Source organism: Hemitrygon akajei, chromosome 4, assembly GCF_048418815.1.
Source record: "Hemitrygon akajei chromosome 4, sHemAka1.3, whole genome shotgun sequence".
Lineage (NCBI taxonomy): Eukaryota > Metazoa > Chordata > Chondrichthyes > Myliobatiformes > Dasyatidae > Hemitrygon > Hemitrygon akajei.
The window spans coordinates 175723755-176181481 of NC_133127.1; the positions used below are offsets into that span (position 1 = coordinate 175723755).

A 457727-nucleotide genomic window follows, 5' to 3' on the forward strand; every position below is an offset into this window, starting at 1 on the left:
GTTACAGGTACAATGTTGGCTTGTATCCACATGATACAGCTTGCCAGCAGTTCAGAGGAGAACTACAGTATCGTCACAGGTATTATTTTATTGTCAGATGCAGTGAAAAACTTAGTTTGGTAAGCCATTCAAATTATGCCAAGGTTAAGTTTCAAAGCATAAGAACTTTGAGATGTTACAAAGGAAAAGACAGTAATAACGATGTTAGTGTTGCACTTACAGAGAAAGCGCAGTGCAGGTGGACAGCAAAGTAAGAGGACGTGATGAGGTAGGCTGTGAGAAGTTCCTCTTTAACATGCAAGAGGGTTTTATAACAACAGGATAGAAGCTGACTTGAAGCCTGGTGGTACGTATTCGAAAGCTTCAGTGTCTTCTACCGGATGGAAACGGGGAGAAGAGAGAATGCCAGGGGTGGGGAGGGTTCAATGGTTTAATTTAATATCAGAGAACATGTACAACCTGGAATTCTTACTCTTCACAGACATCCACAAAACAGGAAAAACCCAAAGAATGAATGACTGAAACATCAGAAACCCCCCCCCCCCCAAAGTCCCCCTTACCCCTCCCACACACAAGCAGTGGCAAAAGCTAAAGCATTTTTATTCATTATTATTTACTTATTTATTTAGAGATACAGCACGGCAATAGGCCACTTCAGCCCAGCAAGCCCACGCCACCCATTTATACCCATGTGACCAATTAGCCTCCGAACCCGTACGTCCCTGGAATTGGGAGGAAGCTGGAGTACCCATAGGAAACCCACATGGTCACGGAGAACGTGCAAGCTCCTCACGGATCGTTGTGGCAAATGAGCCGGAGTCACTGGCATTGTATAGTGTTACACTAACCACTATGTTACCGTGTCACCCGTTAAGCTGACTGCTTTCCTGAGGCAGCAAGAAATGCAGGCTGGAGTCTTCCTGTCGTCCAAGATGAAGGTCACATTCCAGTGTATCCGAACCGAGTACCCAGCCTCTGAACCCGCCACCTGAGTACAGGGACAGAGTATACACTGTCCTTAATGTGCTCTGTATCCCTGGATTTATTCCACCCCTACAACCCCATTCATTGATCAGGGTAACTTTCCTGGGTGGAAGAGAGATATCCAGCTATGTGGGATTTTTTAGGTAACTTCATTTTTATTAATGTTTTAATTAATTTACATCGAGTTGCATTATTAATTATATTTCAACTATTTTAACAGTTGGGCATCAGAATAATCCTGGATGAGGGGTAGTTAGTCATCAGGTAACCACATAAAATGCTTCTTCTAGTAAAATAATGGCGTGGCCAGACACAGTGGCCTGTTCGGTTCTGACCACAGATGCTGTTGCCTTTTATAAATGTCTTTTTTTTCTCACAATTGCAAGGCACTGCTGAGTATTAAGAACTTCAAGTACTGCAGGTCTACCCGTAAGACAATTGCTTGATTGCGGAGAGTTGGACTTGATGTGGATCATGTTGCTGCTTGCTCCAGAAATTGTCAGAGTCCTGGCGTGAAGATGGTGTGCAATCGAAGAACACACTTGTGATTGCAAGCCCTGTTAGACAGTGGTAATGTAGGATACTGCAAGTCCGGTTCGTCGGAAAGACTGACGGTGGGGGAGCTGCGTGGCCTCGGTTGTAGCACGGGCTAGGCCTCGAGCTGCAGGGTCACCTGTTGCAGACGCCCAGGCGGGGAGAAGCCAGAGGCAGCGTGGCACGGCGTCCATGCTGGCTTGGGGGTTAGCCCATCCTGTCTCTGCTTCCCAACAGAGTTTGCTCAGTGAAAGATGAGCTGGACTGCGTTCGTCTGCAGATTAGTTCTGGCTGACAACATCCATGTACCATCAAACTACAGGACGTGACACTCATGGACTTGGGCTATTTTTTTTTAATGCGACTATATTTACTGCTATCTTGCACGTGCCTTGTGCTGTGTATGACTGTCGGTACTGCGTTTTGCACCTTAGCCCCAGAGAAACGCTGTTTCGTTTGGCCATATTCATGGAAATCCATGTATGGCTGAATGAGAATTAAACTTGAAAATGCTGGAGGAACTCAGCAGGTCAGGCCTCTGCAGAGTCTCTTGTTGATGTGTTGGTCCTCAGGTACAGACTCCTTAGGTCTGGTTGCCAGTTGTGATGTACCTGTAGTCTGGTGCACTAAGGGTGGAGGGTTCAGTGATGTCCTCGTGTGACTGTAACAATAATGCAGGGAGGTCAGCTCAAGGCCATGATGAGCCCAGTGCTGCCCTGTGTCATGAGACGGGAGCGTAGCTGGAATATTGCTGAAATAGTGAATGAAAGATGAGCTTTATTTTGTCACACGTCCATCAAAACAAAACTCCACTATGGACGGTCCCAAGCCCGGCTGCAAGAGGAAGAGGGTTGGGCATGGGGCTAGCAACCTCATCCTGTTAAAAACCCAGAGCTTTGAAGGTGACATTCCAGTGTATCTGAAGGTATACTGGAACACCAACAGAAGCTCCAAAGACCTCATTCCTGGAAGAGAAAGGATAAACCTAGTAGAAGATGGGCTACACCTGGGAAAACTTGAAAGACTGGCCCAGGACAGGATTCTGGCGAGCTGCTATTGGCAGCCTATTCCCCATTAGGGGTAATAGGCTTAAGAAGACGAGACATCGAAACGTACAATGAAACGTGTTGTTTGTGTCAAAACAAATCCTCGAGGATTGTGCTGGGGCAGCCCGTGAGTGTTGCCTCACTTCCAGCGCCAACATAGCATGATCGCAACTTCCTAGACCTAATCTGTGAGTGTGGCGGGGGGGAGGGGGGGGAACTGGATCACCTGGACGAAACCCATGCAGTCATGGGGAGGACGTGCAAACTCCTCACAGAGAGCAGCGGGAATCGAACCTCAATGGGTGATTGCTGGCACTGTAAAGTGAATGCGCTATCTCCTACACCACTGTACCGTCGCACTGGTATAATCAGGAGAACTGGATCCAAAGACACTGTAGCAGCTTGGGAATTTAAGTTCTATCATACAGATAGATATGAAAAGGAAAATATACTAATTGCAGTGATAACTGTGAGGGTATGGGATTGTCGTTAGACACACTCCATGTGAGGTACAGCAAAGTAGTGTAGCCAGTGAAGCCGCTGCCTTGTAGATCCATCGGCCCGGATTCGATCCCAAACTCCCTGGCTGTCCGTGCAGAGTCTGCACATTCTTCTTGACAGCGCCAATGATTCAGCTTCAATTCTGTCGCTGTAAATTCCCCCTGCGTCCGTGTGGGCTTCCTCCCCTTTCCTCCTCCGTTCTAAAGCTGTAGGGGTTAGGCTAATTGGTCACGTGGGAGTAATTGGGTGGTGTGGGCTCCCTGGGCAGAAGGGTCTGTAACTGTGCTGTATCTCTGAAACCTGAACAAAAATCTGCACACTCTATTCTAACGGCAGTGGCATCCACCTACACGTTACTCCAGGCCCGCAGCATCATGGCTGATTCATAACAGGATCCAGAAGTAGTCCAGCTCCAGGGCAATTCAGGATGGACGGCACGTGAAGTCCTTGCAGCAGTGTCTGTGTTGCAGTTTGAAATAAAGGATTGAAAGTGTCTCAAGGAAATGGTGAAAAAGCCTTCATTCCTACAGTTTGTTCTCATTTCACTTAGTGCACCACTTCACACAAGTGAACTGTTTCATTTGGAGTGCTGTGTCTCTAGCCGACTTACACCTAATAAGGCCCTGCACACAACAATGAGTTTAGTAGCCATCTATTTTTGCTGGAGTTGGCTGAAAGATGGAAGATATGACCATAAGACATAAGAACAGAAATAGATTGTTCCATCCATCAAGTGTGCTCCGTTATTTCATCATGGCCGATCCATTTTCCTTTTAACCCCGTTCTCCTGACTTCTCCCCACAACATTTCACACTCTGACCATAAGAATCTGTCAACTTCCACCTCGAATGCACCCAATAACCTAGCCTCCATAGCCGCCTGTGGCAAAGAATTCCAGAGATTCACTACCCACTAACTAAAGAAATTCTTCTTCATCTCCATTCTAAATGAATGTCCCTCTATTCTGAGGTTGTGCCCTCTAGTCCTAAACTCTCCCACTATGGGAAACATCTTCTCCACATCTACTCCATCTAGGCCTGTCAACATTCAATAGAGTTCCATGAGAGCCTATCTCAGTCTTCTAAATTCCAGTGAGTACAGGCCCAGAGCCATCAAACACTCCTCATATGATAAGCCTTTCAATCCCAGAATCATTTCGTGAACCTCCTTTGAGCCCTCTCCAATGTCAGCAGATCCTTTCCTAGATGAGGCACCCAAAACTGCTTGCAGTGCTCTAAGTGAGGCCTTGTTGATGACTTATAAAACCTCAGCACCACATTCTTGTTTTTATATCCTAGTCGTTTCGAAATGAATGCTAACATTACACGTGCCTTCCTCGTCACCAACTCAGCCTGCAAGTTAATCTTAAGGGAATCCTGCACGAGAATTCCCAAGTGCCTTTGCACCTCAGATTTTTGAATTTTTAGAAAATAGTTTACGTTTTTATTCCTTCTGCTGAAGTGCATGACCATACACTTCCCGGCACTGTCTTCCATCTGCCACTTCTTTGCCTATTCTCCTAATCTGTCTGAGCTTCCCTGCTTCCTCAATGCTATCTGTCCCTCCACCTATCTTCGTATCATCTGCAAACTTGGCCACAAAACCATCAATTCCATCATCCAAATCATTGACGAACAATGTGAAAAGAAGAGGTCCCAATGCCAGCCGCTGTGGAACACCGCTAGTCACAAGCAGCCAATCACTAAAAGCTTCCTTTATTCCCACTCTTTGCCTCCTGCCGATCAGCTAACGCTCTATCTATGCTGGTATCTTTCCCGTAATACCACGGGCTCTTGTGTTGCTAAGCGGCCTCATGTGCGACACCTTGTCAATGGCTTTCTGACTAACTAGGATGCTGACTGCTTTTCTTAGCGAAAGCTACCAAAATGAACTTCGGACTTTAGATTAGAACTACCAAAATGGAATTTTGATCGTCTCTTGAACAGAAAGCAGGTCCTTGATTTGATCAGTTCTTTGAGGACATTACTTCAGAGTGAGTGTTGCCAAATCAGTCAACTTTTAAACATTCAAGTATAGACTCTGATTTTATTGAATTATGGAGTCACTGCCTTCAGGGGTTCTTGTATCTGGTGAAAATTATTTTAGTCACAGACATTGTTTCTTTACGTACTGAATGATGTGAATTATGCAAGAATTGTGTACTGATTGGTGAATGGGCTATGGAACATCATCATCTAGAGGAAAAGGAATGGCAGGTTTGTGGGCCAAGGGAGGTCCAGGAGCCTGGAAGAACACAACTGGATCAATTGGTCCACAAGGTAAGGTAATGACATTGTAAAACTTAGTTAGCTGAGCTTCTTACGACCTTTGATTGAGCAGACAGCTTCATGAGAAGTCATAATTAGACTGGCGTCAATGTTTGCAGTTAATGAAGCAAAATCTATCCAAGTTATACCAGATCTGCACATTTAAAAAAAAGATTTTGCTGATTTGAACTGGGTGTGCAAAAGGGAAGTAGAGCACTTTGGCACAGTACAGGACCTACGGTCTGTGAAGTTGTGCCAGGCTTCGACCATGCTCTAAGATCAATCTAACCCTTCCCTCCCACAAAGCCCGACATTTTTTCTATCATCCATGTGCCTATCGAACAGAATCTTAAATGTTCCTAATATATTTGCCTCTATTGTCACCCACCCTCCACTCTCTGTAAAAAGAAACTACCTCTGACATCGCCGTTAAACTTTCCTCCAATCACCTTAAGATTATGCCCTCTCATATTAGCCATTTCTGCCCTGAGAAAAATTCTCCAGCTATCCATTTGATCTACTCTCTTGTCTTGCTTGTTTTTAACTCAGTGTGCAGGGTAGTGACAGTGGAGAAATCCATTGTTGCTTTTATCCTCCCCTGTTGGGTCTTGGTTTCAAATATGATAGAAAGCTGAGAATTCTTTCTATTTTTCTAAAATATTCCTGTTTCTATTTGCTGTAAAACGACACAATAATTGGAGAATATTTTTACTTGGTTGGATGTTTACACTAGAACCTCAGCAGTATGCAAAATGTGTACAAGAAAGCCTGCATTGAACTGCGGCTAAGTTGGAATTTACAAAGCATTACAAAGTGAGTCTCGGATCATCAGAGCCACCGGAACAATATGACTCAGCAGGACTTTCCTTGAGTGAGGTTTCTTTTTGTACTTTGAGTAATTGCAATTGTGTGCCCCAACTAAACTTGTATCTCAAGAGACAATGGATCCAGGACAATGAATGATCTATTTTGATTTGGGTCTTAACTACATACAATTGGATAATGGCCAAGGGATACAAGTTGACTTCAGGCAAACAAAGAAGGACTAGCAGATCCATTCTTCCACTAACAAAGTATATGGTCCATTTGACAATGTATTAAGACAAACTATGACAATGCAAATCATGGTGTGGTTGTGGAATTCTTTTCCCTCAGTCATTAGAAAATTGGGATAGGCATCCAACGCATGAAGCTGTTGTTATGGCCACTGGTCACAAATGGATTGCTAGAGGTGTACTTGATAAGAGACATTCATTGATCAAGAGGATGCCCAGAAGAGATCATAATTTTAAGGTTATTGGAGGAAAGTATACCATGGATGTCCGAAGGAAGTTTTTTTTACAGAGTGACAGGTTCATGGAACGTGCTACTAGAGGCATTTAAGAAACACATAGGCACATAGACGATAGAAAAAATTGAGGAGGGAAGGGTAAATTGATCTTGGAGTAGGTTAAAAGGTTGGCATACCATCGTGGGACAGAGGGCCTGTACTGTGCTGTAATGTTCTGTGTTCTTATGTTTAATTTATTGGGAGTTTACAAACCTCCAAAAGACGACGTTAACCGGGCACTCACAATATAGAATGCTGCCATCATCAAACAAGAAAATGTCAACCTTGACGCATTTCAAATCATAGTTGGGGACTTAATTCGGGCTTGCTTAAAGAAATTTCTGCCCAATTACCATCAGCATATAACCTGCAGCCTCAGAAGTCCCAACATACTCAAATACTGCTAGGCTATGATTAGAAATGCCTATCATTCCATGCCAAGATGGCATTTCAGGAAATCTGATTTCTAGGCAGTCCGTCTCCTACCTGCATAGAGCCAGAGGATAGAGCGAAAGGGTCCAGAGATGAGGACAACAAAGGTGGTCATGGGAGAAAGAAGAGCTGCTATGGGATTGCTTTGAGTTAGTTAACTGGGCCGTGGTCAAGGACTCACCTGTGGATCTGAATAAATACCCTATGTTTGTCATGGACTTTATAAAGCCAATCGTAGATGAGTGTGTCCCCACAAAATCAGTCTTGTACCAGAAGCCCTGGATGAACCCTGAGATCCGCAGTGTGCTGAGGACCAGATCAGTGGTATTCAGGTCTGGCAACCAAGTGAGATGCAGGAGGTTCAGGTATGATCTCTGGAAAACCATCTCCTGAGCGAAGTGGCAATTCTGGACCAAACTTGAATCAGTGGCGGGGGGGGGGGGGGGGGGGCTGCTCGACAGCTGTGGAGGGCTTGAATGCTATTACCTCTTACAAAGTGAAACCAAGCGACGTAACTGACAACAAGGCATCACTCCCAATGAGCTCAATGCCTTCTATGCTCGCTTTGACTGTCAAAACTTGGAGGAACCTTCACAAACTCCCACAGACCCTGATGACCATATGATTTTGGTCTCTGTGGCCGATGTGACGGCATCCTTCAGGTGGGTCCACACACGGAAAGCATCCTGGTACCTGGCCAAGTGATAAAGGTCTGTGCTGATCAACTGGCTGCAGTGTTCACTGAGATCTTTAACCTCTCGCTTCAGCAGTCTGAGGTACCCACCTGCTTCAAGCAGGCTTCAATTATACCAGTGCCTAAGAAGAATGTGCTAACCTGCCTCAATGACTATCGTCTAGTAGCACTTACATCCACTGTGATGAAGGGCTTTGAGAGGTTGGTGATGAAACACATCAACTCCTGCCTGAGAAGCAGCTTGGGTCTGTTCCAATTTGCTGACCAACACGACAGGTCCATTTCATTGGCTCTTCACTCAACACTGGAGCATCTGGACGGCAAAGATGCATACATCAGAATGCTCTTTACCAACTACAGCTTGGCATTCAACACTATCATCCCCTTAAAACTAAGCAATAAGCTTCACTAATCCTCTTGAATGGAAAATCCTACAAAATGCAGTGAATCCAGCCCAGTCCATCATGGGTAAAGTCCTCACCACCACTGAGCACATCCACGTGGAACGCTGACAAAGGAAAGCAGCGTCCAACATCAAGGACTCCCACTGACGATGACATGCTCACTTCTCGCTGCTGCCATCAGGAAGAAGGTAGAAGCAACTCAGGACTCGCATTACCAGGTTCAGGAACAATTCTTTCAACCATCAGGCCCTTGAACCGGTGGAGAGAACTTCACTCGCCCCCCACTATGAAACTGTTCCCACTGAGCTGGACTCACTTTCAAGGCTCTTCATCTCGTGTTCCTAATATTTATTGCTTGCTTATTTATTTATTTGTTTGTTTGTTTATTTATTTCTCTTTCAAGCACAGTTTGTACTTTGCACATTGGTTGTTTGACCATTCTTTTGGGTGTGGTCTTTCATTGATTTTATTGTGTTTCTTGGATTTACAGTGTACACCCCAAGGAAGTGAATATCAGGGTTGTTTATAGAGACATACTGTATATGTAATCATATAACAATTACAGCGGGGAAACAGGCCATCTCGGTCCTTCTAGTCCATGCCGAACGCTTACTCTCACCTAATCCCACCTACCTGCACTTAGCCCATAACCCCCATTCCTTTCCTGTCCATATACCTATCCAATTTTACTTTAAATGACAATACCGAACCTGCCTCTACCACTTCTACTGGAAGCTTGTTTCACACAGCTACCACTCTCTGAGTAAAGAAGTTCCCCCTCGTGTTACCCCTAAACTTTTGCCCCTAACTCTCAACTCATGCCCTCTTGTTTGAATCTCCCCTACTCTCAATGGAAAAAGCCTATCCATGTCAACTCTATCCCCCTCATAATTTCAAATACCTCTATCAAGTCCCTCCTCAACCTTCTATGCTCCAAAGAATAAAGACCTAACTTGTTTAACCTTTCTCTGTAACTTAGGTGCTGAAACCCAGGTATCATTCTAGTAAATCTTCTCTGTACTCTCTCTATTTTGTTGACATCTTTTCTGTAATTCGGTGACCAGAACTGTACACAATACTCCAAATTTGGCCTTACCAATGTCTTGTACAATTTCAACATTACATCCCAACTCCTATACTCAATGCTCTGATTTATAAAGGCCAGCATACCAAAAGCTTTCTTCACCACCCTATCCACATGAGATTCCACCTTCAGGGAACTATGCACCATTATTCCTAGATCATTCTTTTCTACTTTGATAATAATTGTACTTTGAACCTGGGAGGGTATTTAAACGCTTTGGAGCAGGCTGATGAAAGACTGTTGCATCCCATTAATCGATCAGACCGTTTAATGTATCTGAATTGTAATAGTCTTGCCAGTTGCACCTACCTCAATAAATCTTAATAGATAAAGCAAATTTCCTATCAGGTATACTGTATTTCAAAATGAAATATATTTCCATTTCATAAACTAATGCTGGAAAAATTATATGATTCAATCCAATTACATGAATGATGGTCTCCTTGGAAGATGAATAGACACTTGTTGTTGAGCAAGGAAATCCCAGGACCTCAGCATTTCCTGAGATACTCAAACCACCCCATCTGGCACCAACAATTCATTCCACAGTCAAAGTCACTTAGATCACATTTCTTCCCCATTCTGATGTTCGGTCTAAACAAACACTGAACCTCTTGACCACGCCTGCATGCTTTCATGCATTGAGTTGCTGCCACATGAGTGGCTGATTGGATATTTGCATTAACAAGCACGGGTACAGGTGTATCTAATAAAGTGGCCAGTGAGTGCATATTTCCTGGGATTCAATGTGCAAGCAAAATGTAAAACTCCAGTTATTAAAACAGAAATTAATAGAAATGGTGAGCGGGTCATGGAGTATCCGTGGAGGATGAACAATGTCAATGGTTTGATAACTTGTGAGACAAATGGTCATTTTCCTCAGACATTAGCACTTTGTTCTTCTCCAAGCAGGCTGTCTGGCTTGCTAAACTTTTCCAGCATCCGTATTCTTTTCCATAAAATCCATGGCAACATATACAATGGAAGGATCTAATTTGCATTCCTGTGAAGTAAAGGCCAATTTCCCTCAGTCTCTCGTTTCTCTCTGTGTACCACCTATTAGCGATCGTGTGTGGATAGTTCTATTGTTTTGCTCATTCAAAGTTCACGAGGAAGGAAACGTCATTAGTTGATGTCTTCACTTCAACACAATATTCCCTTTTCTATGAGGATAATGCCTGGGCTATCAGAGACAGAACATTTTTATTTTTATTTAGAGATACATTGCAGAATAGACTCTTCCAGCCCAATGAGCCACACCACTCAGCAACGCCCAATTTAACCCTCGCTTAATCATAGGACAATTCACAATGACCAGTTAACCTACTAAGCAGAATGTCTTTGGACTGTGTGAGGAAACCGGCATGCCAGGAGGAAAACCACAAGGTTCAGTGAATACGTACAAACTCCGACAGACAGCGAGGAAATAGAACTCCAAAATGCCCCATCACACTAACCGTTACGCTATCGTGGTGCCCGATGTCAGCAATGAACAATTTCAGAGTTTCAAACTGTATTTATAATCAAAGAATGTATATAGTAAACAACCCCGCGATTTGTCTTCCTGCAGACAAGCGCACAGCAAAAGAACACCATGGAATTAATTTAGAGAAAAATGCCACACTACGAAGACCATCAAACATCCAATGCACGAGAAAAGGGCAATTACATAAACAGCAAAAAGCGAATGAGAAACATTAAACATCAGACCACAGAGTCCCTGTAGCTGGTCCAGGAGCCATTACTGTCGAGTCAGTCAGTTCAATGATGTGTCGATATGCACAGGCCACAGCCCAGAGAGCCAGTTCTGTGCCAAAGCATCTTCATTAAATCACACAAATAGTGAAAAATCATCGCAGCGCCTCGATCAAATCACACAAATAGTGAAAAATCATCACAGCGCATCGATCAAATCACACAAATAGTGAAAAAGAGTAAACAAAAACACATGGAGCATGAACTGCAGTCTCGAAAAGGGAGTTCGCAGCTGCAGAGAGCATTCAGCACTGAGGATGTTAAATATCAAACCTCAAAGTCCCTCGAAAATGTATCCATAGTCACAAGCCTGAGGGGATCGAACGTTGCAGCAAGAGGGAGTCTAGTCAAATGCAAGCCGATGACGGTGAACATCCATTCGATTTCCGCTCTCATCCTCGTAGATTTTAATCTTGCTCGACACTTTAACCAGTGCGCGGTAATGGAGCCGAACACAGGTTTTGCGTTTTGCCATTAGAAATCGATGGCCACACCTCCACACTCCATTCTTAACCTCACCAAGTCCCCCAGGAGATCACAAAAGTGCCAGATCATTTAGTTGGTTCGAATATACATTCTTAAAAAGGCTGCAATTGAGCTCAGTTCAGGAAAAGTAGTACAGCATATTTTAAAAGAAGACTATACACAGGCAGTTTCGTGAGCTGTCTGCAGGATGTCACCATTGGTCACTGGTGCCATCCTGCCAATTGATTGCCCATTGTCCATGTAGAAACTTCAAACATAACAATTTTTGTAAATATAAAATAATGATTCCTCCCCTCTTTACCCAATGTTAATGACTGACAACTAAAGGTCAGTGCAAGATGAAATTCCAATCCCTTTCATTATGATATTTAATTAATTTAAGAACTTAAAAAAAATATACAGGAAGCAACTGCTAACAGATTATTTTTAATTGTTAAAGCAAATGTACACATTAATTGGAGATGTCCTTATCTTACCAGACACATGAACATAGAACATTAGAGCACAGTACAGACCCTTTGGCCCATGATGTTGTGCCAACCTTTTAACCTAATTTAAGATCAATCTAACCCTTCCTTCCCTCATGGCCCTCTATTCTTATATCATCCTTGTGTCTATCTAAGTATTTCTTAAATGTCCCTAATGTATCTGCCTCAAGCACCACCCATTTCACACGCCCACCACTCTCTGTGCAAAAAAACGCTACTCATCTCTGACATCACCCTAGAGTTTCCTCCAATCATCTTAAAATTATGCTCCCTCTTCTCCTCGCCCCTTCTTTTTCACCTACACTCAGTGTACCTCCTGTACCTAATAAAGTGGCCACTGAGTGTATGTTCGTGATCTTTTGCTGTAGCCCATCCACTTCAAGGTTCGACATGTTGTGCATTCAGAGATGCTCTTCAGCACACCACAGCTGTAACACATGGATGTTTGAGTTACTGTCATCTTCCTGTCATCTTGAACCAGTCTCCCCTGACCTCTCTTGTTAACAAGGCTTTTTTGCCCACATAACTTGAACTCACTGGATGTATTTTTTGGTCTTTTTTTTTACACTGTTCTCTGTAAGTTCAAGGGACTGTTATGTGTGAAAATCACAGGAGATCTACAGTTTCAGAGATACTCAAATCATCCTCTCTGGCACCAATACTCATTTTATGGTCAAAGTCACTTAGATCACATTTTTTCCCCCATTCTGATGTTTGGTCTGAACGACAACTGAACCTCGACCATGTCTGCCTGCTTTTCTGTGTTGAATTGGTTCCATATGATTGGCTGATTAGATATTGCATCAATGTGCAGATGTATGTAATAAAGTGGTCACAGAGTGTGCTTCCTATCACTCCTCCCACTTCATTCTTCCCTGGACTAAAATTCATCATCTTCTTTGCCTTTCTTTCACCCTTTAAACTTTTTCTTCTTCTTTGCTATCGTATTCCTCTTCTTTTTTCTCTAATTCACATCTTTCTTTTATCACAATAAACTTAACCCTCCTCCTCTTCTCAATACGTCTTTCATTCTTTATTTCTATTCCCTTCGGATGTCTCTTCCCAACCAGCCTTAATCTGCAGGTGTTTTCAACGGGTGGACGGTCAAAAGGCTGCGGGACCGGACGGCATCCCAGGGCGGGTACTCAGGATGTGTGCGGCATAACTGGCTGATGTAGACATTTTTAATCTCTCCCCCTCCCATTGTAGAGTTCCTTTCTGCTTCAAAACATCCACCATTGTCCCTGTACCTAAAAAGACCAAGGTAACATGCCTGGACGACTGGCATCCTGTCGCACTCACCCCAATAATAAGCAAATGCTTTGAGAGGTTGGTCAGGGACTACATCTGCAGCTTGCTACCACCCACACTGGACCCCCTACAATTCACCTACCGACACAACTGATCGACAGATGACACAACAGCCACTGCTCTACACACTGTCCTTACACATCTGGAGAAGAAGGGTGCTTAAGTGAGAATTCTGTTCTTGGACTACAGTTTAACATTCAACACCATAATTCCCTCCAGGCTCGACAAGAAACTCAGAGACCTCGGCCTTCACCCTGCCTTGTGTAGTTGGATCCTCGACTTCCTGTCAGAACGCTGGCAGGTGGTAAGAGTGGACTCCCTCACCTTTGCCCCTCTGACCCTCAACACTGGTGCCCCTCAGGGCTGTGTACTAAGCCCCCTCCTTTGCTCTCTGTATACCCATGACTGTGTCGTCACCCACAGCTCCAATCTGCTGATTAAATTTGCTGACGACACCACACTGATTGGCCTAATCTCAAATAATAATGAGGCAGCCTACAGAGAGGAAGTCATCACCCTGACACAGTGGTGTCAAGAAAACAACCTCTCCCTCAATGTCACAAAAACAAAGGAGCTGGTTGTGGACTACAGGACGAATGGAGACGGGCTAACCCCTATTGACATCAATGGATCTGGGGTTGAGACAGTGAACAGCTTCAAGTTCCTCGGCCGAGGATCTCACGTGGTCTGTACATACCGGCTGTGTGGTGAAAAAGGCACAACAGCGCCTCTTTCACCTCAGATGGTTGAAGAAGTTTGGTATGGCCCCCCAAATCCTAAGTACTTTCAACACGGGCACAATTCAGAGCATCCTGACTGGCTGCATCACTGCCTGGTATGGGAACCGTACTTCCCTCAATCGCAGGACTCCACAGAGAGTGGTGTGGACAGCCCAGTATATCTATAGATGTGAACTTCCCAGTATATAGGACATTTACAAAGACAGATGTATAAAAAAGGCCCGAAGGATCATTGGGGACCTGAGTCACCCCAACCACAAACTGTTCAGCTACCACCATCTGGGAAACGGTACCGCAGCATAAAAGCCAGGACCAACAGGCTCCGGGACAGCTTCTACCAACAGGGCATCAGACTGATTAATTCATGCTGACACAACTGTATTTCTATGTTATATTGACTATTCTGCTGAACATATTTATTATAAATTACAATAATAGCAGATTGCACATTTGAACGGAGGCATAACGTTAAGATTTTTACTCCTCATATATATGATGTAAGTAATAAAGTCAATTCAATTAACTTCAGTTCATTCTTCCTCTGACAACCCCTCATCCCATAAACCAGCAGCATCGTGTGTTTTCTCTTTCTGATATGTTCCTCCTCTAGAGTTGCTTCCCCTCAGTTGTCATCTATATTGCTTAAGGACAACCTGTTCCTCTGTGAGTTGGATATTTGGCCACAACAGAGGAGGGTGCCTTCATTCGAACTTAATTGGTGTTTTTAAAGCAATTGCAACTGGGCTTTAATATGATCAGTCTGTGATATCCCTAATCGCCAGGTGGTGGTGCTATTGAGCAACACTCACACACAAAATGCTGGAGGAACTCAGCAAGTCAGCATCATCTATGGAGGGAATCAACAGTCGATCTTTCAGTCTGAGACCAAAAGCACCATACATGCTACCTGACCTGCTGAGTTCCTCCAGCACTTTGTGTGTGTTCCTCTGGATCTCCTGCATCCCTTGTATTTATGTTTGAGATGCTCCTAGATAGGAAAGTGAATGTGCAGAGAAGGGAGGTCAGCGCCACGCTTTAAAGACCTAGTCGTAAGATTGGGGTTCGATTCCCGCCGCTGTCTGTAAGAAGTTTGTATGTTCCCCCTGTACTGCATGGTTCCTCCAAGTGCTCCAGTGTCCTCCCACGTTCCAGAAGACGTGTGCTTAGGGGCAGTGAACTGTGGACATGCTACAATGGAGCTGGAAATGTGGTGACACTGGCAATCTGACCAGCACAGTTTTCACTGATCTGGTATAACACAAACAATGCTGTTCACCGTATGTTTTAATGGAGAGCTCCTCCACATCAAGGTTTCCAGCATCTGCAGAGACTCCTGTGTGTGTGATTGAGAAAAGCTATTCCGAAGTTTATTGATATTGGTTGATAGCAAGTTGCATTACAAGGATTCAGAGTGTTAATTTAAAAGAAATTCTCAAAGGATAAAAGTTCTACTATTTGCAAGGTGCCATAAGAGCGTATAAGCCCTTAAATATCTATTTAGTTGTTGCTGGTCCATGAATTCCATTTTAATTGAGTACAGACGTGAATGTTAGCAGGTAGGAAGAAAAGCTTTCTCTGTGTTGTTACAGGAAGTAGATGGCTAAAGACACCAAAGATAAGACAAGCTAAAAGAACCAATAATGGCGATGATTAGGAGATGGATTCCTCTCTCCCATTTACTTCTGCAAATACACAGATTAAAGGATCCTATAATTATTCTTTTTCTTCTTTACAATAGTTTGTTTCTCTGCTATTGTAACCAGATCTGTCATTTGTGCTATGTGCAATGTGCAGGGTACTTTGTGCTGTTGGCAATGTGCTTTGCATGCTGTTCCATTTGGCTACATTCATGTATGGTTCAATGAAAATTAAAATTGAACTTGAAATTGAATTACTGGCAGGCTTTCTGGGGTTTGGCACTGAGCAGGTAGAACTATGCACAAAGCTGAAATGCAATGTGCCTGGCTGATCTTACATGTTGTCTGAAGAGGGAATTAGGTCCAGGCCAGAAATACTGGTTTTACCAAGTATGGCCACATAGATAGATAGATAGATAGATACTTTATTCATCCCCATGGGGAAATTCAACAAGGGACACAACAGACACGAGCCATCGCTTTGAGCCCTTTTTGCTGCATTATGGCCTTCGTGAAGATGACCAAGGACAGGGGAGTTTCTTTCTTTTGAGACAGAGCAGGCGGGAAGTGCAAGCATGCTGTTATCTCGGGTGGAGCATTTCCTCATGACTCGTGGGATGATTGGAATGAAACGTTGATTCTATTTCTCTCCACAGATGCTGAGTGACCTGCTGTGTATTTCCAATAGCTTCTACTTTTGCCTCAGGCTCGCAGTACCTGCAGCATTTTTCTGCACCGATGTGACTTCACACAGGAAGTTTGACTTCTTCAAGCACAGAATGGCCTTCCATTCCCTGGAGAGGAATACCGTCTGTGGCTACTGAAGAAAAGTGGTGACGGTGCTCACTGGCCACCTTGTGAAATTAATTTACATATAAGATTCTATAAGGGAGAAGAACACCTGGCTCCTGAAGGATACAACAAGAGAAAAAACTTCTTCCCCACCACCATTGGATTTCTGAATCTGCCATGAACCCTTTAACACTGCCACACTGTTTAGTTATTGTAACAAATTGTAATTTTTATGTCTTGCACTGCTACCACAAAACAAAAGAAATCATGATACATATCAGTGATAATGAACCTGGTTGTGATTCTGAATCTTCATGCTTGCTAACAGACCAACAGACTCATTAAACTGATTAGAAAGGCTGGCTCTGTTATAGGAGTCAAACTGGCCACACTGGAGGCTGTGGTGGATCAAAGGACCCCATGGAAAATCCTGGTAATTCTGGACAATGTTTCTCACCCTCTGCATGCCACCTTGGCTGAACATTTTTAGGAACAGACTAAGACAACTGTGCTGCTCCCAAGAGCGCTATATGTGGTCATTCTTACACTTGGCCATTAGGCTATATAATGAGTCAACCTATAACCGGGAAGTGATGACCCCCTTCTGTTAGACTGTTTGAGGGAACTGATTTCTTATTCTTTCTACTTCTCTTCTAATATTTAGATCTGTGCCCTTGTAATGCAACTGTGATGCTGTAATTTCCTTTGGGGTCAATAAAGTATCTATCTATCTTGCTTGAAGCCCAACGATGTGGACGTGAGGACGAAAGGCATCCGGACTCCATGCCGTTCGAAGTCGAGCGATGTAGGTGCATTGATGGAGAAAAGCTCACGGTTTCAGCAGTGATGAGAGAGGTGGCAGAGGGGGTGTGAGAATGGCTGTGCTATGCTTGGGCGGGAAGCAGAATTGTACTCACCCCTGTCTACAGTCAGAGAACGTGGAACATAGAACAGAGCAGTGTAGCACAGGAACAGACCCTTCAGCCCACAAAGTTGTGGCAAACTTGTTAAACTAATAATCAAATGCCAAACTAAACCACTGACAAGATTAGATTACGGATTCGCCTTACTTGTCACATGTATATTAAAGCATACAGTGAAAGCCGCCACTCCAGGATGAATATCTGTAATCTGTCATGTAGAATGCCATATACAGTCCTGATTTGATGGAGACGGACGTGTGAAGCACGGAGGAACATCTGGTGAAACTTTTGAAATGCCTGTTTCGCTGCCGCTGCTACAGTGCGATCGGAAAAATCTCTGGGAGGAAGGCCCCAAATCCTTGGCTTTGCCTGTTGCTTGGCGGCCGGGGCTGGGGTCGAAGAGCTTGGCAGAGATGGTACTCGGTGTCGGAGGGCTGGTCAGATGCTCGAAGTTTTCAGACGGACTCAGAGTTGGCTGTGGTCGGGTGTTTCCAGGGTGCTGCATCGGCAAGTTTGCGGCGCTAGAGGTTCATGGTAGGAAGAGTTTTTCTTCCTTCTACCGTCTGCGTGAGGTGATGGGCTGTCAGGACTTTGAGACTTTTTTTTACCGTGCCCATGGACTGCTCTTTATCAGATTACGGTATTGCTTTGCACTGTTGGAACTATATGTTATAATTATGTGGTTTTTGTCAGTTAGTCTTGGTCTGTCTTGTGTTTCTGTGGTATCATACTGGAGGAACATTGTATCATTTCTTAATGCATGCATTACTAAATGACAATAAACAAGGACTGAGTGTCCTCACAATCTAATCTAATCTAATCTAATCTAAATAAAGGCATCATTTGTGTTAAATCAGATCAGTGAAAACTGTGCTGGTCAGATTGCCAGTGTCATCACATTTCCAGCTCCATTGTAGCATGTCCACAGCTCACTGCCCCTAAACACACGTCTTCTGGAACGTGGGAGGACACTGGAGCACTTGGAGGAACCATGCAGTACAGGGGGAACATACAAACTTCTTACAGAACCCCCATCTTACAGCCAGCTTTTTAAAGCATGGCGCCGACCTCCTTTCTCAGCACGTTCAGTTTGAGCACCTCAAACGTAAATACAAGGGATTCTGCAGATGCCGGAAATCCAGAGCAACACACACACAAAGTGCTGGAGGAACTCACCAGGTCAGGCAACATCTATGGAGAGGAATAAAGAGTTTCTGGTTTAGGCCCAGACCTTTCACCAGGACAGGAAAGGAAGCGGAGAAGCCAGAATAAGAAAGCAAGGGGAGGAAGGGGAGTAGAAGCTCGCAGCTGATGGAGAGGGTGGGCGGATGAAGCGAGAAGCTGAGAGGTGATAGGTGGATCCACCATCACCCCTGGAAGTGGACTGCAGGCACCTAACTGTGTAAAAATTGTGCCCTGCATATCACCTTTGAGACATTGCCGGATGAGAAGGGATTGGGGAATCAGAATGAAGATCCAGACCAAATGATGACCCAATAATGCCCCATACTATCTCGTCCATGGGGTTTGGGCATTCATTTGTGTCTTCCCCCACCCCCACCCCCTTTGATTAGCTGCTGCTGCCTCCAGGGGTTGCCCTGAAAGAGAGAGAAGGATTGCGCCTGTGAATGCTTTGCAATCTGTCGGGGGTGACATCCTTCTCTTCGTCCATTAGTGGCGGAGTCGACAGGCTGTGAGGTGTGGGGGGGGGGGGGGGGATTGGAGAAGTGACTCACGAGAGCGAGTGCCGGGACATATGGAAGGTAGTTACAAGTCCTGATGATTAGAGATCACTGCTACATGCGATGGGATCTAGGAAGCAGTCCTGGGCTAATGCCACAGCTGAGGGCATACGATGTAACCTCTGACCTTGATGGTCATCTAGCTTCTTTGAGGTTTTTGTGGAATGCAGTTGATGGTGGTGAGACCCCTGGCCGTGATCTGCCCCTGCTGTCTTTGATACCGAGATAGTCTCTTCAAACCTCTTTAGATAAAGACACCTTTATTTCACCTACTGTACCAAGTACAGCAGAAAATGTTGACCCCTCCTCTCTCCACTATTGCTCGAATTGTCACCGTTTCCTGGGTCAGGCTCACTTCTTGCCCTCTTGCTGGTACCTCTCCAGTTTCAATGCACCATTTCTTTCAAGAGATCCAGATTTGTTCTAAGCATTGCGGGTTAATTTTAAGTATTTTAAAAGTTGTAAACTCAGTCAGCTCCATCATGGGCACCAGCCTCCATAGCATCCAGGACATCTTCAAGGAATGATGTCTGAAAAAGGCAGCGTCCATTATTAAGGATCCCCATCACCCAGTGTCATGCCTTGTTCTCATTTCTACCATCAGGAAGGAGGTACAAAAGCCTGAAGGCACACAGTTAGTGATCCAGGAACAGCTTCTGGCCATAAACACTACCTCACTTCTTTTTCTGTAATACTTATTTAATTTAACTTTTATATCTATTTTCTGTAATTAACAGTTTTTATTATCATGTATTGCACTGTACTGCTGCATAACAACAAATTTCAAGACATGTACCTGTGATATTAAATCTGACTGAGATATTTGGTTCCCCGGTAGAGATCGTTAAGAGCACCAAATTTCTTGGTGTTCGCCTGGCGGAGAATCTCACCTGGTCCCTCAACACCAGCTCCATAGCAAAGAAAGCCCAGCAGCATCTCTACTTTCTGCGAAGGCTGAGGAAAGTCTATCTCTCACCCCCCATCCTCATCACATTCTACAGGGGTTGTATTGGGAGCATCCTGAGCAGCTGCATCACTGCCTGGTTCAGAAATTGCACCATCTCGGATCACAAGACCCTGCATCATCGGATAGTGAGGTCAGCTGAGAAGATCATCGGGGTCCCTCTTCCCACCATTACAGACATTTACACTACACGCTGCATCCACAAAGCAAACAGCATTATGAAGGACCCCACGCACCCCTCATACAAACTCTTCACCCTCCTGCCGTCTGGGAAAAGGCACCGAAGCATTCGGGCTCTCACAACCAGATTATGTAACTGTTTCTTCCCTGAAGCCTTCAGACTCCTCAATATCCAGAGCCTGGACTGACACCAACTTACTGCCCTCTACTGTGCCTATTGTCTTGTTTATTATTTATTGTAATGCCTGCACTGTTTTGTGCACTTTATGCTGTCCTGGGTAGGTCTGTAGTCTAGTGTAGTTTTTTTCTGTGTTTTTTTTTAACGTAGTTCAGTCTAGTTTTTGTACTGTTTCATGTAACACCATGGTGCTGAAAAATGTTGTGTCATTCTTACTGTGTACTGTACCAGCAGTTATGGTCGGAATGACAATAAAGGTGACTTGACGACTTGAAGTACATGGACAGGAAAGATTTAGAAGGATTTGGGCCAGAAGCAAGCAAATAGGACTAGCTTAATTGGGCACTTTGGTTGCCATGGACAAACTGAGATGAAGGACCTGTTTCCACACTCCGATGCTCTGTGACAATGATGCCAGCAAGTTACAGTACACAATCAAATCCCCTGCAGGCAATGAGCAGCATAGTTGCTACTAGTTTAATGGTGGTCTAGTCCTTATCTGCAAGTCATGGCAGAATCACGTTGCACAAGTGCAGTGTGTGGAAGGACTGAGGGTGCAGAATAAGCAGACAGGTAGGCATTTCCTCCCAAAATCCGGACTGTTATAACGGTCAAGCAGGATGAACTTTAGGGACTGCCTCCTTCGCAGTCAGCAGGTGTGGGTTAACAATGCATCCTTTACCTGAGCCCAACCAATGTGACGTTGATCCTTTCAATCCCCTTTGAATATTTGCAAGGAATTCGGCCTGTTAGTCAGAATTCAAGGTTCAGTTCTGCTCTAGAGGTTTAATGCCATGGTTCTTGCAACCTTAGCATTTCAATGAGTTGCCCGGAAAACATCACTGTGTATTCTATGTTCTCTTTTCTAAGCAGCACAGTGTAGGCCCTTTGGCCCATCGTGCTGTACTGACCTTATAATCTAAGATCAATCTAACCCTTCCCTCCTGTATAACCCTCCATTTTTCTATCATCCACGTGCCTATCTAAGCTTTCATTAAATGTCCTAAATGTATTTGTCTCTTCCACCACTCTTGCCAGGGCTTTCCATGCACCCACTACTCCCTGTGTAAAAAAAACACTACAGTACCTCTGATATTCCTCCTGTACATTCCTCCAATCACCTTAAAATTATGGCCCCGGGTATGAGCCCTGGGAAAAGCTATCGCTCTTCCTTCTTGGTGTAGTTAAGCAACCCACATAAACTGCTGGAGGAACTCAGCAGGCAAAGGCAGCTTCTATGGAAAAGAGTACCATCAATGTTTTGGGCCAAGACCCTTCAGCAGGACTGGAGAAAAAAGGATAAGGAGTATATTTAAAAGGTGGGGAGGGGAGGGGAGGGGAGGGGAGGGAGACACACAAGGGGATAAGTGAAACCGAGAGGGGGAGGGGGTGAAGTAAGGAGCTGGGAAGTTGATTGGTGAAAGAGATACAGGGCCAGAGCTAGGGGAATCTAATAGGAGAAAAGGCCATGGAAGAAAGGAAAGGGGGAGGAGCACCAGAGGGAGGTGATGGGCAGGTAAGGAGATAGAGGGAAAAGGGGAAGGGGAATGGTGAGGGGTGGGGGCATTATTGGAGCTGACCGGTACTAAATGGTGATATATGCAGGAAAGCAGCATCCATCATCTGGGACCTACACCACCCTGGGTGCTGCTGCCATCAGGAAGAAGGTACAGGAGCCTCAGGACTCTCACCGCTAGTTCAGGAACAGTTATTACCTTTCAACCATCAGGCTCCTGAACAAAAGGGGATAACTTCACTCACTTCACTTGCCCCATCATTAAAAGGTTCCCACAACCAATGGACTCAATTTCAAGGACTCCTCATCTCATGTTCTCAATATTTATTGTTTTTTTTATTCATTATATGATTTCTTTCTTTTTGTATTTGCACAGTTTGTTGTCTTCTGTGGTTGAATGTCCAAGTTGGACAATCTTTCATTGATTCTGTTATGGTTATTATTCTTCAGATTTATTGAGTATGCCTGAAAGAAATCTAATCTCAGGGTCATATATGGTGATATAGAAGTACTTTGATAATAAATGTACTTTGAAATTTGAATTTGATAATAAATGTTACCTTGACTGTGAAGTGCACCATATCAATAGTATACTTATCAATAGTACACTTACCCTTGCTGGATTGTATAGCTTTCCATTCCTCAGCTCAATTATTTCATGATCTAACACTTTACTGAATTCTCTAGATGAATGACATCTTCAGGTCTTAATCTTCACTACAGTTACCCCGTCACAGAGAACTAGAGCCCCAGCTGTATAAACTACAATCTCACGTGACCAAAGCTCAAAAGCACTGATTTGTCCATAATTGCACCCAGCACTGATTTAGTATAGCTCTCAGCAGCTGAAAAATTAAATCAAATACTGCATTTATAGTGTTCTCAATTGACAATGTCATTTAATGGTGACTTCTTTGTTCTAAATCTTTATATTCTCACATGTTCAAGGGAAACGTTTGGAAAGATTTTTTTGTCTTTGACTTGTATTGCTAACTAGTGGATTTGAAGGTTTAATTTACTTCTTCAGACCTGCTGAAGAAGCCAAAGTTCACTTTACTGCACGTAATTACATGGTGCTGTTCACTGCACATCAGACCTCTCCACTGTGTAAAACAGAGCAATCCATTTTGTTGGATTAGCCTAAAATATTCTTTAATTCATTATTTACTCTTGACCTTTAAAACTAATCGTAATGGTTCACAGAGCAATTCATTTCAAGGGATAGTCAACAGCCTCCCTTTAATCACTTTTGCTGAGGAGAGTAGGCATTTTCCAGAGTGATTAGATCTAAGACTGCTATTATCACTGAGTAATATCATGGTAGGATTACTGAACAAGCATCTCTGCGTCCAAGCCCATGGGGTGGGTCATGGTCAGAGGGTCATACTCCAAGGAAACAGGACCTTTGGTCCATTTCATCCACGCTGACTACAGTATCCATCTACACTAGTCCCATTTGCCTGCAACATATACAAAAAATGCTGGTGGAACTCAGAACAAAAGACCATAAGAAGTAGGGGCAGGAGTCGGCCATCTGGCCCGTCAAGCCTGCTCCACCGTTCAATAAGATCATGGCTGATCTGGCCATGGACTCATCTCCACCTATCTGCCTTTTCCCCATAACCCTTAATTCCCCTACCATGCAAAAATCTATCCAATCTCGTCTTAGGTGTATTTACTGAGGTAGCCTCCACTGCTTCATTGGGCAGAGAATTCCACTAATTCACCACTCTCTGGGAAAAGTAGTTCCCTAAATCTCTGTCCTAAATCTACTCCCCTGAATCGTGAGGCTATGTCCCCTAGTTCTAGTAAGTGTCAGCAAGTCAGGCAGCACCTGTGGAGGGGAATAAACAGTTGATGTTTCAGGCTAAGGCCCTTATTTCCCTCCGTAGATGCAGCCTGGCCTGCTGAGTTCCTGTGTGTGTGTGTGTGTGTGTGTGTGTGTGTGTGTGTGTGTGTGTGTGTGTGTGTGTGTGTGTGTGTGTGTGTGTGTGTGTGTGTGTGTGTGTGTGTGTGTGTGTGTGTGTGTGTGTGTGTGTGTGTGTGTTCAAGATTTCCTGCGTCTGTAGAATCTCTTGTGTCTTATTTGCCTGAGTTTGACCCATTTCCCTCTAAACCATTCCATCTGTCTATCTGTCCAAATGATTTCTAAATGTTGTTATTGTACCTGCCTCAGTCAGCTTGTTTTATGTACAGACTGGCCTCTGTATGAAAAAGTTGCCCTTAGGTTCCAGTTCAGGTTTATTGTCATTCAGCCATAAACATATACACAGTTACATGAAACATCGTTCCTCTGGGCTTAAGTGCAAAATGGAATAACCTAGAGTCACACACAGCGTGTACAGTTATGGTCCAGCACTCACAGTCACAAAATAATATTGGCTCGAGCCCCTGACTGGTATGGCCTGAAGGTTGACAGATTGACATAAAGTGCGAGGTCCATGTTTATGTAAGACAGTATAATGTTGCTGGCACTACAGTATTACAATCAAATGGGCAATGGCATAAATATGTGAAACAGGAGGAATAAAAGATGAAAAGTGACCAGTGCAGGATGATAGTGTGTCTGAGATTTAAGGAGTCTTGAGGGGTGTGGGGGCGGGGGGGGGGGGGTATGTGCAGTAGCACATTCACACAGGTTATATATACATTGTTTTGTAAAAGAATTCAGCCCCCAACCCTTTGCTCACGTAAATGAGTATTACAAACAAAGATTTTCATCAATTTAACCGAGAATTTTTATTTGTGAATCGCATGTCCCTTTTTTTTCACGGTAGAGCCCAAAAAACAGGGAAAATTATAATGCATGATAAATTAAAAATTCAAAACTGAAATCTCAGTAGTTCAAACATATTCATTCCTCTTTGCTCAGTACTTAGCTGAACCAAGTTCAAGTCAAGTCAAATTTATTGTCATTTTGACCATAAACTGCACTGTACATTACACGGTAAAGTTACTTGGGGAGCGGTGGCGGACAGCAATCTTGAGGTCTTGCCAGAGATTTCCTGTTGGATTAAGGTCAGGGCTCTGACTGGGCCACTCAAAGACATCAATTTTCTTCATCTGAAGCCACTCCATGGTTGCTCTTTGGGTCGTTGTCCTGCTGAAAGACAGATTTCCTCCCCAGTTTAAGCTCCCTGGCAGAGGTCGGCAGGTTTTTATCCAGGATCTCTCTGTATTTAGCAGCTTTCATCTTCCCAAAAATCCAGACCAGATTTCCAGTCCCTGCTGCTGAAAAGCATCCCCATTACATGGTGCTACCTCCGCCATACTTTACATAGGGATAGTGCTCCCTGGCTGATGCACGGTATTAGATTCATGCCACACATACCACTTAGTGCTGAAGCCAACATATTCCCCTTTATCCTCATCCGACCACAAGACCTCCCTCCATATTTTTACCAAACCACCAGCGACCAATTATAATCAAGCACTTGAGATATTGCATGATGTTATCATCAAACAAGAAACAGCCAACCCTGATGCATTTCAGGGACTTCAACCAGGCTTGTTTGAAGAAATCCCTGCCCAATTAGTATCAATGTATAACCTGTAGGACAGGTCCCAACACACCAGACCACTGTCATACTAAGATAAGGAATGGCTACTGTTCCATGCCCAGACCACATTTCAGGAAATCGGATCACTTGGCTGTCCTTCTACCTGCATACAGGCAGAGGCTAAAGAGCGAAGTTCCAGAGATTGGGACAACAAACAGTTGGACGCAGGAGGCAGCGGAGTAGCTATGGGATTGCTTCAAGAAAGTGTACTGGGTCGTGTTCAAGGACTCATCTGCGGATCTGAATGAATGCACCATGGTTGTCATGGATTTTATAAAAACATTTGTAGCTGAGTCTGTCAGCACAAAATCATTCAGAATCTTCCCCAACCAGAAGCCCTGGATGAACCATGAGATATGCAATCTGCTGAGGGCCAGATCAGAGACATTCAAGTCAAGTGATCAAGAAAGTTATGAAGTCCAGGTATGACCTCCAGAAAGCCATGTCCTGGGCGAAGAGGCAATTCCAGATTAAACGAATCAACGAAGGAGGCTTGACTACTGTGGCAGCGTTTGAATGCTATCAAACAACATAGGTGACAACAGGACTTCACTTCCAGATGAGATCAATGAAACTTCATGTACTCCTACAGTCCCCAATGGCCCTGTGATTTCAGTCTCTGAGACAGACATACGAGCAGCCTTCAGGAAGGTGAACTCATGAGAAACATCCGGCCCAGATGGGGTATCTGGTCAAGTACTAAAGACCTGTGCTGATCAACTGGCTGGAGTGCTCACTGAGATCTTCAGCCTCTTGCTTCGGCAGTCTGAGGTACCCATCTGCTTCAAGCAGGCTTCAATTATATCAGCGCCTAACAAGAACGTGGTAGCCTACCTCAATGACTATCATCCAGTAGCAATTACATCCACTGGAGTGAAGTGTTCGTGATGAAACATATCAACTCCTGCCTGAGAAGTGACTTAATTTTACTCGAATTTTCATAACAACCCAACATGTTCACAGTAGGTGCCATCTCATTGGCTCTTCCCTCAACTATTGAGTACATCTATATGAAACATGATCTCAGCATCCATCATCAGGGATCCCAGCCACGCAGGTCATGCTCGCTTCTTGCTGCTGCCATTAGGAAGAAGGTACAGGAGCCTCAGGACTCACACCACCTGGTTCAGGAACATTTGTTACCCCTCAACCACCAGGCTCTTGAACCAAAGGGTCAACTTCACTTGCCACACTCATGAAATGTTCCTGCAACCTATGGACTCGTTTTCGAGGACTCTTCATCTCAGGTTCTCAATATTTTTTGCTTATTTATTACTATTATTTCTTTCTTTTTGTATTTGCTCTGTCTGTTGTCCTTTGCATTCTAGTTGAATTCCCAGTTTGTGCAGTCTTACATTGATTCTATTCTGGTTATTATTCTATTATGGATTTATTGAGTATGCCGCAAGAAAATGAGTCTCAGGGTGGACAATATATGTTGACATATATGTACTTTGATAATAAATTTACTTCGAACTTTGGATATTCTAAGTGTCGCTTTGCAAGGTCTTTATAGACAAGGATACTTTTTTTTTCAGCCAGGGCTTCTTTCTTGCCTCTCTTCCATAAATACCCTTCTGTGCAAGGCCGTAGAGGCTGTGAAGCCATGAATTTCATCTCCAGTTGCAGCCACTGACTTGTGCAGCTAATTCAGAGTGACGTTCTTAGATGGATATCTGGATGTTCCTTCAGAGTATTTCTGGTTCCCACCAGGATTGCTTTCATCATGGAATCCATATCTCCGGACTGCTTTGCAAGCATACCTGTATCTAGAACATAAACGTAGGACAGGAACAGCCCCTTTGACCAATGTACATGATGCTAAATTAATCCCATCTGCCTGTATGTGATCCATTGCCCTCCATTCCCTCCAAATGGATGTGCCCATCTGAAAGCCTCTTAAATGCCACTGTTGTATCTGCTTCCACCACCACCCCTGGCAGACCATTCTAAGTTCCTGTACTTGCCCCTCTCATCTCACTTAAACTTTTCTGCCTCTCGCCTTAAATGGGTGTCCACTAGTTATTTAACATTTCTCCCCTGGGAAAAAGATTTTGACTGTCTACCCAATCTATGCCTCTCATAATTTTATAAACTTCTCCCCTCAACTTCTGGTACTCCAGAGAAAATTAATCAAGTTGCTAAATCTCTCCTTATAGTTCGTACCCTCTAATTCAGACAGCGATCTGGTAATCCTCTTCTGTACCCTTTCCAAAGCCTCTGTGTCTGTCCTGTAATGAATTGCTCACAGCTGACCAAGTGCAGCTGAACCAACGTTTTATATCGATCAACATCACTTCTTTTCTCATACTCAGTGCTTGGTCAATGAAGTCAAGCATGGCATGAGCCTTCTTTACCACCCTTTCTCCTTACATGAACACTTTTAGAAAGTGATGTACTTGGACCCCAAGATCCCTCTGTGCATCAATATTATTAAGGACTCTGCCATTAAGAGCATACATTCCCCTTACGTTTGACCTCCTAAAGTGTAAAACTTCATGCTTGCATTGGTTAAACATCATCTGCCATTTGTCTACCCATATCTGTAACTGATCTATATCCTGCTGTATCCTTTGCTAACTCACTGTCTGCAGCTCTACTAATCCTCAAGTCAAGTCAAGTCACTTTTTATTGTCATTTCGACTATAACTGCTGGTCCAGTACACAGTAAAAACGAGACAATGTTCCTCCAGGATCATGGTGCTACATGAAACAACACAAAAACTACACTGAAACTATGTAAAACACAAAAACTACACTAGACTACAGACCTACACAGGACTGCATAAGGTGCACAAAACAGTGCAGGCAGTACAATAAAGACAATAGGCACTGTAGAGGGTAGTAGGTTGGTGTCAGTCCAGACTCTGGGTATTGAGGAGTCTGATAGCTTGGGGGAAGAAACCATTACACAGTCTGGTTGTGAGAGCCCGAATGCTTCGGTGCCTTTTGCCAGATGGCAGGAGGGAGAAGAGTTTGTATGAGGGGTGCGTGGGGTCCTTCATAATGCTGTTTGCATTGTGGATGCAGCATGTGATGTAAATGTCTGTAATGGCGGGAAGAGAGATCCTGATGATCTTCTCAGCTGACCTCACTATCCGCTGCAGGGTCTTGTGATCCGAGATGGTGCAATTTCTGAACCAGGCAGTGATGCAGTTGCTCAGGATGCTCTCAATACAACCTCTGTAGAATGTGGTGAGGATGGGGGTGGGAGATGGACTTTTCTCAGCCTTCGCAGAAAGTAGAGACGCTGCTGGGCTTTCTTTGCTATGGAGTTGGTGTTGAGGGACCGGGTGAGATTCTCTGCCAGGTGAACACCAAGAAATTTGGTGCTCTTAACGATCTCTATGGAGGAGCCATCGATGTTCAGCGGGGAGTGGTCGCTCTGTGCCCTCCTGAAGTCAACAGCCATCTCTTTTGTTTTGTTCACATTAAGAGACAGGTTGTTGACTGCACCAGTCCGTTAGCCGCTGCACCTCCTCTCTGTATGCTGACTCATCGTTCTTGCTGATGAGGCCCACCATGGTTGTGTCATCGGTGAACTGGATGATGTGGTTCAAGCTGTGTGTTGCAGCACAGTCATGGGTCAGCAGAGTGAACAGCAGTGGACTGAGCACACAGCCCTGGGGTGCCCCCGTGCTCAGTGTGATGGTGTTGGAGATGCTGTACCCGATCCGGACTGACTGAGATCTCCCAGTCAGGAAGTCTAGGATCCAGTTGCAGAGGGAGGTGTTCAGGCCCAGTAGGCTCAGCTTTCCAGTCAGTTTCTGAGGGATGATTGTTGTGGTGAACTACATATACCTGGCTGGACTGCTCCTGTGGCTCCTCCCACAGACCCCTGCTGACTGCTTCTGTGGCTCCTCTCACAGACCCCTGTATAAAGGCAATTGAGGCCTGATGCCCGGCCTCATTCTCCAGGATGTAGTATTGTTCATTCTTCCAGTCAATAAAAGCCGATACCTCGCTTCTTACGTCTCAGAGTGAGTTATTGATGGTGCATCAATTGTGTTGAATGCTGAACTGAAGTCTATGAACAGCATTTGAACGTATGTGTCTTTTTAGTCCAGGTGGGTTAGGGCCAGGTGGAGGGCGATGGCAATGGCGTCGTCTGTTGAACGGTTAAGATCGTACGCAAACTGCAGGGGGTCCAGTGAGGGGACTTCATCCTTGTGTCATTTGCAATCTTACTAATCCACACATCTACATTTTCATCCATGTCATTTATATATATCACAAGCAACAAAGAACACAGCAATAATCCCAACAAAATACCACAGATCTCAAGCCAGAATAGCATCTTACCACCAGTACTCTCTGACCGAGACTGTCTGAAGAAAACTATAGGTAAAATTAAAGAAAGTGGAAAGGAAATACCATTTCAAGTTTTTACCGATAAAGAAGAAAAAGAAATCTGAAATTAATATAAGAAAATATATTGGATTTCCATTGTTGAGGTTGTAAAAGATTACTGGAAGGAAAAGCAACGACTTGCAGTAAGTAGATTTTTCCAAGATTGCAATCTTAAAAGAGAAGCCAGAGTAAGCAGCCAGGTTTATTTTTAGGCATACACCACGCTGGTGTGAACTTCCATCGCAGTTGAATATAGCTGGAATGAAGTCCCGTTGTCAAGTTGAAGTCATCCAAGCAGTACTATTGCTACTAAACCTCCTTGGTTCCCTGCCAGATTCACAGTGGAGAGGTAATGCGAGCATTCGAGTTGAGTATGATGCTCTTCTAATGGAGAACTCTTGTGTACAGGCCGCCAACACGCGGTCCTCGACAGATCGAGGGATGGGTCCAGTGACATGACATCTAAGATGTCTGGGGGCCTTTCACTGCTGCAGCCTTCCTCTGCCTTCACTGCAGTTGTGATGTGTCATCATCTTCTGGCAGTTCGACCATCGAGGTCTTGGTTGGATCGCTTTGGGTCTGGAACCTCTCTCTTGACCTTTCTGCCATGGGTGACCCTACCAGGAGCTAAGCTCCTGATGCTATCACTCTCGGGATCTCAGGAACTCACAAGCCTCTCCACCATGACAAGATGATGATCCTCCGAGTAGATTAAACTGAGAGGATGTTTGTAGGATTGGTTAGGGTTCTATCTCTTTTTAATTTCATTTTCAGGACCTGGACATCAAAACCAACATTAATTGCCTCTCCCTAATTACCCCTGAGTGGTAGAGCTGCCACCTAGAACTGTTGCAGACTTTATGGTGAAGGCACTCCTACAGTGCTGTTGGCAGAATGTTCCAGAATTTAGACCCAGCGATGATGAAGGATCAGTGAGATGGAACGGTTCAGGGTATTACTCTATGTAACTTGAAGGGTAACTGCCTTTTCCCTTGTCCTTCTTGATGTTTGTGGTTATAGGTTTGGGATGAACAGCTGGAATAGTTGCAGTGCAATTTGTAGATGGTTCCCACCACGGTCATCCTGCACTACAGCGCAGAAATGGGCCCTTTGCCCCATCTAATCCATGCCGAGTTGTTATTCTGCTTGGTCCCATCGACCTGCTCCTGGACCATAGCCCTGCATGTGCTTCCCACCCATGCACATCCAAATTTCTCTTAAATATTGAAAGTGAAACTGCATCTACCACATTCGCCAGCAGTTTGTTCCACTCCCTCAACACCCTTAGAATGAAAAAATTCCCACTCAGGTTCCCCTTAAGTACTTCACTTTTTACCCTCAACCTGTGACCTGTAGTTCCAGTCAAACTTGGAAAAAGCCTGCTTGTGTTTATCATATCGGTGCCTTCAATGAGACAAAGCTGGGCACTTTTCCACATTGCTAGGCAGCTACCTTCGTCAGAACTGTACTGGAACAGCTTGGTTAGAGAGGTAGCTAGTTCAGAACCACAAATTTTCAATACAAAAGCCAGGGGGTTGTCTGTTTTTGATAGTCTTTGAGTAATGCAGTACTTACAGCTATTTTTTTAATGTCATGTGAAGTGAATCACATGAGTGTTACACGTCCCACAGAGTTTTCGGTTTTGCCTACTGAGCTACTGGAAAGGATTCCTAAACCATAAGCAGTTCAATAACAGATTCACTTTGTGCTTCCCTTTGGCTACTGGGTTACCTAAGCCTCAGAAAGTCCAGGCAGCAAGCATTAAAGATAAAAGTCCCATTAAAATGGAGGAGAGCAAGGCTTCGCCTACTGCCCAAGGTCAGGCAGGTCACCCACTCCTGCCTAATTTCCAGTAAAAATTACTCACAAACTATTCCTGAATCACATTCCATCATCCACATCCACCCCGGGGTTGGAGAGGGCTGAAATTTCCCAGTGGGTCAGCAGAAGCATTGCACAAAAGATTTTGCCTGAACACATAAATCTGGTGAGTTTCAGCAGGATGAAATCGAAGTCAATTTCTTATCAAAGTTCACATACATGTTGCTGCCTGTGTAGCCTCCAACCTGATGGCATGAACATTGATTTCTCGAACTTTCAGAATCCCCTCTTCACTTCATCATTCCCCATTCCTGCTTCTTTCTTTTACCCTTTTCCTTACCTGCCCATCACCCCCTTCGCTGCTCCATTTCCTTCCCTTCCTTCTTATCAGATCCCCCTCCTTCAGCCCTTTATCTCTTTCACCAATCAACTTCCCAGCTCTTTACTTCACCCCGCCCCCCCTCCCAGTTTCACCTATCACCTGCCACCTTGTACATCTTCCTCCCCTCCCCCCCACCTTCTTACTCTGACTTCTCATCATTTTTTCCAGTCCTGAAGAAGGGTCTCGGCCTGAAACATTGACTGTTTATTCCTTTCCATAGATGCTGACTGACCTGCTGAGTTCCTCCAGTGTTTTGTGTGTGTCGCCATGTTACCCTGAGATTTTGCAAGCATTTACAGAAAAATAAAGAAATATAACTTATGGAAAAGAAAGTACACACACGAAGACTGATAAACAACCAATGTGCAACCCGTGAGAGATATTTATCAAGAGTGCTGCATACAAATAGCCCTTAGCATTGTCAATAATCCTTACCATCGGTCCAACAATCTCTTTGACTCCTACCATCAGGGAAGAAATGCTGTAGCATTAGGACAAGAACTGTTAGAAAGGGAAACAGCTTCTTCCCCCAGGCAGTAAGATGACTGAGCTCCCTGTCACCAGCCAGGTCTCATTACACATGAAGCACCAGTAGTGTACTGTTTACTTTTTAACTTGCATCATATATGCACCTTATTATTTGTTGATTAATCTGTGGTAATATTACTTCATGTGTTATGTTCATGAGTTATATGTACTGTGTTATGCTCCTTGGTCTGGAGAAATGTTGTTTGAATGACAATAAACTAAACAAACTTGAAGAAAAACTGTGCAAATAATACTGAGAGTTGTAAAGAGTCTTTAAAAATGACTATAACTTGTGACAAATATGTCCTCTTCCTTCTAATAAATATTCAGGACTTGTAATAAATGGAGAACATTATTTTGGTCAAAGTGGAAGCAAACCATAAAATGGAAGATTTTTCAGCGAAACCTTTTGAACGATCTATGAATTCATCCACCTGTCCGTAGCAATGTCAGTTCACGGTATATTAATATGCTATGACATGCAATACCATCAGCTGTCAGTTTAACAACCTGTGAGATAAAATAATGGATGTGTTTGCATAGTGATGCTGGAAGCATAGTGATTGGGAAATGTTCTAATTGCAGAAACAATTTGCAGTTTCTGGAGTGGGAGTTTTCATCAGCTTGCCAGTTCTTGTGTGAAAGCTTCAACTGAAGGAGAGGAGGCACCTTTGATGTGTCAGCAATTCCCTGAGCAACAGAACTGACCTCAACAAGGTTCTCAGCATGGATGGTGGCTGTTAGGGGAAATGTTTTTCAATGTACATCTATAAGATACAGGAGCAGAATTAGGCCATTTGGTCCATCGAGTCTGCTCTGCCATTTCATCATGGCTGATCCATTTTCCCTCACAGCCCCAGTCTCCGGCCTTCACCCCATATCATTTCATGACCTAACTAATCAAGAATCTAACAACCTCAGCCTTAAGTGTACCCAATGTCTTGGCTTCCACAGCCACCTGTGGCAATGAATCCTACACAAGGACTCCAAGATACTTTGCATCTCAGATATTTGAATTTTCTCTCCATCTCCATCTCCAATTAGAAATTCTCTCCATTAGTGCATCCTAATAGGAGATCTCAAGGCAGGAGAGGCACTGAATTATAGGAAAGATGTCAACAAAATAGAGAGAGTACAGAGGAGATTTACTAGAATGTTACCTGGGTTTCTGCACCTAAGTTACAGAGAAAGGTTGAACAAGTTAGGTCTTTACTCTTTGGAGCGTAGAAGGTTGAGGGGGGACTTGATAGTGGTATTTAAAATTATGAGGGGAATAGATCGAGTTGACGTGGATAGGCTTTTTCCATTGAGAGTAGGGGAGATTCAAACAAGAGGATATGAGTTGAGAGTTAAGGGGCAAAAGTTTAGGGGTAACACGAGGGGGAACTTCTTTACTCAGAGAGTGGTAGCTGTGTGGAATGAGCTTCCAGTAGAAGTGGTAGAGGCAGGTTCGATTTTGTCATTTAAAAAAAAACTGGATAGGTATATGGACAGGAAAGGAATGGAGGGTTATGGGCTGAGTGCAGGTCGGTGGTACTAGGTGAGAGTAAGCGTTCGGCACGGACTAGAAGAACCGAGATGGCCTGTTTCCGTGCTGTAATTGTTATATGGTTATAGGAGAAAAAGATCCTAATTTATTCTGCTTTATAAACATCAGGATGTCGGCTTCATAGGCTGAGCCTGAATTTAATTGCCCATCTGTAGTTTCCCTTGAGAAAGTTATTATGATCAGAAGACATATGAGCAGAATTAGGCCATTCGGCACATCAAAATTCTATCATGGATGAATTTTTAAGCCTCTCAACCCCACTAGGAGAGCTGCTTTCTTGACACACTGCAGTCCCTGAGTATGGATATATCCACAATGGTGTTCCACAGTTCTGACCCAGTGATGGTGAAGGAACGTTGATGGTGCGTTTCTTGGAGGGCAGCTTCCAGTTGGTGTTTCCATGCTTTTGATGCCCTTGACCTTCACGCTCGTTGAAGTTGTTGGTTTTGAAGTTGCTATCGAAGGAGATTGGTGAGCTGCTGCATTACTGGCTTTTGATGTGTGATAGTATTGGGTTCACTGTCTAGAAAACTCAAAAAAAGACTTTTAAGCCCTATCCAGTATAATTACCTGCAGGTGACCTCACTATAGGGAGGTTATACTCTATCCACCTACTCTTCAAGGACTAGCTTACTTCCCTGTCCAGTCTCTGCAGTGAGGTCTAGCTACCAGTGCCCACTATTCGAGTGGTGGGCCTGCCCTTCCTACCACGGAGGAGATATTCCTCGCTAACGAAGTAGTTCTAAGTTCAAAGCAAGATTTTCTTGTGCGCATACTCAATAAAACCACACCAGAAAAATAACCATAATATAATCAATGAAAGACCGCACCAACTCGAGCATTCCACCAATGTGCAAAAGACAACAAAATATGCAAATGAAAAAATAAAGAAATACTATAAATAAATAAATAAATAATATATATTGAGAACATGAGATGAAGAGTTCTTGAAAATGAACCTATAGTTTGTGAGTCCCTCCTGTATGCTGATTCATCACCATTTTCAATTCGGCCTACAACAGTGGTGTCATCAGCAAACTTGAATATGGCGTTGGAGCTGTGCTTAGACACACAGTCATGAGTACAAAGTGAGTAGAGCAGGGGACTAAGCACACAGCCTTATAGTGCACCTGTGCTACTGGAGATTGTGGAGGAGATACTGTTGCCAATCCAAACTGACTCTTGTCTGCAAGTGAGGAAATCCAGGATCCAATTGCACAAGGAGATATTGAAGCCAAGGTCTTGAAGCTTATTGATTAGTTTTGAGGGGATGATAGTATTGAATGCCAAGTTGTAGTTGATAAAGAGCATCCTGGTGTATGCATCTTTGCTGTCCAGATGTTGAGTGTGTAATGAGATGGCATCTGCTGTGATCTGTTGCTCCAGTATTTCCTGAGGAGACTGAGGTCCTTTAACATCTGCCAGACGATGCTGAGGATGTTCTACGAGGCTGTGGTGGCCAGTGCTATCATGTTTGCTGTTGTGTGCAGGGGCAGCAGGCTGAGTGTAGCAGACACCAACAGAATCAACAAACTTATTCGTAAGGCCAGTGATGTTGTGGGGATGGTACTGGACTCTCTGACGGTGGTGTCTGAAAAGAGGATGCTGTCCAAGTTGCATGCCATCTTGGACAATGACTTCCATCCACTCCATAATGTACTGGTTAGGCACAAGAGTACATTCAGCCAGAGACTCATTCCACCGAGATGTAACACTGAGCGTCATAGGAAGTCATTCCTGCCTGTGGCCATCAAACTTTACAACTCCTCCCTCAGAGTGTCACACACCCTGAGCCAATAGGCTGGTCCTGGACTTATTTCCACTTGGCATGATTAACTTATTATTATTTAATTATTTATGGTTTTATATTGCTGTATTTCTTCACTATTCTTGGTGCGGCTGTAACGAAACCCAATTTCCCTTGAGATCAATAAAGTATGTCTGTCTGTCAGTAGGCAAATTGGAGTGGATCCAAATTGCTTCTCAGGTAGGAGTTGATATGTTTCATCACCAGCCTCTCAAAACACTTCATCACAGTGGATGTAAGTGCCACTGGACATCAGTCATTGAGGCAGGTTACCACTTCTTAGGCACTGGTATAAGTGAAGTCTGTTTGAATCAGGTGGCTACCTCAGACTGCCAAAAAATCTCAGTGAACCCTCCAGCCAGTTGATCAGTACAAGTCTTTAGTACTTGGCCAGGTACAAAGGAGAGTAAGTGGATGTTATTCACTTGGATTTACAGGAGGCCTTTAACAAGGTGCCGCACATGAGGCTTCTTAACAAAATGAGAGCCCATGGAAAGTACTAACATGGATAGAAGATAGACAGGCAGGAGGTAAAGAGTGGGGATAAAGGGGGCTATTCTAGTTGGCTGTCTGTGACTAGTGGTGTTCCACCGAGGTAAGTACAGTATTGGAGCCACTTTTTACATTACCTGTCAATGATTTGGATGATGGAATTGAAGCTTAGTGTTTGCAGATGATGCAAAGATAGGTGGAGAGAAAGGTAGTGCTGAGGAAGCAGGGAGTCTGCAGAAGAAGTTAGACAGAATGGCAATATGGGCGAAGAAGTGGCAGATGGAATACAGTGTAGGGAAATGTACGGTCATGTACTTTGGTAGGAGGAATAAAGTAATCAACTATTTTCTAAATGAAGAGAAAATTCAAAAATCAGAGGTGCAAAGGACTTCGAAGTCCATAAGCAGGAATCCCTAAAAATTCATTTGCAGCTTCAGGAGGACTAGAATATAAAAGAAAGGATGCTAAGGCTTTTTAAGGCACTGGCCAGATTGCACCTGGAATATTGTGAGCAGTTTTGGACCCATTATCTAAGAAAATACGTTCTGGCATTGGAGGGGTCCAGAGGAGATTCACGAGAATAATTCCAGGAATGAAAGTGTTAAAGTGTGAGGAGCATTTGATGGCTTTGGGCCTGTGTTTAGAAAAATGAGAGGGAGGGGTCTCATTGAACCCTATTGGTTATTGAAAGGCCTCGATGGAGCGGATGTGGAGAAGATGTTTCTGGAAGTGGAGGAGTATAGGACCAGAGTAGAGGGATTCCCATTTACAACTGAGAGGAGAAGAAATTTCTTTAGTCATAGGGCAGTAAATTTGTGAAATTCCTTGCCACAGATAGCTGAGGAAGCCAAATCATTTGGTATAGCTAAAGCAGAGGTTGACAGGCTCTTAATTATTAAGGGCATTGAAGGTTTCAGGGAGAAGACAGGAGAATAGGGTGCAAAAAGAAAATCAATCAACCATGATGGAATAGCAGGGCAGACTTAATGGGCCAAATGGCCTAATGTTGTTCCTATGTCTTATGGTCTTATAAGTTATTCATAACTCCCCTCCATTCATATTCCTGCTATGAACAAATTACAACTGCCTTTATTGGGAGAGGTTGCTGTGATTTCTGACATCCCTTCTGTTTCCTCTGCTCCTTCGGTGAACTCTTTTCTGATGAACTAGACTTTGTGGTCTGTATGCGTAATGCCCTGTTTTGCTGTGAGGTAGCTTATATTAGCAACTTTCTGTAAAAGCAGTGTGCCTTCAGCTAAGATAAGGACTCATGTTGTCCAACTTAGGAGTGTGAGTCAGCCAATCGGGACTGTGGGATATGAGAGAGGGTTCTCAATAGTTGTGAGGAAGAATTTTTTGAAGGACAGTAGTCTGGTTCATGGTCCTTTTGCGGGAAATGCAGTAAAGAGAAAATCGGGAGAGATGCCTGTAGGTTTCGACCTGACAGGAATACTTTGTGAGACGAAAGAGCCCAAGATGGGAAGCCCTACTAGTGACTGGTGAAGATAATTCAAAGACGTGAGTAACAGTTGCACCCAGCTTTTGGAAAAAAATTAGCTCCAATGGCTGCGTGCACATTTACACTGGTTTAATTGTAATGGGGCCCTTTCTTTCTTTTCTTCTTCTTAATAACTATTTGATAACATTGAAATCAGTAAATATACTTTCTTTATAATTTTATCATGTAATATCTTATTTCTTGCTGACCAATAATTAAAATGGGCAGTATTTACACAGCATTCACTCAAATCCAGGTTTCTTTAATTGTAACATCATGTCTTTCCGGTTTGGTTGAACCCCAAATCATAGCGATTCTAGACATACGTTGGTCATGAAAAATGGCCTTCTCACCTGTAAGTCATGTGGCTGTTAGAAGAGTTAACCAACGAGCCAGGTCTGTATATGAGCCCCAGTGTGAGGGTTACATTTGTGGGGGGCTTGTCTGGGATTCGGTGAATGCTGTGTAATTGCTGTTTAAAAATTAATTAAGCGGTTTGTGGGTTCAAACCTGTGTTTAGACTAACACAGTGATTAAAGTACTTTATTATGGATGCAGCAAGGATTAAGGTTAGGTGCGATTCAGAGATTATCCACAACTAATGCTCGTATTCTGAGTGGGGTGGAGATCTGAAACCCAGATGAACTGCTGACTAGAGTGCTGAGTTCTGTAGAAGTATTGGGGAAAATTGCACTAGTTGAATGGTGCTTTGATCAACTAGGTGGTAAGGATGTCATGTTAATCCAGACTTGCAGTGATGTAACTGAAGTTGCACTGCCTGATAGGTTGGGGCACCTGAAGAGGCGGAGCCCTGGACCATCCATAATTTTAGAGAAGGGGGGCATGTAACTGAGGGTAAGGACTTTAAGGACAAGTTGTTCTCGTTTCTGCAAAATGAGGGGAAGGAGTTGCCTGATGTGAAAGGTCTAATGGGTCCTTTAGTGAGGGGTGAAAATTCTGAGTTAGTTTCAGCAAATACATCCCTGGTAGATAAATGCCAAAGTGTACCGGTGGAGAGCCAAAGTTATCATAGGCTAAGAATGTTCTCTGGGGTCAAGCCCACACCCAATGAGGAGCAGAAATATGAGACTTGGGCAAAGTAGACACCTCAATTACTGGATGACTGGCAGTGCTCAGATAATATGAAAAGACAGTGACTGATAAAGAGTCTAAAAGGTCCAACTGCTGGGATGGTGAGGTCCTTAAAGATGGGGAGCCCATCGGTCACGTCCGTGGGCTACATGCAAGTGTTAGAAAGCATATTTGGCATGATGTACAGCCCAGCAGAAAGTATGATGAAGTTTAGGCACACATTCCAGGAGAAAGGAGAGAAGTTTTCTGCCTACATTTTACCTGTATGATGGTTACTTGTCTTTGAAGCTGGAGTTTTCAGAAGCAGATGCTGGAGTAGCTGAGGCCCTTGATACATTAGTGTTGGTCTGTCCAGATCCGGTTGAAAAAGGAGAAGTTTCCAATATTGTAGGAACAAATACTGCCATTACGAGAAGGCTCGTAGGAGCATGCAAGGAGAGAAATGGAGGGAATATTGTGAAAACTTCATCCATTCACCCGGTGTTCAGAGCTACTTTTGAGCAGGTGGAAGTTCCTCTTAAGCAGGGTGATGAGCAGAAACAAGGAACTGTGTGGGACACCCAGTCCAAACCCATCATATTACATCCTGGGGAAGTAGGTAGAATGACAGGAAACCCAAAATTCTCCGTAACGCCTGATGCCGAGAATCCTGTTGGATTCTCCGAAGGATCACAAAAAAGAGTCAAGCTTAGACCTGACCTGCAGAAAGCTTCAGCTACACATGTAAACAAGATGACAGTGATTGTCAGGAACACCTCAGAGAGGGCAGTTACCCTCAGATGTGGGATGCCAATGGCACATCTTTTCCCGGTGAATGTAATGTCGTGTGTTCCAGTGAGAAAATCAGGAGACAGTCTCCTGGATTGGGAAAGTTAACAATAAAGTCACTAAACTTTGGTGAATCCCAGGCACCTAAGAGATGGAAGTGGAGACTACTGGAGATGATGATGTTGAAGTTCAAAACTGTCTTTTCTACTGACGAGTTTGATGTGGGTTTCTCCAAGAGTACTCGCCACACCATCTGAGTGACAGAGGACACCACTTTCAGAGAAAGGTCTCGACAGTTAGCAGCAGAGGAGCAGGAAGATGTTCAATGGCATCTGCTAAAGCTGAAGGAAGCTGGAATTATCACTGAGGCCAGGAGTCCCTATGTATCACCCATAGTGGTGGTTAGGAACAAGAATGGGAAGGTGCGAATGTGTGTTGACTATCAGACACTGAACAACGTACAATCCCTGACCAGTGTACTGTTTCATGGATCGAGGATGCTCTGGCCTGCCTGAGTTGAGCAAAATGGTTCAGTGTATTAGACCTAAGGATGGGTATTATCAGATACACATGAATGAAGCTGATAAAGATTAAATGGCATTTATATATCCACTTGGGATTCTTTCAATTTGAAGGAATGCCCCAGGGCATATCAGGAGCACTGGCTACTTTCCAACGTGTCATGGAGAAGACAGTTGGGGACATGAACTTGCTTGAGGTGCTGGTGCACTTGGATGATCTCATACTATTTGGGTCCACAGTGGAGGAGCATGAGATGATGCTACTGAAGGCGCTAGACCGCCTGAGAGCTGAAGGGTTAAAACTGTCACTGGACAAGTGCTAGTTCTGTAAGATGTTAGTCAACTACATCGGGCACATAGTCTCATAGATTGGAGTAGCTACAGATCATCCAAGAGAGAGGCAGCGACCATACGGCCAAGGCCCAAGAATGTGGATGCCCTATGCTCACTCCTCTGATTCTTGGGTACTACTGGAGATGTGTAAAGGACTACTCCAAAGGAAGCTTCCCTTTGAATCGGCTTCTGTGTGGTTACTCTCCCTTCGGGAAGAAATGGAGGAGAATGAAAGGAGAAGAAGGCAAAGTTTATCTTAGCGCTTCGGAGCCTTTTGGGAAAAGATGGGATGCAAAATGTGACGAGGCCTTTCAGCTGCTGAAAGAGTTGCTGACTAAAGCACCCGCACCAGTTGCCATATGTACTGCATACCGACACCAGCTTGAGGGTTTAGGTGGAGTTCTATATCAGAACCAGGGTAAAGAGTTGAGACGTGTTGTTTTCATCAGCCGGAGTCTGTCACCCTCTGAACAAAACTACCCTATGCACATATTGGAGTTCATGGCATTGAAAAGTGACATGAGGTGCTGAGAACGGAGGGAGGGAGAGAAGGAGGGCGTTCCTGCCTCTGGTGTTAAAGCAGTGTGCTAGTTTTCCACAGTGGGCAAGTCAGAGGCGAGGCCATGGCCTGACAGAGCTGTGGATGACCTGGGAGCTTCTGGTTGTGCCATTCCACAAGCAAATGGCAACTTGACCACTCTGGATATAAAGCAGTTGCCTGCCTTCAGTCCAGTGGAATTGGGAGCAGCACCTTATACAGTATAGGTACCATTTGGGCATCTCTGGTTAAAGGGGATACGGCCCAAGTTGAAAAGATGAAACACCCAACATACCCCCACTGATGAGAGAATGGGGCAAACTGGAGTTGAGGAATCACATCTCCTCCAGACAGACCTCAGTGTTCCCAGTTGGTTTTGCTTGAGAAGCATCAGAGGATAGTGTTGAAGTCACTTCATGATGATTCAGGTCATTTGGGGCTTGACAAGACCTGCAGATTGGTCTGAGGTTGGTTCTACTGGCCCTGAGTGAATCCTGAGGTTGAAGAGTACTGTAAGTCGAGCAGTCAATTTATTCAGAGGAAGACGCTGTCTACAAGGGCCACTCTTTATTTACAGAGTGACAAACAACTTGAGTTAGTGTGTACGGATTTCCTTTCCATAGAGATGGATTCCAGTAACACTGCGTATGTCTCAGTCATCTCTGATCACTACACCAGATATGCTCAAGCCTTCCCCACAAGGGATCTGAGAGCATCCACAGTTGCCAAAGTGTTATGGGAGAAGTATTTTGTTCATTATGGCCTCCAGGACACAGTGATCAGGGAGGGGATTTTGAGTCGGCTCATACATGAGTTACTGAGCATGCTTGGAGTCGAGGACCATGCCCTATCACCCTCAGGGTGATCTCCCTCCTGAAAGGTTCAACCGGACATTGTTAGACATGCTTGGAACCCTGGATATCAGTAAAAAGAACAAATGGAGTCAGCATATTGGGTAGAATTAAGCTACCAGATGCTCCCCATACTATTTGATGTTTGGGCTTGATTGCCCGTAGGGCTCTGTTTTGGAGCCAGTGGTGAAGACTTGCCACAGAAGATGTACCTTAAGTATGTGTCTGACAAGAGAACTGCAAAAGGTTTATGAGCTAGCAGTCAGCTCTGCTACCAAGCAAAATCAAGGAAACGAAGGGCAATATGATAATAAGATTAGGTTCTCTCAACTGATGCCTGGAGACAGAGTTTTAATAAGAAATTTGGGGCTACCAGGGAAGTATAAGTTGGCTGACCACTGGGTGTCTATGCCTTACGTAGTGAAAAGCCAGATGCCAAATGTGCCAGTTTTTCAGGTGTAGCCAGGGGATAGGAATGGCCCTGTCAAAACTCTCCATCGGAATCACCTTTTACCCTTAGGGTAGGAGATACGTATTGACTCAGAGCCTGACATGGAACCCACACCTAGTAGGAGAACTTTGCACAGAAAGGGGAGAACAGAAAGACAATCAACGGAAAGACCTGAATGATGTATGACTTAGAGGATGAGGAAATGGGGGTGTGGTATGTGTTACCTTATGCAAACTCCCCAAGAATTAATGACGAGATTCCTGAATCTCCCAACCCTGACTCAGATGTAGCCCGGAGGATTACCCGTGAACAGGCAGATGTGATAATAGAGAGTGAGGGGACACTGAGCTCCAGTGTAATTGGGGATGAAGTTGAGCTCAGTCAAGTGACAAGGGGACCTGAGTTGCCTGTAGACACGAGTGATGGATGGGGGAGGCATCTCCAAGTCAATAGGAGCACTCACAAGAAATGCCTGAGGGTAAAGAAGATGAAAATGAGGTAAGAAGGTCTCAGAGAGTCAGGAAACTCCCAAATTAGTTCTAGGGAAACAGAGCATTGCGTCCATCCCAATTGTGAGATATGTTACTGCCATTTACAAATGGATTGGGTGTCCCATAATCATAAAACTCATTTGAATACTTTAATAATAGAATAGTTTAATAAGAGAATACTTTAGTAAGTTTCAAAGTCATGAAGATTGACTAGTTTTGGTGTGGGGAGAGTGTATTAAGATTTCTGCTATTTTGCTGTGAGGTAGTTTACATTAGCAGTTTTCTGTAAAGGCAGTATGCCATGCTGGAAAGTGTGATTTGGCTTCGGCTAACATGAGGATCCATGTTGCCTATCTTAGGAATGTGAGTCAGCCAATCAGGATTGTGGGATGTGAGAGATGGTTCTGTGAGGAAGAGTTTTTTGAAGGATGGTAGTCTGGTTCATGGTCTTTTGGCAGGAGATGTGGTGAAGAGAAGATCAGGAGAGACACCTGTAGGATTTGATCAGACAGAAAGATGCAATTGCAAGGAGTTCTTCTCGAGATGAAGAAGTCCAAGATGGGAAGCTCTACCGGTGATTGGTGATGACTATTCAGAACCATGAGTAATGGTTATAGGCAGCTTTTGGAAGAGACAAGCTCCAACGATCATGTGCACATTTAACTGTAATGGGCCCTTTTATTATTTTTCTTTTCTTTCTCTTAATAACTATTTGATAAAACTGAAATTAGGAAATATACTTGCTTTATAATTTTATGTGGTGTATAATCTGTTATTTCCTGCTGACTGGTAATTGTGTATGGGCAGTATTTACATAGCATTCATTCAAATCCAGGTTCCTTTAATCGGAACATCACGACTTTCCTGTCTGGTTGAACCCCAAATCATACTAATCCTAGATGTATATTGTTTATGAAAGGTGGCCTTCCCACTGCTGAGTCACAAGACTGTCAGCAGAGTTAGCCAACGAGCCAGGTCTGTATACAAGCCCCATTGAGATGGTTACATACATTTGACTGAACCCAAATTTACAACTCACCTGACTTAATGCCACTGCTAGGCATAGTATTGTTCAGGAACAATGATAAACCAGTTAGTACCCTGTCACAATATCCACCCCAGCTTGGATAGAGAATAACATGCAAGCTATTATCTTACCATCCTTCTTTCAATGCTAATTCACTTACTGAATCAGTTTTTATAACTTCATGTTTTAGTTCTGTATTTCTAATTTTAAGGGCTTTCTTTTACCTTAGCACCTTGATGCACTTGTAAAGAGAGATTATGCAATTGACTTCTGTGTCCCTAGAATGAAGGACTAATCAATTTTCAGTTTAGCTATTGTTTTTTGAATACAGCAGTGGCAAACAATTTTTAAAAAATGAGTTTCCACAGTCAGTAAGCTTGGTCATTAATCTTCATTTAAACCCAAAAAAACGTCTCCCTATTAGAATAACACACACCAAATTGGAAGTCAAAGGTTTTAATAATTGCTGAAAGACATTCTTAGTTTTGTTACTTTTCTAATTACTTTATGCATATTGGAATTAAGGTGTAAATAAGAATGATGAATACACAACACAAAATTTTTAATCATCTGTACGAGTTTATGCAATTCATTAGCCATTGTAATTATCAAATCAAATTGTTGTTACTTTTATTTTAGTAGCTTGTTTTCAAATACATTAATTTCACAGCATTTATTCCCTCTATAAAGATAATTTACGATAATGATCTTCAAGCAAGTTACATATAAATTCCAAGCTAAAGCAGTAATGACAAAACATGCTGAGAGTTTATCTTTACCTGAACACTCTGCAAGTTAAGGAGATGGAATAACAGCTAATAGTTTATGTTGAAGGCTAAACGAGAGGCTGGTTTAACTATCTACATGTGTGGAATACAGGGCTGGGATGATAGGCAGATGGAGAAGGGAAGAGTGGAAGTACCGGTAGAAGCTGTGAAGTGTTAAGTGGAAGCAACTGCAGGGCTGCACATGATGGAATCTGATATGATGGGGGAGATTGGAGCAAGATAGTGGAGGTGGTGTGGGCAGATGGGAACAGTGAGGAGAGTGTGTGGAGTGTGTGGCTGATAGACAGATAGAGTGGGTGGAAGTGGTATGGGGTGATTGATGGAGGAAGTGGGTAGATCAGCAGGGGAAAGAAAACGGGCAGAGAGTGAGCTGGTTTCCTGAAGTTGGAGAATTCAATGTTCATGCGGATGGGTTGTAGACTTTCCAGGCAGAATATGAGATTTAGTTCACTGTCACTGTTTTCACTCTCCCATCCTCCGTGTGCCTATTACCCTTCTTCGCCTAGTCCACGTTCCCAGCTGCCTGATTCAACCATTCAGTTTCCTGTGTCATGCTCTCAGTTGCATGGTCCAACCCCTTTGAGCTTGCTCCAAAACCCCTTATTCCCACCTCTGTTTACTTGAACCCCACTGCTGTCTGCTTTACTGCCATGCCTGCCTCATCTGCCGGCACTTTCATAAGCTGCCAGTTCCAGTATCCACTTACTTGCTCCAATGGTCATCGAGTCATAGAACACTACGGCACACAAACAGGCCCTTTGGCTCTTATAGCCATGTTATCCTGCTCTTCTGCCTAATCCCATCCACCTGCAGTCAAACTATAGCCATCTCGTCCATGTGCATATTGTCGAGCACCTTTTCACTACTTCTTACAACAAACAACAATTAACTCAGAGAGGATCAATCATAAGCGCATTTATTTCCCATGAACCAAAGGAAGACCAGCACCACACAAGAGCCAGTGATACCTTCAAAAAAACAGTCTGTCACTCCTTTATACACACGTGGTAGCTACTGTGCATCAGTTCAAACGAAGGGGGCATTCTGTCCTTCTGCTTAATCAGTGTACTTGCCATTCTTCCAGTAATGCATCTGCTAGTCTGCAGTTTGCCAAGGCCTAGGCTTCGACTGGCAGAATGTTGCACAAATGCTATTAGCAAAGCATTCTGTTATAATACAGATTTCATTTTATTGCAGACAAAAATGCCATTAGTTACTACGACTAAAGTACATTTCCACATTCCCTCCTTTTTGTTATTTCATGTCAAGAAGTTTCACCAAATACAATATTTGAAATATGCATTTACAGTATATGTATATAAAGCCCAAACCAAAATTTCCTTTTCATCCATCCACTTCACCGAGCACTCATTCCTTTCCTAAATATCCTCTCCTTCATCCTGTTATTTCACACAAAAATCATAAAAAGAGTAACAGCCATTATTATAATATTTTCTGATTGGTCAGCTACGTAAGTACAGCATTCTTGCCCTAAAAGGACTCAAGTTTCCCCTTTTTCCGATAGAGTAAAATCTGTTCTGCAATATGACAGTACCAACAGCTGCCAGCTGTGTTGACAGCTTGATTATAGCTTGTTGGGTTTGATCAAGGGCACAGGTGATCTCATTGACTATTTTCTCCAAAGCTGGTGCCATATGAATCAGTTTCCAGGACAGTCTAGCAGCCCTATGTAATGCCCTAGTTCGTTTTTTTTTTCTCTGTTGCCCTGTTCTGTTCTGTGTGAGCTGCTTGTTTGGGTTACTGTTGAAGATAAGCGATAGGAGAATTGTGTGTCATCCAATTAGGATGGGCAGATTAAGGGGATGTTTCTCTGGTGAGGGACACTAAGGTTGGGCTTGGGGCTTTTGTTGGGGGAGAAGAGAGAAGATGCCAGAGACAAGAGGTCATAGGAGTCAACCCAGAGCGGGGCCGTGATTTGACGAAGCCTGGGGTGAGATCGAAGGAGGATTGGTGAAGGGGAAAACGTGAGTTCCAACTTGTGCATATTAGACTGTTCCATTAAAATGGCCCTTTTCTTATTTTGCTTTTTCTTTACTAACCCTTTAGTCAAATTAAGAATTATAAAGCCCAATCTTTTAATTGTATGCGATGTACTGTCTACTATTTCGTGGTTCTTATTTGTAACAGGGTAACGAATCACGCAGCGTCCCCACAAACAGGGTTTTGGGGGGGGGGGCTTGCGCTTCAATCTCACATGTTTAGAGGGTCTGGAGATGGTCTTTCCTAGACTTATGCAGCTGACAGAACCAGAGTGTTTCACCCATATCCCAGAAAGGCAGTCATCAGGAATCTCTCAGCCTCTGTTGTGGACCTCTGGGGCCACTGGACCAGAGGGTGGTGAGGTAGTGATGCCAAATGTGGCACGTGGGGCACTACGTAGGCAAGAGCAGCCCTTCCAGGGTCACAGCTCTCTCCACTTCCCCTCATGTTTGGGGGAAATGCGCGACAGTCAGGATTAGGCCCAGTAAACACCTACCTAACAATTGCCACTCAGCGGACAAAGAGTACTGAGATTTGTTAGTTGCGTCCATGTACCTTTACTACTCCCCAGATAGGTGTCCTTGCCCTTCCAGTTGCATGTTACCCTGACCAGTTGCCTCGGCCATTGCACTGGACAGTTTCATGTGGGGAATCTGGTCCCAATACTTCCTACTGCTGCACCAGTCACACTTAAAGGGAGGGGGGCACATACCATCCATTAAAGCACACATAATGGAAATCGATTTCTGTCCTGTATCCGGTCAGGGTTTTCAGTTCCGCTCCACGTGTCCCTGAGTTTTTCCTAAACATATACGCCAAACCCACTCACTAGAATTAAAGGGAACTACCCATAGTGAGACTCCTCCTTCACCATGGAACGGAATATGGGTACAAATCCAACATGCCAAAACGTTCAATCGTTGGACGTACTCATAAGCCAGTGAACAAAAAATGTTGCAAGCAGGAGCACTGTTTCTGTACACCAAAGCATCCTTTAGTTCCGGCATCACTGGTACAAGCAAGGTGACCAGTGCAGCGATGAGGTGCAGTGATTTTATTGGCTTCAAAGTCTTTTTATGAGGGGAAGCTAGGCACCGCTCGGGATGGCGGCCACCGTCTTGCTGAGAAGAAACAGGCCGGGCACTAAAGCCCAGGACTTCTACAACTGGCCGGATGAGTCGTTGGATGAGATGGACAGCACCCTGGCTGTGCAGCAGTACATCCAGCAGAGCATCCGCGATGATGCACCAGACATCGAGAAGATCCTGGAACCACCGGAGGAGCAGGGTGAGGGCGTCTGGAAATATGAGCATCTCCGGCAGTTCTGCTTGGAACTGAACGACTTGGCTGTGTAACTACAAAGCGAGTGCCACTCCGACACCTGCACTCAGATGACGGTGATGGAGCAGTGGATTTTCCTGTGTGCCACACACAAGAGCCTGAAGGAGTGCCCTGCTATTGACTACACGAAACACACTCTGGATGGAGCTGCCTGCCTGCTCAACAGTAACAAGTACTTTCCCAGCAGAGTCAGCATTAAGGAATCCCCTGTGGCCAAGCTGGGCTCCGTCTGTCGCAGGATTTACCGCATCTTCTCCCACGCCTACTTCCACCACCGCCAGATCTTCTACGATTACGAGAATGAGACCTTCCTGTGTCACCAATTCACCAAGGTTGTCCAAGGACAACCTCATCGTTCCCATCCTGGAGAAGGAGGTCCAGAACACCACAGCTGGAGAGAGTGAGGCCTAAGTCCAGGACAATCCCACCAGCACATCTCCCCTCCCCCCCCTCTGCTAACCACCGTGAGACCCCTCTTCATCCCCCTCCCCACTTCACCCATGGGGAGACCACTTCTCATCTCAACCAAATCTGTGTTGCTGCCTTTCAACAGCACAGACCCATTATCCTTTTTTTTTTTGCCTAGATCAATGAATATTGGAGCAGAATTAGACTACCCTCTCCATTCCACAGGGACCCCTCCTTGCAGCCTCACTGTCACCAGAGAATGATGTTCAAGAAGAAACTCATCAGGTCAGGCAGTGTCTGTGGGCAGGGGACTGATGTCATCAGACCGGATTCTCTCACTGCAGATGCTGACTGAACTACTGCCACTGCTTTTACTACAGTATCCATTCGTGTTAGCATGAGGATTGACATGCCAACCCACACTCTGACACAGCTGAGATGGTAATCAGTGTAAACCCCTCCCCTCTCAGCTGATCAACTCCCTCCCTAATTAATGACCATTTTACCAGTGCTAGACTCGCCTAGTACCTGACGTGTTCAGTTATTTATGTAAAGTTATCATTGCTCTGTTCTTTGTCTTCTTGATGTTTTAAAAATTTTTTTTTTTAAAAAAAAGTCTTTTTATGGTGCTGTGTGTGCATTCACGAAGGCTTGCTCTTACCTTGATAGTTGTATTAGTCACCAACAATACCTGCAACGGTCCTTTAAATCGAGGTTGCAAACAATTCTTGCTCTTAACTGCCCAGACAACCACATAATCTCCAGGCTCTCTGTCGTGACACTTAGTGTCAGCCATCAGTTATTGTACTTTCTTCACCTGTTGATGATACTTGGTGATATTTTTTGTCAAGGACACACAAAAGTCTAACATGCTTTCATCCAAATTAAGTATGTGCATTTGCATCAAAAGGTAGGCTCAAAGGCCCCCCCATTATGATTTCATGGGAGGACAATCCCATCGTCCTATTGGCTGTGGTCTTAATGGTCATGAGAACCAAATGTAATACCTGTTTCTATCTTAATCCAGTTTCTTCACACATTTTACCAAGCTTGCTTTCAATTGTTCTGTTCATGCTTTCTACATGGACTGCTGACTGAGGATGGTAGCTACAATCGAAATGTTAGTCAATCTGTAAGGCCAGACATACTTCTTGTAATACCTGTGTACCCTTGTTGCTAGACTTTTTCCAAGGAGTCCAAAATTGCAGGATGATTTCCATCAATAAACATTTAGCTACTGTAACTGCATCATTTTTTCTACAAGGAAATGCTTCAATCCATCATGAAAAATTATCAATAATGACCAATATATATTTATATCATTCCTACAGACATAATTCTATAAAATCCATCTGAAATGCACGAATGGTCTATCAGAGGGTGGTGTATAAGATCCCTCCACCTTCACTATTTTCTCTGGATTTTGTAAGATACATATCACACTTTCTTCACACACTTGACTTACAGCTTGTGATAAACCAGGAACATGCGATCTGTCAGTCCCCTCTTCAGCCTCTAGAGAAAGCGGGCACTGTGCCCTGCGAGAGGGTCGAGGAGCCTTTGGGTTGATGATCACTTCATGCAGCTCAGCTGCGAGCATGTTACCTGTCTCACTTGGCTGGAGGACCCCAAGCTGTGGTGGGGCTTTGGAGAGTAAAGATTCCACATTAGCACTGAACAACAACCCTCCTACAACTCCCTGATCAAAGGCTCCCTCTGGCCCTCATGTACTATGGAGTGATAAAAGGAAGCCCTTACATCCTTCTAATCACCACAGACTCCATCCAGTCATTCCCAGGACTTCCTCTAATGCCAATCCTCGCAGAGCCTTAGCTATTGGTCCAGGGTCCTTTGTCACCTTACCTCAGGAATCTGCTCGAGTTAAGTGGGATTCCCAGTTCTTCTGATCTTTATCATGCATCGAACCTCGTTGGGGAGTTGCGCTACTGCCACAATACCGGAATCACCCAAGTGTATTTCAGAACAATTTCCTTACCAATATAGACGTCTAATAGTCATTTCCAGCCAAGTCATAGTAAGCTGTACAGTGAAGCTAACAGTGCCACTCACCAAGCTGAAGGTCAAACCAGAACCTAGAGAAACTTCAGGAGGCTTTCGAGGCACTCTTGCAAAAATGTTCTGAACTCCTTTTAAGTGGGAAGTGAGTAACTGCCACTTATACAAAATAGGTTGGCTACTACTGAAAGAGTGCAGTCCACAATGGCTCTGTGGTATCCACATGTTAAGTCCCTCAGGAGAGCAGGTAATAGTAACTCGCATTTTGCCACAATAAATCTCTTCCATATAAGCTTACTGGCACAGCGATAGATTCTGGTCTCCTATACTAACCTCCACTAGGTCTGATTTCGGGACATTAATAGGCTGTTTGAGAAGGACAGAATGCAATTCAGGCCGAAGATCATTTGCAATAATACTAATTACAGATCTCTTAGCCTGCCCTCTCAGATGTCTGCAACAGGCAGTGGATCAATCATAAGCACATTTATTTTACTTGCAGCAAGGGAAGACTAGTACCGCACAAGGACTGGTGATAGCTTTGGAAAAACAGAGAACACAGTTACTTCTTTATACACATATGTTAGCTATGCACACTTCAGTTCAATGGAAGGGTACATGCTTTCGATCTGTTTAATCAGTGTACTTGGCGTTCTTCCAGTAACACATCTGCTGGTCTGCAGTTTGCAAAGGGCTCAGGTTCCATTGGCATAATGTTGCATGCACACTATTAACAACACACTCTGGTACAATACGGATTCCATTTTGTTACAGACAAAACTGCCTTTTTGTTATTACAAGTACATTTCACAATATCCTAACTTTTCTTAAATGTTACAATTGAACCCACATCTCTCATTTCTGCTAGCAGCACATTTTACACTCTCACAACCCTTTGAATGAAGAAGTTTCCCCTCAGATCCCCTTTAAGTATTTCAACTTCTCAGCCTAAACCTGGTTTCTAGTCCTGAGGGGAAAAAGCTTGCTTACATTCATCCTAGTTCTGCCATCATAATTCTATATATCTCTATATGATCATAAAACACAAGAGATTCTGCAGATGCTGGAAATATTGAGCAACACATGCAAAATGCTGGAGGAACCCAGTAGCAATCACCCTATCTGCTTGTTTCAGGCCCTTAACGGCCTGTTGCAGACTCTGTATTGCTGACTCGAAATACCTGCCTCCATTTGCCTGCTTCACCCTCCTCACCTAATTGAGAGCTTCATCCTCACAGCTGTCTTTTGTATCTCCTCTCTTACATACTTCAAATTCTTGATGCCATTTCCAAAACCCATTGTCTTTTCCCACTTTAACCTTTTTATAGGATGTCTATTCAAGCCAGGGATGGGAACACAAGCAGCTCAATATTTGAACACTTTGTATGTGAAATAGTCTTCAGAGAAGATATGTGACATGGGTTTCTGGTTATGCACCCTTCCAGCAAAGTTAAGTTCATGCCTGAAAGCACGCATTCATTACTGGATAGAAAGTGAAATATATTCCAATCACAACTCTTAATTGTGTCTAAATTTGAATTCATACTCTGTCATCCTCTAATAATGGTTTATTCTATCTAACCTACTTATATCTAGACTATCGATACTTTTCAACATTGTAAGCGTTACAATCTTCCTCGATCTTAGTTTTCCTACTGAGAACAAGCTTGACATCTTTAGCCTGTAATCACAGCCTACTGTTACTAGTAAAATATCTATTTTTGTGCATCATTTGCAAAACTTTTAATGTGACCTCTCATTCCTTCTACTAGCTGCTCAAATGGTGCGGATAAGAAAAAAAGAATCAGAATAGGATTTATTTTCACTGACATGTCATGAAATTTGTTGTTTTGCAGCACAGTACCACGCAATACATAAAAATTGCAAAAGTTACAATAAGAAATATATAATAAAATAAATAAATAGTGCAAACAAGAGAACAAAGTAGCGCCTATGAACACACACAAAATGATGAGGGAGCTTGGCAGGCCAGGTAGCATCTATGGAAAAGAGTAAATAATCAACGTTTTGGGTGGAGACGCTTCATCAGGACTGGAAAAAAAGATGAGAAGTCAGGGTAAAAGGGGAGAGGGGAGGAAGACACACAAGGTGATAGGTGAAACCGAGCGGGGGGGGGGGGGGGGAAGGTGAAATGAAGAGTTGGGAAGCTGATTGGTGAAGGAGATACAGGAGAAGCAGAAATCTGATAGGAGAGGACAGAAGGCCATGGAAGAAAGAAAAGGGAGAGGAGCACCAAAGGGAGGTGATGGGCAGGTGAGGAGATGAGGCGAGAGAGGGAAATGGAAATGGGGAATGGTTGGGGGAGGGTCATTACCGGAAGTTTGAGAAATCAATGTTCATGCCATCAGGTTAGAGTCTACCCAGAAGGAATGCAAAGTGTTGCTCTTCCAAACTGAGTACCCCTCTACTGTCGCAATAAGGCCTTACTCAGGTTGGAGGAGCTACAGAATATTCCCGACCTGCTTAGAAGTTCCAGTATTTTCTGTTTTATTATTAAATTAAGAGCCATATTCAAGGACTGATCAGAGGACACAAGGCTGTGTGTTTACTCACTTGCTCTACTCACTTCATACATATGACAGAATATAGTATTAATGGTAAGACTCTTGGCAGTGTGGAGGATCAGAGGGATCTTGGGGTCTGAGTCCACAGGACACTCAAAGCAGCTGCACAGGTTGACTGTGGTTAAGAAGGCATATGGTGTTTTGGCCTTCATTAATCGTGGAACTGAATTTAGGAGCCGAGAGGTAATGTTGCAGCTATATAGGACCCTGGTCAGACCCCACTTGGAGTACTGTGCTCAGTTCTGGTCGCCTCACTACAGGAAGGATGTGGAAGCCATAGAAAGGGTTCAGAGGAGATTTACAAGGATGTTGCCTGGATTGGGGAGCATGCCTTATGAGAATAGGTTGAGTGAACTCAGCCTTTTCTCCTTGGAGCGATGGAGGATGAGAGGTGACCTGATAGAGGTGTACAAGCTGATGAGAGGCATTGATCGTGTGGATAGTCAGAGGCTTTTTCCCAGGGCTGAAATGGTTGCCACAAGAGGACACAGGTTTAAGGTGCTGGGGAGTAGGTACAGAGGAGATGTCAGGGGTAAGTTTTTTACTCAGAGAGTGGTGAGTGTGTGGAATGAGCTGCCGGCAATGGTGGTGGTGAAGGTGGATACGTAGGGTTTTTTAAGAGGCTTTTAGATAGGTACATGGAGCATAGTAAAATAGAGGGCTATAGGTAAGCCTAGTAATTTCTAAGGTAGGGACATGTTCGGCACAACTTTATGGGCTGAAGATCCTGTATTGTGCTGTAGGTTTTCTATATTTCTATGACTATGAGGCCAAGCACAATTCCAAAGCCATGTTTAGTTTTACAGATGACACCACTGTTGTTGGCTGAATCAAGGATGATGACAAATCAGCGTATCAGAGGGAGATTGAAAATCAGCTTGAATGGTGCCATAACAACAACCTCGCACTCAATGTCAGCAAAACTGAAAAGCTGATTATTGACAGCAGGAGGAGGAAACCAGAGATCCATGAGTCAGTCCTCATCAGAGGTGGAAAGGGTCAGAAACTTTAAATTATCATTTCAGTGGCTCTGTCCTGGGTCCAGCATGTATGCGCCATTACAAAGAAGGCACTGCATCGCTTCTACTTTCTTAGAAGTTAGCGAAGATTTGGCATATCATCTGAAACTTTGACTAACTTCTATAGATGCGTGGTGGAGAGTTCATCATGGCCTCGTATTGAAACACCAATGCCTTTTAACAGAGAAGAAGCCTACAAAAAGTAGTGGATACAGTCCAGTCCATCACAGATAAACCCTCCCCACCACTGGGCACATCTGCAAGGAGAGCTGTTGCAGGGAAACAGCATGCATCATCAAGGACCCCCCCCCATCCAGACCGTGCTCTCTGCTCACTGTTACCATTGGGAAGAAGGTACAGGAGCCTCAGGTCACACCACCAGGTTCGGGAACAGTTATTACTCCTCAACCATCAGGCTCTTAACGCAGAGGAGGTAACTTCACTAAACTTCACTCATCCTAACACTGACCTAATGAAACAATGTGAAATAAATAAGACTCCAGGAAAAGAGATGGGAGTGCGACTGATTGGATAGCTCTTTAAAATAGGCCAACAAAACACGTGTTGCTATGAAAAGACCATAAGACAAGTGTTCCCAACCTTTTGGTAGGCCCCTACTATTAACCAAGAGATCCGTGGACTCTCAGTTGGGAACCCCTGCCATAAGACACAGGAGTAGAATTATGCCATTCAGCCCATCGATTCTGCTCCACCATTTCATCATGGCTGATTTATTATCCCTCTCAACCCATTCTCCTGCCTTCTTCCCACAACCTTTGATACCCTTACTAATCAAGAACCTATCAACCTCCACTTTAAATATATCCATTGACTTGGACTCCACAGCTATCTGTGGCAATGAGTTTCACAGAATCACTACCGTCTGACGAAAGAATTTCCTCCTCATCTCTATTCTGAAAGGACATCCTTGTATTCTGAGGTTCTGCCCTCTGGTCCTAGACTTCCCTACTATAAGAAACATTCTCTCCATGTCCTCTCTATTCAAGCCTTTCAATATTTGATGGGTTTCTGAGGTCCCCATCATTTTTCTGAACTCCAAATAGGAGAAAAAATTCAACAAATGTAGGAGCTTGTCAACAACCTCCCCCTCAATGTCAGCAAAATGGTTATTGACTTTGGGAGGTGGGAATAAATATGTGTCTGTATTGGAGTGGATTGTGTGTATTGTGTTGGCGCATGGTCTAGTGGGCAAGGCATCAGACTAGTAACCTGAAGGTCACTGGTTCGAGCCTCAGCTGAGGCAGCGTGTTTGTGTCCTTGAGCAAGGCACTTAACAACACATTGCTCTGCGACATCACCGGTGCCAAGGTGCATGGGTCCTAGTCCCCTTCCCTTGGACAACATCGGTGGTGTGGAGAGGGGAACGCCTGCAGCTTGGGCAACTGCCAGTCTCTCATACAACCCTGCCCAGGCCTGCGCCCTGGAAACTCCAGGCGCAGATCCATGGTCTCTCGAGACCGATGGATGCCACCAGCATTGGAGTGGAGATGGTTGAGAGCTTCAAGATCTCATGTGTAAATGTCACCAAAAATGTACCCTGGTCCAGCCATATTGCTGCTTCAGCAAAGAAAGCACACCAATGCCCCTACTTTCTCAAAAGGCTAGAGAAGTTCAGCATGCCCCTGTTGGCTCTTACAAACCTTTACAGATGCACCACTGAAAGCATCCTTTGAAGATACACCGAAGCTTGGTGTGGCAACTGCTCTACCCAAAACCATGAGAAATAGCAGAGAGTTGTGAACGCAGCCCAGCACATCACACAAACCACCACCGACTTGTGTGTAGTTCTGGTCAACTGTCTACAGGAAAGGTATTAATAAGGTTGAAAGTGTACAGAGAAAATTTACAATGACGTTACTGGGTCTTGAGGTCCTGAGTCATAAGGAAAGGTTGATTAGGTTGGAACTTTAGGAGCTTAGGAGAATGAGGCGAGCATTGATAGAGGTATATAACTTTATGAGGGGTATAGACAGGGTAAATGCAAACAAGCTTTTTCCACTGAGGCAGGGTGAGACAATTGAATTGAATTGACTTTATTACTTACGTCCTTCATATACAAACCCCATTTCCAGAAAAGTTGGGATATTTTCCAAAATGCAATAAAAACAAAAATCTGTGATATGTTAATTCATGTGAACCTTTATTTAACTGACAAAAGTATAAAGAAAAGATTTTCAATAGTTTTACTAACCAACTTAATTGTATTTTGTAAATATACACAAATTTAGAATTTGATGGCTGCAACACACTCAACAAAAGTTGGGACAGAGGCATGTTTACCATTGTGTTACATCACCTTTCCTTTTAATTACACTTTTTAATCGTTTTGGAACTGAGGATACTAATTGTAGTAGATTTGCAATTGGAAATTTTGTCCATTCTTGCTTGATATAAGACTTCAGCTGCTCAACAGTCCGTGGTCTCAGTTGTCTGATTCTCCTTTTCATGATGCACCATACATTTTCAATAGGAGATAGATCTGGACTGGCAGCAGGCCAGTCAAGCACACGCACTCTGTGTCTACAAAGCCACGCTGTTGTAGCCTGTGCAGAATGTGGTCTGGCATTGTCCTGCTGAAATAAGCATGGATGTCCCGGGAAGAGACGTCGCCTTGATGGCAACATATGTCTCTCTAAAATCCTAATATATGCCTCAGAGTCAATGGTACCTTCACATACATGCAACTCACCCATGCTGTGGGCTCTAATGCACACCTATACCATCACAGATGCTGGCTTTTGTACCTTTCGCTGATAACAATCAGGATGGTCGTTTCATCTTTGGCACGGAGAACTTGACGCCTGTTTTTTCCAAAAACTAGCTGAAATGTGGACTCATCTGACCACAGCACACAGTTCCAGAGTCTTTCGGTCCATCTGAGATGAGCTCGGGCCCAGAGAACTCGCCAGCGTTTCTGCATAAAGTTGAAGTATGGCTTCCTCCTTGCATAATACAGTTTCAAGTTGCATTTCTGGATGCAGCGATGGACTGTGTTAAGTGACAATGGTTTTCCGAAGTACTCCCGAGCCCAGGTGGCTATATTTGCCACAGTAGCATGATGGTTTCTTAAGATCACGTGCATTCAACAGTGGTTTCCGACCCTGCCCTTTACGCACTATGTCTCTGAATTCTCTGAATCTTTTTACAATATTATGTACTGTAGATGTTGAAAGACCTAAATTCTCTGCAATCTTGCGTTGAGAAATGTTCCTTTTGAACTGACTAACAATTCTCTCACGAATTTTGGCACAAAGGGGTGAGCCACGACCCATCCTCGCTTGCAAAGACTGAGCCTTTGATGGACGCTACTTTTATACCCAGTCAAGCCTGCTTAATGTGGAGTCTTCCAAACCAGTGTTACTTGAATATTCTGTGCACTTTTCAATCTTATTTTAACTCTGTCCCAAATTTTGTTGAGTGTGTTGCAGCCATCAAATTCTAAATTTGTGTATATTTACAAAATACAATTAAGTTGGTCAGAAAAACTATTGAAAATCTTTTCTTTGTACTTTTGTCAGTTAAATAAAGGTTCATGTGAATCAACATATCACAGATTTTTGTTTTTATTGCATTTTGGAAAATATCCCAACTTTTCTGGAAATGGATTTTTACATGAGGAGTAAAAATCTTTACATTACGTCTAAATGTGCAATTTGTAGTAATTTATAATAAATATTATGTACAACAGGTCAGTCAATATAAGAGAGAAATACATTTGTATCAGCATGAATTAATCAGTCTGATGGCCTGGTGGAAGAAGCTGTCCCGGAGCCTGTTGGTCCTGGCTTTTATGCTGCGGTACCGTTTCCTGGATGGTAGCAGCTGGATCAGTTTGTGGTTGGAGTGACTCGGGTCCCCTTTTTACACACCTGTCTTTTTACACGAAAGTCCTGAATAGTGGGAAGTTCACATTTATAGATGCACTGGGCTGTCTGCAGCACTCATTGCAGAGTCCTGTGATTGAGGGAAGTACAGTTCCATTACCAGGCAATGATTTAGCCAGACAGGATGCTCTCAATTGTGCCCCTATAGAAGGTTCATACAGCTTTAAGTTCCTCAGCATAAACATCACTGAGGATCTCACATGGTCTGTACATACCAGCTGTGTGGTGAAAAAGTCACAACAGCACCCCTTTCACCTCAGACGGTGTGGTGAACTACATATACCTGTCTGGACACGCCCCCTGCTGACTGCTCCTGTGGCTCCTCCCACAGACCCCAGTATAAAGGCGATTGAGGTCTGAGCCCGGCCTCTCTGTCTCCAGGATGTGGTATGGTGGTCAACCACTGCTTGTTTCTTCTTCCAGTCAATAAAAGCCAATATCTCGCCTTTACGTCTCAGAGAGAGTTATTGATGGTGCATCAGACGGTTGAAGAAGTTTGGTATGGGCCCCCCAATCCTAAGAACCTTCTGTAGGGGCACAATTGAGAGCATCCTGTCTGGCTAAATCATTGCCTGGTAACGAAACTGTACTTCCCTCAATCGCAGGACTCTGCAGAGAGTGGTGCGGACGGCCCAGTGCATCTGTAGATGTGAACTTCCCACTATTCAGGACGTTCTTGTAAAAAGACAGGTGTGTAAAAAGGGGACCTGAGTCACTCCAACCACAAACTGATCCAGCTGCTACTACTGAGGAACTTAAAGCTGTTCACCCTCTCAACCCCAGATCCATTGATGTCAATAGGGGTTAGACTGTCTCCATTCCTTCTGTAGTCCACAACCAGCTCCTTTGTTTTTGCAATATTGAGGGAGAAGTTGTTTTCTTGACACCACTGTGTCAGGGTGATGACTTCTTCTCTGAAGGCTGTCTCATTATTATTTGAGATTGGGCCAATTAGTGTAGTGTCATCAGCAAATCTAATTAGCAGATTGGAGCTGTGGGAACTGGAGGTCATAAGTTAAGGGTGAAAGGCAAATTACGAAAGGGGAATCTGAGAGGGAACTTCTTCACTCAGAGTGGGGTGTGTGTATGGAATGAGCTGCCACTGGAAATGGTTAATGTGAGTCCTAATGCAACACTTAACGCAAGTTTGGATAAGGCATGGATGGGAGGGGGTAGGGAAAGGTATGGTCTAGATGCAGGTCTATACAACCAGACAGAATAATTGTTCAGCATGGACTAGATGGGCTGATGGGCCTCTTTCTGTGCTGCAGTAATCTATGACTCTGACTTTATCTATATTTACCATGGCCTCAGGAAAGCAGGAAACATAATAAAGGGCCCCATCCACCCTGGCCATTCTCCCTTCTCCCCTCTCCTGTCCGGCACAAGATGCAAAAAGCTGAAAGCAGAAAAAGCAGACTCAAGAACAACTTTTGTCCTGATGAATCATTCTGGAATGGACCTCACATACGTGTGACCTCACAATCTACCTCATCATGACCCTTGAACATTGTTTGTTTACCTGCATTGCATTTTCTCTGTAGCTTATGCTATATTCTGGGGGCGCTTTGTTTTTTCTGTTTAGTATCCTCCTCTACCTAGGTACAGCACAGTCTGTCTGGAAAATGACACACAAGTGAAACATTTTACTTGGTAAATGTGACAAATATGAACCTATTCCAATTCCAGAGCGACTATTCCACTGGCTTTGTTGAAGTTCAAGTTTATTGCCAAACAAAACTACGTTCCTCTGAGCCAAGGTGCACAACACAGTACACATAACGTATAACTCACACACAACACAAAGGTAATACAACCATAGAACATTACAGCACAGAAACAGGCCTTTTGGCCCTTTCTGGCTGTGCCGAACCATTTTTCTGCCTAATCCCGCTGACCTACACCCGGCCCATATCCCTCCATACACCTCTCATCTATGTACCTGTCCAAGTTTTTCTTAAATGTTAGAAGTGAGCCCACATTTACCATTTCATTTGGTAGCGCATTCCACACTCCCACCACTCGCTGTGTGAAGAAACCCCCTCTAATGTTCCCTTTAAACTTTTCCCCCCTTCACCCTTAACCCATGTCCTCTGGTTTTTTTCTCCCCTAGCCTCAGTGGAAAAAGCCTGCTTGCATTCACTCTATCTATACCCATCATAATTTTATATACCTCTATTAAATCTCCCCTCATTCTTCTATGCTCCAGGGAATAAAATCCTAACCTATTCAACCTTTCTCTGTAACTCAGTTTCTCAAGTCCCGGCAACATCCTTGTAAACCTTCTCTGCACTCTTTCAACCTTATTAAGATCTTTCCTGTAATTTGGTGACCATAACTGCACACAATACTCCAAATTCAGCCTCACCAATGCCTTATACAACCTCACCATAACATTCCAACTCTTTGAATTATAAAGGCCAATGTACCAAAAGCTCTCTTTATGACCCTATCTACCTGTGATGCCACTTTTAGGGAATTTTGTATCTGTATTCCCAGATCCATCTGTTCTACTGCACTCCTCAGTACCTTACCATTTAGCTTGTATGTTCTACCTTGGTTTTTCCTTCCAAAGTGCAATACCTTACACTTGACTGTATTAAACTTCATCTGCCATTTTTCAGCCCATTTTCCAGCTGGTCCAAATCCCTCTGCAAGCTTTGAAAACCTTCCTCACTGTCCACTACACCTCCAATCTTTGTATCATCAGCAAATTTGCTGATCCAATTTACCACATTATCATCCAGATCATTGATATAGATGACTAATAACAATGGACCCAGTCACTGATCCCTGTGGCACACCACTAGTCACAGGCCTCCACTCAGAGAAGCAATCCTCCACTATCACTCTCTGACTTCTCCCATTGAGCCAATGTCTAATCCAATTTACTACCTCACCATGTATACCTAGCGACTGAATCTTCCTAACTAACCTCCCATGCGGGGCCTTGTCAAAGGCCTTAATGAAGTCTATGTAGACAACATCCACTGCCTTCCCTTCATCCACTTTCCTGGCAACCTCCTCGAAAAACTCTAATAGATTAGTTAGACTATTATAACCACAAATAAATTAACAAGTAATAAGGTGCATTCACGACACAAGTCAAAACTTAAACGGTACAAACTACTGGCACTTCATGCATGATGAGACTTGGGTGGTGGGGGAACAAGCTATTTCCAATCCTAATGCTGTGGTGCACCCTGCCTGACGGTAGGAGGAAAAAGAGATTGATGGACAGTTGGGAGGGATCATTGATAATGCTGAGGCCCTGTGTAGTGCTCCTAATAAATATTTCAGCTAGGAGGAAGAGAGACCCCGGTGATCCTCTCAGCAGTCCTTTCAATCTTTTGTAGGGTTTGCAGTCAGATGCCTTGCAATTCCCATACTAGACGGTGATGCAGCTGATCAGGGCACTCTTGATGGTGCTCCTTAAAAATTGGTCAGAATGGGGAGGGGGAGGTGAGGGGGCTTTCTGGTCTCCTCAGATCCTCAGCAAGTGGAGACATTGCTGTGCTTTCTTGGGTAAAAAGGTGGTATTGAGGGACAAGGTGAGTTCGTCCTTTATGTGAACTCCCAGAAACTAGGTATTCCTAACACTCTCCACGGAGAAGCCATTTATGTGCAATGTGGAGTGGTCAGTCTGCACCTTCCTAAAGTCCACAAACATCTTGTCTTGTCCACATTGAGAAGCAAGTTGTGTTCCCACCGTTCTACCACCTCTCTGGATGCCATCTTGTCATCGTTATCGAGGAGGCCAACTAACCTGATGATTGATGATTCGGTTTGAACCAAATCTAACAGTACAATCATGCAACAGCTGGCTGAAGATGTGGCCTAGTACACAGCATGATGGGGTTAGAGATGTTGCTGCCAACATGTGATTTTTCAGTCAAGAAGTCCAAGATCCAGTTACAGAGAGAGCTGTTGAGACCCAACAAGGACAATTATGTTCCACCTCTCATTTCCACGCCCAGTGTTCTGATGGCCATTTTGGAAGCCAAAAGTGAGTAATCATGCACCTTCTGATGTTTCTCAGGAAGTGATAGCCCAAATGAATTGGTCACACAAAGTAGATAATGATTTTTAAATGGGCTCTGATACCAATGCTGTATCTTGGATAACACTTTAAGACTTATTCCTTTAAGTCCTTAGGAGACTAAGGAAATTTGGCATGTCCTTGTTGACCCATCAAAAACCTAGATGCATCATAGTTTGAAATGGCATGGGTGTTGCTAGGAAACTGCAGAGAGAAGTGGAAAAGCTCAGCTCATCTTGGTAAAGACTTTCCCTTCCATGGAATTACAAACACAAGAAAATCTGCAGATACTGGAAATCCAAGCAACACACACAAAATGCTGGAGGAACTCAGCAAGTCAGACAGCATCTATGGAAAAGAGTAAACAGCTGATGTTTTGGGCCAAGGCCCTTCATCAGGACTGGAAAAAAAGTTAAGTCAGAGTAAAAGGGTGGGGGGAGGGGAGGAAGAAATACAAGGTGGTAAGTGATAGGTGAAGCTGGGAGAGGGGTAGAAGTGAAGTAAAGAGCTGGGAAGTTGATTGGTGAAAGAGATAAAGGGCTAGAGGGGAGGGAATCTAATAGGAAGAAAGGGAATGAGGAGGAGCACAAGAGGGGTGTGATGGGCAGCTAAGGAAAAAGGTGAGAGAGGGAAAAAGGAATGGGGAATGGTGAAGGGGGGCAACTACCAAAAGTTCAAGAAATCAACGTTCATGCCATCAGGTTGGAAGCTGCACAGACAATAACGTATTTAGAAAGATAGAAAACCTACAGCACAATACAGGCCCTTGGGCCCACAAAGCTGTGCCAAACATGTCCCTACCTTTGAAATTACCAAGGGTTCCCATAGCCCTCTATGTTTCTAAGCTCCATAACCTATCCAGGAGTCTCTTAAAAGACCCAATCATATCTGTATCCACCACCATTGCCGGCAGCCCATTCCATGCACTCACCACTCTCTGCGTAAAAAATTTACCTCTGACATCTCTTCTGTATCTACTTCCAAGCACCTTAAAACTGCCTCGTGTGCCAGACATTTCAGCCCTGGGGAAAAGCCTCTGACTATCCACACAATGAATGCATCTCATCATCTTGTACACCTCTGTCAGGTCACCTCTCATCCTCCATCACTCCAAGGAGAAAAGGCCGAGTTCACTCAGCCTTTTCTCATAAGGCATTCTCCCCAATCCAGGCAACATCCTTGTAAATCACCTCTGCACCCTGTCTATGGTTTCCACATCCTTCCTGTAGTGAGGTGACCAGAAAAGAGCACAGTGCTCCAACTGGGGTCTGACCAGGATCCTATATATCTGCAGCATTACCTCTCAGCTCCTAAACTCAATCTCACAATTGATGAAGGGCAATATACCAAACACCTTCTTAACCACAGCATCAACCTGCACAGCAAATTTGAGTGTCCTATGGACTCAGACCCCAAGATCCCTCTGATCCTCCATACCGCCAAGAGTCTTACCATTAATATATATTCTGCCATCATATTTCACCTACCAAAATGAACCACTTCACACTTCATACTGGGTTGAACTTCATCTGCCACTTCTCAGCCCAGTTTTGCATCCTATTAATGTCCTGCTGTAACCTCTGACAGCCCTCCACACTATCCACAACACCTCCAACCTTTGTGTCATCTGCAAATTTACTAACCTATTCTTCCATTTCCTCATCCAGGTCATTTATAAAAATCATGAAGAGTAGGGTTCCCAGAACAGATCCCTGAGGCACACAACTGGTCACCAACCTCCATTCAGAATATGACTCATCTATAAGCATTCTTTGGCTTCTGTGGGCAAGCCAGTTCTGGATTCTCAAAACAATGTCCCCTTGGATTCGTGCCTCCTTACTTTCTCAATAAGCCTTTCATGGGGTACTTTATCAAATGCCTTGCTGAAATCCATTTACACTACATCTGCTGCTCTACCTTCATCAATGTGTTTAGCCACATCCTCAAAAAATTCAATCAGGCTCGTAAGGCACGACCTACCTTTGACAAAGCCATGCTGACTATTCCTAATCATATTATGCCTCTCCAAATGTTCATAAATCCTGCCTCTCAGGATCTTCTCCGTCAACTTACCAATCACTGAAGTAAGACTCATTGGTCTATAATTTACTGGGCTATCTCTACTCTCTTTCTTGAATAAGGGAACAACATACACAGCCCTCCAATCCTCCAGAACCTCCCTCGTCCTCATTGATGGTGCAAAGATCATTACCAGAGGCTCATCAATCTCCTCCCTTGCCACCCAGAGTAGCCTGAGGTACATTTTGTCCAGTCCCAGTGACTTATCCAACTTGATGCTTTCCAAAAGCTCCAGCACATTCTCTTTCTTAATATCTACATGCTCAAGCTTTTCAGTCTGCTGCAAGTCATCACTACAATCACCAAGATCCTTTTCTGTAATGAGTATTAAAGCAAAGTACTCACTAAGTACCTCTGCTGTCTCCTCCAGTTCCATACACACTTTTCCACTGTTACACTTGATCGGTCCTATTCTCTCATGTCTTATCCTCTTACTTTTCACATACTTGTAGAATGCCTTGGGGTTTTCCTTAATCCTGTCTGCCACAGCTTTCTCATGACTCTCCTAATTTCATTCTTAAGCTCCTTCCTGCTAGCCTTATAATCTTCTAGATCTCTATCATTACCTAGTGTTTTGAACCTTTCATAAGATTTTCTTTTCTTCTTGACTATATTTACAATAGCTTTTGTACACCACGGTTCCTGTACCCTACCATCCTTTCCCTGTCTCATTGGAATGTACCTATGCAGAACTCCACAAAATATCCCCTGAACATTTGCCACATTTCCTCCATACATTTCCGTGAGACCATCTGTGCCCAATTTACACTTCCAAGTTCCTGCCTGATAGCCTCATATTTCCCCTTACTCCACTTAAACACTCACTAACATTTAATATGAAGTTTGATACGAAATTGACTTTGAAATTGAAACTCACCTAACCTATATGTTCAGACAGAATCTTTTGTGCAATGCTTCTGATGACCCACGGGGAAATTTTAACCCTCTCCAAGCCCGGGGTGGATGTGGGTGGGGGGTGTTTTCTGAGGAATTTAGACAGGAGTAGGCGACCCACACTGAAAAACAATAAGATAAAGACAGTAATAAAGAAAAACACGATCGGTATAAATACGTAAGATACCTATATATTATATGTCAATTAAGTGCTGCTGGGCACAGGAGTGCCTGTACCTATGATGACTGACAGGAAATGATAAAGTAATGGTGAAAATAGTCTTGCGACAATCATAAAACTATCAGAATCAGGTCTAATCTGACGGAGATTTGTCATGAGGTTTTTTTGTTTTGCAACAGCAGTAAAAAAAATATAAGAATTATACAAAAAATTAAATTACATTAAATGAGTAGTGCAACAAGTAAATTAGCATTTACTTCAAGGCTGCTCTTAGCTTCATTCCTATGGAGTCCCAGGTGGTTGGCAGCCCACCTGTAGCAGATGGCATCATTCTCTACAATGACTGTTGCACCTGAATATTCATCAGCTGGGAGAAAGCTAAGAAAGTATCTAAACCCTGACATTAAAAACTTATGAGTTCATTCTGCCTGTCCATTGCAAGCAGAGGGATTAGAATTTCTGGGCAATTCGGAGCCTACCAACCTTGTCCAGATGGTATGAACAGAGTACAAAGAACATAAAACATTACAGCATAGTACAGGCACTTCAGCCCATGATGTTGTGCCAGCCTTTAACCTACTCTCAGATCAATCTAACCCTTTCATCCTACATAATCCTACATTTTTCTGTCATCTACATGCCTATCTAAGAGTTTCTTAAATGTCCCTGATATATCTGCCTCTACCAACACCCTGGCAGAGTGTTTCATGCACCTACCACTCAGTGTAAAGAAAACTTACCTCTGACATCCCCTTATACTTTCCTCCAGTCACCTTAAGAGTGTGTCCCCTAACCACTTCCACCTTGGGAATGCCTCTTATCATTTTGGTGTAACATTGAATCAGGTTCGCAGGTTTGGTGAATGAGGCTGAAAACACTGACTGTGAAGAAGTATATCAATAGGTTTCAATAGATATATTTAATGTCAGAAGAATGTATACATCCTGAAATTCTTTTTCTTCGCAAACATCATTTATTTACAAGCAGTAAAAAATTTGACCAAACATTTAAGTTCCCCCAAGTTACACAAACTACAGAACTAATTATTCAACAAAAAGATACTTAGTTAAGAGCACATGTGAAACATACCTTCCCAGTGGTTTTGTGCAGCATGCCTTAGACGAAGGAGAAGGAGAGAGGGAGAGAGGGAGAGGGGGAAAGACAGAAGTGAGGGGAGAGAGAGAGAGAGCGAGAGAGCGAGAGAGAGAGAGACACACACACATCCTGGCATGAAAGCCAACAAATGGGAAAATAGCATCGCAGATCTTACACAAACCAATCACTGTCAACATGACGAAAATGACTGAAATAAGCCATGCCCCCACAGGACATATTTTGTACACGTCTATCAAATACTCATTTGCTCTGAAGACAAAAACCCTAGCTTGCTCAACCTATCCTCATAAGACGTGCCTTCTAATCCAGGTAGAAACCTGGTATATCTCCTCTGCACTGTCTGTAAATCTTCCACATCCTTCCTATAATGAGGTGACCCAGAACTGCAAACAGTTTAAGGTAAAAAACAACTTTAAAGTTTGACTTCACAGTATCCTTCCAGGACACATTAGTGAATAGTGAATTAGTGAATAGACACACTGTTGTTTTTTTCTGAGCAGCTGTATTTCTCTTTCATATCTCTTCAATGGTGTATTTCCCATAGCTACCTTGCTGTTTAACCTCTTCTTCCATAGCCTTAAGTGTTACCCTACTGTAAACATACCATTGCATTACTCTTTTGGCTTTAGTCTTACAGCAGTAATTCCGTGTAATACATGTCATCTCCAGCTTCATAAGCAATCCCTGCAGACTATTTAGGCTGGAGTTTTACAGCACTGCAGTCCCAATACATAGCTTCACGTGGCAATCCTATAAATCAGAGATGTGCATGCAGAGGTCAATGTACTCCCTGATAAACTGCCTTCCCTGGTATATACCCATTAGATGCCATACTATGCAGCACTGATCAATTTATCTCAACAATTACCTTTCAATCAATCATCACCTACATTTTTTATATAATTAACCACTTTGGCTCTAAGTTATCAAAATCTACCTGAATTTTCATATTACTGCAGAACTTTTTTTTCTAAATCATTCATATTCGGCAGTCCACATAGAGACAACTTTAGTTTACAGAATGATTATGTCCCCCATTTCAGTTGCTCACAGCTTGAGAAAGAACATTTTCCTTGATTTTATTAATGCGTTTGCGCTCTTTCTGCTGTTGGGTGTTTGTTTCTCACCTTCACTTTATGTGTTATCCTTTTTATGCTTTTTTTATGATATGCACTCAATGGCAGCTTCATAAAGTACACCTGTAAACTTGCTATTTAATGCACATATCTAATTAGCCAATTATGTGGCACCAACTCAATGCATAACATAGTCAAGAGGTTCAGTTGTTGTTCAGACCAAACGTCAGAATGGGGAAGAAATGCAATCTAAGTGACTTTGACTGTTGAATGGTTGTTGGTGTCAGATGGGGTGGTTTGATTATCTCAGAAACTGCTGATCTCCTGAGGTTTTCACACTCAGATGGTAGAATAAAGAAAAAAACAATCCAGTGAGTGACATTGCTATGGGCAAAAAGCCTTGTCAATGAAAGAAGTCATAGGAGAATGGCCAGACAGACTCAAGCTGACAGGAAAGTGACAGTAACTCAAATAGCCACATTACTACAGTGATGTGCAGAAGAGCATCTCTGAATGCACAACATGTCGAACCTTGAAATGGATGAGATATAGAAGCAGTAGAACAGATTGGGTTTCACTGCTGATCCTAATAAAGCTGCCACTGAGTGTATATTTTTATGGATGCTGTGTGTTTTATTCTGTCATCATCTGCATCAAGTTATTTTGTCTCCTGTTCTCTTATTTCGAGCATTGTATTGGTCGTTGCATTGATCTCTGTTGCAACTGGTTGATACTAAACATCTTTCTGGGGCACAACAGAAGCTAATAAGCATTGATAAGGCTTTAGATTGTTAGCAAAATGCAACCTATTTCCTCAGCTTAAAGATAAGGAAGCTGCAGTATGTCCTATAGATACGTGTAAGTGAAAATTTAACAACTGCGTCTGTCAGTGATGTGACTGATTATTGCACCTGACACTTTTGTTGAGAGTTACTGCCTTCAATAAAGAATGTTCAATTGTTAGTCCCTACACAAAAGAACCTACAGTACGTACACTAAAACAGCGCATACCAAGTGCTGGAGGAACTTAGCAGGTCAGTCAACATTGATGGAGGGAAATGAATTGTTGATGTTTTGAGTTGAGACCCTTCATCGGGACTTGAAAGGAAGCGGACAGAAGCCAGAGTAATAGCAGCACACACAAAATGCTGGAGGAGCATCTATGGAAAAGAGTCAACAGTTGACATCCCAGTAATGCCTGTCTTTTTGTCAGCTATGTGGAACAGTCTATGTTCCAAGCCTCCAACAGTATCTCTCCGCTACACCGCAATGCTACACTGACAACTGCATTGGTGCTGCTTTCCTGCACCCACACTGAACTCGTCGACTCCATCAACTTTGCCTCCAACTTCCACCCTGCCCACAAATTTTCCCGATCCATTTCTGACGTGTACCTCCCCTTTCTCAATCTCTCTGTCTCTATCTCTGGAGACAGCTTATCCACTGATGTCTATTACAAACCATTGACTCTCACAGCTACCTGGACTATAGATCTTTCCACCCTGTTACTTGTAAAAGTGACATCCCCTTCTCTCAATTCCTCCGTCTCCACTGGATCTGTTCTCAGGATGAGGCTTTTCCTTCCAAAAGTAAGGAATGTCCTCCATCTTCAAGAAAGCGGTGTCTTTTCCTCCACCATCAAAACTGCCCTCATCAATGCATCTCTTCCATTTCACACATGTCTGCCCTCACCCCATCCTCCTGCCACCCCTCCAGGATTAGGGTCCCTCTTGTCCTAACCTACCACCCCACCAGCCTCCGCGACCAGCACATAATTCTCCGGAACTTCTGCCATCTCCAACAGGATCCCACCATCAAGCACATCTTTCCTTCTCCCCCCGCCCACTTTCCACTTTCTTCAAGGATCACTCCCTACGCGACTCCCTTGTTCATTCTCCCCTTGCCACTGATCTCCCTCCTGGTACTTATCCTTGCAAGCATAACAAGTGCCATACCTTGCCCCTACTCCTCTCTCACTACCATCCAGAGCCCGAAACAGTCCTTCTAGGTGGGGCAACACTTCATCTCTGAGTCTTTTGGGGTCATCTACTGTGGCTCCTGTGCTCCCAGTGCGGCCTCCTGTATATTGGTGAGACCCGACATAGATTGGCAGACCACTTTGCAGAGAAAAAAAGTGGAATCTTCTGATAGCCACTTATTTCAATTCTACTTCCTATTCCCATTCCAACATATCAGTCCATGGCCTCCTCTACTGCTGTGATGAGGCTACACCTAGGTTGAAGGAGAAATACCTTATATTCCTTCTGGATAATACTGTATGAACATCGATTTCTCAAACTTCTGGTAATTGCCTTCCCCCACCCTCAACATTCCCCCATTCCTATCTGTTTCCCTCTCCCACCTGCCATCCCCTCCCTCTGGTGCTCGTACCCCTTCCCTTATTGCCTTCTACCCATCAGATTCTCCCTCCTCTAGCCCTCTATCTCTTTCACCAATTCACTTCCCAGCTCTTTACTTCACCCTCCCCCTCTCCCAGTTTCATCAATCACCTACCACCTTTTACATCTTCCTCCCCTCCACCACCTCCTAACCCCGACCTCATCTTTTTTCCCTCAGTCCTGATGAAGGGCTTCGGCCCGAAATGTCGACTGTTGACGCTTTTCCATAGATGCTGCCTGGCCTGCTGAGTTCCTCCAGCATTTTGTGTGTGTTGCTTGGATTTCCAGCATCTGCAGATTCTCTCTTGTTTGAGCTGGAATAATGTGTAGGGGGGAATGGGGAGAAGCACAAACACTAAAGGTGTGATAGCCGCAGCTACAGGCCAGAGCAGCCACAGAGCTGATATCTGTTGAAATGAAAAATTCATGTTTTTAAGAGAATTATTATTTTGGCTTAAGGAATATTTAAATGCTCATTATTTATCAAGTTGTAATCCCTTGATGTCTCTCTTAATTGTTTTATCTTGTTATCTACATGTCTGAAAACAAAACAGTGCAAAAGCCAAAAATTTATGAATAACTCTTCTGATTGAGCAGCTTCTATAAAGATTGGAAAAGGTTTAATGTTTCACGTTTCAGGGTGAGCAGCCAGATGTTGTGGTCCATGTGGGGACCAATGACGTGGATAGGAAGAAGGAGAAGGTCCTGCAAAGAGAGTTTGGGGAGTTAGGTGCAAAGTTGAAGGACAGGACCTCCAGGGTTGCAGTCTCAGGATTGCTACCCGTGCCACATGCTAGTGAAGCTAGAAATAGGAAGATAATGCAGCTAAATATGTGGCTAAGGAGATGGTGCAGGAGGGAGGGCTTCATGTTTCTGGACAATTGGGCTTTGTTCCAGGGAAGGTGGGACCTGTTCCAACGGGACGGGTTGCACCTGAACTGGAGGGGGACTAATATCCTAGTGGGAAGGTTTGCTAATGCTGCTCCGGGGGGTTTAAACTAGATTTGCAGGGGGAGGGGAACCACAGTGTTAGAGCAGATAGTGAGGTGGAGAAGGATGAAGGTCATGTGAGAGCTGCAAGTATAGTGCATGGAGTAAAGCCAGATCTAACACATAAAGAGGCTTTGAGGAAAGAGAAACAGAATAAAGGGTGTAAAGGTAGTAAGGTAGAAGGGCTAAAGTGTGTGTACTTCAATGCAAGAAGCATCAGGAACAAAGGTGATGAACTGAGAGCTTGGATAGATACTTGGAATTATGATGTAGTGGCCATTACAGAGACTTGGCTGGCACCAGGGCAGGAATGGATTCTCAATATTCCTGGATTTCAGTGCTTTAATAGGGATAGAAAGGGGGGAAAAGAGGAGGAGGGGTGGCATTACTGGTCAGGGATACTATTACAGCTACAGAAAGGGTGGGTAATGTAGCAGGATCCTCTTTTGAGTCAGTAGAATTCAGGAACAGGAAGGGTGCAGTTACTCTATTGGGAGTATTCTATAGGCCCCCTGGTAGCAGCAGAGATACCGAGGAGCAGATTGGGAGGCAGATTTTGGAAAGGTTCAAAAATAACAAGGTTGTTATCATGGGTGACTTTAACTTCCCTAATATTGATTGGCACCTGATTAGTTCCAATGGCTTAGACGGGGCAGAGTTTGTTAAGTATGTCCAGGACGGATTCCTGTTACAGTATATTGACAGGCAAACTAGGGGGAATGCCATACTAGATCTAGTATTAGGTAACGAACCGGGTCAGGTCACAGATCTCTCAGTGGGTGAGCATCTGGGGGACAGTGATCACCGCTCCCTGGCCTTTAACATTATCATGGAAAAGGATAGAATCAGAGAGGACAGGAAAATTTTTAATTGGGGAAGGGCAAATTATGAGGCTATAAGGCTAGAACTTGCGGGTGTGAATTAGGATGATGTTTTTGCAGGGAAATGTACTATGGACATGTGGTCAATGTTTAGGGATCTTTTGCAGGATGTTAGGGATAGATTTGTCTTGGTGAGGAAGATAAAGAATGGTAGGGTGAAGGAACCATGGGTGACAAGTGAGGTGGAAAATCTAGTCAGATGGAAGAAGGCAGCGTACATGAGGTTTAGGAAGCAAGGGTCAGATGAGTTTGTTGAGGAATATAGGGTAGCAAGAAAGGAGCTTAAGAAGGGACTGAGGAAAACAAGAAGGGGCCATGAGAAGGCCTTGGCGAGTAGGATAAAGGAAAACCCCAAGGCATTCTTCAATTATGTGAAGAACAAAAGGTTGACAGGAGTGAAGATAGGACTGATTAGAGATAAGGATGGAAAGATGTGCCTGGAGGTTGTGGAAGTGAGCGAGGTCCTCAATAAATACTTCTCTTCGTTATTCACCACTGAGAGGGAACTTGATGACAGTGAGGACAATATGAGTGAGGTTGATGTTCTGGAGCATGTTGATATTAAGGGAGAAGTGGCGTCGGAGTTGTTAAAATACATTAGGATGGATAAGTCCCTAAGGCTTGACGGAATATTCCCCAGGCTTCTCCATGAGGCGAGGGAAGAGATTGCTGAGCCTCTGGTTAGGATCTTTATGTCCTCGTTGTCCACGGGAATGGTACTGGAGGATTGAAGGGAGGCGAATGTTGTCCCCTTGTTCAAAAAAGGTAGTAGGGATAGTCCGGGTAATTATAGACCAGTGAGCCTTACGTCTGTGGTGGGAAAGCTGTTGGAAAAGATTCTTAGAGATAGAATCTATGGGTATTTAGAGAATCATGGTCTGATCAGAGACAGTCAGCGTGGCTTTGTGAAGGGCAGATCATGTCTAACAAGCCTGATAGAGTTCTTTGAGGAGGTGACCAGGCATATAGATGAGGGTAGTGCAGTGGATGTGATCTACATGGATTTTAGTAAGGCATTTGATAAGGTACCACAAGGTAGGCTTATTCAGAAAGTCAGAAGGCTTTGGATCCAGGGAAGTTTGGCCAGGTGGATTCAGAATTGGCTTGCCTACAGAAAGCAGAGGGTCGTGGTGGAGGAAGTACATTCAGATTGGAGGGTTGAGACTAGTGGGGTCCCACAAGGATTGGTTCTGGGACCTCTACTTTTCGTGATTTTTAGTAATGACCTGGATGTGGGGGTAGAAGGGTGGGTTGGCAAGTTTGCAGATGACACAAAGGTTGGTGGTGTTGTGGATAGTGTTGAGGATTGTTGAAGATTGCAGAGAGACATTGATAGGTTGCAGAAGTGGACTGAGAAGTGGTATATGGAGTTCAACCCAGAGAAGTGTGAGGTGGTACACTTTGGAAGGACAAACTCCAAGGCAGAGTACAAAGTAAATGACAGGATGCTTGGTAGTGTGGATGAGCAGAGGGATCTGGGGGAACATGTCCACAGATCACTGAAAGTTGCCTCACAGGTAGATAGGGTAGTTAAGAAAGCTTATGGAGTGTTAGCTTTCATAAGTCGAGGGATCGAGTTTAAGAGTTGTGGGGTAATGATACAGCTCTATAAACTGGTTCGGCCACACTTGGAGTACTGTGTCCAGTTCTGGTCACCTCACTATAGGAGGGATGTGGAAGTATTGGAAAGGGTACAGAGGAGATTTACCAGGATGCTGCCTGGTTTAGAGTGTATGCATTATGATCAGAAATTAAGGGAGGTAGGGCTTTACTCTCTAGAGAGAAGGAGGATGAGAGGAGACATGATGGAGGTATATAAGATATTCAGAGGAATAGATGTAGTGGACAGGCAGCGCCTCTTCCCCAGGGCACCACTGCTCAATACAAGAGGACATGGCTTTAAGGTAAGGGGTGGAAAGTTCAAGGGGGATATTAGAGGAAGGTTTTTTTTACTCAGAGTGGTTGGTGTGTGGAATGCACTGCCTGAGTCAGTGGTGGAGGCAGATACACTAGTGAAATTTAAGAGACTACTAGACAGGTATATGGAGGAATTTAAGGTTGGGGGGTTATATGGTAGGCAGGGTTTAAGGGTCAGCACAACATTGTGGGCCAAAGGGCCTGTACTGTGCTGTATTGTTCTATGTTCAACTTGAATATAAATTGCAAAATTAAAGGTGACAACGTAATGCAAAAAGGGACACACAGAGCCAAACTGCACCAATCCATCACATACAAACCTCTCACTGGTTAAAACCTAAAGTCTGTGTCAGTAGGTGTTCCCAGTCAGTGAAGTACCAGTTGAAAATGCCTTCACTTAAATGCTATCCCTTATATCACCCGAGTCTAAGGTTAAATTTATAGATAGATATATACTTTATTGATCCCAAAGGAAATTACAGTGTCACAGTAGCATTACAAGTGCACAGATATACAAATATTAGAAGAGAAGTAGAAAGAATAAAAAAATAAGTTACCTCAAACAGTCTAACAGGAGGTGGTCATCATGAAATGGATTAAGAAGATTTATACAAATATGGAGTTGGGACTTCATGATCAGGAGAGAGATAATTGCAAAACTGGAAAATTGCAAGTGTTACTGCACTATTTAAGAAAGGTGGGAGGCAGCAGAAAGGAAACTATAGACCTGTTAGCCTGACATCAGTGGTTGAGAAGTTGTTGGAATCGATTGTTAGGGATGAGATTACTGAGTACCTGGAGGCACATGACAAGATAGGCCAAGGCCAGCGTGGTTTCCTGAAAGGAAAATCCTGCCTGACAAACCTACAGCAATTCTCTGGGGAAATTACTAGCAGGGTAGACAAAGAAGATGCAGTAGACATGGTGCACTTGGATTTTCAGAAGGCCTTTGACAAGGTGCCGCACATGAAGCTGCTTAGCAAGATAACAGCCCATAGAATTACAGGGAAGCATAGGTGGAGCATTGGCTGGTCAGCAGAAAACAGACATTGGGAATAAAGGGATCCTATTCTGGCTGGCTGCCGGTTACCAGTTGAGTTCCACAGAGGTCGGTGTTGGGACTGCTGCTTTTTACGATGTATGTCAATGATTTGGAGAATGTTATTAATGGATTTGTGGCTAAATTTGTCGATGATACAAAGATAGGTGGAGGAGCGGGTAGTGTTGAGGAAACAGAAAGCCTGCAGAGAGACTTAGATAGTTTAGGGGAATGGGCAAAGAAGTGGCAAATGAAATACTATGTTGGAAAGTGCATGATAATGCACTTTGGTGGAAGAAATGCATGGGCAGACTATTATTTAGATGGGGAGAGATTTCAAAATGCAGAGATGCAAAGGGACTTGGGAATCCTTGTGCAAGATACCCTAAAAGTTAACCTTCAGGTTGGGTTGGTTGTGAAGAAGGCAAATGCAATGTTGGCATTCATTTCTAGAGGTATAGAATATAAGAGCAGGGATGTGTTGTTGAGGCTCTATAAGGCACTCGCGAGACCACACTTGGAGTATTGTGTGCAGTTTTGGGCTCCTTAGTATAGAAAAGATATGCTGACACGGAGAGGGTTCAGAGAAGATTCACGACAATGATTCCAGGAATGAAAGAGTTACCTTATGAGGAACATCTGGCAGCTCTTGGGCTGTATTCCCTGGAGTTCAGGAGAATGAGGGGGGATCTCATAGAAACATTCCAAATGTTAAAAGGCCTGAACAGATTAGATATAGCAAAGTTATTTCCCATGGTAGGGGATTCTAGAACAAGAATTCACGACTTCAGGATTGAAGGACGGCCGTTTAGAACTTAGATGCAGAGAAATCACTTTAGTCAGAGAGTGGTAAATCTGTGGAATTTGTTGCCACGAGCGGCTATAGAGGGCAAATGATTGGGTGTATTTAAGGCAGAGATAGATAGGTTCTTGATTAGCCAGGGCGTCAAAGAGTATGGAGAGAAGGCAGGGGAGTGGGGATGATTGGAAGAATTGGATCAGCCCATGATTGAATGGCGGAACAGACTCAATGGGCCAAATGGCCTACTTCTGCTCCTATATCTTATGGTCCTATGGTCTATAATGGTGACCATGCTCTTTATTGGACCTTAATCCCTTAATATATCTGTTTTTCCTTTTGGTCACAATAACAACAGCAACCTTTCCATCAATGCCAGCAAGACAAAAGAGCTGGACATTCACTTCAGAAAGTGAGACAGAGCGCACATCACTGCATGTTTCAGCAGTGCTGAGGATAGGATGGTTCAGCGCTTCAAGCTCCTCGGAGCAAATATCACCAGCAGCTTCTCCTAGTCCAACCATGTAGATGTTATGGCAAAGGAAGCTCTTCAGCACTTCTACCTCCTCAGAAGGACAAGGAAATTCAATGACCCGATTGACTTTTTCAATAAACACACACAAAATGCTGGAGGAACGCAGGAGGCCAGGCAGCATCTATGGAAAAAAGTACAGTTGACGTTTTGGGCCGAAACCCTTTGGCAGGACTGGGGAAAAAAAGCTGAGGAGTGGATTTGAAAGGTGGAGGCGGGAGGGGAGAGAGAAACGCCGGGTTATAGGTGAAACTTGGAGGGGGATGGATGAAGCAAAAAGATAGGAAGTTGATTGGTGAAAGAGACAGAAGGTCACGGAAGAAAGAGAAGGAGGAGGCAGGAAAGAGCACCAGAGGGAAGCAATGGGCGGGCAAGGATGGAGACAATGGGCAAAATGAGAGAGAGAGAGAGACAAGGGGATGGGAAATGGTGAAGGGAGAGGGGTGCATTACTGGAAATTTGAAAAATTGACGTTCATGGCATCAGGTTAGAGGCTACCCAAATGGAATATAAGATGCAGGTCCTCTAACCTGAGTGTGGCCTTGTCACAACAGTGGAGGAAGCCGTGGATGGACATATCAGAATGGGAAAATGGAGAAAATGGGAGATCTTGCTTGTCCTGGCGGATGGAGCGTAGATGCTCAGTGAAACTGTCTCCCAATCTACGTCAGGTCTCACTGATATACAAGAGGCCACACTGGGAGCACCGAACACAGTGCTGAACCCAACAGACTCCCGGGGGAAGTGTCGCCTCACTGGGAAGGACTGTTTGGGACTCTGAAAGGAGGTGAGGGAGGAGGTGTAGGGGCTGGTGTGGCACTTGTTCCACTTGCAAGGATAAGTGCCAGGAGGGAGATCAGTGGGGAGGGACGAATGGACAAGGGAGTCGCATAGAGAGCAATCCCTGCGGAAAGCAGAAAATGAGGGGGAGGGAAAGATGTGTTTGACAGTGGGATCCAGTTGGAGGTGGTGGAAGTTTCGAAGAATTATATGCTGGACGCAGAGGCTGGTGGGGTGGTAGGTGAGGACAAAAGGAACTCTATCCCGAGTGGCGTGGCAGGAGGATGAGGTAAGAGCAGACATACGTGAAACAAAAGAGATGCAGTTGAGGGTAGCGTTGATGGTGGAGGAAGGGAAGCCCCTTTCTTTGAAAAAGGAGGACATCTCCTTCATTCTAGAATGAAAAGCCTCATCTTGAGAGCAGATGCAGCAAAGACAGAGGAACGGAGAGAAGGAGATGGCGTATTTACAAGTATCAGGGTGGGATGAGGTATAGTCCAGGTGGCTGTGAGAATCCTTTGCTTTATAATAGACATTAGTGGATAGGCTGTCTCTGGAGTTAGAGACAGTGAGATTGAGAAAGGGAAGGGAAGTGTCAGAAATGGACCAGGTGAATTTGAGGGCAGGGTGGAAATTAGAGGCAAAGTGGATGAAATTGATGAGTTTAGCATGAGTGCAGGAAGCAGTACCAATGCAGTCGTTGGTGTTGTGTAGGAAAAATGCAGGACGGTCACCAGTGTCGGCTTGGAACATAGACTGTTCCATGTAGCCGACAAACAGGCAGGCATAGCTGTGACCCATGTGAGTGCCCATGGCTACACTTCTTGTTTGAAGGAAGTGGGAGGACCCAAAGGAGAAATTATTTAGAGTGAGGACAAGTTCTGCCACGTAGAGAGTGGTGGTAGAAGGGAACTGGTTGGATCTGGTGTCCAGAAAGAAACGGAGAGCTTTGAGGCCACCCTGATGGGGGGTGGAGGTGTACAGGGACTGGACATCCATAGTGAAAATAAGATGATGGGGGCCAGGGAACCTGAAATCCTTGAAAAGATCAGGAGTGTGAGAAGTGTCACAGATGAAGATGGGGTGGGACTGTTCCAGGGGGGATAAAACAGAGTCGAGGTATGCAGATATGAGTTCAGGGGGGGTAGGAACAAGCTGAAACAATTGGTCTACCTGGACAGGCAGGTTTGTGGATTTTGGGTAGGAGGTATAAAACAGGAGGTGTGGGCTGTGGGAACTATGAGGCTGGTGGCAGTGGATGGGAGATCCCCAGAGTCAATAAGGTCGGTGATGGTGTGGGAGACAATGGCCTGGTGTTTCTTAGTGGGGTCCTGTTCGAGGGGTAAGTAAGAGGTGTCTGAGAGTTGGCGCTGGGCCTCAGCAAGGTAGAGGTCAGTTTGCCAGATGACTGCAGCACTCCCTTATCTGTGGGTTTGATGTGAGGTTAGGATTGGTGCAGAGAGAGTGGCGAGCCGAGTGTTTGGAAGGAGTGAGCTTGGAATTGGAGAGGGGAGTGTTAAAGTCTAGATGGTTAATGTCCTGTCAGCAGTTGGCAATGAAAAGGTCCAGAACAGGCAGAAGACCAGGGTGGGGTGTCCAGGAAGAGAAGGAGGGTTGAAGACGGGAGAAGGGGTCATCGGTGCGGAGTGGGGAGTCCTTGCCAAAGAAACAGGCTTGGAGATGGAGACAGTGGAAGAAGAGCTCGGCATCGTGGTGGGGGTGGAACTCACTGAGTTGTGGGCGCAGAGGAACAAAAGTGAGGCCCTTACTGAGGACCGAATGTTCTGCCTCAGCGAGGGGAAGGTAAGAGGGAATGGTGAAAACCTGGCATGTACGAGAGCTGGGATCAAAGGGGGGAAAGGAGCTCTCTCTTGTTAACTCCTTGCCCACCCATCACCTCCCTCTGGTGCTCCCCCCCTTTTTCTTTCTGTCTCTTTCATCAATCAACTTCCCAGCTCTTTGCTTCATCCCTCCCCCTCCAAGTTTCACCTATCGCCTGACAGTTCTCTCTCCCCTCCCCCCACCCTCCACCTTTCAAATCTACTCGTCAGCTTTTTTTCTCCAGTCCTGCTGAAGGGTTTCGGCACGAAACATTGACTGTTTTTTTCTATAGATGCTGCCTGGCCTGCTGAATTCCTCCAGCATTTTGTGTGTGTTGCTCGGATTTCCAGCACCTGCAGATTTTCTCTTGGTTGTAACTTTTTCAATAGCTATCTAGTTGCATCATAGCTTAGTCTGGTAAATGTTCTGTCCAAGACTGCAAAATAATTGCAGAGAGTTGTGCACACAGCTCAGGCCATCACAAAAACCAGCCTCCCCTCTTTGGTCTACACTTCCTGTTGCCTTGGGTAAGTGAGCAACAAAGTCAAAGACCCTTCTCACCACAGACATTCCCTCATGCTCTTCCCTTCCACCAGTCAGAAAATAGAGAAGCTGGAAGATATGTCCCATGGGGCTCAGGGACAGTTTCTATCTTGCTGCTTTAAAAACTATATGGACCTCTTGTACATTAAAGATTAACCCTTGACATCAACATCTCCCTCATTATGGCTCTTGCTTCTTGTTGTCTACCAGTGCTACGGCTTCTCTGTACGTACAACACTTTATTCTGCGTTCTGTTATTACTTTTCCCTTTCTACTACCTCAATGCAGTCATGTTTTGAAGTGATTTGTATGGATGGCATGCAAAACAAAGCTTTTCACTGATAGATGTGGCATTATTACACCAATTAGCAATTAATCAAACATTCTATGGTAACATTTTCTTCATCTTTCATCAAACCACCTCGCCACCTTGAACCTTTGGTGCAAAGTCTCATCTGCGACAGCACTGTCCAGATAACCCTCCGAGTTTCCACCTGCAGTTGTGTCTTTTTATTGAGACTGAGTCACCAAAAGCTCACCACACCAAACCACATAGGCAGCCAATAAACCACACTGCAGTATTCTGCCCCAAATCTGGATGTCATGAGGGACGCAGATAACCTACATTTCATTAAACAGCTAACGAAATTTGACATATGACATGAATTAAATGGCATTGCTTCTGCCTTGGCAATCAAAGGAAGAAGAAATCCTTAAGTTTGACTAATGCCTGTGCTGTGTTGATATATCTTTATAGACATTTCATTTCATAGACTTATTGTTAATAAGTCTATTAACAATAGACTTGGTGTGCTGTCTGTTGAATTCTTCTATTAATGAGCCTTGTTAGCTGTGACACTCTAACATTTATGGGCTACAACCCAAAGATTCTCACCAAACCCTGGCTGATACTTCAATGCAGAAGTGAGTGCATGCTGGACTGTTGGAGGTGTCGCCTTCTGAAGAGACAACAAACCAAACCTTTGTCAGTTCTCTCAGATAGGAACAGAAGATCCTATGATACTAGTTCAAAAGAACAGGGAACACACTTAATTTCTTGGCCAATATTTATCCCACAGCTACCACCCAAAACAGCGGCTATCAATTGATTGCGTTACTAATTTCAGAAGCCTCCCTAAGCGATGATTGTTTTCTATATTGCAACCAATTAATGAATATATTTATTTGTCACGTGTACTTTGAGACATAGTAAAATGCATCAATGACCAACACAGTCCAAGATGTGCTGGTACATCCCCAAGTGTCGTCATGTTTCCAATGCCAACGTAGCATGCTCACAACCAGGGTTTCTCAACCTTTTTTATGCCATGGACCAATACCATTAAGCAAGGGGTCCATGGACCCCAGGTTGGGAACTCCTGCCTAACTTCTACTGTACATCATTTCTTTATTTGGAATGTGGTAGGAAACCGGAGCTCCTGGAGGAAACGCACAAACACAAGAGATTCTGCATCCTGGAAATCCAGGGTAACACACACAAGTTGCTGGAGAAACTCAGCAGGTCAGGCTGCATCCATGGAGGGAAATAAACAATCAATGATTGGGCCAAGACCCTTCATCAGGACCCAATCGGTCATGGGGATTGAATCCTGATCTTACAGCTCCTGCCATAAAGTTCTACATTAATTGCTAAGCAGTTCTTAATATTATGAAATTAGTAATCTAGTTATCTATAATAACTCCCCTCAACTTTAAGATCTAGAAATGTTGAATTTTTTTGTTTCTTCTCAGTTTGCAAGTATCCTTCTTTGTTTTAAGACCACAAGACATAGGAGCAGAATTGGGCCATTCAGCCCATTGAGTCTGCTCTGCCATTCCATCGTGCCTGATCCTGGATCCCACTCAACCCCATACACCCACCTTCTCGTCATATCCTCTGATGCCCTGGCCAATCAGGAAATGGTCAACTTCTGCCTTAAGTATACCCACTGCAGTTTGTGGCAGAGCATTCCACAGATTTATTATTCTCTGGCTAAAAAATTCCTCCTTACCTCGTTTCTAAAGGTCAACCCTCAATTTTGAGGATGTGCGCTCTAGTTTTGGATACCCCCACCATAGGAAACATCTTCTCCACATCCACCCTATCTAGTCCTTTCAACGTTTGGTAGGTTTCAATAAGATACTCCCCCCACCCCCCCAAACACCCGCATTCTTCTAAATTCCAGTGAGCACAGTCCCAAAGCTGCCAAACGCTCCGCATATGTTAACCCCTTCACTCCTGGAATTATCCTCGTGAACCTCCTCTGGACTCTCTCCAATGACAACATATCCCTTCTGAGACATGGGGCTCAAAACTGTTGACAATTCTCCAAGTGTGGCCTGACTAATATCTTATAAAGGCTCAGCATTATCTCCTTGCTTTTATATTCTATTCCCCTTGAAATAAGTGTCAAAATTGCATTTGCCTCCTTTTCCACAGCCACAACCTGTAAATTAACCTTCTGGGAGTCTTGCACAAGGATTCCCAAGTCCCTCTGCACCTCTGATGTTTAAACCTTCTCCCCATTTAGATAATATTTGCATTTTTGTTCCTTTTACCAAAATGTATTATCATACATGTTCCAACACTGCATTCCATCTGCCACTTTTTTTCCCCTATTCTTCCAATTTGTCAAAGTCCTGCTGCAATCATGAGAAAATCTGCAGATGCTGGAAATTCAAGCAACACACACAAAATGCCGGGGGAACACAGCAGGCCAGGCAGCATCTATAGGGAGAAGCACTGTCGACGTTTCAGGCCGAGACCCTTAGGTGCTGCCTGGCCTGCTGTGTTCCTCCAGCATTTTGTGTGTCCTGCTGCAATCTCATTGCTTCCTCAGCACTACCTACCCCTCCACCTATCTTCATATCATCCACAAACTTTGCCACAAAGCCATCAATTCTATTATCTAAATCATTGACAAACAAAGTGAAATGTAGCAGTCTCAATACTGACCCCTGTGGAACACCACCTGTCACTGGCAGCCAACCAGAAAAGGCCCTCTTTATTTCCACTTGCTGCCTCCTGCCTGTCAGCCATTCCTCTATCCATGCCAGTATCTTTCCTGTAACACCATATTATTTCATCTTGTTAAGCAGCCTCGTGTGTGGCACCTTATCAAATGCCTTCTGAAAATCCAAGTTAATGACATTCACTGCCTCTCTTTTGTCCACCCTGCTTGGTACTTCCTCAAAGAATTCTAACAGATTTGTCAGGCAAGATTTCCCTTTACAGAAACCATGCTGACTTTGACTTATTTTATCAATAGTCTCCAAGTACCCTCAAACCTCATCCTTAATAATAGACGCCAAGACTTTCCCAACCACTGAGGTTAGGCTAACTGGCCTATAATTTCCTCTCTTTTGTCTTCTTCCCTTCTGAAAGTCCTCCAGTCTTTACCAAAACCATCTGCAGAGGGCTATAGAGACACAATTTGTTGTTAAATAAAAGTGATGGAAGAGAATGGTTAAAAGACAAATCTATACATTTAACAGGTCCAGGAGCTGGCTGAAAATTGAACTCAACTTTTTATTTCCACGCCTGCCATTAGTATAATTGAATTTACTACAATTGTTGTTATTCAGTATCTCACTGTCACATATTACACGTACAAGCATGGGGAGCTTCATTTTGAAATCTCTTACTGCACATTAAGAATCAAATTAATCACATTTCATACTCCTACAGCATGAATCGAAGCTATTATGACCTTGCAATTTTGTTTTATTATCCAGTTAATGAAAGCATTCCTTGTTCTTTCACTCTCCTGAAAATATTTCGTATTATATTTTCAGTTTTCAAATAATTTTTTCCTATTAGATTTTTCTGTTTTAATCAAAATCTGGAGTCTTTTATTTTTATCAGTTCGCAGGTTGTGAGCATTGCTTGACTGTATCTCATTTAATGGCCATCTTAATTGTCCTTGAGCTGATTGGCTTTCTACCTCTTCTCAGAGGGCAGTTAAGAGTCAATCATATTGTTGTAGGGATGTATCCACATGTAGGCTGGATGAGCAGATTTTCAAACTCCACATTCACAGCTCTCGCACTTCAGGCACGAAAGACAATCCATCCAAATAGGGCTGGTCGTTGTTGTGACGCTGCGATGAAAAAATGGTTAAGGCGTTGGATCCGAGATCCAATGGGGTTTCTTCGTGTAGGTTCGAACCCTGCTCACAGCGGGTTTAGATTTACCTCAAAGATTCAAGATTCAAAGTATGTTTATTATCTAAGTGTGTACGTGGTATACAACCCCGGTATTCGTCTTTCTGCAGACAGCCACAAAACAAAGAAAAAACGTGGAACACATTCAAAGAAAACAAATCAAACCCCCAACGTGCACAAAAAGAACAAATCGTGCAAATGGCAAAAAATATGAGCGAGAAACAGAAAATATAAAACACCAAAGCACAAACCATCCGACTAGTCCAGGCACATTCAGTACTTATTTATTTATTGAAATTTATCATGGAATAGGCCTTTCTGGCCCAATGAGGCACACTGCTCAGCAATCCCAAATTTAATCCCAGCCTAATCATGGGGTAATTTACAATGACCAATTAACCTAGCAACCAGCCAGTACATCTTTGGACTGCGGGAGGAAACCAGAGCACCCGAAAGAAGCCCACATGGTCACGGGGAGAGCATACAAACTCCTTACAGGCAATGGCGGGAATTGAACTCCAGGTCACCTGTACTATAAAGCGTTGTGCTAACTGCTATGCTACCGTGCAGTGAATTCAGCTCAGTTGAGTTCAGTCTAGCTCAGGGTCAATCATTAGCTCCAGGCTTCAAAATCGCACAAAACAGCAACAAAGAAAGGATGCTATACCCTGAAAGGATAGGCAGAAAACATCAGCTTCTGGGGCAGCACGGTAGCGTAGCAGTAAACAACGCTGTTACAGCGTCAAAGGCGGGGTTCAGTTCCTGCCACTGTCTGTATGTTCTCCCCTTTACTACATAGGTTTCATCCGTGCACTCTGGTTTCCTCCCACATTCCTAGAATGTACGGGTTAGTAGGTTAATTGGTCACATGGGTGTAGTTAGGTGGCATAGGATCATTGGGGCAGAAGGGTCTGTTGCTGTGCTGTATCTCTAAATAAATCATTCATGATGAATATGAACTAACCTCTGCATTTATTGTGTGTAGGCTGAATAATATACTTAGCAATGGATTCCTACACAAGGTGCCGCTGACAATGTCTAAAATGATAGCGCATTAGTTTTCGTTATTTTGCTTTTAAAGGGCAGTGGCACCAGAAAGGGTCTGCAAGGGCTAGCTTCTAATAGAAAAATGATTTTGTTTTTCAATGCATTCTGATGCACCTGCTCATTAAAGACAAATGGTGCACAAGAGGGCAGCAAAATGTCAGATTTCCTGGTCTATTGTGGGACTGCAAAGTGCTGTTGCAATTCCATTATGTTCCATTTTCTCCTCTTCGTTTTATGTAAAGTGTCATTCTAGTATTTACCAGGGTGACAGTAAGCTGTACTAATAGACAGAATACTGTTAACACCTAGAGCTCCCAGTTTAATGAACGGACTGATGCTCAGAGAAGCTCCCATTATTCATCTCTCCTCTTCATCAGAGAAAGCCATCGTTTTTCCCAATCTGTCTCGTTCTTACCAAAATTTCCAAGTTCACCATTAAGTTATTATGTATTATTAGTGAGAACGTGCGGTGTCTAACTAGATTTAAACTGTCTGCTTTCGTTTCATTCTGTGCCTTGATGGAAGGGGGAGAAAGAAACCTTTCATCTCTTCAGCTTAAGTTAGATTGGAATGGAGAGGTTATGGGAAGATTTAATTATATCAGACCTTGAGAGAAGAAATAATGCAACGGAACTGCTGTCAGTTAGTGAAACAGAAACTCTATATTTAGAATTACACTGGATGCTGAAAGGAAAGACGAGGAAACATTTTTTCCATGTGAAGATTTTTACAATATAAAATACTTTACTGAAATTGCTATTGATCCTTAACAAGGAATTGGATGCACTCTTGAGTAATAAAAATGTTGTACAACAAGGAAATTGGAATTGGGCTTAAATGGCTAGTTTTAGAGTTAATAGATAGAATAAATAGTCAAATAGTTCCTGTAAGTTTGACTGCAATGTAGAAATATTAAAGCGATTGGAAGAGCTGGTGGACACACAGTGGGCTAAAATGTCTCCCCCTGTGCTGTTCAATTCTCTAAAATATTACTTATTAAAAATACTTTTCAAAACAGAATATGATTTCCTCCTTATAATTTCAGTAGAAACTCTGAAAGGCATTGCACGTTTGGCCTCTTTAAGCCACTTAACTTATCTTTTCTCTTGGCAGACTGAATTTATTTGGAGATTTCAAATTCCAAAAAATTATAATGATGGAAGTTTCCTTATTTATACTAGATCTGTAACAGAGTCCTGTTATAGAAATCCCTCCAAGTGATGTGTCTCTAGATCCTACCCGGTCCTACCACTGGACATCAGAGGGAAAGATGCTTGCTGAAATACATAATCGGTCAACATGATATTTCACTTAAATATAATCTCTTAAAAATTATTAAGGCTGTCTAGGATATATTCCAATGAGGCAGTTGTTGGTGTGAAAATTTGCTTCGTTACTTTCTCCACAGATGGTGCTTGGCCTGCTGAACAATTCCACCATTTCCTGGTTTTCTTTCAAATTTTCAACACTTACAATATTCTGCATTGTAAATTGCCACTTAGACACAGTGCTATCAGGCTGGGTAACAGCTTTCTCCCCCAGGCTGTGAGATTTCTGAACACCCTGCTACAACCCAGTATACATTATTAGTGACAGAGCCAGTGGCATTATACTATTGAATATTTAACTGTATGTCAAATATGCACTTTATAGCAACTTGTACATCTACAGAATTTTTTATATTAACTGCTAATATTGTTTTATGTGTTGTATGTGATATATCTACAGTGTTTTAACCTTGACGCCAGAGGAATGTTGTTTTGTTTAACTGTATACATATCTAACGAGGATGTCATGAACAGAACAAGCACAAAAAGAGAAATAATGTATGAGATCATGAAAAGGCAACGTAACTTCATTGGACATGTGATTAGGGAAGTGGAGTTAGAATGCACAGTAATTATGGGAAAGATTGAAGGGAAGAAAGCAAGAGGAAGGCAAAGACAAATGATGATGGAGACAGCAGCCAGAGAAATGGAAATGAATACCAATGAATTGATCCACTTGACCCGAAACAGGAGTGTGTGGGCCATGGCAGCCAAAGCTCAAACTGGGCATGGCACCTGATGATGATGATGATGATGATGATGATGATGATGATGATGATACATGGGTACATCAAATGACAATAAACTTGACCTTGAAAGGTTGTTAGTGTAAAAATTTGCCTTGTTTCTTTCTCCACAGGTGCTACGTGACCTGATGAACAATTCCACCATTTCCTGGTTTTCTTTCAAATTTTCAACATTTACAATAGTTTGCATTGTTACTTGTCACTTACACACAGTTGGAACATGAAACTCTTCATTTCATATTATCGACACTATTTGTTTATTATTATTTTTCTTTTGCACTTGCACAGTTTGTTGTCTTTTACATATTGTTTGTTTGTCTGTCCTGTTGGGGGTGGCCTTCCACTGATTCTATTGTGTTTCTAGGATTTACTGTGTGTGGCCCGCAAGAAACCAAATCTTATGTTGATGTACAGTACATGTACTGTGATAATAAATTTACCTTGTAATTTGAACTATAAACCAGGTGACACAGTGTGTATATGGGGCTACCTTTGGAGATTTAATGGTCTCACTTGATAGGTTAGTTCTAACTCTATTTCGCAATGGCCTGTAAAATTCCACTTACTAACAAATTTGGCATCCTGGAAGAACTGGTTTTGCCATTACTCTGATGAAATCAGGAAGGAGGGATTAACTGGAGAGTGGCGTAGAGGTTTTATGTAGTCCATAAGTGTTGGTTCACAATGATCAAAGGCAGAAGAACAATGTACCATAGATCAAATCCTACACAACTCCATCATGTCTACAGACTGATTCATGTTTCTTTCAGATCTTATTGCTGAAGTAAAAGTCTATACTTTTAGATGTTGCCTGGATTGGGGAGAATGCCTTATGAAAACAGGTTGAGTGAACTCAGCCTTTTCTCCTTGGAGTGACGGAGGATGAGAGGTGACCTGATAGAGGTGTATAAGATGATGAGAGGCATTGATTATGTGGATAGTCAGAGGCTTTTTCCCAGGGATGAAATGGTTGCCACAAGAGGACACAGGTTTAAGGTGCTGTGGAGTAGGTACAGAGGAGTTTTTTACTCAGAGAATGGTGAATGCGTGGAATGGGTTGCCAGCAACAGTAGTGGAGGCAGGTACAATAGGGTCTTTTAAGAGACTTTTAGGTAGGTACATGAAGCTTAGTAAAATAGAGGGCTATAGGTAAGCCTAGTTATTTCTAAGGTAGGGACATGTTCAGCACAACTTTGTGGGCCAGAGGGCCTGTATTGTGCTGTAGGTTTTCTATGCTTCTATGTTTCTATAGAATTGCTTTGATTTCATTTCCAAGACAATGAATATAATATAACTGTATAACAATTACGGCACAGAAACAGGCCATCTCGGTCCTTCTAGTCCATGCCGAACGCTTCGCTCACCTAGTCCCACCGACCTGCACTCAGCTCATAACCCTCCATTCCTTTCCTGTCCATATACCTATCCAATCTTACTTTAAATGACAATATCGAACCTGCCTCTACCACTTTTACTGGAAGCTCGTTCCACACAGCTACCACTCTCTGAATAAAGAAGTTCCCCCTCGTGTTACCCCTAAACTTTTGCCCCTTAACTCTCAACTCATGTCCTCTTGTTTGAATCTCCCCTACTCTCAATGGAAAAAACCCATCCATGTCAACTCGATCTATCCCCCTCATAATTTTAAGTACCTCTATCAAGTCCCCCCTCAACCTTCTACGCTCCAAAGAATAAAGACCTAACTTGTTCAACCTTTCTCTGTAACTTAGGTGCTGAAACCCAGGTATCATTCTAGTAAATCTTCTCTGTACTCTCTTTATTTTGTTGACATCTTTCCTATAATTCAGTGACCAGAATTGTACACAATACTCCAAATCTGACCTCACCAATGCCTTGTACAATTTTAACATTACATCCCAATTCCTATACTCAATGCTCTGATTTATAAAGGCCAGCATACCAAAAGCTTTCTTCACCACCCTATCCACATGAGATTCCACCTTCAGGGAACTATGCACCATTATTCCTAGATCACTCTGTTCTACTACATTCTTCAATGCCCTACCATTTACCATGTATGTCCTATTTGGATTATCCCTACCAAAATGTAGCATCTCACACTTATCAGCATTAAACTCCATCTGCCATCTTTCAGCCCACTCTTCTAACTGGCCTAAATCTCTCTTCAGGCTTTGAAAACCTACTTCATTATCCACAACATCACCTATCTTAGTATCATCTGCATACTTACTAATCCAATTTACCACCCCATCATCCAGATCATTAATATATATGACAAACAATATTGGACCCAGTACAGATCCCTAAGGCACACCACTAGTCACCGGCCTCCAACCTGACAAACAGTTATCCACCACTACTCTCTGATATCCCCCAATCAGCCACTGTTGAATCCATTTTACGACTTCAATATTAATACCTAACAATCGAACCTTCTTAACTAAACTTCCATGTGGAACCTTGTCAATGGCCTTACTGAAGTCCATATAGACAACATCCACTGCTTTACCCTCATCAACTTTCCTAGTAACCTCTTGAAAAAATTCAATAAGATTTGTCAAACATGACCTTCCACGCACAAATCCATGTTGACTGTTCCTAATCAGACCCTGTCTATCCAGATAATTATATATACCATCTCTAAGAATACTTTCCATTAATTTACTCATCAGTGACGCCAAACTTACAGGCCTATAATTGCTAGGTTTACTCTTAGAACCCTTTTTAAGCAATGGAGCAACATGAGCAATATGTCAATTCTCCGGCACCATCCCCGTTTCTAATGACATTTGAAATATTTCTGTCAGAGCCCCTGCTATTTCTACACTAACTTCCCTCAAGGTCCTAGGGAGTATCCTGTCAGGATCTGGAGATTTATCCACTTTTATATTCTTTGAAAATTCTTTTATATTCTTTAATCATCATAGTTTCCATAACTTCTTTACTTGTTTCCCTTACCTTACACAATTCAATATCCTTCTCCTTAGTGAATACCGAAGAAAGGAAATTGTTCAAAATCTCCCCCATCTCTTTCGGCTCCACACATAGCTGTCCACTCTGATTCTCTAAGGGACCAATTTTATCCCTCACTATTCTTTTGCTATTAATATAACTTTAGAAACCTTTTGGATTTATTTTCACCTTACTTGCCAAAGCAACCTCATATCTTTTTTTTAGCTTTTCTAATTTCTTTCTTAAGATTCTTTTTACATTTGAGCACCTCATTTACTCCATGCTGCCTATATTTATTGTAGATCTCTCTCTTTTTCTGAACAAAGTTTCCAATATCCCTTGAAAACCATGGCTCTCTCAAACTTCTAACCTTTCCTTTCAACCTAACAGGAACAAAAAGATTCTGTACCCTCAAAATTTCACCTTTAAATGACTCCATTTCTCTATTAGATCCTTCCCACAAAACAAATTGTCCCAATCCACTCCTTCTAAATCCTTTCGCATCTCCTCAAAGTTAGCCTTTCTCCAATCAAAAATCTCAACCCTGGGTCCAGTCCTATCCATCTCCATAATTAAACTCGGGGTTATTTATGGTGACATACAGTATATGTACTTTGGTAATATATTTACTTTGAATTTTGAAACAATAGAGATGCACATCCTGTTTTTTTTTAACAATACTGCAATATTTCCCAACTCTGCTGCCCAACCCTCATTGACTCATCTGGCCTTACTAGTACCTCCTTATTATTCTCATTGATATGTTGCACATAGACTAGAGAACACAGTCAGTGAACTGCTCCCCTTTTGCAGCCTATTTAAGACAGGGCTGAGGAGGAATTTCTGCCCTATGGCTGGCAATGTCTGACTCTCAGAGATTCCTTATTTCAAACAAGAGTTCAGGAGGGTGACCAATCACCAACTTAGAGTCATAAGGCACAGAAAGAAGACCCATTATATCCATTCTGAGCAAATACCAGTGAGTGGTCCATAGCCTTCCATGCATTGGCAATTCAAGTGCTCTTTCTAGATATATTCTTAAATGTGGTGAGGTTCTCTGCATCCACCATCCTCTCAGGCAGTGTATTCCAACTTCTATCCACTCTCTGGGTGAAAAAGTTCTTTCTCAGATCCCCTCTAAACTTCATACCCATTACGCCAAACCTATGCTCTCTTATTTTAAACACAAGAGATTCTGCAGAAGCTGGAAATCCAGAGGAGCAAACACAAAATTTTGAAGGAACTCAGCAGGTCAGGCAGCATCTATGTAGGGAGATTGAACAATTAATGCTTCAGTCCTTCAACAGGACTGGAAAGTATCATTATACCCTCATAATATTGTATACCTTGAACAGTTTCCCCTCCTGAACCAGCTTCACTCATAAAAAAACAACATGGCAATGTCAATCTCTCTTCATAACTGAACTCTTCAGAATCAGAATCAGAATTAGGTTTATTATCACCGGCATGTGACGTGAAATTTGTTAACTTAGCAGCAGCAGTTCAATGCAATACATAATCTAGCAGAGAGAGAAAAAATAAATTAAATAAAAATAATAATAATAAATAAACAAGTAAATCAATTACGTATATTGAATAGATTTTAAAAACGTGCAAAAACAGAAATACTGTATATTAAGAAAAAGTGAGGTAGTGCCCAAAGATTCAATGTCCATTTAGAAATCAGATGGCAGAGGGGAAGAAGCTGTTCCTGAATCGCTGAGTGTGTACCTTCAGGCTTCTGTACCTCCTACCTGATGTTAACAGTGAGAAAAGGGCATTCCCTGGGCACTGGAGGTCTTTAATAATGGACATTGCCTTTCTGAGACACAGCTCCCTGAAGATGTCCTGGGTACTTTGTAGGCTAGTGCCCAGGATGGAGCTGACTAGATTTACAACCTTTTGTGGCTTCTTTCGGTTCTGTGCAGTAGCCCCTCCATACCAGACAGTTATGCATCCTGGGCAACATCCTATTGGGTTTCCTCAACGCTTCCCAGCGAAATCAACACTGTATGACTGGACGGTTAAGGATGGATGATAAATATTGACTACTCCAGTGATAAAATGAATAAAGAGAAAATAATTCTGCTTAATGTGTACACGCCTTTAGTTGTTTTAGGCTTTATACTCTGAAATGTTTTTAATTAGAATTCTTCAACTCCCTAACTCCCTTTCTTCCTGCAAGATGCCCCGTCAAGATATAATTTAATGATTCATTCTTTTGGTCTTTTTTTTCTCCATTAATTCCTTAAATGCATGGTGTCAAATATTGTGTGATAGCACTCAACTAAGGTATGTGTTAAATATACAGAATAAAGCAAGTTGATTTTTATTATGATTGGTGTTTTTCTCCACCCTCTTTACCACACAAAACTTCCCATTGAATAGAGCCACAAGAAGTCAATGTATGTTTTATTAATCAGATATTTTACATTACATAATTTTTTATTGTCTCTTTGGGCTCACCACTTTGAACTGAAGAGCTTGTCAGCAAACTGTTTTTTTTGCTGTTCTGGCTGCCTATTGACGAATCAATTTAAAACTACATTCTTACACAATCATCCTGAAATGATGTTAGACAAATGAATAAATTGCACTTGTTAAAGATTTTTTTTTGTAGTGTCAATCTCTGTGAAGAAATTCGAGATTTGATTCTATTGCTGAGATTGGAGTGGGTGCTGGGACGTAGGTGGAATGCTGGGGGTAATCTGAATTTGAGAAACTTGATGGAAAAGGACTGATTTGGGTGGGAGGTAGGCTTTGTAATCCATATGCAAAGGCTGAAATCTAAGGTTTGTAACCACTAGATACTGAGGTGCTGGGTGCTGCGCAACAGTGCTACAAATGCTTGAAGGTGTGTTGTTCAAATAGGTCACACGAGTGGCATTGGTGTTTTGTTCATTACGTTACAAATGGATGAATAGATCCGAAGACACCATGAACATAAGGAGCCATGCGGTATTTATTTACATTTTGCAAATGTTTCTCTTTTGCTTCAGAAAAATTACAGTCTATTCAAATTTCAAAGGCACGTAGAACTAGGTGTGGTGCAAGACTGACATCCAAACTACATCCATCTCCTTCTCCAACAGCTTTAAAATTACCCCATGCATTGTTTTTTAATTTTTTGATAATTATAATGATGAAGAACATATGACAGCTCAAATTGCAGGTTCTTGAAGCTGACTGTTAGTTTAAAATCTCTGTATTCGTCATTGAAATGTGGTAGAGCATTATTTATCTGAGGGAAGAAAACCTGTTTAGCATTTTCCTTTCTTATGTTCCTCCAGCTGCCTGTCAGAGTATTGAACCATACAGCATCAAAACAGGGCCTTCAACCCACTGACTCTCACAGAACATAGAACATTACATCACAATACAACTCCTTCAGCCATGATGTGGTGCTGACCTTTTAACCTTCTCTAAGATCAATTCCCTCCCTCATAGCTCTCCATTTATCTAACATCCATGAGCCTCTCTAAGAGTCTCTTAAATATTACCATCTACCATCTACCATCACCCTGACAACGCATTCCAAACATTTGTAAACTAAAACATGCCTGTGACATCCTCCATATACTGTCCTCCAATCACCTTAAAATTATGCCCCCTCATATTAACCATTTCCACCCAGGGAAAAGGTTTCTTGCTCTCCACTTGATCTATGCCTCTTATCATCTTGTACACCTCTATCAAGTCACCTCACTTCCTCCTTCGCTCCAGGGAGAAAAGCCCTAACTCATTCAATATATCCTCAAAGACAAGCTCCAATCCAGCCAGCATCCTGGTGAATCTCATCTGCACCCTCTCTAAAGCTTCCACATCCTTCCCATAATGAGGCAACCAGAACTGAACACATCACTCCAAGTGTAGTCTAACCAGGGTTTTATGAAGTTGCAACGTTACTGCACAGCTCTTGAACTCAATCCCCTACTAATGAAGGCTAACATACCATGCACCTTTTTAATAACCCTATCAACTTGAGTGGCAACTTTGAGGGATCTATGGACGTTGACCAAGGAGAAAATGTAAACTCCACGCAAACCACTTCCAGAGGTCAGTGCTGAACTTGGGAGCTGAACCCGTGAGGCAGCAGATCTATCTTGCCGCGAAGAGGACTGAACTACAGAGACAGTAGGTTGGCATCACTAAAGAGAAAGGACTGACTAGGCTGTTTGAAGTGAGTACATTTCAAAGACTGTTTACTTAAGTGTAAGCCGGTAGAAGAAAGTCTTTCGGTGTGCTAAGCACTGTGATTGTATAAGAAGTTGAAGTCAGCAGACAACTTTAAAGTTCTGTATGATATCAAAAGGTTATGAGTGTGGTGATACGGAATGGTAAGAGTTTGTGTCAGTAATAAGGATAAGAGATTAAGAAAAGATTTTTACTTGTCACATGCAGCGAAATACATTGCATCAAAGATCAACGCAGTCCAAGGATTATGCTTGGGGCAGTCTGCAAGTGTAGCCATACTTCTAGCAGCAGCATAGCGTGTCCACGACTTCCCAACACTAACCCTAACCATCAGTCTTTGGAATGTGGGAGGAAACTGGAGCATCCAGAAGAAATCCATGCGGTCACAGGGAAAATGTACAAACTCCTTACAGATTATGCTGGAATTGAACCTGGTCCACTGGTACCATAAAGCATTGCGCATTGTTTTGCTGAAATTAGACGTGGAGGTGCTTATGCTTCATGTTCACATTGACAGAATGTTCAATGCACAAAGCTTGTGTCGTGGAACAAGCTGACAGTCTGCTTGCTGTCAATCTTTACAGCAAACGGATGGACTGCAAGAGAAAGAAAGTCTTACTAAGTTGGACGGTGCTCTGGTGACTCCAGACATGAAGGTTTTTTAAAAGATTTGCTTTATTTGTCACATGTACATCAAAATGTAGAGTGAAATATTTTGTTTTGCTTCAACAAACAACTTAGTCCAAGGATGTGCTTGGGGGCAGCCCGCAAGTGGCACCACGATTCTGGCACCAACATCCCATGTTCATAACTTAGTAATTCTTACCCCTATGTCTTTGGAACATAAAGGAATCCAAGGGCATTTTGTGAGGGAAAGGTTGTACTTTTAACAACTAAGGAAAAATTAATAAAACTAAAAAAACTGAAATATCTGCATATTGTTTTGTCAGAAATTCGAGATGGAGATGCCTGTATTTAACGTTCACTTTGTCAAAATGTACAATGCACTCTGATGTGTCATGGAACAAGCTGTTCCAGCCAAGGGTTGGACAACAAGAGCAAGGAAGTTTTATTGAGTTGTGCAGTGCTCCAGCCTTCTCACAAGGATCATCACCTTGTCATGGTGGAGGGGCCTCTGTGAGTTCCTGATATTCCAAGAGCAATGCCACCTGGAGTTTAGCCACCTGGCTCTTAGCTCCTAGTAGGGTCATCCACGGCGGTAAGGTCAAGGAGGATATTCCAGACAAAGACCACAGCAGTGGCGCTGGTGGAAGATGATGACAAATTGCAATGGCTGTGAAGGGTCCCCAGACATCTTGCATTCCATGTCACTGGACCCTGACCCTGTTCTGTCAAGGACCGATTGGTGGCTGCCCATGCATCAGTCTCCCCATGTTAAAGAAAGTCACACATTACACACGTTCTCCATTACCCTAACATCCTGGATTAAGTCCCCTGGCACAGAATATGTGGATCCCAAATCGGCCTCCACAGCCACATGAGGAACCACCAATAGAAAACTCCTTAGGAGAACATCATATTCGACTTGAGTGACCTTGCACTACTACTGTAGTGTAGGCCTCCGTTAGTCTCGATAGACCATGGATTTGCACCTTGGAAAGTTTCCAGGGCACAAGCCTGGGCAAGGTTTTTTTATGGAAGACCGGCCGTTGCCCAAGCTGCAAGTCTCCCCTCTCCACGCCACCAATGTTGTCCAAGGGAAGGGCATTAGGACACATACAGCTTGGCGCCAGTGTCATCGTAGAGCAATGTGTGGTTAAGTGCCTTACTCAAGGACACACATGCAAGCCTCAGCCAAGGTTTTCAGATAACTAGATGAACACCTTAACCACTTGGCCACGCACCAACACAGTGCTCTGGGAACACCACGCATAAAGTTGTGCACAGATCTATCCTCTTTCTTTTAAAGAAAACACATCTTTGCTTGGGAGTCAGTGCAGCAAAGGTTTACCAGGCAGCTGTCTGGGATAAAGAAGTTGTCTAATATGCAAATATTAGGTAGAATGGGTCTATGCTCTCTGGCTGATAGTAGAACGAGAGGCGATCTTGTTGAAATGTAAGAGATTCCAAGGAGGACCTTGACAAGGTAGATGCTGTGAGAATATCCTCCCTTGTGGAGAATGTCTAAATACATGGTCTGAAAATAGATGGTTTTATTTAAAGGTAAGAGATAAAGATTGAAGGTTAGCTTTATTTGTCACATGTACACTGAAACAACAGTGAAATGCATCATTTTGTGTCAAATCAAATCAAATCAAATCAGTGAGGATCATGCTGGGCAGCCCACAAAAGTTGTCACACTTCCGGTGCCAACATTGAATGCCACAACTCACTAACCCTAACCATGTGTCTTTGGAACGTGGGAGGGAACAGGGAGAACGTATAAACTCCTTCCAGAGAGCGGCAGGAATCAAGCCCCGATCACTGATCACCATAAAGGGACGTGCTAGCTGCTACGCTACCATGCTGCCCCCTATACCACTGAAAACACTTCTCTTAGGGGTTAATCATTAACATTGCCTGTACATGGAGGCTGGGTCATTAAGTATATTTTCAGCAGAGCTGGGTAGAATTTTAGACTACTGGGGGTAAAGTTTCCGGCTCAGAAGTGGAGCTTAATCAATGATCAGATCAACATTGTACTGATAAGTGAAGTGAGCTCAGGAGACAATGCAAACCACCCCTGCTCTTCTCTCTGTGTTTTTTTCAACACCCTTCACCTGAGCCCCCTTGTACAACTCACCCGTCAGCATCTAGGATGAGTCGATTGCCTTTGAATACAAAATTGACTAAGTCCTCTACTGTCAAGAACATGATGAAATAACATCCAGGATGTGGTTATGTTATTGGTAATCAAGGTGCTTAGACCAATAATCTGAAGATACCCTCAGTCTCTACTGTCTTCTACAGAAGGAAATTTGCAACCTGCAAGGTGATGCCTATATGTGACTCAATGTTTATAGCAAGAAGGTGGACCCTTAACAATTCTCTGAATGGCTAAACTTGCCTTTCAGTTCTACAGCAATCAACACGTTGCAGACCTTGGTAATCAGCATTGACTTCCACAATTTCAGATAATCCTCCTTTCTAGATTGTGTCCCAGTAACGTCATGAAACTGTAGATTAACTCACTTTTTTCTCTCTATCCATTGGTACTGCTAGATGTTTTGGGTATTTGAAGAATTTTCTTTTGCTTTAGAGTTTTAGTAACTGCTGAATTTTCCATCTGACAGTTTCAACATGCTCTTTTGCTTTTTTTTTGTCTCTCTATCTCATCAAAGGTCATTGTTGCCTGGACAATCTTGGTTTATGTCCCAGGCATTCCCTCTCAATTCTTCACTCTACCCCTTGTCTGCAGTTAAAAATCCATTTCCCTTCTCATTTTCCTAATTCTGACAAAGGGTTCTTGACTTGAAATGTTGACCCTATTTCTCTCTCTGAAGATGCTGCCTGACCTGCTGAGTGTTTTCAACATTTTCTGTTTCTGTTCCTAATTTGACCTGATTAATTTAGATCCATGGATGAGACAAAATGCATGGAAAATCTATCCTGAAATTTAAACGTGACTTGTGGATTGAAGGACGCTTCTAGTTTCACAGACTCTCTTTTAGCTGCCCAGCATTTCAGCAGGCCAGCAGCAAACAATTTCAAGCAACACCATTATAATGAGTTACCATAGCAACAGATATGGTAGCTGATTTGGTAAATAGCAGAAATGGTTGTATTATAGATTGACCTCCAGAGTCGACCACTGCGTAAATCTAAACTGCGATTGAGTATAGTACAAAAAGGAAATTTGTAGGGGCAGGAGTGTTAGTTTACTTGCTCGTATGTTCTGATCTTTTTCAGTAGATGAATTATCTTCAATTACTTCCACTGCCTTCGTACCTCTGCTCTGTGACAATGGATAGAAGGCCTGATCGTGGCGCTACATTTATTCATCATAGTCCTATTCCCAGTGGCGATGACAAGGAAATTGATGCCATTGTCTATTGGATGGACTTCAGGATTAATTACCGTATGAGGTCGTCTACTTGCTACGAAGAATGCCAGTGTCTGCTTTACGAGCTAAACCCAACCTGATCACTGTTCATTCCAAATAGTGGCACTAGCCAGGGCAGTTACTATTGTCTTCACACCCACTCCAAACAGACCCAATCACCATTGCAAATCTTTAACACAAGATTTTTGGCAGATGCTGGAAATCCAGAGCAGCACATACAAAATGCTGGAGGAACTCAGCAAGTCAGGCGGCATCGTGGAAAGTCGATGTTTCAGGCTGAAACTCTTCAGCAGGGCTGGAAAGGAAGAGGGAAAAAGCCAGAATAAGGACATGGGGGAGGGGAAAGAGTACAAGCTAGAAGGTGATAGGTCAAGCCAAGTTGATGGTCGAGGGGATGAAGTGAGAAGCTAGGATGTAATAGGTGGAGAAGAAGGAATTCGATAGGAGAGGAGAGTGGACCATGAGAAAAGGGAAGCAGGAAGGACAACAGAGGGAGGTGATAAGCAGGAGAGGAGAAAAGAAGAGGTTAAGAGGGGAGCCAGAGTGGGGAATGGAAGAAGGTGTTTAAATGATAGAGGTGTTTTCTTGTTTGTGAGACACTGGCACTCGTGTTGAGGATTGGAAGCTCTACCTTTGGGGTGGTTTACATTAGAATGACGCTGGAGTTAGCTAGATATGTAGGGAACTAGAGAGGATTTTTGCTGGAGCTAGTTAGGTATGTAGAGAAGTAGAGTGCACTTAAAATTGAATATCTAACAAAGTTGCAAAGACATGATAAATCAAAATCCAGAGGCAAGGCTAGAGAAAAAAGGTTTAAATATGGACAATGATAAGTTGACTGAAACATAAAAAGATTGAGAATTTAAAAGTAAATCAGAATATAAAGCTAGTGTGTTATCAGATGGTTTCTCAGAAAAGAATGTTCTGGAGTCAATAGGATTAATTAATGACTTAACCTTTTAGGCACAACCTGATAGCAGCAATCAAATTATGACTGCATTTTGCATTCAGTATGAGGGCAAAAAGAATGAATTCATGGCTAGTATTTTTATCAAAGTCGGCACGATAGCACAGTGGTTAACGTGATGCTTTACAGTACAGGTGACCCAGGTTCAATTCCTGCCGCTGCCTGTAAGGAGTATGTACATTCCCTCCGTGATTGTATAGGTCTCTTCCCACAGTCCAAAGATGTACTAGTTGGTAGGTTAATTGCTCATTGTAAATTGTCCCATGATTAGGCTAGGATTAAATCAGGAGATTGTTCGGCAGTGTGGCTCGAAGGGCCAAAGTTGTACCAGTTGGAAGGTTAATTGGTCATTAAAAATTGTCCCATGATTAGGCTAGGATTAAAACGGTGACATGGGTCGAAGGACCAGAAGGGCCTATTCCATGTTATATCTCAATAAATAAATAACTCTAAATAAGTGCAACTATAAAGGCATGAAAATGGAGCCAGACATTCTAGAGGATTTTCAGAATACACAGAGTTCCAATAAAGAACAAATCTTACAAGGGAAAGACTCACTATCCCTGGTTAATTGAAAAAAAATGAAGTCGGTATCAAAGAAACAGATAGTTGCACAAAGGTAGGTGATAGATTAGTAGATTGGACAGAATAGCGAAGGAAATAACAGTAATTACTGTTTAAGTAGTTAATATTGATGGAAGCTTAGAATATGTGATAAAGCTAACCAAAATATGAAAGTGGATAGTAATAGTTTCCATAAATATTTTAGAATGGAGAGAATAACAAAGTCTATGTTGGTCCTATACAGAGCGAGATTGGTGAATAAATAATGGGAAACAAGCAGAAGGCAAATGAATTAAACAGCTATTTTGCATCTGCCTAAACTATAGAGATACCAGTAATGTTCCAGAAATAGCTGCAAATTGGGAGTTGGGATGATAGGAGTTATAATCAGCAAGGTAGTGGTACTGAGCAAATTGTTGGACAAGTCTCCAATTCCTGATGAATTTCATCTAGGCTCCTAAAAGGAGTTGCTCAGAATAAGAATCAAGTTTATTATTACTGACATACAGTATGTCATGAAATTTGTTATTTTGTGACAGCGGTACAGTGCAAGACATAAAAACACTACTATAAGTGATAAAACATAAATAATGCAGAAACAGAATGATGAGGTAATGTTCATGGGTTTGTGGACCATTCATAAATCTGAAAGTGAATGGGGAGAAGTTGTTCTTAAAACCCTGACTGTGGATCTTCAGGCTCCTGGACCTCTTAGTAATGAGAAGAGGGCAACACACACAAAATGCTAGAAGAACTCAACAAGTCAGGCAGCATCTATGGAAATGAATAACCAGTCGATGTTTTGGGTCGAGGCTTTTCTTCAGGATACTTCTTTAGGGTCTTGGCCTGAAACATTGCCTGGTCATTCATTTCCATAGATGCTACCTGACTTGCTGAGTTCCTCCAGCATTTTGTGTGTGTTATTTTGGATTTCCAGCACCTGCAGAACTTCATGTGTTTATAATGAGAAGAGGGCATGTCCTGAATAATTAGAGTCCCTAATGATGGATGCCACCTTATCATTCTAATTCTCAGTTTACAGCTACGGTACCTTCTGATGATGAACTGGAAGGTGGGGAATGTTGTACCTGTGATGGAGCTGGCTGAGTCTCTGTCGATCCTGTGCATTGGAGCCTCCATACCAGGCTGTAATGCAAACAGTCAGAATGCTCTCCATTATATCTCTGTAGAAGTTTGCTAGTGACATACCAAATCTCCTCAAAGTCCTGATGAAGTATAGCCACTGCTGTGCCTTCTTCATCACTGCCTCAGTATGTTTGGCTTAGGACAGATGCTGTGAGATGTTGAAAGTTCCTCTGGAACTTGAAGCTGTGTTCCCTTTCCACTGCTGACCCCTCAACGAGCTCTGGAGCATGTTCTCCAGAATTCCCTTTCCTGAAGTCCACAATTAATTCCTTGTCTTGCTGATGCTGAGTACAAGGTTGTTGTTGTGATACCACTCAATGAACCAAACTATCTCGTTCCATCTGAGATTCTGCCAACAACTATGCTTTCATTGACAATTTTATCGATGCCATTTTAGCTATGTCTAGTCACACATTCATAAGTGTAGCGAGAGTAGTGAGTGAGTTATGCATACATCCTTAAGGTGCACCTGTGCTGATTATCAGAAAGGATGAGATGTTACTTCCAATCTTCACTGACTATACACTTCTAATGAGGAAGTCAAAGATCGAGTTGGAGGTTCAGAGGCCCAGGTTTTGAAGCTTGTAGGTTAGCACTGAAGGTATAATGAGGTCATACTCTGAGCTGATATCGATAAACAGCCGTCTGACATAGGCACTGCTGTTGTCCAGATGGTCCAAAAATGAGACAGTCAATGCATTGGCTTTGTTTTCCCTGAGTTGACTAGTTTGGTGAAGGTTCAATTAAATATGGAAAACAGCAAATATAACTCAAAAATGGAAGTGGACAAAAAGCCAGAAACTACAGATCATGAAAAATAAAAGGCTGCTGATGCAGAAGATGTACAATAAAACATAAAATATACTACATCTCAGTTTGTCAGGCAGCATCCTTGGAAAGATCATTGAGTTTGTATTAAGTGGCAGAGGAGGTGAAGGAGGGATGGGTAAAATTGATGGAATATCCTTGTATTGGTTTTGTCAGGGTTGCCATGAGAATAGTTTGTAAATGAAGTCATGTTCTTGTTAGGTTAATGAGTAGCCTGGATTCCAAACCTCAGGCCTTTCTCTACATGTTGAATGTAATTTTTCTCAAAGTAATCACCCAACCTCTCATTGGCTTCTCCAATGTAGATGAGGTGAAATTGTGAACAGAAAAAAACAGCACTCCAGTTCTGAGGTGTAAGTGAATCACTGCTTGATGAAGCATCTCAACCCAAAACATCGACTGTTTACTCTTTTCCATAGCTGTTGCCTGGCCTGTTGAGTTCCTCCAGCATTTTGTGTCTGTTGCTTTGTTCACGTGGAATGGCTGCTTGGCTCTCTGGGTAATGATAAGGGAAGAACTAACAGGTCAGGTGTTTATCTCCTGCAGTTTCACTCAGTTTCTCCAACTTCCAGTAATATCTCTCCTCCCCCTCAATTTTTCCATTCCCCATTCTGGCTCCCCTCTTACTACATCTCTTCTTCTCACCTGTCTCTGTGGCCTTTATCATTCCCTTTCTCCCATGGTCCACTCTCCTTTTCTATCAGATTCCATCTTCTTCAGCCCTTTACCTCCTCCATCTATCACCTCCCAACTTCTCACTTTGTCTTTCTTCGCAACCAATCCAACTTCTCCCTCACCTTTCTTCAACTATCCCCTGCCAGTATGTGCTCCTTCCCACTCCCCCCTCTCCGGTCTCCTTATTTTAGCTCCTTCCCCTTTTCTTTCCAGTTATGTGGAAGGCTCTTCCCCTCCATAGATGCCGCCTGACCTGCTGAGTTCATTCAGCATGTTGTGTGCATTACTTGGGAAGCTGAGTGGTTGTTCCAGATGAAGGAAAAGACAAGGGAATTGTGGACAGAAATGTAAGAGAGAAGGGGGCTAAGCACACAGCCTTGTGGTGCACCCATGCTAATGGTAATTGTGGAGAAAATGTTGTTGCCAATCCAAACTGCACAAACAGGCATTGAGGCCTCTGTCTTAGAGCTTATTGATTAGTTCTGAGGGGATGATAGTACTGAATGCAGAGTTGTAGTCAATAAAGAGCACCCTGATGTATGCATCTTTGCTGTCTAGATGTTCCAGGGTTGAGTGAAGAGCCAATAAAATGACATCTGCTATAGACCTGTTGCTCTGGTAGGCAAACTGGAGTGGAGCCAAGTCACTCCTCAAGTAGTAGTTGATATGCTTCATCACCAACTTATCAAAGCACTTCATCACAGCAGATGTAAATGCTACTGTGTGATCATCATCGAGGCAGGTTACCGCATTCTTCTTGGCCACCAGTATAATTGAAGCCTGTTTGAAGCGGGTGGGTAACTCAGACTGCCGAATCGAAGGTTAAAGATCTCAGTGAATACTCCAGCCAGTCGATCTGCATAGGTCCTCGGTACTTGGCCAGGTAACCCATCTGGGTCAGATGCTTTATGTTGGTTTACCCTCCTGATGGATGCTCTTATGTGGCCTCAGAGACTGAAATCACAGGGTCATCGGGGGCTGTGTGAGTTTGTGAAGGTTCCTCCATGTTTTGTCAGTCAAAGTGAGCGCAAAAGGCATTGAGCTCATCTGGGAGGGAAACCTTGTTGTCATATATGTCGCCTGGTTTTACTTTGTAGGAGGTGGAAACATTCAAACCCTGCCACTACTGTGATTCCAGTTTGGTCTGGAATTGCTACTTAGCATATAAGATGGCTTATGGAAGTCGTACCTGGATCTGTTGTACTTTACTTGGTTGCCAGATCTGAAGATTACTAATCTGGCCCTCAGCAAATTGTGGATCTCTTCGTTGATCCAGGTACTTTCATTGGGGAAGACTTTATGGGGACAGACTCATTCATGACTTTCTTTATAAAGTCCGTGACAATTCTCCCAATTGAAACCTCAGGAGTGACAGATTATGAAGTTTCTTTTTTCTCTCTTTACATTATGTGAGACTCTTCTGGCTGTGCCACATTTACAGCCCATCCTAGTTGCCTGCTTGCTGCATAAGGCTTTCAGGAGTCAGACGTGTTCCTCTGGGCATGAGGGCTGTCACATATAGGTCAGATCAATTCAGGATGGCAGAATTTCTTTCTCTGAAGGACAAAGTTAAACCAGATGGGCTTTACAACAATCTTAGAGTCTCAATGTCACTGTTAATGATACTAACAATTTATTCCAGATTAATTTATTTATATTAATTTAAATTGCCCAGCTGCAAAGGTGAGATATAAACTCATGTCACTAGATCAAGAATTCAGGATTGATCCGTGTGTAACCAGATCCCTGTAGTAAATCCATTTAGCCTCCAATACTGTTCAGTCTAAGGTCTAATTGTTCTTTGTTTTTATTTTACTGATAACCAACAATCTTGTTTCTGCTACTTCAGTTAAAAATTGAACACAATCTCTAGTGACAGAAAAGGAGACTGCACAGAAGGGGGAGTGGAACTTGGAAAATTAGAGTACATTTACTCATCCAGCACAGAAACAGGTGCAACCCACCATGAGCAAAGAGCTCCCAGCTACACTAAACCCACGATAACAGGTTCAACCACTTCATTGCAACTTATCATGGCTAATTGATCTTTCAAACCCAGCAGCTGGGACAAACAGTAGTATAGCGTATTGTTTCACAGTGCCAACACCTGGGTTCGTAAGAAATAGGAGAAATTGGAGCAGGTGTAGGTCATCTGGCCTGTCAAGCCTGCTCTGCCATGAAATAAGATCATGGCTGATCTGACCATGGACTCATCTCCACCTATCTGCCTTTTCCCCATAACCCTTAATTCCCCTATTATGTAATCATATATCCAACGTTGTCTTAAATATATTTACTGAGGTAACCTCCACTGCTTCATTGGGCAAAGAATTCTACAGATTCACCACCCTCTGGGAAAAGCGGTTCCTCTTCATCTCTGTCCTAAATCTACTCTCCCGAATCTTGAGGTTATGTCCCCTAGTTCTAGTCTCACCTATCAGAGGAAACAACTTTCCTGCCTCTATCTTATCTTGCCTCTTGATTCAATTGCCACCGCTGTCTGTGAGGAGTTTGCTCGTTCTTCCCATGACTGCGTGGATTTCCTCCAAGTGCTCTGGTTTCCTCGCACAGGTTAATAAGTTAGTCGGTCACATGGGTACGATTGGGCAGGCAGCAGAGACTCATTGGACCTAAAGGGCCGGTTACTGTGCTGTACCTCTAACTAAAAGTCAAAAATAAAAGTTTTAGGAGGAGCCTGAGGCACCTATGTGGTCAAAGGTGAGCATGAAAACGCCATACAGACATTATTGGAGGTCTGGGGTCACTGGGGCTGTGAGGCAGCAGGTCTACTAGCAATGTCACTGCACAGGGATATGATCAATGTGGTGATGGCCATTCAAGCTCTTCATTCACAAAGCACTTGGTATATTAATGTTCTGATGTCTTGAATGTGAGAGAATACAGGGGTGAGATCAGCACGTGCTGACAGCATTTATTAAAGATTGCTTCAGTAAGTTGTTCCCTTTGGGATACCTTCCATCAATGCTTATGGGAAGTCCTTCATTTTCCAATTCTTATGCAAAAAAAGAGAAAATTAAATTTCAAGGCAATTGTTGCGGACTCGATGGGCCAAATGGCCTACTTTGGCTCCTTTGCAGAGAATGTTCCAGGATTAATATGCATAATTCTGTTAAAATTTTAAACAGGATATTGCTTTTATTTCTGACCTGCTTGCTGCCTAACATATGTGTAGAGATTTATTACTGTGCATAAAAGTTTTCCAGTGAAAAAAAATGTTGATGAGGAAACAGTTTCCATTTGCCTGCAGTCCCTACAGGGCACATTCCACTTACTGTACACAAGGCCAGGGAATTCAACTACAGTTTGGCAAACACTTAAGTACCTTTAAAAGACCTGCAGGCTGCTCTTGAAGTTGACCTAGCTAAAGTCTAGTAATTACAATAATGGGATCATTAGAGTTATACAGTACAGATACAGGCCTTCAGGCTGTGCCAACCAACACATCTATCGGAACTAATGCCATTGGATGCAACAGACAGTACCAAGGAAGATTTCAGCGTATCGAGCAGCATCGGTGGCCGGGGAGAGCTTTTGATGTTCCAGGTTGAAACCTTGCATCATTGTGCTCCTATGGTTTCTTGCATCTCCTGTTTCCTGTGATTAGCCGATACTGAGATGCATCCTAGGATGCGACTGGACATATCATCAGTGATGTAACCTGGTGTCATTGGGTGTTTTGGGTATTTCAAAATCAGACGCCCTCACCCAGGTGACCCAACCAGGGCTGATCAGGCCCTGGCTTGAGTCCCAGCTCTTGATCACTTAACCCACTGGTGTTCTGCCTGAATGGGAGTTTCTGGTGCTTCCACATCTCTCTAAGCCTTTCCTATCCATGAAACCATCCAAATGCCTCTTAAATGTAATTGCCCCTATCTCTACCACTTCCTTTTCCTGTTTGTTCCAACTACCCGCCGACCTCTGGGTGAAAATGTTGCTCCTTGGGATCCCTTTAAATCGTTCCCCCTTATCTTAAGCTTCCAGTTTTATATTCCCCAACTCTGGGAAAAAGACTCTGATAGACCAGCTTATCAATGGATCATGAATTTATAAACCTATATAAGGCCACTCCTCAGGCTCCTTCACTCCAGGTAAAACATCCCAGCCAGACATAGAGCACCACAGCACAGAACCAGGTTCTTCAGCCCATTCAGTCCAAGCCAAACTATTAATCTGTTTAGTCCCATTGACCTGCAACCAGATGATAGCCCTCTGTGGTCTTCCTAGCCTCGAACCTGGCCAAACTTCTGTTAAATATCGAAATCAATCATACATCCGTCACTTCCGCTGGCAGCTTGTTCCACACTCTCACCACCCTCTGAGTGAAGAAGTTCCCCGTTATGGTCTCCTTAAGCATTTTACCTTTGAGCCTTAACCTATGACCTTTTGTTCTAGTCTCATCCAACCTCAGTGGGAAAAGCCTGCTTCTATTTACCCTATCTATATCGCTCATAATTTTGTAATCCTCTATCAATTCTTCTATGCTTTGGGAAACAAATTCATAACTATTCATCCTTTCCCCATAACTCAGATCCTCAAGTGCTCGCAGCATCCTTGTATATTTTTTTGACATCCTTCCTGTAGGTAGGTGATCAAAACTGCACACAATACTCCAAGGAGGACACCTGATGAAGGGTTTCAGCCTAAAACGTCGATTGTTTACTTTTTTCCATAGATGCTGCCAGCTCTGCTGAATGCCTCCAGCATTTTGTGTGTGTTGCTTTGGATTTCCAGCATCTGCAGATTTTCTTGTGTTTATGACACAATGCTCCAAATTTGACCTCACCAATGTCTTATACAACTTCAGCATAACATCCCAACTCCTGTACTCAGTACTTTAATTTATGAAGGCCAATATGCCAAAGGCTTTCTTTTTGACCCTATCTACCTGAAATGCCACTTTCATGGATTATAGACCTGTTTTCCCAGATCCCTCTGTTCTACACTTCTCAGTGCCCTACCATTCACTCTGTAAGTATTACCCTGGTTTGTCTTCGCAAAGTGCAACATTTCTCATCCGTTTGTATTAAATTCCATCTGCCATTTTTCAGACCATTTTTCCAGTTGGTCCAGATCCTGCTGCAAGCTTTGATAGAATTACTCCCTGTCCACTATACCCCCAATCTTGGTGTCATCCACAAATTTGCTGATCTAGTTTATCCTTTAGGGCATTGATAGTGTAGATGACAAAGAACAACAGATCCAGGACTGATTGAAGCAGCAGAACACTATTCACAGGTTTTCAGTCAGAGAGTCAACCATCTACAACCACTCTTTGGCTTCTCCCATTTACTACCTCATCTTGAATGCCAAGCAACTCAACTTTGAAGGCCTTGCCTTCATCAACTCTCCTGACACCTTCCTTGAAAAACTCTATAAGATTGATTAGTCATGACCTACCACAGTCAAGGCCATGTTGACTATCCCTAACCAATCCCTGTCTATCCAAATATTTGCAGTATATATTCACTCTTAGAATACATTCCAATAACTTACCAACTACTGATGCCAGATTCACTGGCCTATAATTACCTAGCTTTTTCTTAAGCCTTTCTTAAAGAATGAACAACATTAGTTATCCTCCAATCCTCCAGCACATCAGCCGTGGCTAAGAACATTTTAAATATCTCAGCTAGGACCACTGCAATTCCTGTACTAGCCTCTCACAGGGTCCAAGTGAACACCTTGTCAATCCCTGGGGAGTTATCCACCCTAAATTTCTTCAGGACAGCAAACACCTTTTCCTCTGAAATATGGTCCATGACTTCACTACTGCTTTATGTCACTTCTAGTCTCTGTGTCCATCTCTTGAGTAAATACAGATGCAAAAAATCCATTTAAGATCTCCCCCATTTCTTCCTGCTCCATGCAAATATGACTAGTCTGATCTTTTTTGAGAACCAGTGTTGTCACTTGCTATCCTTTTGCTCTTAATATTATCTGTAGAAGCCCTTGGGAATCTCATTCATCTTGTCTGCTAGGGGAGCCTCATGCCTTTTTCTAGCCCTCCTGATTTCCTTCTTAAGTGTTCTCTTGCATTTCTTCTACTCCTTAAGAACCTCATTTGCTCCTTCCTGGATATAACTGGTAGGCATCGCCTTCTTTTCCTTAACCAGGGCCTCAGTATCTCCTCATAACTGAAGCTCTGGCAACATCCATATGAAACATTTCTGCATCCTTTTTACCTTAATCGCAACTCTCCTATAGTTGAGTGACTAGAACAGCGCACAATATTCCAAGAGCTTAATAACATCTTGTATAGCTGTAACATGACAGCCCCACTCCTACACTCAATGTCCTATCCAAAAAGCACAAGCTTGCCACATGCCTTCACCAATTTGGCTACTTGGGTATTTAGATAGATAGATAGATAGATAGATACTTTATTCATCCCCATGGGGAAATTCAACATTTTTTCCAATGTCCCATACACTTGTTGTAGCAAAAACTCATTACATACAATACTTAACTCAGTAATAATATGATATGCATCTAAATCACTAACTCAAAAAGCATTAATAATAGCTTTAAAAAAGTTCTTAAGTCCTGGCAGTTGAATTGTAAAGCCTAATGGCATTGGGGAGTATTGACCTCTTCATCCTGTCTGAGGAGCATTGCATCGACAGTAACCTGTCGCTGAAACTGCTTCTCTGTCTCTGGATGGTGCTATGTAGAGGATGTTCAGGGTTTTCCATAATTGACCGTAGCCTCCTCAGCGCCCTTCGCTCAGCTACCGATGTTAAACTCTCCAGTACTTTGCCCACGACAGAGCCCGCCTTCCTTATCAGCTTATTAAGACGTGAGGCGTCCTTCTTCTTAATGCTTCCTCCCCAACACGCCACCACAAAGAAGAGGGCGCTCTCAACAACTGACCTATAGAACATCTTCAGCATCTCACTGCAGACATTGAATGACGCCAACCTTCTAAGGAAGTACAGTCGACTCTGTGCCTTCCTGCACAAGGCATCTGTGTTGGCAGTCCAGTCTAGCTTCTCGTCCAACTGTACTCCCAGATACTTGTAGGTCTTAACCTGCTCCACACATTCTCCATTAATGATCACTGGCTCCATATGAGGCCTAGATCTCCTAAAGTCCACCACCATCTCCTTGGTCTTGGTGACATTGAGACGCAGGTAGTTTGAGTTGCACCATATCACAAAGTCCTGTATCAGTTTCCTATACTCCTCCTCCTGTCCATTCCTGACACACCCCACTATGGCCGTGTCATCAGCGAACTTCTGCACATGGCAGGACTCCGAGTTATATTGGAAGTCAGATGTGTACAGGGTGAACAGGACCGAAAGTCTCTGTCTTCTACACCACTCTCCGGGGCCCTGTCATTCACTGTGTATGCCCACCTTGATTTTTTTTCCAAAATGCATCCACTTGGTGCTTGCCTGAATTAAATTCCATCTGGCTTTCCAATGCCAGCTTTCCCAATTGATTTAGACCTTACACAATCTTCTTCACTGTCTACCACACCAACAATTGTGGTGCATTCTACTTTCTAATCATGCCACTGATATTCTCATGCAAATCATTAATATAAGTGACAAACAGCAGGGAACCCAGCACACCTACAGTGGCACAGAGCTAGTCACAGTCCTCCAAGCTAATAAAGAGTCCTCTACTATCATTTTCTGGCTGCTTCAACCATGTGAGTGTTCTAACCTATTGGCCCCCTCACCTGGATCCTGTGGGATCTTTCATTGGAGACCAACTTATCATGCAGGACCTTGTCAAAAACTTTACAAAAGTCTATGCAGACAATGTCTACTACCCTACCCTTGTCAGTACTTTTGCCATCTTTTCACAAAAACTCTTGTTTCCCACAACATCCTAGGATACAGTTGGTTAGGCTATGAGGATTTATCCATCAACACCCTTCTTTCATAATGTCAATATGCTGTAGGACATTACTGTTTTCTTCCTTGAACTCCCTGGCTTTCATGACCTTCTCCGTGGTAACTATAGACAAGAAGTATTCAATTAAGACCTTGTTTTCACTCTTATGAAATGATTAAACTACTTGTTTATCAAGGGCCACATTATGCTTACAAGGTATCAGGAACCAAATCATTTTATTAATGAGCTAGGTTAACATCAACAATCTTGCTTGTCTGATCTATTAACAAACTTACTGTAATAATAAATTTTGTATTATTACTATATAATTTTGAAGTTGGCTGAACCCCAGATTGAGATTTTTCTGCTGAAGGTATTTTTCATACAAACCACTCCAGGATTTGATTTTACCAGGAATGGATTATGCTAGAAAGCATTTCTTAATGAAATTGTACTGATCATCAAATTGGACCGGGCATTTCTGTGTTTGGTTCTTGTTAGCAGAGATGACTTTTTCCTTGTGTTAGGTCTGTGCCAAATGGCATCAATAATTGTGTAATATTAATTTTGTATATAAAAATGTAAATCAGAGTCCAAAACTCCATACTATGATCGTCTCTGTAGAACTAGGAGAACATCTCAATCACTGAGACTGAGTCCAAGAACTGTGAGGTAATATTGCAATTCTATAAAACTGCACTTGGAATATTCAGTTCTGGTTGCCTCATTAGAATGTAGGATGTAGAAGCTGCTGGAGGGTGCACAGGAGATTTACCAGGATGCTACCAGGAGAGGATGTCTTATGAGAATAGGTTGAGCAACCTGGGGCTTTTCTTTCTGGAGCGAAGGAGGGGGAAAGGTGACTTGATGGAGTGTCTATGATGATAGGAGGCAAAGAGGCATAGATTAAGTGAATAGCAGGAGACTTTTTCCTAAGAAAGAAATGGCTGATACGGGAGGGGTCATTATTTTAAGGTGATTGGATAAAAATATACCAGAGATATTTTTTTACACTGAAAACAGTGGGTGTGTGGAATACCCAACCGGGGTGATGGTAGAGGCATATACATTCAGGGTATTTAAGAAACTTATAGATAGGAAATGGATATTAGGAAAATAGAGGGCTATGCAGGAAAAAAGGATTAGATTGATCTTAGAGTAGGTTAAAAGGTCAGCACAACATTGTGGGCCAAAGGGCCTGATCTGTGCTGTAGTGTTCTGTGTTCTATGTTTCTTGCTTTTCTTACTATTTAAAGGGCCATTGATGACATTGGAAGAGCTTACTGGGCAGCTTCCAAAGACCACAGAGTTTTTTTAAGCTATCAGGGAACGGCTACTCCACCACTTGGAAGCTGAGATACTCATTTAATGTCTACCTCTGTACGTCCAATGTTGGCAGCAAGAAGAGCAGGAGGAAAATCTAGCTTACCTGAACAGCAATCACAGTCTCATCTCCCAAATAAACGGTAAAGGGATGTACAGTACTTTCAGCGTGGGTAATAAGAAACTCGCTGACAGAGAAACAGTTTCTCCTAAAGAGCCTGCAAAATCATAATGTGATGATATTGAGTGTACTCATTCTAGAGTACTAAACTTAAGCTAAGATCTTCAGTCTTATAATTAATGGTGTTTACCAGTATTCTCACTTTAGGGAGAATATACCACATAATACAAAGACTAATTTACTTTACTACCTTAGTCTTTTTTTCTGACGGTGTTTAACTGCTAATAATCACTATATCAAGCAGTGGATTCTCCTTTCCCAACAAACGAGGAGACACTTCCTGCTAGTGCAACTGATTAAACACAGTTATTTTATTTTAAATGGAGCACATTTATTTTGAGGAGTAATTTTTAACAAAGATTACAACTCCACAAAAGATTTCCAAACACAGGTGCAATTCTTACAAATGAGAAACATGTATAATGAGTTGCAAATGAACATATCAGCTGTAAGAAATAAAGACGCAAGGTAGGGATCCCTGGGCTGTAACTCTGCAACTCTTCTGCCTTCTGCACTGTGTTGTAATGTTCATATCTTTTTTTTTAAAACCAGTCATCTGATCATAGGTAGGTAGGTAGATACTTTATTGATCCCAAAGGAAATTACAGTGTCACAGTAGCATTACAAGTGCACAGATATACAAATATTAGAAGGGAAGTAAGAAAGAATACAAAAAAAACTACTGAAAGAATCTAACAGGATGGGGTCATCACTTCCCTGGCTACAGGTTGACTTATTATATAGCCTAATGGCCAATGGTAAGAATGACCTCATATAGCACTCTTTGGAGCAGTACAGTTGTCTTAGTCTATTACTAAAATTGCTCCTCTGTTCAGCCAAGGTAGCACGCAAAGGGTGAGAAACATTGTCCAGAATTGCCCAGATTTTCTGTAGGGTCCTTTGTTCTGCCACAGCCCCCAATGTGTCCAGTTTGACTCCTATAACAGAGCCAAACTTTCTAATCAGTTTATTGAGCCTGTTGGCATCACCCGAGCAGGTGACCTGCATTGATCAGGTCAGGTGGCAGGAGCCTCAGGCAAGTTGTTTTTTCTGATTAGGTTGCAGTCTCAATTACACTCAGTAACCACTTTATTAGGTACAACTGTACACTTGCTTGTTGTTGCAATTATCTAAGCAGCCAATCATGTGGCAGCAACCCAATGCATAAAAAGCATGCAGACATGGTCAAGAGGTTCAGTTGTTGTTCAGATCAAACATCAGAATGGGGAGGAATTGTGATCTAAATTATTTTGACCATGTTGATGCCAGGCAGGATAGTTTGAGTGTTTCAGAAACTGCCGATCTCCTGGGGATTTCATACACAATAAACGCTAGAGTGCAAAAAAACCCACATAAAACATCCAGTGAGTGGCATTTCTGTGGGTGAAAAAGCTTTGTTAATGAGAGAGGTCAGAGGAGAATGGCTAGCCTGCTTCAAGCTGACAGGAGGGCAGCAGTAACTCAATTTACCACATGTTACAACAGTGGTGTGCAGAAGAGCTTCTCTGAACCCTCAGCACATTGAACCTTGAAGTGGATGGGCTACAGCAGTAGAAGACCATGGACATACACTCAGTGGCCACTTCATTAGGTTCAGGAGCTACCTAATAATGTGACCACAGAGTGTAAGTTAACAATAGGCTTTCTAAGCATGGGCAGTATTGTTTCTCAAGAAGATGGGTAAATAGTACTCATTAAAGATTAACACAACTATCTTGAACCTTAGACAGTTTTGACTGCTGTGCTGAAAAGTCAAGTTACCCAAATGCCTCCTGACCCTGGATAGTGAATACCCATCACACAATACAAACTGCATAATTCTCTCCACATACCAGTCCTTGCCATCATAAATAATACATCAACAGCCAGGCAGGGGAGCCCTGGTGATACATTTAACTGCTTCCCATCCTGCTTTGAATGTCTCTCTGCATTGATTATAACACGTGAATAAATGAGTCCACGCTCCATTTACTTAATTGATTTGCTACAATATTTCTACATATCCTTATGAGTGGCACCTTGATTCAAGACCTCAGCTTTTTACATAAAATAGATGTTCTGTGAGGAACTCTGGCTTGCAGATGCATCAGTGGTGTACAGATCATTTCTAACCAATCCTCTTTGGAGATTCTCACTCCTAGGGGAGATGACTATAGCCATCTAGTACCAGGCTCTTCCTATGGTGGGGCTGGCAGGACTTCTAATCGTTCTAGCACACGTATTATTGGCTAGGATTTGCATTTTCCTTGCAGCAAAAGTCAAAGTGGCCATCCTCTTGCTTCCATCCCTTTTTCCACTATGGCAACCACAATACGTATTGCTGCCACGTAAGATTCTCTTCAAGGCTGAGACCCTCCTCTGAACATTGCTCTAAATCATACTGTTCCTGCCTCAGCCCTTGTTTCTGAGCATAAAATATGTCAAATTGAATCCTTGCCAGATTAGCCTCTTTTTGCAGGAGTCCGTATTTGGTACTGGTGCTAAATACAGCCACATTTAAACAAACCAACAGTAAACACAATCTATTTATGGGATTGTAGAATTTTAATATCAGCATCTTGCAACTCTGTAATCTGAGCAATGAAAGCTGTATCCTTCCATAGGTTTATATGCCTGGGGCCCTGGGATGATAGTTTCCAGCCGTTGCCATTCTAATCCTCAATTTCCTCAACAACTAAATGAAATCCTGCAGTCTTCAGCCTGGTAGGAAGACATGCAGGGTATCAGTGACATACAAAGAGCGTTAATGTTTTAGATTGTAAATAAGACCATAAGATATAGGAGCAGAATTAGGTGGTTGAGGCTGCTCCACCCTTCTATCATGGCTGATTTAAGAACACTCTCAACCCCATTCTCCAGCATTCTTCCCATAATCTTTGATGCCCTTACTAATCAAGAAACTATCAACCTTCAGTTAAATATACCCCAAAAATTGGCCTCCACAGCTGTCGGTGGCAATGAATTCCACAGATTCACCAACTCTCTGATAAAGAAATTCCTTTTCATCTCTGTCCTAAATGGATGTCCCTCTATCTGAGGCTGTGCACTCTGTCCTGGACTCCCCACTATAAGAAACATCCTCTCCACATCCACTCTATCTAGGTCTTTCAATATTCAATAGGTTTCAATGAGATCCCCCCCCCTCGTTCTTCCAAACTCCAACAAGTCCAAGCCCAGAGCCTGCCATGACCATGAGGCTCCAATGCCATATTTAATTCTGCTGATGACACTACTGCCACAGGCTGGTGATGAATCGCATATAGGAAGGAGATTGAAAATCCGACTGAATGGTGCCACAACAACCTCTCACTTAGTGACAGCAAAATCAACGAGCTGATTATTGACTATTAGAGGAGGAAATCAGAGGTCCATGGACCAGTCCTTGTTAGAGGATTGGAGGTGGAGTTATTATTTCAGAGAATCTGTCCTGGGACCAGTACAAAACACCAATGCCCAAGAATGGAAAAGCCCACAAAAATAGTATGTACAGTCCAATCCATTCCAGGAAAAGCCTCCCCAACATTGAACAAATCTATAAGTGGTGCTGCCACCAGAAAGCAGCATCCATCACCAAAGGCCCTCACCGTCCAGAGCATGTCCTTTCCTCGTTGCTGCCTCCGAGAAGAAGTACAGGATCTTTATGGCAGGAACAGTTTATTACCCTTTAACCAACAGGCTCCTGAACTAGCATGTATAACATAGAAAATTGGTGCAGTAGGCCATTCGGCCCTTCGAGCCTGCATCGCCATTCAGTATGATCATGGCTGATCGTCCAACTCAGAACCCTGTACCTGCTTTCTCACCATACCCCCGATCCCTTTAGCCACAAAGGCCATATCTAACTCCCTCTTAAATATAGCCAATGAACCGGCCTCAACTGTTTACTGTGGCAGAGAATTCCACAGATTCACCACTCTCTGTGTGAAGAAGTTTTTCCTCATCTAGGTCCTAAAAGGCTTCCCCTTTATCCTTAAACGGTGACCCCTCATTCTGGACTTCCCCAACATCGGAAACAACCTTCCTGCATCTAGCCTGTCCAATCCCTTTAGAATTTTATACGTTTCAATAAGATTCCCCCCTCAATCTTCTAAATTCCAGTGAGTGGAATTCCAGTGAATGGAAACCTCAGTCACCTCAATAATGAACTGACTCACTTCCAAGGACTCCACAATTCATGTTCTCAGCATTATTTATTTATTTATTTATTTTTGAAGTTGCACAGTTTGCCTTCTTTTGTGCATTGTTTGTTTGTCAGTCTTTATGTGTAGTTTTTCATTGATTCTATTGTATTTCTTTGTTCTACTGTGAATGTCCACAAGAGGATGAATATGAGGATTGTGTATGGTGATATATGCTGAACATACTTAGATAATAACTTTACTTTGAACATTCAACATTGATAGCTAAAGGCTATGTAGCAGATATACTCAATGCTGATCAATTCATCCAGAAGCTCTTGTAAATGGGTTTGGCAAACAGGTAGTTACTGTGTCAGACTGTTCAAAAACATTTTACAGTCCATTAAGTCCCTATGTAGAGCAGTCACTGTTGAAAAGCAACCAAATGTATGATCATCTCTTTGTGCTATTTGTTGACTGGAATAAATGTTGGCTGGGACTCCAAGTGAACTCTCCCACCTTTTCGTAGAATCAAAGAAACGTACAGCACAGAGCAGGCCCCTCGTCCACACCAAATGTGATGCTTCCATATGCTAGCCCATTTTCCCCACTAGACTCATATCCCTCTGCTCCTTGGAAATCCAAGTGCCTCTTAAACATTTTAATTGCATCTGCCTCCACCTCATCTCAAAGCTCACCGCAGATAATCACCACTCTCTGTGTGAAATATTTACTCCTCCCAACTCCTTGAAATTTCTCTGCCCCACCCCCACCTTAGAGATGTGCCCTTTAATTCTAGACTCCACTGTCCAAGGGAAAAGAATCTAACTGTCTATTGTATATCTGTCTCTCATAACCTTCTTTAGTTCTTTGAGGCTCTATAAGACACTTGAAAGCAGGTACAGAGGGAATGTCAGAGGTAAGTTTTTCAGACAGAGAGTGGCGGGTGCCACTGTGATGCCTCTGCCTGTGATGGTGGTGGGGGAGGGCAGATACAATAGACACTAGACACTAGAATACTACAGCACAGTACAGGCCCTTCGGCCCTCAATGTTGTGCCGACCCAATATGGTCTTTTAAGAGACCCTTAGATAAGTACATGGAGTTTAGAAAAGTAGAGGAATGTGTGATAGGGAAATTCTAGGCAATTTCTAGAGTAGGTTAGATGGTTGGCATAACATTGTGGGCTGAAGGGCCTGTAATGTGCTGTAGATTTCTATGTTCTATGAGGTTACCCCCCCCCCTGCCCACCCCAAACCTGGAGATGAGAATTACTGTTCAGCCAAGGCTGATTGCTTAAGAACTTAAGAATTAAGAGCAGGAGAAGCTAAATATATTGAATGGGACCATATATAGGTTGATACATCAGTTTCAGTTCTTGTCTGAGTCCTGTTCCCTTAGCTTCTCAAAGTTATCAAAGGATCACCCAAGTATATTCACAGCACTTCCTTAAAAACAGAGGTCCTGAACTTTAGTGCACGGAAGGCCATTCTGAGACTATGGGTTAAAGTCAAGCTACAGTTCCCTGGCTCTGTGGTTTGTATGTTCTCCCAGTGACCATGTGGGTTTTCTCAGGCTGCTGCAGTTTCCTCCCACATTCCAAGGACATGCAGGTTAGGTTTGGTAAGTTGTGTACGTGCTACGTTGGTGCCGGAAGCTTGGTAAAACTTGCCGGTTGCCTCCAGCAAGCCTTGAACAGCGTGTTGCTTATCATCGTATTTCAGTAGATGCTTTGATGTTATGATGTACACCAGACAAATAAAGATAATTTTTAATCTTATCTTCAGTATTTCCCTGGTGCCCCATCACCACTTCCTTAAACTTGGATGCCAGCAATTTTCCAAGCTATTTAGCACTTGAGCTATGGCTCGTTAGCATCATCTCCCTAAAGCAAGTGTTCAAAGTTGGAAAGCGCATCTTAATACTGATGTGATAACGTGATGAGACCTAACTCAGGTTGGAGGTGCAACACCTCATATTCCACTTGGGTAGTCTCCAACCTGATGGCATGAATATTAATCTCTCTAACTTCTGCTAACTTCTCACCCCTCCCTACTTTCCTTTTTCCCATTCCCCATTCTGGTTACCCTTTCACCCATTTTCTTGTCCTCACCTGCCCACCACCTCCCTCTGGTTTGTCTCCTTCTTCCATGTTCCACTGCCCTCTCCTTTTTTCAACTCTTTACGTCTAACACCTATCTCCTCCCAGCATCTTGCTTCATCCACCCTCCTTCTCCCCCTCCTTCTTATTCTGTCTTCTGCCCCCTTCATTTCCAGTCCTGGTGAAGTCTCGGGCTAAATTGACAACTGTTTTTTTTTCCCCTCCATACTTGGTTCCTGACTTGCTGAGTTCCCTTCAGCATTTTGTGTGTGTCACTCAAGATATCCAACATCTGCAGAATCTCTTGTGCTCTTAATATCGTTGTTTTTTTAAAGTGAAATTTTAGTATTTTCTTCAATTTTAGAATTAGAGATGAATACTACACTCAGTGGTCACTTTAGTAAAAAATTGTTACTTACTCATTACTGCAAGTATCTAATCAGCCAATCATGTGGCAGCAACTCAATGCGTAAAAGCACACAGACATGGTCAAGAGGTTCAGTTGTTGTTGAGACCAAACATCAGAATGGGGAAGAAATGTCTGCTAAGTGACGTTGACCATGGAATGTCCACTCGTCCCCCCCATCCTTTCCCACCGATCTCACTCCTGGCACTTATCCTTGTAAGCAGAACAAGTGCTACACCTGCCCTTACACTTCCTCCCTCTCCACCATTCAGGGCCCCAGACAGTCCTTCCAGGTGAGGCGACACTTCACCTGTGAGTTGGCTGGTGTGGTATACTGCGTCCGGTGCTCCCGGTGTGGCCTTTCATATATTGGTGAGACCCGACGCAGACTGGGAGACCGTTTCGCTGAACACCTACACTCGGTCCGCCAGAAAAAGCAGGATCTCCCAGTGGCCACACATTTTAATTCCACGTCCCATTCCCATTCTGATATGTCTATCTGTAGCCTCCTCTACTGTCAAAATGAATCCAAACTCAGGTTGGAGGAACAACACCTTATATACCGGCTGGGTAGCCTCCAACCTGATGGCATGAACATTGACTTCTCTAACTTCCGTTAATGCCCCTCCTCCCCTTCTTACCCCATCCCTGACATATTTAGTTGTTTGCCTGTTCTCCATCTCCCTCTGGTGTTCCCCCTCCCCCTTTCTTTCTCCCAAGGCCTCCCGTCCCATGATCCTTTCCCTTCTCCAGCTCTGTATCCTTTCGCCAATCACCTTTCCAGCTCTTAGCTTCATCCCACCCCCTCCGGTCTTCTCCTATCATTTCACATTTCCCCCTCCCCCCAGTACTTTCAAATCTCTTACTATCTTTCCTTTCGGTTAGTCCTGACGAAGGGTCTCGGCCCGAAACAGCGCTTCTCCCTATAGATGCTGCCTGGCCTGCTGTGTTCCACCAGCATTTTATTTGTGTTGTTTTTTGAATTTCCAGCATCTGTAGATTTCCTTGTGTTTGACCATGGAATGATTGTTGGAGCCAGATGGGACGGTTTGAGTATCTCAGAAACTTCTGATCTCCTGGGATTTTCATCCACTATTATCTGTAGAGTTTACAGGGAATGGTGCAATAAACAAAAAAAAACAAAAAACCAGTAAGTGGCAGTTCTGTGGGTAAAAACGCATTGTTAATGACAGGACAGAGGAACATGGCCAGCCTAAGTTAAGCTGACAGGAAGGTGACAGTAACTGAAATAACCACGTGCTACAAGGGTGTTGTTCAGATGAGTATCTCTGAACGCACAACACATCGAACTATGAAGTGGATGGGCTACGGCAGCAGAAAACCATACCGGGTCCTACTTCTGTACCTGATAAAGCAGCCACTAAGTGTATATATCCATAATAAACACGATACTTTGGAATCGATGAGTGACACTCTCCGTAACAACCTTCATGCACAGTTCCAAAAGGCCCTAAAAGTATTCATAAACATGAGGAAGAATTATGTGAAGCCGAACTGACATTTCTACTAATTTTACACCCCGTTGTTTCTTTGCCTTCTGCACGTTATAAACTTGCCGAATTATTCATCCTGAGCAACACACCTCCTAGTTTCATTTTTTTTTAAAAACAAGTCTTTCACGAACTGAGCTGCCGAAGCCGAAATTGACAGGGAAGCGAGAGGCGGGGCTTGAAATTGCGCCGGTTACTATGACGTGTGTGCTGCCTGACAGACAGGCGAGTTACCCAGTCCGGTGCACATGTCGTTCTGCCGGCTTCGGTGACTGGCCGGCGGATGGTCAAGGGGGAGCCACTGAGTGTTGAGGGTGGGTGAGGCTTGGCGCTGCCGGAGCTCGGCAGGCAAGCAAGCGCAGGGCTTTTGCTTTGCCTTTCCTTTCCTTTTTGGTCAGTTCTGCTCTTCTTGGCCGTTTTGTGAGTGCTCACCTGCTACCCCGGGGTGTTTATTTAGCTCTTCTTTGGTGTCTTACGCGAACTCGTAAGCCGCACTGAAAACTCGAGAAAAGGGACCGGAGCAACAACACTCGTTTTCCTCGCCTGTCGGGATTTAATGCGCGTTTAAAAAAAAAAAATTGTGTTATAAATAAGAGCTCACGGACGAACAGACGGAAGCAGCGGAGCCCCAGCTCCTGCTATGAGAGAGACAGCGAAACTCCGGCGGCGACTCGGTGAGGAATGAGATGAGGCTCAGACATGGGACTGTGGCCACAGCGTTAGTGTTTGTCACCTCCTTCCTCAGCCTGTCCTGGTACACGGCTTGGCAGAATGGAAAAGGTACAGTTCAACAAGCAAATCCGGAATACGTGTAAATGTATATGATCAATTAAGAATTGCCTCACTGTGTGAATTCAGGTCGAGCAGCTGTGTTTCATACAATCTAGTAAACAGAAAGCAGCCCCGCTGCTGGTTTGCGTTTGCAATGTTAAGGCTGAAGCTGCCAACCGTCAGTGTATTTTCACTGAGCTGTCGAGGGTTACTTGTGTTCCTGGGCTGTAGCGGGTTACTTGAAATGTGACATACTTGTACTGTAGCGGGTGGCTTGAAGTGTGACTTAATTGAATCGCTGGCTGTCCCGCGATTGCGTCTTCTCCGTTACGTTCACGCGTTAGTCAGTTTGCAAAGTGTGAGTGACTTGTCGGCGATGGAGTTTGATCCATCTGTAACGATGGGCCGTGAGGTGTCTGTCCAAAGCGATCAAAACAGGCCACTTAGTATAATATCACCACGTGAAAAAAATATGTATGGCTGAAGTGTTTCGTTTGACTTATCAAAAAAGGTATTGGCAACTTTAAATACGTCACTCTCTACGACCATTTCTCTTTTCTGACTAACTGTGAAATCGGGCCGAGTGTCATTCTACAGGTATTTTAAAATCCGATTTCTGTAACTTTAACGGTCGTTGACATTGCTCAATTGTAGTCAGGTAGTAAATAAACGCATATTTTTTTGCTTAAATTTCCATAACGAATCCGTGTGTGCGTTTTAAATTATTTCCACTCCCCGCAGAGGCTGTGTAAAACTTGCCCTGAAGTTTAATCGGGCGTCACTGGAAATTGTAACATTTTCTAATAGCATCAGTGAGTTTTACGATGGCAGGTAACAGAACCTTGTGCCTTATGTCTGGCTGCTTCTGTTACGTAAATGTAAACATAATCTGTTCCCGGACTGGGAAGTGGGAAGAGGAAAGCACTGAGCTGTTAAAAACTAGACCGGCGAGATGTGGAATGCAATCCAGTAAATCCTAACTTGCTCATTCTTTCCTGTTTGGTCTGTGTGGCCTTGTCTGTTTACTGGGCATGGAAGAAACAGTTTCGAGACGTCAAATTCAAATGCCGTCGAATGTTTGAAAGTGTATTGGCAAGTTGTTCACGAGGTTAATTGCACCTTTTTCCTGTGCTCTATGCCAATGATTATTAGTTTTATTTTTAGAAGAGGCAGTATTTACTATTATTCATTAAATTTTGATCAGCAACTTTACCATCGTGACTAAACAACATGGTAACAGGCCTCTTGCCCAATTGTGTATACGTCCTGAGCCAGTCCTATTTGCCTACATTCAGTTCGCATCTCTCTGACTTTCCCGTGCATAACTTTTCTGACTTTTAACAGAGGAAAATACCCAAGTTGTTTTTCAGAATGTACTCAAACAAAAATGAGTGTCAAGCTGAAGAAACTATTTTTTTTATTCTGGTGTCCTTCTCTTTCCTTTCCAATCCTGAAGAAGGGCCTCGGCCCCAAGCGTCAACTGTTTATTCATTTCCGCAGATGCTGCCTGACCTGCGGAGAGTCTCCAGCATCTTGTGTGTGTAACATTAGAATGGGTGGCCAAAAGCAGGGTCGATGAAATGGTTTAATGGAACTTGCATTTGGCTATAAATTTGTGACCTTATGAGAGCATATACTACTTGTGAAGCAGGATTATTGATGCCTCTAGAGGTTGAGGAGGTACAGAGCTGGGGAAGAATTTCTTTACCCAGACCATGGTCAATCTGCGGAATTCATTGCCACAGACGGTTGTAAAGGCCAAGTCACTGGGTAACTTAAAGTGGAGGTTGATAGGTTTTTGATTAGTAAGGGCGTCAAAGGTTTTGAGGAGAAAGCAGGAGAATGGGGTTCAGAGGAATAATAAATTGTGATGGAATGATCTAACTCTTCTCCTATGTCTAATGGTCTAGTCAAAAGTTGGGTCAATGAGGTGGTTTAATAGAGCTTGCATTAGGCTGAAGGTTTTTACGACCCTTTGACCTGATGAGCCCACATACTATTTGTGAAGTGTGATTACAGTTGTCTTGGAATGGACAAATCCCAGTAGCAGCGTTGAAGTAAATGACATGTTCTGTCGAGCAATGCACCAGGCAATTCATGGAGTCAATTGCAGCACCGAGAGTGATGCTTCCATCACTAAGGACCCCTATCAACCAGGGCAAGCTCACTTATTGTATTACCATCAAAGAGGAGGTGCAGGAACCTGAAGGCGCACTCAATGTTTTAGGAACAGCTTCTTCCCCTTCGATGTCAGATTTCTGCATGAACAGTGAACCAACCCATGAGCTATGCATTTTGTGTGTGTTGTTGTTTGAATTTCCAGAATCTACAGATTTCCTCGTGTTAGCTATTTTTGTGCTCTGTTTCCCTTACTTTTTATGTATATCTTTTTGTATTGCAGCAGCAGAATATTAAAAACTGCAAATTTCATGACGCATGTCAGTGATATGAAACCTGATTGTGATTTCTGTTTGGTTGTTGGAAATATATTTTCCCCAGAGTAATGAGTAACCTCCTCTACTGTCTTTTTTGTGTAGAAAAGTGAAAGTGAATCTTTCCCAACCGATTAGGTGGGGCTTGGGAGTGAACAAGACTGGCGTATCACAAGAGCATAAGAGAGATGAGTGGGCTATCAGGCACATCTGATGAGCATCATGGTGCCGTGGTCATATAGTTGGGTGCCACAGTAGAGTAGTGGTTAGCGCAACGCTATTACTGCTCGGGATTTTCTGGAGCTTGGAGTTCAATTCCAGTGCCGTCCCCATGAACCGTGTGGGTTTCCTCCTGGTTCTTCAGCTCCCTCCCACGCTGAAACAATCGAATACAATAAGCAGTACGCAAAAGCATCTGAACTGTCTTTTGGAAAGAGTGAATAAAGCAATGGTCTAAAAATTCTATCTAACCTCTGTTTCTCGATCGAGGCCTTTTAGTATCTGGTAGGCTTCAATGAGATTGCCCTCATCTTTCTGAATTGCATCGAGTACAGGTCCAGATACATGAAGTATTCTTCATATGTTAAACCTTTCATTTTTAGGGTCATTCTTATGAACCACTTCTGGACCCTCTCTAGGGCCAGAACATCCCTCCTTAGATAAGGGAACCAGATTTCTTTTAAAGTTCAAAGTAAATTTATTACCAAAGTACATGTATGTCACAATATACAAACCTGAGGTTCATTTTCTTGTGGGCATACTCGATAAGTTCAATAACCATAATAGAGTCGATGAAGGACCGCACCAATGTGGTGGACAACCAGTGTGCAAAAGATGACAAACTGTTTAAATAAAGAAAGACAGTAAAATAATAATAAACAATAAATGTTGAGAAATGAGATTTTTTTTTTTAAAAAACCCTGAAAGTAAGTCCACAGGTTGTGGGAACAGTTCAGTGACGGGCAAGTCAAGTTGAGTGAAGTTATTCCCATTGATTCACAATTCTGATGGCTGAGGGGTAATAACTGTTCCTGAACCTGGTGGTGTGGGCTCTGAATCATTATCCTGATGGCAGTATGATGGGAAGTGAGTTGCACAATGGAGGCAGAATGTAAATTTCCACAGAATTAGCGAACTTCAGAACATGTTAGGGGTTTTAATTGAAACAGTAAATGCTACAATAATTCAAACTGCATCCTTACTGAGAGGGGGGAAAAGTAAATGTTCCAAGTTGACAGCCTTTCATCGGTGATTGCGTTCAAGTCAGGATAGTGCACATCTTTCTTGGGAGTATGCAGTTTTCTGTTTGCCCCCTACCCTTGTTGGTTGAGGCCACTGTTTGGTTGCACTTGTCCTGTGTTCAAAGCCAGGGTCAATTTATTATCAAAGGTCCCTGATGATGGTTGCTACTTTCCTGCAATAATGCTTCATGTAAATGTGCTTTATCTCAGGATGGACTGGGCCGTATTTTTGTAGGGTTTTCCATTCATGGCATTCATATTTCCATACCAGGCTGTGATGCAGCCAGTCAACATACTCCCCACCACATATCTATAGAAGTTTGTTAAAATATTAGATGTCATGGTGAACCTTTGGAAGCTCCGAAGGAAGTAAAGGTGTTGCTGTGCTTTCTTTATAATTACACTTAAGTGCTAGGCTTAGGACAGGTTCTCTGAAATAGTAACAACAAGGAATATAAAGTTTCTGACTGACTCTGATTCCTCTGATGAGAACTGGCTCATGGACTTCTGGTTTCTTCCTCCTGAAGTCAGTCAGCTCATAGGTCTTGCTAACATTGAGTAAGAGGTTGTTGTGCAACACCAGATTTTCAATCTCCCTCCTATATGCCTTCCTCTTTCTTTCAAATGCAGTCTGACCAACATCTTAAAGCCTCAGTAGTGCATCCTTTTACATTCTAATCCCCTTGAAGTCAGTGCTAGTATTGCATTTGCTGTCATTGCCACAAACTCAACCTTCAAGTTAACTGTGAGCGGATCCCAGGTCCCTTTGCTCCTGATTTCCAAATTTCTTCCCCTTTAGAAAGTCAAAGTCAAACTCCTGTCCCAAGCCTTTGTGGCTCATCAGGCTGGTGCTTATGCCGGTTTCTGTGGCGTGAAGCGACTGAGGGTACGAGACTCCCCACCGGATAGGACACCAGTCTATTGCAAGGTTACTTAGAAAGTAACTTAACCTTCATCTTCCTACCGAAGTACATAACCTCACACTCCCCACATTGTTTGCCAAGTGTAACTGTTACAGCAGCTTCTGTGAAGTGCCAGAGCGTGGCACTTGCAGCATAAAAATCCAGATGTCGCTGTTGATGATGAGTCAATGCTCGAGGATCTCAGCAGGTCTGTCAGCATCTATGGAAAGGAATAAATAGTCGACATTTTTGGGCTGAGACCGTTCATCAGGGCTGCAAAGGAAGGTGGAAGAAGCCAGACAGCACTTCCTGTATCTGTAAGTCTCTTGTTAAAGATATGTTAATTTCTCCAAAACAGCATCTCATTGTCTGGCTCTTCTGAATTATACTACGGATGCAAGATAAACTCACCACAGAGAGGAAATATCCATTCCATCTGTTCTCTTTTCATAATGTGGTGAGGTTTAAAATTGGCTAGTTAACCTCTTGGGACTGGAAATTAACTGTTGTAAGTGTGAAATCTCGTTCCTCCAGGTTTTGATTGCTATTGGACTGTTAGATCTTGTTCCATATGTTTTTTCATTATCTCAACAGAATTCCTATTTACTTTCCATACCTGATTTGGTTTTGAATACACTTTCTAAAACACACCATTTGACTCAATCATCCTACTAAAAGTTGTGGATACGGCCCAGTCCATCTCAGGTAAAGCTCTCCTAACCACTGACCACATTCACGTGAAACACTGTCACAGGAAAGCAGCATCCATTATCAGGGACCCCCACCACCTAGGACGTGCTCTCTTCTCACTGTTGCCATCAGGAAGAAGGTACAGGAGCCCCAGGATTCACGCCACCAGGTTCAGGAACAGTTTTTACCCCTCAACCATCAGGCTCTTGAACCAAGGAATAACTTCACTTGCCCCATCATTGAAATGTTCCCACAACCAATGGCCTCCCTTCCAAGGACTCTTCATCTCATGTTCTCAATATTTTATTGCTTATTTAGTATTAATATTTCTTGTATTTGCATAATTTGTCTTCTGCACTCTGGTCTTTTATTGATTATTGAGTATGCCCACAAGAAAATGAATCATATGGTGATGTATGTGTGTTTTTTTGTGATAATAAATTTACTTTGATCTTTGAACTTTGAATCATGTTTTGGAAATTGTGCTGTATAAGGATTTTCCCTCAGAAGGACTTTCTGTTTGTATTCTCGCATCCTTTTAGGATATTTTCAGCTACTTGGTAAAAGCTGTCTGTGATAATGAGTAACACATTCTAATAACTCTGAGTAAGAGATTATCCTAATTTCTATAAGATTTATTAGTAATCATCTAGGAGTTTTTACATGTAGGTTTGAATTCTCTGATTTCCCTCCATGTGTATCCAGTCTAACCCTGTCATTACTTTAAAGACCAGTAACTGTTTGCATCATCAGCTTCCTTTTTCCAGAGAGAACATGTTCAGACTTCCATTGGCTGCAATTTCTCAGCTGTTGCTGTCTTTGTAATTCACTTCTGTCATTTTCAAAAAATATATTTTATTGTTTTATGTGAACAGACTTGGAAAAAAACTAACAAAATAAAGATGTCCCCTCTGTCCTCATTACACAGTCTCAATCTCTTCAAATGTAAAGTGTTTGCCAGTTCTCTCAGCCACAGATCGTATGTAGGCACTGAGTCCATTTTCCACATTTGCAGGATTAACTTCTTAGCAATCGCCATTCCAAACAATACAGCCACTTTTTCATGGATATTGGGTGAAGATAAGGAGCTTGTTGCTCCAAGGATGGCTATGAGCGGGTCTGGTTCCCACCGCTTCCCAAAAACCTCAGAGAAACAGTGAAAAATACTTCTCCAGTATGCATAAAGCTTGCAACGTGACCAGAATGAATGTGACATCTTTTTCCATAATGGAGTCTACATTGATCTAATTGTACAGCAATTGTGATATTTTGATTAAAAAGATTGCAGGTGCTGGAAATCAGAAATAAAGCAAGAAATGTAGATGCGATGGATAGATAGCATCTGTGATGAGAGCTTTGTGTTTGAAATTGGTTACCAAACTTGTCATTCAGCCGGAATGAATTGTCTCCAGATCACCATGCAGTTGTGTCCCATTCAACTGCATCTTTTCTGGATTGTTGGGGTATTTATTTTTCATAGTTTTTTATTTGCATGTTAGCCTCCTACCTATTTGCATTCTGAAGTTGTCTTCATACTTTCAGTCTTGATTGTTTTTAAGGGGAGGGCATTCATGATTGTTAGGGCCCAGGAGCTCTTTCCCCCCCCCCCCCCCACACCCCCAGGCCCTTCTTGAATTTTAATTTTGCTCAAGATAAATCTGACCCTGATCAGCCATTTCCAGTGGCTGTGAGTGTTCAGTTCTGTTCTCTGCAAATCACTTTTGCATTTCCCCTCAGTGCTTCTAGAGAAACAGCATTCAGCAGCTAGTCATAGTAAACAGTAAACATTTGCCTATACTGCATTCTGGAGCCAAGCTTGAAACACTGAGAGGATGGGTCTGATACTTCCACTGCAAACTGCCAAACTTCCTCTTTTTTTATTTCAGAAATAAGCTTTATTCATAAAAATATATACAGGAAATACAGTGCAAAAAATGCATGTCTGTTTTTGTATTTGTAGTGTCATCAAATCAAAACACTTGCTGTTCTGTCGAACCTGTGCATACTATTTACAAAGCATCAGCGCTATTCACATCAAACACCTTTAATCTATTTCCTGGTGGCCAACTATTTTAATTCCACGCCCCATTCCCATTCCAATATTTCAGTCCACGGCCACTCGCAGGTTGGAGGAGCAACGGCTCCTATTCTGCCTGGGTAGTCTTCACCTGATAGCATAAACATTAATTTCTCTAACTTCTGATAATTTCTTCCCATCCCTCATTATTTTTATATTCCTCACTCTTGGCCTCCTCTCATCCCTTCTTTTCTCCTTACCGGTCTATCACCTCTCTCTGGGGCCCCTCTATCAGATTCCTCCTTCACCCCTTTACCTCTTTACACCTATCACTTCCTAGCTTCTCACTTCACCCCCCCCCCCAACCCACCTTCCTTGCCTCTCACTGGACTTTGCTTATCACCTTCCAGCTCGCACTCCTTTCCCTCCCCCCCCCCACCTCCTTATTCTGTTTCCTTCTCTCTTCCTTTCCAGTCCTGATGAAGGGTCTCGGCCCGAAACATTGACCGTTTATTGCTCTCCATAGATGCTGCATGACCTCATGAGTCCAAGTATTTTGTGTGTGTTACTCTAGTGCTATTCATGTGATCTCTTTGAACAATATACCCATCCACTGTTTGAGGTGCTGTTGCACAGGATTCAGTCCCTCGGTGTCTAATGGCAGCAGTACCTTGTGTTGTAGTTGTTAGGGCATTTTGGGGTTAGGACATAAAGCACCTATTGACTTCAGCGACCAACCTGTAGATTTGAATATGCATTAAACATTAAATCTACAAACGTTTGTAAAATGCTGACTTAAATTTTTTATTTGTCTGTGGTATAGTTGTGAAAGGGGTGTGTATTTCAAAGGAAGCATGTTATTATGGATTTGTATGAATGGTCCTGAAATTTTCTTTGGTCTTTAGCACATAAAATGATGTCTAGGGTTGGACCAAGCAGATTTTTCCAATGAGAGGGTCTCAATATGATGCCTGCTCTGTCTTGTTTTGTTGAATAAAGAGGCTGCTTCACAGCTGCTAGTACTTTCTCTGTTGACTTCAGTCACACAACAGCAGTGGTCCTTCCCTATAAAGCCTTTGCGCTTGGCAGCGGAGTGTCCCTTTCCACCTGCTTTGCAGCCAAGAACTTGGCGTGAGTTAACATTGACTTATAGACATCTCGTACTGGAAAGCCAACAAATTCCAAGCAGATCAAAGCTGATGTTGAGTTGCATCACTATGTAAATCATGCAGAGCTGTTACAGTTTATCTGGATGTATCTTGACAGGAATTCTTTTCCAGACTTTGGCAAACTCACTATCCACAAAGGGTCGGGTGATCATCTCAAAGTAAATTTTATTATCACAGTATATCACCATATAGTACCTTGAGATTCATTTTCTTGAATGCATGTACAAGGAAATAAAAACGTTCAATAGAATTTATGAAAAAATACATACTGTAAATACTGACAAACAACCAATATGTAAAATCAGAGAAATTGTACAATATAGTTGCATAGTCCTTGACAGTGAGTCTAGGTTGTGTAATCAGTTTAGAGTAGAGGTGTATGAAGTTATCCAATCTGGTTCAGGAGCCTGATGGTTGAAAGGTAATAACTGTCCTTGAACCTGGTGTTGCGGGACCTAAGGCTCCTGTACCTCCTTCCTGATGGGAGAAGTGAGAGGAGAGCATGGCCTGGGTGGTGGGGGTCCTTGATGATGGATACTGCTTTCCTCTGGTAGCCTTCCTTGTAAATGCACTCAATAGTGAGGAGGGCTTTGTTTGTAATGGACTGGACAGTATCCACTGCTTTCTGTAGATTTTTCTATTCCTGAACATTGGACCAGGCTGTGGTGCAACCAGTTAGGATACTCTCCACTGTGCATCTATAGAAGTTTGTCAAAGTTTTAGGTGACATGCAGAATCTATGTATGTTTCTAAGGAAGTAGAGGTGCTGTTGTGCCTTTTTTATGATGGCATATCGGCTACTTGGAGGGCAGTATAGGATGGAAGTGAGACTCTGATGGTACCTGCCCCTGCTGTACATTACTCTCCTCTGACAATAAAGCTACACGAGAACACGTGAGAAATCTGGAACCCCTCCCATAATCTTGGGTACCATCTCTCAACGAAGGTTGAGATTCACCATTGCCTTCAACGTGACAGTGCATCCTTTAATCATCTTGGGGAAAACACGTTTGAGAATCAAGATCACAGATCTGTCACAAGGCTCAGTCAACTGGGTGGCAGTGATCTCTGCTCTACCATTTGATTAGGAGACCTGGACTTCTGCCATCATAAGTCAGTGGAAATAATGCCAGCAATGTCTTCTCCATAAAATTCATGGAAAAGCAAGTGAACTAGAACCATAGAACATTACAGCACAGAAACAGGCCTTTTGGCCCTTCTTGGCTGTGCTGAACCATTTTTCTGCCTAGTCCCACTGACCTGCACCTGTCCCATATCCCTCCATACATCTCTCATCCGTGTACCTGTCCAAGTTTTTCTTAAATGTTAGAAGTGAGCCCACATTTACCATTTCATTTGGTAGCACATTCCACACTCCCACCACTCTGTGTGAAGAAGCCCCTTCCCATGTTCTGTTTAAACTTTTCCCCCCTTCACCCTTAACCCATGTCCTCTGGTTTTTTTCTCCCCTAGCCTCAGTGGAAAAAGGCTGCTTGCGTTCACACTATCCATACCCATCATAATTTTATATACCTCTATCAAGTCTCCCCTCATTCTTCTACGCTCCAGGGAATAAAGTCCTAACCTATTCAACCTTTCTCTGTAACTCAGTTTCTCAAGTCCCGGCAACATCCTTGTAAACCTTCTCTGCACTCTTTCAACCTTATTAATACCCTTCCTGTAACCAATGTCATTGTCACTAATGAGTTAGCATTCCTAATTTGGAGTCCCTGGTTGAACTCTGTCAGCTCGGTCCCATGGGCTGTGTTGTATGTATGCCTGACGCCAGACACTCAGACACTCAAAGCAAATGCTCCATTCTGACCTTGGTCATGGGAAGAGGTGTACTGTGTTGGTAGAATATAGACCATACGGCATTATAGTATAGTACAGACCCTTCAGCCCACAGTGTTGTGCTGCCCTTTTAATGCACTTTTCCTTGGCAGAGAAGACAATTCAAGGATGTGCTGAAAGCCATAAATGAGATTCTACCGATGCTGGAAATCTTGAGCAGCACACACAAAATGCTGGAGGTCAGCAGGTCAGGGGACATCGATGTTTCTGGCTGAGACCCTTCTTCGGGACTAGAAAGGAAGGTTGGGGAGTGGGGAGGTGGGAGAAGGAGGATGCAAGCTAAGTAAGACCAGGTGAGGGGAAAGGTCGGTGGATGGAGGGGAGTGGAGTGAAAAGCTGGGGCTGATGGGTGGAAGAGGTGAATGGTTGAATAAGGAATCTAATAGAAGATAGTGGACCATGGAAGAAAGGAGGGGTGGGAGCCAGAGGAAGGAGACAGGCAGGTAAAAAGAAGGGTGAGAGGGTAACCAAAATGGTGAATGGAGGAAAAGGAAGGAGGCACGGAAATAGACAATAGACAATAGGTGCAGAAGTAGACCATTCAGCCCTTCGAGCCTGCACCGCCATTCTGAGATCATGGCTGATCATCTACTATCAATACCCGGTTCCTGCCTTGTCCCCATATCCCTTGATTCCCTTATCCATAAGATACCTATCTAGCTCCTTCTTGAAAGCATCCAGAGAATTGGCCTCCACTGCCTTCTGAGGCAGTGCATTCCAGACCCCCACAACTCTCTGGGAGAAGAAGTTTTTCCTTAACTCTGTCCTAAATGACCTACCCCTTATTCTCAAACCATGCCCTCTGGTACTGGACTCTCCCAGCATCTGGAACATATTTCCTGCCTCTATCTTGTCCAATCCCTTAATAATCTTATATGTTTCAATCAGATCCCCTCTCAATCTCCTTAATTCCAGCATATACAAGCCCAGTCTCTCTAACCTCTCTGCGTAAGACAGTCCAGACATCCCAGGAATTAACCTCGTGAATCTACGCTGCACTTCCTCTGCAGCCAGGATGTCCTTCCTTAACCCTGGAGACCAAAACTGTACACAATACTCCAGGTGTGGTCTCACCAGGGCCCTGTACAAATGCAAGAGGATTTCCTTGCTCTTGTACTCAATTCCCTTTGTAATAAAGGCCAACATTACATTAGCCTTCTTCACTGCCTGCTGCACTTGCTCATTCACCTTCAGTGACTGATGAACAAGGACTCCGAGATCTCTTTGTATTTCTCCCTTACCTAACTCTACATCGTTCAGATAATAATCTGCCTTCCTGTTCTTACTCCCAAAGTGGATAACCTCACACTTATTCACATTAAACGTCATCTGCCAAGTATCTGCCCACTCACCCAGCCTATCCAAGTCACCCTGAATTCTCCTAATATCATCACATGTCACACTGCCACCCAGCTTAGTATCATCAGCAAATTTGCTGATGTTATTTTCAATGCCTTCATCCAAATCGTTGACGTAAATTGTAAACAGCTGTGGTCCCAATACCGAGCCCTGTGGCACCCCACTAGTCACCACCTGCCATTCCAAGAAACACCCATTCACCGCTACCCTTTGCTTTCTATCTGCCAACCAGTTTTCTATCCATGTCAATGTCTTCCCCCCGATGCCCTGAGCTTTGATTTTACCCACCAATCTCCTATGTGGGACCTTATCAAATGCCTTCTGAAAATCGAGGTACACTACATCCACTGGATCTCCCCCGTCTAACTTCCTGGTTACATCCTCGAAAAACACCAACAGATTAGTCAAGCATGATTTACCTATGGTAAATCCATGCTGGCTCGGCCCAATCCTATCACTGCTATCTAGATATGCCACTATTTCATCCTTAATAATGGACTCTAGCATCTTCCCCACCACCGATGTCAGGCTGACAGGTCGATAGTTCTCTGTTTTCTCCCTCCCTCCTTTCTTAAAAAGTGGGATAACATTAGCCATTCTCCAATCCTCAGGAATTGATCCTGAATCTAAGGAACATTGGAAAATGATTACCAATGCATCTGCAATTTCCAGAGCCACCTCCTTTAGTACCCTAGGATGCAGACCATCTGGACCTGGGGATTTGTCAGCCTTCAGTCCCATCAGTCTTCTCATCACCGTTTCCTTCCTAATGTCAATCTGTTTCATTTCCTCTGTTACCCTATGTCCTTGGCCCATCCATACATCTGGGAGATTGCTTGTGTCTTCCTTAGTGAAAACGGATCTAAAGTACTCATTAAATTCTTCTGCCATTCCTCTGTTTCCCAAAACAATTTCACCCAATTCATTCTTCAAGGGCCCAACATTGTTCTTAACTATCTTCTTTCTCTTCACATACCTAAACAAGCTTTTGCTATCTTCCTTTATATTCCTGGCTAGCTTGTGTTCGTACCTCATTTTTTCTCCCCGTATTGTCTTTTTAGTTAAGTTCTGTTGTTCCTTCAAAACTTCCCAATCATCTGTCCTCCCACTCACCTTAGTTCTGTCATACTTCCTTTTTTTTTTAATGCTATGCAATCTCGGACTTCCTTTGTCAACCACTGTGGCCCCTTTCCTTCCTTTGAATCCTTCCTTCTCTGGGGGATGAACTGATTTTGCACCTTGTGCATTATTCCCAAGAATACCTGCCATTGCTGTTCCACTGTCTTTTCTGCTAGGCTATCCTTCCAGTCAAATTTGGCCAGCTCCTCCCTCATGGCTCCATAGTTTCCCCTGTTTAACTGCAACACTGACTCCTCCGGGCTGCCCTTATCCTTCTCAAATTGCAGATAAAAGCTTATGATCACTACCTCCTAATGGCTCCTTTACTGCAAGATCACTTATCAAATCCTGTTCATTACATAACACTAAATCCAGAATAGTCTTGTCCCTGGTCGGCTCTCGTACAAGCTGTTCCATGAATGCATCCCGTAGGCACTCTACAAACTCCCTATCCTGTGGTCCAGCACCAACCTGATTCTCCCAGTTCACCTGCATGTTGAAATCCCCCATAACTACTGCGACATTACCTTTGCCACATGCCAATGTTAACTCCCTATTCAACTTGCACCCAATATCCATGCTACTGTTTGGTGGCCTGTAGACAACACCCATTTGGGTCCTTTTGCCCTTACTGTTCCTCAGTTCTATCCACACAGACTCTACTTCTCCTGACCCTATGTCCCCCCTTGCAAAGGACTGAATCTCATTCCTCACCAACAGGGCCACCCCACCCCCTCTGCCCACATTTCTGTCCCTACGATAGCACGTATACCCTTGTACATTCATTTCCCAGGTCTGATCTCCCTGCAGCCATGTCTCCCTTATCCCAACAACATCATAGTTACCCATTCGCACCTGGGCTTCAAGCTCATTCGCCTTATTTCTGACACTTCGTGCATTCAGATATAGAATTTTTAGCCCATTTCTCCTCTCTCTGTTTGAATCGCTGCCTATTGTGCTTAACCCAGCTCCCCGAATTCCCATCAGGCTATACGCCCCTAGAATTTTGTTGTCCTTCCTAAATTTACTTATTCTTTCAACACATTTAACCAGAAGTCAGATAAAATAATGTTTGTGACATCAGGTTGGAGGCTACCCAGATGGAATATGGAACAAAATATTGACAATTTCTGACCTGCATTCCCCCAGCATTTTGTGTGTTGCACCCAGTGTCTGTGAATGAAGACTCTCTGGCTCCTGGGCATGCCTACCCCTGACAGCTGAAAGTACTGGAGTGTATTGAGAACCTTGAAGTTGCACATCAGAAGCTATGTATCAGTGGTAGAAGCATACGGCCATCTCAAACTAACTCTGTGGAAGTGTATTCAGTTCCGACATTGCCTTCATTTGCCACCTTAAAATACACAAAACTGGAGTGGAATTAAATTATCCTCTATCCTGGGGGGGCGGGATTGGGGTGGAAAGAAGAAATCTCCCATGTGCCCCTCTCTTGTTATCATCCTATAATAATATTACGTAGAATGCAAAGAAAATATATGAATTTCTCTTTGGTCTTTTCAAAAGAAACATTGTTAGATCAAGGTAAACTTTATTCATAATAAAACAAAAACAAGAATAAATATGTACCTCAAAAAGGTGGCATCCATTATTAAGGACCATCATCGGCCAGCATATACCCTCTTGTTACTACTGCCATCAGGGAGGACTACAGGACCCTGAAGACCCATACTTTTAGGGGCAGCTTCTTCCCCACCTGCCATCAGAGTTCTGAATGGATAATGAACCAATGCATGATCACTACCCCACTACTTTGGCTCTACTTGTTTATTTTTTTTTAATTGTATTTTTTATGTCTTGTACTGTACTGCCGGCGGCCCAAGCGATAAATTTCACCACATGTCAGCGATCTCCAACATAAGTGGAGATGTGGAGAAAGCGAACCAGCTGAACAACTTCTTCAACAGGTTCGACAGCTCAATCTCTTCCTCACCGCAGAGATCCACACCAGGCTTACTTCCCTCACAGGAAAATAGCCACTCACAGGAGACCTTGCCCACGCCCAGGATTACGGCTGCACAGGTGGAAGGTCAACTGAGGAAGATCTGTACCAGCAAGGCGGCTGGACCGGATGGAGTTTCCCCACGATTACTGAGGGCCTGTGCGACTGAGCTGGGAGAACCACTACAGCGCATCTTTAACATGAGCCTGGAGCAGAGAAGAGTACCCAGACAGTGGAAAACATCCTGTATTGTCCCGGTACCGAAGAAACCACAACCAAAGGAGTTGAATGACTTCAGACCTGTTGCCTTGACGTCGCACGTTATGAAGACCATGGAGCGGCTGATAATACAGAATCTGAGGCCACAAACCAGGCACGCCCAGGATCCTCTTCAATTTGCGTATAAGGAGAAGGTGGGAGTGGAGGATGCTATCATGTATTTGCTGCACAAATCACTCTCTCACCTAGAGGGGGTCAGTTGTGCTGTGAGGATTACATTCCTTGACTTCTCTAGTGCCTTTAACACCATCCAGCCCAAGATCTTAAGGCACAAACTAACGGAGATGGGAGTAGACTCTCACATGGTGGATTGGATAGTGGACTACTTGACAGATAGACCTCAGTATGTGCGGTTGGGAGACTGTAGGTCTGACACGGTGGTCAGCAGCACAGGGGCGCCGCAGGGAACCGTACTCTCTCCGGTCCTGTTCACCCTGTACACATCAGACTTCCAATATAACTCGGAGTCCTGCCATGTGCAGAAGTTCGCTGATGACACGGCCATAGTGGGGTGTGTCAGGAATGGACAGGAGGAGGAGTATAGGAAACTGATACAGGACTTTGTGATATGGTGCAACTCAAACTACCTGCGTCTCAATATCACCAAGACCAAGGAGATGGTGGTGGACTTTAGGAGATCTAGGCCTCATATGGAGCCAGTGATCATTAATGGAGAATGTGTGGAGCAGGTTAAGACCTACAAGTATCTGGGAGTACAGTTAGATGAGAAGCTAGACTGGACTGCCAACACAGATGCCTTGTGCAGGAAGGCACAGAGTCGACTGTACTTCCTAAGAAGGTTGGCGTCATTCAATGTCTGTAGTGAGATGCTGAAGATGTTCTATAGGTCAGTTGTGGAGAGCGCCCTCTTCTTTGTGGTGGCGTGTTGGGGAGGAAGCATTAAGAAGAGGGACGCCTCATGTCTTAATAAGCTGGTAAGGAAGGCGGGCTCTGTCGTGGGCAAAGTACTGGAGGGTTTAACATCAGTAGCTGAGCGAAGGGCGCTGAGTAGGCTACGGTCAATTATGGATAACTCTGAACATCCTCTACATAGCACCATCCAGAGACAGAGAAGCAGTTTCAGCGACAGGTTACTATCGATGCAATGCTCCTCAGACAGGATGAAGAGGTCAATACTCCCCAATGCCATTAGGCTTTACAATTCTACCGCCAGGACTTAAGAACTTTTTAAAAGCTATTATTAATGCTTTTTGAGATAGTGATTTAGATGCATATCATATTTTTTTTACTGAGTTAAGTATTGTATGTAATTAGTTTTGCTACAACAAGTGTATGGGACATTGGAAAAAAAGTTGAATTTCCCCATGGGGATGAATAAAGTATCTATCTATCTATCTATCTATTAAAACTGATTCTGTTTCTCTAAACTGCACAAAGCCTATTCATTCTTACATTCATAGTCAATGTGTTAAGTAGTGTCCTATTATATTTCTTAAAACCAATAGGACTGTTGCCACTCAAATGTGGTCTCCTGGGGTGGTACTGTTACAAATCTATCTATCTATCTAAATGTGCCACAGCTCTGAGGGGCCGAAGGGTGCGGGGTAGCCCCCTCCTTTGTGAGAATCACAAGATCACTATTAAGTCAGTTCAGGGGACACAGGAAATGAGAGAAAGAGATGCAGAATCCACAAAAGGGTTGGAATGTGTCCTGGCCTCCGAAAGGCGGACCCATTGATACCAGCTATTGTCTCTTGGAGACGGACTTGTGTATTGCATCCTGTACGATGCATCGAAGCCCCCCCCAGGCAATGAACCGAGGGGGAGGTTGGTGGAGGGATTGCATCATCCCAACCTGATCGACATCTGCGACCCTGTGAGTCAGGATAAAAAGAGGGTCTGGGGGAACAGCCCCTCAGATGCACCAGAAGAAACTCTAGCGATCCCGTAATAGCGAAAGCTGGTGGAAGGCCACATGCGTCCGCTTCCATTTGCCCGGAATCGGTGGCCTTTGCCACGGAAAAATGGTTTTTAGCTAACAATGGGGAACTCAACTCCCAACGACTCTTGAAGGATTGACATCATAAAAGGAATGGGCAAGTTTTAACCCGTCTCACTCTCCAACCAAAGGCTGCAGCCTACAGCTTGACTGAACTAAAGTGACTTTTATATTTCCATCGGACAATACATTATCCCCTAGACAACGATAGAGCTATTTCTTATTGATTATTATTATACCCGCACTTTTAGATTTAGTATTGACGATGTATATTATCTGTGTGTTTGCATTGATATTATTTTTGTGTATTTCTATCAGTAAATACTGTTAAAAATAGTACCATCAGACTCCAACGGACCTCTCTATCTTTGCTGGTAAGTGACCCAGTTACGGGGTACATAACAGTACGCTACTGTGATAATTGAAGAGCTTCCTTGCCGAAGAGTTTTTTAAACAAAATTTTTATTATGAATAATTTGTTCAATGCCTTTTAATTCTTTACATTCATTGTCAACGCTTTCTGTACTGTTGTCTTGCATTCGTGCACATCAATAACACTGTTGCCATTCATGGTACTCAACTACAATACTAGAGGGGCTTCCTTGTCCAACCTAGCCCCTCCCTCTCCAGTAGGAGAAGCACCCTACACCCATGAAACAATGGCCAGTGAAACTAATGTATGGTGGGAAAATTTACACACATCCAGAATTTAAATCCATTTTTATGGACTGTGTTCACTTTATGGCCTAAGCAAACACTGCTTCTTGTTGGATTTTGGAGGGTGACAGGGCTGAGGGAGTTATTGGTAGTTACAGGGCTACCAGACAGCTCTGCAGCAGATGGTACAGATTTCTGTCAATGCGCCACCATTTATCTAAGTAAAACGTTATAATATCCAATGACGTGCAGCTCATTTTGGCGCTCTGAGTGAAAATGGAATCAAAGGCAATCATCAGTTTAGAAATTCGACTATTCCTAATGTGAGGTTCTCTGACTGAAACAGATAAAATAATAAAATTCCTCAATCTAATTATAGTGGATTCCAGTTAATTGGGTCAACTCTTACAAAACAAAAACTAATCGAGAAAATAGCTTGGATTCACTTCATTTATTTGGGACACTATGTTGCTTAATTGGGATGGGAGACTGTTGCCAAACAGTATGTAATTAGTGTCAGTCACATGCACTTGTGTGGTCATTAGACAGTATAGTGTGCTTAGATGGAATGGTTTTAAATACCGTCACGTGTGTGCTTTGTCACTGATGGTGAGAAATAAGTGGTTATGTAATTCAGAACTGTTATGCTCACTGTGGTTTCAAGCATTCAGACTTGGATGATAGTTGTCTGTCATATTTGACAATGACAGGACACCTGTGTAGGACAGTTTTTAAAGTGGAAAAGCCATTGCACTGGGTAGTTCCACACTCTCCTCTTTGGAAGTCTAGATCCTGTGTTATGAGTAGTTGTCATGACTGGGATCTTCCTTGGTTGCAGTGGTTGACCACGACTATCTCTGTGCCTTGTCTTGCCCTTCACTCTCCATGGAGCATTACAGAACTGCCTTCCTGGCTGTTGGGTCTCACTGTCGATCTCATCCATCCAGTCCACACTTCACATACTGGGACAGTATGTCCCTATCTCATGGGAGTATTAAACTTGTTGGCTGCCCTCACCTGGCTTCGCCTGTTGTTGAAAAGGTGCTCCAGGGTATGGACACTGTCACGTACAAATAGCTAACTTGGAGCCACAGGTGAGAGCTGAGTGCTCGGGGACCAAAGGTGAGTGAGCTGCCCTGAAATGAACACGACAAGCCCCTTCACCAGAGGTGTTACCCTTTCCTGGATGCCCCATACACCCCTTTGTTCATTTTCAGTAAATTTAAAAAAAAAACAACGTACACTGGATGGATTCCTCCATTGATAACTATTAGGAACTAATAGTTTTATAGCACTGTAGTATTCATTCCATCCTTCAGCACCCATGCAAGGGTAGAATCTACCCTTGCCTCATATTCTCTTTCAATACAGAAAGCAGCCATTTGGGTCAAGAAGTCAATGCCAGCTCTTCGGAATCATGTTTAATATCTCTGACGTGTTGAGAAATTTGTTGCTTTGTGGTAGCAGTACAGTGCAATACATTAAAATGATAAATTACAAAAAGATTTACATAAAAAATAAATCAAATTTGAAAAAAATATAATAGTGCATTCCCATCAGCCTCATTCTCCCACTTATTTTCTGTCAGCTGTCTGATGACCTACACTAGGGGTAATTAACAGTAGACGGCATATCTGTGGGAGGAAACTAAAGCACCTGAAGGGAGCTCTAGCAGTCACACTTCACAGAAAATGGTGGATGCAGTCCTGTCCATCCCATGTAAAGTGCTCTCTGTGATTGAGCACATTGACTCAACAAGGAATGCCTCCACAAGAAAGTGAAACCCATGGCCAAAGATCCCCACCATCTAGGGCGTGCCGTCTTCTCTCTACTTCCATCAGGAAGGAGACCCAAGGATCACCAGCCTCCTGAACCAGTGCAGGTAATGTCATTCACCTCAACTCCAAACTGATTCCACAACCTACCAACTCGCTTTCAAGGATTCTACAGCTCATGTTCTTAGTATTATTGATTTGTTGTATTTGCACAATTTGCCTCTTGCTGATTGGCTGTTGGTCAGTCTTTATTTATGTCTAGTTGTTAATAAACTTTATTGTATTTCTTTATTTTCCTTAAAATGTCTACAAGGAAACAAATCTCAAGCTAGTAGAGGTAGATGCATGCATACTTTCGTAATAAGTTTACTCTGACCTTGTAAGAACTCTGTGGAAGGCACCAAGATCAAGCTAAAGTGTGTGACTGGAGCTGTGTGATAGCAGTACTAACTGCTGCACTAGGGCGCTTCAAAACGCTTGCAGCTTTTTGATTTCCATTTGAAGCTTTTAATCCACTGGAATACTGAGACATATACAAATCCTCAATCATCAGAGGTGTTTTAAATTGCTACTTAATTAAGCATATTTTGGACTATATTTTAAGAATGCAAAAAATTAAGAAACCTTTTTATGAAGAGTATCATCGAATTATAAATATATCTAAATGGTTAAACTAGCTATGTAATGGGGCTGTTAATCTAGCGACCTTGTGATCTGTAGGCATGAATTTGCCAGGAACCTGGAGAAATTTAAAACCATTAATAAATCTGGATGATACAGCTGGTATCAGTGATGGTGATTACAAATCTACTGAATGGCATTAAAAATCCTACTTTGTTCACTAATGTCCTTCAGGGAAAGGGATTGGTCGTGTTTACTCACAACAGCTTGTTTGTCCCAAAACTACCCTTGGAAAAGACTCAGCAATCTGCTCTGTTCACAGGCAATTGAGGATGGGTGTTAAATTTACTCAGTGGCCACTATATTAGGTACAGGAGAAACCTAATAAAATGGCCACTTGGTGTGCGTTCATGGTCTTCTGCTGTAGCCCATCCACTTTGAGGTTCAACATATGTTGTGCTTTCAGAGATGCTCTTCTGCACACCACAATTGTTATTTGAGTTACTGTCACCTTCCTGTCAGCTTGAACCAGTCTGGCCATTCTCCTCTGACCTCTCTTATAAACGAGGAATTATCGCACACAGAACTGCCACTCACTGAATGCTTTTTGTTTTTCACACCAGTCTCTGTGAAATAGAGACTGCTGTGCATGAAAATCCCAAGAGATGAGCAGTTTCAGAGATACTCAAACCGCCCCGTCAGGTACCAACAATCACTCCGAGGTCAAAGTCACTTAGATCCCATTTCTTCCTCGTTTTGAAGTTTTGTCTCAACAACATCTGAACCTCTTGAACTTGTCAGCGTTCTTTTATGCATTGAGTTCCTGCCACATGATTGGCTAATCAGATATTTGTTTACATGATCAGGTGTACATAATAAAATAGCCGCTGTGTGTAGGACTTTGCCGCCCGTACATTGGAACCTGATGTATGCGTATCCAAAGTCTATGCACAAAGCTAAGAACTACAAAGGTCATTTGTTCCTCACTTCTCTGTGCGCTTTTGTGGACAAAAATGCTTAATGCCTTTGTGGGCAAGTTCCTTTGTTCAGATTTATAGGTGATGTTGTAGCGGGGTGCTACGCGCAGCGCTGAAATTACGACACGGAGTCGATAAACTGCAACCACAGAATAAGTTTATTTCAAAAACACAGTCTTGCTTTAAAGCCTGTCTCCCCCACTCGATACTTCGAGAGGCACGTAACTGAAACTCCTTGAGGCTATCTACCTTTGTCTCTGGCTCTGGCTAATTGTCAGCCGGTTCGAGTGTGCTAGTGATTGGGTCGCCACAATGTCCAGAAGACAGCTCAGTGACCCTGGGTCTGTACTCACTGGAGTTTAGAAGGGTCAGATCTCATTGAAACCCACAGAATATTAAAAGGTCTGGGTACGATGGAGACAGTGCTTCCAGTAGTTGGCGAGTTTAGGACTGAGGGAACACCCTCAGACGTAACGGACATCCCTTTAGAACAGAGATGAGCAGGTCTTTAGCCAAAGGGTGGTAAATCTATGGAATTCATTGCCACCGATAGCCATGGAGGCCAAAGCATTGAAAATATTTGAAGTGGAGATTGATAGGTTCTTGATTAGCAAGAGTGTCAAAGATTATGGGAAGAAGGCCGGAGAATGGGGTTGAGGGAATAATAAATCAGCCATGCCAGATCAGACTTGATGGGCCAAATGGTCTAATTCTGCTTGGTCCTATGGTCTTGCACAGATATTCTATAACCTGATTGGCACTCATCTGCCTTCCTTATTAGATTTGGCAAAAGGCCTGATCCATCTTACAAATAAGACAAAGGAAGGGGCAGTTTTGCCTGAACCCAGATCCCACAATGTTTAACTGAGCATTAAGTTCCTTAGTTAAGATGTTCTGGTATCAAGAATGGAAAAAAAAATGCCCTAATTTTCGTGCTCCTCATGTGGTTTAATTGACTTCATTGCACAAGCTTGCTTGCAGAGCATTTAATAAGTTACGAAGGCAGTTGGCAGTATATTTTCCAGTACAGGCTCTTTGGCCTATAATGTTATGCCAATTCTTTAACCTACTCCGAGATCAATTTAAACCTTCCCTCCATTTTTCTTTCATCCATGTGCATATCTAAGAGTCGCTAAATATCCATAATGTATTTGCCTCTGCCACCATCATTGGTAGTGTGTTCCGTGTACCTACCGCTCTCTGTAGTTTTAAAAAAAGCCTACACCTCCCCTATTCCCTTCTTTTCCCTATGCTTTCCTTCAAACAACTTAACCTTCTGCTCCCTTGTGTTAGCCATTTCTGCTCTGGTAAAAAGTCTCTGGTTATCCACTTTATCCATGTCTCTTGTCATCTTGAGCACCTCTTCTCATCTGCTAGGCACTCAACCTATCACTTAAGGCCTGTAATCTCAGTGGCAGGAGTTAAATATGAAAACACAAAAGTGAGATGTGGAATGAGAATCTGGAGACCATTAATTGACTATTAAATCTTAATTTCAACCTTGACGAAGAAATCCCTTTGGCAGATTCAATATGCTGATGCAATAATTTGTGTAGTTTCAACTTCAAGTTGGATATTTTTGGATTTGTTCGGGGCTTTGAAATGTAGCAACTCTTTTTCCCTTGATGATGATATCTGTCTCATCTCCTACTGTATTCTTTAGGGACTACATGTTATTTCATGGATTACGAAAGGTCTATTTCCATCGTGTTCACTGGTCTGTGTGGTTTTGGTGTTCTGTTTCAGACAACAGAAGACTACTTTCTGCTGTATAAGACATTAGTGAGTCCACAGACTATTTTTAAAAAAAAAACTGATTGTCATCACCGCCAAGTTCTAAGTCTTGTAAAATCTGAAAATACTTCTTCACATGCTTTTCCCTGTGGAGGCTGCTATGAATTTTAAAGAAATGAGCGTTGCATCTTTTTGCAGTAGGGTGAGTGGGGGAGGGGGGAATAAAACCTCGTGTGGTGGGGTGGAGTTGTCTCTATCAAAAGAGGTGTAAGGCGTTCTGCTAGCCTGCAGGTCATCCTTGGGCAATGTGTAGCCTCTCTCCTCGGCCCCCCCCCCCCTCCCATCACAGTCATGTGAAGCCATGGGAGTTGGTCATATGAGCAGCTGGTATACATCACACCCTGGTTATGTGAACACTGACGCCAGGCAGACAATCTTGAAAGAGCATTGATGATGGCTGGGGTCACCCATCTTGTACAGAAACTGCCCAGAATGGCAAACCACTTCTGTAGAAAAATTTGCCATGAGAACAACCGTAGTCATGAATAGACCATGATCCCCATGTCATATGACATGGCACATAATGATGCCTCAACCTTACCTAAACTGATTTTTGCAGTATCGAAATGAACTTTCTGATTTTCTGCACATCAGCAGCCCTATAGGCAGCTCGCTTTCTATAACCCTGGGGGTTCATGAGCAAGCAAGGGGCCACATAGTGGCACAAGGAATAGAGCTGCTTCCTCACAACTTCAGTGAACCAGGGCCAACCACTGGGTGGTGTCCACGTGGAGTTTGTACATTCTACTCAAGTGGGTTTCTGCTGGGTACTCCAGTTTCTTTCCACAGCCCAAAGACTTGGAGGTTGTAGGTTAATTTAGTCACTGTAAATTTCCCCAAGAGTTAGTGGGAAAAAATAAAGTGGGTGAATGCAGGACAACACAGCTCAGCTTTTCCAGGTGGCCTTTGTGTGACTCAGCGACTCTTAACTCCCAAACAAGGACAATGTCACTTCTCATAATGGTCATCACACTAATGATGAAATGAGAAAAATAAAGTTTGTTGAACACTTCACCATGGCTGTTGCAATAGTTGAGGCACAGTTGCATTTAGAGGAAAGCAATTTAAGCATATGACCAAGACAAACTATGGACAATTGATCAATTTAAATGCAGTAGACCAGGAGAATGATTGCATGACAGAAGGATAAGCATCAGTTGAAGCATTAACCTTACAGTGCAGAAGAACGTCATTAAGATTGGCAGAGCAACCCCATCAATCCTATTCTTACTCCTTATTTCACATGATTATCAGCTCCCATTTGGTTTCTTTGCCACTTGCGTACACTAAGAGTAATTTATTGTAGCCTAGCAGCATGAATACAGTGGCCTCTTTATCAGGTACAGTCACTTGTTAATAAAAATATCTGATTAGCCAATTGTGGCAGCAACTCAATGCATTAAAGCATGCTGGCATGGTCAAGAGGTTTAGTTGTTGTTCAGACCAAATATCCAAATGGGGAAGAAATGTGATCTAAGTGACTTTGACTGTGGAATGATTTTCGGTGCTGGATTGGATGGTTTGGGTGTCTCTGAAACTGCTGATCTCCTGGTATTTTCATCCACAACAACCTCCAGTGTTTACAAAGAGTGTGAAAAACGTGCAGTGAGTGGCAGTTCTGTGGGTGAGAACACCTTTTTAATGAGGGAGTTCAGAAAATAATGGGTAGGCTGGTACAAGCTGACAGGAAGGCAGCAGTAACTCAGATAACCACATATTACAAAAGTGGTCGGCTGGGTGTGGTCAACAGTGGTTTTTGGTTCTGTGGGGCTGGTGAAGTACTTCAGTCTTGTTCAGGCTGATAGTCAGGCCAAAGGACGTAGCCGTGTCTGAGAATTTGTTCAGCGTCAACTGTAGATCACTGTCTTTGTGTTTCTTGAATGACTGTATGGAGGCATTTCGTCTGTGCGTTCAAGCGACGAAGGTCAAAGAGAGAGCCATCCAATCGGTACCTGATGTACACTCCCTCCTTCAGACCCTGGACAGTACGTGGCAACATACAAGTGAAGAACAGATTGAACAGGACTGGGGCTAGTACACAGCCCTGCTTCACCCCACTGGAAATGGCAAATGCAGCTGACGTATCACCACTGCAAAGGACCTGTCCTGTCATTCCGTCGTGGAGCAGCTGAATCATCTCCAAGAATTTCCACAGGCATCTGTAACATCTCAGGATGATCCAAACACCAACCCCATAGAACCAAAAATCACTGTTGACAACACCCAGCTGACAAATGTAAACAGCTTCAAATACTTGGGAAACATCACCTTGAATGATGGGTCTTTGGACAAAGAAATTGACTCCGGGGTCAGCAAGGCCAGCCAGGCTCTGGGGAGGCTGTGTACCAGAGCGCTCAATCAACACAACGTCCGCACTTCACAAAGCTGGAAGTCTACAGAGCTGTGGTAATCCTTTCTCTTCTATATGGATGTGAGACCTGGACTCTGTGCCGCCGACACATCAAACAACTGGAGAAGTTTCACATCCACGCCCTCCGCTCCATCCTTGTCATTCGTTGGCAAGACTGCGTCTCCAACCTGGAGGTCTTGGATCACGCGGAATCCACCAGCATTGAGTCCCTGTTCATCAGAGCCCAGATGCGGTGGGTGGGACACGTCATCAGAATGGACGACCACCGTATGCCTTGCCAGCTGCTCTACGGTGAACTGGAGACCGGAAAGAGACCTCAAGGTCATCCATGCAGGCTCTACAAAGGCGCTGTGAAGGAAACCTTACGCTACTGTGACATCCAACCAAGGGAACTCAAAGCTGCGGCTGCTGACAGAACCCACTGGCGAGCCCTGTGCTATGAAGCCTACACCCGTTTTGAAGACAGGCGCTGCCAAAAACTGATGGAAAACTGTGAGCGGCATCACAGAACAGCAGCCACAGTTATTACAACAACGGACTTCCAGTGCCCCCATTGTGCTAGACTCTGCGCTTTCAGACTGGGACTGCAGAGCCACCTCCGTGTCCACAGATGAACTGCACAATATTGTGTTGTCTTCGAATTCAAAGGACTACCACAACCACTGCAACAGTGGTGTGCAGAGGAGCACATCTGAAGGCACAACATGTCAAACCTGAAACCGGATGGAGAACAGAAGCAGGCGACCATGACTGTGTACTCAGTGGCCACTTTATTAGGTACAGAAGTACACTGTGTATGAGATATGGAAGGAAACCGAGTGATGGAAACTTGTGTGATCAGGGGGAGAATGTACAAACCCACAGGATTAAACCCAGGCCCCCAGAACTGCATAATGTGCATATCAAATGGCTTACTTTCTATGCAGTGCATTCTATTCAATAAGGTCAAAACGTGATCCCATGTAAACATTGTGAACTGATTTCAAGACCAGGTCATCAGTTCACAGTGATTGCATCAGGATCCCAACACTTAAATCTGAATTCAGGAGATTCTGCAGATGCTGGAAGTCTTGTGCAACGCACACACGCACAAAATGCTGGAGGAACTCGGCAATCCAGGCAGCATCAGGGTCCTGCTGAAAGGGACTTGGCTTGAAATGTAAGCAGCGTACACAAATTGCTGGAGGAACTCAGCAGGTCAGGCAGCATCTATGGGGGAGGGGGGTGGGAAAGTACAGTCGACGTTTCGGGCCAAAACCCTTCGACAGTCCTGCCGATGGGTTTTGGCCGGAAACACCAACTACTTTTTTCAACATGGATGCTGCCAGGCCTGCTGAATTCCTTCAGCATTTTGTGTGTGTGTGTGTGTTGCTCAGATTTCAAGCTTCTACAGATTCTCACTTGTTTGTGGCTTGAAATGTAGACTGTTCATTACCCTCCATTGATGTGGTCTGACTTGAGTTCCTCCAGCATTTTGTGCATTACTTAAGTATGACTGTTTTGCCCAAGAGCATCTGAAACAGACAGAATGTTATAACAGATCACCCAATTATTTTTGAGTAATAGCCGGCAGGCAGATAGTCAGGGAGAAAGGGAAAGATTCACGACTGACACAGGGAGAAAGGGCCCAGAGGGAAGGGGAAGAGGATTCAGATACAGATAAAGGATAAGTTTATTAATGTGAGGAGGGGGGCACGGAGATAAGGGAATGTGCAGAGAAGCAAGAGGAAAGGGGAGCCAGCTGCAGGTGGCAAAATGGAGGAAAGTGGCCAGAGGTGTCAAGGGGGCAGGAAAAGAGGGCCACAGCTACCGGAAGATTGCAGTTATGGTATTTGCAAAGTGTTGCATGCTGATAGAAGTTGCTGAAAGTAAGAACTGGAACAATAATGCTTTACGTGAACTCAGCTGAAGCAGTTTGGTAGCCGGGAAACAACACAGGTAATATTTGAAATGCCGAGAATCAAGCCCACAGGGTCATTTACCTGCATGAGATCAAAATGGTTAATTGATCAGAAAGAACTGAACTCTGCAAATCAGCGATGAGAAATGAGGCAAGGGCAGTGGAAGCGGAGGGGAATAAAACATATCTTTTGTTCTGGTTGTGTGGTCAAAGGAATGTTGGCTGCCATTTTGTGAGACTGTTCTTGCAGCCCCCATTTTGTGAACTGTTTAGAAAACTGGTTCTTGCTCAGGGATGGTTCAGTTGGAACATTTGAAAATGGACAGATTGAGTTTCCAGTTGAAGATCTGCTAAACCTGAGACCATTTCCAAATAAGCTGTTCATTCAGTTACGTGTACTGTATGTGAGAATGGCTGGCTTGTGGAAAGAACAACCTGTGATCTGAACCCAGTGTTTAGCTGCCCTGGCTAGACTGTTTAAACCGTTCTGAGTTGGAAAGATCAGAGGAAGTTACCTGGGGCATAAGTAGTAGCCTGTAGCTGATGCACCATCAATAACTCACTCTGTGAGACGTAAAAGCAAGATATCGGCTTTTATTGACTGGAAGAAGGAACGAGCAGTGAGTGACCACCATACTACATCCTGGAGACTGAGAGGCCGGGCTCAGACCTCCATCACCTTTATACAGGGGTCTGTGGGAGGAGCCACAGGAGCAGTCATCAGGGGGCGTGTCCAGGCAGGTATATGTAGTTCACCACAGTAGCCTTGGGCCAGATTCAATGAGAAACTAACACTGCTCAGTCAGGTGTGTTTGAGCCAATAGAATCGAATCACAACAGATTGATCTGAGAATGGGGAAAAAAACAAGAGTAGAAGATTTTGGGAGTACAGGCAGCAGCAGCTCTGGAGAGCAACCATCGTAGAGATGGATAACCCACATTGGAGATGTGCTGATTGCATCGGGGATCAAGAAGAATGCCTCTTCTTCCTGGGTTTGCCTGTTCTATCCTTTGACTGTTGAGAAGGGTCAGAGAGACCTAGTGGGTGTTCACACAGGTTAATTCTGTATAATTTGCGCACTTGTCACTGAGCTAATAAAGGTATTTGTCAGTTAAAAACTGATTTCCTGAGCCTAACTGACCATTCAGGGTTAACACCAGCAACAGTTTGCAGTCCTTTAAAGCTGCAGCTTCTCTCTGCTGGTCAAGAGTTTTAGGAAGTGATTCGTCAATGGGTGAATACTGTAGCTAATCATCAGCACAGGAGAATCTGTAGGTGCTGGAAATCCAGCGCAACACACACAATGCTAGAGCAATTCAGCTGGTCAGGCAGCATCTATGGAGAGAAATAAACACAACTTTTAGGCCTGAGAAAGCTTGTGCACTGTCACCGAAACCAACTCATGCCTGTCCTGTAAATGGAGCTGGTGTCTTCAGTGTATTCATGATCATGAGACTTAAAAAAAAATTTAATCATCTCGCTATTTGTTATTAGATCCATCATAAAACTTCCAAATAATAGCTGGCAGAGTTTTTCTTTCTCCCAAAGCTTCAAGGCAAGAAATAGAGGGGGTGCGCTTCAACCTACATGCCATTGGGATGTGGGAGAACAACAGAGGTGAGGAGGCATTTATTCAGCAAAGGGCGGTGAATCTGTGGAATCGTGGAGGTGGCTATATTTAAAGCAGAGATTGATGGGTTCTTGATTAGTAACAATGTCAAAGGTTACGGGGAGAAGGCAGGAGAATGGGGCTGAGGTGGAGAAATAAATCAGCCATGATTTGAATCGCAGTGCAAACTTGATGGGGTGAATGGCCTAATTCAGTTCCTATGTCGTATGGCCTTAATGAACAAGGGTGTAAAAGCTTACCAGATGAAAATGGGAATGTGAGGCTAATGTTATATCCGGATTGAATATAATCTTATAAGATTGCAGAGATGGGTAAATGGAGTTCCTCTGGTCTTAATTCATGTGCTTGTTTTATTGTCTAAAGTAGCTGAAATTGCAATGTCCAGACACCTCAGCTTATTGAGATACAGCATGGAATAGGCCCATCTGACCTACGGGCTGCGCCACCCAACAGCCCCTGATTTAACCCCGGCCTGATCACAGGGCAACTTGCAATGATAAATTAACCTAGTAGCCATACATTTTTTTGGGAGGAAACCAGAGCACGTGGAGAAAACCCACGCATTCCACAGGGAAGACATAAAGATGTCGGAATTGAGCTCTGAGCCCTGCGCCAAACTGTGATAGCATTGCGCTATACGCCCCGTTTCTGTATAACTTGTACAAAACAAAGAAAATTCAAATAGTCAGAGGCAGAATCTAATAGAAACGAGCAACATCTTTGGGGGAAGATTCAGCTTCTGGTAATAGAGCAAGTGGACAATATTTTCTGGATTTTCCTGTAAAGTGCTTATTAATAGCAGGGCTTCAAACCCTCGGAAGGTTTGGAGCACTTCTCCCAAGGTGTGTATTGAATAGGTACAACAGTACGGCAGACTGCAGCCTTGACACAGACTCCCATCCCATCAGAGAGGGGGCTCTATTTAGAAAGATGTCAGCTGCAGGAAAGCATTGCATGCCTTCAGAATATGCAGAAGGTGGTTGCAAGTTTTCAGGAGAGCATCTGCAAGAGACCAGGAGACAAATGCCTTGTGCAGGAAGGCACAGAGTCGACTGTACTTCCTAAGAAGGTTGGCGTCATTCAATGTCTGTAGTGAGATGCTGAAGATGTTCTATAGGTCAGTTGTGGAGAGCGCCCTCTTCTTTGTGGTGGCGTGTTGGGGAGGAAGCATTAAGAAGAGGGACGCCTCACGTCTTAATAAGCTGGTAAGGAAGGCGGGCTCTGTCGTGGGCAAAGTACTGGAGAGTTTAACATCGGTAGCTGAGCGAAGGGCGCTGAGTAGGCTACGGTCAATTATGGATAACTCTGAACATCCTCTACATAGCACCATCCAGAGACAGAGAAGCAGTTTCAGCGACAGGTTACTATCGATGCAATGCTCCTCAGACAGGATGAAGAGGTCAATACTCCCCAATGCCATTAGGCTTTATAATTCTACCGCCAGGACTTAAGAACTTTTTAAAAGCTATTATTAATGCTTTTTGAGATAGTGATTTAGATGCATATCATATTTTTTACTGAGTTAAGTATTGTATGTAATTAGTTTTGCTACAACAAGTGTATGGGACATTGGAAAAAAAGTTGAATTTCCCCATGGGGATGAATAAAGTATCTATCTATCTATCTATCTATTCTCCCTTGAAGAATGCCACAAACTGCTTTCACTGCCTTAACCTAGCAACGTTCGATTTTATACAATCTTCAGGTTAGACTGGTCATTTATCATTTGCGTAATTTGCAATTGACTTGAAGTTCTAGAAAATGATGCATGAAATTAATATTTTTCTTGCAATGTTTCAAACCATGTCCAAAACACAGTAAAGTGACAAAGTTTAGTCAATTTAATGCCAAGGTACATGTATGAAACCAGATATAATCCTGAGATTCATTTTGTTGCAGGCATTCTCAATTAATCCATAATACAGTAATAAGCATAAGAGAAACAATGAACCAACTTGGGTGTTCAACCAGTGTTCAAAAGACAAAAAAGTGTGCAAATACAAACGGTAATAATAAATAAGCAATAAATATTGAGAACATGAGATGTAGAGTCCTTGAAAGTGGGAGCTTAGGTTGTGGGAACATTTCAATGATGGGACAAGTGAAGTTGATAGATAGATAGATACTTTATTCATCCCCATGGGGAAATTCAACTTTTTTTTCCCAATGTCCCATACACTTGTTGTAGCAAAACTAATTACATACAATACTTAACTCAGTAAAAAATATGATATGCATCTAAATCACTATCTCAAAAAGCATTAATAATAGCTTTTAAAAAGTTCTTAAGTCCTGGCGGTTGAATTGTAAAGCCTAATGGCATTGAGGAGTATTGACCTCTTCATCCTGTCTGAGGAGCATTGCATCAATAGTAACCTGTCGCTGAAACTGCTTCTCAGTCTCTGGATGGTGCTATGTAGAGGATGTTCAGAGTTTTCCATAATTGACCGTAGCCTACTCAGTGCCCTTCGCTCAGCTACCGATGTTAAACTCTCCAGTACTTTGCCCACGACAGAGCCCGCCTTCCTTACCAGCTTATTAAGACGTGAGGCGTCCCTCTTCTTAATGCTTCCTCCCCAACACGCCACCACAAAGAAGAGGGCGCTCTCCACAACTGACCTATAGAACATCTTCAGCATCTCACTACAGACATTGAATGACGCCAGCCTTCTAAGGAAGTACAGTCGACTCTGTGCCTTCCTGCACAAGGCATCTGTGTTGGCAGTCCAGTCTAGCTTCTCGTCTAACTGTACTCCCAGATACTTGTAGGTCTTAACCTGCTCCACACATTCTCCATTAATGATCACTGGCTCCATATGAGGCCTAGATCTCCTAAAGTCCACCACCATCTCCTTGGTCTTGGTGATATTGAGACGCAGGTAGTTTGAGTTGCACCATATCACAAAGTCCTGTATCAGTTTCCTATACTCCTCCTCCTGTCCATTCCTGACACACCCCTGAGTAAAGCTATCCTCTTTGGTTCAAGAGCCTGATGGTTGAACATAGAACATAGAATAGTACAGCACATTACAGGCCCTCCGGCCCACAATGTTGTGCCGACCCTCAAACCCTGCCTCCCATATAACCCCCCACCTTAAATTCCTCCATATACCTGTCTAGTAGTCTCTTAAATTTCACTAGTGTATCTGCCTCCACCACTGACTCGGGCAGTGCATTCCACGCACCAACCACTCTCTGAGTGAAAAACCTTCCTCTAATATCCCCTTTGAACTTCCCTCCTCTTACCTTAAAGCCATATCCTCTTGTACTGAGCAGTGGTGCCCTGGGGAAGAGGCGCTGGTTGTCCACTCTGTCTATTCCTCTTAATATCTTGTACACCTCTATCATGTCTCCTCTCATCCTCCTTCTCTCCAAAGAGTAAAGCCCTAGCTCCCTTAATCTCTGATCATAATCCATACTCTCTAAACCAGGCAGCATTCTTGTAAATCTCCTCTGTACCCTTTCCAATGCTTCCACATCCTTCCTATAGTGAGGCAACCAGAACTGGATACAGTACTCCAAGTGTGGCCTTACTAGAGTTTCATAGAGCTGCATCATTACATCGCGTCTCTTAAACTCTATCCCTCGACTTATGAAAGCTAACACCCTATAAGCTTTCTTAACTACCCTATCTACCTGTGAGGCAACTTTCAGGGATCTGTGGACGTGTACCCCCAGATCCCTCTGCTCCTCCACACTACCAAGTATCCTGCCATTTACTTTGTACTCTGCCTTGGAGTTTGTCCTTCCAAAGTGTACCACCTCAATTCTCTGGGTTGAACTCCATCTGCCACTTCTCAGCCTACTTCTGCATCCTATCAATGTCTCTCTGCAATCTTCAACAATCCTCAACACTATCCACAACACCACCAACCTTTGTGTCATCTGCAAATTTGCCAACCCACCATTCTACCCCCACATCCAGGTCGTTAATAAAAATGACGAAAAGTAGAGGTCCCAGAACAGATCCTTGTGGGACCCCACTAGTCACAACCCTCCAATCTGAATGTACTCCCTCCACCACAACTCTCTGCCTTCTGCAGGCAAGCCAATTCTGAATCCACCTGGCCAAACTTCCCTGGATCCCATGCCTTCTGACTTTCTGAATAAGCCTACCGTGTGGAACCTTATCAAATGCCTTACTAAAATCCATGTAGATCACATCCACTGCACTACCCTCATCTATATGCCTGGTCACCTCCTCAAAGAACTCTATCAGGCTTGTTAGGCACGATCTGCCCTTCACAAAGCCATGCTGACTGTCCCTGATCAGACCATGATTCTCTAAATGCCCATAGATCCTATCTCTAAAAATCTTTTCCAACAGCTTTCCCACCACAGACGTAAGGCTCACTGGTCTATAATTACCTGGACTATCCCTACTACCTTTTTTGAACAAGGGGACACATTCGCCTCCCTCCAATCCTCCGGTACCATTCCCGTGGACAATGAGGACATAAAGATCCTAGCCAGAGGCTCAGCAATCTCTTCCCTCACCTCGTGGAGCAGCCTGGGGAATATTCCGTCAGGTCCCGGGGACTTATCCGTCCTAATGTATTTTATCAACTCCAACACCTCCTCTCCCTTAATATCAACATGCTCCAGAACATCAACCTCACTCATATTGTCCTCACTGTCATCAAGTTCCCTCTCATTGGTGAATACCGAAGAGAAGTATTCATTGAGGACCTCGCTCACTTCCACAGCCTCCAGGCACATCTTTCTACTTTTATCTCTAATCGGTCCTACCTTCACTTCTGTCATCTATTGTTCTTCACTTAATTGAAGAATGCCTTGGGGTTTTCCTTTACCCTACTCACCAAGGCCTTCTCATGCCCCCTTCTTGCTCTTCTCAGCCCCTTCTTAAGCTCCTTTCTTGCTACCCTATATTCCTCAATAGACCCATCTGATCCTTGCTTCCTAAACCTCATGTATGCTGCCTTTTTCCACCTGACTAGATTGTCCACTTCATTTGTCACCCATGGTTCCTTCACCCTACCATTCTTTATCTTCCTCACCGGGACAAATTTATCCCTAACATCCTGCAAGAGATCCTTAAACATCGACCACATGTCCATAGTACATTTCCCTGCAAATATATCATCCCAATTCACACCCGCAAGTTCTAGCCTTATAGCCTCATAATTTGCCCTTCCCCCAATTAAAAATTTTCCTGTCCTCTCTGATTCTATGCTTTTCCATGATAATGCTAAAGGCCAGGGAGCGGTGATCACTGTCCCCCAGATGCTCACCCACTGACAGATCTGTGACCTGACCCGGTTCGTTACCTAATACTAGATCTAGTATGGCATTCTCCCTAGTTGGCCTGTCAACATACTGTGACAGGAATGCATCCTGGACACACTTAACAAACTCTGCCCCATCTAAACCCTTGGAACTAATCAAGCGCCAATCAATATTAGGGAAGTTAAAGTCACCCATGATAACAACCCTGTTATTTTTGCACCTTTCCAAATCTGCCTCCCAATCTGCTCCTCGGTATCTCTGCTGCTACCGGGGGCCTATAGAATACCCCCAGTAGAGTAACTGCTCCCTTCCTGTTCTTGACTTCCACCCATACTGACTCAAAAGAGGATCCTGCTACATTACCCACCCTTTCTGCAGCTGTAATAGTATCCCTGATCAGTAATGCCATCCCTCCTCTCTTCCCCCCTCTCTATCCCTTTTAAAGCACTGAAATCCAGGAATCCATTCCTGCCCTGGTGCCAGCCAAGTCTCCGTAATGGCCACTACCTCATAATTCCATGTATGTATCCAAGCTCTCAGTTCATCACCTTTGTTCCTGATGCTTCTTGCATTGAAGAACACACACTTTAGCCCTTCTACCTTACTACCTTTACACCATTTATTCTGCTTCTCTTTCCTCAAAGCCTCTCTATATGTTAGATCTGGCTTTACTCCATGCACTTCTTTCACTGCTCTATCGCTCCAGGTCCCATCCCCCTTGCAAATTAGTTTAAACCCATGCTAGCATACCTACTCGCAAGGATATTGCTCCCCCTCGAGTTCAGGTGCAACCCATCCAATATCCAATCTGTACAGGTCCCACCTTCCCCAGAAGAGATCCCAATGGTCCAAAAATCTAAAACCCTGCCCCCTGCACCAACTCCTCAGCCACGCATTCAACTGCCATCTCCTCCAATTCTTACCATCACTATCACGTAGCACTGGCAGCAATCCTGAGAATGCCACCTTTGAGGTCCTGTTCTTCAGCCTTCTGCCTAGTTCCCAAAACTCTCACTTCAGGACCTCATCCCTCTTCCTGCCTATGTCGTTGGTCCCAACATGTATCACGACTTCTGGTTGCTTTCCCTCTCGTACCAGGATGTCGTGCACCCAGTCAGAGACATCCCGAACCCTGGCACCCAGGAGGCAACAAACCATGTGGGTGTCCTTCTCACGTCTACAAAATCTCCTGTCTGCTCCCCTGACTATAGAGTCTCCAATGATGACAGCTCTCCTCTTCTCTGTCCCATCCTTCTGCACCACAGGGTCAGACTCAGTGCCAGAGGCTCTGCCACTGTGGCTCACACCTGGTCGGTCATCCTCGCCAACAGCATCCAGGACGGTAAACTTGTTATTCAGGGGAATGGCTACAGGGGTGCTCTGCACTACCTGTCTACTCTCCTTCGCTTTCCCCCCTCGGACTGTCACCCAAGGACCTGCTTCCAGCAGCCTAGGTGTGACTACCTCCCTGTAGCTCTCATCTATGACTGCCTCATTCTCCCTTATGAGTCGAAGGTCATCCAGCTGCTGCTCCAGATTCCTCACACGGTCTTCCAGATCGCCCAGCCGCAAGTACTTCTGGCTGTTGTGACTCTGAGGGAGAGGGGAGTTCCCCCAAGACTGCCACATCTCACAGGAGAGGCACATCACCGTCTCAGGAGGCATTGTAAAGACTAACTGGGAACAAGCTCGTCCTCTGCTCTTCTTGTCGAAACCTCTCGAGTCAGCCTCAAATCTCCATAAAGGAATAATAACTGTTCCTGAGCCTGGTAGTCTGAGTCCTGAAGCTCCTGTACCCCCTTCCTGATGGCAGCAACATGAAGAGAGCATGACCTAGGGGATAGATGCTGCTTTCCTGAAACAACGCTCCATGTAGATGTGCTCAATGGTGGGGAGGGTTTTACTTGTGATGGATTAGGCCATATCCATTCCGCTGAAATGATAACACTGAGGAATTTGACGTTGCTGACCCTCTCTACCTCTAATCCTCCAATGAGAACTGGCTCACGAACCTCTGGTTTCCTCTTCCTGAAGTCAATAATCGGCTCCTTGCTGTTGCTGTCATTGAGAGAGAGGTTGTTGCTGTGGTACCACTCAGTCAGATTTTCAGTCTCCCTTCTATAAGATGATTCCTCACCATGACAGTGGTGTCGACAGCAAACTTGAATATGGCATTGGTACTGTGTTTAGCCACACAGCCATAAGTGTAGATAAGCAAGTAGATCAGAGGGCTAAGCACACAGTTTTGTGGTGCACTTGTGCTGATGGAGATTCTGGGGGAGTTGTTGATGCTTAATACAGTCAGTCAGTACACTTTGAGGTGAAATTTTTGGTTTTGTTCCCATTTTCGGTTCTGAGTGCTTTATGACCAATAAACTACTTCCTTGTTCGTATTACCACAATGCACCAGAAATTCTCAAATTGTACAAGCACTTCATGGTAATGAAAGGATCTTGTGCTTTCCCAGTATATATGACGCATAAACTTTTCTCGGGCTTCCAGCCGGATGCAAGTGTCAATTTTAACTGACTTTCTGATGACAGACTCTGCCAACCCTGATGAAGATGGTGTTTGTCATCGAAACGTCGGTTAAAATCAACATCTGTACCCAGCTGGAAGCCCACAAAGAGTTCATACTTCATGGTACTATTTAGAAAGCTGTTGTTGAAGGCGTGAAAGCAATTTTCTCAACCTGCCCTGACTTATTTTTGTGTATCCCACTTCTGTTCCAGTCATGGGGTGAACATATAAACTCCTTACAGATAATGGTGGAAATTAAACCCTGCTGGTACTGTAAAGGATTGCGAACACTGCTATGCTACTGGTCAGAAGTAATGGCTTGTTAAATTAAAACTTGATGACTCAGGAGCCATTATTCAGCTAATTCCTACAAGGACATTGTCCCTCCTTTTCCCTTCAACACGTTGTTTCAATTATTTCCATCTCACCATCCTGTGTACGAAAACTCCTCTGCAGAAGATGTACAATGGATTCCAGTTAATTGGGACACAGAGGGACTAGTATATTTTGACCCAATTAAGCAGCTGTCCCAATTAGCCAATGTTTCATGGAAATAGTTAAAAGGATATCTTAAAAGAAAAGACCAGCTACTGCTTAACCTGCTCTGGGCTTCATGTCTGAGGACTCACTTTTGTTTTAAATACTACTTGTTTTTATTGTTTGCATTATTTGTTTTCTTTCCTCTCTGCACGTTGTGTGTTTGATCTTTTTTAAATGGGTTCTTTTGGGATTTTTTGTTTTGAGGCTGCCTGCAAAGAGACAAATCTCAAGGTTGAATAATGTCGACATAAATGTACTTTGAACTTCGGAATCATATTTAAATGAACTACAGAATAAATTAGAACATTACTAAAATTCCTACAGTACAATATAACTCTATTAGTTCCTAATGGTTATCAACAGAGGATTTTATCCAGGTGAACGCTGCTGTGTTCTTTTGATTGTAAATGAACAAAATCAGTGTGGACACCTGGTGCAGATGGTGGACTGCCTTCAAATGGAGCTTTCAGAGATTGCATCCTCCAAATCTTAATTTTAATTGTAACATTCAAGATGATTGTTGATACCTTAATTCTTCATAGTTCCTAACTTGCGGAAGTAGTGAAATCGTTTCTGGCATACCCAAGCCTGAACACTTGAAATCACAGTGAGCAAAACAGTTCTGACTTGACTTGCTGTTTATACTCCTGATGCACCATCAATAACTCACTCTGAGACGTAAGAAGCGAGATATCGGCTTTTATTGACTGGAAGAATGAACAACACTACATCCTGGAGAATGAGGCCGGGCTCAGGCCTCAATCGCCTTTATACAGGGGTCTGTGGGAGGAGCCACAGGAGCAGTCAGCAGGGGTCTGTGGGAGGAGCCACAGGAGCAGTCCAGACAGGTATATGTAGTTCACCACAACTCCCCCAACTATCAGTGACAAAAATCGCTGCTTTTTGAACTAGGCTTGCAAGTGACACTACTGAAGAACTGTTTGCTTTAAGCATGGTGTAGTGTCTCACAGCCACACGATATGCGTGCAACTGAAACTAGTTAGAAACTGTTCAGCAACAGTCTGGCATAGTTTCCCAAATAAATGAAGGGAATCTCAGCTATTTTCTCAATTTGTTTTTGTTCTTTTATGAGTTGTCCCAAATAAGCAGCAGCCCTGATTACCGGACAGCCCAAATAACCAGAACCCTCTGTATTGATGTTTTTCTTTGTATTTGAAGTCAGGATGTGATTCCACCCACTATTTGATATAAGTCACTGCAATTTTATAGTTTAATTTGTCATTTATGCATTGAATGGCTATATCATTCAAGAGCTTCAATAAAGATGTAGACACGTACCATACAGTTTTGAACCTGCGTCGCTGGTACTGTAAAGTGTTGTGCTAGCCGCTATGCTACCATACTGCCCCAACATTTTGTACATTTGCTACATAATATCTTAACTCCTTTATTTTATGCTCTGACTGATGAAGGCCAGTATGCCAAATGCTGCATATTGTTCACCATCCCAACCACTTGTGGCCGGAGTTTTAGTGAAATGTCCTGCAGCCTAGGTCATGGCCCCAGAACCACCTGTCTGTGCCCCTGACTAAAGAGTTTCCTGACTTCATCGCACTGCTTTGTACTCCTTGGTCCGTAGTTCAGCTTTATTGTCAGTGGCATACATTTCTAGGTATAACTGCCATGGAAAGTAGCTCTTGCAGCAGCAACATAAATTAATGTATGCATATCTTGCGAAGTGAACGATGGGGCACTGAGGAGAGCGGTGGAACAAAGGGATCTGGGAATACAGGTTCATAATTCCTTGAAAGTGGTGTCACAGGTACAAAGGGTCTTAAAGAGAGCTTTTGGCATGTTGAGCTACAGAAATCGAAGATTTGAGTGCAGGGGTTGGGTGGTTGTACTGAAGTTGTATAAGACATTAGTGAGGCCTAGATCAGTGTATTGTGTATGGTCCCCTACAGGTAGGGAACCATGCCTGTATAATCAATCAATAAGACTGAAAGAGTACACAGAAAATTTACAGGGATGTTGCCAGTACCTGAGTTGCAGGGAAATGTTAAAATGGTGAGGTCTTTATTCCTTATTCTCATACACTCCCAGGAAGATTTGATAGAGGTATACAAAATTGAGGGGTAGATATTGGAAAAAGCCCATTGCATTTATCCTCTGAGGTTGGGTGAGACTCGAATTAGAGGTCAAGGGTGAAAGGTGAAATGCTTAAGGGGACACCTGAGGGGCAACTTCACTCAGAGGGTTGTGAGAGTCTGGAATGAGCTGCCAATGGAAATGTGGGATGCAGGTTCGATTTCAACATTTTAAGAGAAGTTTGGATAAGTACATGGATGGGAGATGTATGGAGGTTGTTGATAGTAGGCAGAATAACAGTTTAGTGCAGACTAGATGGCTGAGAGGCCTCTTTCTGTGCCGTGGTGCCCTATGGCGCGCGCATGTGTATGTATGTGTACACTTCAGGTAGATGGATTTCATCAGCCTGGGAAGGCAGTCCATCTAAGAGAGGGAAAACTCTGATTTCAAACCTCTGCTGCCTTGCGGCCGTACCCACTCATGGGAAAGGCTTCGGGAGTAAACCCTGAGGACAAATCTGGAGCTGGAGTCCCTAAGGCAGTCGGACTTTGCCTTCAACATCGTTCTGACAGCTCCTGCACTGACACTGGTGCCGAGTTGTATCGGCCCTTGCCCTTCTCTTGGACAACATCGGTGTTGTGGAGAGGGGAGACTTGCTGCTTGGGAAACTGCCGGTCTTCCATACAACCTTGCCCAGGCCTGTGCCCTGGTGAAGACTTTCCAGATGCAGATCCATGGTCTCGCGAGACTAACAGATGTCATACATACATATATGTATAAATTAATTTTTTAAATATATATATATATACACACGCACATACATACATATACACACACATACATACATATACACGCACATAATGTAGATATTATTTACAATGTGGAATGTGGTCATTTGACCTTGTAATCTGTGCTGGCTCTTTTCCAATCTCCCAATTTTTTTACTCCCCAACATGCCTGCAATTTAGAATATAGAACATAGAATAGTACAGCACAGTACAGGCCCTTTGGCCCACAATGTTGTGCCAACCCTTAAACCCTGCCTCCCATATATCCCTCCCCCCTCCTTAAATTCATCCATATACCTGTTTAGTAGTCTCTTAAATTTCACTAGTGTATTTGCCTCCACCACTGACTCAGGCAGTGCATTCCACGCACCAACCACTCTCTGAGTAACAAACCTTCCTCTAATATCCCCCTTGAATTTCCCACTCCTTACCTTAAAGCCATGTCCTCTTGTATTGAGCAGTGGTGCCCTGGGGAAGAGGCGCTGGCTGTTCTCTATTCCTCTTTCTCACAGTGCCAACCTACTTCCCCTGTTGATGCTGAGCAATCAGAATCATTTTATGGGCAGTATTTGAAACATGCCAGAAGTTTCAAGTTCCTGGGTGTCAAGATCTCTGAGGATCTAACCTGGTCCCAACATATCAATGTAGTTATAAAGAAGGCAAGACAGCAGCTATACTTTATTAGCAGTTTGAAGAGATTTGGCATGTCTACAAATGCACTCAAAAATTTCTATAGTTGTACCCTGGAGAGCATTCTGACAGACTGCATCATTGTCTGGCATGGAGGGGCTACTGCACAAGAATGAAAGCAAGCCTCAGAAGGTTGTAAATCAGGTCAGCTCCAGCTTGGGCACGAGCCGACAAAGAACCCAGGACATCTTCAGGGAGTAGTGTCTTAGGAAGGCAGCGCCCATTATTAAGGATGTCCAGCACGCAGGGCATGCACTTTTCTCACTGTTACCATCAAGTAGGAGGTACAGAAGCCTGAAGGCGCACACTCAGTGATTCAGGAACTGCTTCTCCCCTCTGCCATCCGATTCCTAAATAGACATTGAATCTTTGGATACTACCTCACTTAAAAAAAATACAGTATTTCTGGTTTTGTACATTTTTTAAATCTATTCAACATGTGTATACTGTAATTAATGTGTTTATTTATTATTATTTTAATTTAATTTAACTTAGTATTTTCTCTGCTAGATTATATATTGCATTGAACTGCTGCTGCTAATGTTAACAAATTTCACGTCACAAGCTGGTGGTAATGAACCTGATTCTGATTATGATTTGGTGTGTTCTGTCCTGTACACAGGGCAATACCATAACAGACAAGACAACAGTAATCAACAGTTTATAGGACAATAGTGCAAATAGCCAGGAGCAGTCAACAATTAGCAGAACAGTCACATACACTAACGTCAAAAGTCAAACTTAAATGTGAACAGACTGATTACCAAGAGAACAAGCAGAGCAGGAAGTGTCATTTAATGCATGTTTTTGCGGGGATGGTTAAGGTATTACACCTCAGAGTTTTATTGAGAAGCTGGTTAGCTACAGGAAAGAAGCTTTGGAGAGGACATGTAGTCCTGGTGGTGATGGATTTGTAGTGACTCCCTGATGGCGGTTTGGTAAATAGGTGACTGCTAGGCCTGGTAGAATCAGTGCTAATTTTTTTCAGCTCTCTTCTTGGCTCTGTCGATGAGTAGGAAGCCTTGTCATTGTGCCTGTATGGAGATGACTGAGGTTAATATTCACTTCAAAAAATGCTCAATCTCTGAATGTCGCAGGAAGACGATTAATAGGACAAAGAATGCCTATGCAGAATGCACAACCACAAGAAGAGGAAAACCCGAGTTAAACTGTTTGCATAATGGTGTTCTTTGAGGGGAGAAGGTGTTAGCTAAGACACTTGGCGAAATTTGTTCTTATTACTGTGACATAAATTGCCTTTTGGGCAAATAGACAGGAAATCGGTTTAGTTGAAATACTGTATTTCTGACTGTTTAGCCCAGATTTCTGTTCTCAAGTTCAAGTTTAATTGTCATTCAGCCATGCATGAATACCTATGATTACAACCAAATGAAACAGCGTTCCAAGAAAAGCTACTAAGGTGATTGCTCACTGTTAGACTGCACACCTCCTTCGCCCACCCACTCCATCTCTCTGATGCAGCAGCAGTACAGTATGGACCAGGTCCAGTTTTAGGTATGAGGAGGTTGAAACAGTCAAGGCAAATGAGTGGCAGTGTAAGATGTATGTGTTGGTGCGGGAGGGGTCTGATGGAAAAAATCACCTGACGTCAATCACAAAACCTTGGATTACAGCATGGAGTAAGGCCATTTAGCCCATTGAATCTGTGATGTGTTGAGGTTGGAGGAGCAACACCTTGTACTCTGTCTAGATACCTCCAGCCTGAAGGCATGAACATCGATTTCCTGAACTCCCAGTAATTGCCTCCCCCCCGATCATTCCATTTCCTGTATTCCCCCTCTCAACTCATCTCTTTACCCCCCCCATCACCTCCCCCTTCCCTTTCTTCCATGGCCTCTGTCTTCGACTATCAGATTCCCCTTCTCCAGCCCTTTATCTCTGCCACCAATCAACTTCCCAGCCCTTTATTTCACCTCTACCCCTCCCCCTATCCCAGTTTCACCTAGCCCCTACCATCTTGTACTACTTCCTTCCCTCTCTCCACCTTGGTGATCTAACTTTCTTTCTTTTTCCAGTCCTGGTGAAGGGTCTCGACCCAAAACATAGACTGTTCACTCTTTTCCGTAGTTGCTCCCTGACCTGCTGACTTCTTCCAGGATTTTGTGTGTGTTGCTTGGATTTCCAGTATCAGTGGATTTTCTCACAAGGCTTTCTGATGCAGGGTTTCATCCCAAAACGTTGACAATTCCTTTCCTCGCACAGGTGCTGCTCCACCCACTGAGTTCCACAAGCAGATTGTTTGCTGCTGTTGAATGTGGAGCAGCAAATCATAAACTCGAGAGATTATGCAGATGCTGGAAATCCAGAGTAACACATACAATTTGCTGGAGCAACCCAGCATCTGTGGAGAGGAATAAACTCAACATTTTGGGCTGAGATCCTTCATCAAGAGTGGTTATTTCTCTCCACAGATACTGCCTGGTGTTCTGAGTTCCTCCGGCATTTTTGCTATGTTTGGACAGTATAGGTGTGAAATCAGAAATGTCAGAAATAGAGGAAATTTCTTTGAGATGCTAAAGCAATCAAAATTTGAATGTTGGGCTGTCCACCTGGAGGTTGCATGTTTTCTCTTTGATCCCATGGGTGTCCCCAAGTGCACCAGTTTCCTCTGGAATCACAAAGATGTACAAATAGATGGCTTAATCAGCTATGTAAATTATCCCTTGAGCATAAGTGAGTGACACAACCTAGAGAGAGCCGATGGGAACGTGGGAAGAGTTGAAACGGCATGGTAGAGTAACATTATTACAGCCCCAGCGACTGGGTTTAACTCCACTGCCAGCTGAAAGAAGTTTGGATATACTCCCTGTGACCATGTGGGTTTCCCCCAAGTGCTCAGGCTTCTCCCACATTCCAAAGACCATTGTATCACCAGGTTAATTGGTCACATGGTTGTAATTGAGCAGTGAGGGCTTATTGGGCCAGAATATGTTACCATGCTGTCTCCACATAAATGTGAAAATGAAATAAAAAGAGATTAGCCTAGGGGTAGTGTACTGTTAATGGGTGAAAATGACACCAGCAAGCAATGAGCCCAAAGGTTTATGTACTGCTACTTTCAAATATGATTTTGCTACTATTGGAGCATGTAATCTACATTTGGATGGTGTGTTTTCGGGCCTACTGAGAATCTGGCACTTTGCTGCCTCTGAGGGAGCTCGGTGAGGCTTCAAGCAAAGTTTGTAGCCTTGAGACATGATCAACTCCATTTCCCGTCGATCTGTCCAATTAAGCCATCGAGGAAGATTGAGTGAGTGAGTCGTCAGCGCTGTCTGCCTGCGTGTGACCGGTCGCTCTCTCTTGCTCTTCCTCTCTCACTGCTCCCAGAGGAAGGTGCCTGCATTTGCTCAGTTTCTCCCTGTCTCCCTCTTGCACATTCTGCTGGAGTCTTGGGTCTTGGGCGAGGTTTAATCAACACGGTTTGTGGATTGGACTCTATAGTTCACATTATGGTGTGTTTCTGGTTGCTCTTTTTTTGGTTGCTATTTTCTATGATTTTTGATCGAGGTGGACTGGCTCCACGGCTTGCAGTCAATGGACAACACGACACAACACACACACAATGCTGGAGGAACTCAGCAACTCCGAAATGTCGACTGTACATTTTTGCTGCCTGGCCTGCTGAGTTCCTCCAGCATTTTGTGTGTGTGGCTCGGATCTCCAGCATCTGCAGATTTTTCTCTTGTTCGTAAATGGACGACACAATGCTAGATTGAACTGAGCTCAACTGAATAATGCTGGACTGTTTCAATGACTTTGTGGTTTGTGTATTGTGTTTTTGGCTTGATTTCTTTGCCATTTGTGCAATTTGTTGCTTTTTTGTGTGTTGGGGGTTTGATGTTTCCCTTTGGTTCTTTTTGCTTTGTGGCTGCCAGTGGGAAGACAAATCTCAGGGTTGTATCCTGCATGCATGCTTTGATAATAAATGCATTTGACTCTCTAAGACCATGACTCCATAATAATGAGAAAGCAAAGTTCAAAATGAATATAGGCTTTGAATGCTTTGGTTTGTGCTTGGTCAGTGTTTCATAGGGAATTTTGGACTGAGACTGTTTAGTCTATGGAAGAAGTAATAAGCAAAAGTCACATCACTCATCTGTTAATGGTAGATCAAGCCCAAGGAAACCTGTACCTCATGGCCCCTCTCAGTGTACTGTAGACCATCAAGGATGGAGTGCTCTTGTGAAGGCAGAGCACAGGAGTAATTTTTCAAAAGGGCAGTAGTTAGTGAATTTACTAAAGAGGTAAATGAATAAAGAGAAGTGTGGTTTAGGAATTGGAAGAGAAGGAAAATCAATATGAAAGACAGCTTGAGAATAAAGCCATGGCAACACATTAGCTGCTGCCAGCACTGTAATATTTAGTAGTATTGCAAATAATGTAATTTTATTTATCATGGGTATCATATAGTTTCTGTTTGTGTTAATTTGCATACATTTGCATTGATGGCAGCTTGTTTAAAGTTGTGGAGGATGCCAGACTGAATGTGTGAGAGCATTGTGGAGAGGTGGTTGATTAGAATCAATAATGCCTTTATTCCTTCTGCCAAAGTGCATGACCACACACTTCCGTACTCTGCATTCCATCTGCCACTGCTTTGCCCATTCTCCTGATCTGCCCAGGTCCTGCTTTAATAACACTTCATCCCTCTCCATCTATCTTTGTATCATCTGCAAACTTGGATACAAAGCCAGATCATTAACATATAGCGTGAAAAGTAGCAGACCCAACATGGATCCTTGTGGAACATCACTAGCCACGGGCAGCCAACCAGGAAGGGACCCATTTATACCCACTCTTTGCCTCCTGCTAGTCAGGCAGTTTTCTGTATGTGCTATTATCATTCCTGTAATTCCATGGGCTCTTATCTTGTTTAGCAGCCTTGTGTGTGGCACCTTGTCAAAGGCCTTCTGGAAATCAATATTAACAATGCCCATTGACTCTCCTTTAAGGAAGTAACAAGCAGGATAGACATTTTATCTAATTCTAACAAATTTGTCAGGCAACATTTCCCCTTAAGGAAACCTTGCTGATTTTTTTGGCCTATTTTGTCATGTACCTCCAAGTACCCTGAGACCTCATCCTTAAAAATGGAGTCCAACATCTTCCCATCCACTGTCAGACTTAATGGCCTATAATTTCCTTTCTTCTTCCTCCCTCAATATTTAAAGTGGAGTGACATTTGCAATTTTCCAGCCCTCCAGAACTATTCAGTGATTCCTGAAAGATCATTACTAATGCCTCCACGCTCTCCTCAGCTACATCTTTCAGAACCCTGAGATGTATTCCATTTAAACAAACATTTTGTATGCTGTTTGGTATTTTACTAGCTTACCTTAACATTTAATCTTTTCTCACTTTTGTTTTTATTTAATTGCCTTCAGTTGATTTTTAAAAGTTTCCCAGTTCTCTAACTTCCCACTAACTTTTGCTATGTTATATGCCCTTTATTTTGTTTTTATTCTGTCTTTCACTTCTCTTTTCAGCCAAGGTTCCCTCATCCTCCCTTTAGAATACTACTTCATCTTTGGGATGTATCTTTCCTACACCCTCCAAATTCCTCTCAGGAATTCTAGCCGTTGCTGATCTGTCATCCCCGCTTGTGTCCTCTTCCAATCAACTTTGGCCACCTCTCCTCTCATGCAACTCCCTTTAGTCTACTGTAATGCTGATGTCTGATTTAGCTTTCCTCTCAAACTGCAGGGTAAATTCTATTTTATTATGAACACTACCTTTTAAGGTTTTGTTTACCTGAAGTTCTGTAATCAAATCTTGGTCATTACACAACACCCAGCCCAGAATGCCTTTTCCCCCAGTGGGCTCAAACACAAGCTGCTCTAAAAAGCCATCTCGTAGGCATTCTACAAATTCCTTCTCCTGGGTTCTGGCAACAACCTCATTTTTCCTAATTTACCAGCATTTTGAAACCACCCATTGTGGTGAACTAGATATACCTGTCTGACTGCTCCTGTGGCTCCTCCCACAGACCCTGCTGACTGCTCCTGTGGCTCCTCCCACAGACCCCTGTATAAAGGCGACTGTGGTCTGCTGCTCTCCCTCATTTTCCCAGGATGTAGTGTTGTTCTTCCAGTCAATAAAAGCCGATATCTCACTTCCTAAGTCTCAGCGTGAGTTATTGATGGTGCATCACCCATGACTATTGTAACATTGTCCTTTTTGCATACCTCTACATCTCCCATACTGATTTGTGCCCCGCATCCAGGCTCCTGTTCAGAGGCCTATATATAACTCCCATTAGGGTCTTTTTACCCTCGCAGTTTCATAACTCGACTCAAGGATTCTACATCTTCTGATGTCACTTATTTCAAAGGATTTGATTAAATGTTTTACCAATAGGGCCACCCCATCCACTCTGTCCACCTGCCTGTCCTTTTGATATGATGTGTATCCTTGAACGTTAAGCTCTCCACTGCGTTCTTCCTTCAGCCATGGCTCAGTGATACCCACAGCTTTAGACCTGCTGATTTCTAACTGCACTGCAAAATCATTATGTAGTGTGTACTTTGCATACATTGAAATAGAACATCTTCGGTCCTGTACTCACTGCCCTTTGGGTGGGTGGAAACTGCCCAGTCCATCATGGGGATATACTGTATTTACACAAAGTCCTGATACAAGAAAGCAATATCTGTCATCAAAGACCCCTACCATCCAGGCCATGCTTTCTTTTTGCTATTGCCGTCAGACAGGAGGCAAAGGAGCCTTGGGTGCCACACCACCAAGTTCAGGAACAGATATTACTACGTTCCTTCCCACCTACCTTCCCCCCCCCCCCCCCCAACCTAGATTTGCTTGTACTACTCCCCCTCCCCCACCACCTTAATCTGGCTTCATCCCCCTTCCTTTCCCATTTGAAGGGTCTTGCCTGAAACATTGACTCTTGATTCCTTTCCACAGATGCTGTGTGACCTGCTGAGTTCCTCCAGCATTTCCTGTTACTCTTAATAATCCTGCACCCTTTATAAACCAAGTCCAATAAAACACTTGGCATGTAATTGTTTGGATAAGTACTAAGATAGGATCATGGTGCTCTGAATTGCTTCCATCATTATGGCCTTTGATAGCAATGAAGATTATTTACCTGGAGTTTCCCTACAGTTCTCCTGAGGCATTTTGGGACTTAAATCTCAATTCGCATCATGAGTCAGTCAAGCCCAAAGTAGGATCAGAAGTGAAGGCTTTGAGTAACAGTCTCAATCTGGAAAGCTGGGTACAAATCAATCAAACAGTTATTACCCTTTAACCATCAGGCTCCTGAATCAGAGTTGATGACTTCAGTTACCCCAACACTGAACTGATTCCACTACCTATGGACTCACTTTCGAGGACTGTACAACTTGTGTTCTCAGTGTTATTGGGGGGCTGAATCAGCAGTAGGAGCAGGCCACAGCAATGAAGTTTGTTGCAGATTGGCAATGTTTGTTTAAAAGTACAGAAAGGACAGACAGGGCAGCCGTTGTTGGGAGTAGGCCAATGCTGAGAGTAGGAGTGTCAGGATTTGGCTCAAAAGAGGCTTTAGATTGAAAGAGGCATTGGCTCCGGGTAAGGTTCTTTTTTTTCCCTCTTACTGTGCCTAATGTAGAAAATGGCTGTTGTGTGCTCTTCATGCCAGCCAGATGTTGGAACTACATCTGTGTGATGTGCATCTGGCTGCAGCTCCTTGAGGACCATTTTAGGGATCTGGAGCAGCAGCTGGATGACCTACAGGAGAGTGAGGAGATAATCGATCAGAGTTACAGGGAAGTAGTCACCCCGAAGATGCAGGAGGAAAGTAGCTGGGTGACTGTTGGAGGAAATGCAAATACAAATAGGCAATTAGCGCAAAGCACCCCGTGGCCATTCCCCTCAAAAGTAAGTGGACCATTTTGGATACTGTTGTGGGGGATGACCTCCCAGGGGAATGCCACAGAGACCAGGTTACTGACACTGAGCATGGGTCTGTGGTGCAGAAGGGAAAGGGGGAGAAGAGGGGAGTGGTAGCGATTGAGGACTCAGTAGTCAGGGGAACAGACAAGAGGTTCTGTGGATGTGGATGGGATACCTGAATGGTATGCTGCCTCCCAGGTGCCATGGTCAGGGACATCTTGGATCACATTCACAGCATTTGGAGGGGAAGGGAGAGCAGCCAGATGTCTTGGTACATACTGGTACCAATGACAAAGGAAGGAAAAGCAAAGAGGTCCTGAAAAGAGTATTTAGAGCTCGGCAGAAAGCTAAGAAGCAGGACCTCTGGGGTAGTAATTTCTGGCTTGCTGCCTGTGCCACATGCCAGTGAGGGGAGAAACAGGATGATTTGGCAAATATGTGTTGCTGAGAAGCTGGTGCAGGGGCAGGGCTTCAGGTTTGTGGATCATTGGGATCTCTTCTGGGGGACGTATGACCTGTACAAAAGGGACGGGTTGCCCCTGAGCCTGGGGGGGGGGGGGGGGGACCAATATTCTCATGGGCAGGTTTGGTAAAGCTGTTGAGGAACTAACAATTTGGCAAGGTGGTGGGAACTGGAGTGAAGGGACCCAGGATAGAACAGATGGTAAAAAGCAAAAATAACATGCAATCAGACTGTCGGGAAGGGCAGGCAGATGCTAAGACAAAATTGCAGTGAGCAGGGTGAGTATCAGTGCATTAGGGATGCAGAATCAAAAAGGGTAGAAAATACAGTACTCAAAGTGTTACATCTCAGTGCACGGAGTATAAGAAATAAAGTGGATGATCTTGTGCACTATTACAGATTGTTAGGTATGGTGTTCTGGCCATCACTGAATTGTGGCTGAAGGATGGTTGTAGTTAGGAGTTGAATGTCCAAGGTTACATGTTGTGTCAGAGGGGTAGGAAGGTAGGCACAGGAGGTGGTGTAGATTTCCTGGTAAAGAATGCCATCAACTCAGTAGAAAGGTGTGGCATAGGATCGGAAGATGTTGAATCCTTGTGGATTGAGTTAAGAAACTGCAAGGGTAACAGGCCCCCCAACAGTAGCTAGGATGTGGACTATGGATTACAACAAGAAATAGATAAGACATGTCATAAGGGCAATGTTATGATAACCATGGCAGATTTTAACATGCAGATTGATTGGGAAATTCAGGTTGGTCATGGATCTCAGGAGAGTTTGTTGAATGCCTAAGAGATGACTTTTTAGAGCAGTTTGTCGTTGAGCTTACTAGGGATCAGCTATACAGGATTGGGTGTTATGTAATGAACTGGATGTGATTAGGGAGCTTAAGGTAAAGGAACCCTTTGGAGACAGTGATCAGAATATAATTGAGTTCAACTTGAAATTTGATAGGGAGAAAGTAATGTCTGACAAGGCAGTATTTTAGTGGATTATGGGAAATTGCAGTGGTATGAGAGAGGAGTTAGCTAAAGTAAATTGGAAGGAGATGCTGGCAGGGATGATAGCAGAGCAGCAATGGCTTGAGTTTCTGAGGAAAATGAAGGTGCAGGATAGATGTATTCTAAAAACAAAGAAAAACTAATGGCAAAATAGTACAACCGTGGCTGATAAGGGAAGTCAAAGCTTGTGTAAAAACAACAAAAATTAGTGAGAAGATAAAGGATTGGGAAGCCTTCAAAAACCTACAGAGAGCAACTAAAATAATCAATCGGAGGGAAAAGATGAAATAGGAAAGTGAGCTAGCAAACAATATCAAAGCGGATAGTAAAAGCTTTTTCAAGTATGTAAAAAAAAAAAGAGATGAGAGTGGATATAGGACTGGTAGAAAATGAGGCCAGAGAAATAATAATGAGGGACAAGGAGATGGCAGATGAACTAAATGCGTATTTTGCATCAGTCTTCACTGTGAAAGATGCTAGCAGTGTGCCAGATGTTGGAGGGTGTGAGGGGAGAAAAGCAGGTGCAGTTACTATTACAAGGGAGAAGGTGTTCAAGTAGTTGAAAGACCTAAGGATATATAAGTCATCTGGACCAGAGGAACTGTACCCAAGGGTTCTGAAAGAGGTAGCCATAGAGATTGTATGATCTTTCAAAAATCATTGGACTCTAGCAGAAGTCTGGAGAGGGTTCAGAAGAGGTTCACAAGGATGCTTCCAAGAATGAAAGGGTTATCGTTCAAAGAACGTTTCATGACTCTGGGCCTGTATTCATTGGAATTTAGAAGGATGAGGCGGGATCTCATTGAAACATTTTGAATGTTGAAAGGCCTAGACAGAGTAGATGTGGAAAGAATGTTTCCCATGGTGGGACAAGAGGGCACAGCCTCAGGACAGAGGGGTGTCCTTTTAAAACTGAGATGCAGAGTTATTTCTTTAGCCAGAGGGTGGTGAATTTGTGGAATTTGTTACCACAGGCAGCTGTGGAGGCCAGTTGGGTGTATTTCAGGCACAGCTTGATAGGTTCTTGATTGGAAGTGGCATCAAAGGTTACGGGGAGAAGGCCAGGGAATGAGGTTGAGGAGGGGGTTAAAGGATCGAATGATGGAGCAGATTCTATGGGCCAAATGGCCTAATTCTGCTCCTATGTCTTATGGTCTTGTGGTCTTTTACTTAACACCTTATTATTTATTACTATTATTTGTTTTCCACTTTGTATTTGCACAATTTGGCGTCTTTTGCTCATTGGTTGTGTGTGCATATTTGTGTGTTTTTTTAATTGATTCTAATGCCACAAGAAAATCTCAGGGTACTATATGGTGACATATGGGTACCTTGATAATGAATTTGCATTGAACTTTGAGTGTAATACTAAGATTCCTACGCTGAATATTTCTATAACATTTTGAATGTTACATAAAACAACTTCCCCTCTTGGACGGATGTAAAAAGATCCCATGAGATTGCTTTGTAGAAGACAGTGGGAGTTATGCCCTCAGATGTCCTAACTAACAAAACATACTGTACAATGTTTAGTATTCCAGTACTCTATGAGAGACAACACACACAAAATGCTGGTGGGACACAGCAGGCCAGGCAGCATCTATAGGGAGAAGCACTGTCGACGTTTCGGGCCGAGACCCTTCGTCAGGACTAACTGAAAGGAAAGATAGTAAGAGATTTGAAAGTAGTGGGGGGAGGGGGAAATGCAAAATGATAGGACAAGACAGGAGGGGGTGGGATGAAGCTAAGAGCTGGAAAGGTGATTGGCAAAAGTGATACAGAGCTGGAGAAGGGAAAGGATCATGGGATGGGAGGCCTCGGGAGAAAGAAAGTGGGGGGGGAGAACAGGCAGAGTGATGGGCAGAGAGAGAGAAAAAAAAACAACAACTAAATATTGTCAGGGATGGGGTAAGAAGGGGAGGAGGGGCATTAACAGAAGTTAGAGAAGTCAATGTTCATGCCATCAGGTTGGAGGCTGGTGTCGGCTGGTGTGGTATACTGTGTCCGGTGCTCCTGGTGTGGCCTTTTATATATTGGTGAGACCTGACGCAGACTTGGAGACCGTTTCGCTGAACACCTACGCTCGGTCAACCAGAGAAAGCAGGATCTCCCAGTGGCCACACATTTTAATTCCACGTCCCATTCCCATTCTGATATGTCTATCCATGGCCTCCCCTACTGCCAAAATGAATCCAAGCTCAGGTTGGAGGAACAACACCTTATATACCGGCTGGGTGACCTCCAACCTGATGGCATGAACATTGACTTCTCTAACTTCTGTTAATGCCCCTCCTCCCCTTCTTACCCCATCCCTGACATATTTAGTTGTTTGTTTTTTTTTCTCTCTCTCTGCCCATCACTCTGCCTGTTCTCCATCTCCCTCTGGTGCTCCCCCCTCCCCCTTTCTTTCTCCTGAGGCCTCCCATCCCATGATCCTTCCCCTTCTCCAGTTCCGTATCACTTTCGCCAATCACCTTTCCAGCTCTTAGCTTCATCCCACCCCCTCCGGTCTTCTCCTATCATTTCGCATTTCCCCCTCCCCCCCACTACTTTCAAATCTCTCACTATCTTTCCTTTCAGTTAGTCCTGACGAAAGGTCTCGGCCTGAAACGTCGACAGTGCTTCTCCCTATAGATGCTGCCTGGCCTGCTGTGTCCCACCAGCATTTTGTGTGTGTTTGAATTTCCAGCATCTGCAGATTTCCTCGTGTTTACTCTATGAGAGATCTACCTTGGGTGCCTGTTAGCCTTTCTGCTTTCATAGCACTACCAGCAGATTGAATTTAAAGTTCCCTGACTTCATCACATCATCTTCATCCCTGAGGCCTGACATGGTTATTCTGTCAGAAACCTGGAAGCAGGTGGTCACGGTCAGGCTGCTGGTTCCTTGGGAGAACCGGACTGAGGGGGCATTTGAATGTAAGAAAGCCATATACCAGGAGCTGGCAGAGCAGTGCCGGTGACGGGTGGCGGGCAAGATGCAAGCTTATAGAGGTGGGGTGTAGAGGTTTTGCTGGCTGCTCACTGTGCAAAACCTACTCTCTCCTTGGCACTAAGGGGGCTGCAAAGCAAGGAGCCATCAGGACGATCTCAGAGGCTGCTGAGCGAGCCTCCAGAAGGCTTGGGATCAAGAGGTGTGGTCTGTGAACCAATGATTCCCGGGGACACAAGCCACAATATTGAAAGACCCAAAACATCTAATGACCCCAGGTTACATCAGTGATCCCAGCAAATCCTAAGATGTATCTCAGCATTATAACAGAGATAAATGCAAGATAAGGAAACCTAATATTAGAAACAAAGTTAATTTTGCTTGGAAAATCAAGGAAAGCCAGTGTAACATAAAAGGTATAATTCCTGGCTCGGGAAGTGAGACTCAGTTAAATTTGTGCACCATGCACACAATGTGCTGGGGGAACACTGTGGGTAGGAGGCATCCATGGAAAGGAATAAACAGTCGATGATCCAGGCCGCGACCCTTCATCAGGACTGGAAAAGTAGGAGGAAGAAGGCAGAATACCGTGGTGGGGGAGAGGGAGTACAAGCTAGAAGTTGTTAGGTGATCACGAAGAAGACTGCAGTTGCTGGAAATCCAGAGCAACACACACATAAAATACTGGAGAACTGGGGTCAGGCAGCATCTATGGAAATGAATAAACAGTTGATGTTTGGGGCCGAGACCCTTCTTCAGGACCAGAAAAGCGGGGGAAGACGCCAGAGTAAGAGGTTGGAGCGAGGGGAAGGAGGATAGGTAGAAAGTGATGGGGGGGAGGAGGGAATCTTAGCAAAGGAGAGTGGACCATAGGAGAAAGGGAAAGGGAAGGGGACGGGTGATGAGCAGGTGAGAAGAGGTAAGAGGCCAGAGTAGGGGGAGAGGGAGGGTTTTTTTAACCGGAAGGAGAAATCAATATTTATGCCCTCAGGGTGGAGGTTACCGAGTTGGAATGTCAGGTGTTGCTCCTTCACCCTGAGGGTGGCTTCATCTTTTACCCAGACGTGATTGGTGAAGCCAGGTGAGGTGAAATACCAGGTGGATGGGGGGAGGGAGGGGCGGAATGAAGAGGGAAGCTGGGAGGTGATAGGTGAAAAATGTAAATGGCTGAAGCAGGAATCTCAGAGGAGGGGAGAATAGACTATGGGAATTATTTAGAACTCCGAAGCATTTGGTAGGCCTATATCACCACAGAATAAATACTCTGTTCCCACTTCACATGAGTCACAGCTCAGTTTATTTGTAAATCCTTCAGGGCTCGACTGAGCATGGAAGAGAGATTTACAATTGAGCTGCTGCCCTCCCTGTTAATTGACCCTCTCGTGTGAGAACCTGGCACTTAAAACTGTGGGGCTGATTGACTTTATATATTTTGGTGCCAAGGGCTATATTATCTTCCCTGACAGTTTTAAATCAAAATCAGAATATTTAATATAGTGATTTAGCTAGGTCTCCTCTCAATAATTATTTTAAAGGAACTGACATGCTCATTACATGTGTACAGTTTAAGATGCAAGGCATGTCCTGGAAAGACACAGTAAATGTTCTGAGTGGTAATACAATAGCTTCAAGTGTAAATGAATAGGAGTCCTGGGATGACAGGCACATTGTGATAAATAGTAGTTTTAAAACCACAAAGCATGCTAATTAGTGAACTCCAGACATGAGATTCTACAATTGCTGTAAGTCTTGCACAGCACACACAGTGCTGGGGGAGCTCAGCCAGTCAGGCGACCTAACGAATGGTGTCGGCCTGTAATGCTAACTATCTGTTTCCCTCCGTAGACGGTGCCTCACTTGCCGACTTTCTCCAGATATTTTTGATGTATATGATGAACAAAATGGTGGAGGAACTCGGAGGTCGAGTGGCATCTTTTGGCGGAGGGTGGGGGGGGGGTTGTGAAAGAGAAGAACAGTCAACATCTCAAGCCAAGGCTGTGCATTGGGAACTCAACACAAACGTTCAAGATTTTCGCCCCCCTCCTCCACCTCTCTGACTTGCTGAGTTCCTCCAGAAGTTTGTGTTTTTATGGCTCTGTATTCCAGCATCAACTTTCTCTTGCATTTCCAGGCAAGACGATTAGAGTCCTGATGGAGCGTCTCAGCCCGAAACATCAACATTTTAATTCCTCTCTGTAGAAGCTGCCTGGCCTGCTGGGTTCCTCCAGTATTCTTTGTGTCTTGCTCTAGGTTTCCAGCGGCTGTAGAATCTCATGTTTAAGGTAATTGGATGCTATTTGGCTCCAGGCAGAAGTAAAACAACAGACAATAAGTGGAAGTAAACCAAAGATAAAGATTAGCTTTATTTGTCACATGTATTTCGAGGCGTACAGTGAAATGTGTTGTTTTGTGTCAGTGGCAAACACAAATCAGATATTTGCACAGGGAGCAGCTAACAAAGCGTGCTGTCAACTCACTAACCCTAACTGGAAGTGTTTTAGATTGTAGGAGGAAACCAGAGCCCCCAGAGGAAACCCACAATGACACAGGGAGAATGTACAAACCCCTTACGGACAGCGAGAAATTGGTGATCATCATTCTATAAGACAGAGGAGCAGAATTAGACTTTTCTGATTTATTTTCCCTCTGAACCCCATTCTCCTGCTTTTCTTTTCCCCATAATCTTTGATGCCCTTGCTACTCAGAACCTATTAACATCTGCTTTAAATAATTTAAATTCTAAATAAATGAGGTAATCATGACTCTACCATGTTGTCCTGGTGAGGCAAATAACTTCTTAAATGGGAAAATGTCCAAGCGTAAGATGAGTAAACGGGTCTCAAGGAGACGAAATGGAAAATGGATACAAATATTCTAGATCTTACTTCAAGAGCAGAGGATTTTCATGAGTGCATACAATCTGCATTGAAATTGAGGTACATGTCCTCCCATCGTTATGGACACTTAGTTCATAGGAATGAGTGTTTGGGAGACCAGTGAGGTGGATTTGCTGCCTGTTGTGGGGCTGCATGCATTTTCTGCCAGGCGGGAAAGGGCAATTCCTCGTGCGTTCTCTCCCCAGCCGCTCTCCTGCCCGAAAGCCGCACTATGGGGAGGGCTGGGTAAAGCTGAGCGGAGTTGGTGGCACTGAATGGACTTGACCACTGAGTCAGTGAAGCCAGCTGGCGGCCGCCCTCCCTGTGCCTGCGCACTATCCTGTCACAACTGTTTGCAATCCTCTCACACATGAGCCTTTTTTTTTATTGGTACAAGCTTTTTGGGATAGCACATGGAACAGTGCGGCATAATACAAGCCATTTTGTGGTGCCAGCCTTTTTAACCTTCTCTAAGATCAGTCTAGCCCTTTCCTCCAACACAGCCCTCCACTTTCATATCATCAACGTGCCTACCTAAGAGCTTCTTAAATGCCCCTAATGTATCTGCATCGTTGGCACTGGAATGTGTGGTGACTCTTGTGGGCTGCCCCCAGCGTTCCCTCGGGTGTGTTGGTTGTTGACACATTTCACCATATATTTTGATCTGCATGTGATAAATAAACTTGAATATTGAATTTTAAGCATTGACATAAGGGAGGAGGTACAGGAGCCTGAGGATCCACACATTTTCTTTTAGGAACAGCTTCTTCCCCTCCACCATCAGAACAGTCCATGAACACTACCTCTCTATTTTGCTCTCCTGCTCTATTTGTTTGTTTTATTTATTTCTGATTGTAATTTGTAGTAATTATTTGTATTGCGTGGATCATTGCATGTATTTATTTGAATATGATTTTGAAGAAACTCATCCCAGGTCCAGAGGTCACAGCCTCAGATTAGAAGGATGTCCCTTTGGAACAGCGATGAGGAACATGGTGAATCTGTGGAATTCATTGCCGCAGATGACGTTACACAACTTTCAGATTCATCTCCTTACAGGCAGCCACAAAAAAACCCAAAAGAGCCCATTTAAAAAAAAACAAGCACCCAATGTGCAGAGAGGAAAAAAATCAAATCGTGCAAACAGTAAAAGTAAGCAAAGGGCATTTAGAGCAAAAGTGAGTCCTCAGACACGAAGCCTGGAGCAGCTGGAGCAAACTGAAACCTCCGCCTTAGTTGGGCATGTAGTGGAAGAAAGGTTTCAGGCCACGCTCAGCCTCAGTGAAGAGTAGAGTAATTGTTGCGGAGCAGCCAGCAGAATTGTTCGGACCCCTGGCCTCTGGTCTCTGCACTCTGCCTTTTCAATCCATCGTCCAAACAGTGGGTCATTCCTCACTCTAAGATCTGGGCCCTGTCGTATTGCTACGCTCTGGGCCTGGACCCCGACGTCACTTCTTGGCCCGTATCTGACCTTTCCAAATTGGCCCGGCACTTAGATCGATCAAACCTCGCTCTTAGTTTAGGTGGATGGGCCCCAATTTTGCCTTGAATATGATTCAACTTCGTCTCAACTTCTCTGACCTCACACCTACATGGTTGGACCCTTGACTCAGCCACACCTTCTCCCGCCTCTTCATCGATTGTGGTGATCTTTTGCCATCGTTTTTTTTTTAAATGGAGAAGGCAAGATTGTGGGGTTGAGAGGGTAAAATATATCAGCCATGATTAAATGACTTCATGCTGGATGGCCTAATTCTACTCCTCTGTCTAATGGTCATATCCTCTAAAGAGGTTGCCTAAGAAATCTGTGGTGGGGCATGGTTTGGAAAGTTAGAAAGTAGCAATGGAGAAATGACGAATGGAATAGCAAGACTTTGGCGAGGGAATACTGAGACGTGACTTTTTTTTCTTTAAACTTAATTGAAAATATTAGTTTAAAGTAAAACCTGCTTCTCCTGAATGGTCCTGAGTGGATTGGCTCAGGCACTTGTAAGAGGAAATATCTGCGCAGCTTCTCCGGTCTTTCAAACATCTCTGACTATGGTGCTTTTTATTTAGAAACTTTGCTCACTAGGCAATCAGTATTTTCTGTTACTTCCCACAACCAAACTTCAAATTCAATGAGCCTTCTCTGTTACCAGACATCTGCTGTGCAAGTCCAAGTAATGGGAAGAAATCTGACATGTCTCGCAGCATGTTTGAACGTGTCCTCATAAATATCCCCAGCCTCCCAATTTTTACCTGCAGTGCAGTGGAATTGTGCTCTACCATGCACTCTCGTTCTGTTTTCTGCAGTGGAAAATCATTCAAGAATTACAACTTTCAGGCAGGAAATATTAGCAATTCTTTGACAGAATTATATCATTAAGTTACTTTAAAATGTGTGAACATCCATTGTGTTCACTTCCTTATCTGCACAGAGAAACCTATAAGAGATATGAAAAGTCTCTGTAATTGCAGTAAATGAAAGAAAGTTCTGTCGTGGTGCCTGGTTTAGCACAGACTATTGTTTTTGTTTGATGCATAGCAGTTGTCTGTCCCGTCAATGTGTGCTTGTGGTGATTGTAAGGAATGGCACTTGCACTACTAGGCTTGCCTCTCTTGACCCCAAACAAGCTTTTGATTCCATTAATTGACAGGGACTAAGGAGACCTCACAAATTTGGTTACTCTGAAACTTGGCTCTATCTTGAGTTCACAGTGGCATACAAGTCGTTATCTTATCAACCAGTCTCATTGTAGATGATTGCATCAACCTTGCCTCCAACTAATTCTTGTTGGGAGAGATGCTGATCTACAGGACAACTGGTGAAGATTTCAACTTTTGCAGCCTCCAACCTCGAATTTGAGCCACCATAGATTCAGTCATCAATGTACAAGGATGTTTATCTCTGGAGGCCTACCTCCAATTTGTCATAAAGCATATGCAAAAATAAGCCTTGTACAATTACTAAGTAATGGCCCTCCTCTAATTTGTCCTTGGTGTACAGCCATTGGAAAAATAACATTCTGCATTGTAAGTCTGGAAATAAAACAAAGAACATTATAGCACAGTACAGGCCCTTTGGTCCACAATGTTGTGCCAACCTTTTAACATCCTAACCCTTCCTTCCTACGTAACCCTCTATTTTTCTATCATCCATGTGCCAATCTTAGAGTTTCTTAAATATCCCTAATGCTTCTACCACCAGCCCTGACAGTGTATTGCCAGGACCCACCACTCTTTGTTTTAAACAAAAACCTCTGGCATCCCCCTGTACTTTCCATGAACTGCCTTAAAATTAAAATTATTAGCCATTTCCACCCTGGGAAGAAGGGTCTGGCTATCCACTCGATCTATGCCTCTTATCACCTTGTACACCTCTGTCAATTCACCTGTCATCCTCCATAGTTCCTAAGAGAAAAGCCCTAGCTTACTGAACTTATCCTCATAAGCCACATGCAAAATGCTGGAGGGACTCAGCAGATCAGGCAGCGTCTGTGGGGGAAAAAGTTGGATGTTTGGGCCAACACTCTTCAGGACTCCTTGTGAGAACTTCTCTCTAATTTAGATGGCATCCTGGTTAACCTGCTCTGCACTCTAAAGTCTCCACATCCTTCCTGTAATGAGGTACCCAGAACTAAAGTGGACGTCTTTTCTATACCTTGGGAATTACCATTCAGTGAAGGAAGATGTTAACGGTAAAATTCGCTGTCGCCTACAACACATCAGCCGAGGAAATGAATGCCTGAAGCATAAGACCTCATCCCTGGAATGAGGCTCGTGGTCTTCTAGGCAGCAGTGATCTTTGCCATCCTATATGTCTCTGAGAGATGGACTACATGTAGAAGGGCCTCAAAACATTACAGATAGACCACCAGCATTGCCTCTGCAAAATCCTCCAAATTAACTAGATGGATAAGTGAGTCAATATGAGTCCTCTCTCAGGTCAATAATCTCTACATTGAGGCCCTAGTTAAAGTTGGTTGGCTTTAATGAGTGCATCACATTGTTTGCATACATGTTAGTATACCCCTGGAAACAGATGCTCTGTTCCAAGTCTGAGGTGCCAAGAGGTTATCTAATGGTTAGAAAAAAAGGTTAAGGGCAAAGTGATTCTCAAAATCTCCTTGGTGGGGTGGGGGGGGGGGGGAGTGTAACATTGCTATCAACTCATGGGAATTCCTAGCCCATGACCCCTCAGAATTAGAAAAAGAGCATTTAGAATGGAATTGAGAGCACACTATAGCCTAGGATACTGTGGAAGAAGTGCATAACTTCTTCCAGTGAATTTGGAGGATTTTGCAGTCCTGAAGCATTTACCCATCCATCATCCAGGACATGCTTTATTCTCACTAGTGCCACAGATCAGGGGGTACAAACCTTGGGTCTCGCACCACTAGGTTCAGGAACAGTTATGACCTTTCAACCATCAGGCAGTTGAACTAGTGTGGATAACTTCACTCGTCTCCATGGTGAACTGACCCCATTACCTGTAGACTCACTTTTATGGATTCTGCAGCTCAGAATTGTTTACCTATCTGCTTTTTAAAAACTATTTGCATGATTTGTCTTTTGCACATTGGCTGTTTATTAATCTTTGCAGTTTATAGCTTTTCATAAATTATATTGTATTTCTTCATTTTCCGGTAAATGCCTGTAAGAAAACAATTCTCAAGGTAGTATATGGTGACATGTACATATTTAATAATAAATTTGTTTTGAATTTCGAGCTCTTCCCCCACCTGTGGCAGAGGGCACAGTGGCTTTGCCAGCAACCTTTATACCCACAGAACTGGAGTGAAAGCAAGTTGTCTTCAACCCTAAGGTCTGCCTAAGAAAAACAGTGTTTATTTTCTTTTTCTCTGTACTTTAAATAACTTGTTGTCTTTCATCCTTCTGGCTCTCATAGCATTCCTATGCATTAAGTTTGTAGAACTTCTCCCATTATTCAAGATTCAAGAGTCAAAACCTTTATTGTCATACTAACCATACATCAGCTCTGCAGGGCAGAATGAGACAGTGTTTCCCAGGGGCAGTGCAATCATAACATAACAAACACAACACTAAATAATAGCACAACAGCCACATGTTGGTTAAAATCAAGTTTTAAGTGGCCAGTGCAAGTTAAAAGTGTCCAAAGCAGAGTCAGGTAGAGCAGCTATTTAGCAGTCTGACTGCCTGTGGGAGGAAGCTGTTTAGTAGCCTTGTGGTTTTAGTTTTGATGCTCCTGTAATGTTTGCTTGATGGCAGAAGAACAAACAGTTCATGGAGAGGGTGTGAGGGGTCTTTAGTGATGTACTGTGTCTTCTGGAGGCATCGATTCCTAAAGAGGTCTTGGACAGAAGGAAGGGAGACCCCAATAACCTTCTCTACTCCCCTAACCACCCTCTGCAAGGCTTTTTTGTCAGCCGCACTGCAGCTGGAGTACCAGGTTGTGATTCAAAAGGTCAGCACACTCTCAACCATGCCTCTGTAGAATGTAGTTAAGATGTTAGTGGGGAGTAATGCTTGTTTAAGTTTCTTCAGAAAGTGCAATCTCTGCTGGGCCCGTTTCACAATCCCAGTGGTGTTCCTGGACCAGATGAGATTGTCCGAGATCTGCACCCCAAGGAACTTGATGTTTTCCACTCTCTCCACTGTGGAGCCGCTGATGCTGAGGGGTGTGTGCTCAGGCTGAGACCATCTGAAATCGACGATCACCTCCTTGGTTTTGGTGACATTAAGCATCAAGTTGTTGTCACTGCACCCGCTCTCTAGGTGTTTGACCTCCTCCCTGTACGTTGTTTCATCATTTTTGCTGATGAGCCCCACCACTGTGGTATCATCAGCAAATTTAATGATCAGGTTCCCCTTGAATCTGGCTGCACAGTCATGTGTCAGCAGTGTAAACAGCAATGGGCTGAGTACACAGCCTTGTGGGGATCCAGTGCTCAGTGTGATGGAGTCAGAGATGTTCCTGCCAACACGGACTGACTGTGGTCTCTCTGTCAAGAAATCCAGAATCCAGCGACACATGGCAGTGTTAAGGCCAAGCAGCGACAGTTTCTCCACTAGTCTCTGCGGGGTGATGGTATTGAACGCTGAACTGAAATCAATGTACAGGATTCTGGCATAAGTGCCTTTATTGTCCAAGTGAGAGAGTGTGCAGTGTGGTGGATATTGCGTCCTCCGTAGAGCGATTTGGACGATAAGCAAACTGTAGAGGATCCAGCGATAAGGGGAGGCTGGCTGTGATGTGAGGCTTGACAAGCCATTCAAAACATTTCATCACTATGGGGGTCAGGGCGACGGGACGGACAGATTATAAGCAGATGCCATTGAGATAAAGCAGCTGGATTTCAGAAATGCTTCAAAATTATTTAGGTGGCCAATGCATGCTTGCCAATGCACCACCCTTTGTGTTACATCAAAACAGGATTTCCATGGCATTAGCCTTGACAAGTTCGTGGCGGTAATCATTTATCCTCAGTTTGCAGTACAATACCCTACTTGATGTATTAGCTTTCACTGCGTCAGATTTAAAAATACCCGAGTTATAGTCAGACCTTGCCGGTACGGGAATGTAATGGTTATGATATTCGCACTAGCCGCAATGAGAATACTGGACCACTAATCATGAGGCATGAGTTTGAATCCCATCATGGGAGAAAGGGAATTTCAATTCCAGTCCATAAATTAAATTTAAGTATTTCTAATAATATCAATTTACTGAAGTGTCGCTTAATCCCATTTGCTGTGCTAATATCCTTCAGGAAATGAATTCTGACAACCGTTTCCGGTCTGGTACGTCTATTATTGAAACTCCACTAATGTCAGTGACTTTAGTAGTCTAATTGGCAATTAGGGAGGATCAATAAATACTGACATTACTAGCAACATCCATATAGTCTGGAATGGCCAAATAAACAAAACTCCAGCTTGCCGAGTTGTCCAACAGTGGCATTGAGCCAAACATCAGAATGTTCAATCACAGCTTTTGAGTTGCATTCCAGGCTGAGAAGGCAAATCGATGTACCTCTGGGAATAGCAGCATTATGAAGTTTCTTACTCTCTAGGCCATAGACATAGGAGCAGAACTAGGCCATTTGGCCCATCGAGTTTGCTGCACCATTTGATTATGGATGAGTTATTTTGCCCTCTCAACCCCATTCTCTTCTCCTGTAACATTTGATCCCCAAACTAACCAAGAACCTGTCAACCTTGGCTTCAAATACACCCAATGACTTGGCCTACAAAGCCATCTGTGATAATGAATTGTTAATTGTGCAGGGTTTCCAGGTTTGAAATGTGTGGGTGGAGATGTTGGTTATGTGTGTGATCATTCTTGACTGTAATGGTGACTAATACTGTGCGGATTATGACTGCAGACTTTCTCTCAGGTTTAGAAGCAGAAGTTGCAAGATTAATTCCTTGTCCTGCTCCAATATCTTATGGTATTATAGGTGTATGGGGTTGAGTGGGATCTGGGATCAGCCAAGATGGAATGGCAGAGCAGACTCAATGGGCTGAATGGCCTAATTTTGCTCCTATGTCTTATGTTATTTTGGTATAAACTAATTAAAGGGTGTTATCAAACTTGTAAAAGTGAATGCAGATATGGTTCTTGATATAATTTAAGTTTTTAAACTGTTTTTAAAACTACCAACAATTTGCTCGTCATATCTTTAAACTTTCCCTCTGCCACCTTTTTAAAAGAGGGATTAGCTTTATTGGTCACATGTACATTGAACCATGTAGGGAAAGGCTTTGTTTTGCATCAAATCAGCGAGGATTGACTGGGCAGCCCGCAAATGTTGCCATGTAGTACATAGTGCATCCACAACTCAGTAACACTAACTGTACATCTTTGGAGTGTGGGAGGAAACTGGAACACGGAGAAAACTTGCTCGGTCACAGGGCAAACGTACAAACTGCTTACAGGCAGGGGTCGGAATTGAACCCCAGTCTTACAGCTGACACGGTACTATACTAGTATTATGCTAACTGCTACATTACCGTGTCACCCCTGAATCTTAAGGAGCTTCCTATCCCTGTAATAGAGAGTTGCCCAGAAATTAATGATGCTTGGAGCAACAAAGGAAGGGAATTCAAAACTAGACTGGGCGGGATGGGGTGGCATGGAGATGGGAGGCTTGAAGCTGGAATGAGGAAATGCATGTCCCTTTGTTTCTCATTTACAATGCCAAGGCTTGGTAAGTGACCGGTCAAGGATGGAAACTGTTAACAGATTTTGGGCAAGCACTGGGTTCCCACAGAATAAGAGACATTAGATCCTTGGAGATTTAACTTGCTATTTTAGAGATCTGTAGCCCATGCTACGTTAGACGATCTAAAGTCATGAGGTAATGTTGAATCCTGATGCCTTTGCAATCTTAGGTTTTTGTAGAAGTCAAGAACTTCTTACTAATGGCCATTTTGTCAATGTTGCATAAGCGCAACATGAACAAGAAAGAGGAGCCAAGAGATCAAAGAAAAGGACAATGGAAAAATTAGTTTTGTAGTCATCTCGTACTCAGACTAGAGATAACACAACTTGTCCAGTGACAACAATGAACCTATAAGCAACACACACAATACTGGAGGAGCTCAGCAGTCCAGGCATCGTCTACATCTATGGAAATGAATAAACAGTCGACGTTTTGGGCCAGGGTTCTTCAGGTAGCCAGATTAAAGTGGCATGACACCTGCTACATGAAGCTGAGAAGCATCTAGAAAAGCAACTGTCACAGATTTGCTGGAAAGGTCGCTAGACAATTACATGTACAGTATACAGGTGAACATTAAAAAATACAAGCGGGGTAGGAAAGTTAGCAAAAAAGTAACAATTCTAAACCCCAATCCAATGGCGAAGACCAGTCACAAACTTTATACACTTGCAATTAAAGGATCTGAAAACCTTGTCAAGGATGTCAACTTTTTAATCCTATTTAAATATTCAAAGTGCAGTTCCAAATATAGCAAACTGGCACTGGTGAGTCAAAGGCAGTGAAATGCCTCTACTTGTAAGTGCTCCTTCAATTTGTATACCATTCTGATGTAGAAATTTCAAGCTGGTTGATTGTTGCTAGGTCAGAATTTATTTATTTATTGAGATACAGCGTGGAATGGGACCTCTCGGCCCTTCAATCTGTGCTGCCCAGCAATCACAGATGTCTCCGCCCAACAACACTGTGGGAACACATTCACCAGTCGGATTAGAGTGCTGAGAAGGGTCCCCGCTATCTACTCAAGGACAGTTAGGAATGGTATTGAATGCTGCCCTCTAATCTCCTCATCCCCATGGGAATGAAATGTAAGAGAGAGGCAGTGCTGAGGATGGAAGTGTGTCCCATGAAGAATTGTTGGATGATGCGATGTTAGCATCCATTTTGAGAGAACTACAATATAAAAGCAAGCATGTAATGCTGAAGCTTTATAAGGCATTGGTTAGTCTGCATTTGGAGCATTGTGAGCAGCTTTGGGGCCCCTTATCTAAAAAAGGATGTGCTGGCATTGGAGAAGGTCCAGATGATCATTCTGTGAATGAAGGGTTAACATATAAGGCTCGTTTGATGGCTCTGAACCTGGGCTCACGAGTTTAAAAAACTGGGGGAGGGGGTAATCTCATTGAAACCAAATAGAATATTGAAAGGCCAAGACAGAGTAGATTTGGAGAGGATGTTTCCAATAGTTGGAGAGTCTAGTTCCAGTAGGCATAGCCCCAGATGGAAGGACGGCCCTTTAGAACAGATGAGGAGGAATTTCTTCAGCCACAGAGTGTTGAACCCGTGGAATTGATTGCCACAAATGGCTGTGAAGGTCAAGTCATTGAATATATTTAATGTGGAGATTGATAGGTTCTTGGTTAGTCAGGGCATCAGAGGTTATGGTGAAAAAGATGGGAGAATGAGGTTGAGAGAGATAATAAATCAACCATGATGGAATAGTCCAGCAGACTGATGGGCCAAATGGCCTAATTCTATGTCTTGTATCTTATAATGAGCACTAGGCATCTGAAAACCATGCTACTGATTCTTATAATTTGGGGGTTATCATAGCTCATCAAAAGTCCTGTGAAGTAGAATACAATCTAATGTATTTGAACCCCTTCCTCAAAACTGCAGCACAGTCAGAGCCATGTTTTATACTTGGTTACTGCAATGGATCATTTGACTAAACTCTGCTTCTCCAAGCTTTGATTAAATTGACAAGAGATAAGAATCACTTCGCAAGCTTCAGCATTGCATACTCCAGTCATCTTTGACATAATGATCCATTCATATTCTGATCATAGCGAGATGCACTGGCCGCTTTACCACATGTATATATGCTGAGATATTGTACTGAGTCTTTAAATAAGCTGTAAAACTGCCATTTACAATTGGCTTCCCACAAGTTATTAGAATGAACAGACAAATTTTTATTTCAAATGTGGTTCTTGAATCCCTGGCTGCAGCATCTGTTTACATCTGGGAATGCCTAATTAAGTCTTGCTTGCCTGCGAATAAGGTCATCAGTTTCCAGGAGAGAGCATATGCCACAATCACATCTTTGTTCCAGCCTGTTGAATTTTGGGTATATTGCTAGTGCAGGCAGGCCAATATACTGGGTATTATTAGGTCATAGTGTATGTGCACCATTAGTCCCAATTAGAGTTAAAATGATTACATTGATTGAGAGAACGGATTCCTTAAAAGAGAGTAGAGGTCAAACAATATTCTTAAACATATTAGTTTATGCTATTCCCAAAAGGTTTTCGGAGTTGCTCTTCAGTGAGTGTGTTCATGCTACAGTTTTCATCAAATCCATGCACAGCAAAGGTGGAGCAACTTCTATCATTTAAAAAAAAATGTTGTCAATGCTCTCATTCAGTTGAGCCTTAGTATGCTGAAGTTTGAGCTGAGGCATAAATAGTATGACGTGAACTTTGTTCCATTGCAAACAGATTGACAAATTAATTGTAGTTGGCAGAATCTGATTTGGGTTTATTATCACTGATGTACACTCAGTGGCCACTTTATTAGGTGCAGGAGTTGAATCTGGTGTGGTCTTCTGCTGCTGTAGCCCATCAGTTTCAAGGTTTGAAGTGTTGTGTGTTCAGAGATGCTCTTTTGCACACCACAGTTGTTAATGCGTGGTTATTTGAGTTACTGTCGAACCAGTCTGACCATTCTCCTTACACATCTCATTAGCAAGGCGTTTTCACCCCCAGAACTGCCGCCCACTGGATGTTTTCTGTTTTTTTGCACCGTTCTCTATAAACTCTAGAGATTGTTGTTTGTGAAAAATCCTAGGAAATCAACAATTTCTGAGGTACTCAAACCATCCTGCCTGGCACCAACAATCATTCCACGGTCAAAGTCACTTGGATCACATTTCTTCCCCGTTCTGATGCTTGGTCTGAACAACAACTGAACCTCTTGACCATGTCTGCATGCTTTAATACATTGAGTTGTTTCTACATGATTGGCTGATTAGATATTTTCATTAATGAGTAGATGTAGAGGTGTACCTAATGAAGTGGCTGCTTAAGTGTATGTAGTGAAGTTTGTTGCAATGATTAACCTGATTGCATGTAAGGGTTGCATCATTTTCAACACGCAACTATATTCACTACAGGGAGCACTCAGATGCTTGTATGCAACTGAAGTGGAGAGGAAGTGGTATACTGGCATGGGAGAGGTCTGAACAGTAAATATCTCTAGACCTGTTGCACTCTGGGTCACAGTTCAATATTGATCAGCCTCAAATGCAACTCCTAAATTCTTTTTCTCAATGAGTAAGCTACCATAAAATGCAAAGGATTTGAAGAAGCAAATTACAAATACGAGACATTCTGCAAATGCTCGAAATCCAGAGACAGGCAGACGCGGATGCACATACACAGATGCAGACGCAGGCAGAGGCAGGTGCAGACCCAAACGCAGATGCACGCACAGACACCAGAGAGACACACACAGGGACAGAGGGACAGACAGACACAGAGAGAGGCACTCACTCACTCACTCTATGGAAATGCATAAACAGTCAATGTTATGGGCCGTGACCCTTCTTCAGGACTGGAAAGGAAGAGGAAATTTGAGAGGCATTTGCTTTTAAAACCTCAAGTGTTTGAAGAGAGGGAGACAGTAATGGAGACAGTTTTAGTTTTAAAAGAATGTCAATTTGAAATCATGTTTTTAAAAAAAAAACTACTTCTGACATTGAAACGTGCCATTGCAACAATAAAAGAGCAGGCTTTGCATGAATGCTAAGGAGAAAGTTAAGGGTACTATTAATAGCTTGATTTCCTTTCAGCTCAAAGTTTTCCATAACCGGAGGGGGTGGGATGAAGCTTTCCTTTTCTTTCCCCCTTTCTTTCTCCCTAGGCCTCCCATCCCATGATCCTTTCCCTTCTCCAGCTCTGTATCACTTTTGCCATTCACCTTTCCAGCTCTTAGCTTCATCCCATCCCCTTCGGTCTTCTCCTATCATTTTGCATTTCTCCCTCCTCCTCCTACTTTCAAATCTCTTAGTATCTTTCCTTTCGGTTAGTCCTGACAAAGGGTCTTGGCCCAAAACGTCAACAGCACTTCTTCCTATAGATGCTGCCTGGCCTGCTGTGTTCCACCAGCATTTTGTGTGTGCAAGATTAACTTTATTTTTGTCAAATATGTTTTGAGAGATGCTGTGAAATATGTTGTTTCTTTAACACCCACTCAGTGGAGATCGTGGTAGGGTAGCTGCAATACAGCATGCCCACAACATGCACACTCCTTAGAGGCAGTGGTGGGAGCTGAACTCCAATCAGTAATTGCTGGTGCTGTAAAGTGATTATGCTAACTGCTGTGCCATCGTGCTGCCCTTGTACATTTAATACACTTATAGTCCTGTGTTGCTGCTTGTCTAGGCTGGCACTCTGAAGTTTTGGGCATTGCTGGTGTTGTTCTCATCCTGCCCCTCTGGAGTCCTCAGTTACTCAAGCTTGATCACCTGGTTGGACAGTAATGGTTAATTGCAGGGTGATGAGGTGACCCATTGTAACAAACTGCCGTTCTGCTGCCAATGCTCCATAGAGCCCCTTGATTCCCACTTCTGTGTTAGGAACCCTGTTTAACAGGTTTGTAGTGCACAAAACCTACTGGATGGTCCCCTTGAGGGTGAAGGCAGAATCTTGTCATCATCAGGAGTGTGTAGTAATCACTGCCGGGAAGGAGGCAACTGTCACAGATAAACTGGTGAGGACAAGGCCATGTAGGGAATATGTGGCACAATGATGCAGCTGGTAGAACTGTGTCTCACAGCTCCAACAATCTGCATTTCATCTTGTCTACCTGTTGTCTGTTGTGATGGATGTTCACAGTCTTTGGGCCAGTGACCTTGTTTTTTTTTTGCTAAGCTCAGCTTTCTAAACACAGCAGCTAACCTTTCTAAAGATTAAAGTGCTGTTTTTAAATGTTAAACTGCCAATTAATATTCTTGTTTAGCTTCTGGACATAAACAGGAGCCCGTCTTCAGTACTTAATGTAAATAGCAAGCAGCAATTAGTTTGAAGTTAAAAGGACAGCGTTGCAAACAAGCGGTGTCTATAGAACCATGGTCTTGCTGGCTGAACAACACCTGGGCTTACTGCTCGAGAGGTGCAGTGGAAGACAAACGGATATGTTAAATTGGCTTTTTAAAATTAGACAATGCTGGCTAAGTTGTTTTGTTCAAAGAAGCTTGCAGACCAGATTGATATTATCATTTAGCATATTATGTAGCTGATGTGTTAATTTTTGAAAGACTTGTGAGCTCATGGAGTCAGCGCCACAGCATTAATCGTGGGTAACTGAGAACTATCTCCAGATGCTTTTAGACCACTTGTGTTAAAATGTATTGGGGGGAAAAAAAATCATGGGTGTGAAGTCACCCAAGTGGCAGAGAGATGGTATGAATTTAGAGAGCAGTTCAGTTTGTTAGGAATGGTCTACAAACGCCAAGAAACATGGGGTGAACTGGAATCCATTCTTCTTCCTTCATTTTCTGATGGATGACTGGTTCATCTACGACTTGTCAGATTTTTTTTTAGCTGGATGAAATTAGACCTGTGTTTTGGATATCCTTTGTTTTGGATATGGTAATTTGGAAACATTTTAAGATGTAATTCCCCTGAATTTTTTCTGAAAATGTTGTTTGTAAGGTGGGGGGGGGGGGACGACCCACTACTCAACTAGTGGGTATCGGCAGCTAAACTTGCCGTGGAGGATAAACAGGGAAGGGAACTAGTCTTTTGAAGTTCAGGTAAAGTGTAACCTCCCTTTTAACGAGGGTACTCATGACATCTTGTATCAGATAGGACTTAAGGTCTTCGTTTGAATTTAGAACTTCGCTGTCATCAAACACAATACCATCACCCTAAGTAGAGTTTGCATGTTCTCCCTCTGATCATGTGGGTTTCCTCCTGGTGCTCTGCTTTCTTGGAATCCCAAGACAGTGTAGGTTGGAAGTTCAATTGGCCACTGTAAACCGGCCTTGAAGTGTGGACAAGTGTTAGAATCTTTGGGGAGTTGCTGCATTGGGAGAGAATAAAATGGGGATATGCGTAAAGATGGGATTAGACAGTTTAAATGGTTTGGCATGGACTAGATGGGCCGAAGGGCCTGTTTCTGTGTTGTACTTTTCTTTGGCTCTATGACTCTGAGTGGTTGGCACAAGTGTAGTGGGCTGAATGACCTGGTGGCACGCCTCAATTGAAAGTGTCTGGAATCGGGTTAGCAAACTACAAACTTGAAGCCGTTCTGAGTTTGTTTAAAACTGCCAACCGTGGTGTTTATTATTCTCCGTGACTCACTGCTGCCTTTTTCTACCAGGTGTAAACTCATGACATTGGAGAGTTTCATCATTAAATGAAGATCAAATTCACACGTCCAAAAGAGAACTTTAAAATAAATGGCACAATTATTCCCATATGGCCTTGTGCTTGCATTCAGGTAGATTAGTACATAGAATTCTTCTCCAGTTTAAGCTGTGGATTTTTAAAAATATTATGTGGAACTTTTCAAAGGAGTGAATCCTCATGGAAAAACAAGTTGGGTTTGTGATGGTCTAGCGTGAGCTTTCCTCATAACACAGCAAGTTTCAGTCTTGGGTTACCCGAGGGAATAAGCACTGTTTGTTCGCTAATAGCTCTAGTGCTCGTCAATGAGAGCCAGTTAGGTGTCACATTCGCACTTGTTCTGAAAAGTCTGGCAATCTGCCTCATGCCCCACTCACTACCTGTAACATTCAATGGACTGGAGAGCACCTCTGGCACTTTTAAATGCAGCAACGTGGTTTCAGAACAAGTCACCAAATTGTTAGACATCTCATCACAATCTAGTTGGTGCCACAGCAACGTACAATGCAAGTCAAGCGGAGAATCTTGCTTCCAACTGAGCTTAGGCACACACAGTACAAATCCATTCTCCACCAGTATAACACTACAAATTGAAAGGTTGAAATTTACTTTGCTGCCTTGCTGTCACTGCCATGGAATGATGTGCTGCAGTGCAAGGATTAATTTATTGAATCATCTTTGCAAAAAATTGGTTAAATTCGAGACTGAGCTATAATAATAATAAAATAAATTTTTGCTGGCTAAAAAATGCTTATTGTTGCATTTTGTAAGAAACCACTAAATCCACAGTAGCACAACTCATAGAGCAGCTGCCTGATGACTTGGGTGACCTGGATTTGATCCTGATGTGTGGTGCTTTCTCTGTGGGTTTGCATGATCTCCCAAACCCCCAGACCACCTGGATCTCTCCTGGGTGCTCCAGTTTCCTCCTACATCCCGCAGAAATCAGAATCAGGTTTATTATCGCTAACATATTGTCAATTTTGTTTATCAGCAGCAGTAGTTGCAATAAGATTTTTTTTTAAAGTAAGCAGTGCAGAAAGTGAGATAGTTTTCTTGTTGGTGACCCCTTTAGAAATCTGCTGGTGGAGGGGAAGAGGTCCTTAAAATGTTGAGTGTGTGGCTTCAGGCTTTTGAACCACCTCCCTGGTGGTGGCAGTGAGCAGGGTACGTCCTGGATTCAAGATTCAAGTACATTTATTATCAAAGAATGTGTAAATTATACAACCATGAGATTTGCTTGCTCACAGGTAGCCACAAAGCAAGAAAGCCAAAAGAACTCAATTTAAAGAAAAATTAAATGACTGATACTTGGCACACAAGATAAAAGAAAAAAAAATACAATTCATGCAAGCAATTGAAGCAAATAACAGCATTCTGAACAAAAAACACGTCCTCAGATCAAAACCCTGGAGAAGCCCAGAGTAGGCCCAAAGCCTTGCTTATCAGTTCATCATTTAGCAGGCACGGAGCACAGCAACCAGGGCAGCCTTCATAGTCTCAGCGCCGTGGAGATGACCATCACAGAGAGCGAGTGAAATCGGCTCTCGTCCTGACCGACACCAATGTCTTTTCAGGGTCATCAGGATAGTGAGGATCCTTAATGATGGATGCACTTTCTTGAGAAATTGCCTATTGTAGATGCCCTCTGGTGGGGTGGCTAATGCTCATTGACAGAGCTGGCTGAGTTAACAGCCAGCCCCTTGCAACAGACAGTGATGCAATCAGTGAGAATAATGTCTGCAGAAATATGCTGGAGTCAGAGGGGATATGCCTAATCTCCTTAAACACATGCAGGCTGATGTGTTAATTGCCCCTAGTTGCAATTTAATGGGAATTAATCTAATTTGAAGGTCCTCCTGAATTTGTCTGTATGTTGGGGATATGATACAAAAGATGATTGCTTAGGAATTTTAATACTACTTTTTGGCTGTGATTCCTGAACACAGAAGTTGGGCAATAAGAATGACTTTGATTCTTCTCCTTTTTCTAAAAGTTCTGTCTTGTTGCAACTAACCGAGCATTTGGGAGGACATGTACTGGAACTTGCATTGCAAGATACTTGGTGTGGAAGGAGACCTTAAAGCCCTTTATTGGTAGTTTATTGTTCACAGCCCTTTATGGTTCTGGAGATTGTTCTAATTACTCCTGCTTCCCTTTCCTCTCCTCAAATCCATACAGCTTCCTTTCCATAAACTATTTGACCTTTTTGAAATCTTCATTTGAATCTGCTTCCGCTCTTTGTAGCTGTGCATTCCAGACCCTCACAGCTCTCTCATAGAGGCACAAAATCAGTCAAACAGCTTGGGAGCAGGCGTCCTGAGCCAGCTCATCGACACTGACCAAGTTGTCTGTCTGAGCTGGTCCTACTTGCCTATGTTTGGACTATATCCCCCTAAAGTTTTTCTATTTGTGAATTTGTTCAAATATCTTTTAAACTTTTCCAATTGCACAATCCTCTACCACTTCCTCTGGCAGCTTGTTCTATATCCTCGCTACCTTCTGAGTGGAGTGGGGGGGGGGGGGAATCTGCTGGGTTATGAGGCAAGATCAATACTGTACTTCCCAATTTTCTTCCAACCTCCGCTATAGCTCAGTGAAGACTTCTTAAATTGCACTGCCAACCTGAATTATTCAAGAGTAGCGAAGCCCTGACCAAGTTCTGAACCTCACCTGTGAAACCTTCATTTTTATGTTTCCAGGTTCCAATGCAGATCTGAAACAGAAGTCATAGTGTTGACAGTTTGTCCTTCCACAGAAACTGTCTGACTTGCTGACTTTTATCATATTTTCTCTTTTTATTTTAGCTTCTTAATGCCATGTTCTTTGCTGTTAATTGTGATTACTTAAAAACATTGCAATCACTGTAATTCAGGAATTCCCATCCCTGCTGCTTCTGACCAAGAAACAGTAAAATAAATATAGTGGCAAACTGGAGCCACAGAAATTATTTTCTTCTTGACAGTTATTGAAAATGATAAACATTATACTCTCTACAAACTCAACGACAGTCTGTATTGAAGCATAATTTCTGGTCAGTTTCCACTGTGACTACAATTCACACAGGTTACCAAAGGCACATGGGGTGGGAAAATATATTTTGCTTAAACTGGTGAACTTTGGCACAACCAGGATTAACAGAATCAACTTGTCATACTTTAAATATGGATCAATACATGCATTATTAGTGCACAAATCTATCTTGTGTATAAATCAAACCTGATAAACTGAGGTGCATGATTTCTTTAAAACATTAGAGGTTAGTTGGTTCTGCAGTTTGAGCATATTCCTTTCCAAATTAATGGAAGAAAAACTCTAATGAAGTAACATGAATTTCTATATGAACTTTTATCTTGGTGATGTTTAACCCAGGTATGGTGTCATACTGTATGTTACTAATCCAGCAATACAACCAAAATCCTAGATGATAATCCAGACAAAGCTGTTCAAATTCCATAACAGCAGCTGACTGGTTCAAATTCCTTTAAGGAGGTAATCTGGAATGGAAAAATGGATCTTATTGTGACTGGAGGTTTGTGACCAGTGATGTTTTGCAGGGATCCATACTGGAACCTTTGCTGTTTGTCATATGTATAAAAGACTTGGATCAAGATGTGGATGGGTAAGTTGGAAAATTTCAGAATCGGGTTTATTACCACTGGAATATGCCATGAAATATAAAAACAAGAAAATGTGATGCTGGAAATCCAAGCAATACATACGAAATGCTGGAGGAACTCAGCAGGCCAGGCAGCATCTATAGAAAAGACTAAAGAGTCACCGTTTTGGGCAGAGAACCTTCATCAGGTCCAACAGCATTTTGTGTGTGTTGCACATTGTAAAATGTGTTGTTTTATGGCTGCACTGGATTGAAATACATAATAAAAACTAAATTATGATAAGAAATATGTATATAAAATTAAACTTAATTATTAGTATATTGATTGGTTAGCACTTGCATGGGAGACCACCTGGGAATATAAGGTGCTGTAGGCTTCCTTTTTCGATATAGAACCTATTGAAAAAGAAAGCCTACTGCACCTGGTATTCCCAGGTGGTCTCCTATCCACACGCTAACCAGGCCTGGTTAATTTGCAGACGATGCAAGATTGGTAATGTGGATAGTGTAGAAGGTTGACAAAAGATGCGGCAAAATATAGATCAGTTACCGTTGATGTCAGAGAAATGGCTGATGGAATTTAGTCCAAACAGTGTTTTTGCACTTTGGGAGATCAAATGAAAGGGCAAAGCCTTAAATGTTGAGGCATTGAGTTCAAGAATCAGAATATTATGTTGCAGCTTCATGAAAATACTTAATCCACATTTGAAATATTACATTCATTTCTGGATGCCCTGTTATGCCAAGATTGTTTAATGTCATTTCTTGTACCTAAGTGTCAAGAAGAATGAAATAATTGTTGCCCTGAATCCAGTGCAGCATAAAAAATGCACATTAAGATAAAAAGACAATTTTTTACAAAACTCAATACATATAAATATATATAGTAAGTAGCTGTCTTCGGCCTCCTCTAAGTAGAGGCATTGGTGAGCTGATTTGTGTAGAATCTGTTTAGAGACCAAGAAATTGTGCAAGACTTGCACTCCCATGATTTTGAAATTGCTCAGTTTCCACTACTGTGCCACAAATATGGAGTGTGTCTTAATTCTCCTGAAGTCAGTAATCATCTCCATTGTCTTGTTGACATTGAGGAAGAGGTTATTTCCCTAGCACCAGGCCTCGAGCAGTACAAGTTCTTCTGAAGTCAATAACCAATTCCATTGTTTTGTTGACATTGGGGAAGAGGTTATTTGCCAGGCACCAGACCTCCAGCCCTTCTGCCTCTTCTCTGAAGGAGGCGGAAGAATGTGGAGTCTATGGAGAGGCTGCAAAGGAAGTTTACTAGGATGCTGTCTAGGTTAGAGAGTATGTGATCTCAGGAGAGGTTGGGTTAACTTGGGTTGTTTATTTGGGGCATGTCGTAGACTGAGGAGAGACCTGATAGAAGATTCTAAAAAATTGAGAGTTATAGATGGTGTAGACAGCTAGGTCCCTGTAACATTGGGGTGGGGGGGCGGCTTGTTCAAGGATCAAGTGAGTAAAACAGAGGACCCTGATTTAAAATAGGCACAGTAACTGTTTATTTTAAAATGAAGTGAAGCACAAAACCAGGTGTCTAGCCAAACAAGCTACCCAAAACCTCAATACTAGACATCCAGTTACTATTGAATTGAGTGAGTACTCCATTAAATCTCACCAAATTATAAGACTGAAGAAATAAGCATGCTACGAATGGATATTTAACTAAAAGACCCCGGGGGTGTGGGGGGGGGGGGCATCTATGTTCATAACGCTCTTTCCCAGGTCCTTCAGCACTGGTCACGACTTCAGCCTGAAGCGGGCCCTGGGCACGGTAGAAAGAAGCCAAGCCTCCCGCACACGCTATTCTTGTACCTCTGAGGTGCTGGAAACGGGACACTGGTGCCATGATACACAAAGCAACCAATGGAAAAGAGCTGCTACATACTCCAAGTGGGCCAGTTGATGACTAACACGATGGAAGCAGTTTTCGACTGACAAGTAAACAAACCCCCACATACCAGAACCCAGGGTTTAAATATCCAATATTAGAGGACATACATTTCTGAGAGGGGCTGAGTTCAGAGGAGATCTATGGAGGAATTTTTTTAAGCCATAGAATGGGGCAGTGAATGGAGGTGTTTGAGGTTCATGACTGTGCAGAGGGATCTGAGCCACATGCAGGCAGGAAGGATCAGTTGTCATTAGCTTGATTAGTTTGGCATAACATCCTTGGCTAAGGGCCTGTTTCTGTGCTTAGTGTTTCAGATTTTTTAAAAAGAACTGTTTTGAAAATGATGGCCATGAAACTACAAATAATTTTAGAAACACATCTGGTACAAAGTCAGGAAATTTGTCTTCCTTATCTAGTCTGTCCTACATTCTGTGCAGACCCTTAGCAATGTGGTTAACTCTCAACAGGGACAACAGAGTGACACACAGCTTGTGTGCCGTGCCTTATAGCTTCAGCGACTTGGGTTCAGTCCTGACCTTCAGCACTGTCTGTGTGGAGTTTGCACGTTCTCCCTCTGACTATGTGGGCTTCCTGCAGGTACTCTGGTGTCTTCACACATCCTCAGAGACTTGCAGGATGATGAATTAGCAACTTTGGGGAAATGAGTCTAATTGTAGCCTCAGTGGAGATGAGTTAATTAAATAGAATACTATAACTTATCCTTGATGCGTAGGTGAGTAGTAGAATCTGGGGGGGGGGGATGCTGATGGAAATATGGGGAGAATAAAATGTAATTGGTGAGAATGAGCATTTGATAAGTTTTGTGGCCTCAATGGGCTATAGGGCTTACTTTTGTGTTGTTTGACCTTGACCGCCTGTGTAGAGGGCTGTCTGATTATATTTGGGCTTGACCTGCTGAAGGGTTTTGGCTCAAAACATTGACTGTACCCTTTTCCATAGATGCTGCCTGACCGCCTGATTTCCTCCAGCATTTTGTGTGTTGATCCAAGTCAGATTTGATCCGGCCATGTACTCAATTCAAGGGCAACTATTGCCATGGGTGACAAATGCCGGCCTAGCCGTTGATGTCCCCATTCCATGAATTACTCTTGTGCACATGTACGCACACTTGCATATAGGCATACTCGCAGATACACACAGCCACATAGGACACAGAGGTGTACTAGCCTCCCCAGCATCGAGGACATCAACAGGTGATGCCTCAAAAACATGGCATTCGTCATTTAAGAACTCTCACCATCCAGGACATGCCCTCTTCTCATTGTCTCCATCAGGAAGGAGGTGAAGGAATCTGAGGACCCATACTCAGTGTTTTAAGAACAGCTTCTTCACCTCCAGGTTTCTAAACAATTCATGAATACTACCTATTATTTTGCTGTTTCTGAACTAATTAGTTTTCATGTGTATTTCTTAATGTACCTTATGGTATAGTTCATGTATTGCACTGTCCTGCTGCCACAGAGCAACAAAAAATCAGGATGTGTCTTGGTGATACTGAACTGGACTCTGAAGTGATCAGGGTGGACCTCTACTCATTGAAGTTCATAAGAATGAGGAGTGACCACTTTGATTACCTTGCTCTAAAGTGGACATTGTTTTTGTTCTAATTTATTCTTTCTAGTTTAAAAAAAATGTATTACTTAAGCCCATCACCCCTATAGGCCACTAACAGCAGCTCACCAGAGCCCTTGAGCTCTTTGGAGCTTCTGTAGGTGTTTCTGTTGCACTGGATTTTTATGGGATGGGGTTGCTGCCCTATCCACAGCCAGGCTTGGGACTGTCCATTCTGAAGTTCAAAATGTATAATTTGTATTTAATGTTTTTATTGTAAATGATGCTATGTGCCTATAATGCTGCTGAAAGTTGTTTATTGCATCTGTGTATATATGTACATTTTGACCTTATTGAAAGAAAATTTTAAGGGGATCTTAATGTTTATATTGTTGAGTCCTTTGGGGGGGGGGAAGCTGTAACATTGAGATGTATTTTCATAATTACCCATCAATATAGAGAAAAGGAGAAATTTATTCTGAAAACACAGCAGGTTACAGATGCTGGAAGAAAACTAGGTTGAACAGCATCTATTGAAGTGGAGAGTTGGTTGATAATAGGGCTTGACCTGCTTCAGGGCTGAGTGTGAAGGGAAAGTAGACAGTATCGGGAGGTGTGGAGAATGCAGGGTGATAAGACAAGGGCTGGTAGGTGATAGTAGCATCGAGTGAGGTGGGGAATGATGGAGGCAGGCTGGTGGGTGACAGGAGGAAATAGAGAAGGAAAACATATCTGGACAGATGAAGCCAGCTGGGGGGAGAGAAAGAGAGAAGGTAGGAGGTCATCAGCTTTTGGTATTCTGCACATTTTTGCTGTCAGGACAGAATAACTGACTATATTAAACACCAGAATGACAGATTCTTCGTTTACATAGGAGTTGAGGGTTATAGGAGTTGAGGAGTTGAGGGTTATAGCTGGGCATGTGGAGTTGAAGCCAACATCAGAGCAGCCATAAACACAAAAGATACTGCAGATGATGAAAATCTTGAGGAATATGCACTCAAAATGCTGGAGGAACCCAGCAGGTCGGATCGCGCCCATGGAGAGGAATAAATAGTTGATGTTTTGGGACCGAGACACTTCATTGGAACAGAGCGGCCATGATTTGAATGACTGACAGAAAAGACCTGAGGTCACATGTGCTATGCTGCCTTCTCTTTCTGTTCTTACATTTGTAGCACCATTGACGAATAGAGGGGCAACAAATAAGTCTTTGGGTTGGATATGAGAGCTTTCCCAAATAGTTTTTGTCCATTGTGGTCAAGCTACTACATGCTGGAGTGCTCACTAACCAAACACAAGGAGCAAACAATGTTTAAAGAAACAATTTCAATCATGCTCCTAGATCATACTGATAACATTAAGCAAAACTCCACAAGGTTTTCACTACACTAGCAGGGTGGCATCCAAATTGGCTGTTATACTTCCTACACACCCACAGTGCTGAACTGGCTCATGATAACCTAAGGTTTGAAAGGTCTTTGTAAATGCAACTGCTTTCTTAAGTATTTTGCTTGTCAATTTACTGGTTACCATGTAGTGTTGTAATTCTTTTGAGGTTTTAGAGCCGGAAAGGAATTGCATGCCAAGAAAATGCACCCAATTAGTCCAGTTGCAATTAGTATAATCACATGGAAATCTGAACACTGCCACTAAGCAATTCTAACCTCTGTGTGTCAGTTTCCTTTCTTTTTTCTCTCTCCTTTTGCCAGTCGCCTTGTTGTGCAATTGATCGAACATTTTCCACTTCATCTCCTTTCTTGTGTCCAAGGTGTCTCGTGAAGTTTCTAATCAAGCAAGCAGTATACCTGCAATTCAACCAGCTGATCAACACCTCTGCATCCAAGATCATTATCTGAAGATTCCAATCACTTTCCTTTTTAATTCTCCGTTGTGTCTAGGGTGTTAGCTGCCTGTGGTGCTTCCATGAAGCCATGCAGTCTTGAGGAATTTAATTTGCTTACTTTCATCTTGCATCCTTCTGGCCTAAAAGAAAAATCAAGTCTAATGATGTCAGACTTTAATCACTGCTCTCATCTTGTTCTACACAGCAGCTTCTAGTAATGCAGATGAGTGGATTGTGTTTTTAGGACATGAGGAAGTGTGGTCTGGTGTTTAAAGATTAGCTTAATTTATCACATGTGCATTGAAACATGCAGTGAAATGCGTCGTTTCTGTCAAATCAAATCAGCGAGGTTGTGCTGGGCAGCCAGCAAATGTTGCCATGCTTCTGTTGCCAGCGTAGCCAACTCACTAACCCTGACCTGTACGTCTTTGGAATGTGGGGGCAAACCAGAGGACCTGGAAGAAACCCACACTTTCATAGGGAGAAAGTACGAACTGTTTAAGGTGGGAATCCTATGCTGGTTGTATGATTGAAAGGATGATCAAGTTCAAGTGTATTGTCTTGGGCATACACACCCAAGGTATAAAAACCATGAAAATTAGCAGCAGCAGCACAAATACATTAAAAACTTCCTTCCAACTTGTACTACAAGGCATTGTAAATATAACAACATTGGTACAGTGAGTCAGTCTCTAAATGTGTCATTTTGTCAGACTGCAATGTTTCTAGCCTACAGAACAGATGTTCAGTGCTTCTCTCAACATCTGTAATAATAACTTGCAGATCTTTAATTTCCTCATTATCACTTCTTTTTGATTTGCTTTTATCATCTAATCATCTTCGTTCTCCATTCAATTATAGAATAAGCCTTTGCTTCCTCTGGCTTGGCACCTGCTAAAGCTCTTCATATGTAGCATCACTCTGGTTTGATAAGAAAATATTGATTTGAGATATTGACCCTGTGTGTTCCCCCCCCCCCCCCGTAGATCTGATGCCCCTGCGTGGCATTATCTGATTTTATTCACGATTGTCTTTTTTTTTGTATTTTGTTTTAAGCATTAGAGGTATGAAAGTGAGAAACAAGAACAAAATTCAAAAGAAAAAATATTTTGAGTCTGGCAATTGAGTCTGATTGCTGAAACCGATGTGTTTGGAGTGAGCCATGTTTCATTGAAACACAGAATGCAGCGATTCCTCGTTTCTGTCCGATACAGCAATCTTGCCTTTAGGTCCTCAATCATGCTGTCCAGTGACTGTACATTTACTAACAAGATGCTGGTTAGAGGAACTCTTGATTGTTGGCCTTTCATCCTGGCTCAGAGTCCTCCCCTCTTCCCTCTTTTTTGACCACCTTCATCCACTTAAAAGTCTGTTAAGTCCTTCAGAAGACTGTGAAATCACTAGACTGTGAATCTCTGATCACCCCTGTGCCTCCCCACCCCTGCTGTTCCAGGAGAAAGGTCCCTGCCTTCAAATGATCTCTCTTTCTCCCTCTTTATCAATGGTCCTGGAGTTCTGGGTCCTGGCCAAGGTTTAATTGACACCATTTGTGGATTGGACTCAGTAGTTCATGTTATGGTGTGTTTCTGGTCTCTCCTTTATTGTTGCTATTTTGTGTGATTTTGATTGGGGGCGGACTGGCTCTGCAGCCTGAAGTTAAGAAGTGACACAGCTAGGTTGAACTGAACCGAAAGTGCCTGGACTGTTTTGACGATTTGTGGTTTGCTGTTTCTTGCTTGTTTCTTTTTTTTTTGCCATTTGCACAGTTTATTCATTTTTGTTGTGCATTGGAGGTTTGATGTTTTTCTTTGTACTGGTTGCATGCTTTTGTTTTGTGTCTGTCTGTGAGAAGATGAATCTCACGGTTGTATACTGCACACGTACTTTGAATCTGATCGGGCAAGACCAAGATCATGTGATTAACTGTCCTTCCTCTTGTGTGTTTTCTTCATCCGTAACTGCCTTCACTAAACAATCAGACAGTATCAATCTGAAGAAAACAAGTGGGCAAGAGGACCATCACTCAATGGTGCTCGTCTGCAGAGTTGGCTGCTCCTGGTTGTAGACTAGTCAGTTCTCCTGCAGCATTAGCAAGATTACCATGACCCATTCGACTCATAGGACAGAACCTAGAGTGACTTTATTCAGTTAAAATGCCTCGACTCATGCAAACTAGGGAAGAGTATGGGGGTCAGGGGGGAGCAGGAGAAGTTGGCTGGTGCTGGAAGCCTGAAATTAGGACAGAAAGTAGTGGAAATCCCTCAGAGATGAGGCAACATGTGTGGAACAGACTTAATGCTTCAGGTCAATGCTTTTTCATTGAAGTTGGCAAGGAAACCAGGGATAGACGATTATTAAGAAGTAAAGAAAGGGAAAATATGATAGGGAAATGCAAGAGGATTAAAGATGATAGTAATGAATAAGAAGTCTATGAGAAGTATAAACACGATAGTATAACAATCTGGAAGGTGTTTGTAGTGGTACCAGTAATAATAGAGGACAACCTGTTGAATGTAGAACATTATAGTACAGTACAGGCCCTTCGACCCATGTTGTTAAAGGCCGAGAGTCTGGAAGGGTGAAAGGTTAGGGCAGAGCAATAGAGGGGAGGGGAAAGGATGTGAACAAGAAACCTGTTGATTCCAATGGTGGGGAAAACCAACAAGTGAAGAGTAAGGAAGACCCACGAGAAGCTTTGCAACAGAAGGTGGCATTATTGGAAGAGAGATCCTTGTAGAAGGTGGGGTCAGGGAAAACGTAGTCAATGTATTGAACAGGTGAGCCTCTGTAAAGGATGAGAGTTAATCGAGCAATTCTAAGCTAAGGACAGTAAATGTAACACATGAAATGCTGGGGAAACTCAATAAAAGTTAATTTCTTGTTCACCAAATTCCTACTTGATAAAAATAGTCTTAAATATATTTCTGTTCAGCTTCAAGTGGTCTGTCATAACCACAAAACTTTTCTGGGGAAGCAGCACTTACACTGGACAGCAAATTTTTTTTTGTATTCAAAGACAAGGGATTCTGCAGATGCTGGAATTATAGAGCAACATGTACAAAATGCTGGAGAACTCAGCAGGTTGGGCAGCATCTATGGAGAGCAATAAAGAGTTGATGATTCGGGTCAAGACCTTTCATCAGGACAAGACAGCAAATGTACTGTGGGATTGGATATGTGTATCCTGGACCGTCTTTCCTCTATTTAGTTTAAAACCAAAATTTAAGAACATAAAACTACTATTTACAACTAAATGTTACATTTTTTAGCTAACAGAAGGCACTGTGTGCCTACCCTACAGAATAATTTTTCATCACCAGTATCACCGCAAAGGAATTTCATGGATTAAATAGCAAAGCAAATGACTTAATGAATAAGGTACAGTTTTATCCCCCCAGGAATGCAACTTGACAAAAGCTGTCTTTTAAACCACATGATGTACCATCAAGTAAACCATATACACAATCACATGTACAGAACAAGATGTCAGAATTGATGCCAGAGGCTTTGAAGAACCGTAATTCGTATGACTTCGCAAATCATTTGAAATACTATATTTGTACAGAATATGTATTACTTTAATAGCCAAACATTTTTTTTTTAAATCTTCTGGTACCAAACCTGAATAGGGATTTCTGAATGACCAGTCCAATTTGCCCCACTTCCCTGTTCTTTCTCACAAGAAAGCAGATCCATCATCAGGGACTTCCACCATCAAGGCCATGCTTTCTTCTTGCTGCTCCCATCGGGAGGGAGGTGCAGGAGCCTTCTTCCCACAGCACCAGCTTCAAGAACAGTCATTTTCCTTTTACAGTCAGGCTCCTGAACCAGCATAAATAGCTTCACTCACCTCAACACTGAAGTATTTCACAATCTATTTTCTTGCTATCATTTATTACTTTTTTTTGTACTTGTACAGTTTATCTTTTACATGTTGGTTGTCAGTCTTTGTGTGCAGTTATTCATTGGTTCTGTTGTGTTTCATTGTGTGGCTACGTGAAAATAAATCTCAGGGTAGTATAAGTACACTTACTTTTGACAATAAGTGTACTTTGAACTTTTCGGCTAGCCCTGAAATTTTTGGCACTGCCCTGTGCTACTTTTAAAGCTTGCTATTAAATCTGCATTTACTGCTCTTTCAAGCTATGCCATGCTTTGCTACTGAGTGTTTCTTTGTACATTTAAAAATATACATCATCTCATTTCTGGCAGTTTTGCCAATTTCATCAAATTTGCACTTTATGTTTACCAACCCCCAGTCACTGTTTTGTACCTTTTTATTTACAGAAAGCGTGGTGGCCTTTATCTGGTACTTGCGCAAGTTGGTCAATAACATACGGGGCATTTTAACTCAAATCCAGTTGTCACCAAGCACACGAGATCTGGTTTTAAATTCCAAATTATTTTATTGTTTTTTCAACACTATAGTTTCCACCATCTGTTAAGTTAAAGATTATTAATAAAAATATTATATACAATCACTTCATGAAACCAGCGATAACTAATCCTGTTCTTGTAGGCAGACTATTTATGCAGATAGTCTAAGTAACTGCCTGTTTATTGGTGACCCTTGGGGGGGGGAGGGGCTGGTGAAAACCTGGTGATAGTAATGTCACAAGATTCAAAATGAGCTGGTTGGACTTCTGCATGGCGATCAGTTTACTAATGCTTGGGCGATGCAAATGTTAGGGGCCACTTGTTAACCTAAGTTAGGCTGTTGACCTGATCACGCTGCTACAAGCAGAGGCCCAATGACGCTTCATGTCCATGACAATTCTTCACGTAATGCATTGCATTCAGGTCAAGACTATGATGAGGTATGGAACCAAATGTCCGATTTTGAAATTGTTTTGCTCTTTGATGGCAGAGCATGCCTGGGTAGTTTTTCACTTAGTCAAGTGGTTGTCAATTCCTACTAATTGGCTAATGATGCAGAAAATTTCTGAATCACAAACCTATACCACAACCCGGATATAATGTATTCATTTCCAGAGTTTGATTGTAAAATTTGGATGGGCTAATTGTAGGGGTTTAACATTAACACAAGGACATCAGGGAATTGTCATCATAAATACAAAAGATTCTGCAGGTGCTGGAAATCCAGAGCACCACATACAAAATGCTGAAGGAACTCAACAGATCAGGCAGCATCTATGGAGAAGAATAAACAGTCAACGTTTTGGGCCAAGATCCTTCATCAAGGCTGAAAAGGAAGGAGGCAAAGGACAGAATAAGAATTTGGGGGCAGGGGAAGGAGGTCAAGTTGATGGATGAAACCAGGTGAGGGGGAAGGGTGGAAGGGGATGAAGTTGGAAGGTGATGGTAGAGGAGGGAACGGAAGAAGGAGATTGATAGAAGACGGTGGACCATAGGAGAAAGGCAAGGAGGAAGGGCATCAGAGGAAGGTGATGGGCAGATGAGAAGAAGAAAAGGAGTGAAAGGGGAGCTGGAATGGACAAAGGGAGAATGGAATTATGGTGATACTTCAGCTATGATCTGACAAATTATATTGTGTTTCTATACATCAATAAGCACTGGTAGAAAATTTCCTTGTCTATGCATTAATTGGTATGCTGAGTCGCTAGAAGACTAGAAGCTCATTTACTGCCATTGTACAAGATATTATGAAGTGGGTGTTTAGCTCTGTGTTAAGACCACCCATTACATGGAAGTTGTTAGATACAAAAAATAGTGGCATATGGAATTCAGTCTGTTCAGTGTATGGCAAATAAATCAAAGGTATGTATTATAAGTTCTGGAAAACCATGCTGTTGAGGAAGAGGGGGGTCTGAAGAGTGAACATCCACATATCTGTGAGGGTAGCAGACAGATTGACAAAATGCTGAAGAAGGCATCCAGGATAGAATTTAAGACTGGAAGTAAAATTAGAATTGTCTAAAACACTAATTATGGCACAACTGTATATAGTTACGCAAAAAAAAAATGCGATAGCACTAGAAGAGTGCAGAAGACATTCTCTGGGATGTTTCTGGATATGGAGAACTTTAGTTATAATCTGGGATTAGCTGCAGTTATTTCCTTTGTTGTTCAGGAGTCTGAAATTCAGACAGGGTACACAGGAAGGGCTTATTTCTCTGAATCGTCAAGTCAGTGGGGGCCAATTTTTAAAGAAATTGGTAGTGTTGAGGCAGTACTTCCATGCAAAAATGGCTGAGATGGTGATGGAATGAGAAGCCATCAATACATAGCAGAATAACCCGATTCAGCACATCACCTCTAACTTTAACAAACTTCTATAAATGTGTGGCGGACAGTCTATTGATTGCATCACAACCTGGTATGGGAACACCAATACTTCTGAATGGAAAATTCTACAGAAAGTAGTAGATACAGCCCAGTCCATCATGGGTAAAGCCCTCCCCACCACTGAGCACATCTATCTGGAGAGCTGTCAAGGAAAAAGCATCTATCATCAGGGACCCCTACCACCCAGGCCATGCTCTCTTCCTGCTTCTGCCATCAGGATGAAGCAGAGGGACCTCAGGACCCACATCACCAGGTTCAGGAACAGATACAGGCTTCCCCCTCTATCTGAAAGTAGAGCATTTCTATGAAACCTTTTGTAAGCCAAAATGGCATAAAGCCAAGAAGCAATTATCATTCATTTATATGGGAAAAATTTTTGAACGTACCCAAAACCAAAAAAATAACCTACCAAATCATACCAAAAATCAGCACGTACACACATGCACACACAACTGCCTGCACAAGGCTTCACGGTCATGGTAGTCTTTCTTGGGGTAAACACAGGTTTAAAGCGGGTGCCTTTGTTTATATATAAAGTAGAAATAATGTATGTGCAGTGTAGTTTCTCTTACCAGAATCGGGAAGATTTAGCCAAAAACAGATTTGTAGGAAAAAAATGGCATGTACACGCATGTGCACACACCTGCCTGCACAAAGCTTCACGGTCATGGTAGTCTTTCTCGAGGTTAACACAAGTTTAATGTGAGTACCTTTTTTTCATAAAAGCAAAAACCTTCTTTGGATTTCTATCGGTTAGCAAAAACAGGTACTAATGTAGGTCTTTCGTAAAAGCGAAGTGGCGTAAAGCGAACTTTCGTAAAGCGAGGGACACCTGTATTTTACCCCTCGACTATCAGGCTCCTGAGCCAAGGGGGATAATTTCACCAACTTCACTCGCCTCATCACTGAACTGTTCCCACAACCTATGGATTCACTTTCAAGGACTCATCTTGTGTTCTTGACATTTATTGCTTATTCATAATTATTTTGTGTTTTTTTTGTATTTGCACAGCTTGTTGTCTTTTGGATATGGTTGTTTGTCTTGTATGCAGTTTTTCATTGATTCTATTGTAATTTTTCTAAATATATTTACTGTGAATGTCTACAAGAAAATGAATCTCTGGGTAGAATGTGATGAAATATATACGTTAATAATAAACTTTGAAATGTGAGATGACCATTTGAGTTGTTATAACCTACAACAGGCAAAGCTGAGTTATTGTCGCCTTCAAACCAGTCGCTTCAGGCAGATGGGACTCATCAGCCATGGTTGGCAGTTTATCTAGGAGAAGGAAAAATCTTTGATCTCAAATCTCTGCTGCCTTGTGGCTATACCCACTCATGGGGAAGGCCTTGGGAGTAAACCCTGAGGGAACAATCCAGAGCTGGAGTCTCTAAGACAGTCCTACATTAAGTTCAGCACTGACTGGCAGCTCTTGTGAGGCTGCTGGTAAAAAAAAACTGTATCAGTCTCTGCCGTTCCTTTGGATTCATCTGATATGTGGAGAGGGAGAGTTTGCTACATGGGAAACAGCTTGCTCTCCATGTTGTACTGCCCAGGCTTGCCTATCTAGACAACTAGGACTCAATATCTGTGGTCGACTCTGACTGACAGAGGCCCATGCCATGCACAAGGCTTTTGAACAGAGATGTACCGTTAAACCTTGGCTGCTTCCTGTACTAAGAATTTACACTGATTAATTTAAACATTAAATTGGCTTTAAGCCTGCAGATGATATAAATAAACAAATACAAAAGCAGTAACTTCACCAAATACATTGAGCCAATGAAGTTTAACTGCTCTTGGGAGTAGTTCAGGAACCTGTTAAACCGTAAGCCAAACCAAATCAAAGGGTATAACGTTAGAACTATGTCACTGTCGAAGTAATCTGATTATCTTTCAGGCTCCAGTGAAGTCCGTTACTGGACCTAGCTACCAAATATAAGCATTTCCAATTTCTGTGTTTATAAACAAACGGGTTTGTCCAATCTGCTGTCCCCTTCACCTCATTACTCATCTCCCGGAACTCAGAAATACCAAAACTTAAATTTTATAAATAGATGATTAATGAAATAGAATTAGCTTTGTTACATGTGCACCGAAACAGTGAAATGTGTCATTTGCATACCTTGCTCTCCACCTTAGTTGTATGTGGTAAAGTAAAAAGGCTTTTGACTGTATAGTGTCAGCATTGAGTTGTAAAAGTCTGTAGATTTAATGAGATGGAGTGGCTGGAAAAAGCAAGAAATTTACTTTTTTCTGATTCTGTGAAAAGGTGGATTGGTGGAGTTTGCCAAACGCTTTGCCCAAGACCATAAGCCATTTGAGCAGAGTTCACCCATTTGGTCCATCAAGTCTGCTCTGCTATACTATCAAGGCTGATTTATTTTCCCTCTCAACCCCATTCTCCTGCCTTCTCCCCATAACCTTTGACACTTTACTAATCAAGAACCTAGCAGCCTCTACTTTAAATATACCCAGTACCTTGGCCTCCATAGCCATCTGTGTAAATGATTTCCAGATTTACCACCCGCTGGTTAAAGAAATTCCTCCTTGTATCTGTTCTAAAGAGATATCATTGTATTCTGAGGCTGTGCGCTCTGGTCCTCCTCAAGTCCACTCTATCTTGGTCTTTCAATATTGGATTGGTTTCAGTGAGATCCCCCCTCATTCTCTAAACTCTAGCAAGTACGGGCTCAGAGCCATCAAGTGCTCCTCATGCATTAACCCTTTCAGTCCCTGGATCATTCTTGTGAACCTTCTCTGGATCTTCCCTAATGCTTAGATGAGGGTCCCAAAACTGTTCACCATACTCCAAGTGCAGTCTGACCAATGCCTTATAAATATTTGACATTACATCCTTGCTTTTTATATTCTAGCCTTCCTTGCCTTTGCCTTCGTTACTACTGACTCAACCTGCAAGTTAACCTTTGGGGAATCCTACACTAGGACTCCCTAGTCCCTTTGCACCTCTGATTTCTGAGTTTGCTGCCCATTTAGAAAATAATTTAAGCCTTTATTCCTTCTGCCAAGTACATGGCCATAAACGTCCCTACATTATATTCCATCTGTCACTTTGCCCATTCTGCTAATCTGCCAAAGTCATTCTGCAGACTCCCTTCTTCAACACTACCTGCCCCTCCACCTATCTTTATATTGTCCACAAACCTGACCACACAGCCACCAATGCCATCATCCAGATAATTAACATACAGTATAATTTGAAAAGAAGTGGTCCCAACACCAACCCCTGCGGAACTCCACTGGAAAAACTCCCTTTATTCTGACTTTTTGCCTCCTGCCAGTCATGGATGGCATCCATTAGTCTCATGAGACCATGGATCTGCGCCTGGAAAGACTTGCGAGTGTCCTCTTCATGGCGCAGGCCTGGGCAAGGTTGTATGGAAGACCGGCTGGTGCCCAAGCAGCAAGTCTCCCCTCTCCATGACACCGATGTTGTCCAAGGGAAGGGCAAGGGCTGATACAGCTTGGCACCAGTGACGTCGCAGGAGTTGCCAGAATGAGATTAAAGGCAACATCAGACTGCCTTAGGGACTCCAGCTCCGGATTTGTCCTCAGGGTTTACTCCCGAAGCCTTTCCCATAAGTGGGTATGGCCGCAAGGCAGCGGAGGTTTGAAATCAGAGTTTTCCCTCTCCTGCCAGTCAGCCAATCTGCTATACATACTAGTAACTTTCCTGTAATACCAAAGGCTCTTGCCTTGTTTAGCAGCCTCCTGTACGGCTCCTTGTCGAAGGCCTTCTGAAAATCCAAGTACACAGCACCCACTGATTCTCCTTTGTCTCCTGCCTATTATTTTCTGAAAGATTTCCAATAGATTTGTCAGGCAAGATTTCTCATTAAGGAAACCATACTGACTTTGGCCTATTTTATCATGTGCCACCAAGTACCCCAAAACCTTGTCTGTAATAATGGAGTCCAATATCTTCCCAACCACTGAAGTCAAGCTAACCGACCATGATTTCCTGTCTTCTGCCTCCCTCCCTTCTTAAACAGTGGAGTGACATTTGTAATTTTCCAGTCCTCTGGAATTATTTACAAAGCTAGTGATTCATGAAAGATCCACAAACTCTTCAGCTACCTTTTTCAGAACGCCGGAGAGAATGCAGATAATTCTCTTCAATGTTTCAAATGCCGCAGACTTGTTTGAGTTGCACACGTTGGCTTCAAGGATAGTATTTCAAAAAAATTGAAAATAGGGAGACCAGTAAGATGCACAAGAGATGAAGCAGCAACTATGGAGGGAGAAATAGAATGAATGTGATGAGCTGCAGATTATTACCAGCATTTACCAGTTTTTATTTCAGATTTCCAGCATGTGTAGATTTTGCTTTTTGGTTTGAAGTGAGATCGAGTTGATTTAAATATTCCCATAAAATGTCAAGGTGCTAAAATTATGACAGTCATCTGGGTGCAATCATCTGAAGTGATTTTTTGCAGGATGCAAATGTTGTGGGATAAAGATTAGTGTGTTGATGTGTGCAAACATTACAGTTCTAAATATCAGACTAATATAAAGGTATTATTCATTAGAAGAATAATCCTTCATCTTAAGGGATGGTCTTAGAAATATTTAAGTAATGCGTACAATCAGCCTCCCTTTTCCATTATGTCTTGAAAGCCCGTTGAACTTGGTTATCACTAACTGGAGATGGCTTTGAATAGAAAAAATAACTTTTAGCGATCTCTTCCAAATTAGAGGAAAAACTAACTAGTGAAAGTCATTTTTTAAAAGAGCCTCAAAGTGAATATGAGAGCAGAGGGAAAGAGAAGATGTTTGTTTGCTCTCCCTTCCCCTATCACACTTTCACTCTGCCTCCTCTTCTAGCTGCTTATCACCTCTCTCATGATTCTGCCTTCTACTACTACCCATAGTGCTTTCCCCTTACATTCCTTCTTCACCTCTCCGGCCTATCCCCTCCCTGCTTCCCCTCCCCCACCCCTTGATCTTTCCTGTGATTGGTTTTTCACCCGGCACCTTCCACCCTCCCCCCACCTTCTTTATAGGGCCCCTGCCCCTTCCTTCAGTCCTGACAAAGGGTCTTGGCCCGAAACATTGATTGCTCGTTTCCACGGATGCTGCCCGACCTGCTGAGTTCATCCAGCTTGTTTGTATGTGTTTGCATTGTCTTCTGGAAAGAATTACTATATTTAAAGTTCAAAGTAAATTTTATCAGAGTACATGTACGTCACCCTATACAACCTCGAGATTCATTTTCTTGTAGGCATACTCACAAATCTATACAATAGTAACTATAACAGGATCAATGAAAGATCAGCCAGAGTGCAGAAGACAACAAACTGTGCAAATGCAAATATAAACAAATAGCAATTAATAATGAGAGCATGAGATAAAGAGTCCTTAAAGTGATATCATTTTGGTTGTAGGAACATTTCAATGATGGGGCAAGTGATTGTAGTTATTCCCTTTTATTCAAGGGCCTGATGTTTGAGGGGTAGTAACTGTTCTTGAACCTGGTGGTGCAAGTCCTGAGGTTTTTGTACCTTCTACCTGACGGCAGCAGCAAGGGGAGAGCATGACCTGGGGGGTGGGGATATCTGATGGATGCTGCTTTCCAATGACAGCGTACAAGACTATGGCAACCATGGACTCTGAACAGAACATGGAACAATACCACACAGGAACAAGCCCATCGGCTCACAATGTCTGTGCCAGCCATAATGCTTATCCAAATTAATTCTGCCTGCCTGTAGCATTTGTTCTACAGTATGTCCCTCCCTGTTTATGAGCCTGTCTAAATGCCTCTTAAAAGTTATTATATCATCTGCTTCCACCACTTCCCCTGATGGTGTGTTTCAGACACCCTACTGTTCATTTACTCATGGTAGCATAGCGATTACCGTGATGCTTTACAGTGCCAGCAACTGGTAGATCAGGGTTCAATTCCTGCCACTGTCTGTAAGGAGTTTGTGCAATCTCCCTGCGACTGTGTGGGATTCCTCTGGGTGTTCTCATTTCCTCCCGCACAGGTTGTGGGCACGCTGTGTTGACGCCTTAAGTATGGCGACACTTGCAAGCTGACCCCAGCGCAACCCCGAACTGTGTTGGTCATTGACACAAATGATGCATTTCACTGTATGCTTCAAATTTTTGATGTACGTGTGATAAATAAAGCTAATGTTTTGAATCTTGCATCTTTAAATCTTTAAACTTTCCCCCTTCAACTTTAAAACTATGCCCTCTAGTATTTGACATTTACACCTTGGGAGAAAAAGAATTGACTATCTACTCTGTCTATGGTTCTCATTTTTTTAATCACTTCTATGACCTCTCACCCTCCAATTCTCCAGAGAAAATGGTCCAATATCACCTTGTAGCTAACACTCTCTAATGCAGGCAACATCCTTGTGAACTACTTCAGCACCCTGTCCAAAGCCTGAACATCCTTTCAATAATGCAGTGACAGAACTTCAAACAATACCCAAACAAGGTCTAACCCAAGTTTTATACAGCTACTAAATCACTTTCAGATTTTAATACTCAATGTCCCAACCAAATGAAGGCAAGTTTGCCATATGCCTTCTTTACTACTCTATCTACTAGTGTTGCCACGTTCAGTGAACAATGTACCCTAAGATCCCACTACAACAGTGCTCTTTAATGTCTTGCCATTTGATGTGTACTACTTTCTTGTAATTCACCTCCGAAAGTGCAACTCCTCATATCTGTCTGCATTAAATTCCATCTGTCACTTCCTTGCCCACGTTTTCAATCAGTTATTATCCAGTTGAATCCTTTCCTCACTTTCTACAAATCTGCCAGATTTTTTGTTTGCTTTGCAGACTTGCTAATCAGCCTGCTTGCAATGCCTTTCTGTCGGTTGGAGGGTCTTACAAGTTTACACATGAATGCTTGATAATCAATACTGGGGTTAATTGTTTTAAGGATCAAATTTGCTAATCCAAACTACATTCTTCAAGATTTATTCATGTTGATTACACTCTGGGTCATCTAGAAGTCCACTCTATGCATGGTGCAAGCCTCCAGGTTACAAACACCCAACACGGGTGCAGCCTTTTCACATGGGTGGACCTTCGGCAGACCAGCAGGACAGATTTGCAGGGTGCTGCGGGACTACAGGCATCTTCTGTGTGGGAGCCTGATTCATGGCAGTGTCATTGAATCTTGCAAAGAAATCTAGTTGAGTTAAATTTCCTGGTTTAACTATGCATTGCCCAGGGTTGACGTGATTTTTAACAAAACATATCGCTGGGGGACCACATTTCTGACTTGGGAACTGTTGGGTGACAAATGTTCTTGGGAGCAGAACTCGGTGGTAAACTGGGGAGGATTTGATTTAAATAGTTGCCTATTGTTTTTTATCCATTCTTAAAAAAAAAATGTTGACAACCCATTTACTACAAGCCGCAAGTTCCTCCTGATTTGGTATCTTAGGTGACCCGCAGCGTCATCCTCAGCTCTGACAGCTCTTTGCTATATCTTTACATTTCTCACACGTCTTTTTGAAAGTGACCCATAAGACATGTCACTGGCCAAGCCTTTACTCATCTATTGCAATATCTCCTTTGTGTTGCTCTATATTGCTTCTGAGAAGCTACTCAATCACTGCAGGTTGCATCCTGCGTCCTTGGACTCCCTTTTACTTTCCAAAGGATGGCTAATACAAAGGCCTGTGCAGCACGCAGTTCAAACCATAGTATTATTAGAACTTTAGAATTTTATTTCTTACTTCCATCTCACAGCACGAGGGAGTAAAAATCTTTATGTTGCATCTCAATGGCAATGTACAAGCAGTAAGGAAGGGAAAGGAGGGAGGATATTGTCCAAACACCAAGATTGTAAACAGAATTGTTTCAAATACATGTATGTTCAGTCAGATCAATGGCCTGGCGAAAAAAGGCCTGTTGATCCTGGCCTTAATGCTGCTCAGCAGTCTGCCACACAGAAGCAGCTGAAACAGTTTGTGGTTGGGGCGGCTGGAGTCCCTGATGATCCTCCGGGCCCTTTCTATGTCCTGAATGGAGGAGGAAAGTTCACATAGAATGTAAGCTGTATGTGAATAGAATTGTTGCTGGCTGCAAAATCACTAGCATTCATTGAGGTTTTCAGAGTTTACAGTCATAGAGCACGAAACCACAGCAGGCCTTTTGGCCCACCTGGTCTTCTGCCTGGTTCCATCTACCTGCACCTGGACCATAGCCCTCATACAATTACAGCTCAGTACAGTATCGGCATAATGTTGTGCTGACCTTTTAAGGGACAGTCTAATCCTTCTCCCTTGCATAGCCCTTCAACTTTCTATCAGCCATGTGCCTATTCAAAGTTTCTTCAATTCTGCTAATGTAACTGCCTCTATCATCATCCTGGCAGGGTGTTCCACACACTCACCACTCTACGCATATATATTTTTTTTTAAAAAACAACTTGCCTCTGACATCTTCCTGATGCTTTCCTCCAATCACTTAAAGAATATCCACCTATCCAAACTTGCCTTAGAATTGAACCCACATCTATCACTTCCACTGGAAGCTCATTCCACTATTCCACTTAAATAAGGGCTAAATGTTTAAAAAACAACTGTAAAGATGCTGCTTGGCCTGACTGATAGACCATTAATCTGTTAGACCCAGCGTTAAGCTTAAAATCATTTCCTATGATTTCATGCCCAAGATAAGTTCAGCAAGCAAAGGGGGCCAGTGATAAATCTTGTGTTATGAAGTCGTCAGCGCTAGCTGTGGAATTGTACCCTCATAAAAGTTATAGATTTTGATTTATTTCTGGTAAAGTTGTGCTCCTGGTGAATATTCAGAAGAGAATAAATTGTAAAATGTCGTCTTTGTGCTTCTAATCAATATTTGCAGCCAAATAGATCACAGTAAAGGGTTTTGTTTGTCTTTATTGGTAGTGTTACGCCTGTGCCCAACTCTGAGGGGTCGAAGGGTCCCAAAGTAGCCCCCTCCTTTTTGAGAATCGCAAGATCGCTATTAATTCAGATCAGGAGATCCAGGAAATGAGAGAGAGACGTTTGGAATGTCTTGGCCCCTCGGCGATACAAAGCTACAGGAAGCGGCCATTGTCTCTTGGAGACGGAATTATGTATTGAGTACTGTGCTTTGTGGAAGCCCTCAGGCAACATGGGCTGGTTGGGGGATGGCATCATTCCCCCCCGATTGACATCTGAGACCCCGTGAGTGAGGATAAAAGAGGGTCTGTGGGAACAGCCCCTCAGACGCACCAGAAGAAACGCTAGAAATCCTGTAACAGCGTAATAGCGAAAGCCGGTGGAATGTCCACGTGCGTCCTTTTCCATTTGCCTCGGAATTGGTGGGCCTTGCCACAGAAGAACGGCTTTAGCTAACAACAAAGGAGAAATCAGCCCCAACGACTCTCGAAGGATCGACATCAGAAAAGGAATGGGCAAGTTTTAATCCGTCTCTCTCTCCAACCAAAAGCTGCAGCTTGAATGAACTTGAGTGACTTTTATATTTCCATCGGACAATACATTATCCCCTAGACAACGATAGAGTTATTTCTTATTGATTATTATTATTATACTCGGGCTTTTAGATTTAGTATTGACGACGTATATTATCTGTATGGTTGCATGGATATTATTTTTGTGTATTTTTATCAATAAGTACTGTTAAAAATAGTACCATCAGACTTCAACGGACCTCTCTATCTTTGCTGGTAAGTGACCCAGTTACGGGGTGCGTAACAGTAGGTATTGGTTTTCGATCTGATGTGTGATGAACATGGGTTTAGAGTCATGGGTGTGAAGAAGGTGGGGGGGAGGGGAGAAGTGCAAGCTGGCAGGTTGATAGGTGAAACTGGGTGAGGGGAATGAAATAAGAGGCTGGGAGGAAACATTAATTGTTCATTCCCCTCCATAGATGCTGACTGATTTGCTGAGTTCCTCCAGCATTTAATCTGTTTTGCTCAAAATTTCCAGCATTTGCAGAATCTTTTCTATTTGCATCACCCTGTGACTATGTGGTGTTTTCATGTGCTCTCACCTCCCACAGAACTAAACTTGGGATGGATGTAAGATTGGTATAAATGGATGCTTGATAGCTGATGTGGACAAGGTGGATCGCAGTGCCTGTTTCTATCCCGCAGTTCTCTCCCACTCCCTGACTCGGTGGTTGCTGCGTAGGTTAGTAGCCCTGCGATTTCTGAAGAGATAGAAGCTAGTCTGGACCTCCAGCAGGTCATGAGAGAAACACTTGCAAGCCCTCATCAACAATTTACCTGTTTTACCTGCGGAGAAATTCCTTTAGCCAAAGGTAGGTGAACTTGTGGAATTTGTTGCCACGTGCAGCTCTGGAGGCCAGGTCATTGGGTGTACTTAAGGCAGAGCTTGATAGGTTCTTGATCGGACATGGCATCAAAGGTTACGGGGAGAAGGTGGGAACTGAGGAGGAGTAAAAAAGATCAGCCATGATTGAATGGTGAAGCAGACTGGATGGGCCAAATGGCCTAATTCTTCTCCTATGTCTTATGGTATCATAGAATCAAACAGCATGGAATTATGCCCTTCTGCCTAACTGATCCAAGATGCCATCAAAATCAGCCTGAAGATCAAGTCCATACTATGCATTTAGCGAGGATTGCACTGATGGGGCTGATAACATCGGTGTTTTTTTCAGTCAAGCCCATCACTTAAGGAGCTAACTTCCTTAACCTGCAGATACACTCGGTGGCCACTTTATCAGGTACGCCTGCTAGTTAATACAAATATCTAACCTTCAATCATGTGGCAGCAACTGAATGCAAAAAAACACATGCCGGCATCGTCAAGAGGTTCAGTTGTTGTTCAGAGCAAACATCAGAACGGGGAAGAAATGTGATCTAAGTGACTTTGACTGTGGAATGATTGTTGGCATCAGATGGGGAAGTTTGTGTATCACAGAAACCGCTGATCTCCTGCTATTTTTCACACACAAGTCTTTAGAGCAGGGGTCCAAAGACCCCTTGCTTAATGGTATTGGTGGTCCATGCATAAAAAAGGTTGGGAACCCCTGCGCTAGAGTTTACAGGTGCAATAGATTTTTTTTAAAAATCCAATGAATGGCAGTTCTGTGGGTGAAACATTTTGTTGATGAGAGAGGTCAGAGGAGAATGGCCAGCTTGGTTCAAGCTGACGTGAAAGGAACAGTAGCTCAAGTAGCAAGTGTTACCACAGTGGTGTGCAGGAGAGCATCTCTGAACGCACATCCTTGAAGTGGATGGGCTACAGCAGCAGAGGCCCATGAACATACAGTCAGTGGTCGCATTAATAGCTACAGGAGATACCTAATAATGTGTCCACCGAATGTAAGTGATCCTAAAACTAATGGATCGAATCAAAGCTCCGCGGTCCCACCACAAGCAGTTTTCCTGATGATGAACAAAGATTACAAGAGGAAGTATGCCAGTGAAAGAGCATTGGCAGAGAGCTGAGTGCAGATTGTCTCATTTAATGCCAATTTGTAAATAGGGTCTGTGATGCAAAGGAGAGAGCAAGTGTTGCCAGGAAATGAATTCTGCTGATGTTTGCTCCAGAACAGTCTGTACGAGTGACTGAGAAAAGCATTCAATATATCCTGCAAGTAAAAACAAGCTATGGCAAATCTATTTTGTTGAACGCAGAATAATATTTTACAATCCTGTCTGAAGATTGAATACTGTTTCCTTCGATCTTAAATATTACTCTGAATTGACAGCAGCTTTGAATCCTCCTGTAGGAAATGTTGAAACCTCTGCTGCATTGATGATCAAAGGTATGTCATGTAGATCAGTGTTGTGCTACAAGCATTAGTTCCTCACCAGGAGGTTTCCTTATTGCGAATGAACCGCAGACTACTTTTCCTGAAAATCTTGTTCATGGCCAACACTTTTATTATCAAGACATCAGTTGTTATTTTAGTCTAATGTCAAGCAGTGGAAATGAAGTCAGTGATCTTGAGTATATTCACCCAATTGTCATATTAAACTGCAATGGGGGCGTGGAATGGATGCTCAACAAATATACACTCAATATTTTAGAAACAACTTCTTCCTCTCCATCATCAGATTTCTGAGCAGATCGTGGGCGTGAACCCTATCCCCACTTTTCTCTCTTTTTGCATTACTGAATTATTTTATTTATTTTTCTAACTTGCAGTATGTTTTGTATTGCACTGTATTCTTGCAGCAAAACAACAAATTTCAGAACATGCATTCAGTGGCCACACCACTGTTTTAACCTGTGGTCATTTGAGTTAGTCACCTTCCTGTCAACTTGAACCAGCCTGGCCATTCTCATCTCATAAGACATTTTTGCCCACAGAACTGCTGCTCACTGGATGATTTTTGTTTCTCATACCATTCTCTATAAATACTGGAGGAGGTGTGTGAGAATCCCAGGAGATCAGCAGTTTCTGAGATACTCAAACCACCCCGTCTGGCACCAACAATCATTCCACGGTCAAAGTCACTTAGATCTCATTTCTTCCCCATTTTGGTGTTTGGTCAGGAGGACAACTGAACCTCTTGACTGTGCCTACATACTTTTATGTATTGAGTTGCTGCCACATAATTAGCTGATTAGATATTTGCATTAACCAGCAGGTGTACCTAATAAAGTGGCCACTGCATGTATGTCAGTGATACTAAACCTGAGTCTGAAGCGGGGATAACAAGAGAAAGCTAGTCAGTGTCAGTTTCTGGTTCTCTTAAGGATCAGAGCTGAATAACGGTGTTCCATCCAGTTTTTTTTTCCTGAAAGGAAGGTGTTCCTACACTTTCATTCTCAACCCAAGGAGGTCAAATAAATAGCACACCAACGTTTCACCAGTGCAATTCAATGCTACTGTCACTTCAGAATAACAATGAACTCACAAGGAGGCTGGAAGTGTTCTACTGGAAAACAAATATTGAGACTTTAGGCTGGATTTGTCCCATTTATGCATTGGATTGATAGCTATAAATAGCCAGAAGTGGTGGAGGGGACCATGTTGATACTGAAAACAAGCAGAAGGATCTGTTACAACACATTTTGCCCCTATGTGCTGCAACTAACATTGTGTTCAACTTCTCTTGCTTTCAGTTATTGTTGTGGCAATAAAGCATATCATTTAAATTCCACCCAGTAAAAGCTCTGAATTTTTCCTGAAACTAATTAAAGAAGAGCTTATTAATTTTGGTTGAGGAAATAAAGTATTTAACTGATAAGTCAGAATAATTTTGATGTATTCTTGGAAATCAGGTGCCAAATCTTATTCAAATTCCCACACAGGTTTATGCTAGGCAGAAGAATCAGTTCAGAGCTTAGGTTTTTGGTAGAGATTTAGGCCTTTGAATAAAGTCAGTAATTATTGTGTTAACCGTGCTTTGTCTTTTAATAGATGCAGTCATGTCCTTATCAAATGGCTAAATGTAAAAGGAAAGGCACCCTGATTAAAGTTTTAATCAGACAGTGAGTACCAAGGGAACATAACAGTAGATGAAAAAAATTGTTGAATCATTTTAGGAATCTCCTGATTGACAGGTTGTGTAATCACAGTGATGTATTTTAGTTTTAAAATAACTAGTTTTGAATGCTACATAATAACATATTTGATATTGAAAAGACTTTTCTGGTAGAAGTGTGCATGCTGTGTGAATATTTCTCATAACAATCACTGTAAGATTGCACTCGGTGTAGTTTTCTGAAAGGCAAAAGTGCCATTAAGATTCTCAATATTGCTGGGTTAAACAATGTGACAAGACGAAGTGACGGTAAAGTGGGCAAATCTGTTGATGGGTAAAATGAGAGGATTGGTATATTAATTCATCTTTCAGGATCTGATCATGGCTGGGTAGGCCTGTATTTATTACCTGTTGCTAAGTGTCCTTGGGCTGAGTAGATTGCTCAGCCATTTAGAGGGCATATGGGTCAGAGTCTGTAAGGATGGCAAATTTCCTCCCCTGAAAAACATTGGTAAACCACTTGTTTGTTTGTTTTTTACAACAGACCTGCTGGTTGTCAGTCCCAGTGACTAGTTAAATTCCAAATGATTAACCTGAATTTGAATCCCACGGTGATCATGGTGAGCATTGAACTTGGGTATTTAGATTGCTAGCTAAGTCATCAGATTTACTGTTGGAATAACTTCACTAACCTCTTGAGAACAGGTCCTTCAGATTAGAAAACCGAATGTCATTCTACCATTTAATAGAAGTTACGCATTAAGGTATTGACATAATTGTGGCAAATGGATTTTTCAATGTAGAGAAATGTGAGGTCATCCACTTAAGCATAGAACCAAATGTTTTCTAAGTACAATAAGCTCTGTAGATACTGGAAATCTTGAAGCACACAAAGTGCTGGAAGAACTCAGCAGGCCAGGCTGCATCTAGGGAGAGGAAGAAACAGTCAGTGTTTTGGGCCAAGACCATTCATCGGGATGTCAACTCCACACAAAAGGCATCCAAGGTCAGGAGTCAACCGGAATCATGGAAGGCCATGAACACTGTGCAGCCCATCGTTCTGTGCAGGATAGATTTACAAAAATTGTACCTGTTAAGTCATGATGAAAGATTACGGATGCTGTGGTTTTACTCTCTAGAATTTAGAAAGCTAAGAGATGATTTGATCAAATGATGTCAGAGATTGAGAAGTGTTTCTTCTGGCTGCAGAGTACCTGGAACGAGCTGCCAGAGGAAGTGGTTGATGCAGGGACATTTGCAGCATTTAAGAGGCATTTGGATAGGTACATGGAGGGGAAAGGCTTGGAGGGTTCTTGGTTCAATGTTGCCACTGGGATTTTCAGGGATGATGCTCTGGTCTGTATGGGCCAGTTGGGCCAAAGAATCCATTTCCATGCTGCATTATTCTATGACTCAGTGACTCTAATCTTCTAGTTTTAGAGTTCCCCTACTCTGGATGACAATCTTCCCTATCTAACCCCCTCATAATTTTGTAAACCTCTATAAGCCTACTTTGCTGAAGGAAATACATTCTCAGCCTATCCAACGTCTCCTCATGACTCAAGCCCTCTGGTCCAGGTCACATTCTTTTGAGAATCACAAGACAATGGAGGAACTTGGCCTCAATGGAGGAAAATGGTCAATCGCCATTTCATGTTGTGATCCTCCCTCCGGACTGATGAAGCAAGAGAGCAGCAAAGACCACTCTGGGGGAGCAGGTAGAGAGGGTCCCATGGAACCCCTGTCGAAAAGAAGAGGAAATTTTCCTCAAACTTGATATACCTTGAAGAGACTTCACAGTGAGATAGTGAAATGGAGACATGAGACTGCAGCTGCTGGAAACTGGAGCAACACATAAAATTCTCAAGAAACTAAGCAGGTTGGGCACATCTGTAGAAGGAAATGGACAGTCCAGATAGAGGTTCTTGATCTGAAACTCAACTATCCATTTCTCTCTAATGACATTCTTGTGAATTATCTTTTTGACTCTGGCTAGCTTATTCATATATACTTCCTATTAGCCTAGTGACCAGAACTACACTTACTGTTCCAAATGCAGCCTAATCTCTAATTTGTACATTGTGACATCCCAACTCCTCTACCCAGTCCCTTGGCCAATGAAACCATACATCTTTGGCACTCTGTCTACCTGTCTTTAAGCCAGTAATAGTTAGGAAGCATTTCTAAATGGGAAATGGTGATGGACATTTCGATATCTTTTCCATAAATCGAAGATAAATTGTTAACCTTAAGGCTGAAAATAATAGATCTTCGTTGTCCAACTCTGTTATGAAGTTATGGGACAAGGTCAGGAAAATGGAGTTATGTCAAATATCAAAATAATTTCTCTGGCCTCAGTGGCAGCATGACCTTCCCTGTTCCAAATTCCTGTCTGTGAATGTTTTGCTAGCCTACTGCTGAGTCTCTTCGAGATGTGTTTTCTTCACAAATACACTTGTACCAAATGAAACAATAATGCGGTATTTTCCAGCACGATTGATTGGTGCTGGTATTTTCTCTGCTGACAGAAATGCTGAAAGTGATACGTTTTACAAACCAAGTTGTCTTGCTGCTCTATTCCCATGCTTGCACATCAGAGAAGGTAAAGTAGAAGATGTAATGTCAAAGTGAAGAAGCCATAATACCCCAGCGTTTGGAGACCAGGAACAATAACTCAGTTAAGTTCCCAAAGGCTTCTTTGGCAATCTTCACCAGCCTGAGACTGCTCAGAATGGTGGAGGAGCATGCAGCAAGGCACTGATCATCTCAAGTCTCTCTACTGGTGTCACATGAAACTAAACAGTTGATAGAACACCCAGCAACCTAAATGACCCACCCACCTTCCCTATTGGATACCACCTTCTCCAATGTAGTATACTATTAGACCATAAAATATAGGATTAGAATTAGGCCATTCAGCCCATCAAGTGCTCTGCTCTTTGCTCATTGCTAGTTTAATTTCCCTCTCAACTCCACTCTCCAGCCTTTTCCCCATAACCTTTGATATCCTTACTAACCACAAGCCGATCACCCTCCACTTTAAGTACACTCAATGACTTGGCCTCCACAGTTACCTGTGGCAATGAATTCCGTAGATTCACCATCCTCTGGCTAAAGAAATTTCTAATCTCTGTTCTAAAGGAATATCTTTCTATTCTAAGGCTGTATCCTAATTGTGACTCTAGAGTAGAGTCTTTCGATCCTATGTGTGGTTAATCAGAGCATTTGGAACTGGAGAAGCAGCAAATTAACTTAAACCTGAAGGGACCGCCTAGAATTATTATTTTTTCAGGCAGCTAGCAAAAGCTAAAATACTGCATTTTGTTTTCCCACTGCTGCTATATCTAACTCTGGTAGAAGGAAATGTACTGGATGGATTGCTGGCAATACATTACACTTGAATGCATCACTCACTCTCTCTACTTCATTCCCATTTTCCTTTCAAACTCCAAGGATATTGGGTTAAAACTTGAAGAAGTGGGAAGGTTTTGGTTTCTCAGTCAGTAGCCATAGTTGTATTGATTTTGACTTTCCCATCCTTATGTAGCGATTTTAAAATGGATGGGTGGCCCCTGTCTTGACTTGTGGTCTCAGCACCTGAGGGAAGGAATTAGTTGTCAGGAGCATGTGCTGGTTTTAAACTTGCAGCTATTTGAATGGGATTGAGTGTGCATCCTTGAGGAAAAACTAACATGTGTTTCCATAAATTTGTATTTCATTTATGTTTTTATATAATTATTGAGAGATCTAAGTCTCAGCTGCAACACAGATAGAGTGCTGGAGGAACTCAGCAGACCAGGCAACATCTATGGGGGAGAAAAGTACAGTCGATGTTTGTTTCGGGCCAGAATGTCGACTATACTTTTTTCCATAGATGCTGCCCGGCTTGCTGAGTTCCTCTAGCATTTTGTGTGTGTTGTTCGGATTTCCAACATCTGCAAATTTTCTCTTGTTTATGTCTCAGCTGGCATTTTCCCACTCCAACCACCAACTCCCCATCTTAAACAATCACCTGCTGCTATTATTAAATAGTTTCTCAGTGCACTCAAACAAGTGAGTATAGAAAAGTGTTTGTGTGTGTGTGTGTATATATAAATCCTTCAGTCCAATAATTTCCACAGGTCTCTAATCCCCATACAAAGCTACCATAAACCATTGACTCCAATTGTACAGCAGTTTAAAGCGTCATTTTCTGTAGAAACAGCAGCAAGTCACAGGAAGCCTTGATCCTGTTTGACGATTGAATATAATCATAACTCCATATTTTTAAATCCACATTCCTGCCTGATCCTCCTATTTCTCTTCAAATTTCAAGGTATGTATAAGTCACCATACCCCATCCTGAGATTCAACCTCTTTAGGTATTCACAGTATAACAGAGAAAATACAATAGGTCAGTGAGAAACTACAAGCAACCAATGTGCAAAAGAAGATAAATTATGCAAATGCAAATAAAAAACAAATTATAATAATAAGTATTGAGAATATGAGTTGCAGAGTCCTTGACAGTGAGTCCATACGTCATGTGTTCAATCCAGTGTTGAGATGAGTGAAGTTACCTGAGCTGGTTTGGGATACTAACGGTAGAAGTACAATAACTATTCCCGAACCTGGTGATGTGGGACTTCAGACTCCTATACCTCCTTCCTGATGCCAGCAGCAAGAAGAGAGCATTGTCTGGGTGGCGGTGGTCTTGAAGATGAATGCTGCTTTGTAGTGGCAATGCTCCGTGTAGATGTGCTCAGTAGAGGGGAGGGATATTCCTGTAGTGGGCTGTCTTTTGGTCGTCATAGTGCCTCAACAATCTATTGATCGCGGTCCTGTAAATAATCTGTATTTGAACCTTTATAGCACCACAAAGTACACATTTCTGAAGATTTGTAAGCCCTCTGATGAAACCATTTCCCCTCATCTTAATCCTAAATGGCTGACCCTTTATCCCAAGGCCCTACCTCATAGTTCTTGCCTCTGGAGGAACAGCCTCTTGTCAACCAACCTCTTTTATAGTCATTGTTTTCATTAGGACCTCAGTGAGCACTTTGGAGTAGATCACCAGGAAAAGCATTTCGATTAACAGCAGTGCTCCTGTGTGTGGCTGATTGAGAAACAGCAGTGTTGAGCTCTTCATGCTGGGATTGGAAGGAACCTCTCTATTCTCAGTGTGGCTGGTGTGAAAAGGCAAACTGTAGAGGCATGACACCATGTGATTTAATTAAACATTTCAGTGCTTTGTTTGCTGCATGCTATTTAAAGAGCATAACCGGAGCTTGTCAAATATTGTCCGCTGAAGATCCAGCTGCATGATGTGGTGTATTAGCTTTGGGCCTGCAATACCCTTGTTGATTCTGAGAACATGAATATCATGCATAAATTAAATCAGAAGCTTAAATAACGATCTATATTAAAAAAAAATTGGTTGCATAATATACTTGCAGCAATTTTTTTTGCAACTGGTTCCTTGCATCCTCCCCCACTCTGCATTCAAACTTTCCTTGGTGTTTGCTCTTCACTCAGTGATATTTTAATATCACTGGCATATGTCGTGAAATTCGTTTTTGCAGCAGCAGTACAGCATGATATGTAAAGTATAAATTACAGTAAGGAATATGTATATATATCTTATAATATTTGAATGACCTATACGTATAATAAATAAGTAGTGCAAAGAATAGTGCGGTGATGTTCATGGACTGGTTCACTGTCCGTTCAGCAATCTGATGGCAGAAAAGAAAAAGCTGTTCCTAAAACATTGAGTGTCTTCAGGCTCCTGTACCACCCACCTGATGGTAGCAATGAGAGGACACGTCCAGGGTGATGAAGGTCATTGATGCTGGATGCCACCTTTTTGAGGCATCGCCTTTTGAAGATGTCTTTGATGCTTAGGAGGCTGGTGCCCATGATGAAGCCCCCTGCAGCTTTCTGCAATCCTGCGTAGTGGCCCCTCCATACCAGGTGGTGACGCAGCCGGTTAGAGTGCTCTCCACGGTATATCTGTAAAATGTGATAACATACCCAATCTACCCAAACTCCGAATGCAATATTGGCATTTTGGGATCTCAGCTTTATAGTTTTTCACAAGGTGCCAGGTTGTAGGTGAGGCTTGCTAACACACTGGTTCAACCTCGTCTCTCTTTACTCTGCCATTCCATGTACAAAGCCATACAGAGCTCAGTATTAATCCAGCGTAGCTGACTGTGGCTTCCCCTCTTTCTAGTGCCTGTATATGCTGAGACCAGTGCTAAAGTGCCATTCACAGCAGACGTGGCAAAGACCATGGGTGCAAACTAGCATACCATGCTTGTGTCACTTGAAGCTATGATGCATGATCTTGTATTATTAGAATAACAGTTCTAATGTTTAATATTGAAATTTTCTTTTCAGCTCTAGCTATCAGAGAATATTAGATGGCTTCATTTCTCCTGGTTCTGTTAATTTCTTTGACATGTGACAAATGGACTCCTTTCAGATGGTCCTGAGGAACACACAAAATGCTGGAAGAACTCAGCAGGTGAGGAACTTCATCAGCTGTCAGCCAGAAACGTCAAATGTTTATTCCTCCCTATCGATGTTGCCTGACCTGCTGAGTTCCTCAAGCATTTTGTGTGTGTTACTCTGGATTTCCAGAGTCTGTAGAATCTCTAGTGTGTGTAGGGGCTGTTACCTTCCCAGTTTCCATGCTAGTGCTGCCTTTCCAGTGCTGTGCTTTATTATTTGTCTAGTAAACAGAATTTTGAATCATTGATCAGAGACCTACCACCATAGCATTTAAAATTTTCAAATTCAAGTTATTAAACATGGAACTTTAAAAGACAGACTTAGTTTTGGCACCGGTATCCATGAAACTACTTGTTTGTTATAAAAACCTATCCGGTTGGTTTCTGCTACATTGCTTTCTTACAGAGGGGGGAGGAATTCTGTCAGTCTTCCCCGGTTTATGATTTTAGGCTTATCAATGATGTCAACTGTTAACCTGCCTTTTCCAGTCGGGAATGAGCAATAAATGCCAGAATTGTGAACAATGCCCACATCTTTGGATGAAATCTAGAAAAAGGGGAAATCTACCTTCTGTGAGAAAAATGGGGAGAAGAAAGTGGGGTGATGTTGGGATTGGTATGAATGTGGCAGAGCTCAGCTTTACTTTTATAGAGTCATGCAGAGAAACGGGCTTTTCAGATCATGTCCATATTGGCTATCAAGTGCCCATCTATTCTAATCCCATTTACCATCGCTTCCAAGATTGTAATCACCTCTAGTTGAGGAAAAACATCTTCAGATCTCATCCAATGCTCATACTACTCGCCTTAAATACTACTCTCATACTACTCTTTTGTTTTTGACCACTCCATACTATCTTCCCTGTCTGTTCTCCTCAGTTTTGTTCATCTCTGTAAGATCACTTATTAGCCTCTCCATTTCAATGAAAGAAACCCAAGCTCTCCTCATTACTGAAACTTTCCATTTCAGGCAACATTCTAGTAAGTCTTTCCAATGGAAACATTTTGGTCTGATGGTATGAAGACCAGAACTACATACAAAGTTACAGCTGTGTCCAGACTGGTGTTCCATAGAGTTTTATCACGACCTCTGTGCTCTACCGTCTATGTCCCAGCTAATGGATGCATGCATCTCATACGCCACCTTCACTATCTTGTCTGCGTTGATGTCATGTTTAGGAATGCATGGACTTCCATACCATAGAATGTGAACGAGCACTACAACACAGAAATAGGCCCTTTGGCCATTGAGTCTGTGCTGACCTGGTCTTCTGCCTAGTTCCAAGTACCTGCACCCAGCCCATAGTCCACCATACCTCTGTCATCTATGTACCTATCCAAACGTAAATGTTACAATTAAATCTGCATCTACTTGCCCATTCCACACACACACCTCCCTCTGAGTGAAGAGGTTCCCTCTCAGATTCCCCTTAGATATTTCACCTTTCACCTAAAAACCCATGACCCCTAGTTCTAGTCTCACTCAACCAGAGGGCAAAAAGCCTGCATGCATTTACCCTACATGTACCCTTCATAATTTTTGTATACCACTAAAAGATCTTGCCTCATTCTCTTTGAGATCAGTTCTTTTTTTTCCTCAGTAGCTGTACCATTCATGGTGTACATCCCACCTTTATTGGACCAATCCAATAATATTTCACCTTGTGCTTATTGGGAATAAATTCCAATTGCTTGCCCATATTTGCTCTTGGTGCACATTGCCTCCTGTGAGGCTTTGATGGGTCCTGAAAGCAACTCTTCCTATCTAGTGTAGCCATGTGCCTTGTGGAGAAGGGCAAAAAAGTCTTTGAGCTGACGTGTTAATGTAAGTAAATCTCCAAGCAGTTTTAAAATGTAAATCGAACTGAAAAACTGTAGTGAATGATTAAAACAAAACTGATGTTAAGTGTTTGATCAAAACTGCCCGTGCTTTTGTTGTAACGTGAACTGTCACCGGAGAGTCACTGAAGCTAGTACGTAGATATAGAAGTGTTTTATTCAACAAAATGAGGCATTCTTGGAGGAAGAGGCCTGTTTGGCCCAATATTACATGATATTTGATATGCTAAGGATCAAAGGAAACAGAAAGACAATTCTATAGTTACCATGTATCTACAATGCTTCCTTTGAAGTACATGTAATTATCACACCACCTTCTTCACACCTGTACTCCAGACATCCAAAACAAATGTTAATCAGCATTGTCTGGTTTTCAATCAACTGGAGTCCACAGCTCCAGGAAACTATGTTACAGGGCTGCATTTTAAATTTAATCCACAATCCACATTCATGTCTGAAGATTGGTTGCTGAAGTTAATATTTACTATTTACCCTAACTCTGGAATATGCCCTTACACTTTAGCTGACAATATTTAGTGAATATTAATGATTTATCTGTTTAAGAAGAGCCGTTGACAATTTTTCTCTGCATTTCCAGAATGACGCAAAATCTTAGTTAGGATGGCACTTCATTTCTCTTCCCCCTCATTCATTTGTAATTGCGCAGGGGGGGGGGGGGGGGGGGAGAGAGGAAGACATTTTAAAAAGTTCAGCTTCTTTTATTCTGAATAATCCACAAAGGGAAAAACACTTTATAATGGAAAAAATGGAATTGCAATGGATGGAATTTAACAGCAGCTTGACTGTCAGTCCTTCTAGTTGTTTCTGTTGAACTAGGGCCAAGAAATGTAAGAGAAGTTGAGTGCAAAATAAGCTATGATCTAATTGAAAGGAAGAACAGTCTCGAGAGGCCTGTTTCTTAAGAAAAGCTTGGTACGATCAAGTGACAGAGGTGCTCTGAGGTGATGTTCTACTCTGACAGATTTTTCCCCCCAGATGAACAAAATTGTACTGAAGTCAAACACATAGTTTAATTTTGTTTATGTACAGTGCTATGTAGAGGGACTTAATTGACCTGTCCTTTATTTTTCTTCACATAATCATTTTTGTCCCCATGGTCAGTTGATACAGTGCCCCACATCTGCCTTCTCCACCCCCCCCCCCCCGCCCCAATGGCACCTCACCACAACAGATGCTGCTTGATGCACTGAAGTCCTGCAGCAGATTGTGTTCATAAACACAAGAGATACTGCAGATGCACAAAATACTAGAGGAACTCAGCAGGTCAGGCAGCATTTATGGAGTAAACAGTTGATGTTTCAGGCCAAGACCCTTCACTGGGACTCATTAAATCCTAGTGAAGAGTCTCAGTTCAAAACGTCAACTGTTTATTCCCCTCCACTGATGCTGCCTGACTTGCTGAGTTCCTCCAGCATTTTGTCTGTGGTGCAGCAGATTATGTTAGCTGCTCTGGATTCCAACATCTACAATCTCTTGTGTGTCCTACTTAAAGCATTGCTGTTGTTTCATATTCATTTTCATTACAAGGCCATATACAAAATCATGAGTGCAGAATTTGGCTATTCAGCCGATCAAATCTGCTCTGCCATTCCATCATGGCTGATTTAGTTCCCTCTCAACCCCATTCTCTTGTCTTCTTCCCATAACCTTTGGTGCCCTTACTAATCAAGATGTTATCAACTCCACTTTAAATATACCCAAATACTTGGCCTCCACAGATTGACCAGCCTCTTGCTAAAGAAATTCCTACTTACCACCGTTCTGAAGGGGAATCCCTCTACTGAGGATGTGTCCTCTGGTCCTAGACTCCCACGCTACAGGAAGAATCCTCTCCATGTCCGCTCTATCTACACCTTTTAAAATTTGATAGGATTCATTGAGATCTGCTCCCCCCTCCCCCATTCTTTTAAACTCCAGTTTGATTGCTTCAGGTCTGTAAACTCTACAGGCCCAAAGTCATTAAATACTTATTAACCCTTTCATTCACAGGATCATTCTCATGAACCCCCTCTGGACCCTCTCCAATGTCAGCACATCCTTTCTTAGTTAAGGGGCCCAAAACTGCTCTCAATACTCCAGGTGTGGTTTGACCAATGCCCAATAAAGCTACTGCATTACATCCTTTGCCTCAGTGTTACATCATTACATATTTGCTTCTTATCATTTGTTCCAAATTAATAAATGGATACAAGCCCAGATATTTTTTCAATATTGATCTGAGTGTTTACCATAGTGCTTTTAAAATTGAGGCAGTTTTTTCAGATACAAAGAGATGTCTATATTCTCTTGTTGCTTAATCCAGAAACTGAATGTTGCTTGATGAGGTCAGTTCCAGGTCGGCAGCCCAGTTGTACTTCACCTTGAACTTGCTTGCTTCACGGTGAAAGGCTGAAGGTTAATATTGGTTGAATATGAAGACCTATATCTACCTTGTAGCACCATGAGGCCTCAGGTTCACCTGATTAACCCTTCCATTGTGTGCTCGACTCCATTTTGAATTGTTCCTGCAATAAGATTGAAAGAATGCAGAGAATATTTACAAGGACGTTGCCAAGACTTGAGTACTTGAGTTGTAAAGGAAGATTGAATAGGTTGGGACTTTATTCCCTAGAGCAGGGGTGTCAAACTCATTTTAGGTCATGGGCTGGATTGAGCAAAATGCAGCTTCATGCGGGCCGGATCAGTCGGACGCGTGCGAACGCAGCTTTCGTTGCCTCCGTTTTTTCAGCCTGCTCTCATGTGTCTCAGTCTCTGCTATAACTACAAAGGGTTTCACTTTACAAATTCCGTTTCTTATGAAGAAGACTGCCGAGCAAGTCTGCCGAATAAACACTAAAAACCCTGAAAACCTGGTACCTGAATAAACTCAGCATTAGCCATATCATACGCCATAGGCGCTTCGATTACTGGGGCCAGCTTTAATAGTAATTAGATATTATCTAGCGGGCCAAAGATAATTCCACCGCGGGCCGAATTTGGCCCGCGGGCCTTGAGTTTGACATATATGCCCTAGAGCATAGGAGAATCAGGGGAGATTTGATATAGGTATACAAAATCATTTATTGGTTATTTCTTTAGAGATGCAGGGCAGGATGAGGTGTATAGATAGGGTAAATACAAGCAGGCTTTTTCCACTGAGATTGGTTGAGACTAGAACTAGAGGTATACTTTAGGTTAATGGTGAAAGGTGAAATGTTTAAAGGACCCATCGGAGGGGGGCAAGGGGAGGATCTTCTTCACTCAGAGGGTGGTGCAAGTGTGAAATGTGCTGCCAGAGGATTTGATTGCAAAACTTAAGAGAAGTTTGGATAAGTTCATGGATGGAAGGGGTATGGAGGTCCATGGTCCAGGTGCAGATCGATGGGACCAGGCAGAATAACAGTTTAGCAAGGACTGTAAGGGCCAAAAGGTCTGTTTCTGTGTTGGAGTGCTCTATAACTCTATAAAATGTTGGAGAGTAAGTTCACCTCTTCTGTGTTTTATTAGAGATGTGGTTGGGCAGCAGTGAAAGTATGACTACAGTGCATTGAAACAGGCCAATGCATAACGGTGGCACACCAGTGAAATAAAAACCAAAGTTCAAAGTAATTTTAACATCCAAGTATGTATATGTCACTCTATAAAACCCTGAGATTCATTTTCTTGTGGGCATTCACAGTAAATACAAATAATCACAGCAGAGTCGATGAAAATATACACAATAAGTACAGAAAAACAACCAACCTGCAAAAGACAATAAACTGTTAATACAAAAAAAGGAAAAGTAATAGCAATAAATAAGTGAAAAGTATCAAGTACATGAGATGTGAATTCCTTAAAAACGTGTCCATAAGTTGTGGAATTAGTTCAGTGTTGGGGTGAGTGAAGTTATCCCCACTGGTTCAAGGGCCTGATGACTGAGGGGTAATAACTGTCGTTGAATCTAGTGGTGTGGGATCTGAGGTTCCTGTACTACTTCCTAATGGCAGGTGCAAGAAGAGAGCCTGGGTGGTGGGGCCTCTGATGATGGATGCTGCTGTGTAGATATGCTTAATGATGGGGAGGGCTTTACCTGTGATTGACTGTGCTGTATCCACTACTTTTTGTAGGACTTCTCATTCAAGAACATTGGCGTTCCCATACAGGCCATGATGCCAATGCTGGGAATTATCAAAAATACTTTAACTTTTGTCTCATTCTGTATCTATTTTTGTAGCAGCTGAAATGTAAAAATAACACTTAATGACCCTTAAACATGTAATATAAACATTAAAGGCAAAATGTTTCCAAAAAATACCACATTCTTTATGGCAAAAGTGAACCTATTAGCTATTTTCGTCTTCATAAAAACAGACTGGCAGAGAGTTTCTGAGCTTGGTATAACTTTAATGCCTGTTCCATCATTTTCTAGAATCTGGTTGCAGCCAGAACTTCACAGGTGACATTTAACTGGGGCTCCGTATCTCTGTAATTTTTTTTGTTGGTCACAATGTCCCAGTCAATATGTGGAAAGTTTAAAATCACCTACTAAAACAATCTTCTGTTTTTTGCGACTGTCTGTGTTCCCCTAAATTCCATGGACTAACTGCCAAAAGCTTCTACAAATGTACCATGGAGAGCATTCTGACTGGCTGCATCACCATTTTGTGTGTGTGGGGGGGAGGTGCTACTGCACAGGATTGAAGTAAGTTGCAGAAATTTATAAGGTTAGTCAGCTCCATCGTGGTACTTGCCTCTGTAGTATCCAAGACAAATTGAAGGAGCGGTGCCTTCGGAAGGAGGCATTCATCATTCAGGATCCCCACCCCCCTCTTCTCATTGTTACCTTTGGGAAGGAGTACAGAAGCTTGAAGGCACACCCTCAGTGGTTCAGGAACAGCTTCTTCCCTTCTGCCATCGGATTTCCGAATTGACATTGAACCCGTGAACACTACCTCACTTTTTTTTTTCACACTACTTATTTTAACTTGACTATTTAATATACACATATATGTACTCACTGTATTTCAGTTTATTTCTCTATTTATTATGTATTTCATTGAACTGCTGCCACCAAGTTGTCACATTTCATGACACTTGCCGGTTATTAAACCTGATTCTGATTCTGTTGGTGGTCTGTTAAATGATCATGCCTTTCCTGTTCCTCATTTTAACCTACGAAGCCTCACTGGATGAATTCTCTCATCTGTCCTGACTCAGCAGTGCTGAGGTATTTTCCCTGACTCATAACATCACTCCTCCCCCTTTTATCCTTCCCACTCTGATATGTCTACAGCAATGTAACCCTGAAATATTGAGCTGCCAGTCCAGCCTCTCCTGTAACTGTCTCACTAATGGCTACAGTGTCATAATTCCATGTGTTGATCCATGCCCTGAGCTCATCTGCGTGCATTGAAATATACGCAGCTCAGAACATTAGTTGCACCATACCCAACCTTTCGATTCCTGACTTTGCTTGAGGTGTTAGCAACATCTCCACCATCTCTCCATTGCCTGTTGTGGCACTCTGGTTCCCATCTCCCCTGGAACTCTAGTGTAACCCCCCCCCCCCCCCACCCCATCCCTCAATGCAGCACTAGCAAACCTTCCTACAAGGATATTAGTTCCCCTCCAGTTCAGGTTCAAAATAACGTCCTCTGTACAGGTCCCACCATTCCTGGAAGAGAGCCAGATGATCCAAAAATCGGACGCCCTTTCTCCAACACTAATTCCTTAGCTATGTGCTAAACTGTATAATCTTGTTATTTTTGGCCTTTCTACCATGTGGCACAGAGAGATCACAACCCTGGAGTTCCTGTCCTTTAACTTGGCACCTAACTCCCTGAACTCACTTTGCAGAACCTTGTCACTCTTCCTACCACGTCATTAGTACCAACGAGAGAGTGTTGTGATACTTGGGGACTGAGTCAGGGCAGGTGACAGAAGTTTGTGTAGGGGACGACTTTGCATCCAGTGACCATGTTGCATTTATATTTAGGGCAATGTAGCAAAATGGATAGCCGAGAGCAGTATAGTAATGTAGTGGTTAGTGCAGTGCCAGTTGTAAGATTGGAGTTCAATTCCTGCCACTCTCTGTAAGGAGTTTGTATGTTCTCTTCATGCCTGCTTGGATTTCCTCCGGATAGTCTGGTCTCCTCCCACATTCCAAAGACTTGGGGTTAATAAGATGTGAGCAAGCTATGTCGATACCAGAAGTGTGGTGACACTTGCGGGCTGCCCCCAGCATATCCTGAAGCAAGCAACGCATTTCACTGGTAATCCAGAGGTCTGGACTGATGTCCCAGGTACATGCATTCAAATCCCACCTTTAAGTTGGCGAACCTAAATTTAATTATATAACAACTAAAAAGCCTGTTTAAAGATACTAAATTGTGGCTAAAACCTTACCTAATTCGGCAATATCCTTCAGAGAAGGAGATTTTCCATCTATATTTCAGTAGGCCTGTTTGTGACTCTACATTCGCAAATATGCTGGGCTCTTCATAATGCTTTTGTGAAGCCATTCCATTTGAGGGCATTGGGGGCAGACGCTAAAAGCCGCTGATGGTAATGATGCTCATATCTAGTGAATGAATGTATAAAAATTAAATTGTAGACCCAGTACTTCTCTCTCAAATTAATGCAACAGATGCCAGGCATGGAACTCTTGAGATTATCCAGTACCGTCTAGTTCAAATATACTTGAAATGACATCAAGGATTCTGAGCAGCATTTGTGGTTATTGTTAGTGTCCTAAAAGTGCAAGGTTAATTTCTAGTTTTTCCTTTTAATTAAATGTGTAATAGGTTTCTATTGAATAGTGTTTTATTCAAAACAACATATTGTTGAATTGAGTACAGTAACCTGAATGGTGAGCAAACATACAGTGATGTAGATGAGATTGGATCGATTATTGGTCACATGTACATTGAAACAGATAGCAAAATGCTTCCTTTGTGTCAACGACTAGCACACTCAGAGGATGCGCTGGGAGCCACTTGTGAGTGTCACCATGCTTACTAACCCTAGCCTGTATGAATTTGGATTGTGGGAGGAAACTGGAGCACCAGGAAGAATTCCACATGGTCGCAGGAAGAATGTACGAACTCCGTACTGCGGTGGGAATTGAACTCTGGTCTTCTGATCGCTAGCAGTATAACACAAACCGCTATGCACCGTGCTGTCCCCTAACAGCTAGGTCTAGCAGCTCACTGATTGGAGCTCCTGGACTCTTCATGAAGCAAGTAGTTTTGGGAAGTTTGTTGCAAAATGGTCAATAGTTGACTGATTACATGCAAGTGGCTTGGGAATAAGAGGGTTTTACCATCATTAACGACTTTCACAAAACTATACTGAATACATTCGATGTTGTATGAGTAGTCTTTATAAATCACACACCTTGAATCCAATGTCCATCAGGTATCACAGTTTCTGTTTGATACGAGTACATGTTTACAATCATCTTTAACTTCAAGATACAATCAAAGTTTTTCTATTGTGTAATTAATAATTTTTCCTGCCCTGTCAACTGAGTGCAAAAGGTAACACACACAAAATGCTGGAGGAACTAAGCAGGCCAGGCAGCATGCGTAGAAATTAATAAACAGTTGATGATTTGGGCCGAGACCCTTCTTCAGGAACTGTAATGAATGGGGAAGATGCCATAAAAATGTGATTTGTATTATGGCTGTGTACTCTTACTTATCCCCCTTCTTTCCTAGTTCTGCTGAAGGGTCTCGGCCTGTAGCATTCATTCCTTTTGCTAGATGCTGCCTGACCTGTATGTGTTACTCTAGAATTCTAGCATCTGTACAATCTCTTGTGTCGATGAGTGCAAATGGCATATGGCTGTGCTTAACAAATGCTCAGCTCCACTTGGAGCAGTAAATAAACCCAGTTCCAGTCACTGCACTTCAGGAAGCATGAGAAGGGTTTGGAGTAAATACCAGAGATTTACTTGAGAGATTCTGTCCGGGTTGCAGGATTACAGAAGAGTGGGTAGATCAGTGTGACATCAAAGAGCAGATTTGTTCAAAGTACATTTAGTATCAAAAAACGTATACAGTCGGCCCTCCTTATCCACGGATTCTGCATGCGCGGATTCAACCAACCACGGATCGGGAAAACCCAGAAGTTCTCTCACCAGCACTCGTCATTTGAGCATGTACAGACTATTTTTTCTTGTCATTATTCCCTAAACGATACAGTGTAGCAACTATTTACATAGCATTTACATTGTATCAGATATTATAAGTAATCTAGAGATGATTTAAAAGAACAGGTAGTCCCCGGGTTATGAACGAGTTCTGTTCCTGAGTCCATCTTTAAGTCGGATTTGAAGTCGGAAAAGGTACATCCGGTATTATTTAGCGTCAGTTAGTAAAACGTTTATCTTAGTATATAGTATATATTTTACCTTTCTATGCATATAAAACACTTAAGAAACATATATTAATAATTAAACCACTGCGTTGCTTAGTAATAATTGTAGCTTTCATTGGGGCAGGGCCTTTCATATGCTCCATTAAAATTGTTCCAATCGTTGACCGACTGTAGCCTAACACTTTTCCAATGACCAATGGCATTTCACCTCTTTCTGATCGCTTTATTACTTCCACTTTATTTTCAATCATGACCATGATTATTTTCATGAACAGAAACAATGCGGATTCAGAGCTGCACCAGGTCCTAAGGTCCACTGCACTGAAGCAGGTTAAATAAAATCCGGGGTTCTGCTGGGTCCTAAAGACCACCGAATTGGGACAGGTTAAGTAAGGGACTTGAGCATCCGCGTTTTTTGGTGTCCGCGGGTGGTCCTGGAACCAATCCCCCGCGGATAAGGAGGGCCGACTGTATGTTCTACAACCTTGGGATTCATCTCCTTACAGGCAGCCACAAAACAACAAACCCAAAAGAAGCCATTTTAAAAAAAGACTGATAAATGCCGAAAGTGCAGAGAAAGAGCAAAAAAAAAATTGTGCAACCAATAAAAATAAGCAAGGAGCATTTAGAATGAAATTGAGTCCTCAGACACAAAGCCTAGAGCAGGCTCACAGCCTCAGTTCATCACACAGTGGAGTGAATGTTGCCGAGGCTATAGACATGAATCCTAGTGCAGGCCACAGCCTCAGTTCAGCATATTTTTTTTAAGAAGATTAGCTTCTGTACATAAAAATATTTTCTTCAAAAAAGAGGCTTTAGAGTAGAGTAGAATTACAAAGGAGCATTTGAAAATGTTTGAGCCTTGCCCAAAAGCATAAGAAATTCCAGAACTATTTAAGAAGCCCGGTCCGTCACGCAAACCAACATCCCTGCCATTGACCCGTCGGGAATAAGAGTGACAGAAATCAAATGGGGCATATAGACACAATTCTGTAATGCCTTTTAGTGCATGTCATTATTTTTATTTAATGTATGCATTTAAGCAATTTGGAAAGGTTGAATTATTGGATGCTTTTTTTCAGAATCTCGAAGTGCTTCCCACCCTGGCCATTGCTTCTTTCCTCTTAATAAGCTGATAAGGAAGGCGGGCTCTGTCGTGGGCAAAGTACTGGAGAGTTTAACATCGGTAGCTGAGCGAAGGGCGCTGAGTAGGCTACGGTCAATTATGGAAAAACAGAGAAGCAGTTTCAGCGACAGGTTACTGTCGATGCAATGCTCCTCAGACAGGATGAAGAGGTCAATACTCCCCAATGCCATTAGGCTTTACAATTCAACTGCCAGGACTTAAGAACTTTTTTTAAAGCTATTATTAATGCTTTTTGAGTTAGTGATTTAGATGTATATCATATTATTACTGAGTTAAGTATTGTATGTAATGAGTTTTTGCTACAACAAGTGTATGGGACATTGGAAAAAAATGTTGAATTTCCCCATGGGGATGAATAAAGTATCTATCTATCTATCTATCTATCTTCCCCCACTGAGGAGAAGCTGCAAAAGCCTGGGAACATCAGCAACTAGACTCAATGGCAGCTTCTATCCCACTTATGTAGAGCTCTCATACACTAAAAGATGAACCCTTGGCCTTTGCATTTTATTCTCTGCATGTGCTGTACTTCCTCTGTAGCTGCAATGCAATGTTCTGCAATTACTGCAGAGTAGCACACTCTGGAAGAAGGGTCTCGGCATGAAACGTTGACTGTTTTTCTCTCTTCCATAGACACCACCTAGCCTCCTGAGTTCCTCCAGCACTTTGTACTACAGTGTTCTGTCTCCTGCTCTCTGTTTACTACCTCGGTGTAACTATCTATAGCAAGGTCTGCCTGCATGGCATGCAAATCAAAAGCTCTTCTCTGTATCTCACTACATGCAACATTAAAAACAAACAAGACAAATGCTTGTGCACTGAGCATTCAGAAGGCACTGTGCCTCCATTACCCAAAAGTCCTAACATATAGTGAGGAAATTGAGAGCATTTATTCTGTGCTGCTGTATAGTAATTGCATTCTTCTGGTGTCTTTCAACAACAGGCTTGTTTTCTGTTCAAATCCATCATTTTCCCCAATGTTATGAATCAGGTAGAAGTAAATATATTGTTTTGTAGTTGTGTCTGCACAATATTTAATCTCCTAGAGTATTCATTGCTCATGGGACATGTAGGCTTTGGGCATTTTTCAGAGGAAGAACGTTTGGAAATGGGACAGAAATCAAATAGACATAATTCTGCAATCTCTTTTACTGTGTGTCATCATTGTTATTTAATGCTTGTATCCAATAACAGTTCAGTCATAGAATTTAAGAAGGTTGAATTATGAGGTGCTTTTTTCCGAATCTCTTTGCTGACAGATGCAGAGACACCTAGAGGGAGGGTAAATTTACAGCCCTAGTGTTTACAAAAAAACAGTTTTATATGGAAATTGGACATTGACACATTTTTCATTGTAGATGTGAGTACATATGTTAGTTGTCCATCTTTGGTCAACATGTTGTGAAAGTCATGTGCCCCATGACACAATATTTTAAATCCATGAAGGAATATTTATGAACGCATGTGGAAAGTACGAATTTCAGGTTGTATATTGCATACATTCTCTGATATGGAATCATTGAACATGAAGCTGAATGTAATTGGATTACCGGGAGGAATCCCAGTTGATCACAGGGAAAATGTACAAATTCCTAACAGCAGCAGGAATTGAACTCCATTCTTCGAATTGCTGGTGCTGTAACACTAATTGCTGTGCTGTCATGTTGTCCCCAACAAATTGGCTGGGTTGAGCAGTTCACTATTTATAAACCAAGTAGATTTTGGAAGCTTATTGCAAAATGGTTAATGATTGTTTAATTACATGGAAGTGGCTTGGGAGTGAGAGGGTTTTACCAATACTTGCTACTTTCACAAAATTTTACTGAATACTTCGATAAATATTCAGGAAAAAAAACACAGATGCAGTAAAGTTCAAAGTACATTTATTATCTAAGTGCTTATATGTCACCATATACTCCTTGGGGATTCATGTTCTTGCGGGCATTCACAGTAGATCAAAAAATACAGTAGAATCAATGAAAAGAAACCAAGTAAATAGAACCAATGAAATAGAACTAAGTCCAGTTTTGGCCTTCACGTGTGGCTTAGCTACTAAGCCCTGCGGAACCATTTTTACTGAGAGGAGAAGGGACAAAGCAGGGTTACTGGCACCTTAAAACCAGTCACTTCAGGCACATGGAGCTCGTCAGCCATGGTTGGCAGTTCACCTAGGAAAAGGAAAACTGATCTCAAACCTCTGCTACCTTGTGGCTAAACGTACTCATGGGGAAGGCTTTGGGAGTAAACTCAGAGGGAAATATCTGCAGCTGGAGTCCCTAAGGCAGTCCTACATTGAGCTCAATGCTGACTGGCAACTCCTGAGGTGCTGCTGGTGCATCTGTATCGATCTCTGCTGTTGCTTTGGGTTCATCAGATGCGTGGAGACCGGGAGCTTGCTACATTGGCAACAGCTTGCTCTCCGTATTGTACAGCCCAGACTGAATATCTATACAGCTAGGACACACTCTGACTGATGGAGGCCTCAGACTCTGAATGAAAAACCACACACCAAGACTGAATAAATACCAATGAACAAAAGAATACAAACCATGCAAATACAAAAACACCACAATAATAAATTGATAAGTTGTTTCATTTTTACTGTGTACTATACCAGCAGTTTATGGTGGAAATGACAATAAAAAGCGACTTGACTTGACATGAAAAAGTAAATAAGTAATACTGAGACATGAGTTGTAGATTCCTTCAAAGTGAATCTACAGGGGCTGAGGTAAGTGAGGTTATCCATGGTGGTTCTGGAGCCTGGAGCTTGAAAGGTAATAACTGTTCTTGAACCAGGTGGTATGGGACCTCCTTCCTGATGGTATCAATGAGAGGAGAACATGCCTGGATGGTGGGGTGCTTGATGATGAATGCTGCTTTCTTGTTACGGTGCTTCTTGTAGACGTGCTTTACCTGTGATGACCGGGCCGCATCCACTACTTTTTGTAGGCTTTTCCATCCTTGGTCATTGCTCCTTCCATATCAGGCCGTGACACAACGGGCACCACTTGCAATAGAGAGATCAGACTTGAATACGAGTGCCGTTTGTAAAACAACCGCACAGGTGAATCACTGGAAGTAATGCTGAAAGTGCATAGCAGGTCTGTTAACACCTGGAGAGAAGAAAGTGTTGAGGTGAACCCACAAGGACTGCTTTAGTCTGAGCTACAGAGGAAAGGCAGACAAATCCCCTTTGTTAAACTAAATGTAAAAATGACTTCAATTTTATCTTTTATTATACTTTCTCTAGGGCCAAGCAATTTACAGTCATGTCTTTGACTTTTGTTTTCATAAAAATAGGTAATGTAGACTGCTGTTGATGGGCCCTGTTCTACCAGGACATAAATCTTGTCTGGTTCTGATTCTTGGAAATGTATAATTGGTTTTTGTTTTACTCTAACCACAGTGAGACACAGAACAAAGCAGTTGAAGAGTGACTGACAGTGAAAAGTCAGAACTACTTTAATTCTTCATGGGATGTGAGCTGCACTGGTAGTTATTGCCTATTCTTGAGATGAATAGCTTGCTAGGCTATTTCAGAATGTAGTAAACTCCGCCAGCTTCACATGGGCACTAGCTTCCCCACCATCAAGAACATCTTCCAAAAGCATTGCCTTAGAAAGTTGGCATCAATCATTAAGGACCCCCAATATCCAGGACATGTTCCCTTCTCATTGCTGCCAGTAGAGAGGTGTTGCAGGAGCCTGAAGACACACTCAATGTTTTAGAAACTGCTTCTTTCCCTCCTCCATCAGATTTCTGAATGGCCAATGAACACATGTACACTACTATTTGATCTTTATTTCAACTACTTACACACTGCACTGTGGAAGAAGTCTTGGGCACACATATATAGCTAGGGTGCCTAAGGCTTTTGCACAGTAGCGTACTTGTCAATGTGGAGCGGACAGTGAGTTTGTAAATCCGGCAGGAGCAAAGGATGTTGGGAATGGCGAGGGTAGAGCACTATGAGAGGGTTGTGGGACAAGTGGCAGAGAAGGTGTGCCAGGGATGGAGGGTGGCACGGGTGCAGAAACACCCAGCTTGAAACATCAGGCAAAGTCAATTTTCTCCAAGCAATTGGTATGTTGATCATTACAGCATCTCTTTCTGGTGCTACCCTCTCCCTTACCCTTGCTCAACCATTATTCCCCTTTCCTTGTCCCCTTCCCATTCTCAGTCCACAATAGAGAACCATATCAGAATCGCATTTACCATCACTTACATGTATCATGAAATTTGTTTTTTAATTTGCTGCAGCAGCGGTACAGTGCAATACATAAAATTGCTACAGTACTGTGCAAGTATTGGGCACCGGCGCTGTGTGCATGCGTGTGTGTGTGTGTATATATAAAATGTGTGTGTATGTATGTGTGTGCGTGTGTGTGTATATATATATATATAGCCCAAAGACTTGTGCACAAAACTGTTTTTATTTCTTACTGTAATTCATAGATTTATAATGTATTGCACTGTACTGCTGCTGTAAAACAACAAATTTCATAACACGTCTTGATTTTTAAAAAAAGCTTGATTGTGGTTAAGAGCACCTTCTCCACCATGTGGAGTTACACATCACTCCGCCCAGATAAGCAAGGCAGATTCCCTTCCCAAAGATCATTGGTTAACTGTGTGTGTTTTTAAGAATGGCATTACTGAAACATAATTTGTATGTTAGATTTATTTAATTACTTCTATTTAAATTCCCCAGGTGCCATGGTGGGATTCAAACGCATACCTCTAGATCAATGGTCCGGGCTTCTGGATGTAAATTCCATAACCCAGTCATGATTATGTTAGCCACTAGTGATTAATGTGCATCAGGTGTCCAATGTACAGTTCAGAAATAAGCTCTTTGGTGCATTGTTCTGCATTCTGACATGCAGATTAAATGTCTCAGGATAATGCTGCTTTCCTTTTTTTTTTGGTGCAGCCCTTTTGCCCATGTGTCTTGCTATATAAACATTCTCCATGATCAATTTAGCCCTTGCTCCATCCCTACACAGCCCATAATCCTCCATTTTTATTGCATTGATGTGCCTATGTAAGAGTCTCTTAAATATCCCTGTTGTATCAGCACTCTCAGCAGTGTGTTCCCAACACCTACCATTATGTGGACAACAAAAAACCTACCTTTGCAATCTCCCCTAAGCTTTCCTCCACTCATCTTAAATGGATGTCCTCTGGTATTGGCCATTGTCACCTTGGGAGAAATCTGCTTGTTGTCCACTCCATCTGTCCCTCTCATAATCCTATACACCTGTGTCAAATTGCCCCTCATCTTCCTCTGCTCCAAATTGAGAATCCCTAGCTCACTCAAACTTTCCTCGTAATGCATGCTGGTAAATCTCCTCTGCAGTCTCTCCGAAGCTTCCATGTCATTCCTATGAGGCGACCAGAACTGAACACAGCACTCCCCAGTGTGGTCTAACCAGAGTTTTATGGAGCTGCAACATTACCTCACATCTTTTAGAACATAGAAATCTACAGCACATTACAGGTCCTTCGGCCCACAATGTCGTGCTGACCATGTAACCTACTCTAGAAACTGCCTAGAATTTCCCTAGCGTATAGACCTTTATTTTACTAAGCTCCATGTACCTATCTAAAAGTCTCTTAAGAGACCCTATTGTATCCGCTTCCACCGTCGTAGCCGGCAATGCATTCCATGCACCCACCACTCTCTGTGTGGAAAAGCTTACCCCTGACATCCCCTCGGTACCTATTTCTAAGCACCTTAAAACTATGCCCCCTCATGCTAGCCATTTCAGCCCTGGGAAAAAGCCTCTGGCTATCCACCCGATCAATGCCCCTCATCATCTTATACACCTCTATCAGGTCACCTCTCATCATCTGTCGCTCCAAGGAATAAAGGTCAAGTTCACTCAACCTACTCTCATAAGGTACGCCCTCCAATCCAGGCAGCATCCTTGTAAATCTCCTCTGTGCTCTCTCTGTATAGTATACACAAAAGATATAGTATCTTTTGAACTCAATCCCCCAACTAATAAAGGACAACATACCATTCGCCTGCTTTATCCTCTCTTTTGACTTGCACAGTAACTTTGAGGGGTCTTTGGATTTGGACCCCAATATTCCTCAGTTCCTTCACATTGCTGAGAATCTTGCCATTCTGCCTTCGTTTATCTTCCAAAGTGAATTATTTCACATTTTTCCAGACTGAACACCACCTGTCACTTCTCCATCTAGCCCTGCATCCTGTCTGTATCCCATAGATGGTAATCTTCCACACTTTCCACAACACCTCCAATCTTGGCATCTGCATGCTTACTAACCCAGCCCGCCATTTCATCATCCAAGCCACTTATAAATACCATAGACCAGGAGCCCCAAACTAATCCATGTGGAACACCACACTGGTCACCGACACCCAGGCAGAACATGTTCGATCTGCTACTGCCCTCTATCTTCTGTAGGTAAGTCACATTTGAATTCCTGCAGTCAAGTTTCCCTGGATCCTGTGTCTCCAAACTTTCAGAATGGGCCTACCATGGGGAACCTGGTCAAGTGCCGCATTAAAGTCCAGATACACCACAACCACTGCTCCATCTTCATCAACTTGTTTTGTTAGTTCCTCAAAAAATGCAATAAGATTTGTGAGGCACAACCTTTCCCTCATAAAGCTATGCTGATTATCTCTAATAAAACTGTGCTTCTCCAAATGCTCATAAATCCTGTCTCTAAGAATCCTCTTCAATAGTTTCCCCACCTCTGACATAAGAATCACTGGTCTATAATTCTCTGGATTATCCTTCTTGCCTTTCTTGAACCCCGGAACAACTTTTGCTATCTTCCAACCTCTGGTACCACTCCTGTTGTTAGGAAAGATGCAAAGCTTTTGTCAATGACCCAGCAACAACTTCCCTCACTTCCCATGGTAACCTGGGATGCAGAGGATTTTGGTTAATTGAGCCATTGGTTAATTGGGACAGCTGCTTATTTGGGACAACTCTAAAAGAACAAAAGCTAATTGAGAAATAGATTCCCTTTGTCTATTTGGGACACTATGCCACTTAATTGGGACAAGGGACGGTTGCCAAAGTTTCTAACTGGCGCCAGTCAGAAGCACTTATGTGGCCGTTAAATACACCATGCTTAGAGCAAACAGTTTTCAAATAGCATCAGTTGTGTGTGTTTGTGTTCAGAAAGCAGTGATTTTTGTCACTGATAGTTGGCGAGAATTAAACAGTAAGACATTTCGGAACTGTTTTGCGGTGTCAAGCATTCAGGCTTAGAGATGCCAGAAACAGCTGGGAGTGAAAATGAAATAATTTCACTACTTCAAGTTAAGCATCACAAAGAATTTGAATGTATTAACAACCTTCTTCAGTGTTACAATTAAAATGAAGATTTGGAGGATGGAATCATTGAAAGCATTGTATAAGGAAAGTACATTGTGTCTGCGTTGGTTTTGTTAGTTTGTAGTTAATCAAAAGAACACCACAACGTACACCAATAACTATTAGATTTGTATAGTGCAGTAGTAGTGTTGTTAGTGTTCTAATTTGTTCTGTATTACATTTGAATACATAATTTGTTACTCAGTTAAATGGTAGTTTGTCTTTTTTGTTTTTTATTATTTTCATGAAACTTCAGCTAATTCGGAATTCACTGACCTAACCTAATATTTTTAAACTGGGATTTAATTGAAAAACACTTAATCAAAAGATAGCGCTCTAGTATTTCCAAATTTACAGACTCGTAGAGCACTACAGCCCAGAGACAAGCCCCTCAACCCATCTAGTTCATGCAGAACCATCGACCTGCAGCTGGAATATAGCCCTCCAAACTCTGCCAAACATGCACTTGTCCAAACTTGTCTTAAATATTGAAATTGAACCTGCATCCACCACTCTTTTCATATGCTCGTCACCCTCTGAAGTTGTCCCCCCTCAAACCTTTCACCCTTAACCCATAACCTCCAGTTCTAGTCTCACCAACCTCAGTGGGGAGGAAACCTGTTTTCATTTACCCTAACAATACCACTCATAATTTTGTATACCTCTATCAAACTTCCCCCCATTTTCCTATTATATATTGATAAAGAAGAGGTATTGCAGTTCTGCAAGCAATATTTTAATTCTGTTTAAGAGACCAGGTATGTCAAAGCCGTAAGTATTATTTTGCACATTTACTCAATTGAGACAGGTAATCAAGATTTGAACAAACGCTGCTGTTTGATCTGTTCAAAGGCTTGTGTGACCCTGTTTGCCAGCCTATTAACTGGGTTCTCTTGGAGTCTGAATATCTTCTGCTAAGTTAAATTGTTTAAAGTGTGATTCATCGCCGAAGTGGGTTATGCATTGCTGCAGGTAGCTCTTAATTATTTTGCCTTTACATCTGTTGCATCTCTGAGCTGCTCTGCCAGATTCCCGTGGCCTGTCAAGCTGTTTCAAATCCCTCTGTATTTTTAGCTTCTGCAGAAAATCTTGTATCTGGCCCGACGCCCTCTCATTCTGACTGAGAAATTCAGTTTGAGATAAATTCACACCTAATCCATTATGCCAGACCAGAACATACTGTTGATAAGAGTTCCCTAATCTAAACATAAAACGGCTGCCAATTATCTGACTTGCAGTGCTCAATGAAGTATGTCTAGTTTACCCAGAGCAGTGTTACAGCTACGGACGGTTTGCTTTCAATGCCCAGCCACTGGCATAAAGGCTTTTCACTAATTACCTTGGGTGGAATTGAATTGCCAAGGGCTGCTCTGTGGTTGAAAGGCTTACAAATTGACGGATGCTATCTGCTCGAGTTGAATCCTACAGCAAATTAGCAATGTGTTTATCTATGCTGTTGATGACAAATAGAGAAATTCAGTCTGCCCTCCTGCATATTGTACTGTTTCTCTTCCATTACGTGCCTCTTTTAACATGTAAATACTTCTACTTTCTTCTCAGGGCAGATGCTGGCCATTAGTTTCAGACTGTTGATTCTGATATTTCTGATTCATAATCCTGATCAATAAGGTTGCTGCATTATTCCTATCTAGAGTCATAGCACAGAAACAGGCCCTTTGGCCCATCTAGTCAGTGTCAAAATGTTATTTTACCTCGTCCCATCGACTTGCACCTGGACTGTAGACCTTTATACCCCTCCCTATCAAAACTTCTTTTTCAAAAAAACTTACTGACTTTTATTCTGAGAAACAGCATGGTAGCAGGTCCCTCCAACCCAATGAGCCGGCACTGCCCATTTAATGTGACCAGTCAACCTGCCAGCACACGCATCTTTGGAATGTGGGAGGAAACCAGAGAACCTGGAGGGAATCCACACAGTCACTTTGAGAACATTCAATCTGCTTACAGTACATGGGAATGGACCCTGGATCACTGGCACTGTAACAGTGTCTCACTAACTGTATGCTCCAGTGCGGCCCCACTTCTCTTAAGTGTTATAATCAAACCCCCATCTACCAATTCTGCTGGCTGCTTGTTCTACACTCTCTGAGTGAAGAAGTTCTCCTTAAATATTTTACCTTTCACCGTTAACCTACAACCTCTAGTTCTAGTCTTGTGCAACTTCAGTGGAAAAAGGCTGCTTGCATTTACCTTTTCTATACCCTTTATAATTTTGTATATTTAATCAAATCTCCTATGCTCCAGGGATTAAAGTTCTAACATATTCAACCTTTCCCTACAAATCAGATCCTAAAGTTGTAAATTTCTCTGTACTTTTTCAATCTTATTGATATCCTTCCTGTAGGTAGGTGAGCAGAACTGCACACAATACTCCAAATTTGGTCTTGCCAATGTCTTATGCAACTTCAACATAACAACCTACACCTGTACACAATACTTTGATTTATGAAGGCCAGTGTGCTAAAAGCTCTCTTTATCACCCTATCTACCTGGGATATCTATTGCACATTTTGCTGAATCTCTTTTTCTTTGTCTCCCATTTAATCTTGGTTTTGCTAACATTAAATTCATTTGCTTTGATGGTGGGGTTTGAACTCACATATCCAGATCAATATAGTCCAGGCCTTTCGATAACAATCATTTATGATATTTGACACAATTGGTGCATTTAAGATATGGGCAACAGGTGTAGAATTTACAACACAGAAATGGGCCATTTAACTGAGCTCTTATGATAAGTTATCAACTTGAAACATTAACTTGTTTCTCTCTCCTGAGAAGCTGCCTGAGTCACCAATATTTACAGTTTTTAGAAATAAAAACAGAAACACCCAGCAGGTTGGACAGTCTTTGCAGAAAGAGAAATGGCATTAACGTTTCAGATAAATGACCTGTCTTCAACTTGAAACAAGAACTCTGTTTCTCCTTCCACAGTAAAACACACAAGTTGCTGGAGGATCTCATCAGATCAAATCAGGCAGCATCCATGGAAAGGAATAGAGAGCTGATGTTTTGGGCTGAGACCGTTCATCAGAACTGGAATGAAATGGGGAAAAAAAGACAGAATAGGAAGATTTGGGGGGGGGGGGGGTGTGTGGAGGAGGGGAAGGAGTACAAGGTGAACTTCCTTCTGGTGGAGTAGTGGCATCAGTGCTGGACTTCGGAGCGAAGGCTCCCAAGTTCAAATCCAGCCAGCTCCCTTGCACGCTTTCCATCTGTGCTGGGTTGAGCGTCGAGCTAGCAACTCAGCCTCATAAAAACAAAGAAAACCTGCTAAAAAAAAACATTATCACGATGCCGTCCCAATGACTCCACCCGGAGTTAAGGGCTTTCTTCTTCTCCTTCCACAGATAGTGAATGTTTCCAGCATTTTCCATTTTTATTTCTAGTTTTCAGAATATGCAGTACTTAGGTTTGTGAAAAAGGAGGCTGTTTGGCCCTTCAAGTCCATACTCTTTCTCCATGCAGTATTCCCCTCCTTACTGCATGGCCTTGCTCTTAATTTTGTACTGATCTGGTTCTGTGCCAAGGGTCACAATTATATCTGCAACACCAGATCCACTGGTACATTTCAGAACTATGCAGAGAGTTAAACGCTTTTTTTAACCTCCTTTTTTCTCCTTTGGTTGTTTTCCAAAAATGATAGAAATACATCATGGAAACAGACACTCTGGCCCACTGATTTAGAATCAGATTTATTATCACTGACGTGAAATATGTGAAATTTGTTATTTTGTGGCAGCAGTACAGTGCAAAGACATAAAATTCTACAAGTGAAATAAATGTTGCAACAAAAAAAAGAATAATGAGGTAGTGTTCATGAACTGCTAAGAGATCTGATGGCAGAGGGGAAGAAGCTTTTCCAAAAACCTTGAGTGTGGGTCTTCGGACTCCAGTCCCTCCCTATCGAGGACAGTAAGGAGAGGAGGGCCTATCCTGGATGGTGAGGCTCCTTAATGATGGATGCAGCCTTCTTGAGACACTGCCTCTTATAAATGCTCACAGTCGCGGAGTGGGTTCTGCTTATGATGGAGCTGGCTGAGTCTGTGACCATCTGCAGCTTTTTGAGATCCTGTAGATATGGGCTTCCACACCAGGCCTGTGACACAGACAGTCAGAACACCCTCCACAGAAATTTGCTGGCGTCTTCTGCCTTTCCAGGGTAGGTGGGATCTGCAGAAAAGGGACGGTTTGCACCTGAACTGGAGGGAGACTAACATCCTAGCGGAAAGGTTTGTTAAAGCCGCACGGTGAAGTTTAAACTAGAGTTACAGGGGGATGAGAACCAGAGTACCAGAACAGTTAGTGGAGAGATGTGGAGGTAGGTGTTGGTAAGACCTCAGATGAAGTTGAAAATCAAGAGGTTGAGCATGGTGCGACAAAATTGAGAAGGGTGAATACAGGACTGAAGGTGATGTATTTGAATGTGCGCAGTACACAGAATAAGGTAGGTGAACTTGTAGCACATTTTCAGATTGGCCGATATGATGTAGGCATCACGGAATCATGGCAGGTAGAGTTGGTCTCCTGACTTGGTGTGTCTGGGTAGTCTTGTTTTGTCCGGTGGGTTTGGAGCTCCTTTCCGGAGAATGCGCTAAGATGGTAGCGCGATATTAATACGCAGCAGCCTCTCCGGACTCCAGATTTGGGGATTACCAAACGTTATGTGGATTTTCTGGTGTAGTCTGTTTTGTCGTCTGCTTTTGTGATATCATTCTGGAGGAACGTTGTCTCACTTTTTAACTGCATTGCATTTGTGGTTTCTAAATGACAATAAACCGAAATTCAATTCAATTTTAAAAAAAAATTCAATTCAATAGGTTATTGCTGGGAGCTTAATGTTCAAGGACACACATTGTATCAAAAGGACAGGCAGGAAGGCAGAGGGGATGGCATTACTCTGTTGGTGAAAAATCAAATCAAATCATTAGAAAGAGGTGACATAGGGTTGGAAGGTGTTGAATCATTGTGGATAGAGCTAAGGAACTGCAAGGGTAAAAAGACCCTGATGGGAGTTGTATACAGAACCTCAAACAGTAGTAAGGATGTGGCCTACAAATTACAGCAGGAGATAGAACATGCCAAAAGGGCAATGTTACAATAGTCACAGGGGACTTCAATACTCAGAATTGAAAATTCAAAATCAGGTTGGTGCTAGATTCCATGAGGGAAAATTTTTAAAGTGTATGAGATGGCTTTTTAGAGCAGCTCATGGTTAAGCCCACTATGGGATCAGCTATTCAAGATTGGGTGTTGTGCAATGAACCAGAATTGATTAGACAGCTGAAGGTTAAAGAATCCTTAGGAGAAAGTGATCACAATATGATTGAATTGACCCTGAAGTTTGAGAAGGAGAAGCTGAAGTCAGGTGTATCAGTGTTACAGTGAAGTAAAGGGTATTACAGAGGATGAGAGAGGAGTTGGACAGAATTGATTGGAAAAGAATACTGGCAGGGATGGTAGCAGAAAAGCAATGGCTGGGATTTTCAGAAGCAATTAAGAAGGCACAGGATATGTACAACCCGAAGAGGAAGAAGTATTCTAAAGCAAAGATGACACAACCATGATTAACAAGAGAAGTCAAAGCGAGCATAAAAACCAAAGCTAGGGCATATAATAGAGCAAAGATTAGTGGGAAGTTAGGGGGGTGAGAAGCTTTTAAAAATCAATAGCAGGTAACTAAAAAAGTAATAAAGAAGGTGAAGATTGAATAGAAAAATAAGATAGCCAATAATATTAAAATTATACCAAAAGTTTCTTCAGGTACATAAAGTGTAGAAGAGAGGCAAGAGTAGATATCTGACTGTTGGATATTCCATCAGTCTTCACTGTGGACAACATCAGCGGTATGGTCTGTTCCAGGTGTCATGAAGTGTGTGAAGTTACCATAACTAGAGATCAGGTTCTTGGGAAACTGAAAGGTCTGAAGGTAGTTAAGTCACCTGGACCAGATGGTGTACACCCCAGAGTTCTGAAAAAAGGTGGCTGAGGATACTGTGGAGACATTGGTAATGATCTTTAAAAAATCGCTAGATTCTGAAATGGTTCTGGAAGACTGGAAAATTGCAAATGTCGCTCCCCCCTTCAAGAAGGGAGAGAGGTAGAAGAAAGGAAACTATAGGCCAGTTAGTCTGATCTCAAGTAGGCTGTACTCAGCGTGGTTTCCTCAAGGGAAAATCTTGCCTGACAGTTCTGTTGGAATTCTTTGAAGAAGCAGGATAGACAAGGGAGAATCGGTTGATGTTGTGTACTCGGATTTTCAGAAAGCCTTTGACAAGGTGCCACACATGAGACTGCTTAACAAGCTATGAGCCCATGTTATTACAGGAAGGATTTTAGCAGTGGCTGATTGGCAGGAAGCAAAGAGTGGGAATAAAGAGAGCCTTTTCTGGCTGGCTGCCGGTGACTAGTGGTGTTCCACAGGGGTCTGTGTTGGGACCGATTATTTTTATGTTATATGTCAATGATTTGGATGATGGAATTGATGGCTTTATTGCAAAATTTGCAGGCAATAAGAAAGTAGATGGGGGCAGGTTGTTTTGAAGAAGTAGAGAAGGTACAGAAGGAATTAGATTAGGAAAATGGGCAAAGAAATGGCAGATTGAATACAGTGACAGCAAGTGTATGGTCATGCACTTTGGTAGAAGAAATAAAAGACCATTTTCTAAATGGAGAGAAATTACAAAAACAGGCACTTGGGAGTCCTTGTGCAGGATTCCCTAAAGATTAACTTGCAGGTTGAGTCTGTGGTGAGGAAGGCAAATGCGATGCTAGCATTCATTTCAAGAGGACTAGAATATAAAAGGAAGGATGTAATGTTGAGACTTTATAAAGCACTGGTGAGGCCTCACCTGGAGAACTGTGAGCAGGTTTGGGTGCCTTATCTTAGTGCTGAAACTGGGGAGGGTTCAAAGGAGATTCATGAATAGGAATGATTGGGTTATCATATGAAGTGTTTGATGGCTCTGGGCCTTCTTCACTAGAATCCAGAAGAAAGAGGGTGTGACCTCATTGAAAGCTATTGAATGGTGAAAGTCCTTGATGGAATGGATGTGGAGAGGGTGTTTCCTATGGTGGGAGAGTCTAAGACCAGAGGACAGAGCCTGAGAATAGAGGGGTGTCCATTTAGAACAGAGAGGTGGAGGAATTTCTTTAGCCAGAGAGTGGTGAATCTGTGGAATTCTTTGCCACAGGCAGCTTTATGTATATTTGAGGCAGAGGTTGATAGATTCACGTTTAATCAGGGCATGAGGGGATATGGGGAAGAGGCAGGAAATTGGGGTTGAGAGGAAAATTGTATCAGTCATGATGAAATGGCAGAGCAGACCTGGGCCAAGTGGCCTAATTCTGCTCCTATATCTTATGGTCTTATGTCAAATTTCCTGAAACTCATGATGAAATATAGATACTGCATGCCTTTTCATGAAGGCATTGATATGTTGGGTCCAGGATAGATCTTCTCAGATGCTGATTCACAGGGACTCATCCTTTCTACTATTAACCCCTCAATGAGGACTGTTGTGTCTTCTCCCAGTCCCCATCATGAATTCCACAATCAGTTCCTTCATCTCTTTGACATTGAGTGTGAGTTTGTTATTGTCATTGTCTCCTCATAAACCTTCGCATTACTATTTGAGTGTCGGGAGGAAGATGACCTCTATAGAGAAGTGAGAGGAACGTGTGAGACCAAAGCTTGAGGTGATTGATATTTCTAATGATCTGATATCCACCACCCTTGGGAGCAGAGAATTGCAAAGATTAACTATCCTCTGAGAGAAGAAACTTCTACACAGCTCAGTTTGAAGTCATTGGTTCCTTATTTTGTTGCCGTGTCCCCTTACTCATGATTGTCTTACTGGCAGCAACATTTCAGCATCTACCATGTGAAGACCCCTTGGTTTGAATAAAGTCTTCCCTCAGTTTTCTCTGCTCCAAGGAATACAGACCTAAATACTGAGAAAACCCTCAGTATAGATTTAGCATAGTCAAGGGCATAAATACTGGTACAATTTTAGATTAGATTAGATTAGCTATATTTATTACGTGCTTCAAAGCATACAGAGTAGCGCGTAGTTTGTGTGAAGTCAAAACAGCGAAGATTGTGTTCTGCACCCAAGTGTTGCCACCCTTCTGGCACCAACGCTGCATGCCAACAACTCACTAATCCTAACCTGTACTGTTCTGTATTCAATATTTTAATAAAATGTCAGTAAATACGTTGTTTGATTAAGCATCTTCAATGTTTACATAATGCCTTGCATGTTATGTAAAAGTAGGCAAATGGCATACATCATCACGCCACCGCGTCATACATGCACGCCTCACTGAAAGTAAAAATGAAATTAAGGCATGCATTACCGGTTCTGCGTTTCATTTCAATTAGTTTTACGTTTTGGAGTTAACGTAAGATGTATGTCTTTTAAACCAGAGCACCCGGATAAAATCCACACATTCACAAGAAGGTACCTTACAGGTAATGCTAGGAATTGAGCTGTGATCTTACAACTGGCTGCTATAAAGTGTTGCGCTGACCACTACCCTACCTTGCTGCCCCAACTTCTGAATGGTTTCTATTGATGATCTGTCGTGGTCAGCAATAGTCTTGTCATTAGCAGGTTGAGGAATTCTACTCAAAAATAAACAAGATATAAAAAGCATGAATTCACTTGATTCTCTTACAGAAAATAAACATTTGGTAGGGATGAGGAAGGAGAAATAGTTTAAAACTTCGTTTAAAGCAATAGAGAAAATGCTGGACGAACTCACCTGGCCAGGCAGATCTATGGAGAGGAATAAAGAGCTGACATATCAGGTTGAGAAACTTCAGGACATTAAACTTTTGTTTAATGATTTTTTTCCTCTTTAAAAAAAATCGCAGAAATATAAAATGTCATACAAAGGAAATAAGATGCCACATTTAAATCTATTTTTCACATGCTCTATGGGTTTTCAGTAGAAAACCCATAAAATGTTTTCAATCTTGAAACTTTTATCAGTGAGAAGAGTGTATAAACGGCCAATGTTCCTATGAAATTGCCGATTCCTTGTTATCTGCAGCAGAGCACGCTGTGAAGGAACAAGGTATCACTGACGGTAACTTCACGACACACGTGAGCAGATGCCAGAAGCTGGTGTCAGTTTCACATAGTAGTATCGGTGAGAGCCTTGACAGTTTCACTGTTTTTTACAGGCACGCATTCTGGACCAATGTGGTGCAGCCAATTAGCTTCCCTGCTTGTATAACCAAGGCTATTTTTAAAAAGTAATAATACTGGGTGCCTGTAATATATTGGCTTTGATTACTTGTCAAAGTGCCTACTCCCTTTATTATGGCAGATTTCAGCTGTGGATGGGTTGAATGGTGCAGCTGATATCAGATGTTAGACTTGAAGTTTTATATTATAACACGAGTGGTTCTAGAGCAGTGCCAAAATTATTTTGCTTAACGCATCCAAATATAGACTTAAATCATTATGTGCAAATCTGTATTGTACTGTAGATACTGAACTTTAAAAACACTGAATTAAAATTAGTAAGCCGGTAAGAGAAAGCTACTAATTGCCATGCATTGTAAATTTTGTGGAATTGCTTATGTTTCCATAGAAAATGAGCTGATTTACTCAAGCTGGAGAAATCTTCTCATCGCCATTACTTTGGATGTTGTAATGACCTATGGCAAGCATACATATAATGCAGTTTTTGTTTTACTGTAAATGTGCTCTTACTTTCTGTCAATGATTACGATCTCCCCTCTGGAAGGAAGCACGTTAATATGCTATAATTAACCCTTTAAGGTTTTGTGCCAAGGTTGCATCCGTAAATTGGAAAGATGTTGCATTATAATCTAAGTTTTCCAAATGATCATTTGAAAATACATTAAAGAGCCAGACCACCTACAATAACATTTTTTTTAATGGACAAATACTATTTGGCTCGAAATCCTGGAAAAATTACTTATGTCAAAATATCAAATGCTTCATAGGGTCATCGACAGCACAGAAACACAACTTGCTCATGTCAACCAAGGTGCCCATCCATACTTCAAAGAAACTTGTGCAAATGAATTGCTGTGATATACTGAAGAGGTAGAGAGGGAACTGTCCAGAGCTCGGCGATCTGGAGGTAGAAGCTCAAAAGTCAAATACTGAAGTCAGAGTCCAGAGGTAGAGGCCCAAGGTCAAAGCCACTGGGTTGGGTTGTTCAAACTTCAGAGGCATGATGTCTGTGAGTTCAAGCCAGTGACTGGAAGTTGGAGACCTGATATCTGTGAGTCTGAGGGTCAGGGATGAGGACTGGAGGCCCAGAAATGGCCTGTCCTGGGGTTGGAGACCTGCCTGTATGTGTGCATGTGTTAAGAAATGGGCCTGATTTGCTGCTGTCATCTTGTTTTGCTTGCTGTTATCGCTGCTTGTGTTGTTCTTGTGAACATTGTGGGTACGCTGTGTAGTGTTGCAGTGTGTGGTGACTCTTGTGGGCTGCCCCCCCCCCCCGCACATCCTTGGGTGTATTAGTTATTAATGCAAACAATACATTTCACTGCATGTTTTGATGTTCACATGATAAATAAATCTGAATCTGATAATCCACTATATAATTTACGGTGACAGGACAATTGCGTCCTGGACAACTGTGTCCTGGTCAAATGCGTCCTGGTTATTGGCGTCCCTGGACATTTGCGTCCTGGACATTTGTGTTCCAATGTATGTATATCTCATATTAGATTTGTGTCCCAATATATGTATATTTCATAAAAGATACAATTTTACATATTTGTGTATTTTTTAATCAAAAACAGTTTTATTAATTAAAAAGGGATTGTAGCATGCATTTTATTGATTTAAGAATTTAATTTATAAGTGCAAACTTAAAAAGTATGTGTGTTGTGGGCAGCCCCTCGTAAGAAACTTAATTTGTCTTCAGGATTGTAACGTGCAATTAATGATTGAAGGCGCCTATTGATATTCTTATTTCTTGGTTGGACAATTATCCCTCTTTGGTAGTCAATTTTCTTCTTTGTGGCCATAGCTTCCTCTTTCTTCAACGTATCAATTAATTTCCAGACAAAGGGGTGTTGACAAGTAATTGAATTTTGGATAGCATTTTGATACCCTTCTAAACTATTGTTAGATCTTAGCAAGTCGTTAATTGTTCGATCATGAATGTTCCAAGATGCAGTGGAAAAGGTTGATGCAATCCTGTGCTCACTTCTACCTCTTGGTTGACCAATGTATGTAACTTCAAAGTATGCGATGAATTTGGGAGGTAGGTCGTGATCTTCACTCAGATCCAAAAAGCCTGCTACCACATCATTTACTGGAAAGAAAGCTAATGCAGAGAAACATTTGAATTCTTGATCCTCGTTATATCTTTGTCTTAAACCAAGGTCGCATATTTTCTTAAAGATGGATTTTGACAAATGGAAAATACACAAGCTTATTGTTGCATTAGGATATGTTTCAGCTATCCTCTTTCTTGCTCCTAGTTCAAAATACGTCAACACTAATTTGGGATTAAGTTGAGGGCAAGTCTGCAACAAAAGAGTGAATGGCTGTCATATGTTTCTTTAGTCTTGTTGGGCAGAAGAGCAAAAACACGGGGAATATTGAATGTACCTTCTTGGATATGGATGCAGTACCATTGATAATAGATTTGTGGGCAAGTTTTAAAAGTGCCATCTGCTGCCCAGTTCTGAAATCATGTCAAGTCCTCCAAACCCTCTTCAGAAGCAAAGATGAGCATTCTATTTTCATCATTTATGCCAGTATCAATGGCAAGAAATCTTTGTCCAGTGGGGAGAATACAATATTCTTCCGGCATTTCGTAATTACATCTTTGGTTTGGTATAGATGGAGCATCTTGTGCTTTCTGTCTCCAACGACGAACATTTCTCCCCATTGCTGAGACAGAGGGCATTTCTGCCATTGAAAATTCATCGTGTTTTGACAAAGCTGTTCCGATAAGATGTCTTGTTGGTTCTTGTGAGGATATTGCAGTTTCTTTCAACTCTAAAATCGATTCTTTTGCTCTGATTGCAGCAGCAGAAGAACCGTGGTTATGTTCATTAATTCGTTTTGTTATTACGTCGCTCTTGGTATTAACCCTTGCTTTGCAGGGTCGTACCACACATCTCCAGTAAGTTCTCCTGCCCTCAGTATTTTTCTTATGATAGTGATAGATATGATTTCCGTTATCAACAAGTATGTTTCCACTTTTGCTTATTTCAAGAACTGTGACATAGCTTAGTTTCTGAAAAAAAAGTAAATTTAAAGCCAAATTGTAACAGGAAACTTGGGGGTTTGTTTGTAAGTAGCTTAGTCTCAAATCAGGCCACCCTCATTTGCCTACAATTACCCTAAATGATTAGGTGGTTACTTTTTGAGCTGAGATAAGAGGCTTAGCATATATTACACGGGGTTTGTTACCCAGTGATAGTTACGTATAGTGGGACGCGAAAAAAAACCAGACGCAAATCTCCAGGGACACTAATGACCGGGACACAATCGTCCAGGACGCAAATACCCTAGTACCATAATTTACCATAGCCTGATGGATAAATGTGGTTCTGTTCAGTGACTGACAGCATCTACTTAGCCCTGGAGTTAAGTAAGGTTCAAGGTCAAAGTAAATTTATTATTGAAGTACTTGTACTGAGATTCATTTTCTTACGGGCATTCACAGTAAAAACAAAGAAACACAATAGAGTAAATGGCAATTCCAGACTAAACTTGAATCACTGAAGGACACTCGAGGGCTGTGGCAGGGCTTGAATGCTATCATCTCCCACGGAGTGAAATCAAGGAACATAGGTGACAACAAGGCTTCACTTCCAGGTGTGGCCAATGCCTTCAGTGCTCGCTTTGACCGTCAAAACACAGAGGAACCTTCACAAACTCCCACTGCCCCCAGTGGCTCTGTGATTTCAGTCTCTGGAGCCCACGAGAGAGCTTCCCCCAGGAGGGTGAACCCATGGAAAGCATTGGCCCAGATGGAGTACATGGCTGAGTACTAAAGACTTGTGTGGTCAACAGGCTGGAATGTTTACCGATATCTTTAACTTCTCACTTTGGGAGTCTAAATTACCCACCTGCTTCAAGCAGGCCTGAGATGAACATGGTAACCTGCCTCAGTGACTATCATCCAGTAGCACTTGCATCCACAGTGGTGAAGTGTTTTGATGAAGCATATCAACTCCTGCCTGAGAAGCAACTTGGATCCGCTCCAATTTGCCTGCCATCACAACAGACTGACAGTAGCAGCCATTTCATTGGCTTCTCACTCAACCGTGGAACATCTGGACAGTAAAGATGCATAAACATAGATTCTCTTTATTGACTGCAACTCTGCATTCAATACTGTCATCCCCTCAAAACTATTCAATAAGCTTCACTCTACATGCTTTGCACTTATGACTTGGCCTCGTTAACTCCTTGTGCAATTGGATCCTATATTTCCTTACCTACTAACCCCAGTCCATTTGGATTGGCGACAGCATCTCCTCCACCACGATCTCCATCAACACAGATGCACCACAAGGCCGTGTGCTTAGCCTCACTCTACTCACTTTGTACTTATGACTGTGAGGCTAGGCACAGCTCCAATGCCATATTCAAGTTTGCTGATGACATCACTGTTGTTGGCTGAATCAAAGGTGGTGACAAATCAAAATATAGGAGGGAGAATAAAAATCTGGCTGAGTGATGCCATAACAACAACCACTCATTTAAAGTCAGCAAGACCAAGGAGAGGGAAACTGGAGGTCCAAGAACCTAGTCCTTATCGGGGGATCAGAGGTGGAGGTTGTCAGCAACTTTACATTCCTTGTGGTATCATTTTAGAGGACCTATTCTGGGCCCAACACAAGTGCAACTACAAAGTCAGGATGGCAGCATCTCTGTCTTTACAAATTTGTGGAAATTAGGCATGACATCTACTATTTTGACAAACTTCTAGAGATGTGTAGTGGAGAGTATATTGACTGGTTGCATCACAACCTGGTATGGAAATACCAATGCCCCTGATTGGAAGATCCAACAAAACATAGTGGATATGAAACAGTCCATCAAGGGTAAAGCCCTCCCCACTATTGAGCGCATCGACATGGAGCACTGTCACAGGAAAGTAGCATCTGGTCAAAGATTCACACTAATAATAATAATAAATAAATAAATAAACAAACAATAAATATCAAGAAATGGGATGTTAAAAAATCCTTAAAAGTGAATCCACGGGTTGTGGGAACAGGTAAGTAATGGGACAAGTGAAGTTGAGTGAAATTATCCCCTTTGTTCAAGAGCCTGATAGTATGCAGTATAAATCCCTGAGATTTGTCTCTGCCACAAATAGGCACACAACAAAGAAAACCATGGAATCCACTCGAAGGAAAGAGGAAACTCCTTCACCACCCCCAGCATAAAAAATAGTGCAAATGGCAACAAAAAAAAAAAACGAGCAGAAGAACACAGAATATAAAATCGAAGGAGTCCAGGCATATTCAGTTCATCTCAGCGTTCGTTATCTGCAGGCCATCCTGGTTCAAGGTAGTCCAAAGTAGCAACAAAAAAAGGAATGACTAGAGACCAGAAACACATCATAACCTGAATCACAGAGTCCAAACCACAGGCAGCGTTGATTGAACCTTGCCCAAAAACTTTAGCAACATCCTCCGACAGCTTTGATGGAGAGGGAGACCATCACACACAGCCACCTTCTGGCAGCAACGAATGAGAGGCCGGTAGACAGTGCGAAACACTCTCTCGCCTTTCATGCTCGCCCCGATGATATCAACCTTCCTCGGTGATCAGTGAGAATTTGAGTTGATCGTGGGCTTGTGCCCTCTCTCCAGGCTTCTCGGCCTTGAGGCCACACGCTTTGTTCAAACCCTCCCACAGTATTCTCAGAGACAGCGAAGTGCCAGATCATTTAATATGCCAGATAACACACCACCAAAATGTGGATCACAGGGTCCCAACGGTTGCAGAACCACATTTGAAAGAGGAAGAAAACTTAAAAAGAAGTGAAAGAAGTAGTGCCATGGGCCTTCTGGAGGATGTCATCCTTGGCTGCATCGTTCGCTGGCTGCATCTTCTCCCAGATTGCACACTTCTTACTTCTGCCATCAGGAAAAAGTTACAGAAGCCTCAGGACTGTCACCACCAGGTTCAGGAACAGTTGTTCCCCCTCAACCAACAGGCTCTTGAATCGGAAGGGATAATTTCACTCAACTTCACCTGTCCCATCACTAAACTGTTCCCACAACCCGTGGATTGACTTTTAAGGACTTTTCATCTCATTTCTCGATATGTATGGTTTATTTATTTATTATCATTATTACTGTTAATTTCCTTCTTTATATTTGCAGTTTGTTCTCTTTTACACACTGGTTGGTTGCCCACCCTGATGGGCGCGGTCTTTCATTGATTCTGTTATGGTTCTTGGATTTACCAAGTATGCCTGCAATAAAATTAATCTGAGGTGACGTATATATACTTTGGTAATAAATTTCCTTTGAACGTTGAGAATCAATGAAAAACTGCACACAACAAAGATAGAGAAGCAACCAATCTGCAAAGGCAACAAACTGTGCAAATACAAAATGTAAAAAAATAAGCAGTAAGGGTTGAGAATCTGACATGACGTATCCTTGAAAGTGAATCCATAGGTTGTGACAACAGTTCAGTTTGGGAGTGAGTGAAATTGACTGAAGTTTTATCCCCTCAGATTCAAGAGATGGTTGAGGGGATTGGACTGTAGTTCAATTGATTCCATTTTATGTTTTTATATTCTGTGTTTTTGCCCATTCTTTCTTGCTGCCGTTAACACAATTTGGTGGGGGTTTTTTGCTCGTGGGGGGCTTGGGGGTTGATGTTCTTGTTGCCATTTGCACAATTTGTGTTTTTTTTTTGTGCATGGGGGGCGTTGATGTTTTTCTTTGAATGGCTTCCCTGGTTTTCTTTGTTTTGTGACGGTCTGGAGAAGGTGAGTCTCAGAGTTGTATACTGCATACATATTTGGATGATAAATGTACCCTGAACCTTGTTCTTGAAAGTGAGGCAAAGAATGGCCGTGGAATCAGTTCAGGAGTGAGGTGAGTGATGTTATCCAAGTTGGTTCAGGAGTCTAATGGTTATAGAGTAGCACTCAGAATATTAAACAGTAAACCACGGAGTCTTTGAAACAGACTAAGACTGTTCAGCATTGTTCACTTCCATTTATGGTATGTCATTCGTCGAGTGCACGTCACAGAGCCCAGATCACATTCACACAAGATAGCAATAAAAAGTGTAACGAGAAACACACATAAAATGAACTGCAGAGTCCTCTTAAAAAATTAGTCCAATCTACAAACCACCCTGATCAAACCTTGCCCAATCTCCAAGACTGTCTGGCAGCAGCAAGCGAGAGGGAGAGGGAGACCAGTCAAATGCAGGCAGACGATGCTCTACACCCACGCATCTTCTGCTCTTGTCCTCATTGATTTCAGTCTTGCTCAACATTTCAACTGGCAACTAATGCAGCCCATCATGGGTTTGCATTGCACCACTAGACCATATACTCAGTTCTCAACCACAGCGAACTCCCTCGGTGACAGCAAAAGCACCAGATTGCTCAGTCAGCCCAAAAATGCATGATCCAAATATAAACTATCTGTTGCAATCACACACAGATAGTAGCAGAAGTATATTTAAAAGAAGGCAAATAAATAGTTCTGTGAACTGTCTGGCCCCATCTTGCCACAGAATTAATTAGAATGTAAGGAGAATAAAGGCAGTCTTTAACATTGGATGAAAACTGTGAGTGAAATTAGGTGGTAGATCATAGATACGAAAATACAAGAGCAGAATTTGATGACCATTCAGTCCATCAAATCAGTTTCACCATTCAATTGCCACTTTTTTTAAACCCCATTTTCTGGCATTCCCCCTCTCTGTAACCTTTAACCTCCTCACCAACCAAGAAACTATCAATGTCTCTTAAAGACATCCAATGGCTTGGTCTCCACTGCCCTCTGGCAATGCATTCCACAGTTTCACCATGATCTGGCTGACCACCTCATTTCAGTTTTAAGGTGGCGTCCCTTTATTCGGAGGTGGTGCCCTCAGATCCTAGACTCTCCTCTGATGGGCGCTGTGAACTTAGTTGACCCAAGGTCCTGCTTCTGTGTTGACTTCCTCCCTGTCTTTGAGATCAAAGCCGAGATCCCTGTAGTGACTAGCTGCGGCGGTCACTCGGGCAAAAGGAAACACTCTCCCTCACTCAGCCAGTCAGGAAGCACAACCAGCTGGAGAGCAAAAAAAAATCAATGACTGGTGACCTAGTGGGGGAATTATTTATTTTATGTGAGTGGAGAAAAAGCTATGACATTAAATTATCAAGAACCATAAAACAGTAAATAGTTTTGCAAGCTCACTAATAAAATATTGAAGTTTGGGAATGGGAACAGGGCTGGCATGTGCAATAGCAGAGGGATGGTAGAAATATTAAATTGGTATTTCATTTAGGAGCCTAACAGAGAGAGAGAACAGTTGGTGATAGCACAAGTCATGAGAAGTGTATTTAAGATACAAAAAGGAGGGATACTCAAATAACTTTATCTGATTCAAAGTCAAAGAAACTCAGTTTGGATGGATTATGTTCATGCATTTTAAAAGAATCATGGAAAGACTGCAAAAGAATAACATCACATAATTCATTAAAAAGTGGTTTGGTGTCAGGGGATTGATGGAGAAGATTCAAGCTTATTTGTCACGTGTATGTCAAACACACAGTAAAATGCACCGTTTGCACTGGCATTCAACACACCCAAGGGTGTGCTGGGGCAGCCCACAAATGTCACCAAGCATTCCAGCACCTCCGTAGCACTCCCACAATGCTTGGCAGAACAACATAGAACACAACAAGCTTCAAAACGACAGCAGCAAGTCAAGCCCCGTTCCTCCCTCCCACCCACATACATCCACAGTCCCTCAAGCCCAGGGCAGGCAGTTTACTTAGATCTCCAGCCTCCAGCATTCAATGAACTCAGTCTCGGGCCTGCAGACTCTAGACTTCGACCTCCCCAGCGGGCTCATAATCGTTCACAGATTTAGCTCCGGCCAACAGGCCTTGACTTCTGGATTGGAATAGGGTGGCTATTCTGGGTTTCTTGGTATAGCATGGCCTGCAAACATGGTGAGCTGGCATTAATTAGGACCTCAACACTAAGGGTTTTGAACTGGGAACGGACACTAACACTGGTTCACATTCCCCTCAAGTAAATTTGAAGGATTTTACAAAATTACTGAAACAACTGCAATGGATTGGCAGCCAGATGTTGGGTGCACGCTTTCCCTTGGAACCGATCAGATGATTCTGGTGCTGCTAGTTTCACGCCATCATTTGTGTGGGCAGGAAAGTAGCGATAACGGGAAGCTCAAAGTAATTGCTATCATTAAGCATTCTTTTTGTAAATGGCATCATTAACCTCCCTCATATATGGGATGTGGGTGCTGATGTCATTTATTGCTCATTCCTGATTGCCCTTGAGAAAATGGCAGTAAGTTGCAGCAGGCATGTTGGTGGGGTTCTCTCACAGTCATTGAGTGCTGAGTTTCAGGACTGAGACCCAGTGATGAGAAGGATTGATAAAATTTATTTCCAAATTAGGAATGGAGGTGAAACTTTCAGGTAACGATGCTTCCATGTGCAGTACACACAAAATGCTGGCGGAATTCAGTGGGTCAGGCAACATCTGTGAAGAGGAATAAACAGTCGATGTTTTGGGCTGAGACGCTTCATCAGGACGGATGAATGGACTTGGCCTGAAATGTCAACTGCTTATTCCTCTCCACAGATGCACCTGACCTGCTGAGTTCCTCTGGCATTTTGTGTGTGTTGTCCTGGATTTCCAGCATCAACAGAACGTTTTGTGTTTACGATGTTTCCCTGTGAATATGTCCCACGTTCGATCAGATGTATGGATTTCAGTGGTACTGAGGGGAAAAAAACCTTCGCCTTACTTCTTGTGAAAACACCTCCAGATAAGCTGACAGTAAACCTATGATTGAAATTTAACAATTTTTAAATGTTTGACATTGAGGTATTTAAATATCTATAATTATATATTTTTAAAACATTGAAATTATTTTCTTAAAGAAATTTATTTACCTCTTTCTGTTTTAATCCTTTAGTCTGAATTCTCAGTGACAGTCAGTGTGGTATTATGTCTATACTGACATAAGATCCAAGAGGCAATTTCTCCACTAAGGCTGGGAATAAGTCATGGCACAGATAAAAGTCAGGGACTTACTGAGGTTCAAACAGCTAAACTCCAGTAATTTCACTCTAATCCACCAGCAAAAGCTACTGTGATCAACCCCACAAAATTAATCAATACAAGTAGAGGACTTGCCAAGTCATTTTCCAAATCCAATTGAGAATCAGCCATGTTGCTATGGAAGTGCAGGAATATCTGGGCCAGACCATGTAGAATCTGATATTTCCTTCCCAAGGGATAATTTTTTTTGTCATCATCAATGTGGATAAATAGCTTTTATTCTGCATCGAAGGTAGAAAATTCTAGAAATGCCCAGTAATTTAGGAGTCTATGGAGAGAAAAGGAGTTAATGTTCTTACAATGTCAGAAGTGGGAAAGAGAAAGGGGCTTTTCATTCACTTGCATTGGAATTTGTATTTGTGATAGCATTGGGTTTAATGTCTGTGAAGCTCTGAATTCAAACAAAGATCTTAAGCCTCTTCTGATATAGATAGTTATGGGTACCTTCACTAAATGGAGGTTATACTGTAGCTGTCTACCCTTCAAAGGCTAGATCACTCCCCTGTTTATCCTTCAAGGCAGGCTTAGCTCTCAATAGCCACTATTTTGAGCAATGGGTCCCTTGCCCTACCAAGGAGGAGATACTACCAACTTGTGAAGTAGTTTGAACACAGTTCATTTATTTTTAGTGATACAAATTTCAATTTTAATTTAGATCAAAAAATCTTAAAACACATTTAAAACTCACAGAGGATTTCTATTTGATAAAAGATTCTAAATTAAAAACGATTTCTAAAACACAAAGGATTTCCAAAACACCGGTACAATTCCTATAAGCTGAAAAGACATACCAGCAAATTGCAGACATACAAGTCATCAGTCGCCGAAGCTGAAGGCAGAGGAATGGACGATAATCACCCCAACTTTCTGTCTTTCACTATGTTTTCTTTTACCATTCCTTAACTCCTAACTGCTCTCTTACATTTACTCAGTTTTTTGTTACTTGGTGACTTCATTTGCTTGTGATATTTTGTCAGACACCTTTGCTGGGAAATTCACTCTAATGGTCTAAAAGCTTCTGAAGATAGAGATCCCAGACACCCAAAATTAATGCTGTAAGGACTGACTCTGAAGTCACAAAGCTTCCAGCTATTGATGGATCAGCTCTTTGTCATGCTAAGTGTGGTTACAGTCTGGCTTGCAAGTTTTCCTGAACTAAGGCAACACAGATGCCTTGTGCAGGAAGGCACAGAGTCGACTGTACTTCCTAAGAAGGTTGGCGTCATTCAATGTCTGTAGTGAGATGCTGAAGATGTTCTATAGGTCAGTTGTGGAGAGCGCCCTCTTCTTTGTGGTGGCGTGTTGGGGAGGAAGCATTAAGAAGAGGGACGCCTCACGTCTTAATAAGCTGGTAAGGAAGGCGGGCTCTGTCGTGGGCAAAGTACTGGAGAGTTTAACATCGGTAGCTGAGCGAAGGGTGCTGAGTAGGCTACGGTCAATTATGGATAACTCTGAACATCCTCTACATAGCACCATCCAGAGACAGAGAAGCAGTTTCAGCGACAGGTTACTATCGATGCAATGCTCCTCAGACAGGATGAAGAGGTCAATACTCCCCAATGCCATTAGGCTTTACAATTCTACCGCCAGGACTTAAGAACTTTTTAAAAGCTATTATTAATGCTTTTTGAGATAGTGATTTAGATGCATATCATATTTTTTTACTGAGTTAAGTATTGTATGTAATTAGTTTTGCTACAACAAGTGTATGGGACATTGGAAAAAAGTTGAATTTCCCCATGGGGATGAATAAAGTATCTATCTATCTATCTATCTATCTATCTATCTATCTATCTATCTATCTATCTATCTATCTATCTATCTATCTATCTATCTATCTATCTATCTATCTATCTATCTATCTATCTATCTATCTATCTATCTATCTATCTATCTATCTATCTATCTATCTATCTATCTATCTATCTATCTATCTATCTATCTATCTATCTATCTATCCCAGTGTTGTGTGTTTTGATGCAGGCCCACTTAACATAATTCCATTGTTTTCCACTGCATCTCTTGAGAAGCCAGACCCCTGTTGTGGACCAGCATCCTGTGCTCTGTATACAGGAGTGTGTGTTTGCAAAGCTGTCCTTTTAACTTCAGGCTGTGTGTTGCTTGCAATTTACATTAAGAACTGAAGACTGGTTCTTGTTTATGACAAGAAGCTGAGGAAAGAATGTTGGTTGGGAGTTTAACCTACTCAAAATAATTCTTTGACCCTTAGAAGAATCAGCTACTGTGTTAGAAAGCTGAGATTGGCAAAATGGATCTTCCCCCAAGGCCATGGACAGTGACCATCCATGATAAATTCATGCCTGTAGATTATTCGATGAAATTTATGGTCTGCAATGTCATATGTACTCTGCTACTTTCCCCTCATTTACTGACTGGAAATTGAGATTTTCTCTGCGTGGATTCCTACATGAATGCCACTAAGAAGCTAGCTAGAGAATTCAGTACAAATGCCAAAAACACAACAGAGAGTGTGTTAACTGCCCTCCCCTCCAAGCAGACTACAACCTTTTGTAGTGTTTGGAGGCCTGTGTGCCTCACTAACCTGGAGATCTATGTTGGCTTGAGTTTGGGGTTCTTAGTCAAACGGGTTGAAGGGTAGAGGCCAGACGAAGAATGGCCCACCAGTACTCCAGTTTTCAGGGTTCAGCTCAAGGCTAACAACCCTGACTGGTCAAGAAAAATTGTTACAGAAACAACAATGAAGAATCCTTCTATATCTGTGTGCAACGGTATGTACAGACAGAGATGGTGGACCCTCAGTGCTGCCCTAAATGCCAGTGGCGTAATAGACAGTTTGAAAAAAACTATACTGGCAAGAAACAACACAAACACAAGGAAATCTGCAGATGCTGGAAATTCAAGCAACACACACAAAATGCTGGTGGAATGCAGCAGGCCAGGCAGCATCTATAGGAAGAAGTACAGTTGACGTTTCGGGCCGAGGCCCATCATCAGCACTAACCCACAAGAAACAACACACACACAATTCTAGAGGATCTCAGCAGGCCAGACAGCATTTACAGAAAAGAGTAAACTGTCGACATTTTGGACCAAGACCCTTCTTCAGGACTGGAAAGGGGTCTTGGCTAAACGTTGACTGTTTACTCTCTTCCACAGATGATGCCTGACCTGCTGAGTTCCTCCAGCATTTTGTGTGTGTGTTGCTTTGGATTTCTAGCATCTGCAGATTTTCTCTTGTTTGAAATAATGGCCAGAAATTTAATTTGCTTTTATTCCTGATTTGTACAGGAATTGATTGATTTAAAGATGATTCTATTGCTTAAAGTAGAGAAACAGGCCAGCCTTCTGCCTTACTGTATAGTGGCAGAGTGAGTGTATTATTGGGCTTTCATCCAGAAATCTGATCTATTGATCCCACTGTGGCACCTTTAAGATTTAAATGAATGGACTTTAAACCCGTGATAGAAGTTTACCATCAGTTCACAGTGACAGTGAAGACTGCCAAGTTGTTGTAAAAGCCCAGCTGATTCGTCAGTGTCTTTATAGTGAAGCATATCAGTCACTGATATCCATCCTAGCATCTTTGTGACCCCAGATTCTTAACTTCAATTTGGAGGTGGGGGGGGGGGTGCGGTTTGGCTGTCAGTGCTGTGCAAGTGGAAATTCGTGTGCCTAGAAATTCCCTTGCACTCTCCCAAAAGTGCTATGAAGTTGAAAATCAGCTTCATTGGAGGGACAATATTACCTATTTCTTGTCTTTCTAGTATGGGTTTATTTTCACTGGCACTTTAAAAAAAAAATTCTCAACTATGTCAAAAGTAGTACAATATGCAGAATTCCTTTCCACCTATTTTTTTTAATCTTACTTGCGTGAACAATGTTTACTCTTGGCTTCTACTAACTCTGTTCCCCCTGTGGCAGTTGGCTGTTTAAAGGACCAACTCTCATACTGTGTTCTTTGTCCTCACTGAGATCTGTGCTGTCTTGGCCACCTCAAATTCAGCAACACATGCCTAGCTTCACTATTCTGCCTTGTCAAGGTCACGATCGCTCTGCTGCTAGTTTCTGCCAGAACTTGCACTTTGCTCCTTGCTGCCATATTATACATTCAAACTCCGTGCTCTAAGCAGTGAGGACTTTACTCATTTTTACTTTTGCCCACTATAGCACGCATATCGTTCACTGGATTGTCTGCATTTCATCTTGTGCAAAAGCGCAAGTGGAACTTCCTGGTGGCCAAACATTTTAATTCCGATTCTCATTCCCGTTCTGACATGTTGGTCCAAGGGCTCCTTCTTGAGCTGCGATGAGGCTACCCTCTGGGTGGTAGAGCAACATGTTCCATCTGGGTAGCCTCTAGTTTGAGGCATGAATATTGATTTCTCCTGAGGAAAAAAAAATCCCCTCCTCTTCTGTTCCCCACTCTGACCCCTTACCTCTTATCACCTCTCCCAGGTCACTTTGTCCTTCCTTTCTCCTATGGTCCGCTTTCCTCTCCTATCAGATCCCTTCCTCACCATCCCTTTACCTTTCCTACTCACCTGGCTTCACCTATCACCGGCCAGCTATCCTCCTTCCCCGCCACCCACCTCTTTATTCTGTCATCTTCCCCCTTCCTTTTCAGCCCTAAAGAAGTGCCTCGGCCCAAAACATTGACAGTTGATGCTGCCTGACCTGCCGAGTTTCTCCAGAGTTTTGTGTGTGTTGCTTTGGATTTCCAGCACCTGCAGAATTTCACCTGTTTATGATTTTCGTTCACCCATGTTGTATTAATCCCATCGGAGTCTTCTGCCCATCTGATGCCAGGACTGCCCTTGTGTGTCTCCATAGCCCTCTTGCACAAAGAACATGCCTCTGACAGGTATTGTTCTTTGAAGCCTGTTGGGTTCCTTAGTAACCTCTGGGCACCACTCCACTGTTGTAGTGTTCATTCAAGTTGTAATCTTCTCCTATAACCTGAAGATGCTGTCAATTGTGACATAGCATCAGTGTGGCCACATTCCATGGGATGTAATGGGTTAGCAACATAAGTCTCATTGACATGACTCGATGTTGCACAGGGAAACCAGACAATGTCCACTCAACTTCACAATGGAAGATCTCGCTCCTTGTAGGCTTTCTGCTATGTTGAGGTGAACTACCGTACTATTTACTGTCATCAATCTACCTTGTGGGCAGGCTTGCTGGAGCTTTTGGTGGGGGGGGGGGAATTAAACTAATTTGGCATGGGGATGGGAGCCAGAGTGATAGGGCTGAGGACGGGGCGGTTGGTGTACAGCCAGATGCAGTGTGTAAGAACGTGAGGAAGAACAGGCAGATTACAGGGCAAAATTTCAGTCAGTGGGATGAGGTGAAGTGGGGGCAAAATCAAAGGGTGATGAATACAGGACTGAAGGTGTTATATTTTTGAATGCACTCAGTAAATGGAGAAAGGTAGATGGTCTTGAAGTGCAGTTAGAGATTCACACGTATGCCATTTTGGGTGTCACTGAGATGTGGCTGAAAGAAGATCATTGTTGGGAGCTTAACATCCAAGGATACACATGGTATCAAAAGAACAGGCAGGTGGGCAGAGGACGTGGGGTGGCACTGATGGTTAAAAAAAATGAAATCAAATCCTTAGAAAGAGGTGACAGGATTGGAAGATGTAGAATCCTTGTGGGTAGAGTTAAGAAACTGCAAGGGTAGAAAAACATTGAGAGTTATATACAGTCCCTTGTACAATTACGAGGACATTAGGCAGGAACTAAGAAACGTTAATTGGGACGCCTTTTCTCTGGCAAGTCTACATCAGACGTGTGGAGGGTCTTTAAAGATAAATTGCACAGAGCACGGGAAAAACATGTTCCTGTTAGAAGGAAAAACGGGGATGGAAAGATGAGGGAACCTTGGATGTCCATCGAGGTGACGAATTCAGTTAAGAAGTAAAAGAAAAGGTATAAAAAGCTTCAGAAGTCAGGAGTAAACTGAGTACATGAGTAGAAAAAGAAGCCAGAAAAGAACTAAGGAAGGGAATTAGGAATGCCAGGAAGGGCCATGAATAGTCCTTGAGGTGAATCCCAATGCATTCTATACATACAGCACATCAAGAGTAAAAGGATAACTAGGGAGATGGTGGGACCACTCAAGGATAAAGGGGGGAACATTTGCTTGGATTTTGGCTGGTGGTGCACTGGACTGCGAGGTGGGTGGTTCCGGGTACAAATCCAGCATCTGCACTGGACTGCGAGGTGGGTGGTCCAGCCCGCTCCTTGCATGCTTTCTATCCATGTAACTTGGCCTTGATTTAAAAAAAACAAACAGATGAAAAGGAAACGACAAGTTTGCCACCCGATACACCACAAGGTGGATACAGAGAGTGTGACTGAGGTACCTGATGAGTACTTTCCTTCAGTATTTACCAAGGAAAAAGATATGGAGGACCAAGAGATCAGTGCTGAGTGCATAAATAAGTTAGGGCATTTAGAGGCCAAGCAGGGGGAAGTGTTGGGCCTCCTAATGGGTATTGAGATGGATGTGCTTCCAGGTTATTGAAGGAGGCAAGAGATGAGATTGCTGGGCCCTTGGTCAGTCCCTTCATGTCCTCTCTAGCCACGGGCATGGTGCTGGAGGACTGGCGAGTGACTAATGTTGTACAAGGGAAAATCCTGGGAACTACAGTCTCATGTCAGTTGTAGGGAAATTGCTGGAGAAAACTCTTGGTGATAGGATATGCGAGCATTCAGAAACCCATGGCCTAATTAGGGAGAGCCTGCATGGCTATGTGTGTGGCAGGCTATACCTTACCAACTTGGAGGTTATGTGGCAACTTTTAAAACTCTGGTTTGGCCACAGCTGGAGTATTGCATACAGTTCTGGTTACCCCACTGTAACACTTACTCAACAGGCTGGTATATGTCTAGGGGAAAAAGAGATCCAGCCACACACCAACCCCGCCTCCCGTACACGCAGGTGCTGTGAGAATCGAGTTTATGCCTCGTGCCCCGCCGGCAGTATCAAACTCACAACAAATACCGTTATGAAATACACTTTAAAGAGTTTACTAAAATTAAAAGAGTATTAGGCAATACAATATATATATATATATATATATACAAGAAAAAAACAAAAGGCGCCAACTTATCAAAGTTCAGTCAGTTTAGTGCACATCGGTGGAGCTCATCCAGCTAACCATTCGACTCCTCGGTGGTCGTCCTCCCGAAACTCCCACTTCGGACTCCCCGGTGGTCTCCCGAGCGCACGTCCTCCTTCCTCGGCGTCTCCCTCCGGACTCCACAAGCCCGCGCAACCCCTCCCCCAAGTTTCCAGCCTCACAAAACACAATAACATTCCCCATTGATTAACAAATGAATACAATTACCATATCAGCCATTCTAAAGCGAAACAACGGCAAGAGAAACTTTTAACAGACAAAGAAGCATTCCTACTCGTAACAAACCAAAGAAGCCCTTTTTAGTAACATACACAGGACATTGTACACCACTATAGGTTCAAGGGGGATGTGAGGGTACTCGGAGTCTTGGATGCCTGGAATGTGCTGTCTGGTATGGTAGTAGAGGCAAATACATTAGAGGTTTTTAAGAGCCATTTGGATAGACACATGGATATAAGGAAGAGGGAGGGATATGGACTTTGTGTAGGTAGGAGGGATTAGTGTTTGGGTGTTTTTGATTTACTTTATAGCTGGTTTGGCACAACATTGTGGGCTGAATGGCCTGTTCATGTGCTATACTGTTCTATGATTGTTGCTGTGGCGGTAGCCAGAATGTGGGGTATAAATTTCAATGGGAAATAGAAAAGGCATGTAATAAGGGCAGTGTTTCAGTAGTGATGGGGGATTTCAATATGCAGGTAGAATGGGAAAATCAGGTCAATGCTGGTGGATCCCAAGAGAGGGAATTTGTATAATGCTTACAAGATGGCTTTTTAAAGTAGCTTATAGTTGAGCCCACTAGAGGAAAGGCAATTTTGGATTGGGTCTTGTATATTGAACCAGATTTGATTAGGGAGATTAAGGTAAAGGGACCCGTGGGAGGCAGTGATAATAATATTTGTAGTTTGAGATGGAGAATATAAAGTCAGATGTATTGGTGTTACAGTGGAGTAAAGGGAATTACAGAGGCATGAGAGAGGAGTGGCCAAAGTTGATTGGAAGGGGATGATGACAGAACAGCAATGCTTGGAGTTTCTGGGGGCCAATTCAAAAGGTGCTAGGTAGATACATCCCAAGATGAAGAGTATTCTAAGGGGAGGGTGAGGCAACTGTGGGTGACAAGGGAAGTCAAAGGCAGCATAAAAGCAAAAGAGAGGGCATATAATATCCCAAAAATTAGTGGGAAATTAGAGGATTGGGAAGCTTTTAAAAAAAACCAAAAGGCAAAAAAAAACTATGAGGAGTTTTGTTTCAGATATAAAGAGTAAAAGAGAAGCAAGAGTGAATGTCAGACTGCTGGAGAAGAAGTGATGGAGAAACAAAGAAATGGCAGATAGAGTTAAATATTTTGCAGTAGTCTTCACTATGGAAGACACCAGCAGTATGCCAGAAACTTGAAAGTGTCCGGAGGCAGAAGAGACTGTAGATGCTCTTGAAGCTGAAAGGTCTGATTCAGATGAACTACACCCCAGGGTTCTGAAAGGGATAGCTGAAGAGATTGTGGAGGCATTAGTTATATAAGAGCAAGGATGTGATGCTGAGGTTTTATAAGGCACTGGTCAGACGGCGTTTAGATATTGTGAGCAATTTTGGGCCTCTTATCAAAAAAAGGTGTGCTGACATTGGAGAGAGTCCAGAAGAGGTTCATGAGAATTATTCGAGGAATGCAAGGGTTGATGTATGAGGAGCTTTACATGTCTCTGGGCCTGTGCTTGCAAAAATTTAGAAAAATGAAAGGGGGATCTCATTGAAACCAATTGACGGAGTGAATGTGGAGAGGATGTTTCCTGCAGGTGGTGAGTCTCGAGCCAGAGGGCACAGCCTCAGAATAGAGGGCTGCCTTTTAGGATAGAAATGAGAAGGAATTTCCTTAGCCAGAGGTTGGGGAATCTGTGGAATTCATTGCCCCGGCGGCTATGGAGGCAAGTCATTGAGTATATTCAAAGCAGAGGCTGACAGGTTCTTGGTTAGTCAGTGTCAAAGGGTTTGGAGAAAAGGTAAGAGAAACATCCTGATCAAAAAGGCGCAATAGCGTCTTTATTTCCTGAGGAGCATCAAGAAAGTTCACCTCTGTCCCAGGATACTCATGGACTTTTACTGCTGTACCATTGAGAGCATATTCACCAACTGCATCTCAGTGTGGTATGGCAATTGTCCCATAACAGACCTCAAAGCACTCCAGTGGGTGGTGAAAACTGCCCAGCGGATTATCGGCACCCAATTGCCCACCATTGAGAACATCTATCATAAACACTGCCTGGGCAGGGCGAAAAGCATTATCAAGGATGCACCTCACCCTAACCATGGACTTTTTACTCCCCTCCCATCCGGTAGGTGCTGCAGGAGCCTCCGGTCCCACACCAGTAGGCACAGGAAGAGCTTCTTCCCTGAGGCTGTGCCTCTGCTGTATCTCACATCACAGCACTAAGCAGTATTGCACCCATATTGTACTGTCTCAGTACTTTTATATTTGTATGCTGCAGCACTTACTTTTTATTCACAGGTATTTTGTAAATAACACTATTGTTTGCATTTCTGGTTAGATGCTAACTGCATTTCATTGGCTTTGTATCTGTACTCGGCACAATGCCAATAAAGTTGAATCTAATCTAAAAAGAATGGGGTTGAGTAGGATAATAAATCAGTCATAATGGAATGGCAGAGCAGACTCAATGGGCTGAGTGGTCTGATTCTATTCCCATGTCTTATGGTTCTATCATAAATTAATAAAACCATTCCAATGTTTGGTATGAGTCTGGAAGAATAACTTCTGAACATTGTAGTCAAAAGATCGTAATGAATAATTCATTTGCAAAGATAATGTTTTGCAAGTTAATTTAATTTACTAAAAGCATTTTCAAAATTTCAGGTTTGCTTTTTAACTTGACTTTTCTGGAGGCTTGTGCACTACAGTCATGAGAGACCCTTTAACTGTTTGTTTCATAGTTGGCATTTAAATCACAATATTGTTTTTCAAGGTATACTTTACGAGTGGCAATTGGCACTTCAGTAACTGTGCAAGCCAGTTTAATATGTGTAGGTAAGTACAAGTAGTTCAGGATGGAGCAGAGTAAAACTGGCCAAGGTTAGAACAATGGACTCATTCAGGAACATGCTGCACGGGTGGTAGGCTTTGTTATTTAGAAGGATTTGAACAAACGGATTTAAATACCTTTCATCCACATTGATCCTGCGGCACCTCCATTGAACTCTCACTGATTCAGATTATTTCACAAGGTCAGTATTTCTTCTGCGTCATCACTGAATGCATTCGGTTCATGATTTCACCAGCATTATTGTCTGTGTGAGAACAAAAGTGATTGGCGTATGTGATGCACGGAAGTATGAAGGGACATAAAATTAACTCTCAATCTGTTACTTCTGTTCCAGTATAGATTTAACCTGATTTTTCATCTCCTTCATCAACAAACATTGTCAACTGTCTCACTTGCATGGCTTAGTTCCCCCTTGATGGCACTGAAATCTCTTTATTAAAACAAATGCATTATTTTCAAAAACACCCCCTTCCCCATTCTCCTTTCTGGCTCGACCTCCTATAGATATCTACTTATCATCTTCAATGGTGTAAAGCAATCTTTTGTAAGCGTTCCACCAGCAATTTGTATGTGTTGCTTGAATTTCCAGTATCTGCAGATTTCCTCGTGTTATTCTGTGTTAGAGCAGCGCTAGAGAACGATTTGTTTAGCTCAAACAGTCTGTGCTGTCTAAAGGGAGAACAAGAAACACCAAAGGTTTGGTTTTAATTTATTTAGTTTGTAATATTTTCCAAGCATTTTCCTAGCTGCCTTGACAGGAGCATTGGATGCAATGGTTGTTGGATCTATCACAGTTGCATGTGGACAGTTACTGCATATAAACCTTTATAAACTATCAATGCTTATATTCCATCTGGGTAGCCTCCTGTCTGACAGCATGAATGTGAATTTCTCCAACTTACAGTAATTTCTACACCCTTTCCCTTCTCTTTTTTCCATTCCACCGTCTGGCTCCACTCTTACCAATTCTCTTCTCCATATATGCCTGTCATCTCTGTCTGGTGCCCTTCCTCCTTTTCTTTCTCCCATGGTCCACTCTCCTCTCCAATCAAGTTCCTCCTCTTTCAGTCCTGTACCTTTTCCACTTAATCACGTGCCAGTTTCTCACTTCATACCCCGCCTAGCCTCACTTGGCTACCCCTATCAACCCCCTGCTGGTATTCCTTCCCCCTCCCATTCAATTTCTTGTTCTGGCTCCAATCCCTCCTCCAACATCTTCCTATCCAGTCTGATGAAGATTCTCAGCCCAAAACGTCGTCTATTTATTCCTTTCCATAGATACTGCTAATCTGCTGAGTTCCTCCAGCATTTTGTGTGTTGCTCTGGATTTCCAGCACCTGCAGAATCTCTTGCGTTTGAATATCAATGCTACACTGTTCATTATTTTTTCAATATTTACCAAGGCAATTCCAATGGTGCTGAAAGACTGGTTGTGCATGTGTCACACTAATGCAGATTTTAAACCCATGAATCTGTCACTATAATTTTCATTAATTAGGTTAAGATTTTAACTACGGAGCTGATCTGCCAGTTAGTATTTTGCTTGAGTTTTGTTCCTTGCTTTCTGCATCTGAATGACTTATCTGGACTTGTTCCAGTGTTAGTCGTTGTTTCTTTATCTGTCATAGTCTTATTACAGCAGAGATGCATCAGTAGTAATTTGTCAGCTTTACCTGAAGGAGTGAATTTATTTTCCATTATTCTGTTGAAATAAGCTTTCAGATGTTTGCTGCATATTTACTGGTGGTGTTAAAATAGTTTGTTTGCTAGACTGTGTCCGTCCTGTAGGCTGCCACTTTGTAATGTAAACAGACAAATCTATTGGTTCTTTGTCTGGAAATATACATTTGCTGCATCCAAAGCCAATAATGTTTTAAATCTGATTATTCTCATTAAGCTTCATACATTTTAATTTAAAGTCGGATATCTCTTCAGCTGGTTAATCAATCTGATGCAGAGAACATAGCCCACTGACATATTTTATGTCTATGTTTCCTGCTCATTGCTACTATGAATTTCTTCTCTTTGAAATCTGACAGCCATAATGTTTTATTTCCTTGCAAAGAAACAGTGCTGAATGTAAAGTAGGTAATATGTTCATCTATTTGAAGTACTCTCTCATTCATTTGCCTATATTTACATAGATACAGGCACACACTGCAAACTATTATGTGACATTCCAACAATACAATAGATTAATTTTTCCCTATCTACTAGTATTCCGTGTCTTCCACTGTATAAACTGCGCAACCTCCGGCACTCTGCATACTGTTTTCCCACGGCATGCATGTCTGAGGGTGGTTTTCTTCACTTGCTTCTCTGTCTCTGCCTTCATTTAAGTTTTCCTTTCCTTCTTACAGTGTGCACAGAATTATGCATGTTTCACATATCGGTGCTCTCTTCCTATATAACACCCAACACACCACCCCCACTCTCTGCACCTCTCCCCTCCTCTCATTGCTCATTCTCTCATGACCCAGTTACCCAGAATAAATAGTACACTTAATAAATCTGTGCTTATGCATTGAACATTTGATGTTCACCAGGTCGTGGGTGAGGTTTGCTGTGCTTTTGAATTGTTTTCATTACCTTTAGAGCATAGAACATAAAACAGTACAGCACAGAACAGGCCCTTCAGCCCACGATGTTGTGCCATCCATTTAACTTGCTCTAAGACATTGGTCCCCAACCACCGGGCCGCAAAGCATGTGCTACCAGGCCGCGAGGAAACGATATGATTTAACGATATGACACGATATAAGTCAGCTGCACCTTTCCTCATTCCCTGTCGTGCCTACTGTTGAACTTGAACGCATGCGAGGTCCAGTCACCTAAACGCAATGATACCCTAGCGCCAGGGGTCACTGGTTGGCCTTGGGTAATGGGCCGCCTCGCGCAGCTGGCAAGAAGTGCCATTGCTATTGGCCTGCAGCGCAGACAGATGGGTGCCACCTCTAAAATTGTTTAGCACACCAAATGTTTGTGGGGAACCCGGTGCTAAAATATTCGCAGACGACCTAATTCGGGCTCAGGGTTTCATAAGTAGCAGACCCAGCTACCTCACTGCGATCTACTGAAAGTCATTCTTCGAGCCAAATTTTTGTCGGCCGATAGATCCTACCTACCTACAAGGAGGGCAGGCGCGCGCCCTGTCGCACTTCTCACTTGGTCGGTCGCTCTTTCCGGACTGCGACCGCTGCGGCTCTGGCATGGGGACCGCACCCATGCACCCACTACTCACTTTGTGTCTTATATATCAATGGTCACTTATTTCTGATTTTTAAATAGGTAGAAATCTTCACTACAATTTAAATAGGTCCCAGTTGTGCTCTGAATGTGGAAAGTAGGATTAGGCTTCTGTTAGAATAGATACAATGGTCCAAATGGCTTTTTCAGGATCTCTGTTGGTGTGCGATGTAACCAATTCTGGGACCCAAACTCGAAGTTCAAAGTAAATTTATTATCAAACTACTTGTATGTTACCACTTACTTCTTTGACATTCATTTTCTTGCAGATATTTACAAGACAATAAAGAAATGCAATAGAATTTATGAAAATATGTACATAAATACTGTAGGGGCAGCACGGTAGCATAGAAGTTAGTGTAACACCATTACAGTGCCAGTGACTCGGGTTCAATTCCCACCACTGTCTCAGAAGTTTGTACGTTCACCCTGAGACTGCGTGGGTTTCCTCTAGGTGCTCAAGTTTCTACCCAGATTTCAAAGATGTACAAGGCATTAGGTTCATTGGTCCCATGGGTATAATTGGGTGGCGTGGGCTCGTTTGGCCAGAAGGGCCTGTTACTGGGCTGTATCTCTAAATAAAATATACATATTTGTAGTTATGTACTTATACACATTTTATTCGATATCTGCCCTTTAACCTCTAACTATATTCCTATCTAATTCTTTATTCTTTATAATTGTTGAATGTTATTGTTTTCACTCTGACCAGCACACCACAGTAAATTCCTAATACATGTAGATGTGTTTGGTGAATAAAGTTGATGCTTGATAAGTAAAGACTGACAAACAACCAGTAAGCAAAAGAAGACAAATTGTGCAAAAAAAATGAGAACATGAGTTATAAAGTATTTGAAAGTGAGTCTCTAGGTATGGAATCAGTTCAGAGCTAAGGTGAGTGAAGTTATCCAAGGTGGGTCAGGAGCCAGATGGTTGTAGAGCAATAACTGCTCCTGAACCTGTTGGTGTGGGACGTGAGGCTCCTACCTGACGGTGGTGGTAGCAGGAAGAGAGCATCACCTGGATGGGGGAGCGGAGGGTCTACAATGATGGATGCCACTTTTTTCTGGCAGCGCTCCTTGTAAATGCAGTCAGTGGTGAGGAAGACTTGTCCTGTACTGCACTCGGATGTATGCACCACCTTCTGTTCCTGGGCATTGATGTTTCCATATGAAGATGGAATGTAACCAAACTTAAGGAAGAACAGCAGGTTCTTGGGGATGTGAGATTATTACTGAATGGAGGTATAGTGGCCCTCAGCAAGGAATTGTTCTCCTTCAAGCAAATAAGGTTATAAAGAAATTTGACAGAATATTCATAATTTTTTGGGGAGGAGTTGAGATGGATGGCATGAGGGCTTAGAGAAACTGTTAAAAGGATAGAGAAACTATTTCCATGGGCAGATAGATCAAATACATTGATTTAAGGTAAAGACAGAAGGAAGCATGGTTTCTTTTTTAAAGTTCAAAGTAAATTTTATTGTCAGAGTATATATGTTGCCACGTAAAACCATGAGATTCATTTTCCTGTGGGAATACTCAGCGAATGTATAGATTAGTAGCTATAACAGAATCAGTGAAAGATCAAGTAGAGTGCAGAAGATAATGAACTGTGCAAATGCAAATGTAAATAATTAGCAATAAATAATGAGAACATGAAAGAACAAGATAGTCCTTATAGTGATATCATTGGTTGTTGGAACATCTCAATGGATGGGCAAGTGAGTGTAGTTATCCCCATTTGTACATGAGGCTAACGTTTAAGGGGTAGTAACTCTTCTTGAACCTGGTGGTGCAAATCTTGATGCTCTTGTACCTTCTACCTGATGGCAGCAGCAAGAAAATAGCATGGCCTGGGTAGCGAGGATCTTTGATGATGAATGCTGTTTTCCTACAACAGCACTTGAAGTAGATGTGTTCAATGGTTGATGGCTTTACCCATGATGTACTGGACTGAATCCACTACCTTTTGTAGAATTTTCCTTTCAAAGACATTGGCCATAATGCAGCCAGTCGATACACTCTCCACTACACACCCACAGAAGTATGTCTAAATTTTTGATATCATGCCAAATCTCTGCAGGCTACTAAAGAAGTAGAGGCACTGCCATGCTTTCTTCACAATTGCATTTACATGCTGGGTCCAGGACAGGTCCTCTGAAATAGGAGCACCCAGGAATTTAACGTTGCTCATCCACTCCACCTCCAATCACCTCTGATGAGGACTTACTCATGGACCTCTGGTTTCCCTCTCCTGAAGTCTGCAACCAGTTCCTTAGCCTTACTGTCATTGAGTGAGAGGTTGTTGTTATGACACCACTCAGACAAATTTTCAATCTCCCTCCTGTATGCTGATACATCAACTCCTTTGATATGGCCCACAACAGTGGTGTCATCAGCAAACTTAAACATAGTGCTGTGCTGGGGCTGTGCCTAGCCTCTCAGTCATTGGTATAAAGCAAGTGGAGCAGAGCACTAAGCTCAAAGCCTTGTAGTGCTCCTGCGCTGATGGAGATCATGGAGGAGATGTTTTTGCCAATCTGAACTGGCTGGAGTTTGCAAGTGAGGAAATCCATGACCCAATTGCACAAGGAGGTATTTTAGAGTTTATTGATTAGTTTTGAGGAGATGATGGTATTAAATGCTGTAATCAATAAAGAGCATCGTGATGTATTCATCTTTGCTGTTCAGATGTCCAAAGTTTTGTGAAGAACCAATGAGATGGCATCTGCTGTGGACCTGTTGCTCTGGTAGGCAAATTGGAGCAGATCGAAATCGAGCTTCAGGCAGGACCTGATATGTTCCATCACCAGCCTCTCAAAACAGTTCATCACTGTGGATGCAAGTGCAACTGGGCAATAGGCATTGAGGCAGAACTCCACACTTTACCTGGGCACCGGTATAATTGAAGCCTGCTTAAAGCAGGTAGATACCAGACACTACTGAAGTGAGAGGTTGAAGATATCGGTGAATACACCAGCCAGTTGGTCAGCACAGGTCTTTTTTACATGGCCAGGTATCCCATCTGTTCTGGGTGCTTTCCTTCGATTCACTCTCCTGAAGGCAACCTGCATGTCAGCTTCAGATACTAACATCAAAGGATTGTCAGGAGATGTGGGAGTCTGCAATGTTTTTTCCAGGTTCTTACAGTCAAAGCGAGCATAGAAGGCATTGGGCTCAACTGGAAGTGAAGCTCTGCTGTACCCCACATTGCTTGATTTAACTTTGTAAGAGGTGTTGGCATTCAAACCCTAGCACAGCTGGTGAGCATCCATTGTTAATTCCACTTTGGTCTAGAATCTTCACTTCATCCATGTGATGGCTTCTTGCACCTCTTGCAGCATTCTTGGTCTTCAGACCTGAATACATCTGATCTATCTCTGATCAGCAAATCTCTGATCTCATGTGGTTCATCATGGTTAACGCAGAAGAGATGCATAAAATTAATGGAAACAGATTTGATAGTAACTTTCAAAATTTCTACTTAAAAGAAGTGAAAGTTTTGCAGTGCTACTGGGAAGGAATAAAAGGGCATGGTTAATTGTGAAAGACGTTGCAAAGTTTTAATCGAGCAAATGATGACCTCATATGCCATCAGATTCTGTGGCTCTAACTAAATTCACTTAATAATGAGGCAAACCGCTGTGTAACTACATTATCACTTATTTGACAACTTAACTTGCATGAATACAAGATAAAGGTAGCATCTGCTGTTATGTCATTGCTCGACACCAGAGGAACCATATCAGAAGAAATTAAGGATGTGGTGTTTTTTATGGCAATGATGATTATCTTCTAGTTCTTTGTGGCTATACAGATCTGCATCAAGTCTTTAGTCACCTTAAGACCATAAGCCATAAAAGCAGAATTAGGCCATTCAGCCCATCAAGTCTACTCCACCATTCCATCATGGCTGATTTATTGTCCCTCTCAACCTATTTCCGTCTTCTCCACATAATCTTTGATGCCTTTACTAATCAAGAACTTGACACCCTCTGCTTTAGATATGCGATTACAAGGCCTCCATAACTGTCTGTGACAGTGAATTCGATAACTTTACCATCCTTTAATTAAGCAAATTCCTCCTCATTTCTGTTCTAAAGGGACATCCTTCTATTCTGAGGCTGTGTCCTCTGGTTCTACAGTCCCCCACTATAGGAAGCAAACTCTCCACATCCACTCTGTGTAGGCCTTTCAATATTTGATAGGTTTCAATTAGATCCTCCATCATTACTCTTATCTCCAGTGAGTACAAGCCTAGAACCATCAAACGCTCCTCGTACATTAACCCTTTCATTCCCAGGATTATTCTTGTGAAACTCCTCTGGACTCTCTCCAATGCCAACACACCTGTACTTGGACAAGGGGCCCAAAACTACTCACAATTCTCCAAGTGTGGTCTGACCAGCTAGTGGTTCTGAAATGCCACTCACATTGAATTTAATGAATGTGTGTGGCAGCTCATGTATATCAGTCAACCACAGGAATGGTTGGGCAGGTTAATACTTTATGAGGCATTAATTATTTTAGTAAGTCCTCTTTATGTCAGACCTCTCATCCTGCACAGGCCCTTCACTGCATGTAAATCATCAAAATGTGAAAGCAAGCAGACTTTTGGTTATACGTTAAGCAGTTCAGGATGAATGGCACCATAATCTTCCATCTGGCCTCTTTCCCATTCAGATGCAAATTGCAATGATCCTGTTTAATCTCAAAATCAAAATAAAGTTTATTATCAATGCATGTATACTGTATGTTACCATATGCTACCTTGAGATTCATTTTCTTCTACAGAAAAATTAAGAAATACGGTAGAATTTATGAAAAATATGCATATAGACTGACAAACAACCGTTGTGCATTCAGTGTCACTTTTCTGCATATGCTGTTGTAATGCATTGTTATTTGAGTTAACTGTTGCCTTCCTATCAGCTTGAACCAGTCTGGTCTTTCTCTTACCAGAGCGGCTACTCACTGGATGTTTTTTTGTTTTTTGCACCGTTCTCTGTAAACTGTGGAGACGTGTGTTAAAATCCTAGGAGATCAGCAGTTTCTGAGATCCTCAAACCACCCTGTCTGGCACCAACAAATTTGCCACAGTCAAAGTCACATATCATTTTTCTTTTCCATTGTGATGTTTGGTTTGAACAACACCTGAGCCTCTTGAGCACGTCTGCATGCTTTAATGCATTGAGTTGCTGCCACATGATTGGCCGATTAGATATTTGCATAATATGTATAGGTGTACCTAATAAAGTGGCCTCTGAGTGTATATCAGGCCAACTATTAAGCCTGATATACATGCTAAGAATGTTTTATTTCTGAAAAAGATCAGGATTGTCAAAAGTAGGACCTGGAAGTTTGAAGTAAGGTAATGGTGCTCCAGGGGCATGGTTGTGGTAATATCTGTGAAGAGAAGTAGGGAATGCTCTCCACTGTCAATGGGGCACGAGTTTGTCTGAGAACTATAAACTGAAGTGTAGATATAAAATTGTAAACCTGATTAATGCAATAGCATGCATTATCTCAGGTTTGCTGGTAAAGTCCTGGCTGTTAATAGTATGCAAAAGAGAATTAGATGAAGATAGGAAGAATAAAACTACCAAAGACTTCTTTTAAATAGGATTCATGGTTCTGGTTCTATTGTGGTACTGGTCTTTGCACACTCACCACACACTAAATGGTGATGGTGTGTGATGATGTTTCCCTCATCCTAGTCCTTGGCATCCATTGCCAAAAGCTTTTATTTTAATATACAAAGATTTAGTAAGCTAGTTAGAGTCAAAGAAAACTACAGCGATGAAATAGGCCCTTCAGCCCATCCAGTCCATGCTGATCCATTTAAATTGCCTGGTCCCATCGACCTGCACCCCTCCTATCCATATACTGTAACTATCCAAAATTCTCTTAGGCATTGAAATCAGATCACGTACACTGGCAACACTCATCACCCTCTAAGCAAAGAAGTCTCCCCACGTTCCCCTCAAGCATTTCACCTTTCACCCTTAACTCATTATGTCTAGTTGGACTCTCATCAAGTGGGAAAAACCTGCTTGCATTTACCCTATCTATATCCCTCATAATTCTGTATACATCTATCAAATCTCCCCTCAACCAGGGAGATCCCCTGTTCCAGGGAATAAAGTTCTAACCTATTCAATCTTTCCTTATAACTCAGATCCTCCAGTCCGTGTTAAATTTCTCTTTACTCTTTCAACCTTATTTACATCTTTCCTGTAAGTAGGCGACCAAAACTGCCCACAATACTCCAAAATAGACCTCAGCAACATCTTGTACAACTTCAACCTACCATCCCAACTCCTGTACTCAATACTTTGATCTATGAAGGTGACGTAACAAGCCTGTGGTGCCACTTTCAATGAATTATGGGCTTGTATTCCCAGATCGTTCCGTCCTCCCACACTCCTCATTGCCCTGCCGCTCACAGTGTACTGTGATTGATTTTTAATTCATTGACTATAATGCTGTTTGGTATTTATTTGTTAAATAGAACAATCCATTTGCTTTATTTTACAAATCGTGCTAGCATTAACGGTAGCTTCTTTTAGTCAGCATAGATAGGACCTTCTGTGCTGCAGCCATTCAATGTTCCCACAACTACACTGCCTCACTATTACATTTTATAAATAATGGAATGAGTCAATTATCATTCTGTTTACAAATTGAAAAATGTTTGTCATATATTTCCCTAATGATTCCAAATTGTGAATAAAACATTCCAGAAGGCTAAAATGTTTATAACAGTAAGTTGCATCTCTTCTCCAAAACAGCATTAACATTGATGATAAATAATGGTTGTCAGTATTAGAACATTACTTCACTATCGGTCTTACTAAAGTAATCTAAATCATAATGAATGTACAAGGATTGTCCTGAACAGCAGCAGCAATTATATGATGCAGTAGTTCTTAATGTCTGGCCTTGTAATCAGCTTTTGTTTCTTCGTGTTTTCCACATAACACTGTATATAACACAGCTTCAAGTATCTGAAGGTGCATTCAGAGGAAGTAATTGAAAATATGTCCAAGTATTATATTAGCTCTGAGCAGAGTGCATTTAAAAACTCCAATTTGTTTTGATATTAGAATATAAAGGGGCAGCGCAGTCATGTGGAGGTTCGCGTAGCACAGTTGCAGTGCCGGAAATCCGAGTTCATTTCTGCCAGTAGGTGTACGTTCTCTCCGTAACTGTGCGGGTTTCGTCTGGATGTGCTGATTTCCTCCCACATCCCAGGTGCTTACGGGTTGGTCACGTGGCTGTAATCGGGTGGCCCAGGCTCTTTGGGCCAGGATGGCTTGTTACCATGCTGTATCTCTAAGTAGGATAAAGTATCACAGCCTTTTCTGTAACTATTGGTCGTTATTGGATTGGCAGTAAACAATCATAGATCTGCAGGTTTTATGGAGACTCTTCAAAAGAGAAGAAAGGGGGTGATGAAGTTCAGAATGAGAATTCCTGCTCTCAAAAAAAAAACACAGGCTGGTGGGAGCACGGCTGCGACCTGAGGGAAGTGGGGACTTGCGGGAGGCCAAGATAAGTCTGTCCACACACTAGAGCTGGTGCAGGCAGTTTGGAAATTGATCTGAAGAGTTTTTGAATACTTGGAATGCATGAGAGCATTGGTGTGGAAAGGAGGCACATCTCCTTTGAGCATGGCTCCAGTGAAACAGCTGGATGTGAGGGGTATTGTGCTTTATTGCTGTAATCTTATTCACAGCTCCTGAGATCAGAAGAAATGCATTCAGATCTTTTTGTCAGAAATAACCCGAAAATAAGCTACTTATTTATTTTTTCTATAGAACATAACAGCACAGTACAAGCCCTTCGGCCCCAAATGTTGTGGCAACCTTTTAACCTCCCCTGAGGTCAATCTAATTCTTTCCCTCCCACATACTCCTCTATTTTTCTATCATCTCTTACATGTTCCTTCTACTACTACACCTGGCAATACATTTCACGCAACTGCCACTGTCTGTGTGTCAGTCACCTCTCCTTCTCCTTCGCTCCAAAGAGAAAAACCCTATTTTGCTCAACCTACATCGTGCTCTGTTGTCTAGGCATCATCCTGGTAAATCTCCTCCTCAATCTCCCTAAAACTTCCACATCCTTCCTATAATGAGAGGGTCAGAATGGACACGATACTCCCAGTGTAGTCTGACCAGTTTTATAGCCACAGCATTACCTTGCAGCTTTTGAACCCAATCTCCCATCTAATTAAGGCCAACACCTTCTTAACCATCTTATCAACTTGCATGGTAATTTTGAGGGATCTATGGACGCGGACTCCAAGATCCTTCTGTCCATCCCTCTGTTTCTCCACACTGCTAAGAATCTTGCCATTAACCCTGCACTTTGCCTTCAAGTTTGAATTATGTTTTGTAACTCAACGCTTTGGAAGGCAAATTGCATTGAGTCAGTAAGTAATTTTGTTCACCTTTTCGGCAGGTCAATGTTTAATGAAATTTAGTAGCTGTGATATTTCCTCTGAGGTTCTTTTTGACAATTAAGTGTTTTATCACTTGTGTTTCCTTCCCATTGGTTCACAGAAAAACTAAATGCCTACCAGCATGAGTTCCACGCTCTGAGAGAGCGTCTTCGTGTGGCTGAGCATCGAACTTTGCAGCGTTCTTCTGAACTAAATGCTGTGCTGGAGCAGTTCAAAAGGATAGTGGCTTCATCAAATGGCAGCAAAGAGGCTTTGAACAATTTCTCAGGTAATTCCTATTTGGGATGTGAATCGGATTAGTGTTCTTTTATTCCCACACAGTAACATTGACCCCCAACCAAAACTGAAAAGTGAAATTATATTAGATTGATTGCTGTCATTAAAAGCTTGATGGTTTAAGCCGATTAAAATAAGAGGCTTTAATGTAGCGCTTCAATTGCAGTTTTAAGATGGGCTCGAATGTACTCTCCTTCCACTAATCCGCTGTGTTACATATTGCCCAACTCTCAGTGACTTGCTCTCCAACCCATGAACATAGAACTTTACCGCACAGTACAGGCCCTTTGGCCCACGATGTTGTGTTAACCTTTTAACATACTGTAAGATCACATTTCCCTCTCATAGCTTTCTATTTTTCTATCGTTCATGTCGATCTAAGAGTGCCTTAAATGTCTCCAACGCATCTACATCTACCACCACTCCTGGCAGCTAATTCCACACACACTCTGTGTACACATACACATACACATACACTCTTTGATATCCTTGCCAAGGGCATCCTTTGACTGGAAAATTGTGAGAGCTGCCTTGGATAGTTGCCAAGTTGAATTGCCTTGCATCCTTGGGGCAAGTATTTGCCTGCCATTTGATTTTATGCATGACAAAGAGTTCCTCTATTCATTGCTTTACACTCATGTATTATGCGAATATGAGCAGAAAAGGAGCCGAGAATCCAGGGGCTGTCATTGCACTAATCACCATCTGGAGAGTGTATGGTCATCAGTTCAATGTGTAAGGGGTCAAAAAAAGCAGGAAAAGCAGGAAGAAACACAACACAAGAGACTCTGCTGCTGGAAATCTTGAGTAAGACACACAAAATGCTGGAGGAACCCGACAGGCCAGACCGCATCTATGGAAAGGAATAAAGAGTCAATGTTTTGGGCCAAGACTCTTCATCAAGACTCGGCCTTCCTCCAGAATCTTGTAGGAAGAAAGGGAATAAAGAAAGAAGAAAAAATAATTCTGGACTATTAGGGAAAATAAGGAGATCTATTTGACATTATCAGGCAAATTTCACTATATTCTAATGTTAACTATACATGGTAAATGTTCAAAACTTTTTCCTTCCAATGTCAAGTTTAGAGCAGATCATTGGACAACATCCCTTCCATTTCAAGTGGCCATACTCAACTCTTAGTTCAAAGTAACTTGTACAACCCTGAGATTCATTTCATAGCGGGCAAACTCAATAAATCCTTATAGATTCAATGTAAGACTGCACCAACAGGATGTTCAACCAAAAGACGACAAACTGCACATACAAAAAGAAAGAAATAGTAATAATAAATAAGCAACGAATATCAAGGGCAAGAAATGAAGAGTCCCTGAAAGTGAGTCAGTAGGTTGTGGGAACATTTCATTAATGGTGCAAGTGAAGTTGAATGAAGTTATCCTGTTTGATTAAAGAGATTGATGGTTGAGGGGTAGTAACTGTTCCTGAACCTGATCGTGTGAGTCCTGAGGATCCTGTACTTTTTTTTCCTGATGGAGTTTTCCTTAGCAGACTCTGGAGTGGTGGTGCACTGTTCTACTGTGCAGTAACACCTGCACAAATATAACCTTCATGGAAGAGTCATCAGAAGAAAACCTCTCCTGTGTCCTCACCACAAAATTCAGCATCAGAAGTTTGCAAAGGAACATCTAAACAAGGCTGATGCATTTTGGAAACAAGTCCTGTGGACTGATGAAGTTAAAATAGAACTTTTTGGCTGCAATGAGCAAAGGTATATTTGGAGAAAAAAGGGTGCAGAATTTCATGAAAAGAATACCTCTCCAAATGTTAAGCACGGGGGTGGATCGATCATGCTTTGGACTAGTGTTGCAGCCAGTGGCACGGGGAACATTTCACTGGTAGAGGGAAGAATTAATTCAATTAAATACCAGAAAATTCTGGAAGCAAACATCACACTTTAAAAAAAAGCTGAAGATGAAAAGAAGATGGCTTCTACAACAGGATAATAATCCTAAACACACCTCAAAATCCACAATGGACTACCTCAAGAGGCGCAAGCTGGAGGTTTTGCCATGGCCCTCACAGTCCCCCAGCCCAAACATCATCAAAAATCTGTGGATAGACCTCAAAAAAGCAGTGCATGCAAGACAGCCTAAAGAATTTCACAGAACTAGAAGCTTTCTGTAAGGAAGAATGGGCAAAAATCCCCCAAACAAGAATTGAAAGACTCTTAGGTGGCTACAGAAAGCGTTTACAAACTGTAATACTTGCCAAAGGGGGTGTTACTAAGTACTGACTATGCAGGGTGCCCAAACTTTTGCTTCAGACCCTTTTCCTTTTTTGTTATTTTGAAACTGTAAAACATATATGTCAAACTCAAGGCCCGCGGTGGAATTATCTTTGGCCCGCGAGATAATATCTAATTACTATTAAAGCTGGCCCCAGTAATCGAAGTGCCTATGGCGTATGATATGGCTAATGCTGAGTTTCTTCAGGTACCAGGTTTTTAGCGTTTATTCGGCAGTCTTGCTCGGCAGTCTTCTTCATAAGAAACGGAATTTGTAAAGTGAAACACGTTGTAGTTATAGCAGAGACTGAGACACATGAGAGCAGGCTGAAAAAACGGAGGCAACGAAAGCTGCGTTCGCACGCGTCCGACTGATCCGGCCCGCATGAAGCTGCATTTTGCTCAATCCGGCCCGTGACCTAAAATGAGTTTGGCACCCCTGTTTAAAAGATGGAAATAAGAAAGTAATCTTGCTTAAAATATTAAAGAAACGTGTCATCTTTAACTTAATGCCTTTTGGAAATCAGGTAATCTTTTACTCGCTTATCTATTCACAGTAACAGAAATTTTGACCAGAGGTGCCCAAACTTTTGAATGCCACTGTAGCTTTAAAACTTTTTTAAAGGTTAGGTTTTTTTTAACCTGTCATGCATACATCACACCAAAACATACAGTAAAATGTGTTGTTTGCATCAAATTTAGTCAGTGAAGGTTATGCTGTGGATAGCCTGCAAGTGTTGCCACCCTTCCAGCACTGGCATAGCATGCCCACTACTTTCTAATCCTTCATATCCCATACATCCTTGGAATGTGAGGGGAAACTGGAGCACCCAGAGGAAACCCCTGTGGTCACGGGGAGAGCATACAAACTTCTTACAGACAGCAGTGGGAATTGAACCTTCGTCTGCAATCACTAGCGCTGTAACACAATTGTGCTGACTGCTATACTACTGTACCACACCCCTGTTAAACTTCCCTATTTTTCCAAATAATACCAAGGTAGATCTTTTGCATCAGCCCAAGAGACGAGTTGTATCCTTGGTCCCAAGTCCCTTCCATACTGGATCTTTTAACTAAAAGTCATTAGTTCTGCAAAAGGAATTATAAATGTCGGTATAAGCAACAGATCTACACGTACATCCTCATTCCTCCTCTTGCTGAATAGACTCTGTGTATGAATGGTCTTGGCCTGACACATCAACCGTTTATTCCTTTCCACAGGTGCTGCCTGACCTGTTGGTTTCCTCCACCATTTTGTGTGTGTTACTCTGGATTTCCAGCATCTGCCGAACTGCTTGTATATTTTTCCTGACGTTTGGATGAATGAAAATCATACTTTGCCTATTTCTGCACTTGATAGAGAAAGAAAATACTCAGAATAATTAATTTAAATGTTATTTACTTTACATACATATATTTGTTTATTTCTTCATATGTAGTATTTATTTCCAATTATGCATTTAGTTTTTCATGATTTTGTAATTTAGACAGATCAACCTTTGTAAAACAAATTAAATAGTATTGAACATAATATTAGATAACATTTTCTAACTAGATAACTGAATGGGCTGAAAGGCCTGTTTTGCACAGTACTTTTCTATGACTCTGTTAGGAAGCCTGAACATTTTTATGAATTATTTTCAGATGATGCCAAAAAGATATTGAAAGACTTGACCAACAGAAATGCTCTACAAGTGCCAAATATTTACCACCACATGCCCCATTTACTTAACAACGAGGAGAGTCTCCAGCCTGCTGTGCAGGTTGGCCTCGGTAGAACAGGCGGTGAGTTACCAGCACACTCATTTATCTTGTATTAAACTGCAGAGGGTGAAGCAAAAGTACTTTAAATGAATATGAATTAATGCATAATTAATATAGCCTGGTTCTGAGATGCCCATTTCACTCTATTTGATGACTTTTTTTTGACAAATCTATGTGCGTTCAAAGCAAAATAGATTCCACTTCAATCAGTTCTATTCTTCACAAGCTGAAGGTGGCCAATAACTCAGAATGAATGTTATTATTATTCTAGTGTTGAAATTCTTCACAATCTAAAATCTCATGGGACATTTTTTAAATGCCTAATAAAATTCAGTTGACTTCCCCTTACTGAAAACTCTCATTAGATGTGTTGCAGCTGAATTTCAGTGTGGCAGTTTTTACTGCTCCTCATCATGTTACAACCCCTTTATTGAGTATGTTACCTTCTTTGAATAATAATCTGCTTTATTTACCCGATGTGATAAGAGAGCATACATTTGTGTCTAAAAGGAAAAAATGCACTTCATGTTGCAAAGAAGGAAACCATTTGGCCCATCTAGTACCAACTTAGTTTTAATGTTCTACAGAAGCTTCTTCCAGCCCCACTTTAGCTTACCTTTTCAGCATTATGTTTCATTCCACTCTCCCTGAGGTACTTTCATAGGTCTTGCCTGCCAGGTGTTCAATTTTATTATCAGAGGGATAACTACATCGGGTATAAACACCATGATTTTATTTTGTAGCAGCAACACAGTATAGCACACTTAAACATGTAATTGCTGCTCACCTGAACCAGTATGTTGAAGTGAGCTCCATGCTTTTGTAATTTATAGTATTGCGCCAAGCTGCTGCCACAAAACAAGTTTCGCGACATACGCCAATGATAAGCCTGCTTCTGATTCTGAAAAGGTTTCTCCTGAAATCCCTATTGGATTTAACTGTGACCAGTTGCCAGGGTTTGTGCTTTGAGCAATTTATCAGGACGACAAGTGAAAAATTGATATCATGTAATTGTTTTTGTAGTTTTTTGCTATTATGGAAATTTCAGACTTGGATGGAAAGGATGCTCCTTGTCAATTGGTGAAGTCTTGGAGACTCTATTTGTTTAGTAAACACAAAGTATACTGCAGATGCTGTGGTCAAATCAAGACGTACAAACAAGCTGGATGAACTCAGCAGGTTGGGCAGCATCCGTTGAAAGAAGCAGTCAACGTTTTGGGTCGAGACCCTTCATCAGAACTAAAGAAGGAGGGGACAGGGGCCCTATAAAGAAGGTGGGGGGAGGGTGGAAAACCAATCAGAGGAAAGATCAAGGGGTGGGGGAGGGGAAGCAGGGAGGGGATAGGCAGGAGAGGTGAAGAAGGAATCTAGGGGGAAAGCACTATGGGTAGTAGAAGAAGGCAGAGTCATGAGAGGTGATAGGCAGCTAGAAGAGGATATGGCCATACATGGCCTCCTCTAGTGCCATGATGAGGCCAAACTTCGGTTGGAGGAACAACATCTCATATACCGTTTGGGTAGTCTCCAGCCCCTTGGGATGAACATCGAATTCTCCAACTTCCGGTAATTCCCTCCCTCTCCCTTCCCCCATCCCACCTTCACTCTGTCTCCTCTTCTAGCTGCCTATCACCTCTCATGACTCTGCCCTCTTCTACCACCCATAGTGCTTTCCCCTTAGATTCCTTCTTCACCTCTCCTGCCTATCCCCTCCCCCACCCCTTGATCTTTCCTCTGATTGGTTTTCCACCCTCCCCCCACCTTCTTTATAGGGCCCCTGCCCCCTCCTTCTTTAGTCCTGACGAAGGGTTTGGACCCGAAACGTTGACTGCTTCTTTCAACGGATGCTGCCCGACCTGCTGAGTTCATTCAGCTTGTTTGTACGTTTTGAGGCATTGGTGCACTGTAAGTGTGGACCATTTGTAGGTCAGATACCAGGCAAATGGGCAGCCAGAAATGGTAGCCCTTGTCCTTGTGTGAAGGCATAAAAGGTTCTCATGTTGTGGACTCCTTATCTGGGAGCACTTTATGCAGTGAAGGACTCTGGATTCATATCCACATAGTGAGACTATCAGGATTTAAGAAGTGAACCATGAGCAAGATTACAAATGCAGAGTAGATCCTACACCATCCTGACCTGCAAATGTATTGTTTTTTATCATCACGGGATCTAACTGCTACGGCATAGTAGCGTAGCAGTTAGCGTAACGCTGTTACAGCGCCAGCTGTAAGTTTAGGATTCAATTTCCGCCAATATCTATAAAGAGTTTATACATTCTCTCCGTAACCGTGTGGGTTTCCTCAGGGTACCTCATTTTCCTCCCATATCCTGAAGACGTACATTTAAGGATGGTGAGTGGTGGACATGCTATGTTAGCGTAAAAAGCATGGTGACACATGTGGGCTGCTTAGCACAATCTTCACTAATTTGATTTGATGCAAGCAGTGGGTTTCACTGTATGTTTAGATGTACATACAACCATAGAACATTACAGCACAGAAACAGGCCTTTTGGCCCTTCTTGGTTGTGCCGAACTGTTATTCTGCCTAGTCCCACTGACCTGCACCTGTCCCATATCCCTCCATACACCTCTCATCCATGTACCTGTCCAAGTTTTCCTTAAATGTTAAAAGTGAGCCCGCATTTACCACTTCATCTGGCAGCTCATTCCACACTCCCACCATTCTCTGTGTGAAGAAACCCTCCCCCCAATGTTCCCTTCAAACTTTTCCCCCTTCACCCTTAACCCAAGTCCACTGGTTTTTTTCTCCCTTAGCCTCAGTGGAAAAAGCCTGCTTGCATTCACTCTATCTATACCCATCATAATTTTATATACCTCTATCAAGTCTCCCCTCATTCTCCTACGCTCCAGGGAATAAAGTCCTAACCTATTCAACCTTTCTCGGAAACTATTTCTCAAGTCCCGGCAACATCCTTGTAAACCACCTCTGCACTCTTTCAACCTTATTAATATCCTTCCTGTAATTTGGTGACCAAAACTGAACACAATACTCCAAATTCGGCCTCACCAATGCCTTATAAACCTCACCATAACATTCCAACTTCATGTCACATTCCATACATGTGACAAATTAAGTTATTTTTTATCTTAATAAAATCACGAGTTAGACTTGATGTTTTTTTTAATATCGTTCAGATGAGGACTTTACTAGAGATGCCAGCACTTATTGTCCATCTTTATTGTGTCTTGTGTCTTGATGGTGACAGACATTACTCACTGCTGGTCTTTCTGGTGGGAATGATTTTCTGAGTTAAGCAGCTGCTCTGTGTCATCAGTGCAGAAGATTCCATGGAATCCCACTGTCCTGACCAGTGTTTATCAAGCAACGTCACCAAGAGCTCGCGGCAGAGGGTTTGCAGCTGCTTGGCCCACTGCATCTTTGCTGATAGTTAAAGTGCAAAACAGAAAATACTGGAAACACACAACAGGCCAGGCTGCATCTGTGGAGAGAAAGTCAATCTCTGTTTCAGGGTAAAGATCCTCCCATCTAAACTGGGAAAGAAAGTAAACATGGACTATAGGGAGAAATTGGACAAACTTGAATTGTTTTCTCTGGAGCAGCGGAAGCTGAGGAAAGACCTGACAGAAATCTGTAAGATTACGAAAGATATAAATAGACCAGACAGGTTTTTTTTCCTCCCAGGGCTGTAATGTCTAATGCCAGAAGGCAATTTTTTTACATCCAGGGTTGTGGGTGTCGGTAATGCACTGCCATTAATGGTAGCGGAGACAAATACAACAGAACCTTAGACTGGCACATTAATGGGCAAAGAGTTGAGGGATATGGACCTTGTGTGGGTAGAAGAATGAGATTAGTTAGGCATGTAATTACAAGTTTAATTAGTTCGGCACAGCATCGTGGACCTTGGCTTGTCCATGTCCTGTTCTGTTCTATGTTCTAAAACCTAGAAGATGCTGTTTGTGAGAGTTTGCTTTGTGCAAGTTGCTGGTGCCTTTAAAACAGTGACTTTGTCTTACACATAGACTGACTGCGAAGTGTTCTGGGACATCTAAAGTTTGTGAAGGCAATGGGTAAAATGCACATCTTTAGTTCAGGTTAAGTTCAACAAAGAGATCTTTATAGTAGGTACGCTATGATGAGGAATTTGAGAGCAGGAAGATCTAAGCTCCTCCCTAGCGAGCCTTAGTGCAGTAAATCAGGCACAGAGCCTGCCAGAGTAGAAACAGTAACTTCCCCTTGCTCTGAATTTTACAGATAAACTTTATATGAGATTTATTTGTATATGCAAATGATATCATTAAGTTTAATGAGACCTCACAAAAGAAGAAAATAGTTTGCATTTGAACAAGTAGTTTAGTGCAAACAGTACAAAGACTTTTTTTTTACTGAGTCAGTTTCCTGTGATTAGGAGATGTCATTCTGGAGCTTACGGTGTTTGGTTCATACAGTAATTTGTAATGTTAGCCAATCTTCCATGTTGTTTTAAACTGATTCATTGTCTTGCCATCTGGAAGTATCATTATTGGAATTTACAGCCAGTCGTTGACAAAAAGCAAAAGCCAATTTTTTTAAAAAACCTAATTTAATCAATTGGTAAGCCGGAACATTAAGATAATTAATATTAAGAATTACAGAAGACTTGAAAAGCATACCCTTTAGACAACAAATCAAACCTCAGATTCAAAACTCCTCAGATAATGAAGCAATTCACAACCAAATGCAGCAAGACCTGAACAATATCCAGGCCTGGGCTGACAGGCGGCAGGTAACGTACCTGCTGCATATGTTCCAGACCATGACCATGTACAAGAAGAGAAAATTCTGCTGTCACCCACTGACATTCAATAGCATTGCCACCACTAAAACCCACACAATCAATAACCAGGGAGCTGACTTGGTCCAGAAACTGAACTGGCATTGTCACATAACAATATGGCCAAGAATTTTCACAGTGAGCATCTTGCCTCCTACAACACCGAAACCTGTCTACCATCTCTGAGGCTGAAGACAGGAGTGTGATAGAATCTCCTCCACGTGTCTGGAGAGTGTAGCTTCAACAATACTCAAGTGTTGCTGTTGGTGTATTATTGTCCCATGTACCAAGATACAGTGAAAATCTTGCCTTTCATACACTTCATGCAGATCAGATCATTACACAGCGCATGAAACTAGAATAAGGTAAAACCATAACAATTCAAGATTTAATATTTAATGTCATTTCCTGTACATTCATGTAAAGGAGAGTGAAATACTTGTTGCTCTGGATCCGATGCAGCGCAAAAAAACCCACAAAAGATAAAGAACATAATAATTTAAAAATATACACAAAAAGCATAAATATATAAGATAGCTTATATACACTGATTGTATGTCCATAAAGTGACATGAGGCTGTACATAAGGTGACTGATGGAAAGTAATAAAATAGTAGTGGAATTAGCAGGTGGAGATGTTGTTCAGCCTTACTGTTTGGGGAAGATAACTGTTTTTGAGTCTGGTGGTCCTGGTGTGGATGCTGTGTAGCCTCCTCTCTAATGAGAGTGGGACAAACAGTCCATCAGGAAGGCGGGTGGCATCCTACATGATGCTTTCCAGCAGAAAAAAATGTAAAAGCAACCAAAAAGGTGTAGTGCAGGTGAACAGTAAACAACAAGATTGTAGCGAGGTAGATTGTAATGCCAAGAGTCCATCTTCTTGTACAAGAGGTCTGTTGAAGAATCTGATAACAGTAGGTTAGAAGTTGTCCTTGAGCCTGTTGGTATGTACTTGACATCATATGCATAGCAATCTATTTGAGGGACACTCCATCCACTCACTTGACCACTGAGACACAGTAGCAGCAGGACGCACTGCAGCAGCTCACCAAGACTCCTTTGACATCACCTTCCAAACTCAGGACCTCTACCAGATGGAAGGACAAGCACAGTAAAAGCAAAGGGTATGTCACCACTTCTACATTGCCATCCAAGCCACAAGCCATCCTGATATCCAAAAACATAATGCCATTTCCACACTATCATTTAGTCAAAATCCTAGAACTCCCTCAATGTCGGCGTTGTTGGGGTACCCATGCCTCAGGGGGTCTGCAGCAACTCACAGCACCTCCTAAAGGACTCCAAGGATGGGCTATTAAATGTCGGCTCAGTCTACGAAGCCTACACTCCTTGAAAGAATTTAAATGGATATTTTGTGGCTTCAAGCTGAAGCAGAGCAGCAGCTTCTCCTAGCAACACACACAAAATGCTGGAGGAACCCAGCAGGCCAGGCAGCGTCTATGGAAAAGAACAAACAGTCGATCTTTCAGGCCGAAACCCTTTATCAGGACTGGGTGGGGGGGGGAAGATGGGAAGTCGGAGTAAGAAGATGGGGAGGGGGAGGTGAAGTACAAGGTGATAGGTGAAACCAGGAGAGGGATGAAGTAATGAGCTGGGAATATGATTGGTGAAAGAGATAAAGGGCTGGAGAAGGGAGAATCTGATAGGAGAGGACAGAAGACCAAGGAAGAAAGGGAAGGATGGGGGAGGAGCAACAGAGGGAGGAGATGGGTAGGTAAGGAGATGAGGTGAGAGAGGGAAATGGGAATGGTGAAGGTGGGGGTGGAGCAATTACTAGAAGTTCGAGAAATTGCTGTTCATGCCTTCAGTTTGGTGGCTACCCATATGGAATGTAAGGTGTTGTTCCTCCAACCTGAGTGTGGCCTCATCGTCACAGTAGAGGAGGCCACAGACTGACATGTCAGAATGGGAAGTAGGATTGGAATGGGTGGCCACTTGGAGATCCTGCTTTTTCTGGTGCTTGGTGAAGTGGACTCCCAGTCCATATCGGGTCTCTCCAATATACAAAAGGCCACACTGGAGCACCAGATGTAGTAGATGACCCCAACAGACTCTCAGATGTGGTGTTGCCTCACCTGGAAGGTCTGCTTAGGGCCTTGAATGGTAGTGAGGGAGGAGGTGTAGGGGCAGGTATGGCACTTGCTCTGTTTGCAAGGATTATGGTGCCTGTCTCGTGCAGTAGCTTCTCCTGGAAAGCAAATGGATATTTGCTTTACAAATGATTTTCCCTTTTAGTTGCAAGTGATGTAGACTTGATGGAACAAACGGCCTCATTTGTTGACATTGTAATTCTTTGATTTAGTGGCTCTCTGTTAGCTGTCTATTCAGTCAGTACTGAGGAGAGTTGTCCTTGACTGTCGCGTCTGGTACTCTTAAAATGGTGTTGCTGGAGAAGGCTAGCATTATTAGATCCATAAAACCTTAAGACATAACAATAGAACCTCCACTTTAAATGTACACAATGACTTGGTCTCCACAGCTGTCCATGGCAATGTAATCCACAGATTCACCACCCTCTGGTTAAAAATATTCCTTCGCATTTCTGTTCTAAAGGGACACCCTTTTGTTCTGAGGCTGTGCCCTCCATTTCTAGACTCCCCCACTATAGGAAACATCCTATTCTCATTCATTCTCTAGCCTTTCAATATTTGATAGGTTTCAATGAGATCCCCACTTTTGTTTTCCTAAACTCCAGCGAGTAGAGGCCTACAGCCATCAAATGCAAATATTGGTCTGGCAAAATTAGTGGAATACTGGTATATGTTCGTGCCTAGATGTTTTGCTAGGATGGGAACCTAGAGATGCTACCATTCCATTGATGATGCATATTGAATGGATGGTCCTTGAGGTCCATCCTCTGGATCAGTGGTTCCCAATCTGGGGTCCATGGACCCCTCTGTTAGAGGTAAGGGTCCATGGCATAAAAGAGGTTGGGAACACATGCTCTAGATCATACATGATGCAGCCACAGTTCCCCAGTGAGGGAGCATGTGAGTAGAGGCTGAGTGATGGACACCAGTCAAAGCAGACTGACACTTATGATATCAAGCTGCTTCCTTGGTGTTGAAACCACTCTCATTCAAGTCAGTGACAAGCCTTCTACTGTGATGCTGAGGCATTCAGTGCAGGAAACTTGACCTTTGCATTGTTCATGTGGCCGTGAATGATGAGGACACCTCTCACACGTGTTTCTGAGAAACATGATATTGGTCTGGTTGGGCAAAGGTGCCTGATCTTTCCCTTGGTCTGGAATGACATTACCCAGCAGTTGGCAGGAAGAACGGGATAGCATCCAAGTTTGTTGCGTGGCCAGGGAAGGGAGCATATGAGGAGAGGTTGTGTGAGCTAGGCTTTTCTCTTTGGGGCGAAGGAGGATGAGAGGTCACTTGATAGAAGTGTACAAAATGATAAGAGGCATAGATCGAGTGGAAGCCAGAGATGTTTTGCCAGGGCAGAAATGGCTAACACAAATGGACATAATTTTAAGGTGATTTGAGGGAAGTATAGGGGGATGTCAGAAGTAATTATTTTATATAAGAGGGCGGTGGGGATATGGAGCACTCTGCCCAGGGTAGTGGTGGAGGCAGATACATTAGGAGCATTTAAGAAACTCATAGGCATATGTGGAGGATAGAAAAATGGGGGGGCTAATCAGAATCAGAATTGGGTTTAATATCACTGTCATATGTCGTAAAATTCATTTGTTTTTGCATACATAAAACAAGCTATACATTACAATAAGAAATAAATAAATATACTGTATAACACAGAAATTAAATAAGTAGTGTAAAAAGAGTCCAAAAAATAGTGAGGTAGTGTTCATGGGTTGGTTCATTGTCTATTCAGAAATCTGATGGCAGAGGGGAAGAAGCAGTTTCTAAAATGTTGAGACTATAGAACATAGAATAGTACAGCACATTACAGGCCCTTTGGCCCACAATGTTGTGCCGACCCTCAAACCCTGCCTCCCATATAACCCCCCACCTTAAATTCCTCCATACACTTGTCTAGTAGTCTCTTAAACTTCACTAGTGTGTCTGCCTCCACCACTGACTCAGGCAGTGCATTCCACGCACCAACCACTCTCTGAGTGAAAAACCTTCCTCTAATATCCCCCTTGAACTTCCCTCCCCTTAACTTAAAGCCATGTCCTCTTGTACTGAGCAGTGGTGCCCTGGGGAAGGGGCACTGGCTGTCCACTCTGTCTATTCCTCTTAATATCTTGTACACCTCTATCATGTCTCCTCTCATCCTCCTTCTCTCCAAAGAGTAAAGCCCTAGCTCCCTTAATCTCTGATCATAATCCATACTCTCTAAACCAGGCAGCATCCTGGTAAATCTCCTCTGTACCCTTTCCAATGCTTCCACATCCTTCCTATAGTGAGGCAACCAGAACTGGACACAGTACTCCAAGTGCGGCCTAACTAGAGTTTTATAGAGCTGCATCATTACATCGCGTCTCTTAAACTCTATCCCTCGACTTATGAAAGCTAACACCCCATAAGCTTTCTTAACTACCCTATCTACCTGTGAGGCAACTTTCAGGGATCCGTGGACATGTACCCCCAGATCCCTCTGCTCCTCCACACTACCAAGTATCCTGCCATTTACTTTGTACTCTGCCTTGGAGTTTGTCCTTCCAAAGTGTACCACCTCACACTTCTCTGGGTTGAACTCCATCTGCCACTGCTCAGCCCACTTCTGCATCCTATCAATGTCTCTCTGCAATCTTTGACAATCCTCTACACTATCTACAACACCACCAATCTTTGTGTCGTCTGCAAACTTGCCAACCCACCCTTCTACCCCCACATCCAGGTCGTTAATAAAAATCACGAAAAGTAGAGGTCCCAGAACAGATCCTTGTGGGACCCCACTAGTCACAACCCTCCAATCTGAATGTACTCTCTCCACCACAACTCTCTGCCTTCTGCAGGCAATCCAATTCTGAATCCACCTGGCCAAACTTCCCTGGATCCCATGCCTTCTGACTTTCTGAATAAGCCTATCATGTGGAACCTTGTCAAATGCCTTACTAAAATCCATGTAGATCACATCCACTGCACTACCCTCATCTATATTCCTGGTCACCTCCTCAAAGAACTCTATCAGGCTTGTTAGGCATGATCTGCCCTTCACAAAACCATGCTGACTGTCCCTGATCAGACCATGATTCTCTAAATGCCCATAGATCCTATCTCTAAGAATCTTTTCCAACAGCTTTCCCACCACAGACGTAAGGCTCACTGGTCTATAATTACCTGGACTATCCCTACTACCTTTTTTGAACAAGGGGACAATATTCGCCTCCCTCCAATCCTCCGGTACCATTCCTGTGGACAACGAGGACATAAAGATCCTAGCCAGAGGCTCAGCAATCTCTTCCCTCACCTCGTGGAGCAGCCTGGGGAATATTCCGTCAGGCCCCAGGGACTTATCCGTCCTAATGTATTTTAACAACTCCAACACCTCCTCTCCCTTAATATCAACATGCTCCAGAACATCAACCTCACTCATATTGTCCTCACCGTCATCAAGTTCCCTCTCATTGGTGAATACTGAAGAGAAGTATTCATAGAGGACCTCGCTCACTTCCACAGCCTCCAGGCACATCTTCCCACTTTTAACTCTAATCAGTCCTACCTTTACTCCTGTCATCCTTTTGTTCTTCACATAATTGAAGAATGCCTTGGGGTTTTCCTTTACCCTACTCGCCAAGGCCTTCTCATGACCCCTTCTTGCTCTTCTCAGCCCCTTCTTAAGCTCCTTTCTTGCTACCCTGTATTTCCTCAATAGACCCATCTGATCCTTGCTTCCTAAACCTCATGTATGCTGCCTTCTTCCACCTGACTAGATTTTCCACGTCACTTGTCACCCATGGTTCCTTCACCCTACCATTCTTTATCTTCCTCACCGGGACAAATTTATCCCTAACATCCTGCAAGATGTCCCTAAACATCGACCACATGTCCATAGTACATTTCCCTGCAAAAACCTCATCCCAATTCACACCCGCAAGTTCTAGCTTTATAGCCTCATAATTTGCCCTTCCCCAATTAAAGATTTTCCTGTCCTCTCTGATTCTATCCTTTTCCATGATAATGGTAAAGGTCAGGGAGCGGTGATCACTGTCCTCCAGATGCTCACCCACTGACAGATCTGTGACGTGACCCGGTTCATTACCTAATACTAGATCTAGTATGGCATTCTCCCTAGTTGGCCTGTCAACATACTGTGACAGGAATCCATCCTGGCCACACTTAACAAATTCTGCCCCATCTAAACCCTTGGAACTAATCAGGTGCCAATCAATATTAGGTAAGTTAAAGTCACCCATGATAACAACCCTGTTATTTTTGCACCTTTCCAAAATCTGCCTCCCAATCTGCTCCTCGGTATCTCTGCTGCTACCAGGGGGCCTATAGAATACCCCCAGTAGAGTAACTGCTCCCTTCCTGTTCCTGACTTCCACCCATACTGACTCAAAAGAGGATCCTGCTACATTACCCACTCTTTCTGCAGCTGTAATAGTATCCCTGACCAGTAATGCCACACCTCCTCCCCTTTTCCCCCGCTCTCTATCCCTTTTAAAGCACTGAAATCCAGGAATATTGAGAATCCATTCCTGCCCTGGTGCCAGTCAAGTCTCCGTAATGGCCGCTACATCATAATTCCATGTATGTATCCAAGCTCTCAGTTCATCACCTTTGTTCCTGATGCTTCTTGCATTGAAGTACACACACTTTAGCCCTTCTACCTTACTACCTTTACACCCTTTATTCTGCTTCTCTTTCCTCAAAGCCTCTCTATATGTTAGATCTGGCTTTACTCCATGCACTTCTTTCACTGCTCTATCGCTCCAGGTCCCATCCCCCTTGCAAATTAGTTTAAACCCTCCCGAACCATGCTAGCAAACCTACCAGCAAGGATATTGCTCCCCCTCGAGTTCAGGTGCAACCCATCCAATATCCAATCTGTACAGGTCCCACCTTCCCCAGAAGAGATCCCAATGGTCCAAAAATCTAAAATCCTGCCCCCTGCACCAACTCCTCAGCCATGCATTTAACTGCCATCTCCTCCAATTCTTACCATCACTATCACGTAGCACTGGCAGCAATCCTGAGAATGTCACCTTTGAGGTCTTGTTCTTCAGCCTTTTGCCTAGTTCCCGAAACTCACACTTCAGGACCTCATCCCTCTTCCTGCCTATGTCATTGGTCCCAACATGTATCACGACTTCTGGTTGCTTTCCCTCTCGTACCAGGATGTCGTGCACCCAGTCAGAGACATCCCGGACCCTGGCACCCGGGAGGCAACAAACCATGGGGGTTTCCTTCTCACGTCCACAAAATCTCCTGTCTGCTCCCCTGACTATAGAGTCTCCAATGACGACAGCTCTCCTCTTCTCTGTCCCATCCTTCTGCACCACAGGGTCAGACTCAGTGCCAGAGGCCCTGCCACCGTGGCTCACACCTGGTCGGTCATCCTCGCCAACAGCATCCAGGATGGCAAATTTATTATTCAGGGGAATGGCTACAGGGGTGCTCTGCACTACCTGTCTACTTTCCTTCGCTTTCCCTCCTCGGACTGTCACCCAAGGACCTGCTTCCAGCAGCCTAGGTGTGACTACCTCCCTGTAGCTCTCATCTATGACTGCCTCATTCTCCCTTATGAGTCGAAGGTCATCCAGCTGCTGCTCCAGATTCCTCACACGGTCTTCCAGATCGCCCAGCCTCAAGCACTTCTGGCTGTTGTGACTCTGAGGGAGAGGGGAGTTCCCCCAAGACTGCCACATCTCACAGGAGAGGCACATCACCGTCTCAGGAGGCATTGTAAAGACTAACTGGGAACAAACTCGTCCTCCGCCTCTTCCCGTCGAAGCCTCTCGAGTCAAAGCCTCAAATCTCCACTTCTTCACTGGCCCACTCACTCACTGTCTGCTTTCCAACTATGTTGGAGGGATCTGTGTAGGTTAAAAAGGTTGACACAATGTCATGGACCAAAGGGCCTGTACTATACCGTTATGTTCTGTTACATTCTGAATAGCATTCTTTGGATGTCCGTGGTAATTGGTGATGGGGTTACTGTTGTGCCAAGGGTGAGCAACAACTACTGGTAACCTAGAGAGAAAAAAAACAACCATGATTTAAATCACCTAATTCTCCACAGTGGAACTGAGCAACAGCATGCTTGTAACAGTAAAACTCACAACTGCAACCGGAGATTTGATGCAAGTATTTCTACTCACTCTGCTTGGCTGGTTTGCAGCTGGTACAAGATTTGGGAAGTAATCTTCAATGACTGTGCTCGTGTACCCATGAAATCTCTCCATTACCAACTCTTTAAACCTAACTGCAGTGAGAACATTGCTGCACCCCTCCCCCACCAACTCTCCCACATCTGCACCTAAGAATGAGCCAACTCTATTAATTTCTTTTCTCTCAATGTCAATTTCCATTATATAACTTGTAAGTTTTGCTTTAAGTAGTAGAATGAATGTGAATCAATCGTCTTGGGGTAGTAGAGTCAGAATCCGGTTCATTATCACTGGCATATATCGGGAAATTTGTTGTTTTGTGGCAAGTCATACACTATTTTATGAGTCACAAAAAAGAGAGAGACGTATCGAGCTGGTGTTCATGGATTTATTAACTGTTTAAAGATCTGAAGGCAGGGGGGAGAAGGAACGACGCATTACATAGTGTTATACAGCATGAAAGCAGGCCATTTGGCCCAACCTGCCCATGCTGATTTAGATGCCTTCCTTAGCTAGAACTATTTTCAGTGTTTGGCCTGTACTGTACCTCTCTAAAATGAGGGTCTAAAGTGAGTGTCTAAACCTTCCCTATCCATTTTCTCTCTAAGTATTGTCTAATTGTATCTGCCTCTTCCAGTTCCTTTAGTAGCTTGCACCATACTCCACAACCTTCTGTGTGGGGAAAACCCACCCCTCTAACTCCTCCACCTTTCTCCTTGGGCCTATGCACTCCCCTACTCTTGGGGTGGGGGAGGGTGCTACCTTGAAGAGGATGGGCTGCAACTGCAGAAGACCGTACTGGGTTCTACTCCTGTACCTAATAAAGTAGCCTCTGAGTGTGGATGATCACATTGATCCTCAAGGAGCCCTATTCTCTCCTTACTTACCCTTTTACTTGTAGAATATCTTAGAAGTCTCCTTTACCTTGCCCGCCAGAGTGATTTCACATCTTTCTTTTGCACTTCTAATTTCCCTCTTAAGTTCTTTCTACTCCTCGAGGGTTTGGTTTCTCAACAGATGTTGTCTGATGTGCTGTGTTTTCCAATGTTCTCTGTCTTTTGGGTTTCCAGTGCCTCCAGTTTTCATGGACTAATCGTGTGTGTGTGCTTTTTCGGCTCTAGTGTCCTTGGTGTTGGGAATTCCCACCGTGAAAAGAAAAATGAAGTCCTACCTTGCAGAGACACTTCATTCATTGATAGATAAGCTGTCCACTGAAGAGAAGTTGGATTGTGTAATAGTGGTATTTATAGGCGAGGTAAGTGTACTGTTTGCTTGCTGCCCAGTCTTTGTATTTTGCACTTGGTTTATCTGCTATTATTAGTGTTTTTAACTATGGTGGTGGATGTTGAAATGAAACCACTTTGCCAATTTTGTTTTAAGTGTTGCATTAGCCATTTTATTAGATCTCAGATATTCAGGTCTGGTAAAGGAGCCAAGACACAAAATAGTGCCCTCTCCAAGACTCTGACTGACCTGCAGTTTTGTTTCCACCATCTTCTGCTTTAGTTTTCCAGCATCTTCCATGTTATTCTTTTGAATTTTTGCTTTCAAATACACTTCCACCTATTTCCTCCCAGCTGTTTACTTTATCGTCCCCTCCTGCACCCACTCACCTTCCCCCCGACCTAATCTTAACTACCACCTGCCAACTTGTACTCCTTTCTCCTTCCCCCGACTTCTTTCTGGCTTCTACCCCTCTCCTTTCCAGTACTGATGAAGGGTCTCAGCCCGAAATATCGAATGTCTATTCCCCTCCATGTTTGCTGCCGGAGTTGTAGAGTTCCTCCGTCATTTTACATGTTTTGCTTCAAGTACTCTCTGCTTGTTACCTTGCTATCTTGATTGAAATTCCTACATACTGACTGTAGATGGTCAGCTGGTTGTCCTATATATGGACGCTAACAGAGCCCGCACAATGAGCTTGTGAAGAGCTGCTTAGTCATGAAATCACATTGTAGGTTTCTTATTGCTATTTGTTCTGAAATCGATTTTAAAAATTAAAAGTGAAGATCTATAGATTTTGTTTGTAAGATTTGGACCTAGCTCCTGATTCAGAAGTTTGAAGATTAAAGATTAGCGTTATATGTCACATGTACAAACGGAACAGCGAAACGTTTGTACCAAATTGAATCAGCAAGGATTGTGCTGGGCACCCTGCAAGTGTCACCACGCTTCCAGTGCCAGCTTTGCATGCCCACAACTCACGAACCCTAAACTGTACGTCTTTGGAATGTGGGAGGAAACTGGAGCACCCAGAGGAGACCCACCGGGTCATGGGGGAGATTATACAATTTCTTACAGTCAGCAGCAGGAATCGAACACTAATCAATAATCACTGGCTCTGTGCTTATTATGCATTAATACATCAGTTATTAATACAACATCTGATGCTATGTTACTGTGCATCAATACAACAGTTAATTTGCAAAATATTGGACCCAATTTCTTCCAAATTTCATCTGTGTATGAAGATAGCAGATGAAATTTGCAAGGAGCTTGGTTCAATATTTCTATAGTTCTGCAAACTAATACACATTTTAAAAGTCAAATTATTACTTTGAGTTTATGACATTTGAAACCTGATGGTTGTGTTACTGGTCTCCTAATCTAGAAGCTTGGGTTAAGTCCTCAGATGGTGAATTCAAACCTTGGCATAATCGGTGAATCTAGCATTGCTTCTCTTTTAAGAAACCAATGATCAAAAGAATTTTGGCTAAGACCTGCATTAGGCAGTGTCAGCTTTTTTCATCTCAGTGAGTCTATGGTCAAATGGCCTTTGGGGCCCAGCTACTGCCCTTTTGGAGAAGGAACACCCTTACGAACCCATTGCATGCAAGAGAATTCCTAGGAGCATGGCTTTCCACAAACAATTCTGGAAACAAACACATAGACCCTGATACAGGCAAAATTCCAGACCACAACGCACGAAGTTCGCCACATAGCCAATCAGCGACACAATTTCCTCTGCACATCACAATTGAGTTTCTGAAATGATACCCAATCAACTGATTGAAAAGTATACAAAGGCCAAGCATTCAGAGGACTTGCCACAATCAACAGCACACTGGTGATGTCTCCTCACATGGTGAATTGCTAAGATCGGAGAACAGCTCATCCCAATTACCATCCTTGCTCAGTCTGCTATATATATATAACTTCACTTCATGTCAGGGAATGACTGCTGTCTTTGTAGTCAGTAGTACTTCCATATCCCAAACTAATGAAACACGGTTGATTTTGCAAATCTAATTAGATATATTATTATTGACTAGTGTGACACAACATTTGTTATGCAACAGCAGTACAGTGCAAGGATATTAAAACTTCAAAAATAAGCAAAGCTAAGTTCCCAATGTTTCACCTCATTGGAAGGGAGTGTTTTGACTTGTATTATACCTTTAACAATGCAGGAGGAGGCCATTCAGCCCATTGTTTCCATGCCAGCTATCAGAAGAGCAATCCCATTATTCCCTTTCCCACTTTCCTTATACCCCTATAAATTATTCTCTTTCATACTTGGCCAACAAGTGTTCTTTGATTCTTTTTGTCTTTGGCCTACACTGAGAGGCAATTTACAGTGGCCAGTGAAACTTCCATGCACATGAGAAAGTCTGCAGATGCTAGAAATCCAAAGTAACACACACAAAATGCTGGAGGAACTCAGCAGGTCAGGCAGCATCTGTATAAATGAATAAACAGTCAATGTTTCAGAGCAAAACTGGAAAAGAAGAGGGAAGACACCAGAATAAAAAGCTCTCCCCACCTTTTAATTAAGCTACCAGCCTGCCTTTGGGATGCGGGAGTAAACAGAGAGAGTGCACGTGAGACAAGAAGGTGGTGTAGCAGTTAGCGTATCGCTATTACAGAAACCGCGATCCCGGTTCAGTCTCCACCCCTGTCTGTCAGGAGTTTGTATGTTCTCCCTGTGATTGCATGGATTTCCTCCGGGTGCTCCAGTTTCCTCCCACAGTCTAAAGACACACTGGTTAGTACTTTAATTAGTGATTGTAAATTGCCTTCTGATTAGTCAAAGGTTAAATAGGTGAGCTGCTGGGTGGTGCAGTTTGTTGGGCCAGGAGGGTTTGCACCACGCTATCTCTGAAGAAATAAATACATGTGAACTTTGCGCAGACAGTGAGAGAGGTCAGTTTTAAACCCATATTCCTTTAGCTGTGCAGTATCAATGCTAACTGCCATGAATGTGGAGCAGCAGGTGGGGTACAAAGGTCGCCATCCCCAATTAGCACTTCGTAATGAATTCTCTGTATTCGTTTATAAAGTGTGCCCTTGTATCTGTGGTCACGTCTATTTACCTTGGCTCTGTAACTATATGATATTTCTTTCTTCTGGTGAGGGCATTTTTTCGGCTATTACCTATTGCTTTCTCTAAAGTTTCCTCCCCAGTCTTCCCCCCCCCCCCCCCCCACACCGCCCTGGACATGCTATTACTAATGGCTAACAAGGGAAGCTTTTAATCTTTTGGAACGTGCAAAGCCCAAAATAGCATTGTGTGAATTGATAGTACAGTCTCTCGCAGCAGTTTACCATTTGAAATGCCACAACCTTTCTGATGGTAACAAGCCCTTTCGTTTTTCTCCCCCCCTCTTGGAGAGATTTGCAAATCTATTTGGAGACAGGCATGAGGATAATCGCATTTTCGGAAATCCCAAGATAACTAGCATTAATGATTGTGATTTGCTATAGCATAAATGTTTGGATGGACGGAGAACACTAATGTGCAGATCCAACTTATTGAGAGAGCTACTCAGTGCTTCAGCAGTGTCAGCTTAAAAGCTGACCTGAACACAACCCAGCAACGTCCAATTGTAATCAACAATTTATTTTGTTACTTAAACCACCCCAACCTGATTCTGTCTGGAGGCATCTGCAGAATATGATTGGCCAGCACTGTATCTGCACCCAATAAAGATGCCCCAAACCTGCCGGTCCACCTTCCTTACAATTGGGAGATGTCATCATCTGACTGTGGCACCAATCAGGTCACACTATCCATCCAATCCTTTACTGAAGGTGAGCTTTATTTGTCACATGTACATCGAAGCATGCAGCAAGGATTGTGCTAAGGGCACCCCACAAGTGTCGTTACACTTTCCCTGGCAACATTGCATGCCCACAACTCACTATCCCTCACCCCTACATCTTTAGAATGTGGGAAGAAACGAGCACTGGAGGAAACTCGTGTTCACAGAGAGGACGTACAAGCTGCTTACAGACAGCAGCGGGAATTGAGCCCCAATCAATGAACACTGGTGCTGTAAAGCAACTTCACTAACCATGACACCACCATACTACCCCAATCAAGAATGGAACTCTTCACAGTTCAATATACTTCAAAAGGTACATTTAATGACGGAGAAATGTATACAATATACATCCTGAAATTCTTTTTCTTCGCAAACATCCACGAAAACAAAGGAGTGCCCCAAAGAATGAGTGACAGTTAAACATTAAAACCCCCCACACACAAACAGCAGCAAAGCAACAACTACTCCCCACCCCCACCAGCAAAAATGCATCGGCACCCTCCACCAAGCATTCAAGCATGCAGCGAATCATCAGTAAAGACACAGACTTGCAGTACACCAAAGACTACTCGTTCAACTGGTAACTGGAATGTTGTCTCATTTTTTAACTGCATTGCTTTTGTGGTTTCTAAATGACAATAAACTGAATCTGAATTTGACATACCACAAGCTCTCTCTGTCTCCCCCCCCCCCAATGAGGGAAAAAGAAGTGTCCCCATTTCACAGTGAGAGAGGAGACATAAACAACTCACTGATTTACGATGTTAAAAGTCTGTTGCGTCTCTTTTTCCAAGCTCTGCACCCAGAGAATCGGCCCCAAAAAGGTGCAGCCCTCTGGACACATAACCCGTTGCTCTCAATGTTCCGTGTTCTCCCACAGCACCTCAGTCAGGGGCACCAGCCTAGAATCAGCCTGTTTCCGGAGCCACGAAAGGGCAGCATCCTGAAGGCATGCTCGTCTTCCAGGCCGCAAACTTGGGATATGATAAAGCGGCTGGTCTTTAGGCCCTGAGAGCAGGTCCATTTCCTACAAAGAACCCAAGTCAGAAAGTAACTCCAGGTCAGGGTCTTCAAAAGAACTTTGCAAAGGAAATAAAAGAGATATCAAAGATAGAAACAGAGCTATTTCTGAAGATGCAGGCAAAGGAGTCGCCATTTAGTGCCATCTTAACTTCATTTTGCGTGTCATATTACTCTTAATTGTTACATCCTGCTGCTGAAGCAGAATCAAATTTGAAAATCACCCTCCCATCCGCCAAGTCCCCCATTCACTCCTCAGCCAAAGTACCTGTCTAACAAAGCCTCTACCCCTTTATTACCAGGTCAGACTCACCAAGATGAAGTCCACACCCTGCTGGAACTCAGACTGATGCCAATATTTTGGCAGAAACTGCATTCAATTCCAAAACAGAGTGGGGTCCCGTTTGTCTCACAAACATAATATCAAATTGCTTCCTTGCAGTTGCATTTAGCGATTGGCTATTTTCTTTTTAGAACAAGGAGGAAATAGACTCTGGCCTCTTTATTAGGCACCTCCTGTACCTAATAAAGTGGCCTCCGAGTGTATGCCCATCCACTTCGAAGTTCAACATGCTGTGCATTCAGAGGTGCTTTTCTGTACCCCACTGTTATTACATTTGGTTATTTGAATTACTGTAGCTTTCCTGTCAACTTGAACCAGTCTGGCCCTTCTCCTCTGATTTCTCTCATTAATAAGGCATTCCCCCCCCCCAACAGAACTCCTGCCTGCTGGATGTTTTACAGACAATTCTTAGTAAATTCTAGAGACTTTTGTGCCTGAAAATCACAGAAGATCAGCATTTTCTGAGATACTCAAACCACCCGGTCTGGCACCAACGATCATTCCACGATCAAAGTCACTTAGATTACACTTCTTCTCCATATAACCATTACAGCATGGAAACAGGCCATCTCAGCCCTTCTAGTCCGTGCTGCTTACTCTCACCTAGTCCCACCTACCTGCACTCAGCCCATAACCCTCCACTCCTTTCCTGTCCATATACCTATCCAATTTTACCTTAAATGACACAACTGAACTGGCCTCTACTACTTCTACAGGAAGCTCATTCCACACAGCTATCACTCTCTGAGTAAAGAAATACCCCCTCGTGTTTCCCTTAAACTTTTGCCCCCTAACTGTCAAATCATGTCCTCTCATTTGAATCTCCCCTACTCAATGGAAACAGCCTATTCACGTCAACTCTATCTATCCCTCTCAAAATTTTAAATACCTCGATCAAATCCCCCCTCAACCTTCTACGCTCCATTGAATAGAGACCTAACTTGTTCAACCTTTCTCTGTAACTTAAGTGCTGAAACCCAGGTAACATCCTAGTAAATCGTCTCTGCACTCTCTCTAATTTATTGATATCTTTCCTATAATTCGGTGACCAGAACTGTACACAATATTCCAAATTTGGCCTTACCAATGCCTTGTACAATTTTAACATTACATCCCAACTTCTGTACTCAATGCTCTGATTTATAAAGGCCAGCATTTTAAAAGCCTTCTTCACCACCCTATCTACATGAGACTCCACCTTCAGGGAACTATGCACTGTTATTCCTAGATCTCTCTGTTCCACTGCATTCCTCAATACCCTACCATTTACCCTGTATGTTCTATTTGGATTATTCCTGCCAAAATGTAGAACCTCACACTTCTCAGCATTAAACTCCATCTGCCAACGTTCAGCCCATTCTTCTAACTGGCATAAATCTCCCTGCAAGCTTTGAAAACCCACCTCATTATCCACAACACCTCCTACCTTAGTATCATCGGCATACTTACTAATCCAATTTACCACCCCATCATCCAGATCATTTATGTATATTACAAACAACATTGGGCCCAAAACAGATCCCTGAGGCACCCCGCTAGTCACCGGCCTCCATCCCAATAAACAATTATCCACCACTACTCTCTGGCATCTCCCATCTAGCCACTGTTGAATCCATTTTATTACTCCAGCATTAATACCTAACGACTGAACCTTCTTAACTAACCTTCCATGTGGAACTTTGTCAAAGGCCTTGCTGCAGTCCATATAAACTACATCCACTGCCTTACCCTCGTCAACATTCCTCGTAACTTCTTCAAAAAATTCAATAAGGTTTGTCAAACATGACCTTCCACGCACAAATCCATGCTGGCTACTCCTAATCAGATCCTGTCTATCCAGATAATTATAAATACTATCTCTAAGAATACTTTCCATTAATTTACCCACCACTGATGTCAAACTGACAGGTCTATAATTGCCAGCCTTACTTCTAGAACCCTTTTTAAACAATGGAACCACATGAGCAATACTAAACAATGGAACCACATGAGCAATATGTAATTGTAATTACATATGCAAATGTAAATTGCAAATAATTGCAAATGTAATCTCATACATTTTAGTCTAGTTCCTGTTAAACACTTGCCTGTTTTTCCAAGCCAAAATTTAGTGTTCTGTCAGTTCTTTGACAACATGTTGCAAGGCTAGAAAAGGCTATGTCTATCTATTTGTTGGAAAAATCTATATTATTCCTGTGATCTGCCTCATCATGTGCTATCTTTCCCATCCCTCTCCATATGACTTGAGTAGACACCTTGAAACTCGGGGTGCTGAACATTAATAAAACCCAAAAGGTCCATTCTTGTATTTTGTATTCAGTTAGTTGTAAACATACCTAAACTTGGGTCAGTACCAACCACACAACTCCATGTTCTTACTGAACCCACACCTCTGTTACTGCCCCAGGTTTGTTCTCTGTTAACTGAATGGAAAGTTAACTTCCTGAGTGTCTCACAAATTGTATTTTGAACCTTAAAGTTTTGACCTTTAAGAATGGGGGCAAACACAATCTGAGGACCTAAAATCAATGAGCTTATCTGTGGCAGATAAGTTGCTGGAGAAAGATTCTGGGGATAATATACAACCTATCAGCCCTGGAGGATGAGAGGTGACCTGATAGAGGTGTATAAGAAGATGAGAGGCATTGATCGTGAGGATAGTCAGAGGCTTTTTCACAGAGCTGAAATGGTTACCACAAAAGGGCACAGGTTTTAGGTGCTTGGGAGTAGAGATGTCAAGGGTATGTTTTTTACGCAGAGACTGGTGAGTGCATGGATGGCCTGCGGGCAACAGTGGTGGAGGCATTTAAGAGACTTTTAAGAGACTTTTGGATAGGTACATGGAACTTAGAAAAATAGAGGGCTATAGGTAAGCCTAATAATTTCTAAGGTAGGGACATGTTCGGCACAACTTTGTGGGCCGAAGGGCCTGTATTGTGCTGTAGGTTTTCTATGTTTCTATGTAACTGGAAAGACAGGGGTAATAAAGGGTGGTTTGTGCATGCCAGGTCATGTTCTATGAACTTTAGTTTTCTTGATGTGACCAAGAATACTGATGAAGGCAGAATGGTAGATGTGCTTTATATAGACTTCAGTTCGGCCTTTGATAAGGTTCCACAAGGTAGGCAGCTCTAGAAGATTAGATCAGGTGGAATCTGGGAAGAGCTGGCTAATTGGATACCCAGAGAGTTCCAATTTGCAAAGCTTCATCTGTGACATAAAATATACACTCACCAGCCACATTAGGTAGCTCCTGTATATAACAAAGTGGCAACTGAGTGTATGTTCATGATCTTCTGTTGGTATATATCCCATACACTTCAAGGTAATATGTGTTGTGTGTGCAAAGATGCTCTTCTGCACACCACTGTGGTATTGTGTGGTTATGTGGCCTTCCTGTTATCTTGGACTTGCCTGGCCATTCTCCTCTGACCTCTCTCATTAACAAGGCCCACAGAAATGTCACTCACTGGATTTTTTTTTTTTTGTTGTTGCTTTTTTGCATCATTTTCTGTAAACTCTAGAGACTGTTGTGCATGAAAATCCCAGGACATCAGCAGTTTCTGAGATACTCAAAGCACCACTGACTAGCACCAACAATCAGTTCATGGTCAAAGTCACTTAGGTCACATTTCTTCCCCAATCTGACGTTAGGTCTGTACAGCAACTGTACCTCTTGACCATGTCTGCATGCTTTGATGCTTAGATTTTTGTATTAACAGGTGTACCTAATAAAGTGGCCACTGATTTTACAAGCAGTGTGGATCAAGAAGATCTAAAATAACGAACTGACAACAGAGGAGAAAATGCGGAGAGCTAAGTAGACACGGGTTAGCTGGTAGGAATGATAATTGTAAAGGCAGATGAAGTGGTGAGCATAGGTGAGGAACTCTTACAACCTGGAACTCCAGTCTTCAAAGCTTCATGTGTGACATGAAATATATAGCCTTGCTTTGGAGTGAAGAAAAACTTCCTGAACCCCAAGAACAAAGTCCTGAGCAGCTTATTAATGCTCTTTGATGAAACACATCGTGGAGTCTATATGAAAGCTGCAACAATTGCTGGTTTGTAGATATTTTTAACTGGATCCTGCCAGTGAGGGAGATCTGTATGCCAGGCAGGGAAGAAGCAGACTTTTTGACATGTGATTGAAAGGGAAGATGTTCTAAGAATGTGTTTTGTGTATTGTAGCTGACAGCCTGTATTATTTTTCCAAAATACAATGCTAACCCACTGGAATTCAAACTGCATTTTTTCCTGGATGTGCACAGTCATAAATGAAGCAACAGTTATTCCACGCACTTCAAATGCCCCAAGAGAAATGATTAAAAGGGTCATATTGTTGTAAGTGTCCTATTTCCCCTTAGAGGGAAAAATAATCTTGAAACAAGTCCAATTACTGCTTCAGGATATGCAATTTTTACAGTACATTATACTGATTTGTGCTTGAATTGTAATGTGCACAGGTGGTAATGGAAATAGCATTGCCAATGGGCTGCTGTGGCTGGTTAGTGCACTGTGTTTTGACTGTGTTCATTCAACACATTAGCTCCTCTCACTCCCTTACCATGCCGGTATGGTGGTACAGCAGTTAGCGCAGTGCTTTATGGTGTTAGCTGTCTGTAAAGAGTTTGTACATTCTCCCCTTGACTGCATGGGTTTCCTCTGGGTGCTTGGGTTTCCTCTGGGTGCTCCAGTTTCCTCCCACAGCCCAAAGACATATGGTTTAGTAGGTTAATCGGTCTCATGGGTATAACCGGGCAACAAGTGCTTATTGGGCCAGAAGGGCCTGTTACCATACTGCATCTATAAATAAATAACAAAAAATTAAAATGCCAGATGCTCGCAATCTTGGGCCGGATGCAAGAGTGATTTCTTTAAGTAAGACCATGTTATAAGGGGAAGTTAATCTCTGACAAATATGTCCAGGAAATTGATTTCTAGTTGATGTCATTTTGATAAAGCACAATTGCATACAGAGACAATTGAAAATTAAGGAGTTTATTACTTTAATTCAGGGCAGAGAAACTTCCAATCACAATTGACTTTTTTGTTTATTTTCTTTCCATAGACTGACCTCAATCACGTTCATGGTGTCCTGGACAGTCTGGAGAAAGAGTAAGTAGGGCTGTCCAGTTTTGTGTAAATGATACTTGAACTGCTACTGACTGCCACTAAATTATTTAGTTTATGCACAAAGGGAGGATAACTTTGACATTTCTGAATACCTGTTGTCTATTTGCTTGAACAGTAGTGAGAGCTCTGTGCCTTACATCTGGTTATTAAATATGGATACAATTGAAGGCATCTCAGTTCTGTTGGATGTGCTTTGTATATTAAGCAGAAATGCCATTTCAAAAAAACCTACTTTTATATGCAATGCATATAAAATCTCTTTTACTAGCTGCCACTTAGGATGTTGAAAGGGAAAATAAGTCACATATAGTCAGGAGCAGAACTTGGGTAATGCAACGGTGTTAACAATGAATGAAGATTCTTTATGGATAAAATATATTTATCACTTTTGCTAATGCTTATTGTTGTCAGGGATTTATTTATTGGGGCTTCTGGAATACAACAGTCATGATGACATCAAGCTTGCTCAGCAACTGATCATGCAAAAAAAAATTCTTGCAGAAAACATAGGAAGCAAAAACATTTTCTACACGAATACACTTCCTATCGCCTTTTATGCTGCTGGCGTTTAGGGCAGCATTGAAGGCCCGCCATCTCTGGCAGTGTTCTGGGCTTCCTTCAGCATATCATCAGTAGCTTTATCTCGGTTTTCATTGCTGTCAGGCATGCAAGTCCTGGGTGGAGACTCAGGAGTACCGTGGCACTCAGGTGTAGAGGATCTTTCATTGCTGCTTCCATAACGGTCTTGTTTGAACAGTCAGGGTTGTTAGCCCAGAGATGAACCCCTGAACCTGGAGAACTGGTGGCCTCTACCCTTTAACCTGTTTGGCATGGGTGACCCTACCAAGAGGCAAAGCACAAGGCTCTGACACTAGCGTAGCTGTCTAGGTCATTGAGACACGCAAGCCTTCAATCCACACAAGGTTGTGGTCCTCTTGGAGGATGTGAAAACACTATAGGATATTAGCTTAGAAATGCAATGGACATAATTAAGGTAGAACTGAAATACACTGAACAAATTCTTCAATATTTATAGTTTATTTTAAAATATTTGATATGTTGAAATATTTAAGTCAATATAATTAGCATACATCTTTATAAATTCTTTTAAGGGTCAGATACTTTGCCAAGCAGTATACGTGGTTCAGTACACATACCTACCTTTGTCACGGTGAAGAGACCTGTGAGTTCCTGAGATCTCGAGGTTGTTGCTGCCTGGAGTTTAGCCCCCTGGTACTTAGCTCCTATGCAGTCACTCATGGTGGTAAGGTCAAGGGAAAGGTTCTAGACAAAGAGCGATCCAAGCAAGACCTCAACGGTGGTGATGGCAGAAGATAATGACACATCACAATGGCAATGAAAGAGGTGGAAGGGTGCAGCAGTGAAGCGTCCCTAGACGTCTCCATGCCACGTGCCTGGACCTTGACCCTGATCTGTCGAGGACCGTGTGGTTGCAGAAACTACCTCCCCACATTAAGCAAAGGCACACACATGCATTCTACAGATATAAAACATTATTCAATCTTGCTGAAAAATAAAGTAAGATATTCAGGGATTTTTATAATGGCATAAGTTTGACAATAATCACGTTCAAGTTGATTCTAGTAATTTTCTGAATTGTGGAGAAGGCGGGAAACAGTAAAGCATCTAGAGATGCAGCACAGTATGCAAGTTTCATGTGAAATTAAAACTCTGCGGAATTCCCTAAGCTGCTGTCAATTTCACAGACCGATGTGTCAAATGCCAATTAGTTTCACAGTCACTTCCTCTGAATGAAATATTTGACCACAAGCCCAGATTTTACAATGTTTTTATTGAAGTGATAATTCTGTAAGACCATAAGACATGTGAGCAAACTTGGGCAATTTTGCCCATTGAATCTGCTCCACCATTCCGTCATGGTTGATTTATTGTCCCTCTCAGCCCAGTTCTCCTGCCTTCTCCCTGTGACGTTTGACACCTTTAATTATCAGGAACCTATCAACCTCCACTTTAAATATACTCAATGACTTGGCCTCCATATCCATCTGTGCTAATGAATTCCACAGATTCACCAACCTCTGGGTAAAGAAATTGCTCCTCATTCCTTTGATATTCATGTGTAGGGAGGTGGCCCTTCTTGCATTAATATTCCACCTGACAGTTTCAGCATCGTTATTTTATGAGAAAGGCAAACACTGATGTAAAGGTAATTTCACAACTTAGCTGTTAAATCACTGGGGTAGCTGAAACACAGGCAAGGAAAAGGATCTGGTTGTAATATTTTTAAATATCTGTTGCAGTGATGTGTTGGGTAAACTGAATCAGTGTTGTTTCATAAGCAACATGAGCATAAGCAATTTTTCATTGTGCAATAAACACGGGAACAATTGACATTGAATAAAGATTTTTTTTCCCCTGTACAAATATTCTTTTGGTCTGTTGACAGATTTTCCACGGAGATCAGTTCAGGGCTAATAGAAGTCATATCACCACATGCAGCTTACTACCCAGATTTGGCAAATCTGAAGGAAACGTTTGGAGATTCAAAAGAGCGTGTCAGGTAGGTCTGAACAAGTTTGACAAATACCAGCACACATCCTGTCCATCAACTGACAAGTCCCAAATGGATGAGCACGGCTCTAAGGTATTAGCACAAAACCACAACACTATGTTAACGGTGCTTTTGAGATGGCTAATAACAAATAATAAACACGAGAAAGTCTACAGACGTTGGAAACCAAAGCAAAGCATACAAAATGCTGGAGGAACTCAGCAAGTCAGGCAGCATCTGTGGAAGTGAATAAACAGTCAATATTTCTGACCGACAGGAGACAATCATGTCAACACTTATCCGTCAGGGAAGCCCTCAGAGCAGCCTTTTAAAGAGCTCGCATATGCCATTGAACTGCTGGTGATACGCTGTGCTATTGCCAAGGTTCTGGCCTATGGCAGTCCAGAGGTCTGATATGAATTAGGGAATGTCAGATGGGGTGTCAAACTGAGCAACCCAGGTGCCTGAGCCTCTCTGCAGCTGTCATGGATGCTACAGGAATGAGATCTGGCCACAAGGTGGTATGGTCCACCATGGTAAGGAGGTGCTTGAAACCACAGTTGGGAGGTGGTGGTTGAGAGAGGACCAACGAGGTCCACATTGACATGATCAAACAGTCACTCAGAGACCTTAAAAGATGCCAGTGGTGCCTGGACATAACAGTTAATTTTTGCCCACTGGCACTCCACATAGGCTGCAATCCAATCACGCACAGCCTTTCTAAGGCTGTGCCACACCAACTTTAGTGCAACCAATTCTGCGAGGCCTTCCAGCCTGGATGCATGAAGCCATGTATAGAGTCAAAAGCAGTCTACCTCCAGTTTGTGGACACGATGGTGTGAGGGTGACCGGTTCAGACATTGCACAGGAGACAAACCCCAGAACTTAATGTCAGCCAACCACAGGCCCATGACTGCTGTATGGTAAGCCTGGACCTCTGGGTCAGTAGCTTGGTTGGTTCCCATGCTGGCATAATCAACCCCTATGTATGTGGCCTCAACATCTGGCCATGAAAGGCAATCAGCTTTGTCATTACTTTTCCCCTTGCTATGTCATATATCAGTTCATGGCTCCGATACATAGTCCAGGTGACGTTGCTGCCATGCAGACTAAGGGTCTGATATATTGGCCATCACATGCATGAGGGGTTTGTGGTCAACGAACGCTAAGCAATGGCAACCCTCTTGAAGAAAACAAAAATGGCAGACAGCCAGATAGAGACCAACAAGCTCACGGTCTAACGTGTTGTATTTCCTTTCGGGGGGAGGACAGAGCTGCCGGCTGAAGGAGGTGAGCGGCTGTCACACGCCTCCGAGCAACTGTTTGTGCAGAGCGAGTCTGAAGTGTCAGGAGTAATGGCTATAGGTGTGTTGGAGAGCAGGTGCACAGGTAGGGTCACATTAGAAAGAGCTTATTTGGTATCATCAAATTCCTTGGCAATGTCCACTGACCAGTCAAGCACGTGGTTAGGGTTTTTGCCTTTAAGCACACGATACAAGGGAAGCATAAGTTCAGCAGCTCACGGAATGAAGCGGTGATAGAAATCCACCTTGCCTAAAAACTCCTGTCATTTGTTAGTAGTGCAGGGCGGTGGGAAATCCATTCTAGCGGCTATCTTTGGGAGGGGTTTCGCACCTTCTGTGGAGATGTGATGGCCGAGAATGTCAATGGTTGACAATCTAAACTGGCATTCAGCAGGGTTAATAATCAACCCATGTTGGCTTAAGTGCTCAAAGTATGCAGAGATGAGATATGCGCTTGGATTTGGATGCACTGGTGACGAGTATATCATCCAGGTAAACAAAAAGGTTTGCATTTTTCAGTCCAAACACATGCACAGAAACTCAGAGGCCAAACAGGGTTATCACAGATGTTTTGGGAATGTCCTCCAAGCACACAGGCACCTGATCGCACCCCCTAATTGGATCAACTTTGGAAAAAGTTAACTTTCTGGCTAAACGTGCTGAAAAGTCCGGGATGTGTGGGACTGGGTAAAGATCAGGGGGGTGGGAAGGGGTAGACTCACTAAGGCCACACTTACTCACTAAGTAATCGCCACATGGGTGGCAACTGTGAGTGGGCTTGGGACCAGCGGCTATTCAATCGGTGTACAATGCCAAGTCTTTCCATGTGGGCAAACTTGGCCTTTGCAGTTGCCAGCTTTTCTGGGTCCACTCTACACGCGCGGGCATGGACTGTAGGACCAGTTGTGGGAATGTGGTGCTCGACCCCATGTTTTGTGACTGTAGCGGAGAATGTGGGCTTGGTGAGGCCTGGAGATCTACCCAGCAGTCGAGTGAACTCACACATTATGGCATATGCATTTGACAGAGTCGTTGTGGGGAATTTACTGGAGGAGCAGGGTAACGACCCCAAGTCCTTGACATCCACAAGCCGGCAGTTCTTAAGATTGACTAACAGTCCTTGGGCACACAGGAAGCCTGCACCAAGCAGGGGCCTAGCCACTTTAGCCAGGACTATGTCCCATGTCTGACGTTGCCCACTAAAGCAGGGCATCACCTGTCATGTCCCATAGGCCTGAATTCTGCTGCCACCGGCAGCCTCCAGTGAGGTTGCGTCGGTCTTTGCCTTTCATCAATAGGTGATGCTGGAAGTACACTCAGTCTAGCACCGGTGTCACACAGGAAGCACCGCCCTGAAAGGGTGTCTGTAATGAACAGCAGACGACCCTGGCAGTTGGAACCCACGGTGTTCACAGACCTCTGTCCCGAAGTGCCAGCACTGTTGAAGATGCAAGGGGTCAGCACTTCCCAGTGTTTGTACCAAAGTGAGCATGGTAAAAACACAGGCCCAGTGTCGTCGGTTTTGCAGCTGAGGCTGTCCTTGTGTAGAGCAGAGAGGAGGAATTGTGCGTCACTGCCTAGCTGAGTGTAGACCATCAGCCACTTAAACAAGCTCCCTAAAATCCATCACGGTTACATTAGTGAGGTCTATGCGAATTTTGTCAGGCATTTGCTGCTTGAACAATTCTTTAAAAATAAAACAAGGATGCTGATTTCCTCACAACCCACAAAATGATGGAGAAATTCAGCAGGCCAGGCAGCATCTGTGGAAAAGAGTACAGCTGATGTTTTGCGCCGAGACCCTTCATCAAGACAGGAGAAAAGAAGATGAAGAGTCAGAGTAAACAGGTGGGGGTATGAGAGGAAGAAACACAAAGTGATAGGTGGTTTGATTGGTGAAAGAGATACTGGGTTGGAGAAGGGCAAATCGGATAGGAGAGGACCAAAGGCCATGGAAGAAAGAAAAGGGGGAGGAGCACCAGAGAGAGGTGATGGGCAGGTGAGAGAGGAAAAATGAAAGCAGGGGGTTCGTTACCAGAAGTTTGAGAAATCAGTGTTCATGCTATCAGATTGGAGGCTACTGAGACAGAATACAAGGTGTTGCTCCTCCAACCTGAGTGTGACCTCATCACGATGGTACAGGAGGCCATGGACTAACACGTCAGAATGGGAATGGGATGTGGATTTAAAATGGCTGGCCACTGGGAGATCCTGCTTTTCTGGCAGGTGGTGCATAGGTGCTCGGTGAAGTGTTCTCCTAATCTATGTCAGGTCTCAATAATATACTGGAGGCCACACCGGGAGAACCAGACACAGTAGATGATCCTAACAGACTCACAGGTGATGTGTCGCCTCACCTGGAAGGACTGTTTGGGGCCCTAAATGGTAGTGAGGGAGAAGGTGTAGGGGCAGGTGAAGCACTTGTTCCACTTGCAAGGATAAGTGCCAGGAATGAGATCAGTGGGGAGGGATGAATGGACAAGGGAGTCACAGGGTGATCCCTACGGAAAGAAGAAGGGGGGTTGGAGGGAGGGAAAGATGTGCTTGGTGATGGGATCCCGCTGGAGATGGCGGAAGTTACGGAAAATTATCTGCTGGATGCAGAGGCTGGTGGAGTGGACAAGAGGAACCCTATCCCTGGTGGGGTGGCAGGAGGATGGGGTGAGGGCAGACATGCGCGAAATGGAAGAGATGCAGTTGAGGGCAGAGTTGATTGTGGAGGAAGGGAAACCCCTTTCTTTGAAGAAGGAGGACATCTTAGTTCTGGAATTAAAAGCCTCGTCCTGACAGCAGATACGGCAGAGACAATAGACAATAGGTGCGGGAGTAGGCCATTCGGCCCTTTGAGCCAGCACCGCCATTCAATGTGATCATGGCTGATCACCCACAGTCAGTACCCCGTTCCTGCCTTCTCCCCATATCCCTTGACTCCACTATCTTTAAGAACTCTGTCTAACTCTTGAAAGCATCCAGAGAATTGGCCTCCATTGCCTTCTGAGGCAGAGCATTCCATAGATCCACAACTCTCTGGGTGAAAAAGTTTTTCCTCAACTCCGTTCTAAATGGCCTACCCCTTATTCTTAAACTGTGGCCTCTGGTTCTGGACTCCCCCAACATCAGGAACATGTTTCCTGCCTCTAGCGTGTCCAATCCCTTAATTATCTTATATGTTTCAATCAGATCCCCTCTCATCCTTCTAAATTCCAGCGTATTTAGAAGGACAAGTGCCAGTTGTTAGGTTAATTGGTCATTGTAAATTGTCCCGTGATTAGGCTGGGATGAGCTGGGGATTGCTATGCTCGAAGGGCCTACTCCACACTGTATGTCAATAAATAAATAACTAAAAAGTTTAGGAAAGCCACAACAGCACATTTATTGAACTCCAAAACCTGAACGCAAAGCGGGCCGGAAGTCCTTTAGTGTATCCAGTGTATTCCTCCAGAGGTGGAGGAATTGAGAGAATTTCCCAGGGATGACGGCATGTTAACTCTGATGGCATAACATTGCTGAGGCTGGCCAAGGAGAGCAACTGTTTGGCACACTCCGACTGTTAGTCCAGAAGTAACTTTTCAGTGATCAGTATTTATCGTGTTCATGCGGGTGTTCTGGCAGACTCGCCACTCTTGTAGCCAGGCAGTTTCTGAGCGACACTACCACTCAGAGCTCAGTTGCTGGCTGTGACTTCTTGGAGCGCGAAATGGGCCTTGGGTTATGGAAACCAAGTGATAGCGCTTTGCTCCCAAAGCTCCAGCAATTTCGATGCAACTGCATTGGCCGACATGTTCAGTAACTCTGGAATTGTCCTAGAGCATCGAGGTCACTGATGTAGGTCTTCGCAAAGAACACAACATGAGGCACGGTAGCGTAGAGGTTCACACAACACTTTACAGTGCAGTGGCCCAGGTTCGATTCTGCTGCTGCTTATAAGGAGTTTGTACTTGTGGGCTTCCTCTGGGAGCTCTGGTTTCCTCCCACATTCCAAAAGCTGTGCCATTCGGTAGGTTAATTGGTCATTGTAAATTGTCCCATGATTAGGCTGGGATGAACTTGGGGGTTGCTATGCTCGAAGGACCTACTCCACACTGTGTGTCAATAAATAAATAAATAACTTAAAAGTTCAGGAAAACCACAACAGTACATTTATTGAACTCCAAAACCTGAACGCAAAGCACGCCGGAAGTCCTTTATGTGATAACCTCATCACGTCAGACCAGCCTCTCAATGTGAACCCCAACCCCAATGTCGGTGGTTGTGAATTCTGTACGTTTCCACCAATTACATTGCCCTGCAGTTGAAGCCGGGTGGGTGGGAAGGGTGGAATGGAGAGGAAGGAATCTGATGGGAGAGGAGAGTGGAAAGGAGGAGGGAAGCCAGGGGAAAGTAGGCTACTCAGATGCAATATCAGGCATTGTTCCTGCACCCTGAGGGTGGCCTCATCTTGGCACAACAAAAAGAAATAGGTTCATAGTGACAGACAAGATGGACACATGCTCGTCAGCCTATCTAGTCCGTACCAACCATTTACCATCCATTTACACTAATTCTACATTATTCCCATTTTTTATTTTACTGACTTGCCAAGACACAAGGGAAAATAGACAGTAGCCAGCCAATAACCCACCAATCTGCACATGCAAAATCTTTTTGCAATTGAGGTTGTAACTCAATTGGAACTTAAAATGCATTGTTTAATGGAATTATAAGGCACTTGCGCAGTCATTAAACAAAATTATATTTACAGTATGTTCATTACATCAAGAATGGTTCCTGTTGCTTTGCAGACACCTAGCTTAAATTAATGTGCTTAGATACAAGTTAATATAAGTGTCCATTATTAATCGAGCCAGTGGAACATTTTTGCAAAATCTGTCTGGTGTTCTAAGACGCCGAATCAAATATGTGTATATCTGCCAGAGTGGCATTCTAGGCATACCAGCTGTGAATGGCTGTGGTTGTATGTTGTTAAGAAAACAACCTTGAGGTTTTAGCAGCTCCATTACAGTTCTTTTAAAAGTATGCTTTGATATTTCTGATGTATTTGGAGCATTCTTTCAATCAGGCATACACACAGATAAACAAATATGTTCCAAACTGAACGATTTGCAAAAAGCAGGAGATACTTGGTCCAATTGAATCAAACTTTTAATGTTTTACAAAGCTGCATTTATGGCCTGTATTTAGCAAAGCCTTTTGCAAAATCCAGCGTGGGAGGTTGGTCCAGGTTAAGTCACTTGGCATTTACGATGAAGTAATCAATTGGATTCAATGTTGGCTTAACGAGAGAAGTCAGGGTAGTAGGAGATGGGTATCTCTCTGACTAGAGGCCTGTGACTAGTGGTGTCTATAATAATTTGGGTGATAATGCAGTAAAGTAGATCAGCAAATTTGTGAATAACTCCTAGATCGGGAGCATGGTGAATTGTGAGGAAGGCCATCAAAGCTTCCAGAGCAGCTGGAAGAATGGGCTGAAAAATGGCAGATGGAATTTAGTAAAGGTGAGGTATTGCACTTTGGCAGGACAAACCAAGTTAGGACTCGTACAGTGACCGGTGGTGCGCTGAGGTGTGTGGTAGAGCCAAAGGACCTGGGTGTACAGCTCTATAATTCCTTGAAGGTAGTGTCACAAGTAGGTAGGGTTGTAAAGAGAGCTTTTGGCACATGGACCTTCATAAATCAGGGTACTGAGTACAGGAGTTGGGAAGTTATGTTGAAGTTGTATAAGATATTGGTGAGTCCAAATCTGGAGTATTGTGTTTAGTGTACCTACAGGAACAATATCAATCACATTGAAAAAGTACAGGGAATGTTTACACAGGTGTTGCTGGGACTTGTAAAATCTGATCTATTAAGGATAGGTTGAAAAGTTAGGACTTTACTCCCTGGAGCACAGGAAAATAAGGGAAGATTTTATAAAGGTATACAGAATTATAGGGGGAATAGATGGGGTGAATGCATGCAGCTCTTTCTCCTCAGGCTGGGTAAGACTCGAACTAGAGGTCATGGATTTAGGGTGAAATGTGAAACATTTAAGGGGATCCGAGTGGGACCTTTACTCAGGATGGTGCAAGTGTGTAACAGGCTGCCAGCAGAAGTGGTAGGTGCAGGTTTAATTTCAACATTTAATCAAAATTTGGATAAGGTACATGGAGGGGTGTTTGGATGGTTGTGGTCCAGATGCAGGTAGGTGGAACTAGGCAGAAAACCAGGCCAACACAGACTGTATAGGGCAGCGGGCATGTTCCTGTGTACGAAATAGTCCATTGCATGTACATTCGTCCCCATTGAGCACATCCAGATGGAACATTGTCACAGGAAAGCAGCAACCACCCAGATATCCTGTGGGGTGCATGGCTTATTCTGATTGTCAAAAGTCACTTCCATCATGATTCGTTAGTTTAGAAAGTGCAGCTGCTTTTCCATTGGTTAGTTGCTTGTAGTCCAATTTCAAATATCCTCGGCACATAGAGAGCACATGTGGAAGGTCCTTTCTCTTCCTCTCTCTTTGTTTAAGGCAAGTTGTGCACATGGCCATTGGGTAGGCATGCTCTGTGTGTGCTTTTAACTAAGTATGTTTGCTGAATATTCTGCTTTGTAGTGTCTGTAACTTGGGGGAGACAAATGTTTGGTCGAATTTTTAATGTTTGTGAGTAAATTTTGAATATACTTATCTACAGTCGGTGCTTTATCTCACTTGCTAGACCCACAAACCTGATTCAGCATTACACCAGGTCATGCTGTCTTTTTGCTGCTGCCATCGGGAAGATGTTACAGGAGCCTCAGCACTCACGCCTTCAGGTTCAGAAATATTTATGACCCCTCAAAAATCAGGCTCCTGAACCAGAGGGTTCACTCACCCCATCACCGAACTGTTCCCACAACCTGTGGTCTCACTTTAAAGGACTCGAGATTAATTTATTTTTTTCCCCTCCTTTTTGTATTTGCATAGCACGCTGGTTGTTCGTCCTGTTGGTGCGGTCTTTCACTGACTCTATTAGGGATTTATTGAGTATGTCTGCAAGAAAATGAATCCAGGGTTATATATGGTGACATATATATATTGTGATAATAAGTTTAAACTTTGAACTTTCTGACTCCATTACCAGGCCATTAGATCTAATCTGAAGACCAAACTTCACTTTTATTTCACATATAAATAGATTGATAAAAAGCTTTCATTATTCTGTAACTCTTGATCAATGTTTACAAGATATTTAAAATATATATTTGAGAGATCATACTAAAGCATGTTTATATGCTTGTAAAAAGGGGAGCAATCTATCTTTTGTATAAATCTGGTCTTGCTGTTGAATCCATGATCTGTGCTGTTTCCTATCTCTGATTATCAAAGTCGGCTTTTGATCATCACTCTGGTTTGCTCCTCTTGGAAGCAGATCCACGTAGATGCTCTGGGTTAGGACTGTGATGGGTTTACCATGTAATGCCCCCCCCCCCCCCAGGGTAAATAGCTCATATCAAGTTTCAACTGTTCCTTTGGACTCATCAGCTGTGTGGAGAGGGTGAGGTTGCTGCCTGGGCAACAGCTTGTTCTCCATATCGTACTGCCCTGGCTTGTCTACGGATTTGCATATTACGTAGTCAGCTAGGACACAACATCCATGGTTGACCTCGACCAATGGACGGCCTCAATGTATAGTATATTCACACTCAATAGCACTGTCCTGCTGCCAGAAGACAACAAATTTCATAACATGTAAGTAATTAATCTGATTCTAATTTTAATGTCAGAAGATGAAGGTATCCTTTGTTGAAAGAGAAGAGGAGAAACAACAGCCCAGTCTATTGTAAAGGCCTTTCCTTGTAACCTGTGAGACATAGTTGTGCAAATTTTTCAAGGAATTAAGTAAGCCACAAAATTAAAGAAAAACAAGTCATGAAACCACCTAATTATCATAAAAATCTTTGGTTCACTAATATCCTTCGGAGAAAGAAATCTGCTACCTTGAACATTCTAGCCTCTACAGCTCCAGATCCAGCCACCCATGTCCCCTCTTAACCACCTCCACCATCAGGAGCAGGTAGGATACACAATGAGTGGAAGTCTTGCCAGAGAGGCACAAAATCTGTGAGTAAATAAATTAAACAGGAAAAGCTCCTCCCATTGCGTGAATATTTGAAATTTGTTGATTTGAGTCATTGAGTTCCAGACACATTATTTTACATGTGCAGATATCTTTGTTCTAAATAGATCTGTCTTGGTTAGAGTCGGCCGTATTCCCTGCTTTCTCCAGAGCTGCAAGTGTCTTGTTTATAAATAGAAGTCAATTTGACAGTGTTCTCATTTAATTACACGAAGGTGGCCTTATTTAGCGCATGTTGTTCCTTTTGGCAGTAAGATGTATTAAGTGAGTACGGCCTTGGATATTGATGGCATTGAGTGTAAAGCAGGAGCCTAACAAAGCAATATGTCATAGACTCATGTAGCACACCAGCAGGCCTTTCATCCCATCCTGTCTACACTGATCGTCAAGCAACTGAAAAGACCAATCTTTCACTTTCACCTGATCCCTTTCCCCTTCTGCACCTTTTCCATCTGCCTATCAGTCGCACACCTCCTCACCTCCCTTAATTGAATTCCATGCTCCGCCATCCCCTATTGTTAGATTCCATCATTGTTCACCCCATGTCACTCCGAGTTTCTGATGTCATTCCTACACTCCACTCTCCCTTGTCCTCCTCTTACCCTCCTCAGATTGATCCACCAATCACCCTCCAACCCATGTCCCAGCCCTCTCCTCCTCCACCTTTCTGTGCGGGCTGTTTCCTCTCTTTCTTTAAGAGGGCCTCAACCTGAAACGCCAACTGTCCACATCTTTTCCTAGGTGCTGAGCTTCCCTGAGCCTTTCAGTCTTTTTCAGATTCCAGCTCCCTACAGTCTCTTTTGACTCTGTTGCCTGTTGGCTACACACTCCACATTGATTGCGTTGATAAAGGCTGAGGTTCTGGCATTCAGAGTTCATGCCTGTTATCTGTGTGTGTGCAATAATGATTCACTTCCAGGGCCCCTTGCTGAAATTCTGCTCTTTTAGTTAGATGGTGCTGCAGTCGGGATTTGCCAGACCTGTAAGAAGCTGCTGCCCGCTCCATTCCCACCTCTCCATGACAAATCTCTGATGGCGGCCTGAAATTTCCATCCCCCTTCCAACAAGGTGCCCAGTTCACCCAGTAGACAACACTAGCATCCCATTCTAACCAAAGAATCTTGAAAGCCAAAGCCCCAGTTTGGCCCGAAGCTGTCCAGTGTTGGAAATAAGCTCCCAAGTCCGTTTTGGTGGTGCAAATCAATATCAACCTTCTTTCTTCCAGTCCTGATGAAGAGTCTCAGCCCAAAATGTCGACTGTTTATTTCGCTCCATGAATACTGTTTAAGCTACTGAGTTCCTCCAGCATTTTGTATGTATTACCCTGGATTTCCAGCATCTGCAGAATCTCTTGTGTTTATTCTTCCCTTTACTGTCAGTGGAGGCCTGTGTATTTTGGAGTTAAAACACTTGTAGAGCACAGAGTAGGCCCTTCAGCTTTGTCCATGCTGACCATGAAGCCTATCTATGCAAATCCATTTAAAGATGTGCTTTATTTGCCATGTGCCCATTGAAACATACAGTGAAATGCACTGTTTTGCGTCAATGACCAATACAGTATGAGGACTGTGCTGGAGGAAGAAAGTGTTGCCACACTTTTGGTGCCAACGTAGCATGCCCACAAATTACTGACATTAACCTGTACATCTCTGGAATGTGGGAGGAAACTGGGACACCAGGAGGAAACCCCACTTCATCACGAGGAGAACATACAAAGCCCTCAGACAGTGGTGGTGTTGAACCTGGGTCACTGGCACTGTAATAGCGTTACCCCACCGTGCGTTGAGGGCCACAGCATTGTATCCCCCAACGAAAGCAGACAATTAAATGTGGAACCAGCTACTTCCAAAGGGTACCTGGTTCCACATGGAATTCTTAAACTAAATTTAATTACGGCAAGCTGACAGTCAGTTCTTGGCTTTTAACAACTGCTATAATGGTTTACAGTTCTAATCAGACAGTACTGAAATTACCTAAATGTTCTAAGAGCATCACATTAACATATCCAATGAAAATACACAGTTGGACTCATAATTAAACTGGAAACTAGTCTACTCCCTCAGGTGAATATAATGAACCTCATTTCATTAATATAGTATGAGGTTATTTCCTTTTGGTGACCTAGTTGTTATTTACCAACAATCATGTATTATAAAGCCCAGAAGATCTGATCTGATCTTTTTGGCGAAGGATACCCACATGGCCATTGGGAGAATGTACAAACTACTTATGGACAGCAGTGGGAATTGAACCCCAGTTGGTGATTGCTGGCATTGTAAGGCGATTGTGCTAACCGCTATGCTACCATGCTTGCATATTAAGACCATTTCACTCAACTACTTTTCTATCCAATTACCTGTAAAAATGCTCTTTTTTTTAAACCTGTAAAATTACCTGTAAATTCACTCAGTGCCCACTTTAGGTACAGAGTGGACCCAATGTGGTCTTCTACTGCTGTAGCCCATCTACTTTTCAAGATTCAACATGTTGTACACCTGCATTATTGAGCTGGTGCACGTGTACCAAATAGAGTGGCCACTGAGCGTATTCTTACTGCTTTAAAAAAAAACGCAGTAGTTCCAAATCTTTTTAAGCATCCTGAAGACATGAACTGAGTTTCTGCTCTGTTGTAAATAGAGAACAGAGTGGATTCATAGCACTCAGTGGAGCAGAGGTTACAGAAATCTGGGTTGGTATTCTATGGGGTGATCTCATCAAGGTTTTCAAGGCATGATGGTGAACTGGAGGGTCCATTGAGAGAAGCTATTTCTACTGACGGGCAAGCCTAGGGCAAGGTACAGAGTGCAAAAAAATTAGAGCTGAGCCTCTCAGGAGAAATTAAGGAGTTCTGCATGTGAAAGGGCAGTATAAAGTTGGAATGTTTTATGTAGGGAGCTCTTGATGCTAAGCCGGTCATTAATTTTAAGTCTGACAGTGATGAATTTTCTCTAACCAAAGGTATTAAAGGATACAAAGCAAAGCTGAACATTTTTATAATTAGATTAGAATCAGGTAGTAGAGCCCTTGTTTCAGCAACCAAAGATCCAGATTTGAATCCTGACCTCAGGAGCCATCTGTGCAGAATTCGCACTTTCCCCCCATTCTTCCCATATCCCAAAGCAAGCTTTGTAGGTCAGCTCTGGAGTGTAGATGACTGGTATAATCTGTGAAGAATTGATAAGAGATTGGGAAGAATAAAATTGGTTTATCTATTTATTTATTTAAATTTCGTATCCGTCCCACAACGCGAGGGAGTAAAAATTGTTGGTGTTATGACTCCATCGCAATGTGCAAACGTGTGAATTTAAAAGCCTAATGGCTTGTAGAAAGAAGCTGTCCTGTGGTCTGCTAGTCCTGGCTTTAATGCTGCGACACCATTTGCCAGAAGGAATCTGCTGAAGCAGTCTGTGGTTGGGGTGACTGGTGTCCCCGAGGATCTTCCAGGCCTTCTTTATGCACCTGATGCTGTAAATGTCCTTAATGGATGGAAGTTCACATCCACAGATACTCTGGGCTGTCTGTACGGCTCTCTGCAGTACCCATCAATCAAGGTTGGTGTAGTTTCCGTACCAGGCGGTGAAAGAGCCAGTCAGGATGCTCTCAATGGTGCCCCTGTAGAAGGTCTTGAGGATTTGGGGGCTCAGGATGAACTTCTTCAGTTGCCTGAGGTGGAAGAGACACTGTTGTGGTCCAGATGAGATCTTCAGTGATGTGTATAGAGTCCAGGTGAGAGCTTCGATATACCCATCACTGAAAAACTTGAAACTCTCACCTTCTCGACTGCAGATCCATTGATGTTGATTGGGGCGAGCCTGTCTCTGTTCCTCCTGTAAACCCCAATTAGCACTTTTGTTTTTTGAACCTTGAGGGAGAGGTTGTTATCTTGACACCACTGTGTCATGGTGCCAACCCCTCCTCTGTAGGCTGTCTCATCGCCGCTAGAAATAAGGCTGGTCAGTGTCATGCCATCTGCAAATTTGATCAGATTATTGTAGAATTTGAGTAAATGTGTGGTTGACAGTGAGCATGGACTCAGCAAGCTGAAGGCCCTGGTTCTGTGTTATATAGGAGTAGAATTAGACTATTCGACTCTTTGAGTTTGCTCTGCCATTCAATTGTAGTTGATTTTTTTCCAACCCCATTCTCCCGCCTTCTTCCCACAATCCTTAACATCCTTACCAATCAAGAAACTAACCATCTCTGCCTTAAATCCACCCAGTGACTAAATCCCCACAACCTGCTGCAGCAACAAATACTACAGAGTCACCTTTGCCTGAAGAAATTCCTCCTCATAGACACAAGGGATTTGGCCCATGCTGGAAATTTTCAGCAACACACACACGCAATGTTGAAAGAACTCAACAGTTCAGGCAGTGCCAGTATGGACGGATAGAATAACAGTTGATGTTTTGAGCCGAGACCCTAGATCAGGATTCATTTCCCCTCATCTCAGTTTTAAAGGGATGTTCCTTTATTCTGAGGCCATTGTATATTTCATGTTACTATGACTCTTAGTGGTGCTCGTTGATCATCTTTTGTGGCGGAATTGGCTGTTTGGCTCAATTCCATTGCCAGATTTCTATGTAGTGTCACTGGGATGGCATATTTATTGCTGATTTATTTCCTTTTGAACTTGCACACTTTGCTCTCTTCTGCACTCTGGTTGAACGCCCTAGTTGGGTGGACTTTCATTGTTTCTGTTACGGTTATTACTCTATAGATTTGTTAAGTATTCCCACAAGAAAATGAATCTCAGGGTTGTATAGGGTGACATATGTGTATGTTGATTATAGAATTTACTTTGAACTTTGAAAAAAAAATGAGTAGATTTGAAAGGTAGGGGAATGGAGAGAGAAAAACAAGATGATAGGTGAAACCAGGAGGGAGGGATGAAGTAAAGAGCTGGGAAATTGATTGGTAAAAAAGATACAAGGCTACGGAAGGGCACCAGAGGGAGGTGATGGGCAGGCAGGAAAGTAAGGTGAGAGAGGGAAAAGGGGATAGGAAATGGTGAAGGAAGAGGAGTAGAGGCATTATTGGAAGTTTGAGAAATCGATGTTCATGCCATCAGTTTGGAGGCTACCCAGTAGAATATGAGGTGTTTTTCCTCCAACCTGAGTGTGGCCTCATCATGTCAGTAGAGGAGGCCATGGATTGACATACCAGAATGAGAAGTGGAATTAAAATGGGTGATCACTGGGAGATCCTGTTTCTTCTGGTGTACGGAGCTTAGGTGCTCTGCGAAACAGTCTCCCAATCAACATCAGGTCTCACCAATATGCAGGAGGCCACCCCGGGAGCACTCAACACAGTATATGACCCCAACAGACTCGCAGGTACGGTGTTACCTCACCTGGAAGGACTGTTTGGGGCCCTGAATGGTAGTGAAGGAGAAGCCACTTCCCATTACCACCCATTTTAATTCCACATCCCATTCCCATTTTGATAAGTCGATAAGAGCTTCCTGATGTATGCATCTTTGCTGTCCAGATGTTCCAGGGTTGAGTGAAAAGCCAATGAGATGGCATCTGCTGTGGACCTGTTGCTCCGCTAGGCAAATTGGAGCAGATCTAAGTCGCTTCTCAGGCAGGAGTTGATTAGGTTTTATCACCAGCCTCTCAAAACACTTCCATCATTGTGGATGTAAGTGCTATTGGATGATAGCCATTGAGGCAGATCACCACGCTCTTCTTGGGCATCAGTTTAAATGAAACTTGCTTGAAGCAGGTGGGTACCACACACTGCCAAAGCAAGAACTCAGTGAACACCCCAGCCAGTTGATCAGCACAGATCTTTAATACTGTGCTTGAAGCTGTTGTGGTTCTGATATCCACTATTTCCTCAAAAGAAATCAGGTAAATGACTGTACTACTGGAACTACCATTAGGCACAATTGTTCCCTTGCATTGATTTCGTCTTTAACAAGAATTTGTTTTGGTGGAACTGAAAAAAGCTTAATCCCTGATTGATGCGAAAGCATTTGAAAAAAGCTTTCCTCCTGCGGTAATGAGACCAAAGACTGATGCTGTGATCAGCAAAGGTACCTGAGCCCTCCTTGTGCCCTCCCGCTTCGATTAGGGAGCCTTTCAGGTATGGTTCCCATGTGTAACCCTCAGGTTCAGCCAGTGGCACCGTCTCCAGCCCCACCAAACTTGTGAAATCTCGTTTGTGTGGATGCTGCGTGATGTTTTCCCCTGTTACAAATCAGTACCACGAAATAACAACCAGTACATCGTATGCAATTAAACGATTTAGCTTTATAACTCTTAATTTGACTATAGGGTTAGTAAAGAAAAACAAAAAGAAAAGGGTCCATTTTAATGAAACAGCCTAATGTGCACGTTGGAGCTCACGGTTTTCCCGTCCATTAGTTCTCCATCAGTTTCCCCCCGGTGTTGTTGACTCCCAGCCCCATTCCAAGCCCATTCCATCCTGCAGTCTACAACCTCTCCATTCCAGCGTCTTCCAGACCTCAAACAACTCGCTCTCAGGCGCACAACAAGAAAAAAACGCTCCCTTTATTGGTCGGCAGAACATTCCAAAACCCCCATTATCTCTAGTCATAACCCAAACACTGCTGCTACAGAACAGCCATTACATTAGCAGTGAGTTATAGTATTCAAAGACCGACTTGAGTTTTGCTTCCAATAGATTTTATGTTTGTTATGTTGCTGTGATTTTCTATAAGCCTGTTCTTTCAGAGCCTCCTCTGTGCTGCTTTTCAGATGGCGAACAAAGCAGAACCTGGACTATTGCTTCCTGATGATGTATGCCCAGAAAAAGGGGATTTACTATGTCCAGGTAATGAATGTTTCTTCTGCCAACACACTTCAAAAGCCACTGCAGTTTTGGGTGCTGTGTGCCTTCAGTTGATGAAGGGGTGGTTAGGAGATTTGCTTCTCCTTAGGTGCCAGTGTTATTGCTCACCCAGCTGCAGAGATGGTGCATTTTTCTAATGTCATATAGCAGCGGCATGTTTGTTTGGGCTGCACCACCCAGCAAACCCCAATTTTACCCTACCCTAATCGCGGGACAATTTACCCACCGATTAACCTCCCAACTAAGCTACCAGCTGATACATCTTTGGATTGTAGGAGGAAACTGGAGCACCCAGAGGAAATCCACACATTCATGAGGAGAACTTACAAACTCCTGACAGACAGTGGTGAGAATTGAGTCCAGGTCACTGGTACCATAAAGTGTTGTGCTAACCACTGCCGCCTGTATTGGAGCAAGCTTCAATTATATTGATGATTGGCTTCACAGGTCCAATTCAACCCCGTACTCAATCAACTCCCTGTTGTGAGGGAGTTGTAGCGCAGTTTCTGACTGCGGCATAGATGGAAATCTGGGAATCCTTTTCTGTGTTTGGATACTGGTGCATAAGGCATGAAAGGAGTTAATCCTGAGAGTAGGCTTGCCTGGAACAAAGCAATATCCATTCAGGAACAACACGTGCATGAATGTAGGTCATTTAAAGTTTCATAAGCTTATTTTTGAAGAATTTTAACACTGAGGTGCACAAGAAGAGGTTGAGACAAGTGACCAAACACTTGATCAAAGTGAAAGCTTTAAGAGCATCATGACTGGAATAGTTAATAACCATATAACAATTACAGCACGGAAACAGGTCATCTTGGCCCTTCTAGTCCGTGCTGAACGCTTTCTCTCACCTAGTCCCACCTACCTGCACTCAGCCCATAACCTTCCATTCCTTTCCTGTCCATATACCTATCCAATTTTACTTTAAATGACAAAATTGAACCTGCCTCTACCACTTCTACTGGAAGTTCGTTTCACACAGCTACCACACTCTGAGTAAATAAGTTCCCCCTCGTGTTACCCCCTAAACTTTTGCCCCTTAAGTCTCAACTCATGTCCTCTTATTTGAATCTCCCCTACTCTCAGTGGAAAAAGCCTATCTACGTCAACTCTATCTATCCCCCTCATAATTTTAAATACCTCTATCAAGTCCCTGCTCAACCTTCTACGCTTCAAAGAGTAAAGACCTAACTTGTTCAACCTTTCTCTGTGACTTAGGTGCTGAAACCCAGGTAACATTCCAGTAAATCCCCTCTGTACTCTCTGTATTTTGTATTTATGATAAATGGTAGGAATGCTGAATGGCAGCATGTTGAGTAAACAGTGTTACTTAAGTGGTGTGAGACTGTTGGGTGCATGTTTACAGTCAGCACAGGAGCAAACAGAACTTGCTGGTTCAATGGTCTGCTCATGTAAGATGATGCAGTGCATTATTCCTGTGGAGCTGTATGTAAATGGGGCAGAACTGTTTGCACTGGTAACTGTTCCAAATTATAAAAGCCTCATGACCTCCAGATAGACCCCTCCATTGTTTGACAATGCATCCTTGATATTGTCCCTCATTCAAGGATGCGGGTACAACCCTTAGCAGTCACCTCCTACTATGCAAAATCCACATGGACCTCTAGGCAGGTGTTTGGATTCCATACGTAGTCATCTCTCACTGGACACAGAGCTCAGCTTGACACTACCGTTGGCCACTGCCAGGACCTTGACCCAACATTAAAGCCTCCGAGTATTACAGGAAGGATATTAATAAGGTTGAAAGAATGCAGAGAAGGCTTACAAGGATGTTGCCGGGACTTGAGAAACTGAGTTATAGAGGAAGGTTGAATAGGTTAGGACTTTATTCCCTGGAGCGTAGGAGAATGAGGGGTGATTTGATAGAGGTATATAAAATTATGATGGGTATAGACAATAGACAGTAGGTGCAGGAGTAGGCCATTCGGCCCTTCTAGCCAGCACTGCCATTCACTGTGATCATGGCTGATTATACACTATCAGTACTCCATTCCTGCCCTCTCCCCATATCCCTTGACCCTGCTATCTATAAGAGCTCTATCTAACTCTCTCTTGAATGCATCCAGAGACTTGGCCTCCACTGCCTTCTGGGGCAGAGCATTCCACATATCCACCACTCTCTGAGTGAAAAAGTTATTCCGCATCTCTGTTCTAAATGGCCTACCCCTTATTCTTAAACTGTGGCCTCTAGTTCTGGACTCACCCATCAGCGGGAACATGCTTCCTGCCTCCAGCATGTCCAATCCCTTAATAATCATATATGTTTCAATCAGATCCCCTCTCATCCTTCTAAATTCCAGTGTATACAAGCCCAGTCACTCCAATCTTTCAACATATGACAGTCCCGCCATTCCAGGAATTAACCTTGTGAACCTATGCTGCACTCCCTCAATAGCAAGAATGTCCTTCCTCAAATTTGGAGACCAAAACTGCACACAATACTCCAGGTGGGGTCTCACCAGGGCCCTGTACAGCTGCAGAAGGACCTCTTTACTCCTATACTCAATTCCTCTTGTTATAAAGGCCAGCATGCCATTAGCTTTCTTCACTGCCTGCTGTACCTGAATGCTTGCTTTCATTGACTGATGTACAAGAACATCTAGATCTCGTTGTACTTCCCCTTTTCCTAACTTGACTCCATTTAGATAGTAATCTGCCTTCCTGTTCTTGCCACCAAAGTGGATAACCTCACATTTATCCACTTTAAGCTGCATCTGCCATACATTTGCCCACTCAACTAGCCTGTCCAAGTCACCCTGCATTCTCATAACATCCTCCTGACATTTCACACTGCCACCCAGCTTTGTGTCATCGGCAAATTTGCTAATGTTACTTTTAATGCCTTCATCTAAATCATTAATGTATATTGTAAACAGCTGCGGTCCCAGCACCGAACCTTGCGGTACCCCACTGGTCACAGTCTGCCATTCCGAAAGGGACCCGTTAATCGCTACTCTTTGTTTCCTGTCAGCCAGCCAATTTTCAATCCATGTCAATACTCTACCCCCAATACCAGGTGCCCTAATTTTGCCCACTAATCTCCTATGTGGGACTTTATCAAAAGCTTTCTGGAGGTCCAGGTACACTACATCCACTGGCTCTCCTTTGTCCATTTTCATCGTTACATCCTCAAAAAACTCCAGAAGATTAGTCAAGCATGATTTTCCCTTCATAAGTCCATGCTGACTCGGACTGATCCTTCGACTGCTATCCAACTGTGTCGGAATTTCCTCTTTTATAATTGACTCCAGCATCTTTCCCACTACTGACGTCAGGCTAACCGGTCTATAATTCCCTGTTTTCTCTCTCGCTCCTTCCTTGAAAATTGGGACAACATTAGCCACCCTCCAGTCCGCAGGAACTGATCCTGAATCTATAGAACATTAGAAAATGATTACTAATTTGTCCATGATTTCTAGAGCCACCTCCTTAAGTACCCTGGGATGCAGACCATCAGGTCCCGGGGACTTATCAGCCTTCAGACTCAACAGTCTATCCAACACCGTTTCTTGTCTAATATAAATTTCCTTCAGTTGATCCATTACCCTAGTTCCTTTGGCCACTATTACATCTGGGAGGTTGTTTGTGTCTTCGCTTGTGAAGACAGATCCAAAGTACCTGTTCAACTCATTTGCCATTTCCTTGCTCCCCATAATAAATTCACTGATTTCTGTCTTCAATGGCCCAATTTTGGTCTTAACTATTTTTTTGCTTTTCACATACCTAAAGAAGCTTTTACTATCCTCCTTTATATTCTTGGCTAGTTTACCTTCGTACCTCATTTTTTCTCTGCGTACTGCCTTTTTTGTTATCTTCTGTTGCTCTTTAAAAGCCTCCCAGTCCTCTGGCTTCCCGCTCATCTTTGCTATGTTATACTTCTATTTTATTTTTATACTGCCCTTTACTTCCCTCGTCAGCCACGGCCGCCCTTTCCTCCCCTTAGGATCTTTCTTCCTCTTTGGAATGAACCGATACTGCACCTTCTGCGTTATTCCCAGAAATACCTACCATTGTTGTTCCACTGTCTTCCCTGCTAGGGTATTGTTCCATTGAACTTTGGCCAGCTCCTCCCTCATAGCTCCATAGTTCCCTTTGCTCAACTGTAATACTGACACATCCGAATTTTCCCTTCTCCTTCTCAAATTGTAGGTTAAAACATATCATATTATGGTCACTACCTCCTAATAGCTCTTTTACCTCGAGATCCCTGATCAAATCCGGTTCATTGCACAACACTAAATCTAGAATTGCCTTCTCCCTGGTAGGCTCCAGTACAAGCTGTTCTAAGAATCCATTTCCGAGGCACTCTGAACTCCCTTTCTTGGGGTCCAGTACCATTCTGATTCTCCCAGTCTACCTGCATGCTGAAATCCCCCATGACAACTGTATCATTACCTTTGCGACATGCCAATTTTAACACTTCATTCAATTTACACCCTACATCCAGACTACTGTTTGGGGGCCTGTAAATAACTCCCATTAGGGTCTTTCTACCCTTAGAATTTCTCAGTTCTATCCATACTGACTCTACATCCGCTATACATCACTCTATAGATAGAGTGAATGTAAGCAGGCTTTTTCCACTGAGGCCAGGGGGGAAAAAATCCAGAGGTCATGGGTTAAGGGTGAAAGGGGAAAAGTTTAAAGGGAACATTGGGGGGCTTCTTCACGCAGAGAGTGGTGGGAGTGTGGAATGAGCTGCCAGGTGAAGTGGTGAATGCGGGCTCACTTTTGACATTTAAGAAAAACCTGGACAGGTACATGGATGAGAGGTGTATGGAGGGATATGGCCCAGGTGCAGGTCAGTGGGACTAGGCAGAAAAATGGTTCGGCACAGCCAAGAAGGGCCAAAAGGCCTGTTTCTGTGCTGTAATGTTCTATGGTTCTATAGGAATATATTTAGTCAATATTTGTTAACCATTGGCCAGATCAACCTATGTGTAAGGAGCAACAAAAGCAAAACCAATCTGTTTTGATACGTGTGTCCAGCATGTTGGCTCCAAGTTCCTCAATAATCTATACACCTTCCATACTGGGAATTACAGTACATTGATGGCTTTTCATTATTCCCAAGTCCATATCGTTTAGCAGGTTGTCATAGGTTACAACAGGATATTGACAAGATGCAGAGCTGGAGTGGCAGATGGAGTTCAACCTGGAAAAGTGTGAAGTGATTCACTTTGGAAGGTCAAATTTGAAGGCAGAATGCAGACTTAATAACAGGATTCTTGGCAGTATGGAGGAACAGAGGGGTCTTGTGGTCCATTTCCATAGATCCCTCAAAGCTGCCATGCAAATTGATGGGATTGTGTTGGCCTTCATTAATCCTCGAGTTTTAAGAGCCATCAGGTAATGTTGCAGCTCTATAAAACTCTGGTTAGATTACACTTGGAATATTGTGTTCAGTTCTGGTTGCCTCATTCCAGACACGAAGCTTTAGAGATCGTGCTGAGGAGATTTACCAGCATGCTGCCCGGATTAGAGTGTATGTCTTATGAAGTTAGCTTGTACGAGCTGTGACTTTTCCCTTTGGAGCAAGGGAGGCTGAGAGGTGTACTTGATAGATAGAGCTTGATAGACTAAAGACTTGATAGATAGAGCTCTTAAAGATAGCAGAGTTAAGGGATATGGGGAGAAGGCAGGAATGGGGTACTGATTGTGGATGATCAGCCATGATCATATTGAATGGCGGTGCTGGCTCAAAGGGCTGAATGGCCTTCTGCACCTATTGTCTATTACAACATGATAAGAGGCATGGATTGAGTGGAAAGTCAGAGACTTTTTCTCAGGGTTGAAATGGCGAATACAGGGGGCATAATCTTAAGGTAATTGGAGGATAATATGAGGAATGTCATCAGAATTTTTTTTACAGAGCGTGAGGTGTGTGGAACGTTCTGCCACAGGTGATGGTAGAAGCAGATATATTAGGGACATTTAGGAAACTCTTAGATAGGCACATGGAAGATAGGAAACGGAGGACTATGTAGGAGAGAAGGGTTTGACTGATCTTAGAATAGGTTAAAAGTTTGGCATTGCAATGTGGGCTGAAGGGCCTGTACTGTGCTGTAGTGTGCTAAGTTCTCAAATCCTGGTGATCCCTGCTCATTGTCACTGTTGACTGTGAAAGTATCTTAAAAAGATATTACAGTGGTGGTTTCAGAAGGCATTAATTCTGGCCTCACTGGTAATGCCTATATCCAGTACAGGAACTATAATAAATGTCAGCTTGTAATGCAGACACAGAAATCGAGCATCAGAGACTGGGGAGTCAAAGTGTTATCAGACACAGAGTGGCGTGAATGCTAGTCTCCTGTACTTGTATGATTCACTGGTTTTCCTGTAGTGAAAAAGCCACTGCATTGAGTGATGTGACAACAGATTTAGATAAATATTGACTTTAAAATAAAAATCTACGTACTGCACAAGAAACAGAACTAAAGGAATCTGTTGGCTTCCTTAGAAGGAAATTGTATGTAATCATTAGTGGATAGATGTGTTGTCTGTTCACACCAAGACGTCAAATTTAATACCACCCACGAACAAAGAAAGATCTGAGCATTTGGAACCGGTAATGTAATTCCTTTATATTATAACATCAGTTTATTTCTTGGGTTCCCATCATGACAGAGGCTAGCCTTTCAGCACAATTGGTCACTCCAGTTAATGACTGAGTGCAGTGGGAATGCAATGCAACAAAGGATCCAATAATGAGCTGGCAATTGTCCTGAAGATTTGTTCTGTAGAATCACATGGGATCTACTCGATTGCTGTGGAAAAGACCTGCTGGAAAAAGCAGGATAAATTATATTCCTGCTAATTATCACATCAAACTATCAGCAGCAAAAAGATGAAAAGTGCCATTAAACCTTCAGTGGCCTTTACTCTGTTCACTTGCTTTGTTTGGGTTTATCCAGTGGTAAATGCCAGTTCAAAACCCATTTATTTAACCTTGCTTTTAACTAGTGTCTTTTTGCCTTTTATTTTCATGTTTGCACTTTATCCCATTGTAAAGTACTTGAACTACATTGTATGAAAAGTGCTTTAGAGAAAAAAGTTATTATTTTTTATTATTATTTATTTTTTCTCAGCTCAAGCTGGTAAAACCTGAGGTGCAGGCACAGCCAAACACACTCATTTCTCAATTGCTGGGAACTTTTGAACTATTCTAGTGGTGTGTAGCATAGTGGCTTTCTAGAGATTTGCATAAATATTACTGTGTAGGCCTAATTGTTTAATGCTATTGTGTAGCGACTTTGGAATGATACCAATTGTTGCTCTTACTAATGGGGCAATGTATACCTTGTTCATGTTCCATAGTCTTTCAATTTCCTCTTCTAATTCAGCATATTTCTGGTGTTTTTCAATTATTTATTTGTGTGTGTTTGGAATGGCTACATCTGTTAAGTAAGTTGTTCTTGCTTGTTTATCCTGTGATATTATATCTGGATGGTTATTATTGATTGTCCTGTAATGGACTGGTAGTAATATAACATTTGTAGGACTCTGACTCTAAAACCGATCAGGCCTGTATTTATAGTAAGGAACAATGTCTTTTGTGAGTTTGGATTTTAAAACAAGATTTTGGTACATGATGTTTGCCACTTGATTGTGTTTGTGTAAGTAATCAGATTGAGTTAAACTGCTGCAGGATCCTGTAATGTGTTGGATTGTTTCTGGTTTCTCTTGGCATTCTCTGCATTTATCATCTTGGATTTGTTGGTCTTTTATTAATGTCTTCTTGATAATTTTTGTGTTAACCACCTGGTCCTGTATGATCACAAGGAACCACTCTGTTTCAGACTATTAATAATTATTATTATTTACCACTTTGATCCATCTGTGTATCAAGGAGATGAAATCCAGAGGTTTTTGAAACCATGAGGGGGATAGATCTGGTGAATAGCCAAGTCTTTTCTTCAGCATTTGGGAGTGCAAAACTAGAGGGCATAGGCTTAAAGTGGGAGGGGAGAGTTTTAAAAGGGACCTGAGGAGAAACTCACTGAGTTTGTGAGCATGTTTGGTATATTATCGGAGGAAGTGGCAGGGACTAGTCCAATTATGATATTTAAGAGGTATTAGGACAGTTTTATGGATAGAAAAGGTTTAGAGGGCTCTGGGGAAAATGCAGTCTAATGGGACCAGCATAGTTCGGCAACTTAGTCAGCAATGTTTCCCCAATTTATTTATTTATTTTACAGCTTCATGGCTCATTGGCTCTGAGCAGGAAATTTTTACACAGCCTGGAAACTGCACAAAGCTTTAATAAAACACTCTATGCAAGACAATTCCAGCTATGTGCTCGGCCGTATTTCTGTTACTGTGCGGCCGCACCTCTGCACAGCTTAGAGAGAACAGTGTGGGTCAGCATGGGCAAGTAGGGCTGAATGGCCTGCTTCCATAGTGTTTAGTTCCATGACTTTATGACTGGGAAAAAAGGAAAAGAACAACATTTGGTTAAAATCAGCATCAAGGAGCCTCTATAAAATTGAAATCAGGGAGATATTTTCCACTCGCTGAAGCCATATGTAGCACAAGAGAGAGTGCACATGCTCGCTGGAGGCAAACAACTCCAGTCCCAGTGTGTGTTGTAGAGAGTTTTTCATGGCAGCGTGAAAGGCTGATCATTTCCAGTTGCCTCACCAGTGACCATGAGGTCACAAGTGTACAGTAGATGTCCAAGGTCATTTAGAAAGTGTTCAGATCCATTTGCAGCTCCTCAGATAATGAGGTAATCTGTATTTGCATCCAGAGCTGGAATGATCTGTGATGAGGAACATGTGGCACGGTGAGTCAATAACCATCTCCAACAGGAAAGAGCGTAACCATTTTGCATTGGCATTCAGTGCTATTGCTATTTTCACATTCCTTGACATCATTGTCTGGGCAGCTTTTTTAGATTAGATCAAGATTTAGTGTTCTGTTGTGAGTCATCTCCTGGTACCCCAGAGTTTTGCCCCATTCATAAGGTTTGAGTCAGCACTGCATTTGAATCACACTGGCCTGAATTAAACAGCTCAGATGAGATACAGTAGCCTCATCACCACAAATCCTACCTCACAGAAGGTATTCTCTCTTCTCCCCTCTTCCATCGGTTATAATCTTGAACTTCTTCAGTAGCTTTATTCTTCATTTTTACCGGTTTAACTTATTCTAGCTCAATGCACTGTGCACTGATTTGATCTGTATGAACAGTATGCAAGACAACTATCTTGATAGATGTGATGACACTGAATAAACCAATACTAATACCAGTACAAATCCATCACCATTAACGATGATTGTCCATCACTAATGTACCAAGGTGTACCAACTACACCATGCTAATATATCACAAGTGAGACTTAGAGAGATTTGCTACCACTGACTGAACAATGTATCTTATTTCTATTAAGATAGCAGATTACCCTCATTATTGCATCCCACTATCCCATTGGCCACTGGTTCAGTCCTTTTTCAGAAACTGTGTAAGAATAGTTTCAGCACCTGTATAACATAAATTTATTCAAAGCATTATTTCTAGTCCCAGCTATATTAATTAGCTTAACTGTACAGTAACACTGACATATTCTGCAAATGATTAATTGTAGCATTCTCCCTCAAGAGTCATAAAAAGGTTAAGGCAAGCATCAGGCTTTATTTCTCGAAGAACAAAATTAAAGCATAAGGTAAAAACATTACACACAATTCTTATCAAATACAGCCTGTAGTCTGCATGGTTGCTATAAAGGATATGGAGACATTAGAGAAGGTGCAATAATACATTTACAATATCTGTGAGAACATTCTCATAAAAAAAATGAACAGGCTAGAGCCGAGGTATTTAAATTTGCAGTTTAATAGAAATGACACAGAAGGAGTCTTGACAGTGTAGAGAGCAACAGGACTAACAGCCGCCAAATTAGTCACTGGGAAATTAAATCCTCTTGGGCACAGAAATAGAAATGGAGAGGGGGAGAGTGTAACGATTGATGGAGGGAGGAAGGGATAGAGGGGCAGGATAGATAAAGGGAGAGAGAAGGGAGTATTGGGGTAGATTGTGAAGGAGAAAGGGGTGGAATTCACCAACAAAGGGAATGGGTGGGATACAGATAACAAAAAGCTAGTGGAATATTTGAGAGAGGATTGTGCGGATGGTAGACCATAAAATTGCTGTGGAATATATGGGCTAAATATGTTCCCTGTGTTTGTTTTGCACAGTGGAATAAATGTCTGTCATTTTTGATCCTGGGTTGAGCTGTTATCCATTGTCATCTTGTATTCATCAGGTATTTGGCAGCTTTTTTTTTAGCATGACGCACCAGACAGTCAGCCATTCTTGTCTGGCGCTTGGTGTCAGGATTGGTCTCCTTTCGGATTAACCTTGTATTTTTTACGAGGCCGAGTGGCTAGCTCGACGCTCAACCCAGCACGGATGGAAAGTGTGCTCGGGAGTGGCCCGACTTGGACTCGAACTCGGGAACCTTCGCTCCGGAGTCCGGCGCTGGTGCCACTGCGCCACCAGCAAGCCACTTGGCTGATGATTTTCTTAAAAGCCCCAGAATAAAGCTTGACTGGCCCCCCCCAGTCAAATTGCTTCTCCCCACTCTAACAGCAAGTTTCATCTTTTCTGAGTTGCTCATACTTCCATTATTATCTATCATTTCTGCCTCTTGTCGTATCAAAATATAATGATTTCCTCTGCAGTTCTTTTCAGAGGTAGAAATGAACCAGGAAAGATTGCTATGCAGTTTTGTATGACTTTGGCCTTGTTTACACATGCCCCACCAAGCTGTGTTTTTAAGGCATGATGCGCTGAGCCTGAGGCAAAAAATGAGCTAATTCTATGTTGTGCTTTCCCCACAGCTTGAAGACGACATAGTTGCCAAAGATCATTACTTCAGCACCATGAAAAATTTTGCACTTCAGCTTTCTTCAGAAGACTGGGTGATTCTAGAGTTCTCACAGTTGGGGTTTATAGGTAAAGGAAAACTCTTTGAAGCAGAAAGCCAGTGAGGAAGCACACCTGGTAATGCCTGTGCATTTTAACATCAAAGTCAAACAGAAATAACACAGAAACTGGTTGGACTAGTGATGGATAATAAAACCACTGTGCCTTAATCATTTGCTAGCACTTATAGTTATTTTAATTGAAGCAAAGTATCATTTTGCAGATTGCTGTTTTAGACTGCATAATTACCACCTCCATAAAACTGCCTTTGATGCATGAACAACCTGCCATTTAATACTAACTCTTTATTTCCATGACATTCATTCCTCTGCTTCTTGCTCACCTTGAAAGCCTTGACCTTATTTTCAAATCATTCCCTGGAGGATCCATCTGAGCAACTTCTCCATATCCTGTAGTGGGGGAGTTTAGGACCAGACAGCGCAGCCTTGGAATAAAAAGATGTCCCTTTAGAGCAGAGATGAGGAGGAACTTCTTTAGCCAGAGGGTAGTGACACTGTGGAATTCATTGCTACAGGCAGCTGTGTTAGGGTATACTTAAAGCGGCAGTTGATAGGTTCTTGATAAACGAGGGTGGCAAAGGGTATGGGGGGGAAGACAGGAGAATAGGGTAGAGAGAGATAATGGATCAGCCATGATAGAATAGCAGAGCAGATTCAGTGGGCTGAATTGATTGAATTCTGCTCCTCTGTCTTATGGTCATACAATCCCAGTCACTCAAGCACTCCTCGTTCCAGGTTAAAGTCCTCTCCCTCCTCTCTCATTGTCTCTGATTCTTCTTTGCTTCCTCTTCACCCGCAACCCCACCCACACCACCAAATTTGCTCCGTTTTATCGTTCTTGTGGTTTTATTTCCCACTCCCCATTCCTCACTGCTGTGCTTTGATTCTAGCTTGTCAGCATCCTCAGTCCCTGAGCAAGGACCTTTCAAATGTTTTCCACAGGCAGACAGCTACGGTTATGTAAATATAACTGTAGTTATACAGTCCATAATGTAAATTATATTTTTCTCATTCTTTATCTTAAGCAAACTGCTGTACACTCATTATGCATTTACACATTTTAATGAATGTACCAGTGCCAGGTGACTGGGCTTTGTATTCAGAACACTGAGGCAGAATTGGGCTATTTAGCTGGCAAGTCTACATGATCTGTGACCTAATTTCATACGCCATCCTTTCCACCATATCTAATAACACCTTCGCTAAAAATAAACCGTAAAGAAAGATATCTAAGATGCACTCTTGATGTCGCGACAATTTTTTTTGTGGAAGAGAGTTCTAGGTGACCACATATGGAGGGCTTTCCCAACAAAAGGTCTGGTTCTGATTTTTAAAGTGTGCCAGCTACACTCGATGGCCTCTTTATTAGGTACCTCCTGTACTGAGTAAAGCAGCCACTGAGTGGATGTGCGTGATCTTTGCTGTTTCAATGTGTTACGTACCTAGAGATGTTCTTCTGTACAGCACTGTTGTAATCCATGGTTATTTTAGTTATAGTCACCTTGCTGTCAGCTTGAACCAATCTCATTATTCTTCTCTAACCTCTCTCATTAACAAGGCACTTCCCCCACCCCCCCCCCCCCCCACCAGAAATGCCACTCGCTGGGTGTTCTTTTGTTTTTTGCACGATTTTCTGTAAACTGTGTCGTGTGTCAAAATCTCAGGAGATCAGCAGTTTTTGAGATACTCAAACCACCCTGTCTGCCATCAATAATCATTCCACAGTCAAAGTCACTTAGATTACATTTCTTCCCCATTCTGATGTTTGGCTTGGACAACCAGTGAACCTCTTAACCACGTCTGCATGCTTTAATGCATTGAATTGCTGTCACATGATTGGCTGAGTAGATTTTTGCATTTATGGGTAGGTGTACCTCATAAAGTGGACACTGAATGTAATCCTATACACCCCTTTCAATCAGTGGGTTTCTATTATCAGTTCCCCTTAATATTTTGGAAACATGGATCAGATCACCCCTAAGCATTCTGATTTTTAGAGACCACAATCTAACTTTTTGCAATTTCTTGTATTTCTATTTTGGAATCCAGGTGTAGTTTCACCAGCCAACAGTGCATTCATTTTGAAGACGACAATTCTTCCAAAGATGTGGTTCTCAGAATTGCCAACAGCACTTTAGTGAAATCTGGCTAGGGCTTTACAGCAGAATGTTTGTCCTCTGCACACCTTGAGTCTTCAATTAATTTCATTATTTTAATAGGACCTTAAACTGAATTATGTAGATGAACCCACTAAATCTCTTTATATCTCAACTGCTTCTGACGTTTCAATTTTAAAAGTTCTTAAATTGAATGTTTTCTTGGTTTGTTTTGTGCCCAGTCTTCGAAGCTGGATACAAAGTTAAAATAGAAAATAATGCTTTGGGTTGAAGGCCAGTTGTCCAAATGAATGATCCCTTCAAACCACAGACGATTTTCTTATCATGGCTGTGAAGCAGTCCTCATCCTCTCACCTATTCTTGAAAATCCGGCGTGGATAGTACCGTCGCTCTGTCCGCAACAGGGAGGATTTCCTGGAGGCCAACCTTCTTAATTTCACTCCCAATTCCCATTCTGACGTGTCGGCCCATGACCTCCTCTCTTGCCATGCTGAGGCCACTCTCGGGCTGAACGAGCGTTGCCTCACACTCTGATCATGAGGAAGTCTGCAGACGCTGGAAATCCAAAGCAACGCAGGCAAAATGCTGGCGGAACTCAGCAGGTCAGGCAGCATCTGTGGAAAGGAATAAACAGTCGGTGTTTCAGACTGAAACCCTTCCTTTGGACTGAAAAGGAAGGGGGAAGACGCCAGAATAGAAAGGTGGGGGGGGGGGGAAGAAAGGAGGGTAGCTAGAAGGTGATAGATGAAGCCACACGGCATGCACATTAGTTTCTCCAACATTTGCTACCCCCTCCTCCTTCTCTCCTTTTCCATTCCCCATTTTGGCTTCCCACACCTGCCTTTCACCTCCATCCTCTGTCCTTTTCTTCCAAGGTCCACTCTTCGATCAGATTCCTCCTCCTTCAGCCCTTTTCCTTTTCCACCTCCCACCTTCTTACTTTATCCACCCCTCCTCCACTCACGTACACGTACACCCCTCATAAACACAAAAGTTTCTGCAGATGCTGGAAATCCAGAGCAACACAGACACGAAGCTGGAGGAACTCACTCAACAGGTCAGGCAGCATCTGTGGAAATGAATAAATAGTTGACATTCAAGAGTCTTGGCTCGAAACCTCATTTCCATAGATGCTGCCTGACCACATTTTTTGTGTGTTGTACCTTCTCCCTCACCAGGTTTCACCTATCACCGTCCAGTTTCCCCTGCATCTTGTTACTTTGGCTTCTTCCCCCTTCCTGAAGAAGGGTCTCGGCCTGAAATATCAACTGTTTATTCATTTCCATAGATACTGCCTGACCTGCTGAGTTCCTCCAGCATTTTTTTTTTGCATTTTGCAAGAGTAGTACACCTCACCAAATACTGAGAGTATTAATTCAGCATTACTGAACTTGATCTCAACAGTGTAACTTGTGGCAGATTGGAGCACTTCAGCTGTTCACTAAAATGATATTTTAAAAATTCATGACTGAAATGAAACAATGAGGATTTTTTTCATTGTCAAGTATTTAATATCAAAATCAGAAACACAAAATGCTGGAAGCACTCAAGCATCATCTATGGACAGAGAATTCAGTTTAATATTTCAGGTCAAAGGAAGGATCTTCCCTGCAGAGTATTAACAGCATTTTCTGTTTTTTATTTTGGATTTCCAGTACCTACATCTTCATTTTTTAATTTGCATTTATCATCATTAAGAGTTTGGGGGAGACTTTTACTTCAGCACTAGTATACACTCAGTGGCCACTTTATTAGGTACAGAAGTGGAACCTGGTATGCAACATTCCCTCTAATTTTTAGTAGTCAGTGCGCACAAAAATCTTATGTTGTGCAAATTTTTTTTTCCTGTGACAGAAGTATCTGTGCACTGAATGCACACATGGCACAGTTTATGTAGGTTTACAAAATATTTGACATAAAACTGCACAGAATAACAACAAAGTAACTTACATATTTAAGTCACTCAGTTATTTTTTTCTCTCTCCTGTCTTTGGCATTTACCCATTCTTTGTGAACTCTATCTAGACTAATAGAACTTCCATCCAATTGATAGCTTTTGATTCTCATTAACATATCCAAATGACATTCACCTAAACGGTTTCTCAGCTTGTTTTTGAGTTGATTCATTAGGCTAAAACCTCGCTGACAGTCCGCACTAGACGCAAGAAAGGTTCCCCCAATGTCCATCAACTGTGCAAGGTCGCAAAACTGTTCATTTTGAAGTACAAATGTCACCATTTGAGCAAAGTTTGAAATCAGTTTGGATTTAATTTCTTCTTGCACGGAAAATTGGAAATCATTAAACTGTCTAACTATTATAGTATTTTCAGCTAGAAAATCATGATATTTTAGACTTTGATCTCCTCTGGGTTTGATAGTTTTCGCTCTTGCCCATCAGTACCCAACCGTAACATGCATAGCACTCCTGTAACGGGTAATGACAGGTACTGTTGTCTGAGCTTTTGTACATCGTCCAAATGTGATTTACTTGCCAAATGCTGCTTCAAAAAGTCAAGTTTCCAAATATCATCCCACTTCTTTCCACTAGCAAATTCTCCAGCAACTTTCGCATCACGACAATACAAACAGATAACCCCAGTTTTTTTTTTAAAATCATACATAAATATTTCTCGTAGCTGAACGTTCATGACCTCATGAGTTTTCGGTGTAGCAGTTTCTATTTTGTTAAGCTATTCAACTTCAAACAAATTTCCAGTTCTTTTGCATTTCATGCCCTTTGCTTCTTTTGAATTTTTTTTTCAATAAAAACTCAGTAAGCTATCTACAGGATTTGAAACAGATCTTTGTAAATTTTACGATATGAACACTGTCTGCCAAAGATGGTCACCGCCATGATGCAGCTGTACAAACCGGACCAGGAAAAGTGAGGTGACGTGCATTGTGGTACCGGTATTTGAAAAACCGACTAACTAGTTAACAGAAACATTTAGCTAAAAGGTTATTTTCAATAAGTATAATTATTAATTACTACATTATTTTAGGTAACTAACCTTGTGTGCACACATTAACTTCCTTTATGCACTGGTTGAAAAACGTGTGCGCGCGCATATGCGCACAGCTCAGAGGAAACATAGCTGGTGTGGTCTTCTGCTCCTGTAGCCCATCCACTTCAAAGTTCGACATGTTGTGCATTCAGTGATGCTCTTTTGCACACCACTGTGGTAATGCATGGTTATTCAAATTACTGTCACCTTCCTGTCAGCTTAAACCAGTCTGGCCATTCTCCTCTGGCCTCTCTCATTAACAAAGCATTTTCACAAACAGAACTACCGCTCCATGGATGTTGTCTGTTTTTTCGCACTATTCTCTGTAAACTCAAGGGACTGTTGTGTATGAGAATCCCAGGAGATCAGCAGTTTCTGGGATACTCAAATCACCCCATCCGGCATCAACAATCCTTCCCCAGTCAAAGTTATTTGGATCCCATTTCCACGTAAGCTCTCGACTCTGCCTGTATTCTTTTATACATTTGAGTTTCTGCCACATGATTGGCTGATTAGATATTTTATTAATGAGCAGGTGTACCTAATAAAGTGCCCAATGCATGTGTATCCATTTTGATTTGCATCAGATTTGAATGATTCTTGTCAGTGTAATTTAATAGATAAGTGGATGATGATTGAGCAGGCAGGGCATTAACAAAACCCTTGTTGCCCCATGAATGTAGTTTTAAAATAAGATGCTTTAAAGTTTTCTCTCAAAGAATAAATATATGTGGGAGTATGACAGCAGAACATCTGAAGATTTGTTTAATTCCAAACTTCTATTAATGATAATGGCAAATCCCCTCCCCCTTATTAATGGTTGAAAATATTTACAGAACTGAATCTTGGAGAGCTGGGCAATTCACAGGGCATTTTTTTCCCATAGACAAGCTGTAGAATATCACTGTGATGAAGAGAGGACTTAGCTGTAGTCATATCATCAATCTACATGATTCTGAAGTTGATGACGTGTTTTTGGCTGATTTCCCAAATTTCCCAGGATTGAATTAACATTGTATATCATAATTACATTTAGTGGCCACTTTATTAGGTATATCTGATCTGCTCGTTAATGCTAATATCTAATCAGCCATTCATGTGGCAGCAACTAATGAATCATGCAGACATGGTGAAGAGGTTCTGTTGTTGTTCAGACCAAACAGCAGAATGGGGAATGTCAACAAATTAGAGAGAGTACAGAGGAGATTTACTAGAATGTTACCTGGGTTTCAGCACCTAAGTCACAGAGAAAGGTTGAATAAGTTAGGTCTTTACTCTTTGGAGCGTAGAAGGTTGAGGGGGGACTTGATGGAGGTATTTAAAATTATGAGGGGGTTAGATAGAGTTGACGTGGATAGGCTTTTTCCATTGAGAGTAGGGGAGATTCAAACAAGAGGACATGAGTTGAGAGTTAAGGGGCAAAAGTTTAGGTAATATGAGGGGGAACTTCTTTACTCAGAGAGTGGTAGCTGTGTGGAACGAGCTTCCAGTAGAAGTGGTAGAGGCAGGTTCAATTTTGCAATTAAAAAAAAATTGGATAGGTATATGGACAGGAAAGGAATGGAGGGTTATGGGCTGAGTGCAGGTAGGTGGGACTAGGTGAGAGTAAGCAGCACGGACTAGAAGGGCTGAGATGGCCTGTTTCCATGCTGTAATGGTTATATGGAGAAGAAGTGTAATCTAAGTGACTTTGATCGTGGAATGATCGTTGGTGCCAGACCGGGTGGTTTGAGTATCTCAGAAAATGCTGATCTTCTGTGATTTTCAGGCACAAAAGTCTCTAGAATTTACTAAGAATTGTCTGTAAAACATACAGCAGGCAGGAGTTCTGTTGGGGGGGGAATGCCTTATTAATGAGAGAAATCAGAGGAGAAGGGCCAGACTGGTTCAAGTTGACAGGAAAGCTACAGTAATTCAAATAACCAAATGTAATAACAGTGGGGTACAGAAAAGCACCTCTGAATGCACAGCATGTTGAACTTCGAAGTGGATGGGCATACACTCGGAGGCCACTTTATTAGGTACAGGAGGTGCCTAATAAAGAGGCCAGAGTCTATTTCCTCCTTGTTCTAAAAAGAAAATAGCCAATCGCTAAATGCAACTGCAAGGAAGCAATTTGATATTATGTTTGTGAGACAGCGTTCTTTCTTTCCGTTCACTTTCTGTATTTAATGAGAGTAGGGCTAAGAGGTTAGATGGCAGAATGCCAAAAGCAGTGGTGCTTTGCAGTTGCCTGAGTGCTTAATATAATTAACGGGACTTTAGATTGGGAATAACTGTGAAATTTACAGCGCCCACTGACATTGACGGGATCAGGCTGCAGCTTGCACAGTTAAATGCAGAAGTCTTGGCATTGCTGTCCAAATATTGCTGAATATTCCCAGAATGTTCTATTTGTCGGTTATGGTTTTTGGATTAGACTGTGTCTCTCCATTAGGATTCAACAACTAGGTTATTATTTTGGTGCTTTCCCTGTTCATACTCTCAAGTCACCATATTCCCTAGAGTTTGCTGTCCTGGATCCCAAACCTTACTCCTGCTTGATAAATACCCACATCCCCTCAGTCCACCGGCAGACTGGATTAGAGCTGGACTCCTACCAAGACCCCACAATGGACCCCTGTCACCACAGTGGGCACTTGAGGTTGCTTCATTGCTGTGGGTGTTAAAATCCATTTGTTAGGTTGAAGCATGTAACCCCTGATACTAAAACCAATAAAGATCGGTGCGAGGCTGAAGTGCACTTGTCCTGCTGAGTAGAATTTAAGCAACAAAATAAGAATATCCTTGAATGTGAAGAGGATGTGACAAATTCCTTTCTCAGGACATCTTATCCAAATTCAGCCTGATGTTGCTTTTCTATTCAATGCCACTCTGATTGAGGTACTAAGTGGTTTTTGTAATCTTTTCCATTTGCACTCCCACAGTACATTTTCAACAGTAAACTACAGGAGCCAAACATCTGCTCCCTTGGCTTCCTGACTGTCTTCCTGCAACTTTGAGCAATCTTCAGGGTAGTTATGTTTGTAATTTGATATTGTCAATGAGCTTTAATAACTCTCCTGTGTAAAATTAATATAAAACAATATAAAAGCTGTCATAGCAACAACCCTGTGAGAATATCTCCAGCTATAACCCATTAAATCCATACACACCTCAATTACTTGTACTCCATGAAACTTAATTCTCTTTAGCAAACAGTCATGATGATGTGATAAAAATAATGAAAGACTAATAGAGCTACTATATCCTCCACACTGGAGAGCAAAGTGGAAAATGTTTTACAACAAAACTCTGAAACTTAATACTCTTTAATAACTAGGGGCTTTAAACTTTGCCAAGACTCATGTAATACCTTATCTAACCTTGCGAAAATTCAGATAGATAGATAGATAGATAGATACTTTATTCATCCCCATGGGGAAATTCAACTTTTTTTTCCAATGTCCCATACACTTGTTGTAGCAAAACTACTTACATACAATACTTAACTCAGTAAAAAAAATATGATATGCATCTAAATCACTATCTCAAAAAGCATTAATAATAGCTTTTAAAAAGTTCTTAAGTCCTGGCGGTAGAATTGTAAAGCCTAATGGCATTGGGGAGTATTGACCTCTTCATCCTGTCTGAGGAGCATTGCATCGATAGTAACCTGTCGCTGAAACTGCTTCTCTGTCTCTGGATGGTGCTATGTAGAGGATGTTCAGAGTTATCCATAATTGACCGTAGCCTACTCAGCGCCCTTCGCTCAGCTACCGATGTTAAACTCTCCAGTACTTTGCCCACGACAGAGCCCGCCCTCCTTACCAGCTTATTAAGACGTGAGGCGTCCCTCTTCTTAATGCTTCCTCCCCAACACGCCACCACAAAGAAGAGGGCGCTCTCCACAACTGACCTATAGAACATCTTCAGCATCTCACTACAGACACCAGTACCGTGTTGATACTATACATTCGGATTAAGTTAGTGGCATCCTTCACAAATTGCTTTCGGCTATCCTGAATTAGCCAGTGTCTTATTTAAGTACTTAATAAGTATAATTTTCTCATTTATTTGCTTTTCATGTGTGGCAGTTTGGCTAGTTTCTAATTGCAGTGCGAAGCTGTTCCGTCAGTTGACAGTGAAAAATGGAAAATAGATTTGCTGAACGTGTTGAATGTTCAAGGACTCTGCCTGTTCTCTGTTCATTCACCAATATAGTTCAATCAGCGAGCATTGGTTTTCTAAGCTCTAAGGTCCTTGGTTCCATTGTGACCTGGATGCTTTTTATGTATGGCTTGCTTGTTCCTTCTCTGACCAGCAATGCTCTGATCTCTCCCCCCCCCACCCTAATTTAAAAGATATGCTGGTTGATTAATTAGCTGTTTAACATTGCCACTTTGTGTAGGTAAATGACAGGAGGATCAAAGGGAAAAAGATCTGATGGGATAACTTTACAAAGAGTTATCATGGAGTTCATGGGCTGAATGTACTCCTCCTGTTTTATGAGTAGGAAAGAATGGTGGTAGTGGGATCAGAAGTCAGAAGGACTCCGAGGTCATGAATCTGATGCTCTTGCTGTGAATAATTTCTGAAATAGTTAAATATTTTCAATAATAGCATTCTTGCATTTATGTATTTGTTGTCCCCTGTTTAGTTCCTAACATTGCCAATTGCGGGAATTTCATGTGGACATAATGGCAATGAGCAGTTCAACTACTGAAAAGTTCCCTCGTCTGAGACGATGAACTCTTGACCTCATAACTTACCTCATGATGGCGTTTCACTTTATTGCTAGCCTGCACTGCACTTTCTCTGTAACTGTAGCTCTTTATTCTGTATTCTCTTCTTCTCTCACCTTGTTCTACTTCAGTGCACTCTCGTGATGAATTGATCTGTATGCCAGATAAGCTTTTCAATATATCTTAGTACATCAGCCAACGCTAAATCAATTGGCCATTTGAGCAACATGTATTTTGGCCTTTTATGTAAAGCATTAAAAACTTTGCTGCTGTGATACTGTCAAAGGAGCCATTTAGTTTTAGGCATTTTAAGCTATGAACATTGTGCACAACCTACTGTATGTCAATAATTATAGATTGTCAATAATTGCAGTTGTTAATATTTTATTATTTGTCGCTCCAGGTAAAATGTTTCAGGCTCCTGATTTGAACCTTATTGTGGAGTTCATACTGATGTTCCACAAGGAAAAACCCATCGACTGGCTTTTAGACCACATCTTGTGGGTGAAGGTCTGCAATCCTGAAAGAGATGCAGTAAGTGTGCAGCTTGATTTTACAATAAGTTCTGTTTTGCTGTGTGGGAATCTCTTCATTATATATTATTAAGCCCCAAAATCCCTGCAGTGGACTGGAACTACAGAAACACAAGAGATTCTGCAGATGCTGGAAATGCAGAGCAACACGTACAAAATGCTGGGGGAACTCAGCAGGTCTGGGAGCATCTGTGGAGGGAAATAAACAGTTGATGTTTTGGGCAGAGACCTTTCATCAGGACCATATCGTACCCTGATGAAGGGTCTTGGCCCGAACCATCGACTTATATGAACTTATATTAAAGCAATAATATAACTTTGATTTGGAACGTAATTAACAGCTTTGATCAGAACGGAGACTAATGAACTTTAACCCAGGCACCACCAGACACACACAACAGCAGCTCTATAAAAAACCTGGTTATATCAGACTTCGAGTATTGTGTTCAGTTCAGATCTCATCATTATAGTAAAGAAATAGAAGCTTTAGAGAGGGTGCAGAGGAGATTTACCACGATGCTGCTTGGATTACAGAGTGTGAGGATACGTTGAGTGAGCGAGGACTTTTTTCTTTGAGGTGAAGGAGGTTGAGAGGTGACTTGATAGTGGTGTACAAGATAATGAGAGGTATAGATTGAGTGGATAACAAACACAAAGTGTACTGCAGATGCTGTGGTCAAATCGAGACGTACGAAAAAGCTGGATGAACTCAGCAGGTCGGGCAACATCCGTTGAAAGAAGCAGTCAACGTTTCGGGTCGAGACCCTTCGTCAGGACTAAAGAAGGAGGGGTCAGGGGCCCTATAAAGAAGGTGGGGGGAGGGTGGAAAACCAATCAGAGGAAAGATCAAGGGGTGGGGGAGGGGATAGGCAGGAGAGGTGAAGAAGGAATCTAAGGGGAAAGCACTATGGGTAGTAGAAGAAGACAGAATCATGAGAGGTGATAGGCAGCTAGAAGAGGAGCCAGAGTGAAGGTGGGATGGGGGAAGGGAGAGGGAGGGTATTACCGGAAGTTGGAGAATTTGGTGTTCATAGCAAGGGGCTGGAGACTACCCAGACGGTATATGAGATGTTGTTCCTCCAACCAAAGTTTGGCCTCATCGTGGCAGTAGAGGAGGCCATGTATGGACATATCCAAATGGGAATGTGAAGGAGAGTTGAAGTGAGTGGCAACTGGGAGATCCTGTCTGTTGTGGCAGACGGAGCGTAGGTGCTCGACGAAGCGGTCCCCCAATCTGCGTCGGATCTCGCCGATGTAGAGGAGGCCGTGCCGGGAGCACCAGATGCAATAGATGACCCCAACAGACTCACAAATGAAGTGTTGCCTCACCTGGAAGGACTGTTTGGGGCCCTGAATGGTGATAAGAGAAGAGATGTAGGGACAGGTGTAGCACTTACGCTTGCAGGGATAAGTGCCAGGTGGGAGATCTGTGGGGAGGGACGTGTGGACCAGGTAGTCGTGGAGGGAACGATCCCTGCGAAAAGCAGAGAGGGGTAGAGAGGGAAAGATGTCCTTAGTGGTGGGGTCCTGTTGATGTTGGTGGAAGTTGCGGAGGATAATATGCTGGATCTGGAGGCTGCTGGGGTGATAGGTGAGGACAAGGGGGACACGGTCCCTGTTGTGGTGACGGGAGGATGGGGTGAGGGCTGAAGTGCGGGAAATGGAGGAGATGCGGGTGAGGGCATCATTGATGACGGCAGAAGGGAAACCACGATTCTTAAAGAAAGAGGACATTTGGGATGTCCTGGAATGGAAAGCCTCATCCTTGGAGCAGATGTGGTGGAGACGGAGGAACTGGGAAAAGGGAATAGAATTTTTGCATTTGGCAAGGTGGGAAGAGGTATAATCAAGGTAGTTATGGGAGTCAGTGGGTTTATAGAAGATGTCAGTAGACAGTCTATCTCCAGAGATAGAGACCGAGAGATCGAGAAAAGGGAGGGAAGTGTCCAAGATGGACCAAGTGAATTTGAGGGCTGAGTGAAAGAGGCAAAGTCAATGAAATTGACGAGCTCAGCATGGGTGCAGGAAGCAGCACCAATGTAGTCGTCAGTATTTCGAAGGAAAAGTTGGGGAGCAGTACTAGTATAGATTTAGAGCATAGACTGTTCCACATAACCCACGAAGAGGCAGGCATAGCTAGGGCCCATGCTAGTGCCCATAGCTACACCCTTGGTCTGGAGAAAGTGGGATTGAGTGGATGACTGGAGATTTTTTCCCCAGGGCAGAACTAGCTAATCTGAGGGGTATAATTTCAAAGTCATTGCAGAAAAATATAGGGGCAATGTCAGAAGTAAGATCTTTACACAGAGAGTGGTGGGCGGATGGATCCTGTGCGAAGGGTAGTGGTAGAGGCAGATACATGAGGGACATTTAGGAAACTTTTGGATAGGCATATGGAAGATTTTTTTTAAAATGAAAAGGGTTATATTGATCTGAGAATAGGTTAAAAGGTTGGCACAACACCGTGGGCTAAAGGGCCTGTACGGTGCTGTAATCTTCTATGTTTTAACCCGAGTTCATTTTTGTTTAATTTTTGCAGTTTATCTGATAGCAAGTCAGAGTCAGAAAATGATATTTTCCTCCTGCAGTGGGCATTTAAAAGAAAACCTGAAATTACATCTGACAAACACGAGGAAATCTGCAGATGCTGGAAATTCAAACAACACACACAAGATGCTGGTGGAACACAGCAGGCCAGGCAGCATCTATAAGGAGAAGTCTCGGCCCGAAACGTCGACAGTGCTTCTCCTTATAGATGCTGCCTGGCCTGCTGTGTTCCACCAGCATTTTGTGTGTGTTGATTACATCTGACACTTTAGTGTCATCTGTCAATCAGTGGGAGCCCAGAGCACTGGTCCGCGCGATTGAGGGGGGCCAAATGCTGCTTAATAATAACAGAGTAAATTCCCTTGTTGCTTTTCACTGACCTGGGTGTACTAAAAGCAAGGTTGTAAACTAGGATTGGGAAGTAAATCTCCACATTTTACCATTTAAATGGCCTTTTCTTTCAGGCAGCTAAGAACATGGTCACTGGTAGCGAGGCAAAAATATTAGGGATGCAAACCAGGCCAGAACTGAAGTACAATATTGTAGCCGGATTGTAGGGCTGAATGGGGTTACTGAGTAGACCAGAAATGAAGTACAGCATTGTAACTGGTTGGTGCCTGAGGCAAGATACAGGCTGGATCCAATCACTGCTCCGCAAGGTTTACTCATCTCCATGCTGAACTTCAACTTGTTACTCCACAAGGTAAACTCATTTCAATAGACAATAGATAATAGGTGCAGGAGTAGGCCATTCGGCCCTTCGAGCCAGCACCACTATTCACTGTGATCATGGCTGATCATCCACAATCAGTACCCCGTTCCTGCCCTCTCCCCATATCCCTTGACTCCGCTATCTTTAAGAGCTCTGTCTAACTCTTTCTTGAAAGCATCCAGAGAATTGGCCTCCACTGCCTTCTGAGGCAGAGTATTCCATAGATCCACAACTCTCTGGATGAAAACGTTTTTCCTCAACTCTGATCTAAATGGCCTACCGCTAATCTCAAACTGTGGCCTCTGGTTCTGGACTCCCCCAACATTGGGAACATGTTTCCTGCCTCTAGCGTGTCCAATCCCTTAATAATCTTATATGTTTCAATCAGATCCCCTCTCATTCTTTTAAATTCCAGTGTATACAAGCCCAGTCGCTCCAATCTTTCAACATATGATAATCCCGCCATCCCGGGAATTAACCTCGTGAACCTACGCTGCACTCCCTCAATAGCAAGAATGTTCTTCTTGCTATTAATTTGGAGACCAAAACTGAACACAATACTCCAGGTGTGGTCTCACCAGGGCCCTGTACAACTGCAGAAGGACCTCTTTACTCCTATACTCAACTCCCCTTGTTATGAAGGCCAACATGCCATTAGCTTTCTTCACTGCCTGCTGTACCTGCATGCTTACTTTCAGTGACTGATGAACAAGGATACCTAGATCTCGTTGTACTTCCCCTTTTCCTAACTTGACACCATTCAGATCGTAATCTGCCTTCCTGCACTGCACTGCACTGAACTGTAGCTGTGGCCTGTAACTATCACAGTATGAACTCACTTTTGTGCACTTTATTTCTGAATACTATTTGCTTGCTTTTATTGTTTGCACATTTCCCCCCCTTTTTTTCTCTTTGCGCTTTGGGTGTTTGGTCTTCTTTTGTTTTTATGGGTTTTGTTCGGTTTCTTTGTTTTGTAGCTGCCTGTAAGAAGGAGAATCTCAAGGTTGAATAAAGTATACATCTTTGATAATAAATGTACTTTGACCTTGACCTAGGTTGTAGGGCAGAAAAGTGTTACTGAGGTAGGGAGGGGATGAGACCATGAATGAATTGGATAAAAGGTTGAAGCTTTTCAGAGCTTATGTAGAACTAGCTCGCAGACGAGTATGAATGAACGGCAGAGTCTGAGTATGAGTTAAGGCTCCCTATGATTTGGCTTTAATCACTGTGGGGCACATTTATTTATGTCTCTACTGCATTGAACTAAGCTTCCTCAGGAAGTCAAACTTGTGTTCAAAGCTGTGTAAGATGTCATTGAGCAGGACACAGTAACAACTAGTGTGGCTTCTGCATCACCACTCTCGGTGATGCTGGTTCAATTCTGACCTCGGTTGTTATCTGTGTGGAGATTATGCATTCCCACTGATATCATGTAGGTTTCCTCGGGGTGCTCTGGTTTCTTCCAGATGTGTGGGTTGGTAGATTAATTGACCATTATAAACTCCCCCTGCTGTCAGGGTGGTTAAGTGGTTGAATCTGGAGGAAGCTGATGGGGAGAATACAGTGGTATTGGGCTGGCCGGTGGTGTAGTGGCATCAGCACTAGACTTCAAGGCGGATGGTCCTAAGTTTGAATCCGGCCGGATCCTAACCTGGGTGGCAGCAGTATCTGTGCAGGAGAAATCTACTTCCATATCTTGCCACGAAAACTCTGTGGACAACTACACTGCCCGTGAGTCGACAATGACTCGACGGCACTCAGCCACAACAACAGTGGAGATTTGTGCTTCTTGGTTAGCATGAACTCATTGGATTGAAGATCCTGTATCTATGGAGTATAATTATGACTTTAAAACCCCTCTGTACAGTCCAGTATTGCCCCCAGTGAAATATAAATGCATAACGGTCTAAGATCATGGTATCCGGACATTTATTATTCTAATTAAAAGGAATTTGCAGGAAGGTAATTTTTAAACTCCAGTCTGCCGCCTTCTCACCTGAAGGTAGTTAATGGTGGTCATGAGGAAGTACTATATTCACACTATGAATGCTCGAAGCAATTATCAACTTGAAAACATGCACTGTCAGGCTCCAGGACACTTTCGCCTATTGTTACAAGACTCTTGTATGTTAATGATGAACTTTTGATCTCTGCGTACCTCATCATGACCCTTGCACCTCATCTGTCAACTTACACTGCACTTTCTCTGTAACTGTAACACTATATTCAATAACATTCAATTGTGGAATAGGCTTGATGGGCCAAATGGCCTAACTCTGCCTCCTATATCTTGTGGTCATCACCTTATCAATACCTTCGGGAAAAGTAGTAGCAAGTAGTTCTGGAAAGTGCAGTGTATCCACCGGGTTTACTTTACCTACAGCACATATTACTTCAAAGTACTCCAATAGACTGGTCAAAAACTTTTGAAGCTACATTGGCTTTGGCTGATTATTATTGTGACTTTGAATGAGCCACACAGAGACCAGGAATGTAGATGTAACTGGTCTTAATTCAGTATTACAAACAGATATCCAGATGGGATCTGATGGGAGAATCTTGAGGAAGGATCCCTCCAAACTCAAAATGTTAAGGTTTTATATTCACTAAGCACAACGTTACAGCTGGTGATGAAATACATTTTCAATGGTTACAATTACTAACACACTTGTTAGGAATCTATGCACGCAAAACAGCTGCCTACCTCTGTATTGACGGATTGCTGTATTTGCAGTGGTGTTCACTCATGCTGCCATCCTTATCCAAGACCAAAGACTAGTTCCCATTTGTATTCATGGCTGCTATACCTTACACTTTATACTTTTTGACTCTGGCTGCTTCTCACTGGGAAATTTCGGGAAATTTCTACTGGTGCCTCATTTCACCAGCTTTGTTTGAGACTCAGGATGAAGTCTTATTAGCCCACAGTCCATGAAAATCACCTGCTGAGCTGCCCCATCTACACTTCAGTAGTTCAGATCACCAGGCTGTGCTCCTTCTCCTCGCAGACAAACTGAAGCTGAAATGGGAGGATCCAGTGCAGAAAGCCATAGCCATACTTTATTAGGAGTTTGAAGAGATTTGGCATGTCAACAAATACACTCAAAAACTTCTATAGTTGTACCATGGAGAGCATTCTGTCAAGCTGCATCACTGTCTGGTATGGAGGGGCTACTGCACAGGACCGAAAGAAGCTGCAGAAGGTTGTAAATCTAGTCAGCTCCATCTTGGGCACTAGCCTACAAAGTACCCAGGGCATCTTCAGGGAGCAGTGTCTCAGAAAGGCAGCGTCCATTATTAAAGACCTCCAGCACCCAGGGCATGCCCTTTTCTCACTGTTACCAGCAAGTAGGAGGTACAGAAGCCTGAAGGCACACACTCAGCGATTCAGAAACAGCTTCTTCCCCTCTGCCATCCGATTCCTAAATGGCCATTGAAGCTTTGGACACTAACTCACTTTTGATATGCAGTATTTCTGTTTCTGCACATTTTTAATAATCTATTCAATATACATAATTGATTTACTTGTTTATTTATTATGGGTTTTTTTCTCTATCTCTGCAATTATGTATTGCATTGAACTGCTGCTGCTAAGTTAACAAGTTTCACGTCACATGCCGGTGATAATAAACCCAATTCTGATTCTGATTCAGTGGTAGTCTGAGGAAGCAGATAAGCTTCTGCATGACTGCTTTGAGTCAGTAGACTGACCCATGTTCAAAGACTTGGCACCCGCCTAGATGAGTATATCACCACCCTCATGGATTTTATCAGCAAGTGTGTTGAGGACTGTGTACAAAAGAGGACAGTCCAGGTGTTCCCAAACCAGAAACCATGGATCAGCTGGGAGGTCCATTCCCTACTGAAGTCTAGGACTGTTGTATTCAAATCAAGTGACACTGACCTTCACAAGCAATAAAAATACATCCTCTATGTAGCATCTGGGGATGCCAAGAGATTATCCCTGTCCAAACTAGAGTCCCTGACCAGCCATCAGTTGTGGCAGGATTTACAAGCTATAACAGGCTATAAACAGAAGTCAGACAGCATTGCCAACAACATGCCTTCTTGATTAGCTTAATGCTTTCTATAAACGTTTTGAAAAGAAGGGGAATGGAATATTACCAGCCTGCCCATTAGAAGCCAATGCAGTTGAACCCATATTCACTATTGCAGAAGCAACATCTGTCTTCTTGAGAGTGATTTCTACGGAAATCATTTGGCCCAGATGGTGCCCCTGCCTGTGTCCTTAGGCCCTGTGCCTTCAGTCTGAGGTTCCCACCTGTTTTAAGAAGAACATTATCATCCCAGTGATGATGCTGGTGGCTGGTTCTTCGCTTGCGAAGATCAGGAGGAGGAAAAAATCTCAGTCACCGTAGGGACTTCTCTTCCCACTTGTGCTACATGTGATAGTGAGGATCAGCGCACATGAACCGATTCCACTCCTTAGGCAGGAAGACATTCCACAATGGCACAGTGAGCTGCGACAATCACAAGGCTGTAGGTTGAGTATCGGAGTTTTCCTTCTCCTAGACAGGCTGCCTGGCAAGGCTAACGAATCCTATCTGCCTGGGTTTGGAATCAGAGTTGTCCTTCTCCTAGGCTGGCTGCGAACCAAAGCTGATGAACCCAGCCTGCCCGCCTGCCGATTTATGCCACTAGGCGCTCTGTTGCGCCGTGACATAGAACACTCAGTAAGAGCAGGGACTCCACATGAAGGCATTGCTATGGGAACAGCAGTGTAGAAGAGGGTGTATGCAAGTGACCTCCTGAATTGCAAGCCGAACAGTGTCCTGTGGCGATCACTGCACCGAGAAAGGAGAGGCTATGGGAGATGTTTCACCTTCCATAAGTGAGCAGGATGTCCAGCCCAGAACTCGCCCATCCCCAGTATCTAATAAGTATAAACAAGGTGCTGTGCCTTAATGACTACCATTATGACATCCATCATCACGAGCAAGAGAAAATCTGCAGATGCTGGAAATCCAAGCAACACACACACACAATTCTGGAGGAACTCAGCAGGTCAGGCAGCAGCTATGGAAAAAAGTACTGTCGACGCTTTGTGCTAAGACCATTCATCAGTACTGGGTCTCGACCCAAAACGTTGACTGTGCTCTTTTCCATAGATGCTGCCTGACCTGCTGAGTTCCTCCAGCATTTTGTGTGTGGTGGATTCCTCCAGCATCCACCATCATGAAGTGCTTTAAGAGGCTGTTCAGGGCACATATTAACTCCAGCATTCCAGGTAACCTCGGCCCACTGCAATTCACCTACAGAAACAGGACCACGTCAGATGCCATGACCTTGGCCTACACTCATCTCTGGAGTAACCGAACAGTAAAGACATCTATATTAGACGCTAATTAAACACTATATTATACTAGTGTTTGTTGACTGTAGCTCCACCTTCAATGCTATAATTCCAAGCAAACCCATCTCTAAACTCCTAAATTTGGGACTCAACACCTGTCTTTGCAACTGGATACTTAACTTCCCGACCAACAGAGTGGAATCAGTAAGGATGGGCAACAGCACTTCCACCACAATTATCCTCAACACTTGTGCCCTTCAAGGCTGCATCCTGGACTTCCTACTCTATTCCATGTACAGACATGGCTGCACGGGCTAATTCTGCTCTAACCTCACCCTTCAGTTTCAGATGACAGCACTACAGTGGGCTGGATCTCAATTAACAGTGAGTCGGAGTGCAGTAGGGAGGTGGACAGCCCAGTGACATGGTGTCACGACAACAGTCTTTCTCTTGATGTCAGCAAAGCAAAAGAGCTGGTCACTGACTTCAAAAAGCGGAGCAGTGCACATGCTTCCGTTTACATCAATAGTGCCGAGGTTGAGAGCATCAAGTTCCATGTGAACCTATCCTAGTCCAACCAGACTGATACCACGGCCAGCTGACGCTCACCAGCACTTCTACAACTTCAGGTCGCTGAAGAAGTGTAGCATGCCCCTTTGACTCTGACCAATTTTTGCCTAATCAGATCCCTGGTGTGGCAACTGCCCTGCTAGTGACCATAAGAAACTGCAGAGAGTTGTGGACACAGCTCAGTACGTTACAGGAACCAACCTTCCCCCCCCCCCACCCCACCCCATGGACTGTGTACCACTTATTACTGCCTTGGTAAAGCAGCCAGCATAATCAAAGAACCCACACAGCCCGTATGTTCCCTCCTCTTCCTCTACCCATTGGGGAAGAAGGTATAAAACCCTGAAATCACAAACCACCAGCCTCAGGGACAGCTTCTATTCCACTGTTAAGCGACTGTTGAACTGTCTCCTTGTATGACAAGATGGACTCTAGACGTCAGTCTACCTGGTGGCTTTGCCTTTTACTGTCTCCCTGCACTGTACATCGTCTATACTGTACCACCTCATTTTGCACTGTTCTTGTTTTACCTCAGCGTAATGGATTGATCCTTATGGATGGTATTCAAGGCAAGTTTTTCAATGTACCTCGGTAATAAAAAATGAAAAACAAAGACCAGCTCCAGCCATTTGCTGAGAGCAGCTGCTCTGGTTATTTGTAATTCTCCTGAATTCCTCTCTCCCTTCCAATTCAACTTTTACAGCAACTCTGGCCCATTCCTTGTATTCTCTAGAGATAAGACTAATGCAAAGTACTCACCTGCCGTATCTTAGTTTTCCATTAGTAATTCCCCTGGCTCTCTTTTGAACCAATACAATCTGTGCTAATTGGGGTGTTTTTTGCATATCTATAGAAACTTACTACTATTTTATATTTCCAGCTTATTTTCTCTTTCCTTATTAATCTTCAAGTTGTCCTTTGCAGGCATTCATATGCAAGTTGGTGGTTTAAAAACTGGGCATTCGTTGTAAACCAATGCCTTCCTGTGATTGCTTCTTCAGATCTGTGGGTTGTAGAGCTGGTGAGTGGAACAGAATACAGTATAGCACAGGAACAGGCCCTTCAGCCCACGATGGTCTGCTGAACGAATTAAATTAATAATCAAATGGATACCCAAACTAATCTCTTCTGCCCTCACAATGTCCATATTCTTCAATTTTCCTGACATTCACGTACCTATCTCAATGTCACTCAAAAGTCCCGAATGTATCTGCCTCTGTGAAGTACATTCCATGCACCCACCACTCTTTTTTTAAAAAAGAGCAAACTTGACCCTCACGTCTCCTTTGATATTACCCCCTCTCACCTTAAATGCATGCCCTCTGGTATTAGACATTTCAACCCTGGGGGAGAAAAGGTACTGGCTGTCTGCTTTGTCTATGCTCTTGTAATTTTATAAACCTCTATCAGACCTCCCCTCAGCCTCTGCCACTCCAGAGAAAACAACTCAAGTTTGTCTAATCTCTCATTATAGCACATGCCTTCTAATCCAGGCAACATCCTGGAAAACTTTTCCAACCCATTCCTGATGAAGGGTCTCGGCCCGAAACGTTGGCTACTCTTTTCTCACAGATGCTGCCTGACCTGCTGAGTTCTTCCAGCGTTGTGTACGTAACCTGGAAAACTTTTTTGCACCCTCTCCAAAGCCTCAGCATTCTTCCTGTATCGGGGAAACCAGAACTCTGTGCAATGCTCTAGATGCAGCCTAACTAGAGTCTTACAAAGCTGCAATATAACTTCCTGCCTTTCGAACTCCATGCCTCGATTAACAAAGGCAAGCATGTTATACGCCTCCTTAACCTCCCCAACCTCCTCTGAAATCTGTTGGTTTGCCCTTGACAGTGGAGAACAACATGGCAGCATTTACTCTCAGAGATTAATATAAGACCCATTTAAAATAGCACGAAGGGTCATTAGAGTTGATTATACATGTATGGGTTTTGTTATTTAATGCTGCATTAAAATTTATGATGTGGAACCAGTTTCAGACTTTTTGACTGCACAATAGAATTGATGTAAGTTTTATTTATTGCACCAGCTGCCCAGCTGTATACGTATGCAGGAATGATGGCGACTTTTAATACCAGTGCCATAAAATTATTTTATTGGCATATGAGAGTACCCAGTGCTTCTTGCAAAAGTGTGTGTATTTCTTTCTTTGTGTCACTGTATCCAAAATAATCAAATCCATCACCAGTAGCAGGACTCTGACAGGTACCTAATTTATGCCACCTTTTAAAATTATTTTGTTCACAGGAAGTGGATGTTAGTGCTCGTGGCAGTATGTTTTGCCAAACCTAAAGTGAAGTGCTTCAGGCTCATCTCCTTGAGTGAGGAATCACCTGGAGACCAGAGTGAATAAAGAAGGCATATTTCCTCATCTGGTGGACATTAGTGTACACGTAATTAACAAGATATTCTTTCTACAGGTCCTCCCCGGTTTATGACCACCTGGCTTAGGTACAGCTCGTACATAGGAGCAAGTGTTTGGGAGACTGTTGGGATGGACTTGTTGGTTGCTGTGGAGATGGAGGCACCTTCTAGCATGTGGGAACTCAGTCCACAGCTCCATTTCCAACTTGCAAACTGCTCCAGTTACAGGAGTGGAACCCTGCTTTAACCTGGGGGAGGAACTGTCCTTTGATTGTGCTGTAGGTTGCTCAAGGTCTTTGTGGAAGATACATTTACTGCAAACTTGCAGTATTCACAGCACTGGAAAGGAGTGTTGTCTTCATGTGTAAATCAAGCCTCTAAATGATGTTTGCTCAGTTAATGTATTGGTGGTTGATCAGTAACCATTTAGTTATGAAGTTTACCATTGTATATTTGGATATTTAGCTAGCTTACATTCTCAGGTTAAGGTAAAATTGGTTTCTTAAAAATATAGTCTGCAGGTATTGGGATATGGAAAATTGGAGGTTTGCAAGTTCTAACCTTACAATATAAGATTTGCTAATGTGGCATGTTTCACCTGAGGAAAAGTCCACATTTCACTTTTATGTTACATTTCTTTATTTGGTTATTAGAATAAATTCTTCCTTGGCTTGTGTTTCTTTTTTGTATTCCCAGGGGTATTTTGTATTCTCTTTTCTCCCATTCCCCCTTCCCGTATCACTTCTCCCGTGTCCTTTCTCTCTCACAAAATACTGAGATCACTACTGTCTTTGGATTCCATTCTATTAATAGTTTTTTTTTATCATTCTGATGGTAGCTGTGTCCAGATTCTGGAGTTCCCTCCCTGTATCTTTCCATCCCTTTTTCTCACCTCTCTGAAGATCTCAGTAACATTGATCTTTGACTAAGTTTTTGGGCAAAAGTTCCAACAAATCCAATAACCCATGCCCTCCTCTTACTACTGCCATCAGGCAGGAGGTGCAGAAGCCTAGTCTCCCAAGCCACCAGGATCAGGAGCAGTTATAACCCTACAATCATCAGGCTCCTGAACCAGCATGGAGAATCAGAATCAGGTTTATTATCACCGTTATGTGACGTGAAATTGGTTAACTTAGCAACAGCAGTTCAATGCAAAACATAATCTAGAAGAGAGAGAGAAAAAAAATTAATAATATTTTTTTCTATTCTATGTTCTATGTTTAAATAAAATAAAACATAATAAATAAACAAGTAAATCAATTACCTATATTGAATAGATTATTAAAAAATATGCAAAAAAAATACTGTGTATTAAAAAATGTGAGGTGGTGTCCAAAGCTTCAAAGTCCATTCAGGAATCAGATGGCAGAAGGGAAGAAGCTGTTCCTGAATCGCTAAGGAACTTCACTCACCTCAAATCTGAACTGATTCCACAACCTGTAGATTAGTTTTCAAGGACTCTACAATTCACATTCTCAGGATTATTTATTTATTTCGTATTTTGCTCAGTTTGTCGTCTTTTGCATTTTGGTGGTTTGTCAGTCCTTATTTCTATGTAGTTTTTCATTGATTCTCTTGTATTTCTTTGTTCTGTGAATGCCTACAAGAAAATGAATCTCAAGGTAGTACATGCTGGCATATACGTATTTCGATAATAAATTTGCCTTGAACTTTTTGAACTTTGATAACTGGCCCGCTGAGCTCTATGTTTGAAAGGTACTCTGAACTAATTCTATGACCTTTAGACTCACTGTCAAGAATTCTCTACAAATCATTTTCTCAGTACTATTTTTATTTGCAGCTTGCCTTCTTTTACACATTGGTTGTCAGTGTTTGTTTATGTTTAAATTTTCATAAATTATATTTCTTTTGTCCCTGCAAGCAAATAAATCTTAAAGCATACAATATATGTACTTAGATAATAAATTTTCTTTGAACTCTGAACTTTGTACTTGTTCTCACTGTTTCTCATACTCCTCACTTTCCAGCATAGTTTTCCAGAACCTTCCCTGTTCGCTTTGCTCTCAGCCCTTGCAAAGACATTGAATTCCATTTCTTCCCTATGTTTGCCTATTTCACCCTTGTCAAAATTATTTTGCCTTTGCATCTACGATATTACCAGTACACTCAATTTTAGAGTGTAACAGGGTTAACCCAGCTCTGTAAGGTGTCTCTCTTAATCCTTGCTACCGATAGCAAGTCTAGACTATTTCAGTAAGTTCAAAGTTCAAAACACACAAATTGCTGGTGGAACTCAGCAAGTCAAATGTACCATCTATGGAGGTAAATGAACAGTTGATGCTTTGGGCCAAGACCCATCATCAGGACTCGCAATGAAACTCTGACTGTTTATTCCCCTGCATAGATGCTGCCTGACCTGCTGAGTTCTTCCAGCATTTTGTGTGTATTTTGCTTTGGAGTTCCAACATCTGAAAAATCTCTTGTATTTCTGTACTTCCAGTCCACTGCAGACATTTTACTGTTTAATAAAATATAATGAAGAAGAGAATGGGTTTGAGAGTGATAATAAATCAGCCATGAGCAAATTGTAGAGTAGACTTTATAGGCTGAACGGTGTAATTCTGCTCCCAATGTCTTATAGTAATATGGCCATCTGAGGAGCAGTCCAGGACTCCAAACTCCAAATAACTTATCTACTCAACTGTCTTTACATTTAGTCAAGGACATAATGCCAGCTCTCTGAAACAATTCTTGCAGGTTCATTTATTAAGAACAATTTAAGTATTACAGGCCATGCAGCATCTACGGAGGGGAATTAACAGTTGACTATTCGGGCTGTGACCTTCCTGAGTCCCTCCATAATTTTGGAGCATGTTGCTTATGATTTCCAGAATCTCTTGTGTCTCATTTCAATATTCAAGTCCTAATCAGAATCAGGTTCAATATCACTGGCATATGTCATGAAATTTGTTATTTTGGGGCAGCAGTACAATGCAATATATAGTTATAAAATATAAATTACAATAAATATTTATTAAGAATTAAATAACTTGTGCTAAAAGAGACGAGAAAAAATAATGAGATAGTGTTCATGGATTTACTGTCCATTCAGAAATCCGGTGGTAGAGGTGAAGAAACTGTTCCTGAGACCTTGATTGTGTGTCTTCAAGTTCCTGTACCTTCTCTTTGATAGTAGCAATGACCCCTATCCTGGGTCATAGGGGTCCTTGATGATGGACTTAGCCTTTTTTACTCATGAGGTGTAAACATATATATCCAAGCTGGCAATCCAGGGTAATGCCCTAGTAGTGTTGTGCTGTCAGTAATTCCCGAAAAAGAAGCTAAACCCTGTTCTGGGTGAATAATGAAAGATATCTTGGCACTTTTTTAGTTTGAAAGTCAGGGAAGTGTTCCCAGATGCTTGGCCAGTACTTCTCACTTGATCAGTATTTTGTTTAAATAACCGGAATATGTGATGATTATCATGTTGCTGTTGATAAAACCTTGCTGGGTGCAAATTAAATGTCATTTTTTCCTACATTATAGCAGTAGAAACACTTTAGAAAGTACATTAAAGTGCCTTTGGACATTTTGAAAGGTGCTATATAAAGGCAAGTTTATATACATAAGGCATCTCTGATCTCAGAACTGATCCCAATGAGATGATGTTGCTTACTTGCAATCAATGAGAAGTACAACTCTTAATTCAGGCCTTGTTTTGTTTCTTCCAACCAAGTTTAATCCATATTTTCTCTGCCCACTAATTACATATCTTTCTTCTCTAATAAATTCCCTTGTGGTACTAATGCCTTTTACTGCAGGCGATGACGTTAAGTCATACTTTATTCATTTTTATGCACGAGTTTCAAATGAAATGGTCAAATTGTTTTAGCCAAATACAATTAAAAATTGAAACTGTGTAATAGGAAAGGGAGCAATACAGTTCTCCAGTGATATTTATTTTTGCCTGTTTTTAATCTCAACTACTTAACACTGCTTGGAGCATTAGTTCAGATTCTAATAACCATTTATTTTGTGTTTTTAGAAACACTGTGAACGGCAGAAGTCTAACATCAGGATTCGATTCAGACCATCTCTTTTCCAGCACGTTGGATTGCATTCGTCACTGGCGGGCAAGATTCAGAAGTTGACTGTGAGTACCGTTTTTAACTGCTTTTCACTTCTTAGAAACTAGTAAATAGAGAATGTGATAGGTGTTAATTGTGTATTTTAATCAAGATTATCCTTAGCAGTTCAAATGTAATATCCTCCTGCAGTTTATATGCTAGTACCAGTATGGAGAGAAAAGCAGAATACTTAATTGCCTTAGTCTTGATCCACTCAAACTGTGTTGTGTCTATAGAGGCTTCCTCACAGTGTTCAAAATCCTGGATCAATTCTAATGCATTAAGAAACTTCAGAGATGAAAGCAAACCGCAGCTACTGTGAGCCCTGCAAGCAAGATACTTCCACCTTTTCTTACAGCATGCAAGGAGGTTGTTTTTGGCCAATGGAGTGTTTGCCTGCTCATCTTACTCTTGCTTCCCGTTATGCCACTGGCATTTTAGGCAGCCATGCAGTTCCTCCATCTCTGTCCTTGACCAACAAAGCCAATTTTGGTTTTGGTCTTGGCGGTGTTCAGGGCTTCCTTCATCACGCAAGTAGCTTCCCCTCAATTTTCACTACAGTCAGTCATGAAAATCCCGGGTGGAGACTCAGGAATACTGGCGCACTCAGATGTAGGATTCTTCATTGTTGCTTCCGTAACAAATTTGTTTTACCACTCAGGGTTGTTAGCCCTGAGCTGAACCCCTGAACCAGGAGGATGTGTGGGCCAGTCTTCGTCTGGCCACTACCCTTTGACCTGTTTGACATGAGTGGCCCTATCAAGCATCAAAGCAAAAGGCCCTGACTCCACCCAACATAGCTCTCCAGATCATTGAGGCACACAAGCCTCCAAACCCAATGACGAGGTTGTGGTCCTCTTGGAGGATGCCTGTTCATGGAGTAGCCCTGCTCCCCACTGAATTTCCTTTGAACCAATTCGCTCCACGTTCCCATCACTTCCTCCCAGCACATGGGCATCAATTTATAACGGCGAATTAACCTGGCTGCTTGGAGCCCCGAGGGGTTGCAGCTGCTGGAAACCCGGAACAGCACACGAGAGTGCTGGAGGAATTGAGCAGGTCGGGCAGCATCTATGGAGGGAAATGAACAGTTGACAATTGGGCTCAAGACCTTTCATCATCTCGCATCCTTGGAACGAGGGAGGAGAGAATGTGGGGGAAGTCCAGTGTGGTCATGAGGAAAACATGCCCTCTCTGTGGAGGGTACCAGAGGCTGGGATTGAAATGGGTTTCTGAAGCTGTGCCAGCTGCCTATCTGTGCACTCTTTTGTTTCACTGTGGCTATAAATAAAGCTAAGCTATATTGTCCTGTGAAACATAGCAGCAAAAGAGATAAAAATGAAAAAGGAATATAATGAATGTCTCTCTCTCTCTCTCTCTCTCTCGCTCGCTCTTCCCCTCACTCTCACTCTCCCCCTTGCTCTCCCCCTCTCCAGCCCCCCCTCCACCCCCCACTCTCCACCCCACATCCCCCCCCACTCTCCACCCCCCCATCCCTCCCACTCTCCACCCCCATCCCTCCCTCCCGCTCTCCCAGCCCCCGTTCATCCTGTAGAATAAATTTCAGAACATTAATCATGCCACAGGGGAATGGGTCCAATCGAAATGTGCTGATCAGTCAAAAAACATTTCCAAATTGTTTTGAACAGTGAGTTGTTTGAAAGTACAGCAAGTGTCGGATATAATATGTACTGGATTGTACCAAGCAGTCAATGAAAGTGGGGCCCGTGCACTTACTGTAGTCTGTCCAGTGCAATTTAAGCAGTGTTGTTTGTTATACTTGACATGTACTGCCAGATTTGTATAAAGTACACGTGACATTTAGTCTGACCTTATTTAAATGGGATCCATTTTTAAATAAACTGTAAATTCTGGTATGCAAATTTAGTTTAAATCCAATTAAATCATGAACAGAAGTTATTGAAAAGGAAGAAAATACTTGTAACATTGCCATACAGATTTCACATCTATTCCTCTTTGCTCAAAATATTTTGACAATTTCATTTTTACCGCTGATTTTTATTCAATAATGAAGTGAAGTTCCCAGGTTGGATTCTTGTGGAACCCACCCGCCCCACCCCCTCAAAAAAAGTTCTGAAAAGCCACCTTTGAAGTTGTCACTTTTCGCACAGTTGACGGCTGCTCATGTTAATGTCCCTCTGGAATCTGAAACCGTGGGTGGCACAATGGCAGAGCAGTTAGTGCAATCGCTCTACAGCGCCAACAATCACCAATCGGCATTTGATTCCCCTTGCTGCCTGTAAGGAGTTTGTATATCCTTCACATGGCCATGTGCGTTTCCTTTGGGTGCTCCAGTTTCCTCCCACCTCCCAAAGAAGTCCAATTAGTAACTTGAGGGCATGCTAAGTTGGCACAAGACCTTGGCAACACTTGTAGGCTACCCCCCCCCCACAGCACAGTATTCACCGATTTGATTGGATGCAAACAACGCATTTCACTGTATCTTTCTATAAGACTGTAAGACATTGGAGCAGAATTAGGCCATCTGGCCCATCGAGACAGCTCTGCCATTCAATCATGGCAGATCCTTTCTCCTCATCAACCCCAGTTCCCGGCCTTCTCCCCGTAACCTTTGATGCCATGTCCAATCAAGACCCTATCAATCTCTGCCTTAACGACCAGGCCTCCACCACTGAATCTAGCAAAAAATTCCACAAATTCGTCACCCTTTGGCTAAAGAAATTTCTCTGCATTTCCGTTTTGAAAGGGAACCCTCTATCCTGAGGCTATGCCCTCTTGTCCTAGACTCTCCCACCATGGGAAACATCTGTTCCACATCTACTCTGTCTGGACCTTTCAACATTCGAAAGGTTCCAATGAGAGCCCCCCTCATCCTTCTGAATTCCAGCGAATACAGACCCAGAGCCATTAAACATTCCTCGTATGATAACCCTTTCATTCCTGGAATCATCTTTGTGAATCTTCTCAGGATCCTCCCAATGCCAACACATCTTCTCTTAGATCAGGAGCCCAAAACTGATCACAATACTCAAGACGAGGCCTCATCAGTGCCTTATAAAGCCTCAGCATCACATCCCCGCTCATGTATTCTAGACCTCTTGAAATGAATACTAACATGGCATTTGCCTACTTCACCAACAACTCAACCTGCAAGTTTACCATCAGGGTGTTCTGCACAATGATTTCCAAGTCCCTTTGCATCTCAGATTTTTGGATTTTCTCCCCGTTTAGAAAATAGTCCACAAGTTTATTTTTACTACCAAAGTGCATTACTGTGCATTTTCCAACATTGTATTTCATTTGCCACTTCCTTGCCCATTCTTCTAATCTGTCTAAGTCCCTCTGCATCCTACCTGTTTCCTCAACACTACCTGCCCCTCCACCAATCTTCATATCATCTGAAAATTTGGCAAAAAAGACCTCTATTCCATTATCTAAATCATTTATATACAGCAGTGTTCCCAACACTGACCCCTGTGGTCACAGGCAGCCAACCAGAAAAGGATCCTTTTATTCCCTCTCGCTGCCTCCTACCAATTGGCCAATACTCCAACCTTGTTAGTAACTTTCTTGTAATACAATGGGCTCTTAACTTGGTAAGCAGCCTCATGTGTGGCACCTTGTCAAAAGCCTTCTGGAAGTCCAAATATACAGCATCTACTGTATCCCCTTTATCTATCCTACTTGTAATCTCTTCAAAAAATTCCAGCAGGTTCGTCAGGCAGGATTTTCCCTGAAGAAAACCATGCTGGCTTTGTACTATCTTGTCCTGTGTCACCGAGTACTCCATCACCTCTTCCTTAACGATTGACTCCAACATCTTCCCAACTACTGAGGTTGACAATGCTGATAGGCCACGTACAATTGACAAACGCTCTTGAAGCTCCCTTTTTAAATATCCGCTGCTGACCTACAAGAAATCCCTCTTGGTAAAGCTCTGTTGACACTGCTGGGCCACGTGCAATGGACATTTCGTTGTATATGTCACAATTAAGGCTCATCTTTATAAATTATCTGGTTGGGGTGAGCTTCTACTCATTGCTGGAGAGCTTTAAGTTTAGTATTTTTAGTAATCCATTCTGTGAGAGTACGCGATTTCTATTTTAAAGTCAGAACCTTTAACCAATCAGCATCTTTTCATTGAAGCCCTTTCTCAGCGGGTGTGGTCAAAGTTTTGAAATGGGCAATATACAATGCAAAGGGAAGAGGCCGTCCTTTATGCTGCAAGAACGTATCCTTTTAATATAGTTTTTACCAGTTTTACTAGAAAGGTGCAGCTTGGCATTTTTATACCCATGAAGAGTCCTATTTGCTCTACGTACAGAGGATACTGATTACCTTCATCCCTGAGTGGCACACAACACAATACTAGCGGAACTCAGCAGGTCAGAGAAGCATCAGTGCTGGGAAATAAACAGCCAACATTCCAGCATTTTCAGAATCTTTTGTGTCTCTGACTTGCATCCCCGAAGCCTCTTTTTGTTTGTCTGTCATAATCCAGAATTTTGAAAGTCAATAGAAATCAAATTGACAGTGTGGGTTTGAGCTCCATACAGTTACTGAATCAGTCTCATCTCATTTCCAGCTCTTTATCTGTATGTCACAGAGCTGTGTAGCACAGAAACAGGCTCTTCGTCGCACCGTGTTCAGACAGACCTTCAAGCACCTACCTATACAAATCCTATTTACCAGCAGTATATCCATAGCATATTATGTTTTGTAGTTCATAGTCCACAATGCCGTCTTCTTTCACAGTGTCGGAGTTGCAAGATTGCACTATTATACCGTATTATTCAGGCTATCTGTGAAAGTCCCAGTGGATCGTACATTGGGTGAGGCTGAGCATTTAACCAGAAAGATCCCAGAGTCAAACTAAGTTGAGCGGGCTGTTGTCAAGATTAGGTTACAGTGAAAGCCCTACTGTAACCCATTCCCCACTTGGTAGCTTTTATGGGAACTTGCTCCTCGGCTGTGCCAATGCCAAGATCAAACTACTATGGAAAAAGCAGTCTTTTCTCAAGTTGTAAAACATCTGGTGGTACTCAGAGAAATATATCAATCACAGGGGACCCAGGAAATTGGAAGGAATAGTTTGTTGAATTAAGGCTAAAAGCCTTGGCCTCAAGGTAAATAACTTATTCTGAAATTTTGAAGTGCTCACCGGACTTTCCAAACCAAGCCACTATTTATTCTTCAGTGCATTTACCAGCAGCAGGATGACCGTGACAGCAAAACCCAGAACCTGAAAAGGCCAAACAAACACACACACAACAAATTCCAAAAATCAATAGATTATGATTTGGTTAATAATAAACCCTTTGAACTTTGTATTCTTACTTTGGTATTCAGCATTTCCCTAATTGTAGAAATTTACTGATTGGTCAGAACAGAATCTTTTCTTTGTAACTCATGAAGAGATTGGAAGTGGTAAAATAGAATGGATTTGCAAACATTCATGAATATTTCAATTTTTAGCACCTTAAGTTTCTTAATGTATTCAGCATTTTATATGTTGCATAATTGTTGATATTTTTCATTCAATAATATGTGTGCCTGGTGTTTACTTTTTCTGTCCTAAGGATAAAGATTTTATGAAGCCTTTACTTCACAAAATGCACGTCAACCCATCAGCAGAGGTATCAACCTCACTGAAAGTTTACCAAGGACATACATTGGATAAAGTTTACCTGGGAGAGGACTTCTTCTGGGGCATTACACCTCTCGCTGGAGACTATATTCTCTTCAAATTTGACAAACCATTGAATATAGATAGGTAAGTCACCTCTGCATAGGTAAACCATTGAATATAGTAGTTAAGTTTTACGGAGCTTTCTTACAACAGTCTTAATGGTGATTTTTTTCCTCCACTAAATAGAGGGCAAGGGTAGTTAATACTTACAATGACTTTCCCATATGTAAATATCTTAATGTAAAAACGTCCTCTTGAACAATACTTTTAGATGAAGAGGTGGCGAGCAGTTAGCAGTATAAATTGCTAGGCTGGGTTGTGCTAGACTCTGTCCATTGCCTCTACTTACTGTCCATGATGCCTATTTACTTTACTTCATTGTCACCAAACAATTGATACTAGAGCGTACAATCATCACAGAGATATTTGATTCTGCGCTTTGTGCTCACTGGAGTACAAATCAATGTAAATATAATAAAAATTTAAATTATAAATCATAATTAGAAAATAGAAAAGGGAAAGTACGGTAGTGCAAGTCAGGTCCAGATATTTGGAAGGTACGGCCCAGATCCGGGTCAGGATCCGTTCAGCAGGCTTATCGCAGTTGGAAAGAAGCTGTTCCCAAATCTGGCCATACAAATCTTCAAGCTCCTGAACCTTCTCCCGGAGGGAAGAGGGACAAAAAGTGTATTGGCTGGGTGGGTCATGTATTTACCTGGATCTTTACCGGTACAGAAGGCCAGGTGAGCTGACTCCCACACCAGAGGTGAAAGTCCAGAGGAATTAATCTTTCACACTAGTTTAGGTGCAAGCTATCCTCCTTGTGCAGACCCCATATACTCTTAAAAAAAAGCCCAATCATCTGTGAACCTGAAGCCCTCCCATCTGTATGAAATACTTAGCCATGCATTTAACTTTACTTGCTTCTTATTTCTCGCCTCACTAGTCCATGGCACTGGGATTAAACCTGACCCCTGTGGTTCGATTTGAAAATATTCTGCCTATCTCCCTATATTATCTTTGCAGGACCCCATCTCTCTTCCTCCCTGTGTCTTGAGTACCAGTGTGGACCACGACCTCTGTCTCCTCCGTATCCTCTTTCAGAAAGTCCTGTGTCCCCTCAGAGAGAGGCACGAGGGAGGCAACACACCATCCTGGAGTCTTGCCTATGGTCACTGAAATACCTGTCTGTGCCCCTGATTAGAGATTTCCCTATCACTGTTGCTCACTGAATCTTTGACCTATCCTGTTGTGACCTATCCCTTTGTACAACAGAGTCTGTCATGGTGCTACTGATCTGGCTTCTGGTGTGCTTTTCCCAAGAGGTCAATACATTCCCACAGTATCCAGAATGGTTTACTTGTTTGAGAGAGGGACAGCCATGGACAGCTCTGAGACCACCTGTTTGCTGCTCCTGGTGGTTACCCGGCTATCTGACTAAGCCTTTGGTGTGACCATCTACCTGAAAATCTTGCCGTCAACATACTCTGCCATTCTGTTCTCTTCAGCGAATTCAACTGCCACTCCAACCCGCCTTTGCAGTCTGAGAAGAGCCGTGCTGGACACTCCCTGATCTCACCCGTCTCACAGGAGGAGCATAGCGGCACGCTGACAGCCATAACTGGCCTTTACTGAGAGCCAGTGGAGGGAGGAAAAGGAAGAATGCTAGCTTGCCTTTTGCTCTTTTTGATGGTTGCCCTCCTCACTGCAGCCTGTCATCCATCCAAGTCAACACTTAGACTTCAACAGAGCTCTTCAACCCATGTGAGACTGCCCTTCTTCAAATGGCCACTACGCTAATCCCTGCCTCTGCTCCATTCACAACTAGGTCTCACAGTATAAGAATGGTTCTTTGCCTGAAAACACATTTTAACATGGTTACTGCTCCTCTTCCTTGCTGTCTCAAACTTGCGGTTCTGCGCACCTTGTTAGCTGTCAAGCGAAAGGTCGATCATCTCGCTCCAAGAGAGAGAGAGCCACTGACACGGCCCTTCTGAGCCCTTAATGGCTACGCATTTTCTGTAGATGACGTGGCACTCTTAGTCTCTTCTTTCTAACTGAAGAACTGAAAACAAAAATATCCAAGTACTTAGTTCCAAAAAGTTAAAGCACTTCCTTTATGCAACTCAGTCACAAACAAGAGAGAATCTGCAGATGCTGGAAGTCCAAGCAACACACACAAAATGCTGGAGGAACTCGGCAGTCCAGGCTGTATCTACGGGAAAGAGTACAGTCGATGTTTCAGGCAGAGACACTTCACCGGCACTGGAGAAAAAAAATGAGGAGGTGGAGGAACCACAAGCTGATAGGTGAAACTGGGAGCGGGGGGGAAGCGGTGAAGTAAAGAGCTGGGAAATTGATTAGAGAAAAAGATACTGGGCTGGAGAAGGAGAGGACAGAAGGCCATGGAAGAAAGAAAAGGGCGAGGAGCACCAGTGGGAGGTGATGGGCGGGTAAGGAGATAAGGTGAGTGGGAAGTGAGAATGGGGAATGGTGAAGGGAGGGGGCACTATAGGAAGTTCGAGAAATAGACATTCATGCCATCAGGTTGGAAGCTACCCAGACGGAATATAAGATACTGCTCCTTCAACCCAAGTGTGGCCTCATCACAACAATAGAGGAGGACTGACATTTCAGAATGAGAAATGGACCTAATGGCATTAACATCGATTTCTCAAACTTCCAATAATACACCCCCCGCCCCCCCTTCACCATTCCAATCCCATTTCCCTCTCACCTTATCTCCTTACCTGCCTATCATCTCCTTCCCTCTGGGTGCTCCTCCCCCTTTCCTTTCTTCCAAGGCCCTCTGTCCTCTCCAACCCTGTATCTCTTTCACCAATCAACTTTCCAGCTCTTTTTTTCGCACATTCCCCCCTCCCAGTTTCACCTAGTATCGTGCTCCTTCCTTACTATATCCTTTTCTATAGATCCTGCCTGGCCTGCTGAGTTCCTCCAGCATTCTGTGTGTGTGTTCATTTGTATAACTGCAGGCTCCCAGGCCCACATTAACTAACGACAATATTAGAAAATTGTGGAGATACTGCAGGTCTACAATATATGTGGGGATGGAAGTCATTAATCTGAAATGTTAACTACATTCCCTCTCCACAGATACTCTGTGACTTGTTAAGTATCCCCAGGCTTTTCTCTTTTTTTAAAAAAAATAATTCAGATTTGTAGCATCTGCAGGGGTTTTTATTTGTATTAAAATTTGTTTGGTTTCCAATGCATAGATGGAAGCTTACAGTGCAGAATGAGCCATGTGGTCTGATAATGTTTATGCTTCTTACAAATCTTCTCACACCTTGCATCAGTTTTACTTACAAACATTTCTATTATGCAGTTTTCTCTTAAGTATATCCACACATGTTCTAGCCAATTACTAAACAAAGACATCAAGTGTTAGAGACTCACACATCACAGAACAGGCCCTTTGGCCTATTTCATCTATTCTGATCAAGTTGCCCATCGAAGTTAGTCCCACTCACCAGCATTTGACCCATCTCCCTCCAAAACTTTCCTATCCATGTACCTGTCCAAATATCTTTTAAATGTTGTTATTGTACTTGCCTCAACCACTGGCAGCATTTTTTTTTATATACACACTACTCTTTGTCTGAAAAATGTTGCCCCTTGGGTTTCCATTAAACCTTTCCCTAGGTTGAATTGGATTTGATGGGATCCAAATCATACCCATGAGCCTCATCTTTTCTTTGGACTCTTGACCCCATCCCACAAATGGAATGACCTCTTAGTGTTAGAAACATAGAAACATAGAAAATAGGTGCAGGAGTAGGCCATTCAGCCCTTCGAGCCTGCACCACCATTCAGTATGATCATGGCTGATCATCCAACTCAGAACCCTGTACCTGCTTTCTCTCCATACCCACTGATCCCTTTAGCCACAAGGGCCATATCTAACTTCCTCTTAAATATAGCCAATGAACCGGCCTCAACTGTTTCCTGTGGCAGAGAATTCCACAGATTCACCACTCTCTGTGTGAAGAAGTTTTTCCTCATCTTGGTCCTAAAAGGCTTCCCCTTTATCCTTAAACTGTGACCCCTCGTTCTGGACTTCCCCAACATCGGAAACAAACTTACTGCATCTAGCCTGTCCAATCCCTTTAGAATTTAGCAAGGCCAGGGAGCTGATTATTGACTTCAGGAGAAGGAAACCAGATATCCATGAATCAGTTCTTAACAGGGGATCAGAGGTGGAGAGGGTCAGCAACTTTAAATTCCTCAGTGTTATCATTTCAGAGGACCTGTTCTAGGCCCAGCACGCAAGTGCAGTTATGAATAAAGCACGGCAGCATCTCTACTTCCTTAGATGTTTGTGAAGATTCGGCGGAACTTTGGCAAACTTCTATAGATGAATGGTGGAGATTATATTGACTGGCCGCATCACAGCCTGGTATGGAACTAAAAAGCCTACAAACAGTAGTGGGTACAGCCCAGTCCATCATGAGGAGAACCCTCCCTACCTTCGAGCACATCTACACAGAGCATTGTCGCAGAAAAGCAAGATCCATCATCGGGGCAGGTCATGCTCTCTTCTCACTGCTTCCATGAAGAAGAAGAAGATATAGAAGCCTCAGGACTCATACCACCTGTTTCAGGAACAATTATTACCTCTCAACCATCAGGATCTTGAACCAACTTCATTTACCCCGTAACAAAGCTATTCCCTCCAAGTATGAACTCACTTTCAAGGACTCTTTGTCTCATGTTTTTGATAGTTATTGCTTATTTATTTATTATTTCCTGGGTTTTTTTTTGTTTTTGCCCATTTTGTTATCTTTTGCACACTGGTTTCTGCCCTGCTGGGAGCAGTCTTTCATTGATCCTATTATGGTTATTGCATTATTGAGTATGCCTGCAAGAAAATGAATCTCCCAGTTATATATGACCTAAATGTACTTTGATAATAAATCTTCTTTAAACTTAGAACTTTGAAAGGCCTCGGTGAGGTTACCTGCTCAGTCTTCTCTTTCTGAGATGTCAAATCTGACCAACGTGCTGAAGAGACTTGGCCCAAAATGTTGACTCATTATTGTTCTCTGTAGATGCTACCTGACCTACTGAGTTCATTTTGATTGTGTTACTCAAGAATAAAATATAATTAAGATTTTCTGTTATTTGCAAGTGTTAGAAAGAATGCTTGCTATATTGGATTTGTAATTTTACCAAGAGTACTTTTTAAAGCACATCTGATAGGGGGAAAGAGTTGAAATACTAAACTGATAGGAATTGGGAAGGTGACCCTTTATTGGTCGTCCATGAGCCATTTCCAGCTCATTCTCTGGAGCTCCTCTCGAAACTCATTTTGAGAGGAGTAGAATAGAAAAGCAAGGATGTAACGTTGAGGTCTTATAAGGCACCTGTAAGGATTCACTTGGAGGATTTGCTGACATTGGAGAGGACTTGGAGGAGGTTCACAGGAATGGTTCCGGGCATGAAAGGGTTACATCATGAGACCAATCGATGGCTCTGTGTCTGTTCTCAATGGAACTCAGAAGAATGAGGGGGAAACTCATTGAGACTATGGAATGTTGAAAGGCCTCAATAGAGTGGATGTGGAGAGAATGTTTTCTACGCTGGGGAAGTCGAGGACCTCCGAATAGAGGGACGTCCATTTAGAACGGAGGTGAGGAGGAATTTTTTTAGCAAGAGAGCGGTGTATCTATGGAATTTACGCTGTGGAGTCGTTGGGTATATATGAGGCAGAGGTTGATAGATTCGTGATTGTTCAGTACATGAAAGGATATGGGGAGAAGGCAGATGATTGGAGGCTGAGAGGGAAATGGATCAGCCATGTTAGAACATAGAATAGTACAACACAGTACAGGCCCTTCGGCACACAATGTTGTGCCAACCCTTAAACCCTGCCTCCCATATAACCCCCCCACCTTAAATTCCTCCATATACCTGATATGATGCAATGGCGGAGCAGAATCGATGGGCCAAATGGCCTAATTCTCCTGTATCTTATGGTCTATGGTCTTACACCTTTCTATTCATTTGTCCTTTCCTTTCCTCTAACCATCTCTGATCTTGCTTTTCTGAAATATCACCCCATTTTGCAACGTTGTATTTGTATCTTTTTTCCTACGACAGATTTTTTTCCAATTTATTTTATGATAGTGAAGCAGTTTCTTCTATCTTGAGGTTATCTCCTATCTATAAATCTCCATGTATGTTCTTATTCCAAATTACTCGTTTCAAATTCAGAAATTCTCTGAGGCACGTGGACAATAGAGGTGTAGATAGAGTAGATAGCCAGGGTGGAAATGGAGAAAGTATGGTGGGATGTCAGGTGAAGTTCTTTTTTCCGCACCGAGTTGTGGGTGCATGGAGCACTCTGTCAGGGGTGATGGTAGAAACAGATACATTAGGGACATTTGAGAAACTCTTGGACTCATGGATGACAGAAAATTGGAAGGCTGTGTAGGAGAGAAGTGTTAGAATTGTCCTGATGAAGGGGCTTAGCCCAAAACATTGGCTGCTTACTCTTTTTCCATAGATGTTGCCGAGTCTGCTGAGTTCCTCCAGCATTTTGTGCGTGTTGTTAAGGGTTGGATTGATCTTAGAATAAGTTAGAAGGTTAGCACAACATTGTAGTATTCTATGTTCTATTAACTAGTCGCCACATAGACCTGTGGGCACCTCACATGTTAGTCCATTTAGATAAGTACTAGAAGAAGATAATGTTTACTTATCCTAGATTATTCATTACTATATTGTGAGTCAGACACTGCTGAAGATAAATGAGAAATAGTTTGTCATTCTCTACAGCTGTCTGCAATTCACCTTTCTTGGTAAATATGAGCCTTTTGAAATATTGTAATATTGGTTTGGCAAAGTTTATTTATCTGTGTCAATATGATTGCTCATACAATTCTGGAATAACCTTTATCTAAACAATTCACATTGGGGGAAAAAAAACACTTCAAGTTTGCATTATGAAGTAAAATCTATTTATAACAATAACTCACCCACTGTCGATCTCCTTGCTGGCAGGCCAACTGTGCTGGTGGAGTTGAGGGTGAGGGCAGGATATTAGATTGGAGCTTTGAACAAGTTGTGCCCTGATTTGCAGAAAGCTGCGATGATCAGCTCAAACGGAAAACCTTTCACTTAACACAGTCCACCTCAAGCAATGTAAATATTTTACACTTCTTCTTAATCATTGGGAAATGTGAGGTGTCAATTTAACAATCCCTTGGGCTTTGTTCTGAACCAAAACCAGGCTTTCTCATGTTTTCTGGTGACAATGTAAACTGTTCTGCCAGAAAATATTCTTTTTTTTTGTTTGAACTTCTCTACAGTCTGTACTGCTGTTAAAATGTTTTTGAAGTATTTTTGCCTCCTCCGTATATTAAAAAAAATTTGAATATGGAAGCAGAACATGAGATTTGAAACCGTGACCTAGATTCTGCTGGGAGGTAATGGGGATTGCTTTAGGATAACCGTACTTCAAAATCCAAATTATTTGGAATTCCAAATGATGCTGAAAATGGTCATGGGAACTTTTTCAAATCCGTATTATCCATATGGCACCATTTAATTCAGAGTAAACTCGGATTCAACATGAATCACTCAATTTTTTAGATGTTTTTAGCTATGAACATCAGAAAATGAGGAACTCTCCCCGAATTCCTTTTATTTTTATTGTAGAGATTTACTGGGTTTTTTAGGTTTTACTGTAATTGTAATCTGTTTTATCAATTTTCAATGGGGAGACATGGAGAAGGAAGGCTGTTCAGACGTGTTCTTTCAAACTTTGTAAAACACAGCCATCTAGTGTCAGATTATGAAAATGCCTGAAAATTGTGTAAAACACACAATACTGGACACACATCGTAGGATGCACTGGAACACATCATCAGTGATGTAAGCTGGGGTCTTCAGGTGTTTCGGGTCTTTCAACATCAGACACTCTCGCCCAGGCAACCCAGCCAGGTTGATAAGGGCTTGGCTTGTGTCCCAGCAACACTGGTCCACAGGACTCAACCCTTCTGGAGGTTCACTCAGCATGCTCTGGGATGGTCCTGACGGCTCTTTTCTTTGCAGCCCCCTTAATGCCAAAGTGAGAGTAGGTTCGGCACAGTGAGCAGCCAGCAAAACCTCTACACCCCACCCCTAGGCTCGCATTGTGCCCCCCCCCCCCCCCCCATCCTCGTCTCTGGCTGCTCCAGGTTTTTGGCGTTCTTACATTCAAATACCTCCTCATTCCAGTTTTCCCAAGGAACTGTCAGTTCCACCATGACCACCTGCATCAAGGTTTCTGACAGAATGACCTTGTAAGGCCTCAGCAATGATGATGTGATGAAGTCAGGGAACTTTAGTGTCTTGCCAAGATCGGTTTTCAGTTGCCAGTCAGAAGCGGTGGTGAGCAGGGCTGAGGCTGTAATTAGTCTCCAGCTTTGACAGCAAGTTTGGCTTTCTGAGTTGGCAGATGTGCCTACTGTAGTTAATTGCCAAGGAGATACTTTCCGCCACTACCTTCAGAGACCTGGACAGTGGCAGCACCCTTCTCCCTGAGCTTTTGGGCAGCTACTGAGGATGTGTTCCAGGGTCCCTCAGGGAGGACATGATGGTGCCTCACTTTTGCCCTAAGCAAAAAAAGTTTGCCGGACTAGGTAGGACGTTGTACACAGCCTGGTGGATGAACTTGATGCTCTGGGCTTCTGCCTGGCAGATGTTGGACCAGAAGATCTTCTTCTTCAGTGCACCCTCACACCTTGTCCAAGCTCCCTGCTGCGCCATTCCTACCATCCTGGTGATACACACTTCCTCGACAGCTGTTTAAGTTCTTCCTGGATAAGATCAGAATCAGGTTTACTAACACTGGCATGTGTTGTGAAATTTGTTAACGTACTAGCAGCAGTTCAATGCAATACATGATAATATAGAAAGAAAAATAAATCAATTACAGTAAGTGTGTGTGTGTGTGTGTGTGTGTGTGTGTGTGTGTGTGTGTGTGTGTGTGTGTGTGTGTGTGTGTGTGTGTGTGTGTGTGTGTGTGTGTTGCATTGGTGCGTGGCCTAGTGGGCAAGGCATCAGACTAGTAACCTGAAGGTCACTGGTTCAAGCCTCAGCTGAGGCAGCGTGTTTGTGTCCTTGAGCAAGGCACTTAACAACACATTGCTCTGCGATGTCACCGGTGCCAAGCTGCATGGGTCCTAGTGCCCTTCCCTTGGACAACATCGGTGGCGTGGAGAGGGGAAGGCCTGCAGCTTGGGCAACTGCCAGTCTCTCATACAACCCTGCCCAGGCCTGCGCCCTGGAAACTCCAGGCGCAGATCTATGGTCTCTCAAGACCGACGGATGGCACCACAATGTGTGTGTATATGTATATACACACACACACACACACACACACACACACATATATATAAATTTTAAGAAGTGCAACAACAGAAATAATATTTATTTTAAAAAGTGAGGTTCAATCTCCATTCAGAAATTGGATGGTAGAGGGGAAGAAGCTGTTCCTGAATTGCTAAGTGTGTGCCTTCAGGCTTCTGTACCTCCTACCTGATGGTAACAGTCAGAAAAGGACATGCCCTGGGTGATGGGGGTCCTTAATAATGGACATCACCTTTCTGAGGCACCACTCCTAGAAGAGGTCTTAGATACGACAGACGCTAGTACCCAAGATGGCGCTCATTAATTTTACGACTTCCTGTACCTTCTTTTGGCCCTGTGCAGTGCCCCCCACCCCCCCAAGTACCAAACAGTGATGCAGCCTGTCAGAATGCTCTCCACAGTACATCTATAGAAGCTTTCTAGTGTTTTTCTTGACAAACCAAATTAAGCCGCTGTCTTGCCTTCTTTGTAGCTGTATCAATATGTTGGGACCAGGTTAGATCCTCAGAAGTCTTGGCACCCAGGAACTTGAAATCGCTCACTCTCTCCACTTCTGATCCCTCTATGAGGATTGGTTCCTGTTCCCTCATCTTACCCTTCCTGTGTCTGTCCCTGCCCTTTGTCCTTTCAAAGCAGGTTGAAGGGTAGCTGTCCAGCCCCACCTGACCAGACGCCACTGTCCCTACCAGATTCCTGTGCCTCAGAGGTGACTCAGCCATCTCCACTGTGTCCTCGTCCTTCCTGTCTGGACCTGAAAGTCAGCTGATGAGGCTTTGGGGTCACTGGAATCTGTGTACAGTGGCACTTCTCTTGTATGAGAAACTATGAGCTCCTCGTTTGGGCTGCTGAAGGAAAGGTGTAGAGTAATGCTGCTCAGGCTGAGTGAGAGGCCTAGTCAGCGTGAAAGGTAGCCATTGATCTTTCTTTTGAGAGCCTCAACTGTTGAGATGGGTATTTTGTATACGAGCATCGGCCAGAGGATTTGGGAGAGGATGCCATGCTGGTAGATCCAGGCCTTGAACTTGCCAGGTAGGCCTGACTTGCCCACTCTGGTGGACCAGACTTCTAACTCCTTGGAGGTCTTCTGGGTGGCAGCTGCATCTCTTAGGCTGCAGTCAAAGACCTTCCCCAGGCTCGTGATTGGTTTCTCAGATGGATGGGACAACGTCAGACAGCATCTGCAGAGAGAGAAAAACAGAACTAGCACCTGCTGAGTATTTCTGGCATTTTCTACCTTTAGTTCAAGTTTATAGCATTTGTTTTTAGATTACTAAACTTAATTGTGGCTTTATGTTTACATTTAGACACGAGAACTGCAGATGCAGGAAATCTTGAACAACACGCAGTGATCACGTTTAAACCAAAGGTGCACAAAAAGCTGGAGGAACTCAGCAGGTCATTCAGCATCTATGGAGGGAAATCAATATTGTTTCTCTCCATAGACACTGCCCGACCTGCTGAGTTCCTCCAGCTTTTTGTGCATGTTGGGTTTATATTTGGTCAGTGATCAATTGAAGGGAATCTATACATTACTGGATATTTTAATTCCTGGGTGGAAGGAGAGAGAAAGAGACAATATGCTCGTCTTCCCTATGATATAAATATTGCAAAGCTCACGGCATTTAAATGTGCTTCCAGTGAAATCTACAATCTGAAAGAAGGTGGCAGGTTGTAGAATCAAAATGGATGGTGATGTACTGAGCTGCAAGAATGACTCATTGCAGTCCTGAATTGATAAAAATTAAATGTTTCAAAGCAGTCTTACACCCAAAGTCTGCCATAAATAAAGCACAATGTAAAAACATTTTCCTGTTCATGTACACCATCGATGCTGTAAAGAATGAATGTGATTTATTGTCAACTGGGACATTGATGAAGATGTTTGAGTGCACACAGTTAAAGATAAAGAGACACCCATTTAAGACAGAAGTGACTTCTTCTGGTTGGCAAGATTTAAAGAAGAGTGTTCCGCAGGGGTTGGTGCTGGGACATCAGTATTTTACAAATTATATAAATGAATGGCACTATAGGTAGGGACACTAAAGTAGCTAATGACATAAGGGTAGGTAAGAAAGTAAATTGAGAAGGAGACATAAGGAGACTAAAAAGGGATATGGATAGGTTAAATGAATGGGCAGAGCTCGGGCAAATGGAGTACATTGTGGCAAAATGTAAAATTGTTCATTTCGGAAGTTAATATAAAAACAAACAAGTCAGATCTTTGAATTTCTCCCCACTTACCTTAAATCTGTGCCCTCTAACACAAGAGATTCTGCAGATGCTTGAAATCCAGAGTAACACACACACGAATTGCTGGAGAATCTCAGTAGGTCAGGCAGCATCAATGGAGAGGAATAAACAGCCAACATTTTGGGCTGAGACTCTTCATCAGGACTCTAGATCCTGATGAATCTAGATCAAGTGCCCTCTCATTCTGGACTCCCTGCTCTTGGGAAAAAAGATTCTGACAATATATCCTATCTATGCTCCCCATAATTTTGTAGATCTTTATAAGGTTGCTCCATCAATCCTTTAGTTTGAGTGAGAATAAACTTAGCCCATCCAAACTCTCCTTATAACTATAGCCATCCTTTCCAGAAAACAACCTGGTGAATCTTTCTGCATTTTCCCTATTATTACTACAACATCATTCCTGGAGTATGGTGGCCAGAAATGGACGTTTTGTTCAACTGCAACATGACATCCCAAATTTCAAACTCCATACCTTGGCCTAGGAAGGCAAGCATTTTAAAAAAATATTTAGATCAGTATTTACAGTAGTAGAACATCCAGATATCTCATTACAAATTAATGCTCCATCAGAACTAATGTCATTTGCAGAATTAATTTAATCAAATTAACAGCAATAAAGAAAATAATGATAAAGAGAGATAAATTCCGAAGCCTTGATGATTTATATTCTAGGTAATTAAGGGGAGTAGTTATAAATATTGCAGACTTCTTAAATATAATCTTTGGAGTTCTCTTAATTTGGAAAAAATCTTAGTATGGTTGGAATATTGTACAGATCACTTAAGCGTTTAAGAAAAATTAGAAGCAATCCAAGGAATCGTAGACCATCCTAAAAACAGAAAATGCTGGGAATATTCAGCAGGTTGGGCCGCATCTCATCTGTGAGAAGAGAAACAGGGCTAATACTTAGTCTCAGAGCCCTTTTATCAGAACCATAAACCATATTTTATTGGGAAATTAAACGGATGAACATTGTGGAAATTTTCAACTGACCAGCATGGATTTTATTCAAGAAACAGTTCGGCAGGGGAATGACTATCGATATTATTTATATGAGCCTACAGAATGCATTTGAAAACTATGCTCCTCACCCCTCACAACAATTAATTCCAATTCCATTGAGTATATTGTGATTGTGCCAGCCATCATGCACAGGTTTGCACTAATCCCAGTTCATTCTCCCACATTCATGACAGATTTTAAAGATTATTTGTCACATGTACATTGAAACTTGCAGTAAAATAGGTGGTTTGTGGAAAAAATCAAATGAGTGAGGATTGTGCTGGGCAGCCTGCAAGGGCACCATGGTTTCATCATCGACTTAAGGTGTCCACAACTCACCAACCCTAACTATACGTCTTTGGAGAGAGCAGACAAGCTCCTCACAGGCAGTGGCAGGAATCTAACCTTAGATCTTACAGGCTGATGCTCCAAAGCGATTGCACTAACAACTGTACAATTTACCACTCACGGTACACTAGGGATAAGTTACAGTGTGTAATTAACCTATGTGTCCTTGGGATGCGAACGTCTAGTGGAAACTTGTGTGGGTCAAGGGAGACATGCTCCACACAGATAGCACTGGGGTATCAGGGCTGGATCCAGCTTGCTGGAGCTGTGAGCCAGAGGCGCTGTGCTGGGCCTATGTTGGATAGTATTCCAAGGATGTGTTTTGGCACTGTATTCTTCAACTTTCGAAATGATTCCAGGATTGAAAGGCTTGTCATATAAAGAGTGTTTGATGGCTCTGGGCCTGTATTCACTGGCATTCATAAGAAAAAGGGGTGACCTCATTGAAACCTATCAAATGGTAAAAGGCCTCGATGGAGTTGGTGTGGCCATCTCCAATGGGATCGAACCACTGTGCACATCTTTCCCTATCCCCACCCTTTTTTTTTCCTCCAGGGATTGCTCCCTATGTTGACTCCCTTTTCCGTTTGTCCCTCCCCACTGATCTCCCCCCTGGCACTTATCCTTGCAAGCAGGACAAGTGCTACACCTACCCCTACACCACCTCCCTCACTACCTTTCAGGGCCCTAAACAGTTCTTCCAGGTGTGGCATTGCTTCACCTGCGAGTCTGTTGGGGCCATCTACTGTATCTGGTGCTCCCATCGTGGCCTCCTTTATATCAGTGAGACCCGGCGTAGATGGGAAGACCACTTCGTGAAGGACTTACACTCCACCAGAAAAAGCGGATCTCCCAGTGGCCACCCACTTTTATTCCACTTCCCATTCCCATTCTGATACATCAATCCATGGCCACCTCTACTGTTGTGATGAGGCCATTCTGAGGTTGCATGAAGAAGAAGAAGAAGAATAGCCCTTAACTTGGCAGTGGAGTTATCGGGGCACCGTCATGACAGTGTTTCCGTAGCAAGCTATTCTTGTTTTTCGAGGACAAGTTGCTAGCTCGATGCTCAACCCGACTTGGGTTTGAACTCGGGAACCTTCGCTCCGGAGTCCGGCTCTGATATTATTGCACCGCCAAGCGGGACAGAGGTTGCATGAGCAACACTTTATATTCCGTCCGGGTAGCCCCCGAACATTGATTTCTCAAACTTCCATAATGCTGTCCCCCCACCACCTCTGCCTTCACCACTCCCCATACCCATTTTCCTCTCTTGCCTAACCTTACCCGCTCATCTCCTCCCTCTGGTGCTCCTCCCGTTTTCTTTCTTCCATGGCCTTCGGTTCTCTCTTATCAGATTCCCCCTTCTCCAGCCCTGTATTTCCTTCATCCATCAGCTTCCGAGCTCGTTACTTTACCCCTCTCCCACTCCCAGTTTCTCCTCTACATAGCACCATCCAGAGACAGAGAAGCAGTTTCAGCGACAGGTTACTATCGATGCAATGCTCCTCAGACAGGATGAAGAGGTCAATACTCCCCAATGCCATTAGGCTTTACAATTCTACCGCCAGGACTTAAGAACTTTTAAAAAGCTATTATTAATGCTTTTTGAGATATTGATTTAGATGCATATCATATTTTTTTACTGAGTTAAGTATTGTATGTAATTAGTTTTGCTACAACAAGTGTATGGGACATTGGAAAAAAGTTGAATTTCCCCATGGGGATGAATAAAGTATCTATCTATCACCTTATGGTTCTTCTTCCACCCCCACGTTCTTACAGACTCCTCATCTTCTTTTCTCCAGTCCTGATGAAATGTCTCGGTCCAAAATGTCGACTGCTCACTCTTTTCTATAGATGCTACCTGGACTGCTGAGTTCCTCCAGCAATTTGTGTGTGTTGCTTGGATTCCCAGCATCTGCAGATATTGTCATGTTTGGGTGTGGAGAGGATGTTTCTTATGGTGGTAATTGTAAGACCAGAGGACACAGCCTCAGAACAGAGGGACATTCTTTTAGAACGGAGATGAGGAGGAATTTCTTTAGCCAGAAGGTAGACAATCTGTGGAATTTGTTGCCACCAGCAACTGTGGAGGCCAAGTCATTGGGTATATTTAAGACAGAGGTTGATAGATTCTTGAAGGGATATGGGAAGAAGGCAGGAGACTGGAGCTGAGAGGGAAAATGGATCAGCCCTGATGAAATGGTGGAGCAGACTCGATGGGCCAAATGGTTCATATTTAGAACTATTCACTTCATCTGATGAAGTCCAATTCTATTTCTTTACACAAGATTGTAAAATCAATATTTTTATTGTTCAGAAAATTGCATTTTGAAAATTCATCAACAATTTTCATGAATATTTGTAGATCAGCCACTGTGAAAATAATAGTAACATGGTTTTAATAATGGTAACTGGTAATCTATGGTTCACTTGAGCTATTTTAATCCCTGCATTTACTGTCATCCTCACAGATACTTGTTTCACACTGGGAACACAGAACATCCAGGGGACCTGCTGCTGAATACAAGTGTTGAGGTTTTGCCTTACAAGGTAAAGAATGTCAGCATCTTTGTGCTTTATTATTTCTGTGTTTAAAAGTAGCTACATTATTCAACAATGAGAAAGGTGAACAGATTATCATTACAATGATTATCTGTCCTGTGATGATGATAGTGGGGGTGAAAGCACACGAGAGACTGCAGATCCTGGAAAACTGGGTCAAAATGGCAAAATGCTGGAAAAACAGCAGGTCGGGCAGCATCTACAGAGGGAAATGAACTGTCGTTGTTTCAGGCCGAGGCCCTTCATCAAGCCTGAACGTCGACTGTTCATTTCCCTGCCTGACTCACCGAGTTCCTCCAACATTTTGTGCGTGTTGATTGGAAAAGATGAACTGATGGAGGAACCCTGGGTCAAGCAGCGTCAATAGTGAGAAATGGACAGTCTATAGGACCATAAGATATAGGAGCAAAAATAGGCCAATCAGCCCATCGAGTCTGCTCCGCCATTCAATCATGGGCTGATCCAATTCTTCCAGTCATCCCCCACTCCCCTGCTTTCACCCCATACCCTTTGATGGCCTGGCTAATCAAGAAACTATCTATCTTTGCCTTAAATGCACCCAATGACTTAGCCTCCACAGCCGCTCGTGGCAACAAGTTCCACAGATTTACCACCCTCTGACCAAAGTAATTTCTCTACAACTCAGTTCTAAATGGACGTCCTTCAATACTGAAGTCATGCTCTCTTGTCCTGGACTGCCCTACCATGGGAAATAACTTTGCCATATCTAATCTGTTCAGGCCTTTTAACATTCGGAATGTTTCTGTGAAATTCCCCCTCATTCTCCGGAACTCCAGGGAATACAGCCCAAGAGCTGCCAAACGTTCCTGATATGGTAACCCTTTCACTCCTGGAATCATTCTCGTGAATCTTCTCTGAACTCTCTTCAATGTCAGTATATCTTTTCTAAAATAAGGAGCCCAAAACTGCACACAATATTCCAAGTGTGGTCTCACAAGTGCCTTAGAGAGCCTCAACATCACATCCCTGCTCTTATATTCTGTATCTCTAGAAATGAATGCCAATATTGCATTCGTCGCCTTCACTGCCGACTCAACCCAGAGGTTAACATTTAGGGTATCCTACACAAGGATTCCCAAGTTCATTTGCATCTCTGCATTTTGAATTCTCTCCCCATCTAAATAATAGTCTGCCTGTTTATGTCTTCCACCAAAGTGCATGACCATACACTTTCCAACATTGTATTTCATTTGCCACTTCTTTGCCCATTCCCCTAAACTATCTAAGTCTTTCTGCAGGTTCTCTGTATCCTCAACACTACCCACTCCTCTACCTATCTTTGTATCATCGGCAAATTTAGCCACAAATCCTTAGTCCAAATACCTTAGTCCAAATCATTGACATACAACGTAAAAAGTAGCGGTCCCAACACTGACCCCTGTGGAACTCCACTGGTAACCATCAGCCAGTCAGAATAGGATCCCTTTATTCCCACTCTCTGTTTTCTGCCAACCAGCCAATGCTCCATCCATGCTATAAACCTTCCTGTAATTCCAGGGGCTCTTATCTTGCTAAGCAGCCTCATCTGCGGCATCTTGTCAAAGGCCTTCTGAAAATCCAAGTACATCTACTGTATTTCCTTTGTCTACCCTGCTTGGAATTTCTTCAAATATTGCAGTAGGTTAGTCAGGCAGGATTTTCCTTTCAGGAAACCACACTGGCTTTGGTCTGTCTTGTCATGTGCCTCCATGTACTCCATAAACTCATCCTTAACAATCAATTCCAAACAGTCGACATATCTTATGGCATCTTTTTAGAGGAAAGCCTCAGAATAGAAGGGTATCCCTTTAGAGGAGAGATGAGAAAAATTTCATTTAACCAGAGGGTAGTGAATCAGTAGAATTCATTGTCACAGAGAGCAGTGGAGGTCAAGCCATTGGGTATATGTAAAGCAAAAATGATAGGTTTTGGATTAGTAAGGGCATCAAAGATTACGGGGGTGGAGGAGGCAGGAGAATGGGTTTGAGAGGGAAAATAAGTAAGGTATGATTGAATGGCGGAGCAGACTCGATGGGCTGAATGGTTTAATTCTGCCCCTGTGAAGATTTTAAATGGACTAAATATTAGACACAGATTATCTGTAACAAATCAGTTCTAGCTTTCTTTATTTAATCAGCAATTGTCTCAGTGAGTGTTAATTCTGTCCCTAGCATTTTCACTAGCACAGAGGTTAAAGCAACTGGCCTGCAGTCAGTGTTCACCCCTGAATCTTCAGATGCTGAGAAGACTATGGGCTTCTAGAATTGTATTCTTTAAGCCCCTTAGCAACCAAGAATGTATCCCAGCTGAGCCTGTTGATTTATCCACATTGTACAGCTACTTTTTCCTCATCCCTGCTCTTTATCAATCATTCAAAGTCTCAATTGTATCTTCCTTTGTACAGAATCTGGTAGCATCATCTTCCATGGTGAAGATGAATTACAGGTATTAATGTGCCTTCTGTAACCGTGAGTATTGGTCTCTGATCAGATCCCCATCTCTTACAACCCTTTTCCTTTTCTCAAACCTATAGAATAATTTTGGATTTCCTGTTTGTTTTTCTGTTCCACCTGTTCGATGCTGCTGTGCTGTCACATCCACAGGGCTGTGAGGATGGGAGTTCCAGAACTTCCTACTCAGTAATTACGTGCGACTATCAATATATTTCCAAATTAGGATCATCTGTGACTTGAATAGAAACCTGTGGCTGGTGATGTTTCTGAACTGCCTGAAGCCACTCTACTTCAACTTCTACAGGATAGCCTGTCAGATGACATTTACTGTGTAGCAGTAATGCGATCACTCGAGTCGAGTGTGATGTTCTCCAAAGGGGTTGTCTCTGCAATTTTAGGGTGGATTCCCTCAATGGAAAATGCCTGTGTGCAACTTTGTTTAACGTGGGGACTCTGATGCGCAGGCAGTCACCTTAACAGATCGGGTTCGGAGTTTAACAGTATCGAATGCAAGACGACTGGGGACCCTTCACTGCTGCAGCCTTCCTCCACCTTCGCTGCTGTTGTGATGTGTCATCATCTTCCACCAGCTTCACCACTGCGGTCTTGTTTGGATCACTCTTTGTCTGGAATCTTCCTCTTGACCTTACCTCCATGGATGACCCTACCAGGAACTAAGCACCAGATGGCTAAAGTCTAGAGAGCATTGCTCTTGGGATCTCAGGAACTCACAAGCCTCCCCACCACAACAAGGTGATGATCACTGGAGCCACTGTGTACCACTGGAATAGGGAATGAGCATTGAGGGTGGTGGGTGAGATATCAGTTGAGTGTAGTTCAAAGTGCTTTACAGCAGGACAAAGTGCAAACATGAAAATAAAAGACAAAAAGATGTTAGTTCAGAGCAGGGTAACATGTAGGCTTTGAGCTGGTGTTTAGAAGTGTTAACTGAGCCCTCATCTCTTATTGTTATAGATACTGAGATTCCCTGCTTAGGAGCATAGTTCAGAAAAAAGCTACCTGCCAATTATCTTTTGTGGGAACTTGAGCAGGATTGATCCAGACCATTGAGAGCCTTTAAAACAAGGAAGAGAACTTTAAAATCAATTCTAAAAGATACAGGACGCCAATGCTGAGTAGTTAGGAGGAAGTGATATGCTTCCTCGTCCTGGTGTTTAGTTAAAAGTCTAGTGGTGGCATTCTGAATGATTTGAGGTTTGCTAGTAGTTTGCTTTGGAAGGCCAGAAAAAACGTGCATTGCAGTAATGTAGTCCATACAATATAAAGGTGTGAATTAGTTTTTCAGCATCATTACAAGTCTGAAAAGGACGTACCTTTGCAATATTTCTTGAGGGTAGAAATACTGCTCCGTTCACTGTCTTTATGTGGGATTTTAAATTCAAATCTGAATCAAGGGTAGTACCCAGACTTGTTACTTCTGATTTTACAAGGAGAGCCAAGTTCACAAGTTTATCAAGGTATTTACCTCTTTTGGCAGTGGGACCAAGCAAGAGTATTTCAGTTTTATATTCATTTAGTTTTAGGAAATTATTGCTCACCCACTTGTAGCCATAACAGAAGTGAGAGAAGATAGGGTGTTATCATCATAAGGCTCAACCATTATGTACAATTGTGTGTCATCTGCATAACTGTAAAAATCAAGTTTATGTTCTCTAATGATGTCTCCTCGGGGAGCATGCATAAGTTTAAGAGTAGGGGACCAGGACGGCTTCTCTGTCAATTCCATCCCTTAGAAAATTGTCCTCCAAGTCAGGCAAAAAAAAATTTCTCTTTGCCCAGGATGGTGTAGAGCTTCCTGAAAGAAGTTGAAGTTGCATTCATCCAGACAACTGGATAGTATACCATCATCCTCCCAATTTGGGGGATAAAACCTTAAGTTCAGAAGCTGAGTCACTCTTCTTCCAACCAGTCTGTCCTGGGCTCCCGGTCAGAGTACAAAGTTAGCTTGCAAAGGAATACAGCAGGCATCATGAGCTCAGGTGCTCAAAAGAGGCAGACTGTGGAGTATCTACTTTGCGGTTTTAAGTATGTGCTGTTTAACTGGTACCCATCTTTTATATTTTATGTAGTGTGGGAATTAGTGTGGAGATGTCTCAGGGAGAGGTTTTACCCAGATAGATCTACCAGAATGGCACCTATTGAGATCAGGCAACGCCAGGTTGAAAACCCTGATGATCCAAGCCAGCCCTTGACCTTGATTATGACCATTCATAAGCCCTTCACCCCCGGGGTGAAACAGAGCATTTTGTTTGATTTCCCCTCACTTAAAGTTGCCTGTGGGAATTCAGAATTCTGGCGTAAGCTTGAGGAAATGGTTGAAATTCACCAGATGCACCCTATAGATATACACGTGTTAGTAAAAGCCAAGTTCCTGAGCAATATCTTGGCCCTCCTGGGCAAAAATAAATTTGTACCCAAACAGGCCAACCTAGGAGGATCTACTCAAACATCGATTTCTCGAACTTCCAGTAATGGCCCCCCACCACACCCGCCCTCTCCTTCACAAATCCCTATCCCTTTTTCCTGCTCTCACCTTATTTCCTTGCCCTGCCATTGCTTCCTTCTGGTGTTCCCTCCTCTTCTTTCTTCCATGGCCTTCTGTCCTTTACTGTCCAACCCCAGCCCTATATCTCTTTCACCAATCAATTTCCCAGCTCTTATCTTCATCCCTCCCTCCCTCTCAGTTTCACCTATCACCTTGTGTTTCTCTCTCCCCTCAACCCCCCTTTTAACTCTAGTCCTCATCTTCTTTTCTCCAATCCTGCCAAAGGGTCACGGACCGAAACGTCGACTGTACTCTTTTCCATAGATGCTGCCTGGCTTGCTGACTTCCTCCAGCATTTTGTGTGTGTTGCTTGGATTTCTAGTGTCTGCCGATTTTCTCCTGTTCAAGAAAAAATGTAGCGGAGACCTGAGTTAAATAATCTATCTATCTTTTTTAATAATTACGGATGGAAGTGAAGGCATTGATGCTTTGGAGGGAGATCTTGAACAATTGTAGGAGATCAAAGAAGGAAAGGATTTGGATCTGAGGAATTTAGCAGAGTTCAACGTAGATCAATCATCTCCAATTCAGAGTTTGTATCATTGGTTACTAAAAGAAGTTGGACTGGCGCTGTGTGCAGTCCTACCATACTCAAAGCCCACTTTTTGACTGGAAAGCAGCCAAGAAGGATGGATAGGTGGCACTGGTAGTTACATGACAAGTATCCAGAGGCTGAGATATTGATCCTACCTTGGAGAATTTAAAATTGAGTAAGAGAATAAATCCAGAATTAAAATAAAATGTCAATAATGGCAACTGAGGTCATTTTTCCTCAGGAAAATAAATTTGCCTTTTTTAACCTAGTCTGATTTATAACTTGCTATGTACTCTCAGTGGCCCCTTTATTACACTTGTATATCTGCTCATTAATGCAAATATCTAATTAGCCAATCATGTGACAGCAACTCAATGCATAAAACATATGTAGACATAGACAAGAAGTTCAATTGTTGTTCAGACCAAACATCAGAAAGGGGAAGAAATCTGATCTTCAGTGACTTTGATGGTTGGTGCCAGGTGAGGTTCACAAGGATGATTCCAGGAGTGAAGGGGTTAACATATGAGGAGCGTTTGGCAGCTTTGGGCCTGTACTCACTGGTATTTAGAAGAATGTGGAGGGATTTCATTGAAATCTACCAAATGTTGAAAGGATTAGATAGGGTGAATGAGGAGAGGACGTTTCCTGTGGTGGGGGGTATCCAAAACTAGAGGGCACAGCCTCAAATTAAGGGGTGACCCTTTAGAACAGAGGTAAGGAGGAATTTTTTTTGTCAGAGAGCAGTAAATCTGTGGAATGCTCTACCACAGACTGCAGTGGAGGCCAAGTCCATGGGTCTGTTTAAGGCGGAAGTTGATTGTTTCCTGATCAGTCAAGGCATCAGAGGGTATGGCAAAAAGGCTGGTGTACGGGGTTGAGTGGGATCTGGGATCTGGGATCAGCAATGATGGAATGGCGGAGCAGACTCGATGAGTTTAATGGCCGGATTCTGCTCTGACGTCTTAATGGTCTTTTGGTCTTATGGGGTGGTTTGAGTATATCGGAAGCTTCTGATCTCCTGGAACTTTCTCACACAACGGTCTATAGAGATTATAAAGGATGGTGAAAGAAACAGAAAATGTCCAGTGAGTGGCAGTTCTGTGGGCAAAGATGCTTTGTTAATGAAAGAGGTCAAAGAAAAATGGCCAGACTGTTTCAAACCTCCAGGGAGGCGATAGTTACGGAAATTACCACACAATACTATTATAGTGTGCAGAAGAGTATCTCTGAAAGCACAACACATCGAACCTTAAAGTGGATGGGCTACAGCAGCAGAAGACCACACCAGGTCCCACTCTTGAGCCTCATAAAAGTGGCCACTGAGTGTATCTTTACCAACATGCTTTTTCCTTAACTGGCTTCTGAATAAGCAATAATATAGGCCTCGATGAACATCATGTGACTGAACGTTTTATGAAAATAGAATGGCTAGCTATGACTGTAAATCTAATGCCATGCTTGAAATGCATTGATGGAGTTACAAAAACACTGGTCAATCAAGAAAACCCAGCTTACGTGTGCTTGCAAAACACGAGTGTTTTTTTTGAAGAAGCAACTAATAGGCTCGATGTAGAAAATGCAGTTGATTGTAGTTTATATTGATTTTTCAGAAAGCGTTTTGTAAGTCTTGTTAGGAAATAAAAAAGATATATCCTTTTCAGGCTGATGGTATTTCTGCAACAATCACAACCCTGATTCGTTAATGGAATCAGAGAACAGAGAGAGTCAGAGGGAGGCAGTGAACTGTTGATGAGGCAGTATAAAAGAGAAATAGTATTTTTATGGGGCTGTTTGTTGCTTTCCAGACTACCAAAAGCATTTCACAATCATTTTCTTTTAACTATTCAAGATCATAACAACAGGAAAATGTTACTGCCAATGTATGTATTGCAGGATGTAAATAACCATAAAATAGTAATATTAGTGTTCGTTCACTGAGCACGAAATGCTGACATTTTCCAATTTGGAGAACAGTCCAAATGTGACTAATGTGAGGGGCATAATTTTAAGGTGACTGGAGGAAAGTATAGAGGGATGTCAGAGAAAAGTTCTTTACACAGAGGGTGGTGGGTGCTTGGAACACCCTGCCAACGGTGGTGGTAAATGCTGCAATTAAATGTAGGGAAAACATTCAGGGCCATGAGTTGTTTTGGCAAGAGCAGCATTCTATCTCAGTGTTGTTAGACGGGTTGTCCAAATTATCTCAAGTCAAGTCACTTTTTATTGTCATTTCAACTATAACTGGTGGTACAGTACTGTACACAGTACAAACGAGACAATATTTTTCAGGACCATGGTGCTACTTGAAACAGTATAAAAACTACACTGAACTACGTAAAAGCAACACAGAAAAAAAAGCTACACTAGACTACAGACCTACCCAGGACTGCATAAAGTGCACAAAACAGAGCAGGCATTACAATAAATAATAAACAAGACAATAGGTTTGGTAGAGGGCAGTAAGTTGGTGTCAGTCCAGACTCTGGGTATTGAAGAGTCTGATGGCTTGGGGGAAGAAACTGTTACATAGTCTGATCATGAGAGCCCGAATGCTTTGGTGCCTTTTCCCAGACGGCAGGCGGGAGAAGAGTTTGTATGAGGGGTGCATGTGGTCCTTAATAATGCTGTTTGCTTTGTGTATGCAGCATATAGTGTAAATGTCCATGATGGCGGGAAGAGAGACCCTGATGATCTTCTCAGCTGACCTCACTGTCCGCTGCAGGGTCTTGCAACCCAAGATGGTGCAATTTCGAAACTAGGCAGTGATGCAGCTACTCAGGATGCTCTCAATACAACCCCTGTAGAATGTGATGAGGATGGTGGGTGGGAGATGGACTTTCCTCAGCCTTCGCAGAAAGTAGAGACGCTGCTGGGCTTTCTTTGCTATGGAGCTGGTGTTGAGGGACCAGGTGAGATTCTCCGCCAGGCGAACGTTGCTGAGAAAGAGCAAGGCTCTGTTGATATTCTTTATCCAATGAATGGTGAGAGAAATTATATGATGTAGTCTTGGAGGCACAGAGCCGTGATCCACTCATTTTGTTAGATTGCTGCATCACTGGAAGACTGGGCTTCAAATATCCCTTCAGAGCTCTCGGGTTCATCGACTGGTAGACTAGGAGAGGCTTAAATTTGGTCACCCTCAGTATTGCCTCAAAGGAAAACAACAAGGTAATCTTTCGCAGCCATGAATTTTTCTCATTCTTCTAAATGAATGTGTATAAGGACATCCACATGCAAATAACTTACAGGTAAACACTTGTTAGGAGAGTAGCAATCTTCCTGTGATTTACACACACAAAATGCTGGAGGAACTCGGCAGGTCAGGCAGCATCTATGGAAAAAGCACAGTCAAAATTACGGCCTGAAACATTGACTCTACTTTTTTCCGTAGATGCTGCCTGGCCTGCCGAGTTCCTCCAGCATTTTGTGTGTATTGCTCGGATTTCCAGCATCTGCAGATTTTCTCGTTTCCTCTGATTTATTTCAATTCACTTAGAGAGTTTTCTGCCTTCACACTATCTAATGATGCTACCTTCCTTGCAAGCTAAATATTATGAGTTGCACATATTTTTGTTTAAATGTCTAAGCTTAACATGGCTGGTTTTGAATATAACATCATTTTCAACTGGCCGGTGGAATAGTAGCACCTGCACCGGACTGCGAGGCGAGCGATCCTGGGTTCAAATCCGGCCGGCTCCTTGCACGCTTTCCATCCATGCTGGGTTGAGTGTTGAGCTAGCAACTCGACCTCATTTAAAAAAAAACAAAAATGCTGAAGAAATGGCAAATTTGCAGCCCGATGCACTGCGAGATGCGGAAAGGATCAACAACCATGGCCGCTTTTGTATGTAACATCATCTTCAGAAGGTCCATCTCCCAACTTGTATCCTTTCAAGCCTTGGAGTAATGATCTCATGTTTTCCTGCATCATCTTCAGACTTCTAGCTATATGTTAATTCCTCACTCTGTTCCCTTTATAATGGCATGTCACTGAATGCACTTTCAGATATAAAATTCTGTTACAACTAAGAGAGGTATATTCAATGACCAGTTGTGCCAAGTCAATATTGTAAAAAGGCCTTGATTTGCTTTACAATTGATGTCAATGATCAGTGGGAACAGCAATTTATTTCAATGGGGCATTTCCAACAGATAACAATCTTTGTTACTGTGTTGCAATTATTCCAATTGTTGACATAATCTCTCTTTCTGCTTCCTTAATGTAAGGATTGTTCATCATAGTGAAAAATACTTCATAAACTGAGAACATGTATCTTAAAGTGTCAATTGCTTCATTGCAAAAATTCATACATCAAACATTTGTTAATTAAGAGATGCATATACATTATTGTTCCAATATAGAACAGAACAGCTCAGGAACAGGCTAATAAGCCCACGACATTGAGCTGAACCAAATGAATCAGTAATTCAGTGGCCAACTAAACTAAACTTTCCTTCATCATTAATCTTAAATCCTGGCATCTTGTCGGAGCACCTTCGCCACCATTTTCTCAATGGCAAGTTGAAATGAGGACAAAATGGTGGCTGTGCTGAAGACTAAATAATCACAGCCAGAATCTAGGCTGATGAAGGTGAAGTAGAGCTTGTTACCACATCTCTCGAGCATGGCTGTACTTTGTCTTATTGTATGTAAGAATTCTTCCTAAAACCATGTTACCAGTATTGCCTTAACATTGGGAAGGTATTTTTTAAGTGTCTGGGTGTGTGGTCAGTATTTGTGGATGGGGTCAAATTCCACCATAATGTCTTTAAATACAACACAAATGCAGAAACGCTGAGTTTAATTAGTTGAAATCAACATAAAATTCCTAAACCTGTTCCACTAGTTTTATCAAAGTGAAGTTACATGTGGCCAAAGAAAACAGGGCAAACTGCATGCTGCTAACTTTTCATTTGCAAAGGAGTTTCACCATAATGTCAAAGAGGGTAATATTGGGGTGACTGAAAACTTGGTCACAAAGTAAAGATTTAAGGATGAGATGCAGATGGAGAGATTTTGTGAAGAAATCCCAGACTTGGATGAAGGCACAATTGGAAGTGGATGGAAAGGCAACAGCAGTTTCTAACCTTGTACTGCAAGGTTGCAGGACCATTTTCTCAAGATGACTTCATCTCTCAATTGTCAAAGCTTTTCAATTTTAAAAGAAACAGTGCTTAAATTTTATGATATTTCTTTTTGATTTTGTGATTGCAAAAGTTATTCATTTCATTCATCTTTATTGTTAATAACTTCCTAAAGAATTGTTTTATCTGTTTTCCACTTTCTTTTAGGATTTAGGATCTGAATTACTTCAGGAGACCAAAGATCAAAAATATAAGCGCACAGAAGATGGGTTTTATAGAATAGGTATAATTTAAATCTCTTAACAACCTTCATCACTATACGTGTTTCAAGTATCATATAAATGACCTGTTCTTCTTTTAAACCCAGTCTGCTGCTAATCTGCACTTTAATTCCCATCTTTTTGCTGAGTTCTGTGTTGAAGGCATTTCCGAAAAAACATCATTGTGTTGGCTTTAAGTGAACAAGAACCTTAACAAGAAGCCTCTGTCCAGATGACTTGGCTGAACATCCTTGAGTGAAATCTAATCTGATCAAAGTTGAGCTTATGCACAAACGCATGTGTGCACAGGTGCAATGAAAAACTTACTCACAGACACGTAGCATCAGATCAGCAGCATTAACAAGAAAAACAAATTAAACGTAAATGATACTTCTTTTTCACAAGTAAACACAATTAGAAACAAGTCCGTTTTGTGCCAAGTGTTCATAGTGTTGCTAAACTATAGTGATGTGGGACTTGCCAGTTGGTTCAAAAACCAAATGGTTGAAGGGAAGTAGCTGTTCTTTTCCTGATTGTGTGGGACTCCAGGCTCTGTACCTCCTGCCTCATGACAGCTGCAAAAAAAAAAAATGGCATGGTGTGAGGTGTGGATCTTGAGGCAGGGCCATTGACCGGCGAGGGATATGCCCATGATGGATTAGACAGTGTCCACTACTCTCTAAATCACCTCATGTTCCTGTGCATTCAAATTTCCACACCACAGCATGTTGCAACCAGTCAGGATACTTGCAACAATACATCTGTAGAAGGTTGTTAGTATTCAGTGGCATGCTTTCCCTGTGATAGCTTCTGTGTGCCAGGACAAGTGATCTGATATGTTAACACCCAGTAGTTTAATGCTGCTGATCTCCCAATACAGGATGGCACACAACCACCCTCCTTCCCATGGGATGCACATGGAGTCTGAGGTGACTCCAGGTCTCTTTTATCCAAAGTCCAAAAGAAATGTGCACAGAAATTCCTTTGGGGATATTTTTATCGTGTGTTAAAAATGCCCTTTACTATACAGCAATCAAAAATTATTTTAATTAGGCAGGACCAGAGTTCAATTATTCTCATTTATTGAATGGTAAACTTGCTGCTGGCATCACTTTAATGTGTCCAATCAAATGAATCAACAGCAGAGTTACTGATTTCTCATTGGCCCTCCTGTATAATCTAAGCAATACAGGGGATGCTTATTTACTGGAGAGTCTCGGAACTACGATACAGTGTAAACATCTTAAGCACATGTACATAGCTAGGGTGCCTAAGACTTTTGCACAGTACTGTAGTAACTTTATGTATTCCACTGTACTGCTGTCATAGAGAAAACAAATTTCAAATCATATGCGAGTGATGATAAACCTGATTCTAATATGGGTCTCTATTGTGGACCGAGAGTGAGAAGGAGGCAGGGAGAGGGTGAATGTGGTTAGGGGAAAAAGGGGGGAAGTGGGAAGTGCCAAAGAGACGTTCTGTAATTATCAATAAACCAATCGTTTTGAATCAAATGACCTTGCCTGGTGTCTCAGGGCTGGGTGTGTCTGCATCTGTGCCTTACCCTGCCCCTGGCACTCCTTCTCTGCCACCTGTCCCACACCCCTCCTGAAGCGCTCCACCCCCACCATTCCCAACATTCTTTGCTCCTGGCAGATTTACAAACTCACTACCCAGTCCACATTGGTAAACACAGGACTGTGCAAAGGTCTTGGGCACCCTAATTATATACACTGTACGTGTCTGAGACTCTGTCATCGGCTGCAGCAGGCCCAGGAAGCAAGAGTTTAGTTCATTTCCAAGGATGTTTTACCTGTAAGAACTGTCAGGAACAAGTGATAGACATTCAGTAGCCGTCAGCAAATCTCTGACAGAGCATAAGTCAGTGGCCTGTTTTTATATGATTTAACTCCAGAGGCCTAAAAATGTCACTCTGATCAGTGGTGTAGAAAAGAATGCCTCTTTCAAGATCTATTATTGACTGGAACATGAAGTAAGAGTTCTGGCTTTATGTGGGTAAGAAAAGTGATTTCAGTAGATGGACCTGAACAGCTTTAAGATCCCAGAGCAGAGGATGCATTACTCTGTATCCAGCACCAGCACCACAGCTGACTTCAGTGTGTGTGTGTGTGTGTGTCTCCTTTCTTTTGTTAATTAATAAATCCACTGATGCCAAACTGAGCCCCTTTGCCAAGTTCTTCCTGCTGGCTTCTTGTGTTACTGTTATCAGTGTTCAATTGGGCATAAGTTAGAATCAGAATTCGGTTTATTATCACTGACGTATATTGTCAATATTGAAGAGTATTGATAATGGCTGGGATCACCTATTCAGTAAAGACACTGACCAGAAAAAGGCAACGTCAAATCACTTCTGTACAATCTTTGCCAAGAACAATCACGGTCATGGAAAGACCATGGTCACCTATGTCATAGGACATGACACATAATGAACGAGCATACACTACCATATATTACCTTGAGATTAACTTTCTTGCAGGCAATTACAGGAAAATAAAGAAGTACAATATAATTTATTAGATATGCTTCTACATAAAGCTGAATATACATAAACAAAGACTAACAACAACCAATGAACAAATAAAGAAAATTGTGCAAATAAAAATATAAATAATACTGTGATGTGGAGTCCTTGGATACTTGTAAAATACTTGTGTGCTTTTCTTGTGTGCAGGTAGATTTGAAAATGGAATAGCTGAAGGTGCCATTCACAAGCGTTTAAATCCTATCTCGGCCATTAGGCTATCAGTTTTACAAGATTCCGAAGTGTGGGTTCTACTAGATGAGGTAAGAAGTTGTCAAGAAAGTATATTGTGTGTATGTTGTGAATAATTTCTGCGTGTCTGGTAGGCAGTTCTACAGACAACTTGCTAGTAAAATAAATTGCTATTTGATACATAGCAATTAATTTTTGTATAGGAAGAATCCACAAACACCATTATGTTCAAGATCAGATCTTCTTGGCTTTGTTATACATGATTGTTCAAAAATAATGACCAAGATGCCAAGAGGAACTATCCTTGTACTGTTATAATGAAATAAGGTTCACCTGGGGGAGTAGACTCTTTTCCAGTTTAATTATAAAATTGTATCCAACTGTGCATTTCATTGATGTTCTGATGCTCTTAGAACATTTAGATAAAATTCAGTATTTTCTCATCAGAATCATGAATTGCTATAACAATTGCCAATAGCCAAGAAGCTATCAGCTTGCCACCATTAATTTTAACTTAAGAATTGCACGTGGAACTAGATACCCTTTGGGAAAGATGTTAATAGCGCCTACATACATTTTCTTGTCTGTCTTATATGGGGGATACATATGTTGGGCCCTCAATGGTTAGTGTAACGCTATTACAGCACCAGCAATTCTGTCACTGTCTGTAAGGAGTTTGTACGTTCTTCTCGTAACTACATGGTCTTCTTCTGAGTACTCCAGTTTCCTCCCATATTCCAAAGGTGTACAGGTTAGGGTTAATAACTTGTGAGCACGCCATGTTGGCACCGGAACATGGCAAGGCGTACGGACTGCCCCCGCCACATCCTTGGACTGTGGTCGTTGACGGAAACCACACATTTTACTGTGCGTTTCAACATTCGGTGTACATATGATAAACAAAGCTGATCTTTCAATGTTACAATCTGTGTAAACAAGACTCTCGCCGCTGCCAACCGAACTGGAGAAATATTATTCAAGTTGTATACATTCTAATATTTAGAGCAATCTGTTTAGAATTTGTTTTATTAACATTGTAATTCCAATAACCTATCTTTATTGAAGTAGAAACCTTCAAGATATTTCTTAGGAATGGAATCAAATAAAATTTGACTCCATCCAGAAGTCAAGGTAGGTGACTGAAGTGTTCAAAGATGCTGGATTTTAAGAGTTGACATTTGGCAGAAAGGCGGGAGAGTGACACAACAGATTTAGAGAGGGGATTCCAGAACGTGGGCTGGACTGTAGACTACACAATGGGATTAGTAAAAGGCTTTGGAAGTATCAAGAAGTTGCATATTCATGAAGATCACTGATTCAATGGATATTGGGCATTTTTATTATTTATTTCCTCAGATCTGAACATTGCTTGCAAGGCCAGCATTCATAGCCTGAGGTGGTGCTCGTCAGCTGCCTCTCTGAATGGCTACAGTCAGGTACTTCCATGGTGCAGTTGAGTAGCGCATTGCAGGGTGATGATGAAAGAACTGCCTAGTCAGGATGGTGTTTGATTTGGAGGGAAATGTGTTGTGTGCCCGTGTACCTAAATTTCTTGACCACCTTGGTGGTAGAGGCTGCATGTTTGAGAGAGGTTACCAGAGTTGCTAAGGAAAGTGCGTCATTGTGGGCTTGAGATGAGAACTCCAAGCTTGGGCATCAGTGAAATGCTTATGTAAAGAGAACTTTTTGCATGTTAGCCTTCAGTGATCAAAGTACTGACTATAGGACTTGGTATGTTATGTTGAAGTTGTTAAGATGTTGGTGAGGTCTAATGTTGAGTACTGTGTGCCGTTCTGGTCACCTACCTATAGAAAAATATCAATAAAATTGAGAGAGTACAGAAAAAAGTTACAAGGATGTTGCCACAACTTGGCAAACTGAGTTACAAGGAAAGGTTAGGACCTTATTCCCTGGAACATGGGAGAACGAGGGGAGATTTGATAGAGTACAAAATTTGAGTGCAATGATAGGGCAAATGCAAGCAGTGCTTTTCCACTGAGGTTGGATGAGACTAGAACTAGAGGTCATGGGTTAACTAGATTAGATTTAACTTTATTGTCATTGTGCCGAATACAGATACAAAGCTAATGAAATGCAATTAGCATCTAACCAGAAGTGCAACAGAATGGTGTTATTTACAAAATAACTGTGAATAAAAAGTAAGTGCTACAGTACACAAATATAAAAGTACTGAGACAGTACAATATGGGTGCAATACTGCTTAGTGCTGTGGTGTGAGGTTCAGCAGGGTCACAGCCTCAGGGAAGAAGCTCTCCCTGTGCCTGCTGGTAGCGGGGCAGAGGCTCCTGTAGCGCCTGCCAGATAGGAGGAGAGTAAAAAGTCCACGGTTAGGGTGAAATGCATCCTTGATAATGCTTTACGCCCTGCCCAGGCAGCGTTTATGGTAGACGCTCTCAATGGTGGGCAATTGGGTGCTGATAATCCGCTGGACAGTTTTCACCACACGCTGGAGTCCTTTGCAGTCTGATATGGGACAATTGCCATACCACACTGAGATGCAGTTGGTGAGCATGCTCTCAATGGTACAGCAGTAAAGTCCGTCAGTATCCTGGGACAGAGGTGAGCTTTCTTGATGCTCTGCAGGAAATAAAGGCACTGTTGCGCCTTTTTGATCAGGATGGAGGAGTTCAGGGACCACGTGAGATGTGGACACCAAGGAATTTGAAGTTTGATACACGCTCCATTACAGCTCCGTTAATGTAACTGGGGACATGAGTGTGGCTCCTAGCATGCCTGAAGTCCACAATGACCTCCTTGGTCTTCTGGGTGTTAAGGGCCAGGTTGTTGTCAGCGCACCACGCGGCCAGGTGCTGGACCTCGTCCCTGTAGGCCGTCTCGTCATCCTCTCTGATCAAGCCACCGTGGCGTCATCTGCGAACTTGATTATGGAATTAGAACCATGTACAGGAACGCAGTCATAGGTGAAAAGGGAGTACAGAAGAGGGCTCAGCACACAGCCTTGAGGCACACTGGTGTTCAGGGTGAGAGTGGAGGAGGAGAGGTGGTCTAACTTAACAGACTGGGGTCTGTTAGTCAGAAAGTCCAAGGTCCAGTTGCAGAGGGATGAGCTGATACCAAGCTGGCGAAGTTTGGCGATCAGCTTGGAGGGGATCACAGTATTGAATGCCGAACTAAACTCAATGAACAGTATTCTGACGTAAGAGTTGGGGTGATCAAATTGGCGTCCTCTGTTGACCTGTTGGTGCGATGGGAAAATTGATGGGGGTCCAGGGTAGTGGGCAGACAGGATTTCAGATGTGATGGACCCAGTCTCTCAAAGCACTTTGCAATGATGGGGGTGAGTGCAACTGGGCGGAAGTCATTCAGGCCCGTGGCAGTGGAATGCTTCGGCACTGGCACAATGGTGGCGATCTTGAAACTTGTGGGGACAACTGCCTGGGCCAGGGACAGATTGAAAATATCTGTGAAAACCCCATGAAAGGTGAAATGTTAAAGGGGAACATGATGGGGAGCTTCACTCCGGGTGGTGAGCTATCAGCAGAGTGGTTGATGTAGGTTCGATTTCAACATTTAAGAGAAGTTTGGATAAGTCCATCGATTATTGGGGTATGGAGGGCTATGGGTGCAGATCACTGGACTAAGCAGTATTCAGCATGGACTAGATGGGCCAAAGGACCTGTTTCGCTGCTGTAGGCCTCTATGACTCTAAGAGCAAGAACCAGTGTAGCACTGTTGATAGTGCATTTCTAAACATCACTAACAGTTAAAAATAAATTGTGCCAGAATTAAGTTTATTGGAATTGTGCACTGATGTTGGAAGGCCCCTGCACTTGAGCTCTCTCTCTCTCTCTCTCTCCCTCTCCCTCTCCCTCTCCCTCTCCCTCTCCCTCTCCCCCTCCCCCTCCCCCTCCCCCTCCCCCTCCCCCTCCCCTCCCCCTCCCCCTCTCCCTCTCCCTCTCCCTCTCCCTCTCCCTCTCCCTCTCCCCTCTCCCTCTCCCCCCTCCCTCTCCCCCTCCCCTTTCTCCCCCTCTCTCCCCTTTCTCCCCCCCTCTCCCCCTCTCTATCTCTCTATATATCTCCCTCTCCCCCTCCCTCCTCAAGTCGGGGGAGTTAGACAAGCAGCATGGCAGATTGTGACATTGAAACAGCGAGCTGCCAGACGCCCCTCTCATTGTTATCCCCCCCTCCCTCGCTAGTGAGAGAGAGACAGTGTGTCTGCGATGTCCAAGTGTTGGGATGGACTATAGTTTTTGATGGACTCTGGGAGCTTTGCTAGCCTGGTGGGTGTTGGGAGCGGGGTTATGCTTTTGCTGGAGTAAGTGGGAGAGGAGAGGGTAGATACATTTGCTGCTGCTTGTTGGGGGGGGGGGTTCTAACATTTTTCTGTCATTCATTTTTTGGGGTTTTTCTTCTGTTTTGTGGATGTCTGCAGAGAGTAAGTTGTGTACTGTATACATTCTCTGATATTAAACTGAGACATTGAACCATTGTAATTGAGATGGATCATTCTACGCAGTTATTTACTAATGATTTTTTTGTCTTTTTATTCATTTCAGATCCATCTTAAAAAAGCTGCCAGTTAATCAGAACTTTAAAAAAGTTTGAGGATTAATCTGTTTTATAGAAAAGAATTGCCCCAATCCATCTTAATAGCTCTCTTTGATAAAGTGTTGATATTGATCACAGAGTTCCTGGACACATCACCTCATCATCTGATCGTTGTGGATATTCATTGTTCCCACACACTACCTCCTGTGAAATCTACTGTAATTTTCTATGTGAAGATTCTAATTTTGAAGAGTTACCAACTGAGGTTTTTTTTTTGGTAATCTGAAGATAATGGACTGATCTTCTCATCATAAGCTACAAAGGTGTATTTTTTGTGACCCATTTTACCTAAATATTGAACAAAATTAAGAAAAGATATAATACTTGTATAAAGGACTTAAATGTTACAAATTTTAAACGTAAATTGTGCATCAGGGACAGAGAATGTGCAAGCAGAGGAGAGAATATAAGGGGTTGGTTACCTTTAATTTATTGTAAATATGCACTGGACAGATTTATCATATTTTGAGGGAATCCAGATTCTTGATTAGAGAAATATAGTATTTGGTTTCTAGACAATTAAATTAACTTCAGAAGAGCTACTTCATTTTTATGAAGGAAAGAAAAACTGCCTTTACACAACCTTGAATTTATTAAGGTTGTAATTTGCCAATTTTCCTGAGAATGGTTGCAGGACGTCAGTTCCAGGACATCTAGGCTGATGATGTGACTTTATCGGTGGACTTAGTTGTACATTGCAGAATGGAGGGGACAGATTTCATTTTGAGAGGCTCCTGTACAATAGTGATCATATGAGTTCACAGGGCAGTTGCAAGGGGACCACAGTTAAATTTAGCACCCAGAGCAAGGTGAACTTGTGGTGGGGAATGGGGGAAAACCATCACTACCCCTTCAGTGGCATTGTTTATGCAGAACTTAGTGTCACGTTACTGGAACTGATTGAATGTTGAGCAGGTAGAGAGCAATGATTTTTCTGTAGACATCTTAATATTTATTAAATAAAAAGAAATGCAAGACAAAGAGACTTTGCATTTTGTTTGTTGGAAAATGTTTTTAAGTGCAATCTTTGAAAAAGTAATAGTACTTCTACAGTTCAGAAATCTATTGCCCACAAGCCAAAAAAAAAACTCAATTTTCCAGTTCATCTGTTTAAAGTTTAATAGTTTAATCTATTTAATAGCTTAAAGAAAACTCTAAGTGTTAATAACATTACAGATCGATTTTCCTGGATTTTCTTTTCAAAAATACACTTCTGCATATTTAACTATTGGAACAATTGGATGGATAAATGTAACGTGATGTTGGTGCCAATTTTATTCAGAATATTTAACTGAACCATCACAAATATTTTATCCTTTCCAATAAAATCTTTGCAACTTATTGCTGGAAAACCCTAAACTGATACAGCTAGTGTGGAAAAACACGGCCTTTAACTTGAGAGTGCACTCGTGTTCAATATAAATTTAAAAAGTTGATGTAATTTTTTATACTTAATTATGTTCATGATGTTTTGATATTTAATTAATGGAGGATAGCTTTTTTCTTGCCGGAAAGGAAAGTTTCATGAAAACTGCTTAAACTAGCCAAAGTTGTTACCATCAGTGAGTGCAAAATGAAATTGAATGAGAGGCTGATATTAGTGGTTTACATTTTCAGTGATGGAATTGTTAAAATTGGAATTGGACAATCTTGCTATTATAAAATATTAAAAATAAAACTAGTGAAAAGTTTAAGAAGAACTTTTAGTTCTTCCTTCCCATCTTCTGCCTCGAAGTAATTAATGTTCTATAAATATTGGGAGGGAAGGGCAGAAAGAAAGTCAATAAGAAGGCATATGACAGTATTGAGGATACATGTTGCTATTGTGCAGAGCTGAGCAACAAAAGTTGTATTTAAGTTGATCCTTTCCTCTAAAAAGGTACATTCTCTAAACCCATCATGATAACAATTGAAGTTCACAGTCATACTAAGTATTGGCATAATTTAGGCTAAAAGCAGGAAGTATTGGAAATTTGGCCAGTCAGTTGGCTTGAAAGTCAGCGAAAGGAGATGTTAATAATTTATTGTAGTTTTTTTAAAGATTGTTTCCATTGAGAGCCTTTGATAATAAGTAACTATGACATATGAATATGGAAAATGTAGACCACAGTAATGTAGTTATTGAAATGAAAAATAACATTTTGTTTCAATAATATGGCAATGATCAATACTCATTTCAAATCTCTGTATATACAAAGCCATTTTCATCAGCAGATAAGATAGGTTTTAGACTCTTAAAATCAAATGTTAAGACAGATAGATACCCATAGTGATCATATATATAAAAAAGAGAGCATTGGTTTATGGTGAGAGAGAAGTTTAAAGCGTTTTTTTTAACACAGATGCTATCTGAAACTACTAGCGGAGAATCAGATGTACTTTCTACATTTGAGCAACATTTAGCTGGAACGTCAATAGAGTGGACAAAAAAAGGATACAATCCTAATGCATGTTAATGGGATTAGTTTTAGATGGGCTTGAAGGCCTGGATATGATGGGCTAAAGGGCCCATTTCTGGGCTGTACAACTCTGAGATGCATCTAGTATCAAATGGTATAATTAGATGTTAATTGTCACCATAAAATGAACCTTCATGAATGCAAATCAAGAAGCAAGTTTTTCCAAATATGTGATTTATTTTTTGTTTGTGAATATGAAGTATGAAATATGATCTATTTTGCATTCAGGGTTTCTATAGTTGTTTGCTCTCTGCTGGTCTCTCACAATTGGGCAAGATCATGTTATGTTAAAAGAAAAGTTCAAAGTAAATTTTATTATTAAAGTACATAGATGTCATCATGTACAACACTGAGATTCATTGCAAAAGCACCTAATGTAGTGTTTGCAACATGACAAGAAACAGTTGTTTCTTATGGTCATGTGAGGGTGGAGTAAATACCTTTTGTAAAATTACCTTGAGGCTTAACAATGGTTTGCGTTTTCGTTCTCAGGATGAGTAACACATAGAGCATGTGTACACTTCATCCCATTTGCACTTTGGTTGCTGCTAGAAGCTACACCATGGATCTGTATTCATTGTTTAAAATGTTCCAACAGGTTTTACAAATGTAAGTTGAAAATGGGGTCCTTGAGATTGTGCCTGAGATGTACTTTTGTTTGAAAATGAAGCCCTGTTCTTCAATAAGTGCATTCAAAATTAGAAAACAAAATAAACATGAAGCTTGATAATATGCAAATTATTTGAGAATTCGGCCATTTTTGGACAGTAAATCATGTCAATTTAACATAATGATTGCTTATTAATAAGAAAATCAGAATAAATCTGAATCAATGAGGGCTCATCTGTAGCATGTTTATCATAATGAAAGAGATTTATTGTGAATCAAGTGAAGTGGATCGGTTTTTCATGTGCCACAGATCAATCTCTTGAAATACTTTTACTTATTTTATGGATATGTTTATGCTTTGTGTATGTTACTATGCACCTGCTTGTTAACGTCAATGTGCCTTTCATCATGGGTCTATGTTATTTTCATATATGTGCCATAACTTTATAAAGGATATACTTGTAATAAAGTTGAATTTGTTATATTTTAAAATGTAATAAGGTGTAGAATGTTCTGTATAATTGGCTTCTTCCTGCCATTGTGTAATAAATTGCTACATTTCAATGTCAACCTTTGCACTGAGTGTTTGGAAAAGTCTATGTTCATAGTATCCAGTACTTAATGATTAAATGCTAAAAGAATAAACAGATAATTTAAACCTCAAACTTTTCCAGGTCGCCCTCTAGACCAGGTGATACTCTGGATCATACATTAATTTATTTGGAAGGGGAAAAAACTCAATTGGCCTAATGCATTTTCTCTAGAGTAAATTTCATTCCATGCTATTTTTCTAGACTGTGGATTCACAATGCAGAAACACAAGCACTTAATCACCTCATAAAGCTTCACATCTCTGTGTGTACTGAAGGACAATCCTACTCAAAGGAAGTTTCTCAGAAAAGAAAATCTTGCCTAAGAATTGTAATACAATATTATCTTCATAACAGGATAGAGGTATTTATTTTGCTCTGTTGATGAAGAAACTGCTTATTTTTAATAATGAGAACTTATTGATGTATCTTTAATTTTATATTAAGACTTCCTGACCTGTTGTTTTAAAGTGGTTTTGATTGTGTCATGACTTGGGTGACGTTGAGAAACTTGTTTTTCTCCTTACCCCTAAGGTATGCCCTAACGACAATAGTGGACGACTAGCTTGAACTGTCACTCTTCCTTCTGCATAGATCGTCCTTGGGTAGAAGGTACCTTGCTTCCACTCCAGTTTTAAGTAGAATAAACCTGTAACAAATTCATCACAGGATGACAGGGTAATTACTTTATCACCACTCTCCCCACCCATTCACAATAACTTGCTGACTGCAACCCCACCCAGAACATTTATTTATTTAGCGATACCGCATGGAGTAGCACCTTCCAGTCCTTTGAGCCATACCAACTCAGCAACGCCTGACCAAACCTATAAACCATAACCTAATCACAGGACCATTTAAAAGGACCATTTGACCTACCAGGGATGTCTTTGGACTGTTGGGAGGAAACCCACGCATTCCATGGGGAAGATACACACCAACTCCCTACAGATGATGCTGGACTTAGACCATAAGACATTGGAGCAGAATTAACCCATCGAGTCTGCTCCACCGTTTGATCATGGCTGATCCATTTCCTACTAAACCCCATTCTCCGGCCTTCTCCCCATAACCTTTCTTGCCTTGACTTATCAATAATCTATCAACCTTTGCCTTAAATACACTCAGTGACCTGGTCTCCACAGCTGCTTGTGGCAACGAATTCCACAGATTCACTACTCTCTGGCTAAAGAAATTCCTCCTTATTTCTGTCCTAAATGGATATCCCTCTATTCTGAGGTTGTGCCCTCTAATCCTAGACTCCCCCTCTAAAGGAAACATACTTTCCACATCCACTCTATCTGCCTTTCAACATTTGATAGGTTTCAATGAGATCCCCCCCCATCTTCTAAATTCCAGTGAGAAATGTAACAAACAGGAAAATGTTAACGAGGGAACAGAAATGATGGTATTAGTGACATTCTAAACAAGTTATAAAAGCAAGAGGTCCTGTACATGTGAAGGGCATCTTAGTCTAGGGATCAGACAAATCTACGTACACTGTCAGCTGAAACTATATCATGGATGCCTTGACTGAATGCAGTGTGACCTTACTGAATATTACAGCATTAAAAAGAACTACACTAAAATATTAAAAAGAGGCTACAGAAGGACTTTGAGAGATTAGGAAAATGGGCAAAGAAGAGATAGCTAGAATACAGTGTCAGAAAGTGTATGGTCATGCACTTTGGCAGAAGAAATAAAGGGGTAGATTATTTTCTAAATGGAGAGAAAATTCAAAAATCTGAGGAGCGAAGGACTTGGGAGTCCTTGTACAGCACTCCCTAAAAGTTAATTTGCAGGTTGACTCAATGGTGAGGAAGACAAATATGATCATTCATTTCAAGAGGACTTACAGATTCCCAAACCAAAAGTCGTGGAAGAACCGGGAGGTATGTCATCTGCTGAAGGCTAGATCTGTGGCATTCAAGGCTGGCGACCCAGGTTGGTACCAGAAAACCAGGTATGACTTGCAGAGGGCTATTTCAGGGGCAAAGAAACAATTTTGAACAAGGTTGGGGGTGACTTAGGATGTACAACAACTCTGGCAGAGGTTGCAAGATATTACTTCCTACAAAGCGAAACCCAATAGCATGAATGGCAGTGATGCTTCACTACCAGATGAACTCAACACCTTCTATGCCGACTTTATAAAGGAGAATATAACTACAGGTGTGAAAATCTCTGCTGCACATGACCCTGTGATCTCCGTCTCAGAGGCCGATGTTTGGCTGTCTTTAAAGAGGGTGAATCCTCGCGAGTTGGAAGGTACCGATGGAGTACCTGGTAAGGCTCTGAAAATTTGTGCCAACCAACTAGTGGGAGTATTCAAGGACATTTTCAACCTCTCACTGTTACAGGTGGAAGTCCCCACTTGCTTCAAAAAGGAAACGATTATAACAGTGTGTAAGAAGAATAATGTGAGCTGCCTTAATGACTATTGTCCAGTAACACATCGACAGTGATGAAATGCTTTGAGAGGTTGGTCATGACTAGACTGAACTCCTGCCTCAGCAAGGACCTGGATGCACTGCAATTTGTCAGTCACCACAATAGGTCAACGGCAGACGTAATCTCAATGGCTTTTCACTCAGCCTTAGACTTTCTGGACAATACAAACAGTTATGACAGGATGCTGTTCATTGACTAAAGCTCAGCATTTAACACTATCATTCCCATAATCCTGATTGATAAGTTACAGAACCTGGGTCTCTGTACCTCTCTCTGCAATTGGGTCCTCGACTTCCTAACAGGAAGACCACAATCTGTGCGGATTGGTGATAACATCTCCTCACTGACGATCAACACTGATGCACCTCAGGGCTGTGTGCCTAGCCCACTATGCTACTCTCTCCATACCCATGACTGTGCTGCTAGGCGTAGCTCAAATACCATCTATAAATTTGCTGATGATACAACCATTGTTGGTAGAATCTCAGATGGAGACAAGAGGGCGTACAGGAGTGAGGTATGCCAACTAGTGGAGCGGTGTTACAGCAACAACCTTGCACTCAACATCATTAAGATGGATGAGCTGATTGTGGACTTCAGGAAGGGTAAGATGAAGGAACACATACCAATCCTCATAGAGAGATCAGAACTGGAGAGAGTGAGCAATTTCAAGTTCCTGGGTGTCAAGATCTCTGAGGACCTAACCTGGTTTCAACATATTGATGCAGTTATAAAGAAGGTAAGACAGTGATTATACTTCATTAGGAGTTTGAAGAGTTTGGTGTGTCAACAAAAAACCTCAAAAACTTCCACAGATGTACCGTGGAGAGTATTCTGACAGGCTGCATCACTGTCTGGTATGGGAGGGGAGGGGCTACTGCACAGGACTGAAAGAAGCTGCAGAGGGTCATAAATTTAGTCAGCTTCATCTTGGGTACTAGTCTACAAATGTACCCAGGACATCTTCAGGGAGTGGTGTCTCAGAAAGGCAGTGTCCATTATTAAGGACCCCCAGCACCCAGGGCATGTGCTTTTCTCACTGTTACCAGCAGGTAGGAGGTACAAAAGCCTGAAGGCACACACTCAGCGATTCAGGAACAGCTTCTTCCCCTCTGCCATCCAATTCCTAAATGGACATTAAACACATGAACACTACCTCACTTTAATATACATTATTTCTGTTTTTGCATGATTTTTAATCTATTCATATACAAACGTATTGTTACGAATGTGACGCGACTCTGAGGGGTCGAAGGGTACAAAGTCGCCCCCTCCTTTTTGAGAATCGCAAGATCGCTATTAATTCGGGTCAGGGACCCAGGAAATGAGAGAGAGACACGCAGAATCCACAAGGTTTGGAATGTGTCCTGGCCTCAGTGAAACGGAACCGCTGATAATGGCCATTGTCTCTTGGAGACGGAATTGTGTATTGAGTACTGTACTATTCATTGAAACCCCTCAGGGGACAACCAGAGTGGGCTGGTTGAGGGATTGCATCATCCCAACCTGATTGACATCTGAGACCCCGTGAGTGAGGATAAAAGAGGGTCTGGGGAACAACCCCTTTAGACGCACCAGGAGAAACGCTGGAAATCCAGTGACAGCGTTTTATAGCGAACGCCGGTGAGGGCTCATGTGTGTCCTCCCTTGCCAGGGTAGCGGGCTCATCACGGAAGAACGGTTTAGCTAAAGGAGAGGCCACAAGTGAATGGCCACACCAACGAGACTCTGATGGATCGAAATCATAAAAGGAAAGCCGGCAAGTTTTTCTCAAAATCTCTCTCTCTCTCCAACCATTGCAACAAAGTGGTCCCCAAAGGCTGCAGCCTGCATGAACTGAGTGAACTTTATATTTCCATTGGACAATACATTATCCCCTAGACAATGATAGAGCTTATTTCTTATTGATTATTATTATACCTGCACTTTTAGTATTGACGATGTATATTATCTGTATATTTGCATTGATATTATTTTTGTGTATTTTTACTAATAAATACTGTTAAAAATAGTATCATCAGACTTCAACGGACGTCTCCATCTTTGCTGGTAAGTGACCCAGTTATGGGGTTCGTAACAACGTGGGGCCTCGTCTCAAGATTTGATACCAAATTGAAGGGCCAGTAAATCGGGCTTTTAAGTCCAAACTTGGATCTGGTTGCGCGGGTAACCAGACGGGAAACCAGCAAAGATGGACATAGATGAATTTATAGAAAACCCGACTCTGGAGGCGCTAGAGGCTGCCACAAAGTCGGACTTGATAAATATTGTGAGAGGACTAAATCTCGCAGAGGTGAGGTTGTCGATGAAAAAGCGGCAGGTGCGGAGGGCCATAACTCAGTATTATATTGTGAAGAATGTGTTTTCGGCTGAGGTATTGGAAAATATCCCTGACAAGGTACCAGCTAGTGGGACGGCTCAGTTAGACTTGGAGAAATTGAGGCTGGACGCGGAACAGAGGAAGAGGGAGCATGAGCTCCAGCTAAAGGAGTTAGAGCAGGAAAGAGCTGAGAAGCAGAGGGAGCATGAAATTAAGTTAAAACAGCTGGAAGCAGCTGAAAAAAAGAAGGAAAGGGCCGAAAAAGAGAAGGAGAGAGCCGAGAAGGAGAAACAGAGGCAACATGACTTGAACATGGAGAAGTTAAGGCAAGAGCGAAGAGCTCAAGGGCCAGACCGAGAGGAGAGATTTAATGTTAGTAGGGAGTTTAGGTTAGTACCTCCGTTCGAGGAGACAGATGTTGTTAGTTATTTCTTGCATTTTGAAAAGGTGGCAGTGAGTCAGAAGTGGCCTAAAGAGCAGTGGGTGGCGTTGTTACAAAGTGTGTTAAAAGGGAAGGCACATCGGGCATATGTGGCGTTGTCCATGGAGGAGGAGGAGTCTGAGAATTATGAGAAAGTAAAGGAGGCCATTCTTCGGACCTACGAATTGGTACCTGAGGCCTATAGACAAAAGTTCAGAAATTTAAAGAAAGGGTGGAATCAGACGTATGCAGAGTTTGCTTATGAGAAGGGTATGCTCTTGGATCGCTGGTGTGCAGCAGAAATGGTGGAAGAGGATTTTTGGCGTCTCAGGGAGTTAATTCTGATTGAGGAATTTAAAGATTGTGTTTTGGATGATATCCGGATGTATTTGAACGAGAAGCCGAATAAGTCCATATCCGAATTTGCTAGGTTCACAGATGAATATGCCCTAACCCACAAGACAAAGTTTTCCTCGAATAAAAGTTACCAGAGAGACCATGGGAATGGTAGAGAAAGCCCGCCAGCTGAGGCAGAGATCCAGCTGGGAGCTAGTGGTAAAATTAAGGAGGAGGAAAGGCAAGACGGCAGGAGAGGTCCTGGCTTGACCTGTTTTAATTGTGGAAAGTTGGGTCATATTGCATCTAAGTGCCTTGCTCCGAGGAAGGAGGTAGGAAAAGGGAGAGCAGCAGTCCCTACAGGATGTATTGTGGTGATCAGTAAATTGACGAGAAAGCCCCAGGTAGACAGAATACGAGAGGGGTCTGAGAAATTTATTTCAGAAGGAACCGTGTCTGTGAAAGAGGGAGACACACCAGTTCCAGTGCAGATCTGGAGAGACACTGGAGCTGAGTTGTCATTGATTCGCAGTACGGTACTAGATTTTGGGCCCCAAGACTGGAGAGGTGGCTTTGAGAGGCATAGGAAAAGGGACAGAAGCTGTGCCTTTGCATAGGATCATTATAAATTGTGAGCTGGTATCTGGACCAGTTGAAATAGGGGTGCGATCAGAATTCCCGAGAACTGACGTAGACCTCCTTCTGGGTAACGATTTAGCTGGTGGTGACATTTGGTCAGCCATGGAGCTGACAAGCCAGCCTGTAAGTGTTGAGGACCCGCCCCTAGATTCCAAGATCTATCCCACATGCGCGACCACTCACAGCATGTCGAGAAAGGCAGCTGAGAAAGAGGCCAGTATCGATTTGGCTGAGATGTTTTTACCGACCCTGTACCAAGAGGGGTTAGAGGGTGGTAAAACGGAGAATAGGGAGGTGAAAGAGAGTAAGGGAGAGGAGGTAGACCTGCCCTTAGCCAGGAGGAAATTTATAGAGGCACGGAGTAAAAATGAGAAACAGATAAGGCTGTTAAAAGGTCCAGGGTTGGACATGGATGACCTGTCTGGTTTGACAGAACTGCTTGAAGAAGTTGAAACTTCTAAAGGTGTTCCCGATAATGAAATGAGGGCAGTCCTAGATGAAAAGGATGCCATTACCTTGAAGGAGTCTGCTGGGTTGGCAGATGAGGTTGATTCAGCCCGCAGGGTTGAGATTACTCCGGAAGGGAGTTGCCCAGAGAGTAACTGGGAGGATCAGGGGAACTTAGAATTTGAAAAGGGTACGGGTATTGAAAGCCTGGAAGAGGCAGATGTCCCGTTTGAGTGTGTTCAAGATGTGGATGCACGTGGTACTGAACCTAGTAATGGAACTCAGAAAAAGTCTGAGGTATTTGATTCAGTTGAAAAGGAATGCAGTCCTTGTGGGTCAGATGGACTTGGTTCAGTGAAGAAAGGGTTAACCGTGGTACTAGTGGGAAGTGAGAATTCCCAGTTGTTTGTGTTCGAAGGTGTGTTAAAAGTTAGTAAGGAGATAAAAGATGGTGAGGTGAATATTATTATTGAAGGGAAAGGGAAAAGTGTAGTTCCTAAATTGAATGAAGAAAATTTAAAGTCTGGATTGATGTCAGAAGCAGCAACCAGGCTACAGGGACAATGGCTTGGTAACACGGTGCCTGCAAATCAATTACAGGTTGATTTGGAATGTAAAGGTGCCCCACACGCTATTGTTATTCAAGAGTGTGCTGTGAAGAGGCAGAATTTGAAATGCTGTTTGGACAAAGAGGGATCGCTTGCAGATTTTAAACTGAAAACTAATAGCATGAAGGGTCCTGAAGATAAAATTAACAACTTGCTTCAAAATAAAGAATTGTGTGGAAATTCGGCAAATGGGCTACGTTTGGAACACATTGTTGATAAAATAACTCCTATGAAAGGAGTATGCAAAAGCCTATTCCACACTGGTATACAAGTTAACCACGTGGGAGTTAACTGGAAAAGGGGCGAGGGTTGACGGGATGCCATTTTAAATAACAGGATCCGGTTTTAAGGGATTTCGACAAAGCATGTAACTAATAAAGACAACCCCATGGAAGATTGACTGTTAAGTTTGAAAGTAAAATAAAGACTAGTATTTGCATGAACTTTTGTAATATACACGTAAGCTAAGATCACAACTCTTTAGTTTTTGTTTGCGGAAGAAAAGGAGTAAAAATAGGTGGTTATTAAATTGGAGTCTGATGCTACAAGAATTTATTAAGGTACAAGATGTTAAGATATTAAAGGAAGTGACAATGTAATCGCTAACTGTTTAGATGCTGAATTGAATGTATAACTGTATTACTCTGTAGTGAAAAAAAAACTTTTGTATTGTGTTAGATTCTGAAACCCTGTAAGACTCTGTATTAATTTTTACCTGTGGTAAAAATCTTAGAAGGAAGGGGGTGTTACGAATGTGACGTGACTCTGAGGGGCCGAAGGGTACAAAGTCGCCCCCTCCTTTTTGAGAATCGCAAGATCGCTATTAATTCAGGTCTGGGACCCAGGAAATGAAAGAGAGACATGCAGAATCCACAAGGTTTGGAATGTGTCCTGGCCTCAGCGAAACGGAACCGCTGATAATGGCCATTGTCTCTTGGAGACGGAATTGTGTATTGAGTACTGTACTATTCATTGAAACCCCTCAGGGGACAACCAGAGTGGGCTGGTTGAGGGATTGCATCATCCCAACCTGATTGACATCTGAGACCCCGTGAGTAAGGATAAAAGAGGGTCTGGGGAACAACCCCTTTAGACGCACCAGGAGAAACACTAGAAATCCAGTGACAGCGTTTTATAGCGAACGCCGGTGAGGGCTCGTGTATGTCCTCCCTTGCCAGGGTGGCGGGCTCATCACGGAAGAACGGTTTAGCTAAAGGAGAGGCCACAAGTGAACGGCCACACCAACGAGACTCTGACGGATCGAAATCATAAAAGGAAAGCCGGCAAGTTTTTCTCAAAATCTCTCTCTCTCTCCAACCATTGCAACAAAGCGGTCCCCAATGGCTGCAGCCTGCATGAACTGAGTGAACTTTATATTTCCATTGGACAATACATTATCCCCTAGACAATGATAGAGCTTATTTCTTATTGATTATTATTATACCCGCACTTTTAGATTTAGTATTGACGATGTATATTATCTGTATATTTGCATTGATATTATTTTTGTGTATTTTTACTAATAAATACTGTTAAAAATAGTATCATCAGACTTCAACAGACGTCTCCATCTTTGCTGGTAAGTGACCCAGTTACGGGGTTCGTAACAGTACATATACTGTAATTGATTTTTTTCCTTCTATATTATGCATTGTATTGAACTGCTGCTACTAAGTTAACAAATTTCACAACACATGCTAGTGATAATAAATCTGATTCTGAATATAAAAGCAAGGATGTAATGTTGAGGCTTTATAAAGCACTGATGTGGCCTCATTTGGATTATTGTGAGCAGTTTTGGGCCCTTTATCTAAGAAAAGATGTGCTGATATTGGAGAGGGTCCACAGGAGGTTCAAGAAAATGATTCTGGGATTGAAATGCTTGTCGTATGAGGCTCGTTTGATGACTCTGGGCCTGTACTCACTGGAATTCAGAAGAATGAGGGGTGACCTCATTGAAAACTATTGAACGTTGAAAGGCCTTGATAGAGTGGATATGGAGAGGATGTTTCCCATGGTGGGGGAGTCTAAGAGCAGAGGACACTGCCTCAGAATAGAGGGGTGTATTTTTAGAATGGAGATGAGGAGGTATTTACTTAGGTAGGGAGTGGTGAATGCGGAGTTCGTTGACTCAGGCAGATGTGGGGGCCAAGTCATTGCGTATATATAGGGAGAAGGCAGGAGATTGGGGCTGAGAGGGAAAATGGATCAGCCATGATGAAATGGTGGAGCAGACTCAATGGGCCAAATGGCCTAATTCTGCTCCTATATCTTATGGTCGTAATTTATTTTGATTCCTTAGAATGCCATTAATTTTTTACCTAGTTTTACAGCTTAGTGTTAACATGTTTATTTACAATGCACCTTAGTAGTATTTCATTAAGTAATCAAATAGTTTTTTATTTAATTCCAGTAATTACTACTTTCCATAGTATCATGTCAAATCAATTTTTATCAACTATTTCCTCTTAATTTTGGCACTGGATTTTGTATATTTTTGTTCTGATGCATTCATGTATATAAGTATATACAAATACAATACTTATATAAGTACAATACTACTTATTGTTTTTATGCTTTGATGACTGTATGCTCTAGCTATCTTCTTTTCAAGCACTTGTTCAGATCTTCAACTTTTAAAGAAAAGTTTGTTCTTAAACATTTTCCCCAAGTACAGAATGTTTACCTTATTAGCATTCAGATGGTTCTGAAAAATTTTACTTTGTTTTGTAACAATCCTTGGCTACCAGCTGCCGGGTTTCATACAGAATTCCCCCTGTTCTTGCTCCTGAGCTAATTCTTTACTTTCCACAGCAGTTATCATAATACTATTACAGCACCAGGAATTAGGTTCAATTCCTGCTTCTATTTGCAAGATGTTTGTGATGGCATGAGTTTCCTCCAAAGTTGTACCAGTTGGTAGGTTAATTATTCATTGTGATGAGGCTGGGATTAAATCAGGGGATTGTTGGACGGTGTGTATCGAAAGGCCTATTCAACATTGTATCTCAATAGAAACATAGAAAATCTACAGCATAATACAGGCCCTTTGGCCCACAAAGTTGTGCTGAACACATCCCTACCTTAGAAATTACTAAGCTTACCTATAGCCCTCTATTTTACTAAGCTCCATGTATCTATCTAAAAGCCTCTAAAAAGACCCTATCGTATCCACTTCCACCACCATTGCTGGCAGCCCATTTCATGCACTCACCACTCTGAGTGAGAAACTTACCCCTGACATCTTCTCTGTACCTACTCCCCAGAACCTTAAACCTGTGTCCTCTTGTGGCAAGAATTTCAGCCCTGGGGAAAAAGCCCCTGACTATCCACACGATCAATGCCTCTCATCATCTTATACACCTCTATCATGTCACCTCTCATGCTCTGTCGCTCCAAGGAGAAAAGGCCGAGTTCACTCAATCTATTCTCATAAGGCATGCTCCCCAATCCAGACAACTTCCTCGTAAAATAAATATATAAATAAATAAAATTATGTGCAAGACCTTGCAACGTCAGGGATAATATTACCACAGTAATAATTCCCATCGCTGTCTGTAATAAGTTTGTACATTCTTCCTGTGATCATGTGGGCTTCCTCCCACAGTCCAAAGATGTACCAGTTGGTAGGTTAATTGGTCATTGTAAATTGTCATATAATTAGGCCAAATCAGGGGTTGGTGGGCGGCACAGCTTGAAGAGCCAAAAGGGCCTGTTCCGCACTGTATCTCAATAATGCTTTTACTGTATTAGTACAGATTTTGAGTATGTTAATCACAGATCTCAGCAGAGTTGTGAATCTTAGCCCATTGCTTAAGAGACAAATTTTCGATTGACATTTAACTACTTAAACCACAAATACCAAATGTGAAACAGGCTTGCTTAGGTAAAAAGCAAGTTGGGAGTGTATGATTAATTGGATCACATTTCAAGGATTTAATACAATTTCTTTTTAAATGGCAAAGGCATTACATAGAACAATTCATTTATCTAATAGAAATTTGGGGTATTTAGTTTGGTGATCTATAGCACTGAGTATAGTCACTGTTGGCTATGGAGCAATTAAGATATGGAAGTAAACATCAAACTCAAATGGATCAAGGACAGTAGAAGTGGACAAGCCAGTTATCTTTGTTCTTGCCATGACATCGAAGGAATGGAAGCTGCCCTTCTGTGAAGTAGCTTTGCATCCTCCGTTTTGTGAGCTGGTTTTGCTTGGCTGAATCAGTTTTAAAGTAAATATAATGATGTTCCAGGTAATCTGCTGGACTAGAGATCATTTCCAAATAAGTTATTTGTGAGGTGTTCTTTGGTTAGATATAACATGCAGATATATGAATGATGGGGTCTGTGTCTGCAATGAGTGATTCCAGCTGGTTACTGGTTTGGTAACTCATTTAGAACAAAGACCCAAAAATTACCAGTTGTCACTTGTGGAGGAGGGCAATAAATAAATGCTAGTATGGACCAGAGCCAATAAGAAGGTGATATAAATGACAGATGACCTTGATTCAACAGGAATGAGGTGCATCATTTGAACTAGTAATAATACTTTATTATTCCCCAGTGGGAAAACCTTTTGTTACAGCAGCATTTTAAAACAAACTTGGCAGACTTATCTAATAATAAGTGTTTAAATAAGGAGCTTCAAATGCAGAAGCATGAGATCTCCGTAGACTAACCATCACAAGAAAGAACCCTCATGCCTGGGGCTGGGAGAAAAAAGGATTGATTGTCTGGCCAACAGGATATCCTCTATTTCAGTGTTATCAATTGGAAAAGTGGTCTGAGTGAGTATTGGTACAGAAGGTACAGTAGAATTTATGTTTTAAGTTGCTGGCTTGGGGTCAACATAGTTATGTTGTTTGTGCAGAGACAGTAAAGTGCAAGCTTCGTGAGTTTTCTAACCTATGAATGGTCAACAGCCACTATACTTGGATGGTGTACTTGGGTATTAGGATACCTAAAATTGTATTGGCAAAATCTTTGGAGGACAATTGTATTTGCTTTCATTGTCCTTACCCAGAATCAGGATATTTGTGGGACTTATATGACCCAACCACTGAATGTGTCGACAGATGTCACATTTGTCAAGTCAGCTCACAGAAATAAGATGTACAGCATCTGTTCAAGTACAGAACGTTAGTCACGCAGCACAGAAGCGAGCACATTAACTCATTGAACATTCATTTACACTCATCCCACTTTATTCTCCCCACATACCCATTAACTTTCCTCCAGATTGTACACTTCACCCCCACAGACTGGGACAATTTAAAACCCGATTGTGAATTTCCTTGTCAGTAAGAGAATAAGATGATTAAAAACAAACAACATTTTTGCAAAGTAAGTGCAAAAACACACACTACATTAACAAAATCTCTTGTGTTCACGATCAATATAATTTCCAGTATCTACAGGTTTTTGATATTAATTCTTACAATATTCACATAAGAAATCAGAAGCAAGACTTTGTTCACATTATTGTTTTATTTTTGTTAAAAATGCAGAACTTGTATCTCCAAAAACAAAAACACACTGTTGTGATGGTATTATCTGACCTGCTGACTCTAATCACCCACAAAATATTATCCAATTTATAATGGGTTGAGATGGGCACAACAGTAAAGGTGTTCTCCTAGACAGCTCAGGGATTCAATTAAATTTTGCATAATCTAATACCTGTTTTAAATCAGCCAGAAAAGTGAAAAAGGTTGGAACTAAAATTAGGAAAAAGTGAATTTGAAATTTTAAAAAAATCTTTCCGCCCTATCACTCACCCTTTCTTGAGCTCAGCCTAACTAGCTCATTATATCTTCTTTCTAATCATGCATAAACCCAATTTGAGTATAAATATGTTCAAAAACTTATCAAGCAAAGTGGAGAAATACACAAAAGAAATATTCATTTTAACTTCCCAATAGATGCTTTTCAGAAAAGCTGCTGGAACAAGTGCTGTTGAAGGAATGCTCTTCATTAAGAGGTTTGATAAATACAAAATACACAAACTGGTCCGATTGCTGGATTCAATATTCCACCATTCACGCTTGTAGAAAAAGATCTGCCACAATTCAAACATTTCAAAAGGACAAATCAGAAGTAATATTGGATTTTTCCTGTAATCTGTTTAGTTATTTATCAGTATGTACAACACATTTACAAATTATACAAATGTCTAAGCTGTCTTATACACTGTCACCAAGCAACGTTCAGCAAATACTTCATGTGTGGTGTTTTACTGCACTCTGTACTTGTAGAACCAGCACAGTCCTTTGGTGAAGTTCCATCCCAATCCCAGAGACAGCAGGAACAAAATGATGAGAAGAGCAAATGGGTACAGCAGGGCAACCGTGTTCTTCAGAAAAGGCAATGCTGAAGGAAAAAAAAAGTTTTTTTTTAAGATCTCAGTCACTGGCGTAGCCAGCATTTATTGCTGATCCCTAACTGTGTTTGTAATGTGTTGTTTGCCAAGGTTTTCAGAGGATACTTAAGGCTCTTATACACTCAGTGACCATTTTACAGGAGTGGAACCCAGGGTGGTCTTCTGCTGCTGTAGCCTATCCACTTCAAAGTTCAACATGTCGTATTTTCAGAGATGCTCTTCTGCACACAACCATTGTAAGATATAGCTATTTGAGTTACTTCACTTTCTTGTAAGTTTGAATTAGTTTGGTCATTCTCCTCTGACTTCTCATTAACAAGGCATTTTTGTCCACAGAACTGCTGCTCACTGGATGATTTCTGTTTTTCATGCCATTCTCTGTAAACTCCTGAGACAGTTGTGCATGAAAATCCCAGAAGATCAACTGTTTCTGAGATACTCAAACCACCCTGTCTGGCACCAACAATCATTACATGGTCAAAGTCACTTAGATTTTCCCCATTCTGTCTGAACAATAACTGAACCTCTTGACCATGTCTGCATGATGATTTGCATTGAGTTGCTGTCATGACTGATTAATACAAATATCTAATAAAAAGTGTACAGGTGTACCTAATAAAGTAGCCACTAAGTGTATAATCGATGATTCTAGAATCACACATAGGGTATACAAATTTCATTCCTTTAAGGAGATAAATGAATTGGATGATGTTCTTATGATAGCTCAATTGTTTCATGGTGATTATTGATATGGACCTAAAAAGTCAGTATTAAATTTAAATTCACAGCCGCTGTATGAAGGTGACATTTGAACTTGGGCCTAGGTTGGATTATTACTGTAGGCATCTGGCTCACAAGTCTGGGAATATAATTACTGTGCCAACGATGAACGAAGGAGAAATAAACAGAAGGAAATGCAGACAGAGTCAGAGAAAGGGAGAACGCTCACATGTAGAATAGTAAAGTTGATTCACCTTTTCTTGGCTCAGTTAACATGTAACTGAGTCAACAAAAAAACAAATGTTTGGCTCATGAAAACAAATCTAGTGATTTCCTAGCGTATATGACAAATAAACTCTTCAAGCCAAGTACAGGTATTGGTTATAAATGACATTTCAATGACAAATTCTGCCATCTTCATCAGGGATGATATTTGGGCATGTCTAGGCTATCAAGTCAAGTCACACCTTATTGTCATTTCGACCATATTTGCTGATACAGTACACAGTAAAAACGAGAATGTTTTTCAGGACCATGGTGCTACAAGAACAATACAAAAACTACACTGAACCACGTAAACCAACAAAAACAACACTAGACTACAGACCTAACCTGACTGCATGAAGTACACAGAACAGTGCAGGCATTACAATAAATAATAAACAAGACAATAGGCACAGCAGGTTGGTAGTCCGATTGCTTGGGGGAAAATCTGTTATATAAATAAACAGCTGAATGGCGGTGTCCAGGATTCCATCCGTTTCTGTACTCCCGCTGAGTATTTTGTTGCCACATATGTAGTCCAATTTAATGTCCATTTGAGAGCAGAATGGGTGGGAGAGCTGGCCAGCTGGGGCTTGCTTTTTTCCTGGCACTGACTCCTGCCTGCTCGCCTCGCTTCCACTTCCTCGCACATCACTTACGACGTCCCCAACTCCAGCCACCGGCCTCAGGCGACTCCCAGGACTGCAGGCCCAATTCCCTCAGTAAGCCGAGGTGGCGCAATCTACCCAGCAGATTTTCACGAAGGTTTGTTTTTGGGCGATCTCTGTATTGTAGCAGTATCTGATGATGGTAGCTAGCCACTCTGTTATCCATTGCCCTAAACCTAATTGTGCCTTAAAATTAAATTAAAAAACTAAATTAAAGAAGCAGCAGATCCGAAAGGCTGCTGCTGCCATGTGCCACGCTGCCTACTGCGCCTATTGGTGGTATTTATACCCCCCCCCCCATAGTCAGTTCTTTCTGATTGGTTAGTCCTCATCCAATCAGGTTTCCGCTCTCCTGTCTTGTTTACAATCCAGTTCCAGTTCTTACTTAGAACAAGACCTTTGCCTCTGTTAAAATCTTTTTCCTCTAGTTTCATTACAATGGTTTCCTTCACCGGGCGGTTCCAAAGGCCATTGGTGAGGTACAATAGTTTTGTGACTTCAAAGTCAATCCTATGGCCATTGCAAATGTAGTGATCTGCTATCCCCAATTTCTCTGGGTATCCTAAATGGATACACCTCCTGTACTCCTTGACACAGTTTTCCACCGCGCGTCCCATCTGGAATTTATACAATGCTCTGCATTCACAGGGAATCCTGTAAATGTCAGCCGACTTGAGTCCCAGGTCATCTTTGACCCACATAAACCACAATTTCAAAGATTCAATGGTTCATTTATTATCAAAGTATACAACTCAGAAATTCTTCAATTTGAAGAATTGGATTTGTGCTTCCTTACGGGTTTGTGGATGGTATTAATCTGGTATTTCCTCAGGAACCTGACAAAAAAAAACCAGAAACCTAAAAACAAGGAAGAACATGTTGCTACCACCTGTCCTCCCTGTATTTCCACTGTTTCTGGAAGGATGGCCAGGATCCTGAAGAAATACCAAATTTGTACCATCTACAAACACATAATAAAGTTTAAATCTGTTTAGGCAGGTCAAAAATGACCTGGGACTCAGGTCGGCTGGCGTTTACAGGATTCCCTGTGAATACGGAGCGGCGTATATTGGCCAGACAGGACGCACAGTTGAAACCCGCATCAAGGAGCACAGGACATTTATCCGTTTGGGCTACCCAGAGAAACTGGCGATAGCAGAACACTGCATTCGCAATGGCCATAGGATTGACTTTGACATCACAAAACTATTGTACCTCACCAATGGCCTTTGGAACCGTCTAGTACAGCAAGTCAGTGAAATAAAACTAGAGGAAAAGAATTTTGCCAAGACAAAGGTCTTGCTCTAAGTAAGAACTGGAATTTGATTGTAAACAAGGTAGGAGAACGGAAACCTGATTGGATGAGTACTAACCAATCAGGAGGGACAGACTACAAGGGTATAAATACCACCAGAGTAAATATGCCCAAGGTTCATCCGTGATGAAGGTGGCAGAGTTTGTCATTGAAACGTCCATTATAAACAATACCCGTAACCAGCTTGAAGCCCGAGAAGAGTTTATCTTTGGCTCATGTTAAATGGGGACAAATCACTTGAAATTACATTCATTGACCATTCTGTGGAATGTTTGACACCATTGAACTTCCAATCTCAGCTGACAATGCAAATTATGAGCAGCAGGCAAGCGGTTATCAGGGAGGACCAAGGTGTGTAAGTAGATAGAGAGAGGGACAAGTGCAAATGATTAAATTAATTAATCAAAAAAAAACTTAGTCCCCAAAAATCAATGGATACGCATATTGCGAGGCTGAGCCATTAGACTAGGAAGAATGCAGATAAAGAATGAAGTTTAGGAACAATTATCCTGCAAATGAGAAATTTAAAATAAAACCAGCCAGTCTTGTGTGACTAGTGCTTGCTCTATGCAGATGTTGGATTTTTTTTGAGAGCACAAAATAATTACGTTTCAGAAAATTAGTTTCTTCTAAATGTCATGCAAAACAATGCATTTAAAATTGATGCTTACCACTGTATCCAAGAAAAGTAACGTAAATGTAATATCCAATGCCAACCAACCAGAAGATATTTCCGACAAAGCAAGCAACAAGTCCATCTTTAATAATGATATCTGCAAAGAAAAGAATTACATAAAGTATTTAAGTATTTATCTACATTACCTGCATGTAAAATAAACTATTTAGATCACAATAGATTCCTTTAAAAGAGCTACGTAAAGATCTGAAAGCTGTAGTATCATTTGTTAGTGAAATAATTGTTCTTTAACTATAATCCCCAGCAGCAAACCACTCTACCCACTGTGAACTCTTTCCCCATTGTACTTCTGTCCCTTATTCCTGGAAAACTAACGGGAACTGTTTAACATGAGGAAATCTGCAGATGCTGGAAATTCAAGCAACACACACAAAATGCTGGTGGAGTGCAGCAAGCCAGGCAGCATCTATAGGGAGAAGCACTGTCGACGTTTCCGACCAAGTCTTGACGAAGGGTCTCGGCCCGAAATGTCGACAGTGCTTCTCCCTATAGATGCTGCCTGGCCTGCTGCGTTCCACCAGCATTTTGTGGGGAACTGTTTAACATTGACTACCTTGTCTCCATCTTGGGTACTAGCCTACAAAGGACATCTTCAAGGAGCGGTGTCTCAGCAAGGCAGCATCCATTATTAAGGATCTCCAGCACCCAGGGCATGCCCTTCTCTCACTGTTACCATCAGGTAAGAGGCACAGAAGCCTGAAGCCACACACTCAGCAATTCAGGAACAGCTTCTTCCCCTCTGCCATCCAGTTCCTAAATGGACATTGAACCTGTGAACACTACCTCACTTTTTTATATTATTTCTGTTATTTTGCACAATTTTTAATCTATTCAATATACGTATACTGTAATTGATTTACTTATTTACTATTATTTTTTCTTCTATATTGTGTATTGCACTGAACTGCTGCTAAGTTAACAAATTTCATGACACATGCCACTGATAATAAATATAATAAGATAATCCTGATTCTGATAAAGCCTGCAGAAACCTTGTGGATCTTTTTCAAATCTTCTCTGCTCCAAAGTCCAATTTTCCAAACTAACCTTGCTGCTAAAATCCTTCATTTCTGGACTAATTGAAGAGGTAAGAATATAAGAAATAGGAAACAGTCAGGAGATGGAAAGACAAGAAGCAGATGCAGAGAGTACCCCAGTGACTGTCCCCCTTAACACTAAGGAACAATAAGTACTACTGTTTGAGTACTGTTGGGGAAGATGGTCTACCTGGGGGAAGAACAGTGGTTGTGCCTCTGGCAGAGTCTGGCCCTGTGGCTCAGAAGGGTAGGGAAAGGAAGAGGATGGCAGCAGTGATAGGGGACTCTATAGGTAGGGGGTCAGAAAGGCGATTCTGTGGACGCAGGACAGAAATGCGGATGGTAGTTTGCCTACCAGGTGCAGGGTCCAGGATGTTTCTGCTCGCATCCACGATATCTTGAAGTGGGAAGGAGAACAGCCAGAGTTGTGGTACATATTGGTACCGATGACATAGGTAGGAAAAGGGAGGAGGTCCTGAAAACAGACTACAGGGAGTTAGGAAGGAAATTGAGAAGCAGGACCTCAAAGGTAGTAATCTCGGGATTACTGCCTGTGCCACGTGACAATGAGTATAGGAATAGAATGAGGTGGAGGATAAATGCATAGCTGAGGGATTGGAGTAGGGGGCAAGGATTCAAAATTTCTGGATCATTGGGACCTCTTTTGGGGCAGGTGTGACCTGTACAAAAAGGTCGGGTTGCACCTGAATCTGAGGGGGACCAATATCCTGGCGGGGAGGCTTGCTAAGGCTATTGGGGAGAGTTTAAACTAGAATTGCTTGGGGGGTGGGAACCAAACTGAAGCAATGGAGGAAAGGGAGGTTGGCTCACAAATAGAGAAATCTTAACTTCAGAGCCACTTTCCAATATAAAGGCTTCTATATATATTATATTATTTATTTATTTAGCAATACAGCGAGTAGTAGGCCCTTCAACCGTCAATGCTCCAGCAATCCCCGACAAACCCAATTAACCCTAACCTAATCACAGGACAATTTACAATGACCAATTAACCTATCTGGTGTGTCTTTGGACCATGGGATGAAATATGAGGACCTGGACAAAACCCACGCATTCCATGAGAATGATGTTTCCTTTAAGCATGATTTCTCATTCATAAATTCATCTGACACCTTATTCAGATTATCATTGTCCCTGTTATCACTTTTTAAATAATAGATTCTAACATCTCCCTATCACTTATATCACGCTAACTGCTCAGTAGTTCCCCAATTTTTCTATTCTTTTTCTATATTTACATTTGTTACTTTTGAATGTGTGAAAACTGTTCACAACTGATAATTTGTACATCTCTTAATTTTATCAACCTTGGGAGGATCGTCATCAGATATATAAAAAATCTTTCATTTCTTCTTCCAGATTGAATTTATTCATTTCCCTCTCGGTAAAACCTCTACTGTATGCCTCTGACTGATCTGAAACCTGTGGCACAGCTTGTTACAAGAAATGAGCAGCAGAAGAGATTTGTGAACAGCTTCTGTTGCCTATCATTACAAGTTGATGTTCGCACTATTAACACCATCACTAATTATGTTTGATTAGTGTTAATCTCAAAAATCATTTCCTCTCTTCCAACTCTAATATTTAGTGTTTTCTTAATATATAGGTAAAATTTATTCTGGAACAATTTTGAAATATTTTGTAATGTTTGTGAAAATAAAAGGTTCTTTGATAAAGGACTTACGGTTAATGAAGAACAATTGAAAAAAATGCAATATGACAAGAAGAGGATAGAAAGCATTTAGATGAATGTCGAAGGCATAGCCCCATTCCACATCATAGCCTTTACTCTGAGGCTTCATCAAATATCTGTTGGTGATAAACCTAGAAACAAAATATAACACTCTTTACATTGACAGCAACTGGGGGCATTGTAAACATTTTCACATACAGATAGTTCCAACAGTTGTCTAAGGTAAACAAAGTAGGTAAAAGCAAGGACAATTTATAGCTATGTTCCAAGGGGGCATAAAGATAATGGCTGAAATTCTAATGATCTGGTATCATCAGTAGAGTAAGGAAGAACAATAAATGGGAGTCAAATAAATGCTGGAGCATGGATCAATGTATGCAAGACAAGGTCAATTAGGTCAACCTTCATCTGAGCCATCAATGCACTGAAGGATAAGGAACTAACGGCAGTTGGTATGGTGATGGATGTGTGAGATAAACGAAAGCAACACATTGTGAGGGGAAGAATATTTCAGGTACTTTTGGGCACAAGACTATTCAAATGAGGAAAGATAGCAGCAAGAGAAGGTCCACATCATAAGGAATTCAACAAATTAGCACAATGCCCATGCAAATGCAATTAAGTGTCCAGGAGATCTAGAAGGGAACTTGGAAAAACAGATGGAAAAAATACTTGTGACGTATGTTGGAACCAACGACATAAAAACAGGAAATTCATTAGGGATTTCTAAGATAAATATTAATTATTATTATTATTATTATTAATATAAATATTAATATTTCAGGGGCTACTCAAGATGTATAATTGAATCAGGGATGATCAACTGAGGACAGTAAAGGTAGGGTTGAAAGGCTAGTCAGCAGAATGGTGACTTCGGAAAACTCCACACAGTCTAGACACTGAATTTTAGATTCAAGGTTAAGATATATTGATCTAATGTCTACCACATTTATCAAGATGAGGACAACCCTTAATCTCAAAATACTGTGTATTGCAGGCTAATCTTCAAAAAGGAAATCTCATCTCATCTTCATTTAAAATTCATTAATTTAAATGAGTTAATTTGCATTCTGTAATACATTACTTATTCAATACTATTTTGTCATTGTCTCCCAATTCAAACAGTACCAACTTTTATTTTTTTAAATCTGGAAAATGTAATATACAATATTTCTTTACAAAGAATGCTAGTTTGTGCAAAATTTGTGCAAAGGCCAAAGTTTTCAATTTCAAGCAAATTTAAAGAACAAAATACCAATGTTATTTACATTAAATTATTTTACATTTAGTATTTAGGTTACAAGGCATTCAGAGGTATGCAGATAAACAGGCAATAGCACAGTTAAATTTGGTTCTCACACACCCAAAGCAAGAAAGAACTAACATCAACTGTTTTAAAAACTCACCACATTAATGTTGCAATCAGTAGTCCAACTCCAATGCAGTCAATGAATACAACCCACAGTAAAAGCTTTATTGTTTCAAAAAATCCCATTCCTAATACAAATCCAAAACCAATGGTAGAAGCTGCGAAGAAAAAATCACCCCATGTTGAATTCTACCAGATTGTCACCATAATGCATTATTTTCACTTAAAAAGCTACTCAATTGCAAATGACAATTTTAAAATGGTGTGAAGTTCCAAAATGAACCAAAACAGCCATATGGTTTTATAAACATACTTACAGCTGTCCTTCCATCTTATATGGTTTGTAGCACATTCGCTCATCAATAGTTTATCAATGGTCTTTACAGACTCCACCCTGTTCAGCACTTTATCCCTTGAAAGGACTATCTTTAATTCTGAATTTCTTCCAGCATTCTCCATCTCATTCCCAGTTCAGCACCATTCCACATAACCAAGCCTGTTCAACTTTAAATCTTTCATTCATTTATTTGCGTGTCCTTCTTTAGTTACCACTCTGAATCTAAGCCAATCATTTCTTTCACTTTAATTTTTAAATATATATATTTTTAAAAACTCCTTGATCTATGTTCTCTTATAATCTCTCCCATATCTCATCACTCTCATATGTGTAATCCAACCATGCAGTGCTCCTCAATCATGCTAAAGTACAGGACAATCAAGGAGCACTGCATAGTTGGATCTTATACCTATACTTTAGCATAAGGAGCTGAACCTGATGCCTTTCCGGGTTTTGCTCCCTCCCTAAATTGCTGAGTTTTCTCTGAATAACTTGTTGATGCATTTACTATTGCTTCCTTCAGGAGATTTCTACTGTTACTAACCTCTTATCAGTGTAACCACTGGACTAAATGCTGCCAACCTGCCTCCTGTCCAATTCATCTTATGTAGTGCAATCTGCCAGTAGAATAGCTATCAACACCCTCCTCCACACCTGCTCTTCAACTTTATTGGGTTATTCAAAGACCAAGCGGCATTCTTGGTCTTACAATAATCCAAATAACAACTGTAATCTTTTCCATAGATGCTGCCTGGCCTGCTGACTTCCTCCAGCATTTTGTGTGTGTTACTTATTTTCAGCCCTTTTTTTAATACAAGAGAAGGAAAATAATTTATAGGCCTATGAGAAATGAAAAGAATGAAAATGATATGACTACTCTTATAATAACTAGCATAATGGCCTCCTTCAATGCCACAACTATCCTATGATTCTTGCTACCAAATCAAACATGTCAGTCTATCCCTGTTCCACTCCCTCATCCTTTAACTATCTCAACTTTTTGCATAGATCCTGCTTACTTAAAATTCTCAATTTTTAAAATCACTGAAGTGCAAACATTACACTTTCAATGCTCTCCTCCACAAACTTTGAGTGACTTCTCATCCACGGTTATTTCAACTTCAATCTCGTGCTGTTTCCCGAGTTCAATGCCTTCCTATCCTCCCTTAATCTCTTCTTCCATGTAAATTCACTCAACCACATTGAGTTGCCCCATTCACTATGTCTCCTACAAGACTTATTCCTGTTGCCTCAGTCCTAAATACAATAATCTCTTTGTATCATTGTCCATTCATATTCCCTTTTGACTCCTCTGTTCATCTGCTAATTACTTGGCACTACCTGGTACCCAATTCATATGCTCAGCTAATTCTTCTATTTCATTATATTGAATGTGGTTTTTAAATAAAGGGTATGTATTTCAACAGCTAACTCATCATGGAAATCAAATACTTGCCATTACACAATACAATGACCCCAAGTCAGTAAAAATAAGCTGCCTACTATTTCAGATGTTGCTTCCATAGTCATAATCTAATATTAGGTTCTAAAGCCACAGAAGGGTTATGTCATAATTCTACAGCAACAATACCAGGGAGAAGCAATACAGTTCTGACTAAACTTGGAAAATCAGCATTGAATTCACTTCAACAGAGAATCTCAAGGTGAACTAACAATATTAAAGGTTAATTGAAGACAAATAGTAAAAATAAAATATTCAGTGACCTAATAACAAGAGGGTATAATTTTAGGATTAATAAAATCATAATAGAAGTAATTAGAAGAATATTCTCACAGAGGAACCCCAAGTGGCAATTATAAATCTAAGAGAGTCAGATATTGAGAAAAATAAGGAAATTAAGTGGGTATTGGAGCTAGATTGGGAGTGTTGTCCTAATTAGTACTGAAATTTCTATGATTCTGTGACCATCATGAAATTTACAAGAAATTAAGGATAATGCATTCTCTAGATAAGTAAGTTGCCAGATCATCTTATCTTCATTCTTAGTGCAAAATACAAACTTTAAAACTCAAAGTCTGAGATAGATATTTGTTGTTCCTCTCCTCGCCTTGTGTTGGATCAGGCGATAACCTTTCTTTAGCAATTATCTTTTTTTAATGAGGCCAAGTTGCTAGCTCAGCAATCAACCCAGCATGGATGGAAAGCATGCCGGATTCTAACCTCGCCCCGAAGTCCAGTGCAGATGCCACTACACCACCAACCAGTATTGGAATAGATATATCCTTGTATAACTATGCAATTGCACACTTTATATCATCAAATAATTGGGCTTCTTAAAATGGAAACTTTTTTTGCAAAAGGATACTTACCACACAACCAGATACTAAGCAAAACTAGGAAGGCTGGGTCATCTCTGGCCCACTGGTCTTTAGTCTGTTTTCTGTAATGAAAGTTTCTGTATACCATCTGTGGGGATGTAAATAGGTACAACATCTGCCACATAGCAAATTCAAAATCCATTTGTTTAACGCGAAAAAGGCGCCTGAGGTACTTGTATCGCTTGGCTCCAGCTGTATGTCGTGCAGATTCCCGAGAATTTAGGGCACCATTCCCCTGACTGCTGGGACTATATGTTGTTGTTGGTAACATTTTTGCTGCTAATGAAAAAAAAGAATTGGATCAAGATGTTATGAAAAAATAAATTCCATTTTTAATAACTGTCACTTTAATAAACAGTACTAAACTGTAAACACTAATGTGCATACTTACTTTATGTTGGGGGGAGGGCAGCTGCATAGCAAGATTAAATCAGCATACTCTAATTTAGGCAGTGATGACACAAGTTCAAGCAAGTTAAATACCAGATTAGTTACCATTTTAATGTGGTGACACCAGAAAGTAGTCACTAAATCAGCTGCATAACATTTATAGAGTCTATTCACACAGATCTTCACAGAACAACCTCATTTTCTTGTTTGGACTGCTGAAAGATGATCTCGTAAAATATCATCAAAGATGAAGTAAGAATATTACTTTATACTCAATCCAATATACCAGCCTCCAACATTAATGCATTTCAAAGCCTACTTTGAAAGATTAAAAAATTTACAAACAATGCAATTACATAATACAAAATTAAAAACTGGAAATAGGTAGTAATGAAATAGTGTGGAATGATTCTATTTCTCTCTAAATGCTGTGTTTGTAAATGATTTTCAGTACCCACTGTACTTAACTGTTGTGTTACATATTAACATATAGTCCATTTCCAGAGCTCCAGATTTATCTGGTAATATTTCCAAAGCATATTATCACTTTTATTATTGCTCCCTCTCTGAATGATGCCAGCAAAGTACCATTAGTGCAATCCTTGTGAATATATATTGTAGAAATTTTAAAGCACCCAAATGGCATTCCAGTAGCTAGCTGTTCAACAGCAGTTTTGCTTCTGACTCTCTACTGGAAAATTCAACAGCATTTTAAGTTCAAAGCCACTGCACATTTCTGTACAAGAAAAGGTGTTTTTAAGAACTGAAGCTGAGCTGGATCTTGTGAAGCCAATGGTCCAGGTTGGCAAGCAAAAGCAGTGAATAGCACAGGGTCTGCTGTCTGACTGCTGATATCATAGGAACCACCACCTGCCAAAAATATTATGATCATATGAGGGAAGGGAAGGTCATAATAGAATGTCTAAGGAAGAAGTGGGGCCAAATGTTCCTTAATAATTCTATCAATTTGGTCTAATTCACTCTGGAACACTTTGTATGACCAGTAGAGGAGCTGCCTAGATACACTTCCAGAGTTTATTTTTCCCTCAAGGTAAAGCATTTTAAATTCATAAAACTGGTAATAAATCATAATGAAATAGAATTTTCCAAGACAGTGCTATATACTGTTGAATTCATAACGTTCAACTACTTTTTAAAATATCAAAAATATTACCCAGCAAAACACTCAAATGTTATATTAAATGTCACATTTTATTGCCTCCCCTACTACCATTAATTTAGGCCGATCCTTCAGCAACCAAGTTCCATTTGACAGCAAAGTAACGACACAACTGACCCCTTCACACACCAAAACACTTCAGATACACCGATGTCATCAGTAGGCGACACTGGCCAACTTCGTTTGACAATGACACTCATTCAGATGACACCCGCGTGATGAAGCCTAAGGAAGTACATTTGGCACACTGAGGTAATGCAGGCTTTTAATAATAGAGTAGTCAATCTCATTTCCCCTCCACCTCCATAAACTGTCTATTCAATTCTATTTTGAAGGTACTGATCGGTATGATTTGCACCATCCTAAAAGACTGGCCCTGCTCCTAGATCCAAGGCCACCAGCACTCCACGTTAGATCCAGCTCAGCCTCGGTGACAGACACAGATCTTCACCAAGTACTGCCTGTCATCACACGGCCTTGGCGAGGGGCAATCGCAGCCTTTCCCTCTGCTCAGCGGAGGCCCAGCAACCCGATGAGCTGGCGGTGATGATGCAAACTGCTCCCCCACTCCCCGCCCACCCCTTGTCAATTACCCCGCTCCCCCCGTCATTACCATCTTACCTCAGGGGGCTGTCAACCCCACCTGGTCAGATCCCGAAACAGAGCCACATTAAGCCACAAACTTCCGCGCCCTTCACTTTCACTCGTCGCTTCCCCTCCAACCGGATGGCAAAACATACACGCGCGAGCGAGCGGCGGCGCAGGCGTCGGGGCGCGCGCGGGGAGTTGCGGGTGATGTAGTCCAAACTCCTTGACATATCCCCCCGCCGTGACCAGGATGTGGCCCCTAGGAAACTATCACTTCCAGGAGGCATTGCGGTGGAGAGAGCACTCTCCCAGAATTCAGTGCGCCGGGGGTTACGTGAGGGCGGTGGGGACAAAAACGGTTTGTCCAGTGCCCGGGTTGGTGGTGGTGGCGGTGGTCTGTGGGTGCCTTCGAGAATATTCAGAAGAGTCGGCGCGTCGTGATGCCGAAGTATTTTGAGGACAAGGAGGAGGACGGTTCACCTTGTTCGGGGGTGAAGGAAGACCTGAGGTCCTGTTTACTGGAACTCGACTGCGTGCTCAAGGTGTGGATAGCACTTTAGGAGTTAAACTAGGAGTCCTTATGGGTTGGCTAAGTGAACTTTAACCAATGCTAATTGTCACACCCTGTCTTAATGAACAGAGACATATCTTGTGGCTATTACCTCAATGTTTGGAAAACAAACCATTTGTAGAGTAGGACAAGACAGTGAAAGTAATTAAACTACACTTGTAGAAAAAAAGAGAGGGTACAGGTGGGATGTCCCAATGGGCCGTTGCTCTCAGGTCTTCCTGCGCATAGGCGACCTCATCTGAAATTCCTAATGTTTTGGGGATTTCCTTTTGTATTCTCAGAACCAGTTAAACAAATCGTATGGGAAAGGAACTGTTGTAATTTATCTACAGGTTGGTATTTTTGAAATGCCATGAGTTTAACTTGATATTATTATGATGATGTTGGCTGAATGTTTTCGCCGAGGGATATTTAAGGAGAAGTAGTGATTGATGCTTTTCACACTGGAGTGAGAATACAAAGGTGCTTCCTAGGAGTTGGGGTATTCGGACACGCCCAACAGGAAATTTACAGTCGGGTCACAATTTGAAAATGTAGATAATAAAAAGTAGGAACAGACTTAAAGAGGACAGGGACTGACTGGCAATGGATATTATTAAGGGCAATATAAACTACAATACATTACTATATTTTAAATTATATGCTGGAAGAAATGGTGTAAAATGTACATTTTTGTTGGCAGGGCAACTTAAAGCTGTTTTCAAAGCTGATAGAAGTTTGGCTGTATTTATCATAGAAACAAGCGGTTCGAGTCTGTGCCAGTTTTGCGCACTCATTTCATTTTACCCAATTTCATACTGGTTGTCCATCAACTTCACTGTGATTGTCCTACTACTGACCTACAGCAGATGTATTTATAGGGACTAATTAGCCTGCATCATTGGGACGTGAGAGGAAATCAGAGCACATGGATGGAAGAAACATATTGCCGCAGGGAGAATGTGCAGACTCCATATGTACGGCACAGGAGGTCAGGGCTGAACCTGGGTCAGTGTATCCACAAAGTAGCTACACTACTTGCTGAACCACTTCGACAAGCTGTAACATGTAATTCTATAACAAAGGCAAGATGTTCCACTGGAATCCGGAAGTATAAAGTCAGACTTGTGCACAACTTTATATTAGAAGCAGTATTCTGAAAATAAATTTCCCAAAATCTACTACAGGATCAATATTTATTTATCTATAATTATTTGCTGATACCGATAATGAATTTTGCTTTACAAATGCAGCTTTTTAAATGTAAATGCTATGCATGGATACAACAGAGGCTGTATAATAGAACACAGTAATCAAGGAGGCAAATACTTTGCTATGGGTATGGAACCGGAAGTAGTGGGTGAGGGGCGGAAAGGAGCTGGCAGCAAATGATTCGTAAGGTACAGCTAACAAATATTGTCGTGGCCAAATTGATTATGGAAGCATAAAGGTGAACAATTTGCCCAAATATGTTTTCAATAACTGCAAATGCCCAATTTTGCCAAATAACCATGAACAGCATCCCAAAATTGAACATCATTTGGGGAAAAAATACATCTGTAATAGGGTCAAGTCTACATCAGGTTAACTAAATGTAACTTCTTTACTTTAAGTAGGAAGGAAAGACACCAAAGCAGTGCTTGAAAGAAGGACATTGCAAGGCTTTACAGCTTACTTTCTTTGAATGTAAGAGGTCAATGGTATGTATCAGTTGTAAGTGTCAAATTTATTAATGTTTATATACAGAGCATCATATTTGTAGTATACTTAATAGTTGATGTTGTTTTGAATATTTATAAGAGTTCAAAGATCTTCCAATGCCCATGATCTCGAGTTTGATATTTCTATTTTTTTTGGAGTGGAGACTTATTTCTCAGTTTTGTCAAAAAAACAAAATTAACAGCTTTCTTGCAAGAGTTTTTGTTTTTTTTTTAATATAAAGTACATACCTTGACTTTTAGGCAATGTTTATTTAATCCCCACTTATCCAAGAATAAATATCAGTGCTTGAGATTTTGCAACAAGCTTGTGGTTTTGATACCCATGATTTTGTGGGAAAATTTCTGTGCAAATGTCACTCCACTTTTTAAGCTTGGGGGGCAGAAGAAAGGAAATGATAAGTCAGTTATCATGACTCTAGTGTTTGGGAAGATGTTGGATTCCATTTATTGAGGATGAGGTTTTGGGGTACTTGGAGGCACATAAATAAATAGGCCAAAGTTAGCATGGTTTCTTTGAAGGGAAATCTTGCCTAACAAATCTGTTGGAATTCTTTGAGGAAATAACAGGCAGGAAGGGCAAAGGAGAGTCAGTGGATGTTGTTTACTTGGATTTGATGAAGGCCTTTGACAAGGTGCTAGCATGGGTGGAAGATTGGCTGACTGGCAGGAGGGAAAGAGTGAGAATAAAGGGATTCTATCCTGGTTGGCCGCCAGTAACTAGTTGTGTTCTGCAGGGATCGGTATTGAGAATGTTTCTCACAATATATGTCAATGATTTGGATGACAGAACTGATGGCTTTGAGGCCAAGTTTACAGATGATACAAAGGTAGGGGAAGGGGTGGGTAGTGTTGAGGAAACGGAGTCTGCTGAAGGACTTGGAGAATGGGAAGTTGTGGCAGATGGAATATGGTGTAGGGAAATGTATGGTCATGCAGTTTGATAGCAGAAATAAAAGTGTGGACTGTTTTCTATACAGGGAGAAAATTCAAAAATCAGATATGCGAAGGGATTTTGGAGTTCTCCTGCCAGACTTCCTAAAGGTTAACCTACAGGTTGAGTTGGTGATAAGGAAATCAAATGCAATGTTAGCATTTATTTCAAGAGGACTAGAATATAAGAGCAATGATGTGATGCTGTTGCACGATAAGGTTCTGGTTAGGCTGTACTTGGAGTATTGTGAGCAGTTTTAGGCCCTTATCTAAGAAGATTACTGGCATTGCAAAAGGTCCAGGGGAACTTCACAAGAATGATTCTGGAAATGAAAAGGTTAATGTATGAGAAGTTTTTGGCTCCGGAACTCTACTCGATGGAGTTTAGAAGTATGCGGGGGGAGGGGAGCAGAATCTCATTGAAACCTCTAGAATATTAAAAGGCCTAGATAGAGTAGATGTGGAGAGGATGTATCCTATAGTGGATGATTCTAGGACCAGAGGGCACAGGCTTAGAATGAAAGGGGCGTCCATTTGGAATAGAGGTAAGGATTTTTTTTAGCCAGAAGGTGGTGAATCTGTGGAATTCATTGCTATGGAAGGCAGTGGGGGCCAAGTCACTAAGTAGATTTAAAGCAGAGTTTGATAGGTGCTTGATTAGTGAGTATCAAAAGTTATGGGGAGAAGACAGGAGAATGGAGTTGACAGAGATAACAAATCATCCGTGATGGAATGGCAGATAAGATCCTGGGCGGAATGGCCTAATTCTGCTCTAATGTCTTATGGTCTTAACTGATTGAAATACCACAAATTGCTGGAGCATGAGCGAGCTATGCTCATTAACTATGTTCCAGGCCATGCCCCAGTTTGGATGAGTTTCTGCCCCCTGAGCTTGGCCAGGAATATCTTAGCAGAATTGCAGACTCCCATAACTTACACTTACCACTTAAAATGACTAATGACCAGCAGTCATTCCAGCATCAGACCCAGGCATATTTTTCTTCTGCTTAGTACTTCAATTAGTAATTCAAACTGGGTTCAATTCAATTAAATGATTTATATTTGTTATATTAAAAAATTTCAACTGAAGTTGGTAAAAATAGAGACTGTTGGAATTGCTCAATGAATATCGATCAATTAAACTGAAATATTAAATCTCCCAAGTCCGGCCTGAGCTGAGCATTACAACATTTGCTCTTTTAAGTCAGATTTTGGATATCAATAGTAATTTTATTTGTCAGGTAGCTTCTGCAGTACATAGAATAATGAAAATAATAGTGACTAACGATAACTTGCATCACTGCACAGAGAAAACTGTCTAACCTCATGACAGTTAATTGAATTGACTTTATTTCTTACATCCTTCACATACATGAGTAGGAACCTTTACATTACGTCTCCATCTAAATGTACAATCATAGTACTTCATAATATTTTATAATAAACAGAACAGTCAATGTAATATAGAGTACACTCAAGTCAGCATGAGTTCATCAGTCTGGTGCCCTGGTGGAAGAAGCTGTCCCGGAGCCTGTTGGTCCTGGCTTTTATACTGCAGTACTACTTCCTGGATGGTAGGAGCTGGAATAGATTGTGGTTGGGATGGCTTGGGTCCCCAGTGAACTTACGGGCCCTTTTTACACACCTGTTCTTATAAATGGCCTGTATCATGGGAAGTTCACAACTGCAGATGCGCTGGGCTGTCCGCACCACTCTCTGCAGAGTCCTGCGATTAAGTGAGGTACAGTTCCCATACCTTCAGTGATGAGGTCAGTCAGGATGCTCTCAATTGTGCCCCTGTAGAAAGTTCTTAGGACTTGGGGGCTCGTACCAAACTTCCTCAACCGTCTGAGGTGAAAGAAGCGCTGTTGTGCCTTTTTCACCACACAGCTGGTGTGTACAGACCACATGAGGTCCTCGGTGATGTGGATGCCAAGGAATTTGAAGCTGTTTATCCTCTCAGCCCCAGATCCACTGATGTCAATAGGGGCTAGCCTATCTCCATTCCTCCTGTAATCCACAACCAGCTCCTTTGTTTTTGCGACATTGAGGGAGAGGTTGTTTTCTTGACACCCCTGTATCAGAGAGATGACTTCTCTGTAGGCCACCTCATTATTGTTTGAGATAAGGCCAATCAATGTAGTGTCGTTAGCAAATTTAATTAGCAGATTGGAGCTGTAGGTGGCGATGCAGTCATGGGTATACAAGGAATAAAGGAGGGACTCAGTACGCAACCCTGAGGGGCTCCTGTATTGAGAGTTAGAGGGTTGGAGGTGAGGGAGCCCACTGCTGACAATCTAATAGGAAGTCCAGGATCCAGCTGCACAAGGCAGGGTCAAGGCCAAGATTTCTGAGCTTCTTGTTGAGTCTGAATGGAACTATGGTGTTTAATGCTGAACTGTAGTCCAAGAACAGCATTCTCACATAAACGTCCTTCTCCAGATGTCTAAGGATGGTACGTAGAGCAGTGGCTATTGCATCATCTGTCGATCAATTGTGTTGGTAGGCAGATTGTAGGGGGTCCAGTTTGGCTGGTAGCAAGCTGCAGATGTAATCCTTGACCAGCTTCTCAAAGCATTTGCTTATTCACTCTTTATGGTCTTTCCATTTTACTCCCTTGATGTATTTTCCCATAAGCCCTGTTCCAGTCATAATTTATGTTTAACTTGATGGATGAGTGATGATTTTGCATGTGAGTGTAAGCTAGAGTTGCCAGAAAAAGTCTTGGCAAGACTGCATCACTATAAACCCAGTGTAGTATGAAATCAATGAAGTGTTCACTTTGGTATACTGTTGATAGACTGTGGAATCGTACACATGGGCATTTTATTTTGGCCCTTTGACCCACATGACTGTGCTAACTATGATGCCAATGTAACTAGTTCCATCCACCTGCATGTGGTCTGTATCACTCTTTGCTGCCCATTCATATGACTGTCTAAATGCCTCTTAAACTCTGCTATCATGTGTTCTTATACTATCTCTTATAGAAGCACAATCCAGGTACCTACCACTGTGTAAGTAAATTAGTAAAACTGGTCTTGCACATCTCCATTAACCTTTTCCTTACTGTCATCTTAAATTTGTGCCCTCTAAGTGGGAAAAAGACTCACTATCTAGCCTATCTATGCTCTTCATAATTTTATAAACTTCTATCATGTTGTCCCTCAGCTTTCAGTGCTCCAGAGAAAGCAAGCCAATTTTGGCCAGCCTCTCATTGTAGCTAATTCACTCCTTGGTGAACCACTTCTGTAGTCTCCTCAAAGCCTCCACCTCCTTCCTATAGTGTGGCAACTAGACCTACGCACAGAGCTCTGAACAGTACTCTGAATATGACTAACCAAAATTTTATGCAGCTGCAGTGTGTTGCTAATTTTTATAGTAATGCCCTGACTGAAAAAAGAAAGCATAAGATATGGGACCAGAATTAGGTCATTCAGCCCATCGAGTCTGCTCTGCCTGATTTATTATCCCTCTCAACCCCATTTTCCTGCCTTATTCCTGTAAATTTTGATGCCCTGATTAATTGAAAACCTATCAGCCTCCACCTTAAATATACCCAATGACTTGCCTCCACAGCTGTCTGCTGCAATGAATTCCACAGATTCGCCACCCTCCAGCTAATGAATTTTTTCCTCATCTCTTTAATAAATGAGCACCCCTCTATTCTAGTCCACTCAAAGTGAATACTAACATTGCATTTGCCTTCCTTACCGCCAACTTAACCTACGAGTTAACCTTTAGGGAATCCTGCACGAGGACTCCCAATCAGAGTTTTCATCTGATTTTTGAATATACCTTTGTAACCACCCTAACCACTTGTGTTTTCACTTTCAGGGAGCTATGGACTTGCACCCCAAGAACTCTCTGTACATCAGCTATTCTAAAGTCCTGCCATTTGCTGAGTATTCTCTTTGATTTGGCCTTCCGAAATGCATCACTTCACACTTGTCGGGATTAAATTCTAAGTGTCATTTTTCTGTCCAGACTTTCACTACTCCACGTCCCGCTACATCTTTTGAGGATCATCTTCAGTACTAACAATTTCACTAATTCTTGTATTGTTAAAAAACTGATCAGGCCACTTGTGTTTCCATCCAAATTATTTAGAGATTATGTTGGCGCTGGAAGCATGGCAGCATTTGCGGACATTTTCAGAAGGTTAAGTCACATAGGATCCAATGTGAGTTGGGCGCAGAATTAGCCTGACTGTAGATGACAAGAAGGTGGTGATGGAGAGGTTCAAATATGTATCTCTATACAACTCAGAGATTTGGCTATCTGGAGAAGCCGAATCTCAGAGTTGTATATGGATGCATACTTTGATAGTAAGTGACCCTTTGAACTTTTTTGAACCGAAGTCCCAGTGCTAATCCTTATGGAATGTCACTGTCACAGACTCTCCAGTCAGAAAATTGCCCCTCCTTAATCTTCTGAACCTCATTGAGTGCTTTACAAAATCCATGCAGATAGCATTCACTATCCTCCCCTTAATCACAGGACTCTGTAGCAAGTGGTGCGGACAGCCCAGTGTATCTGTAGTTGTGAACTTCCCGTGATTCCGGACATTTACAAGGACAGGTGTGTAAAAAAGGGCCTGTAGGATCATTAGGGACCCTAGCCATCCCAATCATAATCTATTCCAGCTGCTACCATCCGGGAAGCAGTACTGCAGTATAAAAGCCAGGACCAACAGGCTCTGGGACAGCTTCTTCCACCAGGCCAACAGACTGATGAACTCACGCTGACTTGAGTGTACTCTATATTACATTGACTGTTCTATTTATTATAAAATATTATAAATTATGATTGCACAAGGCACATTTAGATGGAGACGTAACGTAAAGATTTTTAATCCTCGTATGTGAAGGATGTAAGAAATAAAGTCAATTCATCAATCATCTTCAAAGATTAGCTTTATTTGTCACATGTACTTTGAAACGTACAATAAAAAAGTGCCATTTGCATTAAATCAGATCAGTGTTGGATGTGCTGGGAATAGCCCTCAAATGTCTCCATGCTTCTGGCACCAACGTGGCATGCCCAGGACCTACTGGCACTTAACATACATCATTGGAAAGTGGGAGGAGACCGCAGCATGGGAAACCATGGGAAACCCATGCAGTTATAGGAACCCCAATCGATGATCATTGACACTGTAAAGTGATTGCACTAACTGCTACGCTGTATCACCACCTTAAAAATCTCAATCAATTCTTTTATGTTGGACTTCCCTGCACAAAGCTAATCTGACTAACCAAAATATGCTTGTTCTTTTTCAAATGTAAGTAAATACACTCTCAAAGAATTATCTCCAATAATTTCCCTACCACAATTTTAAGGGTTTAACATAATTTCTATAATTTCTTGGATTATCCCTGTTTTCCTTAAAAGGACTATTCACCAGTCTTCTGTGACCTTGTATTTGGCTAAGAAGATTCTAAGATTTTGCATTCCTTAGACCACCGAGGGGTGCCCATGGAGTCGACGCTTGTGAACAGATCAATCTCAGTCCTTCACTAACTTTAACTGTAATCTACATTTTCCACATTCCTATCAAGTCTGCTGAGATTCCCCTCATATGCAGTTTAAGGGCAATTTACAAAGGTCATTTAAACTACTAACCAACATGTTTTTGGAATATGAGAGCACTGGGGGAGCTCCACACCTGGGAAGGATGTGCTAAGTATACACAGTACCTAAGGTCGGGTTTGACCCTGGGTTACTAGAGCTGTGAAGAAGCAGCTCGATGAGCTGTGCTACTGTTCTGCCCCTTGCTTTATTATGTCTAAATTGTTGCAGAACCTGCCCTTGTTAAGGAGCCCTTAATTTTTCATAGCATTGGCTTTGTGTCCAACTTGTTAGTCCGCGTGTTCTTCTGAGTTCATGGTCCTTTCCACTAGTCAATATACTTTTCCAATTACAGTACAAAGTTTGGTTGGAAGCTTGGAGCACAGTTAATAATTGGAAATGAATGTTGCCTAATAGAGCATACTCAAAAGGTTGTGGTTGTGTTGAAATCATGCCCCATAGTTTCTGAAGTGCAGGAATGCTGCATTATAAACCAATAATGTCTTTATGATTTTTTTAAAGCTGGATAACAGAACTCGTTTCAGAGGAAGAAAAGGATATTAGCAATCCAACTATAATGGAGCAATGATACAGAACTTGCATATGCGGCAGAAATAAAATAATGGCAATACATACACCTTAGAAAATTAGTGTTGTATCAAATGTTTATTAAGTGATAAATGAAGTGTTTTTTTTTAATTTAATTTTACTCATGTGCAATGTCTTGTTTGATCCTTTAACCTTATGAAATCATTTTGCAATTAAAGAGATTCTGTGGGCACCAGGTGAAGATGAAATTTCCAGATATTTTCACATCAATTTTGAGAAATTAGTTTTATTTAAGGGTACTATTTACAATACAAGAATTTGTGCTGTTACAGAATTTAACAATTGGGGAAGTGTCTTTCATTGTGTACAAGACACTAATGAAGTTCACATTGATGGTATAATTCAATAAAATAATAGACATGTTATGAAAATAAGTAAATGTATCTCAGGTTTTGTAAAAATATTGTTTTGCAATCAACTTTTGTATTCATCACAGTCAAAACAAAGAGAAACAAGTCAATATATTTTTTTGTACTTGGTGAACTGTAATACACACAAAATGCTGAAGAAACTCAACAGGTCAGGTGGAATCTATGGAAAGGAATAAAGAGTTGATATTTCAAGACCTGTATTTAGGACTGAACTGTAACTCTTCCTGTTGAAAGATAATGCTGAGCATTTGACCAGACTTATTTTATGAAAGAAGGATTGTTTGACGTCCTTTCAAGTTTTTTTAATGCTTCATAGCCTGGTAATTTCTTCAGAACATTTCTAGTTGCAAGTTCAGCAGCCAGTTAACACACTTGAATCTCAACAAGACAATGCATGAGCAAAATTATTGATCACTTGAATTGTCTTAAGATCAGTTTTGTTAATATGAACTATGAGGTCCTTGGTTTAAATATTGATCTTCTGTAGTAATAGCCTACAGCAAAGTACTGGTAATGCTGGAAATCTGAATGCAAACAAAATGATAGCAGTACTCAGCAGGCCAGGTAGCATTCGCTGATGCAGAATGCTATTATTTTAGGTAAATGGCTTTTCATCAGTTAAAAATGACAAATTAATTTGAAATTGTTGATCTCATTGTTTAATCTGATTGCTGTTATGCACAGTGTCAGAAGATTAGATGCTGAACTTTTGATTTGCTCAGAGTTTCATTCAAGGGATGTAAGGAGAGTATGAGTGGGATGGAGAATTAAAATGCAAGGCCATTGGAAGCTTGAGGTGCTCCCTAACATAACAGGTCACACAGGACAACCAAACACAAAATTGGAAGAAGTAAAAGTTTTTTTCTGCTCCACCACTCTGGCCATTTTATTAGGTATACATGTATCAGCCAATCATGTGGCAGCAACTCAATACATAAAAATATCCAAACATGATTAAGAGCTTCAGTTGTTCAGACCAAACATCAGAATGGGAAGGGATGTGATTAAAGTGATGTTGACCATGGAACTATTGTTGGTTCCAGATAGGATGGCTTGAATATCTTAGAAGCTGCTGATCTGGGATTTTCATGCACAACAGTCTCTAGTTTGCATGGAATGGTACAAAAAAAAACATATAGTGAGCAGTGGTTCTGAGAGCAAAAATGCCTTGTTAATGAGTGAGGTCAGAGGAGAATGGTCAGACTGATTCAAGCTGACAGGAAGGCCACAGTAATTCATCCACAGATTACAACTGTGGTGTGCAGAAGAGCATCTCTGAATGTACAACATGTTGAACATTGACACGTACAATACGCTGGAGGAACTCAGCATGGTCGGGCAGCATCCGTGGAAACGAACAGTCTGAGTTCCTCCAGCGTGTTGTACGTGTTGCTTTGACCACAGTATCTTCAGTGTACTTTATGTTGAACATTGAAGTGGATGAGTTACAGCACCAGAAGACCACACCAGGTTCCACTCCTCATCTAATAAAGTGGCCACTGAGTGTACAATAAGTCTTTTGATTTGTTGCTTACTTACATGGATGAAATGTTTAGGGTTGCAGAGGTCGGAAGTGAGAGGGTAAATGGCAGGGTAACACTCTTCAAAACATCATTGGAAGAAGTGCAAGATCCCTACTGACTCCTGGAAATCTCTGGTCAATGACTTCCCAAAGTGGCGAAGGAACATTCTGGGGTGGTATTAAGGATTTCAAGACCACATGTGGGAGCACAGAGAACCCCTGTGTGAACAGCAGAAGAAGCCAACTTTGTCATAAATTTGCCACACTGGATCCATTGTGAATGAATGTGCTATTTTCACAAGGCCTGATTAGTCACCTCAGAAACTGGAGTGGAACTCCTTGTTCCTGAGGGAGTGTTTAAGCTGAAAATATTCTGTAGAAATACCTTGTTGCCTCCACTACAATATTACATAGCAAATAAATCAGCAACATATACAAGTTTAAGGCACTCTTTATAAATTAATAAAGGGTGCCTTAAAATTGTATATATTGCTGATCCACTTAATTATGCAAATAATAATTGCATACTTCGTCTTTTCCTTTATGGTGTGCTTTGTCTTTATCTCAGAGTGGAGTTTGACCTTAATGATCAAAATTAAGCAAGCAAGTTCATTTGTATAGCTCTTTTCAAACAAGGCAATTCAAAATGCTTTACATAGAACAAGATATAAAAATGAAAAAAAACAGTTTCAGACAATATTTAAGAGAGATAAAATCACAAAAATAAGTATGACAAATTTAAGTTACAATGCAGAAGATTTAATTAAAAGCTGAAGCAAAAAGAAAAGTTTTAAGCCTCAATTTAAAAGAGCTTGAGATGGGATAAACTTCAGATCCTCTGGAAGGTTGTTTCAGATATGTGGAGCATAGTAACTAAAATCTTAATTTAGTTTTGTTTTCACCATGTTTAGTTTTGACCCCGGGGTCGGTAAGCAGACCCACCCCAGACAACCTGAGAGCTCAGGAAAGTTCATAATGCAGCAAGAGATCGGAGATCTGCCCTAGACCATTCAGTACTTTATAAGCCAGTAGTAATATTTTAAAGTCAATCCTCTGATGGACAGGAAGCCAGTGTAGTAATCTGAGAACTGGAGTGATATGTTCTACTTTCTGGGCATTGGTGAGACTAGCAGCAGTGGTCTTAATGATTTTTTACAGAGACCTGTGAAAGCACCATTACAGTAGTCAAACCTACTAAAAATAGATGCATGGACAAGTTTTTCTAGATCTTGCTGAAACCTAAACCCTTTAACTCTCGCTATATTTTAAAGATAAATTAAGTATACTTGCTTTGATATTCAGTGGCAACTTCAGCCACATGAGGGCAGTCAATGAGTAAGTGTGTTCTTTATTTGTAACATCAGCCTTCCAACCCACTCTCCGTAGGTGTCTGATATCCTTTGTTTTCTAAAAGGTTGGCATTACAACTCCCTCTGCTAATATCAATGTAATTAGAATGACGCAGTACAGAAGAAGGTGCTTGAAAGCAACGGTAAGTACCTGGAATAGACACTTCAGGGAATTGAAGTGTCATCACCTTACTGAGTCACTTAGTCACCACCTTACTGAGTCACTTTGCAATTGCCTGGATGAGAATATCTAAACCACAGCAATCTCTATCAGTACAAAAGCAAGAACTAAGCAATCATACCAATCAGAGTTCAAAAGGGAAAAATAAATTTCCAGGAGGCATGTTACTTCTATAATGCAGCATAAAACTGGATAAATTCCCTTATAAGGCACATATTACTGAACAAAAGGAAAACATTGCTGATGGAGAAACACGGGTTAATTCTGAGTCTTTGATCGGTAAAGCCAAGAATGTTTACCAGTCAAGTCTGCCAGCAGATCCTTTTATAGCAGATCCTTTTAGGCTGGTAATGGTGCAGCACAAGTCAAGTGGTATTCTGTTGAAACAAAAGGTTGAGGCGTATAATTCAAGGCCAATCTTATACATTAGATTAACGTAAATGTAAGTTATTTATTTAACAACTGCTGCAAGTGGGGGGAGGGGAAAGTTGATGTTTTTGTGGATGCTTGTGCATGGGAGGGGGAGGGGGCTCTAGGATTCTGATGTTTCTGTTCTTTGGGGTTTTTTCTGTTTTATGGATATCTGTGAAGAGTAAGAATTTCAGCTTGTATACTGTATACATTCTCTGATATTAAATTGAACCATTGAACTTTTGCTTGATCCTCATTCGAATATAATATTAAAGAATGGCCATTTTAATGTCCAATGCACCTTTACTATTTGTTTATATTTGTATTATTTAACATTCATCAGCAAGTTCTGTGTTGTATGACGTGGGTGATCATGGTCTCATGACCATGATTGTTCTTGGCAAATTTTTTCGACAAAAGTGGTTTGCCATTTCCTTTTCCTGGGCAATGTCTTTACAAGATGGGTGACCCCAGCCATTATCAATACTCTTCAAAGATTGTATGTCTGGCATCAATGGCCACATAACCAGAATTTGTGACATGACTATCCACCACCTGCACCCATGGCTTCACTTGACTCTGTTTGGTGGGGGTGGGGGCTGCGGGAGAGGCTAAGCAGGTGCTAAACTATGTCCAAGGGTGACCTGCAGGCTAGCGGAGGGAAGGAGTAGCTTACACCTCCTTTGGTAGAGATGTATCTCCACCCTGCCACCCTTTATTTAGCATTGCTTAAGTCAATAAAATAGATTGCCAGAACAACTATAGATGTGAATAATTAATGAATTTGCATCATAAATTCATCAGTATTAGTAAAAGGTAAACTGGTGGAGTATGGTTCTGGAGCTTTTGTTAGGACAGCAGAAAGAATAATGCTTGATGCTGAACAACTGCATAAAATATGTTTATAATATTAGTAATCCTTAAGAATGGCAACAGAATTTTCTGCCAGTGTCTGAACCCAATCACATAAGGAATCATGTTTGGAAGCACAAGCCGCAATGAAATTACTGCAGTTACAACTAAGCTGTTCTTAATACATTTCTCAATTTTTGTTATCTTAAAAGGGAAGCAGTGAAGCTCAAAAGAAACACAAACAAGTCACAGGATACGATAATAACTGTCCTTTATACTTAGTTTTAGTTTATGCGTTGTTTTGACTCAGTTAAATGATGATAACTGAATTACAATTAGTGTATTTCTGTATGTTTTTCGGTGTTCTGTTGACCATATCTGCATGCTTTTATGCATTGAGTTGCTGCCACATGATTGGCTAATTAGATATTTGTATTAACGAGCCGGTGTATAGGTGTACCCAATAGAGTGGCCACTGGGTGTATTTTACATTTTTTTTGTAGTTCAGATTGAGATTCAGATTTATTGATTACATGCACATCAAATCATACAGTGAAATACGTAATTTGCAGCCCGCCAGTGTCACCAACATACCACACCCACAATGTTCCACAGAGCAACAAAAGTATTGTAAACAAAACACAACAGCGAAACAAGGCCCTTACCCATCCTACCCACACTTTGGATTAATATTTTGTTATACTTTGGATTTCCAAATTGTAAGTTACAGAACTAGCTTGAAGAAATAGAAACATACACAAGCCATTCAGCTCCATTAGTCTGCTCTACCTTTCATTAGATCCATAAAAGAACTTTAACTTTGGTATCACGTTGCTATGTTAACCCAAAAACCCTCAACTCCATGAATACTTAGAATCACAATCAGAGTTAGGTTTACTATCAGTGACAGAGGTCATGAAGTTTGATGTTTTGTAGCAGCGGTGTGGTGCAAGACATTAAAAAATTACTGTAAGTTTCAATAAAAAATAAATAGTGCAAAAGAGGGAAAATGTGGTAGTGTTCATGAGGTCATAGACTGTTCAAAAATCTGATGGCAGAGGGGAAGAAGCTGTTCCTAAAACATTGATTATACATCTTCAGGCTCCTCCCTACTGGGAGGATGAGAGGAGGGCAGCCCCAGCTGGTGAGGACCCTTAATGCCTATTGAAGATCTCCTTGATCGTGGGCAGGCTGAGACCGTAACCCTCTGCAGTCTCTTTCGATCTTGTTCATTGGAGCCTCCGTACCAGGCGGTGATGCAACCAGTTGGAATGCTCTGCACAGTACATCTGTAAAAACTTCTTGAAGACTTGGAAACATACCAAATCTTCTCAAAATCCTACTGAAGCGTAGCCTCTTATGTGCCTTCTCCGTGACTGCACCAATATGCCTGGGCCCAACAAGTACTCTAAAATCTATCAATCTGTCGAGAACATACTCAGTATCTGAGCCTCCACATTCTTGGTTATAGAATCCCAAAGGTTCACTGGAGACACAAGAGACTACAAATGCTGGAATCTGGAGCAATAATGTGCTGGAAGACCTCAATGGCTAAGCAGCATCTGTGGGAGGAAAGGAATCGTGGATATTTCAGGTTGAATCCCTGCATCAGCACCGAAGATTCACTACATTATCTCATCTCAGCTGTGAATGGGTGGCCCCCTACTGTGCGACCACAAAGTCTGATACTAAATAACTCCAGCCAGGGGAAACATCATCCATCCCTGCATGTACTCTGCCAAACTGTTATGATCACTTTACGTGTGCTGAATTTGAGAACTTGGGCTTAATCTCATCATCCGGACAATCCCTCTCTCCTTCCTTTGCAAGAATTAATCTGTCAAACTTGTACTGCATTTGTTTTGCAGATAAAAAGTTCACTCGGTTGGGAGACAGGACTCCAGTAACAGATACAAAATGCTGGAGGAACCCAGCAGGCTATGCAACATCTATGTTGTTCCTCTCTGTGCCTTGTGATGCATCGGGTAACAACCTTGCTGTTTCTTGGGCATTTGTCTGTTTTATGAGACCGAGTTGCTTGCTCAATACTCAACCCAACATGGATGGAAAGCTGCACAGCCGGATTCGAACCCAGGGCCACTTGCCTCAAAGTTCCATGCAGATGCCACTACAGCACTGGCTGGCCATGCAATATGTATGGAAGGGAGTAAAGAGTTGCCATTTCGGGCTGAAATTCCTTTCGTAGTTCCACTGACCCCTATATAATTTAAGTAAAATGATTTACTCTTGTACCCAAATCCTCCTGTAATAAACTCAAAATCAAGCATACTAATTGTTTGTTCGGTAAACAATTAGTGTAAATGTAACATTTTACTACTCATTACATAATGAACATTTTATGAGGGGTATAGTTGGTGTAAATGCATTGAGGTTGGATACGACTAGAATTAGAGGCCATGGGTTAAGGGTGAAAGGTGAAATGTTTAAGGGGGATATGAGTGGTGACTTCACTCAGAGGATGGTGAGTATGGAATGAGCTGCTAGCAGAAGTGGTGGGTTCGAGTTTGATTACAACCTAAGTGAAATTTGGATAAGTGCATGGATGTGGGAGGGCTATGGCTACAGGTCAATGGGGCTAGGCAGAATTACCAACTAGATGGGCTGAAGGGACAGTTGTGGTGCTCCATTACTGTACTTCATCATTATTAAGGAAAAAAGGTAGGCACAATTAAATAACAAAAGGGATGATAATGCATGGCGACTGGTGATAGGAACAAAATGTAAGTGAGGAGGAGTTGTGAATGCAGAATTACTACACCACGATCATGGAAATTTGATTCATTGACCAAGTTTATGTTCATCTGTCCTAATGTTCTTTATGTAATTTTAAGTTATATTTCTATTTGATAATGCAGTTGTGAAGCATCTTGGAATGTCTTAAAGGAGCAATAGGGTACAGCTGGTAGAACTTCTCCCTCATAGCACCAAATACCTAGTTCAATCCTGACCTGGAATACTGTTGACTACAAGTTTATCAGGCAGTGGTCAGCATAGAACATCCTGCAGATATTGTGGGGCGCAGAATCTATGGATATTGTGTGTTGGTTCCTTGTGCAAGTGATTCAAATTGTGCCTCATCACCATAATTACTAATGAAAGCCAAAACCTTGCTTGGCTGGCAGTGAGTGATGCCCTCCCAGACAGATCTTCCCCATACAGTTGAAATATCATCCCCAACATCGCTCACAAGACAGCTACAATGGGGAGGAGACAGTCGACCATTGCTTTGCGGTCTGTGATTTGCTAAGGGGGTGTAGTGAAGGGTGCAAGTGACCTTGAGTCAGTTCATCCCAAGTAGCTGTGTAGCAGAGGATTATGGGCTGTTGCCAGGGGCACATAATGATATGGGCATCAAGTACTGCTAGACGATCATCAACTCAGTGAAAGACACCCTTTGGGGTGCCTGAAACTTGTTGGTCTTCCAGTACAGGAAGAGGTCTGTAAGAGTTTGTTGCCAACTGGCATATTTCAGGCTTCTGACAGATGCACTGAAGCTGGTGCAGCTAATGCCAAGGCTCTGTGGGGAAGGACTACAGTCTAGGTTCCTTCTGCTACCAAACTTGGAGGGGCTTATTTGGGTGGGGAAGACACTCAAAAATGGGATGGGGTGGCAAGGTTAGCACAACGCTTAACAGTATCATCGACGTGGTTTAAATTCACGCCACTGCCTGTAAGGAGTTTGTACGTTCTCCTTGTGACTGCTTGGGTTTCCTCCAGATGCTCCTGTTTCCTCTCACAGTCCTACTAGCTGCTAGTTTAATTTGTCATTGTCAATTGTCCCGTGATTAGGCTAGGATCAATTTGGGGGATTGCCAGGCAGTTTGGCTCAGAGGGCTAGAAGAGCTTATTCTCTGATATAACTCAATAAATAAGTAATAAATGGGGCACATAAATGTGGTGGTGCCATCATTTAAAAACATGTTAACAATGCTGAATGTATTGACCAAGTCACTCTAAGAACGTAAATCTTTTTGCTTTGATTATTCTT

General features: G+C 42.4%; 3 protein-coding genes and 1 pseudogene across 6 annotated transcripts; 3 read left to right on the top strand and 1 right to left on the bottom strand.

Moving 5' to 3' along the window:
- The first annotated feature begins 47919 nt into the window (after positions 1 to 47919).
- LOC140725976 (MOB-like protein phocein pseudogene) lies at positions 47920 to 48622 on the top strand (annotated as a pseudogene).
- A 70990-nt stretch (positions 48623 to 119612) lies between these two features.
- Positions 119613 to 413408, top strand: mgat4a (alpha-1,3-mannosyl-glycoprotein 4-beta-N-acetylglucosaminyltransferase A). Its single transcript, XM_073044063.1, has 15 exons — positions 119613 to 120096; positions 285819 to 285986; positions 289882 to 290022; positions 304196 to 304329; positions 314554 to 314600; positions 317047 to 317160; positions 333280 to 333355; positions 344240 to 344354; positions 354594 to 354724; positions 370246 to 370353; positions 375889 to 376082; positions 391454 to 391532; positions 402394 to 402469; positions 405139 to 405251; positions 409719 to 413408. The coding sequence occupies exons 1-15, from the start codon at positions 120003 to 120005 to the stop codon at positions 409743 to 409745; spliced, it is 1617 nt and encodes a 538-aa protein (XP_072900164.1). The 5' UTR covers positions 119613 to 120002; the 3' UTR covers positions 409746 to 413408.
- Positions 413409 to 426121: 12713 nt separating this feature from the next.
- On the bottom strand, positions 426122 to 439827 carry unc50 (unc-50 homolog (C. elegans)). 2 transcript variants are annotated; one of them, XM_073044064.1, is made up of 6 exons: positions 439685 to 439827; positions 437485 to 437772; positions 434854 to 434974; positions 433439 to 433578; positions 430671 to 430772; positions 426122 to 427022 (listed from the first exon to the last, which is right to left on the bottom strand). In XM_073044064.1, the coding sequence occupies exons 2-6, from the start codon at positions 437762 to 437764 to the stop codon at positions 426886 to 426888; spliced, it is 780 nt and encodes a 259-aa protein (XP_072900165.1). In that variant the 5' UTR covers positions 437765 to 437772; positions 439685 to 439827; the 3' UTR covers positions 426122 to 426885. The 2 variants fall into 2 exon arrangements, with proteins under 2 accessions (XP_072900165.1, XP_072900167.1); XM_073044066.1 differs by having other exon boundaries at positions 437485 to 437769; positions 439685 to 439816.
- A 126-nt stretch (positions 439828 to 439953) lies between these two features.
- On the top strand, positions 439954 to 449599 carry coa5 (cytochrome C oxidase assembly factor 5). 3 transcript variants are annotated; one of them, XM_073044068.1, is made up of 4 exons: positions 439954 to 440193; positions 440504 to 440554; positions 441818 to 441914; positions 448946 to 449599. In XM_073044068.1, exons 1-4 carry the CDS (start codon positions 440092 to 440094, stop codon positions 448951 to 448953), a joined length of 258 nt encoding a protein of 85 aa, XP_072900169.1. In that variant the 5' UTR covers positions 439954 to 440091; the 3' UTR covers positions 448954 to 449599. The 3 variants fall into 3 exon arrangements, with proteins under 3 accessions (XP_072900169.1, XP_072900168.1, XP_072900170.1); XM_073044067.1 differs by having other exon boundaries at positions 441818 to 441901; XM_073044069.1 differs by lacking the exon at positions 440504 to 440554 and having other exon boundaries at positions 441818 to 441901.
- Positions 449600 to 457727: the final 8128 nt, after the last annotated feature.

What these genes read in the sequence shown, in the direction of transcription:
- mgat4a (XM_073044063.1), top strand. Translation starts at nt 120,003, where the DNA reads ATGAGGCTCAGACATGGGACTGTGGCCACAGCGTTAGTGTTTGTCACC. An exon ending in GATTCAAAAGAGCGTGTCAG is followed by an intron (nt 317,161 to 333,279) that starts GTAGGTCTGAAC and finishes GCTGCTTTTCAG; the next exon opens with ATGGCGAACAAAGCAGAACC. An exon ending in AGGGGATTTACTATGTCCAG is followed by an intron (nt 333,356 to 344,239) that starts GTAATGAATGTT and finishes CTTTCCCCACAG; the next exon opens with CTTGAAGACGACATAGTTGC.
- unc50 (XM_073044064.1), bottom strand. Translation starts at nt 437,764, where the DNA reads ATGTTACCAACAACAACATATAGTCCCAGCAGTCAGGGGAATGGTGCC. An exon ending in GCTTAGTATCTGGTTGTGTG is followed by an intron (nt 434,975 to 437,484) that starts GTAAGTATCCTT and finishes TTTTCTTCGCAG; the next exon opens with CTTCTACCATTGGTTTTGGA. An exon ending in TCAATTGTTCTTCATTAACC is followed by an intron (nt 430,773 to 433,438) that starts GTAAGTCCTTTA and finishes TTTTCTTTGCAG; the next exon opens with ATATCATTATTAAAGATGGA.
- coa5 (XM_073044067.1), top strand. Translation starts at nt 440,092, where the DNA reads ATGCCGAAGTATTTTGAGGACAAGGAGGAGGACGGTTCACCTTGTTCG. An exon ending in AACTCGACTGCGTGCTCAAG is followed by an intron (nt 440,194 to 440,503) that starts GTGTGGATAGCA and finishes TTGTATTCTCAG; the next exon opens with AACCAGTTAAACAAATCGTA. An exon ending in TTGAATGTAAGAGGTCAATG is followed by an intron (nt 441,902 to 448,945) that starts GTATGTATCAGT and finishes ATTTTTTTAAAG; the next exon opens with CTGGATAACAGAACTCGTTT.